This window comes from Manis pentadactyla, chromosome 6 (genome assembly GCF_030020395.1).
Source record: "Manis pentadactyla isolate mManPen7 chromosome 6, mManPen7.hap1, whole genome shotgun sequence".
Classification (NCBI taxonomy): domain Eukaryota; kingdom Metazoa; phylum Chordata; class Mammalia; order Pholidota; family Manidae; genus Manis; species Manis pentadactyla.
The window spans coordinates 17,944,995-18,513,530 of NC_080024.1; the positions used below are offsets into that span (position 1 = coordinate 17,944,995).

Consider the following 568,536-nt stretch of genomic DNA (forward strand, 5'->3'; position numbering starts at 1 on the left):
TGCCCGTCCATGCCACCCTCTCAGAGCAGCTGCCTTGGCCTCTCCGGCCCATATGAGGTCCCTTTGTGCTGCTTTCTTAGGGTGCCGAGTCCATTTTCCTTCAGCACAGTTACTACCTTTTCCAATATATTTATTTGTGAGATGAGTTGCCAATGTCTGTCTTCCCCGCTGGGCTGTAAGCTCAGAGAGGGCAGGGACTGTATTTATTTTATTCACTTCTGTCTCCCCACTGCTTAACACGTGTCTAGCACATAGTGGGCCCCTTGGAAATACTTGCTGAATCAGTTTGAAAGGACTGGGTTTGAGTCCTGCCTCTGCCACTTCTGAGAGCCTGCGAGCATGCCATTTTACTGCTCTGAGCCCAGTTTCTTTTTAAATCAGCTTTTTATAACGAAGAACTTAAAACATCTAAACAAAGGAGAAAACAGTATAGGGAGCTCTCCTGTACCATTTCCTCGCCTCAACACTGGTCGGCTTGTGGGTGTGGTTTCTTCATCTGTAGGTAAGGGAGATTCAGAGTGATTTTCAAACTTTTTGATCATGACTCACAATAAGAAGGACATTTTACATCAAGACCTATACACAGTACATATATAAATAAAACGAAAAGTTACACAAAACAATAATGGTGCTTATGTTCTTCTTTTTTCTAGTTTGTTTGTTCTTTAAATGTTGGTATGACCCACTTAGTGATTTCACTAGTGGGTCCTGACCAGCTATATGAAAAACACTCTACTGATCTCCCACCTACCTAGAAACTAGTTTAGGGATCCCCTTTTCTTGCCAAGCGATGACAGCCAGATCTTGTCCCCTAGTGGTCACTTTTGGGAACTGATTGTGTCATCCTAGAGGCCAATTTTTGATTTGGGAATAAATATATCCTAGTAAGAAGTGCTGAGTGCAGGCCCTGTGCCGGCATCTAGGGAGATGGGGTCCGAGAGGAATTCCAGCAGAGTCCCTGACCTCCAGGGCCATCCCCCAACTGAGGGCCAGCATAACTGCTACAGATCTGTGCTGCCCAATCTGATAGCCACTAGCCACATATAGCTACTGAATACCTGAAATACAGCTAGTGTAACCAAGTAGATGAATTTTAATTTTATTTAGTTTTACTTCACTTAAATTTAAATAAAAATATTGGCACTTGTTTCAGTTACTGGAAAACACTCAAATATGTCTTTAATATACACACAACCTGACTGTGAATCTAACTGTGCATTTTATAAAATCTAAATATTTCTGGTGAAAATTTCGCATCTAAATTGAGATGCGCTATAAGTATAAACTACAGACTAGATTTCAAAGACTTGGCATTTAGAAAATCCTGTTAGTACTTTTTTATTATTAATAGGTGAATAATGGTTAACTGTTCAAACAATATTTTTAGATATGTAGGGTCAAATAAATAAATTACTGAAGTTAATTTCACCTATTTGTTTTCATTCTTTAAATGTGGCTACTGGAAAATTTAAAATTCCTTATGTGGCTCACATCCTGTTTCTATTGCACAGCACTCACAAGGCTGGGGTTCCTTCCGACATCCCTCTTTCCAGCCCCTCCAGAGCATCTTGCATCCTTGATGGAGACAGAGGAAGCAGCTAGAATCCTCAGTCAGATGGGGGTGAGGATGGGGATGGCGATGGAGGATGAGTTAAGAATTGGACAAATTAAGGCTGAAGATGTCTATGATCTCACCGCTCAATGTGGTTAACCGGCAGCAGCGCAGCATCACTGGGAGCTCATTAAAAATGCAGGACTCTCAGGCCCCATCCCAACCTTCCTGCATTTTAACAAGATCCCCACACGATCTGTTTGTGGTGTGAGAAGCAGTCCCCAATTAGAAAGCCAAGGGGAGATAGAGGTGGCAGCATTCGGATTGCTTTTCTTTGCTCTGTGATGAAGGAAGCAGGGTCCAGGCTGAGAGTGAGGCTGCAGAGAAGGTGCTGGAGCTCTGAAGAACCTGAAGAAAGTGTGGACTGAGCACCTAGGATGGGAAGGCCGATGTGAATGGATGAGAAGAACCTAGGTCTTCTTGAATTCAAAGTGAGGTCAGTCAGCACCTTGTGTGGTTTCCTCCTCTGCCCAGTGGTGTGGGTGCAGACCTGAGGTTCTGCCTGTGTGCACCACCGGGCAGAGAGGGATGAAGGAGTAGAGGAGTGATTCTAATGATGGATCCGACTGGTTAAGGAGGGAAGTGAGGCTGGGAGGGATAGGGAAGTGGAAGTAAGATGCATAGATCGTTGATCCTGGGGTGGTCACAGAATTGTCGGGGGTGGAGTTGTTGAGCTAGAGAGATAGATGGTGGTCTGAGGGAGGAGCCCTTGAAGTGGAGATTACTGTTCAGACAAATGCAAGTGAAATACGGTGAAAGACTTTGTGACTAGGAGGGAATTTCAAAAGCTGGGAATCCTGCAATAGGTCAGGATGACCTAGGAGGCCACGGTCCACAGTGGCAGTGAGCAGAGTGCGAGAGCAGCTGGAACCTGGGCCTCCAGAGCTACTGTGAATTCATCCAACCAGGACCTGTGTAGTCTTCCAAATGTAATCACATTGCTGGCCAAACTGCTGTGTTAAATTACTGAATCACTGCCCTTCTATCACAAACAGTAACAACTGACAGGTTTTACTACGTCCCGAGATTTTTAATCCTTACTACCCTATATTATTACCTTCCTGTTTGCAGATAAGGACATGAATCCTCCATAACATGCCCAGTGTCGTGTGTCCATAAGTAATATGCCCAAAGTCATGCAACCACTAATGAGATTTGAATGGAACCCAGGCCTATTTAGCACCAAAGTGTGTTGATAATCAGATTTACCTTGGGGCATGTGTTGCAGCCTCTGGTGAAGCATCTGATTCAAAGGTCTAGCACGATGTATCCCCAAGGGAATCTTTTTTCACAAAGCCCTTATATGATTCTGGTGGTCAGGGGAGACTGGAAAGCAACATGCAGTGTCCTGGCCAAGACGGTGGATGCCAGGCTGGTTCTGTGGCCCAGCCTTCCGCACAAGGCAGTGCGTCTTGGGAAGGAGCTCTTACCTAACCCGTTTCCAGTTCTGTCTAGCCAGGTACAGTTAGGAACATCACCATGTGCATACCCTTTTCAATGCCTTTCACATGGATGGTTTCATCTGAGTCTTCAAAAGTCAAAGGAGGCAGGGAAGAGCAGTATGATTATGCTGCCGGGGCAATTCCATCCGGGGAGAGAAGCTCCCTGCACACTAGGTGAGACCTCAGCCTACCTAGGGGAGGGTTCTTGACTCAGCAAGAAAGAATTCATGAGAAGATTGAGCAGGTACAAGAAAAGAGTTGTTTAGTAAAGTACACACTCAAGGACAGAGCGTGGGAGAGCTTCAGAGGTGAGCAGTGCAGCGGGGGTCGGGTTGGGTGGTCTTATAGCTGGAGTGTAAGCAGGGGGTGGCGTATTCATGAAGATAGGTGCGTTTTCTCAGAATAGAGAGGGGATATCCAGTAAATAGGGTGAGGCCCTCTTTTTGTCCTCAGATGGTCTGCCTCGGAACTGTCATGGCACCAAGGGGTGTGATTTTTAGTATGGGAATGAGACCGTAGTGCCTATAATGTACTTTGAGGTGAAGTCAGGGTCGACTTCTGCTTGAGGTTGGAACTAGTCCATTTTGGCAGGTCTGTTATCTATACTCTCACTCCCCACATCCCACAAGAACAGTTCACATGGAATGTTTAGAATTTAAACCAGCATCTAACCTAATGTAAGCACCAGAGGAAGTCCCCACCCTCCTCCCTGCTCCTGTCTGGCTATCTACCTACTACAACAATAAGACTCATTTATATGTAAAGAGATGGGCTCCAGACCTCATGGCCATTGAGCGGCAAAGCTGGGACAAAACACTTGCTTCTTGGACATCAGAATCCACCATTCTTTCCATTCCTTATTTCTTTATGAAAGTGCTAATGTTTATGGAATATAGGGCTAATTTTTAGGGGAAAGAGCTCTAATGTCCTCCCCCAACCCCAATATATCTGTCATTTGTACCCGAGAGCCTTACCCTGACCCCAGTTTAGAGCATTATAGTTCCTTCAATTCCATGGACAATGGGGCAGGGCTGTCTGAGGCCTAGGAATGAATGGGATTTTGTCCTTACCTTCCAGTGGGGAGAAAGAGGCAGATTTATCCTAGGCTGGGTTAAATGCTTCAATTCAGTAACTACAGAATCCTCTGAAAAAAGGCAATTTCTATGAGAAAGTTAGTGATAAATGAGAAGCTCTCGCTTGGGTGGAGTAAAGTCTGATCAGACACACTGCACTAGGAATTTGTAAGGCAGATCAGTGGAGCCCTGGGGCTGGGCAGCAGAGAAAGTTCTCGGGATCCACCAGTCCAGTTAAACTTTCCCCAGCCACTCCCTCCCTGTTCCACCTGGGCTGGGGCACTCGGGGGGCCCACCCTTTCCAGACTCCATCTACCTCTTGCCATCGGTCACCAAGCTTTGGCTACCACATCCCCAAAATAAACAACAGCCTGATCCCTTCTACGCTCCCCACCCTGCCTCCTGTTGCCTCTGGCTTGACCTGACTTTCCTCTCAGAGCAGCGTTGCCAGAAAAATACAAAATGCCCAGTTCAACTTGAACTTCAGATAAGCAACAAATACTTTTTTAGCATAACTATTCCCAAATATTGTATGAGATGAGGGATATACTTTTGCAAAAAATTATTTGATGTTTGTCTGAAATTCAAATTGAACAGGTCATCCATCCTGCGTCTTTATTCACGGAGGTTGACCCTACTCCAGGGGCACCTCCCACCCTCCCCGACCCTCCTGACCTCCTTCTAGACGGCTGTTGACAGTCTCCTGGCTCCTCATTGTCTTCGGGGAAAATCTAAATTCTTGGCTCCCTAACTCCTTGGCCATCCCTGTTTCTTACCACTCCCATCCCACTCCTCTTGCCCAATCCTAGATTGCGGGGACAAGGGGCCCTAATCTCCCTGGTTCAGATGCTCTTCCCTCTACCTAGAGAACCTTCCTCCCTGCCCCTCCACCAGCTCGACTGATTTCCTGAAAACCCACCAACACTCGAAGCAGGTGTGACTGCTTCTGAAGAGTCTTTCCTGAAACACCCCCTACCCCCACCCCATGCTAGGTGAGGAGCTCCTTTCTCTGAAATCGCATTGAACCAAGTGGACACTTCTTCATCCCAGCACTTGTCAAATTGTCGAAATTATAATTATCTGGTCTTTTACCATCTCCCTTAGAGCCTGAGTTTCTTGAGGACGGGGGCTATGCCTTTCAGCTTTGTCATCTCCAGAACCAGAAATTCCTGTCTTCTTGGCAGACAATACAGGTTAATTAAAATCTGCTAAGAGTCTTACTGAGAAGGACTTTATCTTTTTTATCCCATATAAAAAGGGGTTAAGGGAAGGAGACATCATTTATTTAAGGCCTATTGTGAACTGTTGCCCAGGAGGGGGTACTTCAGATGTTCTTTTAGGATTAAAATCTTGATTCTATGATCAGAAAATGGGCTCAGGAGAAAGAGCAGGCAGCAGGGCTTGTGGGGCTTGGCTGTGTGCGTCCCCACATTCCGCTTTTCCGTGGGGTGGATGTGACTGCTGCCTGAAAACCAATCTCCTTGGAGACCATTCTGGCAGTTCTAGAAAGTGGAAGGTGCCTTCGGGAGGAGGGACCTAAGCATAGAGAGCATGAGGGGACATAGGAGATGTGGCCAGAGTCTGCTGGGCTTTGCATTTCATCTAGGGCTCTATTTTGCCATCCAGGGAGAGACAGAGATTGAGCAGATCTGAACTTGCTCTGATTAGCTCTTGCTGGGGAGCTCATGTTTTGGGAGGGGATTCTTAAAATGAGGTCTGTGGCCCCTAGAAACTGAATTTATTTTGAAAGGTTGGGGTGGCTGGGGGAGTTAGCCTGTCATAATGTCCTCCTGTCCACCTAACCAACTCCTACTTGAATTCTCTCTCTATATACCAATACCAATACATGGGGGGAGAGGGGGCACAATTTTTAAAAACTCTATTTTTGTTGGTTTGAAATACACAATCTAAGTGGTAACATTGCTTACTATGCTTACTAGTAAGCACACTTTCATTTATGCTTAGGGTTCAAATGAGCTTCCAAATAAAACCATGGGGTCCCTCCTTCTTAAATCTCCGTCTATGAAAGGGCTGGACTGGCCACTGGAGAGAATAATGTAAGGAAAGGTGCTAAGTGGTGGGTTTGGAATCAGGAGGTGCTCAGGTTGTCTTGCTTTCCAACTGCATACATCAGCTGGGTTTGGTCAACTCAGTGCCCTGTCCATTTAGAGGAAATGCGCCAACAGACTGTGAAAGACATTCAGTGGTAGTGTTGATCTATAGCTACTAGTACGAGATAAGCACCTGAAATAATGCTGTTCATTTACCAGCAGCCTTGGTGTAATGGAAAAAACATGGACTTTGGAACTATACAAACTCAGACCATGTTCCAAAGCTTCCCAGAACCCATTCCTCACCTGTGAAGTGGAACTCAGAGTGCATCCTTCCATTAGTGGCTGTGTGAGATGATGGGTGCAAAGCCCCAGCCCACGGTTGGGCACTAATAGAGGTAATCTATATCCCAATCCAGGACTTCTGACTCTAAAACACCTGCTTTCCTGCATGGAAAACTTCAAGCAGGAAATGTCTTAGTTCCTAGGCACAGAGATTCTAAGTTCCAACTCTACATTTGCATGTTTGAAGTTTTAAACTTGAAAGGTATGTTTGGCTTAAAAGAATAGAGTTGTCAAGGATGTTCATCACGAATTTATGTCTAATAATAAAAAAATGGGAAGCCATTTAAATGTCCTCCTGTAAGAAATTGATTTAATAAGTCAGCACAGCATTGCATTAGAATACTCTGCGGCATTAAAATTATGCTTCTGGAGGATATTTAGTGACAAGAAAAATGTTCATCCTAAAATGTTAAATAAAAGAAAAGCAATTAAGAAAACGTATACACTATGATTCCACACTAGAAAAAAAGCAAAATACATGTATATAGGCAAAGGAGCGCCAGAAGCAACAGCTTCCCGCTGGGAATCGGGAGGAGTGGAAAGAAGTGATTTTCTTCCCGTAAGTCAGTGTTTTCTAAGTTTCCATCCACGGTTATGTACTGCCTTTAGCTCTGAAAATACTAGGAAGTCCTCGGGGCGGTGGGAGGCGCGCGCCCACGGGGCGGACCCCAGCGCCCCCTGGCGGCGCCCCGAGGCCCCGCCCCACGAGGCCAGCCGGCGGGGCGGAGCGCGGAGCCCAAACCCACCCCGGCCGGCGCGGGCACCACCCAGGCCGGCGCGGGCGGTGCCGGACTCGAAGCGCCCGGAGGCCGGGGACGCACCGTCGGCAGCAGCCAGGCAAGCCAAGGGGCCGGGGCCGGCGGGAGTTGGGCAGAGCGGGCCGGCGGGGCCTGGCCAGGGCTGGGACGGCATTCCCCAACTTTCTCGGAGTGCCCGCGTGGGGATCTGTCGCCCTCGAATTGCAGTTTCGCTTTCCCTGTGCGGCTCGGGAGGCCAAGTGGCGCCTGTTTAGCCTTGGGAGCCCAGCTATCGGGCCAGGGTCTGAGTGCGTCATGTCCCCTTCTTTCTGGCGCGTGTCTGTCCCAGGGCGTGCCCGTAGAGCCAGCCCGGGTGGCCAGCTGTGCGTGGTATGACGGCTTCCATGGCCCTCAGCTGGGAGGAGGGGGAGGGGAGGCGCAGAGAATGACCCTGAGCACCCTGGTGTCGGCCTTGCTGTAGACAGGTGAACGAGAACTTGAGCGAGCTGGGAAAAGGTGGGGGTCCTAGCCCACCGTCGCGGTGGAAGCGGCCCGCAGCCCAAGTCCTTGGCTGGGGAAGTGGCCACTCTGTCACCATAATTTTGCCCCAGCCCACCTGCTTCTAGCCACTGCCCCAGGCTGGGTTCAGAAAGCTACAGGGAAGTACCACCCTCTTGGTCTCTGTGGGTCAGAGTAAAAACCAACCAGGAAAATGGGAAATGGGAAAACAAGTGGAGACTGGGTAAGGAGCCAGGGAACGGTGGGAGGGCAAGAAGACCAAGGCTGCTGGGAGATTGGCCTTCATCTTGTGGGTCTGGACCAGCCCCTGTCCTCTGGGCATTGCCATCCCCTCTCACCTTACACCCCTGTGTGGTGTCCATCGGGTGGGATTCTACTTTAAGAAACTGGACGTGGGGTGAGTGGGAGTAGGCCTGGGAACCAGGGTCAGAGCCAGATGTCATGGAAGGTCCTTCAGGTGTCCAGTTCTCTGGGCCTGTGAAATATTCATCTCACTGGTGAGCTTTGGTTTCAAAGCTGGTGCCTATGGCCTGGCCAGTGGTAGAGGGGGAGCCAGGTGCTTCCCTGGGGCTGCTTTGTCTGGGATAAAGGGGCAGCCATACTTCCTCCTCACCTGCCTGCTCTCCCTGTCTCTAGTCATGAGGACCCAAAAAGAGACTCAGTGTATAACTTAGAAAGAAGTGGTGGGACCATATGGTGTCAGGACCCTGGCTTCCTCTGACTTCTTGAGCCATGACCTCAAGGCCTCCCTTATGAAAATGGGCACGTCAGAGAGGTAATGATGGGTTCCAGCCTAAGTGTGGGGAGAACCTCATGTCATGAGCTGGGGTAATAGCCATCTCAGCTCAGCCTCCTCCAATGGGAACAGGGCCCTCAGCTGGAAGCCACCTACCTCAGAGCACTTCCATCCCCCAAACTCTCATCCTGGGCCCTTGAGAAAGAGCGGAAGCCCCAGAGAAGGGACACACACTTGTGTGTCCTCCGAGGGCTGCATCAGGAGGGCCATGCAGCTCTCTGGGAAGAAAGCCTCTGTTAACAATATGGTGAACCCTGGGGCTTTCTCTTGGGAATGTTGTGGAGGAAATGGCCCTGAGAATCCTCCAACCCTAGGATTCTAGGATTCTAGGCCAAAACCTAGGTCCTGTTTTGAAGTAGAGAGGATATCCAGAAGTCCACAGGCCACTGTGCCAGGTACTTAGAGGGTGCTTAATACACTGGCCAGGTAGGAAGGTAAGAATGAGTCCTTATTCTCATATATACTTTGTATTTTTTTCCCCATCACATAGGGTGATGTTAGGGATTGCCAGCCTCTGGGTTCTATGCTAGCTGGAGATGTCCCCCAGCCCTTGGTAATAAATCCCATGGTGAAGATTTTAACAGCAGCTGGCTGGGGGAGAAGAGCAAGAATCCTCACAGAGGATCTTGGCATTGAGCTGACTCTCTGAGAGTGAGGGGGCTTGGCTGTACTTAATGTGACTCCTGAGGGACTGGGTAAGGACAGGGGTTTTCATATATGATGAGTTATAAACCATTCTCAAGGTTGGGTCTATCTGTGAAACAAGGGCTGAAAAGGCCTGCTCAGCACCCCCAGGATATTTAGGTGCACCCTGATAAAAATGTGGCAGACCTGAAGAAACACTGGGTGAATTGAAGTTGAACAGATTCATTTATTGCAGGACTTCTCAGAGGCTTAACATGCCATTGTGTCCTGTGAGTTCCCAGAAGTGGATGTGGGTTGGTTTTCAGACTTAACTGTTTTCAGAGCTCATCTATTAACATCTACTGGGGAAATTAAAACACTGGGAAATGCCTGGCTAGAAGATTTGAGCTTTCCACTCTCTGGTTCTGGATAACTGGTCCCTCCTCCCCCATGTGGGAGATTTGGGGGAAGAGGAAGCCAAAGGAGGTCATATGTCTGGATTCACATAACTGGTTATTGACAGAGTTAGAACTTGAACCCAGGTCTCTTGACTTTCTGCCTCGTACTCTTTTCTTCCCTACAGTAGCACCCTGTTTTTCTGCAGGATCTTGGGTAAGTAAGCTCCCAGGAGGTGCTGGTCGGAGCATCCAAAGGGCAATATGGGGGCAGTTTAGGAGGAGAGGGAGCTAGAACCTGCCATGTGCCTCCGCCTCTGTGGACATCTCCAGACCAGTTTCACATCAGTAGTGACCCCAGCCTAATTCTTTCAGAAGCAGGTCATGCTGCTCTGAAGCCTTCTGTTTTGGTCTGTTAGTTGATTCAGAATCAGAGACTGTTAAGAGTTGGAATAGTCTTTGGTCTTTTGGTCAGTATACTCGTTTTGCGGAGGAGCAAACAGTCCAGAGATGCAGAGTGGCCTACTTCGACTCACACAGTGGAGTTAAGACCAGAGTCAGAACAAGAACTCAGCCCCCTGCCTCCTAACCCAGGCCTCTGCCATGGATGGACTTTTTACAATGGACTTTGCCCATTCTTCTGCTATGGGACCTTAGAATTTTTCTCTGAATGTCCGTTTTCTCATCTGTGGAGTGGTGATAAGAATATGTGAGGATGAGATGTGCCTTAGTACCAGTACTAAGTACACAGTACTCACTACTGTAGGTGGTTTTCTTCCTTTCCTGCCCACTACAGGGAAGGGTTAGACTCCCTTCTGCATTGTGAGTTGTTAATCAACCATCTACCTCTCTGTCCTAATCTTGAAGTTCAACTGAAAGGCTACAGAAGCTGAAACACAAAGAGGTGGATAAGGGCTGTGTTTCTGAAGCCCCATCCAGCCCAGTTAATGGCTTCTTCTTTCCCTATCTGCAACCCAGGCTGTTCTGACCACTGCCTTGGCTGGGGTCTCTGAGATGACCTGCACTGATGACACAGTTCTACTCCCAGAGAAGGCTGATGGGGCATCTCCAGGGCCTGGTCTTCCCATGCTCTCCAGGGCGGCTTCCCCTTCCTTGGAGACTGGAGCCAGCCATCTCAGTCTCTGATCCTCTGGAGAGAGGCCACCCTGGCTAGAGGCCAGGGCTGGGAGGGAAGTGATGGGTTAGCAGTCTTATCTATTTCTGAGCAGGCAGCCACAGAATACTGGGGAAAAGGGTGGCTTGTTCTGGCTTTTCCTCAGTGGTCTGGATTCTTGTGTGTGTTACTCTTAGTTCTCAGACATTGCGCAGGGCTGGGAATGGAAGTTCCTAGCCCGTGACCAAGAGGCCTGTTGTAGGCTGGGCAAGAACTTTCTTGGCTCTGTGGTTTCCTCCTCTGTCAAATGACCAGATGATTTTTGAAGTCCGTGCCAGCTCTGACGATACAGTTTTTAGGTCCTCCTAAGCGTCATGCTATAATTCCAGAGGCCAGGAGGACAGAAGGATAAGGGCCCTTTGGTCTGTGTGCACCAGGCCTGGTGACTAGCCTGACGCTTTGGGTGTATCCTTTTACTCCTGTGCCCTCGTGGCTAAGTGCTGGGGTAGGAGGGTGAAGTGTTTTCTTGGGCGAGGGGAGAGCAGGAGGGTAGGGGTAGGCACAGGAAAAGGGAGGTAAGGAGACTGTCACAAGAGATCTGGTCACAGTGGGCCAGGGGCTGGGGCTCCTGTGCCTGCTGGGTGGGGTTTCCTGAGATGTGCACCCTGAGTTATTCTTTCCATTCTGGCTCTGGGCTTCTGTTCCTGGCAGGGCAGACGGCAGGCTGCCTGGACCAGTCAGCTGCTCCTTTCTGCCCCTCCCTCCAGCACACACCCTCTAGCTGCAATGCCAGTAACTCAGGCCTCCTCTCTGGAGGAGCCTTAACCCTTCAGGTGCCCCTAGGGGAGCCTGAGCCTGGGCCTCAGCTGGTGGCCACACTGTGATGGTTCCAGGGGAAGGAAATGCTTTCTCAAGGCTGCATCTGAAAACCTCAACAGCCAAGAAGTCCTGTGTTGGAGGCCCCCCTGCCCCACCCTGCTGCTGTGATGGCTGGGTCTAATGGCTGTGGCCTGTAGGAGGAAGGAGAGGTTCTGGCTCCTTCCTGTTGGGCAGGCGATGGGGGTCATGAGAATGAGGAGCAAACTTAGGTTTGTAACTCGGCAAGGATGGGCAAGTCTGAATGTCTTGATAACAGGCATTGTGTGGAAGAATGTTCTAATAGTGCAAGCTGCCTGCAAGCAGAGCAGCCTTGCCCCCTGTTGCTGGAGTGTGTTCAGTAGAAGCTGAATGCCCACTGTGTTTTACAAAGAAAGTTCAGGCTTCCAGCGGGAACCTTAAAGGTCCTTTTTAGCCCCTGGAGATTGAGCTCCTCCAGTAGCTTCCAGCGGAACCCAGATGACCTGATTCCCTGTGTCTAGTCTTTGGGCATCTCGTCATCCTCACTCTGTCTCTGGGTTTTCTGCCTCCTTTTCCTCTCCTTCCCTTTTTACATTCTTCTCCAGCTCCCATCTTTAGTCATAGCTATGAGAGTGAATACTGACCATTTTCCCGTTTCCCTACTCCCTAGGCAGATGCCAGCCCCAGACCTCATCCCTAGCTGAGGCCTGGATGATGTGGAAGTGGCAGGGCCCTAATGTAGGTGGGGCAGCAGCCAGGGTACAGGTTCAGAAGCTGCCAATGCTGGCAGCCCTGGGCCTGAGGTTCTTACCTGTCTGGCATTGCTCAGAGGTGAGTGTGGCTGAGCTCAGCCACTCCCCAGACTGGTCTGGACACTCTCTCCCTCTTCGGTGCCCAGGTCTCTGTACTAGAGAGCTGGGTGTAGTTCAGGCCCCAGGCCCAGCTCTGTGACCAAGGGTAGGTCATTCAAATCCCTGCACTGTGGCTGTCTGGGTGGTAAAGTGAGGGGGGTGGCTTGCCTTGGATGGGTGAGTTTCCTTTCAGCTCTGATGATTCAGAATCTCTCTCCAACCACCCTCTTCCCCTGGTGGTCATGGAGGGCTGGGGAACTGGGGGATTATGGAGGGGGCTGGAGAGGGTTCAGTGTTCACTTGCTACACAAGCTTTTTGTTGTCATTAGAGGGTCTTCGCCAGGAAGCTGTGAGACGTGATGATAAGTTTGGATAGACAGGGTATCCGAACAGGGGATTAGAGCAGGGGGTCTAAGAGCACAGCTCGAGTCCATCCAGGATCGTCTTGTCTTCATCACACCCTAGCTAAGTAACCTTGAGCAAGTGATCTACTCCTTCCAAGCCTCTACTTCCATCATTTGTAAAAAGTGATCATAACATTACCCACCTGTTGTGTTTCTGTAAGGATTAATGAAACAATAAATTAGCCACTCTTACTGTCTCTCAGGGGTCAGCATGATTCTAACTGCTATATATGTATTTTTCCAACAAGTCTGTGGAGGGTACTGTTATAGTGTTAAGCCCCTTTTCCAGGTGGATTAACTGAGGCATGGTGAAATGGTCAGTTCCGGTCTCTGGTGAACATGGGCTGGTGGCTGAGCCCCTAGAGAACTGGACTGTGCTCTGCTCTGTGGCCGGCAGGCAGGCCTGCTGGTGAACTCTGAAACCAGGGGAGTCAGAGGGAGGGCGAGGGAGTCCCTGTGAGTCAGCAGCCCTTGGAGCTGGACCGGGACCCTGAAGTCCCCGCAGCCCATCTCAGCCTGACCTTCCTCTCCATGATTCACCCTGCATCCTGTGGCCGCAGCCCCTTTGGTCTGGGAGGGACCTGTTCACCTGGCTCAGCTTAGAGGAAGGAGGGAGAAGCAGCAGCTGGCTGGTCAAAGGGCAGGCCCGCATCTTGCCCAGCTCCCATGTATTGCCCAGGCCCCGAGTAGCTGGGCGTTTGAGGTAGTTCCCAGGATCACAGTCTGTTAGAGCTGGAAATGAGCTCAGAGGTCATCCGGCCCACCCCAAGGTGTATGCTGAGGAGGCCGCACGACCTGGTCATGGTGACATCATTATTTGGTGGCCCATCTGGGGCTCCCACCACAGGCCTTTCCCACCAGTTCTCTTGGACTGTGTTCACCCTGGTCACCTGTATACCACCACCCAGAAGGTCGATGCTAGATGCCCCCAGGCACTGAGGTGACAGCAATAATGACAGATAACCCTACTCCAAAGGTAGCCTGCCTGGGCCTCTTCCAGCAAACAGAGCCATTGCCCTGGTGGAGTTAGAAGGGGATTTCTGGAGGGGGTGGGTGGAGGGGTGGAGGGAGAAGGAGCCTCTTGCCTCAGGGGAGAAGAGCCCAGTTTCTCTTTCTTCCTTTTTAAAAACTCTGTTAGGGAGATTCACGTATTGTAACTACTTGTGATTATTTTCCTACCTTTACATAAGCCCAGAACATTTCAAAAACAGTTCATCTCTTGTTTCTTATGCTCGCAACACTCAGTTTTTGGTCTTCCCTTGCTCTCTCCCGCTACCCTGCTCCATCCACTGTGCTGGACCTTCCCCACCAGCCCACTTTTGCCGCCCTGGTTTGCTGTGTCCCAGCTTCCCTGTCAGGAAGGCCTTCGTGCTTTCTGACCTGACACATTCTTGCTGTTCTGGTCCATTTACTCTGGGAAGATGGAGAACAGCTTTCCTCAAAATAACCCATTTAGAGACCTGGCCTGTTACTCAATCCCTCCTCCCTGCCACCTTCCCTTCTCAGAATTATCCCAGTTGTCGCCAGAGAGAAGAGAAAGGACAATCCTTTATCTGATCCCTGAACTGCGTGGGGTGCCCTAAAAAGAGAAGCTGGTTCTCTCCTCTTTTTAGCAGAGGTTCTGAATCTGCATCTGGTGGGGGGGCTTCCTCCCTGTGGGATCCTAAAGGTCTGCCCCTTGGAGATGCTCTAGCAGATGGTAGCCTTGTCCAGGGGCCCAGGCTCAGCCAGGGCTCGTCCCTACCAGGGACACAGGGGCCTTCCAGGGACTTCCTCCTTAGCTCTTCCAAAGCCCCCATCCCTGCCACCTCAGAGGGGACCACTAGGCCCAGGGGACATTTATTTGGCGTAAGAGGTATAAAAAACACAGCATAATATAGAGAACACATACATACCCAGGACCCTGAAAGCCTCCATTCTGGTTGTGCATTAACCTGCTACTTCTGTGATCCTAGGGAGGCCCTTCACTGTTCTGGATCTTGGTTCCCTTATTTGAAATGGGCATTCAGGGCCACACAACCTGGAGGTCCCTCTGATCCCTCCTCCTCCTCATTCCTGAGCGCCCCCTAGCTGTGGGGCTTTACCTGCTGCAGACAAAGTATGGACTGGATCTTGTGACATACCTCCTCAGCATACTCCCCTCTCTGCTAGTCACAGGCTCTGGGACAGGCAGGAATCACAGGGACACCAGAGACCCTGGGGTTCAAAATATGTTTCCTCCTCTCAGGGGGCTTCAGGGTCCTGCATGTACTGTCCACCCCCTGGCAAGGCCGTGAAGAGAGTGGTGGCTGCCACATGCCCATCTGATACACCTCGATTGTTATTTGAAGTAACCAGAAAGTCCTGTCTCAGGCCTGCCCTTCTGTACAGCCTCCCAGCCCCCAGTAGCCGGCCCCATGCACCCACTTGCCCGAGCCTCTCAGGCGTCTCCTGACTCAGCCACTGTCCACTGTTCATGGATCCCAGCCTGGTGGCTCTGGCCCTGGGGCTGGCTTGTTGTCCTCCACCTCCTCCCCACCCTTCCCTCTGAGCTTTGGCTCCTCCCCAGCTCTGCCTTTCAGGCCTGGGGCTCCTGCCAGCTAGTGCTGGCACTGGGCTGAGCCCTTCAATGGGTCCCAGCTGGCCTGTGACTCACCAGGATGTTTTGCTGGGGGCTGTGGGGCTTCTTCCCTGATCACTGGAAGGTGTTCATAAATGAGCACAGAGGAGTTCCAGCCCCTCGACCCCAACCAGTTCCCTGTCTCTCACACCACTGGTGCCCAGTGACTGTTCTGGGCTCCTGCACCAACCCCCCTGTGTTCCTACAGTAGGAAGCTGGACAGTAAGGAGGGCAGTGGACGACGGAAAGCTAGCGTGAAGGTGGAGGGCAGGGGCTGAGCTGCTGTGGGGAGGGGCAGGATGGCCTGTGGCTGAGCTGGGTCTGGGCCTTCATGACGGTTTTTCTCATCTCCCATTTCAGGTCCCAGCAACTGGGGACTTCCCTCAGCACTTGAGAGGCCATGTCGAACCCCAGTGCCCCTCCTCCGTATGAGGACCGCAACCCTTTGTACCCTGGCCCTCCACCCCAGGGGGGCTACGGGCAGCCATCTGTCCTGCCTGGAGGGTACCCTGCCTACCCTGCCTACCCACAGCCTGGCTACGGTCACCCTGCTGGCTACCCACAGCCTATGCCCCCCATCCACCCGATGCCCATGCACTACGGTGAGTCCCAGAAGGGTAGCTGGGGGGTGGGTGGGAGGAGGCAGCACTTGTAACAGGAGGCCACCTCCTTTCCTTCCTTTTCAGCTTCCCTTTTAATCCTTTTTCATCTCTTTAGATCTCTTCTTCCATTTCCTCATCTTTGTTACCCAGCACCTAGGCACCCTGCACCCCCACAACCATCCGCTAGTCCCATTTTTCAGCAAGGAGACTGAGTCTGTAAGACATCCCAGAACGTGCGGCAGATGAGAAAGTGGGTGGGTGAAGCAATTACTTCAGAGATGTTATCTCAGGAGGCTATTTGCATTTCCCAGTTACCCCACCCAGATTTGCCTCTTACGGAGGAACTGCCTTTGAAACCCCAAGTACCTTTTTTTTTTTTAACGTTCTCTATGCTAACACATTCTCAGTCTTTAAGGTAACATCTGATTTTTGCAAACATCCAGAAATCATCTGGATGTTTGATAAACATCATGGCAGGTAAATGCCCTGTTTGGTGAGAAATGAGATGAAGTTCAAATGCAGTGAGACTTCCTAGTGGCTCACATGGATTTGAGAGCAATTCCAAAGGAGGCATTCAAGGAATGTTTTTTGAGCCCCGCAGCATCTCTGGAATCCTGGGCCACAGCCAACTCTCATCTGGTCGTGCGTGTTCTGGTGTGAACACGAGCTCATGGGTTACGTTTACAGCCGTGCCTCGTCCTGTGCGCACATGCCCCTGACATATTTTTCCTTGAGCCCTGGAGTACATGACAGTCTTCGTACTGTTCTCCACCCTCCACACATGCATTGTATTTTTATCATTTCTTTCCATTCTTGAGTTCCTTGCTCTGACCCCTCCAACTTCTCTGGCCGATACTCCAAGCCTCACACCTGCCCAGCTTCCTCACTAGATCGGTGACCTCTTGCTGGCAGGGACTGTGTACGTTCATACCCTGAGCACCTGGGTGTGGAAGGTCTGGGCACCATCACCTAGGAGCCCTCAATAAATGCATGCTGATGGAGAGTTCAAACCTAAGCCCCTCGTGACGGGCACAGGGCTCCATATGGTGCCCAGGCCAGTTCTGGTCACTCTGAAGGCATCTAGACCTGGCTTGGGTGAGGAGTTCCTGAGTTTCTGTCACTTGTCATGGATGAGCTACCTGAGACTCCATTTGAGATCGTATCATGGAGGCTTTGGGATTGAGACCACAAGTCCCAAGTCCCCAGTTGGTCATATGTGATCTTTCCCCAGGCCCAGGCCAGGGCTATGACGGAGAGGAGAGAGCAGTGAGTGACAGTTTTGGACCTGGAGAGTGGGACGACAGGAAAGTCCGACATACCTTCATCCGCAAGGTGAGAGATGGGCTGGCAGGTGAGGGGGTCTGGGAGGTGAGAGGGGGTCTGGGAGGTGAGAGAGGGGCTGGGAGGTGAGAGAGGGGCTGGGCTGGGAGGGAGGTGGGTGTACCTGGGCCCTTTTAGCTGTAGGGATGGGAAGGGGAACTCATTCCCATGGAAATAGGCTGCTCCTTCCGGGGTCTCACTAGCCCTGCGCTCTCCTCAAAGAGGTTCCCAGCTCCTCTGACCCATGCTCACCTGTCTTTTGCTCCTCTCTTCCTTGAACTTGTTTTGGTGGGGTAGATTCAATCTTGGAAAATCTAGGTGGGCTCTGCCTACAGTTGTGCCTCCCCAAATTCCTTTCTCCTGTTAGACTGTAAGCAACTTGAAGCCAGAAATGATCACACTCCGTAGCCTACCCCTCCCACATCTCTCCTCTGCCCTGTGCCCTGCTCAGAGTTGACAGGCACCCCGCAGATGTCAGATGAACTGCTGCAAATGCTGCATGGCTGTGGGGCAGGGGAAGGAGGGAGTGAACTGAGGCCGGATGTAGGACCAGGAGGGGAGAGGTCGAGAAGCAGCTGGAGGTGGGGGTCAGCTCTAAGGGTGGGTCCTGTATCTTAGGAGGTGGCCTGTAGGCCAGGCTGCAGCTGGGGAGGGCTCTCAAGTAGAAAGAGAGAGTAGATCCTTCAGAGTTAAGAAGGGGCCCCCTGCCCCCCACTAAAAGACGGGAGGGAGACAGTGGCAGGGTCTTTTGAGCTCTTGGGCCTGGGGCTAGGGAGGGGCCAGGGCTGTGGGGTGCTGACCGGGGCTGCCCACTGCTGTCTGTTCCAGGTCTACACCATCATCTCCATCCAGCTGCTCCTCACGGTTGCCATCATCGCCATCTTTACCTTTGTGTGAGTCTCTAGGCCTCTCTGCCCTCCCTTGCAAGCTCTGGGCCACCTGCTGGGAGTGTGGGTTGGGGTGGGCCCTTTTCGCAAGAGGGATTGGAAGACAAGTCTGGATGCTGCTGATCAGAGAGAGAGACAGCAGCCGGCTGCCCCAGGGGGGTAGGCAGGCCCGTGGTGTGACCCCTCTCTGGTCCTCTCCTGCCCCACAGGAGGCCAGTCAGCGAGTTTGTGAGGAGAAACCTGTTCGTCTACTACGCATCCTAGTGAGTCTGTGCTCCTCTCTGCCTGGGGGGGGATGGGGGAGCAGCAACCGACCAGCGTTTCTCGGGGCAGGGATCAAAGTACTTTTGGGGAGGGGCCCTCCTTGTTGCCAGCTGTGCCGGGGAGTGGGGGTGTGTGAGACCGAGTGTGGAGTAACAGCATCATGGAGCTCCTAAGAGCAAGGGAGTGGGAACCTGTGGCAACACGCACTCCGCAGAACTGCCCCATTTCTGTGAGCTTGTCTGCCATGGCCTCCTCTCCAGGTCTTCCCTGGCCAAACCCCATTACAGAGGCTCTCAGTGCCCCTGGCCTCCTGGGTAGCTTCCCCTCAGATTTGCAAACAGCTCTGCGGGCTCCACCCTGCCAGTCTGGTGAGTGTGCCAGGCTGGGCCTGGGGGGCTCCCGGGGGCAGATTGGGCCTGTAGACTCCTTCCTCATTTCTCTCCAGTGCTGTCTTCCTGGCCACCTACCTGACCCTCGCCTGCTGCCAGGGACCCAGGTGAGTCCGAGACTTAGATAATGAGAAGGGAGGCCAAGGGGCACGAGGGGGCCAAGTGTTTTGGGAAGAAAGGGGATTCCTTATAACAGTTGAATGGAGACTTACTAACAGGATAAAGGTGAGAGCAGCTGCTGTTCGGGTGTGTACAGAGAACCTTGCCTGTGTGGGATCTACTGAGCTATGGAGCTGTGGTTCTTAGAGCAACCCTGTAAGACATGCAGCATTTTAACCATTTAACAAATAGGAAGAACCCGGGCCCAAAGAGACTGAGTAACTTTCTCAGTCACACAGGCAGTCAGTGCGGAACTGCAAACGAATCCAGGTCTTTGTGGCTCCACAGCCCCAGCTGTCCCACTGCCCCATGCGGACCCTGCATAGACCACCTGAGCAGTACCAGAGGCCTTGCCGCCCTCCCTCTCCCCAGGTCAAGGTCTAATTCTCTAGGCACCTGAGCCAAGAACCTCCTTCTGCTAGAGGAGCCTCTGCCCCCCAGGCCCCTAATCATGGTCTCTTCCCCTTCAGACGCCGTTTCCCATGGAACATCATCCTGCTGACCATCTTTGTAAGTCTAGAAGGGGTGAGGGGGGTGTGCGGGAGGGCCGGTCTCAGGGAAGGGATGGGGGCATCACTGTGGACGATGCCCCCACTGGCCTCCTCAGTGGCTGCGGCGGCCTGGCCCCTGCTCAGTCCTGTTCTCCCCCAGCCCCCGCAGGCCCCGCAGCCGTGCCTCCAGGGCCCTGCCTTCCCTAAGTGTTTCACTCCTGTCTCTGTCCTTCCCTCAGACTCTTGCCATGGGCTTCATGACAGGCACCATTTCCAGGTACATTCAGGGACAAACCACCACACCCTCAGCAAGTGTGTAATATGGGGGAATGGGGCATCCTTGGGCTATTCTGGGCAGGATCCTTCCAGAAGTGACTATTTCATACACGCTTACGTCTCTTGTCTCTCTTCACCCGTCCTTCCCCTCAGTGTGTATGGAACCAAAGCCGTCATCATCGCGATGATCATCACTGCTGTGGTGTCCATTTCAGTCACTGTCTTCTGCTTCCAGACCAAGGTAAGGGGCACAGGGCCCCTCCCCAGCCAGCCCGCCCTCTTTCTTATACAGACCTGGCCCTTTTGGCTTGGCCCTCGAACAGGCCTGGGAAGGCCCAGACCCCTGTACACCAGGGGTTTCTCCAAGAAACCCTAATCCCCTTTCCCTCCTGTCTGCACCTACGAGACTGCTGTCTGGTGTCTGTCCTGAGGAGGATGTGGCCACCACATGCCTCCCAGGAGGCAGCCCTGGGGCTCCTGGGGAGGGGAGGCCAGGCCACGTGGCTGGGCTGCTCGCTGTGTCACTCATCTGATGGGGGCCACCTCCTCCCTTCCCGGCAGGTGGACTTCACCTCGTGCACAGGCCTCTTCTGTGTCCTGGGAATTGTGCTGATGGTGACTGGGATCGTCACTGCCATTGTGTTGTCCTTCAAATATGTGAGTGTACTGGCAGAGCTGGGGTCAAGTGGGCCCAGTGCTTAGAAAAGACTTTCTGTCTAACGTGGTGTATCAGGCCCCACCCAGGTCTGGGTGAGCTCTGACTTCCAGAACCTCTCGACTGGCTACCGAAGGCACTCAGGCTGAAGCGCCATCCTTTGGGTCAGGTATTGTCTCTATCTGGAGACAGAAGGCCCTGGGAGCCGTAGTACCTGAGGCCCTGGACAGCATGGAACTCCTGTGGGAAGTAGTGGATGAGGTCTGTCCGGCAGCTGCTGTCAGGTTCTAGGAGGCAAACTGGGAGGGGTACGCAGAGGACCGAGAAGATGGGCTTAGATGGAAGGGACCTCAGGGGCCACTGTAGCCAACTCCTCTTTTATTTCAGTTAGTTGGAGAGTGTGAGGCCCTAGGCTGGGAGCCTCACGGTGGGGCCGGGAGAACAGTGCTGGGAAGGGAGGCCTGTTAACATGAGGGCTGCCTGCCCTCTTGATCATGGGCTGGCCCCGCCTTTCTGTAGACAGGTACCTGGATGGCTTTGAGCAGGGCTGCCCTGGGGTGCTCCCTGATTCTGATACTCATCAGGGTGGTTGGGGGGCTTCCCTCCCAGGCTGGGCTGCAGGAATCATTCTAGTGAATGCTGACCATGACTAGCGGAAAGTTGACAGGGCTTTTCAGCCAGTGCGTGCCTGGTTCTGTCTGCCTAGAGCTCTAACTTAGCCACCTTCCTTTTTCCAAAAGTGTAACGGGCACTTCTGATGTACCTTAACTAACTTTGGAGATTGGTTTTACATGGCCATTGGAGGATGGCCTCTGTTTTCCTGCCAAGCAGGTTACCATTCTTCATTTCTTCCAGTACTTGGAAGGCCGAAGTAGTCCTTGCATGCAGCTGGCCCTCGAGCCAAGGATCATGTAGTAGATCCTTCCTGGATCTCCCCATTTGGATCCAGAATCCCAGGGGAAGCTGGTCCTGAGGCTTGCCTCGGTCAGTGTTTTGCTGAGATTTCTAACGTCAACCCTGTCCTCTCTCCCCAGATTTACTGGCTGCACATGGTCTATGCTGCTCTGGGGGCCATTTGCTTCACTTTGGTGAGTAAGGCCCTGCCTCCTCTAGGAAGGGGAGCTCGGGGGCTGGAGGGGAAGAACTGGGTCGATGGAGCATCAATTTAGGCTGCAGGAGGCAGGGAGTGGTGCCACAGCCACCCTTCCCTCTCCCCACTGTCAAGAGGTTTCATTGATTTTCTGGGCATTCCTACAATCTCTTGTTCATTTTGCCTACTCCTGAATCCTCAGCAGGCTGTTATAGACAGTGATGTATCCATCCCCCTTTTTAGACTGTGAACTGCTGGAGGGCAGAGACCAGGTGCTGTGCTCTTTATTATCCTGTCCCCTTGAGTACACTGCATGGGACAGATCTGCTGACCTGACACAAGCTCTGGCCACTGAGCCCTGGTCCTCACCCATGCCTTCCCTGTCCCCGTAGTTCCTGGCTTACGACACGCAGCTGGTCCTGGGGAACCGGAAGCACACAATCAGCCCGGAGGACTACATCACTGGCGCCCTTCAGATCTACACAGACATCATCTACATCTTCACCTTTGTGCTGCAGCTGGTGGGGGATCGCAATTAAGGAGCACCCCCCATTCCGCCCCATCTTGGGCTCTCTCTTCCCTATTGGGCTGGGCCCTGTGACCCAGGTCTGGGCCTTAGGCCCCTTTCCTTCCCCTGAAGTAATATATACCCAGTTTCCTTTCTGTCCTGGGATGGGTGGCCTCTCTGGCTGTGGACATGCAGGTACCTGGTGGGCTGGAGGAACTGGGGACAGACTAACTTGCCTTTGTAGGTCCGGCAGGGACTAGTGCCTTCTCCTTCCACCCCAGTACATGGCACCAAATTCTTCTGAACAGCTGGGGTTGGAGGAGGAGGGATAAAAAGAACCTAGTCTGTAGCTAAAAGGGAATATGAGAAAAGCAAAGTAACTTCAAAGTGATGAGGTATGCCCTCTTACCTCTACCACAGGCTTCTGGGTTCAGTAGCTAGAGCTCTTTCCTCCCTGACCCCCCAGCAAAGCCAGGGAGCTTTGTCCCCAGCCTCCTGAGCTCAGGCTGTTAACCCTGTACTTCTCTGCCAACCCCTGGTGCCTTCCAGCTCAGGAAGGTAAAAGAGATCTGTGCCCACAGCTCTCCCTGCTACAATCCCTCTTCTTCTGTGACAGGTATATACTGTTTAGCTGGGTTGGGGTTAGGGAGGAGGAGGAGAGCGAGCAGAGGCAAGCACAGGGGCCAGTATGGAGCAGCATCTGCCCTGGGCCTCCTCGTGGCTGTGCTGGTGGAGAGAGCAAGTCCATCTGCAGCCATTAGGTCACATTCTCCTAAGCTGCCTGGGGCCTCCCTGGGTGCCTCATGTCTCTGGCCACGCGGACCTCTTGTTCCCTGTGCTCAGGCTGCTCAGAACAGAAAGTGAAGGGCAAAGGCCAGGAGATGAGGTTTGTTGCATGGTAAGTGTGGCAGGAGGGAACCTAGGTGAAGAGAGACTGCAGGGGGGCAGGGAAGGTGCCTCGGGGTCCTCCACCGGGTCAGAGGGATATGGAAGCCTCTGTGGCACCCATGGAGACTTGTTTTCCCTTCAGCTAACTGGGGTGGGGTGACCCTGGGAGGAAGGAGACGTCCCCTCTCAGTTCTTAACTCACGCTGGGGGATTTTAGACTTGAGTTCCACCTCTCCAGCCAGCTACTACTTCTGAGATACCAAGTGCCTCCGGCTGGACTGGGGCAGGGGGCAGATGTCACTCTATTCCACAGGGGTGGAAACCAAAGCAGCTCAAGGGTATAATCCGGACTTCTCTGTTAAGTACTTGATCCTAAATATATCACAGAAAAGGATATAACTAGAAATGTAATAAAGTTTTATGTTTAGAACTTAAAACCCAGTTTGGTTCTGGTTTTCTTCACTTTAAAAGGTGTCAGCTCTGGGATATGGGTCTTGTTTTGCCCAAAGCATCTACTCCCTACCTTTGCATTCTGCCTTAGTGTCTCCCATCTTTTCTACAAGATATGCAAACACACTTTGTCCCAGCAGAGCTGGGCCCTCCTGGGAGGTTCAGGTTTAGAACCCCTGCCTCAGAAATCACTAGCAAAGTCCCTCTTACAAACAAGGAAACAGGCCCAGATAGATCTAGTCATTTGGCCTCTGCCAAGAGTAGTGCTTTCCCCCCCTCCACGCCCTGCATGCCCTCTTTGATTCTCTTTATTATTTGTTCAAGGCAGAGTGGGACCCCACCCTCCTGGCCAGCAGCATTGAGGGCTTGGTTCTCAGGGTCTGAGCCTAGGCTTGTGCTTAAGTCTCTGTGGTTTCCCCAACCATCCAACTGGGAAAACAGCGCTTCTGTGAGAGGGAGCACGCATGCGCAACCAACCCACCCGTGGCCCCTCCCGCCCCAAGGGATTCAGGAACCCAGTCCTGATTCCTTTCCACTCAAAACACTCAGCAACTTTATTTGCCTTTGGCTGGCTCTCTGAAGGGAGGAGCAGCGGCTGGCAGCAGCCTGGGCTCCACGCGCCCTCTGGTGGACTTCGGAGGCAAGGACCAGAATCGTGGCCAAACCCAAAGAACTTCACAGTCTGGAGGCCACCGCCACAGTCAATACAACCTAGGAGAGGGTTGCAGTGTTCCTTAGGCCTGCTCCCCGGACCCAGGTTCAGGTGACGGGGCATGTTGGGAGGAGGCCCTGAACCTCTGGCTCTCATACTCGCCCGTGTTGGATGCCCGCATGTTCTGCCGAGCCTTCATCTGCTTCAAACGATCCTTGTCCACTTCCCGCTTGGTGAGGATGAAGAGGAGGATACCACAGGGGAAGCCGATGGCCCTAGGGGTGGGGAGATGTGCACGGGGCTTGGGGAGGGGCCAAGCCTGAGCCAGAGGAGCTGGGAATAATCTCATTCCAGCTTTATCAATTGCATGAACACTGCAATACCTCTTGTGTCTGTCTACTCAGCCTCCACACTGGCTGCTCAAGGGCCCCACGCAAACCAGATCCTGCCACTGCCTTGCTTAAAACTTTGTAACAGCTCCCCATCACTTCCTGGTCAAGTCCAAACTCCCAGGCACAGCACAAAAGGCCCAGTGTGGGTGGGTCTCTGCCCACCTCTTCATTCCTTTTCCCTATAGCCTGACACTCCTCAACAGGAGCCCTGCAATCCTGCCATACCGACTCTGTAGGATTTTCCAGACAGCCCATCCTCTTTCTCTTTCCAAATCTTGGCTAAGGTTCCCTCTGTCTAAACTGCCCCATGCCCCCTCCCAGACACCCCTTCTTAATCTGAGTAACTGCTACTTGGGAGACACTGGTGTGGGAGAAAGGGTACAGAGTCACAAGACCTGGTGGCAACCCCGGCTCTGAGCCTCAGTTCCCTCCTCTGTGAAATGGGGATGTAGTATTTATTTCAGAAAGACTAAAACATAATACTGTAAAGTACTAGCACAGCTCAGATTCTGGAAAAAAATGTTAATTTCTTGCTCTTTTCCATTTAATGTTGATCGATAATATACATTAAGGTCAGAGTCAGATCCAAATAGCAATGTACAGAACACCTAGGTGCTACTATACCACTAATATTATCTCTATTGAAGAGCTCAACTGGGTCTTACCCCAAGCTCCTATGAGAGGATGAGGCCAGGAACCCAAATCTGAATCAGATTAGTTTAGTTTACTACACACAGAAAACCCTCTGTTTCTTCAATTCCACATACTTTCCCACCTCCCCTGCCCAATTCCTCTGAGATTCCAGTCCTCACACCCAGGAACTGTCCCCACAACCTTAGATTCAGCTCACCACTTGAAACTTGGAGAAGTTTCTCGGTCCCTCCCTCCCCTGGTACAACTCCCCACTGATGGGAAGAAGAGTTAGTTAAAACTCACCAGGCTAGTCCCACAGCTTTCATGGGGTTCTTGCCCCTCTTTCTGGGAATGTATTCCAGCTCAGGGGATAAGGGCTCAGGCTCCTCCTTGCACTCTGGGGAGCTGTGGCTTTGCAATGCCCGGATCCTGTTCTGGGAGGCCTTGTTAGATGTGGCTCCTGCGAGAATCCCTGTGGATGGAGGTAAGGAAGGTCAGTAAGGGAGGATGAGAAGAAAGCCCCTGGTGGAGAGGTTGATATCTAAGAAAGGGGAGTGACTGCAGTTTAGAGTAACAAGTGCCAGGAGAATCCAAAGGGAAATAGGAAAATCGCCATCGAGGTGGCACCTTTGGAGGCCACTTCCACATCACTGTGGGCTCATCACCCTGGTGCCAGGAGAGCAAGCTTCGCTGCTACTCATCTCCTCAGACGACAGGATGTGAAGGACTGCAGTGGGGCTCACAGACATATGAAGGAAATCCGAGAAAAGGTTTTCAAACTGCAGAATGTTAGCACCGGAAGGGAGCTTAAAGGTAGTCTCTTCCATTCCCTTAATTTTTAATTATTTTTCTTTTGGTATCATTAATCTACAATTACATGAGCAACATTATGGTTACTAGACTCCCCCCATTATCAAGTCCCCACCACATACCCCATTAAAGTCACTGTCCATCAGCGTAGTAAGATGCTATAGAATCACTACTTGTATTCTCTGTGTTGCATCCCCTCATTTTATAGAAGAGGAAACTGAAGCCGAGAGACGAACTGCTTCGCCCAAGGTCAAACTGCTAATACCTGGGGCTAGAACCCAAGCCTTCAGATGCCCAGGGCTCCTTCCTCTGCACTGCGGTGAGTGTGAAACACATGGAACGCAGGAGTTTAACAGGCTTCCTTGGGGCTCCTTTTTGCAGCAAGACCCCAGAGGTGTCGGGTAACCCGAAGACAGGATGATGGACTGGACGACCTCTAGAGGGCATCTTTTAGCCCCTAGACTCTTTATGATCCTGCAGATGGGTTTGGGCAGGAATCGACAGCCATGACCCCCTGCTACTGCTGGGCAGATTGTGAAGAAAAAAATAAGGATCCCCTTCAGTTCTGCCCTCCCCGGGGTCCCTCTCCTTACCCCGGAGGACGCGGGCATTTCTCGCCCCCCGGCCCTTCAGCGCCGTAGCAGCTACCACCGCCGCCATGATCGGATCCCACCCTCCCTTCACCGCGCTCCCCGCCGGGAATTGTAGTTTGCGTAAGGGGCCTCCCCCGCTCCTTCCGTCTTGCCTACGCACCAGAAACTACAACTCCCGGAAGCCCATAGCCCATGGAGCGGACCCGGGAGAACTACTCTTCCCAGGAGACCCTGAAGGCGCGATCGCTCGGCTTGTTTCTCTCCTGTAGGAGGCGGAGTCAGATCAGGCGGAGTTTAGGTTCTCCCGCCACGCCCCGTCCCCGTCTTCCAACTCTGCTCTGTGATTGGTGGTTCAGCCAACCAACCCCCTTCGCTACTGGCAGAGCGGCCGTCGCTCTTCCTGCAGAGAGTCGCCTACGCCTACTTCCTCCAGGGAGGAGGGGCTCGAGTTCCGCGTCGTCGCGCAGAGCTGACTCTGGGAGGCGTTTGGGCCCAGAGAAGTGGATCGGCCACTTGCGCCGCATGGAGTCTGAATCGGAAAGCGGGGCTGCTGCTGACACCCCACCACTGGAGACGCTAAGCTTCCATGGTGATGAGGAAATTATCGAGGTGGTAGAACTGGATCCCGGTCCGCCGGACCCGGGTGAGAACCGCCGCTCCCCAGGCCGTGGGACAGGAGGCGCTTACCTCTGGCCTCTGACCCCAGCGTCTCCCCTCTCCCCTCCACACCCCACCGGTCATTTCTACCTACCTCTCGCCCTTCCCCCCCTGTCCCCAACCCCGCACGTAGTTCTCAGGCCTGGCGGGGGTGGGGGTTCCCCTGACGCCTCCTCCGGCCCTTCCCCTCACACACCCCCTTCCCATCATCCCCTCCGTCCTCCCTTCTCACACCGTCTCAGGCCGACCCTGGGCTCTCAGACCCTCCTGTCCTCGACCCCTATGCCCCCTCCTCCCTGCCGCTGCTCGCCCCCGCTCACCCCGCTGTCCGACCTCACCTTACCCTCTTGCCACATGACCCCCCCCCAGCCTCAGGCCTCCCCGCACTTCCCAGCATCCCTCCTACCGCCTGCCGAGTCCCTCTTTTAACCCTCTCCCCAAAGCAGATGATCTGGCTCAAGAGATGGAAGATGTGGACTTTGAGGAAGAGGAAGAAGAGGAGGGCAATGAGGAGGGCTGGGTTCTGGAACCCCAGGAAGGGGTGGTAGGCAGCATGGAGGGCCCAGACGATAGCGAGGTCACCTTTGCATTGCACTCAGGTAGGTCTCTGAGGAGATCCATCATAAACTCAGTCCAGGTGGGCATTTGAGCATCAGCCATCCGCCGTGTGCGGAGCGTTGTGAGGGACACGGAGCTGGGGAATCTGGGCTTGCCCTGGAGGAGCTCACAGGTAGCGGACACTGGGCTGGAATGGAGGGGACATCTGGGTTCAAATCCTACCTCTCCTACTTACCATGGATAATCCTTATCAATCTCATGGGTCTTAGTTTTCCTTTAAAAAGTTACCTTTGCAAAAGTTAATGGAAGTTAACTTAGTGTTAATTAGAGATAATACCTTTTTGAGCTATTTTACATAATCCTCCCCAATACTAGCTCTTAATAAGGAGCCAGTCTCATGGTGCTCTCCTCACTCCGTTTGTACCTAGTCTGGTGGCAGCCCACGGTGAGAACTGTAAGCCCTATGCGTGTGCCCTCCTCTTGCCCCTGCGTCAGTGTGGGGGTGACCGGAGCAGCACTGAAGGGGGTCTTCCCTGGAGAAGGATGCAAGCTTGGGGAGGGATTTCTCCAACGACCTGATGCTTGAATCTTAGAGGAACTTTGATGCAGCCTTCTTCTGTAGGGGAAAGATATGTTGCTTTGGGAGGAAGGGGGTGGGCTTCCTGAAGGTCCCAAAGAACAGTACCCTAGGTGGGCACCCCGTCCTCTTACTCATGGAGTATCTCTCGGGATAGCATCTGTATTTTGTGTGAGCCTGGACCCCAAGACCAACACCTTGGCAGTGACAGGGGGTGAAGATGACAAAGCCTTCGTGTGGAGGCTCAGCGATGGGGAGCTGCTCTTTGAGTGTGCAGGTGAGGGGGCTCAGGTGAGGTCGTGTCCCTTTGGAGGTCTTAGGGGGTTGGTGTCTGTTGTTTGTGCATCCAGTGGCCTTTTATTGGCCATCATTTTGTGTCAACCCTATGCTGGCCTGAAGGCCAGATAACAGCATGGTCTGTCCTGGGCACAGGGAGGCACTAACCTGCCAAGGGAGTCCAGGAAAGGCCTGAGAGGAGGCAGTCCTGGCACAGCAGTATTTGGGCAGACAGGAGGATGTGGGTATTTCAGGCAGAGGTGTGGAGTGGATGGGACGGGGAAGATGTAGGCCTGGGCTGCATGGGAGTGGTTGAGTGGGATGCCAGCATTGAATCCCTGGGGAGACCTGGGGGTGTTGGTTCCCGAAGCAGCAGCGCATTGGAGTACCTTTTCTGGGATTCGTTCATCTGTCTTTTTCCCCTCTGGTCCTTTCTAGGGGCCAGATAACTGGGTCATGTGCCTCCAGCACTAGGTACCCTGATACTTTCTTCTCTTTTTTCCCACTCTTCCTTGCAGGCCATAAAGACTCTGTTACTTGTGCTGGTTTCAGCCATGACTCTACCCTAGTGGCCACAGGGGACATGAGTGGCCTCTTGAAAGTGTGGCAGGTGGACACCAAGGAGGAGGTCTGGTCCTTTGAAGCAGGAGATTTAGAGGTGAGATCATCAGAGAGGTAGTCAGCTCTGGGGCTTTGGGGAGGGGGTGAGAGTTTGGGGATCTAGTCCTGCCTTTATCACACTGAGCCAGCTCTGAGCCAGGGTGCAGCAAGATTGTCTGTGTCTTTTACCTGGGAGGTCCTCACTGATGTCAGAAGCAGGGAGAGCTTGGATGGCGCTTACGGGACAGTCTCCTGGGAGGGATGGGTGATGGGCCTCCCTGATAACACTTCCTTCCTGCCCAGTGGATGGAGTGGCACCCTCGGGCACCTGTCCTGCTGGCAGGCACGGCTGATGGCAACACCTGGATGTGGAAGGTCCCAAATGGTGACTGTAAGACCTTCCAGGGCCCCAGCTGCCCAGCCACCTGTGGCCGAGTCCTCCCTGATGGTGAGAGCAGCTCCCCTGTGTTTCCCCCTCTGGATCCACAGTTTTTACCTTCTTAGCCTCCCTCCAGAGCCGCAGCTGGCACACTCTGAGGCCTGCTCTCGGGAGCACTGACCTAGGCCCCAGAGCAAACAGCTGCCCCTTGCCCACCCTGAGCTTGGGCTTTGCCGCTCTTCCCTGGGTCAGTGTCTGTTCCCTCACTTTCTTGTCACCCCCCGCCCCCACTTCCTTGCTGGGTGTCTGGGAGAGCAGTCTGACCTTCTCTCTTCATCTGCGTCTCTGGCCCCTTAGGGAAGAGAGCTGTGGTTGGCTATGAAGATGGCACCATCAGGATTTGGGACCTGAAGCAGGGAAACCCTATCTATGTACTAAAAGGTATCCGAGGTGGGGGAAGTGTTAGCCTGGGCCTCTGTGGGGACGGGGCTGAGCCCTGGGGCAGGCCTTGAGGTTGGATGAAGCCTGACTTAGGCCCCGGCTTCATCCTAGGGACTGAGGGTCACCAGGGCCCTCTGACCTGTGTTGCCACCAACCAGGATGGCAGCCTGATCTTAACAGGCTCTGTGGACTGCCAGGCCAAGCTGGTCAGCGCCACCACTGGCAAGGTGAGTTGGCCCGGAGGCTGGCTGTGGAGCCTCTGCTGTCCAAATCCTCTCCCTTTCCTCTCTCACTCTTCACTGGGCCTTCTTTCTTCACCACCTTTCTTTACAGAGGCCTCCCTCTGATCCTCTCCTCTGGCTCATAGGTGGTGGGCGTTTTCAGGCCGGAGACCATGGCTTCCCAGCCCAATGTGGGAGAAGGAGAGGAGAGCGAGTCCAACTCAGTGGAGTCCTTAGGCTTCTGCAGTGTGTGAGTGTGAGCAGGGCCTTGGCCTGCAGACAAACGGGAGGAGCTTGGGAGAGGGGCTGAGGCACCAGGGAGGAGGGGACGGTTCATGGGTCCAGGTTCCTCTGTGAGCCTTTGTGGCGCTCTCTGCTCAGGATGCCTCTGGCAGCCGTCGGCTACCTGGATGGGACCTTGGCCATCTATGACCTGTCTACGCAGACCCTCAGGCACCAGTGTCAGCACCAGGTACAGGCAGCCTGGAGCCATGGCCATGGCTGTGGGGAAGGCCCAGTCTGTGGGCTGGCTCCTGCATGGTCCTTCTTTGTGGCCATCCCCACACCCTTCTGCCATGGGAGTTGGGAGCAGATGACTCTCATCTCTCCTGCTCCTGACCTCTGCCTTGCCTCTGTTGTACTCTGTTGCAGTCTGGCATTGTACAGCTGCTGTGGGAGGCAGGCACTGCTGTGGTTTACACTTGCAGCCTGGATGGCATCGTGCGCCTCTGGGACGCTCGGACCAGCCGCCTTCTTACTGACTACCGGGGCCACACGGCTGAGATCCTGGACTTTGCCCTCAGCAAGTAAGCGAAATGGTCAGGGCTGGGGTCTCTGTGTATATTTGGAATGGGGAGTAGCATCTGGGGGGGTCCCCGGAGTGTGCGACAGGATTCCGAAGGGAAGCTGGGACTTAAGGCCTGGTTGCAGCCTGTGAGGCCTTGTGGGAGTCATGGCTTCTTGTTGACTGACCTCTGGAGCTTCATGTCTCAGTCCCAGGGCTAGGATTGCCCCCCTTGTGCTGCAGCTCTTCTCTTCTGAGTCCCTTGCTGATGTCTGGTTTCAAATGTGCTTGCTGGATGTGGGCTTGTCAGCACCAGGCTCTCAGGATCTAGATGGAGGATGCTCTGGAGGAGGCCACTGAGGCCCCCTGGGTGGTGGGCTTGGGCTGAGCCCCAGAACCCTCAGTCTCTTGCACCCATGCTTTCTGTCTACAGAGATGCCTCGCTGGTGGTGACCACATCAGGAGACCACAAAGCAAAAGTGTTTTGTGTCCAGAGACCTGACCGCTAATGGCTTCAGCCTCTGCTTTGTGTCTGGTGTTGAGGGAGTGAAGGGAGGCACCCCTGACCAGCAGAGGTGGTAGGGTATGAGGAAGAGGAGGGGAGGGGCCCTGGACTACTTTGCAACCCCTCAAACTGACTTGCCCCCTCTCTGCCCCTTTCTTCTCTTAAGAGACCCACCCTGTGGGCCCCTCCCTCGCTAGACCTGGCTTGTCCTCAGAGGGAGGAGGGTTCAGGCCTTTCTCTGCCACTGTGACTTGCTGGTGTGAGCCACGGGAGTGCATATTTGTATGTGGGGAGGAGGCCATTGGGGTTCCCGTTCTTTCCCTTCCCAAGTCTCTGGGGGTGGAAAGGAGGAAGAGAGATTAGTTACAGATTTTAAAAATGTAAATAAAATATACTTCCCAGAGACAGTGTCCGTGTGGATTTTGTGCTGGCTGGACATGAGGAGGAACCAATGAGGGGCATGTTAGGGTGAGGCTCCCCCTGAGATCTGCTGAATTTTGAGAGACCTTAGCTCAGACTCTCTTAGGCAGTGATTCGTCCTTGCCTACAGTCACTTGTCTGTGTGGAGTTGGAATCTCCCCAGATGCACTTGCGGCATTAGGTTCTTTCCACAGCCAGTCCACCTGCCTCTCCCTCTCTGCGATACGGAATGAGGTAGCCATCAGCTGGGCCAGAAGAGCTTTATTTGGTCAGGGTGGGGTCCTGTAGGGACAAGTGGAGATGGACTTGGTGGCCAAGATGGAGGGCTGCTTCTAGTAGGAGTGAGCAGAGGCCCTTTGTCTAGTTCAAGTCGAGGTCCACGCTGCTTTGGCTGCTGGTGTGGTAGGTGGTGCTGGCGTCAGGATTGCCCTGGGAGGCTCTTCGCCGAAGCACCCGTAGCCACCTTCCTGCGGCTGCCCTCCAGGGGGCTGTGTAGCGCTGATCCCCGAGTCCCATGGCCACAGGCACGGCCGCCGCACTGGCGCTGCCCAGTGAGATGAGGGACAACAGAGTTCCAGGCCCCAGGGGTGGGCGCTGCTCATAGGCCAGGACTGAGAGGAGCAGGGTAGCCACGTAGGGCCCCCAGCACAGCCCAAAGACCAAGGTGGCCCCGGCGTGCGCCCTCGCCTGCCTCCAGGTAAGGGCCCGGGCCAGGGCTGAGGGTGCACCACGGCACACAGCCCGCTCCAGCCGGCGGATGTCCTGCAGCTGGCGGTGGGCGGTGGCCAACACACGGGCAGAGAGAAGGGCGGCAGCCCCCACGGCAGGCATCAGGAGCCCGTAGACTTCAAGGTAGAGGTAGGGAGCTGGGAAGACAGCCTGGGAGCTGCAGTTGGTACCAGGAACCCAGTGGTTCCACCCCAGAGCGGGCAGGCTGGCAAAGAGCAGGGGGCCAGCCCAGGTGAGGAGCAGAGCCAGCCGAGTGCTCCCACGGGGCTGGAGAGGCCGCAGCACTGCCATGTAGCGCTCCCCGTGCACCAGCAGGAGGTTGGCAAGCAGGGAGAGGAAGGAGAAGTTGGGAGCCAAGAAGAGGAAGAGGCAGGACCAGTAGCCCCGGCGGCTCTGGCTCCATAGGCCTGGCAGGGCGGGCAGCGCCAGCCCTGTGAGCAGCCCGGCCAGCAGCAGGCTCAGGAAGAAGCAGCCAGCAGGCGGACTGCGCAGGTGGCGGTCCCTGGCAATGCCCAGGGCCAGGAGCAGGTTGGCAGTGACGATGAGGCTTGCCAGAGCTAGGGAGAGCCCCAAGGCCCCCACGGGAATGGGGCTGGGCACTTCCCTGGTGCTGTTGGGTGTCATCTTGGGCCTGGGGATGGGGGATGCCTGGAGCAGCAGCTGGCATGCCTGGGTGAAAGATGGGGTAGCCAGAGTTAGGGTGGGGCTGCAGGTCATTGCCCCCTTGCTGGGGGCTACACACAAATTCAGAGGTTGGAGATCAATGGACTGTGCGCCATATTCTGTTTGCTGATAAACATTTTGTCAGTTAATTGCCGATTAAAATTCACATACAAATTCATCTTTTTGGCTTCTCTTGGGAGATCAGGTGTGGCAATGTGTATGTCCTGTGTGGTAGCAACCAGCTGGAGCTGAGCGGTGGCTGTTCTTAGGTCCTCACAGTCCCCACCCAGCCACTTTGCCCATTTCTGGTCTCTGCCTTGTTCCCTCTGGGCAGCTGTGTTTAGCCTCTGTTTGACTGAAAGGTGAATCTACCCAGCCTCAAAGCATTTTGTTCATCTTTGCCACCACCTGGCAAGGCCTCTAAATTAGCCAAAAGGGAGGATAGGGTCTGGCTGGTATGGAATGCGGTCTTCTGACCAGCGCACAGTTATGAGCATCCTTCAGGCGGGGCTGGGGCCTGGTGCTAGGGGAGGGGGTTGCTATTGTCAGATGTGCACAGCCTGGTTGGCACCAGAGCATTATGATATGGTAGGTTCGCTAAGAATTGGAGGATGGGGACAGGTGTGGCAGAGGCAGGGCTTGCTGAGTATTTGCTTTGGTGACCAGGCTAGGCAATGGGTGGCCGCAAGCTGGGTGCCCTGTCCCCTGCACCCCACCCGAGTCCACGTTACAGCGGGTTACAGCTCAGTGAACAGCCTCTGGGTAGGATTTCCAGCCTATAACCTTGACGCGTCTGCGCCACACTAGCAACCAGGCCCTTCCCGGGAACTGAAGGGAGAGGAGGTGCTTCGGGAGGAGGAGGGTTGGCAGTGAATGTGGAGATGCCCCCGCCACCCCCACCCCTAGGGGGCTGAAGCTGAGCTGAGGAGAGGCAGGAGGAGCCGCTGGGCAGTGCCTGGCCCCCCTGTGGTCTGACCTAGCCCCATCCTTCCCTTCACTAGGCTCCCTGCCTCAGCCCTCTGGGGCTCTGCCCCACCACCACATCAGGGGATGGGGGAGCGGTCTTTGGCCTTCAGGAACTCCTGCTCTGTCAACAGGAGGGCAGCCGCTGTTGCCAGGATTAATGTCAATAAGGAAAGGATTCCTACCTGCCCCCTCCCCTAAGTCAGAGAATCAGAGGGCTCTGGCCACTCCGAGCCCAGAAGATGGTGCCCTTTTTATTCCCAGCTCCCCCGAAGCCCTCCAAGCAGGGCGCCAAGCGGCTGTGCCCCTTTCTGCTCCCCCCAGCCTGTTTCCTCTTCCTCAGTCTCCCCCAGTGTCCTCCACCCAGGTCATTATCCCCTCTCCAGCAGCCCTCCAGTTTCTGTTCCCCTTTGTACTATCAACTTTATTAAACCCTGTGAGACCTCAGGGTCTGTTAGTTCAAACCTGGACTGAGTCCTGCGCTGGAGCTCCCAGCCTGGGCCTGGAGTTAGTTCCCTACCCCACCTCCACCAGAGCAGCAAGAAAGGCAGCCTCAGCCCCAGGGCAATTTCCCAGCAGTGTCCTGGTGGCCCTGGTGGCTTGGGCTGGGTGCAGTGGCCTCTTCAGGATCTGGGGCTCAGGTCTCCAGGCATGGTAGGGGGCTGAGTGCTGAGTTGGGGAAGGGGAAGAGGGAATAGCTACTCACATGGCTGTTGGGGACAAGTGTTGCTGGCCAGCCTGGGCTTTCACGAGGGTCAGGGAGTTGCTGCAGCCAGCCCTGCGGGGCTTCTGGCAATGTCTGGTGTCCTGGCTGGTGAAGGCATGGTGTTTCCACCCTGTGGGACAGCAGGGCCCTCGGATCTCAGCTGCCCAGGCTCTGCCCGCAGCTGGGTTCCCAGAGCCGAAGCTGGTGGGGCTCAGCCTGGCCCCGCCTCTGGGGGTGGGACCTGGCACACCCTGGCTGGAGCAACTGGGAGGTCTTCCCCTTCTGCAGGGCCCGCCCTATCCTCCCATACCAGCGTCCTCTTCTGCAGCCACCAGCCACAGTATGCCACCTCGGCAGCAGATCCCCTACTTCAGGTCATCCAAGCTGCTACTGCCCAGCTAATCTGAGAAATGCATGCCAGTTAATGAATAATCATGATTTCGTCTAGCCCTCCCCACTTCCCCCCCGAGCTAATGTTTCTATTTTATGAGCTTTAAATCCCTGGAGTGACCAGCCAGCTGACAGTGCATCGAGCTCCCTGATCCTGCCCCTCTGCTGGAGGAGGGTGTGTCTGAGGTGGCAGTGGTGGGGTGTCAGGGGCCTGATGATCTTCACTGCCTCCATCCTGTTACTTGATGGGCCTTTCAGCTTATCAAGCTAGCCTTGCCTTCCAGAAATGGGTCATTCCACACTTGTCTAAACTATATGAAGAGTCAAGTTCTGGGCAGTAAGGTACAGGTGACTTGGGGAATGTGATTGGGCAAGTCACATGTGGGCCTCAATTTGTAAAATGGGAACAAGGAAAAGCGCCTCTCAGGGTGTTGTAGGGAATATCATGGACTAACATATGTAACTGCATATATCCCAGCACCTGAGAAAAGAGGGAGTGGGGTCTCAACAAATGACTCCTTTCCTTCCTCTTTCGCAGTGATTAAGAGATATGAGCCAGTACTGGAGTCAGAAAGTCTGGGTTAGAATCTCAGAATCCTGGCTGGGACCCCCTTTTTTTTTTAGCTGTGTGAACTTGGGCAAATAATGAAAGTTCTCTTACCTTAGTTTCCTCATCTGTAAAATGGGGCTCATGTTGTACTCACCTATTTTGAGACTGAAGGAGATAATGTGTTAAGGGCTTACACAGGTGCTCTGCACATGAGCAATCATTGAGCTCTTATGTCATTAGGATTTCTGTCCTTTGCATGTCCCTCCTCTCCAGCCACCAGTCCCCTTTAAGAACTGTTGCAAAAGGCAGAGAGCCTATGAAAAGCAAAAGAATGATACTTTTACTCCACAGGGAAACTGAGTAAACTAGGTACAGTGAGAGGGAGCCAGTTCAAAGCCAGGAAGCTAAGAAGTGTGATGGCCCAATGACCACCTTATACAAGGGGTGGCTTTGGGGTGAAGGGAGAAGCCAGTTACACTCCCTGAGGCCTGAAATAGAAAGAACAGGCTAAAACTACAGCAAGAAAGCTGGAGGTGAGACATTAGGAAAAATTTCCTTGCTCAAGAGCACAAGTAAGTAGATGGAGCAAGGGGACTTCTGTGCTTTCTGGGGGAACTGGACCTCAAGGGCTGGGGGCCTAGCTTTGCCTGCCCTGCACAGCAGCCAGGAGTCCCGGAGAGGCAGCATTTCTGTTGGGATGAAAAGTAGGAAGCAGCAAGCATCCATCCTCAAGGGAGCTGGCGGGTGGGAGGATGCTGGGTTCCAGCAGATGGCCCTCAGCCCCACCCTATCTGGTTGGGCAGAAGTCAGAGGCTCTGGGAGAGTTCAGTCCAGAGTCTGGCCAGAAGTGGGTGTGGGCCCCCTGGATATTGGTCTGCCAGGAATAAACAGACCTCCTGTTCCCAGCCCTGGCCTCCTCCTTGTGGGATCCAGGATGTCTGTGTTTCTTCGCTGCTCTGTCTAAACATCATGAGTGGGATGACGTGTGAAGGGAGCCGGGAAGCCTGGGTTCTGTCCCTGGCTCAGCCGTCCTTCTTTACGGATCATCCAGTTCCTCTCTGCTCCCCTATCCGTCGCTGGGACTGACTCATCCCCAGCCTTCTCCTCTTGGCCCAGAGGCAGGCTCTGGTGCAGGCGTTCTCCAGATGCTCCATCCAGCGGACTGCGCAGGCCCTGGAGGCCCCACCCTGTCCCCATTCTCCTTTCCTCAGGTAGAGCCCGTATCACGGCGCCCAATCCATTACGGCAGGTAGCCCTCCTGAGCCTCCTGTGCCCACTGCATTCTCCCAGGTATTTTAGTTTCTCTCACCCTTGGTGTCTGAGACTGGGTGTGGTAGGCAAGGGCTGGGGGTACTAACTGGGTGGGTGCTGGGGCTTCCTGGATCCTAGCTGGCCTTCCTGAGCAGCTGTTCAACACTCTTCACTCCCACAGGTAAGAGCGGACGAGCCTTTGGGAGCCTCTGAAGGGCTCTGGCACAATCCCATGACTGAGACAGACAGGATCCCGGCTTCAGGAAGCCCTGTCAGCTCTTTGGGCAGAAGAGCCTGGTCCTTCCTTGAAGGGCTAAACAAGCCAGACTCGGGCTTCCCTAGAAGCTGCAGGAACCACTGTGCTTTGAGCAACTCCCAGAAGGGGGCGGCCTTGAACTTGGAACAGCCCAGGCTTGGGTCTTAGTCCTCTCCAGCTGTTGGGACAAGAACAGGAACTGACAACAGCTAAGTTCGCTCCCCATGAGGACGATGCAGCAGCGGGCTCCAGTTCCCTTCCAGGTGTCCTGCCTGTCAGAAGTAGGTGACAAGGGCCTTGTCCTAGGAAAACACTGGGTGTTTTCCTTGGGCGGTGACCTCTTGCCACTGCAGGCCCCAGGCCAGCCCCACTGGGGGCAGCACTCCCCAGGGCACATGTTTGTTGAGGGGATGAGCACATCCTGTGTCCTGAGAGCGAAGAGCCCATGTAAGTGAAGTCCAGATGACTGAATGACCTGTGGCTTTCAGATTTCTTGACTATGACTCACTGTGACAATTTAGGCAAGATGGGTATGTATGTACCTAAGACACACCTCAAAATCAGTACTTACCCTCAAGAGGTGTAATGCCCTCAGATTAGTTTATACTATTCTGCTTTTAAGATTCTGGTGATGAAGTTACACATGATTAACATACAACACACACGCAATGAGTGTAAAACTGGAGAAGTCTTGAGTAAGGTCGGGACTGTCAATAGCACTTTCCTGGCTGTGACACTGTAGTGTGGTTGTGCAAGATGTTACCACTGGGGGCACACTGAGCGAAGGGCACTCAGGATCTGTGTTTTTTCTCAAAACTGCATGTCAATCTATAATTATCTCAAAATAGTTTAGGAAATAAAACAATTCATTAATGAGTCTCAGGCCAGTCTGAAAAACACTGTATTAGACAGAGACAAATTAAAAGGGAAAGCAAGAAGGCAGGAACTACTAGGATGGCCCTCAGACCATTTCAGGGGTTGGTAATTCTTTACCAAGCAAAGTTTTGGAACCAGTTTTATTTTAGAAATCAGTGTCCTGCTAACAGGAAGAGAATATACTCTGCTAGGCCCTGCACTGGTAGGTAAGCATCTCCAAACACGTAGTTCCAGCCTTTTTGGCTGTTGTATGAGAAGAGAAACTGTGGCTAGTTTCCAGCAGGCGTACACCTAAATACCCATCCGTGTCCTGCAGAGCCACACACACCATGGAACACGTTTTGGGATACGCTATACATTACTCATGATAAAATAATACACCAGAAAATACCTTAATATGCTGATCACTGTCCTGGGAGCTTCTTGGTCACAACCACCCAGACTTAGTAACCAAGCTTTACAGTTAGCGTGCTCAAGTTTACTCAGAAATGCCAACCAAGCGCACATCTGGCAGCCTATTCTCTCCTTGAAGGAGAGGCTGAGGCTCCTGAACCTAAGGTCTTCTGGCTCAAGGACAGTGCTGGAACACCCTCCCTCCCTTATCCTCTTTCGGACATAGTCCAGAAAACCAGCAAATTCTCATGTAAGATAGAAAGATTTTCTTTATTAATGACCCCAACCGTATTTCTTTAGATACAGGAGTTTTGAACTCAAATACTTAGGAGAAAACAAGTTAAGACTGCATTATCTTGCAACTCATTACCAGTAACATATTGCAAAGCGAAAACAGCTTGGAACAAAGGGGGAAGAGAAGGGGAGTGAGGGAGGGAAGGGGAACGAGGGAGGGAAGATAAAGAAAAGGAATTAAGTTGATCAAGTGGAATTCTTTTTTCTTCTTCTTTTTTTAATTCTTGGGAACTATGAAGTCCTTGCAAGCACAGCTTGTTTCTGCAGATTATTTTCCAAACGTGTACAAAATGGAACCAAAATGGAGAATCCCTTAAGAGCCTGAAGAGGTGCAACATTAAAAGCTACGATTATCCAGTAGCAAGTGTTCCAGCCTTCAGTTGCCAGCCACTTCCTCTTCCTGTTCCCAGGAGTTAGCGGGATGAGAACGTCTTCCCCCTTCAAAAGCAGAGAGTAAATGTGAAGGCTAGTTTCTGGCTCATCCTTCCTTCCTCTCCACACTCTGGGACTAGGGGTGGGATCCCAAAGACCCCAAACATGAGCCAGGAAGCTTCCTTAGAGAGACGAAGAACTCCAGGCACAGGCTAAACACAGCCCTACAGAAAGGTTTAATCCACTCTTTCTTCCCACTGAATACTTGGGGTACAAGGTAGTATCCGTGCCAAGTCCATGAAGACATTAAATGTACCAGGTCAGATGGGAGAGTCACTTGCCCACAATCCATGTATGGCCTAGAACTACCTGCATTTCAGACTGGGCTCAACCCTCTTCCTAGAACAGTGTTCAGGCTCCTACTCAGCTGTACCTTTTCAGGCTAAAAGACAGCAGTTCCTGAAATCTTCCACCATGGGAGCAGGATGTCCCAAGCAGCCTTCAAACTCCCAAGGCTAAAGGCACTTTGTGTTGCCATGTAATGACTACCCTCTGGGTTACAGATCACTTGTCTCACTTCAGGCTCCTGAGTCACGGTGTCCTGTTCCACCCAGTATTTCCCCAGAAGGGCCAGCTTTGGGGATAGGCTGGTTCCCAAAGACAGAGAGCATCTGGTCAGGCAGCCTGGAGGCTGGAGCTGAGGCAAAAATATGGGGGCTACATTTTTCCTGCCTGGAATCTCTCACTCACCCCAAAAATGCAACTGTATTTTAGTATTCTCTCCCTGCCAAAGAAAAAGCTCAGGAGTGCTCAATTCTGGCAGAGGGCACTATGGGGTGACGCCTCTGATCCAGGGTCATTACTCACGGCAGGCCCACCACCCTATTCCGTGCTGTTCAGTTCTGCAGACCCCCTCCTACTCTGTTACATGTGAGGGGGCCCTGGCTTCTCCTGCTCCCCAGCTAAGCAGTTACCTATTAACCCTAACATGATCTGGTTTTGCGGGTGGATGCAACTGTTCGCTGCCCCTTCTCCTTTCTGGGGCCATCCTCTGCTGAAGAGAGGTCATGGGATGGAACAAGGCAAAACTGCTTGTTTTAAGTCCTAGGATGGAGGTTTACGGACCATTTGTTCATTTTGAATGCTCCTCCTCCTCCTTTCCCATTTACCCCAGCAGGACAGGAGTTGTCCCTGCCCCTTAAACAATGCAATCATTGTGCAGTGACCCCAGTGACCAGGCCTGTGACTAGGCAGCGGCTACCCGGTGGGCTCTTCTTCTGAATGGACAAGGCAGCCCACGACTACGTATGATGCCCAGCCTCCATCCGGCGTATGACAGGCTGGCCAGGTCAGGCTTCCTTCTGCTATACCTAGCTGCCAGTTCACCTCCTGGCCTCTACTAAACTGCATGTGTCTTCACTGGGTCCTGAAAGTGGCACAAAATTGGTTGCCTCCACTTGAGTTCACCAAAGTAGTGCCCAAGTGAGAAGAAGAACACACCTGTGGAAAGCAAGCAGGGAAAGGGGAACTTGTCAACTCCAGGATGGAGACAAGGTTCTGGAGGGGCAGCAAGAGCATGTGTGTTCCAGGGCACATGCTCTCTCCTGCCTCCCCATCTTTGTTAGTTTCCCCATTTTAGGCTATGCCAGGAAGCTGCAGAGTAGAAGAAACAATGCTGCCATTTTGTTGCCTCTTTAAGCAGAGGCTCTAGCTATATAGGCTGACCACCACTCCTTAGGCTATGAGCAGCAGGCACAAAGCTACTGCAGTAAGAGGGCTTTAGTACCAATTACCTGATGAGATAAGGGCAGTTTCTATCTAAAGCCTTTGCCTAAAGTGTCCTGGGTGACTTAACCTGCCCTGTAGGTTGTTTCTGAGATTGAAAACCTCCTGCTTAGGTATGTAAGAGTCAGACAACTCTCTCATCCTGTCAAGTGGCAGCAGAAATTAACTTGCCAGAAGAGGCCTCACCTGCCAGGAGAGGGAACTTGAAGCCCTATGCCCACCATACCCACCTTTGGTGGCAAAGGTACTTCAAGATACCTGGTGTTGGCAAATCCACTGGCCATGAGTGCGGGAAGGCTGAATTCATCTCAAGACTTGAATTCAATGGGCACGAAAGCTACCACATGAGCACCCGTTACCTTATCTTGAGAACAAGACTGCTTGAACTTCACAAGAAGGGGAACCAATACCTAGCACCTTGCACAAAGACCTAAATCCCTACCTAGGTTCTAAACCACACCGGCCTCTCCTGCATGCAGAACTGCATGCTGCTGAGAGCTCTACTCAACATGTGAGTCCCTGATAAAGACAAGCCCCTCTCCATGCAAAATTCCTGCTGAGAAAAAGAAAAGCACCAGGAAAGAGCACTTAAGGGCTGGTTCTAGGCCTATTTACTCAACTAAATGTCCTTAAGCAAATTAGTTCATTTCTCCAGGAAGACCTCGAGAAGGACAAGACTGACCTTTCAACTCCAGCCCACAGAGAGCAAAGCTTTCTCAGTAAGTATCCCTTGTTTTCTTCTAGCTGCTGTTTGTTCTCCTAGTGACCCAAGATGGGGAAGCAAGGAAACCACATGTAGATCATCCAGAATCGAAAACCTGTCCACCTCATCTTTAGTCTGTCAGGTAGCTATAGGCCCAACTTTGCCTGCCCAGACACACGTCAGAGGCCAGCATTCCTTCCACTGCCTTCTTGGTGGGCTCAGGGCAGGAAGGGCCCTGCTGTGGGACGGCCCTACTTACGTGATTGTTTTCATTTCTTTTTTCTCAGCATCTGGGCGTGCACGGTTCAGCACCTTGAGGAAGTCAGATGTTTTTGCTCGCATACGTGTGTGAATATAGGCCTGAGTGCAAAAACAATAGGTACCAAAATAGAGTCAGGTTCTAGAATGACAGCTTTGCTTTCATTAGAAATTATCAGAAAGGTTTGGGAACAGACACCTTGGGATTGACATAGGCTCAGGCAGGTAGGTAGGAGGGCAACCCTTTCTGGAGACAAGTTCTCCCTGCTATGGGGAGGGGTCGTGGAGAGAAGCAAGAAGGCCATGGTTTCCTGAAGACTCCAGAACCATTTACTTAAGAATTCACAGAACGGCCTGGACTACAGGATGCAGTTGCTGACTCTTGTGGAGACAGACCCGGAGCCTAGGAGCTGAGTGTGGCTCCTCTCACCTTAGAGCACTTGATGTGGTAGTGCAGGTAGTCCCGGAACGTGTGGATCAGGTTGATGGTGTTGTCTCGAGCACTAGCATTGGTGTGGCGAGGGAACAGCACTGAGGTGGGGCACAAACAAGGCGTCAGGGTGTAGCACCAATGCCAAGGGTGGGAAGACCAACAGCCTAGAGTCACCTCCAATCTCTCCTGGCGTAAGTACAACCCACTAGTTTCACTATGTCAGGCTTCGTCAGGGTTCTCTCTCCCTGAGATGAGGAAGGGGTAAATACCATCCCCGGGCAGGTACGAAGGAGTACAGAAGGATGAAAGAGGAATGGAGGGGAGCACAGCAGAAAACTAGGGCTCCCCAGGGAAAGGGCTTGGTCCTGGGCATTCATTCTGGGTCTGATTCTATTCTGTGGCTATGCATTCTGAAATCCATCCTCTGCCTGCCACAAACCTGCTAGCTGCCATTCTGTAGCTCAGCAGTCTCTCTGAAAGGCAATACTACTGGCTACGTGTGGACTTTGGAAAAAAACACTTTACCCTAAGAAATCAGGATTAGGAAGCAAAGCCTGTCGTCCTAGGTGCTTACAGAATAAGCCTTCAGAGATTCCAGAGAAGAGCCGGTGGTCTTGTGGTGAAAACCACACATTAAGGTGTAAGGTGTAAGGTAAACTCTCTTGATGAGGACACTCAGGAGGAACTGCTTTGGCTGGGGGCTGGGAACCCCCCACGGTGCCAACCACTGAAGCCTCATGCAGTCACGCAGCCTCTAAACTGGGTAGACCTGTCCCCCTCTCCTTTTGACTTCTTGGATCCTCTCTATCTTCTGCACCTACCCTACTCAGCAGACTCATCATCAGCAAAATCCCGAGTCTGAAGATTTGCTGAAATGAAAAGGAATGCCTAATAATAAAAGGTGGGACCCGTGTTAATCTTTCCTGAATAGAAACGACCAGGATAGGAGATAATCACACTGCACAGAATCTAAGATGCTGGTGACTGGGAGTTGTACCGTTAGTTTTTGAACCACAGAGAGAGAGATGCTGCCAATTAGAGTGTGACATGCCATGCACTGTGAGTTGCATCTCAACCTCAAAGACAGTGATGTGAAAAAAATTGAGCAACTTAATGAAATAATGGTAAAATCAACTCTCTCATCACCAATAAACTGGTAGACCTTTAGCACTGAGGGGAAATAAAAGGAGACATTTTAATGCCATCAGGTGCAGAGGATAAGCTGTTATGCCAAACTGGCAGCTATAGCAATGAGCAAGCTCACTAGGCTGAAGGAACTGTAAGAAGGGAAAACCTGAATTTCTTCAGTAGAAGAGTGGAGTAAGTGCATGGCTGCAGCTCTGGCTTAATAAGCAAAGCCAAATGACAGAGAATTCCACCCCCAGCTGCTTAGCAGTGCTTATGTGGTCCTAACTGCTAAAACTTGACATGAGAGGTTATGTTTTCTTTAGGACTGAAGAAGAACAGGAGAAAAAGGGAAATGGTTACTGAATGAAATGGCAGGTGACCTCACTCAGTGTTCTGTGACACACCTCCTACAGTTATGGCAATGGCACCAGGAACAGTACGATATGCCTGGTTTCATTCCCCTGAACATTTTAGCAAAGGTCTGTCTGGGCTCAGGCACTTTGCAGTCTGAAAGTCAAGTGCACCCGGGCAGCAACCCCGCCTGGCTTACCGAAGGTAATATAGCCAATGTTGTCCCCTACGGCAGCATCAGTGTCTTTTAGCTCCAGAGGAGGTTCCCTGTGGCTAAAGAGGACCTGTGGGGCTGTGTGGCTGGCTCTGCGTCCTTCTTTGAACTCCTGCCAGGATGAAGCAAAAAGCCATCAGAAAAGAATATGGTGTAAGATGAACAGCAACTTATGCTACAGGGTTTTCCCCATGAGGTGTGACCTTTGTAGCCCTATGGCCCTACACATGCCTAACATGAAATATCAGGTGCTGGCTGTATCGATGCCCTTTAGATTCAGAAAGGAGAGATTACATAGTATTTAACAAGTCTGATTTTCAAAATGTTATTTAAAGCACTATTAATCATCTTCCCTTTCTCTTATTTTGGAACACAGACCATAAAATTACAGGATTTAACAGACAACAAATTGCAAAGCACCAGGAGAATCAGATTATATTTAGGATAAGGACTACTATTTATTAGTTTCTTTTGACTTAATGTGGAAAGAGGTTGTATTTTTCAGGAAATGTTTAAAATTTCAGGGTGAATGGAACCAAGACTTCAAGATGAAGTCTTAACCGCTTTTAGCTTTGTATCACTTCCCTCACCTCTATATCCATGAACACCATGCTTTCTTTGGGCTCCGGGCCTTTGCACAAGCCTTGTTTCACCAAGGTGTGTCTTAGATCCTGTTACTATTTCTAATTCATCAACAACTTTAGACCAAATTTAAGCCCCTCTTGGGGGCAGAAGACAATGGAGCTAAAGGAGCTGAGCTGTGTCAGGGTTTGTTGAGAAAAGGACACTATCTGACATGAGAACTGAAACCCTGACTTTTAATTTTGGCTGTGGAATGGTCCTGCACAAAATATCACCACTCTGCATAAGGGCTCCTCACCCTCACCATCCTCATCAAACTACAGAAAAATGACAGAGAATGTAAAAACCAGGCCATTCCTTCTGGGTTCTAATCTCCAAACCTTAAGCTTTCCCAACCCATACATTCCTGTGTAAAAAGACAAGTAGTAGAAGGCATCCTGTTTCAACCCCGACCTGTAATAAAACTAGATTTTCCAGCAACGCCAGTAAAACTGTATGATCCAATTCACTGCGTGATGGCAGAAGGATGGAACCAAGGGCTTGCCAAGGCCTCTGAGTTTTGAGTCCTGAAAGCATGGTCACACCACCATTTGGTCTGCAATTATCTTCTACTGCTGCTCAAATATTACATCTCATAACACTGTCTTCAACAGACCAGGGCAGCTGGTTGCTCTCTCCTTAAGAGTTCCATGTCTTTACTACAAACCTCTACTATGATACTTTAATATTCATTAATCCATCTAGCTTCCCTACCAGGTTATAAGTTCCTCAAGCCAAAGGATCTGGCTTTATTCATCTCTGGCTTGCTCAATGACAGAAAGCACTTTCACCCTAACTAACTTACTGTCATCACGCTGTAAGGAAGGAGCAGATATGTTTCCATTTGCAGGTAGGAATAATGCACACTAGTTAGCAAGCCCTCAGCAAATTAATGGCAAAGCAAGGGTAACACAGGTGCAGTTCTAATGCCTACTCTTGGACCTCGCCAAGATACAGAACAGGTAGGTAACTGTTTGCAAGCATTTTCTTGTGTTAATAAGGTTCCTGAAGGTTCCAAATCACTGGTACATGTGGCATTCACAACCAGATGCGGTATTTATAAATTTGTGGTGACTTACTAGCATTTTGTAATACATTTAAGACTTGGTTAACAATATACTTCTGATTTGGGACTCTCCTTTAGCCAGTCTCAGGTCTTTGCTCCTCCATGGTTCTCTCTATTAGTAACACTTCAGAACCAACCACCAACCATCCCCAACAGCTCTTAGATTTCATTAGTGTCTTTGTTACATATGTATCAGCCATACTGCCTGTTTTTTTCTCCCTACAGCTAGGTTGTCTTTTGAGCGTCATGATACTATTTCTCTTTTCCATCAAAGCACAATTTATCATAGGAATTTCTGAATAAACCTAAGTATACACAGAAATTTAGTATATGATAAAGGTAGCACCTTAAAACGGTAGTGTAAACAAGAGCTTTTAAATAATTGCTGCTGGGACAAGTGAGCAGCCGTTTAGAAAAAAAGACATCCATTTTTCATACAGTATACCAGGAAAAATCCTAGCAGATACAGAAGATTTGTGTGTCAAGTAAGAAATTGAAAAAAGTAGTAGAAAAAAAATACAGGGAAATTTTTTACAACTTGGAGTAAGAAAGAATTTCTAACTACAACTCAAAATTCAGAGGCCATAAAAGAGAAGATTGATGAATTTAGCTGTGTGAAAATAAACTTCTCCATGGGGATAAATTTGCAACTTTTATCACAGACAAACAACTAATTTCCCCACTATATAAAGAAATTGAGAAGATCAATAACCCAACAGAAAAACGGGTAAAGGACATAAAAAGATCTCACAGGAAAAGAAAAACAGCCTTCATCATAAGAAAAGATTTTTTGACCTTGTTCAACAGTGACCATTTTTAACCTATCAGATTGGCAGAAATCCCAAAGTTTGACAGCAGAGCCTGGGGAAATGGGCATTCTCATGCACTGTAGGTGGGAAGGAAAAAGATACCACCTCTTTGGAGAGTTTGGCAGTATCTACTATAAGTACTGACTTTGATTCAGTGTTGCTGTTCAGGAAAACATCCTATAGACACAACCACGCATGTATACACATAGAAGGGTCTTTAAAATAACACATTCACAACTGCCTAAGAAGCAGATTGCTTGTCTTGTTTCTGAACATCCATGTAACTTTTCTTAGTTACTTAATTACTGGACTGACTTTAAGATACAATGTGAAAGAATTCTCATTCACCACACTCTACTCTCCAAAAGTGTAACTTGTTCCTAGTGCTTTTCACAGAATAAGCACTGGAATGATGACTCTACCAGACTTTCTCTCCTACTCAGCTTGGATGCTATAAATACAGTGCACCAAAGCTGAGCACCAGGACATCCACGTGAGCAGGGAAAGGAAGACCCGTCTCTTTCCTAAAGGCAGTTAAGCGTCCCTCAGAGTCGGTCTGCCATATGACAGAAGCAGGAATCAGGCTCTGACTAGGGTGGAGGAGCACGCCGCATGACAGAGCCCACTGAGACCCAAGGCAAGCAGATGGGTGACCAAGAGGAATTTCAAACAGTGTCCCCAGGTCACACAATATTCTGTGTTTGCATAGTCTACAGGCACACACCTGATCATCTACATTTGCTCTCTTACAACACTAAACTCTGTTTTCTACCTTTATCTCGTATCTACCTACCACTTCAGCATTTTATTAAAAATAATAATAATAGAGAAATGTGGTATCCACATATAAATCAAGTTTAAAAATCAAATGAATATTCATATTTGAACTGTGTATAGTTCATAATGCATGAACAAAACCGAAAGCTTCTGTGATGACTGCCCTTGCACTGTTCACCATGTAACTTATTCACTATGTAAGAATTTGTACTCCATGTAAGAATTTGTTCGTTATGCATCAGAAGATTGGAGACTGACGAAAATTAGGCTTGGGGTGGATTAATAATTGTGCATTGAGCATTGACCCCCCTATACAGAAATTTATTGTTGTTAACAACTATTTGATCAATAAATATGAGATGCCCTCACAAAATATATATATATATATATGTGTATATATATATATATATAAACACACTTCCAATTGTAAAATAAATAAGTAACCGGGATGTAACGTATAGCATAAGGAATATAGTCAAAATATTGTAACAACTTGGTATGGTGATAGCTGGTACCTAGAATTATCATGTATATAAATGTTGAATCACTGTGTTGTACACCTGAAACTAATGTAATGTAATACTGTTGTCAACTACCCTTCAATTAAAAAAAAAAAATTCTGTGTTTGGCATCCATTGTTCTTTCTCCTGAAATGTAAAGTAACAAGGCCCATGAAAATTCTCAGATGATTCACACCGGGAGAAAACGTACAAAGTGAGTCCAGGTTTCTATGGTCATTTCAAATAAATTACTGCAGCCTTTGAATTTGGAGAGGGGAGCAGGGCAGATGGCTTCCTGAGCAGAGCCTTTTCACATTCCTAGACACCAGATGGGCCTGCCTGGTGCCAGGCCAGTCACCAAGTGCAGATACTGTCACTGCAGAAATGCAGAGACACTTTTCCCTTTTAGACAAGCACCCGACCACATGTACTTGAGGGAGTTGTTTAAATTCACAGGCAAAAAAAGAATACACTACATTTTCCTAAGGAGCAAATTTCCAGTAAACTCTCCAAGATAAGATCTGTTTGAAGCACAAAAATAAATTAAGACGTCGTCTGGAATAAAATGGAACAAGACTGGTAAAAAACCAGCCAAATCTAAATATATCTTCATAGCGTTTAAAATTAGTTTGTCAGACTGGATTTAGCCCCATTTCTAAGCTTCTGCTCTCTTAATTCCCCTGTCAATTCTGCATAAAGGCACATGAAATGCCTGTCTTGACTTACATTTAGGACCCAAGAAGTATATATACATATGCCTATGTGGATACACACAGGTGCACTTTCATGAAGTTCACTTCTCAAATGCTGGAAGGGACAATATTCCCATTTTTCTGTATAGGGGCTCTCAAATGAGAGTTTCTGATTAATAAGCCTAAACACAAAAAGCCACTAGAGATGGATCAAATTGAGGACATCACTTTTTGAAGATTTCCCTAGCCACTGAGAAACGTTACACAGAACACATCCTCACTATATTAAGCACAACTATCTTTCAATTCTATCTGGCAGAAAAGATTCTGTCCCAGAATTCTTACATCATATCACTCTGCCAAAAACAGAATGAATGTACAAGAGTTTTTTGAAAATTGAACCAGTGCACTAGATTATGAATGCTGAGCCATCTCAGATGAAACCAGCCTGGATGCCACTTTACCAATGAGCTCTCATGTCCTAGAGCCAGCAACTGGTTAGCAGACAGCATGACAAAACCACGATGAGTGTACTGTACGAGACTTGAGTCCAGCTGTAACATGTCCTGCTAACCCCCACTGCTCTCCTTAGTAGAGGAGCTTCTGTAGTGACCTTGATCAAACTCAGGCTGATTTTCTACCTTATTAATGCATTATCTACCACTAAAGGATCTTCTGTAGACTCCATTCTGAAGATTTTAGGATAAACCAAGCCAAGAACAGACATTGCTAGAAACCTGAGGAAGCACAAGAAAATAGGAAATGCAACCAAGCTTTCAATAAAAAACTGCCTGGCTGGAAGGATGCTTGATTTTCAGTTGTACTGTTAGTATGCTTAATGTTCAACTCTCTCTCTAGTCCAGTCCTGCTAACGGCTAAAATCACACTCAGTGGGTTTGGTGGGGACTGTTAAAATCTTCAAGGGCCAGCATCAACAGAGCTGTCAGTTCTCTTTTCTACGCATACGGTGTGCTTTGGTGCCAAGGCATAAATCACCATGGCATGGTTTCTCTCTCCCCCAAGATGTCTGTTCCATACCTGCATGAATACCTTTCCAATGACCACATCATCATCATCCTTAAACACTGTGCTGAAGACTACTGTGACTCTGTCCTTTTTAGACTCAACATACCTGAGGAGAACAAAACCCATATGCAAGTAAGTACAGAATCATCATGGGGGTTTGTCAAGAACTCGATCTGTAAGCGAAGGAGGGTAAGGTCATAAATCTCTAATTCTTAAGACAAGGCACACTGGGTCAGATTACATATTTATGGTCAGCAAAGTTAGTATAATAAATGCATGCCCTAGAGGGGCAGGAGATGAAAATCACCGAAAATGGAGGTTGTTAGCTTGTTTGTATGGTTTGACCTGGAATCTAGAGTTGGTAATTCTCAGAACCCCTAACAGAAAAACTCTTAAAAAAAATTCCTTTATAGACTGTGTGCTTCATGGTATGTAGATGATCCCAAAGTTGCAATTAACACAGAACCTAAGGTTACCCTCTGCCTTCTGATTATCCATGCTATGTTACTGAAGGGGACTAAGAATAGCGGTGCCTTAAAGCACTCTTTTTATCTTTTGCCAACTTGCAATTATCTGCAGACTAGAAGAAGTGTCTTATGAGCAAAACACTTCAGGGGAATCACACAACAGAGCTAGCTGTATGTCTTTCAGTAAACGCGTTTGACAGAGCCACACCCATGCTTCAGGACACATTCTATACTCACATGGTCTCGTCATCCCTATAATGGATAACTGCCCTGTTCTCTCCTTCCTTGCCCTCTTCTTGGAACTGGAAGTATTTCTCAAAGACAGAGGCAAAACAATTTCGTTTCAACATGCCAGCTTGATGCACAATGGAATCCTTGGATGCGGGCAGATTTTCAAGGTCATATAGCAAAGAAACATTGTATCCTGGAGGGAAAAAAACACCCAGCAGCTGTATTAAAAAAAACTTTCCAGCTTCTAACATTTTATTTTGTCTCAGCATCCATACTTTTAACCCAGGTGGAATGGTGTCCATTCTTACCTACTTCATAAGGCAAAGGAACGGAAATAAAACTTAAAATCACTGCAAACATATATAGCTAATTAATAAATGCTACGCAAATATCTGAATCAATATCAAAGATGACTGATTACAAATACGGAGTGGGAGGAAGTTATAATCTAGGAACTTTAAAGGTTAGTGCTCCAGACACAGGGGGGTTGTGTATGCTGTCAAGCTCTAATGTGAGTTACACATTTTTCTATTTAACATGCCAAGTGCCAACACGGTCAATAGCTGGGTAGCTTTTTGGTAATATACTCCCTTACATGTCATTGTGAACCTTTTGTGAATGGAGGTAGGGTATGAAAAAACCTAAAAAATTTATCTGTACATAAGTGTATAAATATATATAGAGATTTACCCTCACCCTAGTGGCTTTTATTTGTAGACACTATAAAATTTTCAAAGTGTTTAAAGTATTTTACTTTATTTGGTCTTGATAAGAGTCCTTCGGATGGACAGTGACTGTAATGGTGTATGTGGGGGGACTTGATAATATGGGTCAATGTAGTAACCACAATATTGCTCATATGAAACCTTCATAAGATTGTACATCAATGATATCTTAATAATAATAATAATAAAGAATTCTTTTAAGCACATAGGCCAGATATAGTTATTCTCATTTGGGAGGAAAAAAGAGGTTCAAAGAAGCAAAGTGCCCTGCCAAAAGCAGCACGACAGAAGTGCAGAAAACTCTATTTTGAGTTGAACAAACAGGTCCAAATCTTGGCCTTGTCTTGTGACCCTGGACAATGGCCTAACCTCTGTAATTCCTGCATCTGTTTAAAAAGGGGTGGAGAGGTGGGGGAGCCTGTTGGAAGAATTAAAAGAATGTACAGTATTTTATTGAAGTCCCCAGAACATATGAAGTCATCAATATATGGGCAGAAAAAGGACTGAAATCCAAGTCTGCTGACCACTACATTATTCTGCCTCTTTACAGCATGTTGAGTACAAATTCCAACAAGGCTGGGACACTAGTTTATATAATCAAATGATTAACATGTGCCAAAATGCCTATAGATGATTTTGCAAGAGTGTCTGTACATCACTGAGGATCATTTCATATTCTAGGCAACTGATGGGAATAATTTTACCAGAAAAGCACAATTTTACATTCTCAGTATTTTAAACCTTTGTATTTTTTTGCTATTTAATTTCTTCCCCAAGAGCATTCCTGAGGTCTGTGTTTTTTTTGTCGGATCTATCCTCATGGACAACATGGGTTATCTAGTCTCTGGTCTAGGCAGTACTTAGCACATTTTTGGCACTCCAGTGTTAAATAATATCAATGACCATTCCATTCTGGGTACCTGAAAACTAGATAATCAAATAGACGAGATTAGGTAAAAAAAAAAAACATTTAAATTGGAGGTCTGCTAGCTTTAAGAAACCACATAAACAAACTAAATAAAACCATAGCAAAAGCCAGACTTTAAGTAAGGCTTCTGATATGATAAAGAGAATATATTTAGGATAAAAAAAAAAATCTAGTATGGCCTGCTGAGTTTTCCAAACTTTTAAACTCACAGAAAAAGAGGAGAAATGATACTTTCACACATTTTTATACTTTGCACTTTTATAAACACAAATTCTGCAATCTGGCAATGTCTGTACTTAGCAGGAAACAGAAGAGAAAGTCCAGGAACAGAAACATAAGCTGTGTTATATTTCAGTTGTTTTGATAGATTTCACAATCTGAGCTGTGACAAGCAGGCCCAAGAGTTCCTACATGATTTTTCAGTTCTAGTTCTGTTTCTTTCTGCCGTTCTTTCTGAAATTCTTTGATTCCTCGCAAAGCTTAGTGTTATTTTTCTTTTGGTTTTTAAATTTTCAGCAATACACTCGTACTATCAATTTAGGGGTTAACACATTTTAGTATTCTTATGGACTGCAGTCAAAGTTCTCATTCACAAACACTCCTAGTAACAAGTTACATTCCAAAGACAACTCTCTTTACTCAATATTCTGTTTTCAGAGCAGCATACAGAAGATATGGGAAGATATTCTAATGGTAGTGGTGAGGTGATATCATGTTAAAAAAAAAAAGTAGAGGAAATAAAGTAGCAAAAGTAACTACTGTTAAAAGAAAGAGACAGACACACCTTCCTACTAAGAACAATTTGCTACTCAAGGCACCACAGTAATAATATTTGAGTAACAGATATGTTCAATGGGTATTACTACTTAGTCCTTGCTACTGGGCCCAGTTAAATGACTCAGAATTTGAGACCATAACTTAATCACAGGAATGAAAATTTTTTCCATTTTAAACTTTAAAGCAATATAACATAGCTGTTCTAATCAAGGATGGCCATGGTGTTTTTCAATTCCTCTGGCCACAGAGGTGGCAGAGATCATGTATTAGAAGAATGGCTTAAAAAAGGGGCTGAATTTTTCTTACTTGAAAATGTGAGACTAGCTTTGACTATTTCTTTTTCCAAATGTGCAGTGTACAGAAAAGGTGTTACAACCAACTATATTTCAATTAAAAAAACAAAACAAAACAAGAACCAAAATGTGTTACTAGAGGCTGGGGTAGGAATCAGTGTTTCCTGTGTCTTCTCAAATAGGCATTTTACTCACCATGAGGAAACGAAAGTGGCCTTCTAGCTGAAAGATTAAGGAAATTACTTGGCCTCAAGTAAAATGTTAAAAACAGCATACATCAATTCTGTACACCATACTGTGACAGTGCTGGACAATGAAAAGCCCCTTAAAAGCAGTTTTTATAGAGAGGGTTGAAGTGGGAAGTTGGCTCATTCAAAAACATTTGTAAGACAAATAATATTTAAACAAAATCCTTTCCCTAAAAAAAGCACAGTATAAACAGGACAGGCTTCTTTCCATGTTATTCCACAGTTGCTCATACTGCTACATACCTGATTCTGGATTTACCAAGAAACTGCCGTACACCCTCTTTAATAGCTAGAAAATACAGAAGCAAGTATGTTAATCCAAAGGCCATGACAATTCCATTATTTTTTAAGCACTATACTTGCCAAGCTTCCCCTAAACCAGCCTTCTTCCTAACTTTCATTTAGTGGATGGGAAAGTGGATACAGAGGGGAAGCAGATTTATCTGAGTTACCAAGCAAGTCACTCATGGAACTGAAATTAAATCCAAAAGGTTAGTCTGGGGCCTGTTTTTCAATCAAGGCTTATCCCTTTACTCTTTTAGGACTTGGTCACACCGTTTATATGTTCTCTGTTCTCCCCCAGATTGTACATTGCACATAATCATCTTTATTTTCAAGAGAGCAGAAGGATGCCAAACTCAAGAGACAACAGATTACATTAGCAATCAACTAACTACAGGCCAAACCACTAACCCAGGTGAATGAACAGATAAAACCAGAACTGTAAGGAACTGATTCCAGTTAGCCTGCTTGTTTTGTAAGCTCTGAAATTATTTAGTTCATCACCAGCTTTTTAAGGCAAAAGACAATGGATAATTTAACTTTAGACAGTTATTTTAACTTATGCGTCCATTGGAGGTTGTACTCTCTAAATGTCTTTTTCTCAAAACAAGTACTTACTGCAAGCTGCTTTGCAGGCTTTGTGGAGTAAATGACAAAACCAAGAGGCCCTTTTACACTTTCCTATTTCTTTGTCAGTGTGACTGCTTCATCTGGTGGAAGCAGGTGAACTGCTCCTAGGCTGACATGGTTTATAAGATAAACTTTGCACTTTGGAAGGAATAGTTCTGACTTATACATTATATGGGACACATTAGGCAGTAGAAAGGCAGCTATTCGGTGATAGAAAAAGGTATATATTAAAGCCACTAGAATTTAATCACCTCTTCAATATTCAGTAGTCTCAAATTTTAAGAGGCAAAACACAGACATGCCTTATTACTAACCCTCATTAGAAACATATACTTAGGGAGGGAAGGTGTCATGACTATTCCACAAGCAGGTAAAACTAAGGCCAATATACTAACCCAGGCTGCAGGGCTTTGTCTCTAGGCATCACATTAACCATCTCCTTGTATTTTCTGGGATGCCAAAAAAAGGGATACTTAATCTATGACAAGTAACCAAATTCAAAGTGAAGAGAAGTACAAACTTTTGTTTTAATTTTAAGTGTTACATGTGTATGTTTTAAACAATTCATTTAGCCAAAGAAAACCCGAGAACACAGGTAACACTAGCAGGGAGCCCCACACGAGCAGGCACCCCGTCGTTTGTGGCTGTATCTCAGTGCCCACACATCTGCATATAAGGACATGCCATAATAGGTCTTAGTATCAATGTTTTTCTTCTAATCTTATTTTTAATACAGTCTCTAGATATTCAAAAAAAAAAAAGCATCAGGAGCACACCATGAATTTTATGTCCCATTTGAAAAAATTTTCACATAGTGAGGTTCTCACACCCCTGCCATTCTTTAATATTCCATATATTTTTTAACCATTTTCCTGCAGCTCGAAGAAATCCTCAATCTGCAAAACTTGGATAACAGAGTGGATCTCAAAGCATGAATAGGCAATCATGCTTGTTTATAAAAAGGTGAAGGTAAGTGATGCCACATGCAGTTTTTAGCTGGTGATCATACAGCCATGGTGAGGTATTTCTTTTACAGAAGAGAAACTGAAGGGGGAGGTTCAAGGTCATAAGTCTGCAGGTGGCACAGAGAGATGTGACCTTTAGATATCCCCCACACCACTTCTCCTAAAGAGATCTAGGGGAAAAAAAAGTAACACGCACATCCCATGAGAACATTAACTAGAATGCTGCCTCTGAGCTGCACTTCTGTACTGTGTGCACTAGCGGCACCTGAGGAAGGGGAAGTCAGATGTGGGAGAAATCACCGTGTCCAAGATTTGGTTTAATTCCAAGCTTCCTAAATTAAGATTCTGAGACGAAGTGGTTCTCAGAGCCAAACATACACCACGTTCAATTCCTCTGCTCCCTCTCCTTGGCAAAACCAGCCACTGCTTCTCTTACTTCACTTGCACTTTTAACCATAACTCATTTTTCAATTGTGCCCCCTCTTCTAACCTGACACCAGGAGACAGGTGGGAGCAACCTATCACTCCTCACCCCAGCAGCAGCGGCTTTCTGTCTTGGAAATGCCTGTGACAAGGTGACACGCTTCCTGTAGTTATCATAGGCTGGTCACTGTTTAACCAACCCAGGAAGCCAATTACTGTGCACTCTGCTCCAAAGCTGAACATTACTGACTCCACCCACTTGAGTGGGGGACACGGGCTTGGCTCTTTGACCCTTGTTGGGAGCTGTAAGCACAGCAATGTGTTCTGGGGTTCCACTGTAAGGAAATCACAGGCCGGAAAGGAGATTTAAGAAATCTGGCTTAACACTTTTTTTCCTTTCCAAGGATGATTGTTACTGCACCTACATCTTTAGAGAGAGAGGACAGTCTGGGGAAAATGGTTACACACAATTTTTTAGTTGTCCGTTCATCACATGTTTAAGAATTGTTTTCATGTAGTTACTTTCTAGTTAACCTTGCTTTGGGTTAATAGCCACCTGTTTCCTCTTGCTCTTCATCTGATAAAGAGAAGAATTAGCCACTATCCTTTACATATACAATAATCCTTCATATGCTTTATATGACTTGGTCTTCCTCCTGAAGTTTTTCTTTTCAGGTAAAATGACCCTGAATACAAATTATCTGTTTCTCTTCCCTTGAACTTATGTGGCAAATCAGAGAAGATTTGGCTCTACCCCTAAACTTATGTGGCAAATCACTTGTGTTTGAATAACTAAGAAAGTGACTGTCTATGGCTCCTGGCATTCTGTGGTCAACATCAATTTTTGTTTTTACACCAAGAAGTTACTGAATTTTGATCATATTCTTTTACAAACAGCCTTTCATTACATAAATTTTAAATAATTCAAAAGTTATTATTCTTAATCAGAAAGAAAAGAGAAATGGTGTACCTTCATTCACCAGATTAAGGAGAACCTAGTTGTTAAAACTGAAAGATATTTGAAAACTGATTCAGGAACTGAGTCATACTTCCTGCTTTGAGGCCCAACCACAACATGCACACTGGTGTAACAGCATTTTCTTTCTTCCATAAATGGTTTTCCCCAGAGCAAATATAGTTCAACAGGAACCAAACCTGCTACTTAAGCTACTGAAAGAAGCTGGTGAACAAGGCATGGCCATCAAGTTTCATAATGCACGGACATACTTTCTTATTTCCCCTAAGGTAGTTAGAAGGAATAAGGGATACTAAATGAGGCCAGCTCTAAAGAGCAGGAAGTCAAAAATTTGTGCTAAATTTCCAGAATGAGAAATTAAGTTGATGAACTTTAAACAGAAGTTATATACCTGCTTCACAATGTTACAGAAATAGAACCCATCACAGTCTTGTGATAGCTGTTTTTGTACTGGTCAAGGAAATACATTATTTCTGCATTTTTTAAGAACTAAAGCTGTTTTTGTTTTCATTGCTTAGGGAACATCTCATTCCTCCAGAGTAAAAAGCAAGCAAACAGCCAAAACCTTTTCTGGGAAATACTCTTCTTTACATCATTGTGAGAAAAGCAGTCAAGAGCCCTGGTTAGGTGAGCAAGTTGTTACGGGTGGCCAGTGCCAGTGATGGCGATTTCAGTGTGTGACAAGCTACCAATAAAAGCTAACGAGGAAATAAGAGTCCTAAGGAAAATGATGTGGAACTTACCTCATCAGCACCATGTGCCTGAAGTTCCTTGTAGAATTTCAAAGAAATACTGACCATCACTTTAGTTTTGTCTCCATTAGGATTTGAAATATGATAGAGGACTCCATCAAAATCTGTGAGGAAAGCAAACAGGACTGCTTAAGTTGAGAATGGGGAAGAGTATCTCAAAGCACCTGCCTACCTTGTTGCAGGCCACATAAGTCTCCCTTATAAGGAGGCAGGTAAGTTAAATGGCACTCACTTAAATCTACATGACAAGTCAGCAGTTACACTGAGACAAAACTGTCAAGTACTTATCTTTTTGCTCTTTTCTAAAATTACAAAGCTATTCTTACCTTAATCGCAGCGTGGTGAGCAAAGAATTAAAAAAAAACCTTTCACTGTGATATATCTCAAAACATGTATGAAATATAATGTATAACCTAAGTGGCCCTAACTCTTCTTCTTCCCTTTGTTTTCCAAACGCACTGGTACATAAACGTATATTGTCTTATCTTACCTAATAGAACAGTAACATCAGCTTAAAAAAAAAGTATAATGAAGCCCCATTCCCATGATGTGGCTTCAGTTATCAAAACATGGCCTATCTTATGCCATTTAGATACATCCCCTTTCAGTGATTTATTTTGCAGCAAACCCCAGATATCATTTCATCCATAAATATTTCAGAATGTATCTCTAGAAGATAAAGAAATTAAAAGAATCATAACCACAATGCCATTGTCATGCCTAAATTTTAAAAAACAATTTCTTAATATCACATATCCAGTCAAGTGTTCAAATATTCTGTCTCAAAGAAGATTTTTTTAAACTAATTCTGTCTTATTTGAATTAAGATCTAAACATGGCCTACACACTGCCTTTGGTTATCTCTTAGTTTTCTAATCTACAGGTCTACCTTTTCCTTGGCTTCCTCCTCCTACAGTCCACAGGGGACCTTCCCCGTGTAGTTTCTGAAACTAGGTGCCACTGCCATCACTTAGGGAAATCTGGCTCTGCTAGTTACAAGGAAGGGCAAGGGTGGTGGCTGGCTTCCAGTCATAGAACCTCAGAGCTGCAACGAGTCCCTCAAGAACATCTAGTCAAGCACCCTCATTTCACAGAGGGTGACTGTTTAACTTCTCAAAGTGCACACAGGAAGGGAGTAGAATTAACGCATAATTCTGTATAGGGAATAAAAAGCTGTAACATCTCTGCCTTGTTGACTAACTCTCTGACATTTTTTTGTTTCCCCTCTATACTAGTGCTGAGCAAACTAAGATGATGGTTACTTTAAGATAATAACTTACTTAGTATTTTCAAATTAAAAAGCAAACAAAAACACAAACCTTAGTTTGAACCAAAAAATTAAACCCAAACATATAAGATATCAGCAGGTAACTACGTAGTTCAAAGCATCCATGAAAGCACTTAAAATAAAGACCTCAGAAAGACTTGACAATCAAGGGGTAGAATACTCCAAATGTCAAAATGCATTTTAGGAACAATTTTATTTTCTATTTTTTATATTATGTCTTCTGTTAATAGGGTTGAGATAAAGACACTTACCTGCAAATGTTACTTCTACTGCTTCTGGTTTGTTTCTGCAAAACAAAAGTGCCTTAGTTAAGATAACTGTATTGCTGCTTGCCTTCAAGGGGACTTGCAAAGGCTCTTGAGCTTCACTAAGATCAGACCATTCTGTACTAATCCCATGCTTACTGCCAATCTTGAGCACACAGTTCATCTTCTCATGCACCTGAACCTTTGGACTTACTTAAAGTGGAGAATAAAAAAGGAAGCAGGACAGATAAAGCTTTTGTTTTCCAGCTGCTGTCTAATCTCTGCTGTGGTTGGTGCTTACCTTCAATTCTGAATTCCTTAAGACCATGATATATATTTGTATATGTGACCACAAAACACCATCTTTTGGTCAATGCCTTCCCCACAGGACAGTAGCAATGGAGGGAAAAACTACTAAATAGAGTATAGAATAATTTTAATTGACATTAGGTGAAAGGATGATTTCAGGCCATAAAACAAAGTTCTATTCCATTTCAAAGACAACCTGTGAGTCTTACGACACCTCTTCCCCTCTCATTACACCACCAAAGTGCTCACCACTTTCTCCATGGAGTAGCACTCTGACTGGTTCTACCCTAGCTTTGTTTTCAAGTTCCAGTGCTGTGCTTCCTTAGAAAGAAGGCAGAAAGTAATACTTAAATCACTGAGCATGATCGAGATAACTATTTTCCAATTTTAGCTTTTTCATCAGGACCATGTTTTCAAAGTAACACCTATATACCTTTATTTTCTCACCTACTCATCTATAAAATGGAAGAACATGAGTGATCTTCCTTGTAGAACTGCTAAAGATAAAACAAGAGAATAGAAGTGAAAGACATATTCCGGAAGGCAATGGCAGTCATATATATTTTTGTGTGATTCCCAGCTTAGCCTGGTATATGGACTTCTATTTGGTAAATGTTACTGAGTTATGACCTAGAAAGCATGACATACATCCTACCTATAAACAATATTGGTCAATTAACCCCCAGTGAAAAGCTACTTTACATGCTTACCCCACTTTTCCTCAAAGCCCAATGGTGGGAAACAAATGAAGACATAATGATTTTATCAGCTAGCAACCTGTAACTCAAATGAATGTACTTTGTTTTATGGACCAGCAGACAAGATACACACATTTTCTCATTTATTCTTGCTTAATTTGCTCAAGACCTCACCATCAAGTATGTATCTTTTATACTATCTCCGCTCCCTCACCTGTAAAAGGAACTAAGACCGAATTGCCCTCCAGGGTTGCTGGGAAATCAGAGAATATATAACATGGTTTATGACTCCTAAAAAGCTGCTGCAGAGGCTAAGCAATACCTTTCAAAGAAACTGGTTTCTATTAAGCATATGCTAGCTCTTTTGAAAAATCAACTCATACAAATTATATACAGTGTTCCACTCTGCTTTTTCAAAGCCATCCATATGTAACTTAGGAAAACACTGTGTGTCTGTAAGAATGAAGCAGTGAACTCAGAATATGATAAAATAACTAGATGGAAACTCAACTTGCTTCTAATCTTTCATTTGCAAATGTAACCTATAGACACCTATAAACAAGAGCAAGGAGAAGTACAAACATTGATCTATGGCCCATCTGAACGAGATATTAAGAGGCTGCACAATGGAAGGAAGCACCGAGGCATATTTTCCTGGGGAAAGGCTGGCTGTGCCAAAAAGTCAGTGTGGAGGCTTACAGAAGTCCATACTGCATCACTCAGTAGTAGGTGGGTAGGTTTTTTTTTACCTTCAGGCTTTAATTCTGCCAATGAAGGACCAAGTTCCTCACTTTCTCACTTTAGCAACAGACTTGAGAAAAATAATCTGTAAGTAAATCATCTTACTTTGACTCTGAAATTTTGAATTTCTCTAGTTCTTAAAGTTCCCTGAGCACAGATCCCCACTGGGAGAAGTTGCTCAGATCTACACTAAGTGCTTTGCTGTCTGACTTGGGAATATCTGACAAATCATTGCCATTAATTTTTTAGTTTACTATTTATGGCTGCACAAAAGGTTGCAAAAGAGCAAGGCAGGCTACTGAGAGCATTAGGCCAAAGGAGTCTTCCTAAGTCATCTGTGCCCCAGTGAGGAGACATATGGAGTGTGAAATATGCCAATCCCAAGACTAGTTATTTACTTTTGAAGTTTAAAATCAGGGAGCTGGAGGGGAGTAGGGACTGGTCTGGGGGAAAGTAACAACTTAATAGACCAAAAAGATAAATGGTTGGGTTGTTTTCTGTTCTACCACCTGCTAAAGTTTCAGATGCTGGGGGTGAGTTTAATCCAGAAAAAGCTTGGGTTGTTTTCTGTTCTACCACCTGCTAAAGTTTCAGATGCTGGGGGTGAGTTTAATCCAGAAAAAGCAAGTCCTTCAGAGGGGACTGTTCACTTCCAATTCAGTCATTTACTGGCTATATAACCACAAGCCGTGTTACTCAAATGTTGCTGAGACTCAGGCTCCCTTTCTAGAAAATGGAGATTAAAAACATCTATCTCACAGGCTGTTGTGAAGACTGAGATGGTATGTATACAGCAAAGTAGTGTCTTGTGACTTGAGAGATAACGATCCCACAGCCCTTAGGGCAGCCCAGTAGCAATATCTATAGGCTAGACTGTTTACCCAAATGTGCCACACAAATATCACCATGTTGTGTGTGTGACGTACCATAAACAAGGTAGGAGTCACCAACGAATACACCAGCACAATGCTTAATACACAGGTCTACTCCCACGGCAACTCCCAAGAGCCCTGCTTTTCTCAATTGTAAATGGAACTGCGATCTGTCACAAAGGTACATTCTGAAACAAAATGAAGCCGTGTTAAAGTTTACAGCAAAGTGCCTGGTTCCTAGGAGGATCAATGAATTAGTTTTCCTTCTAGGTGGAACCAGAGGGGACCTGCCTCTGAAGCCATGCTTGGGAGAGGTTTTTGGGATTGTGGTAACACACAGAATCAGGAACTGGTCAGGAGTGCAAGGAGAAACAGAACCCTGTTAGTGTCAGACTGCTGTTAACGTCTGGAACCCTAGAACAAGTTAGCTTGGATGAGCCTTCACAGTCACTACCTGGACATCACAAGATACTAAAACACATTCAATTTATTCATATGGGTTTTAAGAACTCTTCATAAAATCCTTTAGAAAAAATTGTTTTATCCTTTTTTCTAAGGAAGCTTCTAGAATGTCACTACAGTCAATAAAGAATTTCTGGCAACTTTATTATCCAATCCTCCTTTCTTATTAAGGATTTTGGAATTTTTATTTCTGACTGCATGAATTTCCTACTGGGTGTTTGTGTTCCTCTTTTGGTTATCCCTTCCGAGAGCTGAATTAGAGGAATTACTGAATTCTGCTATCTCACTATAAAGGTTTTTAATATTCTCTTTAAGTCCTCTATAAGGAACCTACATCCATTTTCAGCAAAGCCTACAAAAACGGATCATATTCGGTAAGAGGTTGTCCTACTCTCCTCTCTGTGAAGCTTTATCTCAAAATATGGAGAACAAAGAGTACCTAAAAGCTGAGTCACACAATATCAGAGAAGTGATAAGCTCCTAAAGAAACTAAGACCCATTCTATCTGGCTTCATCCACCCCTTCAAGAAAATATGTCCTGAGCTGCCTATATATACAGTGTGGCTGCTGGGACACAGAGATGACTAAAACAATGGAGTCCACCCGAGGGAGTCATCAGTCTGGCAGAGTGTAGCTCTGGGGCTTCACACCCAAAGTGGTCCCAAGGAGACCAGAGCACAAGCAGCAATGCTGAACTAAAAAGACTTGTAAACCAGATCATCTCAGTCAGTCAGCCACTACATTTCATTTTTTCTAAATGCTTAAACTATATCCTAATTCCAAATCATTTCAAATGGGCCTGTTTCTCTGAGGATATACAGCATATTTAGGAACAAGAACAAGGTTATCAGCAAGACTTAATTTATTCCTTTCTCAAATTTCTCCTCCCACAGTCCTCACCCACCCCAAACTGGCACTGCTTGCTTACTGAGCTTCACTCCCCCTCACAGAACCACAGCGTCCCACAATAAGCACAGCTGTGGCAAGGAGCCAGCACGCACTTAAGATCAACAGCAATGTGCATCTGACAGCATTTCCTCAATTCTAGACTCCAGATTCTAGCTAAATAGACAGGCCTAGCTTCTGAGGCTGAAAGGGTTCTTGGTGTGTATACAGTAACAAAAGAATTAAATTAATTTGCCACATTACCTGTGCTTTAATTGGGGATCTGTGTAAGAATTCCTAAATGAAAAGGCAATGCTGTTGTCACACTGGCACATTAAGTTATTTGCAGTGTTGAATATGGCCTTTTAATCACATTCTCTTCATTTTTAGGCTGTCAGGAAAACAATTTACCAATAACTATCATTTCATGAGGATATAGGAGTTGTTCCAATAAGTCACTTTCCCAGGAATGTGGTACAAAATAGAAAAAACAATTTGTTTGGAACAAACCTTAGGCTTGTCAGAGCTGCCTTCAAATTAAAAGGTTGTCACAACCAAATGTATTCTTAAACAGTTTAGATGACAGAATTGCTTTACCCAAAGGAGGTTTAGACTTTTCATAGGATGTCACAGAAAAGAAGACCCAGCAGGATGATCACTGAGGCATCATTTAAAAAAAGATCAACCTCAAGAGGAAAATCATTGCAACTGTATTCTTAAGTATATACCACAGACCTACTTTTAAGACTATACCATGCTTACATTTTCAGTAGCTGGAACAGTGTGGGTGCTGTCAGAACTTTCTACAATAATGGAAATATCCTACAGTTGCACTGTCCAAATATGACAGCCGCTAGCCACATGTGGCAACTGAGCACTAGAAATGTGGCTAGTGTGACTGAGGAACTTTAGTGTTATTTTATTTTAAATCTTAAACTTAACTAGCCTTAAACAATACATAGCTACTGGCTACTGCATTGGACATTGCAGAGTTGGAAGACTCACTCTGGAAAACGCTGCTCTGAACCCTAATTTCCCCAACTGGTTTGCTCTGAGAAGTGCAAAGCAAGGTGGAGCTGACCTCTTCCAGCAGGTTCCCACACTGGCAAAGCCTTTCAAATCTCCAGGGTTTCTCCTCCAAGCTACTTCCTTTCTTTAATGTCTTTCCCCGATCTCCACCTTAACACATCTCACCCCTTAGTGCCTCTTTAACTTTGCCAATAGGCTCTCTCAGAAAGCCCCCTTTTTCTGTTCTTGCATGGTGAATATTGGAAGAATCCCATAAATGTTTACGATCATCACACTAGTCAGCCTTTGGTGGAAGTTCTGGTGTAGTAGGCATGCCCCTTGATAAATACTTTACTTCACAGCTGCCTCACCCTACTGGTATGCCTGAAAACTCACACTGGGCTTAGAAGCAAGCTTCTGCACAGCATTACATTTGCAATCCCAGGTAAGTCTTATCTCCTAGGCTGGGTATCACAGTCTCTTTTCAAATGCTTTTCAGCAGAATATGTTTTGAGCTCTGCCCCAATATCCAATATTGCTAAAACATGTATTTTGTAAGATACATCCTAGCGGTTCTAACTCATGTCTTCCAGATTTGAGTGCCTATTTTTATTCCTCTGAAATGGTGAGTTGCTCTTTAAGAGCTGTAGTTCTGCATGATGGGCTACATTTTGGAATCAAAAGTTATTAATTTACAAATAGATGTGAGTATACTCCTACATTACAAGGCATGCTTCTACTTGAAAATGCGCAGGCATTTATCTTGTAGATCAGTACATAACCACCCAGGCCTCATTCTTTACTGGCCCGGACTTGAGAAAGCACTACTAGATCAGCTGTGAAAATGCAGAAGTTAATTTAACTTCCTCCTATATGCTACACTCCTAAAAAAAGTACACAGCAATTACACAGAATAAGACTTAGAGCCGATCAGCTTGAACACTTAAAATGCAAAGGAACGGTGAGCAAGATTAAAGACAAGAAGCAAGTTAGTTTAAACTGTAAGCATCTGCATGCAGCCCCTGGCAGGAAACGGTAGCTACGGCCCACTGTATGCATTACTTCAAGGTAAATCATGCTGTTGTACAGATAAAATCTGTGGCCTTATTAAAGAGATAGGAGATACAATACATTCAAGTAGTGGGTCTGAAATTTTTTTAATACCTCCAAGCCACACGTTCATTATGACTACTTAGAATCTCCCCTCCGCCAGTCCTCTCCCATCTGTGTATCTCCAAGCACGTCCTTTCCTACTACTAGTTTCCAGTTCAGGAGAAACAGTTTGTACCTATTTCTTCAATATTGCATCCAAGATGTGAAGCCCCATCCTTACAGATGGGGAAATGCGGCAAAGGGACTGGCCATAGGTCACCAAGATTGAAATCTAAAAGCATTTCCTTGGCTCAACTTTTAAATACTAAACAAAACAGCTTTGGGGGAGATGACTGTCTTCTGATTTTAGTGTCGACAGAGAAGGCTACATTGAATATATGTCCTAAGGCTACCTTTAGGAGGGCCAAAATTAAAACAACAACAAAAAAGTACCTAAGAACTTTATAGACTTTGGGGGCTTTTAAATGTGTGCCTGGGTCCAGATTACCACAGAAGAAATAACAGGGGTCTTGTGTAAGAATTAATAAGATAACCAATAAAAGCTAGTGGGTGGAGAATTAGAATCTCAGAAGAGAGATAAGGAAGGGGTGTGTAAGAAGAGACTCAGCTTTGCTTGAGAAATAAGTACCAAAATGTCCAGCATCTCTCACAGTAAGGCTCAGGGTAGGGAAATTAGAGCGGTCCTGTTTTTCCGCCTGCAAGACTGGGTCTTCTTTCAGTCTTCCCCTCGGCTCCTTCAGATGAGGTGGGGGTGGGGAGCGAGAAGGCTGGTAGTGATCTGGGCCTGCACCTTCTTCCCTCCTGGGAATTCCTGAAAACTCCTTCCAACCCAATCCCAAACGGGCTCTCTCCGGCTTCAAAACAATGACGGGGAATACAGAGGGAAGTGGTCTCCTACTCGCTCCAGAGGGCAACGGAATCCTCCGGCGAGAGTTCGGCCCAAGCTGTCCTCACGTCCCACAGGTCTCCTAGCCTTAGGCTGGCGCGCTTGTCCACTCACTGCTTCCGCATCCTCCCTGAGCCTCTCCCCAGGCATCTCTGCCCCTCACCCCGCCGCGCCCAATCGCCTCCCACGTCCACCCCGCCGGGGCAGCCCCACACCCGGCCAGGTCTCCCATCTCTTTCCTCCATGTCCGGGGGGCCGAACGACACTGGGGATTAGCGGGGGTCAACTCGGGTTTCCCCGCCACCCTACCGGACACGGGCGCGCGCTCACCCGGCTGCCGCGTTCTCGAACTTGAGCGAGAGCGTCTCCTCGATGATGCGGTTGTTCACCTCCAACAGGATCATGGCGGCGGCTGCCCCAGGCAGGGGAAGGAGAAACAGGGCGGGTGAGGGTGGGTAAGGGAGGAAAGGACAGAGGGAGCGGCCCTGGTGCCCCCTGAGGAGGAGGTCTGGGTGGGGTAGGAGGTTAGGGGAGAAGGGGAGAGGGACCGGGATGGGGGAAGGGAAAGAAGCGTGCGCTACTTCGCGCACGCACTGACTATGGAGACACCAACCCACCCGACCGACCTGGCCCCCGAAGCCTCAACCCGCCTGCCGAGCCGCCGCCGCCGGAGCTGCAGCCTCACAGACAAGCCCGGTCCCCGCCCAGCCCCCGGCTCTAGCCGGCCACTTCCGCTCTCACACCCACTTCCGCTCGCTGCCCGAGCGCGCGGCCCTGCGGAGCCATTTCCGCTCAGGCTCCTCGTGTGCGCGCACGTAGGCGCGCAGAGGATCTGCGCCTGCTTTTGCGCATGTGCGATGCCGCCGCCCCGCCTCCACTTTCCCACAGACTGTTCCCCCGTCTGCCACCGCCCGATCTAGTCCCTGACCTGTGTCTCCCTCGTAGGGTGTTTATTCCACAAGATCTTTCTCACTGTCTTAGCGTCCCCTTCCCGCTTGTCCCAGAGGTCCAGCTCCACTCTTCCCATCATGTCTTTTAAGAGACAGAAGCTCGCTTTTGCTCTCAGCTTGTTTGTTGTCGGTGTGCCCCTTCCTCATGTCATTCTAATGGCTGATCATGGGCACCGTTGCGCACTCATTTCTCCAACAAATACTTGGGGGGTGCTCTGCTCTGTGCTGGGGATACGGTGGTGAATGATGTGGAGGAGGTCCTGCCCTCGTGGAGCTTATGCTTTGGTAGAGGAAAGACGACAAGTTCAATTACGTAACTACAAATGGTTAGAAGGGCAATGACAAAATCGGTGAAAGGCCTCCCTGGGTTCCTGTCATACCTCCGCTTTCTTGCTTTGGGGAATATTCAGACATTCCAGGCCAAGTTGCTCCTGGCTTTTTGAGCTTTAATTGATTAACTCTGGGGCTTTTTAGTGGACTTACCTGGCCTTTTTCTCTTCACCCCACTCACACCTATTTTCCTGCCTGACACTGTCATGCCTCCACTTTCGTGCTTGAGGAGCTGCCTCCCGGTTCCCCAAAGTGATGTTCTCTGCCTTTGAAATCCTTACCTTCCTGTACTTCTTCCAGAGATATCTTTCAATCTGAACTCATTTTTGTGCAGAATCTGCACGTTTTGCCTGTGTTCCTTGTTTGTATAGCTGAGTCCCTTCTATGGGTATTATTTTCTGCTAAGTGCTCTTTTGCGTAAGGGGAATCCAAATGAACATAAAACTAGACCCTGTCATCAAAGCCCAGACAGTCCTTTAAAACCGATTTCTTTACTCACCTGCCATAGATAAGCTTCAAGACATTGAAGATTCCACCAAATTACATGCTAACGTTTTAACATTAATGTTTATTGAGCTAAAACAATGCATAGACATAGTTTTAAAATACATACATATACTACAAGGCTTGTAATGAAAAAGCAGTACCCTGGCCTACTCTTTAGAGGTAATATCCTCTCTTCTGATTAGATCCATATATCTAAAGAAATGCTAATAATTCTTGATTTGTTAATTTTAAGCATCATCTGTTGACTTCCTAACATGATAGATAAGAACAGGACTTTAGGTTCTTTAACTCCTCCCACCCCCAACCACACACATAGTTCTGTAACAGTTTTTGTAAAACCAATACTTAGTATTTAAATTATTATGTATGCAAATATTATTGACCAATGAGCCAAGAAGTACACTACAACCATGCCTTCTAGCATATACAATCCTTCATTTTTTCTTAGAGTTAATTTTGCCTTTTTTCTCTTGTTAATTTTCTATATAAGCTCCTGTTGGCTGCTCCCCCACCCCATCCCAAAAGTTAAGACTGTCAAAAATTCTAGCAATATTTTCCATTTATGGAAGTATATTAAGTTCCACTTTTTCTCCAGATTCTTTGTCCAAAGCCTGCCTTCCTCTTTTTTCAAACTGGATTGACTGCTCTCTAGACTTGCTGTACAACTGTCATTCTGGGATTTTCCTTCATTGCTGTTCTGGGCTGGTTTTGCCTGTTCCCCGATCTCCTTTCTTCCTCTTTCTTGTTTTCTTTCCTTGTTTTTCTAAAGTGCCTTCTGTAGTAACTTCCTAAGGAAAAGACATAGGGGATACATTGTTGAAATCTTTGCCTATTTGAAAATATTTTTATTCTAATACTTGATTTATAGTTGGGCTGGTTATTGATTTCAAGTTTGAAAATAATTGTCCCTTATAATTTGGAAGGTATTATTCCATTTTCTTCTACCTTCCAGGGTTGCTATTTAAAAAGTCTGGTTCCTATTCATGTTCTGATCCTTTGTATGTGATAACTTCCCCATCTCTGGAAGCATTAAAATTGTCTTTTTAGGCTATTGCTTGGAAATTTTATAATGATGTGGCTTGCTGTGACCCTTCCTTAATTTTTTTTTTTTTATTGAGCACTCATTCAAAATGGAAACTCATGTATTGAAGGAAATTTTCTTTTATTAGTTCCTTGATAATTTCTTCTCCTTTTTCTTTGTTCTCTTTCTGGAATGCCTATTATTTAGAGGTTTGATTTTTGTATTGATTCTTTAACTTTCTATTTTCTATTTCTTTGTTTTGTTTGGTTGATTTTTATTGTTAATTGTGGTAAACTATAATAACATAAAATTTATCACCTTAACCAGTTTTTGGTGTACAATTCAGTAGTGTTAAGAATATTCACATTGTGCAATCAATCTCAAGAACTCTTTTCATCTTGCAAAACTGAAACTCTGTACCCATTATCTGCTTTTTTTGTTGTTCTATTTTTTTCTGAGATACTTTTTTGTCATTCAACCCTTTAAGTTTCAGTTCTTAAATTTTTAATTCCCCAAACCCCTTTTTAAAATTATTAACCCCTCCCTATATCATCTATCCTTGTTTTATGGACAGGAATATCTTGTGTTTCTCTGAGGATATTACAATACGTTTGTTTTTAGTTTTTCTTCTGCTCTCTGCTTTGATAAGTTTCTTTGGGTCTTTATTATGCTACTTTGTTGTGGTCTCTCTCTTTCATGTTAATGGCCATCCTCAAAAGTCTGGCTACTTTAGCAGTCTGTTCATATTTAAGGATGAGACTTAAAAAACTGAGTGAAGACTGAGTGTGTGGGTAAGATGAGTTGACTATTGCATTGCTACTCAAAAGGGATCAGCAGCATTGACCTTAACTGGGAGCTCTTTACAGAATCTCAGACCCCATTATAAACTACAGATTTAAAATATGCATTTTAACAAGATCACCAGGAGATTCAAATGCATATTATATTGTGAGAAGCACTGGATTAATGGGCTTCACTATAAGGTGTACTGATGATGTGCCAGATTTCAGTGGGGGCTCACAAATATCAATATTGAGAGGTCTTTTCTCCAGAGGAAAAGTCCTCCAGTTGTGTTTCAGACTTAAAGGTTTGGCTGTGAGTGTTCCCAGAGTGTAAGGGAGCCAGGAAGAATGCTTTGAGGCCCAGTTGCCTTCCACTTAATTCATTATCAGCACTGTGCCTCCCCACTGTCTACACTGGTGACAGTGAATATGAATTTCCAGTGATGGAGATGGAAGAAAAGGTGGAAGTGGGATGGGTGGGTTGAGAAATAGGATGACTATTGGTTGCTTGTGCACCTAGAACAACAGAGATTTTTTTATACAGGTTTCCAATCAATCTTTCCATTTTCTTCATCTCTTGCTTTTTGATTTATCTAAATTATGACTAACAGAAGAAATAACTTTGTACCCACCACTCAGCTTTCTTGAATCTTACTTTATAATTAAACTTGCTTCAGAACTCTTAAAATAAGAAATACAGTTGAAACTTCCTGTGAGCGCTACCCAATTCCAGTCCTTTCTGTCCTTCCTCCCCCACTCCATAAAGGTGGCTATCACCCTGCATTTGGTGTTTATCCCTCCCATGCATGTTTTTCTACTTTTACTACAAATGCACATATCCATAGACAATGTATAACATATTTTGCATGATTTAAAACTTTTTGTTAATAGTATACTGTACACCTTCTTTTGAAACTGAAAAGAAAATATACAGAAAGTTCTCAAATCCCTCCCGGCTTCTGGGTTTGGTAGGAAGCCAAGAAAGCTAAGAAAGTCAAGGAAAAAAACTTTCTGTTAAGGCTTCCACAATATAAAGGAATCACAAGGTGCTTGGGTGCTTGAGATTGAAACAACATAACAATGTATATGGTATCCAGGTAACCTTTACAGAAATGGATTAAACTATAACTAGCCTCCTGAATACACCTATAGTGACCTAATAGCTCCTACTGCAACAGTTTCTGGATGCTGACTGCCCCCTTAGCTTTGTAGTAAAAGTATAAAAGGCATAACATTGCTGTACTCGGCTCAGATCTTTGGAGATGACTCTCCTCTGAGTCCGCCAGCACAAAATAAGCCTCCGCCTTCCAAGATCTCCTAGTGTCGCTTGATTCTTCCATCAGTGATCCAGTCCAGGTTTTCTGGTTTTCTGTAACAAAACTTTTCTTTCATTCAACAATGTTATGTTTTTGAGATTTACCCATGTTGTTACATGTAGCTATTTTAACTGTGATGTAACATTGCAATGTACAATTATACATTGTGATTTTCAAGGTATTCATCTATTCCCTTATTGAAGGACACTAAAGTTCTTTCCAATGTTTTTGCTACCAACAATGCATCTTTGAACATTCTTGTACATATTCCCTATGCACAAGTGTAAAGGTTTCCTTAGGGATTGTTCTTAGAATGAAATTGTGGAGATGTGACAATGGACATCTTCAACTTGACTAGATGTTGCCAAATTGCTCTCCAAAGTAGTTGTGCCAATTTATTCCTACTAGCAATGTAAGAGGGTTCTCATTGCTCCCTGTTCTTGCTAGCACTTTGTGTTTTCAGCCTTTCAAAAGGATGGATATGAAAAAAAATTATTGTTTTTAAAATAAGAATTAATCAGGCAGATGGAGAGGCCTGTATGAAGGCTTGCAGGCAAGAGAACATGACATCTTGCAAAAAGTGAAAGCAGACCAGCAAGTTGTGAGGTAGAACTAGGGAGGGGAAGTGCCAAGAAATGCACAGCTTGAGACACAATAATAGCTAACATATATTAAGTTTGAAGATTTATTCTGTGTAGAATAAGAGCTTTACATGTATCATCTCACTGAATCCCCATGACAACTCTAAGAAGTATGCATTACTATTACTATTCATTTTGTAGATGATGAAACTGAGATGCTGAGAGGGTGAAGAATATATTCAAAGTTGTGTGTGTGGCTGGTCATTGAGTTAGGATTTAGACTCCAGATGTCATGCTCTTGAGCACTATGTAATACTGGTATCCAGTACTGAAGTGGAGAGTTCTGTGTTTTAGTTTCCAGTGTTATAAAATAAAAGTATTAAAAAAGTGGACTTGACACTGCATTAAAAAATTACAACAACAGCTTCTTGATTGAATCTTCATCCTGTTGAAGCTTGATGGCCAAAGTAGGGATGGTAACTGTTCTAAAACAGCCAGAAACTTTCTGCTTTACTCTTAAAGATAGAGGCTATAGGTCATCTTGGGGTTGGAGGGCTGTCCAGCTATGATCCATTTAGTCCTCTGGATCTACTCTTTAACCTTCTCCACCCCATCAATTGGGCCCTCTTGCACTTGAGCTTTGGTTGGCCAATAGGGAGCCCCAGCAGGAGGAAGGAGGGAGAGAGAGGGAGAGAGAGAGACAGATATTAGAGTACTTATTCCCTTGTATCATCCTCTTTGTGAGGTTGCCTCAGGCTGGCTGTGTCTCTCAACCAAATGGCACTGCTCCTCTTAAAGTGACCACCTTAGCACAACGCTTTTCTTCCTTCCTTCCAGGTCCCGGTAACCATCCCCTTTCCTCAATTCTTAGGGCCTAGAGGCGGTATCAGCTTGGCTGCTGTTAGTTCTGGGTCACTGCACTTTTCTCTTGTTCTCCTACATTCACACTTTGTAAAAAGTCCTTTGTAAATACAAGCCCTTCAGATTATCCTATCCATTTGTTTCCTGTAGGATCAAGATTAATATGGGCTTGGGGGAAATGATGTCATGGAAGACAGTATAGTCGGAAGTTCCAAGAATTAATCCCTTCACTGAAACAACTACTGAGCTGTCAAGGACTGTCAGAATCAATTATTCGGAACTCTGGAGTGTAGTTACACACTTGTAGCATCTTGGGGAGTGCTTGATGAAGAAAGATGCTATTGACTTTTAGTAAATCTCAGTGTTTTATGTAACACCTACCACCCACCCCTCCTCCGCACAACAGGCACTCATGTAGATGGTGGTCCATATCCCGTGTGGCTTGCTGATGGGGCAATAGGAACTTTGTCCTCCAAAAGTCAGGGTTGTGTGTTTAGATTTGTCTGGAAGATTGCTAAAAGGTGGACACAGGGGCTGGCCATTGTTTCAACCCCCATAAGCAGGGCAGAGGTGGCTTCACCAGTGCTGTCAATTGAAGGGATTTGGAAACAGAACACCATTTTTATTTCTTTATTTTTCCTTTCCATTTCCATTTCCTTTCTTTCCTTTTTAGATCTAGGCATTTAAGGAAATCTCTGTCAGGTCACTGGCTGACCACAGAGATAATAAAATGAAACTTCAGTGACTACACAGAGAAAAAGTATATAGTCTCTGCAAAAAGAGTTTGGAAAAGGCAATAAATGATGACTTCAGCCTTCATCAAGTGATTACAACAATCTCTGTGTGTGGGAGGATCTGATTTCCATATTTACCACTTTAACATTCAAAATGCCCAATTCTTATAAAAAATTACACGGTATAGAAAGAAACAGAAAAGAGGAGGCCCATTCAAAGATGAAAAAGAAAGAAAAGAAGAAGAGGAGGAAGAGGAAGAGGAGGAAGAAGAAGAAGAGCAGGAGGGAGGAGGAGGGGGATGGAGGAAGAGGAAGAGGAGGAGAAAGAAGAAATTGATAAATGTCTATGAGGAAACCCAGACATTGCAATTACTAGAAAAATACTTAAATAAAATGTCTTAAATATACTCAAATGATTGAAGGAAACCATGCACAGATAACTAAAAGAAATCAGGAGAGTGATATATGAACAAGTACAGAATATCAATAAAGAGATAAAAACTATAAATTGGAACTAAGTAGAAATTCTGGACCTGAAAAGTACAAGAGAAGTTCATCAGAAGGTTTGAGTAGGCAGAAGAGACTGTGAACTTGAAGATGGGCAAATTAAAATTACCTAGTTTGAGAAGCAGAAAGAAAAAAGACTGAAGAAAAATGAACAGTACCTAAGGGACTTTTGTAGGATACCATCAAGAATATCAACATAGACATTATGGGAGTCCCAGAAGAAAACGAAGTGTGTGTGTGGGGGATTGAAGACATAATGGCCACAAACTTCCTAAATTTGATGAAAGACATAAATATACACATCCAGTAAGCTCCAAGAACTCAAAGCAAGATAAATTCAGACATATGTCTGAAATGTATAATGAAATGCATTGTAATCAAACTGTTGAAAGTTAAAGAAAAAAATCTTAAAAGTAGAAAGAAAGAAATGGCTTATCATTTTCAAGGGGCCCTCAATAAGATTAACCACTGATTTCTCATCAGAAATCGTAGAGGGCAGAGGCAGTGGGTGGTATCTTTAAAGTGCTAAAAGAAAGAAACTGTCAACCAAAAAGTCCATATGCAACAAAACTATCCTTTCAAAGTGAAGGAGAAATTAAGACATGCCTGAGTAAGAAAAAACAAATGAAGACCTGTCATACCAGAAATGCTAACAGGAATCCTTTAGGCTGTAGTGAAAGGACACTAGATGATGACTGGTAGTGTTAAGAAGAAATAAAGATCACTGGTAAAGGTAATTACATAGATAAACATTAAAGCTAGTGTTATTGTATTATTGTATTTTTGAATGTAATTCCTCTTTTTATGTCCTGTATGGTTTAAATGCCAAATGCATAAAACATAATTATAAATCTATGTTAACAGGCACACGACATATAAAGATGTCATTTGTGACAGTAACAACATAAAGAAGGAGTTGGAACTGGACAGGAGCAGAGTTAATGTATGTTACTGAAGGAAGTTGATATCAGTTCAAACTAGATTTTTATAAATTTAGGATGTCAATTGTAATCCTCTTAGTAACCACTAAGAAAATACCAATAAAAGTGTGGAAAAGGAAATGAAGAAGGAAAAAAAATAATACCCTAGAAATATCGATCAAACAAAAAAGTAGAAAGTATGTGAGGAAAGAAAGAATAAGAACAATACAAGACATATGGAAAACAAATAGCACAGTGGGAGAGGTAAGTTCCTTATTATCAGTAATCATTTTAAATGTAAATGGATTAAACTAATTTTTTTAAAAGACAGATATTGGCAGAATGAATAAAAAAACATTATGTAACTATATGCTGTTTATAAGACACTAAATTTAGATCCAAAGGTACAAATAGGTTAAAAATAATAGGGTGTAAAAAAGATTTTCCAAAAAAAAAAAAAAAGATATTCCATGCAAATAATAACCAAAAGTGAGCTGGGATGGCTATACTAGTCTCAGAAAAATAGATTTTAAGTTAAAAGTTGTTATAGGAGAAATGAGGACATTATATATTCATAAAAGTGTCAATTAATCAAGAAGATATAAAAATTAGAAACATATACACACCAAATAGTACAACTCCAAAATATATGAAGCAAATACTGACAGACTTGGAGGGAGAAATAGGCAATTCTTCAATAATAGTTGGAGTTGGACTTCAGTACCTCACTTTCAATATCTAAACAAAAGATCAGTTAGGAAAGAGAGGACTTGAAGAACACTATAAACCAACCAAACCTAATATAAATATACAGAACACCCCACCTGACAGCAGCAGACTATACATTTTTCTCAAGTGTACATGGAACATTCTTCAGGATAGATTGTACGTTAGGCTATAAAAAAGAGCTCAATAAATTTTAAACGACTGAAATCATACAAAGTATTTTCTCTAACTACTAGAGAATGAAGCTAGAAATCAATTAACAGAAGGGAAATGGAAAAATAACAAATGCACGGAAATTTGACAACGCCCTCTTTTAACAACAGTAGATAAAGAAGAAATCAGTAGGGAAATTAGAAAATATACCAAAATATGTGGGATGCAGTGAAAAGCAGTGCTCAGAGGGAGACTTATAGTTGCAAACGCTTATTAAAAAATATCTCAAATCAACACCCTAACTTTACACTTGAAGAAATTAGAAAAGAAGAAGAAAAAACTAAGCCCTAAACTGGGAAGAGGTAAAAAATAATAAAAATCAGAGCACAGATAAATTAAATAGAGAATAGAAAAACAATAAATAAAGAGAATGAATGAAATAAAAATAAAGCTTCTTTTATTTGAAAAGATTTACAAAATTGACAAACTTTGACTTAACTGATTAGGACAAAGAAAGAAAGAAGATGCAAATAATTAAAATAAGGAATGAAAATGGGAGCTATACAAAAATTAAAAGGATTACAGGAGAATATTGTGAAACATTGTATGTCAAATTAGATATTACAGATGAAATGAACAAATTCTAAAAAACACAAAAATTACTAAAACTCACTCAAGGAGAAACAGAAAATGTCAACAGATCTATAACATAAAGATATTGAATTAGTAATCAAAAACCTTCAAAAAAAGAAAAGTATTTTAAAAGGAGAATTTAAAGAAGAATTAGTGCCAACTCTACTCATGCTCTTCCAAGAAACACAAGAGGCTGGAAAACTTCCTAACCATTCTGTGAAGCCAGCATTACTCTGGTACCAAACCCAAAGATATTATAAGAAAAAGCAAATTACACAATGAGAGCTTTTATAAATATAGATACAAAAACCCTCAACAAAATATTAGCAAACTAAATCCAATAGCACATTAAAAGGATTTTTTACCATGACCAAGTGGGATTTATTTCAGGAATGCAGCAGTGGTTAACATAAGAAAATCAATCAGTGTAATACATCACATTAACAAAATGAAGAAAAAGAAAAAAAAAGACAATCTCAATAGACGTAGGAAAGATATTTGACAAAATTTAGCGCTGTTTCATGATAAAAATACTCAGAAAACTAGGAACAGAAGGGAGCTTCCTTAACATAATAATGAACATTTATGAAAAAACCCACAACTAACATCCTCAAAGATGAAAGACTGAAAGCTTTTGCCCTCAGATCATGAACAAGACAAAGATGTCTGTTTTTATCATTGTTATTTGCCACTTTACTGGAAGCTCTAGCCATAGCAATTAGGCAATAAAAAAAAATAAAAGGCATTTAAATTGGAAATCAAGAATTAAACAATCTGTATTTGCAGATGACATGATTCTATACAAAGAAAATCCTACAGAACCACAAAAAAATGCTTGGCTAATAAATGAATTTAGCAATGCTTTAGGGTACAAGATCAGTACACAAAACTCAGTTGTGTTTCATATACCAGCAGTGAGCAATTCAAAAAGGAAATGAAAACAATTCCATTTATAATAGCTTTGAAAAGAATAAATTACCTAAAAATAAGTATAACTAAGGGAGTGAAAGTTTTTTGTAGTTTGTACTCTAAAAACTATAAAACATTGCTAAAAGAAAATTAAAAGGACCTTAATCAATGGAAAAACGATGGAAAGATGTTCATAAATTGGAACACTTAATATTGTTAAGATGGAAATAGTCCCCAAAGCAACCTACAGATTCGATGCAAACCTTATCAAAATTCCAGTGGCCTTTTTTTTTCAGAAATAAAAGAGACAATCCTCAAGTTTATAGGGAACTGCAAGGGGTCCCAAAGAGCCAAAAGAATATTTAAAAAGAAAAACAAAATTTGAGGACTCGCACTTCCTAAATTCAAACTTACTGCAAAGCTACAGCAATAAAAACAGGGTGGTAGTGGCATAAAGAAAGACATATACAGACCAAAGGATTAGAATTGAGAGTTTAGCAATAAATTCAAGATCTATGGCCAACTGATTTTTGATAAGGGTGTCAAGACCATTCAATGGAGGGAAAGAAGAGTCCCTTTTTAACAAATTATGCTGGGACAATTGGATAACCACATGCAAAAGAATGAGATTGTACCCTTACCTCATTCCGGACACAAATTAATTCAAACTGCATCTAGGAACTAAATAAAAATGCCAAAGCGGGGAGGGAGCCAAGATGGTGGTGTGAGTAGAGCAGCGGAAATCTCCTCCCAAAATCACATACATCTATGAAAATATAACAAAGACAACTCTTCCTAGAATAAAGACCAGAAGACACAGGACACCAACCAGACCACATCCACACCTGCAAGAACCCAGTGCTTGTAAAGGGGGTAAGATACAAGCCCCAGCGCGGCGGGACCCGAGCACCCCTCCCCCCAGCCCCCTGCGGGAGAAGAGTAGGCAGAGCAGGAGGGAGACGGAGCCCAGGACTGCAGAACACCCATCCCCAGCCATCCGGGCCAGAGCGCAGACACAGTACGTGCCCAGGGGGCCCTGGATGCTAGGGAAACAGGGCAGCAAGAACAGTGAGTGGGTACCGGAGGCCTGGTGCCAGAGGACATAAGAAAAGCGAGTGGCCATTTTTTTTTTTCTGTTTTGTTTTGGTGAGTGCTTTTTGGAAGTCTTAAAGGGATAGGGACCCCAATACTAGTGAAACAGGGCAGCAATACCGGTGAGCAGATGCCTGAGGCTGGCGCCAGAGAATAAAGAAAAACGAGCAGCCATTTTTTATTTTTATTTTTATTTTTTTAATTAAAAAAATTTTTTTTTTTTTTGTGGTCGTTGTTTTTGTTTTGGTGGGTGCTTTTTGGAAGTCTTAAAGGGGCAGGGCAGGACACTTAATCCAGAGGTAGAGAATCCGGGGATCTCTGGGCATCCTAATCCCCTGGGCTGCAGCGAGCTCGGAGGCCCCTTACGGAGATAAATAGCCTCCAGGCCGCTCCCCCTCCAAAGTGACTCCACCATTTTGGAACAGCAGCCCGAGCCAGGCCACGCCCACAGCAACAGCTGAGATAAACTCCATAGCAGCCGGGCAGGAAGCCCCTGTCTGCGCGCAGCTACCCAGCACAAGCCACTAGAGGTCACTGTTCTCCCAGGAGAGGAGGGCCACAAACCAACAAGAAGGGAAGTCCTTCCAGCCGTCACTCGTCCCAGCTCTGCAGACTATTCCTATCACCATGAAAAGGCAAAGCTACAGGCAGACAAAGATCACAGAGACAACACCAGAGAAGGAGACAGACCTAACCAGTCTCCCTGAAAAAGAATTCAAAATAAGAATCATAAACATGCTGACAGAGATGCAGAGAAATACGCAAGAGAAATGGGATGAAGTCCGGAGGGAGATCACAGATGCCAGGAAGGAGATTGCAGAAATGAAACAAACTCTGGAAGGGTTTATAAGCAGAATGGATAGGATGCAAGAGGTCATTGATGGAATTGAAACCAGAGAACAGGAACGCATAGAAGCTGACAGAGAGAGATAAAAGGATCTACAGGAATGAAACAATGTTAAGAGAACTGTGTGACCAATCCAAAAGGAACAATATCCATATTATAGGGGTACCAGAAGAAGAAGAGAGAGGAAAAGGGATGGAAAGTATCTTGGAAGAAATAATTGCAGAAAACTTCCCCAAACTGGGAGAGGAAATAATCGAACAGACCACGGAAATACACAGAACCCCCAACAGAAAGGATCCAAGGAGGATAACACCAAGACATATAATAATTAAAATGGCAAAGATCAAGGACAAGGAAAGAGTTTTAAAGGCAGCTAGAGAGAAAAAGGTCACCTATAAAGGAAAACCCATCAGGCTAACATCAGACTTCTCAACAGAAACCCTACAGGCCAGAAGAGAATGGCATGATATATTAAATGCAATGAAACAGAAGGGCCTTGAACCAAGGATACTGTATCCAGCACGACTATCATTCAAATATGATGGTGGGATTAAACAATTCCCAGACAAACAAAAGCTGAGGGAATTTGCTTCCCACAAACCACCTCTACAGGATATCTTACAGGGACTGCTCTAGATGGGAGCACTCCTAGAAAGAGCACAGAACAAAACACCCAACATATGAAGAATCAAGGAGGAGGAACAAGAAGGGAGAGAAGAAAAGAATCTCCAGACACTGTATATAACAGCTCAATAAGCGAGCTAAGTTAGGCAGTAAGATACTAAAGAGGCTAACCTTGAACCTTTGGTAACCACGAATTTAAAGCCTGCAATGGCAATAAGTACATATCTTTCAATAGTCACCCTAAATGTTAATGGACTGAATGCACCAATCAAAAGACACAGAGTAATAGAATGGATAAAAAAGCAAGACCCATCTATATGCTGCTTACAAGAAACTCACCTCAAACCCAAAGACATGTACAGACTAAAAGTCAAGGGATGGAAAAACATATTTCAAGCAAACAACAGTGAGAAGAAAGCAGGGGTTGCAGTACTAATATCAGACAAAATAGACTTCAAAACAAAGAAAGTAACAAGAGATAAAGAAGGACACTACATGATGATAAAGGGCTCAGTCAAACAAGAGGATATAACCATTCTAAATATATATGCACCCAACACAGGAGCACCAGCATATGTGAAACAAATACTAACAGAACTAAAGGGGGAAATAGACTGCAATGCATTCATTCTAGGAGACTTCAACACACCACTCACCCCAAAGGATAGATCCACCGGGCAGAAAATAAGTAAGGACACGGAAGCACTGAACAACACAGTAGAGCAGATGGACCTAATAGACATCTATAGAACTCTACATCCAAAAGCAACAGAATATACATTCTTCTCAAGTGCACATGGAACATCTCCAGAATAGACCACATACTAGGCCACAAAAAGAGCCTCAGTAAATTCCAAAAGATTGAAATCCTACCAACCAACTTTTCAGACCACAAAGGCATAAAACTAGAAATAAACTGTACAAAGAAAGCAAAGAGGCTCACAAACACATGGAGGCTTAACAACACGCTCCTAAATAATCAATGGATCGATGACCAAATCAAAATGGAGTTCCAGCAATATATGGAAACAAATGACAACCACACTAAGCCCCAACTTCTGTGGGACACAGCAAAAGCAGTCTTAAGAGGAAAGTATATAGCAATCCAAGCATATTTAAAAAAGGAAGAACAATCCCAAATGAATGGTCTAATGTCACAATTATCAAAATTGGGAAAAGAAGAACAAATGAGGCCTAAGGTCAGCAGAAGGAGGGACATAATAAAGATCAGAGAAGAAATAAATAAAATTGAGGAGAATAAAACAATAGCAAAAATCAATGAAACCAAGAGCTGGTTCTTTGAGAAAATAAACAAAATAGATAAGCCTCTAGCCAGACTTATTAAGAGGAAAAGAGAGTCAACACAAATCAACAGTATCAGAAACGAGAAAGGAAAAATCACGACGGACCCCACAGAAATACAAAGAATTATTAGAGAATACTATGAAAACCTATATGCTAACAAGCTGGGAAACCTAGGAGAAATGGACAACTTCCTAGAAAAATATAACCTTCCAAGACTGACCCAGAAAGAAACAGAAAATCTAAACAGACCAATTACCAGCAACGAAATTGAAGTGGTAATAAAAAAACTACCAAAGAACAAAACCTCCGGGCCAGATGGATTTACCTCGGAATTTTATCAGACATACAGGGAAGACATAATACCCATTCTCCTTAGAGTTTTCCAAAAAATAGAGGAGGAGAGGATACTCCCAAACTCATTCCATGAAGCTAACATCACCCTAATACCAAAACCAGGCAAAGATCCCACCAAAAAAGAAAACTACAGACCAATATCCCTGATGAACATAGATGCAAAAATACTCAACAAAATATTAGCAAACCGAACTCAAAAATACATCAAAAGGATCATACACCATGACCAAGTGGGATTCATCCCAGGGATGCAAGGATGGTACAACATTCGAAAGTCCATCAACATCATCCACCACATCAACAAAAAGAAAGACAAAAACCACATGATCATCTCCATAGATGCTGAAAAAGCATTTGACAAAGTTCAACATCCATTCATGATAAAAACTCTCAGCAAAATGGGAATAGAGGGCAAGTACCTCAACATAATAAAGGCCATCTATGATAAACCCACAGCCAACATTATATTGAACAGCGAGAAGCTGAAAGCATTTCCTCTGAGATCGGGAACTAGACAGGGATGCCCACTCTCCCCACTGTTATTTAACATAGTACTGGAGATCCTAGCTATGGCAATCAGACAAAACAAAAAAATACAAGGAATCCAGATTGGTAAAGAAGAAGTTAAACTGTCACTATTTGCAGATGACATGATACTGTACATAAAAAACCCTAAAGACTCCACCCCAAAACTACTAGAACTGATATCAGAATACAGCAAAGTTGCAGGATACAAAACCAACACACAGAAATCTGTGGCTTTCCTATATACTAACAATGAACCAACAGAAAGAGAAATCAGGAAAACAACTCCATTCACAATTGCATCAAAAAAAATAAAATACCTAGGAATAAACCTAACCAAAGAAGTGAAAGACTTATGCTCTGAAAACTACAAGTCACTCTTAAGTGAAATTAAAGGGGACACTAACAGATGGAAACTCATCCCATGCTCGTGGCTAGGAAGAATTAATATCGTCAAAATGGCCATCCTGCCCAAAGCAATATACAGATTTGATGCAATCCCTATGAAACTACCAGCAACATTCTTCAATGAACTGGAACAAATAATTCAAAAATTCATATGGAAACACCAAAAACCCTGAATAGCCAAAGCAATCCTGAGAAAGAAGAATAAAGTAGGGGGGATCTCACTCCCCAACTTCAAGCTCTACTATAAAGCCATAGTAATCAAGACAATTTGGTACTGGCACAAGAACAGAGCCACAGACCAATGGAACAGACTAGAGAATCCAGACATTAACCCAGACATATATGGTCAATTAATATTTGATAAAGGAGCCATGGACATACAATGGTGAAATGACAGTCTCTTCAACAGATGGTGCTGGCAAAACTGGACAGCTACATGTAGGAGAATGAAACTGGACCATTGTATAACCCCATATACAAAAGTAAACTCAAAATGGATCAAAGACCTGAATGTAAGGCATGAAACCATTAAACTCTTGGAAGAAAACATAGGCAAAAACCTCTTAGACATAAACATGAGTGACCTCTTCTTGAACATATCTCCCTGGGCAAGGAAAACAACAGCAAAAATGAACAAGTGGGACTATATTAAGCTGAAAAGCTTCTGTACAGCAAAAGACACCATCAATAGAACAAAAAGGAACCCTACAGTATGGGAGAATATCTTTGAAAATGACACATCCGATAAAGGTTTGACGTCCAGAATATATAAAGAGCTCACACGCCTCAACAAACAAAAAACAAATAACCCAATTAAAAAATGGGCAGAGGAACTGAACAGACAGTTCTCCAAAAAAGAAATACAGATGGCCAACAGACACATGAAAAGATGCTCCACATCGCTAATTATCAGAGAAATTCAAATTAAAACTACAATGAGGTATCACCTCACACCAGTAAGGATGGCTGCCATCCAAAAGACAAACAACAACAAATGTTGGTGAGGCTGTGGAGAAAGGGGAACCCTCCTACACTGCTGGTGGGAATGTAAATTAGTTCAACCATTGTGGAAAGCAGTATGGAGGTATATCAAAATGCTCAAAACAGACTTACCATTTGACCCAGGAATTGCACTCCTAGGAATTTACCCTAAGAATGCAGCAATCAAGTATGAGAAAGACCAATGCATCCCTATGTTTATCGCAGCACTATTTACAATAGCCAAGAATTGGAAGCAACCTAAATGTCCATCGATAGATAAATGGACAAAGAAGATGTGGTACATATACATAATGGAATACTACTCAGCCATAAGAAAAGGGCAAATCCTACCATTTGCAGCAACATGGATGGAGCTGGAGGGTATTATGCTCAGTGAAACAAGCCAAGCGGAGAAAGAGAAATACCAAATGATTTCACTTATCTGTGGAATATAAGAACAAAGGAAAAACTGAATGAACAAAACAGCAGCAGAATCACAGAACTCAAGAATGGACTAACAGGTACCAAAGGGAAAGGGACTGGGGAGGATGGGTGGGTAGGGAGGGATAAGGAGGGGGAGAAGTAGGGGGGTATTAAGATTAGCATGCATGGGGGGTAGGAGAAAAGGGAGGGCTGTACAACACAGGGAAGGCAAGTAGTGATTCTACAACATTTTGCTATGCTGATGGACGGTGACTGTAAAGGGGTTTATAGGGGGGACCTGGTATAGGGGAGAGCCTAGTAAACATAATATTCATCATGTAAGTGTAGATTAATGACACCAAAAAAAAAAAAAGGCAGTTCCTGTGTGGAGACCTCCAATGAGTTCTACACAAGGGTATAAAGGGCATATAGAAGTGTAGGCAAAGGGTCTGTTTGTATTTATACAGAGGATCAAAGCCTAATTGGGCTACCCCAAAAATGAACTAAGATACGATATGAAAAAGAACTTCCAACATCAGCACTCTCTGGAAGACTCATGCCAGAAGATGATCATCAAAAAACCCCAACAAAGATCCACGCACTGCTACAGCTGTAGATGCACTCATCCCACCAGTTTCTAGACTTGCCATGGGAATGAAGAAGGAGATATCTAAACTGGCCTGTGCATACAGTAAAACAACAAATTTGACTGGATCTATACTGTTGGAACTCAACCAAGAATTAGGAGAAGTGCAAATTGTAGCGCTCCAAAATCTTACAACTACAGACTATTTACTGTTAAAAGAACATATGGGATATGAACAGTCCCCAGGAATGGGTTGTTCTAGTTTATCTGATTTCTCTCAGACTGTTTAAGTTCAGTCGGACAATATCCACCATATCATAGATAAGTTTTCACAAATGCCTAAGGTGCCTAACTGGTTTTCTTGGTTTCACTGGAGGTGGCTGGTAATTACAGGTATGCTTTGGTTAGGTAACTATATTCCTATTATGTTAATGTGTGTGCACAATTTAATTAGTAGTTATAACCTATCCATGCTGAAGTTACTCTACACGAAGATATGTCAAAGAAATAATCAATCTTCCCAGGTTTTCTTCTGCCTGCTACTTCTATAGCTTTTCTTCTTCCTACCTAATCACAACCTTTAAATACAACTCGTGCCACATGTCGAATTTACCGAGTATCATAATTCTTCCAAGTGGTAAAGACACCTCAAGACAAATGCTGGGCATAGAAGCCACAGCGCATAAATATGCAAAGAAGTAAAAAGCTAACCTTTTCAAACAATAAGGCTTCTTTCTCACTTACCAACTTAACATTTCCCTGTATGGCCCCAGAAGATGACTGGTTAGCCAGAGACGGGTAAGATTCCTCAAGGGAGGAACAACCTAAGACAGGCACAGTCGCAGGGGGCCATCTGGTGAGAAAATGGGGAGCAGCAGAGGTGAGGCTTAGAACCTCCCCCCTCATGTTCTGAGAGAAATCTTCTGCATCCGTGGATGTTTTATTGCCCTGGTCTAGCTTGGATTAACACATAGTCTACAGGCACACACCTGATCATCTACATTTGCTCTCTTACAACACTAAACTCTGTTTTCTACCTTTATCTCATATCTACCTACCACTTCAGCATTTTATTAAAAATAATAATAATAGAGAAATGTGGTATCCACATATAAATCAAGTTTAAAAATCAAATGAATATTCATATTTGAACTGTGTATAGTTCATAATGAACGAACAAAACCGAAAGCTTCTGTGATGACTGCCCTTGCACTGCTCACCACGTAACTTATTCACTATGTAAGAATTTGTTCTCCATGTAAGAATTTGTTCGTTATGCATCAGAAGATTGGAGACTAACGAAAATTAGGCTTGGGGTGGATTAATGATTGTGCATTGAGTATTGACCCCCCTATACAGAAATTTATTGTTGTTAACAACTATTTGATCAATAAATATGAGAGATGCCCTCACAAAATATATATATATATATATATATATATAAACACACTTCCAATTGTAAAATAAATAGGTAACCGGGATGTAATGTATAGCATAAGGAATATAGTCAAAATATTGTAACAACTTGGTATGGTGATAGCTGGTACCTAGAATTATCATGTATATAAGTGTTGAATCACTGTGTTGTACACCTGAAACTAATGTAATGTAATACTGTTGTCAACTACCCTTCAATAAAAAAAATAAATTAATTAAAAAAAAAAAAAAAAAAAAGAACATATGGGATGTGAACAGTCCCCAGGAATGGGTTGTTTTAATTTGTCTGATTTCTCTCAGACTGTTCAAGTTCAGTTGGACAATATCCACCATATCATAGATAAGTTTTCACAAATACCTAAGGTGCCTAACTGGTTTTCTTGGTTTCACTGCAGATGGCTGGTAATTACAGGTATGCTTTGGTTATGTAACTATACTCCTATTATGTTAATGTGTGTGTGTGATTTAAGTAGTAGTTTAAAACCTATCCATGCTGAAGTTACTCTACAAGAAGATATGTCAAAGAAATAATCAATCTTCCCAGGTTTTCTTCCGCCTGCTACTTCTATAGCTTTTCTTCTTCCTTCCTAATTACAACCCTTAAATAGAATTCGTGCCTCATATCAAATTTACCGAGTATCATAATTCTTCCAAGTGGTAAAGATACCTCAAGACAAATGCTGGGCATAGAAGCCACAGCGCATAAATATGCAAAGAAGTAAAAAGCTAACCTTTTCAAACAATAAGGCTTCTCTCTCAGTTACCAACTTTACATTTCCCTGTATGGCCCCGGAAGATGACTGGTTAGCCAGAGACGGGTAAGATTCCTCAAGGGAGGAACAACCTGAGACAGGCACAGTCGCAGGGGGACCATCAGGTGAGAAATTGGGGATCAACAGAGGTGAGGCTTAGAACCTCACCCCCCCTGTTCTGAGAGAAATCTTCTGCATATGTGGATGTTTTATTGCCCTTGTCTAGCTTGGATTAACACGTAGTCTACAGGCACACACCTGATCATCTACATTTGCTCTCTTACAACACTAAACTATGTTTTCTACCTTTATCTTGTATCTACCTACCACTTCAGCATTTTATTAAAAATAATAATAATAAAGAGAGAAATGTGGTATCCACATATAAATCAAGTATAAAAATCAAATGAGTATTCATATTTGAACTGACTGTTTATAGTTCATAATGCATGAGCAAAACCGAAAGTTTCTGTGATGACTGCCCTTGTACTGCTCACCATGTAACTTATTCAATATGTAAGAATTTGTTCTCCATGTAAGAACTTGTTCGTTATGCTTCAGAAGATTGGGGACTGATGAAAATTGGGCTTGGGGTGGATTAATGATTGTGCATTGAGTATTGACCCCCCTATACAGAATTTTATTGTTGTTAACAACCATTTGATCAATAAATATGAAAGATGCCCTCACAACAAAAAAAAAGGAATAAAAAAAAAAAGTACACACTTCCAATTGTAAAATAAATAAGTAACCGGGATGTAATGTATAGCATATGGAATATAGTCAAAATATGGTAACAACTTGGTATGGTGATAGCTGGAACCTAGAATTGTCATGTATATAAATGTTGAATCACTGTGTTGTACACCTGAAACTAATGTAATGTAATACTGTGTGTCAACTACCCTTCAATAAAAAATAATTATTTACAAAAAAAAAAAAAAAGAAAAAAATGCCAAAGCTATAAAGCTATTAGAAGAAAATGGGTAAAATTATCATGACCTCAGATTTGACAATGGATTCTTAGACTTGACACTAAAAGCACAAGCAACAATAGAAAAAATAGGTAAACTGTTCATCAAAATTAAAAACTTGTGTGTAAAAACACATAGAAGCTGTGCCTCTAAACCTGGAGATGAGTCAGCTAAGAACTGTCATTAAGCAGTCAACTGAAAGTCTGAATATGAATAATGCAATGGGTAGTGCTATTTACAGGAAATGAGTGATTTATTTCATTGCAATTTTACGTGGTTTATCATGCCTCCCAAAAAGTTTTTTGCTTTGGAAAATCACATGTATTGAACCTCTGATTTTGGCATAAAAAGAGAGGCACACCACTTTAATTAATAGACAGTTTGTCCTCATCTCTGCTGTATAAATGTTAAATTGAAGGAATGCGGAATAATTTGCTTGGCAGGGTTGCTCTCATGTCTTGGCCAGTTCTGACAAGAGGGGAAAATATGACAGGGGTTATCAGGAGGCTATCGTATTTGTCTGTAAGGAGATGATGACAGTTTGCTCTGGGTGGAGTAGTGGAGATGGAGACAACTGGATGTTCTGAGAATTATTTCAGTGAAGAAATCAGAAAGTTCTGGTGGTGGATTGGATAGATGCTGCATTAATTTTCTTTGCTGAGTAACACATTAAGTAAGTATAACTAAGGGACACTTGTGAAATAATGAACATTTGTGAAAAAACCCACAAATAACATCCTCAAAGATGAAAGAAGAAAGCTTTTGCCCTCAGTCACTAGTTTACAACTTCGTGAACTCAAGAAACACCCACTTATTATTTCACAGTTTTGGTAGGTCAGGAGTCCAGGCATAGCTTGTTGGGTCCTCTGCTCAGCTTCTCCCTGGAGTTCAGTCCAGGTGCTGACTGGGGCAGTGGTCTCATCAGATGCTCAACTGGGAAAAGATCTACTTCCAAACTCCCTCAGATTGTTGGCAGAATTCACTGAGGTCTCTGTTTTCTCTCTGGCTGTCAGTCTCCTCACAGTTGCTTGACAAATATGACAGCTAACTTCTTTAAAGCTAGCAAGGGAGTCTCTCATTTCAGCCTGCAGGATGAAATCTTATATAACGTAATGTCATCATAGGAGTGACATTCTGTCACCCTGGCAATATAACTCAACCTAAACAAGAGGTTGACAACTGTTACCTTGGCCATAGAAACAAGTTATGGGTTCTGCCTCAAGGGGTAGGTATTATACAAAGGCATGATTGGAGTGGGGGGAAATCACTTTAGCATGTGTCCGCCACAGTTAGGATGAGAGAAAGTAAAGTACCAGCTATAATGTTCAAATTTCTGCTTGAGCAGGAGGGTGGAATTTTGCCATTCATTTAGATAGAGAACATGAAAGAACATGTTGGTCGAGAGAAGATCCTGAGTTTAGTTGTTGACATGTCAAGTTTAGCTGTTCAAGGGCATAAACCAAGCCTATTTTTCACTCTTTATCTGGGATCTAGTGTAGTTCCTGACACATAGTAAATGCTTGGTAGAGTGAGTGAATGAATGAATAAATGAATGAGTGAATGAGATCTGTGAGACATCTAAATGGGGATAGTGATGAGGTCAGTCTCTCCTGGAGGTCACTGGTGTTTATACAGTGGCCAACACACTGCTTTGTTTGAGACAGCCGAAGGAAGAAGGGACAGGAAGGAGAGCGATGTCTCAGGACTGAGTGCCGGGCGTCCCAGCACTGAGAGGCCAGGGTGGGGAGCAAGGCCCGGCAAAGGATGCCAAGGAATGATCAGCGCGAGTGTGGTGCTGAGTGCTGCTGAGACGCTCAGACAAGACCACAGGGTGCCCATGGGGGAGAGCTGGTTTTGGTAGAGTGGTGGGGCTGAGTGGCCAACTCAGGGGCCACTCCCCTGGTCTGAGGAGTGGGACAGGGGGTGAGGAAAGGGAGAGCAAGCAGAGAATCCCTTCCAGAAGTCTGGCTGTTGGGGACGAGGGACCGAGTGATGACTGGAGAGAGATGAGTCATCCACCACTGAGGTCATCCAGGTTGTGACATAAAGAGAGGAAAGCCCGAGGCAGGTGCTGGGCATACGGGACTGGGTCGGCTCTCTAGGTCAGAGGACAGAGTACCTTCTCTGCCTATCTCATGGTCTTGCTTTTACATTGCTTTCTGTCTCTCTCTCTCTTTTCTTTAATAGTCAAGCTAACATATTTCCCTAAGAATGTTAAGAATGTGCCCAAAGGGAGGGCCTCTTTCTTCCCCACTTCTCTTCTTCTATCCCCTTCCTTCTTCCTCCTCCCAAATAATTTTGCCTAGAATTTTTTTCTCCCTCCCTCCAGTCTTTCCTCCCTCCCTCTCTCCCTCCTTCCTTCCTTCCTTCCTTCCCTCTCTCCCTCCCTCCTTCCTTCCTTCCCTTCTTTTCTTCCTTCCTTCCTTCCCTTTCTTCCCTTCCTTCCTTCCTTCCTTCCTTCCCTTTCTTCCCTCCCTCCCTTCCTTCCTTCCTTCCTTCATTCCTTCCTTTCTTCCCTTCCTTCCTTCCTTCCTTTCCTTTCTTCCCTCCCTTCCTTCCTTCTTCCCTCCCTTCCTTCCTTCCTTCCTTCCTTCCCTTCCTTCCTTCCTTCCTTCCTTCCTTCCTTCCTTCCTTCCTTCCTTCCTTCCCTTTCTTCCCTTCCTTCCTCCCTCCCTCCCTCCCTTCCTTCCTTCCTTCCTTCCTTCCTTCCTTCCTTCCTTCCCTTTCTTCCCTTCCTTCCTTCCTTCCTTTCTTCCTTCCCTTTCTTCCCTCCCTTCCTTCCTTCCTTCCTTCCCTTTCTTCCCTTCCTTCCTTCCTTCCTTCCCTTTCTTCCCCTCCTTCCTTCCTTCCTTCCCTTCCTTTCCTTCCTTCCTTCCTTCCTTCCTTCCTTCCTTCCTTCCCTCCCTCCCTCCCTTCCTTCCTTCCTTCCTTCCTTCCTTCCTTCCCTTTCTTCCCCTCCTTCCTTCCTTCCTTCCTTCCCTTTCTTCCCTTCCTTCCTTCCTTCCCTTTCTTCCTTCCTCCCTTTCTTCCTTCCTTCCTTCCCTTTCTTCCCTTCCTTCCTTCTTCCCTCCCTTCCTTCCTTCCTTCCTTCCTTCCTTCCTTCCTTCTTTCCCTCCCTCCCTCCTTCCCTCTCTCCCTCCTTCCTTCCTTCCTTCCCTTTCTTCCTTTCCTTCCTTCCTTCCTTCCTTCCTTCCCTTCCTTTCCTTCCTTCCTTCCTTCCTTCCTTCCTTCCTTCCTTCCTTCCTTCCTTCCTTCCTTCCTTCCTTCCTTCCTTCCTTCCTTCCTTCCTTCCTTCCCTTCCTTCCTTCCTTCCCTTTCTTCCTTCCTTCCTTAAGACCCAAGATTGGCTTTGGGTGGCCAAGAGACAACAACTCCACTGATGCAAGAGTAAAGGAGGAAAGCATGGGGTGAGCCCAGGGAGGTACTAGTCTGGTATCAGGATGTAGAGGAAGGTTCCCCGAACTCAGGTCCCACCCCACTCCCCGAGACACCACCTTCCACATAAAATAAACCAAAAATGTTTGTTGAATGAAAGAATATGTGCAGAAATCCTTTAAAGGACAACAAATAGCATATTTCTTCTTTAATTTTTCAAAATGAAATCTTTATTTACTTTAGTTATTTTATATGTAACAGATGCTCCTTGTTATAAATCTAATACAGAAAGTTTCCTTTGCAATTCTACCCCACAGAGATAACAACTGTTAATGGTGAATATCTACCTTGTCAGTGGTTTACATATTAAACAAAAGAGGATCAGCTTATGTGGAATTGTGTGAGCAATTTTTCTTACTTTTACATTATGTTCTTTGTGTCAATATGTAGAGATCACCTTTATCTAGCGTAACACCTGCCTGGTCTCCATAACACCTCTGAATCTCATATATTGATTTAACAAAAACCCTTTGATAAGGATCTAGGTTGTTTTTAAAACTTCAGTACAATGAAATCTCTATTTCAGAATCTCTTGTGCATGCAATTTTGTGCACCTGCACCATTATTTTCTTAAAATAAATTTCTAAAGGAGGGAAACACATTTGCACATTTTAGAGTTTGATATTTATTCTCCAAATTGCCCTCCAGGAGGCTGTGCCAATTTAAGCTTCCTTCATCAAAATGTAGGGGTGGCTCTTGCCCCACACTCCTGCCAACAACTGGCTATTATAAATCTTTTTAATCCTATCAATCTAAGTGAAAAATGGCATCTCATTTTAATTTGCTTATTTGTAATTATTAGTGAGATTATAAACATCTTGACTATGAAATCTGGCCATTTGTATGTCTTCTTTTATCAAGTGCTTCTTCAGGCCTTTTACTCATTTTCTATGAGGCTTTTAGCTCTCTAAATGAGCTATAGTTTTATAATATTACTCTTCCTCTGTCATGTTGCAAATATTTTTTCCATTTTGTTGCTTTGTTGTTTAGCTATGTTGTTGGTTTGTTTTGCTGCATTGAGATTTTATGTTCTCATGTCAAATTTCTCAGATCTTTTCCTTTATGGTTTTTGTTGTTGTCGTGATACTGGGAAAGCTATCACATCAAAATTATAAAAGAAAATTTTCTGCGTTTTCTCTACTGCTTTGCAGTTTAACCACTTTTCATTAAAATTTCATCCTTTTCTGTGTATTTTTAATTAGATGGACAATATGTGATTACATTCTAGTCATTTCCTTAGACGTAATCTCTGTTATCCTATTAAAGTTTGTCCTTTCAGAATTTTTTTATGCATTTACATTCTTATATCTATATGAAGCACACACACATTTAACATATATGGTATTCTATGTTATTTATAACTGGCTTTTTCATTGAACAATGTTTAAAAATATTTCCTTGTCAGAACCAAATAGATTGACCTTTGCCTTTTGTAATTGCTGCATGATAGTGTGTTGTATGAATGTACTATAATTCATGGTTTAATTCTTTTTATTTAAAGATAATGCATCTGAAGTGTGTGTGTGTGTGTGTGTGTGTGTGTGTGTGTGTGTAGTGAATTAGCAATATGACTTAATTTGTTTCCCATTAATCTTCCAATTATCCTAACACAATGGGTGTTGAATAACCCATTTTTCCTCTACTGACTTGAGATGTTGCTTTATAATTGAATAAATACTCAATGGACAGTGCGGAGAGATGGACAGAGCGCAGTGGTCAGGAACATGTGAAGGGTGTTCTGCTTCTGCTGTACTAGAAGCACCAGCTGGTCTGGTATTCCTTTTTCCCTGCCAGCCATATAGCTTGCTTTACACAAACATAAAAAAAGTAGTGACCAATATTCCCTAATTGTTCTATCCCCAGGTATACAGAAATCTTAGTTTTGAGATGGGACCATTTCTCCTTCCTCTCCATCCCCTCCTCCTCCTCTTCCTCCTTCTCTACACTCATCACCACACTCATTATCTGGTAGACCTGCCTATTATTTCCATCTCCCCTGGGTTCCTTGAGTCCTATATGGCCATATGTGCCATGCGGCTCTGGGGAAGACCCTGATCATTCCTTCCTGGGAACCTGGACAGGAATGTTAGAAACCAAGACAGAGCTGGTTTTTGCTTTTACAAAATGCTCCACTGGTAAATATGAGATGATTTGGAGGTGGTGAATCAGCTTTAATTCAATTTAATTTAAAATTTAAAATTGTTATTTTTTGCTTACATTTACCAGTTTACTATAAAGAATATGAACTAGCAGCCAGATGAACCAGCCAGGTCTGGAAGGATCCTGCGTGCAGGACTGCCCTGGGAAGCTGGAGTACACCATCTTCCTGAAAGGTGTATGTGTTCACCAATTTGGAAACTTGTCTTAATTTTAGTTGTGGCATATTTATTTTAGTGGCAATTAGAAAAAAACCCTCACACACGTGAGCCACAAGTCTAAAATAGATATTTAAGTTAACAAAAGTGAATCAATTTAAAGAACATTTTACTTGAATACACACGGCAAAAATGCTTCAGATGGTTTAAGGATGATTCAAGTTTGGCAAATCTCAAGTTAGAAGACAGTATTAGCAGTCAAGAGTGTCCTCAGCTGTAAGTAAAAAGAATTTAACTCAGTACACTGCTTGACCCGAAGCGCGGACCCGACCTGTGTCCTGGCCTCGACACTGAGATGGAAGCATGTTCTAGAAGGCCAGGTACACCGGGGGTTGGAAAAACCATGTTAGGCCAGGAACTTGCTTCGAGATCAGGACTGAAATACATTAATGTGGGTGATTTAACTCGAGAAGGGCAGTTATATGATGGCTATGATGAAGAGTATGATTGTCCCATTTTAGATGAAGATAGAGTAGTTGATGACTTAGAAAACCAGATGAATGAAGGTGGAGTTATAGTTGATTACCATGGTTGTGATTTCTTCCCCGAATGCTGGTTTCATACAATTTTTGTGCTGAAAACAGATAACACTGTACTGTACAAAAGACTTGAAACAAGGGGTTATAATGAGAAGAAACTAAATGACAATATTCAGTGTGAAATTTTTCAAGTTCTTTATCAAGAAGTATTATCATCCTGCAAGGAAGAAATAGTGCATCAGCTGCCCAGTGATAAACCAGAAGACCTAGAGGATAACATCGATCAGATACTGAAATGGATTGAGCAATGGGTCAAAGATCATAGCTCTTGATTTAAAAGAGTGGCCACTTAACAATCACTCTTGATGTATCTCTGCCCACATCCTATAAATTGTCCAAATATCAGTAAAACTTCTTTATTAAAATTGTGCTGCAGGACTAGTAGGTGAAAAAAAAAAAGAACTTAACTCATAGTGGCTTAAAAACAGTGGAAATTTTGTGGTTGTCATTTTTACCTAATGTCTGTTAGTGTTGGTTTGGGGCTTAATCATGTCCAAGGGTCAACTACCTCTTGTGTTTCTTTTGGCCTTTTCCTTATGGCCCCATGATGGCTGCTGAAAATCTAGCTATCACAACCAAAAGGAAGTAAAAGGAAGAGGTGGTACGAAGGAGCATCTTTCCCTTTTGTCAGGAAAATCAAACTTTGCCAGAGTTCTCAGCAGTCTTCTGAAGCCTCATTTGCCAGAACCACATACATGGCTACCACGACATAAAGGAGGCTGGGACAGTGGACAACAGATTGTCATAACTGGCTTTCAGCATCCTCATCAACCTGAGGTCCTCTGTTGAGGAAGGAAGGGGAATGGGTAGTAGATAGACAACAGAAGTGTCTGCCACGTGGGACTGTGTGGACCTGCACAAAGCAGCAGAGAGAGGAGGCCATAGGGACTCAACGAGAATGCCTCAGTAGGAATAATGTCAGGCTTTCAGCTCCAATCCCTAAGTGACAAACTGTACTTCATTTCCTGTTCTTGCGAGTTGGCAAGATAGCTTGTTATATCATTTCCATAAACCCTCCTTCAACTTAAGCTAGTAGAAGTGGGTGTCTACCCTTTATAGCCCTGAGCAGAGTTTTGACATGTTTTAACATGTGTTTTCTCATTTGTTTTTTATAGCAGTTATTATTATCTTTATTTTACACAAGAGGAAAAAGAGGTTCTGGGAGTTTAAGTCTCCTAACTTCATATGCCTTTAACCTAGGTATTCTGACAACTAGTATATTCTTTATGCTGTTTCCATATTTTTAGGGGGACGAGCTAAAGGGAAAGTATTTATTCCTTAAAGAGCATCAAGGGGACAAAGGGATAAATATATGAGAGATGGAGTTTCCTCTGGGGCTTGTCAATATCACCCATCAGCTCTGTTCTTGGCTTAAGTCAAAAGCAGGAGGCAGCTTGACTCTGTCATGCATCTGGGTTTTGAAAACCTAGGGAATGTTTACATTTCTGTTTGTCTATTTCCAAACTTTATGCATGTAATTTATTGTACTGATTACAATTTAACATGGTTGGAAGATGTGAGACATCCAAGATTTGTGTGTTACAGATTTGTGTGAGAAGCACAAGAGAAAATAAATGCATTTGAGAGCTATCACCCTCCTGCCTTCTCACGCCATAGTCTTTCCTTGGGTGACCTCAGCCAGCCATGGCTTTTACCACCACCAAGACAGTGCTGGCTATCAAGACGCTGATTCATCCTGGACAAGAAGAAGTCATCACCTCCTCTCCCTAGGCCTGACCTTTCTCCTGTATTCCTTATCTTGGTAAATGGTACAGTCATCTACACAGTCATGCCAGGAAATCATCACTCTCACATTATGCAGATTCTTTCTTCTAAATCATGCTTTAATACGCCCCCTCTCTGCTTCCCTAAATGCCTCAGTTCAGGCCTTTATTCCTTTTCAGAGAGTTGTGGGTGCGATCTCCTGGACTCAGTGTTTCCCAAGCTTGTTGGAAAACCTGGGGCGCTTGTTAATCATCTAGATTGCCAGGCCCCCTTCTAGACTCTGATTCAAGAGGCCTGGCATGGGGCCCTGGAATCTGTATGCTTAACAAGTATCCCAGGCAATTTTTCTGAGCAGCGGGAAGCCTGGAACCCAGCCAGTCTCCCTGCCCCAGGTCTCTCTCCTGTAAATCTCACCCTGCTCTGCTGTAGAAGGATTTTCTTAAAAGTGCCAGTGGCTCTTTATATGAAGTACAAAACCCAAACTGTGTAGTATGACAAATGGCACCATTTGGTCACTACTTCCCTCTCTAGTCTTGTCTCCTGCCTTCTCTGGGTTGTAATAATTCATACTATGTGTCAAGTTTGAGCATCCCATTGTTTTTTTTGTTGCTCAATGCATTGCATATGTTGCTCTTTCCACCTGGACAGCCCTCCTTCCCCAGGTCTACCTTGAAAACTCCTTTCCATTCTGCAAGACCCAACTCAAGTGTTTCTTCTTCCTTGACACTTCCCTTGCCACCCCTACAACTTGAATGTTTGTTCATTATTGCAGTTACCCTATTGAATTCTCTATAGCAGAGACTGTGCTTAGCTTACCGGGGTGGTGTCTGTAATAGTAGACACTTGTTAAACATCTGTTGAATAAAGAAAGATAGCCTTTCCTATGTGAGAGGAAATTCAGTGAAAGCAAATAGGGCAATTTCTAGGAAAATTTCCCTGGGAGTCTAAAGTCTATAGAGTTTCTTACTGTGAAGATCAGTTATCCTTCTATCTGTTGACATTTACAAAGTCAATATATTAAGCTATGTAATAATAGTCAGCATGTATCTGGTGCCCGCTGTGTGCTAGAAACTTTGCATTCACTGTTTCATTTCATTCTACAGATGAAGAAACTGAGGCTCAGAGGTGAATTAATTTGCCCAACATCACAGAACTGGTTAAGTGCGGGATCGGTACTATGCTATTCTGCCTCTTCCAAGGATATATTTAACAACCATTAGGATATGGTGTATGTCCTAGGAAGTCCAGGACAAAACATCCCTGCACCAAGGTTGCAAGTAATATAAGCGAGGGAAGCAATGTAGGCACAATGCAATAAGTTGGGGAATGTGGCAAACTGGCGGATGTACACCCTGCTTAAAGCAGCCGGCCAAGATTGAGTGCCAGCTAATCATTCTCATCAACACTTTATTGTGAAAAATTTCAAATATTGAAACTAAACATATTTTGCAGTGTTTATCTGTATACCTACTGCCTAGATCCTACTATTAACATTTTACTTGCTGTATCCCGTATCCATGCATCTGGCCACCCCTATATTCATTAATCCATTTTACTCTCATATGTGTTTCAGAGTAAACTGTAGACAGCAGTATACTTCTTCCTAAGCACATCAATATGTACAAAAATTAACTAGAGATCAGTGTTTGTTTATAGTTTTTCTTTTATGTAAAATTTGTATACAACAAAACGCGCAGATCTTCAGTGCACATTCACTAAATTTTGACAGACACATGCTCCTATATAATCCCAACTCCCATCAATGTAGAAAACTTTACCATTATCTCTAAAACTCCCCTTATGTGCCTCCCCAGTTTGTCTCTGCTTTCACCCCCCTACAAAGTAACCACTGTTCTGATTATTTTCCATCACAGATTAGTTTTTTTCCTGTTCTAGAACTTCATAACAGTGGCATCACACAGTAAGAACTCTTTTATGTTAGACTCCTTTCACTCAGCTTAGAGTTTGAGAGATACTTCCATATTGCTCAGTGTGTCAGTAGTTCATTCCTTTTTATTGCTGAGAAGTATTCTATTGTATGAATAGGTCAGTTTGTCCATCCATCCTCCTATGTACGGATACCTGATCTGTTTCTGGTTTTTGGCTATTATGAATAAATCTATTAGTATTTTTGTACAAATGTTTTTGTGACTGTATATTTTCATTTCTTTTGAGTATATTCCTAGAAGTGGAATTGCTGAATTATAGAGTAGGAATATGTTTAGGGTTATAAGAAACTGCTAGACCTTTTACCAAAGTGGTTACACCATTTTACATTCCCACCAATCATGTGTGAGTTCTCATTGCTCCATATACTCACCAGCACTTAAAATTATCATTCTTTTTTAGTCATGATGTTGATGGTGTAAGTGGTATTTCCGTTGTGGTTTTAATTGCATTTTCCTGATGACCAATGATGTTGAACGCTTTTTCATGTACGTATTGGTCATTTGTATATCTTCTTTTGTGAAGTCTGTTCAAATCGTTTGTCCCTTTTTTTGGTTTTGTATTATTTTAATTTTTGTTGGAGTTCTTTATATACCCTGGATGCCAGTTCTTTGTCAGATATGTGATTTACAATAGTTTTCTTCCAGATGGTGGCTTGTCTATTCCTTTTCTTAATGGTATCTTTTTTAAAAATTTATTTTATTTTATTTTTTTTACTAAGGTGTTATCGATATATGCTCTTACGAAGGTTTCACATGAAAACAATGTGGTTACTACATTCACCCACGTTATCATGTCCCCCCCATACCCCAATGCAGTCACTGCCCATCAGTATAGTAAGATGCCACAGAGTCACTGTTTACCTTCTCTGTGCTACACTGTTTTCCTCATGATCCCCCACACAATGTGTGCCAATCATAATACCCCTCAATCCCCTTCTCCCTCCCTCCCCTCCCATCCTATCTTAATGGTATCTTTTGATGAGCAGGGTTTTTATATTTTAATGAAGTGTAATTTATCAAAAAAATTTTTAATGGTTTCTGCATTCTTTGATTTGTTTGAGAAACTTTTTTATTTATCTCTAAGTCATGTAGATTCATTCTCATTTTTCTTTAAAAGCTTTATAGTTTTAGCTTTTGTATTTAGGCTTATGATTCATCTCAAAATGATGTTTGTATATGAGGTAGAGGTCAAGGTTCATATTTTTCCCATATCTAGTGATTTCAGCACCATTTTGTTGACACAACTTTTCTTTCCTCATTGGTACTTTTGTTGAAAATCAAATGATGGTGTGAGTGTGGCTCTATTTCTACGATCTCTTCCCTGTACTGGTTTTAGCTGATTTTCGTCCTGGGCTCAGTATTGCCAGACCTTCCAAACTTAAAAGAGAGCATAGAAATTCAAAAAAAATTTTAAACATAAAAAAGTCTAAATTTTAAAAAATTGAAAAGCAATTCTAACTTCAAAGAACAAACAAAGAAACTAACCCTATGAGCCAAAGAAACTCATCTGCAGGATGACTGGGTCTGTGGCATTGGGACTAGGGGAGGTAATTTCAACAGAAAGCTGGAGATGTTCAAGTACAAATGAAGGGCCTATTTGAAGTGAACAGAAATGGGAATGTTTCCAGGGCAAGTAGATGGATTTCACTAGTCAATGCAAGTCAGTGAGAATTCATTGCCAGGGTGAGATTAAAACCCAGGACTGAGCTCTCTTTGGTGCCTAGGAAGTGGGGGAGCACTTTGTGGAGTTATTTGGGATTACACATAGAAACAAAACAGAGAGGGCCAAGTGGGAGATGAGGGGAGGCCAGGACACCCTGGATTGCTTTAGAGGAATTGAGTGAGTGTAGATATCTAAATGGACCAGTGACATGAAAACACAAGGACCAAGAAAGTCCAGGGTGAGCTGATTTGGAGTCAAGGGTCTGGAGTGGAGGGAACTAAGAGACCAGGGGAAGTCTAGAATTAGAGGAAGATGCTTCCTGGAATTGGCTGAAGACCTTTTTGGTTCTGGGTGGAAGTTGAGACAGAGTACCCAGAAGACATACAACCTCAAGACGCCATGGTTAAAGGAGGGTTATCTGCAGGACCACACACTTTCCAACTTAATGCTTAAGTTGTTAGTTTTTTTTTTTTTAACATTTTAAGGTTATATTTTACATTTAATATTTGTAACAGTAACTGCTTCATGTGTTTCAAAAATAAAAAATATTAAAAACTTTTAATGAAAAGTCTTCCCACCTGTTTCCCATCTGCCCGGTTCCTGTCTTCAACCCCTCCACCCCCAGGTAGCCGTTTGTGCAGTTTATTTTTACTGTAGCTAAGGATACTACTTTGGCAGCTGTGTCCGGCAGACAGTGTTGATCATGTGCTAGTTGGGCCACATAGGACAGAGCTCAGTGCCATCAGCTTCGTGTAAGAGAAAGCAAGCAAGGCCACATTAAACACAGAAGTGCGTAAGAGACGGCTATCGGAAGGAAGTCGTTCTGCTCAAATTGAGACATGGCGCTTATTATGGACAAGACCGTGTCCCCTCAGGCTCACATGCTGAAGCTCTAACCCTCAGTGTGGCGGTATTTGGAAGTGGTGCCTTTGGGAGGCAATTTAAATGAAATTATCGGGTAAGGCCTCCATAATGGGATTAGCGTCTTTCTAAGAAGAGGAAGAGACCACAGCTCTTTCTCTCTACCATGTGAGGACACAGCCAGAAGGCAGCCAGCCGTCTGCAAGCCAGGAAGGGAGCCCTCACCAGGAACCAGGCCGGTCCCCTGATCTCAGACTTCCAGCCTCCAGAACTGGGAGAAATAAATACCTGTTGTTTAAGCCACCAAGTCTACTGTATGTTGTGATAACAGCCTGAGCTGATTAAGGCAGAGTTGGAGGACCAAAACATTAGCTATATGAGAACTGTGAAAAGATTTTCAGTTCTCTGAAATATACCTTTTACTTGCTCTGCTGAGAGTATCCAAATGTGCTGTATTTGAAAGTCTGGGTTCACACAAAGAGACTGAGAACCAGTGTGGAGGTGTAGAGGAAGAGCCTGTGGAGGAATGACCACAGGGAAAGGATTACTAAGGGCTTGAAGCCTGAGACAAGCTGATCAGCATATGACTACATGGGTCATCTCAAACATCTCCTTATGCTTGGGCAATTGCTAAACTCTCTCTGGGAGGAATTTAAGGGGAGAATGAATGTATGTGAAAGGGTTTGCAAACCTTAAACGGTGGTGTTAAGTTCTAGTTGTTGGCTGTCTAACCTGGCTTCTGGCGGGTAGAGAGTATTTTCAACTTGATTAATTCACTCCTCTCTACTCTTGTTGGGTTTGATTTGAAGGTAATGCTGCCATCTCCTGGAATCATCTTGCAACTACAGCCCCTGTTCACCAGGAGTAAATTATTTTTTTGCCCTTGCTTGATCTCAGGTGCTGTTAGCATACCAAAGTCATTTCTTACAGTAGTGATGGAATCAACTTTCCCTCCAGTGTTATTTCCCAGGGTCTGGAGGTGACATAAACAGAAGGCATGTCACTAGTGGGTCTCCCAGCCTCTAGAAATATAATCCATCTTTCTTTCCTTTGTTTTTCTTTCTTCAACAGCTTTTTATTGCATCCTAATTGCCAAGCTCTCTTTTAGGCAATTGGGATACAGTAATCAAAATAGGTAAGGATCTCTGTCCTCGTGAACCTATTATCTAGATTGGAAAGCGACAATGAACAATAGCATACATAATAAGCAGATTAAATAGTATGCTGAAAGTAATAACCGCTATGGGAATAGAAAAATGTTTAAAATAAAATGTAGAAAGGGACATCAGGAACATTAGGGGAGATGCAAGTGTGACTAGGTGGACAGAGTGGGCCTCAGGGGGAAGGCAGCATCTGAGAAAACACTTGGAGGAGGTGATGGAGTTACTTGCAGGTATCTGCGGAAGAGCATTCAGAGAAGAGCAAGCATTGATGGCAATGCCTTCAGGCAGGACCAGTGTGGCTGGAGCCGTGCTCTAAGGGGCAAGGAAGGGTATGGCTAGAGGATGTTATGGGCTGCACTGTGTCCCCCCCCAATTCATATGTTGAAGTCCTAACCCCCAGAGCATCAGAATGGGGCCTATTTGGAAATAGGGTTGTTACAGAGGTAATTAGTTAAGATGAGGTCATTACAGAGGGAGCCGTACTCCAATGCAAGTGGTACCCTTATAACAAGGGGAAATTTGAACACAAACACATGCGCACAAGGAGACTGCTATGTGAAGATGAAGGCAGAGATTGAAGTGATGCATCTACAAGGCAAGGAATGACAAAGACAGCTGGCAGATCACCTTGCAGCCTGCAGAAGGGACCAAGCCTGTGGACATCCTGCTCTGGGACTTGCAACCTCCATAACTGTGAGACGTTGACTCTCCATTGTTTATGCCCCTTGGTTTGTGGCTCTTTGCTGTGGCAGCCCTAGCAACCTAATACAGAGGGATAATGAGGGGGCTTAAGGGCAAGGGGTTGAGGAGCTGTGGAGAAGGCCTTAAAAAGCTATGTTAAGGATATTAGCCTTTCAAATTTACTTTTTTCCCATGATTAAATGAGGTATATCTCCCAAACGCAAGCACTATTGAACATTAGAAAACCATGAATATAATTCACATGCTCATGTGTCTAAAGAAAAAAAAAAGATATGACCATCTTCATAGGCCTTTGACAAAACTCAATACTGTTACTGATTTAGAAAATAAACATAAAAGAAGAGGAGTAGCAACTTTAAAAGCACGTATTAACTAAATTCCAGATTTTATTTGGATTTTGCCAGTTTTCCCATTATCTCCTCTTCTGGATCCAACCCAGGGGACCACATTGCATTGAGTTGACATGTCTCCCCAATTTCCTGTGGTTTCTAACAGTTTTGCTCAGTCTTTATTTTTTAATGACCTTGAAAGTGTTGAGGAATACTGGCCAGGTATCGTGTGGAATGTCCCCCAGGCTGACGCTTTCATCATAATGCATGGAGGTTCTGGGTTTTCGGGGAGAACACCGCAGATGTGCCCTTTGCGTTACATTCTATGGGAAGGATGGAGTTGCCATTGACTGAGTGAAGATAAAAATCCCAATCTGCCATTTAGCTCCTCCCCACTCCTTCAATACTTCATCCATCTCACCCGTATTTGTTTAGTGTCAGGGCTAGCTGCAAAATTTATAGGACCTGGCGCATAATGACAATGCGGGTCCCCTTGTTCAAAAAGCAGTAGAAGTGCTCGTTTCTTTCTTCCATGATCTTTCTCTTAAGTGGACTCTGGTTATTTTATTTTATTTTAGTTTTGCTATTTAATGTCGCGCTCTTTGACGCCTGGGTCCCTGTGGGGTGGGAGGCTAGGAGGCTGAGGCCCCTCCCAAGGAGGCAGCAAGAGGTGGGCTATTATTAAGAACTTCAAGGTGGTGGCTGCAGAGCATCACACCCCAAGTCAGACTGTACATTCTGCTTGTAAACCTTTATTTCCACTCAGCATTCTACTATAGATACCTGTGTTTAATAGAAGCATGGTGTTCCATTTATAAATTTACTATAATTTGAATAGAAATTTATTTTATTTTTATTTTTTAAATTAAGATACCATTGATATACACTCTAAGGAAGGTTTCACAAGAAAAACAATGTGGTTATTGCATTTACCCTTATTATCGAGTCCCCTCCACGCCCCATTGCAGTCACTGTCCATCAGAGTAGTAAGATGCCACAGAGTCCCTATTTGTCTTCTCTGAGCTACACTGTCTTCCCCATGACCCCCCACACACCATGTGCACGAATCATGATACCCAACAATTCCCTTCTCCTTCCCTCCCCACCCACCCTCCCACACCCCTCCCCTTTGGTAAACACTAGTCCTTTCTTGGAGTCTGTGAGTCTGCTGCTATTTTGTTCCTACAGTTTTGCTTCGTTGTTTTACTCCACAAATGAGGGAAATCATTTGGTACTTGTCTTTCTCTGCCTGACTTATTTCACTGAGCATAATACTCTCTAGCTCCATCCATGTTGCCGCAAATGGTAGGATTTGTTTCCTTCTTATGGCTGAAAAGTATTCCATTGCATATATGCACCACATCTTCTTTATTTATCTACTGATGGACACTTAGGTTGCTTTCATATCTTGGCTATTGTAAATAGTGCAGCGATAAACATAGGGGTGCATATGTATTTTTGAATCTGAGAAGTTGTTTTCTTTGGGCAAATTCCTAGGAGTGGAGTTCCCAGGTCAAACGGTATTTCTATTTTTAGTTTTCTGAGGAACCTCCATACTGCTTTCTACAATGGTTGAACTAGTTTACATTCCCACTAGCAGTGTAGGAGGGTTCCCCTTTCTCCGCACCCTTGCCAGCATTTGTTGTTCTTAGTCTTTGCTGTGTTGGCCATCCTAACTGGTGTGAGGTGATATCTCATTGTGGTTTTAATTTGCAATTCCCTGATTATTAGAGATGTGGAGCATCTTTTCATGTGCCTGTTGTCCATCTGAATTTCTTGAATAAAAGTTTTTTGAAGGACATTGAAATTGCTACCAAATTTTATTATTATAAACAGCCGTGTGATAAAAATTGTCCCTTCCTCCCTCTGTCCCTCCCTCCTTCCCCCCTGCCCTCCTTCCTCTCATTCTTCACAATAAATGGGGTTGCAGGGTCAGCAAGCCTACATTTTTAGTGTGTTTTATACATATTCTCCTAATGGGATCATGGGGGTTGTGTATAAAGGCAGTTATTATCTGTCAGTTACTATGCTAGCACTTTACATGTATGAACTCTTTGTTCCCCATTCCAATCCTGTGAGCTAGGGGCTACTTTTATTCTCACTTTACATATGGGGCAACTGAGGCGAGGAGCAAATACATAGGCTTCCCAAGGGTGCACAACTGGCTAGGGATGGAGCTGGGATTTGCACCGAGGAGTTTGATTCTTGAGCCCATGCTCTCATCTTGTTTCATCATCACAGGGCTCCATGAGACAAGTATTATGATGTCCATTTTTATGGATAAGGATATTTTGATACACATTAGGAAACTTGTCCAAGACCATAAACTAATAAAGGGGGGGCCAGTATCTGAGTCATGGTCTGACTCCTAAACAGGGATTTCTGGTCCTTTGTGAGCACTTCTGAATTCCTTCAGCAGAGAGTCCTCAGATGGGTTTTCCTGTGCTCATATTTCAAGGTCCCTCTTGGTTTCCGCCCGGCTTGGCAGTTTGGGCAAGGAGGTCTACACCTGTCCAGGTCACTACTCTGTCAAGTCCTGCTGTTATTCTGTCACAGCCCAGACCCTGACCTGCCTCCCCTTGCCTCTTTTGCTTCCCAGGACTCTTTCAGTTGGGCACAGTTTTGGTCAGAAAACTGCTTGAACTGGTCTTAATAATAGAGATAATTTGTTGGCTCACATAACTGGAAAGTACAGAGAGAAGATGACCTGGGCAGGGTTTGCTTAGGACTTGGGCTCCGTGGGTCTCCATGATCCTCTCAGCTCCGCCGTCCTTTGGGTTAGTTTTGGTCGCTGGGCTGGTTTGCCATGTATGGTAGCAAAATGACTGCTAGCAGGAACAAGACTACATACCTGCTCTTCCACAGTCCCCAGCCATCCATCCTGAACTTGGCTCTAAGTGGATCACCTCAGGTCACACTTAACACCCAAACTGTCACTGTGACAATGGGGATGATCACCGGGGAGACGGGGATCCTCTCCTCCACCTCTCTTGCTTCTATTTTGGTCCCCAGAGATTCTTCTGCAGGAATGTGAAGAGATGCTGATGCTGGCATCAAAGCTATTTTGACACAGGGACAAAATAGATACACTTATGGCCATATTGTGCTGCTCACGTGGTCTGGCCTAGAATCTGCCTTTTTAAGAACAGAGTGGCAAGAAGACGCCGTCTGCATTTTGCCAGCAGACTGGTATTCAGGCTGCACATGTCACAGCAATCTTTGTAGCACTGGATGTTCTGCACAGAATGGAAAAGTGCCTTCCCATTAGGAACGTTATAGATCCGTTTAAGAGGGAGCAGTTATAAGTGGGAAGTGTGGTGCGGAAGATGTGCCGGGCGGGTGAACTTGCTGGAATGTGTTCAAGTGAGTACAGTTTTATTCCAAGCTCATCTATATATGTGCCTTCGCCTTCTGCAGTGAAACGCTCTTTCCCATTGTGAGGGGAAAGATTCTTTTTAACTCTCGCCCTCGAGATCGCCTTCCCCCTGGAGACCTGAGCCACTGTTGCCACCCCTTGCTCAGCCAGAGGGGCTGCTTCCCCTTGACTCCTTGGGCTGGAGGCTGGACCAGACCCTCTTTGGGGTCATTTTTTGAAAGAGGCGGGAATGCTGAACCTACTTGACTGAGGGTTTAGGAAAAGCAGAAGGAATTATACACAAATTGGAGCTTAAAACTAGGTATGAGGTAGGGCTCCTCTTGCCCTGGTCTTCTCCATGGGCCTTTCATGGGCTTCCCCGCCCAGTGACTGCTGCCCCCTTGTGGCAAACTCTCTCTTTCCCCATCGCCTCCGCCAGGGCTCGAGCACGTGCAGGCAGTTTGCAGTTCCGGCCCCAGACAGTCCGCTTTCTCCTGTGTCCCCCGTCACTATTTTCTGCCCCAGGAGTAACTTTTCCCTAGATGACTCATGGGGGAACGAGTCTACTCCTTCCAGGGACTACCCCATCTTCAGGTCCTCAAGGCATCAGATTCTGATAGTTTAACATCCGAAGAATAAAGCATGAGTAGCCCTAGGGCATTTGTCTCCTTACGCTTCCTGCCACTATTTATCAGTGATAAGAGAATGCAGGAGGAGAGCGTGACTTAGCCTAAAAAAATGTGCTTGCCAGTGGCAGAATTGTAGGCACCAGTGGCGTGATACGTTGGGCATTTATAGGGGCAGAATTTACACTTGAACAGATAGGTGCTGACTTTAAACAACAGAGGCTGGTTGGCAAAGAGCAATTCCAGACAAACTAGTCTGGCTGTATGGATATGGAGCTCTCAGACATGCCTTACATATGGCTGTGTGGCCAAAAGTGATAGACACTGAACCACGGTGGTGATGCATGCTGCCTGAATCATAGGAGATATATCTACTGTCATTTACTCTACAACCACTGATCAAGCACTTACTCTGTTCCCTGGAAGAGGGCTAGGGGATGAATCAGAGAGGCCCTACTCTCCAGAAACTCCTAGGCTAGTGAGGAAGGGCTGCCTTGCAGCACATTCTTACATGTATAATATGGTTCATGTTATACTGGAGAAATGATTAAAGTAAAACTTGGGGAGTAGCTGCGATAGGTTCCCAGAGAAGCCATCCTTCATTACTGGGAGAGCAGTGGGATGACACTGACCCCAGCTTCTCCAGCCACTGATTGTTTTGGCTCAGTGGTCTCCCTGTTGTCCAGCCAGACTCCAAGAGCGGCATTGGTCCCAGTCTCAGGCCATTCTAATCAACCAGTTGTGGGCAGTGGTTGTGCGAAGGAGCGGCTGGTGGTGGAGGGGGCTTGTTCCCCTCTAAGTCCCCACCAACATCTCCACCAGCCCCCAGGCTGCCCCAAAGATGCTTACCTGCAATGTAGGTAAAAACTGTGTGCTTGCTGTCCAAAAACAGCTTAAGTGCAGACTTCCACCTTCTTCCCAACAGATTGCTCCCAAGTCCACCTAACTGGAGGACTCTGTGGGTAAAATTGCAACATTTCCAGAATCTCTTGCCTGGCCTTAGTGCATCTCCATATCAAATAGGTGATTACAAGGTTGGCGGTTGGGGAGCGAGGGTATATCTGGATGGGAGAGGTTTGGTGGGGTTCCTTTTTGCAGTCGGGTAGTGAGAGACACAGGTGAGCAGAAGTGGACGACTGCCTGTAAGCAATAAACAGGTTTCTCCCACTTTATTTCTTCCTTTGATTAATTTTGGCTTCAAAGTCATTTGCCCCAGGCTGGGAACATATTTTCTCCCCGAGAGTTACAACTCCTACAAGGCCCTTGCACGGTGAACTCCTGAAGTGGACTCCACTGCTGAAAGTAAAATCCTTTCCCTTTTATTTATGTCAGACAAGTTGGAAGTTTTCAAAGGCAGTCTACGGGAACTTAAGGGATAAACAAATGGAAATAAATGTGGGGAAAGAGGAGAATAAAAACAGTCATCCACAGAGCAGAGAATTCAGATAATGGATCCTTAACTCCATCTTCATGTTGGCTGTATGGACCCTGGGAGTCTCTGATGCCCTGTGATCCCTTGACTTAATCTGTTCTCCAAATATAGACATGGGCAGGGCTCATGAGGAGGTGAGCTGTGATCTGGCTTCCCTACTTCCCTTTATTCACACAGTTCCCACTAGCTGATCAGTCACTCTGGTCTGTGAGTTCTTGAGGTCGGACACACCTGGCCTGTACCTCAGGTAGGAAGCCACCTTTGTTTGCCAGGACTTCTTTTCGGGAGGGAGGCTTGGCTTGACTGTATTTTAGAAAATGGATCCATTTCTCTGGTACCTGAAGCTTTCTGCCCAGCTGGCTTCCTGCTTCCTCCCTTGTGTTCATATATTCAATTCTAATGCCCTACATGTCGCAGCTGGTGACAGGGAGGCCACAGCCTTTGCACCTCTTCTTTTCCCACCTCTCCTCTTTGCAGGGAAGAGGCTTATATTTCTGTGATTTGATGTTCATTGCTTTGCCCTACGACTTCGTCTTCTGTGCAAATGCAGTACTGGCAGGGAGAGAACATATTAAAATGTGTGGATCTGAATGAACTTCTAGAACTTCAGAACTGGAAGCAACTCAAGTGTTATCTACTTTGCCTACCTCAATTTGCAGATGAGAAAACTGAAATCTATAGAGGTAGAAGGACCCACCCAAGGTCTCATGGATTATTAATGATAGAATCAGGATAGAATGAGGACTGAAAGGCTCAATAACTTTCCAAAAGTCTTCAGATTGCTCTCTGGAGAGCCCCGGGAGTTTCGGGAGAAACGTGTTCATGGCTGTTTGGGTAGAGAGCAGTGCATCCTCCCTCCTCAACACAGGAGCTTTTATCTGTTCTATGCACTGGGCTTCTGGTAAGAGTTTGCTTCAACAGAGTATTTCACAATCAAAAAAGATATTTGAAAACTGATGAATGGTTTTGTGGATGTTTAGGAGGTGATTTCAGGACACAAGATGGGTACTTCTCTTAAAAGCTTAAACTTCCTTTAGAAAGAGGACCAAAAAATGTATTGTTCCTTGAGAAAGAAGGCTCAGAAATACACTTTAATGCAATGTGTTGCTATTATTTTATTTCCTTCACTCCGTAGATTCTAAAAAGGTTAAATAAGAATCAGGAAAAACATAGGAGGGGAAATAACAGAGAGAGGGACATCTCGGAAGAGGTTTGCCTCCTTCCATTGGTTTAGCACTGGCCCTCCCCTGAATCTGTAAGATCAACCTGGCTCTCCCATCTGAATGCAAGACATGGTTGAGCATAGAGAAGGCTAAAGAGAGGGCAGAGGTAGAATTGTAGGTAAAGTTGAGGCAGTTGGAGGGCTGACCAATGGCTTTTGCTCTGTAGTCCATCTTATTCCATGCTCAGATCAAACCTTGTAGTTGTAGAAGATTGACAGTACTGTGAAACTGCCCTCATAAAAGCAAAGGAAGGGATATCTGGCTGCCAAACCGACAGAGATGCAAGAGATAGCTCAAGAACTATTCTCATATCCTTGAAGAGAGTGACTTGAATCTGAGTTACTAAAATCACATTTCATTCCTTCTAATTTTTCAACTAGATCAAACCATGGCTGTTGTCCTGGAAAACATATGGAATGATACTGATTGGTGGATGTTCATGGAGGATGAATTTCAAAATTTCACTGGCACACCACCCACAGAAAAATATTATAGTCCCTGTAGGCTGGACACTGAGACACTCAACAAAGATGCTGTGGTTGTCATCTATTCCCTGGTGTTCCTGCTGAGCCTGCTGGGAAACTCCCTGGTGATGCTGGTCATCTTATACAACCGGGTCAGCCGTTCTGTCACCGATATCTACCTGTTGAACCTGGCCATAGCTGACCTGCTCTTTGCCTTGACCTTGCCTATCTGGGCTGCCTCCAAGGCAAAGGGCTGGACCTTCGGCACACTCCTGTGCAAGGTGGTTTCGCTCTTGAAGGAAATCAACTTTTATAGTGGTATTCTATTACTGGCCTGCATCAGCATAGACCGCTACCTGGCCATTGTCCATGCCACACGCACATTGACCCAGAAGCGACACTGGGTCAAGTTCATATGCTTAGGCATCTGGGTCCTGTCCCTGATCCTGTCCCTGCCCGTCTTCATTGTACGTGAGGCCTACAAACCACCCTATTCCAGCCCAGTCTGCTATGAACACATGGGTGCCAATACAACAAAATGGCGGATGGTGATGCGGATCCTGCCCCAGACCTTCGGCTTCCTCCTGCCACTGCTGGTCATGCTCTTCTGCTATGGACTCACCCTGCGCACGCTGTTCGAGGCCCACATGGGGCAGAAGCACCGGGCCATGCGGGTCATCTTTGCTGTTGTGCTCGTCTTCCTGCTCTGCTGGCTGCCCTACAACCTGGTCCTGGTCGCAGACACCCTCATGAGGATCCGGGTGATCAAGGAGACCTGCGAGCGCCGCAACGACATTGGCCGGGCCCTGGACGCCACCGAGATTCTGGGGTTCTTCCACAGCTGCCTCAACCCCCTCATCTACGCCTTCATCGGCCAGAAGTTTCGCCATGGACTCCTTAAGATCATGGCCATCCATGGCCTGGTCAGCAAGGAGTACTTGGCCAAGGACAGCAGGCCTTCCTTTATTGGCTCTTCTTCAGGGAACACTTCTACTACAATCTGAGCCCCCACCCCTGTTGCAGCCTCTCAGGGCTCCTCCTGTCCCCCCAGCATCCCATTCCAAGCCTTACATCCACTGGTTGTTCCCAGTCTCTGTGTCAAGGCCATGCCTCATTGGGGTTACAGGAATTGCTGGGGCCACATCCTTCCCAGGTCCCCACTGTGGGGTTGGGGAAGCCTGCCCTGACGCCCTACCCCTTACCATAATTACTATGTCAACTGCTGGCGCTCTGTCCATCCTACCGCTGAGCCCACAGTACTCAGTTTCCTGGACATCTGAAAGGCATCCTTGGAAGTGACTGCAGAAAGTTCTCACCACTGGGAGATATCAGTGGCACACGTTCGTTGGTTCTGCAACTCTCCCTTTCCTTGCTTGCCAGCAAAGTCCACCTCCCTAGAGAGAGACTGAAGGTGACAGACAATTTCTAAGACTCCCTGAAGCTAGGAGTGGGCGTATCATCCACTTGTGACTAATAAGACTTAAGGGCAATAGTGTGCTGGTATGCCACTCTCCGGGGAGAAGGGCTCTGATTTGTAACGTTTACCAAGTGCCCTGGTGTAAACACTCCCTCTATGATTTCAAGGGTGACAGTGTTTAGCAACCAGCTCACAAATTCTAGAAAATGTACTAATCTGCTTTCACAAGCAAGTACAAGCTGGCTTTAGCATACCATTGCTTAAGAGGAAGTCTGCTAGGGCCAGGGGACTCCTGGGAAATATTCCTGATTAAAAAAGAAAGAGATACACATGCATCCTTCCTTCTTGCCTTTGAATATGGTCGTAGGATATGATGTGTGGAGCTGAGGCAGACACTTTGTGACAATGAGGCCAAAAGTATGCCCAACACACTTAGGCTGATGGAGCCAAAGGATAAGAAGAACCTGAGCATAAAGAGCCCAGAAATAAACCTAAGCGTAAATGGTCAAATGACTTTCAACAAAGGTGCAGACTATTCAATGGGGAAAGGATAGTCCTTCAACAAATGGTGCTGGGAAAACTAGTTATCTACATGCCCAGGAAAGGAATTGGTCTTTCCCTCTTTCCCATTAACTCAAAATGGATCAAAGACCTAAATTTAAGAGCTAAAATGATATAATTCTTAGAAGAAAACATAATGGAGAAACTTAATTTGGTTTGAGGTTGGGACTAGAGTGAGGTTAAGAGATGGGATTTAGATCTAGGTTGAGATTGTGATCAGGTATTGAAGTCGGAGCCTGAGGTGAGGCGGAGGGGAAGCAAGGATTGGGTGGCAGCTTGGGATAAGGTGGAAGGTCAGAGAATGATGAATGTCAGGAATAGGGAGAGACCCAGAAATAGGGAGTGGCCGGGGATGGGGTTAGTGAGATTCAGGGTTGGGACCAAGTATGGAGTGCAGTTTAGGAATGGGGCATCTGAGGGAGGCGTGGCAGAAATGGAGTGAATATTAGGTATATATTAATGGCTATAAGAGGGGCATTGTCTAAAATGCTATTCCAGGGACCAGGATGGAGACACCTTGTCCTGTTCAGCTTGAGGCTTTCCAAGTAGGTTGATGAGGAAGGAGTTAGGGGTTCAAGCCCTAAGAGATAGATGTGATACAGGAGAGAAGACAGAAGAATTCAGAAAGAATCCAGGGGGAAGGCTGAGAACTGGGCCTGGTAATCTCTGTTTCCTCTCCCTTCCTCCCTATTGCATACCCTGATGCCCACCTTTCCTCATCTTCTGCTGCCTGTGCCCAAAGATAAGTAAATAAAGATCCATATTTAGCCTGGGGAAATACAGATAACTAATGCGCATCTGAAAAGATGCTTGGCCTCCCTAGTAACCTGGGAGCTAGGAATCCAACAGCAATAAAATAAATTATAAGTGTTTAAACAGGGGAGGGATATAGTCAGAACTCTCTTCAAACAAGTATAACATTGCTTGACTAGATTTTTTAATACAGTGTATCATTCTCTGGGTATAGCTCAAGACATAAATGATTTGGATTTCAGATCTGTAACAATATCAGGCTGTTGGCACTGAAATAACATGGTGTTATTGATATATCAAAAACTGGTATTTCAATCACTAGATAGGGTAAGGATTAGCTAGCTATCTGGTGAAGGTCAGGGAGATAGTTCACCTCAGGGAGGAGCTCATCGTCCAGCAAGGAACTGGAATCAGGGATGGGGAGCATCTTAGAAGGGCACTGGGGCATTGGAGATGGGAGAGAGTCAGGGATGGGCTTTGAGTGAGGGATGGGTGACCATCAGGATAGGGTGGGGACAGGGTTTGGGATATGAATGTATGTTTGGCACAGTGCTTGCTGATTTTTAAGTTTTCAAAATTTGTATTGTGGGCTTGGTTAAAATATTCCAGTCTTCAAGTAATTATGTTGAAATGTTTCTCCTATACTAGTTACTCAGCCCCCTCACTATCGCTTCCCTCCCATCCAGTGGTCCATTCTTATTAGTTCCAGCAAAAATATTAATTGCTAATCTGGATTTTATTTCATAGGGTTTAAGATCGTCTCTTCTCAGAAACTTAATTTAGTTCGGGTCTTTCAGAGGCTGACAAGTCTCATAGATGCAGATGACATAAAATGAGCCATCTCCTCTCGGGTCTGAGGGTCTTCCCAGAGATAACCACTAGCCAAGAAATCACGATGGAGTACAGCATTTTGCTGTTTCCAAACAGAGGTTGGAGGGACCAAAGATCTCTGGGTCTGACCCAGAAAGCCACAAGTGGCTAAGAGCTATGCTGTCACCACCCCACTACTGCTTTCATTCATCCTGGCATTCTGTTTGTAAACTCAAGATCCTTCTTCTAACCTTGAGGGTAGAAATGAATTAAAGAATTAAAAAAATAAAAAATAAACAAAATGTTAACAGGCTTTCTGAAATTAGTTCTTTTTTTAATCAAAGTATTTCATGTACATTATTTTTAAAAAAATGAAGTAACTTTATAAAGCTTATAATGAAAACCAGCAGCAGCCCTCCCACCCCACTCCTGCAGGCAAAGGCAGGAACTTCCAACGCTCATAGCTGTTTCAGCTTATAGTGATGTGCGTATTTCTGAGTATCATGCTTATTCAGCTAGCTTTTGATTTTCTTCTTCCAGTTTTAGATCTCATCTATGGACTTTGTATTTTGGCTTTCAAGGACTTTACACTCAGACTCTCTTCTGCTTTACTCCTGTTCATGTGGACACAAATACTGCTTCTCTTGTCCCTCCAGAACACAGATAACTGAGCTTTGTGGTTAGAGCAACATTCAGTGTTTTTGTTATACAACTATGTAAAAAATTGTTCATCGTTGTGTTCAATGTTTATATTTCCTTTCTTTGTACAACTTTTGTTTTTCCTGGAATTAATGACAGGATTTTCTATATACTTTTCATTATACTGGTCCCAAATGTCTTCCTCTATACATACCCATTCATCACATAATCTGGAATTTTTTTTCTTTCTTGGAGATCTTTCTCCTGGAGCCCTTCATTGTCCTGTTCCAGTCTGTATTGGTTACTTTCTAGGCCTGCTCCTTTTTCTAAATTACTTTAACTACATTTCCAGATAAATTTTAGACTCTGATTGTCAATTTCTACAGAATATCCTACTGAGATTTTATTTTGGATTATGCTGAAATTGTAGACCAGTTTGGAGAAAATTGACATCTTAACAACATTGAGTTTTCTGATCCATAGCATGGTTTCTTTCTACAGTAATTTATGTCTTTTCTAATTTATCTTGGCAATGTTTCATAGTTTTCAGTACATATATCTTGTACCTATTTTGTTAAATTTATCCCCAAATATTTTATGGTTATTAGGAAGTTATTATAAATGACATTAATCAAAACATTTTTTTCCAGTTTTTTCTCAGTATAAAATAGAAATATAGCTGAGTTATGTTTATTGACCTTGCATTCTGGGACCAGTAACCTCACCTATTAGTTCTAGTAATTAAAGATTCTTTTGGATTTTATATGTATATAATCATGTCATCTGATAATAAAGACAATTTTATTTCTTCCTTTTCTTTGTGCTTTTTATTTATTTATTTTTTGCCTTATTTCACTGGCTAGGATCCCTAGTGTGATGCTGAATAGAAATTGTGGGCATCCTTGTCTTATTCCTAGTCTTATGTGTAAATCATTCAGTCTTGCTCTGTTAAATATGATGTTAGCTAAGAATTTTTCACAGAGGCCCTTTGTTAGTTTGAGGAAGTTCCTTTCACAGTGACCATTAAATCTTTCTCTTTCTTCAAGGGCATGGGCTCTGGAGCCAGACTACTGTTGGTTATAGGCTTTGTGACTAAGGGCAGATTACTTAATCTCTCTCTACCACCTTGTAAAATGTGGATAATAATAATGCTCAGATACCTCCTTTGAGGGTTGAATTAAATGAGTACACATACATACATGTGTATATACATATGACATTTAGAAGAATGCCTACAATATAATAGTACTATATAAATGTTATCTGTCATTATTATTTTGGTTTCCTCTCTTATTTTGCTGTATTGGATTTTGCTGAGGAAGGATATATAGGAGATAACCTTTCAGAGACCTTGAATTTCCAAAAAGACCTTTATTCTACTCTCACACTTGATTGGTATTTTGGCTGAGTATTGAATTCTAGGTTGGAATTCATTTCCCTTCAGAATTTTGCAGGCACTTCTTAATTTCTTCTAGCTGCTCGGATTGCTGTTGGGACTTCTGATGCCTTCTTCTAATTCTTGATCTATTGGATATGATTGAATTTTCTCTGAAAAACTTTTAGGATATTCTCTTTGTCTTTTTAGTTGTAAAATTCATGATTATGGGCCTTCGTGTGTGTCCTTTTCTCAAATTTTGCTGGGTACCTGGTGAATCCTTTTAATCTGGAAACTCAGGTTCTGTGAAATTTTCTTGTATTATTTCTTTGATCCTTTTTACCTTTCATTTTCCTTAGTCTCTGTTTTCTAGGATTCCTTTTATTTGGGTGTTGAATCCCCAAGACTGATTCTCTAATATTTTTATTCCTTTCTGATGATTTTTCAGTATCTTCATCTTCCACTTTCCATGAAGCTGCCCTTAAGTTTACTTCCAGCTTTTGAACACATTAAAATTTTTTTCTATCATATTTTACATTTCTAATAGGCTTTATTCTATCCCGTGTTCCCTTTTATAGCACCTCTTTCTTGCCTCAGGGATGCAGTATTTGTTCTTATTTCTCTGCAGATGAAGTTTTTGTGAAGATTTCTTTAGCTCCCTTCATTGTTTCTGTGTATTTTCTTCTAGTCTGATAACTCAGTGACCACTTTTTGTCTACTTTTGGAGTCCTGTTAAGAAAAGTCCTTATCTGTTATTTTCTTTCACATATTCTTTGTTTTTGTACTTTGTGGGATTATGTCTTTAAGAAAAATCCCTTCAGTGTCATTTCTTGTGGGTTTTTGAGAGAGAAGAGGTAAGAACATTCCTCTAAATCCTCCATTTTTAATATAAAATTCTCCTGGGTTTAAAAAACCTACTTATGAATTCCTCAGGTATAAACTCTCTCATTTGGTATATTGGCTGGCAGTTGATTATAGTGGTTGTTAGGTCTTTATAATATTTGAGAGCTCATCTGCTGAAGAGCATTTTTTTCCATGGAAGTTTTGTAGGTGTCCTGAATTATGAAGAAATCTACCCAGAGGCAGTGTCATGGATGTCTTTGCTGGGGCCCTATTGGGCCACATGGTTCAGAGCACTTTTTTGTTATTGTTTTTATTTCTTGGTCCTAGGTTTCCACACCATTCCAAAGGGCAGATTTCAGTTCTCAGGCTTGGGATTCTGGACTTTCCCTCAGGTGGCCCTTTTCCCCCCATAGTTTAGGGAAGGCAGCTCACGTTGAGGTCATGACTCAGAGCCAGCAGGTGTTTTTCTATTCCTAGACAAGGGTGGGTCAGCTCTTTCCTGGTTCTTGCCTTTTGCCAGGAATCCAGTTCCAGTTCTCTGCTGTGCATGGGGGCGGTAGATCCTCTGGTGTTACCATTCCCATTCTTTTTTGTTGTTGTTGTTTGTTTGTTTGTGAGGGCATCTCTCATATTTATTGATCAAATGGTTGTTAACAACAATAAAATTCTGTATAGGGGAGTCAATGCTCAATGCACAATCATTAATCCACCCCAAGCCTAATTTTTGTCAGTCTCCAATCTTCTGAGGCATAACAAACAAGTTCTTACATGGAGAACAAATTCTTACATAGTGAATAAGTTACATGGTGAGCAGTACAAGGGCAGTCATCACAGAAACTTTTGGTTTTGCTCATGCATTATGAACTATAAACAGTCAGTTCAAATATGAATACTCATTTGATTTTTATCCTTAATTTATATGTGAATACCACATTTCTCTCTTTATTATTATTATTTTAATAAAATGCTGAAGTGGTAGGTAGATACAAGATAAAGGTAGAAAACATAGTTTAGTGTTGTAAGAGAGCAAATGTAGATGATCAGGTGTGTGCCTGTAGACTATGTGTTAATCCAAGCTAGACCAGGGCAATAAAACATCCACGTATGCAGAAGATTTCTCTCAGAACAGGGGGGGTGAGGTCCTAAGCCTCACCTCTGTTGATCCCCAATTTCTCACCTGATGACCCCCCTGCGACTGTGCCTGTCTCAGGTTGTTCCTCCCTTGAGGAATCTTACCCGTCTCTGGCTAACCAGTCATCTTCTGGGGCCATACAGGGAAATGTAAAGTTGGTAAGTGAGAGAGAAGCCTTATTGTTTGAAATGGTTAGATTTTTATTTCTTTGCATATTTTTGCCCTGTAGCTTCTATGCCCAGCATTTGTCTTGAGGCATCTTTACCACTTGGAAGAATTATGATACTCGGTAAATTTGATATGAGGCATGAATTCTATTTAAGGGTTGTAATTAGGAAGGAAGAAGAAAAGCTATAGAAGTAGCAGGTGGCAGAAAACATGGGAAGATTGATTATTTCTTTGACATATCTTCTTGTAGAGTAACTTCAGCATGTATAGGTTTTAAGCTACTACTTAAATTGCGCACACACATTAACATAATAGGAATATAGTTACATAACCAAAGCATACCTGTAATTACCAGCCATCTCCAGTGAAACCAAGAAAACCAGTTAGGCACCTTAGGCATTTGTGAAAACTTATCTATGATATGGTGGTTATTGTCCAACTGAACTTGAACAGTCTGAGAGAAATCAGACAAATTAAAACAACCCATTCCTGGGGACTGTTCACATCCCTTATGTTCTTTTACCAGTAAATAGTCTGTAGTTGTAAGATTTTGGAGCGCTACAATTTGCACTTCTTCTAATTCTTGATTGAGTTCCAACAGTATAGATCTAGTCAAATTTGTTGTTTTACTGTATGCACAGGCCAGCTTAGATATCTCCTTCTTCATTCCCATGGCAAGTCCAGGAACTGGTGGGATGAGTGCATCTACAGCTGTAGCAGTGTGTGGATCTTTGTTGGGGTTTTTTGATGATCATCTTCTGGCATGAGTCTTCTGGAGAGTGCTGATTTTGGAAGTTCTTTTTCATATTGTATCTTAGTTCATTTTTGGGGTAGCCCAATTAGGCTTTGATGCTCTGTATAAACACAAACAGACCCTTTGCCTACACTTTTATATGCCCCCATTCCCATTCTTAAGGCACAAAACTAGTTCTAGTATCATTCTGGGTTCCTGTGGCTTCAACTCCCACTCCCTATTAAGTCCATACATCTCTATGTTCTCTTTTACTTTCTGGCCCTTAGCAATCTCTCTCTCTCTCTCTCTTTTTGCTTTTGGCCTCAGATTTTTACTTAAAAATTAAAAATATATGTTATCAATCATTTTTTAAAATTTTATTTAATTAATTGATTGATTTTGGTACAATTACATGAGCAACTGTCTTGCCAATGGGTTTCAGCCTCGGGCAAGTTTGCTATGGATTCAGTGTGATGAAAGAAAATGACAGCAAAACGTTCTTGGGGTGAAAGGGTTATACCCAACTTTATTTCCAGGTGACAGGTCGGTCACTAAAATCCCATTCACTCAGAGCGAGTCTGCATGCAGCAAGCCAGTCTCTGCCTCTGGGCCCCTCTGTCTGCACAGCCATCCTCTGGGTCCCTCTGTCTGAACACCTATCCTGGGCCCCTCTGTCCTTGGCGCTGCCACCACTCCAGCCTCTGCTCTGCTCTCCTGCAGCCTTGTAGCCCTGTCACTGTGTTGTGTGCAGAGCATGGGGTGCAGCTCTTTTTATACAGTCAACAGCCATGTATTGCCCACAGGTGTGCAGTGAGCTAGTCAACCAGGGCCAGGTGAGAATCCTGGCTACAGGAACTCTCATTTTATCCACAGCAACATTGTGGTTACTAGATTCCCCCCATTACTGAGTCCCCACCACCTACCCGATTACAGTCACTGTCCATCAATGTAGTAAGATGCTATAGAGTCACTATTTGTCTTCTCTGTGCTATACTGCCTTCTCCGTGCCACCCCTACATTATGTGTGCTAATTGTAATTATCATTTCTATGTAGAGTATGTGTGTGTGTTTGCTTCCCATGCTTTGTCAGTCCACCATCATGACAGGATATCAATAAAAAGTCAAGTACCATATAAAATAAATACAGTTTCTCTTCCTGTTCTTTATTTCCTGTCCTTGAAGATGAGCATTTCTAAAACTTTCTTCCAGTGAATTTTAAGTGTCATCCCGAAGGACTCAGTGACCAGATTTCTAGTGAACTAATACTGTGTATATGTGTATGTTGCATAGTCTGTGTACATCTGTATGTGTGTTTTGGGAGCAAATGACCTCATGTTACCCCAGAGTTATGACCCTCTTCTTTGCCAGATTCACATCAGGGTATGGGAGGGGTAAGATATAGAAGGTAAGCAGGGAGGTGCTTCTGAAGAAATCCAGTCACTTCCGACATGGGAAGAAATCGTATTGCTCAACAGAAATGTATGAAGCCACATCCGTACCTCTCTTGGTTCCCATATTGTAAACAACAGGCTGTCTTCCTGAAAGATCTGACTTTGCTCCAATTTTGAAAATGTTGAGGGTGGAGGGACACTAAACAAGCAAGGCCTAAGGGCCATGCAGTGCAGGGCTCTACAGTCTGCCAGAGTCCTTGTGTGTTCCACTTAGCTGGAATCCTGATGATACTCAGCACTTACTGCCCCTGTGCACATTTGCCCTAGAATTTTAGAAAACGTGTAATAAATAAGAATCAAATAACCAGTTACATGATTACGTATCAAATGTTTGCTATGCACCCAACTTTGTGTTAGACCCTGAAAAAAAGGGCAGATACCATAGAAATGAAATTTAGGTGGACAAAGGAAACTTGAGAGTGAAGGGTTTGTGAGGAGCCTATGAAATTTCCTGTAACACCAATGTGACTGGAACAAAGATATCTCTCTGGTAGTCTTAGTGTACCACAGCTGATCTGAAGATTTGGAAAATGCTCCTAGTTAAAAAAAAAGAGAAAGATTTAGTAGTGTGTGACTTGAATAGTCACTTAAGGTTTCTGAACCTCAGTTTCCTCTTCTGTGCAATGAGGTTTGATTAGGTAAACACTCTTCCAGTTCTAAGAAGAGAAGCTCTAAATTTAAGAGTCTACTGAGAAGTACATTTACATTTGTATTTGTAAAGATGTATGACTCTACGTGAATTTGATATGAAACTTCTATCTTTGTCCAGATCATGACCATAAGCAGTTAGATGCTTCATAGAACACCATTTCTTAGTACACGCTTTCTGGGTGGCTGTTGACCAGGGCCAACCCAAGGAGTTCCCAGGAGGCTTCCTCCCCTTGCCCCACTGGCCTCTCCTTTCTTTGCTCTCCCCAAGCTCCAAGACCTTCCTCCTTCATCTGTCAGCAGTTCATTTATTTGGGGTAGGCAGGCCCCATGGAAAATGGGCAAATGTCCCTGGGAGAGAGGAATCCTTTTCTCTCAGTCACTAACCCCAAAATGAGAAGGGGTTTCTGAACTTGTTCTCTTGCATAGAGGAACCTCTCTTTCTGAGACTTCGAGGTCACGAGCGAACTGACCCACCACAGTCCAACACATCAGCTTAGCCTCTTGGTGTGTGTCTGCTGATGAGTGAGGCCCTAATAGGTGCCAGGCACTGCATAAAGCAGTCTTTTTTACATGAATTATTTCACTTGATGCTCACCAAGACCTTATGGCAGGATTATTTATTACCACCATTCTTATGGATGAGGAAAATAAGACCCAAGGAGATTAAGAACTGCCCCCAAGGTGATGCAGCTGCAGATAAGTGGCAAAACTAGAGTTTAAATCAAGGGCTAACTTTTTGCAGAGCCTGAGCTCTCAGCTGCTTGTGGAGAAACACTGCAGTGGAGTGAAAACCTCAGCGGGGCTTGGAGTCAGGCTGGGTCCTGGTCTAATCCTGCCTTGTATGACCTTGAGTAAGTAACTTAACTCCTCTAACCCCCTGTCTCTTTGAATGGATGGTAGCATCGGAAGCTTGTCAAGGTTCAAAGTAATGTGTGCCAGGCTCTTGGCATAGACTAGGGCCTTGATAATGGCAGACATTATCATAGCAGAGAATCCCAGAAGGGTGAGTCAGTTGAGGAACTGACAAGTAACCCCAAATCTTCTAGCTTCAATGGAAGTGCTTCTTGAATGATGTCACAGGGTCAAGGAGCTAATGGGAGAGTTGGGATATACCACTTTCAAAGGCACTGGGCAGCTCTGAGATGAAAAGACAGAGTTTGGAAAGGGAATCAGTAGTCTTCCTTCATGTTCCTACAACATCCGTCTTTCCTTTTCGCCTGGATCATTCCCGTTGGCATTCCCATTACTATCTAATAATAAGATGCTCCCTTTTTGACCCTACATCCTTATCAGCTATAGTCCTGTTTCTATGGAACCTGACCTGGGTCCCTTTTGGGGTTCACATACGTCTGAATATACCTGAAAGGAACGAAAGGTCAAGGGCTCTTCAAGAAATGAACTCATCCCTAGGGGGCAAGAGTAAGGCCCATGGGCCTGCAGAAGAGTTGGCAGCAATGGGAGTGGGTGCCGCAGGGAAGACCAGCCCTGAGCCATGGACTGGCTGGAGGACTTTCGCCAGAGTATGAGGGAGGTGGGGCTGGGAGTGAAAATGAAAAAATGGGGTATTTTGGTAGTGCAAGGAACATACCACTTAGGGAAACTAGAAACTAAGGGCGCCCCGTTCCATTCTAGGTGGCTGGGCTGGAATCAGCAGAAGGGTGAAGGCCAGCCTGGCATGAAGGCCCGGAAGCCTCAAGGGGGCAGCTGGGAAGAGGGTCCCAGAGAGGTTCCTTGAGGTAGCCTACTTCATTAAGCAGGTCTTTCTCTCCCCTCTTTCTCTACTTCTTTCTGCCCGTAGCTACTCCATAAGTTTACATCACCCCAAATGAAAAGCTCAGGTAACACCCCACTCTCTTACTTTGAAAAAAATCACTTTGGTTGGCCCAGTTTTGGCACTTTCAGGTAGAACACACGCAGTTTGGAGCACGGAGGCCTGGATGACCCCTTCAGAGAAGTCTCTGAACTCTCAGAGCTTTTGCGAATGCTTTTCCATTTAACTGCCTGTCCTCATGCCTCCATCTGGCTAAATTCTATTCATCCCTTAGGAGTTGGATCTTCCTGAAACCTCCCCACACTGAGTTATAACTTCTCCCAGGGGCTCCCACGAAACCATTGCACATCTTGACTCTAGTGCTTATCACATTTGGGTTGGGTTAGTTGATTTTTTTTTGTCTGTCCCTCCATTAGGCCGTAAGATCTTGAGGTAGACACTAAGGCATTCACATTTTTTCTTTAGAGCCAGGGCAAGAGTCATGTCTGAAATGAATGGAATAGCCCATTAGTCTCTGTCTACCACATGGAGGTATTTTGGGAGGACAGGATTCAGGTCTATGATGGGAAGAGAGAAAACCCCAGACTGGCTTATTCCAACTGTCGCATGTTCCTTTTTGCTCATCAGAGTCTCATGAGAACGAGCCCTCAGGAAGCTGCATAACTTGAGATTGGTTTATAGGGCTGTGACTTCCTAGATGCAAGCCACCTAATCTGACTTACTAGCTGGTGTAAATAAATGAGTAATCAAATTTTAAAGGCAGAACAGATCTTAAAAACATCACCACCACCTTTTTATGACAGGCAAGTGGAGGCAACTGTGTATATTCTGTATTAACACTATAGCTAGGAACTCAATTGAACTTTATGTCAAAATTGCTATGCATAAAGTTTAGCCCAAATTACTATATCCATGAGGTTGGACAAAATTAAAGATTTAAATAAATATTACCAGTTAACATTTATTGAGAACTTACCATGTTCTGTTACTGAACTAAGTTCTTTATGTGTTAATTAATCTAAGCCTTAAAATTCTCTTCTGAGGCTGATCCTGTAATTAACTTATTTTATACAGGAAGAAACTGAGGCACAAGAGTTTAACTAGAGTTGGTACATGCACACAGGGATCTTTACCACTAAACCAGTTCCAAGTGTTTACCTACTTTGCATGATGGATGGGAATAAGTGAATAAATGAAAGAGTAATTTTTGGACTGCCCTCTGAGTCTCTTATTTTTTGGATTTTCTTTCCCCTGGAATCTTTATCGATCTATCTGGAAGATAGATAAGATTTTCCCCTGGAATCTTTATCTGGAAGAAAAAAGTCATGGGCATAATCTTATGAGTCCAACTGTCAGTTCTATGGGAATTAGGCTCCCCAGCAACTTGGGAGAAGGCTTCCTGGTATAGTGAGGAGAGTAATGAATGGGGAACTTGATGATCAGGGTCCAGCCCTATTTCTGTCACTTGTAGTTCAAGATATTAGGCAAGGGTCTAACTGTTCTGGGCCACAAGGTGTTCACCTGTCAAAAGGACTGTTCTGGGCCACAAGGTGTTCACCTGTCAAAAGGACTGTTCTGGGCCTCAAGGTGTTCACCTGTCAAAAGCACTGTTCTGGGCCTCATGGTGTTCACCTGTCAAAAGGACTGTTCTGGGCCTCAAGGTGTTCACCTGTCAAAAGGAAAGGGAAGGTCAGTCTAGATGTAGACTTAAAAAAAAATTGAAGTATCATTGATATGCAATGTTATATTGGTTTCAAATTTTTTAAATTGAGGTATCATTGATATGTAATCTTATATTGGTTTCAAATATAAAACACAGTGGTTCAACAGTTACCCATATTATTAAATCCTCACCCCCTCTAGTGTGGTTACTATCTGTCAACACAGAAAGAGATTAAAGAATCATTGACCTTATTCTCCATGCTGTACTACTATCCCTGTGACCAACTTATGATTGAGAATTTTTGTGCCCTTTTATCCCCCTAAACCACTCCTCCTCCATGGTAATCACTCACTTCTGTGAGTCTACTGCTATTTTGTTCCTTCAGTTTTGCTTTGTTTTTTTATTCCACAAATAAGTGAAATCATATGGTATCTGTCTTTCTCCACCTGGCTTATTTCACTGAGCATAACACCTCTAGATCCATCCATGTTGTTGCAAATGGCAGGGTTTCATTTCTTTTTATGGATGAATAATATTTCATTGTGTATATGTACCACATCTTTATCCATTCTAGATGTGGATCTTTTAAACTCCTTTCCACCAGACAAGTCTAGGTTTAGGTAAAGCACTTCAGGGCCACCACTCATAGGTGGGCAGGTTTGACATTGCACAGCCCAAGGGGTTTGTATAGAACATGATGTGAATAACACACTTATTCTATGTAGATTTCCTGATCTGAATTATCATAATCTTTCCAGAAACAGAGGGGTTTTGGGCAGCTCTGAACCTGTTCCCTGGGAGCTCCTATGGCATTGAGACCCGTGAGCCTTTCAGAAGCACCCTGGGAGTCATGCTCACGCATTTTTGGCAGTTGAGTTGGACCCTTGGTCAAGCTTGGAGTTAAGCAGGGGGCAGCAGAGATGTCCAAAGTGCCATAGCCAGCTGTGCAGTCTAGTTTAGTAAATCGCTTAGCATAATGCTGGACATCCAAGAAAGCCTCTAGAAATGCTAGCTGGTATTATTACTCTAATGGAATAGGGAAGAAACAAAGGACCAGCTTGTGGGAAATCAAGAATTTGACCTAACCAGGGTCACTGGTGCAGAGAGAGCTTTGATAGGAAGTTGACCCTGTTTCTGGCCAAGGGAACATCTCTGACATCATACTTGCAAGGCTGTTGGGAAATCAGTGGTGTGTCTGTTTTCTCCCGGAAGGTGACTTGCGCCTGTCTCCGAAGCTGCTGGGGGAGGGGCCTTGCTTTGGGTCAGTGATCTCTGCTCCTTCCCACCCCCCTCCCCACCCCCACCTCTGCTCCACTTGGGCAGGTGGAATGGTGAGGAGGAAGCGCCAGTGCAAGGCCACTTTACTTTCGGCTGAGATCAGCAAGAATTGGGGGGTGTCTTGGAGATTGGAAGCATGCATGGACAGACAGAGGAAGTGGTATACAGTCCTGTAAGGGAAAGAATCACTCTCCCAAACAATTCTAATTCCCACTGATCACTGGCCTTGGGGTACTGCACCATTCTTGTTACTTTCCCCAATCTTCCCATACTTTTGTTCAAACAAATGATTTAGTTAAAACTCTCTCCTTGCCCAGCTCCGGTATGGTATCTGGTTCTGGCCAGGACCCTGATCCATTCAGGAGTTGTAAAGCTGCATTTTAAACAAGAAGCCCATGGTAAGCATGCAGAACTTTTAGAAACACTGCTCCTGGGGTTTTAATGCTTCCTACTTCATTTTTGCCCCTAGTGCTTAACTCATTTGAGACTAAGGTGATGTTTTTCAAAGGCAAGTTTACCGGGAAATGAAGTAAAAAAAAAAAAGACTAATACTATTCAATGAGAAAATACAAAGGCATAGAGATGGACATATCCGCAAAGCGAGAACAATCCCAACCCGACCCAACCCAATAAATGGTAACAATGCAAAACTGTACAAACTAATTATGACTATGACTCCACCCTCCAATTCTCTTTGACAATAACACCCTTTTAATAGCTTGGTGTATGTCCTCCCAGATATTTTTCTGAACATTTATGGGCTCATATATATCCTAATGTTTTTTACATAAATGGATAAGCCATTTGACTACACCTGCTGTTCCACTTTCCTTCTTTCAGCATTATTTCTTGAAAATCTTTCCATGTCCATTTGTATAACTACCTCACTACTTTTTTAGGATTCTTTTTCTACACAATTTTACTGAGGTATAATTTACCAACTCCACCATTCACCTACTATAAGTATGCAATCCAATGGTTTTTTTAGTAAATTTACGGAGTTGTACAATCCAGATTTAGAATATTTCCATCACTCTTAGAGAAGAACTTTATGCCTGTTTGTAATCCTTGCTCCCATCCACAGCCTTAGGCAACCATTCATCTGCTTTCTGTCTCTACAGATTTGCCTTTTCTGGGTATTTTCTGTCAGTGGAATCATATAATATGTGGTCTCCTATGCTGGCTTCTTCACTTAGCATTATGGTTTTAAACTTTGTGTTTAAACCACCACATTCAATGTATTCCATGGGGTGGATGCACCTTCATGGTTTATTTAACCATTTTCCTATTGAGGAACATTAAGGTTGTTTCTATGTTTTAATTTAATAAATAATGCTGTGATGAACATCCTGTTTACATTTGTCACATTTGTCTATAGAAATGTGGGCATTTCTATAAGGTAGATTCCTAGAAGTGTAATTCCTGGATCGTAGGCTGTATGTACTACATATGATCAAATTGCCTTCTTTAAAGGCTGTACCTATTTACTCTCCTCCATGTAGTGGGTGATAATATTGTCTTTTAATCTGGTGGATTCTATCCCAAAACTATAGGATGTAGAAGCCTCCACTTGGCTCTTTGCAGTGGCACCTCAAAATGACCCAAGTTGTCCCTTTGTTCTTCTGATAACTTCATATTTTGTCCTTTATTTTGGTGATTAAAAGCATTTTTATTGTGAACAGTACACATACTACAGGTTGTAGAAAACTCATGCTTATAGTTTAAAGAATAATAATATAACAAATCCCAGGTATCTGTGATCTGTGAAAAGAAAGAGAATAGTATCAGTCCCCTCAAAAGCCCTGAGGTCTCCTCCCGGATGGATTGAAACCTTAAATAAACATTACCCAAACTTTGGTGGTAACCGTTCCTTTTCTTAGAGTCTGAACCTTGTGTTCGTGTGAAAGATTTGCACGGAGTCAATTTAATTAAGCTGGCACTATGCTTCTCCCAATTCCCTCCCTTGAATAGTTGAGGGTAGCATCAGCTAGAAGAGATTTTTGTGTGAACTTTGCAAGTCAGTAGTGGAGCAGAAGTTGCATGTTTTTATGCTCTGGAAGGTCAGTGCAAAGCCCCCGATGTGGTTGCATGCTGTCCCTGATTGGCTGGTACCTCTCGTTGCCATGGGGCAGCAGCTGGGTGTGTAGTCCCTTCTGCTCCTGAGCCACGCAAGGGCTGACCTTTGCGATGCAGGGGGTCAGTTTCTCCAACAGGCCACCCACTTACTGTACTTGGAGGCTGTGAGAGACCAGCGCAGACTGCAATCTGTCCTCCCAGATTACAGCTTGTCTTCATTATTCTTTCCTTCTTGGCTGTCTGTCCTGCCACTTTCAGGTCCCAGCACCAGAAGCAAGGACAACAGCCTGACCTAGACTGTTCAACCAGCTCCTACAGGTTATATAGTCAAATCCCTGAGACAAAGTCCTCCTCCTAGTGGTCCTGCTTCTCTAACTGAACCCTGGGTGATAGAGCATATGTTCTGGATAGTGGGTTTGGTTTTGTCTGTCTTTGAACTCCGTGTTGGACTCTGATTGTCTCTGTACCTGTCCTGCCTGCTAGTACAGAACTGGGTAGCCCCACCTGAACCTGCTCCCACACCTATGCCCCTGAGCCTCAGTGGATCCCACCTCTATCAGATGACTGAGATGCCCAGTGCCAGGCACAGGGGAGTCTAGGCACTGAAGAAGTAGAGTGGCCCTACCTGTGTGAGAGGAATGCTCTGAGAAGTTCATAAATATATTTTCCCTTGTATTTGTAAGGTGCCTGCAATGTCACCATTAGAAAAGAAAAAACATCTGAAAAAAACAAACTAAACTAGGGATTTGTGTTCCAGCTCTGCTATTATACAGCCACGATATCTTGGTCAAGTTGCTTTGCTGGGGCCTCAGTTTCCTCATTCATGTACTGGAAGGGTTGGCCCAGGGGATCTCTAGGTCTGTTCTGGCTCTGCCATTGCCTGGTGGTGCGGTTCTCCACGCGATGAGTTTCTGTGTGATGTGCAAATGGGGGCTACTTCTTCGTATCACCCAGGCTGTCTTGATTTAATGAACAAAGCCCATCCTGCAGAGACTGGGGAGGGGTTCTGGTGGAAGAAGACATCCCAAACTTGGGGAGAAAAAAAAAAGAGATGGTGTTAGTGTAAGTGGCGGAATATGTCTCTGGAAGCAAGGGGGGCCAGCTCAGACTCAGCAGGCAGATCTAGGCAAAAAGGTGCTCTGCCCTGGGACACAGACCTGGAAACAAGGGAGAGAAGAAAGAAAACAACTGAAAGGCAGGCCCTGGCTTTGCCCTGTCCTAGTGATGGCTTGGTTGGTAGCTTATTTGTGCCAAGATTGACTTTATGAGAGGAGGGGTAGGGGAAGACAGAAACAGAGAGAAGAGACAGGGATAAATATTAACAGAGTTTACCTAAGTGCAATTCAGTCTCTGCCTCTTTGCTTCTGGGCTTATTTTATCCTCTTATTTTCCTCAGAGAAACAAGTTTCTTCTAGCCCTTGCTCGAGGAGGAAAGAGCAGAGTCCCTGAGCTAGAGTGGAACTCCACTTGGCCTCCTCCCACTGACAGCCATCGCAGGGAGCCATCTGGCCCGTCAGGCTTGCCCAGTCCGAACAGCCTTGGTTCCTCTGGCAACACAGGTATTCCCTCCTGTTTTTCCCTCATTCCCCCGCTTTTCCCTCCTGCTAAATCAGAAGCTGTTCTGAAGGCTTGGCCAGAGCAGCTAAGTCATGCTTGGTCTTGAATTCAGCACAGTGCCTGGCACAGAATGAGCTCAGAAAAAGGGGGTGCTGTTCGTTGACTGCAGAAGGCCAAGTGCTTTCATAAGATGAGTAATGGTTACCTGCCCCTGAGCACTGGAGCTCTGAGGCTTGCTCCTGCCTATCTGGAGAGCCCTCTTTTCATAGCCACTCTACTTGACTCAGTGGTCAGATAGTTGTTAACAGGAAGGGGATTGGAACCTGGTAAACGTTTGGTGACTGTGAAGTTCAGTTCCTCTTTCTTCTTTTACTTCCTCAGTGGGCTGCTCATAGCCAGGGCCCCTCCTGTCATAGCCCCTTTGGAAACAAGCCAATGAACAAGAGCTCTGCCAGGGTCAGGCTTTTTTGGGTTGATTGCTGCTACATCTCAAAGGCACTCGATGAATACTGCGGGATGAATGAGTCAAAGCTGTGACATATTCAAAATCATTTCCCCATTCTGTAGGAGTGCCCTTTCATCAAACCCTGATGATGCATGTATGTGAGCGTGTGTGGGTGTGGGTGTGTTTTGGGTGGGAGAGAGGAGGGAGTGAAGGAAGACTCAAAATGGGAGTTGCTGGTTGAGCTCAGGAGAGCTCTCTGACTTCCTGTTATGCTCCCCAGCTGATCTGGTGGACATACTTGATCCTTCCAAGTCCCACCTTTGACACCAAGAACACTAGAAGCACGAGATGACCCCGGGACACATTTTCTTCCATAATACATGTTCAGCAGTGGGAGGCTTGGGCTGGGCATGAAGGAGGTAGAAAGCATAGCCTCTTCTCAATCCTTCTTTCTGTGTATCCAATAAACAGCAAAGGGATTTATTTATCGTAAAGACCCCAATTCAGGACCTCTGCTCATCTCTGATTAGCTTTTCTGTAGCAGTTTGGATGTTTTCTGTTGCAAGTAATGAAATACCCAACTAAAAGTGATTTATGCAAAAAAAAGACATTTAATTATCTCATTTAATAAAAATTATAGGCAGGTAGTTTCAGGATTGGTTCAGTGGTTAAAGTTTGCCTTTTAGGAACTAGTTTTTTTCTTTCTAATTGTGGTACAATATACATAGTATAAAAGTTACCATTTTAGTCATTTTTAAGTGTACAGTTTCAGTGGCATTAAGTATATTCACATTGTTGTACATCTATAGCAACTACCCATGTCTGGAACCTTTTCATTATCCCTGACTTCTGTACTCATTAAAAAATAACTCCCCATTTTCCCCTACCTACAACTTCTGGTAACCACCATTTTCCTTTCTGTCTCTAGGAATTTGACTATTCTAAGCACCTCATATAAGCAGAATCATACAATATTTGTGGCTGGCTTATTTCACTTAGCATAATGGTTTTGAGGTTCATTCATGTTATAGCATATGTCAGAATTTCACTCCTTTTGAAGATTGAATAATATTACATTATACATATATACCACATTTTGTATATCCATCATCCATTGGTGGACATTTGGATCATTTCCATGTTTGACTATTGTGAATAATGCTGCTATGAACATTAGTGTACAAATACCTGTTTGAGTCTCTGCTTTCAGTTCTTTTGGGTATACACCTGGGAGCAGAATTGCTGGATCACATGGTAATTCCATGTTTAACTTTTTGAGGATCTGCCGTGCTATTTTCTGCAGTGGTGTACTATCTTACATTCTCACTGGTATTGCACAAAGGTTCCAATTCTTCAATATCATCACAAACACTTGTTATTTTCTGTTTTTTTAACTTTGATAAGTCACCCTAATGGGTATGAAGTGGTTCTTTATTTTGGTTTTGATTTGCATTTCCCAAATTAAGAGTGATGGGCTAAATATGTCCTGTAGAGAAAGGTCTCTTCTCCAGATCTTTTGCCCACTTTTGAATTAGGACTATCCTTTCCCCATTGAATAGTCTGCACCTTTGTTGAAAGTCATTTGACCATTTACGTTTAGGTTTATTTCTTGGCTCTTTATGCTCAGGTTCTTCTTATCCTTTGGCTCCATCAGCCTAAGTGTGTTGGGCACACTTTTGGCCTCATTGTCACAAAGTGTCTGCCTCAGCTCCACACATCATGTCCTATGACCATATTCAAAGGCAAGAAGATAGGATGTATGTGTATCTCTCTCTTTTTTAATCAGGAATATTTCCCAGGAGTCCCCTGGCCCTAGCAGACTTCCTCTTAAGCAGTGGTATGCCAAAGCCAGCTTGTACTTGCTTGTGAAAGCAGATTAGTACATTTTCTAGAATTTATGAGCTGGTTGCTAAACACTGTCACCCTTGAAATCATAGAGGGAGTGTTTACACCAGGGCACTTGGTAAATGTTACAAATCAGGGCCTTCTCGCAGGAGAGTGGCATACCAGCACACTATTGCCCTTAAGTCTTATTAGTCACAAGTGGATGATACGCCCACTCCTAGCTTCAGGGAGTCTTAGAAAGTGTCTGTCACCTTCAGTCTCTGTCTAGGGAGGTGGACTTTGCTGGCAAGCAAGGAATGGGAGAGTTGCTGAACCAACGAACATGTGCCACTGATGGCTCCCAGTGGTGAGAACTTTCTGCAGTCACTTCCAAGGATGCCTTTCAGATGTCCAGGAAACTGAGTACTGTGGGCTCAGCGGTAGGATGGACAGAGCGCCAGCAGTTGACATAGTAATTATGGTAAGGGGTAGGGTGTCAGGGCAGGCTTCCCCAACCCCACAGTGGGGACCTAGGAAGGATGTGGCCCCAGCAATTCCTGTAACCCCAATGAGGCATGGCCTTGACACAGAGACTGGGAACAACCAGTGGATGTAAGGCTTGGAATGGGATGCTGGGGGGACAGGAGGAGCCCTGAGAGGCTGCAACAGGGGTGGGGGCTCAGATTGTAGTAGAAGTGTTCCCTGAAGAAGAGCCAATAAAGGAAGGCCTGCTGTCCTTGGCCAAGTACTCCTTGCTGACCAGGCCATGGATGGCCATGATCTTAAGGAGTCCATGGCGAAACTTCTGGCCGATGAAGGCGTAGATGAGGGGGTTGAGGCAGCTGTGGAAGAACCCCAGAATCTCGGTGGCGTCCAGGGCCCGGCCAATGTCGTTGCGGCGCTCGCAGGTCTCCTTGATCACCCGGATCCTCATGAGGGTGTCTGCGACCAGGACCAGGTTGTAGGGCAGCCAGCAGAGCAGGAAGACGAGCACAACAGCAAAGATGACCCGCATGGCCCGGTGCTTCTGCCCCATGTGGGCCTCGAACAGCGTGCGCAGGGTGAGTCCATAGCAGAAGAGCATGACCAGCAGTGGCAGGAGGAAGCCGAAGGTCTGGGGCAGGACCCGCATCACCATCCGCCATTTTGTTGTATTGACACCCATGTCCTCATAGCAGACTGGGCTGGAATTAGGCGGGTAGATGGCCTTGCGGAAGAGTAAGATTGGCAAGGACAGGATCAGAGACAGGACCCAGATGCCTAAGCATATGAACTTGACCCAGTGTCGCTTCTGGGTCAGTGTGCGTGTGGCATGGACAATGGCTAGGTAGCGGTCTATGCTGATGCAGGCCAGCAGCAGGATGCTGCTGTAGAAGTTGATTTCCTTCAGGAGTGAAACCACCTTGCACAGGAGTGTGCCGAAGGTCCAGCCCTTTGCCTTGGAGGCAGCCCAGATAGGCAGGGTCAGGGCAAAGAGCAGGTCGGCTATGGCCAGGTTCAACAGGTAGACATCGGTGACAGAATGGCTGACCCGGCTGTATAAGACGACCAGCATCACCAGGGAGTTTCCCAGCAAGCTCAGCAAGAAGACCAGGGAATAGATGGCAACTACAGCATATTTATTGAATTCCATAGATTCTGGTCGGCATGGAGTAGCGTCTGGTAGAATAACGGGCAATTCAGTTTCATAGGTGTAATTATCAAAATCGTCACCGAAGAGATCTTCAAAGCTGTAATTCTCCCAGTTAAATCCTTCCATATTTGAGATAAACTTTAATTCTGGCCTAGAAAGGAGACATGAAATTTATTGCACCGTACAGCTCCCCAGATTCTAGCCTGTCTGCCCACGAACCTCAGATAGAATTCTTTGTCTTGGCTTGTATATTGCATGCAAGCAACTTTCACTTCAGGAAATAGTGGGGGCTCTAAGGTTATGAGACATTTTTAATAAACGGTGTAATTTACAGAAGAGTATAGCCCCCTTCAAAGTCAGAGAGAAGTGCTTAGCACATTTCATTACATCACTATCACCCAAAACATTGTTGAAACATCCCTTTGGATAGTCCCTACAGAACATGTTGGCTTAGATCCCTCAGCAGTGAGCACCTCTGTAGAGGCTGAATTTAACGCCAGAAACACAAGGTGCCATTCCATTACTCAGTCTGGGGATTAAGCAGGCAATCCAGTTAGTTTGGACCCCTAGAAAAAGATCAAGATTTGACTATAAGGCTGAGAGAGAAATCCCTTTGTCAAACTTTCTGAAAGTTACTTTAAAAGAAGTGTTCTGAGAAAACAGGTCTAGTGATAGCAGAATAGAGTTTCAGGAGGTGGCGCTAGAAGAAAGTTTAGTCTGTTAGTGAAGGGCAGTGTTTCTCTTTTGGAATGCAGGAGGGATGCTCTGGGAATATTTGAGTAGTTCGAAAAAATATATTAAAAATCATAAGCAACACAGTGGTTTAAAAAAAAAATCACAAGCAGGTGGCTGACCGATTGATTCTTCAAGTAAGTGGGAATGTAACAGATTATCTTGAGGGCTCTGGGCAGCTATATTCTGCCATGCAGGGGTCAGAGAAAGCCAGGATGCTCCCAGCACAAGGAGGCGGGGGCAGCAGCAAGCAGAGAAGACACACTCTCCCTGCTGTGGTGGCTTTTCAGTCTTGGTGGAGGGGGGCTTCCTGTCCTGCCATTGCATGTGTCCATCCACCCTGACTCCCCAGCACTCCTGGACTACCACTCAGAAAGCCCTTGTCACCCGTATCTCCTTTGTCAGGGAGCCTGCTTCCGGGGGAGGCCCCACAGTCATTTTGAAATATTATCCCAGCAAACTAAAGGAAGCCGGTTACTGAATTAGCTTCTTTTTGAATACAAAAATGTATCACCATTGTGCCATTTCCTACAGTAAGATATTACCATTCTGTGACCATATGTAAGTCTGTAACCCACCTCAAGATGGAACCCAGTGTTAAAGAGAAAAAGAGAAAGTAAAAAGTCTCTGGAATTACTTTATACTCATTAGGATGATTGTATGTATATTGTATGTATGTACATTGTATGTAATCATACCTTACTGGGGGAATGTAAAATGGTGCTGCTACTTTGGAAAACAGTTTGGCAGTTGAAACTAGTTGAACCTAGAGTTCCCGGATGACTCAGCAACTCCACTCCTAGATATATGCCCGAGAGAACTGAAAAACGTATGTCCACACAAAAACTTGTCCATGCTCATGACAGCACAATAGCCAAGAAGTGGAACCAGCCCAAATGGTCATGATAAATGGATAAAAAATGATAGTATACACACACAATGGAGTATTATTCAACCATAAAAAGGAATGATACATGTTATAACATGGATGAACCTCGAAAACACTATTCTAAGTGAAAAAAGTCAAGCATAAAGGGCTTCCTACTGTATAATCCCACTTATATGAAATGTCCAGAATAGGCAAATTGGTTGAGACAGAAAAAACAAATACAACTCTCAAAGCAACAACATGAACAGCAGAAGTCCAGGAAACTTTTCTCTTCAGCAGAAGAAAGTCTGTTACTGTCAGTCAACGTATAAGTAAAGAAGAAAGCTAAATGGGGTTAAGAGAAACTGGAAAAATAATGTCCTTTTCCCCAAGAGTGATAAAATTCTTAGCCTTAATCCTCCTGGGAAGGTATTACTTTCTCCCCTAAGTGATGGAGGTCAGATAAAAAAATTGCTTTCTAAGCACATGGAGACCACAGATAGAGCAGATTTAGTCAGTGTGTGAACCCAGAAAGAGGTGATATGAGAGTAGGGACCTGTCTGGCCAGGAGAGCAGAGTGGTAGTGGGAGAGGCAGACCACACAGCTGGCTCAGCCATGTTGTCAGTAGATCTGCAAGAAGTCATTGGCTCTGCTGTCCAGTAGTGAAGAACAAGTTTGCTCAGAGGCCCAGGGTTATGTTCAGTGAAGTCATGAGGTCATGGGTGGGTCACCTCTGGAAGCACAGGATCAGAGTCAATCTTAAGGAGCCAAATGATCTCAGAGAAGACGCACGTTTGAGAGAGATGCAGAGAGCTTGTGACCGTGGAGGGGACAACCCCACAGTTATGAGCATTGGCTGTGAGAAGGCAGGGCTGGGGCAGCTGCAGAAACTGCCTTACCGAGAGGCAGCAGCAGCCACATTTCAGAGGCACCTGCTTGTTCAGGAAGATCCAATGCTCAGGCATGCCAGGGGGCGGGGGGCGGGTGCTGGGGGATATGGCTAAGCTCCCACCCCCAGGCACAAAGGAGCCCCTTGAGGGTCTAGAAGGAGAACAGGTAAGTCAGACACAAGGTAGAAAACTCAGAAGAGAGAACCAGTCTGGGGAATGACCTCCAGCCATTGGGGGAGAATGTTTTGGTGTTGTTTGTTTTTAAATCTCTAGAGAGGATGTTTGAAGAGATAAACTAAGGTAAAGGTAGAAACTGTGGAAAGGGAGATGACATACGTGAGATCTGCTTTGTACCTCACAGGTAGGTGATCCCCCTTGATCATTATAAGTAGATACGATTGGCTCCTGTGGGGGAAGACAGGCCCAGCAAGGCTCAGAAACCTGCTGGTGGTCACAGAGCCTGTTAATGCTGCAGCCAGGATTCCAACTAAGTGTGAATGGTTCCACTCTGCGTGCTATTTTCAGTTTCTAGACCTGCTTCTTAATAAAATCATATCTCATATATTAAATCTATTTGTAAGCTAACTTTCTGAGATATCATCAAGTCAACCTGTATATAGTTTCCTCCCATTGTTTGATGCTTTGTACATTGCTTTCTTCACTGGGCCTTAGGCCCAGACTCAAAGACACAGCCCTCGCAGGAAGGATAAACCAAATGCCTTTGAACTGACTGGCCCCTACGGGCCACTCAGTCATGTTCCTGATGGCCAGTTGGGAGATTTCTGCATCAAGTGAAACTGCCAGTTGCTTTAACGACTCACAGTAGTTCAGAAACTCCATGGATGGGATGGGTCTAGTTTATTTCATGAGACTACTATAGGTCTTACACCATAAACAAAAATAAATTCAAAATGGATTAGAGACCTAAATGTAAGACCTGGAACCATGAAACTCCTGGAAGAAAACTTAGGCAGTAAACTCTTGAACATCAGCATTAGTAATTTTTTCTGCATATGTCTCCCCAGACAAGGGAAACAAAAGCAAAAATAAACAAGTAAGACTACATTAACATTAAACTATAAAGATTCTTCATAGCAAAGGAAACCATCAACAAAACAAAAAGGCAACCCACTGCATGAGACATTACATTTGCAAGTGATATATCTGATTAGGGGCTCATATCCAAAATATGTAAGTAATTCAAACAACTCAACACCAGAAAAACAAATGATCCAGTTAAAAATGGGCAAAGGACCTGAATAGACATTTTACCAAAAAAGATGTACAGATGGCCAACAGGCACATGAAAAGATGCTCAACATCAGTAGTCATCAGGGAAATACAAATCAAAACCACAATGAGATATTATCTCATACCAGTCAGAATGGCTAATACCAACAAAACAGGAAACAACAGTATTGGCAAGGCCGTGGAGAAAAGGAACCCTCAAACACTGTTGGTGGGAATATAAATTTGTACAGTCACTATGGGAAACAGTATGGAGGTTTTTCAAAGAACTGAAAATAAAAATATAATATACCCCAGCAATTCCACTTCTGGGAATTTACCCAAAGAAAACAAAATCACTAATCTGAAAAGATATATGCATTCCTATGTTTATCACAGAATTATTTACAATGGCCAAAATATGGAAACAGCCCAAATGTCCATTGATAGATGACTGGATAAAGAAAGAGCTTCCATGTACACAATGGAATATTATTCAGCCATAAACAAGAATGGAATCTTAACAACATGAATGGACCTAGAGAGTATTATGCTAAGTGAAATAAGCCACACAGAGAAAGATAAATATCATATGATTTCATTTATATGTGGAATCCAAGAAACAACAGTGAACGAAACAGAAATAGACTCATAGACACGGAGGAGACTGGTGGTTACCATGGCGGGGGGGATGGGTGAAACTGGTGAAGGGGGTAAATGATTAGTGAGAATGTTTGCTATCTTGATCTGGGTGATGATTACATGAGTTAGACACATGTCAAAATTCATCAAACTGTACACTAAGATTTGTGCATTTTTATCGTATATACCTCAATATAAAAAAAAGTAACAACAACAAAAAAGAGAAAATGCCATAGAATGTATGGGGGACATTTACAAGATTCCAAACATTGAAGGCAATCTTTTTAACAGCAGCAAAACATTCAAATAGTTATTTTAATACAATTACAGTATTTTTCTCTCTATAAATATAATCCACACATATTTGCCTTTAATATAGGGGAGGAGGGACTCAGCAGTGCCTGGTCCTTTCTCAGACAATCCTAGCCTTTCAATCCGAGCCAAAGCAGGGAGAGTTGGCTGAGTAGGGAGGGGAAGGGGTAGACAGCAAGTTGCCCTCAGCGGTTGTTGGGGAGAAGTGTAAGCAAGAGGGGCAGGGGCTTGTCCTTTGGGGATGGGGAGGCCTAATGAGAGAGAATGAAGAGACAAAGTTGAGGTCCACCAAGGGTAGAGACAGAGGCCTGGGATAAATGGAGGCTGGGTGTCAAGAGAACAGAGAGCAGACATTCTGGATGGTGGGAGGGGTGGGTATTCCAAGACTTACCAGGATTTGGGGCTTTTCACCTGCTGGACACCTCCAGGAGGCAGATGTGCCTGACTGAGAGGCAACGTCGGTGAGAACACACTGGAGGAAGTCAGCGGTGGATTAGATTGCTCAATTCTGGGGTGGAGTCCCAGAGGGTGTTGGATGCTTTTGATAACTTGAATAATTAATTCCGAGGTCAGCTCTCTGATCACTAGTCATTTTATGAACTGGTAGAGTTCATACTGGGAAGGGACCTATGGCATTTTCTAGGCAATCTTCCCATTTCACAGATGACAAAACTGAGGCCCACAGAAAGGAATTGGGACCACAGCCGTTTATCTTACCTTTGCCCTAATCTCAGCTACCCCTGGCTCTTCCAGCTGGTGTGTCTGACTCTCCCCACACTCCAGACACTTAGGCCTTTCCATGCTTACTGTCCTGACCTACTGCCCCTGAGCATCTCTCACATCTCAAAGGGGAAGAGCTCCCTAAGACAAGAGAGAACTCAAGCTTCCAGTGAGTGTGGTAGCTCTTCTCCCTGGCCTCCACCCCACCCACCCCAGGAATCCTTAAAGCCTCACAGATTCCTTCTCCATGCCACATCCTTTTGAGAAACCCCCACCCCCTCTCCTTGTCTTTCGCCTCACTCCCCAGCCATCTGCTCTGACCATGAGCCCCTCCTAGGGCGCTGCTGTTCTTCCTTGGCTTGTACACTTGGGATTGGGTCTACAGTAGCTACCACCTTTGGAGCCAAGGCCATCCAGTTTGGAAAGAAAGCCTTTTGGTAAAAGTTAAAATCCCACCCAAGTCCAAACACAGTTTTGAAGACAGTGCTGAATGACACTAAGAATATACTTTGTCATGTTTGACACGGTCATGTTATCCATTGGTCACAATCCAAAGGATAAATACAGGCCGAGCAGGGAACACTAATTCACGGCTCCTTCCCAAGCTCTCATCCCAGCGAACAATGCCTCAACCCCACCCACTGCTCTTTACCTTGTTGCTCCGTGCATCCCATGCCACAGTGTGCTCAAAACCTGTGGCAAACTCACCCGAGCTGCCTACCCCTAGGAAAGAACCTTTGAGTCTCACCATTTAGCAAACGTTTTTTGTCATCTCCATCTTTCCTGCACTGGAGAGGAATGCAATTATTCTGGTCAGGAGATGCTAAAACCAGAGTGAGGCTCATTATTCATGGAGAGAGACACATGAGAACAGCAGTGAAGAGCTCCGTGAGTTGAGCAACTCTGGACAAGTCACTTTTCCTCCCTCAGTCTCAGTTCACTCAGCTTTAAACGAGGCCAGTGATAGAATCTAACTCATGGGGTTGTGCTGAGGATGAAATGAAGGATTATCAGTAAACCACTTAAGACACATAGAAAGCACCCTGTTAGCATTTGTCCTGATCATTATTACTGAAATACTTTATTAACTAATAGCATGTCTCTCCCACTACATCCCCGGGCAAGAGAAACCAGCTGCCGTCCATGTACCTCTTAATTTGTTCTGACCTGGGTAATAATAGCCCTGTTAGCTGTGATGCTGAGTCCCTGTTAGGGTCTAGCTTCTGGGGTAAGTGCTTTTCAGAATTTGTCTCAATTAATCTTCACAGCAACTCCATGAAGGGTGCACTTTATGCATGAGGAAACTAGGCCCTGGGAGTTAAGCAACTTACCTAGAGTGACGCAGCTGGAAAGGGGCTGGATCTCAGTCTCGGGTCTCTGAGCTCTGTTAGGCATCTCTCTGTCTCAGACAACTGAAAACAAAAGGTCTGTAGAAAGGAGAGGCCAGACTGGACATTTCTCAACCTGCCCACTTGCTTTTCATTAGGTTGATTTTACTTCCACTGAGCCCACCACTTGCCTGTGGATAGTGGGGTGAATAAAGAAAAGGCATCCAATCATGGCTCTGCTGTTCATGGTTAGGGTGGGCTTGGATGAGTCACTCAGTCTAGGCCTTGACGTGGTCTGTTGGACAATGAGGAGATTGTTCTAGATCTGTACTGTCCAATATGATAGCTACTAGCCAGCCACATGCTGCAACCTAAATCTAAGTTAATAAAATTAAAAAAAAGCTTAGTTCCTTAGTCTCACCAGCCTCATTTCAAGTGCTCAGTAGCCGCATGTGACTAGTGGCTATCATTTTGGATAGTGCAGATATAGAACATTTCCATTGCTGTAGAAAGTTCTTTTGTACCGTGCTGTCTAGGTGAAGACTTAGTTATCTTTAGTGGCAAGGTTCTGCGGTTCATCCTCTCAGTTCTCAGGGGACTCAGAGGAGGAGACTGAAGTTTCCAACTGTCTGCCATCAGAAATGTGTCCTTGGCAGCCCTAAGACCCAGCAGCTCACTTACCTGCTATTGCTGCTCCAGCTGCTGTTGTTACTGGAGTGGCCAGCGGATACCTCCTCTGTGACTCAGGGCTTGGTAGCAGTCGGGGCTGTTGGACGGGAAAACTGTGAGGCAGTCTTTATGGGGAAACTTCCGACTGAGGGCTGCCCAAGGGGAAATCCAGGAGGCCCACCAGGGGAGGAGTTCCCACTGAGGAGCCACAGAGTCTGTCCTGGGACTCTGACTCCGGGCCAAGGTTCCACCTGGCGATTCTGTAATGAGCCCTGGGGGTTTTCATGCCTACCTGTCTAAGGGCTCCTGGAGAACACTGCCAGTCTGAAGGCAGGGGTTTGCCCAGTCCATCTCTGTCTCTGAATGTTTTGAAGCTGTACCTCCTTCCTTACAAGGAAAATGCAGGCAGCCCCAGCCCCCAGCGGACAGATTTGCCTGAACACTTGCAGGAACACTTCCTTCCTCCCTTCTAGGGTCAGCGTGAGAAGTATCTTTCTTTCTCTTTCTGGTGGATTCCTGCCCTTGGCTGTGGGACCCACTGCCTCGCACATCCTTCAGGAACACGCCTCTGACCTCCTAGCCCCTTAACCGCCTCTTTCCCTGAACTTGCTATGTCTTTCTCACCCTCCCTCTGTTCTAAGACCCTTTTTGCTGCTACTCCCCCATGCCCTTCTTTTCACAGGCAAACTTCTTGAAAAAAGCGGAGCACAGTTGGTATCCCCACTTCACCTCCTCTTGTTCGCTGCTCAGCTCCCTGCAACTAGTTTCCTTCCTATCACTCCTTTGAAACAGCTTTTGCCAATGACTTCTCATTGCTAAATCCAACAAATCCTTGTCTTAAAACTGCTTTACTATTAAAAAAAATAAAGGATGCATATTGTAAAGAATATAGGTGATAAAAAAGCACATAAGATAAAACTTGAAAGGCTCTTTTCCATCCCTCTGCTCACACATATCTTGTGTACATCTTTCCAGACTTTTCCCCATGTATATCCAAACATGTGTTCCTTCCTTCTTTCCTTAGTAAAAATGATATTTAAGTAGCTATATTGTTTGCACCTTAACAAAATATCATGGACTGATTCCACACCAGTATGTATATGTCCATCTCACTTTTTTCAGTGATGACATAATAGTCCATGGTAAGGATGGTCATGGTTTATACCTTTTAAATGAAAATTTAGGTCTTGCTAAGAGCATCTTTGGATATAGGTTGTCAGGAGCCCTAAGTGTAATTTTTCTGGGTCATATCTGTGCACATTTAAATTTTCATAAGTACTGCTATACTGCCCTTCAAAAAGACTACCAATTTACTCTTCCATCTTGTTTATTGAAGGGCCTGTTACCCTATCTACCCATACTATCTCTATTTGTCAATTACGTTAAAATATTTTCGGCCAGCCTGTTGTGTGCTTTGTAACTTTATTTGTGGTGAAATGATTATTGCTCACGCCCATCTATTTGATCTCGTGTCATTTAATCCACTGACCTCATTCTCTTCTTATTTCTCTGGAACCTCTCTTAGTCTTGTTCTATTGCTTTATTTCTGTTCATTCCTCAAGTATGGATGTTCCTAGGGGTCCTGCTCTCCCCAGGCCAGCCCACCTGCTTCCTTGGCTTCCGTTACCACCCAAAAGCTTTTGGTGTCTTCCTTACCTTTAGTTCCCTAACTTCTCCTCTCAGCTTCTCTCCTAAGTACAAATTCTTACGTGCAATTACCTCTTGAAATCTCCCCTGAGGTCCCACAGATGCTGTAAACTCATGTTGAAAACCAGTCTCATGGAACTTCCCGACACATGTGCTCTCCGCCTGAGCGCCCTCTCACCCGTTCTTCTGCCCGTGCTGGACACGGGCGCTCCCCTCCCACTCCCCCAGCTCTTCGTCTCCACTGAGGCTATCTCCTTAACCTCTATCCGAGCTTCACCACCTTCACTGACCATGTTAGGCAATTAGCTACTAAACTAGGGCAATAGTCAGTCAATAGCTGTGGATTCTGGAGCTGGACTGTAGACCTTGGGCAAGTTACATAATCTCGCTAGGTCTCAGTTTCATCAGCTGTAAAATGGGGCTCATGAGAGCACACACTACATAGTGTTGTCACTACGATGAAGTGAGCCTGTTAATGGGCACTTTGAGTGGTGCCTGGTGCCGCTGGTGTGACTGCTGTTCTCCTCCTCCTCTCTTAAATGATCTCTGCTTCATCTCCTCCCTCGACCCATCCTCCCCTTGGCTCCCAGAGCGTGAATCTGCTCATGCCCTTTTCCTCTGATGACCCTTCAAAGGCCCCTGGTCCCCTCAGGTAGAGTCCAGCTCCTGCCCCAGGTACCTGGCGCCCCTGTGTCTGACTGTGCGTGTCTCCAGCCTCATTTCAGGCCATACGCCTGAGAACCCTTAACTCCAGTTAAGAGTCAGGCTCCCCCAGTGAGCTGTTCTGCTCCCCCCACCTGGCCTGTCATGCATTTCCCTTTTTTCAGAAATGCTCTTCCTCACCCTCTTGGTCTAGCCAGTGCTTCCTTTTGCTTTTAAATTCAGCCCGGTCATCACCTCCATGGTCTGGGGGCCACCCCCCTGCTCTCTGTACCCCTTGACTTACCTCTAACATGGCTCCAGTTACAGGGTTTTGTAATCATCTGTTTTGATGCTTCACCCTCCCCATTGTGAGGTTCTTAAAAGCAGGGATTTTATATATTACATTTTATGCATATGTGTGTGTGTGTGTGTGTGTGTATATATATATATATATATATAAAATTTCTGTATTGCCAAACCAATCACAGTATTTGGCATATCCTAGGTGCTTAATACAATTTTGTTGAGCCCTGAATGAATCAACAAATTGGGGAAACTGATGTATAATAGAGCATCTGAGTGATGTCTAATTTAAAGAAATAATGATGTCTCCCAATTTCCCAGGTCACCCCAGCCTGTAGCACAAAGGAAGTCACATCAGTAGCTATAACCCACATTACATTGGTTCAGCCCCTGTGTGTTCATGCAGGGCTTCATTCTCCTGTGAGGGGCTCCCCAGGAATTTGGGGGAGTCCACTGGGGGCATCTCCTAGATGCTCCTTTGGGGGCTGCTGTGCTAGACATGTGCCCTGGAGCCACTGCTGAAGGACTGGCACCCTTGCAGTGCCACTCTCCGGGATGGCCTATGGTGACCATTGTGGAACCTTTTGCCAGAGGGTCCCCAAGCTCTAATGAGCTTTTCTAATGTCCTTGCGGAACTTTTGTGCTCCTCATTGGACTTGGTGGGGATTCTTTGGGAGGCAGTATTGAGATAGAGGCTGGTCCTTAGCATTGCCCTTCCATCCCTCCCAATCAGGGGGAGAAATTCAAGCGCCCCCATTCCTGGCCACAATTTCCTTCTGATGAGTTCCTGTCTGGGAGCATCTTGCTTCCTCTTTGAACATGGGCTTCTGCTAGGTCCCCTCTCCCCCTTTAGTTCATCAGGTTAGAGTTCCTACTAGAATATGATGTCTTCTGTTATAATGGGAACCCTGTCCTAATAAAAGAATCTAAGCACGTCTGACCTCCACGAAGGGACTGTTGCCCTTCAGGGTAGGGGTGATTCTATGACTTTGATCGCTCCAGGAACTCCAGCTCTCCCCGCTATACCCCCAGCAACCTCTATTCCCAGCCCCCACCACATTGCTGGCTTTGCTAAGGAGAAGTTCTCACCAGCTCTCCAGGGCAGGAGCTGCTGTTGCAAAACTCTTGCTCCATGCCATGGTAATGGGATGTAACTCTGGGCGGTCCTGACCCCAAGACGAGGTCCACAGGCTCTGGCCAGAGCCACAGTGTTGCCCAACTGCTCTGGAGGCTCTGGCAGTCCATGTGAGGCAGAGGAGATGGGGCAGCATGCATGCCTGTTTGGGGCCATGAAGTCTGCCCTGGAGCCCAGGGAGGGCAGCTCATGGCCTTGTTGCCAAGTGGGGCCCACACTTCTTCTGAAATAGTACTTTCACAAGTACCACAATTGGGTGCTGAGTGAATGACACACAGTTTATGTAAGACTTGTTGGGCAGTTGGGGGATATGATCTTGTGCCATGGTACTACACTAATCCTCATCAACTATCTTTTTCAAAGTCTAGCTGAGAGAGCACTGCATAAAGAGTCACCTAGACTTGGCTGCTCCCTCTAGGCACTCAAAACTTGGGCCAATCAAGTCACCATCGCACTTGAAAGGGAAGGATAGAGAAGCCCAAACCTCATGTCTGTGCCTCCTCTCTCGCCATGAAAGCAGATGCCCTGGGGAGCAACTGCAACTCCCCCACACTGCTGGTGGGGGATACAATACACAATTTCTCAGCAGTTTCTTAAAAGTTAAAATACACCTACAATATGATGTGACCATTTCATTCTTAGGTATTTACCCAAGAGAAATAAAGGCATATGTCTACCCAAAGATTTCTACACAGATGAATACAAGTAACTTATCCGTAATAGCCTTAAATTGGAAACGTCAGGCAACAGGTGAATGAGTAAACAAATTGGGCTATATCCATGCTGTGGAATACTACGCAGCAGTAAAAAGGGACTATTACTATACAAGCAACATGGATGAACCACAACAGGTTATGCCAAGTGAAAGAAGGCAGACAGTAAAGGGTGAATGCAATATGATTCCATTGATATAAACTTCTAGAAAATGCCAACTAGTCTCTAGTGACAGAAAGCAGGTAAGTGGTTGCTTGGGGGTGCGGAGAGGGGAGGGGGATGGGGGAAATTACAGAGGGCACAAGGAAACTTTGGGGCTGATGGATGTGTTTATTATTTTGACAATGGTGATAGTTTCAAGGGTGTGTGTTAGTCAAAGCTCATCAAATTTATGCGAAGTGTATTATGTGGCAATAGTATCTTGAGAAAGCTGTTAAAAATGAAACGTGTCAAAGCAGATCTGGCAGCAGACTCCAGACAGGATTCTCCTGAGCACCGAGAAGGGTGAGCTGGGTGAGAAAGGAGTGTAGGGGAGAAACAGCGGGACCACTGGGGCTTATTCTTGTTCAAGGACTTTCTGAACCTGAAGGGACTTTAGAGAGGACGGCACCTGACTCCCTCACATTACTGGAAAAGCCCAGACAGCTGAGGGCTTTGTCCAAGTTGCCCAGCCCGTTGTGGGTAGATGTATGGCTTGATCCCGTCTCCTGACTGGCAGCCTGGCTTCTTCCGCTCTCCACACCACAGTCTGTCCACACAAGATCCGCCTTAGATCACCAGCTTCTAGAAGGTAGGACTGGTCAGACCAGAAGGCTGGGAAGGGCTGAAAGGAGGGAGCCGACCGGGCGTGTGGGGTGGGGTGGCCAGTCCTGGAGGGGTCTTTGTCAGGGGACCTGTGCTTCTCCTTCTTGGGAACAGAACGGGCAGCGGCGCTCTCTCTTCTTGTAATCCACAGAGCAGGCATGGCAAACCAGGCCTCCGCAGAGCCTGGGGAGCACAGGTGTGAAGAGGGGGAGCGCATGGTCACAGGGCTTGAGCATCTGCGAGTCCACCTGTTTCTCACCTCCCAGCAGAATGACTCTGGGTCTGTTTCAGGAGGCCTCCCCTTTCCTAAAGAGGGTCCCAGTGCCTCAACCCTCCGGAGTCCTCTGACTGGGTAGGCTATCCTGATGGCCCACTCTCCTCTCTCCTGCTGCTTGTCCTGTCATTGTGTTCCCAGAGGAAGGTGAAGGGAGGAGCTCCCTCTGTACAGGAAGTCTCTTCCCATTAGACAGTCTGTTCTCAGAAGGTTTACACAGTCCCATCTTCCAGACACCATTCCTTGTCTGCCCCTTTCCACCATTCTTGTTCATGTCTCTGCTAAGTGTCGGTAAAATGAGTGGCCAGCCTTAGGTGGCCTTGCATAATGGCCCAGTTCCTGGGTCCCTCTCTTCCCTGGAATGGGCAGGGTGCTGTGGACTGGTGGATACTGGGCTGTCCCAGAGGAAGGGTTCTGTGCCCAACCCGTTACCTGCACGGGTACCGCCGAGACAGCCGGCCAAAGATCTTGCTACAGCTGACACAGCACCCAGGAGCCATGGAAGAGAGATGCTGGACCTTCCTCCACAGGCCGTCCTTCTCTCTGATGGGCAGATGGAGGTGGGGATACACACACACACACACACACACACACACACACACACATACAAAGAGCAAGAGATATCAGGGCAGAAAGACAGAGACAGAAATGGAGAGAGAGACACAGGGAGATAGAGAGACAGTCACTCAGAAAGAAAGGAAGTCAGGGAGTTGGAAAGGGAGAGAGAGACACATAGAGAAGTAGATAGGGAGATAAATGTGGAGGAGAGAGAAAAACACAGGGAAAGAGATGCAGAGACAAACAAGGACAGAGACAGAGACAGAGACACAAATACAGAGAAGGATGGAAAGACACATAAAGAGACATGATAGAGAAAGAGAAATGAAGGGACAGTGAGAGAGACACACACACACATAAGAAATGGGTGAGTCTCCAGTCTTTTGGAGAAGGTGGTGACACCCAGGTACCCATTGCCCAGCATAATCTTGACCCATTATTTAAGAACTGTTCATATTCCACCTCCTCCAAGGAGTGCTCCCTGATCGCAGATGCCCCTGGAGGTTTCTTGCTCCAGACTGCTTCAGCATCTAATACCTGTTCTCTTTTATTTGGCACTTAGTACAAACTGTCCTGTCGTTATGTGTGTTTATGCTCCTGCAAAACCATGGTCTTCTTTTGCTTTTAAGGATTGTTTTAAAAGAATGTTTAGGAATGTGGCTTGTTTTACATTTTTATCAAAATGATACATACACATGATTTAAAAACCCAGCAGTACAGAGAAAGGCAATACATCAAAAGGCAAAGACACCCTCCCCACTCCTTCCTGTGTGCAGTGGCAAGCCACTTACATCTTTTGGCTGTTTCTCCTTCATATTACTTCCATATTTCAGCAATATGCTCATATCCTTCCTGACTTATCAAGAGAGAACATCTACAGAGCTCCTTACCTTAATATCAAAGGATTTAACTTATTTATTTATTACGATCTATCTTCACTAACTCTTCCTCTTTCCTCCCAAAGTAGCGAAATCCCTCTTTTTGGTTCTTCTATTGGTTACTATTGTAATTCGACAGAATATTCTCACACATTTATTTTTCACTCATTCTTTTAACTATAGGTAGTGACTACGACTGCCATTCTGAATTATGATGAGGCCAGCATCATTTCTCTTCAGCTCTGCTCCTCCCACTTTCTAACTTGTCATCTATTCCTACAAGGTCTAATGTGGTAGCCACCAGCCACATGTGGCTGTTTAAATTTGCATTTAATGTAACAAGCTAAAAAAATAAAAACTTTAGTTCCTTAGTTGTACCAGCCACATTTGAAGTACTCAATCACTATATGTGACTAGTAGCTACCATAGTGGATGGGGCAAATATGGAACATTTCCCTCTTCACAGAAAGTTCTATTGGATTCTATTCTATACTTAATCTTGTTTAGGTGGTGACATATATGTTGGTTCTATAATGATAATTGCTTCCTGTGCTTTGCCTTCAGGCTGATTCTAACATGGAAAATAAATGAATAGTATTTATATTATTAGACAGTATATAAGCATTTATAGTATATTACAAAATATAATACATTATATAAGTATATGATGTATTACTTCAAGCAGAGCTAAGATGTGTTCTAAATGTTTCCCTTCTTGAAAACCTTTTCTTTTTCTAGAATTTTCTACTTGCCTTTCTTTGCCCCTTATGTGACTTGCTTTTAGTAGAGCCTAATTATTCTCCTTTCCCCCAAATTCTTCATCATGTCAGGTATTCTACTGATTCTCTCCCTCCTCAGAGGCCTTCCTCATAGGTTCTCCACAGTCTGCTACAGCCTGGACTGACTGCTTCCTGAACTTGCCTGCCCACTTATCATCTTGGGAATTCCCTTTTCTTCTCTCCTGAGCTCTACTGTTTCCTGAATTCCACATCTTCTCCTTTCTTGGCTTACTTCCTTGTTTTTCTGGAGCACATCCTTAATTAATTTCCTAAGAAGGCTGTGTGGGAAGTTAATTTTCTTTGACTTACCTGACAAATCTCTTTTCTCTATCATCTTCCCCATTTGCTCCATAGTTTGGCTGGATATAGGATTCTAGAAAAAGTCAGCTTTTCTCAGAACTTGAAAGTATTACACCATTGATTCTTAACATGTGTTGAGTTCTACTTTTATCAGTGACTTGTCTTTTAGGGTAGTCTCCTTATCTTTGTTTTACTGAAATTTCACAATGATACCTGGGGATGTGTTTTTTTTTACTCCCTTTCATTTTTTTGTGCTGGTCACCCAGTGAAATATTTAAATCTGAAGATCTGTGTCTATCAGAGCTGGAAAAGTCTCTCACATTTTTATCTGGTAATTTCCTCCATTTTATTCTCTTTTTTTAAAAAAATTCTTGCCAGTTGGAGAAGACACTGGAACTCCTGGATTGATTCTCTTCTATCTCTAATTCCATCTCTTTGGAATTAGAGATCCATCTCTCTACGCTTTTTATTCTACTTTTTCAGAGACTGCCTCATTTTTCTCTCCCAATCCTAGTGAACTTTAAAAATTTTCAGCGATATTTTTAATTTCCAAGAACGGTCCTCATCTTTTGGTGGGCACGTTTTACAGCATCTTGTTTCATGGGAGATGGATCTTTTCGTTTATCTTTGTTTCTCTTTATGTTCTAGACTCTTCTCAATGTCTGGCAATCCTTGGTTGGCATTTCATGTTTAAGAAAGAGGTGATAAAAGCTGCAGTGGAGCTCCAAGTAGTGGAAAGGGTTGGTTGACTTGTAGCTTCCCTGTAGGAGGATTGGGCAGGGAGCCACTTGCCACATCAGACTCTCAAATGCTGAACTACACTGCTCTTTCATTTGGTGCATCTAACTTTCTATAGAGATGGACCTTTCAATAATTTGCCTGGGAGCCTGGCTCCTCACTGTTGGTGTTCTGTAGCTGGAAAGGCAGGCAGAAAGCAGGGGGTGTACACTGCTTTTTCTAATGAATTTATCAGTTAATTTTCCTGATTTCTGCCCCTCATCTCACTTCTGCCACGTATGTTCCTGGTGTTTCTGGGCACTGAAGTTTTCACTTTGGCTAAATCTAGTATGTGCTCCTCCATTCCATTTCTAGCTTCTGGAAATTAGATGAAATCTCTCCATCTGTGGTTGGCTCCTCCAACTTTCAGTTGTAAGTTTTATTCTTTCACAATCATTTCAGTGTTATTTCAGATAGAGAGTAGATATGTGGTCAGTCTGCCATCTTCATCTTGAAGCAGAAGTCAATCTATGGCTTTTTATTTTCTTTAAGCTTAAGGACATATTTCCCACAGCACTTCATCAAGGGATATTATGTTATGTAGTATGGGAATTGTGATGAATTTCTTAAGCACAAGGAAAAGAATCTGTCTGTCCTGAAGAACTGGTATATTTCCTAGGGACAGTGAAATTTAGGCAACTTGTTTTGTTTTTCCCTTTTTGATCCTGCTGCCAAGATGCTCAGAGCTAAGTTTTAACCCTAACTCTACCCCTGCCCCTGCCCCTACCTCTAACCCTAACCCTAGCCCTAACCCTGACCCTAACCCTAACCCTAACCCTAACCCTAACCCTAACCCTACCCCTGCCCCTGCCCCTACTCCTAACCCTAACCCTAATACTCCAGGAGAATATATTTTTCATCTACCGTTAAATCTTTTATTTTTCTTTAACAATCAATATATGTCTCTTATTGTTAGCTACCTTAAGTTCTTTTGTGAGAAACATAGCTAGTTTTTTATATCACTCTTCCTCGCAGTTGGATTTTGTACAAGACAATTGAGTCCTAGATGACCCCTCAGTGATCTTCCATTTCTAATGGACCCTGAGCCCGATGTTCTCCTACTTCCTGAACTGGGTACAAGGATGACATACATGTGAATTATTTGCCCACTAGACTGAAGGGCAGAAACTAGACTTTCCACATCTCCTCTGTCCCCCAGTGAGCTTATTGGTTTGGAATTGATCCTGGTGAGCCAGGCCTCTGGAACCCAGGACAGGTCCATAGGCCCAGTGGTCTGAGGAAGTACAGTAGGTAGTCAGATGTAGGACATATGATTACCTCTTGGTTATCTCCTCCTTCTTCTCCCAATTCCTTCTCAACCCAAGGGATTCTTTCCCTTCTCCTAACCTTAGTAGGTGTATGCACATGTGGGATTGGGTTGGGGTGGAAGCGTGCCTTAGAGTCAGAAGACTTAGTGCAATCTATATGCTGTGTGTCCTTGGTGGCCAAGTCAGCCTCTCTGACCCTCATCTGTAACATGGGGATAACAGCACAGTTGGCTAAAAGAAGGAAATGAGTTGGCATATATAAATGAGCCAGAACCCTGCTTGATAGTTGCTAGTAGAATGTAGTTTTCATTCCCCAGCCTCTACTTCCCGTGCCACCCCTCTTCCGCACTCCTGCCCCACTGTGTCCACCCTTACTGAATCAGTTCCAGCACCCTCCTCTTCATGGCATGGGTGAGGTCCCTCTGCCTTCCAAGATCCTCCTCATACATGGCATCCCTCCTCTCAGCCTCCTGTTGCTTCTGCTCCAGCTCCGCCTGCAGCCGGGCCTTCTCTTCCTGACACCTAGGTGAGAAGGAAGACTAAGTTCTTAGGGGAGAAAGCTCAGCATCTGTGACTGAGTTAGCCTGGGCCTTTGCCTGGCAGGGAGCCCCTGGGGGAAGGTGGTAGTTCTCCTGCAGCTGGAGTCCACATGACACACACACATGTAGATACATGCCACACAACACGTACCACACAGACACTCACATAAGCACACATACTCCACATCCCCTAGTCCCCCCATGCCATATACCACACACACAACACATACCACACAACACACACAACACAATACACACATACCACATACTACACACACAAATACCACACCCCACCCCAAACTGACCACTGTGTGCAGCATGATACCTAGAGGCTGACTCATTACCAACCATTCATAAAAGGTGTAGCCTCATGTATTCCTTTAGAGGAGATGAGCCAACATTTCCATGTGTTTTATTTCTTTTTCTTTCCTTTCCCTTTCAAAAAAAATTTCTATTTTAAAATGTAATTTCCTTGAAAGGCATACGCATAGTCATGACAGTTCTCTGGAGGGAAGGTGGGTGTCTGGGAACCCAGGCTGAATGGGCTGGGCCTGGCTCAAACAATTGGGGTGCTTGTGGGAGAAAGGGTAAGTGGAGTAGGATTTGGGGTGACTTTTTGGCTTTAAAATATTTGAAAAACTGTTACACTGTCTTTTCAATTAAAAAAAATAATGTTAAACAGATGGCTTTCTTAAATTTCTGTTTAATTTTGGGCTTGGAACTTCCTCAGCTGTATTCTTGTTTCTTCTTTTTGTCTTTAGTGGCTTCTAGAAGGTTCCAAGAAGTCTACTGGACTGGAAATAAAAAGGTCCCAGCCCCAGACCCCAGTCTCTTAGGCCCTCACTCAGATGGGTGGGTGCTGCAAGGGTGGGCACACATCCTGTGACCTCAGGTTATGTGTGTTTGTGCCCACGCACTGGGCTTGAGTGCATTTAAGGGGAAGAGGCTTGCAAGAGGCTTGACAATGAATTGGGTTATTTTTTTAAATGCTGCCATATGGCATGCAGCAGGGAAGAAAACTAGGAGGGCTGTAAAAGCAAACCAACAACAGATAACCACTGAAATTGCAGAAAGGCCAGTTCTTACAGCCTTAAGAAAGAGTGTTCTTGTGCTCAGCATTGGATCTGGTCCATGTGTTGACCTTTAATGAACACTCTGGGCTCCAGTCTCCTCATTTCGTAGCATTGGTATTTCATTCTCCTGAGCTAGTTTGCTTGCCCACGGATCCCAGGGCTGTTGGTGTGACCCTGCAGGCCCTCATGTGACTGCTGTGGTTAGTGAGTGTCTTTGTGGTGGTAGGAAATGTTTATTCAGCACCTTCTGTGTGCCAATGCTGTTTCAGGTGCTCGGAATGGAGCAGTGCCTATGGCTCCGGGTGGAGCTTATTCCGTGTTTGGGGCAGTGGTCAAAGCAAGTGATAAACCAACACAATTATTAAACTAAGTGTATGACAGAGATAAATAGGGGGCTGAGAGAGCCTGGAGACGTGTCAGGGAAGGCTTCTTAGATAAGGTGACTTTTAAGTAGGTCTCAAAGACGAAAAGTCAGTAAAGGGCACATGCAAAGTTCTGCAAGTTGGAGAGAACTTGGCTTGTTTGAGGAACTGAAAGAAGCTGGTGAAGCCAGGATACTGCGAAGGGCAGGGGGTGGGGAGGACAGGAGATTAGGTGGGAAGTAGTGGGGCCTGGTCTATCCCTCTGTGGCCCCATGGGGAGCAGACTTTAGTCTCGCAATGGGAAGCCAGTGAAGTATTTTAAGCAGAGGGTGACAGACACTCCTAGTGCAGGAGGGGACATGGAAGGAAATAAAGTCTACTGAGCACTTACTACATGCCAGGCACTGAGCTTAGTGCCTTATCACCTTGTTTCATTTAGTTTTCATATATTTATGGGACAGGTAATATGATCATCATTTTATAGGAGAGAAAATAGCACTTCTGAGAGGGAGTGACACTTGCCCAGGGTCACACAGCTTAATAAGTGGAAGGAGCAGAAATCCAGATGGAGATCTGTCCAGATCTAAACTCTTTTTGCCTCCCCATATCTTTGTCCATGCAGAACCCTACAGGACCACCAGTGATGTGTGGTATCAGTGCTGAGTGGGCAGCAGGTGGGAGCAAAGGATGATCCTGAGCCCCTGGCATGTCTCAAAGGAGCTCAGTGCTACCATGATGTTTGCCTAAGTCCCCATGAGGTCTTCTTCCAGTCACACCTGTCCTGATCACTTCTGCTTTGAGGTCTTACCCAGAAGGCAGAGGAAAGAAATCTGGTGGTCTCAGAGAGCATATGAGTGGAAAGAGGGACTTTAGAGATTTGACTGTCTCCTTTTGCAAATCAGAGACCTGTGGCTGGTTTCCCAGGGCCACAGCCTCGGAAGCGGGTACTGGTAGCCCCAAAGCTCAGTTCCAAGTATATTTTCATAAGCCCTGTTGCTCTGCTGGAGGCTGTTACCTGGATGGTCTGCCCCGTCTTCCCTGTGCATCTAGCCTGGTGCTCTGCACCCATGGGCTGCCCTCCACCCACCTTCAGTCCATTTTCCACACTACAGCCAGATGATCCTTTAAAAATCTAAGTCACACCCTGAGACCCCTGGCCCAAGACTCTGCTGTGGCCTCCTACAGCATGTGGGAGTCCCCCTGCTGCAGCCACTGAGGCCTGTTGTCCCCTGCACACTTTCTCTGGGTGGTTGCATTTGATGGTACCCCTTGCCTGGACCATTTCTCCTGAGGTATTAGCACAGACTGGTTTTTCCTGGAGTTTCTGCTCAGATGTCATCTCCTTGGCAGAGGCTTCTGTGACTCTAAATCTAGAAGACTCTCCTGTCTCTTTCTATCCCTTTTCCTGGCTTGATTTTCCCCCACAGAGCCTCTGACTACCTGACATCATATTTCTACTTGATGATGTATTGTCTGTCTCCCCAGGTCTGTGACAGTGGACACGGCCTGTGCTGTTCACTGCTGTCCCTCCAGCTCATGGCCATAGTAGAGGCACAATACATATTGTTGGAGGACTGCATGGGCCCCCGTGGCACTTCCGTTCTCTGGTGGTAAGGTAGCTGTCACCAGCTTGATGCCCATGGCCCCTGTTCCCAGGAGTGGGGTGTTCGTCCTAAGTTCCCTGGATCCCGGGAGGCAGAGGAGCACATCTCCCGCCTAGCCTCCGAGCTTCGGGTATTCTCCATCGACGTCCCCATGTCTCTCCCGTAGAACCCCTAGCCACACCTCCCTCCCAAGCTCCAGCCTAGCTGCCTGCCAGGCAGCTTCACTGGGGTGTCTAACAGGTGTCTCACACAGTCCCTGCTCACAACTCAGCTGAACTTTCCCCACAAAGGCTGCTTTGCCACAGCAGACTGTAACCAGTGACTCTAGCTATCCAGGCCAGAAACCACCAGTTATTCTTGACTTCTGTCCTCTCACACCCTACATCCAGTCCCTTGGGAAGCCCGACCTCACAGCTGATCCAACATCCAGCAGCTTCTCTGCACCTCCACCACCACCAGCACATTCCAGGCACCATCGCCCTCCCACCCCTCATATGTCTTCCTGCTTGCAAACTAGCTTCCCTACAGACTAGCTTCCCTACAGACTAGCTTCCCTACAGACTAGCTTCACAGAGCAGCAGGCGTGAGCCCTTGAGAACACAGGTCAGTCCAGAATAGGCATGTCTACAGAGAGGGAAAGCACGTTAGTGGTTTGGGGACATTGGGAGGGAATGGGTAGTGACTGGGAGCGGGTACAGGTTTTCTTTTTGGGCTGATGAAAATGTTCTAAAATTGATTTTGGTGTTCGATGCATAACCTTATGAATATACTACAAACCACTGAATTGTTTTGAAAAAAGAGAAACATATTTTTAACATTAAAATAGTTACATCATATCCCTCCTCTGCTCAGAACTCTCAGTTGTTCCCATCTAATTCCTAGTCAAAGCCAAGGTCCTTTGATGACCTACTAGGGTCTCCCATGAACTGCCTGACCTTTCTCTATATCCTCTCCCTCTTTCACGCCACTGGGGCCGTAATGCTTCTCTGATATTCCTAGAACCTGCCATGCCCACTCCTAACTCGGCCTTTGCTCTTGCTGTTCCCTCTGCCTGGAACATTCTTCCACTGCACAGCCAATGGATCAGCCCTTCCTTCCTTCAGGTTTTTACTCGAACATCACTTCTTCAGGGAGGCCTTCTGTGGTCACGCCACCTTCTTTAATATCACTTCCCATTACTATTTCTTTATTTCTATTTATTCCCCCTTCCTGCTTTTTTTCCCTCTTTAGAGCTTATCACAATCTGACATTCTATGTATCTTATTGCTTATCTTATTTGTCGACTGCCTCCCCCACTAGAATGTGAGCTTGTCTGTTTTGTCCACCATAGGATTTCGGGCACATAGAACAGGCCTGGAACAGAGCAGGGACTCTTGAGTGTTTATGGAGTGAGAGTTGGGATGACAGGTGGCCAAAGAGTGGTCTGTGAGGCAGGGGCTCCCCCAGCTGCAGGGAGCAGTGGGGGCCTCTCAGAGGCTCCCTGCAGCCTGGCTTGGTCCCCAGAGGAGGCCCTTGGGGCCCCTGTATTCATGTAGGGCCTGAATCATGGGAATCTTTGCGGACTAAACTGCCAGGTTCAGCTGAGTGTCTGGTGGGCAGAGCCCCGGGGGGCCTCTTTGGGTTGATTTCTGCATCTCTCAGTCTGTTAAGCAGACAGTCAGTAAACTGCCCTGTGATTCAGTCTGAATCACAGCTATTCAGGGTCCGCTGGGGGGCAGCCTGATGCCTTCTGGGCCAAGGGCAGATGTCAGCTGTGTGGGAGAGATGTGGCAGAATGAGGCCCACAGGGACCAAGGGAGAGAGATGCGGAAAGCCTGAGTCAGACCAAGGAGATCTTTGCAGGGTGGAGATATTTTAAGAAACAAACTATGAAGGGAAAACAGAGACACTGAGCGAGTGATGGGGAAAGGCAGATGCAGAGACAGCATGGTCTGGGCTGCTGAGGTTAATGTGGTGACGGGAAGGTGGACATTTTGGATGGTGACAGAGGCTGAGGGGAAAGACAGGCATATGAAATACAGGCACGTAGGGCATCAGCTGTGGGCCAGTGTTTAAGCCCACTGGATCCGGAGTTTGCTGCCAGTTTGGATCTCAGCTCCTCTACCCACCGGCTGATGTCGGGTGAATTGTGTACTGTCTTTGAGCCTTGGCTTCCTTATCTCTACAGTGGGGACCCTTAGAAAACCTGTCTCATAATGGGGTTATAATGAAGCACTTAGAGCAGGGCTGGGACATAGTAGGTGCTCAGTAAATGACAGTTACGATTATGATTATCAAGAGGGTGGGAAAGAGATTGCAACAGAGAACAGGAGACGGAGAGACAGACAACAGAGGAAGAGATGGGGACTGAGGGAGAGGGCAGGGCAGGAGTGTGGTGAGGCAGGGAGGTAGGAAAGAGAGGAGTGGTGGGAAGGGGCAGCAGGAAGGGGAAAGGTGAGTGTAGGGGGGATGGGAGGGACAGGACTTCTCCAGCAAGGGGGAGGGGAGAAGAGGATAGGGTGGGAGCTCCTTGAGAACAGGAACAATGCCCTACCTGCCTCAACATCCCAGAGTTGTGCTCAGCACAGGGTCTGTGCATGGGAGGGCCTCCACAGAGCTTACTGACCTGAATGCAAGCAGGAGCCAGGGAGCGCCTCCTTTCCTGCCCCCTCCAGGTCTCGTGCCCCTCTGTGCTGGTGGTTGCCAAGGTTACCTGCTGAGCTGTTCCTGCAGTGTCTTCAGCAGCCATTCCTGCTCCTTCAACAGTTGCTCCTGGTGCTGGGCCTGCTCCTTGGTCTTCCAGAGCCCTTGTCTAAGGCTCTTGGGGGAGGATAAAGGGAAGGGAAAGAGAAGGTGCTGGAGGAAGGCAGAGATGGCAGCCTGGGTCTGACCTGACAAACGACCCATGAGACCCCAGGCCTTGGGGGATGTCCCCAGGGGGAAGGGCAGGACTGGGAACTGGAGCCCCCATTTTTTTCACTGAAAGAGGGAAATTACAAAGCTCAAGGATATGAAGACTCTGGCTACAGAGGAGGCTGAGACAAGGCTTGAAAACAATCCCTGGGAAAACATCTACAAGAAGAGTAACTAAGTGGGATCTGCAACAGTCGAACTTAGACATTGGGCAGAAATCTGCTGATCATGAGGGCTGTGGACTTGAGAACAAGTGACTGCCCCAAGGGACAGTTGGGAAGGGATCTCAAACTCGAGTGCCTACAGGGGCTAGGCAGGTAGTATTGAATAAAGTGGGCCTTGTGTGAGGCAATAGGGAGAGGTGGGGACAGTGGTCAATTGAACAATACATGGCTTTCAAAAGGGTATCCTCAAATAATAATAATGCTGTGCAGACCAATAAAATTGGTCTGTGGGCTGGAATGGCCCCCAGCTTACCAGTGAAGTCCCCATCTTTACCTCCATACATTAAATATTAAACCATCCATTTTGGGGGTAAAGAGGGGCCAGTTTGGAGAGAGAAGAATAGACAGGTACAGAGCTCAGGTGCTCTCACCTTGACCACATCCTTCAAGGCCACTTCTGCTTGCTCCTCCCTTCTGGTCACACTGGTCACTCCTTCTTGCTCTTGTAGCTTCTCTGTGGTGCGGCCTTCCTTTGCTCCCAGGCCCCGGAGGAGCTGGGGCTCCCTTGGAATGAGAGGCATTCCCCACCCCTGCCTGTTCCTTGACATCGTGTCCATTATCATCTCTTTGGGGCTGGAGGCTAGCAGTGTATGGACATGACCCCATTCTGCTTCCCCTTCATGAGCCCCTGCTCCTGCTGTTGTTCTCTGACCCTCGGCACCTGGCAGAGCCCCTCTGCCCTCAGCTTCTGCCTCTATCTCCCTTAGAGCCCCTTTGGTTCCCTCCCCCTGCCCCTGGAAGCTGAGTGTTGAGTTCTCCAGGGAGACTCCAGTCCTTGGGGCTCCCTTCTGGTCTTGCTGACTCTCCTCCCCCTCTGGCTCCCACATGCTCTGGGAGGGCCTGAGGCTCCTGGGATCTTCTCTCTTTCCCAAAGAGGGAGGAGAATGGTTGTGTTGCTGGGATGTAGGGAGTCCAGCCGACCAGTCTTCCCTGGGTGCATCTTGCAGACAGCCAGCTTGGCTGGCATGTGGCTCCTCTGGCTGGACTCCTGTGGGGCCTCCAGATGTGGCTGAGATCTGCAGAGAAGTCCCCCCAAACCATCATTGCTCTCAGCACCAACACACCCACCTGGTACATGGGAGAGGCCATAGCCCTAATCCAATGGGCTTGCTAAATATGTGGCTTCTAGGGCCCTCCTGCTGGAAATGGGGGTTCAGGAGGTCTGGGGCTGGGCCCAGGAATCTGAATGTTACTATAAGCCCAGGGAATTGAGGTCCAAGTTCTGATCTGGTCAGGGAGCAGTAGACTTCTCAATGCCCTTTCCTACCTTGCCTCAGCCCACATCCTCTCCCTCCTTAACCTCGTCTTCTGCATTGGTCTGAAGCCCCCTAAGTTCTTCCCACTCTATCCTCTGTTCCTGCCCCCTGAACTTGACGTTTTGCATTTCAGTTTTCTTGTCTGTAAAATGGGAATGGCAATACCTGCCTTGCAGGGCTGTGGTGAAAGATTACAGAGACCAAATGCCAGCTAAGAGTCACTCTCAGGAAGGCTTCTCTGAGCTCTCCTGCTGTCCTGTGCATTCTGCATTACTACACTTAACAGGTGTGTGCCATGTGTTCCTCCTGCAGGTCAGAGACTGGGTGCTTGTGGGATCTGTGCCTGGTGCCTGGACGGGGTGGGGTGGGGTGTGCACAGCGAGCTTGTGGAATGATAACCACAAGCTACCACTTACTGAGCAGATAGTTGGGACCCTTGCTGTGTGCTATACATGGGCTGTCTCCATGCATGTGCACAACCACCCTCTAAGGCAGGATGAGTGACTGGCTCAAGGACCATGCAAGGGGCAGAGCTGGGATTTGAACCTAAGGATCTGGTTCTTCAATTGCTCCCTGAACTGAATGTTTACAAATTGTCCAGCAGAGTTTGTTTCCCCACTCTGCTTCCTACAAGCTTCTGGTCATCTTCCCCAGCACCTCCTCCTCCCCTGGGCTACTGGCTCACACAGATGGTACCTGTGGTCCCTTTCTCTCTCTATTATCCTCACCACCTGAGGAATAGGAGCCTTCTCTTCCCCTGTGGCTCCCTGGTCCCCAGGTCTACCCAGTGGCCTCTCTCTCTGTCCAGCTAGGTCAGGGCTCAGTTACTTGTCAACCTGAGGGTTCCAACAGAGATAAGAGAAGAGGCAACTCAGAATGATGTCGGGTAGAGGCACCTGCTTTGGTGAATCTTTGGCCTTTCTGGGTCTTCTTCCCTGGGTCAGGCTGGAATTGGAGCAGGAGGACCTGAAAGTAAAAGTGGCAGGGAGACCCTGAGCCCCTCTCTAGCAGTGGTCTTGAGCCTTGGTTGCAGGATATTCTATCTTTCTAATACCCATTCATCCCACCACCCTTCCCAGCTTCCCACATTCTACCCTCATACATGCACCCGCCTACACCTGTCCATGCATCCCTCCCTCCATTCATCCTTACATCCCATTCCAACATTCCACTCTTCCTCCTTCTAGCCCTCTACCCCAACCACCCAACAATTCTTTAGTGCGAGTGCATCCTATGCAGCATCATGGGACAATGTGAGATTGTGCTAGGAAAACAGAAGGCTAGGGAGCTGGAGAATCAGGGGGTCAGGGGGCGAGAAGGGAAGAACTGATGGCACTAAGGCAGAGAGCCTGGAGGGTGCTGGGGATGGGTGGTGGCCAAATGGCAGCAAGCCTTGAAAAGAGGCTTCCTTCCATGCTGGACCTACTCACTCTGAGAACATGGGCCAGGCCCCATCCAGGTCAGGCCACTGCAGGTCCAAGTTGAAGGTCACCCCATTGAGAGTGTAGAGGGAGTCCAGGAGGTCTTCCTGGAGTTCAGGGCACACCAGAGGGCTCCGGGGGCCATACCATTCCCTGTGTGAACAGTGATTAACAGCTTCGGCCTTTGGGTTAGGTGGTATTGCCACCCACTACCTCAGAGTGTCCGCCTCTACTGTACACCGTAATGGGATGGCTCTCCAGGCAGGTTGTGGTCTTGGGGAGCAGGAGGCCCAAACATCATGGTGCTAACAGGACTGCTGGGTTCTAACCTCCCGTCTGCCCTTTCTTTGACTTTTACTTCATGACTGTCATTTTAGTCATCCTAAATATTAAACCATCCATTTTGGGAGTAAAGAGGGGTCTTTCACAAGGGGGGACAGTGGGCTCAGATGGTATCAGTAGGAGCGTGTCCCAGCAGCCCACCTGGTCAGCTCTGGGTTCAGGAGGCAGAGCTGCAGGGACTCAGCCAGCTGTCCCTGGACAAGGCAGAATCGGATGAAGGCCCGGCCTCTTCCCAGTGGGGTCTTCAACTGCAGGGTGCACAGGGGCAAAAAGGGGAGAGGTCACAGAACAGAGGGAACTTAGCCAGTGCACAGAGAGAAGATGAGAACGAGTGGACGATGAGAAGGGGTGTCATGGGATTTGGGCCTATGGGAGGAAAGGGGTGGCTGGACAGGTGCTGATGGCAGGGCTAAGAGGTGAGGACAGGTGAGGGCCCGCAGGGATGGATGAGGAAGGGCTTCGGGCAGGCCTGTGTCTCCCTGCCCCCAACCCATCCCCACCAAAGGCCTGGTGCCAGGGTCTCATCATGCTGAAGCCAGCCTTCCCACCACTTGGCTCTGGACACCTTGTCCTGTGAGTGGACGAATCGGACCAGCTCTGTGTCCCCCCGCTGCTGCCACAGGGCAGTGCAGAGGAAGTCCCAGTAAGTCTTCTGAGGCCTCAGGAAGCTCTTCTGCTCTTTCTGGTCAAACTGGGAGCAAGACGAGGGAAAGAAAAGTGTAGAAATGTTTCCTCTCTGAACCCACTTCGTATTTCAGCATGCCAAGCGGGCACATGGTAGAGGGGAAAAGGCTCGTGAAGACAGACCTAGTTTCAGCACCTGGTGTTGCCCTTCCTGGCTCTGTGACTAGGAGCAAGCTGCTTGACCTCTCTGAGCTTCAGTGTTCTCATGCATTCATTTATCCCAGAAATACTTATTGACTCTTACTATGTGCTAGCTCTCTTTCTATGCCCTGGGGATACAGCACTGAACAAAACTGACCTCATCGGCTTACATCTTGGTAGCAGAGGCAGACAATGAATAAATTGAGTAAGTAAAACGTAGTACATTCAATGGTGCTGAAACTGCTAAGGAGAAAAGGGATATAGAAACAGAAAGGGAATAGAAAGTGTATGGTGTGTACATGTATGTGTGTATGTGGCTTGTGTGTGAGATGTGTGTGTGTGAGTGTGTGTGGTTGGGATGTGTGTGTGTGTGTTTAAACACTTTAGATTAGGGTTGAGAGAAAGCCTCACTGAGGAGGTACTATTCAAGTCCAGATCTGAAGAAAATGAGAAGTTGTGCCGTCCAGAGTTCTGGGAGAAGAGCATTCCAGGTAGAGGGAATAGCAAGTGCAAAGGTCCTGAGGTAGGCACATTCCTGGTGTGTTTCAGGAAGATCAAGGAGGCCAGTGTGACTGGAGAGCAATAGATGAGCAGAGTGGCAGGAGGTTCACACATGCACAGAACATACATACACTACATATGCACAAACCTCATGCACACATGCACACTCATGCCACACACGGACACACACACACAGACGTAGGAAGGGTAAGGGTGTGTATATGGGAGGTAGAAAGGTAGTCAAACACCTCAGGGGGTTTGAATGAGAATTACATAAGGTGGGGTCATGTGAAGGGCTTAGCTTGGCACATAGTAAATACTCAATAAAAGCTAGTAGTAGTGATGACTGGGGCTCTAAGCAGCAGCAAAAGGGCCAGCCCTAGGACATCCTCTGAAACGTTTGTCTTTGGACCAGCTTGGTTGCCCAGCTGCACCCACCCTGCCCTACCTCACTTCCCAGAGGCTGCAGTGACAACCTCTGGGAGTGAGGTTAGGTGTCAGGAAGGACTTGCTGGCTCTTATTGTGATGGTAACAGAGGAGGCAGTGGCTCTTCCAGCAGCATCTGGGCAAGTTCTCGGGTTATTTGGGCCTGGGGAGGGGAGGGGAGAGGAGAGGGAGGCCCACCTGTAGCAGCAGCTCCAGGCAGCCACAGAGTCTGTGCAGCTCTGCACTGGCATCTGTCACTGGCTGCTGCCCACCCCCGTAGTGCTGGAGGATGGCCGAGATGGCAGCTGTGGGGAGGATGGGGGACAGCAGGCCCCAGGCAGTGGGGTTTCTGAGGGAGAGGCTCCTAAGGCCCCTCACTACTCCCCCAAGGAAGTCTCAGAAAATCTCTCAGGAAACACTCACCTTTCAGATCCCTGGTAACCTTGAGGCTGGCCCCCTCTTCTGCCATGAGTATTTGAAAATGATGTGATTCCTTGTTTGGCTCTGAAAGGTCAGCCCACAGAGGAGCTGCTGGGTTCAGCTGCCCAATCTCCCCTTATATGAGGGAAGAGAAGAGCCTAGAGAAAGCATGTGACCACTCCAGGGTCACAGAGCAAGTTTACAGGGAAGATAAAAACCCAGCCTTTTCTTGTAGGTCAGTGTGAAAAGGGGATGGTGTGGTCCCCACTTATGGAGCTGTTTCTGGGTGCCCAGCACTGTGCCATATGCCTGACATCCTTCTTCCAGTTCCCATAATAATTCTAGGAGGTTATTGACTTCATTTTATACAAGGCCACAGGGGAGCTCAGGGAGGGTAAGCTTTTTACCCAGTGTTGCAAAGCTGTAAGTGGTAAAACTAGAATTTGAACTCAAGTCTGTGTGCCCACAGGGCCCATGTTCTTGGTCCCAAATTGATGTGAGTAGCCTTATAAGTGCTTATGCCATGTGGGCACTGGGCTGAGGGAATGTCACCTCTCTTCCCCACTGAGAGCCTTGCCAGAGCCTTGTCATCATTCTTGAGACAGACATTCATCCTTTCCTGGGCCCCAGCTGAGTGGAAAATGTGTGTGCTTTGAGGAGAGGGAGGCAGAAGTAAAGTGAGGCCCCAGAGCTGAGTCAGGGCCAGAATGCTGGGCGCATGGGGAGAGCAGGTCACCTGGCTTTAATCCTGTCCCCCTCCCCCAGGGGAATCTCAGCTGCTTTTCCCCCAACAGGTCCTGAGGCTCAGAGAGGAATGCTGCTCCTGAAAGTCCGGGATAAAGAGCCTGGAGTAAAGGCCAGGCATGGGCTGGAGAACCCAGGCATCCTGCCTCCCAGACTGTGGCACTGAACTTGGGGAGTGGTGGGAGTGAAGAAGCAGTGGGACACAGTGCAGGGGACAGGAGAGGGAAATGAAGGTGAATGAGGGAGGGTCGGTGGGCGATGTGTTCAGGGAACACTGAACTGGGAGTTAAGAGCCCTGGGTCCTCAGCCCGGCACTGCCAGTAACTCACTGTGTGACTCTGGGCACATCATTTGCTTTCTTGGCCCTCAGTTTCCCTACCTGGAGACCAAGAGGCTGCACTGAGGGTCTCTGTAGCCCCTTCTAGTCCAGCTCCTCTATGAAATCCATGAACACCTAGACGTGCCTCCTCTTCTCCCTCATCTCCACCCAGGACTCCTGTGCCCCTGGCTCTTGCTGTCACTCCTTTCTCTAGTCCCCCCACCACCCTGGCTCAGGGGTACCCTGCTACTCACCTGGAAGGCCTGGCTGCTTGGAGAGCGGGCACTGTAGCCTGAGCCTGGCACTTGTGGCTGTGGTGCCCTGCAAGCCTTTCCCAGAGTTTGTCCTCTTGGAAGTGATTCAGGCTCAGCCCAACTCCCTGGAGGGGGAAGCCCTGCTGGGCGGGGAGGAGCAAATGCTACCTGGCAGAAGTGGCAGAGGCAGGGTGAGGGGCACCAGGGCAGAGTGGGTGAGATGGAGTACTGCTCCCCTCAGGCAGACGCGGGGAGATACACTTGTTGGCCCAATGCGATCACGGACGGTGGTAGGGAAACTGCTGCGATGCAAATTTCCTTCCCCTTCTCGTCACTCGTTCTTGTCGTTCTCCCTTAACGCCACCAGGTGGCACAAAGAGGCTGTGATGCCCCCGGCCTGATACTCTGCCAGGTCTTTTCTGTCACTTGGTTGGAGTGCGGTGCAGGTGGGGAGGGGAGGGCAAGAGTCCCACCACAAGTCTCCCTTCCCCTCCCCACTTCAGTTTCCTGAGGGGCTTGCGAATGCTGGTCACTAGTGCCGTCCTCTCTGTCCCGGAGCTCACTCCTGGTGAGACGCCCTGCCCAGTCATGGGCCAGGTGGGTTGCTGAGGCGCTCCCACCTGGGCTGGGCTCTGCCTCCTTGAGACTAGGGTCTTCCCACCGCCTGGTCCTCGTTTTTCTAGGCTGGGATGCCCCAAAGGTCAGCACTGGGGGCAGGGAACAGAGGAGCAGGCACCGACCGGCTAATGTTTCACAAACCCCGGAGCCACTGCTGACACTGGCACACGCGGTACCCAAGCCCAGCTCTGCTCTCCCGCCGCCACTCCCCACCCGTCTCTCCTTCTGTAGGACCTGGTGTCCCTGTGCAGAAGCCCGGTCCCTCGCTCTGTCCCCTGTGTCCCTGTCTCCCCGTCTCTCCCGTATTCTCTCTCCCTATCTGCTTCCTGCCTCTGCCGTCGCGCCGTCGGTCTCTCTCGCTCGCCCAGACTCAGCCCGACCCCGCCGCCGCCCCTCCCCGCGCCACCGCGCCCTTGGGTCTCCCTCTGTCACTGGCTGCGTCCGGGCGACCTTGTCACCGCCCCTCGCCAGGCCCCGCACTCTCCCGCTTTCCTGGCGGCGAGGGCCGAGGAGGCTCCGGGCGGGGACGCGCCGGGGGCGTCGCCACCCCCTTCCCGACGTCGGAGGCGCCCGGGGCCGAGCGGTGGCCAGGGCGGGGGCGGCCGGCTTCCCGGGCGCCCGCGTCCCCGCCCCAGGCCCTAGCCCGCCGGGCCCTGGGCCGGATGGGCTGCGCCGTGAGCCTGGCGTGCTGCGAGGCGCTGGAGCCCGGGGCCCCCTGCGGCCCCCAGCCCTCGGGGAGTCCCCCGGCCCCAGTGCAGGCCAACGGCTGGGAGTCCCGGGGGTGGGCCCGCGCCGAGAGAAGCCGGCTGCTGCTGCAGGTACGGCGGCGCTGCGGGGGCCGGTGGGGGGAGGACTCCTCGAGTCTGGGCCGGTGGTGGGCAGAGCCCAGCTCACCCGAGACAGGTAAGGAGCCACGTCAGGAAAGTGCCTGTCGGCAGTTGTCCCAGGTGAGCGGGTTGGGCCAGTATCAGGTGGAAGGGCAGCAGGTTAGGTTGAGATCTCACCTGAGTCTCTTGCACTCTCCAGAGGAGAGTATGTAGGCCTTGACCCTTAAAGGGGTAAATAGTTCAGGTGAAGTTTAGGAGCTATCTAAGAAGCCCGGGGCTGAGAGTGCTGGGGAGAGGCACTGAGAAGTCATTTCTCCTGAGCTGTCCTGTTGTGTCCCATGGCTGTCCCATGGCTGTCCCACAGCTGCGGCTGTTGTCCCTGACCAGGGCTCTGCAACCAGGAGGGAGGGAGGCTTCTGAGCCGGGAGGGCCCCACCAGAGCAGGAGCTGACCTGAGGATGGTGGGGCATCTGGCCCCTCATCCCTCAATTCTCTGCTCTGGGGAGGTCTTGGAACCTTGCAGTGGGGAACTCACCCAGAGGGGTGGGGTGGGGATAGGCTGCTTCCAGGAGGCAGGTGTTTGTTGTGGATGAGGCATCTGTCCGGGAACCACTAGGCCTCCTATGGGTGTGGACACCAGATTTCTCCAAGGAGGAGAAGGAGGAGGTATTTGGGGTCACTAGGGACCAGATAATCCTGCTTTAGGCTCTTTGCGAAGTACCAGCCTGTCTCCCTCTTTGGTGGCTGTGAAAGCTGTGGCCTCCTAAGATTTGTTTGCTGTGTGGGGTTTGGATTATGCTGGTGTCTTACATCATTCTGCTTGGGGCACACAGGGTTTAGGTGATTCCAAATGTGCCCTGTGACCACATCCCAGCCCCCTTCTCCCCCTTCCCTGGGGCAGCCAGTGTAGCCAGGTGTGTGTGCCAAAATGATCCCTTTGCCCCACTTGACTGGGTGCCCCTCCAGGACGTGGGCTAGGGTGAGCTGTAGCCCTGATGGCTACCATGATGGCTGACCCTGGTGAGTGACAGGCTTGATAGGGCCTAGCTGCTGCCTGAACCAGGTGGCGACAGCCAGGCTGTGCCTCTTGGAGGCCTGAGTCTAGCTTAGGGCCCTGGGGACTGGGTGAGGCCTGGGGGTGTCATGAGGCATCCCAGACCACTGCTTCTCAGTCCTGGCAAAGGGGCACAGGGTCCAGGGAGTGCAGGTGGCACAGCAGAACCCCCAGACTGTAGAAACCCTCCAGAGGTCCTCAGGGCTCCTCCTCTGCCTCGGAGCCTCATGAACCTTCCACTGTCCTCAGAGCTTTCAGGGGTAAATGAGCTCATAGTCCCTCCTTTATCTGTTCCTATGTCAGACCCTTCTTGATGTGACTTTGTCTGTTGGTGGGTCTCCTGGATTCCCCGTCTTCCTACCTTCTCTGCTCCCCATGCAGCCAGCTGTGGGGTGGGAGCCAGGTGAGCCACCTGTGGGCAGAGACAGGGACAGGCATTCAGGGACTAGAGGTGGGAGATCTAGGAGAGGGGAGCGGGAGAGGGAGGGGAGTGTGTGTGCGTGGGTGTGTGGCAGCCACAGGGACAGGGATGGGGATGCGTGTCTGTTCTGCATGCGGATGAGCTGGTTTCCGAGTGGCCTCCTGAGAGAGTCTGGCACTCTCCCATGCTTGCCCCCCCTTTATCTGCAGGCTGAAGCCCGTCCTGCCCTGGGCCCCTGCCATGGCCCTGCTCCCTGGCTCTGGCTCCAGTGACTGATGCTGATGCTGTTTCCAGCGGGGGCTGCTCTCTCCCTCTGCCAGCCCCCCATTCATACTGCCACTCGAAGGAGACTTTAGTGGCCCAGGAAGAGCAGCCAGGCTCCTACTACCTTAGGTTTTTGTGGTAGGTAAACATCTTCTGGGCTCCAGGCCCCGCTCAGGAGTCAGGGCTAAAAGCTACTCAGGTATCTGGGCTCCCATCCAGGGCATTGCCACTGACAGTCCTGCCACCGACATGCCACCATTCCTGCTGCAGACCGTGCCTCCCCTGCCACCCCTGTTCCGTAGGTTCCAGAGGCCGAGCTGTCCTTGGGCTGTGCTCATGTCACCAGTCTCCACCCTCAGCCTGCTCTGCTCCTTGCCCCTCTGGCAGCCCTCCCCCTCCTAGGCCATATCACCCTCTTCCCCTAGCCATGCTGCCCCTACTCATCCCCCTAAGTAGGCTGTCCTTTGCTCAGACCATACCGCCCTACTCTCTCTGGGGGCCTGCTTTGTCCTCCCAGGCCCTATTGACCATACCAGTCCCCTTCTCTGTCCTGAATTTGTAGCCTGCTTTTCCTCTCTGCTTGGAGGCTCCCAATCCTCTGAGCCCCAGCTCTGGATTATTGGAGCCTGGAGATGTAGGCCCTGTACCCCTCAGGTAACCTCTTCAGGGCCCCATGATTGCCCTATGCTCTGAGAACCCCTTGATCCCACATGCTAGCCTGCCAGTCTCAGGAGAAAGGAAGGCGGGGCTTGGCACCTTTCCCGAGCATTCCCGCCAAATCCTCTTTGACCTGGGTGCCAAGGGGCCTGGCGGGCATCTCCAGGTGCCAGCCTTACCTCTTCACTCTCTGCTGTACCCCAAGACAAGTGGGTGCTTGTTGGTTGTGGCAGGAACAGAGGGGAGGAGACTCCAGGCTGCTTCTGACTCCTCTCTCTGAAACCAGCCCTGGGGTCCGTGGTCTGGCTTCTGACCAGTAGCCCAAAGCCCTGTCAAGTTCAGGAGTCCCCCAGGAGGCCAGGTCCTGCAGCCTCCCCTGCATTCCTGTTGTGGGGTCCTGTACCCTTAGAAGTTCTTTAATCTAACCCCCTCTACCATGGGTTGGTTGGATTACTTCTTTCTCTCTCTCTCTCTCTCTCTCTCTCTCTCTAGTTACATATAATCATAGACCCCAGAGTTGAAGAACATCTTGGTTAGTGGTTCTGAACCTTTTGAGGTCACAGATTCCTTTGAGAATGTTATGAAAACTATGGATGCTCTTGCTAGGGACATGTGCACTGGCATATGTACACACACACACACACACACACACACGCACAATGTTATATATATTCCTCCAAACCCATGGTCTTAACCCACCCAACCTCTACATTTCACAATGAACAAATGAACAAAGGCCCAGGGAGGGGAAATGACTTGTCCAAGGCCACATAACAAGTGAGTGGCAGAGCCAGAACCCAACCCAGGTGTCCTGATCCCAGACAAGTGGGAGTTTTGTTCCCAGAGGCAACTTTTGCCTTCCCCCAATTTCCTGGGGGAGTTTTGGGATTTTTATTACCTTAGCTTTTGATAGAATTTGTTTCACATAAGTTTCTGTATTTGAAGAAATTTATTTCTGTTGAGATATAATTGATATAAACATTGTAAGTTTAAGTTTAAGGTATGCAAGGTGTTGATTTGATACATTTGTATATTGCAATAGGATTACCACTGTAGTGTTAGCTACACTTCTATTGTGTTGCATAATTATCATTTATTTTGTGTGGTGGGAACAATTAAGACCTAGTCTCTTAGTCAACAAGCATTCCTGAGCAACCCCTGTAAGCCAGATGTTGAGCTAGGAGCTGGGGGTAAAGCAAGAAAGCAGACAGCTCCTGTTGCCTTCAGAGGGGGTGTCAGTATAGTGGGAGAGAGAATAAACTGCAAACAACTTATTGCACAAATAAATGCATTACTGGAAACAGTGATGTGGAGGAGAAGTTCAGGATCTAATGGGAGCTACCAGAGGGCTTGGATTCAGACTGGGACGGTGGAAGGAGCGGCATTTAAGCAAGGAGCTGAAGTGCAAGCAGAGGTTAGTAAGGAGAAGCAATCGAGGTGGCGGCATCAGCACATCTGAAGGTCCTGATGTGGAGAGCTGGGACTCTTACAGAATTTCACAATTGCTTTCTCTGGCTGCTTGAGGCTCCGCATGAGCCCTACCATCCATGCAGTGTGTATATGGACTGGAAGGGGTAAGGGCCAAAGCAAGGAGGCCTGGGGGAGAGATGTTGATGGTGCAGGTTTAGAGAGGTAGTGGGCCGTGGGGAGGGCTCCATGGTGGGTGAGAGCAAGACTGATTCAGGCAGAGATGGGAAAAGATGGGGACTGGCTTGAGGGTGGGCTGAGAGGGAGCAGGAAGGAGGGGTGAAAATGATGCCTCTCAACCTACCCAGACAGCAGCTGATATGAAGGTTTACCCAGATGAAGGCTTCATCAGGTATCCCTCTATTTTAGTTTAGTGAAGTGTTTCATAAATACAGAAAAAGGTACAAAGTTTTCACAAACTGAACGCACCGTGTACCCATGTACCCAGCACACAGTCAACAGCGGAGTGTTACCAGCATCCAGAAGTCCCTCCCGCTGCCCCCGTCCAGGCACTGAGGGTTACACACCACCACAACTCCTAACAGCATAGATCTGCCTATTTTAGAACTTATAAATGGAGTACATCATATGTGTTACTTTGTACCTAGTTTCTTTGGCTCAGCATTTTAGTTGTGAATTTCATCTGTATTCTTGTGTTTGGTTGTTGATCATTCCTTCTTGTCACTGGGTGAAGACACAGACTTTATTGATCTATCCTGTTATTGAAGGCATTTGGGTGTTTCTAGTTTGGGGCTATTTCGAATAGCACTGCTGTGAACATTTTTGTGCGTGTCGTTGGTAATCATGTGCTCTGATGTCTGTTGGGTAGATTCATCCCTCTGTTTTGCTGGGGGACTCTCTAGAAGACCCAAGCAGCTCAAGAATCAGAGGCATCTTCTAATATGAGAGCACTTCAGGCATCTTGACAAGGGGATGCGAGGCACCCTGGGGAAGGGGACAAGGCACTCTAGCACCCTGATACGTCCTTTGTGGTGACTCTTCTCATCTTATCTCTCCCCTCCACCAGTGGGGGGCTCACAGGTAGGAGGGGAGGGAAGGAGAAGCTCTGATGGAGTAGGGCCGGTTGGGAGTCACCCCCACATCTCTCTCAGCCCTACCCTTTTTCTGGGGGAAGGCCTGGGTCCCTGATGGGTCAGGATGGTGTGAGGCTGAAGAAGGGGCCACACCTACTAGGCCTTCCCTATTTCCCAAAGGGCAGGAAGCCAGCCGCTGCCTCCTTGTTTGATGTATGAGCTTGCCAAGGGCCCATGGCGCCAGGACAGAGAGTGATGCCAAGGGCAGGTGAGTGAGGCGGCCCCCGGAGGGCGGCGGCCTGTGAATGGGAAGCAGAGGCTGCCATCTGCAGAGAAGCCGAGTGGTGGGAGCCGAGGGGGCCCAGGGCCCCGTGCTGGCTGCCTCAGCTCTGCTCCCTGAGTTGATTCCTCCCCACCAGAGGTCCCAGCCCTGTTGCTTCTGACCAGCTCTTCCCTCTCCCAGCCTGAGTAGCCCAAGAGGGATGGGTTGGAGGGGCCTCAGATTTGGTTTTCCTTTCTGGCAAACATATGGGAATGTTGGGGTGCTTTTGATGATGTCTGTTCACAAGGCTATCTCCCCAGGAAGTCTGTGAGAGGGTTTTCAGGGCAGAGCCAAATTCCTGTGAACCTGGTATCTTAGAATCTTGGCAAGGGACATGCAATGTATAGATGCTCAATAAGGGCTGCCCAGTGGGTGGGTGGCCAAGGGGTGAGGATGAGGCAGGTAGAGACCCCAGAGAAGGCGAGAGCTCCCGGGGCAGGCTGGGCAGGGAGAAGCGACAGGCAGGTGTAGCCTGCTGCTCCAGGGGAGCTATTCTGTCCGGGAAGCTGTGGTCTGCCTTTGCCCCTGGGGCTGCCCCTGGGCTCCAGCTCCCCTGGGCTCCCAGCGGTTGGCACAGGCATGGGGAGGGGAGCTAGGGTAGGACCCCCTGGGTCAAGCTCAGGCGTGCTTGGAGGTTGAGCAGGAATGTCAGCAGTGTTGGAGTTCAATTGATGAGAGGACTTTATGAGGTCTGAAGAGAGTGGGAAGGGAGATTAGACCTTGGTGGTCACTGGGGTCAACAGTAGCCATCAGTCACAAGGAGGCTGGAGGGGCTGGCTTCTGGCCTAAGCATGAGTGTTGCCCCTGTCCAGCTCCTCTTTGTGTTCCCAACAGCACCCCCTTCTTGGGAACTTTGGGGTGTACCCATCAAATCCCATTTCACCCCACTCCTGCCATAGCTAAGCCACAGGAGTCAAGACTGGCCTGGTAGGTCCTTAGGCCCAGTTCTCAGAGCTTTGGGCAGTCTTCTGTCTGCTGTCCTGTGGGCCCTGGGGCCCGTGTGTGGCGTGTCTGCTCTGCACCCAGTGGAAGCTTCTCAGCTCTCACCTGTCTGCTCACCTCTCAGCCCATCTGCCTTTCCACCTGTGTGTTCCTCTGTCCACCCACCATTGTCCCCTTACCCGTCCGTCCTCATCCTTGTACCTATCACCCTTCTTCTCTCCCTCTCCCTGCCCTCTGCCAAGTGCCATACCACACGTTGGTCTTCCTGAGTGAGTGCCCACCCTCTTGTCTGTTGGGAGGCCCAGTGGGTGGGGGCGGGGGGGAAGACGTCCAAGCAGATCCTGTGGAGACGATGTACAGGAAGGACTGTATAAGCTATCCCCTGCTTCTAGAACAGCCTATTCTACCTGGGGCATTCTGGAAAGTCCTCCCAGAGGAAGTGACATTTTGGCCTGGGTCCTACAAGGTGAGTAAGAGTTCACTGACCCAGAGGGGAGGCAAGGCCATTTATGGCAGGCTCAGGGGTGTGAAAGTGTGTGGTGCCCTCAGGAGTCGGAGTTTCGGGTGGGAGGGGAGACACTGGATGGGAAGCCAGAGCAGAGGTGGGTCAGTATGGGAAGGACCTTGAAGCCAAGCTAAAGAGTTTGCACTTCAGACTTATATGGGCCATAGAGAGCCCAAGTTCAAGCAGAGGGGTGCAGGGGAATTGCACTTTAAACTATCCCTGGCACAGAGTGACCAGTGTGCGTGGGTGACTGAAGTCAGCTGATGGTCTTTCTCACATGGCTGGACCAAATATGCACACATAACGTGTGCTTGTGTGTGTATGTGGGGGGAGGTATGTGGCTGTGTGCAGGGGTGGAGGTCCTGGGCCTGCTGTGAAGTCCCTCCTGTCTCAGTGGACCACTGGAAGCTGGTTCCACTTCCTTGTCCCTGGTGTGCGTCCGTCATCCCCTAACCACCAACCCCTCTATCCCCTGGCCAACAGCCCCAGGTACTCAGGTCCGGCAGGCTAGGAGTTAAGCTGAGAGCTCACCTGGAGGAGGTGCTGCTGGCCCTCTGCCATGTCCCTTTGGCTCATTTTCACCTGCTGCTCGGCCCAGACGTCACTGCCCATGGAGGTTGGGCAGGGGACAGGCCTGGCTTTGTTGAGACCCTGAGACCCAGGCTAGACCTGTTGGCTCTGCCCTGGAAGGGTTGCAGGATGAGGAACGGAGGGGGTGGGTAGGGATGGGATTGCTGTGGGGAGCCCGGTGGCAGAGTTCCTTGGCTGCCGCCTCTGGCACACCTGTCCCGTGCCCGAGGGGGCGAGCTGGGGGTGGTTGGCCAAGGACGGCAAGAAGTGGGTGGGGCCAGAAAGCCCTCTAGGGCCGCATTCCTCTTCCTCTCCCGCCTCCTTTGGTCCAAGCTCAGCCTGTTCCTGCCCTGGGGAGGCGAGGCTCCCTTGCCTGTAGAATCAGGACTCTGGGGGCCGGAGCTGGCTCTCCTCCTGGCCTCCTCTGTGTCTCATTTCCACCTCTTCCTCCCTTTAAGTCTCTCTCATGCTCCATCCGTTTCTTTCTGCATGTTTGTCTTGCCCACTTCTCAGGAGTTTCCACCTAATTCCTCTTGCAAAGGCAGGGCGGGGTGAACGGTGTCTATAGAGGGGGCAGTGTGGAGCAGTGGTTACACAAGGGACTTCGGGGGTTCCTCTAAGTTCAGCTTCAGGCTTTGCCACTTCTGTGCATTGCTGAGCACGTTATGTGACCTCTCTGTGCCTTGGCCTCCTCGCTGCCGTGAAGGGCCCTGGGAACGGTGTGGGGTAGCTGCTGCTGTCATTCTGGTCATGAGTGATTGTATCAGTCCGAATGCTCCGGAAATGAGATGGGATTGAATGGGCGAAGATTGTATTAGGGGAAATGCCCGAGTGAAAGGAGGGAGCCAGGGGAGGCAGGGAGAGCCGTCAGATGGCGATGTAAGTCTGACCCAGACTGGAGGGGAGACAGGGACGAGGGTTAGACCGAAGTGTCCTAGGCCTCTGTTCACCCTAAGGAGAGCTGGGCAGAGCCCACAGGGATTCTGTGAAACAGAGCTGGTTGACAAGTTTCCTGTCTCCCAGGAACAGGTCTGCTCTGAGTGGCCCCTACACCTTGGTGATGGCAGAGAACAGCCTGTGGGAGGCAAGACGAGGCAGTCACAGCATCACTGGATTGCAGAGCACCCAGCTGGGGCCCTGGGTCAGTCCTGCTCCCTGCAGCAGGAGACCTGCGACGTGCATTCTTGTGGCTGCCATGAGGCCTTGACATATGGAGGAGGACAGGACCTTTGCACCTGGGGGTCTGAGGTGGGTTCTGAAGGAGGCAGCAGCCTGGGCCGCAGGCTGTCATGCTCCCTTCCAGGCCTGGGTCTGCCTGGCCTGGCTTCAGCCAGCCTGGCTGTTGAGTTAATACCATTTGCCCTAGTTGTGCTGATGGTGTGCAACAGTGTTGTCTTCCTTGGGGCAGAGGGCTGACTCCACCTGGCCTCTGACCCCACTTTCTGTTCTCCCTGCTTGGGGTTCCTCAGCACTGAGGAGGAAACTGAGGCATGGGTATACTGGGCCAGGGAGGTTCCTTGGATTGGGCATTCAGGAATTTGTATTGTGTTGGTCTCTTCTTCCCCCTGGACAGAGCTGTCCTCCTCAAAGTTCATCCTCAGGGAGGATGGGCAGCTGGCATTACCCCTGACACTGACCTTCGGTGTCCGGGACTGGTGGGGCTGAGAGTGTAGGGCAGGGGTGCAGAGAGCAGATGCCAAGCTGCGACACCATTAGGGGAATGGAGTTGGAGCAGGAACAAGTGTTTCTGGGCACTGAGCTGAGGCCGTCTGTGGGAGGTCGCACCAGGCTCAGCCCGGCCAGACTGTCCTGCCCTGTACTGCCCCGTCAGCTCCCCACTGCAGCGGCTGCCAGCAGACTGCACTGAGATGTGAGAGCCACCCAGACAGGGCCTCTTGAACCCTAGCCACTCAATATGCTAAGCAGGGCTAATTTATTCCCTTGCTTCTTAATGGCATTGCAGCAAAGCCAGCACGGGTGTGTCGGAGGGAGCACTGGAGGGGGCCTTTCTCTGTGGTTCCCTGGAATCCTGCTGCAAGACCTCGGGGCTCCCTGTGTGACTCAACCAAGGCTTCAGCTCAGAGAGGATATGTGTAGTGAGGGGAGCAGGGCCTGGAGGCCAAGCAACTGGATGAATCCTTGCTTACTGCTTCCTAGCTGGCTGCCCTGGACAAGCCACTTAGTGTCTCTGAGCCTTAACTTTCTCATCTGTAAAATGGGGAGAATTGAGCCCACCTTGCCATGCTGCTGTGAAGAGCCAGTGTCACAGTAGATGCCAAGCTCTGGGACACGGTGGGCAGGCAGCCCTGTCTGTGCTGTGCACACTCTGTTCTCATTGGCATCACCTTTCCCTACTTTGTCACCCTCAGCAGTCTGGAGTCCTGAATCCTGAGGTCAGCTGGAGGAGGTTCTTCTGGGAGCTCTGCTCTGGGGTTCAGGGATTGGAAGTGGGGGTGGGGACAGATGAGCTTATAGCATAATGGCAACAAACTGTGGTAGGAAAGCACAGACCCAGGGGTTGGACCGACCTGTTCACAAATCTGAATTCTGTCCCTAACTTTGTGAGCCTCAGTTTCCTCACCTGGAGAATGGGAATGATAGTCCCTAATGCATGTAAAGTTCCAGCATAGACTAGGCCCCCCATAAACGTGCATATCCTTCTCCCCCTGGAAGAAGCCTTTGAGGTCATCTCATTGACCCCTTCTTCATCTGCTGGCTTGGCCAGGAGCCTCACCTCTGAGCCCCTCTCAGAAAGTGGGGGTGGGAATGGGGAAGAGCCCTGGGCTTGGGGTCTCTGACTTGGCCAGCAGGTCACAGGTCACTTAGCCATAATGATAATACGTGCCCTTAAAAGGAGTGTCACACAATGCTCAGCCCACCCCTGAAATGATGTGAGCAGGCATTATTATCCTGGTTCGCAGTGGGGATGCTGAAGCGGGGAAGTGACTTGTCCACAGTCTTACCATTGATAGTACAGAGCTGGGACATGAGGCCAGTCCTAGGATTCCTGGTTCACTGTACTTAGTCTCTCCTGAATCTCCCTGGCTTTCCTTCTGCTGAGCAGGGCAGCCCCTGTCAGTAGTGTGGAGAGGTGCAGTATGAGCAAAGGGAGTGGGGCTCTTGTTCTCTGGGGTCTCTTAGGAGCAAGAAATCATTGCTTTACCAGTGAGTCCTTCTCTTGGGATCCCTGCCTCGCCTTCAGCCCCGAGGCGCCCACCCTTCTCAGCCAGTGCCCAAACCTGAGGCTGGGCAGGGAAGGGGGTGTTGAGGAGGTGGGGTGTTCTGGGGCAGCCTCCTTCTTTGTGGATGGGGTGGGGTGAGGCCTGTTACCCCCTTGCTCAGGCGGGGCACAGAAGCCCAGTGACCTTTCCCTCAGTTGCCTCTAGCAGGTTGGTGCTTCTGACTGCCTCCTCCAGGAAGCTACTTCTGGCCCCAACTTTCTGAGCACAGGAGCGCCACTGCGCAGCCCACCCCCCATTTGCCCCTCCCCCCAAGCTTTTGGGCTCCTCTGTGGCTGTGAGAACAGCCCCCTTCTTGCTTCCCAGACCCATCGATCGGCATTTCCAGCACTGGGGTCTCCCTTCTCCCTCTACCCTCCTCCTACCATTTGTCTCCCACTCTGGGAGTCAGAGGCCCTCTGTGAAGCTCTTTGTGTGGATTTGAGCTCCCAAGGCTGGGCAGGGGGACAAAGGGACACCCCTTTCCCCTCTCCATTGTCCCATCTCTTCCCAGAGGCTGTGTATCCCAGGAAGCTGTGTGTGTGTGTGTGTGTGTGTGTGTGTGTGTGTGTGTGTGTGTGTGTGTGCGCGCGTGCAGGCACACTTGTCCCTGTCCCAGCTTGGCATCTTTTTGTACAGCTTGGTGGGCAGGGAGGATGAGGGATGTGAACAGTGTTTGGGCACCTATGTCAAGGCTGATAGGCCCTAGTGGGAGGCAGGAGTCTGGGTGTCTTGAGGAGGAGGCCGTGGGGCCTGGGAGTGTGTGGGCTGGGGGGCCGCAGCATTGACTTTCTGGCCCCGGGAGCGGATGCTGCACCCCAGCCCCTGCTTCTCACTCACTCTGAGTATCTGTCATTCTGTCTGTATGTTTCTCTCTCTCCTTTCCCTCCCTGCCTCTTCTCTCTCCTCCCAACTCACTGTAGGCCTGCCCCTCATTCTCACCCTGGCATCTGCCTTCCTTGACACTGCCCCCTCTCACTGAGGAGGGACCAAGCAGGCACCCCTCCTGCTCCCTTAAAGCCAGGCCCAGCAAGGCCCTATCACCCACTGCTGTCCCAGCATCCTAGCCTTTTCTTGACTTCTGCCCCCAACCCCGCCTGCCCTGGGCCCCACTTTTCCTGCCCCAGGGGTGCTATTTCTACAGACACAGCTGTGACTCCCCTTCACTCTGGCCAGCCTGATGACCCCACAGTCTGGAATAACACTGGGAGGCTGGCTGCCTGCTGGGTCTGGCTAAAAATAGACCCGGGCTTGGTGTGCTTCCAGGCTAGTCTGGGGCAGAGGCAGGGCCCACCCCACAGGGCCCTCATGGTCTTGTTGGGGGACATATTCTGCTGGGGCCCTGGGGCCCTTCCACCACCAACCACCCTGTTGCAGCCAGAAGCCTGGTTGGAGGGCTGTGAGCCCCAGTGACACTTGGGAGGAACTTTCTGGTGCTGGTGGGTGACACATGGGCAGAGAGAGGCAAGCTGAGTACCAGGATCAACCCAGGATTGCTAACTGGTAAGTGCTGATGGCCAGGACCCAGGTCCAGACCCTCAGCCCGGAGGCACAGACACTCGGGGCTTGGGCCGTCTTGTTGCCTGCAGGGTGAGTTAAGGCAGGTGCTCTCCTTCCAGCCCTGCACTTCTCTTGCTTTAGACTCCAAGCAATAACTCAATCTCTTGGGGCATCAGTTTTCCCACCTGTAAGATGGGGCTTTCCACGTTTTGGGGCTATGGTGAGGCACATCTCTGCTGGGCCAATGGTTGACAGGGCTCCAGGGGGACCAACCACAAGCTTGCCAAGCTGGTGGCCTCTGTGCCTTTTCAGCCACAGCCTCTGGATCCTGCATCTCATCCTGGGTCCCCTCCCTGTGTCTGGGTCTCCATTTCCTCTCTGGTCTCCAGATCACTTCCATCACAGACTCTGGGGCCTTAGGGGTTGCAGAGCCTCTTGGAGATGAGAGCTTGGCCTTTGCCAGTGTGGTCAGAGTGGGTGAAGGGTGGGTGAAGGGGCACCTGTGGGTGGAGCACGGGCCTCAGTTTGGGCCGTGTTTTAAAATTCCCAACAGCATTTTTTTTTTTTGTTTTCTGAATATCTATTTTATTGCCTTCTGTTCTTGTTTAATAGATGTACTTTCTTCCCTGATCTCACTGAGAATATTAATAACTGTTTATCTTGAAGTTTTCTTCTCCCTGCAGTCCCCCTGCTTTCTCAAGTTGCTTTCCATCCCCATTGCTTCTCTGCTTAGCTTTCCTTAGAGGCCTGGGAACCTTGGCTTGGGGCACTGCAAGTGGGACACTACCAGGTGGATTATTTGCTCTGACGGTAGGTCTGGACCCACGGTGAGCTTCACTCTTGAGTCTGACTAGACTGCTGTTGGTATCTTTGGGCTTCTCTGCTTGGGCCTGTCAGGTCCCCAGAAAAATTCCCCCTTTTCTGCCTGGAGGCAGGCATAGGCCTGGCCACCTGGAAGTACTCACACCCCCAACTGGGCCTTCTGGCCTCCAGGCCAACACCTGCTGTTTTACCCCATCCTAGGAATAAGCCTCCTGTCTTTTGGGGAGTCTGGAAATCTAATCACTTCTCCAAAGTTCTACCAGTATTCCTGGGTTAGGTTCACATTCTCCCCACCCCCCACCCCAAAGGTCTGATGCCCCCAATCCTGAGAGTTTGGAGGAAGATTTGCTGAAGAATCTGGTGGCTTCTTGGTTTTTCCTGCAGCTGGCTCAGGGGTCATCTTTCTCAGGCTCCTGGTTCTCACTCACCCATCTGCTCTCCAGTTCCCAGAATTTTGACACTGTTGTCAGGGGTGATAATCAACATATTTAACAAGAGATCCTAAGGACAGGGCTGGGAGGCTTGAGCGGGTGCTACGGCGGCGGCTGCTCCGGGGCCAGGAATGAGCCCTTTTTGGTTCAGGGGAGGGGCTGGAGCATGGGAGGGTGGGTGTGCAACTGCTATTTACCCCCTGGAACAGGGCATTTTATCCTCTGACAACTGCAGTGTTTATGCTGTGCTGAACATCACTCTCCTTTTACGTTCCTGTTTTTTGTTTTTTTTCTGTCTTCTGGTCTTTGTGCTTTAATTAAAAAAAAAAAAACTTCCACTGTTGTTTTGGAGGAGTTTCAAGAGGAAGCAAAAATAAATGTGTGTGTTCAGTTGGCCAGTGTCATCAGAAGTATCCACTTCACTTCTGTGGCTCAGGCCTCACCTGCAGAAGAGCAAGGTTAGCAGCAGGCAGGAAGGCTGGGGCTGGTGAGAGGGTCTGGAACATGCAGGCTTACCTGGGACCTGGATGCAGGGCCTCCCTCCTACTTCAGCCATCTCAGGTATGGCCTTCAGGCCATTCATGGGATGGAGAGGTGGGGAGCCAGCTTGAAAACATCGGGTCAGACATTAGGAAGCACTTCCCAGCCAGCCAGGCTGTGAAACCAGAGAACAGGATGGTCTAGGCAGGCTGTGGGGCCTCCCCATTAGGAGAAGTTTAAGGCGAGGAGGAACCCCGGCTGACCTGGTCTTGAGGGCATCTGCAGATGGCAGAGGCTGCCTGGATGATCCCAGCAGGCCTTGCCACTTGCCCTGCCCTGTGATCGTTGATCAACTGATTGTCCTTTTGCCACTTGCCTTCTCTTTTCATCAACAGGAAGCTTCTTTCCATGGAAGGCAGGGTCCGCCTTCTGTGGATTAAGGACAAGGCTCTTACAGAAGGAGAAGGTTTGGTGTGTGAGGGGCTGAGATAGGAGGGGATCTAAGGGCCTAGAAAGAGACCCAAGGGTGGGGGAGGCCCCAAGAGGACCCCCACCTTGGGGCCCAAGGCTGGAGGGAGAGAGGGACATTCTCTAGGGGATTTTGGGGGGGTGCTCAAGGAGGAGGACTGGGGGGTTCTTAACCTCCAGGGTAGCCCCCACACTGACACTTCATTATAGTCGAGCAAGACAGAGACAAGGAATTCCTGGTCAAGCCCTCAGTTGCATTCTCATTTGCATCAGGCTTACATGTCAGTTGGAGTCCAAATTGGTCAGAAAGTTCCTTTAGCACCTACTTTTCTCTTTCTGGGGATACTCATCTCTACCTCTCTTCCATTCTTTCCTGTCCTGGGCTCCCAACTCCTCGTCTATGGGGTCTCAGCCCTGGACTTTATCCTTCCGGACATTTACTTTGTCCCGTGGGGCATGTTTTACGTATGTGTGTATATGTTGCGTATAACCACTCTTTGTTTCCAGGTGTGTGTTTGCTTCCTATGGCCCCTGAAACAAAGTTGTGCCCCTTTTCTAACCAAGTCCCTGCCTTTTCTTTCAAACTTACAGGAACAACAATTGGTTCCTTTCCCCTTCCCCTAAGAGGGCTCCTCCCTGCCCTCCAGGCTTCACAGTGGCTACACCCCTTACCCCATCTTCAGTCCCTGCATCCTGCACTCTGTTTCCCAGACAGAAACTTGAGGAAGGGGGCAATCTGGTGCTAGACAGAACCAGGCCTGAGTGGCCCAGGCAAGGCGTGGCTGAGCAAGGGGAGGGGTTTCTGAGCGAGAAGGAGTAGATGTCTGGATGGGAAGTGGTCTCCTACCCCAGGCATCTAAGATGGCCAAAGAAGGTAGGAATAGGTTGGATTTCTGCAAGAGAATCCATAAAGAGGGTGCTGGGCTGAATAAGGCTGGAGATTTGGGGACCAGGGGAGCAGGGCTGGCCTAGCTTCCTGCTAAGGTGGGCAGGGACATCTAATACTGAGGTTTTATGCGGAGTATGGAAAAGTGGACTCAACCTTGCTTGGGGCTTAAAGGAGGGTAGGTGAGTAGTAGCAGGGTGCAACAGGGATCTCGCCAGCAGGGTGGCGCCTCACTGAAGGTTCTGCCTAGGAAACTTGACAATTTCCTGCTTCAATCATGGCCCATTTCCTCATGTTCACCTTCACTGGAGGTGGAAAGCTCAGGAACACCGTTACGCTTCCTCTTCTGTCTTCTCTGCTTGAGGGGTGTCCCTCAATCCTCTCTCTCCTTGAGTTCCAGACTCTTCCGGGCTCATGTGCCCCCCTTCTACCTCTCCTCTGGCCTGCTTCCAGCTTCTCCTAACCATGGTGTTTTGGCTTCATCCTGCTGGGGCTCCTGGCTCCTCTTCCTTGGGTGTCCATTCCCAGGTGGTGGGGTGAACAGTGTGTTCCAGGCAGGGTGCTCTTGCTGAGGGTTCTGGCGGGGAGCATCTGTCTGGTGGGGGTTGGGTGGGCAGTATGCATCCAGTAGACCCAGGAAGGGTTGTGGGGTGGGTGCACCTGCCCCCAGGGTGCCCCTCCTTGCCCCAGGTTCTTGATATTGCCCAGTACCTCCCAAAGGTGCCTTGATGAGCCAGGTTTGGTACCAGGCATTTCCACAGTCAATCCTCACAACTGCCCCATGAGGTTGGAATCCTTGTTTTCATTTTACAGAAGAGGAAAGAGGCTCAGAATAGTGAAACCATCACTTCAAGGTCACATAGCTGGTAAATGTCAGGTCAGGATTTGGACCCTGGTCTCTGCTGACTTTGTACTTGGATCCTTCTCTATGGGAAGTGACAGTGGGGACAATGGAGGTGACACTTCCCATACTTTTTCCCCTGGCATGCTCTCAACTGCACTGGGGGGTAAGAAAGGCAAATGCAGCAGCCCCCATTCCCCAGCTGGTGCTGGGGCTCCTGGAGGGCTGTGCCCAAGCCTTGTCTGGGGGTTGCCTCCTGTCCTTGGGTCTGACTCCTTGCCCCTCATGGCCATGTGACTGCTCATCCATCCACGGGGCTGGAATGGGGCTGCAGTGCCCACAGGAGGCTGCATCTTTAACCTTCTCTCTGGTCTGTCTGGGGTCAGCCTGCTCTGCTCCGTCTACCAGGCAGAGCTCCCAGACAGAGTGAGAATCGAACACGCCAGAGGCCAGGCTCAAGTAGATCACAGAGGGAGTCTGGGGGCCTTTGGAGAGGGGAAGAGTACCATTCAGGTCAGGGAGAAATGGAAGTCTGCAGGCCCCAGGAGGGCCTCCAGCCTTGACTGGGGAGGACACAGAGATTTTACCCATACTGGATGCAGGGACCAGCCAGGGTGCACTGAGGTGCCATCTCTCCTGGCTCCTGTGGGCTGGTGAAATATTCCTCTCTCAGGAGGCTGGAGGTCCCCCCAGGAGCTTGTTCTGGCAAGCTGCGATGTTCTTCTAATTGGGAATCAGGTTCCCTGAGAGCCTTGGCCCAGATCTGGCTTCTAACCAGGGGGTGGCCGCTAGGCCCTGGCAGGAGTCCCTGCGGCCCTGGGCCCTGATTGCTTCTGGAGCCAGGGGGTGAGACCACGTCACCTTGATTCATGCCTCAGTTTCCCCACCTGGCTGGGGGATGGTATGCTTCCTTCCGTTTTCTGCTTGTTCCTCCCCTCTTCTCCCATCCCCTGCTGCTGGCCATGGCCCAGCACCTTCTGTGGGCCGGTGCAGAGCGTCACCTTGCTCCCGTCTCCCCCCTCACACTTGCCTCCTGCCTTTCAGTTTTGCCTTCCTTCTTCTATCCTCTCACCCCAACTTTCTCTCACCCCACTACCCTTCCATCTTTGTCTCTCTTGGAGGCTTTCCCCTCCTGTCCTCATCTTAGTCCTGGGGACCATCTGGGACCATCTCAGGGACCTGGCTCCTTCGGGGCCTCCTTCCTTCTCATAGTTCCCTGGGCGTCTGCAGGACACCAGCTGAGGGCCCTGCGCTGACAGGGGAGCCAGAGAGTCCTGGGGTCCCATTTCCCAGACTTTCTACCTTTTCCTTATTCTGCAGAAACACTTGCCAGGGGCGGGCCCAGGAGAGGGGTCCAGTGAGATGACCTGGCTGGAGAGGGGTGAGGGGTGCCAGTGACTGGGTTGGGAGGGAGGCTGGCAGGCAGGGACTTAAGAGGGTAGATGGGGATATGCTTATCTGTCTGTCTCCCAAGGACTCCTTGCTGTCTGCCAGTCACTGTCACTATCTTCACCTCTCTGTGTCATCTTGGCGCTAAGACTGGGGGCTTTAACCTCCATACTGAGCCACCCTCTCGGTCCAGAGCAGGGGCAGACAAGTCAGTGGGCTGTTCCCAGGAAGGGGAGGGGCTGTGTGGGAGTGGGGGGTGGGTGAATGGTAATTGTGTCAGCTAGTTCTGATGCAGTTGGGCTCCCAGACTGGGCCCTCCTCTGCCTTTCTCCTCCCCCTCCCCCCCCACCCCCTGTCCTCCTGCACTCTCCATTCATCTCACTCCCTCTCCTACTTCCATCAGAATCTATTAGACAGTCACTGCTTTAATCTCATGCAGGAGCCTGGGCTCAGACCCAGCAGCCCAGCTCCTAGCTCTGCAGTCTCCATGCTGGGTCCTGTAATGAATGCCTCAGGGGCAGGAGGATGACCAGGATGACCTCAGGGTGCCTGTTCTTGCTTCTCTATCCCCAAATGCTCTTGCTTGCCCTGGGAGGGAACCCAGGCCTCAGGTTCCCCAATGGATCAATAGGTCTGTCCCCACCCCTCCCCCACCCACCTTTTATCATGTCAGCTGCTGGTGGTGATGGAAGTCTTTTGGAAAGGGGCCCAGAGGACCCAGGAACCTGCAGAATAGAGAGGAGTGGGGGTGGGGTGGGGATGGGGGTTTGAATAATGAGCCACCAGTGACTGAAAGCATTTATTGTGCACAAGAGAGGGCCAAGTTGTTCTTCTTCCCCAGGCTCCGCAGCCTAAGAGGAAGTGTTTTCAGAGTTTGAAGGGAGGATGGAGGTTAGGTACCAGGAAGAACTTCCTGCCTGTCTGAGGTCAGAGACCTAGGTTAGTGGTAGTGAAAGGGAGAAGAACTTCCTTGGCATATCTGTAAGAGGAGATGCATTTCCTCTCCCCTTCCTCTCTTCTCTCCCCCCTCCTCCTCTGTCCATAATGTGGCGCTATGGAAAAGCAGGGAACCAAGAATGAGGGGCCTTCATCCAGTTCTGGCACTGCTACTTTCTAGCTGTGTGACCCCTGGCAAGTCACTTCACTTCTCTGGGCCTTGAGTAAATTATGTGTGTGTTGGGGCATGGGGCCGGAGAAGGTGTTAGGTGTCTTTCAAGTTTAGCTGGAATCAGTACTTGATATTAGGGAGGGAGCTATTTCAGAATAGGGAAATGGGGCCCCTGGTCAGGGGTGAGTGGAGTGGCGATGCATAAAGACATCACTGTACTGGCTGCAGTGGAGGCAAGACCCTTTAAAGTTACATTCCCCCGGCCCGTAACCCAGGGCTGGGGGCGGCACCCAGGGGATTTGGAAGCAGGAATAGTCTCCCTTCCTTCCTGATTTCTTTTATTCATGCAATCAGTCAACCAATCTGCCAAGAAACTCACGATTACTGACCACATGCCGGGCACTCTGCTAGGTTCTGGGGGTGCAATGGTGAAGGATTGACAATGTCCTCTGGGAGTTGGCATTCTGGTGGGAAAGTGGGGGAGACTGAAAAGGTGAACAAATCTATCAACAAGAATAGTGCCAAGTGCTATGAAGAATGAACATGCTGGGGCCACTCAGAGACTGGGGACTGGAGGGCAAAAAAGGACTTTAACGGGGCAGTCAGAGGAGGTGAGCTTGAAGCCTGTGTGAGCGGGGCCTCTGCTCTGCAAGGACAAATATTCTGTTGCATGGAGAGAGAACTTGGGGGCTGTGTGAGAGTTCTGGACCCTGTATATGGTTGGGCAGTTTAACTGCAGCTGGTGAAACCTGTCCTTGGTGAGGAGCTGGGGCCCTGGGGAACCCAGCCTGGTGAGACCCAAGCGGGAGCCCCCTAGGGGCCACAGGAGGAATCGCTGTAGCTGGGAGGGTGGTGAAGCTCCCTGGTTGTGAGAAAGCACATGGACAGCCATCCTGCAGGACCTGTCCCATCTGATGGAGGAGAAAGGCTGGGAAGTCCCCAGGGAGCACCTCTCTGGGTGTGAAAATGAGACCTGGAGTCTCCAGTCAGATGCCCAAACCATTCTCTGCTTACAGGAGCTGCCTTTGTCCCTTGCAGACAAAACCAGCCGGAGGCACTGTGGCCCTGGGGGCCAGAGACAGAGGAGGCTCTGTGCCTTCCCTGAGCGGGGTGGGCCCTCCTCCCATGCCTGGGCCCAGGGGCCTTGTGGCTGTGACCTGCTCTCTTGTTTCCCTGACACCTTTGCTGGCTGCCTCTGGGAAGTTTCCCGTTCTCCGGCTTCTTGGTGTGAAGGGTAGAAGCAGGGAAGAGGGCCCTGCTGGCTCTGACCCAGGGCAAACTTGGGGAGAAGAGCCCAGAGGAGCCCCCTCTCTGTGAATGTGGCCTCCATCCCACCTGGCTCTAGACTCTGGAATCTCCTCCCTGGCCTGTACTGAGAATCCTGGTGTCTGGGCTGCGTGAACAACAGTAGGATGTGAAGAAGAAATTCCTTCCCCTCCAAGCCCTGGCCAGACCCACAGCACAGCCCGGCTTGCCAGTCTAGACTCTAGTTGAGAAAAGAAGGGCCTGGGAGGAAAAGTGAGGGTCCTAGATGGTGGCCGGGGTGGGAGACTTGCCTGGAGTCTGACAGGTCCACACCACATGGGAAGAGGACAAGGAGTCACTGGAGAATCAGTCAACCCTCGAAGGATGGCGGCCAGCTTTTTGAAACCTCCACTGGGGATGGAGCAGTAAGGAGTGGGGGAGCTGTTGTTGGGTCACATGGGGCTATAGAGAGGTTCGGGCCTAAAGTAAGTCCCCTTTGATGCAGCAGACCTGCGTAGGCTCAACTGGAGACCTCACGCACTCCCTGCTTCAGCCTCCCGTGATGGTCCCCTGTGTCTCAGCATCCATGTCTGGTCCATCCCACAGAGCCTTGCATCTCTGACTTTGATGCTCTGGGTGGGAGTAGGAGGTTGGAAGGAAAGACAGGAGGAGAGAGGGAAATTTTACTGAACACTTATCAGGTGCAGGATGCAGTTTCTGGTGCTTTGAGTGGTTTTAGGGAGAAAGGGGATTGAGATTGAGAGATCTTTTAGAAATTGGGCCCCTCTCCGCCCCCGCCAAATGCGTGGGTCTTGGTGAAAAAGGAAGCTTGCCCAAAACCGTCCAGGGGTTCTGGGGGTCCCACAGCTGCTATCCTCAGGATTCTGACTTCCTCTGGTGATGAAAACAGAGCAGAGGACTTGTAATTTTCCATGAGGCAGCAAACTCTGAGCACACCTTTCTGTGTCCTGTCAGGGCTGTGCACCCAGGGGCAGGATTCCATTGACCTTCAGCGGTTGAGGCACTTGGCGCGCAGCTATGCGGTGGGGCCAGAGGCTGAAGGGGGAGAGCTGGGGAGAAGCTCCAGGCCCTGGTGGCCCTGACTTCCTGTCCTTGTCAGCACAGACTCTCCCCTTCCTTCTTGGAGGGTCATTAGCTGGAGGATAGGGTTGAGGATACCTCCTGCAGGGCAGAGGAAATGGGGGACCCTCCACCCTGCCCTTCGGAGCCCTTTCCATCAGGTCTACTAGCTGGGAAGGGCTGGATCTAGCCATTATTTCCTTCTCTTCCCACCTTCCCTCTTTTCCTCCCTGCTTCACGGGTGCCTTTCATGTCTGGAGTGCTGAACCAATCCTCTTAAGGAAAAGTCATCTTTTCCTCCTCTCTTAGTCTCTGCAGGGTCACCCTTCAGCCAATCCTATCTGAACAACTTCCTCCTATTTAAAAAATTCAACAAGTGATTCCTTTCGATTAAACTTTGTTCCACTTGCTCTGGATTAAGCCCCATCTCCTCATGTTTTATGTCCTACCCTTTTCCTCTGGAGCTGGGGTGGGGAGGCCATGAAGACTTCAGGCCCCCCAAAGAGGAGGAAGGTCCCCTGCAACAGCCTGGAACAGACTTCAGCCATGCCAGGCACTTCGCTGGAGATGGTGGGCATGCACAAAGGCAGGGCCTGCTAGGGATGGACTCAGTTTGCTGGGGGAGTGTCACACGGCCTCACACCTATTACTTGGTGCCCCCTGCCCTCCCCGGCCCCCACCTGCCCCCCCAGCTTTCATCCACAGCCTTCCTTGTGTGGCGTGTGATGGTGGTTCCTTTCATGGTGGAGGACTTTTAGGGGCTGAGGGCCCTAATGTCCCCCCACCCTGATGCAGTCACACACCAGCAGGGACCCCCTCCCTGCGTTCCTGCCCAGTCTCCCCCACAGTGCTGTACAGCTCTGCCTTGTCTCATGGTGCAGAGCTGGGGGTGGCATAGGGCCGGAGAAGTCTGCTGGGGCAGAGGGCAGCCCGGCAGAGGGCAGCCTGGGCGGGGGTGAGCTCGCTGAGAAGCTCTCAGGTCCTCAGGCTGCACGTTAGGAAGGAGGGAGGGCCTGCGATGCTGTCTCTGTGTCCCCATCCTCCCTTGGGGAAGGACACAGGCGACAGCTCTGCTGGGAAAAATGGCCCTGAGATGGTGCCCAGGAAAGCCCAGCCCGGGAGCGCAGGCGGCGGGGGCTGTGGGGGAGGGGTCCCTGGCTGGCGCCCCAGCGGCCTGTTGCTGCGGAAGAGGCCCTGGCGGGGTCCTGTGGCGCTGCAGCTCTCCCGCCCGCCCGTGTTCTCTCCGGGCTTGGTTGGCTGGCTGCCCTCCTAGGTTTCTCTGCAGCAACAGAACCAGGGGCAGAGCTCATGGCTGCCTCTCCACCTCCCCACCGTCTGTTTGCGGCTCTCCTGTCCGTCTGTTTCCCTCTCTCACTCTCTCCAGAGTCCAGCCCCTCTTTCTCGCCTCTTCTTCCCTCTCTCTAGTTTCAAGGTCACAGTATGGTGACCCCAAACAATATTCCTGAGAAGACCCTATCCTCTGTTCACATCACCTGAGCTCAGCAGAGGTGGAGAACAGTCTTGGTCTTCAGTAGTGAACATGGACAGGACAGAAAGTGAGAGCGGGAAATGGGGCTCTGTGGACCCTGAGCAGGAGGCTTGGCTGCAGCTGGAGGCAGCTTGTCCAGCTCTCATCCATCTGAGCTGGTTCGCCTCTGAGGCCAGGTCTCTTCTGTGTGATTTTTTTTTTCGGGTGCTCAGAGCTCCTTCATCCCCGGAGTCGGCTGGGAGAGATTCAGGGAGAGGAGTCCGGGTGTGGCCAGGGTCAGAGGTTGGTGGTGAGTTGGGACAGCTCGTCCAGGTTGTGTTTGGTGTTCCCGTGCGCATACCCCAGCCCATGGATGTTTCTGCTCGTCACGGAAGCCGGTGGCCTCCGTTTAAGTTAATCACATTATGCTCTGGGGAGCAATATAGGAATTGGAGTGAGGTCTGGAGGGAATCCACGCGCGCGCGCGCGCGCGCACACACACACACACACACACACTCACACACTCACACGCTCACTGCAGCTTGGAGCACAATGCTGCCCCCACCGCCGCCCAGGCTCCCACCGCTGCTGCGTTTTCTCCGCCTTTTTCGCAGGTGGGTGCCTGGCGCCTGGCACCGCCTTTGCCCTGTCCAGACAGCCTCTCCTGCGAGGCCCCCGGGCCTCGGAAGTTGCCGGGGTGCCTTGGCCCGCCCCTGGGCCGCCTGGGAAGCTGGCAGGAGGAGGTTGTCACGCCAAGGGGAAGACAGCGGGAGCAGCCAGAGGAAGTCCCCGGGGTGGAACCGTCCTGCAGCGGCCCGCGCCCCGCGCAGGGGTTTCCGGGGATATGGAGCCACGTCGGGGCGGCGTCGCGAGGCCCCAGCCACGCTCCTCCCGCTAGAGGGGGCAGGACAGTCGGGCCGCTCCTGCGGGCGTGAGGATCCGGGAGACCCCGGGACAGGGCTCTCCCTTTCCTCCCCGTTCCCTTAACTCTGAGCCGGGAGCAGCCGGTCCTCCTTCCAGACCCTCGCGCACGAGGCACCCGCCCTCAGGGTCAACATGACTCGGCTGAGCTGGTGCTTCTCCTGCGTGATCCGATGGGGCAAATACCTCTTCTCCTGCCTCCTGCCCCTGCGCTTCTGCCTCCGCAGCCAGGTAAAAGCCGCCCGCCTCACCTGGCGCTTGCCCACCACTCCCTGACAGGCACTCCCCTCTCTCCATCCCCTCTGCATCCGACTTATCACCCTCTCACCCTCAGGGACGCACCATCTGAACCTTCGTCAGCCTGGCTCTCCTCAGAGTTTGGGGACTCCCTAGGAGCCTCCCGCCAGGCTGCACGGATCCTAGGAGGAGTGGCCGCCCCTCCCCCAGTGCACACCCCTGGCATCTTGGGTTTGGGTCAGAAGTCTGAAGGATAGCACTGATGTCGGTGGGAGGGCGGTGCACATTTGAGAACAGAGGAACATTTCTGGGGGCTTTAAGCATCCCTCCCACGTTTCTGTGGGAAGGGACTGCGAGTTCCTGGAAATGTCTATTTTTCCCCCACTGGACTAAGGTTCCAGAGTTAAGGCTGGCAGGTAGCAGAGTGAGATGGAAATGGGGCGTGGAGGGGCTGGTGGATATCAGGAGGAAATTCCCATCTGTTTAGGAAGACGGAAGAACCAGGGGACTGAACCGGGAGAGGATGGGGGCTGTGTAGTAGCTGAGTTGGAGGGAGGAGGGGTTTGGTGGGAAGCCCAAGGCTGTGGGTGGGCGTGACCTGGTTAAGCATCTGCCTCCCTGGGGATCCTCCCAGAGAAGGCACCTTGACAGTGCCTTCAGGGGGTGTGTGCTTGTGCCTGTGTGTTTATGTTGGGGAGGTTGGGCACAGCAGCCAGCAGAGCAGGGAACTGGAAACACTTTATGTAACCTCAAGTTCTCCCCTGGAGGGGCAGAGAAAACCCCAAGAACATGACCTCAAGCCCCAGGAGGGGGAAGATTTCAGGGACTGGGGTGCTGTAACACCCGCTTGGCTGTCTGATCCACTCTCCATTCTTTTGGGGGAACCAGAGGGGCTGCTGTCACATGGGAGGAGGGGGTTCAGTATCCCATTCTGGCTGAGTGCCAGCTGTAGGGCTGGTCGGCCCGGCTTTAAATTCTTGCTCTATCATTTACTAGCTGTGGTCCTTGGGCAAGTTACTTAATCTGCCTCTGCCTTAGTTTGCAAACATGTAGAATGGGCATAATAAAAGTGTTTTCATCATTGGGTTCTTGTGAGAACTAAATGGGGTATTGCTCTTAAAGCATCTACCAAAATATCTATTCCATCATAGGTGTTCAGTAAAAATTTGGGATATTATCTTTAATAGTATTATACGTGCCTTTCCAACAGAGATCTCCCTCCTTGTAGACCTTCAGCTAGGCCAGAGCTTGGGGACATGGGGATGGAGAAATTTCTCCCAGTATTGTTCTTCCCATTATATGGATACGAAAACTCCTTCCACTCCATGAGAAGCTTGAATGCTCAGCTCTTCCTCTTGGATGCTGCCTCTGGGCCTCAGTTTCCCTCTCTGCCAGTCCGCAGTGGGGAAAGGTGCCAGCAGGCTCCTGCCCAGTCACCCAAGGTGTGCTTTGAAATCTTCCAGCAAAATGCACTGTCCCCAGGGATTGGCTGGGAGGCAGGCGCTGCAGCTATGGACCGTGGCGCCGGAGCCCTGTGTGCGTTTCAGCGGGCTCTGAGTTCAGATGCTGCAGAGCCCGGGTTTTCAGATTTGGGAAAAGGCAGCCTGCAGCAGGAAATGGCCAGCGAGGACCAGGTCAGTTGGACCCCAGGCCACTTAGTCATCCCCCCTTCTCATTAGCAGAGGCAGAGGCTGACCTCACCTCCTCCTGGGACAGGATTTGAGCTGGGGGCTGGGGGTGAGGGGTTGAAAGAACAGCTGCTACCTCCCTCCAGCCTTTGAGGGCCTGAGTCAGGCAGGAAATTAGAGCTGGGAGAGATCAAGACACTGTCCACACCCAGGGTGCTGGGGGAGGGTGTGTAGGGGAAGGGGATGTGAGTGATTCTCCTTCCTGTGTCAGCTGGGGAAACTGAGGACCAGACCTCAGTCGGAGCTCACCTCTGTCATCAGGGAGCATCCAAGATTTCTGGAGTGCGAGGGGTGACCCCCATCTCCTACTAGAGGGTTGGTGGGCATGGGGCCTCTCCTAGTCCATAGGGTGCCTTGGTGGGCTTTAAAGTGAATGCCCCATACGCCGTCTCAAGCTGGGCTTGGTGGGTGGAACATGGATGGGACTTCAGTCCCCATTCACCCCCTGGCTGCACCCTCGTGCAATGAACATCCTGTGCAGTGGTACATGGAGGCTCTGCTAGGGCTCTGAGCACCCCGGAACTCAAAGGCCAAGTGTGTGTGTGGGGTAGCAAGCAGGATGAGGTAGCATGGCTTACCTGAAAGGAGGTCCTATGGGCAGCCGAGGCCAGACCCCATCTTCACCAGATCTTAGGCCCCAGGGCCTGCTAGGGCTGTGGTTTTCTCTTTTTGTTGGATTTTCTAGAGACACCTCGGGGCCAGTCATTCTCATGCTGACCCATGTGGCAGCACTGTCCTCAGCTTCCCTTTATGCGTATTCCCTGCCCCTAGCCCTCCAACCTATGCCAGACCTGGGCCTGGGGGCCTCCTTCCTGGAGCTGGAGTGCTCGCCCTTGGATAAGGAGTGGGGAGGCCAGCTAACACATCTCCACAACCTGGGACGATATCCCCTGGTCCCTGGCCATGGCTACAGAAGCCGCAGGAAAATTCTTGATGCTGGTGAATTGTGGAGTCAGATGCCCTGGACTCCATTCTCATACACACTAGCTGGGTGACTCTGAGAAAGCTGCTGAACCTCTTGGTGTCTCGATCTCTGCATCTGTAGAAGGAGAGCTGGTGGGAGACTTAAATGCTTTACCATAATTAAATGCCTGGTTAGTTAATATTGATCTTTCCTGGGGCAGGTGTAGAGCAGCAGAGTCTCAGGGAGCGGGAGGCCCACAGAGATAGTTGCCTCAAGCCCTGGTGCCAGATGCCTTTGTCCTGTGCGGTGGGATCTGCAGCTGGACGTTGGAGGTGAATCCCAGAGCCAGCACTGCCCCCACCTACTTGGTGGGAGGCCCTGGGACTGGCTGGGAGGAAGGCTGTGGGGTGTGTGGCCCCAGAAACCTCAAGTCATGGCTTGGTCTCATAGTGACTGGACAGCAATATGCTTAGGGAAAAATCTGGGGCCAGGGAGCCCCGAAACTGGGGCTCTGTTCCTGATCAGCTCTGTGACCTGGGGCAAGTCGCATTCCCTCAACTGTAGTGTTGTCATCTGTTAAAAAAGGGGGCTGGATTAGGTGAGCGGTGCCCCAAAGACCAGACCTTCCTAGCAGGCATGTTTAATTTGGCTGGCAGGATGGTTTAAAAAAGAAAGCCAACATTTCAAAATCTGTATTTTTTCATATTTTGTATAAAAGATTTTATATAATGATATAGATTTGGGGTCTCTCTTGACAGATGAGAAGATGTGATGGTGTGAGCTCATGTCACTGATGCCACAGAGGAGCAGGCATCCCATTAGCTGGGCTGCCCTCTAGTCCCTAGACCCCTAGCCCACTCCTCTCATGTGGCTTCTGTTGGGCTCTTGAAGGCTCTGACTGTGATACTAGAGGAGCCTGAAGATCTTACCTCAGTGTTGTGTGACCAGTGCGACAGAGGAAAGGTTCAGTGCCACAGCAGGAGGTGGGCTGGATAACAGGGAGGGCTATGTGATGGGTGTGAGTGTGCAAAGATAGGGAGATTGGACTGGAGGAAGCTGGGACCTTGGCCCACAAATTTGAGGCACCACAGAAGGTGGAATTGGATAGGACCTTAGAGACCATCAGTGTGACCATTTTGCAGGTGAGGAAACTGAGGCTGGGAGAGGGGAATGACAGGCACGGGCTTACAAGGCCTGTTAGTTTCATTCCTGCCCTCACTCACCCATCTGTCTGCCTCAGCTCAGCCGAAGTGCCAGGCCCAGAGTCTGCAGTCCTCTGTTTCGTTTGCTGGCTGTTGGGTAGGGGACTGGAGGGCATTGGGTGGCGAGGGGGAAGTGCTCTGCATGCAGAGGGAGAGCCACATTAAACACAGGCCTGCTGCAGAATGGCTGGAACAGTGGGTTAGAGGGGCACAGGGTGGCAGCAGATCCTGAGGTTTCTGGGATCCCAGCCCAGAAAACCTAGCCAGCCTCCTGGCATGTATCTGATGTCTTTCGCACATGAGACCCCCAGCACGGGGTAGGGATCTGAGGATGAGCAGCACCTTCCAGCCTCTGGAGGCACTGTAGCCTGAGGGAGCTCAGAGGTGAGGGGGGTGGCAGGAAGGTGGGTGGGTATTACAGGCATGTGCAGAAGTGTGCAGGAAAGGGCTGCCTAAAGCCCTTCCGGTGGGGCAGAGCAGGCGAGAAGGAGGTTTGGGAAGTGGATGGTATGTGCTGAGGGTAGGAAAATATCTTAGGACTCACTGATTGATAGACTGACCTGACTCATTCATTTTTCAACCATGTATCTGCTGTATGCTAGGTTCCGGGGATACAAAACACGGACGTGTCCGGCAAGGAACTCTCCCCCTGGGGAAGGGGAGACCAGGCTGTAAAGGATGACTAGGGTAACAAGCCAGAGAGGGTCATTACATACAGGTAGAGTCACTTCTGGTGGTGAGTTTAACATTCAACAGGCAGGATGGTGGTTAGGTAACAGGAAGGACTTCCTGACAATAAGAGGTTAAGATTCAGGAGAGACCCCCAGATGCTTGGAAAAGAGAGCCGGAGGCAGTCTGGGGCAGAGTTTCTCCAAGGGGAGCTCCAGCATAGATTTTCAGTCCCAGCTGAGGGGACTTGGCAGGGAGACGCCTGGGGGCTGCAGGGCCCCCTGGGCTGGATGGGAAGCCAGACAAGTTGGTGTCACTGTGACTTGGTCTTCAGTCTTGTTTCCCAGCATTTCTGGGAAGCTGCAAGGTGATTTCTCAGAATTCCCAATAGCTGCTGGGAGGCACATCTTCTTGTGACGCCAGCAGCAAAGGGCTGTGGGAGCGGCTCGGGCAGGTGGAGACAGGCGGGAGGGGCACGGGGGTGTCAGGGCTTAGCTGGCTGAGCCGTTGGAGCTGCTGGGAAGCTGGCAGGGCTGATGATGGTGGCTAGGGCATGGGTTTAGGGGCTCTTAGAGAGGCCTCCTGGAAACCACCCCTGGCTTGCCCTTCGCTCCAGCCAGCAGTTTGTAGGTGTGTGTCTGTGGCTGTCCGCAGTGGTGACGGCAGGGCCAGCTACATGTGGAATGCTGGTCCACTTCAGTGTTGGCTAAACTGTCAGCTGAGTTTGGGAGGTGACAGCTGGGGTGGGGGTGTTGGGGGTCACTGGGATTCGGCAGGGCATGCACCGGAGGGGCAGAACGTTTGTGGCCTTGTAGCGACAGATCGCAGAAGGACTTGGTGTGGCGCAGGAATTTTGATTCCTCGGCCTATCTCCTTTATTAGAACAAAGACTCTTAACTCAGGCACATGCTCCAGGAAGGACCAGGATAAGGCACCTTGCTCCAGGGTCCTCTCCTGACTTCTCGGAATCACCAGACAATAGAGCGTCAGTCTGTTGTGCAGTGTACAGCCTGCTTCCGCGGGTGGTAGCCTTTCCCAGGTGAAGTGGGACTGTTCCTCTCTCCTTCTGAGGTTTCCCAGGTAAATGTCTTGGCTGGACTGCATACACCTGGCTGGGCAGGTCCACTTGAGGGGAGAGACCAGGGCAGAGATTGCACCCTGGGGTCGCACCGTGTGTGGTGCTGACAGAGTGGTGAGGGCATGCACTTAGGTGAATGGAGGAGAGGCAGGGGATGTGTAACCCTTTGTACCCGTGCCCTCGGGGCATGTACAGCACACTCCTGTGCGTGCACAGGAGCTCAAGCAAGAGGACTTTCTTGCCAAGTTGCTAAAGCCAAGAAAATGGTCTCAGAGTGCCTACTCTGGGTGGGGCCCTGTCCTCGGCATTTTGTGTGTTTTTAAAAGTTGGGCTGTGTGTCCCTGTGTGTGTGTGTCTACAAAAGGGGGTGGGGCTGAGCTCTTTTCCCTCCCCTGGAAGGCTCCAAAAGCAGAGCGGGTGATTCACCAGCCCCACCCACCCCAACTTGGTCCAGCCTGGGCCAGGGCTGAAAGAGGAAAGTTTTTTGGGGAAGGTTGGGGGTGGGGATGGAGACAATGAGGGCCTGGGGCAGATTTTGCTGAGTCCCCTGAAGTGCTCCCTGGGACCACATTTGGGTTCTGTACCCCTGTTCTTCTCCCCCTGTATCCTAAACTGTTTCCCCTGGACTAAGGCTGGGGTGGGGTGGTGGGAGTGCTGGCAGAGCAGGGGGACACTGTAGGGGAGAAGTAGGCGGGTGGAATGGTGGGAGGTGAACACTGGGCCCAGGGCCGGAGAGCCAGGGCGGGGGTGGAGGCGGTGGGGAAATACAAACCAAATGTTGGCCCAGGGCACAGTCCGGAAAAACACTCTCGCGGGAGACGGGAACGGGGCTCTCTTTAAGAAGGGCAGGAAGGGCTGGGACAGATGTTTGGAGAAAAGAAAGAAAGAAGGAAAAAAAGAAGTAGGAAAAAAAATTGGACTGAAATTCACAGCCCGGGGGCAGGGCCCTTGTCCAGCGGTCTCAGGCCTTGTTCCTCTTGTGTTAAGGCCTGTCGTTGAGTATGTGTGTGCAAATAAGTGTGTGTCCTGAGGGCAGGAGGGCGTGCATGTGTGCCTGGAGATGGGCCAGGGTCCAGGTACCCCAGGGTATGCAGACTGTGCTGTCCTGCATCCATCTGTCTGTTCGTCTGTCCATCGGTGGTCTGGGATGGGGGTCCACAGAGAGGAGGCGGACTCCAGGCCTGCCAGCAGCAGCTCAGGAGACAGGAGGCGCCTTGGTGGCTCCAGGGGGTTGTGTCTTGTGGTAGGGGGTTGAGTGTGGGGCAGGGGGTGGTTTGGGGGTGCCTGTTGCCAGTAGCTGTTCCTTTGCCCTGACTTCTTCACACCCACTGCAAAGCAGGGCTTCTGACCCCCAAAGCCACCATCAGCGTGTGGTGCGCCTCGGAGGAGGGAGGAGACAGGAGGCTGGGACAAGGGGCGGAGTGGGGGGTGGAGGAGAAGGAGGGAGGGTGAGCTGGCGGCAGGCAGGGCGAGAGAGGCCGACAGATGCTGGCTGAGTTGGAGGAACAGCAGCCTGGCCTCAGAGCTCCCTTCTGCCTGCTCTGTGGGGACTGTGAGCTCAAGGGAACCATTTGCAGGCCCCAAGCGTAACCCACGGGAAGGGACCCACCGAAGATGACGTGGATCTGTCTGTCCTGCATGCTCTGGGTAGGTCTGGCTGCTTTCGCTAGGAGGTCACCCTCACCCCCTTTCCATCTTATCCAGTGGCAGGGGGGTGGGGGTGTGTGATGGTGCTAAAGGAGGGGGGCTTTTCTGCCTCAGACAGAGCAGCCTGACTTGAGCAGACCCCCAGCCTGAGTCCTTCCCCATCAGTAGGGCCCGGGCCCTGGTTCTGCCGGTCAGTACAACCCTCTCCCCACTCCTCTGGCTCCCAGTGAGTAGAGGGAAGCCACCAAGAAGTCTGTTTCTTTTTGGAGCCTCTCCTGCCCCACCCCGACGCTGGGATGAAAATTCTTCACCCCTTCAGCTACTCAGCCCGAGGGTTTGAGGAGGGGCAGTGGTAGGGGCCTGGGGAACAGTGCATATTGACCAAGAACATGAAATCCGGAAAAACTGGGCTAGGGCAGAATTCTGCTTGGATTCCATCACTTTTATCCCTTGTAGAGCTAATTTCTGCTTCCACCCGCTGCCATGCCTTCTTCCACAGCTGTCCCATCTTTACTAAGACACCCCCCACCACACACCCTCCTACCTCCATGGCCTCTCCTTCCTCCCTTCTTGGCCCCAGGTTCAGGAAGCTGTGTGTTGGGTGGCTGAGGGGTGGGCAGGCTGGGTCAGGGGCCACATGGTGAGGGTTAAAAGTCTCGAGGCCAGTCAGGGGCAGAGGCTCCTGGAAAAGAGGGGGGCTGGAGGAGGGCTGTCTGCTACAGGAGGAGTGGGGGCAGGACCCCTTCCTTACAGGGGCTGTATGGCTGTCAGGGCTGGGCAAAGGCATGCACAGAGGTCAGGAGGGCGAGGAAGTCATCCCTGGCTGAGTTAATACTGGTCCCAAAGAGAGTGATGGCTGGTTTGGGGGAGGGAGCTTCAAGCCTGGGATCCAGATGTGGCCTTTCCTGCCCCTTCCTTGGCCAGTCCTTGGGGGCCAAGAACAGTTGTGGCAGCCAGGTGTCCCTTGGGCAGAGAGGATCAAGCGGGGAGGGGGCTGGAATGAGGAGAGGTAGGTGGCGTGTGGGTCTGATCAGTAGATTGAAGGTGCCAGGAGGGTCCTACACAGAGGATGCCTCCATCAGCGGTTCACTGGGCTGGTCTTGGCATCTGTAAAATGGGAGCCTTGGCCGTGTTCATCTCTGTAGGCCCTTCCAGCTCCTGCTGACAGGCTCTGGAAGACCTGCATGGACTGAGGATAGACGTGGGTGGTGCAGGAGCCCTGCGGTGGGAGAAAGGGCAGTTAGACTTCCTGCTGGGGATGGAGAAAGGGCCACTTAAGCTGAGGGGTCCTGGAAAAAGCCTCAGTTTCCTGATGGGTGACATGGGGATAACGAAAGGGAGTTGCCAAGAGCGAGGCAAGAGCGCCCTATTGATGTTACTGCCCTCCTTGAGGGTTGGCAACTGTGGTGGCCAAGGGCAGGTACGGAGGCTGCCATTTTGGGCTTCTCTAAGCCCCCTTCCCTTCGTTCCTTCTCCTGCCCTCTGAGTACCTTCCCAGTCTCTGGTTGGCCAGCTCAGTGGGACAGCCTTGCAGTCACTCATCTGTGGGAATGGGAAGAGGCTGGTGGGAGTAGCCTGGGCAGAGGGGGGTTCTCACTCTGTCCAGCCCTGGCCTGCATGCCCATTGCCAGGGTGGACTGGTGTTGGGGGAGTGCGGCCTGGACAGAGGGCACAGGCCTGGCTATGTCAGGATTCTTGCCTCTCCCTGCTATTCCATTGCACAAGGCATTTGTACCAGCAACCTTCTTCCCTATTGGGTGGGTTTGGTAGGGCCAGGGTATGTGTTTGTGGTAGGGCATGGAGGGCCAGATGGCATCATTTATGGCAAGATGAAAGCCCTGGAGACCTTGCTAAGGGGGTTGCATCTGCCTTGAGAGACACCTGGTGGTGAGAAGCATGTGGACTTCGACAGACAGGGCTAGGCTCAAATCCTAGTTCCATCATTTATCAGATGGGTAGCCTTGGGGAAGGCAGTTCCTTTCCTGAGCCTCAGTTTCTTAATCTGCAAAGTGGGAAGAACAGTACACACCTTGTATGGCTGGGGTGAGGGCGGAGATGTATTCCAAAAGATCAGGTGCTCAGGCACACAGTAGTTGCTTAGTAAGTGCTGGTTCCCTCCCCTTCCCTGAAACATCCTGCTCAGCTTGTGGGATCCCCTGTACCCCAGATCTCATGTAGGGGGAGGATCTCCCTGGGATGGGTGTTGTGGGGTAGGGCCTCGCCTCTGAGGCTCCTGACTGCCCAGCCACTCCGCCCTACTATTGTGGGGCCAAGAACTAGCTGGGTCTGCAGTCTCAGGGAGGTAAACGGAAGCATAGTCTGTCAGAGATACAGCTTGTGCCCCAGTGTCAGTGTGTGCGGGTCTATGTGTGCACACGTTCCTGGACAGGGATAGCTGCGGACGATCCGTCGGGAAGTAATGTATCTGCAGTGTGTAGTTTTAACAAGCTCTAGGAATAAAAACCACTTTAATAGCTGAGGAGCATAGCTAGATATAACACATAACTTGATTTTCTCATCAAATGTTCCCATTTGCTATTACATATTCAAGTATAAGGTTTATTTAGAAAATAATTACATGCCTATTAATTGAGGCTTTTTGGTGTTGTGCTGATGGACTTAGAGCTGTAAGCTCTTCCTTCCTGAGGCTCCCTTCCCAGTCCTCAGGATCTGGGAAGGGGCTTGCGAGGCAGGGTAGGGTTGAGAGAGCCACAAGCCAGGGCCAGGGGCCAAGTGAGTCATGCCCTGAGCAAGCTGTGTGACCTCAGGCAGGTCACTCAACTTTTCTGGACCTCAAGGAAGCTTGGATACTATTTTCTGAGACTACTTCCAGCTGTAGACAATGAAGTGTTCTCTGTTCTGGAGCTGGAGTCCTTCCCAGTGCTAAGCACACATTTTTTGTCAGAAAGGTCCTCATGAGCCCCCAGAGTCCTGGTGTGCAGTTCCTGCCATATAGACCCTAGTCTGACCCTTTGGTCTGAAGCTTGTTCTCTCTGGAGTTCTGTTTGCCTGTAAGGGCTGTGCCCTCCCAGGGCTTCCTGACTGTGGGTTTGCAAGCTAGGCTGTGCTGCATGAAACCCACTGGGGTCTGAAACAAAACCCTCCTTTTGCAAAGTTTGTCAAAATGATGTTTGAGGCACAAAGTTGGAGAGAAGCACCTCACTGGTTTTCTGCAGTGTTCGGGGATAGCGTGCTGGCTAAGAGTGCAGGACCTGGGCTTGATCCTGGTCCTGCCACTTGGTAGCTGTGTGACCTTAGGCAAGTAACTTTACAACTCTGTGCCTTGGCTTCCCCACCTGCTGATAGAGTTGCTAGATTTTAAATGAACTAATATGCATAGGCATTTAAAGCATCTCTGAAAAAGAAAGAAAATAGCATCTCTCACACAGTAAGAGCTCAAGAAATGCTAGCTCTTCTGTGATGGCACATTTTCAAGGCCATGCAGCAAGTTAGAGTCAGGACTAGGACCTGGGTCTCCTGCCACCATCCAGGGCTTTCTATTCTGGGAATATGGCAAGGCAGGGCCTGTGGGGTCAGTGTGAATGGGGACATGAGAATGATGTGAAGGCTGAGAACAGGCAGGCCTTCCCCTGCAGGCAGCACGCACAGTGGTCAGAGCCTGGACTCTGAAGCTAGTCCACCTGGGTGCAAATCCTGGCTCTGCCACTTAGTAGCTGTGTTGTCAGGCAAGTATTGATCCTCTCTGGGCCTTGCCTGTGTACATTTCCTTGACTAACACAATTTCATGTGAACCTCACTGTAATTCTGTGAGGTAGGAAGCGAAGGGCCCCCTAGCTCCAGTTTGCAGCCAGGGTGAAGGGCGCCCACAGAGGGGAAGGGCCTGCCAAAAGCCTCCTGGCCCCTGGGTTCAGTGTTCCTGAAAGGAGGCAGAGTATGGGCTGGGGGCATTGGACCTTTGGGTTGGAGGGATTGATGGGGGACAGCCCGGGGGTGGGGAACTAGTGTTGGGGAAGTGCTGTGATGAAGAAACCACCCAGGCATTCGGCTACCCTGCCCCAACCTTCCCTGTCCAACTGTCATCTCGCAGATGATTCTGGAGTGCCCACTCTCTTCAAGAAGCTCGTAGATTTTGGGCTAATGATCACAGTAACATGGCGTTTCCAAGAGAGAACCTGCAGGGAGGTGAAGGGAGGAGAGAAGAGGTATCAGGAAGGATCTCTTGGGAAGTGAACTTGAACTAAATGCACAGATGAAGCTGAGAACGTGGAACTCCAAGTGCAGGAAGTGGAAATAACCGGGGATGGATAAGACAGGGTAAGCTGGCTCGTAGGCGGCCTTAGGCTGAGGTGCACTGACGACCTGCCTGCCGGGGTTCCGTTGAAAGTAGTGGTATGTGCAATGCTGGGGACTCGGCGCTCTGCCTCAGACAAGCCTGAATTTGATTCTTTGCTCCATCCCGCCCTCCCTGTGTGTTCTGGAACAAGTTCTCAGCCTTCCTAGGATGCTGTGTCACAGCGCCAGGCCCCAGTAATGGGGGCTCAGACTATCCCCACTCTTAGCCTTCACTCCAGGAGGTGATCTCTCTTTAGGGCATAACAAGGAACTTGGGGTGTGGTGCTCACAAATGTTGGGATGTGGTTTGTGAGGAGCCACGGGGAGAGAGAAGCAGGCTGGTGGACAGAGATCATCCAGCCCGGGAAATTGAGTCAGGGGCGGAGGGCTGTCAGGTGACCTCCTGGGCTCTCCACGCCTCTGCATGCTTCTCTGTCACCCGGGGAGGAACTCTGCGACAGCCCCCTGTGCCCACTCCCCTCTTGGGGAAATCCAGGGCCACTCAGAGTAGAGCGCTTTCTTCTCAGCCAGGTGACGTCAGCACCCGATGGGTGTGTTTGGTGGGGGGAGGTGTAATTACAGTATAGGGGCCAGGGGCCAGGCAGCAGCTCCATCCGATCTGCAGCTTCAGATTGCTGTGGGGTCACATTGTTTTGGGACAGGAGACAAGGAGCAGAAGTACACCTGCGTGGCTAGTCTGGTGCCTGCACAAGGAATGACAACATGAAACAGCCCATGCCTAGGGAGCACTTACTATGTGCCAGGTACTATTCCAAATGCTTTTCAAGCATTATGACTTTCAATTATTATCACCTGGTCCTCCTAACACCCTAAGGGTGGTTCCTACTCATACCCATTTAACAGGTTAGTCCAGTGAGGCAGACAAGCAGAGGAGCAAGGACCAGTCAGATTGCATAGAGTGCCATGATGGGGCACAAGAAGAGCACGACTGAGGGAAGGAAGGGGCACCTGGGGCTCTCAGCCCAAATCGGTCACAAGGAGGTGGTCAGCAGATCCAAACGGAGAGACATTCTGCAGAACAGTTTGCCTGGACTCTTCAAAAATGTCCATGTCATCAGAGAGAAGTCAGAGTGTGGAGCAATGTGTCTAGATTAAAGAAGATGAGAGCATCCCAGCAAGTACATGTGATGCAGGACCTCGACTGGATTCCAAGTCCAAAATCAAAACAAAACCGAAGACCCAACTCTAATGGATTTTCCTGGGGCAAAAGAGGAAATCAGAATATGAATTGACTATTAGATAATAGTATCGTATTGATGTAGCATTTCCTGGTGTGATAATGCTATTGGAGTTACCTAGGGAACAGAGACAGACACAGAGACACAAATGTGAACAAGTTGTGAATCGCGGGGGCGAAGGGAATGTGCATGTTCATCTTTTCTGGAGCTTTCAAACTTGTCAACATAAAAAAAGGAGACAGTAGGGCAGTTGATTCTGATAGTGGTCAAGGGGTACCTGAGAAGAGCTCCCTGAGGAGATGAGGTTTGCATAAGGCCTTTAAGGGTGCCTAGAAGCTTGACAAGTTGAGAGGGGAGGAAGGGCATTCTGGGAAGAGTGAACAGCAGAGCAGAGGTTCAGAGGTGAAGACAGGGCAGGCAGTTGGGGAGTGGGGCTTGGGATTGAGATGGCAGGGTGGGCTGGGCATGGACCAGGGCTGCTTACCCTGCTGGCTGGAGGCAGTGCAGTTTTTATCTTGGTTTCAGGGAAGGGTGTGAAAGCATTTTAGGGTCAGTGGGGGTGTCAGTGATCCTATAGAGCTGTGCTCCTTAGAAGCTGCATAGAGGCTATATGGAGAGGAGGGGCCCAGGGTTAAGGGGGCTCAGGAGTCTGTTGCAACCGTCCTAGACAGAGATGACAAGGCCTCCATTAGGGCAAAGGCAGGATGGTGGAGAGAGTGTGTAAGAAACACAGTTCAGCCTGGCAACTGGTTGGATTGGAGGGTGGAGGGCCAGGAGGAGCTGAGAGTGACTCAGAGTTTTCCACCCGGAGCGACCAAGAACATGGTCAGACTGTTAGCTGGCTAGGCGATTGGGAGGGTTGGTGAAGGAACTCCGGTATGAATGTGAAGGTACGGCAGGGTTGGGGGGAGCTTGCATTTGAGGTTCCCTGGGGGAATCCCTGACGCCAGCCTGCATCTGCACCAGCAGTCTGAGTATTTCCATAGAAATGACAGCTGCTGCCAACCAGGTCCTGGTGTCCCAACTCAGGGCAATGAGACATGGAGGGGTGGATGGCCAGGAGGCAGCGAGAGCGTGGATTGGCCCTCTGTGTCTGTCATAGCAGATTTTGGCGACTCTCTTAGCCAAGGCTCACGGCCTCACAGAGGTGTGCCCTCTGGCCACAGCATCCAGTGCTCCTAGTGTTGGGCACAGGGAGACTGGAGGGGGCGGGGGACACAAGCTTCTTGGGGAGGGGGCAAGAACTTGTGAGCTGGAGGACCCCTAGGGTTATAGATCCCTTTTCATCCTACCCCCATCTCCACCAGGCCCTGCCCCATGGGGCAGGGAGGAACGCACAAACGGCCTTTCCCACCCCGGGGCCAAGGACTCCCGCCAAAGCTGTCCAAGCCAGATGTGCCACACCCCTCTGGCTGGGATGTGCATATCTGGCAGGCAGGCTTGGCTGAGTGGAGGGTGGGAGGGAGTAGGTCCCCCTGAAGCCAGGAAGAGCCTTGGTGCTGGGTGGGCTTGTCCCAGGGCAGGGCTTTGGGCTTGGAAGGTGGTGAAGAGGATGTCCAGGTTGGTACTCTTCTCTTTTTGGGCTCTGGCACTCAAGGGAGGTGGGCGTTGAAGACCAGCGGCTCCTGTTGTGGCTGTGCATCCTCTGGCCCTTAGGACCTAATCCAGCAAGGGAGGGGTCGGGGTGCTTTGTGAGGCGGTCTGCCACTTGTCAGGGAAGATGACACTCATTGTCAGAGGAAGCCATTACCCTCGAATGGAGCTTTGCACTTTTTGGGTTTGTTTGCATCTTCTGCCTGTAACCCTGGGCAAGGGCAGGGTAGCAGACCCCTGGTTTTCTTCTTATCTGCATTCTAGCATGTGGTTGTTGGGAAATTCTTGCTCCCCCTTGAGTCTAACCATTCATCCTTATGGCTTCTGCCCATTGGGCTGTTTTGCCTTCAGTTTCTTCACACGTCTGGTCCTTTCTTACAATGATAGCACCTTTGGGTATTTGAAGCCATCTGGATATTTGAAGATAGTTGCAGATAAGATGAGGGAGGCTTATCCACCCTGGACTTTCTCATCCACCATGCAGAAACCTTCAAATCTGTGAGGATGACTCTTTCCACAAGATCACTAGATGCCCCATTTCATAGCCAGAGAAGACAATGCCAGCAGAGTCAAGGACACTGCTTGGGGCCACTTGTGTGGGGGTGGCCAAGCTGGTCTACTTGCTTCCCCCTGGGGTCCCCCAGCCTCTCCCAGAGGAGCGGTAGCTCACTAGACATCCCTCTCTCTGTAGCCATCAGTATGTCCTGCCCCCAGCACCCTCAGCCCTTCATCTCAAACTTGACCCGGCTGCACTGTCTACGCTCAGACTATCTTGTCCAAACCCCTCATTTTCATTTAGAGATGATGAGGGAAGGTCACTGATGCTCTCAAGGCTGCTGGCCTAGAAAGCAGGTCTCCAGACTCCCGTCCCAGGGCTTCTTCAGCCAGAGAGCCAGCACCTGATAGGTGTGGGGTCAGGAGGGTCCTGGGCCATTACCCAGAAGCTGCTTGGAGAGGCTGTGAGGGAGGCCAGAGTGTGTATCTGAAGCCCTGTTTCTGCTCTCCAAGCCCATGCAGAGAGAGATTTGGTAAGCTCAGATTTTAAGGGGTTGGGTAAGCAGGACAGGCAAGCCCGAGGCCTGGGGGAGAAGCCTGGGCTTTTGCTTTCAATCTGTTCCTTGGGCAGCCAGGACCCTCTTTTGGGAGATTCTACTGCCCTAACTATGCCTTGGAGAGGAGGTCTCTGTCCTTGGGCTTTGGAAGAAGGGCTAGATTTGGGGGGTAGGCAGAAAAGTCTGGGAGATAAGTTGGAATTGAGAGGCCTGCCTGACTCAGTGGGGTGGGGGAGGCAGGCTTGCGGGTTGGGGCAGAGTAGGACTGAGACAACTGGGCTTTAGGGCTTCCCGATGGCCTCCCCAGACAGGCCTTAAACTGAACTCCAACCCCCTTCCTGCTCCTCCTGGCCTGGGTTGCTGCAGTTGACATTGGGTTAGGCGCCCTCCCTGGAATGTCCGTGACAGATATTATCTGTAAGACCGCCAGCCAGGGGCTGAGATGGCCAGACAGTGGAGGTGAGACCTCAGAATGGAGGGGACTTCTCTGCCTCTCCTTGTTCAATGAGGGACACCGAGTTAGGTCCATAGCTGGGCAGTGCTATTCCCTGCTAACCCCAACAGCTCCTGGAACCCAGACCTTGCTGCCTAGTCTGGCCACCAGGGGGCACTGCCAACCACTCCTGGCTCCACCACCCTCTCTGTTCTCTCCACCTCTGCCCTCCTGCCTCCTGCCATCTCTCTATCTCTTTGAGTTTCTAGACCATCTCAAACTTAGGAAAGTTGCAGATACAGTGCAAATAACTTATTATTCCCTGAGCTATGAGAGTAAGTTGCTGACACAATGCCCCACCATCCCTAAATACTTTTCTGGTTTTTCTATAAGGACTTTCTCCTACCTAACCCAGCACCACCACCAGAGTCAGGAAGTCATCACTGATGCATTAGCACCACTTCATCTTCAGGCCCCACTGAGGTTTGTCCAGTTGCCCCAGTGATGTCCTTGGTGGGCATGGAAAGAGTCCAGTTCAGAATCAGCCACCGCATGTGGTTGTCATGTCTGTTTAGTCTCCTTCAGGCTGGAAATCTCCGCCATTTTTCTTTGACTTTCATGACCTTGTGGCTTTGAAGATGACATGCCATCTAATTGGTAGACTGTCCCTCAGTTTGGGTCCGTCTGCTGTTTCTTCATGATTAGATTCAGCTTGTGCTCTTTGGCAGGAATGTCACAGAAGCAATGTCTTGTTCTTGATGCATCTGCCTGTGGTGCACGATTTCCGTTCATCCAATTACTGTGATGTTAACTTTGATCACTTGATTAAAGTGGAGTCTGCCAAGAAAAGTTACTTTTTCCCCCTTTGTAATTTATGAGCATGATGTGGGGAGGTGCTTTGAGACTTGTAAATTTTCTATTCCTCATCAAACTTACAATTTATTCACTTATGTCACAAGCAAGTATGGTCTCATTGAAACCATTGCCATCACTATGTATTTTGATACTCAGATCATCCCAGATTTAGCCTTTGGGGGCCCCTTCAAGCTGGCTCCTGTGCCCTTTTGTCTGTCTGTCCCCCTTTGGTTCCCTGGTTCCCTTTATAGTCTCTGTGTGTTTCCGTCTGATCTTTCTCATTCTCCGTGTGCACTTGTTCATCTCTGTCTTTGCCTCTGCCTTTATCTTGGTCTTTTTTACCTCTTTGTCTGACTCTCTGTTGCTTTTCTCTGTATTTCCTTTTGTCTCTGGTTTCTGACTCTCTCTACCCTTCTTCCCCTCTCTTTCTCTCTGGCTTTCTGTTTTATCCCTCTGCGTCTCTCATGGCCCAATCTTTTTTCCCCAGGTCTCACCACTACAGTGTCTTCAGACAGGAGTCCTGGACATACTGCGTTTGTAGGGCACCGCAGCCCTTCCTCCTCTGAGCACACACGCCATCCCTCAGTTGGGAGGCTCTGGGGCAGGGCACAAGGAAGGGCACTTGGAGAGACTTCTCTCTGTAGGGTCTGTGGTCATACCTCTGTGCATCCATATGTGTACAGAGGGGTGTCAGAAAACTCTGTGACTGGGAGAGGGGAAGCAGTGTGCTGCCCATGTGTGTGTGCTGCTGGCTTCTGCTGCTGGAGCCAGGCAACCGAATCAGGTAGACACCAGGATGAGTGCCTTGGGCAGGGACGACTTCCCTGGGGAGTGCTCTGAATGGGGAAGAGAGGGATGCTGCCCCAGCACGGGCCAGGGCTGGGGGCTGCAGGCAGGAGGAGGGGGTCCTAAGCAGTATGGCTGCAGGGCTTTGTGCCTCACAGTGTGTTCCCATACATGGTCACCAAGGACAGACTGTTGGAGCATGAGGGGTGTGGTGTCCAACCTCACAGTGTCCAGAGGGGAAACCTCAAGCTTCTGGTAGTAGTGGGCTGGTGACTGGCCCGGGGGCTCATGGCGGGTCAGACACAGAGAAGGCTTCGACTGCCAGCCTGCCTCTCATCTCGTGTGAATGGTGGTATAGTTTTATTTATTTTTATTTTTAAAAAATTGAAATATAGCTAGTGTACAGTATTGTGTTGGTTTTAGATGTACAACATAGTGACCTGACAATTATATACATGATTATATTCTCACCACGGCAAGTGTACTTGCCATCTGTCAACATTAAAGATACTACAATATTATTGACTGTATTTTCTATGCTGTACTTTCTTCCCCTTGAGTAATTTATTTTACAACTGGATGTTTGTAACTCTTTATCCCCTTCATCTATTTCTATATGGTGTAGTTTTAAAAAAGGATTTTTTAGCATATCAATTTTTTCATAATGCAAAAAATAGAACATGAAATTAAAGAAGGAAAAAGCCTTCTGGGTAGGGTAGGGGGTGGTAATGAGGTGAGGGAAAGAACTGAGGGACACGGCGTTCTGGGGACAGGGGAACAGTTAAGGGCCATTAGTGGTGGAACAGATAAATGCGTCTGCTGCACTCACTGTGGAGTATTCAATAGCAACGAGAAGGCGACACCGCTGATCTGCACAGCGCCAGGGATGAATCTCCCAGACTAACGCTGAGTGAAAGAAGCCAGACGCAAGCTACATACTGATTAGTTCCATTCATATGAAGTTTAAAAACCTGGCAAAATGAATCTTTAGTGATAGAAGTCATGATAGTATTTACTATGGGGGGGTATTGACTGGGACGGCCACAAGGGAGCCTTCTGGCGTCTGGTGTGGGGCATACGTGTGTAAAATTGTATGGAACAATGCATGTCAGAGTAGTGAACTTTGCTAATGAAGCCAACACAAAGAAAAAGTGATGAAGAAACCATGGAGGGACTTGTGATCCCCAGATGTTGGGGTCTCCAGTTGTTGTTTGGGCCCCAGTATGCTGACCCACCTCAGTCTAGGAGTCTGGGTTGCACCCACAGCTTTCTCATTCCCTAGGAACCTCCTCCCAGAAATGGCCTCAGGCCTTTTGCACCTGAAGGGGCCCCTTGCCTCTCCTTCTCCCCAGTCTTTGCTTACTTCTCCCCAGGCCCCTGACTTCTGCCCCAGGGCCCCAGGCTTCTGCCCAGGCCTGACCTCTGTCTCTCCTCCCACAGCCAGAGGATCTGGAGGCCCCCAAGACTCACCGCTTCAAGGTGAAGACCTTCAAGAAGGTGAAGCCCTGTGGTATCTGCCGACAGGTCATCAGTCGGGAGGGTTGCACCTGCAAAGGTGAGTACCTGGTCAGGCTGTGGGGGGTGGGGAGTGAGTCTCCATGGGAGTGATATGCCCTGGGACTTGGACTCAGTTTTATAGATGTCCTTAGGGTCCCCACCTGGTGCCTTGTCCTCATCTTGGAGAGGATGCTGAGGACACCGGATGGCAAGCATGTGGGTGTGTGTGGAAGGCACATGGCAGGCCATGGTTGTATGGGAATGGCATGTAGCTTGTGTATGGATGGCTGGTATGACATGTCTGGATGGCATGAAGAAGGTATATGGATCATATACAGATAGCATGTGCATGGCATGTGGATGGCGTGCAGTCGGGGTGTGGAGAGCAAGTGGATAGTGTGCTAAAGGTGTGTATTGGGTATGTGGCTGGCCTGTGGAGGGTGTGTGAGTGGGGTGTGGCTGGCCTGTGGAAGGTGCATGGGTGGTGTGTGCCTGGCACTGGCTGTTCTGCAAAGAAGCCAAGCCTTGTGGCAGCTTAAGGGTGATACTCAGAGGCTCAAAATCAGACTCAGAGGGAGGGCCTCTTGGCTGCCTGACATTTAAAGCCTCTGTTCCCATGTGCTCCTGGAATGGCCTGGGGTTTGGCTGTCACTGCTGCCTGAAGGGGCCTTGTCTTGTCCCAGGTCACACAGTGAAATTGGCAGGAGGCCCCTGTACCCAGTCTCAGTGACTGACCCCATCATCCATGCATGTGCTCCATTAAACGCGTTCCTCTCCTCCACCCCTCACTCCCCATCAATTTCCAGGGCCTCTCAGTGCAGCCAGAGTCACTGAGCTTCTCCACAGCCAATGCAGGCTGCTGGCATCTCTCTTCAGGATGACTGACTGCAGCCCCTGTGCTTCCTGTGTCCTGACTCACCCTCTCCAATCCCTACTCCACACCAACTTCCAGCGGGACTCACTGTAGAGCTGGTTTTGTCAGTTCCCTGGGTGAGGCCTTGGGAGCCACTACCCTCAAGACAAAGCCTAGACTCCTTTCTGAGGTTGTGCGGCCTGGCCGGCTCCACCCCTTACCAGCTCTCTGACCCAACTTCGCCCAGCTCCCAAGTCCCTATTCAAACCAGTTATGCCTTGCATAGTTCCTGAATATGCCAAGTATGTCAAATATGCTGAGGGCTCCGGGCTCTTTCTTGCCCAGGAGCCTTTCCTCACACAGTTCTCTCCACCTGGAGTCTGCTCTTCTTCCTTCCCTCTGTGCCAGAGTTCTAATGGGCCTGGGAAGCTGGGCATCAGAGCCTAGGAAATAATTATTAAGCACTTAATATTAAAGTGTTCACATGCAGCATCTCATGCGATGCTCATGGCAGCCATACCTGTTTTACAGATGAGAAAACTGAGGCTTGGAGTAGTTAAGTCTCTTGCCAAGCCACACAGCTACACAGCTGGCTGGGTCAGAGTGCCATCCTCTGTACGTGTACTCTCTATGGGAGGGAAGGCTTCCTAGATTGTTGGCGGGTTGATGGAAGTATGTGTGCTTGAATGTATGCGTGGAGGACATTCCAGACAAGGCCTGCTATGGGCAAAGAGCAGACGCGTATGGTCCTTAACCTAAGGGCTTGGACACGTAGACTGAGTTTAAGGGACCAACAGGTACTTTTGCAATACCACAATTAGCCACACGGTGTCACCCTCCTCCCAAGACTTCTGGCTGGGACTGATGGTTTAGGGTGGGAGCTGGGAGAAGTTGGGAAGGAGTTGCTGAGCTCCAGTTTTGTGCTTCGTTTGCATCACTGCCACCCAACCAATCCCCATCGACTAACCTGCCTAAATTAGCCCCTGACCTCCCCTCAGTTCCTTCCTTCCCTCTCCAGTGTGCCTTCTTCAGCTAGTGACCCCAACAGTGCTCTGATAGGCCGCAGGGGCTGGGGTGTTGAATGAAGTCCCTGCACACTCTCTTTGTGGCTTTGGGCACATTTTTGCCTCTGGTTCTGTGATAGTCTGTGGTCCTCGGTTCCCCAGTTGCCTTGGCTTGAGGGCCTGGGTTGAGGAGGGGATTTGACCCCATGTGAATAGAAGGCTCCTAAGGTGAGCAGAGATGACCCTAGTCTCACCTGGTGTGGAGCCTGGCCCTGCTGGTGCAAACTGGAGTAGAGGGCAGATGGCCATTGGGCTGCTAGGCTGGTTTGGCAGCTCTGGGTGACTTAGTGGGAGGAGGGAAGAAATCCAGGGCCACACTCAAGGTGCACCACCAGGTGTCAGGACTGGGCCACAGAAGGGCCAGAGATTGGCCCAGCAAGGGAGGCTCTACAGGCCACATATTCATCCTTGGCAAGAGGGTTGGGGTCACCAGGCCTGAGGGAGGCTTGGGGCCACAGGGCTTACTGGTGGGAGATGCAGGAGTGGACCAAATCTCTGTGCTTTAGACCAGGAGGTTGTGGAAGCATGAGATGGATAGACCTCCTTATCCATCCGTCAATCATCTATCTATCCACCCACTCATCCATCCACTCATCATCCATCCATCCATCCATCCATACCCATCTATCCATCCATCTACCCATCCATCATCCATCCATCCATCATCCATCCATCCATCCATCATCTATCCACCCATCCATCCATCCACCCATCCATCCATCCATCATCCATCCACCCATCCATCCATCCATCCATCATCCATCCATCCACCCATCCATCCATCCATCCATCCACCCATTCACCCATCCATCCATCCATCCATCCACACATCATCTATCCACCCATCCATCATCCATTTATCCATCCATCCATCCATTATCCACCCACCTATCTATCCATCCATCCATCCACCCACTCATCTATCCATCTGTCCATCATCCATCCATTATCCATTTATCCATCCATCCATCCATTCATCCATCTGTCCATTATCCATCCACCCACCCATCCATCCATCTATCCATCCATCATCCACCCACCCATCTGTCCATCATCCATCATCCATTTATCCATCCATCCATCATCCATCCATCCATCATCCATCCATCCATCCATCCACCCATCCATTTATCCACCCACCCATCCATCCACCCATCCATCTATCTATCCATCATCCATTTATCCATCCATCTACCCACCCATCCATCTATCCACCCATCCATCCATTCATCCATCTATCCATCATCCATCCACCCACCCATCCATCCATCACCCATCTATCCATCCATCCACCCATCCATCCATCGTCCATCCATCCATCATCCATCCACCCATCCATCCATCCATCGTCCATCCATCCATCATCCATCCATCCATCCATCCATCCATCCATCCATCCATCCATCCATCCACCCATTCACCCATCCATCCACCCACCCATCCATCCATCCATCCACCCATCACCCATCCATCCATCCATCCATGGCTAGCAGGATAGTTGCATGGGTTGTTCCCTGGCTGAGGGGGCAATTGTGGACTAAAATCCAGGCCATGTTTTATTTACCAAGCCCACCCCAAAGGGCTTGCTGTGCTCTCAGGGTCCTCTTCCAGTCTTCAAGTGTTGGGGTACAACATGGTGACCCTCTGGATTAGTGGCTGGGTGGGGTGGGGTGTATGGAACATCAAGGCTCTGAATTCCTAGTCTCCACAGGGCTTGCAACGTAGTGGGAACCTCTGGGGTAGGGAGGTGCTAGTGAAGACACTCCTGGATCTGAGGCATTGTCCCTGTCTTTCTCTGACTGACCTGCTCCATAGCCTTCCTGCACTTCAGTGTTTAATGTCATCTAGCTGAAGGGGGTGGGGTGACTTGGCAGATGGGGGCAGGTCCAGGAGTCAGAGAACCTGAGTCTAGTCCTGTTTATGGGAGACTGAAAGATGAAAAATGCAGATAAAGAACTAGGTGATGGGACATGGGGGCATTCGCATGACAGATATATGGGCAGAGAGGTCACTGTGAGACCAGGCCAGTCTTCTATTTGGCTGAGCCTGGTTCCTCCTGTGTACCAGGTGGTTAATAATAAACCCTGTCCTGCGTTTGTCAGGGGGTTACTGTGAGGAGCACTGAGGTTCTGTGCGTGGCTGTAAAATGAGTACCAGTGTTAGGGACTAAGGCTTCCCGTGAGGGAGACAGATGGATGGGACAAGGAAGGGGCTGGACCCAGAATGCTTCCTGAGGCCCAGACAGTGGGAGGGCCTGTATGTTCCCTTGCTGGAGTCTGCAAAGGCTGTATCACTCTCCTCACGAGGGCTGTCACGTCACTTCCCGCATGCATGTGTGTGTCCGTCTGACAGTCCTGAACTGAGCCCCCTCTGGGCTGGATGCTGTGCCATGTACAGATGCCAAGACCCAGCTCCTGACCTGGGAAGACAGACATGCCATCAGATGATCACTGAACATGGTGGCAAATGGACACAGAAGTGTGTGTGTAAGGCGGCCTCTGACTTAGCCAAGATTTTCCTTCAGGCTTCAGCAGGGAAGGTATAAGTGGGCTGGGTCTTGAGCAATGTGCAGGAGTTTCTCAGTTCACACAGCAGGTCTCCCACAGGTCCTTGCGGGCAGTGCTTAGGGAATCCAGCGGCTTGCCCAAGGGCTTTAGCCTCCTGCAAGGCCTAGACCCAAGGGAAGAGACTAGAATGCCAGCTCAAGAGCCCAAGGGTTGGCATCTGGGCCTGGACTGGGACCCAGACTTCGACTACTTCCCTTCTCCATGTTTCTGGTTAGCCTGGAAGGTGAGGGGAGTCACTGCAGTGTCCCCAGAGTAGGATGCGCCTGCAGAAGACAATTCAGTCCTTAATAATAAGCCTACCTAGAAGCCCTCACTAGTTAGATTTGGGGAAACCTTGTTTCAGGGGGCTTTTTCTCCTCTGTTACTTCACTAGAGTTTCTATCCTGTGTCTGACGACCTCCTTAGAGTCATTGGAGGAAGCCTGGTAGGGTGGGAAGACCCTGAGTTCTAGTCCTGGCTTCTACAGCCTATGTGACCTTGGGTGAGATGCTTAACCTCTCTGGGCCTGGCTTTCCTTTTCCTATAAACAAAGTATTGGACTAGATCAGAGGTTCTAAACTGTGACCCAAAGAAGCTATAAGTCTTTGGAGGTGCTTTACAGGCTTGAGAGGATAGGAAAAAGGGGAATCCAAGGGAATGCTTTCAGAGCTGGGGCCCTGGAACCTCTGTCCAATTCAATCAGAACTGGAGTTAAATATAACAGGGGGCTTTGCATTTGGTTCTGACATCCTGGGTTCAAATCCCAGCTCTGGGAACTTAGGCAGATTGCTTTACTTCTCTGAGCCTCTGTAGCCTCACCTTTAAAATGGGATACACAGCAAATGTCCCTCCTTGGGTTATGGTAAGGATTAAATGAGACAATATACATGAAGTGTTCAGAACAGAGCCTAAGAGGCATTCAATGAACATTAACCAGTATCACTGAGATTCCACGTAAGAGGCCATCTGCATGAAGAGTTGGCTGCAAAGATAAAAGTTTGAAAACCACTGGATGGGATGATCTAGAAGGTTTCTTCTTGCTCCAATTTCAGAGCCACACTCTGTCCACTATCTGACTACCCCATGCGACACTGGTATTAGTCAGAGTTCTCTAGAGAAACAGAACCAACAGCATGTGTTAGGATAGGAAGATGGTATATAGATAGGTAGGCAGATAGATAGATAGAGAGGCAGGTAGATAAGATAGATGATTTATTTTAAGGAATTGGCTCATGCAGTTTGGGGGTCTTGGGAAGTCCCGAATCTGTAGGTTTGTTGTCAGGCTGGACACCCAGGGAAGAGTTGCAGTTTGAGTCCAAAACCAGTCTGCTGGCAGAATTTCTTCTTGCTCGGGGAGATCGGTCTTTGTTCTATTTAGAATTTCAACTGATTGGATGAGACTCACCACATTACAGAGGGCAATATGCTTTACTCAAAACGTATTGATTTAAATGTTAATCTCATCCAAAAAAGCCCCTTCACAGAAACATCTAGAATAATGTTGAACAAATATCTGGGTACCATGGCATAGCCAATTTGACACATAATACAAACCATCACACTCCATGAATATAAGCAGGGCAGGGAAGGGCTGTGAAGCTCAGTGGGTAGGGAGGCTGCTGGTCTTGTCTCTCTGCCAGCCACGGAGGTAGCTTAGGTCTACTGGGCCTGCGGGCGGGTTTGCTGGGGTCAGGTGCACACTGAGGCTATGCACTCATTTTCCGACCCGGGACCAGGAGGAAAAGGCCATTTAGATCTCAACAGTGTTGGCTTCCTGTGTTCCTGAGAGGCAGGAAGCCACCGCAGGACAGAGTACAGGCAGCCCAGTGAGGTGGGAGCTGGCCGAGGGTTGGGAGTGTAGTTCTCTGCCCCAGCAGGTAACCTGCGGACCCTCCCCCTTCTGGGGCCCTCGGCTCCCTCTCAGGCCACCAGGTGGGCCGTGCTGTGTGGCGCAGTGTTGACAGCCCTGAGTGGAGATGGGCCTCCTGGGGATCTGTAGTTTTGGTTTGATGAGGTCATTCCCAGGGGGCTTCATTTTTCAGGGTCACTGGCTACAGATGCCACAGCCTTCCCTGGGATCTGGGCGAGGCTGTAGTTCGCTCAGGTGGGAGGGACACCAGGATGGGGAGCTTGGGGTTTCCCTGCCCTTGTTCCCCCCAGTGGGAAGTGGTACCTTGTGGAGTGGGCATCCCTTTCAGCCACAGGCAGGGTGTTTCCTCAGCATTTGGGGTGGTTGGAGGGAGGGAGAGGCAGGTGTGTGGGCTGTGATGGAGAAAGCAGTGGAGGTTGCACAAGGCTCCCACAGCTGGAAGAGGGCCTGGAGACCATCTGTTCCAGGGGCAGCAATGCAAGGGCTTGCAGGGTAATGCAGGCCCGCAAGCTTGAGCAGGGTGCCATGGGGACCCCAGCAATCTGCAGAGATCTGCTTTGCAGAAAGGCATTCCAACTAAGAAAATAAGCCTTTGAGTTTTAAACATTGAAGCAGCTAATGAAGACAAGGGCACAGGCCCGATTTACCTGGAGGCTGCCAGTTGGCTACCTTATATTCAGAGCATGAGCCTGAGGCTCAGAGATGGGAGTGACTTACTTCACATCACACAGCTCTATGATTACAGTCAGGATTGGAACCCAGGTTTCCTGCCTAGGAGATGGGGATTCTCCATAGGATAATAGCCATGATAAGGGTGATGAAGATGCCACTGCTAATAGCTAACCCTTAGAGCGCACTCTGGGCCAACCACCAGATGTTGGCTAATTCTTACAACCACCCTGTGTGGTATGCTGTTATTACTCTTGTTTTATAGGTTGGGAGGAGGCTCAGGGTGGTTGAATGACTCCCCCACATCACACAGCTAGTGTGTGACCTGCATCTGAGCGGAGAGCCAGTCTACATGCAGCTAGGTAGGTACGTGGGTAGGTGGACAGCAGGTCCAGTGATAAGTGGATGAAGGATCAATTGACCCCATTAGTCCTCCCCCTCTCCCACAGGCACACCTTACCAGGTAATGTGATCATAGGTAGTATTGGTATTGAAGCACTTGGGGAGCACTGACTGTGGTCCCTACTTGCCCTCTGCAGCAGGGGCTGGAGCTGAGGAGTGGGACTCATCTCTCCTCTCTTGTGTCTGTTCTGTTGTCCAAGAACATCAGCCCTGGTCCCAGGGATTTAGGCGGGGGAGAATCTTCCAGTTTGAAATTTATTCCACATTTATTGAGTCCCATCTTGTATGTCAGACCCTGTGCTCGGGGAAGGGGCAGAATAAAAACCTGCAAAGTTGAGCATGACCTCCCTTTCTGCCTTAGAGAAGCATTTGGATGTGGGGGAGAACAAGTCATAAAGGAATACTTAGACCTCCAAGGTGAGAAGAGCTTTTCCAGGAGTGTGAGCTGAAGATTCTAGGCACACAGAGGAGGGAGGAACCATTTTTGAATGTCTGATTATTCAGGGAGGCTCATTTTGAACAGGGCCTTGGAGGATATATACGAGTTCACCATTCCAGACCCGCTCCTTGCAGACTCAAAGTCTACTTGGGAATTTGGTGTGACAGGAGCAGATCTCGTTTGGGATAGCGGCTAGAGGTAGAAGCAAGACCAGGCCATGCAGGGCCTTCTAAGTGTGATGGAAAGCTGGACAGAAGGTTCTAAGTACGGATGTGATATGATCAGTTTGTGCCTGAGAATAGTCTCTCACTCTGGTTTGAAGATGGGGACAAGGCTGGCTGGGGACATGAGGCCCAGGGAAGGACAACTGGTCTGAACTGGTATAGTGGTGGGGGAGTGGGGAGGAAGGCTGGGATTCAACAGCCTCTTTGGAGTTAACTTGCTGGGACATCAAGGCTAATTGCTCAGTAGGTTAAGGAAAGGGAAGGAATTACAGAGAGGAGCATGCAGGTACCCGGAGAGTAAGGAAGGACGCAGGAGACGGCCTTTGGTCTCTGTTCCCCACTTCAGCTTTTGGCTTCTTGCTTTCTGAGGGATCCTGTGCTCAGGTTTTTAGTTATCTGCAGCTGTGTAACAAATGACCCCAAAATTGAGGCAGTTTAAAACCAATACCAAATGATTGCCTACATCCTTTCTGCAGGTTGGAGGTTCCGAGTGACTTGGCTGGGTGGTTTGGATCAGGTATCTTGTGACGTTGCCGTCATGATGTGTGATGGGGCTGCAGCCACAAAGGCCGGACGGGCTCAGGAACCCACTTCCAAGGTGGCTCGGTCACGTGGCAGCTAAGTTGGTGCTGGCTGGTGGCGGGAGGCCTCAGCTGCTCACCACGATGCCCTCTCCACAGGGCTGCCCGAGGGTCCTCACAACATGGTAACTGGATTCCCCCCGAGCGGGTGATCCACGGACCACAGCTGAGAGCACGATGCTGACGGAGCCTCAGAAGTCACCCACCACCATTTCTTCAATGTCTGACTGGGAACAAACCAGCCCTATTCGTTGTGGGAGGAGGCTAGAGAGGGTATCAACACCAGGTCAGAAATATTGTTGGCCGCCTTGGAGGCTGGCTGCCACAGTTTCCCTTCTGTAACCCGTCTGAACTGTGCCAGTGATCTGGGAGGGGAGGAGCCTGCGGAAAGGCATGCCCGAGTGTCAAATTACAGCAGGAGGGATGAAGTTAGAGAGTAGGAAATACTGCCCTGTGGGAGGAGACCTGAGAAAGGTGGCTAAGACTGTGAAGGAGGCTTCCCCAGAGGGGCCCCAGGGCAAGAGGGCCTCCATGAAGTTGGGGGCAGGTGCTTCCAAGGTGTAAAAATCCACCCTTGGGGGTTAGGCCACACCTGTGCTGGAGTTAAGTTTGCTGAGCATTTGCTGCTGGGTGGGGGCAGGGGGCGGTCTGCCTTGCTCCCCACTGTAGAGCTTCCAAGGACAAGCTCTCTGCATTCCAGTGCACAGGGCACCCTCAGCACATTGCGCTGCAATTGCCCAATACTTTCTCCGTCTGCCCTCCATTCAAGGGCATTTGGTGAGCGTCTGCCCAGTGTGTGACAGGGAGGGCTCCCTGTATGGTTTGCAGGCCAGTCACTGCCAAGGGTGCCTACCCAGAGAGCATTGGAATCAGCCTATTCTTTGCTCAGCAAGCCCTGTGCCCAGGTCCAGGGCTGGTCTGCCTGGAGAAAGGACACCTTTTTTGTCATTTCCATCAAGACACTGTACTCAGCTGCATGTCCCTGGGGCTGTTCTGCCCAGAGGCTGGGACTTTTTAAAATTTGCACAAAGATGTTGTTTGGTGCTCTGGGCATGGGGCTGACAGTGTTCTAGCTGCTGGGGATATGGTGTGAATGAGACAGGCATGCTCCCTCCCTGCCCTCAGGAGTCTAGTGTGGAGAGGTGTACCGTACATCAGAGGGCAGGAATTACCCAAGATGACTTCAGTTTGTGAGCTGTGCTAAGGAGGAAATTATCAGGGTGGTGCTGAGAAAAAATAGTGGGGAGCCTACTCTAATTTGGGTGGTCAAGGAAAGCCTCTTTGAGGAGATGGTTTTCAGTGGATTCCAGATTAGAAGGATTTGGCTTGGTGAATGAACAATGGAGAGTATAGCAGGCAGCCAGAACAGCAAGTGCAAAGGCCCTGAGGTAGGAAAGATCTTGGTGCATTCTGTGAACTGTTAGAAGTATGATGCTGTAGGAATATGGGGTCCTGGCTCTCACTGTGCTCTAAGTGTATAGATGGGTTGGGAGGCCTGGAGTGGACACTTAGGGATGCCTTTTCCATTGTGTATGAGATTTGTGGGGAGGGTTATGGCTCAGGAAAAGGCTGAGAATGGGGCAAGGATGATTAAATGGGGGTGCACATGAACTCCAGGGGGGATATTCAGTCAGGTCCAACTCAGCAAACATTTGTTAAGCCTCTCCTGCATACCAGGCACTGTGTAGTGTATGTGTGAGTATGTGTGTGTGTGTGTGTGTGTGTGTGTGTGTGTGTGAGAGAGAGACAGAGAGAGAGAGAGAGAGAGACAGAGAGAGAGAGAGAGAGAGACTGAGAGAGAGAGAGAGGGAGATTGAGAGAGACAGAGGGAGAAGGATACCCGTCCCCTGAAGGAGGCCACAACTGCAGGAACCGAGGTGGTGGTGGGAAATGCTTGCTCTGTGACAGTACCTGCAAGAAGCAGGGAACAGTGGAGGGGCTCCAGAGGAGGGACCCAGGACTTAATTTTGAAGACCGGGGATTTGATTAGGAGAGGAAAAGGACAGGCACCTCTGCCTGGAGGCCCGGGGCAGGTGGCGCCCCTCCTGGCTGGAAGGGCCTTCCGTGCTCAGGACACATGGCCTGAGGCCTTCTCAGTTCCACATTCCAAGGCCAGAAAAGAAGGCATGGGGGTTGGGGCTGGGAAGGTTGCTGGGGTCAGGGTGGAAACACTCCGTGCAGGGGAGTTACCACTTTGGGGTGGCGGGGAAGAGAGAAGCGGACAGGCTAGACGGAAGGGCGTGACTTGCCTGGGTGGCCAGGCACGGGTATGTCCTGGTGTGGCTAGGGCTGGAGAAGTCCCTGAGCTGGGCTCTGTGGGTGGTGGGGTCAGGAAATCCTTGCTCAGCACCGGCTGAGACACAGGCCTGAGCTGGGGCCAGGACCAAGTTCTGGGTGAGCAAGGTCCCGGGCGAGGGCCAGTGGGCAAGGTCACACCCCAGGCTCCACCTGGTGTGCGTGAGCTTCCCTCCCAGCCTTGCTCCCACAGACACACCAGCAGCCTCGGTGTCAGAGCCCTGCAGCCTCTTTTGGCTGCTGCGGACCTTCCTCTGTGCCGGTCTCCCCTGCTACACTGTGCTGAGCGCTGGGGCGGCTCAAAGCTGGAAAGGGGTTGCGTGAACTGTAGATCCAAGGGGCAGGGTAGCTGACTATGGCTGTGGAGGATTTGGGGCCATGGTGGCTTCCTGGCCTCCCCCTCCCTGCTCTCTAACAAGTGTCCCTAACTTACCACCTCAGTGGGCCCTGGGCTGCCAGCAAGGCATGGGTCAGTTCAGAAGTTCAGGTAAGCAGACCCCTCTCCCCAGCTGTGGGACCTGGCAGGGAGGGTCCTGAGTGGAGGGCCCTGGGGGTGGGGTGGGCAGGGCCGAGACATTCCAGGCTGAGGGAACCCCATAGGAAATTTGATTCCAGATTCTGGTAGTGGGAGGGCAGAGCAAGTCCTTGTGTGTGTGTGTGTGTGTGTGTGTTTGAACTCATGTGCATGAAGTTTGTGAGTGTGTGTGAGAATCTGTCTACATGTCTGCCAACACCTCTGTGGCAGGCTGCACTCTGAGTGTCTCCCATGAAATTGTGTGTGTGTTGGTGTCCCCAAGTCAGAGGTTTCTCCTTGGGCATGAGTGTGTGTGTGAGGTTACATGTGTGTATATGGCTTCTTGCGCATGAATGGCTGAGTGTATAGGTGTGAGTGGTTATTGGAGGGTGTCTGCATGGGTGTAAGTGTGTATGTGTGTCTCTCCTGGACCATGAATTGCGTCTGTGTGTCTCTGGGGAGGGGGGAGTGGTGAGAGTGAATATGATCGGTGGTTCCCCAGGTGCCGGCTGCCTGCCTGGCGTGCGTGTAAGGGGAGAAGGGCCCCCTTATTCCTTGGGCGCCTGGCATGGGGCTTGGGTCTGCGCCACCTCAGCCCCTGGCCAGGATCCAGCGGGGGCGTCGGTCCCCTGCCCTCCCATCTTCCCGCGCCTGCCAAGGGCTCTGGCGATGGGGCCTGGGCGCCTCTCCCGCGCACGGGTCCGCAGTCCCCGGCTGCCCGCCCCGCGGCCCCGGGGAGCTGCGGCAGCCGCCCCCCAGCCCCTCCCCTCCCGCCCCTCCTTCCCTCCTGAGCGCCGAGGGCGGGCGGGGGGTGGGAGGAGATTTCGCGGAGTTTCCATTTCATACCTCGCGGCTAAACTTTCTTTCTGTGTCTCGCCCTCTTGCAGTCTGCAGCTTCTCCTGTCATCGGAAATGCCAGGCCAAGGTAAGGGGCGGTGGGCTGGCTGTCCCCGCGGGGGGCCGGGGGACGGGACTGGCTGGGGTCCTTGGGACACAGCGGGGGCTCCGGCGGGGCGGGGGCGGTGCCGGGTTGCCCCCTACCCCGCTCTTTGTTTATGCAAAGCTTCAGGGCCCAGGAGCGGGCTCAGGTCAAGGTGAAGGCGAAAGCTGGGGGCGGGGGGCCGGGTGGGGGAGGAGGGCAATCCGGGTGGGGGGCGCGGCGCGAAGCCGGGGCGGCTACTGGAGGTGGCGGGAGGGGCCTGAGCCCCCAGAGAGGGACCTTCAAAGGTACGTTTCCTTGTTCTCAGGAGTGTGTTGTGGGGGGGCCCGGAGCGCTCCAGGGGGAGGAAGATGCATATCACCAACCCTGTGGGCCGTGAAGCACCCTAGTTGGCCAGCCTAGAAAACCTCAGGGTGGGGTCAAGGCCACAGGACCCCGAGGGCAGGAGAAGGGGGTAGGTGGGGGAAGTGGGGTTGAGGTGGAAAATGAGGTTGGAGATCAGCGTCAGGCTGTGCCTGGAGCCTCCTGAGCAAACATCACTTTGTTGGCCAAGCCCCATCTTCGTCCTCAGTTTCCCCATCAGTGTTTCCTTGCTGGTTTGGTGGGAGAGGAAAACGGAGACAAGAAGTCCAGAGGGATTGCTGGGTCGTGGCTGGCCAGGCTGGCTGAGCCCTGGTGTATCCCACAGGCCTGGACGAGGAGTGGTGGGTCAGCTGAGAGCAGCTCCTGTAGTGATGGGGTGGGGTGGAGGATGGATTATGATGGATTATTTGGGAAGGGAATGTTCTGTCAGGTGAGCTCAGCTCTTTGGAAGTGGAAATGCCCTGCCTCACATGTCATATGTTGTCAGTCTCTGCACCCCACTGTTGCTTCTATCCTCCCTGCCCCCACCCACCTTTGCTGTTCACACTTGATCTTTCAGGAAGCAGTTCAGTGAATGGAAAGAAGGAAGGAGGTTGCTTCAAAAAGGAGCTTTGAGTACTTGAGGCCCAATATCTGGTGTATCTCATGCTCTGCTTCTTAATAGCTGGGTGACCTTGGGTGAGTCATGTCACTTCTCTGAGCCTCTGTTTCATCCCCGAGGATATGGGAATAAGGAAAGGTTATTATGAGGATGAAATAGGTAATGTGTATGAAGTGCCCAGCACAGTGCCTGACACATGTTAGGTGCTAAAAAACGTAGTAATTGATTATTGTCAATTGGTAGCTCCAAGGGCCAAGCTTTATCTTGGAGCAAAGTGCTAATCGAGCAGGTGGGTTTGCTAGTGAATCCACTTCCTCCTGAGTGACCTTGCTCAAGCGAAGTACACAGCCTTGCTGGAGGCGTCTGCCCATCTGGAAACCCCAGGTTGGAGGGCACTCCCAGCAGAGGTGCAAAGGGCCTGCTTGCAGTGGCAGTTTCTGCCCCCTCTGTTGTCTTCTGCTTCTCTCAATCCCTCAGCCCTTTCTTTTCCAAATGGTGAGGAGTGAGTTTCTGCTTCTCCCTCCTTGTTCTCTTCATCCAGAGCAGAGTTTTTCTACCCTTAACCCCAGAACCTTCTGGTTTCCTTGCTCCTCCCCAGTCTACAACCTTCCTACCCTCTTTCCTGCACCTGTTCTTTTAATAACAATGAACATTTATACGGTGCTTCAGGCCTTAGAAGGCACTTAACCACATTATCTGATTTTATTCTTTTAATTCCATCACAGCATAAAACAGGCCAAAAGACCTGTTGTTGTAGTACAAATATGGGAACTGAGGCACCCAAAGGCTGAATGACTGTGCCAAGGTCTCACAGTGCAGTTCCTCACCCATGTCTGTCCCTGGGACTTTGTGCTTCCTTCTAAATGTCCCTTCCTGCCCACTGGCAGACATTTCTTAATCCTTACCTGCCCCATTCCTGTTTGCTTTCCATCTCTTGCAGCAGCTGATACATTTAGAGGGGCTGAGGGGATGAGCAGGGTGACTGGGGGACTGGACAGGTGTGAAAGGTGATGGCTCCTTATTGTATAGCAGCCTCCTGTGTGGAGACAGAGGGATGCCAAATATGACTTCTGCAGCCTGCCTGGCCATTCTTGTATATGCTGGGGGCTCAGAATGCACCAGGCTGCAGTGGTCCTGCTCTTCTCAGCCAAGGAGGCCAGCTAAGATGGGAGAGGTGGGCTGGCAGGGCAGTGGCCAGGCAGACAGATGGGGCTTTTTATAGGATTTTCCTCCTTAGGAAACAGGACCCACTGTTGGTGTGAGCCCCATCCAGCTGGCAAGTCTCTCCCCTAAAACCACAGCTCTTAGACCGCCTTGCCTTTTCCTCCTGTTGGGAAGGGCAATGTGAGCCCCAAAGCATGTAGTGAGGCTCTGTCCGCTGGGTTTTATAACCAGATCAACTTGGAGGTCATCTTATCCATCCCCCAAACTCTAGACAGGATTAATTAAGCAAATGTTTACTAAGTCCTTTCCATATGCCAGACACAGTTTTAGGTGAATAAGACAGATGACGCCTTTGCTCTCATGGGACCGACATTCTAATAGGGGAGACAGACGGTAAATAGGCAAACACGTTTTGAAGGAAATAAGTAGAGCAGTGGGTTAGAGAGTGATTAGGCTAGAATGGCCCAGGAAAATGTCTCAGGAAGTATTGTGAGGTGAGACCAAGACATGTTACAAAATGATCTGAGATGGAAAGAGCAAGTGCAAAGGCCCTGAGGTGAGAAGAGCTTGTCATGCTAGAAAGAAGGCCATATGGCTGGAGAGTAGTGAGCCCTGAAGGGTTTTGAGCAGAAGAGACATGATCTGATCTCTCCTTTGAGAATGGCAGGCACTCTGGCCTTGAGCAGGCACAAAAGGAGGAGTGGGGAGACAGGCAAGAGTCTGCCAAGATTGCCCAGGTGAAGGATCCTGGTGGCTTAGTCCATGGTGCTTAGAGGAAGGTAGTGAGAAGGGGCCAGGTCTGAGATACATGCTGTGGTAGAGCCCAGAGCCTGGCTGATGGATGGGGTGTTGGGTTGAGAGAGAGAATGGACTCAAGGATGACTCCCTGGTTTTTGGCCAGAGTAAGCTGGTGCACAGGTTCCATTTACTGAGATAGATGAAATGTGTGAGAAATTTCTAGGGAGGAAGGTACCAGGATTTCTGCTTTGCTTGGTCTCCTTTTTCATAGCTCTTCTCCCATGTTTGGGGGATTACTTGCTGATGTTCATCTCCTGTCCTCTCAAGTTCAGCCCACTCTGGCCACCCCTCTAGTAAGCTGGCTGGTTCTAGTAGATGCCTTAATATGTCATCTTCCAGACTGTTACTGTAGCATGAACTCATGACTGAGAGGAGATACATTATTTTATACATGGCAATATACTATAACAAATTACCCCTGAATTTAATAGCTTAAAGAAACAACCAACCTTTATTATCTCATATAGGTTCTGTGGGTGAGAAATTTGGGAATGGCTTTGCTGGCTGGTTCTGGCCTGGGGTCTCTTATGGGCTGACAGTCAAGGTATCAGCTGGGCTATAGTCATCTGAGAGCCTGATTGGGGCTGGAGGATCTGCTCCCACGGTGGTTCATTCATGTGGCTAGCATGTTGGGGTTGGCTGTTGGCAGGAGGTCTTAGTGTCTTACCACATGGAGCTCTCCACAGGGCTGCTTGAGCATCCTCACAACATGGCGGCTGGCTTCCTCAGAGTGGGTGAGTCAAGAAAGAGCAAGGCAGAAGTCACAATGTCTTTTATATCCTAGCCTTGGAAGACGAACACTATTATTTCTGCAATATCATATTGATTGCACAGGTCATCCTTACTGAGTGTGGGAGGAGCTGATGTGAGAACATGATACCTGGAGGCAAGAACCAATGGGGCCATCTTGGAGGCTGACTACACAGATGCCCAGAGAAAGGGCTAGGCTGACCTGGCTCCTGGGAGGTTGTAGGGGTGGTGGGAAGAGCAGGGATGTAGGAATCAGACATACCTGGATTTGGACTCAGCCCCTATTGCCTTCCGGCTATGTGAGCTGGGTAGTAGAGGATAAATGCATGTCAGCTCATATTAGGCACCTTTCTCCTTTCTTGAACCACAGGCAAAGAATGGGAAGAATCCCAGATAGTCTATGCGCAGTTCTTTGCCGTTTGGACCTGCTTGAGAGGAAATGCGTTGTGCTGGCAAATAAAGGGCCTCAGTGCTCAGCTTATAGTACATTTAAATATGTTTATTGCACAAAGGAGGGTTGAGAAATAGGTTGTACCCTCAGCTTCTAGAACAGGCCTGGACCGTAGTAGGGGTTCCAGTGAAGGAAGAAAGCAGTGGAATAAAGGAATGTTGAGAAACAAGAGGTTCCTGTTTAGGGAGAGGCTGAGGAGGAGATGAGAGCAGGAAGGAAGGAAGAGCAAAACCATTTTATATTCCCTTCCCCAAAGCCCTCCTCCTTCTGACAAAGATGATGCTCCTAATAACAATTCTAGTCATAAACATTTTCAAGTTGGGGTATAATTCATGTACCATCAAGTATACAAATTGATAAATTGGTACGTATATACGGGCCAGATCAAGAGCTAGAACATTTCCAGTACCCCAGAAGCAGCCCTATGCTCCCTTCCAAGTCAGTATCCCTCAAAGGTATTTTCTATTCTTACTTGTCCCATTAGAACTTAGTTTTGCCTCATTTTGAACTTCATGGAAATTGAATCATGTGGTATGTTTTAGTGTCTGCTTCTTTCACTCAAAATTATGTCTGGGAGGTTAACTGTGTTCCTGCCTCTTGCAATGGTTTATTCTTCTTTATTGCTGTATCATATTCCAGTATGTGAACAAACCACAATTTACTTTTCTGTTCCACTGTTGATTACCATTGGGGCTATTTCCAGTTTGGGGCTATGATGTACAGACCTGCTGTGCATATTTAATCATCTGTATCTACACAGAACTTTGTAACACACAAAATGCTTACATTCATCTCAGTCTCGTGAGGTGGGCAAGGCTTATGGTAGCCCTGTTTTATAGATCCAAAATCGAGGCCCAGGGAGGGTAACCAACTTGGCCAAGGGCACCTGGATCCACTAGTCTCCTATGTGGTTCTGGCTCTGCCCTGGGACAAATGGATTGAGAACACGTGAGGCGTAAGAGAGAATGATAGTGAGGGAAACACAGACAAATAGAAAGGGCTGGTTCAGGCACTAGAAACTCACCATCATTCATGGAAACCCCACTCCCCAGCTCTCCCCCTAAATCTCTTGAAGGAAGGAAATTCTAAGCCTCCAGTGGTCCCCACCTTTATGTCTCATATTGGTCCTTATCTGTCCCTATTTTTTTCTCTCTTGTTGAGGATTTAAAATGAATGGCCCAGGATATATCTTCTATCTTTATTTTAGCACATGGGCAGTATGTGTATACATGGCAGATTTTCTTGTTTTGCTTTTCTTCTCACTCCCTCCCACCTATGATTCTACAACCTCCAGATGCATTGTATTTATTTATGTATTGATTTATTATTTTAGAGGAAACTTTTAGTTTTAGAGTTGTAGATTTACAGAAGTGTTGCAATGATAACAGAGAGAGTACCTGCATAGCCTACACCATTTTCCCTAATCCCCAGGCACATTGTTGAGAAGCACTTTTCTCTTTCTTGATTTGCTCCTTGTTTTAAAATCACAGTCCCAGCTGCCAAGAGCAGCTCCTTCCAGCAAATGCTCATTGTCCATTCCAGGTCAGGCAAGAGTTAAATGCAAGATCTAGGCAGCTGCTAGGCTGCAAAATGCCCAGTCTCAGCCTCTGGGCAGCTCTTTCTCACCTCCTGCCTCTTTCTCTGTCTCCCTTCTATCATCTTCCCACTGGGCACGTCCTGCCCCAAGTACTAGGAGGGTGGGAAGAGGAGGCTGCAGCAATGATGTGGTCTCCTCCCCTGTACCAAAGGGATCTAAATCCCATCCTTTAAGCTGGAAAGGAAAGGAAATCCCATACTGAACCCTTCCCTTTCAGTCACATTGCACATCACCTTTCCTGCTCTCTCATAAACCCACCTGTGGCCTTCCTTCATGGTTTCATGGAAGCCTTGCTGTATTCTCCTGCTACTAGGAAGAGCTGGGATGAGAGACGTTCATAGCCTAAGGAGCCACTGATATTCCTTGGCCTTGGGCACAGAATATTGAGTTTAAATCCTGACTGCATCCATAACTGGTTGTGTGACTTTGGGCAAGTTACTTAACCTCTCTGAGTCCCAGTTTCCTCATCTCTAACATGGAGATTGTAATGGGACCTATCTTGTAGGGCTCTTGTGAGCCCTGAGAATGATAACCCAACTAAAATGCCAAGGTCAAAATTAAGTGGTCAAAAAGTTGCTAATAGTTATTCTTTTGTATTCTTCTGCTTTCTCCTAACTCATAAAAGGTGGGGAGAATCTGGGAGACAACAAAGCTTGATGAGGCCACTGGTGTCAAGACTAGATATTTGTATGTTTTTCTACTCTTCTCTTTCTCCATTATCAAGGAAGAGTAAGGAAATCAAACAGGTGAATATAATGTGTCTTTTGCTTGTTTGTTTGCCTCAGGGCACCTGAGATCTGCAGCAGTGATTTTCCGGCTCTTGTCTGTACCTTGGAATCACCAGAGTGCTTAAAAAATACTGACAGATGCCAGCGTCCTACTCTTTGGGGATCCTGATTTAATTGGTTTGGGCCATGACCTGGCATTGGGAGTTTTAAAAGTGGCAACCAGCAGTGGAATGTAAAATGTTACAACCATTCTGGAAAATAGTTTGACCATTCCTTGTAAAGTTAAACATATACTTGCCATGTGACCCATCAGTTCCACTCCAAGATATTTACCCAGGAGAAACGGAAACATATACAAGGACTTGTACATAAATACTCACAGCAGTTTTATTGGCAATAGCCAAAAATAGGAAAAACCCTAATATTCAACAACAGGTAAATGGACAAACTGTGATATAATGGCCCAGTGGGATACTACTCTGGCAAGAAAAAGAAATGAACTGCTGTTATATGCAACATTGAACTGAATCTCAAAAACACTGTGCTGAGTGGAAGGATCCAGGCACTGGACAATTTCATTAATTCCCAAAAAGGCAAAACATCATGACAAAAAGCCAATTATCAGTGTCCTGGAACCAAGGGTGGTGGGAAGATTGACTGCTGAAGGGTGTGAGGGGACTTTTTTTGGGTGACAGAAATGTTCTTTATCTTGATTGTGGTAGTCATTATGCAGATGTATACACCTTCCAGACTCATTGGACTACATGCCAAAAAGGATACACATATTATATATAAATTTTATCTCAGTAAAGTTGATTTAAATAAAAGCTTAGAGGAGTGTCCTTTGCAGCCAAACTTGAGAACTGCTGGTCTACAGCTTCTGAAAGCCCATCTCTGTCCTTTCTCTCTTGGTCAGCACTGAGCACAGTGCCACAGGCTTAAAAGCACTTTCTGTGGTAACGGGTCTCTCTTACTCTTTTTCATTTTTGGTAACAGCATCATTGAGGTATAATTTACATACCATATAATTCACCCATTTAAAGTGTACAGTTCAATGGCTTTTTGTATATTTAGTGTTGTGTGACCATCATGAGTCAATATCAGAATGTTTTCGTCACCTTGGAAAGAAACCCTGTAGTTATCACTTCTCAATCCCTCTGTCCCTCTGCCCCAGCCCTAAACAACACCTAATCTATTTTGTGTCTTCACACATTTTCCCGTTCTGGAGATCTCATATAAATGGAATAAGAGAATGTATGGTCTTTGTGACTGGCTCCTTTCACTTAGCATAATGTTTCAAGGCTCATCCTTTTTATGGCCAAATAATATTCCCTTGTATGAATAGACCACATTTTGTTTATCCATTCATCAGCTGATGGACATTGGGGTTGTTTCCACCTTTCAGTTATCGTGAATATTCATGTACAATTCTTTGTGTGGACATATGTTTGCATTTTTTCCTGGGCATATAAACCAAAGAGTGGGATTGCAGGGTCACATGGTAACTCTGTGTTCACCATTTTGAGTTGTGGCCAGACTGTTTTCCCAAGTAGCTTATATTAGTTTTCTAGGTCTACCATAACAAAGTTCCATGAATTGGGTGACTTAAAACAACAGAAATTTATTGTCTCACAGTTCTGGAGGCTAGAAGTCCAAAATCAAGGTGTTGGCAGGGCCATGCTCCTCTGAAAACTGTAGGATTCTTTCCTTGCTTCTTCCTAGCTTTTGGTGGTTTGCTGGCAGTCTTTGGTTTCTTGGCTGGTAGAAGCATCCCTGCAATCCTGTGTCTTCATATGGTATTTTCCCTGTGTGTCTTCATATCATTGTCCTTCTGTTTGTCTTTGTCCAAATTTTTATAAAGACATCAGTCATGTTGGAATAAGGCCCACAAAAATGACCTCATTTTAACTTGATTATTTCTCTATAGACCCTACTTCCAAATAAAGTCACTTTATAAGGTATTGGGGATTAGGACTTCAACATATCTTTTTCGGGGGACACAATTCAACCCATAACATAGCTGTACCATTTTACATTCTCAGCAGCAAAGTAGGAACGTTCTGATTTCTCTACATCTTCATCAATACTTATCAGCTGACTTTTTTATTATAGTCATCCTAGTAGCATGTAATGGTATCTCATTATGGTTTCCCTGATGACTAATAATGTTGAGCATCTTCTCATGTGCTTACTGGTCATTTCTATGTTTTATTTGGAGAAATTTATATTCAGATTCTTTGCCTATTTAAAAAAATGGGTTATGTATCTTTTCATTATTGAGTTGTAAGAGTTCTTCACATGTTCAGGATACAAGTCCCTTATCAGATATATGATTTGAGATATTTGTCCCATGCTGTGGGTTATCTTTTCACTTTGAAGCACAAATGTTTTAAATTTTGTACAGTCCATTTTATCTATTTTTTCTTTTATGACTTTTGCTTTTGGTGTCATATCTAAGAATTCATTGCCAAATCCAAGGTCATGAAGGATTGCCCCTGTATTTTCTTCTAACGGTTTTATAGTTTTGACTCTTACAATTAGGTCTTTCATCCATTTTGAGTTAATTTTTATTTGTGGTATGAGGTAAGGGTTCAGCTGCATTCTTTTGCATTTGTCTATCCAATTGTCCCAGAACTATTTGTTGAAAAGACTATTCCTTCTTCACCGAATGATCTTGCCAACCTTGTAAAAAATCACTGACCATAGATACAAGAATTTATTTCTAGACTCTCAGTTACAATCCATTGATCTATGTGTACATTCTTATACCAATATCACATTATTATGATTAATGTTGCTTTGTAGTAAGTATTGAAATCGGGAAGTGTGAATCTTCCATCTTTGTTCTCTTTCAAGATTGTTTTGGTTATTCTGGGTCCCATGAGTTTCCATATAAGTTTCAGGATCAGCCTATCAATTTCTACAAAGCAACTTGTTGGGAGTCTAATAGGGATTGTACTGAATTTATGGATCAATTTGGGGAGTATTGCCATCTTAGCAATAGTGAGTCTTCTGGTCCACGAGCATGAGATGTCTTTCCATTTATTTAGATCTTCTTTAATTTCTTTCAACATTGTTTTGTAGTTTTTATAGTATAAGTTTTGCACTTTTTTTGTGAAGTTGATTCCTAAGTATTTTATTCTTTGTGATACTATTTTAAATGGAATTGTTTTCTTAATTTCATTTTCAGATTGTTCATTGCCAGTGCACAGAAATACAATTGATTTTTGTGTACTGAAGATTTACCATACAATCTTGATGAACTCATTAGTTCTAGTAGATTTTTAATGGGGTCCTTAGGATTTCTATATATCACATCATGTCATCTGTGAATAGAGATAGTTTTACTTCTTCGCTTCCAACCTGGTTAGCTTTTATTTCAAATTTCCCCCCAACTGTCCTGGCTAGGACTCCAACATAATGTTGACTAGAAGTAGCAGGAGGAAAAGTCCTATCTTGTTCTTGAGCTTAGGGGAAAGCATGCAGTCTTTCACCACTAAGCATGATGTTAGCTGTAGGCTCTTTGTGGATTCCCTTTAGGTTGAGGTAATTTCCTTCTGTTTCTTGTTTGTTGAGTGCTTTTAAAAATTAAGATATAGTGGATCTGGTCAATTTTTTCTGCATTTGTTGAGATGATCATGTGGGTTTTAAAATTTTATTGATATGGATATTATGTTAATTGATTTTCAGATGTTAAAACAACCTTGCATTCCTGGGATAAAGCTCATTTGGTCATGGTATATAATTATTATTACTATTTGTTGCTGGCTTCAGTTTCTAATATTTTGTTGAGAGTTTTTGCATCTCTATTCATAAGAGATAATGATTTTGATTTTCTTTTTCTTATAATGTTTTTGTCTAGTTTTGATAGCATGGTAATATTGGCCCATAGCATGAGTTGGGAAGTGTTCACTCCTCTTTCACTTTTTGGAAGAGTTACAAAAAATTGATACTGATTTTGCTTTAGGTCTTTGGTAGAATCCACACTTAGGTTCATTGGATCTGGGATTTTCTTTGTGGGTAGTTTTTTAGTGTTAATTCAATTTTTGTTTTTTATTGGTTATAGGTCTGTTCAGATTTTCTATTTCTTCTTGAGTCAGGTTTGGTAGTTTATAGCTTTCTAGGACTTTGTCCATTTCATCTTGGTTATCTAATTTATTGGCATGCCATTGTTAATAGTATTCCTTCATGCATCTTTTTATTTTGTAAGGTTGGTAGTAATGTCTCCTCTTCCATTTCTGATTCTAGTCATTTGAGTATTTTCTCTTTTTTTCTTGGTCATTCTGCCTAAAGGTTTGTCAATGTTGTTGGCCTTTTCAAAGAACCTACTTTCTGTCTTATTCCTGCAGGGTTTTTCACTGCAATCACTTTGTTTATAGCCCTGTTTATTGAGTGTGGCTACTGGACACTCATCTCATTTAATCCTTTAAAAACCACACATAGAGCAGATGTAACGGGCCGCACTGTCCTGTGCGAATGCTGAGATCAAACGCTTTACACCAGTCATACAGCCAGCGGGCAGGGGACCTGGGGCTCCAGCTCAGGTCTGGGAGTCTGGCTCCAGATAACTTTTCACCACAGCAGGGGGCCTCCCCTGTGCCTCTTTCAGCCTCTACTCTTTGTGGCTGAGGCTTGTTTTCTGATTTGTAAGGGGAAGAGCCACATTCTCTGTTCCCTCACATCACTGTGGGCCTCAGCATCACCAGGTGAGCCTGTTAGGCATATTCCCGTCACCCTCAGCTTTGGTTCAGTGCATCTGGATCTGGGCCCAGGGGTCTGTATTATTACCTAACACAGTGATTCTGATGCTGGGGTTCCCTGCCAGCACCTGAGTAACCTGGTTTGCCTCTGGAAACTCCTCCACTCCCCTGGGTGCAGGCCCCCTGGAAGCTGCTGGTTCCTCTGGCTTCTGTTTCCCCTGGGGTGGAGGGTGAAGGATGAGGTAGAACTTGGGTGGGAAGTCATCTCCCCTCTGCTTCATAAAAATTTACAAGAAGTTGTAACATCCATCGCCTCCCCTGCTAGCCTGCCCCATCCCCATTTTCCTAAAGTTCTTTCTGAGGTGATAGTGTTGGGCCTTCAGGGGTTAATAAGTCTGCCTGGAGTGTGTTATAAGCAGTCAGTAAGTGCTAACACACACACACACACACACACACACACACACACACACGCACACACACACACACTGCTCCCCATCAGCCTGGAGTGTGTTATAAGCAGTCAGTAAGTGCTAACACACACACACACACACACACATACACACACACACACACCCTGCTCCCCATCAGCAGGGAAGGGGTGAGGCTGGAGGAGAAAGTGACACTGAGCTGTGACTGGCTTCTCATTTTCCTGGAATGTGGCTCCCAAAAGGTCTCATATTTTTTAGCGTTTCTGACTCTGGGGCTGTGTAAACATCACATGGGGGGTTGCTGCATCTGAGAGACTGTAGGAATTAGAAAGGGGGAGGGTGGGAATCCAGAGTAGGGAGAGAAGGGCAAATGGGAGATGGAGAACTGGAGCTAGAGAGGACTACAGGAGAGAGAAATCATGGGGTCCTGTTGAAACAGGACACTTAGCGAAATATGCATGAGGGAACAAAGGCCAGCAGTTTCGCACTAAGAGTGTGAGGGATTTGGTGAGGGCTGTGGCTAGGTGGGCAGGGGGACCAGTGCTATTTAGGAGTGGCATGGGAGGGCATAGGGTGACTACTGGACCCCTAGGCCATGCCAGCCTCCCTGGCCACTTCTAGCTTTTAGCTTGGGGATCTGCAGTGCTCTCTGGAGCTGGCTAAGTTGGGAGAGCGAGGGAGAGGTTGGCTTTCTTCTTCTGGGTTACGATAAGCCTGGCAGCTAGGACCTGTAGCTCCTGCCTCCTGGGGCCCCGAGGTGCCTCCTGAGAACTCAGCATTATCTCCAGCTTGGCTCTCCTGGGGGCCAACAGTCTGTCTTAACCTCCTGAGTTTCCAAGTCACTGACCTAGAACCTTTTCCAGAGCCTAGATGGCCTGGGAAGGGCCTGGTGGGGTTGGAGCGCCTCTGTCCTTGGGCTCAAGGGGATCTTGACTCTGCCATTTGCGGGAACTGTGTTATATCAGACAAGCCCTCCAAAATCTGGTTTCCCCATTGTTAGAAAAATGATGACATTGATATCAGCCAACCTTGCAAGGTTGCTGTGAGGATTAGAGAAAGTGTAGATAAAATCCTGCATGTGCTAGTCTCTTTCTCAATAGAGGATGACTCTTATTCTGTTATTCTCAGGCCCAAGCATAGCAAACCATTAAGTGCCCCAGAAATCCACCAGCCAGCAGGCCCAGCCAGCTCCTCAAGAATGACCATGGCCTTATCCTCCCCACGCTGATTCCTCCGCCAGTGTCCCTTGCTGGACTCATGTCCTTCTCCTTGCTTTGCTCTGCCCAGGACCTATGAGGCCCTGTAACCTCTGAGTGTTCTGGCTCCTGGCTGATGAGTGACTTGGGCAATTGTCTCTGCAGCCAGCAGGTGGGTAGGATGTTAGCGGGGCAGTGGTGGGGGCATTAGGAGGAAGAGGTGTGTGTGTCCTGGGCATGGTGAAGCTTCCAGTGAGTCACAGATTAACCCCCTGCCTGTTTCTGATGGCTGGACCAGGGCACCCAAGCGAAGGTGTCCAGAGGTCTTTGGGTTCAAACCAGGTTCTGTGCAAGGAAGCAGGGGAGGAAGGTCACTCATGGGTCATACATGATTGGAGGGGCAGCAGGCAAGCTCCAGTGCCTTCTCCTGTGCTCGGAAACTCACACATTGCATTCCACTGTGTGTGCCCGGCTTAAAAAGATCCTTTATTCTTGCACAGACGGATTCCATTTAATATAATCCTCACAACACCACCAAAAGATAGGCATTAATATAATCCCTTAGGGCACAGAGGAGGAAACAGGCTGGGGTGGTTTAGCAATATGCTCACACAGCCAGGAATTGAACCTAGACTTGCAGAGAACCCTGAGAGAGAGCCTGACCTGGAGTTGTTGCAGTGGGAGACCCAACCCCACATCTGATTCTTCTCCTTCAACACTCATTCTCTCTGTAACTGGGGAAGTTGCTTAGCATCATGGTGACTTGCATTCTTGATCTGTCCCTGCTATTGTGAGAATTAAATGAGTGACTGCATATAAAATGCTGAGAGCAGTAGCTCAATACCAGCATTATTCTCATCACTTCCCTGTGAGTGGGGTCCCAGCACAGAGGTGGCGGTCAGGTTGGGTGGAGGAAGTTCTGCATTACTCAGTTCACCTGAACCTCCGGGGAAGAAAATGAGAATGGTACTCCCCGGACTGGGCTGTCTTGTGAGATGGCGAGCTCTCAGCAGCTCAGTTGTGTTGTAGGGAGGCATAGACTGGGGGCAGTCAAAGTCTCTTTTGTTCTCAGATTTGGTTGTTTGGGAGCTGGAGTCAGATTTGTTCCGGCCTCCCATGCTTACAGCTGAGTGACCTTGGACCATTGTCCAAAGTGTGCTGATTCTCAGTTTTCTCATCTATCAACTGGGGACATAAGGGCCTTTCTGAAGGGTTGTGGTAAGGATTAAATTGGCTAGATATGGTGACTGCTTGTCATCCCCTGGTGCACAGTAGCCAGTGATTTGTGACAGCTGTGGTTGGGGTAGTGGCATTGTGGGTATTATCATGAGATGCTCTCTGCATCTGCAGGTGATGATCTCAGAGCTGGAATACACGTGTAATCCACTTGTGTTACCTTTTCCCTGGGCCAGGGCTGTGGCTATGCCCCAGAGCAGTCTGCATTTTCCTGCCTAGGCACTCTTCGGCTGATTCCCTGAGGCATCTGGGGTCCTTCCCAGGTTGAACCACTGTTCCCTTCCACAGACTTAAATCTTCAACTGTCCTCTGGCTTTCATTCCAACCCCTAATCTTCATCTTCTTTAGGATCCACTTCAAATTTTTAAAAAATTTGAAATACTTTTAGACTTACAGGAAGTTTACAAAAATGCTACCAAGAGTTCCCATATATCCTTCCCTCAGCTTCCCGAAATGTTGGCAACTTACAGAACCACTGCAGTTATTGAAACCAGGGGATTAACATGGATCTGATGCTGTTAACTAATCGACAGATCTTGGTAGCATTTGGCCAGTTTATCCACTACTGCCCCTTTTTGGGTCCAGGATATATCCTACTATATCTTATATATCATATATTTATATATATATTATATACACACACATATATCTTATGTCTTATATATACCTTATAATCATATAAATATGTGTATCTCCCACCATATATATCCTAATATACATATGTTAAAGATATTTTATTCTAAGGAATTGGCTCACACAGTTGTGGAGGTGTTGGGTCTGGAATCTGTAGGGCAGGCTGGTGGGCAGGACGCTCAGGCGGGAGTTGATGTTGCAGTCTTCAGGCAGAAGGCTTCTCCAGGAAACCTTAGTTCTTGCTCCTTGTGCTTTCACCGGATTGATGAGGCCCGCCCACCCGAATGAGAGAAATCTCCTGTATTTAAGGTCAACTGATTGTGGATATTAACCACATCTACAAAATACCCTCACACACCACTTAGAGTGTGTTTGATGAAATCACTGGGTACTATAGCCTAGCCAAGCTGACACAGAAGACTAACCATCACACCCAGCCTGCTCGTTCCATAGGAAGCACGAAAGTCATTTAGCTTTCTGTGTGTCACCATGGTGGGTGGGTGGGTGGAGAATACAGGGGTCTCATCAGGCTGACTTGGGATAGAAGCGTGCAATTCTAGTCCAGGCCTCTTTAGTTTCTAGCTTTGACCTTTGACTCCTGCCCTCTGTGAGAGTTTGGGCAAATCCCCCCTTTCATCTATAAAATGGGAGAATCATTATTGTTGTCGGGTGGGTCGGGGGATCAGAAGAAGGATGTTAAATGTGTGCCTTGGAAGCCTGAGTGGGAATGGCCCCTCCACAGGGCTTGAATTCAGGTACCTTCCAGGATGTGCATCTGCTATTCTGAGGATGCACCTGGGGTACCCTTCCCTTCTTGGGGGAGCTTTAGGTAGTGCTGGCAGCAGCTCCCCTCTCTGATCTGATCACTTTGGAAGAGGATATCCAGAGAGACCAAAGGGGGTTGACACAGAGCCCAGGCAGGTGGAGAATAATTGGAGATGCAGGGAGGCCTTGGGCATGGTCTGTAACCAGGCAGAGTTCGCTAAAGCTCTGTGTCAGGCTGGTGGGGCAGAGAGGGAGAGGTCTGGCTTTCCCAGAACTGGGGAAGGAGATGTGGAAACTAGGAAGAAAGGGGGCTTCATGCAAGAGGAACACCCTAAATATGTCCCCTTCTGTTAGGATCCTGACATTCCTCCTACCTGTCTATGTGTCCATGTCCTCTTTTTCATAAGTGGCAACAGGCCTAGGGTGGTTCTAGCTTCAGGAGAGGAGTGGGCACTGGCCACAGTCTCTGAGGGTCACCAGATGATTGTCTTGGTCTTAATGGACTACAACCAAGGAGGAAACAGGTTGAAACTGCAGCTAGAGGGAATGGGGTTAGTTCTGAGAGGCACCTCTGGGGGTGGGGAGCCAGAGAAGGGGCACTGGGAACCTAAAGGAGCAGCTGGGACCCCTTAGCTAGAATCTCAAGAAGAGAAGTGGTTGTGTTTGGCTGGGGGAGGGCCAAGCCTTCCTGCACTGGTGGGGCGTGTGTCTGTGGGGGACAGGATGATAGCTGAGCTGCCAGGGACCTGGAAGGAGAGTCTTAGGGTCCCAGTGTGCCTCCCAGTGGCCTGGGGAAAAACAGCACAGGCCAGCTGTGCCCCCTGAAGACCCCATCTGTTCTCACATCTCCCCTGCATTTACCCTCACAAATCCAGCCTCTGGGTCCTTGACAAGGTCCAGGACAGGGGACTGGTGTCAGTGAGCATCCCTGGGCAGTGAGCTTGACCAGCCCCAGCCTCGGCAGCGGTACTGTAAGGTGGGGATAATGAGAATAATATCTACCTTGCCAGGTTGACGTGAAGAGCTTTGGAAACGGTGCACATAGTGGGGCGACTGTTCCTGACCGGGGTGATGAGTGGGAGCGCCTTTGTGTGCAGCTGGCAGTCCTGCCCTCCACTCACTGGGCAAGTTAGTGGAGGGGCTGGTGGAGTCTCCCAGGACCCTGGTGCAGGAGTGGGTCCCTCCTCTCTGCAGCTGCTACTCCTCCTCCCCCAGCTCCCCTCCCACATGAAGATGATAAACACTCTGCCAGCTCAGAACAGGGCCTGACCTCAGCGGCGAGGCATCTCCCCTCGCCCCCCACCCTCCCGGCAGCCGCCGCATTCCTGGACAGGATGAGGTAGGGCTGCTCAGCTCGCCCCTCTCCCCTCTCTCCTCCCAGCCTCCTCTATCCTGTCCGCTGCCCACCACCCGCTGCTTCCTTCTGCCCAGGCTCATCAGAGCCTTGAGTGCCAAAGGTCGCAATTGTAGATCTCAGATAGGATAGTCAATAATAGTAATAATAAAAATAATAATATTGGTTACTCTTTATTAAGCAATTAGGCATCAGGTCCCATGCCAAGTGCATTACATGGATCATGTCAATGAATTCTCAAAACACCCCCAGGAGAGAGTTACTATTATTATTATTCCAGTTTTAGGATGGTCAGGGAGGGAAGGCGAGGGCAGGGGACACCAAGGCTCAGAGAGGTCAAGCTGCTTGCCCAACGTCACACACATAATTATGGGTAGAGCCAGAATCTCTGTGCTGCTGATGTCCCAACACCCCTCTCCCTCCTCCAGCAGCAGTAGGTTCCAGTAGCCTGTCTCAGCCTGGGACACAGGACCACGTCCTGAGAGCAGATGCAGGAATGGGAGGCAAGACCTGCTTAGGGGCCTGGGCCTTCCTGGGCGTCTCAGCTGCCAGGAAAGGTGGGTGGGGATTTCCTGGGTGCTGAGAGCTTTGTGGAGGGAAGTTGGTGTCCCTCACTGCTCCTTCCCGCTTCCTAGCTGTGTAAGTAGAAACCTGGCAGCAGGTGGCCCCCTCCAGGGCACACCCTAGCCCCTTTGTCTTCAGGCCTATTTCAGGCTCTGATGGACAATGAAAGCATTTTTTTTATTACTATTCCCCCCATGAACCTCACATTTGAGAAATTACACTCATTCCTTATTTTTATTAATCAAATAAATTTTGGCTACCACCTAGAACTTCCAGGAGCTATTCCATGGAATAACCTATATTTCCATACCACGTTGACATAATTCCAGCCCAAAGCTCGGAAGTGTGATGTTTTGAAATGTTGACCAAGGCTCACAGCTTCCATTTCTACCTTCCAGTTCCCCTAGCGGTCTAACCTCCATTCAACTTGCTGCCATCTCTCCCTTTCTGCCATTTCTGTGTAATAACCGTGCAGACCCCAAACCCTGTGCATCCCAGGCCCTCCCACCTTCCTATCCTTCCACTCCCTCCCACAGATCACATCGTTCTTGTCTTCCTGTCCAACTCTTTCATTGCTTTAGTTCACCTCTGGGCCTTGGGCTCCTGCCGGGCTGGTTACCTGCCTGCTTTCGAGGTTCAGCTAGGAGGCTTGGGTATCAGAGAAATGTGGGTTCAAATCCTGGCTCTGCCACCCACTGGCGTTGGGGCCTTGAGAAAGTCACTTACCCTTCTGATTAAATGTAAAATGGGCACGATAATGTCGACTTCCGAGGGCTGTGTGGGAGTGGAGATAATGGAAGTACAGGGCCAGGCCGGAGCTGCCCTTGATGAACAGCAGCTCGTGCTGTTACTATTCACCATTCTGCCCCAGCCATCCACCTGCCAGGAGCCCTGTTCCGCCTCTGCAGCGGATGCTTCAGGTGTGTTCGCAGACCTGCGTATTCAGGATGCGGATGCATGACTCCTGTTGTGGGGCTCTGTACCCCACGCAGGGAGCAGTTTGTGTGAGCACCCAGCTCCCCAGCTGCTGTCAGGTGCATTCTCCTTTCTACTGTACAGTATCGTCGTCACCGTCCTACACTATTGCTTCAGTTTTTTAAAAAGGATTTGCTTTTTTAACCTTTCTCATTCTAACTGATAGAATTTATGGGTTTAATCTGCAATAGTATATTTTTGAATTTATTTCTAAATACAAAATATTAAAATAAAATTGTTGAGTCTTGTTTCCAACTAAAATCATCTCAGATCCCACACTTTGGGAAACATGGATCAGATGAACTTCCCCCCTTGTATGTTTTTTTAAGTGTCATTTCTTTATTATGGGAGATTTAAAACATATGCCGAAGTAACCAGAATAGTATGATGAAGTTCTTTGTACCCACCCTCCTGCTTGAACAACCATCAATTTTTTGCTGTTTTGGTTTCCTCTGACCCCCTCAATCCCCCCACCTTTTTTTTTTTCCTAGAGTGTTTTTAAAGCAAATGGAAGACATTATATCATTTCATTGTAAGTACTTTAGTATGTATCATTAACAGATAAAAACTTTTAATTTGAACATTATCCTAATACCATTATCATAGTCAACATAATTAATAATAATTTCTTAAGAGCTGCTAATACCTAGTCTGTATTCAGTTTTCCCTGATTATCTCAAAATGTCTTGTTTGTTGTTTGTTTGAATCAGACAGATGAATTTGGGACCCAGTTTTTGTCTATTTCTATAATAATTGGTTATCAACACATATCACTGACTCTGTCTCTTCACTGATCAAGTGGTGGCACAGATTCACTTTTCCTGACGCGTCCTTGTTCTGTCCCTCACCTCTCCTTTCCATCTCTCCCTGCAGGCTCCTAACTGGGGTCTCTGTCCCGCTGGCTGTGAAATCCGGAGCCCAGTATCCCTCCCATTTTCAGTCCCCTCTCTGGCCTTGATCTGCCCTGCCCACTGCCCTGTCCCAGGAAGGAGGGGCTCTGGAAGGAGAGGGGTGTGGGGTGTGGGGAGCAGCATCTTGGGGTGCTGTCGGGCAGAGAGGAGAAAACTCATGTACCAGTGTCCCTGGCTGCCTCATCTGATAAATATCATGTCCCTGAGATGTCCATGCAAGGCTGCCTGGCTTGCTCTGAGCAATGCTGAAGGGGCTGGTTGTGGGTGACTGGACGCTGGGAAGCACAGCTGCCATCCCAGGTGGCCCGGCAGGGGGTGACCAAGGCCTTGTGGGAACATGTCCCTCTTTCAGGCACGCCCCCCACCATGGCTTCACCCCCTATGCCCCTGCACCCTCTGCTCTCATTGCCAGCTAAGGCCCTGCCCTCTTGGAGCCTGGTCGGCTGCTGTCAAGCCTGAGACGCTGCTCTGATCCCTGATCTCATCTCCTTGGGGCTGGAAAGTCATGCCCAGAGTCCCGGGGCCTGTGTCCTCCCACTTCTCCCTCTGCTTCTGAGGCCTTGCACCTCACCTCCGCTGGCTGTTGGATTTGCCTTCTTGGAAATTGAGGGCATGGAGATACTTGGGTCCTCTTTCCAGCTTTCTTCCCAAGATCCTGTACACCTTTGGGGAAGCCACAGCCCTTCTCTGGGCCTCACTATTCTCATGGAAGCAATGCCCAGAACAGCTCTTGACCTCACTGATTGAGTTGCCAAGACAGAAACTTGAGATTGAGGTGTTAGTGTGTTTTTGTGCACGTGTGTGTCTCTAGTGTGTACATATGTGCGTGCACACCTTGTTGCTGCAGCCCTAGAACTTGGGTCGGGCTATGAGGCGAGGAAGACTGAAGTGAGGGCTGCCTGGGACCCCCGAGGTCCCACAGAGCTTCCTGGTGACCACATCTCTTGCCTGTGCCCTGCTGCCTCTTCCCTTCACATAGCTCAGGGACCACATCTCTCTTCTGTCTCTTTCCTGTCAGACTTTTCCCTCTGTGTCCGTGTTACCCCCCCTTCATCCATGCCCCTTAGGACTCTGTGTGTTCATGTCATCTTCTGGGTCCTGCCTTGTTCCCCAAGTCCCAGACCTTCATCCTGACCCACCAGCCCTAAAATCCAAAGACCCCTCCCTCTTGACCCCATGATGGGGATGCCCCTTTCTCCATCTTCATAGCTCCCTCGTTTCCTCCAAAGCACTCAGGAATTCAGGGGCTTGGGGGACTCACGTCCTCCTGTCCCCTGGTCCAGGGACACGCTTTGCTCCTCAAGGCAGCTGCAGGTGACCCAGAATGCCCATCTAACACCTGACACCTTTGTGGGCATATTGTCCTGTGTATGTGTGTGCTGCTGATGGTCGTCCCCCTTTCCTGAGCCTGTAATGAACACGAATTTTCTCTGAGAAAGATCATCTCTGAGATGGCCCTCATCTGTCCAGTGGCACTCAAATATGTGACTTAAATCATCCAGGAGGGGAGATTATTTGAGGTCCTGGAATGAGCCCTGGCTTGGGAGTTGGAAGACCTGGGTTCGAATTCTTAGCCTCTTACCTCCTAGTGGTGGGGTCTCGGGGAGCCTCAGTCCTCTCACCTGCTGAAAAGTGGCCATAACAATGACATTATTGGGTTGTGATAAGGATGGGGTGAGATGAGGCGCTGAAAGAGCCCCTGGCAGGAGGGGCTCCTGAAGCATCCCACCACCGCATGTTCTGCCCAGGGTACGGACTCACCAGAGGGCAGGGGGTTTGGGCTTGCCCAGCTTGGAGGGACTGGAATGAGGGGAGGACAGCCTGTAGTTTAGCCCACTTCTCAGGGTGAACTAACTCTCTCTCCTTCCCTGTGTGGGCATCTCAGAGGGGAAACTGAGGCCTGTGGCACACTTGGGCTCCCTGGAGAGGGGAGAGTGCAGGCTCCTGGCCAAGGCATCTGTGCTGGTGGCGCCAGCTTCTGGGGCAACTCCAGGATGGTGCTGCGGGTGGGTGGAATCCACAGGGGTGAGACACCAAGGCTGGAACGTGCCGAGGATGCTTGGGGCTGCTTATCTCAGGCCAGGAATGCATTGCAATATTATTAGCCAGCAGCCTTCATGCCTTTGGCATAACCACCAGGGTGGCATGGCAGACACCTGTCCAGTTCTGCCTGCCCAGGCCCTCCAGGGGTGCCTATGCCAAACCTCCTGCAGCTGGAGTTCATGTATGTGCTTGTGTGCAAGTGTGCATGTCAATGTGGGTCCTTGGGAGTCTTTAAGCATGGGAATGTGTGTGCAAAGAGGGTGCACATGTATCTGTACACATATCTCATGCCTTTATATGTGGATTGTGTGAATTTAAGTGCATATGCTGTGTGTAGTCTGTGCATGCATGCCTGAGTATGTGTGTACAGAAGTGTGAGTGTGCATGATTATGTGGCTGTGTCGGTGTGAGCCTATGCCTGGAGGAAGCAGGAAGCCCTGCGGGTCCTAGGGAGCAGGAGGGAAGTAAAGGATGGAGGGGAGGCTGATGATACCACCAGAACATGATAAGAGGCTGGGAGGGCTGGATGGGGGTGGAGGGGGCAGCAGGCACATGTGCAGGGCAGGCAGGAGGGGCTGCTGGGGCTGTGAGCAGTTGGGGCTGGGGCCACTCCCCTTAACTGGAAGCTCCAAGGCAGCCCAGCATAGAAAAGAGCCCTGAGGCCAGCTAGCCTGGGTCCGTCCCCTGCCTCTAGCACTCACTAGCCTTGTGACCTTGGGCAAGTGACTCAACCTCCCCAAGCCTCAGTTTCCTCACCTGTTTGGTAGTGGTCATAATAGTACCTGTCTAGTAGAGTTATTGGGAGTTAAAAATACAGTATCTGGAAGACACTAAGAGCTCAATGATAAGTGATAACATATCCCCATCACTGTCATCATCAGGCCTCTGTCTGCCCTTAGTCTGACCTTGGTAGTACCTCTCTGGCAGCCTCCCCACCCCACCCAGGCTGTATGCAGGACCGCTAGCACATTATGCTCATGGCATGGTTCTGAGGTGGAGGCCCAGAGAGGGTTCAAGACTGGCCTAGCCATGAGGACCCAGCCCCCGGCAGTTCTTACCACCGTGCTACACTGCCTTGCTCATACTTCTGGGGTGGCAGTGCCTTCAGGCTGGAGAGGTAAGGAGGGTCTGGAAGGCTTCCTCTCCCAGGCCCTGTCTCTTCACAGAAGATGCAGCTTCCTACAGCACTGAAGTTTCCACTCCCTGTCCAACTGCCCTTCTATGAGCCTTCTGCTCTTCAGCCCCCTGATCCTGCTGTGAGTCCTGACTCTCAGCGAGGAGTGGGCTCCTAGCATGGCAGACCCTCGCCCAGCGCTGCCCTGGAGAGCTGGCCATCTGGCTCTGGACTGAGGTCCTCACGCCTGGTTGGGCTACCCCAGCTCTACCTTCTGCTCCTGACTCTAGGCAGACGACAATGGAATTCCTAGGAAGCACTGGGCCCGCTTGGAGCGGGGCCCCCGCCCGCCCGCCCTCTGTCCCTGCCAGCATATCCCACATCTTCTCTCTTGCCCTGCCAGGCCCCTGGGCCTCCCAGGTGCCAGGACAGCTGGCCCCCCATGGGCAGCAGGCCCAGGGGGTCACCAGGCATGCAGAGGTCAGAGCGGATATTTGGCCCTGGCACGGTGGGGTGAGCAGAGGCAGGTGGCATCCGTCAGGATCCCTCGTCCAGGTAGGCTGTGACTGCTCTGGATGCCGGCCAGACAAGACTTGCTTTTCACAACACCACCAACTACCCAGAAGGAAAAGGAAGAACCAACAACAATAAAAACACCACCAAAGGTTTCTTTTTTTTGACTCTGCTGTTAGTGGCCAGTTGGCTGTACATCATTAACCGGGGCTGGAGCTCTGCCAGGGAGGGTGCTTGGGCCGAGACTCGCAGCCTGAACATGATGTGCCCAGAACACAGTCAGCGTGGGCCCCGCGGAGGGACCGCTGGAGGGAAGGGTTCCGGCTGTGGGCCCTCTCCCTGCTCCCCTGCCCGACCGCAGCCTGTTCTGACGACTGCTCGTGCTGTGCCTGGAGCCCGAGTCCCTGATTTGGGCCCTGCAGGTCCCTCTCCAACCAGGGGCACAGCTGCTCTTTCGTCCTCGGTCTCAGGGCCAGGCTCCTGCTTCCGTCCCCCATGGGTGAGGCCAGTGTGATGCAGGGGCCTGAGCGCTGGGTGGATGGAACCTCAGCCGGTTTTAGGATTGACCTCATGGGATTCCTCCATATGGTGGCATTGGGGCTCCCTACCGGTCCTTCCTGGGCCTCAGTTTCCACATCATTACAAGGAGAGGCTTGGGCTGGTCAGTGCTAAATTCTTGTCAACACTGAGTGAACCCCAACTGGGGGGCCTGGGGTGATTGTCTCCCAGAGTTTGGAGCCCTTCTTGTCCCCTCCCTGGTCCCATTGGTGAGACAGGGAGCCACGTCTCAAGTGAGCCCTGCTGTGGCCCCATCACATCTTTTTGGATGGTCCCTCCAGCCACCTGGAAGCCGACCAGGGTGGAGGTCCAGTACCTGAAGGGGACATCAAGAGGGAGAACCAGCCAGGGGTCTGGTGTTTGGGTGGAGCCAACATGGCCCTAGGGTCCGTGGACCCTGGGGCAGGCCCACTGCCTCCTGCAGGGCCGGCGCTGTGGCATGTGTGGGCGGGGTCACTAATTTGAGAACAGAGTCTTAGGGAACCTCTCTGGCCCTCTTAGGGGTAAAAAGGCATAGCAGCTACGAGTGCAAGCTGGGGTCCAGCCCAGTCACCGCCGCTTCTGTGCTGTCTTATCATTACTGACTTTGGGCAAGTGATTTCATCTCTCGCCTCTGAGCTCCCTCAACTGTACAACACGGGGCTGGAATAACACCTGCTCTGAGCGCTGCAGTGAGGAGTGAGTGAGCTGATACCGCATGTACAGGGTCATCATGGGCCCGGCACATTAGCTGTTAGGGTCTGAGCGATCCCTCCCTCTGGCCCTTCTTTGGGCATCAAACAATGCTGTTCGTGTTGTGTGTTTGTGTTTGTGTCGGCCCAGCGCCTCCCTCCTTCTCTAGACCATGTGCTCCTGGATGGCAGGTGTTCCGCTGGCTTTGCTTATTTTCCCCATGGTGCTGCGCTGGGCCTGACCCACGCAGACACTCAAAAAGCATTGGTTGAATGACTGGGTTGAATGTATGAGTGGATGGAAGCCCGATGGGAAAGGATCAGAACCAGGGAAATGACTGAGCACCCAGAATGTGGAAAGATCCCAGAAACCGTGAAAGGGTTGGTAGTATCTGGTCTGTGAAGTGACTACTCTGGAGATTGTGAATAACTCTCCGTGTGTATGATTTTGGGGTAAAGCTTTGAAGGGATTTGTTCTCTGAACTAACCAAGAGCCCCTGAAAACAGGTTTCTTCTCAGTAGCAGGTGCTGCCCGGGGGGATGGGAGTGGCCTCTGGGGCCTGGTGTGCAGGCAGAGGCTGGTGAGCCTGTTAGGCATGAGGGAGCCCTGCACCGCACAGGATATTGATTATTAGCAAGGCCCCGAGCTCCCTGCCAACTCAATGGTGCTGCTGCTTCAGTTTGAGGAGTGGTAGCCATCGTAGCTGCTGTCTCTGACCTTTGGTGTCCTCATCTGTAAAATGGGATTCATAGTGGCTAATTCCCAGAGGGTTGTTAGGAGGATTAAAATAGGTTAACACCCACAAAGCTCTGAGAACAGTGCCTGGCTCATGGGAAGCCTCCCAATAAATGTGAGCATTTATTAAACAGGGCCAAAGATATATATGGGAAGGAGAGAGGAATTGCGACTCTGGGGTGTGGGTGGTGATGGCCTCTTAGAAGTAGGAAGATATGGGGGGAGCATAAATATGTGTGGGGCTCTTCTGTGCCAGACTCTGCACTCAGTGCTCAGAGTGATTAACTGTCTGAGGTCACACAGTGAGCAACTGGGAAGGCCAGACTTCAGATATGGTCTGTGCAACCCCAAGGCCTGCATTTTCTCTCCTCCATACTTGGTCTTGGTGGGATGCTGCAGGTTTTTCCCATTCTTATACCCTGGGAGGGACATGACTTCATTTCGAGGTGGAGCAAAGTGATTATTATTATCTATAGGAGTAGAGCCTAAGTCCTCACGAGGGAAGTCTCCAGCTCTCTCTAGCCCTGAAACTGCTATATAAATTAAAAAATATGGGGAGAATGTGGGTATAGGGCATGGGATGCAGTTTTCAGCAGTTGATGGCCATGGAGCATGGAGAAAGGAGAAACAGTCATAAGGGGAATCCTGGAGGCATGAGGCTGGATGTTCAGAAGCAGGAATGGTGCAATGAGGGTTAGACGGGCTGCACAGGCGGGAGGTGGATGCACAGCAGAGTGAGAAGGCAGAAGAGGGCCATGATGATGAGGAGAAAGAGGAGAGAGAGGAAGCCAAGGTTTGGCAGGCCCCAGGCAGCAGGCAGCTCCCAACTTTGGGCAAGGGTGGTTGGATGGGTTCAGATCTCACAGGGCTACTGGGCAAGTCCTGGGGGTGGGAGGCTAGTTGCCAGCATGAGAGCCAGCCTGGGACAGCATGTGAAAGGCAGATGTTCAGGGACTAGCCGGGCTCCTCACCTCGCCAGCTCGGCAGCCTGCTTGGCTAAGGGTCAGCTCTCATGCTGAGGCCAGCACGCTCCCCACTGATCAGCGCCTACAGGACTGGCCTTGTCAGGATGCTGTCCTGTCCTTAGCAGTTGCTTAGCCTCTGGCTGTTTCAGCCTCTTGGACATTCAGCGATGAATGGGAAATGGTCCCAGGCTACAAGGAATTCACAGATGAAGGGGCAGAGAGACAAAGGAGGTGTATGTGGGCAGTGGAGTTTGCCCTGGCTCACTTTCAGTCTTTCAAGTATTTGATGATGCATGTTGCATCCTTTTTTTATCATCTGAAATAAAAATTGGGCCCAATTTCTTCAACTTCCTTTGTGATTTTAGTCAACAAACTTTCGATGCATGTTTACTGGTATCCTCCTCTGGACACTCTTTGGTTTATAGAACAGAAGAGAACTCAACTTTTCTGATGGTGTCCAAGCAGCATGGAGTGAAGGGGAACTCTTACCTCATTTGGTCTGGATTCTATACCTCTATTAATGCAACCCAAAGTGCGCATGCCTTTTGGGGGGCAGCCATATCCTACTGTCAGCTGAACTTATGTTTTCACTAACACAACATTCCCTACACAACTATTATTAATTCTGTTTTTTTAAAATGACTTTTGGATGTTGGTCCAAAGTCTAAAAGGGACTTTACCCCAAGAGAAATGTTCCCTTGCTAATTCTGGCCTCTTTATAAAGTTAGTTTTTCATTTTGGTTTTGTTGAGTGTCTTAGCTATTCCTTTTTGCTGTTTTTTTCCTTCATGCACTTGGTAAACTCCATTCTAAATCTTTACCTAAGTTGCTGATAAGTATGTTGGACAAGCCAGGGCAGAGGACAGAGCCCCTTGGCAAGTCAGGAAGTTGACATTGATCTATTAATCAACACCCCTTGGCTTGCTGGCTAGGAATCCACTCAGCGTTCTATCTCGTCTCCAAGCATTCCATCACAGATCCTGCCAACACCTTCCTGAAATCCAGATAATCTAGGTCTGGGGGATTCCCCGCCAGTCCAGCCTCGGAACCTGACAGTAATGGGGTTAGGGTGGTGGATGTGGCTATGTGGGGGAAGAGTGTGGGTTCTCTGAAAAGATCCAGGCTGCAGCCTGTGATCATGGCTGGGTAGGCCTGAGAGAAACCCTGCCCTGGAGGCAATTCAATCCCAGAGTCCTTACAGCTTTAGAATTGCACTTCTCAGGGAAGATAGGGGTTTGTGTGCAGTGAACGGACACAAGCAGGGACTTTCTCCCAAGGACCAACATGCATCTAGAAACATGTTCCAGTAATATTCCAAGAGACCTTAGAGGTTCTCAGAGGACGAGATGGAAGCCAGGAGGGACTGAGTGTGCCCTCTGCTTACCAAGGCATTGGTGGCTGAGTGGGCCTGGAACCTGATGCTCTGACCCCCTGGTCTGAGGCCCTAAGGACTTGATCCAAGTGCCTCTCCTGGTTGGAAACTGAGGCAGGCTCAGAGGAGTGAGGGGCTGCCATGTGTGTCTTAGGGACAAGCTGTAGACAGTCCACTTTCCCCATGCTTGCCTTGCTCTCTGATCCTCTGCCTTCGGTCTCCTGCGCAGATCTGAGAGCAGGAAGCCAGAATGTGGCAGGCCTAGCTTCTGCTTCCCTGGGGAGGTGCCTGGCAAAGGGCCTGGAGCTCTGCCTATTTCTGCACTTTGGGAGATGATGGGGATGCATGCAAATGAGATGCAAATAGGGGACTGTGGTGAGGAGGGGGTGCCCCTGCTCCTGCCTCAGTCTGGACTGAGTGTTAAGGATGACAAGTAGAAAAGGAAGCAACCACCAATCTGGGCTTTGGAGCCCAGCAGCAGGAAGGAAGGGAGGGAGAGGGGCTGTGAGGCAGCAGGGTGGGGTGTGGCTTCTGGAGCCAGCTCTTGGGGGAGCCCTGACTAGGGATGTCCTTGGGGTGGCCCTGAGATGAAAGCACCCTGGAATAGAGCCCAAATACATCTCTAGCTTAAGTGGGGCTATGGTCAGAAGGGGCAGAATGCAGCCCAAATGAACAGACATGCCCAAATACCTAGGGTGACCCCCAAGGCCTGGCTCCCAGTCAGCTGTGTGTTGGGCCCAGCAGTATTCTGAGGCTCAGGGCCTCTCCACCTGGGACCTGTGCATGCGGTCCTACCTCTTTGTGGTGAAAAAGGAGCAAGAGAATGGGGGTAGCTCAGCACCCTCTCCTACACTAGCCCCCTCTGTCCATCCTAGGAAGGTTTGGGAAGCCAGGCCCTGCCTGCTGCATGTTTGTGGTCGCTTAGACCAGTGGAGCTTCCCCTTAGAGCCAAAAGAACCTGAGAATCTGACCCACAAGATGGGGGTCATGTGACACGATGACCTCCAGAGGGTGCCCTAGGATCCAGAGTTCCCAGTTGTGTCAAATGGTGACACAGCCTTGAGATGGAAGACCTGGGTTCAAATTCTGTCCCTATCATCAGCTGCTCTGTGACTTTGGGTAAATCACTTAATTGCACTGAGCCCATCTCTAAGACAGGGATAAGAATCACAGCCACTTCTCATGTTTTAATAGGAGCCTGTGTGGAAAAGCATGGGGGAAACCTTCCTGAAATACTGATTTAAAAGGAAATGAAGGGAGAAATGAGAAGAGCTTGGGGCTGACCCCACCCCCCACCCTGGTGGTGCTGAGAGGCCAGGCAAATCTGGATTCATCACGCTTGGGCTGTCTTTCTCTTGACTTTCTCTTTGCCCTTTCTTCCTTGTGTCTCCCCTGTTCAATGGAAATGCCTAACTCAGCACCTGGCCCGATGCGCACAATTCATTTTCCCTACTCTTCTCAATGGGCTCTCTGTGGCTCCGTGGCACTGCCCCCCACCCCCAGCTCTGTCTCCTTCGTCCTTCTGGGTCTCTGTTTCTGACCCCCTCTTTGTCCCCCTCTCTCTCCCCCTGGCTTTCCTGCCCTCTGTCTCTCTGGCTTCTATCTTCCCTTAACAAGCATCCATTGAATGCTTACTAGATGCCAGGCACTGCCCGGCTCTTTTCTGGTTCCGTGGCCCTCCCGGCCTGGCCTCCTTGCTGCTGTCTTCTCTCCCTCCACCCCCTCTGGCCTTTGGCCCTCCCTTTCCCCAGCTCTGCAGGGCTCCAACACTGGTATTATTCAGTTTTATGAGAAACCCCCAGGCCTACCCTTGGAGGGACCAACCACAACTGGAACCAGATGTGCAGTCCTGCGCATGGGGCTGGGAGGGATCAGGGGAGGAGGGAGATGGGCACAGGCTGGGGGATGGGAGGTGGGAAACCCTGGGAATTCCGAGTCTTGGCTAGGAGGAGGACAGGGGGGCAGAGAGAAGGGCTGAGCAGGCTTCTGCAGACAGCAGTTCTCACTCGGTGTGTGTGAGTGTGTGAGTGATGCTGGGACTCACATTGGGGAAAGCAGGAGTGGGTGATCAGCTGTGGGCCAGCTCTTGGAAATAAAGGGGAAGGCTGCTCTTTTTCTTTGAAATCCTCTAGTTCTTTGACTTCCTGTCTGTGTGGTTTCTAGGGACATGCTGAATTCATGGTTCTGCACCCAGGTGCTGGGGAGGAAGGCTGGGAGAGAGGAGGTGATGTTGGGGTGCTGGTGGACTGTATCACCTCCAAAGGTTCCTGAGAGTAGCTGGAGCTGGTGCCTCTCCAAACACCCTGGACCGTCTCAAACCTGTGGTGGGCAGAAAGCACCCAGGACATCAAGTATCAGTTTGGTGGTCCCCACACCAGTACAGTCAGTTTTACTGTCTGTGAGTATATAGCTTCGAAGATGAAAACCTGCCAACAATTATCTTGGTATAGCCGTGGGCAGAATTAAGCATTTAAAGTGCCCTTATAACCAATCACCTGTGCATCTGTCTCTCCATCAGTCATGTATTCAGTCCGCATTTATTGGGAATCTATGTGTCAACCTTGTGCCAGGCACTGTGCAATGTGGGAAAGGATAAATAAATCTTTGCTCATTGGTGCAAGATACAGAAGCACACCCAACAAGTGTATGTCACGGCGTTAGTGTACAAGCAGGAGCCTCGGGTGTTCAAAGGAGTGGGTGGTGCCTACCAAAGGGTGCAGATCCAGGTAGGATGTGTCTTTTGACTTGAGGCCTTAAGGCTGATAGGGGGAAGAGGGAAGGTTGCCATGAGAAGGCTTGCGGAGGGCCTCGAATGCCCTGCTGCCTAGCTGGGACTGGATAGGTAGGCAGTGGGGAGCCAGGGTCTGTTTGATGTCAGTCAGGATGAGAATGGTGTGGGCTGCAAGGGGGAGATGGGGAGGATGGCGCTTTTGCTGTTCTGTGACCTGAGTGGAGGAGGGGATTCCACTTTTTTAGCAGACTCCCCACCCACCTCCAGAGGGCCAGAGATTGCTGAGTGGAACTTCTCACTCCCCTCTCCTGCCCAGGGCTGATCCAAGCTGCTGAGCCTCCCTGGGTCTGCAAGGGGTGTGGGGTCAGCAGGACAAGGCTGGTAGGAGTCCCTCTTGCCCAGAGCTGGGACCAGTGAGGGCTGGGCAGATCTGGGCAGGTTTCCCTACACAGTTGATCTATCTCAGAGGCACGTTCAGTGGGGCCATGTCTCCCATTTCTGTCTCTGGCAGCACCCACCTGCTCACAGATTGAGGTTGCTGTCAAGTCTGGTGGGTTCTGAGGCACTGGAATCTGGGACTCTGGGAACCCAGAGGTCACCCATCTTTCCACCAGGGAAGGGATGAGGTCATCTTGCTCTGGAAGCAGGGGGTGGGTGCACTGATTTCTCTATTGCCACCTTCCCCACATAAACAAGGTCCTGAGAGGGCTCCCCTGTGCCCCCTATTTTCAAGGGTTTCACTATCACTGATGTGGGGGGGGGAACAGTCCTCCAAAATGTTAGCCATTGCCCTGTGATGCTGGCCCCAGATACCCCCAAGTCTTTCCTGAGGCCAGTTATACCTCCTCTGGGCCTTCCTGGGCAGTTTATTCTTTGGAAAATTGAAGCCTGGGGAAAGGTTTGAGTGAATTAATAAAATTAGTGAGTGTTAAAATTGGAAAAAGTCTTGAAGACCTTTGGATCCAAACTCATTGTACAGCAGGGAAAACTGAAGCTTGAGTGATGAGGTCACTGGCCCAGGGCCTCACAGGAGCATGACCCAGATGGAAAGGGAAGGGCCTCTCCATCTCCGGGGGGCTGAGTGGTGGGGAGCTCTGCTTGGGAGCAAGCCTGTCCCTGATGAGTTCCTGCTCCAATCATCCTGTGTGGTCTTGGACAAGTCACCCAACCACTCCAAGGTCACCTTCTTCAGCTAAAATAACAAGGGCGATTCCAAGATTAAGCCAAAATATTCTCCAAGTGCTTGGCCTACAATAGGTGGGCAGCAAATGGCTTTTCCCTTTCCCTCAAAATAGTCCTATGTGCTCCTTTACTTTAGTCATTTATATGGTACTTCAAATTTTTAAAATCATGTTTCTGCAATACTTTTAACTGCAATAAATTTTTGTACATGCAGAAAATTTGGAAGGATTATATGGTAAACACCCTAGATTCTATAATGAACACTTGGGTAGATTTGCCTTATCACATTTCTATCTCTCTGTATCCATCAATCTGCCTTATTTTTTGATGCATTCAAAGAGAGCTGAAGTATGCATTTCATTAACTAGAGTTCAACTCAAATCATTCTTGAATATACAGTCATAAGTTAAGCAAGGGTTATAATCCCACATTTGGCAGATAAGGAAAGAAGAGGTTCAGAGATGAGATTCTAGGTCTCCAGTCAGAAAATGAGTTGGAAACAGAATAAAGCAGAGCGCTCCACTAAAGTCGGGAGGTGAGACTATTCTTATTTTCTTGCCAAGTATCCTTCTCTGCCCAGCAGCCATTTGGCCATTTCTCTTTGGCTGTGTCTCTTCCATGGGGTCCTGGACCTCTTGGTGTCAGTGCCCTCTTTCCCCACTTCTGCCCCTCAAACCCTCTGGCCCTTCCCTGGGGGTCCCCAGGGAGGCTGCTGGGCCGGTGGCAAAAGGAGGGGGAAGGCCACACGTCTCGGCTTGCCGTGTGCCAGGCGTGTGTGCCCCGCCCAAGCCAGCCTGGCGGGAGTTGGGCGTGAGTGCCACCGGCCAAGTGCTTCAGGGGTTAAAGGAGGCGGCGGGCCTACGGCTGGCCAGCTCCGGGAAAGAGGCGGTGCGCTGCTGGCCGCCGCTGCTGGGGGAGGGAGCCGGGCGAGCAGCGCCCTTGCTCAGTTGCTCTCAGCAGTGGCCCTGGGACCAGCTCTGCCCCCTGTGTCCCCTCCCTGCCTGGACACAGGGCTCACGCACACCCTCCTCTCAGCAACCAGCTTCTTGCCAGCCACAGCTGCTGCCCCATCACTGCCCACCGCCCTGTCCCGCGAGCCCAGACACCCACCCCACCCAGTGGTTCCTCTGCCAGAAAGGTGAGTGTGTTGGTGGTGGGTGTGCCGGGCAGTCATAAATAAGCTGTTGGGACACCCACCGCGTGAGAGGACAGTAAGTCAGCCTGCCTGGCCACTTGTCTCTGGGCTAGACGTCCCCCAAGGCCAACCTGTCAGTCCCCTGCCGTCAGTGTGTGGTTCTGGCAGGGTGTTGTCCCTGCTCTGGGAGAGACCTGTCCCAGAAAGAGTTTTGTTAGCTGGGAAAGTTGCTGGTGTCGGGCTGCTTGAGACCCAGGCCTGCAGGGGTGTGTGGTGGGAACCAAATGATCAAGAAAGGGGCAGGTTGGGGGCATTCCGTCTGCAGGGCTCTCTTCCCTATCTGCTGCCCAGACACCGGACTGCCTGTGGTGAGAGGACCACGAGAAGGGTGTGGGCATGTTTTCTTCATTTCTGTTCCTGCCACCCACTGGAGCTGCTACTGGGCAACTTTCTCCTCCATAGGGCTCTCCTTGCCCCTCCCCTCATCACCCAGAGGGCTGGCCCGGGCTGGATGGAGGGTCTGGCAGGCCTGGAAGGGTTTGCACCCTGCACTCGGCTCAGCTTGGTTCCTTGCCCATGGGCCCAGCCTGGCATGAGTGCCCCCTGCTGCCCTCCCCCAACTAGCAGCTCTTATGCCTTCCTCGCCCCTCTGGGCAGAAATGGCTAATCCAGGTGGTTAATGAACAGACACACACAGCTACCTTCCACACCTCCATTCCCGTTCCTCTCTGCCCACCTCTCATCTCCTCCTCTGACCTCTGATGCTCTGCCGGCCACCCCTTCCCAAGCAGAAGAATCCATATAGAGCTAACCTCAGTGTCTGGCTCCCCACCCGCCAATTCAGGACCAGGGCCAGGATTGCCTGCCCAGATGTTTTTAGGCTGGCCACTGTCCTAGAAGAGGAAACTGGGAGGGGGGGTGACCAAGAAAAGCCTGCTGTGCTTCCAAGCTGGGCTCCCTGTAGGGGGGTGGGATGGGGTCAGGGGACAGGATAGGTGCTGAGTAGGGGAGGGCAGGACAGGTGGTTATGGAGGAAGGCTAAGAGGGGGACTTGGAAACTTGGGTTTTAGAGTCTCTGGGGATGGGAGCTTCTCTTCTGGAAGTCCATGTGATAGAGCTGTGCCAGGGGGTCAGGAGGGTGTGTACCGGGTGTGTGTGTGGGGCACTCTCTTTCCTCATCTCTGTTGGGCCCCTTCCTGAAGCGGCCTGGGTGGGGTGGGGACCACTGTAGCTCAAACTTGGCCTTAAGTCACTCCTACCCCTGCTGGCTGGTGGCTCCTCCTGTCTCCCCTCACCCATACTCTCCCCCAGGGCTCAGAGCTTGCTACAGCTGAGCTGTGCTGGGCCATCCTGTGCCTGTCTGCCTGACCACTCTGGTCCAGGGCTACGGGAGGGATGACCTGGACCTGCCTGTGGATGGGGAACTGGCTGGGAGAGATCTAAGTGGGATCAGATATGGGATCCCAGCTTGGGGTTGGTGTCTGCTCTGCTGCCCACGGAGGGCTAGGGCCTGGGAGCGTCTCGGACAGTCTAATGGGACTGCCAGAGCCGGGCGCCAGGCTTTTGATCAGGAGCTGAGAATTCTTGAGTGGTGGAGGAGGCAACCTGGGAGCCTGTGCTTCCAAACCCCTGGCCTTGAACCCGTCTGGCTCTCCTTCCCCATCCCTCATCCCATACTTCATAATGCACTTCCCTTGAAGCCCCAGCTCAGAATTTTCCAGGGTGGCAGAGTCCAGAATTATAAACTCAGAGAGCTGGCGGCCGGTGGAGGGGGCTGTGGTGGGGGGCAGAAGAGTTCAGAGACAGAGTTGCTGTAGGGTGACCATCTTCTGGTCACTGAAGGACTGAGGCTCAAGCCTTGGAGTTTAGGAACTCTCAGTGCCCTGTTTCCACTGAGGTAGGAACAGGAAGCAAAAGGGCAGAATGGAGTTTTGTTTGGTGAAGGAAGCTTGGCTTGGTTTAATGAAGGATTTCCTAACAAGCCTGGCCGGTCAGTGGGACAACGGGCTGCCTTGTAAGGTAGTGAGCTTCCCAACCTGGGGGGAAGTTCAGACAGAGACTGGAAAACAGCTTGGAAGGATTCCTGAGCTGGGATGTGGTTAGAAGAGATGACCTTGAAGGTCTCTTGGGATCCTGAGGTCCTGGGATTCTTGGAGTCAGGAATTCTCTGACACCCGGAACGGGGGAGCAGGAAGGCGGTGGCCTCTGGCCTGCGGCGTGGGCACAGATGATGACCTGGTAGGGGCCTCCTCCTCTCCACTAGTGTTTGGGGAACAGAGAGCCTGACGCTCCGCTCTCACACCCATTGCTCAGCTGCCCACCAGGTCTACCCCAGCTGCTTCCTGCAAAGATTCTGAGATTCTTCCGATTCCTCTTGTTCTGCTCTGCACCTTGCCCTGCTGTTAACCCCACAGGGCTGTAGCAGACCTGTGGACGTGGAATGGAAGGGACAGAAGCACCACAGACCTTGTCCCCTCGGTCCCCTGTGGTTTGAGCCCATGCCCCTGCTGAGGGGTTAACTGCACAAGCATGCAAAGCAGGGGTGGGGGTATGGTTTGAGGTTGGGTGGCTCAAGCTGCTGCCCAGTTGGGCCCCTCAAAAAGGCACCTCCCCAGCCTGCCTAGAGATGACAGGCAGAGGAGCAGTGCCAAGATCTGAGATGCAGGAAAACTTATCTGAGCCTCAGTTTCCAAATATTTAAAACAATATAGGGTTGTCAGGGCAGCTTGAAGTGGCTTGTGTAACTGGCAGCGGGGGGTATAAGCCAAGGGCGTTGTCCTCAAGGGCCTCTCAAGAGTATGGGAGGAGCAGGTCACCTCAGTCCCCTACCCCTCTCCAGACCTGTTTTCCGTAGTGGGGTGGCCTCCAGGGCTGTGAGAGAAGAGGCAGGGTGGGTGGGGGGTGGGGTAAAGTTTCTGAACAGCAGGCCTGGGAGTCTGGTGCTTCCCTTGATGGGAGTGTCAAGGTGGGCCTCGGTGGGCTCAGGACCCCTGGGCTCCATCCTTCCTGTCCCAGCCTGGCCTTCCCTACAGGCCTCATCTCTGGGTGCCCTGTGGCCCCTTTTCTCCTTAGTGGAGAGGGTGAAGGAGTCGGGCATGAGGTCACCCCTGTCAGCTCCCTGTCTCCAGTCAGTCCTGGCTTCATCTAAGGATGAAGTCCTTTCCAATGTCTAACTTCAGTCCCTGTGCCGAGCCAGGGACTAGATGAGGCTGCTTAATGAGGACACACTTTCTTCGGGTCCGACCCAGTGGAGGGGCAAGAAGGTGGCTGAGTGTGTGTGCTCCGCGGCCCGGAGAAATCGGGCCCAGAGCTGGTGTGGCAAAGGCTTTCAGCTGCACGTGGTTCTGGCTTCTTGGCTTGTTTCTGGGGCTGTGAGTCTCTTTCACCCCAGAAAGGAAATTGAGGCCCAGTTGAGGGATATGTGTTGGAGGGGGGCAGAGGAAAGCCCTCCCATTACTGAACTCCAAAAGCAACTCAGAAATGGGTGTGGTGTGGAGAGTGTTTTTTGGAGATTAGAGGGACTTTGATCCCCGGCGCTGTACCCCCATGGCCCTGGCTCTTAGCTTTTAAAGCTGTGAGGCATGCAGAGGTGCAGGTGCCAATGAGCTGGAACGAGGGGCATGGGGGTGGCAGGGCTGCCAGCCTTGCGGTCCATGCCTAGCGCCCTGAGTGCCCCCTTCCATTATGCGCAGTCACACCTGGCCCTCCTCTCTAATTGCCGGAAGCACTTTCCCATCCGGAGAGGGGAGGCTGCAGGAGGCACAGCTCAGATCCCTGGCCTGTCTCTACCGCGTTGATGCCCTTGACCATCCTCCTCCTTGTTTGTACCTTGGCTTTCTCTGAGGAGGGCAGCTGGTCTCCATGGGTTTTGGAGCTTGCATGGGGGGGGAGGTAGGTGGGTCAGAGCCAGTCCCTGGCATTGCCTCCTCCAGGGCTAGTCTGGGCCCTGTGATCCCTGCCTTTTTAGGGCTGGCAGCCTGTAGCTTAGGCCTGAGTATTCCAGGAAGCAAGGGGGACTGGCCCAGAAGGGCGGGGTCTGGGGAGCTGATGGGGAATGAAGATTATAGGAGTCCCTGTGTGGAATCCTACCCTTCTGTCACAATGGGGTGGGGGCGATCCCGGTTCCAGGTCCAGGTCTCCAAGAAACCTTACTAGGCCTTCTCTAGCAGAGACCAAGGGACCTCAGCTTTCCTGGTCTTTGCAGGCTTCCTGTGTGCTCATCTACCTTCTGCCTGGAAGACAAGCTCCTGAGGGCCTGCCTATGCCTTTTGCCTTGCTGGTGGTCCTTGCTGTGCCTGGCAGATTGCTACTCAGCTCAAACCAGTGGACAAATGAGGGGCAGTGGGGTGAGGCTGCAGACAGGCCTGGGGAAGGTTTGCAAGACCTGGAAATGGAACTGTGTTTGCTGAGAGGCCTGGAGTGAGGCAGAAACTGTGCCTCTGTTGGGAGCCACCAGTCTGCTGGGGCTCAGCTCAGGACCACCCTGTTTACTAGCTGTGTGGCCTTGGCAAGTGTCCGAACCTCGCTGAGCCTGTTTCCTCATCTGTAATATGGGATCGTAATAGTACCTGGTTCATGGTGTGGTTGTGAGGATCAAATGAGTTAGTTTATTTGATAAACTCTACTCTGTGGAGTGCCAGGCACATAGTAAGTGCTCAGTGAATATCAGTAATTGTTATTATTACTGGTGGTGGTGATGGTGTTCTTCCAGGAGCCCAGTTCTGGGTTGACTCTTTTCTTTCTTGTCATGGTTGTTCCATCCTTAAGATGGGGAGGATTATGGGACCAGAAAGTGAAGGAGATGGTGATGTCATTTTTCCTCAAGGGGTCCTGGCATCAGAGGCCAGAGAGGAGACTTTTCCCCCACCCTACTCCCAGCTCTGTCTCTCTGTCTCTCTCTGTCTGTGACTGGGGGGAGGCCAGGAGCTAAGGGAAACTCCTGAGGCCTTCTCTGCTTAGGGAGCTGATGCAGATCTGTGTTTACGGAGGACGCTGAGAATGTTGCCATTACTGTAAACAAGATGCCTTATTATAAACCAGTCCTAGCTCCCCTTCTTGGATCCCATCCCATCCCTTGATAAGAGTCACTGAATCAGAGACTCCCAGGCCTGGCAAAGATGTGGTCTGGCCTCCAGGCAGGCTACTCTTGGCCATGAGCACACCCAAGGGGTGGCATTTGTACTTTGAAGTGGTGGGACCCCCAAATAACTGCTGCAAATTGCTGTGTTTTATACCCTCTAAGTCTCTCTGAAGTCTAACCTGCATCCCTCTTGCTGCAACTTAAGTTCAATACTTGTTGGTAGAAGGTGGGGGAGAACCATGTTCAGCCTTTCCTGCATGCCGTGTAACTGGGAGCTCTGAACTGTGTTGGGGGTAGGCTCCTGGCCATTCCTCTTCATCCGGGACCTCTGCCCTCTCTGGGGTCCTCTTCTTTCCAGTGGCCCTGACGTTCCTCATTAGTGGAGGTCTGCCCTCAAGGCCTGCCATGTTGCACTCTTCATCAAGTCCTGGTTCCCACCCAGGGAGGCTGAGGTTGCTCCAGGTCAGGGGTGAGCTCCCATTTCCGGACCCCTGGCCCGCCCAGTTGCAGCTGCAAAAGGCATTAAGCTCTTTTTGGAGAAAGAATGGGCTTGAGTTGATGATGATGACAGCTGGGGAGGGTTCCTGAGCTGAGAGCGCAGCCCAATCTTGCTTCCCCTCACAGCCCCTACTCACCTCTGCTCCATATCTAGACCATGCTCATCTAGAGCAGGGGCTCAGCTTCGACTCTTGAACTTGACCAAATCTGAGCAATCAACTACAATAACCCCATATGGGGAGCTGTCTGTGGGTTCAGCACTGGGCTTGAAGCTGGGGTGCAGGTGGAGGGACAGGCAAAAGGCTTCAAGGGAAGTGTAAGAGAGAGTTTCTGTCCTGGGGCCCAGGCCAGTGGGGGAACAGTGCTCTTGCTCTGCTCCTGGACTCTGGATGGGTCCCTTCCCCTGCTGGTCTGGTGTCCTCATCTGTTCGATGAAGGGCTGGAGAGGCACTGGGCTGCAAGAGGTGGTTAGTCCATCTCCTTGCTGGAGCCTCCCTTGGTCCCGGCTGCTAACTTCACCTTGGATTGACCTTGCTTCCTTCTCTGCCCTGCCCCCGCCGCTGGCAAGCGCTGGCAGGAAGTCCTGCTGATTAGGGCCCTAATCACCGGCTGAGACTCCCAGAACAGCCAGAGAGCTGGTTGAGCAGAGAGGGGTTGCCAGGCCAGGAAGGGGGGTGGGCATGCGGAGAAGCCCCCCACAAGGGACATGAGCTGGGGGATTGGGCTGTGATGGAGGCACCCAATGCCTGCTTGTATTGGAGTCACCCAATGCCTGCTTGTATTGGGGATCCACTTCTTTGGCCTGAGGCAGGGCCTACGTACCCACTTAGGAGGCTGTGTGGCAGTGGCTGAGTCTGGCTGGCACACAGGGCCCCCAGTTGTTCACTTAAAAGTCTTTTTGGGCATCAATCCTATGTCAGACAAGGTGCCATGGGTATGGGGCTGCAAAGGCCAGGGAGACATGGTCTAATGGGAGACAAAGGGGAGTGCACAGAGGGTTTCTGCAAAATGCTGAGGGAATGTCAAACAGGGTGCAGTGCATGTGAGCTGGTGGAGTGGAGAAAGCTTCAAAAAAGAGGTGCCATTGGAGATGGGTTTTGAAGATTGATGAAGAGTTCTGCAGAAGGGAGAGGGGACAAGGACTTCTTTAGGCACAGGGGGAAGACACGCACACAGGTACAGTGGCACTCATGTAACAATGTAAATAAGATAATGGCACCAGCCCCCAGTTCTGTTGCTTACTAGCTGAGTGACCTTGGGCTGAACCTCAGTGTCTGCATCTGGAAAATGGGGTTAACATCCCAATCTCATAGAGTTATGGTGGGAATGAAATGAGGCCCTATTAGTGAAGTGCTCAGCTCAGGGCCTGGCACAGGATAAGCCTGCAGAACATGGTGTGCATGGGAAGGGCTGGCTTTGGGGGGGCCTGGAGTTGTTCCTCGGGAACTAGCTATGGGGGATTTTCTGGCCCAGTTTAAAGAGGGGAGCAGCAGAGGGCATAGGAAAAACATGATGTAGGTGTTCTTTAGGAAGGTGATTTGGGCAGCTATGAAGGCTGTAGTGGGCCAGGGAGACCTGAGGACAGGACACAAGCACAGGCCCCTGAGTCCTGTATTCAAATTTCTCTGTCCCGGGCTGGGAAATCCTTTTCTGAGTCACTTCATGTCTCTGGGCTTCCTTCCCATGTTGCTGTCCTCCTCCCCTGAACAAGGAGGCTGAGAAGGCACTGAAATCTCCTTCCTAGGAGATCTTTCAGGCCAGATGAGAGCCCTCCTTGGCATGGCTTTTGCAAACAGACTGGAATGGACAGACTGTAGCAAGTGGAAGTGAGATTAAACTGCAGGCAGCTCATATTTCTCAGCAATCAAAAGGCTTCATTTGGAGGCATCCTTCCCCATCTGCCTGACACGCAGGAGGCCCTCACTATTTGTTGAATGAATGAATGAACAGGGTGGAGGCAGCAGGTACCCGGCCTGACTGTCAATGGCCTGGTTAGTGTTCAGCCATGGTGTGGTGGGGGTTGCCTGTCCAGAGCCAAGAGGAATGTTGCGCGTCACAAAGGTCAGTGCCTGGCCCACCATGGGTGCTCAGGGATGGTATCTGGACGAGGGCGCGGGATTTCAGGAGCTCTGATTTCCTGGAGCCAGGTCCTATCACGAGGCGGTGTGGTGGTCAAGATCACAGACTCTGGCCACAGTCTGGTTTCAGTCTTGACCCGACCTCTTACAGGCTCTGTGACTATGGGCAACTTACCTAACTGGCTGGTGCTTCAGTTTATGCCTCTGTAAAATGTGGGAGACAAACAGATCTGTGTCTAGCATGCAGGACATGCCAGGAACCTTGGTTGTTATTACTGTTCTTATTTTACTACTGTTGGTGCAGAGGGAGAGAGTGGGGCAGGAGCTTCTCGGCAGGGGTAGGTGCAGCTGCCCAGAGGAGGGTGGGAGAGCCCAAGAGCTAGATGAGGCTCCTTGGGAGGATTCGAAGGATGTCCGTGCCTTATGAGCTGCCTCAGCGGTGGCCAGCTGAGCCGAGCTGAGCGTGGGAGCGGAGGCCTGGATTCCAGGCTGGAGTCCTGGGAGAGCAGGGGTGAGCCGAGGCGAGGGGCAAGGGAGGAGAGGTGAGCAGAGAGGAGGCCAGGACTCTTCCAAATCCCCAACTGGGACCCCAGGAATTCTTCCCATTATCTTCTACCAGAGCGCCTGGCCTTTTAGCTCCAGGCCTTCCACAAGGCCTGTGGTGCATCTCGCTGCCCACTGGGCAGGCTGTTCCTGATGCTGCTTCGCTGTTAGAAAGTCATTGCTCTGCACTCACCATGTGGCTGCGACTTCGTCCTTCCCTCTTCATCTCACCTTTAGCTCTCCTAAGTGGAGTGTGGTGGGATGAGCAGTTGCTTGGCAACAGGAGGGAGGGAGGGTAGACTTCAGAGCTCTGTCCAGACTTGGGGTGGGGGAGGGGCTTTGCAGTGCCACGGATGGTCTGGGGCCTGTTTCCTGTCCCCCTTTGGCACTCTGTGACCTTGGGCAAATCACTTTCCCACTCTGGGCTTCAGTTTCCTCATTTGTGGGAGGAGAGGTTGGAATTAGGAGAGTTCTCTCTTTCTAACCACTGCAGAAATTCTGCAAGTCTATGGATCTTTCTGAACAGACAGGGTCTTGCTCTTGAGGCTGTTGGAAGAGTGTCTAGCATGGAGGTAGGGGCCCTGATGGGTCTTGGCATCTGCTGGGAAGCTAGCTGAGATGTTCAGAAGGTCTCCCTTCCAGCCTGGGGATTGGCGGTTTCTCTGTCCACTGACCTCTCTTCCAGGCAGCTGCATGGCTTGGAACAGAGCAGAGGGTAACAGCTGTCAGGTCAGAGCGGGCCAGAGTCTCCGGGTCTCAGTCCTGGTGACTCAGGTGGGGATGAGCTGGAGGACTGGCTTCCCCTTGGCCACTCTCAGGGACCAGAGTGGGAGTAAGTGATGTGCTGGGGAGCAGGGGTGCACCGAAGAATGAGTAACAGTTGTGAGTAATGGCTCAGTGTCTCTGAGGGCAGGTGACTCCTAGACTGCAGAGCTGTCTGGGGCTCTGGAAATGCTCCCTGGAGGCCCAGTCACTGAGTCATAGCAGCTTGAGTTCCTTAGGGCTGGGGGTCCAGGCCGGCACACCCATGCCCCTGTCCCCTTTGCCTCTCTGTGCCCCTGCACACCAGTCCCACCTACTATCTGTACCTCCACACTCCCTAGACTCTGTAGCTGCATTCCCTTGTCTTCTAAGCACCCAGGTGATATGGCTTGCCTGAAGGAGTGTAGATTTTGCCTGGCTGTCCTGGGTTTGAGTCCCAGCTCAACTGCTCTTAACTGTGTGACTTTGGGCAACTTACTTTTTCTTGCGGAGTCTCAGTGGCCTCCTATGGAAAAAGAGAGTATTGCCTATTGTACATATTGTTAAAAGGATTAAGTGTGGTGCTGTGTCGGACGTACACAGTACTCAAGTACTGTGGTTATCCCACGAGCCCTAAACTCTGTTTTGCTCCTCCTCACCACCTCCACCCCTGAAATTCCTGTTCCTAAACCTCTACCCCAAAATTTTCAGGATGTTTAGCCTCCTATTGGATCTGCTCCATGGTTCATGCCCTTGCCCTCCTGTTTCTGACACCTACCCTTCTATTTGACATTTAGCTTCCATCAGGTTGCTTTACCCACCAGTCACCTGCTCTTCCCGAAGGATGGGCAGGGCTCATGGGGCCAGCCACAGTGGGTGGGCAGGCTCCTGTCAGCACTTGGAAAGAACACCCTCTAAGATCTGGGTCAGCTTGCAGACTTGAATCCCCCACCTCTGCTGGTTCGTGCTTTCCCTCCCCTGTCTGCCCACAGGGGTCACTCCTTGCTCTGGCTTTCTGTAATCAACTGTGGTCAGGGCTCCGCCGGGGGGGCGCTGTGTTGTTGGTGGTGTTGTGCTCCTGTCTGGGTGGCTCTGCTTGGGGTGAACTCCAGAGCATGAGGGAGTGACTTTGCATCTGGACCTGGCAGTGGTCCTGTGGCTGTGCGCTGCTCTATGTGTGCCGCAGGGCGTCTGAACTGTGTGTATGCCCCACAGCAGTGTCTCTGGGTCACCAGGTCTCTATCTGATGTGAGCTCTCTCTCCTGTCCTTCAAAATCTACTTGTGTTTTCTGAGCCAGATAGAGCCTGGTCTTCCGCTGCCCCTCCCTCCACCCCGCCCTTCCTCCAGACCTGGTTTCAGATGCGTGCATCCCGGAGGTCCTCCCAGAGAACAAGGAAACATTGCAGGGGGGTGGATATGCGTCAGATGGAGCTGAACAATGCCGGTGACAGCCAGGCCTCCGCTGGCCTTCAGAGCTGGCCTCGCTTCAAGTCTCTGCTGCTGGCTAATTGGGAACGAGAGGGGCTTCCTGCGACTCAGCCACAGATGGGTTTAAAGGAGCGACCTGGAGCTGGACCGCCCTGCCCTCGGGACCTCCTGCTTCCGGGGCTCCTGCTGCCCTCCACCAGAACAGATGGGGTTCCAGAACACCAGCCCTTGACAGGCTCTAATTGTGCAGAATGATCATCCTAACTCCTCTTGTCGCTGCCATCTGGGGTCTGGGGGTTTTCAATATGAGTGAATTTTCAGATAACTAAAGCTTAGGTCATGTAAGAATCGAAAGCTCAAGAAAAAAAAGTAGACGTTTTTGATGGGAATCTTTTGCATGGTATTACACTGTCCCAAGCTCTGACCTAAAAAATCACCTGCCCCTTTGGTTATTGCTCCTCAGTCTCTTTTTCTGTAAAGTGGGCATAACCTGCTTCTCAGGGTTCAAGTGAGGATTGGATGAGTCGGGACACATAAAATGCTTAGAACAGGGCCAGGCCATAGTAGGCACTGTTCAATTTATTGCTCTGTGAGTAAAGACGCTGAGATCCAGACACGTGCAGTAATAGCCTTTGGCTCAATGAAGCCAACTACTGTTGGCCAAGCATGGGTGATGCTCCAGGAGGTTTTACTCAGGTCAACTCAAGTCAACTGTGTTTAATTCTCCAGCCTCTGCAAAGTAAGTCTCCTTACCTCCCTCCACCTTACAGCGGAGGAATCAGAGTCAGGGAGGTTCAACAAGGTCTTAATAGCTGCTCTGTGGCAAGCTGGTATTTGAGCCCATCCCTGACTCCTGGCTCAGGGCTTTTTCTACCCCACCTCTTGCCCTTTAGTTGGAAACTCATGGCTTCTTGGTGTGGTCAGGAATTTGGAAACAAGGATCCACAGACACTTGTTTCCCCAGTATACACAGAGGGGTAATGACCTTTCAGAACTGAACCTGCTCCCAGCTACGGGGTTTTGGTCAGATTCAGAGCAGACTGGGGAGTCAGGCAATGAGGCAAAATGACCTTTAGGAGTCTAGGGAACATAAAAGTGACAGATGGGCCTTGAGGATATGGAATATCCTGGGTAATGTGGGGTTGTGTTTGCTTTTCACTGTATTTTTTTCTTTTGGTAAGTCTTAACTCTTTAAAAATGGAGGTAGGCAGACTCTGGGAAGGACTTCCTGCTCAGCAGCAGCCTTGGGCAGCTTAGGGAGCCTGAAGAACCAACAGAAATGTAAGACATTTCTTCAAACCCAAGATGCCTTTTTTTTTACATTTTAATGTTTCTGAAATTGGAAGGCATCTTACAATTGAAGTTTGCATTTTGGGTGGCATTTTTTTCTTTTAAAACTGTTATCCAGTTGATGGTGCCCAGGCAATCCATGGCATCTTTGAGGTTGGTAAACAAGGCAGTAACCACCTGCAGTTTGCAAGTCACCATGCATGTGTGGAAGGGAAGGTGTGGGTCATTGTCCTGGCCTGTCAGCAGACTCTGATCTAGTTTAAGAAGGCAAAGGCACCCTCTGATGTTTGCATGAGTTTGAGTGTAGCCCCAGCCACAGAAGTCGCAATTTGGGGATGGCTCTCCACCCCCACCCCTCTATCCTAGCTTGCTGCGCTGCATCCCAGGGCTGCTGGCACATTCTCAGCAGTTCCCGAGCCCTTTGGCTTCTTGGGTTTCCCCCTTGCTCTTAGATTTTCTTTCCCATGCATCCTTCCTGCCTTACTGTTCTAGCACAGCTTAGGGTCAAAGACTTTTGTCCCTTAAAGTTCTCATCTAGGGACAGAAACCCTCAGTGGGGAATGAGAGGGTGGGGTTGGCAGTGTCTCTCTGGGTGTAATTTCTGGAAAAACAGAAGGACTTGAATCCTAGTGAAATAATAGCCCCTTTCATACCTCCATTATAGCAGTTACTAGGCTCTTTGATAATTCTGTTTACATGCCTGTCTCCTCCACTGGGCCACAGGTTCCCCTCCCAGGCTGGGCCATTTTATTCATCTCTGTCTCCCTAGCTGGGAACCTGGCACCAAAGAGCCCTCAGTCAGCATTGTTGAATGAATGCCTGGTCTTGCTTCCCATTTCTGTCACCTCGTCCTGCCCCCAGTTCCACTGGAACCTTGACCACAGACCACAGCCCTTTCCTTGACCAGATTCTTCTAGGAACTTCCTAGAAACTGTGCTTTTTGTGCTGTGGGCCATGTCATCCAACCCCCTGTTTCAGAACAAATGGCCCTTCTCCAGACGGGGAAGGAGGACTGGGGTTTTCCCTGCTCTCTGGATCTCAGGAGAAGGCAACTCTGAAGTCTGCATTTCAACTGCCCAGTCAACATCTCTGCTTATATAGCAGAGGTCATGCTTCCTCTGAGTCCTCCAGACAGGGTCTCAGTGGTGTCTGACCTCTCCATCTTCTCACGTCCCCTAGAAGCTCCCTTGGTAACTCGCTTTTCTGCTTCTGGCCCCAGCTCAGAGCTTTTTCTCACTGTGATGGCAGCGGCCTGTTCCAGGCTGGAATCTGGGCCTCCAGCTCTGCTCCTGGCCCATGCCCTCTCACACAGGTCATGGAGGCAGTGGGCTACTCCAGGGCCCTGGATTTTTGCCTCAGCCCAGCTCTCTGGACCATGCACAGTATGGCCATGAACTGCCTCTCTGACCCACCTTCTCCATTTTGCCTCGTGCGCCCTGGGCCCAGCTGGACTGCTCTGCTGTTGGTTCTCCCGCTCCTGACGTCTCCCCCACTGCAGAGGTCATGCCCTCCGTGAAACTCTTCCTTTGACCCCTGACTGGGCAAGGTGGCATGGGCTCTGAGCACAGCTCAGGCTTGGGGTACCCCCAGAGTGGAACTCTGGTTCCATTCCTTACTGGTTGTGTGACCTTGGGCTAAACGAGTGACCTCTCAGAGCCTCATCTGTAAAAATGGGCTGATAGCCCCTGGTACCTCAGAGCGTACAACATGGGACAGGAGCCAACCTGAGCGTGGTTTTCTCTGGCTGGAGCCAGGGCTTTGAGGCAGAGAAGTAAGGAAGGGGTCTGAGAAGAGACACAGCCAGGTCCCGCAGGGCCACGAGGACCGTATTGGGGCCCTTGGACTTTATCCCTAGGGACTGGAAATCATGGAAGGACATGAGGCAGAGGAGTGACATGGCTGGATATGCATTTTAGAAATGGTTCCCTGGCTACCAAGTGGAGAATAGATTAGAGGGCCAAGGCTGAGGGCAAGGAAACCTTTGCTTGGAGGATTCTTGCTGTTGTAATGATCTCTTTGATTCAGGGGACTGGGATGGGCAAGGAGGAGTCCAGGTGGACACTCAGGTCTCTGGCTGAACGGTGTTGGGTGGCCGGGGGTGGGGGCGGGGAGCGGGGAGGGTGTCAGTGGCAGAGCCAGGGGGAGGCAGAGTGGGGACAGGGCCGCGAGTCTGGGCTGCTGACCAGTGTGGTGCCCTGGGCTCAGTTGTACCTACTTGCCCCTGTTGTGCCTCCTGGCTGTCCTGTGTGCCCTACCCTTTGTTTGTGGCTGTTGCCAAGCCCCTCTCAGACCCCTGGCTTACTCTCTTGTGCTCCCAGGGCCCTGCACATAGTAGGCGCTTAGTATAGATTTGCTGAACAACATCTCTGATTCTCCTGCTCACTAGGGTATCCTCATAAGAATTCTGGCAGTATGTCACCTCAGCCCTCCTGGAGTTACTGATTGTGGGTGTGGGTGAATGTGACCCCTGAGCTGGGCACCCTGGGGTCTCAGCTTGGTTCCAGAGTAGGTGGATCTTCAGATAAGTGTTCACAACCACCTGGGCCACCAGCACAGGCTGTATGGGTGCTATCTTATGCCATTCTCCAGAAGAACTTTAGTGGGTGGGGACCTGCTCGGCTAGGCCCTCCCCATCTGCCCTTTGCTGTGGCCAGGACCTTCTGGCTGAAGGCTGCTCTGAAATGACACATTCCACCAGGCTCAAAAAGGGCACACCCGGCTCTCGCCTGGTGTAGGGCTGGACTGCACAGGTCAGGGCTGCTCTGTGTGGGTGAGGCTTGAGGTTGGGGGGTGTTTGCCTGCAGAGAAACTTCCCTTTCTGGAGAGCTTCATCTTGAATGTGCTGTGGGACCTTGAGGCAGACAGTGGGCTGGGGTGGCCAGTGAGTGGGGCCTGAGAAGAGGGTCCTGAGACAGAGGGAAGGCTCGGGAGAAAGGTAGGCTGCTGGAGCCCAGGGAGCAGGTTGATTGGATCAGTGGTCCAAGAGATGGGTGGCCCAGGAGGATTCTGGGGAAGGGGTGGGTCTAAGGCCCTGGGGCAGTACCCTGAGTTGGCCTCTGAGACTCCCCTGTGTCTCAGTGGCCCTGGATTCTGGGTCAGAGCCTGTCCTGGGTTTGGGGAAGGGGTCAAGCCCTCTCCCTGTCCCTGGCTGGTCCCTGGCTCTGGAGGGGACTCTTGGCTGGGACATACCCTTCCCCCGCCTTAGCTCAAGGTGTCCTTGGGAACAGGCCCCTTCTTGCCTCCAGGAACTTGATGCACTTCCTTCCCTGATCCTGAACAGAGCTCTATATAAGGGAAGGAAACAGCTGAGCAGGCCGGGAGCAGGCTCTGGTGAGGAGAGACAGCCTGGAGGGGCGGCCAGGGCCTGGGGAGGAAATGAGCCAGGGCAGTGGCCCCCGCCTCCCTCGGAACCCCTCGCCCAGTGCTGGGGCTTGGCCTTGGAGGCCAGCACCTTCCAGCCATGCTGGGTTCTGCCCTCTGCGCCTCTGGCCTTATCCTTGCCCCCACCCCCTGCCCCGTGGCCATGGCATTTTGTAATTGCCCACCTGTTGAGTGTCCTCAGGCCCTGAAGGGGTGCACACTTGCCTCCCACCTGGCTTCCCAGCCCGCCCCTTGTCCACTTGGCTGGGCCTCCCAGGCTGCCCTTGCCAGCTCCCAGGGGTCATCTGGGGCCTTCTTGATAGAGCCCAGGGACCCTGATGTGAACCCTGAGGGGCTGGGCTGTCCACAGATGAAGGTTTTCTGGCTCTCCCCTCAGGAATGGGGCGTGCAGGCTGGATCCCTTGGGGACCATTGTCTTCATTATTCTTGACCCCTCAGGTGCCTCAGTGACGAGGGCTCAGAAGATGGCTGCATCCCGGCCAGTTTCCCTGAGTGGAGCCCAGAGGGTGAGCAGCAGGCAGAGCTGTGGGCAGGACTGGCCTTCTCTGGGAAGGGCAGGAGGGGAAGTTGGGGACCGCCCACCCTCGGGAGTGGGGAGTGGGGAGAGGTGCCTTCCCAGGCTCTTGGTGGGGGAAGAGATGGAGAGGCTGGAGTTGGGAAGGTCTGTCCAAACAGGTGGTTTGTTGGGGTGGAGATGAGGGTCCCTAGGTTTTAGGGTTCCCCTGAGCTTTAGGGGTTCCCCTGCCTTTCTACTTCCCTCCATTAATATTAGTATTGATGCTGCACCTCTCCTGCTTGCCTTAAGCTCCCTAGCCTTCACCTCCCCCTGCACCCTGCCCTACTCAGGGACCTTCAGGGGCTCCCCAGTGCCAGCAGGCAAAAGTCTTCAGTCCTTTGCCAGGCAGTCGAAGGTGCCTGTGGTCCAGCCGGGAGAGAGGGTTTGCAGCTATCATCTCAATACGCCCGTCAGTGCCCTCCTTCCTTCCTTCCACCATCCTGTGTCCCAGCCAAAGGGGGCTTCTAGTGGTTCTTTCCTCAATGCTGTGGTCACGTGCTTACTTCCACCTGAAACGCCCTTTCCACAACTCTTCCTTTCAAAACTGTTCCCCTGTGCCTGGTGAACCTCAGGCTCTGAGCCAGGTACCAGGGCTTCCCAAGGAAAGTGGCTGCTGTGCTTCCTCCCTTGGGGGCTTCCCAGGGGGCTGGGTGGGACACAGAGCAGACAGATGGAAGCAGTGCCTTGCGAGGCCTGGCTCAGGTGCCCCCGACCCCACTCTCTGTGCTCCCACGGCCCCTGGAACCGCTGCCACAGTGTGTGCCCCATCCGGCCAGGGAGGCAGTGTGGTGTGCAGGTAAAAGCAGGTGTTGGAGTCAGGCAGATCCAGATGGCCATCCTGGCCCTGTCACTTAGTAGCTGTGCTGTCTCAGATCTCACGGGATTGTTGGGAGGACTGCCTGAGATCCTGTGAGATGAGGTTACTAATCCCGACCTCAATGGGTAATCAAGAGTGGACGGATAAGACACAGCACCTGGCATTCGCGAGCACGCAGAACATTCTAGCAGCCTTCACTTCTGCCCCTGCCATTACTGCTACTACTGCCTATTTGACTTTGGGCAATTGCTGAACTTCTCTGAGCCTGCTTACCTCAATAAGTTATGACAAAGACTAAATAAAATAGTGCATGTAGAGCACCCAGCTCTGTGATGCACAGTGGGTGCTCTGCAAACCCAGTTTCCTTCCCTTCCACGTGCCTTTTGGTGTCACTTGAGATGAGTACCTGGAGCTGTCGGGGCAGGGATGTGAAGTAGTGTCAGCAAAAACTTATTTGGAAACAGCTCAAGTGCCCATTGATGGGTGGATGGGTGGGTTAGCACAATGTGGTGTAGTCATGCAAAGGACTAGTATTAGGCCATAAAAAGGAGTGCAGCTCTAATACACACTGCAACATGAGTGAATCTTGAGAACATTTTGCTAAGTGTATTGGCTTCTTAGGGCTGCCATTGCAAAATAACACTCACTAGGTGGCTTAAACAACAGACATTTATTGTCTCACAATTCTAGAGGCTGGAGGTACAAGACCCAGGTGCTGGCAGGTTTGACTTCCTCTGAGGCCTCTCTCTGTGGGTCCTAATCTCTCCTTATAGGGACACCAGTCAGATTGGATTAGAACCCTCCTTAATGGCCTCACTTTAACTTAATCACCTCTTTAAAGGCCCTGTGTCTAAATATAGTCATATTCCGAGGTATTGGGGGTTAGAATTTCAATATATGAATTTGGGGGAATATAATTCAGCTCAGATCACTAAGTGAAATAAATCAAACACAAAAAGGCAAATATTGTGATTCCTCTTATATGTAAGAGGAAGCTTAGACGAGGTGCCTAGAAATGGCAAATTCATAGTGACAGAAGTAGATTTGGGGTTACCAGGGGAGAGGGGGTCAGGGAATTATTGTTTGGTTCTGTTTGGATGATAAAATAGTTCTGGAAATAGATGGTGGTGATGAATTATACAGCATTGTACCTAATGCCACTGAAGTGAACACTTAGAAATGATTAAAATGGTAAATTTTGTGTTATGTACATTTTAACCACACTCACAGAAAAGGACTAGCAAGAGATAAGAAGAAAAAAAAAGGACTTTTCTGCTTAAGATCGAATGAAATGCTATATTCAGAGATTCAAGTGGTTCTAGTTGGGAGTAAGCTGTCCTGTCCAGCTCCATGCGCCAGGCAGCATGGGTGTGGGGAGACCCTCTGCAAGGCCAGGCAAGGTCTTACTTGGGGCCCTGAGGATGGGAGTGCCACCCAGTTGGGGGTCAGGGGCTGCTCCGTGCACAGTAGGGAGGTGAAGGGGCAGTGCTAAACGGGGCCTGAGTTTCCTCTTATTCTACAAAGAGCAGTGCCTGGAGACCACAGACCAAGACTCCCCTCCAGCTTGCGTCTTTCCAGCTGACTGACCCGGGGCAAGTGTCTGACCTCTTTGAACCTCTGTTTCTTTATCTATAAAATGGGAGCAAACACCTGACTCTGTAGCACTGGAGGCTCAGAGACAATGGTATATGGCAGGATTAGCCCTGGTGCCTGGTGTACAGTAGGTGCTTAATGAATGGCAGTGATTTGTGCCATAGGGGTTACAGGTGCCTCCCTTCTGCAGGCCTTGAGTTTCATCTCTCCACAAATATTTAATGTGTACCTACTGTGTGCTGGGAGTAGTGTGATGAATAACATGTGCTCCTGGCCCTCATGCAACCTGATTTCTAGAGGGGGAGAGAGATTGCAGACAAGGAAGGAAGCACATCATCTGTAATTATGAATTATAATTAGGTCTGTTAAGGAAGAGATAGGAGTCCAGGAGAGAATACTATGTGTGTGTGTGTGTGTGTGTGTGTGTGTGTGTGTGTGTGTGTGTGTGTACACATGTGTGTAACTTAAGGGATTCAGGGAGGGCCACTCTGGGATGGTGGCATTTATGCCAAAGCCCAAAGGAAGGGAAGGAACCAGCTATGTAGAGGGCCTGAGAAAGAGCAGAGCTAGATGTGTTCGAAGGACCGAGAAGCCCACCATCCCTTGTGTGTGGCTTTGGGTCTGGGCAAGGAGAATGGGCTCGGGCATGGAATGATGGTGGAGAGGAGGGCAGGGATCAGGTCATGCAGGGAGCTCCCTGCCTGGCTGCTGCCTGGAGCTTGAGACCCTGGTGTGCTGGGGGGAGTCTTCAAGGGTGTTGTTGGCACTGTGCCCTGAGAAGTTTGACATTCAGAAAATACTAGTGGTTGGGGGGCTGCTAAATGCCAGGCATTGGCCCTGATCTGGGCCTGGTCACACTCACCTTCGGGCTACATCCTTGTCTCTGTGCCTTCCAGGCTCCAGAGCCAGTTTGCTCTGCTGCAGCGGCCTTGGGCAGATCCTTACCTTTTCTGTGCCTTAGCTTCTTCATCTATGATGTTGGGGTGACAGCAGTATCTACCCCATACATTTTTATTAGGACCAGATGAGTCCAAGGAGAGGGTTTAGGACAATAGCAGACACAGCCACACTCTGTAAGCGTTTTGTTATATTGTCGTCACGTGTGGCTCTGTGGACACTGGTGTTTACAGGGGAGTCGGCACAGCAGAGAGGCAGGAGCACGTCTCTGCCTGGAGCTAGACTCCGGGGTTTGTATCCTGGCTCCTCTGTTGGACAGCTGACCAGCCTCTCTGTGCCTCAGCCTCCTCATCCATACAATGGGACGCTCAGAGTTGTGGTGAGGAGTAAATGAGTTAATTTATGTGAAGTGTGAGGGACAGTGCCTGGCGTATAGCAGGTGTGATGCGAGTATTTACTGCTGCTACTTTTATTGTTATTATGGTTTTCGGAGTGGAAAGGCTGAGCATCAGGCCCCCAGCCCCCAGAGTGTAGATGGGCCACTGGAGGTACACCAGGGGAAGAGGTTGACCTGAGGCTGACTTTCTGAGCTTGAGCTCTGGAATTCTCCGCTGGCAGCCCTGGGGGGGCAAGGAGATGGCAGGGCTGGCGCCCAGAGCCCCTGCAGATGCCCAGGGTCTGCCCCCTCCGCAGAGGGAGGGTTCCTTTCTCGGGTCCCCCCAGGGGAGTGGGAATGGTCCCTGCTGACACCAGGAGTGTGGGGCCATGGGGCACGGGCCACGGAGTGGCAGGGGGGCCTGGCTCTCCCTGGCACATTCCAGGCTCCTGAGAGAGTGGCCAGGGGCCAGGGTGCCGGAGGGAAGGAGAGAGCCTTTTAAGGAAACATTTCTCTGCTTTAAAAAAAGGGAGAGAGAGAGAGAGACAAGAAACACTGAAACACACAACAAAGTTAGTGGGCTGGCTGGCCGGCCGCTGGCCTGGAATGCACAGCTGTGGGCGGTGGGGGGAGGAGGCTGCTGGGGGCAGCAGGCCAGGAGGGGCGCCCAGGCATCAGGTCCTTTGGCTAGGGGCCCACAGCTCCCCCTTAGATCTAAGTCCTTACGGGGTGGCAGGGTAGGGACCTGGCTCCTCAGGGGGATGGGGAAGGGACATGAGGTCAGGACACCTGCAACCCCATTCTTTCCACTGTCTTTGGGTGGTTCTGGGAGGGAGGCCCTCCACTTGTCTCAGAAGATATTTATTCATCCCGTTCCTGCCTCGAAATGTGTCCATAACCCCCTCCCTCACCCCCAATCCCCAGTCTCCAAATGGGGACCAGAAGCCCACCCTCACTTAGCGGATGGGGAGACTGGTGATCGTGGTTGGGACTTGCCTGGGTCTGGAGGGCATGGCATAGCGTTTAGCATCCCTTCCTCTTGCAGCTTGGTCCTGCCTTCAGGTTCCCAGCCCCACCTGCCTCCGGCTCTGAAGAAAGGAGCAGAGCAGAGTGCTGTCCTGTGCATTGTACCCACTCCCTCCCAGGGCCCCAGGGATCCTTAGGTGATGGAGTGTGGGGAGACTGGGGCCCAGGCCCCAGGAGGCTGAAAGCTACAACCCTCTAGTGTGGCTGGGGGTGGAAGGAGACAGGGAGGGGGTCATTGCTAGATACACAGGACTCCTGCCCTGAAGGTGCCTGGCGGGGCCAGCAGTGGCCCCTGTGGCTGAGACCTTGTCTGGTGGGCAGGGCAGGCAGGGATCCCTGCAGGCCGCCGCTGCCTCCAGGACCTTCCCTTCCCTCCTGTCTGGTCTCCAGGCACCCTCCATCCCACCCCAGACTCTGTCCCCCAGAAACTTCTAAAATAGTCAGGGTTCTATGCTTGTGTGTATCAAGAACCTCAAATTTCTGGGAGCATTTCCCCCCATGTTCCCTCATTCTCCTGAAAATGGGGGGTGATAAGTTCCCCTTCATGTTCCATCTTGAGAATCAGACTGCCTGGGTCCGAATCCCAATTACCAGCTGTGTGACCTTGGGCAAGTTGTTGAACCTCTCTGTGCCCCCTGAACCATAACTGGAGGTGTAATAGCACCTACCTCACTGGTTGTTGAGAAAGGATTAAATGTGTTAACATGGGTAAAGTACTGATAATAATGACTGTCATATAGTACATATTCAATATGTGTTGGATATTGTTCCTTTTTTCTTTTTTTGGCCTCATACGATTCTTCTAACTGTCCTGGAGTAATGCTGAGTATAGGGCGATGGATACTGAGACTCAACTCAGGCCTCTTTGCTGGAGAATGAGTTGTACAGGCGGCCTATAGCAGACTCCCAGCCTCTCCGGCCCTTCCAGGGCACACTGTCCTGTGCGTGTTGTCCCTCCTGGGCGGGTGCATCAAGCCTGGGCAGCTCTCAGGCTGGTCAAACAACAGTTGGGGGTCAGGTGGAAGGAGGAGCTGGCTGAGGGGGGCCTCTGTGAGCAGCCCTAGCTGGGGCTGTAGGTGTCCCCATCACTGCTCCACTGGGGTAGTGGCTGGGACAGGGGGTTACCAGTACCAGGAGACAGCCACCCCCGCTTTGGTCATCCCCAGCTTGTGCCCAGACGCCGTCATGTCCGAGGGAGAGCCTCCCCCTCTGTCTCCTCTGTGGGCCCCCTGCCTGGTGCTTGGGCTGGGAACTGGGGCCAAGGTTGAGGCATGAGCTCCAAGAAAAACGTGTCCCAGCTAGGAAAAAAGGACCGCACTGAGTCTCTGATAAAGGGCCCTGCTAATTGTTGAGGTGGTGGTTGGCTGCCTGGCTTGGGGGGTGGGAAGGTTATCTCAGGGTAGGGAGCAGTCCAGCCCTCTCCCACTCCCCCTCCCTCTCTGTCTGGGGGCCCAAGTTGCTGCCCCACACCCCCTGCATCAGGGAGGAAGATGAGGTGATGATAAAATAATAGCAAGCTCACCCACAGAGGGCGCTCTCACTGCTCAAGGCCTCCGCCGTTTATTATTAGTCTTGCCATGGCTTTCTTGGGGGGCGCTGGCGGGGGTCTCGCCGACATGTTTCCCACACACTGTGGGGAACCCAGACACTGTCTGCTGCTCTGACCTTTGGACGAGATACCTTGGCATTGGGGGGCACAGAGGAGGTGACTTTTCCTTTTATAGAGGTCTTACACACGTTCTTAAAAAATTGAAAGCAAATCTTACCATATGTAGAAAATTCAGAAAATAGAACAAAGGAAAAATATCCTTATGCTTATTAACTTAACCCACTGTTATTAAAATCTCTGTACATTGACCTCCCGTCTTTCAGTGTCTGCATATTTTTTACAGAATTTAAAATTTATGATGAACATTTCATTTTTGCCCTCTTTCCCTGGAGCCTTATTGCCTAAGCAGTTTTCCATGTTGCTGTGTAGTCTTTCAACAGACTCTCTAACTGGAGGGTGTGGGTGTGCCGGGTTGAGGGAAGGGGTGTCTGGCATGGAGGAGGGGCCCTGGCATGATCGCAGGAGGTCCTGGTTTTCTATGGGAATGAAAGCTGCTAACCTGGCCCTCTCTCTGTTCCTCCCACAGGTGGCTGCCCCCTGCATTCCTCCATCCAGCCATGAACTGGTGGTGAGTGACAGTCCATTCCCAACCCTGCTGGCCCCTCCACCTCTTTCCTCAGCTTCCTGGCTACAGCTCACTTTAGACCCAAGCATGCTGGTAGAGGGCACTGGGCAATTAGGTAAGGAGGAGGAGGGGGACACGTCCCAAGGAGGCTGGAGCTGGACTGGGAGGAAATGAGTCATGAGGTCCCTTCTGATGAGATGCAGGGCCTACTTCACTCTTGAGACTTGAGTCCTTAGAAAAAACCATAAAAGGGCATCTTGAATGTCTCTAAGACCTGGCCAGGTGCCTGTTGTCCAGGGGCTTACAGGACCAGGAGATGGAATCTCCTTCTATCTGCCAGGTTCCAGGTCAGGTACCTTTCAGCTGGAAGCAGGGTGATGGATACCATGACCCCACAGAGTTCATCTACCTGGGCAGTTGCTCACATTCAGGTCGCCTATACCACCTCCAAGCTCCTTGGCTGACTCTTGCTTTTCTGGTTCCTCTTCCTGTCCCCAGTGCCTCCCCACCCCCCAGTCAGGTTTCAGAAAAGCTTGGACAGGGGCAGGACTCCAGTGGGTGCATGGTCTGTGGAGAGGGGCCTGCTCTGGACTGATCCCGGCTGGGCTAATTTGGAATGTTGGGAACTTTTCTTCCCTGCCCTCTGCCTGCCTTCCTACCCTTCCTGCTCCCCAGTCCCCCGCTGGAGGCAGGCAGGGCCCTGGTGGCTGGAGGGGAAGGGGTCTGTGCATGCGTGCGTGTGTGTGTGTGTGTAGGGGGTGGAGTATTGTCATGGAGGGCCCATGGGCACAATCTGGTTGGCTGGCTCAAGGGTTCCTGTGGTGACACTGATGTGGGTGGGGGTGCAGTGGGGGACAAGGGTGTCACAGGGCCCAGGCAGTGCAGGTATCTGCGTTCCTGTGCGGTGACTTGCTCAGCCTGGATCCTGGAATCTCAGTCAGGCCACCTGGCTTCTTTCTTTCCCTCCAACATCCTTCTGCCTTGTGACAATGGACCTGATCCACCCTCTTTCTGGACCTCAGTTTCCGTTTCTGGCAAAGAGAGGGGTTGCACTGGATGTTCTAAAGGCCTTCTCAACACTCCACTTGGGATCGCTGATGGAATGAAATAAAGTATGCAAAAGTGCTTGGCTTGTGACTCAGACACCCCCAGGACCCAGAGCAGTGTCGCTGCTTTCTGCACTTTCAGCCCAGGCCCTGCTGAGCTATTTCCCTTCTTTGCAGGGGCTCCTCCTCCCTGTCTCACACAGTTCAAGCCCCCCAGGCCTCAGCTCTGCCCAGTTATGCTGCTCCAGATGTGGAGTGTTATTCACACAGAGCCCAGTTGAAGACCATCTGACAACAGCAGAGGGGTGGGAGTGGGGGCTGCTGGGAGAGGCCAGAGGGCAGGCCTGGTTTGGAACTGCCAGGGAGAAATCTCTCTGGGATTGCAGAGGTTCACCCTGCAGGGCAGTGGGGAGGGGAGGGAGGAGTGAACATAAGTCTCATCATTTCAACCCAACTGCCACCTCGCCACTGAGAACAGAATGTCCTTGGCTGGTCAAGGATGTCTGGGGGTCTGGGGTTTAGGGATTTCCAGGCAGGAGCCAGATGCCTGGCCTTTGGGAGTCTTGTGAGCTTTGTTTATGCGAGGAGGGGTAGGGACAAAAGGGAATAGGTTGGTGTTCCAGCTGGGGGATCGTAGCTGGACACCAGAAGGGGCTCCTGCTGGAGTGAGGTTGTGGAATCTTCCCATCTCTGATGTGCCCCACTCGTGGAGGTGGGCTCTGACCTTTGCGGAGGTTGGATCGGCCACCTGGTGGCAGAGTGGTTGTGACATCAGATTGTGCGCCCTGAGGTTCCCTACCTGAGTTAGAACCTGCCGCCCAGGCCCCCGGCAGTGGTCAGGAGCTAGGCAGTTAGACTACCTCCTTCTGGATTCTAGCACCCCAATCCCTGGGTGTGTGGCCTTGAACACATTGCTTAAGCTTTTTGGACCTCAGTTTCCCCTCTATACACTGGGACTCAGCATCTACCCTCTAAGGTTGTTTAGAGCAAAAAAAGGAGCAAATAATCCATTTAATTAGTCTGTATTCAGAATCCTCCAATGGCTGCCCACCTTACTTGGAGTAAAAGCCCAGGTCCATTTGCCAGTACAGCCCTACATGGCAGGTATCTTCTCTGACCTCATCTCTTAGAAGCTTGATCCATCACTCACTCTGCTCCAGTCACCTGACCTTCTTGCTGGTCCTTGAATGAGCCAGGCATGTTGTTGCCTCAGGGCCTTTGCACTTGCTGTTCCTTCTGCTTAGATAGCACTTCCTGAAAATACCTGCCAGGCTTTTCCTCTCCTCCAGGTCTTCACTCAAGTATCAGATTCCACCCCTCCCTCTCCCTTCTGTTCGTGCTCTCTTTGCCCCTTAGCATGCATTACCATCTGATACACTGTACATTTTACTAACTCACAAGGCTTTCCCTACAGCATGTAAACTCTATGACAATAGGGGATTTTTATCTGTTGCATCCAATGCTGTATCCCTACCGTCTGGCATGTAGTAGATGCTCAATACATGGTTATTGAGTGGCTGGGAGAAAGGCATTCAGTTGGATGCCTGGCACAGATGAGGTGCTTGATAAACAGGACTGCTGTTGCTCTTATTCCCTGGCTTGCTGGTGGGCGGGGGTCTGTTCGGGGGAAGGCCTCCGGTTGGAGGCTCTGCCGCTGTCCTGTCCGCAGGGAGTGGGACAATGGCTCAGGGGAAAGCGGGGAAGGTTTGGCTGCCCCAGAGAGCACTCAGCACCTGTTTCCTCAAGGCAGGCGAGGCAAGTGCTTTGAGCAGGTTCACCAGAGGGAGGAAAGGGAGGGTTGTATTTTTCCTTCCCTTTTCTTTATGCTGCCTGCCCTTCAGCCTCTGCGGAGTGGCTCTCCTGCCTCCCTGCTCCCTCGCTCGGGTCTCACAGTACGTTTCCGTCTGTCTGTTGTGTTTTCTCCATGTCTCGTTTGGCCCCAGCTCTCCCTCTGGCTTTCTTACCCATCTTGCTTAACTTCTACCCCTCTGGGATTGGGACCCTGCTTCTCTGGGCACAGGAATTCTGCCCAGGTTCTGAGCCCTGTCGGCCAAATACATTTTCCAGCCTGAGCCAGGCCAGCTGGGGCAAAGTGGCTTAATCTTCAACCCATGTTTTCATCTTACTCAACAGATGTTGCCCAAGGCCTTGGGGAGAAGGGTCCCAGGGTCACCTGCCTCCTGTGGGGTCCACTGGTTGGGGCAGGATGGAGAGGGGAGGGCGCCTGTTTGCCATGGACATTCCTGATCCTTGGAAAGAGCTGAAGCAGCTTTTCTCTGCTTTGGACAAATATAAGTCGAAAGGAATTTCCCGAGGGTGATAGCCAAGTGGAGTGGCCACCGAGGTCAGCCGGATGGCAAGCCCTTCTGCACGTGCAGCCTGGCACCCCGGAGACCTGGGCTGGGGAGGAAGAGGTGCCCACTGCTTCTGCTCACACAGGCCAGCCCTGTGGCAGGTGCTCAAAATGTCCTTGTGGGATGAATTGGAGGTCGGGCTGGGCAGTTGGGTGTGTGGGGGGTGAATGAGGTAATGGGGAAGCCAGGCTGGTCTCACCTGTAATAGCAATCAGAGCAATGGTGAAAAGATAACCCTTGTATGGAGTTTTCTATTTGCCAAGTACTGCTCTGCAAGCTTTGCAAAATAAACTCATTTATTCTTCAAGCTGAGGGAGGTGCTGTGGAACCTGAGGTCTAAGGCCACCCAACTATTCAGAGGGGAAGCTGGCATTGCGACTCAGTAGTCTGGTACCCCAGTCCACCCTCCGACCACCGAGAATGACAATTGCCACTCCCTTACATAGCACCTGTGGTTTTCAAAGCCCTTCCTCTGACACTGGGCAATTCTCAACCCACAGCGAATTTTGAGGAGTCTTGGAAGATGTGAGCGCATTCTGGGAAGGCAGGAGGAACATGCGCTGAGGAGCACTGGGGCTCAGAAGGGCTAGGTCACTTGTTCATGGTCACACAGCAGTGGCGGTGCTGTGTCAAGAGTGGGGTTTGGGATTCCTGGTTCTGCTTTCTCCCCAGCATCCCCTTGGTGCTTACTGCTGATGTAAATACTTGATATACTAGGTGTTCTCCTCCGGGATTTCTTCTGAACAGCACCATCCCCGGGCCCACCTAGCTAGCTTCTGTGTGCCCAGTGTTACTGCATCTCTCTTTCTCTTTCCTTCAATCCTTCCTACCAAAAAACATTTCCGGAGCACCTACCTTGAGCCAGGACTGTTTTAGTGCTGGGGCTGCAGGGTTTTTCTGCCAGGGTGCCAGGTGTTCTAGAAGGCAGGTGAAGAGGGAGTAGGTACAGAGCCACAGTGGGGAGAGGACTTTAGATGCTATTTAGCCCAGTCTCTTTTTCAGGTGAGAAAACTGAGGCCCTGAGGTTTTTTTTTTTTAACTCTAATTATTTTAAAAAATTGTAGTAAAATACACACAGCGTACAATTTACCATTGCTATCATTTCTGACAGCATAGTCAGTGCTGTTAAATACATTTTTATCATTGTGGAGCCATCACCCATCCCTCTCCAGAAATCTCTACATCTTATAAAATGGAAAACTCTGTGCCCATTAAATACTAACTTTCCACGCCCCTATCCCCATTCCCTGCCAGCCACCATTCTACTTTCTATCTCTGTGAATTTGACTACTTATGTACCTCATGTCTTTTGTGACTGGCTTATTTCACTTAGCATAATGACCTCAAGGTTCTTCTATGTTGTGGCATGTGTCAGAACAGCCTTCCTTTTCAAGGCTGAATGATATTCCATCATATGTATAGAACCCATTTTGCTATCTATTTATCTGTCAATGGACACTTGGGTTACTTCCATGTTTTAACTATTGTGAACAATGCTTCTGTGAATGTGGGTGTTTAAATACTGCTTTGAATCTCTGCTTTCAGTTCTTTTGGGTACATACCCAGAAATGATTTGCTGGATTATATGGTAATTCTGTTTTTAATTTATTTTCTTTTTGAGCAACTCCATAGTATTTCCCACAGTGGCCGTACCATTTTATATTCCCAACAATTGTGCACAAAGATTCTAATTTCTCCACATCCTCATTGAAACTCTTGATTTTTTGGTTTCTTTTTGGTAGTAGCCATCCTAATGGGTGTGAAGTGGTGGCCTGAGATTTTCAGATGACCTTGCCCGGGTGCCCCAGTGTCTGATCTAGGGTCAGAAGGCACTGTGCTGCCCCATGGGAGAAGAGGAGGTATGGTGTTACCTGGTTCCGAAGGAGGGCCTGAAGCCCCTCAGCCCTGGCACTGCTGTCGTGCTCTCCATCAAGCAGTGACTACTGGTTGCTTTAGTTATTTTGCACCCCAGGCCCTGATGAATTCCATCCTAGGGCACTGAGTGGGCCATGGGCTGTCATCTTTGGGAGATTCTGAAGACTCTACCACTGACAATGGCCCAGTGGGGCTGCCTGGGGGAGTCCCTGGGGAGTGCCTGGGTGGAAGTCCTCAGGGCCCACTGAGGTCCTGCCTGTAGGCTTGTCTTTGAAGGGACACATTCCCCGGAGGGTGCTGAACACTACCCCTGGGACCTCCATGGGAGAAGCCCAAGTCAGGTGAAGGGCCTGGCGCTTGGGGAACCGTGTTCACTGGGAAAGAAGAGAGAGAACTATAGGGTAGAAACTAGTGCTTGACTGGGGGTTCTGACAGAGGTGGCCTTGGGGTCCAGGAAAGGAAGCAGTTTGCACTATGATGCTTGAGGAAGTCCGCCTCCTGTCCTAAGTCCAGTTTAAGATTTAAGCAGATGAAAGAGAGGAGGGAGGAAGGAGGGAGGGCTGAAACAGAGGGTGTAGGGCCTTGGGACACATGACTGAGCCTGAGGGGAACTGGGAAAAGTCCAGGGTAAATATTTTGGCCAGTCTGCCCTTGCTGGGGGGACCAGGGGTCCAGGCAAACTTGTCTCACCTTGGTGGCCCTGACTGAGGCACTGGTGGGAGCAGTGTGGTGTGGGAATGGAGGTGGCCACCAGCATGGCATGGGTGGTGGGCAGTGAGGAGATGTGAGCAGAGGCTGCAGGTAGAGCGAGGGGACGGCGGTGAAGGAGGAAGGGCCCAGACAAGGGAGGAGCCCAGAAGCCTGGCTGGGGAACTGGAACTTGATGAGCCAAGCACTGAGGGCTGTTATGGGGCATTGGATGGAGAAGTGACCCAAAGGAGGATTTGAGAGGAGTCAGCTGCCAGCTGTGGGGTGTGGCTCAGGGGCCAGTGGCTGCGGGAGGAGGGCTGGGTGGACCAGACCGGGCTCGTGCAGGTGCTGTGCGTAGGGTAGAGAGGATTTGGGTAAGGGTGAACAGAAGGGCTTGGAGGAAGGGCCCAGGCTGAAGAGGAGAGCTACATCCAGCAGGGACTGTGGCAGGAGAGAAATATTCCAGCTGGCCTGGTGCACATGCACAAGCTGCCTGGGGTGGGGGGTGTCCTCAATTGCCCACTCTCAGCCAGGAGCTGGGTGCTGGGTCCCTCAGGGTGAATTGGGGTGGGGCCTGAGGACAGGAGTGGGCTTGCCCAGGCTCCTCTTGGAGGGTGCAGGGAAAATCAGGCATCACATTCCATTTCATCACAGGCAGCCTGTGTTGTTTCCTCTGGTGGCCTTGGCCTGCCCCAGAGGGGATGTGGCCCCTGGAGCCACTTCACCCAGAAACTCAGGGAACCCTGGCTGCGGGCTTCCCTCCCACCCGGCCCGGCCCAGCCCTGCCTGCTCAGCACTCTCCCTCTGTGCTGATGTCTCCCCAGGAGCTCCCCCTTCCCAGGGTGGTGAGGGGCAAACATAGCAGGTCAGCCTCCCTGGAAACACAGTTTCTGCATTTGCCAGAAGGGGGTCACCCCTGCTGCTGTGGTCTCTTTTGTTACTACTAGGTCTCAGCGTGGGATCTGTCATAGGCATTCCCTGCCCCACCCCCTTAAGTGCCCCTTACATGGCACCTCCTGCCCTTCCCATTAGGGTTCTATTTTTGGAACAACAGAGCCCAGAATAACTTGCTCTGGGTCCTGGGGATGAGGAACCATCTAGCCCTCACTGGCCCTATCCCCCAGCTCCCCCCAGCTTCCTCCAGGTGACAGGCCGCCTGCCTGTGACCTCACAGTTCGTCTATGGCGGTAGATGTGACATCATGAGGTCTTTTTGGCATGAAAATCTGCCCAGATTCCAGGCCTCCCAGGGGGCAAGAGTGGGGAGAGCTGGAGGGGTGGGAGAGGGAAGGGTGTGAGGAATTTCTGGACAGAATGTTCCTCTGGAGGCCGAGTCTGCACCCCGCCAGCTGTCTCCCCACCCTCCCCGCCACCCAGCCTGGGCACCTCCCCCCACCCGCGGCAGCTCTTGCCTTTTCCTTCCTCCAAAACAGCAGCCCACAGATACATTTTTTCCCAGCCCACCCTCCCTGCCAGCCACGGATATGTCCTACTGTGTGAACCTCCAGGCAGTCATGCCAGCCACCCCAACCTCCCAGCTGTGTAACCCCTCCTGGCCCCTCCTTAGGCCCACACAGCTGGGGGTGGGGGGGTAAATGCGGGCATGGAGAGGGCATGCGTGTCTATTTTTTGGAAAAAAAATTGAGGAAAGGATGTGCAGCTTCCTTTAACCACCCTGTGGTTCACAACCCCTCACGCTCAGGAAGTTCTCTCTGCTATCTGATCTCAGTCTCTCCTATTACAGCCCATTTCCTCCTCTTTCTATGGAAGCGCATTGAAGAAATCCCTTTCTCTGGAACCTGAGACAATCAGTCTTTAATTCACAGAAAACATGGTCCCAACAGGGGGGCAGTTGATTAAGAGTTTCTAATGAAGATCCTGGCCAGGGAGAGGAGATGAGCAGGTGGGGAACGAAGGAGCAGGGGGTCACGTGCCGGCTCTCCTGCCTAGTAGCCATGTAACCTTGGGCAAGATATTTAATCTCTCAGACCTTCAGCTGTAGAATGGGCCATGCTTACCTCGTGGGGTGGTTACGAGGGTGGATGATCACGAAAGGGAAAGGCCTGATATTACACTGTGACCAGGGCATCATTAGCACTGAGTGAACTGCTCAGCATTAACATTATGAAAAGGCATCTCCAGGCCAGGGCCCAGAAGAGGTAGGGCGGGTGAGGCACCGAGGGGGCTCTCAGGGTGTAGGGCTGTGCTTTCAGCAGTCCAGCCACAGCTGCCGCCTCACGTTTGCTCCCCAAGCCATGCTCACCCTTGTCCGTGCCTGGCTCCGGACCCCCGAGTTTGAGACTCTAGAGCAGAGGCATCCATGAAGAGCAAGGCTTGGCTATCAAGTGGTGCTGGGTCCAAAACCTGCCACCTGCTCCCAGGCAGGATTCGGAGTTGACCTGCGAGGGGGCAGGGGGATGCTGGAAGACTCCTGGCAGGGTGAGTTGCCTGCCCTCAGCTTCGGAAAGCTGCAGGGTCCTTAAGATCCAGGTTTCACCTGGGATTGGGCAGGGGGTGGGGCTAGATGGGGGTTGCCCCTGCCTGGGCTCCCTCAGCTGCATCCTTCTGAGCGAGGGAGCCCAGCGGTGGGCTTTACAAGGCCTGGGTGCCAACCCTGGTCCTGCCATGAGCCTCACCGGGAGAGGCTGGATGAGTCCTCCTTCTCTATACCTCAGTTTTCCCATCTGTAAAATGGGGAGGGAGGAGATGCTATCTGAAGCCCCTCTCAGAGCTGATGTTCTGAGGAGTGGTTCAAAGGTTGTGGGTGTGTGTGCAGTCTGTATGCTGGAGGTAGGCCTCGTGGGCCTCCACCAGGTGGTCTGGGACCTCCACATAGCACACCCAAGCCTCTCTGCACGTTCCTAGTAGCCCCAGGGCTGGCAGCCCCCAGGAACCAGGGAAGCAGGACTTAAATCCTGGGAGGACTGTGCTGGGAGGGTAGGGAGCTGAGCAGCATGCTTTGCTGTGTTTGCAAACACTGCAGGAAGATGCTGGCTGTTTAGGTTGGGAGGAGCCTCTGGCAGTTTTTAGTTCCTCAGAAAGCATCTTGACCAGTACATTGAAGGCATCTGATGGCTGGCCCGGTGGCTGGCCTCCAGCTGGCACGGGGTGGGGGCAGGGGCGGGGACAGAGGAGCTGGTGGTTGGATGATTGCTGGCAGGGAGGGAAGCCTCGCACTGCTGAGGCTTATGGTTTCTAATATTGACTTGACTGGCCAGTCTGCGTTGTGCTCCACTGGGGAGGGGTGGGGCAGGAGGGTCAAGGTGGGGTAGGGTGGGTGGGGAGGGCCTGGGCCTTGGGAGTGTGCAGGGTGGAGATGATAAATAACAGCTAACATTTAGTGAGAGCTTCCTAAGTGCCAGGCCCTGTTCTAAGTGCTTAGTGTGGTTCATCTCATTTGATTCCCACAGAATAACACCATGCAGTGCTGTTGAGGAGCATCAGGGACAAAGTGACCTGCTCGAGGGCACACAGTAGAGTGGCAGGACAGGCCCTGGTAGTCTGCTGCTAAAGCTGTTAGCTTAGGCCAGTGGTTTTCAGTGTCATCCCTGGACCCGGAAACCTGTTAGAAGTGCACGTTCTCAGGTCCCACCGTAAGTGCCCTGGATTAGACCCTCTGCTGGGGCCTAGCCACCCGTGTGTCAACAGTCTGTCAGGTGATTCTGAGGCACATTCAAGTTCAAGACACCCTGTCTCATTCTGCTATGCTAAGAGTTGGGGCCTCTTAGGAGGCTTTACCCAGAGCGGACAAGGGGCTCTTCAGGGCTTGTAATGGCCGGGGGCAGGTACTTTGTTTCCAGCTCCTCTATCTGACCACATTTCTGTGTTATCTGACCCACAGTGTCTAGGGAGGCTGGTTAAACAGACTGTGGAGTGAGGGCTTTGGAGCTGGGAGATTGGTGCTCCGATCACAGAAGGCCCTGTGATCTGCCCTCCAGGAGTTCTCCTCCTCCCCCAGGGGGCCAGAGCCCCTCGGAGTAGAGGCAGTTAGGCGGACCTGCCCAGCCACGGTCTGCACCGGACTGTTACTGAGCCCTTGAACCGGAGGAGCCGGACGGTTGCTGGAGGCTGAGGGGAGAACCGGGCCCCAATCAGCAGGCAGGTCCCAGAGCTCAGCCTGGGGCAGGGATCCCTGGGCTTTCCCAGTGGGCTCATTCCCCCTCCTGCCGGGTGGCCTGTGGCTCAGGAGTGGGGGCTCTGGGAGGGGCCGGGTGAGGAGTAGGGCTGGGCTGGGAGGGGACAGAGGCAGCATCGTTAGTCCTCCCGAGTGATCCTCCCCTTCGAGGTGGGCCTGCCTGGGACCCGGGAGGGGCTGGCTGACGTGCCTCTCCATTTCCTACATGGTTGCTGGGCGCTGTCCTCTCCTACCTGTCCTGGGCAGCCTCAGCCCTGACCTACTGAGGAAGTTTCTTCCCCTGAAGAGAAGTTTTGGCCACAGCCTCCCATCTGCCAGGCATTTCCAGAGCCTGGGCCATTTCCAGAAAGAGCCCGGCTCCCTTGAGCTCACCCCGCTGTCTTCCTCCATGCCCATCTTGGCTCCAGCTCTTCTCCCCAGCACCAGAACTTTAAAAGGTCATTCTGTCCATTCCCCTGCCTTCAAACACAAGCAGCCCTCCCCTCAGGCTCCAGGAATGGGGCTGGGGCAGGTTTTTCCTATTCTGAGACACTCTGTCTTAACTTGGTCTGCGCCTTGGCAAAGGCTCGTTTCATAACCTTTACGGTCACGCTCACGGCCTTCTGGGCGACTTGAGGGCCCCTGTAACCTCTCCACTGAGTTGAGAACAGAGCCCTAGACACTATGGCCAAGAGGTGGCCCTGGAATGGAGTCTGAGGAGCCCATTTTTCAGGATGCCTTTGTAGGGAGCACTTCTAGTTTGGGCAGGGAAAGGGCGGCACCAGGTGAGGGATCAGTCCATAGGCATTTATTGATGGCCCAGTACACGTAACTCACAGTGGCCAGCATGAAGGATATGGCAGCTGAGTTGGTAAAAATACTGCTTTGAGTCTGTGATAAGAATCACAAACAAACAGTAGTTGGGGAAGAAGACATATGACAAGGAGGAGATTATTCATATGCTAAGGAGCAGATAAGTGGCACAGACAGCAGAGCTTATTGGAATTCTGAGGTGGGAGAGAGCCCCCCTTGCTGGGGTATTCAGAAGGGGCTTCCTGGAGGAGGAGAGCTTGTACAGAAAAGGAAAGCTGTTCCATAAACACAGACCTGGAGGTGGGAATAAGCAATGGGGCCTAGCGGGCAGGTCTGGATAGAGCAGAGCTTTTGGGCATGGAAGTTGAGGCCCACATGGGGGGCCAGGGCCAGTGGTGGGGAGCCCTGGAAGCTCACTGAAGAGTCAGAACTCCGGCAGGCCTCTCACCCTGGGCTGCTGTGGCTTCTCACAAAGGGCATGAATTGCAGAGTCCAAAACAGGGTTCAGATCCTGTTGTCCCATTAGTAGTTGATGACTTTGGGCCACTATTTAACTTATCTGCAAAGTAGAGCTTAAAGGTAATAATGACGTCTGCCTCACTGAGTTCTTGTAAATAAATGAGATGGTAAATAAATGCCCGGCATGGGGGAACAAGAGTGACTTTTACTTGTTCCTTATTCCTTTTTGAGGGCTCAGCAACTGTCTGAGTCAGAGGCTTTGGTGAGGTTTGTTGCGTTGGATGGTTCTAGTACAATAGGGTTGTTTTACATGTTCTAAACTCTGCCTCCAAGCTCGGGTCCAGCCAGGTTACATCTGAGTCTTGGGTTGGCATCGCGGGCCCTGCCTGGGAAGGCATTCTGCCCACCATGGCCGCCAGCTCTGGGGAGAGAGCCAACCCAGGGATGTCTGCCCTGAGGCCTCATACGGTTTCTCCCTTTGTCCGCAGCCCATCAACACTGAGAGTGCACCGAAGAATGTAGGGGACACGGTGAGTGACAGCTGGTGGGGCAGAATGGTGGGGAACAGCCTGGGCCAGTGTGGGGAGGCCCGAAAGCAGAAGGTGGGGCTTGGGGGAAGTGGACAGATGTGCTTGGGAACATCCTTCTGGAGGAGATTTGGGGGCTCTTGAGGGGAAGTGGTGGGGATGTGGGTCAGATTGGGAGCCGGGCATCTGACCATTACTTGTGTATCAGGAAATAGACTGCTAGGGTTGTAGGTAGGTACAGAGGGAGACGCAGGGCTCAGGGCTGAGAGGAAGAGGCCAGTGGTTAAATGTAGGCTTCTTTATTAAATACGTAGAGTATGAGAAAGCCGGGCAGATCTTTCCAAGCAGATCTTTCTAGCTTAGCAGGGGGACAAAGAATTTCCTTGAGGCTGTGTGGAGGAGGAAGGGAAGAAAGTATGTGGGCCCTATAGTGGGGAAACTGAGGTTAGCAGCATAGGGCATCTCCTGTTAATGGCTGGCACATAATAATGGACTTGGGTTCAAATCCTAAGTCCTGCAGGGTTCTAACTGTATGACTAGGCAAGTCATGAGCCCGAGTGTGCCTCAGTTTTCTCCTTGCAAAATGGGAATAATAACATGTCCCCCAGGAATGGCTGTGAGATACAGATGAGAGGGTTTGGTTGCTCTGAGGGGCCTTTAGTGGACAAAGAGATGTTAAACAAACAAGTCTCTTCCCAGGCCCTTCTGTCAACCCAGCAGGTAAAAGACCTGGGTGCCTTTTCATAACTTTTCTTGACTCCCCACTCTGCCTGTTCTCTGCCTCCAGGGAGAAGGAACTTTCCGGGGTGGAAACACACGGAAAAGCCTTGAGGAAGACGTAAGTAGGGGGAGGGCAAGAGGAAGGATGTGGCTGGACCGTTGGTGCCCGGGGCATGGGGGAGATAGGTGATGTCACCTCTGTTGTGTGTGGTGGTATGTATGTTCCTTGCCTCCTCTCCAGAAGGGCCGGCAGGGTCACTCAGCTTGATGGCTGAGCAGGAGAGGAGGGGCTGCGGTGATAAGCAGGCCCCATTTATGTGCTGGGCCTCAGTCTTGGCTTCGGCCTCCAGCTCAGCTGGGTCCAGAGCTCATTCGGCCGTCACTTTGCGGGACCTCAGTCCTCCCGGGGGTGGAGGGAGCAGAGGGAAAGGGCATGCTCTGTGAGGCCTGGTGTGGTGGTGAGCCTCACCGAGGCAAGGGCTCCGGAGTATGGCAAACCTGCAGCAAGAGGGACTAAGGAAAGAGGTGAAGAGAGGGCTCCGGGGCTCTCAGTGGGTCATCCCACCCTGGGGAATGGCAGGCTCTGTTACTTTGGAGGGAACAGTCTTTGTAAACAGCAAAATCCTCTGTGTGGCTTCAGTGCCATTGATTCGGGAGGAAGCTGGCAGATGGGCCAGCTAATCCCCCTGGGTTCCTCCTGCCATGCATTTTGGTGGAGGTCAATGGGCAAATTACTTAAATGGAAGGATCCCAGGAAAGAGCAGAGGGGCTCTCCTAGGACCCTGCTGTGAGCAATGCTCATGTCTGGGCTTGTCTGCACACCCCAGCAGTTGATGCCCCACCAAGTTGGGCTTTTCTTTTTCTTCCCTGCCCTTCTCTGACAGTTTGCTCCTATGCTGGCCTCTCTATCCTTGCCCTCCCTGATCTGCAGAGGAACAGGGAGTGGTTTTGGCGGTTGGCACAGGGGGAGCTGTTGATGGCGTGAGGCCCTATCATCTGACAGCTGCCTGACCCATAGTGGGGAGGCCCCGGAGGGAGGTGCTGGGGGAGCAGGGGGCAGCTCCTGCAGGCAGCCGTACTTCTGCAGTGAGCCCACTGCTACCGCCACATTGCCCTGGGGCAGCCCTGCACGGTGGAGACACCCCAGGCCACACGGGCCATCCAGGAGGAGCAGAGGCATGTCTCTTGAATTAGTGGGGAAGGATCTGTTCAAGGTATGCACGGGTCCTGTGTGTACGGAGTACACACGTTGGGGCGGCACCCTTGTCCGAGTTTGTGATATTTTTGGGATTGGGGTGCGGGGAAGAAATTACTTTTTTCTGCATGCCTGCTACTGAGCATTAACTAGCTTAATGCACACAAAGCATATAATATGTCCTCAATAAATGTGAGCCATTATTACTGCTATTTTGACTAAGGGCCAGGAGCTGAGTGGGGTATTTTTTTTTTTTATTTCCATGAACACCTCTGTGGCCATTACTATGGAGCTATTCTGTAGAAGAGGAAACAGGCTTGGAGGGACTCAGTGACTCAGTGATTGCTTCTTCCATCTCTGCTTGGGACTGCTGCTTGGGTCTTGTGTTACCCGGGACTCCCACCTCTTGGTGTGGGGTGTCAGGGTGATGGTGTGTGAATCATGTAGCCAATGATCTGGGCAATCCTAGAACTGCTGCTTCCCACTGCACCAGCCTGGGCCAGACACATCCTGTAAGGTAAAGCTGCAGCAAGAGAGACTGAAGCTAGACACCATGAGGAACTTCCTGACATAATAGAGTATATGACCTTGGTTCTGGGGAAGAAAGAGGTGGCCAGTAAGTTGAGACTGGATGCTTTTTTATAAGAAGGTTTTGTTGATCTGGGATGAATGCATGTGTGTGTCTGTGTGTCGGGGTGGGTAGGGGTGGGTAAGGGTGGTGTCTTGTCTGTACATGGGAGGAGGGACCAGATGAATTAGGGTCTACTTAGTCTAGTTAAGGGGGGTATGTAAAAGGTTGGGCAAGTGAGCAGATCCCATAATGGCCTACTTATTGTAAAAGAGGAGAGAACAGCTAATTTTTAGGGGTCCCAGGTCTGTCCCAGGTTGAGTGACCCCAGGCACATTGAGTTGGTGCCCTGCCCCACCCCTGGGCCCTCCTGCAGTCTGCCCCACGTGGGGAGACCCGCTTTCAAGGTGCGCAGTTGCAGCCCTGGGCCTGCTGCTGTGGTAATGTGCCTATTTGTTGAGCTGTTTTCCTGTCTCTGGCCCACAGCCCAGGACTCACAGGGCAGGGGTGGCTGTTTTCCTTTGACAGAGTTGGTGTGTAGTGGATTGTGGATGGTGTGCTGTGTCGCACGTTGTTTTGGAAAAATCCAGGCTGGTGGGCAGGAAGGAGAGAGGAAGGGGTGTGGCTGCAGGGGCTGGTGTGGAGGGGAGAGGGTGTCCACAGCCCCCAGAGGAGATGTAGGAATGGGGATGGGCCCCTGACGTAGACTGGTCACTGAGCTCTGGTGGCCTGACTTGGCCCCTGGTGTTGCTTACAGACCCTCCTCCCAGTGTGCCCCCTTGGGACTGGGGCTCAGGAAACGGCTTTTCTTCTGGTCCAGAGCTGTTGTGCTTGGTCTGTGGACCTCAGAGGAAGGCAGGACGCTTCCACATAGTCATTGCCCTACTCAACCCCGCCCAAGTCCTAGGGCTCCCACTCATTGCTGCTCGGTGGAGACGGGCATAACAGACCTAGAGTCGTAGACCTTGAGCCCTGCAGGAGCGTCTGAGTGGCGATCAGCAGTGAGGGCCGAGGCAGAAAGTTGGCTGCCTCTGCAGCAGGAAGAGTGAGGCTTAGATACCAGGAGCGACTTCCTGATAGTATGAGAAGAAAGGCACTGTTTTAGCGAGGCTGTGGAATTTCCTTTCATGGTGTCCTGTTAGCAGAAGAGAGGCTGTGTTTTGGTGATGAACCAGAGGGAGAGTTCTTGGTGCCCAGGGAGTTGGATCAAAAGTTCTATGAATGATCTATGTCTGGGAGGAGCTGGGAGGAAGTTCAAAGCCATGTGGGTAAAGAGCTTTGAGACCCCTAGAGAGGGAGGTCTGGCAGACAGAGAGCTTATTTTTCTTTTTAAAGTAAAATCTTTGTAGTACTCTTTGTAAAGCCCTCTGGTAGTTTTCTCTAAGGGCTCTAAGTGGAACAGGTCAATCAGGCAAAATCACATGAGCGCTGTGCTGTTCCCATTTTATAGATTGGTCAATGGGACCAAGTGTCTGTTTCTTACACAATCTGATGATGTGTATCTTCCTTCATAGAACATAAGCTCCCTGAGGTCAGGGACTACACCTCCTCTGGCTCCCATACCTAGAACACAGCCGGTGGCCTCCATGAGGGCTTACTGAACAGGGGGGTGAGCACAGTGATGGTAGCAGAGATGACTGGGTTTCCTGACTTACTCCAGCCCTCTTAGAAGAGGCCTGCATGATTAGGCACGCTGCAGAAGGCACCCGTCTCTAGTCTCTAGCGTTATGTGTGCGGTCACCTGTGTTTTTTGGAGCATTAGGTTGTGTTTACTTACACATTCCCCCCGCCCCCAGCTGCAGCTCTCTGCATTCTCCTGTGGCTCCTTGTCTACCAACACTCAGATGTATGCCATGGGTGTGCCAACACTCACCCGTGCATGTCTGCTTTCTGCCAGTGAGTGTCACATGCCCCCAAACTTTGCAGAAAACAGGAAGCCCTGTCAGTTAGAGGGCAGCCCAGTGATTCATCAGGAGATGACTGTCCGGCTGCTCGTCCCTGTCCTCCGCGGTGGGGTCACTGTCCAGGGCAGCTTCCTCCCCTGCCTCCCTGTCCCCGGCCAACAGTGGAGCAGAGCCGGCTTGGACTTTGTCTTATCACCTCTGGAGGCGGCATGGCCAGACTCTGTTGGGGCCAAGTTTTTATTTATCTTCCTTGACTTTTCTGGGGTGGGGAGGCTGAGGAATGTGGAGTGTTGTAACCTTGGTGGGGGTGGGGTGGAGAAACGGGAACGGCAATCCTGCCCTGCTCTGTGCCTGTGGAGGCCCCTGGCTCCCCCGGACCCCAAGCCCCCTCGCCAAGCCTGTCTCATTGTCACATAGTCTCCCTGCAGCAACCTGGGCCTGGACCTCTAGTCCTGGCCACACCTCAAGCCTTGGCTACAGTTGTGGCTTCCAGTTGTTTGAAGCAGCTGTGTGGCCTCCTCCAAAAGTGGCTGCAGATCAGCAACAGAGGAAGCCCAAGGGGCTATTAATAGCAGGTGGCCCTGGGGTCTGGAGTGTGGTCCAGGGTCTGGGGAGGTTCAGCAGCTCCTCATCAGGGACCAGCGAAATGGAGATAGATGAAGTGTGGGGCTTCTGTGTTCCTCTGTGCGGGTAGTTTTGGAACAGCCTGGTGGGGCTTGAAAACCAAACACAGCCCCTCCTTACCCCGCCTCCCCACAATGCCTGACTCATGCAAGCCCAGGTCCCCAGGGTCGGGAGGACTGTGGGGACAGAAATTTTCCGCCCTGACAGCCCCACTTGGCTGCTTCTCCTCGCTGCCGTGGAGGCTGAGCTGTTCAGAGCTGAGCCCTAGCCCAGGCAGAGGGGACTCTGGGCACAGCTCCTCATGGGCAGCTGGATGGAGCGTCCCCCTCTCAGCAGGGCTGCCCTAACTTTGGGTTCACTTGAGCCCACCCACTCCTGCCCAGCAGGTGCTTCAGGGGCCTGGAGAAGGCTGAAGGGGGCTCCTCTTCTTGGGGACCCCAGTGGTCAAACCTGACGTCTGAGGGTGAGTCCTGGTGGTGTCAGCATCGCTGTGACTTGGGGTGAGTCACCATGTGCCTCAGTTTCTCCTTGCCTTGGCCGATTGGGGTCCTGTTTCCTCCAAGAGGTGGCTGCAACTTAGTGTAACCAGTGAAAGGCCAGTGTCTGGGAGGAGCAAGCATGTTTGGAAGATGCTAGTGGGCTCAGAGGGCTTCAGCTGGGCCTGTGAATCTGGAAGTTGGGTGTTGGATTCTGCACTGTGTGGGGTGGCTGCAAGGATGGGTGGCAGCTGGTGGTAGAGGTGATGCAGGGCTTTGATTCTCTATATATGCAGGGCTTTTTGCTTTTCTATAGAGGTGAGTACTTACTACTAACTATTTACTCTAACTATCCTTTTAACTGTACTCAATGCACAAACAGTAACAACATCTAAGGGCCTTACATGCACAATTCCTTTTAATGCTCAAACAACCCCGTAAGGATCACCCCATTTCACATGTGACGTTCCAGAGGCTCAGAGTGTTAAGTAACTCAAGGCTGGCCAGCAGCCTCTGACCTGTGCTTTCATTCCTGTGCCACATAATTGCTGTGGGAGGTTTTAGACAACAATTTGGGTTGATTTGCCTAACTTTGTTAGTTGCAAGTTGACAAACTAGAAGTGGGAGTGGGCGAGGGGGTAACAGACAGTGAGGGTGCATCCTTCGGAGCACGATTTGCTGCCTAGCACTGGTGTCCATTGGTGTATACCACACCTGGCTGCTCTCATCTTAAAACTTTTGATTGGCTGGCTCAGTGGTGCTGCTGTAAAGGAGTGTGGGATGATGTTGGTGGGAGGAGAAAGGTTCTGAGCTGGACAGAAGGGTGCCACCACTCACCTTTCCGTCGTTCATGCCTGTGGTCTCTGTTCTCCACTTGAGTTACTATTATCATGTCCAGGCAATCAGGATGAACGTATTTCCATCAGCTTAGTAATGGTTTTATTGAGTAAACTCAGTGCAGATGGCACCAGCCCAGGCATGGTGCATTTCTCAGCACTTGGGATTTCTTCCTTGCCCAGGGAGGAAAGCCCATCCCTTTGGGGGCTTGAGCATGCAGGCACACTCCTGTGGAATTGGCATTGATTGCTTTTGACTTGAGGTTACAGTGTCGCTGGGGGTGGGGGTTACGGTGCTCAGTTGGAATGTTAGCAGAGAAAGGAGAAGAGAATCTGTCTTTGCCCATGGCTATGACTCCTCCCACAGACAACCCTCTGCCTGCCTCTCCCATAATGCTGCTTCTCTTTTCTCTTTCCCAGGGCCCCACCAGAGTCACACCGAGTGTCCAGTCCCATCCCCAGCACACCAGGTATGCTGGGCCTATGGAGAGTAGGGGGTGCAGGGTGACAGCAGGGAGGTTCCTGTGGCTGTTCCTGGCAGGTTGTGCCTTTGGGTCTCTGAGGCCGAAGTCATAGAGCCACCGGCAGGGAGCATGGGTGGATGTGAAAGCCACAGGGAGAGGATGTAGGGAGATGCCACTTGGAACTGGTCATGTTTTGAGTTCTAGCTTGAAGCCACGCCTGAAGTTGTGTTCTTTATTGACCTGCATGATTTCATCTAGTTTTTGCAACAACCCTGCAAGGTAAGTATTTTATTCCCATTTGGCAGGTGAAGAAACTGAGTCTCAGAGAGATGAGGTGCCTTGTTGAAGGTCACATGACCACAAAGAGGTAGCATTTAGGACTGACTGGCATCAAGGCCTGTGCTAGATCTCACTCCTTTCCAAGGACTGGGGTTTCTGATGCTGGAGGGTCATTTATAGAAGGAAAGTTCCCTATAAAAGGGCTGTGAGGCTCGCGGGAGGAGATGTGCAGCAGGCTTGGTGCCGAGTGATCCGGAGTCTCTTTTCTGTGCACCCACATTCTCTGGCTCTCCGGCTGGAGCCCTTCCCTCTCTGCCTCACCTTCACCCCTGAGGCTCCCAAGATGAGCAAACACCTGGCCCCAGGGAGACGGAGCCCCAGCCACAGGTGGGTTGTAACCTGTTGGGTTGTAACCACGCTGCCTGCTGTCCACAGGAGGGAGTGGCCCCTTGGGGGCGCCCCTGCCTCCTCTACAAGCTGAGGACCACCTCAGGGTGGGCCCGTGCAGTGTGTGATGCTGACATTGTCAGGCAGTGGCGCTGTTCTGCCAGTGAGAGCCTTATCTTAGGGACAAGGAATGGGCTAGGCTCAGAGGTCAAATTCAACTTGGGCTCCTTGCTGCAGCCCGCTGACCCCTCTAGTACTTGGTCCCTGTCATCGCCACCACAGAGAGCTGTACATCACCCTTGGGTCCTCTATCTCGAGCCCCACCTACACAGTTGGGCTCAGAGTTGACCGTGGTGGAGATCTGGATTCTGCCCTGCTTCTCTATGTCCTGGGGCTCCCCAGTGCCACTCAGTCACTTTGAAATACCCCAGTGGTATTCCTTCCCTTGCCCCTCCAGACTCAACTTTACCCCCCACCTCCCACATAGTAAAAAGATTATCAAGATGAAATGTGAGGTTTTGCCTACCTTGGGTAGAGGGGAAGTGTGACACTAGGAGGCTGGCGATGGGGTAAGAAGGGGTGGGGTGGGGAGGGTGAGGTACCCCAGAAGCTACTCGGTGGCTTCAGAATGGAATCCCCCTATCCCAAGACCCATTTGCCCTTTCTGTCAGCTCCCCAGTGGGCACCCTGTATCCTCCCCCTGGAAGAGAAGCTGGGTGAGGTGTAAAGGGATGAACCCCCAGCTCCCCTCACCAGTGTCCAGCCCAGGGGATCCCCATCTCTCTGAGGAGCCCAGGTGGTGCTGGAATGTCTGGGGGAAACACCCTCTGCTGCCTGGGCCTTTAGGCTGTGAAGACGCAGCCCTGGCAGGCGCGGGGAGCTGGTCAGGGAACAAAGGGCAGGAGCCGGCCTGCCTCCGGGGAGAGCTGGAATTTGTACTGTGGTCTGGCTTCCTTGGAGCCCAGGTGGGCCTGTCACCCGAGCTGCCCTTTTCCTTGAGTGGCCTCCCCACCCACCCCACAGCGTTGGAGCAAGGGGAGGTCAGCAGAAGGCTCAGCTCCAGGATGCTCTCTGGGAGACCACCCGGTTCTGTCCCAGGATCCTTTGAGAGACTTCTGCCAGGCCAGCGGGCCTCGCTATGTCAGGAGTCTGAGCTGGACTCCTGGGTTCCTGGCCGGTTCTATCCCTGGCTCTGACCTCTGGGATCACAGGGTGAAGGCAGTGCCAAGGGAACTGATGGGTACCTAGGATTGGCGTCATCACTGTTTGGTTCTGAAATGGGCCGAGAGTCTTGCTAGCCTCTGCTCAGTTGAATTCTCTCTGGTGCTCCTAAGCTGCCCCTGCTGGCTGTGCTGGCCTGCCAGGGAAGGCCTTGGCTCTGGGTCAGGGGGCAGCCAAGCTCCCTAGGTGGGCTTTGGGGGCCTCATAAGGTGTATAGGGCATAGAGATAGCTGGATTTTTCCCTGGAGGCCTGGATTTTGATCTGGACCCCCTCTGCCTACTGTCTCTGCAGAAACATGAGTGTGAGCCGGACCATGGAGGACAGCTGTGAGCTGGACCTGGTGTATGTCACAGAGAGGATCATCGCCGTCTCCTTTCCCAGCACAGCCAATGAGGAGAACTTCCGGAGCAACCTCCGTGAGGTGGCCCAGATGCTCAAGTCCAAACATGGAGGCAGTTACCTGGTGAGGACGTGGCCTCCTGCCTGCTGGTCCAGTGCCCCCATCCTTTCTGCTTGCCACTTCCTCACTGCTGTGCCCCTGCCCAGTGGGCCCTGGGCCAGCTCTTCCTCTGCTCCTTGTTCACCTGCCCTTGGCCCTGGGCATTTCTTTTGCCCTGAGTCTTTACTCACTTTCCAGCCCAATTCTGCGGCAAGGAGTATTTGTGCAGCAGGAATGCAGCACCTGGAACCAAGTTGCTTGTGTATGCACACATGTGTGCATGTACACATGTGTGTGCACGTGCATGCATACATGTGCATGTGTTGATCAGGAGAGAGTAACAACAGGAGCTCATGCTACTGAGCATTTGCTATGAGGCAGGCCCCATTCTAACTGCTTTCCATGTGTTTACTTGCTGACTGCCCTAGAAGGCAGGTTTGGCTAGAGCACAGATTTGCTGTTTGCCTGAGGTCACAGCATGTAGGGAGCAAAAGAGCTGGTGTACTGTCAGTGCCTCTGAGAAGTCTAAGGTAGAGTTGCGGCAATGTGCATTGTAAGGTGCCTTGTGTTGCTGGCTCCCAGATTTTACTTGTCCCTGGAGAATCACCTAACAAATAAGGATAGTTAGCCGACAGTGATGTCTGATGTCAAGAGTTTGGCTTGGGAGATGACCTATCCTTGGCCTCAGAGGAGGACCCAGGTCCACTCTACAGGGAAGTACAAGTGGCTGGACCCTGGACCAGATCGTGCAACCTCAAGGGGCTGCCAGGGAATTTGGACAGAGGCCGGGTAAGGGAGGCTGTATCAGGTCCCTAGGGATGCTGTAACAAATGACCACAAACTTGGTGTCTTAAAACAATAGAATTAATTTTCTCATAGTCCTGGAGGTTAGAAGTTCAAATCAAGATGTTGGCAGGGCCATACTCCCTCTGAGGGATCTAGGGAGACCCTGCTTTGCCTCTTCCTAATTCCCAGCAGCTCCCAGCAATCCTTGGTGACTCGGCTTGTAGCTCCCTCACCCCACGCTCTGCCTCTGTCTCATCACATGGCCTTCCTTCTTTCTATGTCTCTCTGTGTCCTTTCTTCTTCTTATAAGGACACCAGTCATCAGCTCTAGGGCCCACCCTGAATCCAAGATGATCTCATCTCAAGATCCTTAACTACTTACATCAGCAAAGGCCCGATTTCCAAATAAGGTCACATTCTGAAGTTCCAGGTGGATGCAAATTTTTGTGGGACACTAGTCAGCCCACTACAGAGGCCCAACCAGCAGCTGTGGTGGACATTGCAAAGAGCCTGGCTTCACACCCTAGAAATTCCTTGGTTTGAATACTGGCTCTGCTCTTACTATCTGATCTTGGCCACTTAGCCCCATTGAGCCTTAGGCTCTCCATCTGTAAAATGGGTCTAATAACACTACATACCTCTTGTGGTTGTTGAGAGAATTAAACCAGCCTGTTAGACGTGAAGTCCTCAGCATGGCCTGGCAGGTTGTGGACACTTGAGTGCCCACCATTGTTAACATAGTAAAGTATGTTCCATTGTAGGGTGGACTAGAAGCCATCTAAGATCATCCCTGATTTCAGGAGCCCAAGCTTCTATGGGTCTCTGTGCTCTGTCACTCTCCCTCCATTGTGCACATCCCAGACAGCGAAGCCCTCTTTTCTCCCCAGACATGGCTCAGAAGTCTTTGAGTTTCCTAGGTGATGAGGTGGAGGCAGGAAGCTCTGCACACCTTTGGAGGTGGAGACAGGAATTCCAGTAATTGAGGGATTTTCTCACAGCATATTCTCACAGCATATGGCTAGGTGTCAGAGAGCATCTGCTGGGAACAGGGTATCAGGGGTTTGGGAGGGCCCACCCAGGATGATCTGCACCCTCGGATGGAGGGTATCTGACCACAGAGCCATTGCATCTTCATGGGGTGAGGTTCTAAAGTCAGCACGTGAAGTGGAAACCAGAGATGACCAAATACTTAATCATTTAGCACCACTGGATTCCCACTCAGTATGGGGAGATGTCCACCTTGGGGTAGCCCAGGACCCGAGACAGGTTCCATCCCCTCCCCTTGTCAGTCCCGGATGTCAGCCCACTTGCTGAGGGCAGTGGCTGAGGGGCTGCTTCCTTCTTTCTCTCTCTGCCTCTCTTTACCCTGGGGACCTTTGTTCCTGATGTGGACTCCATCAGTGTGGTGCCTTGTGGGACTCCGCTGTAAGCTCATGTATGGATAGAATTTCACCAGGAGAGAGAGAGAGAGAGAGAGAGAGAGAGAGAGAGAGAGAGAGAGAGAGAGCAAGCAGGAGAGCAGCAGATATCTTAGAGTAACTTTCTTGTCCTCCTTCTAGCTTTTCAACCTCTCTGAGCGCAGACCTGACATCACAAAGCTCCACGCCAAGGTGAGCCTATGATGATTAGGGGTGGGGGCTTCTCCCCGCCTGAACAAGAAGAGGGAATCCTGGGGGAAGGGGCTCTGACAGTTTGCAAAGCCTATTTGACGTTACAGTGCCACCTTCTATTTGGAAAATGGGAAATACTGTATATATTGTTTCTATATACAAATCACAAGTAACAAAGCTTATAAAAGTTATAAAATACAAGTGTATTATAAATTCTATAATACAAATTACAGAGAGCAAAGCTTGGTACAGCAATTTCCTACCCAGGTCTGGCCCTGGGGTGCACATATAATCTCTGGAGTGAGGCTGGAGCTATGAGATTTTAACTTTTATTGAGAACTATTTTGGATTTCAACTAGCAGGCAATTGCCAGTGTGGACATCCCCATAGCTAGTTTGGACCTCAGTGAGCTGTGTGTGGGGCTCTGCCCAGCTGTCTGCTTCTGCATTCTGGCTGTGTGACCCTGGGCAAGCATCAGTTTGCCCCTCTGAAAGTGGGTGGGCTGGGTTAATGTGCTGTCTGGGCCATTCCACACACAAGTTCTCTTTTATTTTAATGGACTGTGAGTTAAGAAACGTATCGAGGAGTCTGAAGATCACCATTCAGATTCGCCTTCTGTCTCCTTCAGGCTTTTCTCCCCCAGCCTGAAAAATTGATGGTTTGTGTATCCAGGGCCTGGATAAGAGCTGTGAACAGCAGGGAGCCCCTCACTTTTTCTCTTTGGCCCTGTGCCGTCCCTTGGGGTTGTCTGTGGGAAGAGAGCTTGGGGGCAACTTAGGGGGCCCCAGCACAGTTTGAGCTCAGAGTTATATAGGAGGGACCTTGGCATTATTGGCTTCAAGCCTTTGTTTTATGCACATATGAGGAAACTGAGGCTGGGAGAGGGGCTGTGACTTGCCTGAGGCCATGCAGTGGGCCAGTGTCCGAGCCAAGAATTGGACCCAGGGTCTCTGATCCTGGCCACTGTCCTTTGCCTTTACACCCTTGGCTCCCAGCTGGGCTGGTGGGCAGGGCAGGAACTGAGGCCTGGCTGCTGCTGGCTGCTGCCCTGGTCCTGCCATGTGAGCTGTGTGCTGCCCCAGCTTCCCTCGTTGACTTGAGTTTCTGCCACTTCTCACTCATGACTTGGGCCACAGGTCCTGGAATTCGGCTGGCCCGACCTCCATAGCCCAGCCCTGGAGAAGATCTGCAGTGTCTGCAAGGCCATGGACACTTGGCTCAATGCAGACCCCCACAATGTCATCGTTCTGCACAATAAGGTCAGAGCAGGGCCTGCAGCTTGTGAGTGAGCGTGTGTGTGTACACATGGGGCACATGCACACACACACACACACATGGGTGTGTTCTTGGCAGAGCATGTATTCCTGCTTGTACCATTGGATTGTGTGAGCGTACAAACCTGTGTGTGTGTACGGTCCTTTCTAGGGGATAATAGGTTCTGTCTTGGGTGTACTCCCAAGAAGGGGAGAATACCAGCGTGTGGGTCCCTCTCGTGCAGAGGATGATCAGCTGTGTTTCTTCCCTTGGAAAGTCAGCTTCCACCCGCTTCCCTCCCGCTCTTGCTGTTCTCTCTTAGAACCACACCCCTTTTCCCAGCCACTGCCCCCTTTTCTCCAAGGCTTCTAGATGGGCTCTGGGGCAATGGAGCTGGCCTTAGGAATAAAGGTATTTATGTTTGGGGGCTCTTTCAGGGAAACCGAGGCAGGATAGGTGTTGTCATCGCGGCTTACATGCACTACAGCAACATTTCTGCCAGGTAAGAGGGCCCCTGGGCCTCCCATTCTCTGAATATTGACAGCAGGACCCTTTCCCGCAACCTCCTTCGACATGGCTGGTCCCCTCCTTGGGGTGGGAGGTGCTGAGGGTGAGGTGGAGGGACCTACAGAAAGGAGGAGGTACCTGCCCACAGCTCTGAGGCAGGAGACTGTGCTCAGTGGGCAGGAGAGAGCAGGGTCCATCCCTCTATTGGGATGCAGGTGGGCACAGCCATGGGAGGCAGTTCCATCCATGGACACCCCCGCCAGCCAGCTTCTTAGGGCCACTTTTCCTTGCCAAACTGCCTTCTCTTTCACTGAGTGAGCAGGGAGGGAGTCAGAAAGAAATGTTGGATCAGATCTGCATCTGGCAGAACCTTCTAGAAGTTATCCATCTTCCTGCCTCTGGCCAGCAGGGCCCTCTTCCCACTTAGGTGTCTTGGAGTAAGAATAGGACACAAGCGGTGGGTGAACCCCATTCTGATTCCATTCCCCAGAGAACAGAGAAATTGGTCTGTTCTTTTGGTTCTTCACTCGACAGCGGTTGTTGAGCAGCCACTGTGCCAGGTGCTGTTCTGGGTGCTGGGAGTAGAGCAGTGGGCAAAGCCAGGCCACCGTGCCCATGGGCATTAAATTAGTAAACAAGTTCCGCAGTACAGCAGGTGACATGTACTGTGAAAGGACAGGGACTCGGGCAAGACAGCAGGAGGGGGTGATATGTGGTCAGAGGAGGCCTCTTGAGTTGGTATATTTGAGCAGAGACCAGAATTAAGTGGAGAGGGGTGGACAGGGCTGAGTCATATCCAGTCTGGGCGGGTGGGAGGTGATTCCAGGCAGACAGGAGAGGAAGGACAAAGGACTGTGGTGGGGATGTGAGGTTGGCATGGGTGGAGCCCAGTGAGCAAGGGGTGAGGAAGCTGGAGGGGGCGGAGCCTGTGGGCTTTGTGAGCCTCGATAAGGACTGTAGCGTTTATTCTAAGAGGGCTGGGATGCCATTGGAGAGTCATGAACAGAGGAGCTATGTGATCTGTCTCTTCATTTTAAGATGATCTCTTTGAGGATGGGTAGAATGCTCTGTGGAGGGCTTGCCAATAGGATGGTAGTTTTCTAACTTTCAGAAACTCAGACCAGCCTAATCTTCCTTAATGGTGAGCATTGCCTATGTACCTACTTGTGTGCCCACATGTGCCAAGCTCTTTATAGCTGTTTTTCACTTAATCTCCATAACTATCTATGAGAAAGGTTCTTATCACCCTCATTTGACAGGAAAGGAAAATCAAGTTCAGAAAGATTTAAATAATCTGTCTCAAGATGCAGGACTAATAGAGAAGTAGCAGACTTGAGATGGGCCCTGGGCTGTCTGGCTGCAAAGGCCCTGTACTGAGCACTGCAGCATGCAGGATGGAGAGGTGCTGGGACTCTCTCTTCCTGAAAGCTTCTCAGCACAGGGTGGCTGGAGGGCTCTGCAGGTCTGGGGGAACAGGGGTGGGGACACGAGGGACTCTCAGACATGGGAATTGGTTCCTCTGACTACCTGTTTCCCTGCAGTGCCGATCAGGCTCTGGACCGGTTTGCAATGAAGCGGTTCTATGAGGATAAGATTGTGCCCATTGGCCAGCCATCCCAGAGAAGGTGGGTCTCTGGGGCTCATGGCCCAGTGCATGGGCACAGGCATGCGTGTGAATGTGTGTGTGTGTGTGTGTGTGTGTGCGCTTGCTGTGTATGTGGACTAGCCTCACTTACCTATGGGGGATGGGACACCTGCACCCAGGTGAGGGTGTACAAAACCCACATGCTCAGGTGCCAGCCTGGAGTGGGAGAACTCAGGAATGTTGGAGAATCCAGGGGCAGCTGGCAGGTGGCTGCTGAGGCCAGGGCTGGAGCTCCTCAGCTATGAGTGGGGGATGCACTGGTCTGGGTGCAAGAAGGCAGCATGTAGAGAAGGCAGTGCCATTCTTGGGCCTGGCAGAGGATTGCGTCCATGCTTGGATGAGCCTCCAGGAGGCTGATGTCACTGCTGTCTGCCCTGGGGCGGTCACAGACACTCACGATAAGGGCCCCCTGCTGCTGGGAGAGCTTCAGAAATTTTACTGAGGGCTTTCAACCATGTGGTCTTGTGAAGTCCATAACATCTGGGGCAGGATGCATGGCAGGGGTGGATTCATGAATTTATTCAGCAAGTTTTAGGCATTCTACTACCTTCCGTGTGCTGGCGATACCTCGTTGAACAGGACAAAGTCCTTTGTCCTTAGCTGATATTCTCTTGGGAAAGGAGGACATTACGTAGGTAAATATGCCAACAAGGTGGTTTCAGGTAGTGATCCGTGTTAGGGAAGCAGGAGGCTGGAGTCCTGCAGAGGTGATGGGAGGAGACAGGGGATCAGTGAGGGTGGTCAGGGAGCACCTCTTGGCAGTGGTGGATTTGAGGCCAGACATCCCCATTTTACAGATGAGAAGCTTGGGCCTAGGGAGGGGACTTGATGTGGCCAGGGCCCACTGTGAGTAGTGACAGACCTAGAACGTCCATGGGAGCCTGTGAGGGGGGCCAGGGCAGTGCCCCTAGGTTGTGCTGCCCACTGTCTTGAGGGCTGCCCCCAGATTCCACTCTGTGTCCAGCATGCTGTTTAATGATGTCTGATCCCCAGGGAGGCACAGGTGGCACCCAGTCCAGGGAAGTCTAGGGAAGCTGCAGGGCAGTAAGAGCCAGAAGCTGCAGGGAAACCCAGGCCAGGAGGGGAGAACTGGTGCCTGGGACTGAGGCTCAGCCCTATGTGGCTGGAGCCGTGGGCCTGCCACAGTGTCTGTGATGTGTCACACAGCTCTGCTCACTGGGGCTGTGGTGCTGAATTTCTCAGGTGAAGTCTCCTGAAGCTTACCTCTTAGGGGATCATCTCCAAGGACACAAGCCCCCAAGGGAATGTCAGATAGTGAGGAGTGCTTCAAACGGGAAAAGAAGCCAAAACAGAACATGATGAGCTAGGGGGAGATGGAGGTGGGCACAAGGGTCTGATTCAAATGGACTGCCCTTTCTGAGAAGGTGACGTATGAGGTGAAATCTCAGAAGGGAGAAGGAAGCATCCAAGTGAGGGTCTGGTGTGGAGTCCAAGCAGAGGAAACAGCAATCACACAGGCCTTTGGGCCCAGGCATCCCACTGACTTTTCTAGCCCCACAGAACACTGACAGGCAAACAGGATCCCCTGCCTGCAGGTTCTGGAGCTTTCCAGCCTCTCCATGTTGGGGTCCCCAGCTCGCACTCTATCTCCCCAACCTTGCTTGCCTCGCTGGAAGTGTCCTGGTCCTGTTGGGGACTCTCTCCGCCATTGCAGCAGGAAGCCCAAGCAGAAGTGCATGAGTTCTCAGGCAATCTAGCACCTTATGCCTAGCATAGGGCAGAGGTAGCCAGCCTCTGCGTTAATGATCATCAACACGATGTCTTATGTGCAGAAAATTCTGGCCAGGCTGCCAGACACAGCAGCTGTAGATCAGTTGGAGTCTTCCCAGGGAGGAAAGAACTATTGTTCAAGTACCCGTTCTTCAGTCCCCGGCTTGCTATGTATGGCTGGTGGCCTTGGTCATGAGTCTGGCCCCTGACCTTGAAGGATAAAGGGTATAAATAGAGGAACATGACATTACGATAATGGCAAGATGTCGCTCAGAGAGAATGGGCATCTCTGAAGCCGAAAGCCAATGTTTTCCCTCAGGAATAGGATTATGCTCAGTGTGTGCTCACACAGAATACAGTTGGGGGTGGCAGGGTATGTTTGCTGAATTACATGTGTCTGCCTTGCAGTTCGTATCTGTGATCACATCTGCTATGGGTGGGTAATTCTTTTTGCGCCCAAATGTGAAAGTGCAACTGTTGGGTTTACTATGCATTTGTTGCCACTTTTCTGCCTTCTCATCAGTGTTGTTTGCAGGGAATGGAGCAGCTGCAGTAGAGGGGGGCAGGGAGAGGGAGAGGGAGGGGTTTTGCAGCTCCCCCATTCATTGTCACCCCACCCGCGGACTCATTGTCCCCAGCGCACAGACACATCCTGTTGGCATGATTTGGAGATTTGATAGGAACCCGCCATCCCAGGTTTCCGGTTAAGTAATGGGGCTGGGGGCTGGGCAGGGGCTGAATAGGAGCTAGCACTGCCCATCAGATTATCTTGCTTGGGTAGTCGGAGGTGGCCCCACTCCAGCCCAGGGACAGAGGCCCACAGGCTTGGAGGTGGGCCAAGGAGCCTAGAGACAAGAGGGGACCACTGTCATGTTCATGTGCATCTGGTCCCACCTGCCTCAAAGAGCCCCATCGGCCCCTGAGGAGTCTCAGGATGCATTCTCATTGGTCCAGCTGACCCAGTTGGCATCCTCTGGCCAATCAGAGAAGGAGGAAGCAGTGACCAGTCCACAGCAGAAGGACTGATGTCTCATTCTGGCAGATGCATTGGACTTCAGACTTCTTTCCTTCTCTACCCACCCACTCCTGGCTTTCTGTGTTCTTGCTGTGTGTCAGTGACCTTTTCTGGCCCTAGTTTCCCTTCCCTTCTAGGAGGAGTGGAGATGGGTTATTTCTTGCATTCTTCCAACAAGATCTTTGTTAAAACAATTGGGGGATGTTGACCCTAATGTAGAAATACTCAGTGGAAGTTAGTTGTCTCCCACTTGCATGTATAGAGGGACTTCATACGTGTCAGCACGATATTACAAAGCAAAGGACTGCAATTATTGAGCTCTTCCTATTTTCTGGACTGTCATGTGGTTGATGGGTCTATTGGGGCAGAACTGGGGCCTGTGGGTATAAGCAGGAAGCTTGGTTTGAGCTTGGTGTAAGGGTGTTAGAGCTGCTCGGTGGTTGGTTAGTCGGCCTTGTGCAGCTGTGTGCAGCTAAGTGATGCCTGGGCAGGATGCGAGGAGGAATACGGGGTGGGGGAGTGAAGCAGGGAAGTGAGGCTCATGGTGACCACCAGAGGGCGCTAGCAACCCCCCACCCCAAGTAGGAGGTTTGGTTTGGCCTCACTCCAGATGTAGCAGTGCCTGCTTGTCCTCCCTATCTGGAGCTACAGGCAGCAAGGGAGGACTGTGCTGGGGCCAAGACCCAGCCTCCAGGAGGACTGGAGGGTGGTGGTGGTGGGGCTGGGTGGGGTACTGTTTTGGGATAAAAGGGAATGGAATCCTGTGCCCCACAAGGCACTCCTTGGCTGAAGCTGCCCCTCTCCCTGCTCCAGGTATGTGCATTACTTCAGTGGCCTGCTCTCTGGCTCCATCAAAATGAACAACAAGCCCTTGTTTCTACACCACGTGATCATGCACGGCATCCCCAACTTCGAGTCTAAAGGAGGTACCTGTTGAGCCCTCTGGCTTCCCTCCCCTGCCTGTCTTCAGAGGCAGCTGAGAGCGGTAAAATCCTACGTAGGCTTGGAGTGGAGTCTCAAGTGTACCACTGTCGGAGCTTTCTTTGAGCCTCAGTCTATTCATTTGAAAAATGGGTTTGACACTGGCAATGCCTGCTGCCATGTGGTATTGGATGTGGCAATGTTTTTTGTAAACTTAACAATACCTTTCAAATGAAAAGTTGGTGTTTCTTCCCCTTCCTACCTGTCCAGTCCCAGTGCTGCCTTCCTTGACTCTCTCCCCACACCCCCGCTTCCTCCCACTGCTTCTGCTGGCTTAGCTAACACCGCTGTCCCTTCTAGGGTGTCGGCCGTTCCTCCGGATATACCAGGCCATGCAACCTGTTTACACGTCTGGAATCTAGTAGGTATCCCATGGGAATGAGGGGCCTGAGGCTGAGGACCAGGGGCAGGGTGGAACCTCGTGCCTAGAACCTCTTGCGGGAGGGCCTCTCCAGGGGAGGGCTGAGGGGTGGGGCCGTTGAGCTCTCAGTGGCCTTCTGGCAGAGGGGCAGCAGGGAGAAAGCGCACTGCCCGCCCCTCAGCCGCTCTATCTCCCTCTGCCTGCCCGTCTCCCTTAGCAACGTCCAAGGAGATAGCCAGACCAGCATCTGTATCACCATCGAGCCTGGGCTGCTCTTGAAGGGGGACATCTTGGTGAGCGCTGCCCCTCTGTCTCAAGCGCCCTCCTCCCAGTTTATTTTTTCTACTTTCTTTGTTCTTCCTCTCCTCTCCTGCCTTGCCAGACAAGACGGCAACTCCTGGTGGGCTGCCAGCCTGGGGGGCATAGGCTCAGGGCTCCCGCACGACCTCCCAGCCTCTGAGATCTTGTCTGTTTCCCTGCCTCAGAGTTGGACACCCTGTTCCCTGGGCTTGTCTCTTGTTCGGGGACATCTCCAGGGAAAGTCTGTCAGTGCGAACTGTTTCTCGTTGCTTCCTGCTGCTTAGAAGGACTCCCTCAATTCTACCTTCAGTTCTTCTTCCTGCGATTTAAATGCACTCCTACTTTGTCCATTCTGACCTGTATGGAGGAACTTCTTGGGAGGACAGTTTTGTCCCCACAGGTCATGACTGGCTTTCAATGCTCTGCTGTCCTAGAAGCTCCCTGAGATAGCTCTGAGATCCTGTCTCCCCCTCTGGGTTTGGGGTGAGCCTTGGGGACAGTCATGCAGCTGATGAGGAGGCTCTCTGGGCCTGATTTTCTGCCCTCAGACCCCTGATGGACTCTGCTCTCTTTCCCACCCAGCTGAAGTGCTACCACAAGAAGTTCCGGAGCCCAGCCCGGGATGTCATCTTTCGCGTGCAGTTCCACACATGCGCCATCCATGACCTGGGGGTCGTCTTTGGGAAGGAAGACCTTGATGATGCCTTCAAAGGTGGGCTCATTGAATGGAGTGAAAGACCTAGTAAGGAATAATTATACCCCAGGATAGAAGAGCAGTAATGGAGGAGCTATGGCAGCAATAAAGTGGGGATATTTTCTGAGGCAAGGGGAGGTATTCAGGGAGGTGTTGCCCTTTGCTTCTTTCCTCTAACCATTTGAGGTCTTATCTATATCATATTCAGGCCCAGGACATATCCACATCCATCCACCCATCTATCCAAATCCATCCATTCATTAATCCATGTCTCTATCTCTCCAGCAAGTATCACCTGTGCGTCTCTACGTGCCAGGTGTGTGCTAGACCTTGGGAATGCAAACAGAAAGAAGTCAGGGGCTCACAGTCTCATGGGGGTATGAGACACACAAACTTAACCCTATGAAGTGATTTCCACAGTGATGGAGACATGTATAGGCATTATGGGTGCCCCAGTGCCCCAGGGAGCAGACACTATCTCTACTGTGACTTTTCTTCCCGCAAATGCTGGATGGTGATCTTTCCAGATTGGGCTCAGGCAGAGAACAGAGTATGGCTGGGGCTCAGAGGAGGAAGGGCCTGATCCCCTGGTGTAGCCTGGCTTGTGCACGAGAAGAGTGTTCTCTGATGCACTTTCCCTGGGCTAGAGCCAGGAGGGCAAAAGAGAGGATGCCATTCTAATTACAGAACAGAATGTGAATGTTATCAGTCTTAACAAGGAAACATAAAGGAATAGCTCACAAAATAAAGGGGGCTGGTGGCATGGGAGAAGAGAAGGGCAAATTTCCTCTTCTGGAGGGAGTCAGGAGACACCACTGAAAATGGACAGATCAAGAAATAGAGGCTTAACTATAGTATTTAAAGTTTAAAGGTAATCAGTAGAATAGATGATGATGATGATGATGATAATAGATTAAGATGGTTGGAGGTCGGGTAGTAGAAGTGAACCAGATTATTCACCTTCATCATGGTGAATCAATAGAGATTACTTAAAATTGGCATCTCTAGAAATAGTGGCATAAAAATGGTGGCTGTTACCTACCATCTTAGAAGTAAGTGCTAGCATAATGTGAAATAGTGGCATAAAAACAGTGACTATTATCTACCATCTTAGTGGTAACTGCTAGCAAAGCATGAAATAGAAATGGTTAGAAATGGTTATATCAGGCTAGGAAGACAGAAGCTAAATGTTGGCAGGAGGCTTATTTCATGTATGTTTATATACATACATTATAACGATATGTATCTAAACATTGAGTTAAATACTTTCATATAATATTGTATATATTTGTATATAAAATATACTATCAACAATATATACATATATTAATATTTTCTAGAAGAAAACTTTTTATGGAGTCTTTTTGGGAATTAATTCCCATTTTTGCTTTTCTTCTCCTTTTTTAGATGATCGATTTCCAGAATATGGCAAAGTGGAATTTGTATTTTCTTATGGACCTGAGAAAATTCAAGGTACAAGCCACATTCGGATTCATTCTTCCACCCACTTCCCTCCATCCTGACATGTCCCCACTCCACTCCCACCAGCACCCCCACTGATCTACTCCATAATGATCAAGTTACCTGTGAATGAGAGGCAGGTCAGCTGTAAAGGATCTGGGTATCATAGTGGACCCCCAGCTAAATGTGAACAGTGACTTAATCTCTGGATAATAAAAATAAAAAAGCAGACCAAGAGGCACTGAATTGGATGAACTGTTCTAGTCCCATTAGGTCATCATTCAATTATATTCAGAGACTGAGGGCCATGGTGGATGGAGGGAGTTGCTGAGGGGACACTCAGAGGTGCTGAATGGACGAGAAGAATGTATGAGAACTGAGGTGATTCAACTGGAAGATGAGAAGGCCAATTTAATAATAGCGTTCAGCCTTTAGGCTGGTTATATGTGGAGACCAGCTGTTCTCCATCTTATCTGAGAACAGAATGGGAAGAGATGAAGTTAGGTTACAGATGGAGGGACTCTGGATAGATTGGAGAAAGGACTGCCAGATCAGGAAAGTGACGTGCCCCAGAAGGCCTGACTTGCCGCCTGTGCTGTCTTCATTGTGGGCTTTCTCTGGCTGTGTAGGAGACACTCTGCCTTGCTTCTCAGATTTCTCCCTGGAGTGGAAAGCATCTTAAATGGGAGACAGGGGGATGGCTGGGATGAGCTCGTGCCTTCTCAGTGTCAAGGATATGATTTCCTTGCTGTCCCCGACTCCATGGGACATCACAAGTGTCTCCCATACTCCGCCTCAGTCCAAAGACTGACTCTTGGGTCTCTTGGCACTGGTCCAGGGGCCCCTGGGACACCTAAGAAAAAGAGGCAAACACTCAGCCAGAGGGTTCCCCCCGCTTTCTCCTGGGTGGGGGTGTCTTCATTGCTCAGTGCCGTTGTCCTGATTTACCCTCATGACCTGGCATGAGCCTTCTCCAGACTAAGAAACCAGAACCCTGGGTTCTCTGTCCAGCTTAAGCCACTGGGCCCACCCCACCGTGGTCAGGAAAAGGAGAAGTCCCTTAGGGCGCGTTCGTGGGAGAGCTGGTGGACTTCCTGTTTTTCCAGCTGCTGATCATTTTTTCTTTCCCCTCCCTGTCCTCCTGCCCTTTCCCACTCCTTTTAGGCCTGGAACACCTGGAGAATGGGCCGAGCGTATCCGTGGACTATAACACCGCTGACCCCCTCATCCGCTGGGACTCCTATGACAACTTCAATGGGCATCGAGATGATGGCATGGAGGGTAGGTGGGACTGCTGGCTTCTAGCCCCCATCCAAGCTGCATAGCCCCTGCTCACATGGCCTTGCTCTCTCGGTTGGCAGTGACACCACACTGGTCTCAATGGGAGGTGGGGGAGAAGGCGAAGTCACCTTTGGGAGCTCACAGTTCAGTGGGGAAGATAACACGTGAGTGTGTTAACTAATGCAGGCAGCTAAAGAATGCAGCCAGTCACACGAGGGTGTACCATTGTTTCCAAACAAGTCTCCTGGATGGCCAGTGCTCTGAGAATGGCAGGGGAGGGATTCTTGAGAGCTGGCGTGGCCTGGGAGAGCTCCTCAGAGGAGGTGGCCTTGATGGCACTTCAGGTACCCCCCTGTGCTGCAAACACAGCATTTGTTAGAATTCTTTTAAACGTACTGTTGGGTTTCTCCAGGCTTGTGGCCTGAGTTCCCTGGGATCAGAGCACTAGGAATGTAGATGCAGCATCTAGGGCCTACAGGCTTTCATCAATAGCCAACGAAAATGCTGGAGAGCTGGAAACAAACCGTTGGGCTCCAAAGTTTGAAAAGCAAGCTGCAGAATTGAAATTGATACATGTTTAATTTAGCTACAAAACCTCACATTACGCCAAATGGTCAACTGCAACTCAGTTCAGTTCTTGAGAGCTATATATCGGTTATATTTGTTTCTGTGGTTCATTTGAATATGTGTGATGGGATTTGGGGCAGGACCTCCCAAAGTGAGCGTTCCTGGAGCCCAGGAACTCTTGAGACGCCTCTCTGGGGTTTGACCATAGGCTTGTTTTCCTGATTTGGTGCTAGGACTGCAGACTGTGGTTGCTGGAAGGACCCTCAGGACCCTCTGCCTAGTCCCTGTCAGTTTTCAGTTGGGGTCACTGAGACCCGCATGAAGGAAGGATCTCCTGATTCGCCTCCACGGCTGGGGATATGTCCTTTCAAGGACGCCAGCTCCCAGCCTCTGGGCTTCTCCCAGCTGAAGCTGGTCCTAGCGTGGGGCTGTGCTGCTGGGGAGCCTGGGCCGCATGGTGCGCTGGGGAGAACCAGGCCTGCTGGCCTCACCCGCCCTCTTCCCTTTGCATTCCCCTGCCTCCTGCTGCCTACTTCTCCAAGGTTTTGTATTTGACTCTAAAAGTCTTTTAGGCCTTTCCTCAAGTAAAGATTCTCCCTCTAGCTTTGGAGACACCAGTATGAGTGATGGATTTCAGAGCAAATGGGACCAGGGTGGTGGATGGGCTAGAATTTTGGGCTTGATGAAAGCATGTTGTTTACACACACCATCGCAAAGTTGATGGCTTGTCCTCACAGCCACCTTAGTTCCCCACCCCCTCCAGCCCCCAAGGGCTCAGACACCCCACCCTGCTGAGGCTGTCCCCTGCAAAAGCACTCTTCCCCCCGACCCCACCTGTGTGTGCTGAGTGGTTGAGGAGAAGGCAGAGGATGAAATGAATTCGTCCTGAGGTACCAGTGGCTGCTAGCCTAATGATTCACTGCTCTGGGGAAGTTTGCATTTTTAACAAGAACACTTGGCAATTTGAAGGCATTTCCAATGTCTCCCATCTCTCCCTAGTGTGGATTCGATGCAGTGATAAATGTAAAAACATTTAGTAAACTATAACGTGCCAGGCAAACAAAAGGTAAAATAATTAAGGGAGAAGAAGGAGAGGCTGTGGGAAGTCCAGGGCTAGGGACCCGGTGGGCTGTGAGGGAGCGGAGGGGGCAGACTGCTGCGGTGGAGGGACTGGCAGCAGGAGAGGCAGGCACTGGGGAAAGGAGAAGCTGGGGGGGGTGCCTGGACTCTTTTCCCGCCCCCTTGCCGCCTTCCTCTTTCCTCCCGTCTGCTCCCTCAGGCAGGGGAGAGAACCAGTGGGACCTTTTGGTCAGTTAAAGGTCAGCTCGTCGTGCAGGGACAGAGGGGCTCCTGTCTGGAGACTGAGAAGCTGGCCCTATGCCTGAAGGGCGGGGGTGGGAAGGCAGGGGAAGGGGCTCTTGGCTCCTCCATGCTACTCTCTGGCCTGGGCCTGGAGCTCTGCAGCTGGGTTGGTCACCAGGGCAGACCCTGCCTGTCCAACTGTGTGTCCCCTGCTGCCACTGGGCTGCATGCCCCAGGGCCAGGAAAGTGAGCCAGGACTTGCCCTGGAGCAGGAGCACTGATCAGTATCCCAGTCCTGTGAGGCTGGGGCACTTTTGGAAGGTTCTAGATTCTGGGGCTGGGAGGTAAAGACGTTTTCTTCTGGCTAATTCTCTGGTCAAGGGAGGGAAGCAGGAAGCCTGTGTCTGTCTCTCTAGTGCGGGCAAGTCCCTGTGCCTCATTTTTCCTATGTGCTATTTGGGGTAAGGGTGCCCAGCCCCCAACACCCTGGGTGCTCAGTAGTTGGCTCCAGCTAGAGCCTGGGAGGGGGCTTGGGGTTCCCTGGAGTGACCCTGGGTGGGAGATGTGGTACCCGGGGCAGCAATGCCTGTGCCCTGGGGAGAGCCCGGAGCAGGCCAACTCATCATGTAGTGGGTGGACATGTGTGCTTCAGAGCATGCCTGGGCCCAAACCCCTAGCTCTCCCCTTTGTAACTGCTTGTCCTTGGTCAAATTGTCTCCCTCCTGTGCTCTCAGTGTCCTTATCTACCAACTTGTGATGGTAATAGCACCTGTGTCATCAGTTTACTGTGGCAGTCTTCAGGAGAGGCAGTTTAGTACAGGGGTTAAGAATGCACCCTTTGGAGCCAAACTCCCGGGGTTCAAATCCTTTGGCAAGGTGCCTGCTTCTTGGGGCCTCAGTTTGCTCTGCTGTAAAATGCGATTGAGTCAACAAGTCATTTTGAGCTGCTTTTGGGGAGCAGGCTGCCTGCTGTGTTTCCTCATGGGTCTGTGTCAGTAGTGGCTGTGACCGGCATCTGAGGGGCCTGCAGAGAGGGCTAAAGGGAAGGTCCTGGGCCTTGGCAGCCAGCCCTGGCTGTGCCACAGGCCAGCCATGGTGCCTAGCACTTCACAGTCACCATCTCATCCATCCTTGCAGCCACCCTATGAGGTGGGCAACTAGTATACCTGGATGGGGAAACTAGGGCACAGGGGCTAAGAAACCACCCCAAGGTTGCCTAGCTCGTAAAGAACAACTAGCTAACCACTAGCACTAACCCTGGGCAATCCTGGTAACCACAGAGGCCTGTGTTTTGGGCATTTGGTCCTGTGGCCATCCCTGGACCCATGCTGAGCTTGGGCGAGTCTGTCCCCCTCTGCCCCACCTACTGGACTCCATGCCTCACTGCCCAGCGGGCAGACCAGATGCTCTCTGTCCTGCCTCTCAGGATGAGGGAGGTGTCAGATGCGGTGGTGCGTGGAGCGTAGCACCTGGGAAATCACAGGGCTGGCCCCACGCAGGCACTTAGTGGGACTTCAGTGCAGGGAACAGTTGAGTCACATCCCTTGGTATCCTGCCCCTACCCCCAAGGCCAGTGTGCAGCTGCTCAGTCGGGAGTGCCTCTGGTAGGGGGCTGGCCTCTCGAAATAGGGAGAGGATAGTGTGTCCAAGGTGAGGTGAGTCCGTTTCTGGAAGTAGCTTGTGTCTTCTATTTCAGGCCTGCCAGGGGAGAGGCCAGGCCAGTCAGTCTGGAGCCCACCGGATGACTCAGAGAGGAGGGCAGGGGACACTGAGCCTGGCACTTGGAAACAGAGGTCATCTCTGGCCCCGGCTGCCCCTCGCCCCCTCTCTGTGAGGGGTGGTCAGCGCTGGGCTCATAGTTCCTGCTCCTCTGGGAAGCCCTCCAGGAGACCCTGACCGAGCCCTTTGTGTCAGGACCGGCTCTGTGTTCAACCCCTTCCTTGCTGCCTGCATCTGCCAACTCCCGACTCAGGTTTCGGGTGTGCGGTGCTGTGACTCTCAGAGCCATCTTCTGCTCCCTCAGGACATTGCTGATCCATCATGGTAGCAAAATGAAGGAAGAAAAATCCATGGGGACTTCTGTTCTCTGTAGGCTGGCCTCCCATCACAGAGCTCCCTGACGCACACCTACAACAGTGGGGAAACTGAGGCTTGACAGGGGAAGGGACCTGCAAAGGGGAGGAAATCCTCACCTGCGGAACCCACTTTGCATGACTTCAGCCCCTGCTGTGTGGATCCTATTGCACCTATGGCCACACCAAAGTGTGGGGAGGTCAGCCATCCTGCCCGGGGTCATGAGATAAGAAGTGGAGTTGATATTCGAATCCAGGGGTCTGACTCCAAATCCCTTTCCACTTCTCTTGGAGCTCAGCTTATTTGGCACCCCCACACCCTTAATTCAGGTGTCTCCTTTAGGAGAGTTGTCCAACTCTTCGATGACAGCAATCTCACTGCCACCCAGGACAGGTCATTTAACTTTGGATACATCCAAAAATAGAACCAGGGAAGAGGGAGAATTGCCCCTGCATGGCGGACTGAGGGGGCAGTAACCATGGAGGCTTAGGGACCATTTTGGTGCCCCTGTACTTAGGCCAGCAGGGTGGGGAAGGGATGCAAGGTGAACAATCAGATGGAAGCTCAATATCAAAAACTTTCTGACCAGAGAAAGTTCCACGCCTTGGGACAGGTGGCTGGGGAGCAGAGGAGTGCCTACAATCTTGGGGACTCCCTGCTTTGGGAGCAGTGCTCTCTGGTGAACCTGATCGCCCTGTGTCTTAGTCTGCTTGTGTGGCCACAACAAAATACCACAGACTGTGTGACTTAAAATAAACAGATGTTTATTTTTTTTTCACAGTTCATTGGGGGGTGTGCAGTAATCTGAGATGGAAGTGTCAACAGCATTGCTTTCTGCTGAGGCATCTCTCCTGGGCTTGTAGACGGCCGTCTTCTCCCTGTGTCTTCACATGATCTTGTCTGGGTCCTAATTGCCTCTCCTTATAAGGAGACTAGTCAGATTGGATTAGGGTTAACCCATATGACCTCTTTTTAATTACATTACCTCTTTAAAGGCCCTATATCCAAATAAAGTTACATTCTGACGTATTGGGGGTTAGGACTTCAGCATTTGAATTTTGGGGGAACACAGCTCAGTCAACACCTGAGCTGAAGGAGTTTTCTGGGTTGCCTAGAGCCAAATGCCTGGAGCCTCGGTTGTGCGTGGGGAGGCAGAGAAGGTCCAGAGGGGTGGAGGGAGAGCCGCCTGGTTCCCCACCAGCCTCCTCCTTGCAGGCTGCCTCTGTCTTCTCCACTTCGGTCTGGAGCCTGCCAGCTCAGCGCTCTGGCTCACACCACATTTCACAGCCTCCAGAAGCCCCATTAGCTGTTTGGCCGGAGTTCTGAAGCCCCATGCCCAGCTCCCAGCTCCCTGTGGGTGGGAGTGGGGCTGTGTTTTTGCCTATGCTGCACAGAGCAGCCTCCAAATTCCTCCTGAGTGTTCCAGGGTGAGCTTTCTCGGAAGCAAGTCGCAGACCAAGGAATGTGGGCGGCCTTCACCTCCAAGGAGCCCAAAGGTTGGCCAGGCCAGAGTGGCCCCACTGCTCACCCTGTCACTCCCCTCCTCCCCTGACATCCTTGGACACTGAGTTGTTTAGAGTTTCTCATGACTTAAAAGAACTGGGAATAGGGGCCAGTGCTGGGAAAAGTGGCAGATTGCTCAGGGCCAGAAGAAAGAATGAAGAGAGAATGTGACAAGTGCCCTGCCCTGGCTGAAGATGGAAATGGGGGCTGGTAAGCACCCACTTCTGGGTTTCTCCTCCTGTGTGATGCCTATCAGCTCTTCGTTGGCTTGTTGGTTTCTGGTGGCAGTCCCACCAGAGCCAGGGGCTGGTGACAAGGGGTCTTGGTTTTGAGCTCAAGCTTCTCAGCCCTCTGAGGATCTGTGAGGAGAGCCAATACCTTCCTGAGGGGAGAGCTTCCAGCTCTGTAGGACACCCACCTCCTCCTCAAGGTCTTTTGACTGAGCTGGAGAAGAGCTCCCCTGATGGCAGCCAGGAGTCCCCTGTCTGTGGCAACTTCTCATTAGCTCACTTGTCTAAGGATTCTCTGACTTTCTTGAAAGAGAGGAAAGAGGGAGGGAGAGAAAGGCAGCAAACAGAGAGTGAGAAGGAGAGAGAAACAGGTGAGACACATGGAGAGATACACAGAGATACGGGTAGATACTGGCCAGGGAAGCAGGAGATTTGGGTTCTGGGTGTCCTTGGTAACTTGTTTTCTTTAGGTTTTTATTTCATGTAGTATGAGGGGGTAGTGATTCTGTCCACTTCTTTGAGCTCAATTGTAGTTTCTTTTTGTGACTTGGGGGGAGCTAAGATGGGCCTGCTGAGCGTCCTTCTCAGGCCTTCCCCACTCACGAGCTTCAAGTGGGAAGCAGCATACCTCAGTGGCTGTATTAGTCAGGAGAGGTTTGGTTTTGCTGGGTAACAAACAGCCCCAAATTCTCAGTGGCTTTACCCAATGAAAGCATATTTCCCGTCCATGCTGTCTGTCTAGTGGAGGTTGGTAGGGGTCTTTGTTCTTATTTACTCCAGACTGGTGGTGGCTTCATCTCATAAATGCTTCTGCAGCAGTGGGTAGAGGACACTGTGACTTGCACACTGCTTCTGTCTGGACGTGACATACTTCACTTCTCATATTTTATTAGCCAAAACAAATTACATATCCATACCTAGTTTAAAAGGGGACAAAGAAATTGTACATCGAAGGTGGAAAGCTGAAATGATGTGGAACACATTAATGTCTACTATAGGAATTAAGACCGTGGGATCTAGAATTAGAAGGTTTAGTTCCAAGCTCTGTTGTTTATAACTGTGTTCCTTGGTCAAGTTACTTTGCCTTTCTGAGACCCAAATGCCTCTTCTGCAAAATGGATGTAATAATACTTTCCCTATAGGACTATTGTTAAGATTCAATGAGGTAATGTATATGAAATGTGAAAAGTAGAGTAGCTGGTATGTACTATGCTGGCAATAATTTGTGTCTATTATTATTATTATTGAATTGAGGAGCAAGAGAAGATAGAGATATGATTTTGATGTATACAAGCCATCTGTTCCTAAGAAAAAGCCCACATCCCCCTGGCCCCTCTACTCTCCGGGAACCATCTGCAGCTGGTTCTGTTCTGGAAGCCCACTCTCGGGAGTCAGGAGACAGAAATGACTTTCTGTATGACTTTGGAAAAGTTGCTGCCCCTTTCTGGCTCTCAGTTAGTTTCCTTATCAGTGACTTGCAGAGGATGGATTCCAAAGGGGCTTCCAGCTCTAAAACCCTAATGATGATGAGGATGCTGAGGGCGACGCGATGACAATGACTAGATGACAGCCAGCCCTGAGTGCTTGCCCATGCCTGGCAAAACTGACTGTGCGTTCTCTTGGTCACACCTCTCCACACACCTGGAGGAGGCTATTGTTTTGTGACTGTTAGGCTAAACAAGCAGAACTTGCAGGGTGTGGTTACAAAGCCACTTTAGTTTGTCTGCCATTGTCCTTCAAACCTATCCTATGCCTCCCCTGCCCCTGAAGGACATTAGGCATTAGGGCAAGTCCTGTGCCTTTTCTAGTCACTCTCAGATAACAAAAGATCCTCTGGTCAGTAATAAATATGCCCACTGCCAGTGAACTTGGAACTTGAGTCCGAGTTAGTTTTTTTCCTCCATCAATTCCTACATGGCACCAGCTGTGTGTGTGCGTGCGTACATGTGTATGTGTGTGTGTATTCAGTAGGTTTTCTCTGTTTTCCTGACTTAAGGGGAGAGAGGAGAAGAGGGAAGGGATCAGGAAAGGTGCCTGCCTGGCACCATTGTGAGGGAATAGAGGTACACTCTGTGTGGAGACAGAGGCCCGAATAATAGGACTCCGGAGGTTTTTGCCAATGGAAGATGCTGGAGGTGCTGAATGCTCTCTCTCCTCTTGAGCAGTGTTTTGGGTGTTATTGGAGACCCTCCTCCAACTCTTCATGAATCTGTTACTCACCTTTTCCTTCACATGGGTGACTGTGGCTCTGGCAGATGCTCACATCCCTGCCTTGGCCCAGAATTCCCTCGCTCCCGCCTCCTGCTGGGGACGGGTCAGCCCTCCAGGGGGCGCTCTAGGGCAGGGCCTGAGGCAGCCCCAGGCTGGCTCTCCGTCCTCTTGGTCCACAGGAGCTCTTAAGTGCTCTTGGCCTCAGAAAAGCGTGAAATTAAGGTGCCCAAGGCCGTGCCTCTCTGTCCCCCTGCTTGCCTCTCACCTTCGACTTTCCAGCCTGAGCCAGGCTCTGTGTCACGTCCTCTGTAGCCCGCAACACTCACTGAGATGAGGGAAAAACCCCTAGCAGGTGACATTCAACAGCAAAACAACACTGTAAGATTACTCTTAGAATCTTTGACTTCCTTGCCCTTCACTCCTTCGATGTGGGTGTGCGTGGGGGTAGCTTAGAGCCACAAATAGTCCTCAGCTACGTCTCTCTTAAAAAAAAAATGTAACAGCTAATGTATATATTCCCAATATAATAAATACAGTTCTATAGTAAAATTATATCATAAAATTTATTGATATAATTTAATACCATAACTTCACCTGTTTACAGGGTACAATTCAATGGGTTTTAGTAGATTTGGGATTGTACAACCATCACCATAATCTAATTTTAGAACAGTTTCCTCACCTCTGAAGGAAACCTCATACCCATTAGCACTGACTCCCCATTCTCTCCACCCCATCCTAATCTACTTCCTATCTCTCTAGATTTGTCTAGTCTTGATACTTCTTGTAAATGGAATTACATAGTATGTGGCTTTCTGTAGCCTTCTTTCACGGAGTATGATGTTTTCACGGTTCATCCCCATTGTAGCATATATAGGTACTTCATTTTTGTTTTGCTGAATGATATTCCATTGTATGGCCATCTCACATTGTTTCTGTACACAAATTAGTTGATGAATGTTTGCATTGTGTTGACTTTTTGAATACTATAAAGAAAAAGGTTTTCATGGATTTATGTTTTCATTTTTTCTTGAGTACCTAGGAATGGAATTGCTGGGTCATATGGTAACTCTATGTTTAATCATTTGAGAAACAGCCAGGCTGTTTTCCAAAGTGGTTGTAACATTTTACATTCCTACCAGCCAAGGTTATAGTATATAGAATTATATTTCCTACACTTCCTCACCAACACCTACTTTCTGTCTTTGGGATTCTAGCCATCCTAGTGGGTGTGAAGTGGTATCTCATTGTGCTTTTGATTTGCATTTCCCTGGTAATTAATGATGTTGAACATCTTTTCAAGTGTTAATTGGCCATCATATATGTATTTTAGAGAAATGTCTATTTATATCCTTTGCACATTAAAAAAGATTTTTTTTGTCTTTTTGTTATTTAGTAATAAGTTCTTGATATATTCAAGTCCTTTATCAGATCTTTTGATTTGCAAATATTTTCTCCCGTTCTGTGGGTTGTCTTTTCACTTTCTTCGTGGCAGTCATCTCTTCCTGCAAGCCCTCTCTGGTCTCCTGCCTGACTTTTGGAATGTCGCATTCATTTTCTGGGGGCCTCTGTCACAGCTGAGACCCAAATCTATTAGTGTTTGCATTTTACAGATGGGGAGACTGAGGCAATAATAGAGAGGTTGGGGGCCTTGTCTAAGATAACATCTGAGTATATGGTGAAGGAAGGATTCCAACTTTGGGAGCCTGAAGCCAGAGTCAGGGATCAATACTGCTTTCTATCATTGTATGATCTTGATAAAAAAGATCATTCATCTGTAGCATAGCCCGAAGTGCTTCAGGCTGCTTGGTCTGATCTCTTTCCAGCCCTGGAACTGGTGCCTGGAGTGGCCTGGAAAACCTTACCCGGAGAGGGAGGCTGGGTTTCATATCCCTGGACGGTGGGGCAGCACAAAAGCCCGCAAGTTCTGCCTCCCAGTTGCCTCTGCCACCTACAGGGCCCGGTGTCCCTTCATCTCCCTGGGACCAGGCAGGGCGAGGGAGGGTGGCAGGACATGGCCCCTTTGGGTCGGGAGTAAGGCAATTAGGCAGTGGGGAAAACAGCCTCTGTGCCCACCCTCGGAGGACACCTGTGGCCACGGGGAGCATCACCTGTGGCATACCTTCACGGGGCTTGTAGTTCTTGCCTCCTGAATTTGTGGGTGAAGTGTGGGAGGAACCAGTAAGAGGGGGTCTGTAAGATTCCAGGTGGCCCCAAATAAGTCATGAAAAGGGTCCAAGGGTCCCACAGTGATACATCTGCCCTTGTCTCTGAGCTGGAGGTTTAGGGTGTGATTTTTCTAAGCATGGGTGCTGAGATATTGGGGTTCAGTGCAAACTGAATTTTATTGGGGAATCCTAATCCGACTGCTGGAGAGGGCAGCCCTTCTGGTCTGTGACTTCAGGGTAGTAGGATGCACACACAGAGAGAAATTCAAAGCTGCTACAGAAAGTTCTGTCTCTGTTCTGTCATGTCATATAGGACAAAGGGTTTAGTCTGCAGCAGGAGGAGTTTGAGTTAGCTACCTGGTGGAACTTCCTGACTGTGAGAGGGTGGCTCAGCTGTGGCATGGAGGTTGGGTCCTTGTCCTCTTAGTCCCCTTGGGCACAGATGTCGAGAAAAAAGGGAGAGGGTCTCAGGGTGGACTGGCCTACATAGAGAGAGTGACAGGCAGGGATGGAATGGCTTCTTGAGGAAGATCTGGGGATCTTCCCCTCCCCTAAGAGGGGAGTCCTCTCCTGACCTCCTAGAACGATCACAGTGCTGAGAATTCAGATGTAAGGTTGGCCCAGCCTTGTAGATAAAGACGATGACATGCTTGACCTCACATCTGCTGGCCACCTGCTGAGCGCTGCTCCTGGTCGGGCAGGGAGGAGCCGGTCCCCATGCCCTCGCATCCTTAGCTGGCTGCTCTGCGGGACACCTGGCAGGCCTGGAGAGCGGTGTCTGCCCATGGAACATTCGGTAAACCGATACCCTCCTGAGTGAATGTGCCTTTGGTCCTCCGTAATCTTTGCCATCAGGTGGAGGCTGGAAGGCCGAGCACACTCAGGACACAGAGCTCTTGGCCAGTGACCTGAGCGACGTCTGCCCTCCTGTTGTGCTCAGATGTCAAGCTCCAGGCCGGGGAAGAGGAGAGTGTACACTCTTTCCCCCTCAACCACCCTCCCTTCTTCCTCTCCTGCCAGACCTGTAGACGAGTCAGCTGGACCTGGCAAGTCCCCGAGACACCGACTCCAACCATGTCCAAGAACAGAAATTTAAGCTTCCATTCATCAAATATTTTTTTCTTACTCAAGTTCCTTTTCAGTCATCATTCCCTCCCTCCCTTCTTTCCCCCCAGTTTCTTTTCTCTCTCCTTTCTTTCCCCAAATCCTTACAGATGACCTGTTGGTGGAAGGCCCTGTTCTAGCCCTGGGGCTGTACACAGCCGTGCTCTGGAGTGGCCTGCAGACAAGGGTGGGGATGGGGTGCAGCAAGATCAGATGAGCTTGCCATCCTTGCCACCCTCGGCCGGGGCAGGATCTCAGCCTAAGGCCTCGGCTTCTCTGGAGGGAGTAGTTTTTCGGGACGGTGATCAGAGGCGGATGGCTTTGCAGAGGAGCTGCATTTGTACTGGGCCTGGGAGGGGGGAGCTGGCTTTGAAAACAGAATTATTTTTCAAATCTAGAAGTGGCATAACAACATTGCACAAAGTCTAGAAAAGCAATCAAATCTGGCAGGCTCCCTCTCCCTACTCCCTCATGCTGGGATGGGGTGGGTAGGAGGTTAGTGAAATGCTGGCGTTGGAGAAGGTGGAACGTTGGAAAAGGTGTAAGTGAGGCTGAGGGAGCCGCATGCATGGGGCTCAGTAGGGGAGAACAAACCAGGAGTTAAGGGAAAAGAGAGCTCACAAAACCCTGCAGCGGATGTGTCCCTGGAGCCCAGATTTCCTGCCCTGTGGATGTGGCTGAGTGATGAGCACCCAGTGGCTTCTCCTCCTGTTGGCCTGTGCAGGCTGCCCTGTGCTCAGCTCCCTGCCCAAGGTGGGCAAGTTGACGCTGCCCGGCTACAAGGAGGGCATGTGCTTGCCAGGATGGACGTTTCCCTCAGGCTGCTGGCCCTCCAGTCTTCCCCTGCGGCCCACAGCATCCAGCCCTTGGTGGTGAGGGTTGTCTTCCTGGAGTATTATGGGTTATTCTTACTGGACCTGTTCTGGCCCTGGGATCTACCCCCTGCCTTTGGAGGCTGTGTCCTAGCCCTCTTGCTCTCTGACTGGGCCAGCTGGCCTGGGGTTGGCTCACGGGTGCTAGCCGACGCTGGTTTGCTCTTTGGCAAAGTTTAACTTGTTCACTGACTGTGCTGGCTTCCCAGCCCCTCTCTGCAGCAGCATCCTCCCTGGAGCTTGTCTGCATCGTGCCTACTTCTGCCCACGAGCTGGTGTGCTTCTCTTCAGGTGACAGAGCCCCTCCCTCTTGGTCCATTCTCCCAGGCCTTTGGGCAGTCTGAAGCCATTTATGGGAAGAGGTTTCAGTGGATCTGGGATATGGAGAATCATCAGTCCTCTTTCCTTTCACAATTCCCCTCTTGCTATTTCCCCAGCTGCTCGTGGATGATTCATTCACTGTAAATCTTTCTTTCTTCTCTGTGCCCCTCTCCCTGGCAAGAGACCTTCTAAAATCTTGCCCAAGTCACTGAGCTCACATACCTTCAGTAATAGGCGGTCTCCATTAAAGTTAAGAAGCACGGTGTCTTAGGGTGGCTGAGAAGGGACAAAACCTGCGTCCCTGGGAGGCAGTAGAGGCACCAGAGTGGTTGAGAGCATGGACTGGGGACTCTGGCTGCCTGGGATGAAGCCCCAGCTCTGCGTCTTGCCTTCTGTTGACCATGGGCAAATCATTTAGCCTTTCTGAGCCTCAGTGTTCTACCTGTAAAATGGTGACAAGGATCGTACCTCTCCTACAGGGCTGAGAATTAAATGAGATAATTTATGGTTACTCAGCCCTGTGCCTATTACATAGGAAGTCATCAATTAATGTTAGTTTTTACTGACCCACTACCTGACCTTGGGTGGCACTTCATAAAATGCAACCCTGAGTATGAGTCAGTTCACCTTTTGACCATCCCAGTTGTTGAACCTGGGCCTTTGGCTGCAAGCCAGTGTTCTTCCCACCACACTAAACCAGGTGTGTTCTGTGCCTTTTCTCTGGCACCATCTGAATGCCTGTCTCCATTCCTCTTTGTGAGCCACTCCCTCTGCACAGGGCTTGGGGGATTTGTGGAGGTCACACACATACTTAGGGGCAGGCCAGGCCTACCTCCCAGGGTCTTTCCAGGGTCTAACCTCTAGAGGTCCTGCCTCCCTGTCACGAGTCATCAGTGATGGCTAGGCTGTGGGTTCTGTGACTGCTGGAGAGCTGTACAGCTGTTCTGCTTCAGAAAATATCTCAGAATGCAGGGAAGTGAGAATGATGTGATTATAGGCATAACCTTGAATCCACTCTGTTGAAGAAGAAAAGGCAAATCATTTGTGTTCTTTAGTCCATGGACTGTCCACAGTAACATTCACTCATTCAGTCAACAAATATTTATTGAGTGCCTACTATGTGCTAGTCACTATTCTAGACACTGAGCATGCAGCAGAGAACAAAACAAGGACCCTTGCCCCTGGCATGATTATATTCTAGTGGGATAGGACAGACAAAGAAATCATTTAAAAAGACATTGTAAGTAAATGAGAGAGCATGTTAGAAGGTGATACTCTAGGAAAAAAGCAGAGCAGAGTAAGGGTGATTAGGAATGGGGTTCATGGAGCAGTGAGTGAAGTTTTTAAAAATGCTCATCAGCCTAGGCCTCACTCAGGAGGGGACAAATGGGCAAAAAATTGAAGGAATGATTGAGTCAGCCAAGCAAATATCTGAAGAAGATATTTCCTCAGGCAAGGGGAGCAGCAAGAGCAAAGGTCCTGAGGCAGGAGCCCACCTGCGATGTTTGGGAAGCATCCAAATAACTTGTATGACTGCAGTGAAGGCTGTAATGGGATATGGTGGTCAGAGGTAATGGGGACCAGATCATTTAGGGTCTGGTAGCCATTGTGAAGATTTGGCTTGTTCCCTGAGCTCTTCCATTTAATGACATTTGGTAGAGATCTCTCCATACTAGCTCATAAAGAGCCATCTCATTTTTTTCAGTTGAATAATATTCTACTGTATATATGTACTGTGTTTTATTTAGCTATATTTTATTTAACTGTATTTAAGTAATATGGACTTTTGGGTTATTTCCAATCTTTTTCTGTTTTTAAAAATGCTGTAGCAAATAACCTTGTACATATACCATTTTCATTGTGCAAGTCTATGTATAGGACAATTTCTAAAAGTAGAACTGCTGAGTAGAAGAATATATGCCGTTATAATTTTGATAGTGCTATATTGGCCTCATGAAGGTTGTTAATTGACACTCTCAGCCAGCAATTTGGTTAGGGATTAGAAGGAAGGAAAATCTACCTCTCTTTTCTATACATACCCTCCATATGTGAGATGCTACAATTAATCTTTGAACAAAACAGGGGTTAGGGGCACTGACCCCAGCACAATTGAAAATCCATTTATAACTTTTGACTCTCTAAAAACTTAACCACTAATAGCCTGCTGTTGACCAGAAGAAGCCTTACTGAAACCATAAACAGTTGATTGACACATCTTTCATATGTTATATGTATTATATACTGTATTCTTGCAATAAAGTAAGCTAGAGAAAAGAAAATGTTTTTTCAAGTTGTTGCAAATCTCCAAAAATTTTTCAGTATATGTATTGAAAAAAATCCATATATGTGGACCCCTATTATTTCCTTTATTCCTCATGACCCTCCTGTGGGGTGAGTATTCTTATTCCTATTTCACAGATGAAGAAACAGGCACAGAGAGGTTAAACAATCTTCCATGTTTGCACAGCCAGATAGATGTAGAACTAGGGTTCTGATTCTTGCCATTTGTCACTATGGTTCACAAGGGCAGGGGTCTGAGGAGAGCCCTGCTTCCCCCACCCCTGTCCCCTGTGCCACCCCATCGCACACAACTAGGCATGCGGAGCTGTCTGGGGTTTGAGACCTCTGAGAATAAGGGCTGAGTTAAAATGGAAAGCCTGCCTGCCCAGCTCAGACCAGCAGCAGAGTGGGAAGAGGCCAGCCCCAGGGACCTGGAGCTACATTGGCTGAGCTAGCCAACCCTGGCCTCCCCTTCTGTCCCCTTCCCTCACCAGGCCTGTGGTGAGACCTGGGAGGCCGTGACCTAGCTGATTCCGCTCTGGGTGGGGAGCTCCCCTCCCTGTCTGCTGGGTCAGCTCACATCAGGGTTTGAGTTTCAGCACTTCACTGATGAAAATAAATTAGCTTCTTTATTGCCCTGCTTGGCCCTCAGAACCTCGGCAGCATGACGTATTTCTAGACTGCCTGTAAGCCACCACTTCTGTCCTAGCCCCCAGGGGCTCTGTGGCTGCTGCAGAAATAGTCTTGGATGAGTTGGATCCTGGAGCTGCCAAGCAAGAAGGGAGAGTTGGGCCCACAGAGTCCAGGCTCTGGGATCCAGGCAGTGCCTGGCTGAGCATTTTCTCTGAGTTGCATCCTTGAACGTATGGAGCTGGCTAGGAGTTCAGGGATTATCAGGTACTCTCGCATTATGTAGAGGGGTAAACTGAGACCTTAGTGCTCCCACCCCTTGCCTCCCAGTCTACCGCTTTTGCTGTGGGACACCACTTTCTCTAGGTCTGTGTATTGTGCACTGGCCGGCTAGGGATTGAGGCAGAGCTGGGGAGACTGGGTTTTAGCTGTAGCAGGAGAGGTGGAGGTCTGACATCCAGGAGAACTGTTTTGCCCTTGAGAGATATGAGAAAGGGAACAGGTGGCAGGACAGGATTTTCTTCAGGTTGAGGCGAATCCTTTCATACCACATGTCTGTTTAGATGGGGTGAGTGACAATACCTTTGTGGACCTGGGAGAGTGAGGCAGCGCCTGGGAGTTCTGAGAAAGCCCCTGCGGAGATGAGGGTGTCTTGCCCCAAACTCCCTCTTCACCACCCCTCCCTTTCTCTGTTCAAGCATTATTTGCACCCACAAGACACCCCGCTCTAACCAGGCCATAGGGCCTCCTGCTGGACTGCTCTGCTCTTCCACCCTTCAGGGCCCCCCTGCCCATCCCCAAGTGCTCCGCCCGGGCTGTGGTGGGGGCTCCCTTGTCCTGGGAAGCAGCCGCGGAGCTGTCAGTGGGTGGGGGCAGGAGCTCTGACCGTCTTCCTCATGCCCAACCCAGTCTTTCCATCCTTACAGCTCTCAGTGCCCTGGTGCTTGTTGGAGCCTTTAGCCTTGTGTTGCTTTGATTACTTTAAAAATTGTTAGCAGCTAAGTGTTCTTTGATGTTTGTCCTCCTTTTTCTCCAGGGGCAGTGAGATCAGATTTTGATATGAAAGCTCAAAGCTTCTCAGATCCTTCCTTCTTCCTTCCTGCCTCCCTGCCCCCTCTGTCTGTATACTGCTTGAGAAACTTCCAGAACCAGGCAGTGCTCTTCATGTCACACAAAGAGAAAGAAGCCTGGGGGCGGTACCCTGTTCCGGTCTCCTGTCCAGTCCTGTGCCCTATGGTATTGTAGCTTCTGTGGGTCAGGAAGGTCACTTCCAGCTTGTCCCTCTGCGGCAGGGACTTTTACACCTGGTGAGGTGTGTGAGCTTGCACAGAATTGCCCAGGAGATCCCATGGAGATGCCTACATGAGCCTCCTTTACTCTCTTGCACGCAAATGGACCCATTTGGGAAGGGAAGTGGGGAACTGCCCAGATCTGCCACCCACCCCCAGCTCATGCGTTAGAACCGCGTGGCTCTCCAGCCCACTGCACATCCGCAGCAGTGATGGGAGCTGTGCTCATTAAACTGCACAACCAGGCTTGGAACAGTACTTATTTTTTTTTTTTTTATTGAAGGGTAGTTGACAACAGTATTGCATTACATTAGTTTCAGGTGTACAACACAGTGATTCAACATTTATATACATGATAATTCTAGGTACCAGGTATCACCATACCAGGTTGTTACAATATTTTGACTATATTCCTTATGCTATACATTACATCCCGGTTACTTATTTATTTTACAATTGGAAGTGTGTTTATATATATATATATATATATATATATGTATATATATATATTTTGTGAGGGCATCTCTCATATTTATTGATCAAATAGTTGTTAACCACAATAAATTTCTGTATAGGGGGGTCAATACTCAATGCACAATCATTAATCCACCCCAAGCCTAATTTTCATCAGTCTCCAATCTTCTGATGCATAACGAACAAATTCTTACATGGAGCACAAATTCTTACATAGTGAATAAGTTACATGGTGAACAGTGCAAGGGCAGTCATCACAGAAGCTTTCGGTTTTGTTCATGCATTATGAACTATACACAGTCAGTTCAAATATGAATATTCATTTGATTTTTAAACTTGATTTATATGTGGATACCACATTTCTCTATTATTATTATTTTTAATAAAATGCTGAAGTGGTAGGTAGATACGAGATAAAGGTAGAAAACAGAGTTTAGTGTTGTAAGAGAGCAAAGGAACAGTACTTATTAAGGCCTGTTTTGGGTCAAGAATGGGGATTGACCCGAAATGCAGATATGGGTTCACTTGTGTGAGCTGTGAACCAGCTCTGAAACAGCTTCCTATGAGTTTCCAGAAAGGCTTGAGTCCTAGAAGCATCATGTGGATAAATGCATGAAATTTGCAGGGACCTCCTTGTGGGAACAGCACTCACTTGAATGGCAGGGTTTGGGCATGTTGTTCTGAGCCAGCATTGTGATTTATTGTCTCTGTCCCCTCCCTTCCCTATGTTGGGTCTTCCAAGCTCTCACCCTTGGCCTGTCCCTCTCCTTCTTTCTTCTTCCTTCTGCTAGGACGCAGAAAGAGCTTGAGTGTCAGAGTCATACTGACAATACCATCTTGAGCAAGCCACAACCTCTAAGCCCCGGTCTCTTTATCAGGAGGAGGGGCGCAATGACAATACCTTGAAAGGCAGTTGTGGAAGCGAATGAGAGAGCACCCATTAAGTGCAGACATCTAGTTAATAATAACCTGCCCACCCCATTCTGCTGTACTCACCCAATCTCCTGGCTCCCCGAGCCTCATGGCCTCTTTCCTAGTTCTCCCTCCATCCTTCCCAAGTGAGGACAGCAACAGATGGTGTCCATGTCCAGGCAATGGGAGTGGGGAGAGGCAGGAGGGAGGTGAGTGGTTATACCCTGACCCTTGTCCACTCAGACATCTGCCTGGGATTTGACAATTCCCTTCCTGAGTAATCCTCTGCTGCTCAGCTCCTGCCCTGCTCTCAGGACATGTGCTCCTGAGCATGACCCTGTCTGCTCTCTTGCTGTGTTGGGGGTATTGTGGAAACCCTGGGAGTTTGGGGCTGTGTGAGGGGTGCCAAGAACCTGCCCTGCCCATGCAGGCCTGAACTTCCAGCTAGCCCTGCTTCCCTCTCCACGGGGCTGGAAGGCAGGAGGCGGTCCCTTGTAGGTCTGGGGACATGTTTTCCATCAACACACAGGGTGCCACCCCTTACCCCTACCCCTGGTAGTGGGCCCCTCCCCTGCTCCACCCTCTCCCATCTGATCTTTGACCCCTTGACCCTTGGGCCACCCATGCTTGCAGTGCTGTTTAGAACCAGAAGTTCTAGAGTTCAAAGCTCATCTTGTTCTCTCTCATTTTACCACTTTGGAAACTAAGGCCCAGGAAAAGGAAATGACTTGCCCAAGGTCAAGGAGCAGGTTGGTGGCCCAGCTGGCTTTGAGATTCAGGGCTCCTGAGTTGTAGTCCTGAGCTCTGTCTCACACCCCGTAGTCTGTCTGCCCCCAGGCTGGCTCAGGGCTTCTCAGCTGTGGCACCGGTGTTGTTGGACTGGGTCAATGTTGTGGGGCCTGTCCCATGCACTGCATATTTAGCAGCATCTCTGCCCACTCGATGCCAACAAGAGTTCTTCTAGATGTGACAGCTGAAAATATTCCCAAACATTGCCACATGTTCCCTGGGGGATGTATCACCCCAGGGGAGGACCACTGGCCTAGCTGTTCCCTCAGCCCCTTGTCTCTGGGCGCTTATTGCTCCCATGTATAGAGTGTGAAGCAGCCCTTCACTGGGGACACTCCTCTGCTTCCTGCTTCTGTTCTAGGATTGGCTGCTTGGGAACCAAAATACTCAGCCATGTTTTTGCTCCCTAAGAGAAAGAGCAAAAAGCCAGGTCTGGAAAGAGCCTTCAACACCTGCCAATGAAGAGAAAGAACTCGGCAGGAAGGGGGCTGAAGGTGGTGCTTGAGGGAGGCTGTTCGCCCTTCCTGTCTGCAGAATCCCTCAGTGTGACCGAGGTGCCCTCACCCCGCTGGCCCAGCGCTGGGTCTGCTGGCCAGAAAGATGTCCTGGAGGGGATGGAGCTAGTGTTTGATGTACATTTGCAAAATCTATCTTAGCTATAGATTTTCCCTCAACAATTCTACTTTCTTTGGGTGGCCAGACCTGGAGACATTTGAGGTTCTCATGTGAGGGGTTCCTAGTGCCCTTCAGAGCATCCCCCTCATGGTGTGTGACTCCCATCTGGCAGGAGTGTGGACTTCCTTCTGGGGGCTGGGGCCCTGGGTGCTGGTCTCTGCACTAGCACCAGCCTCCTGCGACAGTGGGAAACTCTTCCCTCCCCGAGTCCAGTGGACCACATCGGGCTGGGTGGGTCGGGCCTGATGAACTCAGGCTGTCCTCTGGGGTGGCCATGGTGTGGTTCTAGGATTGGCCTGGGGTGATTTTCACATGGCCAATCTGGGGTCTCAAATAATGCTGAGCATCCGAGGGCCTCCATAAGGTTGCCAGAAGGTTCCTGCCTCTAGATCTCGTGTTTCCTGAAACCATCCTGCTTAGGGCTGTCTCAGGGCATGGGGGATACCCAGTTGCCTCTGAGGACAGAACAGTATTTTTGCCTCTCAACCTTGGTTTAATCCAGCTCCTATCTGGAAGGATTTTTTTGCCCCAGTTATTTTCTGCATTTTGTTTTAAGGAAAAAAGATTTTTTTTTTCCAAATAGAAAGCACGGCAATACCAAGTGTATCCTTTTCCGTACCAGGTGTGCCATTCCCTGCCCCCTGTCCAGTTCTCCCAGGACTTCCTTTCCTATTTATAGGAAGGCAGCCGAAGTCTCACCCGTCCCTCCTTCCATGTGGCCCTTGGTGTTGGAGCCATCTCCAGAGGTGGGAGAGGCGGTGGCATTTTGGGGCACATTGTTGGCAGTAACCAAGCGGGGAAAGTCCCAGTATTGTTAACTAAACATCACATCCTCAGAGCCCGGGCTGTTTCATGAGACCCCTCTCTTTGTTGAACATTTGATGCCATGTTTTCTGCACAGAGAAAGGGCAGAGCAAATATTATGTCCTGAAGCTTAAGCATTGGGCTTACAACATCTGGGCCAGTGAGCTAGGGTCCCAGAGGCACTGTTCCGGGTGGGCCCTGGCTGGGGAAGAAGGAGGAGGAGGAAGCGGATCTCACGGTGGTGGTTGTATACACGTGGCTGCCTTATTTAGAGCACCTAAGTGTGCTGTGCACTGTGCCCAGTGCTTTATGCATGTTATATCAATCTTTGTAATACCCTCTGACATTGAAATATTAATGTACCAATTTTAGAGATAAAGGAACTGAAGCTCAGAAAAATTAAGTAATTGGTCCAGGGTTGCACTAAGCTAGTAAGTGGTAGGGTCTGGATTCAAACCAGTATCATGTTGATCCCTAAGCCCATGTTCTTAGCCACTTGATCCTGGCAGATACTAAAATGCCATGAGTGAGAAGGGCTGGGTATAACTTAGGCTACATTATTAGAGGTATGGTTTTCAGAAAGTGGGAGGTTATAGGACACTGTGGTGTTCCTCATAGGTCAGGGAGTCCAGATGTTTGTGGGTCCCTTGCTTCAGAGTGTTAAAAAGCACTGAAAGCAAGTGCTCAGGAGGTGAAGAGAAGCAAGGGGAGTATGGTTTGGCAAACTTGGGGACTCTGGGTTGGGGGGTTGCGATCACATTCAGTATCTGAAGAGCTCTGATGTGGCAGAGATTTGGCTTCTCTGAGTCAATCCACAGGGCACCATAAGGCCAGTTAGTAAAAAGACAAGGTGCTAAAATCTCCCTGTTCCAGCTATCCAAAGATGAGATGGGCCTTTGAGGGAGACAGTAAGATCCCCATAACTGAGAAACAGTTTAGGACAGCTAGCACCAGCTTTTTTTTTCTTTTTTTTCCAATTGTGCTTTATTTATTCATTCATTCATTCATTCATTTATTTATTTTATTTTGGTATCATTAATCTACAATTACATGAAGAACATTATGTTTACTAGGCTCCCCCCTTCACCAAGTACCCCCCACATACCCCTTCACAGTCACTGTCCATCAGTGTGGTAAGATGCTGTAAAATCACTACTTGTCTTCTCTGTGTTGTAGAGCCCGCCCTGTACCCGCCCCCCACATTGTACACGCTAATCGTAATGCCCCCTTTATTTTTCCCTGCCCTTATCCCTCCTTCCCACCCATCTTCCCCAGTACCTTTCCCTTTGGTAACTGTTAGTCCATTTGTGGGTTCTGTGATTCTGCTGCTGTTTTGTTCTTTCAGTTTTCCTTTGTTCTTATACTCCACATATGAGTGAAATCATTTGGTACTTGTCTTTCTCCGCCTGGCTTATTTCACTGAGCATAATACCCTCTAGCTCCATCTATGGTGTTGCAAATGGTAGGATTTGTTTTCTTCTTATAGCTGAATAATATTCCATTGTGTATATGTACCACATCTTCTTTATCTATTCATCTACTGATGGACATTTAGGTTGCTTCCATTTCTTGGTTATTGTAAATAGTAGCACCAGCTTTTTAAAAACCTGGCTGTTTAGCCTTCTCAGCTGGGGAGTGTTTCACAACTCAGATTCCCAGGCACCGCCTCTGACCGTTCTGCTTCTGCCTCTGGAAGTCTGGAGGTGAGACCAAGGTGTCAAGGTTTTTATAAAACTCCCTAGGGCCTTCTGGTGCAGCCAGTCCCTGGACGGTAGCAGGGAACCATAGGATTGGGTTGCTACTTGCAGGGACTATTGTGGGTGGTATGGACGTGGGCCAGACTGGTAATTACATATGAAACAATTTCAAGTATATTTATTTTGTAGGAAAAAAGTATATAGCTTACATGCCAAATCTGTGTTCATTTAAAAATATTTGAAGCTCATTAAAAAATTTTACAAAATTTTAGAAAAATAATAATATGGGATTCAGATGTTCAGATAAATGTGAAGGTTGTATGCAAATAAAATCTAGGTTAATCTAGTGGTGGGTAATGGTGGCATTTGGACAGGGAGGTAGACCGGGTGAACTTAAACACTTTAAAGAGCCTTGGGTTTGCTGATCAGTTCTAGAAGACTCTATGGAGAAGGAGGATAATTGCAGCAGTTTGTCCAAATTGTGGTCTTCCAACAATCCTGTACTGGGCAAGTTGGAAACCCTCCTGATCCCTGTTCGGAGCCTGAGGCATGGAACCCTTCTCCCCTCTCCATTCTTAATGGTTTCTGTGAAGTATTTGACGCTGGGCTAGGGGCCATCCCCACCTCATCAGCCAAGATGTCGTTGAAACAGGGCCGGGGCCAAGGGCACTGGGTACTGTTTTTGTTCTTGTTTTCCTTCTTGACTCTGAGAGCGTAGATGTGATGCTACAGCTGGAGAGTGGTGCTGGCAGTGGGGAGGGAGCCAGTTGTGAGGTGTCTGTTCAGGAGCGGGAGAAGTTGGTGGCTTATACCTGGCAAGCCTCTCCCTTCCTAGCCTGCAGGCTGTGAAAAATCTTGGCATCAGGGTGTGGGGCTGCAGAAACACTTTGGGGTTGCAAACCTGCTGGGCTACCTTGCAAAGAGACACCATGCCCTGAAGCTCCCACTGGCCTGGCTGCAAACCCCAGGCCATCTCCTTCCAACTGTGGGAGTTGGGTTGGGACGTTCAATTGATGTACAAATAAGTCACCAACATTGTGCAAACAAGAGTTGAGATTTGTTGTCCTGCTGTCAGTTAGGGACTTCTGGGGCTATTTAAAGGACCCTAGGATGATATGGTGGGGAGTTTGGGGCAGCTCACGTGGCTTTTGGCTGAGGGAGCTGCTTCAGACCTTTGTGGTTGGAGTGAGGGTGGAGATCACCGATGTTCTGAAAAGTTACTCTCTCTGTCATTCATGATCTTAACAGATGGGAACAAACTGAAGACCAAAAGCCAGTCAATTGGAGGCATTTCAGGTAGCCTAGCAGATCAATATTCTGGGCCAGATGCCCACTGGCCTTCCCAAAGTCAGGCCTCAAAAACTGCCAAGGTTGCTGGGTCAGAATCCAAAGCTTTGCACTGAGAATCTCACTTTGGGGCTCCTGTCCCCATCCCAGGGGCCATCTGCGTGACACCCCAGCCCCTCCACTCAGGCCCCGTGTCACCTCTGGGAAGTACAGGGGCTTGTGGGTTTCCCCCCGCTTGTATAAGCCAAGGAAATGTCCTGGCTCATGGACTCACCGTGGTCGGGGGAGAGAGGGGAAGGGAGGGAAAAAAGATTTCCACCTTAGTGTTCAGCAGCTGGAAAATTGTTGTCATCTGTTCTGCCTTTCATTTGCTAAGAATGGAAAAAAAAGTGGAAAAATTTGGGGAAATAAATCTTAGTACCATCGTGGGGACTCTGGCCCTTCTCTCTCTCCCTCTCTTCCGGGCCACTTTCCTCCCAGGTTCTCTCTTCCCACTTCTGGGGACAGGGGCTGACCTGGGCTGCTCCTGTTCTGAGGCTGCGCTGGGCTGGGCCGGCCGCCGCTCTTTCCTCCGAGGGCTTGGGAAGCCACTGTGATGTCATTCAAGAACTGCGTAGCTACAGGATGATAAGTGAAGCCCTGGGGACCCAGCTGGCTGAAATTACAGACAGAGTTTTATCCCACTGGCTTCCTACAAGCCAGAGTGAGGCAGAGCAGCGGGCCAGGAGGGGGAGAGAGTGAGCAGGAGCGCGGAGGAGGGAGTGGTGTGTGTGCACAGGGGCAGGAGGCGGCACTTGCTCCTCCCACCCCTGACAGTCCCAGGGAGGCGAGCAGGACGCAGACAGCCTTGGAGCCGCAGCCATGCAGAAATTATTTGAAACTTGAGGCACAAGTAGCAGAGATCAAATCAGAGCGGGACTTTCCCTCCTCTCTCCCTCTCCGTCCAGAGGGTAAGTGTCTACTGGGCAGTTGTGTGTGTCCTTGGGTGGCTGTCTGATGGACCTGGGGTGGCAGGGACTTCTGTGCGCAGGGGCCATGCTCTGCTGTGGCCCTGGATCAGGGGAGGGTATGTGGCTGTACGGGGAGATGTGCGGCCTTAGGAGGCGGAATGATAGATCTGGCCGCCTCCTGCCTGGACCTGCTGCCCGGGGAAATGTAAGAGCCGCTGCCTCAGGTCTGAGGGGCGGCTGAGTTGCTGGAAGGCAGTGTGCCTGAGCTGGCCTCACTCTTTTGGGGTCATGGGTTATGGTGGATGAGAATGGATAAGCAGAGGGAACTTGGAGGCAGGGATAGGCCCTGAAAGATTCCCCATGGGATGTTTATTCAGGATGTCCCCCTTCAGTGGCCTGAGCTTTGTGGCACCCACAGTGCCCGCCATTCCCTTGCTGGCCTCCTGTGGGCTCCCATTCATGGCTGCCTCCCAACTTGGGCAGGGCTTGACGGTCCTGGCCGGGCATCTCTGAGTGTCAGGCAGGCACCCCAGCCTGGCAGAGAAGGACTTCAGTTGCTGTGAGCTAGGGAGCTATTTTTACTGGCCTGATATCTGTGATATCTGGTGCCTGGATAGGCCAAAGTGAAGGGTGGGAGTGCCGGGCTCTGTTTATAATGCCTGGCGTGGGAGGTGAAGGCCAGACTCGAGTCAGGAGTCAGGCCAGAGGCTGGCCCTGCAGGTTTGCATTTGCCCCACAGGCATGGGCTGTCGTGTAACCTGGGTAGGTCCCTTATGCACCAGGCCCTGGTCCCTGAGGTCTGATATAAAGGTCATGATCCGTTTAATATCCCTATTACCTCTCTCTGGATGGATTCAAGTCAGATGGTATCTGTGTAAAGTGCTGTGGGTTTTTCCTGAGGCGGACCTGGGGACACATCTGTCATCTTGCCTTGACCGAAGGCTTGCATGTTATTTGGTAAGGTTCTTGGTCTGCAGCCATAGCTGGAGGCCCCCCCTGAATCCTCCAGCCATCTTCACCTTGAAGGCCATTAGGGAGAAGAGCACCGAACTTCGAGGAAGGAAGATGAGTCCATTTGCACTTCGGTGCTGGGTGACCTTGGTTGGGGGGTCCCCTAAACCTGCTGAGCTTCACAGTCCCTTATGACCCTTCAGCTCTAAAAACCCCATGGCTTTTAAAAAGCTCTCCTGGCTCAACCGGCTTCCTGGTGCCTCTCAGATCTTGCTTCTTCTTCCCCAAGGGCCTGGAGCAGTGGCGGCAGGAGCAGCCAAGAGAGGGGGCTCGATTTTCCACTTTGATTTGTGATTCCTCCTTTCTTTCCTGCCTGTGCAGAATGGTGGAGGCAGCCAGGGCTGGGGCACTTGCCACCATCCTCCTTGGGTCTACAAAGGCAGGTTTGTGGGTGTCACTGTCAAGGTCACTTGTAGAGGACACAGAGCCCCCTGTGAAAAGATTGACAGCAGCCTTGAGAAGAGTCATGTTCTCTTCTGTCCTGAAAATGCAGTGGGTTCCCCTGAGTGTGATTAAAACAGAAAGAAAGACAGGTGTCTGTTTGCCCTGCCTGGGCTCATCTGCCCCTGCCCACAGGGCCCGCAATCCCATGCATTTCAGTGGATACCCCCCAGTGTTAACCTAAGTCCTTTGGGCTGCACCTATCACCTGCCATCCTTGCCATCTCAGAGGCTGTTTCCCCTTTGTGTGGTTCCCCTTCAGAGACTCAGGGACTTCTCTCTAACCCCTAATTCTGTGGATCTGCAGAGTCCCTTAGGAAGTCCATTCCAGCTTAGAGATGTCCGAGAGCTCTCTGCCAGCTGTGGCAGACAAAGGGCTGCCTCAGTCCCTGGCTGGCTGGGACAGGAAGTTGGCATGGGCAGAGGCTAGGACTGTCACAGGCTGGGCCACAGGAGATGCCTGCTGCCATTGCCAATGTGTCTAAGAAGGACCCCAGGTCATGCCATGGGGCTGAGGTGCTGCATGGCCCTCTCCATCCTCACCCCCTCCCCAGCTCACCTCTCCAGACAGCTCAAAGCTCAGTGGGCTGCTCTGGGCTGGGCCCCATCTCAGGCTCCTCCAGTTGGAAGGTTTTCCTTATTGTGTATTCCCTAGTTTCTCTTGGGTGGAGCCTGGCATTCTTTACAGAAGTCTTGGGTGACAGAGGGGGATCCCTGAAGGAGCACCCTAATAGTTCAGAATAACTTAAGATTTGTAGGCTTTAGGGTAGCCATTAACCTCCTGAAATTGTGTGAAAATTTTGTGTTTGTGCATTTTTGGAGGTAATTAGTCAGAGATTTCACCAGATATCCCAAGGGGTCCTTGGAGTAAGAAGTAAATGCCTGCTGGACTGGCTTGTGGCTGGGGAGTCCTGTGAGGGACACCATGGGGTAGGCGTTGGCTCTGATGATTTATGGGGACCTCCACTGTGCCCAGCCTGTACTACCAGTTATGTAGAATGCCTCTCTCTCATGATATTTTGGTGGCAGTGCCTCTCTATTCTCTTCCCCTTGGGAGAAGCTTTGGGTCCACCTTGAAACTCTGATTTTCCACCTCTTTGAGTGGCAGTGGAAGAAGAGTGTATGAAGGGAGTATATAAAGCTTTCTGGACTAGTTAATGTAATGTAAGAAACATTTATGGAACATCAAATGTATGCCAGGCCCTGTACTCTATGGGGCCGTCCCGTATAGCTATACGGGTTACTCACTGAACTACCAGAGATACCATATTGTGAATGGCATCATCTGGGAACCAGGCACTGGGGAGAGAGAGACACACACAAAGGCCTTTCCTCACGGCACACTCAGCTTAGCGGGGAAGATAAACATGAGCATCAGTGACTGTCCAGTGGGAGATGGGAGCTGTAGCAGACTTCTACAAAGAGATGGGAACTTGGAAGACATTTATCTGAGTCTGAAGGGCTATAGGAAAGGCGGTAAGTCAAGGAAGTCCTCCCAGAGAAGTTCAGGCTGAACCTGAAGAAGATGTTTTCCTGGAAGAGGTTTTCCTGGGAGGTTGGGGATTGTGGGGACAGAGTGAAGAAGGACTTTTCAGGAGAGGGAACAGCATGTGTGAGGCACTGACTAGGAAAGAAAGAGCATATAAACTGTAAGAGTAGAGCAGAGGGTGTTTGGGGTACTGAGAACAGTGGAGGTGAGGCTTCCAAAGGCAGGCAGGGGCCAGATGACAAAAGGTCTGGCATGTCCAGCCAGGAGGGTTGGTCTTTACTCTGTGTGTGATGAAAACTGTTGAAAATATAAAAAGGGGAATGAAGAGAGAATATAGAGAGTGCTGGCCATGCCAGGCCTAGCTCAGGGTACTTAGCTCCTGAATGCTGTCACTCAGCCAACCTACAAATAAGCATTCATATCTTAACCCTGCAGGCTCAGAGGCCAGGATCTGCATGGTTAAGTGGTTGACTCAAGCAGACTTGGCCATTAAGATGCAAACCATCTCTCTGAGTGATGGGCATGTCTGGCACAGGGGTTGGGTGGGAGGAGGTGCTTCCCTTCTGTCTCCTCTCTAGAACCACATCCCAGTGGCCTCTCTGGTACCTAGCCCCATCCTCTAACTCCCCCAGGTTGCCCCTAAACAGCCCTGGACCTAGTCCTAATCTGGTTTCCTCCATGGCTTGGGGGGAGTCTGTGGCTAAAGGGTTAACATGTCTAGAACTTGCACTCCCAGCTACCTCTTGGGCAAGCCTCACTCCTTGTCAAAGCTCACCCGCCTCCCAGACACCCCATGTTTAAGGAGCTGAAATTCCCTCCAGGCCTTCTGGGGCCCTGGTCTGCCTCCAGACTGCCTGTGTCCAGGGTGGGCACCGTGCCTCTTCCTATTGGCACTGCATTGATTTTCCTCCAGGTTGATTGGCCATCACTGCTCTCAGTAATGTATTTTAATGAATTGTTTATTCTGCTGGACGTGGACCCAAAGGACTTTTTATCATGAAGGGCCCCATCCTGAAAACCTTAATAAATCATTCTCTATGCAAAACAGGCCTGCTGGTTGGACAGGGAGGGGTCTCTCCTCATTGAGTCTTCACCAAAGGAGACTTCTTCCTCGCAGTCAACTAGGCTGAGGCTTTTTATTCTTCAGAGTCAGGCCCTTTATCCTGCCATCTAAATAAGGAAAATCTCCGCACTTGACATTAGTAAGAGAAGCAGGGGTGCTTAATCCCAGAGCCCAAAGTGCTGGCCACCTGGGTCTGGGTTTCTCCAGATGTTATCCACCTTTATGAGGGCCAGAAACCCTGTAGAGCTAAAGTGTTGATTCTTGGCCCCACCCCAGACCTGTGAGTGAGAATCTTTGGGGATAAGACCCCAGGATCGACATTTTTAACAATCCCCAGGAGAGCCTTATGAACATCAAAATTAGAAAACAAATGCCCAAATCCGTATCACCTTAGCATCCTGTATTTGTTTCTTTCATTCTTTTTAAGTGAATGGGAAGGACGCATCTCCTTTCCTGCATGCTGGCCTGTACTGTGCTTCTAGCACCACACACACCTCTGTGGTTGGCTGGAAGGAGCCTAGAGAATAGGTCCGCATCCAAGTCCGCTGGGGATTTTCCTCAGAGCCTTCCAAAAGCATGACTCGCACATCTGGATTACGGCCGCCATGGAGTAAGGGCCCCTTGGTGCAGTCAAGCTCAGCAGTGAGGGTGGAGTCTGGGCTTGGAGCTGCTTCTGGGAAGAGTGAGGAGACCTAGTCACACAAAGCAAGTGGGGCCTTGAAGAGATGGTGGGCTTGTCGACTTCTCTAGAGGACTGGGCAGGGAGATGGCTCGTGAGATGGGAGGCTCAGGGTGACCCGGGTTTGGGACCCATGAGCTCTCCACCCAGGTCTGCCTGCGGCTTCTGCTTCCCCTGTGGGTCATGCTTCTGCTCCGTGGTCACCCATGCCAGTTCTGAGGCCCCAACCAGGCATGTTCCTCCCTCCAGCCCCTGCCCTTCCCACCAGGCATCCAACCATCTTATCTGAGATGGTCTTACCTGAACATGCCATGCCTGTGGAGGCTGCTGGGACTTAAGAGCCTTAAAGCCAACTCCCTCACCCTCTCTAAGCCCCTCCCCACCCTCCCCAGTTGAGTTCCCTCCTCCTCCTGCTCTGCCTGCTTCTCTCTTTTGCCCTTCCTGCCTTAATAGACCTAAACCGACATTGTGTTCCAGCTTCTTGTGGTCCCAGCAAATAGCTCTTAATGTGGCCATGGTGGAAGGGAGAAGGGAATGGAGGGCATGTGTGTACCAGTGTGGGGGTGGAGACTGCCCCTTCCTCTCTGGAAGGAGTGGGGGTGTGTGCCCCCACTTCGCCATGCCCACGCCAGTACACTGATGGACCCGGGATGAGCCTGGTGGCCCGCACGGGGTGGGCAGGAGCTCCTTGGAGGGCAGCACTAGATGTTTCCATTTGTATTTAGCAAACAGGATTTAAACAATTTACACTTTGATTTTCTTACTTAGGCTTAGTGGCCTTGGAATTCCAACAGTAGACCATGTGGGGGAAAACTACACGGCAGAATAAGTTTAATACTGACATTGTCAAAATCCGTGGAGAGTGGGGCCTGGCCAGGGGGGCACGTATCAGGTAGCAGTCATCAGTGTGAGCTCCCCCTCCCTGCCTGGGGGCTGCTTTCTTAGCTCTTTTGCCAAAAGCTCTTTTATGAACCCAAGTGAGTTGCTGGAGTGGGTCCGCTTTCTCCTGGATGGGAAGGATGCTCTCAGGTTTGCATGGGTTTGCACCCAGTAGTTCTCATTGCCTTCCATCTAAGTGTAAATGGGGAGGCCACTGAACACTCCACCCGGTGCTTTGCTCTTCCTCCCACTTCCCAGACCATGTGAGCACAGATCCCTGGCCCAAGAGGGACACTCTGGCATCTCTCGGTGTGGGCTACAGAGTGGGGACAGGGCCCAGGAATGGTCCTGCTTTCTCCAGGGCCAGGAGCTTTCCAGGCACAGAGAGAAGGCAGGACAGCTCTCCAGACTTCCATTAGCCAGTCTGAGGGGCATAACCACCCCCAGAAATCTGAGTGGAAGAGAGCTCCTCCTTCAATGCTCTTCCCCTCTGCATACAGCCTGCTGGGGTCTGTCCTCTGTTGTGTAGCAAGGAACCTCATTGTTTAGAGGGCCATGGCATGAGAGTCAGTGTGTCTCATCAGACAGCACCGACCCCTGTAGGGCCAATGACAGGCCAGGTGGGGGAGGCAGCCATGCCTGCAGCTGCATCTAAGTCACCTTTTGGGGCATCAGGCTAAGGGAGAGGCTGTTGGAAATTCAGACCTATCGCAGGCAAAACCCCCTTCCAGGTCAGGCCAGCCCCATCCCCATGAGCCCTGGGCTGTGGCACCCTGGCCCAGTGTCACTTGGGGCCTGCTGCTGGCTGAAGCCCCAGGGCGCCAGGGAAAACTGGGGACAGAGTGAAGTTTCTGGAGTTCAATGGGCAGAGCATCTAGCCCCGAGGGTGTGTGTGTGGGCAGTGTTGGGCAGCGCTGCGCTCGCCTTTGTTGGGCATCGCTGCGCTCACTTGGGTGACATCACTTGGTTGGCCTGTGGTTTGTGTGTGTATGTTGATCAGGATGTTCCTGTTTTGCGGTTGTCTGATCACTTGTTTTTGGCCGTGGGCTTCTATATAAGTGTTTATTTTTAGAGGCTGCCACTTCTGGCCTGAGGGCTGATCCTTGGGCATGGTAGGAGCTTGTATTTTCTGAAATGCTTGTGGCTTTAAATTGAAGTATTTATTTTGGGATACTGCTGCCTTTTTATTCTACTGTATGTGTGTGTGTGTGTGTGTGTGTGTGTGTGTGTGTGTGTGAGAGAGAGAGAGAGAGAGAGAGAGAGAGAGAGAGATATGAGAGACATTGTAGAATAATAAAATTTGCCTGGTCTTTGAAGTTCTGATTTAGTTTTGATTTTAAATTAGTTTTTATTTCAATTTAGTTTTATTTTAATGAAATTTTAATTTGTTGTGATTTTTAAATCCCAGCTTTACCAGGTATTATATGTCTGCATATAAGTCATTTTACTTCTCAGAACCTCAGTTTCTCTTGCCTTAAAATAGGCATAATACTCCCTGACTTACAGGATTAACATGTTTGTATGTGTAAAGTGCCTAGCCAGGTGTTTGGCACAGAATAGGCATTCACTGCATGCTAGCTATTATAATCAGTATTTGCCTGTTCATATCCACACGCTTGCTGACATCTTTGTGTCTGGTTTTCTGTGTTGTGAGACTGTTGGTGTCTGGGATGGAGTTTGTGCAGGGCTTGGGAGGGGGTTTTCTTTTCTTTCCAACTGGGGGCCTGCCTTGGAGTGAGGGGAGGGGAGGAGCACATGCCTGTATGTGTGTGTGTGTGTGTGTGTGTGTGTGTGTGTGTGTGTGTTAGGGCTGGAAGCTGGGCTGCTGACTGTACAGGGTGTGAAATCACTGAGCTCCTCTGGGTGGGGAAAGTTCTTGGTTCCTGAGTCAGCCCTTTGGCCCCCAGCCACTCAGCGCTCACTTTTTCCTTTCAGAAAAAGTATTGCTCATGGGGTCCCCAGAGCTGTCTGCAGACAGAATGACATAAGGGACAGCTCCCCTGATGAAACATCTACTTTTGTGATCTCAGTTGCTAAGATGCTTCCCCTCCAACCCTGGTCCCTGGACCCCAGCATTCAGAGGGGAAGCCTGTCCCTCTGACATGGGGCCTTCTTGCTTTGGGGAACCCCATCTTGGCTCAGCACTTCTACGTCCTTGGGAAGCTGGTGAAATGCCAAAGCCAGGCTTTGGACTGGGCTTTGGACCCCAGTGTCTCGTCCCCAGGACAAGGACCCCCAGCCCAATCTTGGGCTCCACTGCCTGGCCCTGAAGCTGGGTGTTGGGGCTTGGGGTCCTTTTGTCATTTCACCTTTGCCCATCCTCAGTCTATCTCTGGGTGGTGTGAGGAGGTTTTAGGATCCAGGGACTGGACACTCTAGCCTCCTTTCCTTGGGAGAATAGGAGAGGCCCCTGCCTCCCACTGACGTCTGCTGTCTGTTGTCTCCCCTCTGGCTCTCTCCCTTGCAGAGGTGGTAGGACACACCCAGGGGCCCCTGGATGGGAGCCTGTATGCCAAGGTGAAGAAGAAGGACTCCCTGCATGGCAGCACTGGGGCCCTCAATGCCACGCGTCCTGTCCTGTCAGCCACCCCCAACCACGTGGAACATACCCTCTCTGTGAGCAGTGACTCGGGCAACTCTACAGCCTCCACCAAGACAGACAAGACCGATGAGCCTGCCCCTGGCCCCTCTGGCGCCCCTGCTGCCCTGAGTCCCGAGGAGAAGCGTGAGCTGGACCGCCTGCTCAGTGGCTTCGGCTTAGAGCGAGAGAAGCAAGGTACCATGTACCACACCCAACATCTCCGCTCTCGCCCCGTGGGGGGCTCTGCTGTGCCCTCCTCAGGCCGCCACGTCATCCCAGCCCAGGTCCATGTCAATGGAGGGACCTTGGCATCTGAGCGGGAGACAGACATCTTGGACGATGAGCTGCCCAACCAGGATGGGCACAGCGCGGGCAGCATGGGCACACTCTCCTCTCTGGACGGAGTCACCAGCACCAGTGAAGGGGGCTACCCAGAGGCCCTGTCCTCGCTGACCAACGGTCTGGACAAGCCCTGTCCCGGGGGACCAATGGTCAATGGTGGCGGCTACCCCTACGAGCCTGCTAGCCGGGCAGTGCCTGCCCATGCAGGCCACCTGGCCCCTATGCGGCCCTCCTACTCTGCACAGGAGGGTTTAGCTGGCTGCCAGTGGGAGGGGCCCCACCCAGCCTGGCCACAGCCAAGGACCACCTCCCACTATAGCCATGACCCCAGCAGTATGTTCCGCTCTCAGTCCTTTCCGGAAACCGAGCCCCAGCTGCCTCCAGCCCCAGCCCGCGGGGGAAGCAGCCGGGAGGCTGTGCAGAGGGGCCTGAGTTCCTGGCAGCAGCAGCCTCGCCCACCTCCTCGCCAGCAGGAAAGGGCCCACTTGGAGAGTTTGGGGCCCAGCAGGCCCAGCCCCCAGCCTCTGGCAGAGACCGCCATCCCTGGCCTCCCTGAGTTCCCGAGGGCAGCCTCCCAACAGGAGATTGAGCAGTCCATTGAGACACTCAACATGCTGATGCTGGATCTGGAGCCCGCTTCGGCTGCCGCCCCCCTGCACAAGTCCCAGAGTGTCCCAGGGGCCTGGCCAGGGGCCTCCCCGCTCTCCTCCCAGCCCCTCTCTGGCTCCTCCTGCCAGCCCCATCCACTGACCCAGTCTCGGTCTGGCTACATCCCCAGTGGGCATTCCTTGGGAACCCCTGAGCTGGCTCCACGGGCCTCCCTGGAGTCTGTCCCTCCTGGCAGGCCTTATTCACCTTATGATTATCATCCTTGTCCAGCTGGGCCTGACCAGAGTTTCTGTCCAAAGAGTCCAGCCTCCTCCTCCTGCTCTGCCTTCCTTCCAACCATCCACAGCCCTTCAGGGCCTCAGCAGCCCCCAGCCTCTCTCCCTGGCCTCAGTGCTCAGCCTCAGCTCCCACCAAAGGAGGCAACTTCAGATCCATCCCGAACTGCAGAGGAGGAGCCACTGAACCTGGAGGGGCTGGTGGCCCACCGGGTAGCAGGTAAGAGCCTCAGGGACTATCAGTGCTGGGTATCCCTTCCTTACGCCCTCCGTGCCTTTCCTCTGGTCTTGGTTGGTCTTGCTGGGGGACATGCAGGCACAGCCATCACACCTCTGCAGGCGCTGCTTTGGCCTGGGGAAGAGGCTGTCAGGAACCGTGTGCTAGCCATCCCTTCCTGCAATCATTGTCTGTTAGTCTCCAGGCCAGGCACTGAGATTCAAGATAATTGTCTTTCATTTCCTGCCTTCAGGAGCTTACCAGTCTAGTGAGGGGACCAGTATGTAGACAGCTCATTCTAACACAGTGCAGGGTGTGCTTCAATAGAGGTGGGCCCAAAGCCCCAGAGCCTAGGGAAAGCAAGCTTTACCACATAGGGCAATCAGGGAAAGCTTCCTGGAGACGTTGACTTTGGGGCTGGAGTACAGATTTCTAGGTGAGAGGAGACACTGTGCAACTGCCTGCAGTGCTCCCTGTCCTCTGACTTCAGTTCCTTGGAGAAACATGGAGAAGGCTGGAGGAAGGCCTCTGTAGACCCAGATGAGGAAGTTGGGGCCCTCCCAGAGGCCTAACAGAGCCTGAGAGAGTGTGTTTTGAAGCTCTTGGGCTCTACCTGAGTGTTCAATCCGGGTGGTTTCTTTCAGAATATTTCTGTTGGATGGGGAGGCCCAGGGTCCCCCATCTCGTTCAGCTGTCCTGTCAGTCCTTGCTACAGGACCAGCCCTGTAAGGGAAGCAGGCACTGAGAAACAAAGCTCCATTTCTCATCTGAGAATGGCCTTATCTTTCTGGAGAGAGGAGAGCAAGTGGGCAACCAGAAGAGCGTGTTGGGGAGGTAAAGGCAAGAAATGGCAGTGTTCAGGGCCAATTTAGGAGGGACCAGAAGGTTCCTCCTTCCTTCCCATTGGCCTAAGCCTATGACCATTCCCTAGGGGCAGCCAAACTTGGAGGGGAATCCTATGGGTTGGTTTTGTTGTGGAGGTATGCCCAGGCAGGGGTGGGTTAGAGGCCGGGGGTACGGCCCTCCTGTTAAGCTCCTCAGCTGACAGGGCGGTAAGAGCTCAGGGAAGAGAAGAGTCTGAGCAGCTGACTCTGCCTTCCACTTCTTTTCCTAAATTTAGGGGAAGCTGAGTCACCATGCCAGCTGCAGGGAGAGAGGGAGACATCCCTCCCTGGGGATGGAGGGTGGGTTTAGGGAAGTAGGTGGGGGCAGGCCAGCTGGCTGTTGGGCTGGGTCCAGGACCTGGGTGTGGGGGCACTGACAGCCTGCTCCCGAACATCAGAGCAGAGCACAGTTCCCACTTCAACCATCAGTAACTTGAAATTGGTCATATTGAAAGTATTTATGCCATGGAAATTGACAATCAGGGCTTCCCCTTTACTGGGCAGCTGGTCTAGCAGCACACTTGCTTTTACCTGGGAGCCAAAGCCCAGGAGGAGAAGCTCTGCAACTCCAGGGGTGAAATACTCCATGGGGTGGTCCACATGGGGCTGCTGTCTTCTTCTGTGGTTCCGGGGAGAAAAGGAACTCCTGGCTTTTTTTGTCAGCAGAGATGCTTTTCTTCTCAGCAGAGATGCTTTTCTTCCTGGTTTTGTTGAAGGGAGAGGAATGTCTTCTCAATATTTTACAGAGTTGGGATGGTGGCCTGAGGAATAGTGACACACTAGCTTAGTCATGGGTAGGATCCAGGAGTCTTTTCTCTGGGGAACAGCATGAATTTGCTCCCCCTACCATAACCCTTCCATCCAGCTCTCCTGGAGCTAGCTGAACAGGAAGCCATGCCATAATGGCTCTGGATGGATGTCCATCTTGTATTGCATCTCCCTTCAGCCTTTTCTCTCCTCTTCCTGAGGTTTTAACTGTCAGCCCCATATTCCGTAGCTGCTCAGGCTTTGGCTGCCAAGAAGTTATAGGGAGGGAGGAATTTTTTGGTATGGTGTTTCCATCCCAACCCTATCATCTCCTCTATCAACAGTGAGCAACTCAGGAGAAGGGATGAGATGTATAAAGGGGACAGTTGTATTGTTCCCCAAGGCTATAAAGGGACCTCTTTAGTCCATGCCCTGTCATGAAATATATTTATGTCACCAGGTCCTGCTTGCACAACTACCTCAATAGCCCTGCAGGTGTCTGCGGTGCTTGTGTAGATAAAGGTGCACTGGCAGGATCAATGCACAGAGTAGTCTAGGAGCAAGGGACTAGACTTCCAGCATCACCACTTTCTGCTTCTTCTACTTTCTTCTGCAAGAAGCTGGAGTATAAACTTCAACATGAGTAAAGAAAGCTCATATCTCTGGGGGAAGCTCTTCATGGCCATGAGCATGATCTGGTTTCTCTTGGCTTTTCTCCCTCAGGTCTTCCTTTTCCTCTTTGGCTGTCCTCCATATCTCAGTATTATGTCCCTGGTTCATTCCACTTTAATCCAACTATTCCTTATGTCTTATTTAAGTTTGGGTCTAAGAGAATGTAGGGGTAGTTTTCTTAACTTGATAAAGAGTAGGTACTAGAAACATGTAGCGCACATTACATTTTCTTGTGAGACAATAGAAGCACCCCCATTACACAAGGGACAAAGAAAGATGCCTGTTATCACTGTTGTCATTTAACACTGCATTAGATATCCTAGCCAGTGCAGTAAGACAGGAAAAAGAAATAAGAGTCAGAGTTGTTGAATCCAATCAAGTTATCTTCTGATCCTGTTTCTGTGACTGGATTGATCTCAGATATCTCTAGAGGTAGAGGTTTCAGCGCATATTGGAAATAAGATGTATATCTTATCCTTAAAGAGCCTAGACTTTAATAAGGGTAAAAAGAACTGGATCTTTAAAATGAAGTAATTTGTAAGAGAGAGGGTGGAGAAAGTTCTGTGGGAGTGAAGAAAGGAAGATCACTATTAGCTAGAGAGACTGACGAGGCTCTGTGTTGAGTGTTGGTTTTTAAACAGAGCCTAGGAAGATGAGTAGGATTTTGCAAGTGGGTGGCATCATTAGACAGAGAGGGTTCATAGTGAAGATAGTAAAGCATAGGAAATATTTGAAGAATAGAGTAGATTGAGAACATATAGGTTGTATGAGAGAGAGTCAAGAAGGTAGCTTGGTGTCTGCCTCTGGTTGGTCTTAAATACCAGACTAAGGAGCTTGAATCTTAACCTAACAGCAATGTAGGAAGCCATTATTGTGTTATAGTCAGAAGCCATTATTGTGTTTTAGTTGGGGAAATATGCCATGGTCAGAGCTGTGGTTTAGGAAGATGCATCTGGTAGGTCTGGGCAGGAAAGATGCAAACTGGGAGAGACACAGAGCTGGGAGATGTAGCTGCTTATTAAACAGCCTGGGTGAGGGGGACTGAGTGCTAACTGTGGAAGTGAAAAAGAAGAGGTAGGTGCCAAGGCTACTGTGGGAGTAGAACCAATGCATTTACAAATCGATTGGGTGTAGTAGAAGGAGAGGAAGCCATTAAAGAGGATGCTGAGGCTGCATGACTAGGAACAGAATGATGGTTCCATCAACAAGCCAAAAGTCAGGAAGAGGAGCAGGTCTGGTGGAAGATGAAGAGCTCAGTGTTGGATCTTTGAGTTTGAGATGGTGGTGGAGCCTCCAGGCAGAACGCTACGGGTGACAGTTGAGCAGCCTGAATTGGAGCTTAGAAGAGAAGAAGGTACAGATTTCGGAGACATCCTCACAAAGGTGAAGATGAAACTTTTGAGTGTGGATGGAATCTCTAAGTCAGGGCATGGAGAGAAAAAGAGCTTAGGTTCAAATAGCCATGAGGGGAATGGAGGCCATAAAGCGGACTGAGAATGAATGTTCAGGGTGGCAGAGGAGGTGGGGACAGTGAGTCATCACAGAAGTCAAGATAGCAAAGGGTTTCCAGGAGGAGGGGTGGGGTTAGCAATATCACTGTAGAGAGAGCACGAGGAGGAGGACTGAACAGATTTCACTGGGCTCGCCAACTAGGTGGCCCTGGGGATTTTCAAAGGCATAGTTTCAATAGAGCGGTGGTGATGGAGACCGGACTGAAGGATCAAGGAGTGAGTGTAGAGAGAGTGAAGACAGCGTGTCAACTACTCTTTTGAGTGGTTTTGTGATAAAAGGAAAGAGGATGGTAGCTAAAGAGGGTAGCAAGATATTGAGAACTTTGTTTTTGTAAATACAGGAACTATGAGAATGTATTTAGAGGAGGAAAAGGGAGGTTGGATATGGAGGAAAGAGGGAGAAGAAAAAGCTAAAAGAGAAGGAAATTGATAGAATATGACCTCTAAGGAGGTAGGAGTCTAGGATAGACTTAGAAACTCAGGTGGATAATTTATGCTAAACCAGAAGGTGAAGTACTTCTTCATGAAATAAAAATAAAGGATGGATACAGATATAAAGAAATATGGGTGTTGAGCTTTGGGAGCTTAAACTGAGAACCCATGTTTTACATTTCATCATGGAAATAGGACATAAATTCAAGGTCCATTTAATCATTCATTCAACATGAGTCCCTAATCTGTGCTACATGTTAGTTTAGGGTCTGGAAACATGATGGTAAACTGAAAAGACAAAAAACCTTGCTTTCATGGTGGAGATGGAAATAACCAAATAACCAAATATAGTATGTCAGAGGGGTGATAAATACCACAAAGATAAAATAAAGCAGTGAGGGATAGAGGGTGGGTGGGTGGTTGCACTTTACATAGGACAGTCAGGGAAGGCTCTGATGAGTGGTGAGGGAACGTGCCAGATGGAACAGCAAGTGCAAAGGCCCTGAGGTGGGGTGTGCTTGATATGGGGAGCATAGTGGGATGTGGAATCAGAGGTGAGGGCAGTCAGGGCCAGCTTGCAGTGGGCTGTGTGGGTGACTGTAAGGACTGTGTCATTCACTGTGTGTTGTGAGAAGCCTTAGGGAGAATTTGGGGCAGAGGAGTGGCATCGTCTGACTTGTTCTAAAAGTCTCAGTGTGGCCAGGATGGAAGGAGGGAGACGAGGCAGTAGGCTGCTGCTGTCAGTCGGGTGGTAGTGTGGAGATGGTGAAAAGTGGCCAGTTGTGGACATATTTTGGAGGTGGAGCCATCAAGATTTACAGATAGAGTAGGTGTGGGATTTGAAAGAGGAAATCAAGAAAAACCCTAAGGTTTTTGTGCTGAGTGACTAAAGGGTGGAGGGGTTGTTTGTTGAGATGGATCAGAACAGGGGAAGAGCAGGCTTAGAGGGAACATAAGAAGTGCGATTTTGGTAATGTTACATTTGAGGTGCCCAAGAAGTGACCGAGGTGGTTGGGTATGGCCAGGTGGTCAGGAGTTTAAGCGGGAGAGGTTGGCGCTTAGAAATGTGGGAGTTGTCAGGATGTGGATGTCATGTAAAGCCTGGCACTGCATGATAACACATAGCGGGTGAGCACAGATTGAGAAGAGGTGCCAGGATTGAGTCCTGGAGCCTCCCACATTTACTGATTGGAGATGTGAGGGGGAACCAGCCAAGAAAAACAGTATGCAGCAGCCTGCAAAGTAGAGGAAACCTGAAAGTTATGTTTCCCTGGAAGGTAGGCCGGGGTGATATTGACGACTGTGTGGCCCCCGTGCTGTAAAGTAGTCAACTCGGGTGAATACACGACTGACAGCAGGTCCTTGCAGTGCCTCCAGGCAGGCTCATTTGAAGGACTTAGCCTTGGTGCCCAGTGGCTTTGGTTAGAAGTAGAAGAGTGTAGGGAGAGAAGGTTAATAAGATGGGGGTGACAGTAGAAAGAAGGTTACTAAGGTGGGGTGATGGTAGAACCAACCAAGGGTCAAGGGATGCTAGGATGCTGGGGAGTGTGACCCTTGGGTTCAGGCTGGCAGGGTCACAGCTGAAGGCAGGATAGAGGCAGGTGCCATGAGAGGAGAGAGGTGGTGGGATGGGGCCATGCTGACTGTGAGGGGTGGAGAAGGTTTGAACACTCCTGGTCCCAGACCTCTCTCCACACTGGGGTTAGAAAAGAGAGCCCTGGCATCCTGCCAGACAGCAGGAGGTCCCCCCTGCCCTCTGGAAAAGCAAGACCCTGGATCTGCGTGTCTTCTTGTTTGACACCCTCCTCACCTCCCTCCAGCGTGTGCCCAGATCCCAGACTCAGAACAGCAACTAATCTTGATTTTCTCTTTGTTTTTATTTTGTTTTGTCTTGTTTAATGCCTTGTCCCTTGGCGTTCTCTGTGTGTCCTGTGTCCCTCTGTCCCCTGGGCCATGGGTGTGGTGCCTTCCTTGCCTGGCGTCTTCCCCTGCACCCTGCCTGCCCTCCATGCCGGCTTCCCTGGGGTGGGTGTGGGCAGCGTACAATGCCAAGCTGCAGGGCATGGGGCACAACGCTGGCCCCCAGCACCCTCCTCTCCACCGGCTCCGATCTTCCTCTCTCTCCGGTTGGTATCTCTCCTCCCCTCTCCACTCATAACTCTTTGCCCTCTGCCCCCAACCCTTAGCTCTCAGTTTCCCTCTCTTCCTCTCCCCCTTCCAAACTTTGCCCATTCTCTTTCTTTCCCATTTCTCATTATCTTTCTTTCCATTTCTTCCTCTCCCTTTGTTCTCTTCTTTCTGTCTCTTTCTTACTGTCCTTTGTCCCCAACTCCTTTCTCACTGCCACACCCCCTTGCCCAGTTCCCCCTCCTTCCTCTTTCCACACCTTCTCTCCACCCTTTCTGCATGAATGAGTGCTCCCACTTCTGCATGGACACAGGCCTGATGCTTCTAGCCTTGGCCTTCCCTGTGGAACAGGGCCTGGGGGGTTTAGATGAACTTTCAGGTTCCCCACAGACACACAGGCCTTTGTAATGAGGGTGCTCAGTGAGGGCGGGGGCAGCCCAGCTTTTTGGCCAGCCTGGGCTGCTGGGCCAGGGCCTCAGCCAGAGCCAGGCTGTGCTTTGCCTGGGCCACCGAGCTTGAGGCAGAGAATGGTGCCTTGTACCTGGTGCTCGGTACCCTTGAGTATGGCACTTCCTGGGGGCAGAGCATCCCCTCTGACTCATCCCAAACCTCTGATCCCAGCACCCATGGCCAGGAGTCAGAGGCCCTCTGTATGTGGTCCTGGCTCTGCCTGAGACCACTTTCACGACCCTGGGAAAGTCTCTTAATTACTCAGACCTCCATTTCTCGGTGTGAAAACAGAGGGCGGGATCATAGCCCTGCCATGTGTGTTTTGCATGGTGGATTGATGTGCCCCACTGTGGCGGCCCCTTCATCAGGGGTCACTTTGCTCTATTTGAGGAAGATGTAGCCCACTAACATCTGCCCCCTGTCTCTTGGACATATAGGCTTTTAGGTCTGGGGAGGGAGTCACCTCATCCTTCCCCTGCTCCTCGGAGCTCTGAGGCCTGGGTCAGGGAGAAGCCTGTGTGCCCAGGCTTGCTCCAGGCCAGGGCCTTGAGAAGGTCTAGGAAAAGGCTTCGGGGCCGGTGGGACTACTGACTCCCAGTGGCAGTGTCTGGTACTTCCATGGACCCACCCTCTCCCAGTCTGTGGGTAATGCAGGGGCAGCTCTAGCAGAACGTCCTCTACCTCCTCTCCTCTCCCTCCACGCTTTTCTCGGCCCAGGGGGGAGTGCAGCGTTCAGCTGGGCCTGGGGCTTTGGGGCAGTTCTGGGGTTGTAGGCCTGTCCGGAGGGGAGCTGGCATGGCTTGCCCTAGGGCTGCTAGTGTGATCGCCGTGTGGCTTTCTGGTGCCCTGGCCCAGCAGGTGGCCTCCCGGATCCCCTCACTTCCAGAGCCCTAGGCGTGCAGTCGGACACCCAGCCCTGCCACCTGGAGCTGAGGAATCCAGTCTTTTGGATCTCGGGAGGCTGGAGAGAAGAGCTGGGTCTGTGGGGGTAGAAGTGGCCGGTCTGGGGGTGCAGCGGGGGCCTGTGATAAGCCTGACACCAGGGCATTTGTCTATGGGATCCAGGGCCAGTGAGCAGCCATGCTCTGCCAGAGCAGGGGTACTGGTGTGTATTAGACCCATAGCCCTGGAATTGCAGTGTGTGTGTGTGTGTGTGTGTGTGTGTGTGTGTGTGTGTGTGTGTGTGTTAAATGGAGGAGATTCATTCCTTCAAGTCCAGCCCACTTTCGGGGAGCCTCGGAGCCAGCTGCTCCGCCAAGCACAGCGCCATCCTAGGAAGTGGAGTGAGGACCCCCTGGAAATGGGGGCACAGGAAACGGGGGTGTTCTCACACGTGCTCTTCAGGTCTGGAGTCCTGAGTGGAGGCCCTCGGCTGAGGTGCCTGCCATCCTCCAGGCAGTGGGTGAGCAGTCCTCAGAGGACAGCAAAGGCCTTCGGAATGTAGCTTGTTATCCTAAAAGCCACTTTCTTGCCATAAGGGCCTCCTACTCTCCTGCCCCTGGGGTCTAGACAAGCCAGCTCTGCTGGGAGGACCTTCTTGAGGCCCTTGGCTGCCTCTCTTTCCTCCTTTCTCCCTGAGCTTCCTCCGGTCCCGGGGTCTCCCGCTGGGCAGTGGAGGACTCAGGGCGACCTGCCACCATTCCTTTTGGGTGAAGGCTGTGCGTGTGTGCAAGCATGTGTGTGCACATGTGTGTGCGTGTGTGCCCATGTGCATGTGGGGAGTAGAACATGCAGAGACAGAGGCCAAGAGACTGAGACAGTCCTGAGGTTGAGGTGGGTGGGAGCAGGCCTATTTTTTACTATACGTCAGTCTCCACGTGAGGGAGGGGTGTTTTCTCTCTGACCCTGGCTGTCAGCTTGTGTCCAGGCATCCCAGCTTGGCCGAGGACCAATGCGGCGCTCGGCTCTCTCCCCTCCCCGCTGCCATGCCCGTCTCCCCTCCTGTAGAGAAGGACAAGAAAGAGGGGGCATGGCTGTCCAGCACTCCGGGGCAGATCTGGGCCTGCCAAGGAGGACAACAGTGAGGCACTCTGTTTAAAGAATGTGAGAGGCCCTGGCTGGCTGCTTGAACGGAGGGGCGCTCTGCGGGGGAGGCCGGTCCTGTGCGAGTGGAAAGCGGGTCTTTCCCCTTCTGCAGAGGGACTCTCTGCCCGCAGCACCCTAGCTCTCGGGGCCGTCCAGCGCCTGTCCGTTCTCCCCTCTGGACGGAGCCCTCTCTCATGTGCCGGTCAGTGGCAGTGGAGAGGGGCCCGGAGGAGGTGGGAGCATCTCGGGCGTCTGGCCACCTCGTGCCAGGGTCCCATGTCCGCACAGTGTGGAAGCCTCACCAGCAGTGCAGCCTCCTCTCCGCTCCCCTCCCCTCCCCTCCCCCCCCCTCCCCTCTTCTCTCTCCCCTCCCCCACACCCTCTTCTCCCCCTCCTTCTCCCCTCTCCCCTCTCCCCCCTCCCCTCTCCTCCCTTTCCCCCTCCTCTCCAGGTGGCTCCAACCATCTGTGGCACCTGAACGTGGGGCATGTTCTGGGTACACCAGGGAGAATTTACTCTTTCCCTCTCAGAGATTCAGTACCTGGAACTGAAACAGACCCACTTTTCAAGGGCAGACATCAGATGTCACAGAGCTGACCACCCTTGCAAAGGCAGGGGGATCTGCCAGAAAGAGGCCGCCTGGCTGGCCCAGCCGGAACTGAGACCAGCCCTAATGCATTTCTTTTAACCTTGGGGCTGAACTTAGTTCCAAACCCCAAGAGCCTTTCCCAAATGGGCCTCCTTTGTCACCATTATTATTAGAAAATCAATGGCAATGTCTGTTCCTCTCTAATGTTTTTGCCAGGAATGAAACCAGCAGCGGCTCTGAACCAAGCTGCCCAGGAGGCCTGAGGGGGAAGCGGGCTGGGTGGACGTGGGAGAAGCTTGGCCAAGGGCAGGAGCCGCTGCAGGCGTGGTGGGGCCTGCAGGCCGCTCCTCTGAGGCTGGGGACCTGGGATTGCCGCAGGGTCCCTGTGCACTGCTCTACCCCTTCATCTGGACTGTTGCCACAGCAGTCGTTCCCACCCCCCTTAGGACTGCGCGGCCCCCATTTTTCCTTTCTGAAAACAAAGGCACTTCAAGGTGAGGGGAGCTTGTCTGCTTTAAGTAAAGCAATTTGTGGGTCAGGTTTACTTTTTTCTGGTTGAGATGGCAGGCAGGCCGCCTCTGAATAATAAAGAGCCCTACATGGTGACAAAACACCGCCCTGCCTTGGACCTCCTGCCGCTCTCCGCAAGGGCCCCTAACTATGGGACAGTCCGAGTGTGTGTTTTGGAGGGATTGTATGTGTGTGAGAGCTTGTCTGTCCCTAGTCTTTGCAGCTGGCAGCCTGCTGTTCATGACAAATAGGCAGGCTTCCAGCCATGTGCTTTTCATGGCAACCTTGGTGGCCATGCCAGGTGGGAGCCGGGGGCCGCCTGAGGGCATGCAGACCCTACAGTGGATGATAGATGATCCAGTCTAAATGAGGGTCATTTCTGCTTGTTGCACTGGCACATTCCTAGGGCCCAGCAGTATGTGCGTGTGCACGGGTGGCATGGGGCAGTGTGCACAGGTGGCATGGGGCAGTGTCCCCAGAGGTGCTGCATGGTGCTGCTAGGGTCCCTCATGACCTTTAGTAAGTGCCAGCATTTCTCCTCACCTAACCTGCCCTCCTGGGTGGTGGTGAAGGCAGAGCTGAGAATCTCCTCCCACAAGAGAATGAAGACTAGGAGCCCCCTAGTCTGGGTCTCTGCTCCTGGGATCTAGCGAGTAAGACTTCTGGGATTCTGGAGCCAGCTCAGTGAGGCGGTGGGTTCCGTGTCTCAGCCCAGTGTGGAAAGACGGAGTGGGAAGGAAGGCGGGTGAAGCTACAGCATCCTCAGGCCTGTGGAATGGAAGGGAAGTACAGAAAAGCAGATGGAGCACATGATTTCAGGCTCTGTGCCTGCTGCTCTGATGGGAGGAGAACGGTGGGAACCTGGACCATCTTTGGGGCAAGAAAAGGGGTGAGTAGATCAGAGAAGCTGGTAAGAGGTTTCAGAGGCTCAGTGGGTTGGGGAACCCCAGAGAAGGCCAGCAATATTCCAGGGGTCAGCTGGGGCTGGGGACTTCATGACAATACTTAGTCATTTCTTTATTTCTTCTTGGGCGCACCATTTGCAAGATGATGCATTATTCGCTCTTTCCAAAGATCTTCCCCATGGGCCTGATGTTGCTTGTTGGTTGACGCAGTCGCCTTGGAGACTGCCCCTCCTCCCTCTGCCTTCCCTCTTTTGCCTGGAAGTTCTGGCCCTCGGCCTCCAGGGCTTGGAAGGAGTTGACATCTGTTTCTTGTATCAGTTCTTTGTGCTCTGGGCCCCAACCCCATGCAGAATAGAAATTCCTGGTGAAGGCCAGCCCCACCTAAGCAGATCCCCCACCCTGCAAAGAAAGCCTGTGGTGTGGGCAGCGGGAGGCTGGGGGTGCTGAGGGAAGACAGGCCCAGCTCCAGCATGGCCCCTGGGCTAAGATGCGCTGCCTTCTCTGGGGCATTAGGTCTGGTCGATCCTTTCTCACACAGTATGCTCATTGCTCTGTCTCTACCTTGCCATTCCTCCCAGGAGTGCAGGCTCGGGAGAAGCAGCCTGCAGAACCCCCAGCCCCTCTGCGGAGGCGGGCGGCCAGCGATGGACAGTATGAGAACCAGTCTCCAGAACCCTCATCCCCCCGGAGCCCTGGGGTCCGCTCCCCTGTCCAGTGTGTCTCCCCGGAGCTGGCTCTCACCATTGCTCTCAATCCTGGGGGGCGGCCCAAAGAGGTGAGTCCTTGGACTGCATCCTGGGGCCACAGAGGGTAGCAGAGCCCACCTGAACTACCCAGGAACCTGCTGGCCCCCTGGGGGACACTGACCTGTCATTAAACTCGGTAATTTTTCTTCCATGTCCTCACTCCAGGTTATCGTCCCTGGCATGTGGAACTTTGAGCCCATTTCCTTCCCCAAAGAGCTCTGATGCCCCCACTTCCTAAGTTAGCTCTGAGATTGAAGTTTCCTTCTTAACTTCTAAAGAGTACCCGCCTTAGAAGGGTGGCAAGGATCCTGGGTATGGCCTAGGTGACCGAGCCTCCGAACTCTAAACCAGATCACAGACTGACAAGAGTGTTTCTGAACCCTTTCTAGATACAGAGGTTTCTTGGGAGATCTAATTTCAATGCCAAATTTGCACATTTCTGAGATATTTCAATAGTTTGAGGCAGTGGGTCTTAAACTTCAGTGAACATAACAATCACTGGGGGGATTTGTTCAAAATACAGATTCCCAAGTCCACCTCCAGAGATTCTAGCATATTTGATTTTGGATGGGTCACAGGAATCTGCATTTTAAATGTGCACCCTGGAAGATTCTGATGGTGATCCATGTCCTATGCAATCCAGCTAAGTAGTCACTCTGGATACAAATGACCTTTGGACATCTTTTCTTTCCTGCTTTCTGGCAGGACCTGACTCCCTTGCCCCCAGGCACCTTCTGTTTTGCCTTGCTGTGAAATATTTCCAAGGCAGCTGCTCTGAATTCCACCCACGCTGGACCAAGGCCTTGCAAATAGCCACTTTCCGTTCCTGGGCTGTAGGGAGTTGTTGGGGCCACAGATGGCCAGCATCTCCCTTCGACTTCTGGGTTAACCTGGGGAGGGGTAGGTGGTCAGACTGGCAGGGGATCTGTGGGCTGGTTAACTGGGAAAGCCCTCCTCCTCAGGGTCACGGCCGTCAGTGAATAGCCCCCTTTTCCTCCCCTTGTTCTTCTCCTGCAGCCCCATCTGCACAGCTATAAGGAGGCCTTCGAGGAGATGGAGGCAACCTCCCCGACCAGCCCACCACCCAGTGGGGGTAAGAACTCCCCACTAAGTCTGTCTTCCCTGCGTCTCCTTGAGGCCCTGTCTCAACCCTGGGGTGGATGCTGGCAAAGTTGGGTGGGGCCAGAATCTGCTGCTTTGTATCCCTACGGCTCATTTCTTTCACATCACCATCCATCCCTGACTTCTCTTCTTTTGTGTCGTCCATACTCGCATATGTAAGGATGCTACAGCTGCAGCCTTAGGATCTAGACTGGCCTATTCTGGGGCCCCTGGGCTCCCACAGTGTGGAGTTTTCCTAATTGTTAAGAGTCTGCATCCTGTGCACAAGACACCCCCCAGCCTAAAGTGATTCTCCGTGACTTGCTGGTCTGTCTCTGAGATATCTCTTGTCCTTCTTGCTTTGGACTTCCATTTCTGTCTGCTTCCAGGCAGCTCTTCCATTTCAGGCAAGCTATTTAGTTTCCACCAAGGAAAGAAAGGCCTGGAATGCTCAGGCTGACAAAGGTCCCCATCTCACCCATCCTTGGCCTCCAGGCAGGAGCATTTAGTCTGTCTCTGATACACTCACTGAAGAGGCAAGTCCCTGGAGGGCCAAGGTGTTTCCACCCAAAGAGAAGACCAGGATGAGCCCAGAAGCAGGGCAGTGTTGCTTTTTACAGAAGAAGGACATGAAGGAGAGTTGGAGGGAGTTGTTGTAGGAAGCAGGGATGGAACCATTCCTGCCTGTGAAGGCCTCAGGGTCCCTGTGACAGGCACGGGCTGCCAGGGGAGGGAGAAGTGGGTGAGTGGTGGAAGGTGAGGACAGGAGAACCAGAACTGGCTGTGCAGTCTCCTGGTGTGTGGCTGTCCTGAGGAGGGGAGGAATGTGGCACTGGAGCCGGCCCCTGTGCTGGCAGGGTTTGTGTTGGCTGCCGTCTTGGGCACATAGGAGGCCAGCGTTGTGCATGGAAGCCATGGCTGTGCCCTAGAGCAGTGCTGTCCCACAGCAAACACGAGCCACATTTGTGACTTAGAATTTTCTAGTAGCTGCACTGAAAAACCTAACAGGAAACTGGAGGAATTAATTTTAGTGATCTTTTTGTTTTTAACCCAAAGTATCCAAAATATGATCATTTCAATAGGTAAATCAAGATAAAAATATTAATGAGATACCTTACAATCTTTTTTTTTGTAAATGTAAAAAGAGGTCCATGAAATTACTTTTAATAATAGGTTTTATTTAACCCCAGAGATGTAAAATATTATCTTTTCAACATGTAATCAAATTTTGTGTTCTTGTTTCATACAAACTCTTTGAAATCCGGCACATTTTGGTTCAGACTGGCCATGCTGCGGGTGCTCTATGCCATGGGTGACTTGTGGCTACCATATTGGGCAGCGCGGGCCCAGGGCAGTCTGCTTAAGAGGCAGCCCTGCCGTCTTTTATGACTCTGTCCCTGATCTTACCCCTCCACCTTCGTACCTGCTGCCATTCACTGTTAGTCCCAACAGCCGGGATCTTGGCCATCACCATGTTTGGAAGAGAAACCACCAGGCTGAGCTGGAGTTGGGTTTTGTCCTCTCCCCATTCCCATTCGTCTCCCCCTCCCCTCAGCTGGCCCCTGCAGGGAGAACAAGTCAGAGGTTTCATCCAGCACAGGATTTGGAGAGAGGACAGAGGCGGAGGAATGTGAGGAATTCTCTTGGGAAGAAAAAGCCTTTGCCAAGAGGTGGCTTCAGGGCCCCCCACGCGTCTGCCTCAGCAGCAGGGCCAGAAGCCTGGGGACGGGGACCTGAGGGGTTAGGGAGCCCGACATGCTTGAGGAGGAACCAAGGGAAGCTTCCTACTGCCTCTTGTGCCCTTGTCTCACTCGTCCATCTGGGCCTCTGCTGTGCCTGTCGGGCGAACATACGCACGCCTGTGGGCTGAAGATACTTTGTGGGCAGTCAATGGACAGTGACCTCTGAGGCTGGGCTCATTCTTCCATAATTAATTATATTCGAGTTCATTCATTTGACAAACATTAATTTGTACTTGACGAGTACCTACTGCAAGACGCCATTTTCAGCAATGGCAGTCCTGGAGGGTGATAGACATTGAATCTGCATGTGTGTGTATGTACAAAGAGAGGGAAGGACAGAGACACGCACGTCTAGACTTAGACTTCACCCATTATCCAGATGTATGTGTTTGCACCCATTTGCCCCTCTGCTGTATTTTTCCGTTGTGCATCTAAGGAGGGCTTGAGGGTGGAGTGCAGGGGTGAGCCATTCAATTGGATCCCCACAGTGTCTCACTGTTCCCACGTGGACCTATGTACGCACCTGCATGTGCACAATAAATTATATACACTGCTTGCCTTGAGATACTATATTTTTGTTAGTTTCCTATAGCTCTCACTGTCTTTTGGGAAAAGGAGGAGGGGCCAGAGAGGGTCCCAGAGCTGCTCTGTGGGTCCTGGGCATCTGAGGGTAACAGCTAGTCTGTAGAGGCCATTGGTGTGGGACAGGCAGCCTTGGCTCTGGCTGATCTGTGTGGTACATGTCCTCAGGGGCATTGCCTCTGCAGGCTCTCTATAGCTGTGGTAGGAGACAGAGAGCTCATTTCTTTACTTCTCCTTGGAAGTGTGTTAGGAGATGTGGCAGCAGCCACCAAGAAATCTCATGACAGGGCATAACAACTGCCTTGCTGATCAGTTTAGTATCTGGCTGAGTCCTTGGCTGATGGGAGAAAGCCTGGCAGCCCTTTCTGACCTTGTGTGTTACGTGATGCTTCTAAACCAGATGGGCTGCTTGGGAGGGTTAGCATGGGGAGTTGGTGTTCTTGGCCCAAGGATTGTGGAGGTCAGACTTCTCTCTTCCAGAAGGCTGAGGTTTGGGGGTACAGAGAGCACCACACTGAGAAATCTCTTCTCCTGGGGTTTGCGAGGGACATGCTAGCCTGGGGGTCAGAGACTTCTGGCTGAGGGTCAGCCTGGGTCTCAGGTTGGCATGGGAGGACAAGATGTGCCATCTTGGTGCTCCATTTCCTTTGGTTCTCAAAGTCCATTTAAGTGCGTGGTTTAGAAAGACTATGTGTGTGGGGTGGGGAAAGTCAGAGGAGGTGGGAGAGAAAATGCAGAGAGTTGCAGATAGCCGGAGGAGCCTGTATGAGTTGTAAACCACAGCAACCTAAAGGGACCATAGCAAAGAATTAAGGTTCTAGGGATAGAAATTATTTTCTCAAGGGTGATGGGCAGGGCCAGGACAGGGTTGAGGGGCACTATCATCTCCTGACTTTTCACTTTCCCCTTAACCTGAAGAGGGACAGGGAGACAGGCGAGGGCAGTGGGGCCCAGGCAGCGTCTTCCTCCGCACATGCCCCCACTGAGGCTCACTCCCTGTGTCTCCCCTCTTCTCTCTCGCACAGTGCGCTCCCCACCAGGTCTGGCCAAGACACCCCTGTCTGCTCTGGGCCTGAAACCGCACAACCCAGCGGACATCCTGTTGCACCCCACAGGTGGTGAGTGACTAGCTGGAAGGGAGGTGGTGGGGGAGGCCAAACGGTGGGGAAGTGGGGGTCAGTGGACCCCTGTGGTCCTGGGCAGGGCCTGAAGAGCTAATCAGAAAGGCCCAGAGGTGGTGGGTTCTCGGGACCTTTCTAGAAACAAGGTGGTGGCTTTGTGCCCATGCTGAGGTCAGGCCTGTGGGGCTCTCTGTGCGAGGGCTGGGGAGCATAGGTCCCTTTGCAGCCTTTTTGCCCATTGGGGTCAGTACCACTCCCAGCATCCTCTGCCCTGGGGATTTGGTGGCTTGGCCTCAGTGTTCTGCTGGAAGCCTGGCTCTCCCGCCCCCCAGCGTTCAGGCACTTGTGTACACGCAAACACGCACATGTACACAAGCCCCAGGTGCACACCTCCCTCTTGCTCCTCACATTTCCCAGCTCCTCTTCTTCCTGTGGGGGCACGGGAAAGTGGGGGGCCCTTAGAGGCCATTTTAAACTGGCTGAGCCCAGAAAGTTACTCCCCAGACTGGTTTTAGGGCTGGGCTGGGATCTGGGTCCAACTTTGCCTTTTGTCCTTAGTTGCCGGAAAACTGATCCAGCCAGGTAGAAGGGCAAGGACGTGCCTGTGTGACCCACGTGGACACACAGACTCCCACTCTGGGGCTGTCCGCATGGCCGGGGACCCTGAGTCACTGGGACAAGGAGGGGGCTGGGGCTGCCTTCCTCCAGGCCGGCAGGCTCCTATCTAAAATGTAGCCCAGGTGAGAGGGATTGGCCTGGAGCCGTGCAGGGCAGGCGGCCTGCCCTCCTGAGAGCGACGCCTTCCTTAGCCTGTGTGCCCTGGGTGCAGGGTCCTGTAAAAGGACCCCGCCTCTCCCCCTACCGCCGGAGTCTTCTCCGGAGAGCCCACCTCTGGCCTGGCCTCACCCTTCCTTTCTTTCCCACCTCCCTCTTCTCAATGAATCTGTCTCTCAGGAGGTGATTCCTGTTAATCTGTCTCTCTGTCTCTCCTTTTTTGCTCTTCCTTCTTTCTCCATCCCCTGCCTCTCCTTCCCACCTCTCTTCTCCTCTTCCCTCAGAGGATGAGGGGAAGGTGGTGACAGAGCTTTCCCAAGGTAAGTGTGGTCTGCTGTGTGGCTGCTTCCTCTCTGGGCCGGGGAGTGGCTTTCCACCCGGAGCTTGGTCTGGCTGGCTTGGGGGCAGCTCTCCTTCCTGACCAGGTCCCCAGTGATCAGGCCCTCAGCCTCCTGGTCCCCACCCCCTGCTGCTGAGCCATCCCTGCGGATGCCGCCCGAGTGCCGGCTGAGGAGGTGGTAGCTGCTGGGTGTGGGTTCAGGTGCAGCCAGTGTCCAGGAGCTCGTGCGGTGCCATCTTGGCGACAAAATGCCCCTCCTGCCGCTGCCTCCTCCAGGGGCATTTCCGCCGGCTTGCCTGGGGTTGCAGCAAGCACCTGCAGAGGGTGAGGGACTCCCACAGCGAGGGGGCTCGTTCCGTTTTCTGGGGCATGTTGCACAGGTATAGCCCAGAGCAGGGCTTCTCAACCTCGCCACTCCTGGCACTTGGGGCCGGACAGTTCTTAGCTGTGGGGCTGCCCTGTGTACTGCAGGGACGTAGCAGCCTCTCTGGCCTCTACCTGCTGTGCCAGGAGCAGTCGCCCAGTCAATCAAAGTGTCTCTAACATTGCAAATGTCCCCTTGGGGGGTAATCACCCCTGGTTCAGAACCACTGTCTTACAGCCATAAGTTGCCCTCTTAAAGCCCTTGCCTGGTTTCATATCAATACTGACGGTAGGAAATCTGGCTTCCTGAGATTTCAGATGCCTTTGGTGATTTCAAAAAGCTATGGACCCACCCCTACACAAATGTATCAGGACTCTCATACACATAATTTTGATAAACCTTTTCAAGGAGTTCATGCCTGTGCCCCTGATTTAGATGAACTGTGCAGTTTAGCATGTATCCCAAATTCAGTGATGACTCAGAGCAGCAGGCGAAATGAAGGGGTGCTGGCCTGGGTGGTCCGTGTGTGTTTCTGGGCATCTGCATCCCCATCTTCATCAGGAGGGATTGGACAATGTGGGCACCGAGGCCCCTTCCAGCGCTGACCATGTTATGGTCTCACTTCCCACCTGGGCCCTGGTTCTGTGTAGCCTGGTTTCTTTAAAGACTCCCACCTGGTTTTCCTAAGCCAACTTCCCACTTTCCTTTGCTCTCACCAACTTGATTTTCTACTCCAAAGGGCTGCGTCCCTTTGATCTGCCATCACCCAGGTAAGACGGCTGGAGCTTCCTGTAAAGCTTTGCCCACTTGCAGCCAGCCGGAGCGCAGGCAACTCCACCAGGCAGAACGAGGCAGCCCCCAGCAACAGGTCCCAGGATGGGGTGAGCGACAGCGTGCTCCTGGCTGCTGATTCTGGCCAGGCAGTGAAGCTGGCATAGGGGGGTCTCGAATAAGCTGGGGCTGGAGCCAGCATGCGTGTGTTTCAGATGCCACCCCCGCTCCCTTCCACACAGTAGGCGCTCAGCTGTCTTCGCAGTTGCTGACTTAAACTGACTGGTGGGGCCTCAAACTCCCCAGGCAGGAGGGCTGAGGGGTAGGTTATCCCACATGCTGATGGGCACTGGCTGTTGTGTTTCCCACTCTGCGGTGACACTTCAGAGGAATATCAACAGAACTGAGTGGGGATCTGCCCATTACGCCTCCCAAGTGACTCAGCCAGTGAGGCTGCGACTCTTCCCACCCTCCTCCATCTGCCCTGGAGCCACAGAGGTTGGTGGGGAGGGTTCTTAGGGATCAACTCTGCCACACCCATCATTTTCACAGATGTGGAGCTGAGATCCTGTGATGGGGGGAGGCTTGGGAACATCTGCCCAAGGTCACAGTTAAGAGGCTGCTGGGTGGAGACTGTACTTAATGGTCTCCTCCTCCCGTGGCTGCTTCAGAGCCCTCCTCCTGTCTCCAGGCACTGTGTCCCAGTATTCCAGCGTGGGGGTCGGAACTGCCGTCGTGGCCTGGGGAACAGGGTGGGTGAGGGGCAAGGAGCAAGGCTGTGGGCAGCCAGTTCCATTTTTCCTGACTCATGCATCATCTCCCAGCTTAGACTAAAGCACATTCTTTGCTGACCCTCCAAAGCTCTGCTTGATTTCTCTGCTGGTACTTTGATGGGAAATACAGAAAAAGATGCCTGTGAGGAAAAATGATCACAGGCTGATTTACTCATCTAGGGTAAAAGACTGTAGGGGAGTCTTCTGTTCAAGGGGTTGTGCTAAATGCTTTACATTCATTCATTCTGCCATTTATTGAAGCATTTATTCAATAGATATTTTGTGTGCCTGCTGTGTGCCAGGGATAGTGCCAGGCGGTGGGGATATAATGATGGAGAGTACTATGGATCCTAACTTCATGGAATATATGCATGAATAGGAGCCAGAATTAAATTATCACTCAGAATTACATACTGAGATGCAGGCTCCAGAGGGAAGGGATATAGTTTATGAGACCTTAGGGCAAAAACCTGACCTTGGGTAAAGAAGTAAGGTGTGAAGGTGAGTGACATTAACTTGGTAACTGGGGTGGGAGAAGAGCATTCTATGGAGAGAGAAAGGGCATATGCCAAGGTCCTGGGGTGGGAGCAAACAGCGTGCAAAGTCAGTAAGGCTGGGAGCAAGGAGAGTGGTAACCATGAGGTTCAATAAGCAGGGGTGGGACCATGTGGTGTTGTGTTATTACCATCTTGTTTAGTAATTATAGAAGCAATGAAAGGTAGGAGCCTGTTTTTCCAATGAGGAGATGACATTTAGGGAGGTCAAATAACTTTTCCTGGCCTGCATGGTCCGTCAGGGGCACAGATGAGAGCCTGTGCACATCAGCACATGGGGGCTGCCCCTTTCCATGTATTTACATTGGGCACAACCTCTAGACACAAACAGTGACTTTTCAGATGTGAGGACTGGGTACTCTTCCCCATGAAGGAAGGAGAGAAAGTAAAGCCTGCAGCCATAAAGATGCGAGGTCAACACCTAGAATAGCTTCCCAGCAGTGAAACAGGGAAAGAAATTGCTAAAACTTCTTTCCCAGAGGGATGGGAGCAGGGTTACCATTCAGGTTAGGTTCCAAATGATTAGATGGATGGGTTTGATGTAAGGGAACACGTTGGCCTAGAAATGGCCCCTCCAGGGGTTCCTCCTGCTCTGATTCCTTGGTGATGGCTATGTTGCTGCTTCTGAGATTTTAGGACAGTGCTATGCAATGCCAGTTTACTGAGCACCTTACATGTGTCGGGTCCTGTGCTAGGCAAGAAATAAAGATGAGTGAGGCAGCCTGGTGAGGACAGAGATGCCCACAGATATTTTAGCATAAGGCAGAAGGGCTGAGTGAGTAGGAACAGGGTGTCATGGGAGCTCAGAGGAGGGCCATGTGGCCCAATTCTAAGAGGTTTAAAATTCTAACTTTTGAACCCCTGGATTGAGACTTGGGTTTTTCTCTACTTCCTCCCTCCCCCCAACCCACATGTCTTCATTTTACTTGGAATGGGCGGGCCCCTTCTCTCTAGGCAAAGAGCCTTTCCTGGGAGCAGAAAATGCGCTGCAGAGTGCGGATGGAAAGCCGACTCTGGGCTCGGCGAGGCCAAGTCACTCTTGTGCTTCCAGCTGCCCTCAGCCACCAGCAGCCACTGGAATGGGTTCGTTCCCACCGGTGCAATGTTCTTCATGAAGCACCCTCCCTGGCCCCACCTCTCCCACCCTTCCTGAATCTCCTGGGTGCAGCTGCCCCAGGATTGGAGGAGAGGGGGAAAACACCGGGAGAGAGAGGGTGTGAGGGAAGGGTGGAGGGAGGCAGGAGCAGGCACAGCGGGGGCATGGGGGCAACTGTGGGGCTGCTGGCCGACACCAGCACTATATTAGCCAGGAAAAATTAGAAGGAACTTCCCCGTCTCATACGCTCGATCCTGGCTGGGCAGGTGAGTATTCTCATTCCCATTTCACAGATGAGGAAATGGAGTCCCAGAATGCTTCAGCAGCCTGTCCCAAGTCACCCTTTATGTGTTGTTCTCAGGTTGGGAGGAGAGAAAAAGCCTAGGAATAGGCAGAAAAAGGAGGCATTTTCAATATGGAAACTGAGTCTGAAAAACAGAGAAAACTGTTTTTGGCTCCAAAGGTTGGTTTTGAATTAGTTTTGGAGATGGATTCAAGAAATCAAGTTACCTTCCCTAAGGTCCCTCCTTCTCTGGTTCATGAGGAGTGGAGACTTGAATGAAAGAGCTCATCTCTACCCCAGATTTGGGCCTGGAAGGCCAGGAAGGGGTGGCAGATGGCCTGCAGACTAGCCAACCACAGGAGAGGATGGAGCAGGAGAGGAGAAAGGAGGCAGAGAAGGAGGTGAGGGCAGGGCTGGGTGGGCTGGGTCACTGAACCCCATGGGCTGCTGACCCAGGAGCAGACCTGGGGCTAGCTGGCCACCCAGACTCAAGAGCCATTTCCTGCCATGTAGTGAGGAGGCAGGTACTTCTTCCTAGGTTAGCAGTCCCCTCCCCCAGGTTTGGACACCCAGTCCTCTGAGAGCTCCTGCAGCCTTCTGTGGCCTAGGATCTGATGGGAATGGGGAAGGGGCCAATGAGACTGAAGCCCCAGGAATGAAGCCATCCTGTAGCCACCTCAGGTTTCTGATATCTCGGAATTTGTAATGTACTGTCCCATCGAGGCTCTGGGCAAACCACAGTCAGCTCCTGGCCTTGAGCTCAGGGTCCCTGTGTTTAGGCCAGGACCGGTTGGTTAGTGGGGATGCAAGGAGGCCAAATGGGAGCCAGCATCTCTGGGTCTCAGCCTCGGCTCCGTCCTGACCATGGGGCGGGATGGTGTAGCCTACTTCATCTCAGTTTTACTGCTTCTGGAAGAGGTCCATGTACCTTTTCACAGGGCAGGGTGTAGGGTAGTGTGAGTCACTTATCCAATGTATGGGTCAGGGTCCTGCCTGGATACAGAAGGCTCATTCTGATGGGGCAACTGAGAAGAGTGTAATGGTTATTTAAAAGGTCATGGGTAGTGAAGCATCCCAGGGGCTCCCTAGCTGGAAGAGGAGCTATCCCCATGCCAGGCCTGGTTAAACTAGCTGGAGGAGAGAGCCCCTGACTGGAGCTGTGGTCTTGGGCAGACCCTGGCATGCAGCCACTGGCACCTTGGCCTTCTCCCTTCCCTCCCTCTCGTCTCCTGCCAGTTCCTCCTACTGGCCAAAGGCCAAAGCCATCTGAAGTCTTCAGGCCCATGGGTCTAGGTGATGCAGTTGTAAACCTGGCCACCACGGAGGCAGAGCAGCTGGAGAGCGGGTCAGGGGGACACTGACAGGTAGACGAGCACAGACCTCAGGGCTCATCCACATGGGTTTAACTTGAGCTTCTGGGGTCAGCAAGAACCCCAGGGAATGAGAAAAATGAAAGTGTGCCTCTTGGGTCTTAGTTCCTCTGTTGGTGGGGCCGGAGGGTGTAAGTCATGCATCCAGTAGTTTGTAGGACAGATGCGTATCGAGGCCTTACTATGTGCCAGGAGGTACGTGGGGTACTGTGAGTACAGATCAGCGAGGAGCCCAGGGGTGGCCATGCAGCGGATGGATCCCCTTGCTGTCTCTCAGTGGGAGAGAAGGGCCGCTGAACCCTGTGGGCACCCTGATGAAGCTGAAGGCCTGGAAGGGTCCAGGAGGAGTTTTCAAGAGAGAGCGACCCAGGATGGTGCAGGAAAGGAAAGGGTGCACTCTGGCCTTGGGTCTTGATTGCCATTTCTGTGGCTGCGAGGCCCCATCTGATGGTCCCTTGTGCCAAGCTGGGTTACCACTTTGGAGCCAGCCCCCCAAGACTAAAGATACCCCAAAACTGCTGGCTTCCCGATTTTCTCTGGCCGGTGTGTGTGCAGTGGCTGAGAGAGCAGGGTCTGGGCCAGACCACCTGGGTTCCTAGGCTCACTCTGCCCACTCACTACTGTGTGACCAGGGCAAGTATTTAAGTAAAAATCCCGAATTCTACTTTCTTCATATGATTGTTTGCTGTTTTTATCATTATAAATAGCCCCGTGGAGTTGGCTCTTCTCTGGCTAATGAGCTGGAGTTCTGGGTAGCAGCCAGCTCTGCATGACCCCATGAAGCTGTGGCCCCTCTCCTGGCCACGCAGATGCAGCATTGAGAGTCAGGAGACCATGGAGCTGGTATCCCTGGCCACTGATGGGCTGTGTGTTCTGGGGCACATGGCTCTACCTTTCTGGGCTGAGGAGATGGGTTAGATCAAGGTTCAGCAAACTATGGCTGAATCTGGCCCACTGCCTATTTTTGTAAAGCAAGTTTAATTGCAGTGCAGCCACACTTTTTCATTTATGTATTGGCTCTGATTGCTTTTGTGCTATAAAAGCAGAGTGGAGTAGTTGCCACAGACACTGTCTGACCCCCCAGGCCTAAAATGCTTACTATTGGTCCTTCACAAGAACGTGTGTGTCCTGTGTCAGAGGATCTTTGTAGCATCTCCTAGTTCCAGCAGGGCCTTGGGCATAGGCACAGATTCAGTGCTCTTGGAGTGAGTGTGGCCTGGGGCTTCTGGGAGGTGGGTTGGGTGGCCTGGCCTGGTTGAGGGGGGCCTTTTGAGGAGGCCTTGCTGGCCTCTGCCCACATAGACTCCAGGTTTGGGCACTCATGTGGCTGGTTCTACATCACCCCGTGCCTAGTACCTGGACTAGACCTCCATGCCTGATCCTTTGCAGACACGCTGCCCCGCCCCTGTTCACTGTCCCCAGCACAGGCTCCAGGGGCCTGGCCCACCCACGGCTGCACAGACTGGGTCCTCACTTTCTCGGGCTGGTTTCAGTGGATGCTCTGACTGTGTGGGCCGAGTACGGGGCTGTGCTCAGATCACACCCCTCTTGGGGCAGGCAGGGACAGTGCCAGGTTTGGAGGTGGTAGGAACATCACCCATCCCGGTCACGTCCCTGGAGAAGCCAAAAGCGCCCTGCTTCTTCTCCCTTATAGTGTCGGGTTAGCTTCGGGGCTGGCCTCAGAGGTGGTGGGGTGTCAGACCAGCGCTGGCTGGGAGCCTGGGTCCTGGCCTCCATCCAGTCATTTCCCTCTCCAGGCCTCAGCGTCCTCATCTGTAAAACAGTCTTTCTGGCACTTGTTCCCCCAGGCTATTCTGAGCACCAGGCGGGATAAGGATGTCAGTCTCTGGAGGAATGCTAAGTGTGTCAGGCGGGAGGGTGGGTGTGCCTTGGCATGGAAAGGGCTGGGTGTGACTCACCAGAGCAGGCCTGTTGCTAGGCCGGCAAGCCTGGCTCTGGATTCTGGGTGTGGGGCAGAGCCCATGTGAACCCTGGTGCTGTCCTGAATATGGGCAGGGCCAGGCTGGGCCTCTGGGTCCACTGTTAGAGCCCAGACTCTGGCAGTGCCAGGGGGTATCTAGAAAGTCCTGGAGGGGATGAGTAGCAGGGATGTTGAAGAAAAGAAGCAGCTAAAGGGGAAGGGGCTGGGCGATGTGGAAGTAGAAGGTTCTAGTGATGGATGGGTGTCCTAACTCTAGGAGGGGACAGTCTGTGGTGGCCGTGTTGAGGCAGAGCTGGGGGCCATTTCTGGGAAGTTTCTCTGAGTGAGGCTCTGGTTAAGGGTTCTGTGGGGGCACTCATAGCTTCTCCAAGACACTGGGAAGAGGGTGGGCCTGGGAGGCAGGAGTCCTAGGTGAAGTGCCCTTTGCATGCTTGGCTGTCCTTTTGGAGTTGTCCCCACAGGCTGGACTCTGGGGAAGCATGTTCCCTTACAGGTTGGGTGGGGTCCACATTGTGCTCCCCCAGATCTCAGCCTCTATCCCCTCACTCCTTCCAGAGCCGCGGAGCTATGTCGAGTCGGTGGTGCGGACAGCAGTGGCTGGGCCCCGAACTCAGGACCCTGAGCCTAAGAGCTATGGCACACCAGCTGCCCAGGCCTATGGCCACGAGATACCCCTGAGGAATGGGACCCTGGGCAGCTCCTTTGTCTCCCCCAGCCCCCTCTCCACCAGCAGCCCCATCCTCAGCGCTGACAGGTAAGTGGGGAGGAGGATGCCAGCTGGCACAGGATGGGTGAGGCCTCTTGGACCTGCTCAGAGTGTGGGCTTGGAAGCCAGCTCATCACGGCACACTGAGAGAGCGTCCTCTGAGTGCCACATCCCATGGGGAGCACAAGGATGAATAAGCTGTGATTCCTAGGGTACAGTCAATCCCACCATCCAGACTGTGCTAGAGAATTGGGGCATACGAGGGTGAACTTCCCCCAAGTTTAAAATCTAATGACAGTAATCATTATGCAGTGAGGGCTTCCCATGTGCCAGGTGCTTTGCTAAATGCCTTATATGGTTATTTAATCCTCACAGTGATCCTCTAAGGTTAGTACTAGTATTGTTCCCATTTTTTAGAAGAGTAAACTGAGGCACAGAGCAGTAAACTAGCTTGCTCAAGGTCTTGCAGCTAAATAGTATCAGAAATAGGATTAGACCAAAGGCATCTGGTTCTGGAGCCCGTATCTCTATCCTCTCCGCGGGCCTGCATGACGGGGCCCGCCTGTCACAGGATGAGAGTCAGAGGCACCCACTGCAGACTGTGAGTGCTTAGAGCTCAGGACAAGGGTCCATTATTTCTGGCTAGGGCCCCAGAGAGGATTTCTCGGGCTGGAGGTATTTGTGGTAAGGCCAGAAGGTGAGTAGGGTGTTGAGAGGTGAAGGAGGAGGGAGAGGGCATTCTAGAAGGACAGCACAGCCAAGACAGAGGGCAGGAGTGTGGATGTGCTGGGGCTGTGGGGCTGAGAGCACACGGCTGAAGGTGCGGAGTTGGCTGTAAGGTGTGAGGAGGGAGGTCTTGGTAGATGGGTGGCTGGCGTTCTGAGTGGGTCAGACAGAGGAAAGCCTGGAATTGGGCAGGGGGGCTCCAAAGAGGGAGGCCCCCATGTTTGGGGTGCAGTGAGAAGCTGCTCAATTCAGGGGTGGGGTGTAGGCTTTATGGCAGGGAGAGTTTAAGGGACACAGGAGAGGGAGCTCGAGATCAGCTGGGGCAGGGTACAGGGTGCCAGGCATGCGAGGAAGATGGGGCTAGAACTTGCCCCCAGGAAGGGAGACGGCCGCTGAGCATCCCTTCCCAAGTCCACTCCCTTCCCTACTGTGTTCCCGCAGCACCTAGAAACTCTCCAGCCACCCCATCACACCTTTAGGGCCAGCCCAGTTGCCCCTTGCTTGGCCCAGTGCAGTGTGCCTCTTCCAGGTCAGGCCGGGGAGGCTGGCTGAGCAGAGGTCGCATTCTTTTGCACCCTAAGAATGCTGAAACCTGGAGCCAAGCATGCACCCCAATCCACCTCGCCCCTCCCCAGCTTCTTGATGGGGCAGACGGCTCCATTTCTCAGGAGGACTGCCTCTGGGCAGAGGGTACATGCTTTAAAGAAAAAGGGATTTTCCTAACTTGCCCAGCCACCACTGCTGATGTTCAGGGAGCCTTGACATTAGGAAGTTTTCATTGCTTCTCAAATTCCTTTTGCTGTAGTGTTGACGCTTTTCAGGGCTCAGGAAACTAATGCTTCTCCTCTGGGATTGATCTTCCAGAACTCCATTTCAGTGTCCCCCACCCCGCTCAGCCTGGCATTCCTCCCATTCCTCAGAGTCCAGATGATTCCAGGAAGTGGTGGTCTGCTTTGGCCCCTTCTGGGCTTTGAGGTAGACTTTGTCCTGAACTGACCCCTGACCTTCTCCTTGCCCGTGGCTCTTGCCTGGCTGCCCACCTTACCTCGCACAGGGACTGGAGCATACAGTTCCTTGAGACTCCTTCCAGTCTGTAGTGCCAGGCTTTGGTCCATCATCTTATGTGAAGGAGATGTGCCCCGCCCCACCCCCACCCCCAAGCCACCCCCAGGGACTCTGGGTACGGTGGCTGCATGCTACCTCCCTGCAGCTGCTGCTGATGTCAGAGCCTTTGTCTCTCCTGCCATATCCTCCAGGGACAGAAGTTTGGGTCTGGAAGGCATCAGGGTTATCTAACCCAGTCCCCTCATTTTCCACATGAGAAAGCTTTAACAAGCAGAATCCAGGCATCCCAACTCATAGGCCTATTGCATTGTACTGACATATGGACTTGCACCTAACTTCAGAAGAGATCCTTTGATTATGGCTATGCCCCTAGGTACAGTCCCCACTGAACCGAATTTTATTGGTCTTAAAATTGTGAGCAACCTCCGAGCTCATCTAATCTAACTTCCCAGTGGAGGAAATTCCTTCCACGGCATTCAGGACAAGAAGTTGGTTAGCTTCTGCTTAAATGCTCCTAGTTATGGGAATCTCATTACCATATAAGGCAGCTTGCTCCACTAGAAGCCAGATGCAACAGCTACAAAACAGACCTTAGAATGAGCTGAAATTTCCTTCTGTGAGACTTCCTTTTCTTTGCTTTTTGGAGCTACCCAGGTCCTGTTCTAGTACTCTTAAGTTTTTAGAGAGGATGATAGCACACCTGGGGAAACTGAGTCAAGGCAGGATACTCCCAGTAGGAACAGGAGCCAGAACAACACCCTCTCTGGTGTCCAGTTTCTGTGATGCTGGAGATGACAAAAGGAGAGCAACCTTCAGTTTTGATAGGAGAGAGCTCCTCACTTTGACTTGTGGCTCAGGAGTCAGTGTGGTGTATGGCTTTGGAAGCAGACAGCTGAGTTGAAACCCTGGTCTTATGAGCTGTGCAGTCATGAGCCTGTTGCTTAACCTCTCTGAGCCTCAGTCTCTTCTGAGGATTCCACAGGGTGACGTATAAAAGCCCTGACATCCAGCACATGCCAGTGGAGCTCTTGTGATGAGTGGAGCAAGGGAGGGCTGAACGCTCTGAAAGCCTGTCCTTCATTAAATGCCATCTGCTGACCTCTCAACCTGCCCCCTCTCTCTCTAGCACTTCAGTGGGGAGTTTCCCATCAGGAGAGAGCAGCGACCAGGGCCCCCGGACACCTACCCAGCCTTTGCTGGATTCTGGCTTCCGCTCCGGCAGCCTGGGCCAGCCCAGTCCTTCGGCTCAGAGAAACTACCAGAGCTCTTCTCCTCTCCCTGCTGTGGGTGGTAGTTACAGCGGCCCCGACTACTCACTTCAGCAGTTCAGCTCCCCGGAAAGCCAGGCCCGGCCTCAGTTCAGTGTGGCCGGTGTCCACGCAGTGCCTGGGAGCCCTCAGGCACGCCACAGGACAGTGGGCACCAACACGCCCCCTAGTCCTGGCTTTGGCCGCCGGGCCGTCAACCCCGGCATGACTGCCCCCGGCATGACTGCCCCTGGCAGTCCCAGTCTGAGCCACCGCCAGCCGGTGGGTCCACCAGGAACTGGTTTCCATGGTAACATGGTCTCCACTCCCCAGAGCAGTACAGTGACCGCTCCAGGAAGCCCCAGCCTGGGCCGGCACGCTGGGGCTCACCAGGTCTCAGGCCTCCACAGCAATGTGGCCACCACTCCAGGGAGCCCCAGCCTGGGCCGGCACGCTGGGGCCCACCAAGGCAACCTGGCCTCTGGTCTCCATGGCAGTGCAATAGCAAGCCCCGGAAGCCCCAGCACGGGCCGTCACCTGGGTGGGTCAGGAGCGGGGGTTCCTGGCAGCCCCAGCTTGGACCGGCATGTGCCCTACGGTGGCTACTCTACTCCTGAAGACCGGAGACCCACGCTGTCCAGGCAGAGCAGTGCCTCTGGCTACCAGGCTCCTTCCACGCCCTCTTTCCCTGTGTCCCCTGCCTACTACCCCGGCCTGAGCAGCCCCGCCACCTCCCCATCTCCGGATTCAGCAGCCTTCCGGCAAGGGAGCCCAACGCCAGCCTTGCCAGAGAAGCGGAGGATGTCCGTGGGAGACCGAGTGGGCAGCCTCCCCAACTACGCCACCATCAATGGGAAGGTGTCCTCCTCACCTGTTGCCAGCGGCATGTCCAGTCCCAGCGGGGGCAGCACCGTGTCCTTCTCTCACACTCTGCCTGACTTCTCCAAGTACTCCATGCCAGGTGGGCCTGGTTTCCACTTCCACCTTTCCTGCTGACAGATAAGTCCACCAGTTTACACATCTGCACCAGTCTCTGTTCTGACAGCTCCTTGGCAGACAACCTTGGACGAATCACTGACTCATTGGCCTCAGTTTTCTTATCTGTATAATGGGTTCTGGAGGTGCCCTCAAAGTAAATGCGCTATGGTTGTGGCAGCTGCGGCGGCAGTGGTGATGACCACAGTAATGAAAATAATAATGATGCATTGCCGTTAAGATTATCATCGTTGTCGTCACCGTTACCATTTGTTCAGCACATGCTGTGTGCCAGAATTGGCCAAGTGCTGTCTCCTAACCCTCATGACCACCTAGCAAAGTAGGTATTATTATCCCCATTTTACACAGGAGCAAACTGAGCCTGAGAGGATTAGTCACTTGTCCAGGATTATGCAGTTAATAAATGGCTTCCAATCCAAGCCCATACTACCCTGACACTAGTGCTTGCAAAGTGTTACGGGAATTGTCTTACCGTGTTTCCATATCTGGAGAGCTACTGTGATTTAGCATAACGCAGGGAGCATGCCTTCCAAACCTGGACCTTTCGCCATCCCACAGCACTTAGTTTATACCTTGTGATCCCTCCTGTGCACGTGTCACTTGGTAACAGATCCAGCAGCCATATGTGATCTGGGCCAAGGCCCAGGGTGGGCATTTTCACTGGAGTCTGCTCTCTACTGAGCAGGCTTCATTGAAGCCTGTGCAGGTTTACACACTCATCACCAGACCTTGGTAGTTTTGCCTCTACTTGGAGGGCTCATTATCTATAAACAAAGGTCAAGGCTGCTGCTGATCTGCAGCTTCTCAGCCATTCCTGGAACCTAACTGTTTACAGAGGGGCCCTGGATCCCTGGGGCATTCAAGGAAGATTTAGGGTGTTTCAGGCAGCCTGGGATGGGCCCCAGCTGCCCAGCTCCTCAGACTGTCACTCCTAGGTCCTGCCCTGAGCCTGCCATTGACAGCAGGGGCACCTACAGTGACCTTGCACACCCCTGCTTCCTGCTGCCCATCAGAGACATCTGGTTCCCAGACCCTCTTCTTGGAGGATGCAGGACTTCTAGTAGTTGGGGCATTTCCTGTTTCCCACCATCTTCCCTGCTTAAAATAGCCACTGGAGTCAACACAGGAAGGCACGTGGGGCTGCAGCCGCCCCTGACAGCTCATTAGGCAGACCCCGGCAGCAGCAGGGCCCAGGGCTTCGGAGCAGAGAATGGCAGTTTACAGCAGTTGCATAGCCCATGGGCCCAGCTCCGTGCACAGCTGCCAGGAAAGGGAGCTGACCTACCCCTTGCTGTCCTCCAGAGGCCAATCCCAAAGCCCTGAAGAGCATGACTAGTTGAAATTCTCCGGTCTGTGCCCTGAACTTTACAGCATAGTGCAGCTCCTTCTCTTCTGAAAAAAGGAGAGAAAACACACAGAATTGGAATATTCCTTTTTCCTTCTTCCCCTATGCCCCTTTTGTTTTCTTTGACAGCAAAAGTTAAAGGAAAAGCCTGGAGAGTGAGGCTGCACAGCCTAATACCCAGAGAAGGAGATAAGACATAGCTGGTACTGACCTGGTTGCTGTGTCCTCTTACCTGGGAAGGTCTTTCAGGAGCCTTTCTGTTACCCGTCTGTGTGACTTCGGCAGGTCACACCCCCTCTTTGAACTTCACTTTCCTCCTTCTATAAAGTTAAGCAGTTAAGGACCTAATGTTCTATGAAAGCATCTCTGGTTTGCAAAGGGTCTGGGGGGAGGGATCATTTGCCAGAGAAGTGGGCTACGTGACACAATGATCTCTAAATCCTAGACTTAATACTAGTACTAAATACTAAATCTCATCCTCTATTTGTCCCAGGGGGGAAGTGATTTTTTTGCAATGCAGAACGCGGGCTTTGTAGATAGAAAATCATCTTTCTGCCCTCATTCTCAAGGGTGTTGTAATAAAGTTGGGAGATTCACCTGTTGCGAATGAGGCTAGAAGGTGGGGGCTTCGACTGTGGGAGAGAAGCTCCAGGAAGGGTTTAGTCTGAGTCCTCTGAGAAAGGGGAGATGGGGTGGAGGAAGGGCTGTTTGTGGCTCAGGGAGAATGCTGTGGCAGGCTCTTCAGTGGGGGAGCAGCTGCACAGCCCCGATGGTGGGCAGGAGACAGGGGAAGGTGGGGAAAGCTGCTTGTGTGCCTTCGAGCAACGCTCTGATGATGTTTGAGGAGACTGGCTTTCTGTGTTAGTTTCCTAGGACAACTTATATAACAAAGTTATTCTCTCCCAGCAATGGAGGTCAGAAGTCCAAAATCAAGGTGTTGGCAAGGTTGGTCCCTTCTGGAGGCTCTGAGGGAACATCTGCTCCAGGCTGTTCTTTTAGCTTCTCGTGGTTGCTGGCAGCCCTTGGCGTCCCTTGGCTTGTGGACACATCACCCCAGTTTCTGCCCCCCTCTTTGCATATCACTCTCCCCATATGTCTCTCTGTCTCCTTCTCTCTTGTGGTAAGGGCACCAGTCATACTGGATTGGGACCCACTCTCATCCAGCACAACTTCATCCTAACCTGATGATATCTGCAAAGGCCCCATTCCCAAACAAGGTCACATTCCCAGGTACCCAGGATTAGGACTCTATCATTAGGTCTCCCTTTCTGGGGGACATGATTTAACCCACAATAACTTCTTTCCCTCTCCTTCTCCTTTAGACAACAGCCCCGAGACACGGGCTAAAGTGAAGTTTGTCCAGGACACTTCCAAGTATTGGTACAAGCCTGAGATCTCCAGAGAGCAGGGTGAGTGCTGGGTGGTGCTGAAGGCCCTGTGGCCCATCAGAGGTCACAGCTGGCTGCTGACCCTGTGTCTTCCCTGGGCAAGGAATATAAGCAAACTGGTGGTGGTCACAGAGGGGGGCTGGGACCAAGGTCAGATGGGGAGGTATTGGGGGCACACAAGCAGTGGCTATAGACCTCTGACTCATCCTTACCAGCAGCAAAGTCTTGGTTTTCCAGGGCAAATAAGAGGCTGGCTAAGATAATAGGAAACCGTAGGTGTCCACCTGCATCATGTGGGAGCATTTTGTACATTTTACAGAAAAAACAAAGTTGGGATTGTGGGCCTGGAGATGAGAGTCACTGTAGGCTCCCAGGAAAGTCGGTGTGGGTGTAAGAGGGGTGTGGTGACTGTAGAGTGTTTACATAAAAACAGTTTTATTGCAGCACAGCCGTATTTATTCATTTACGTGCTGTCTGTGGCTGCTTTTGTTCTGCAGTGGCAGAGTTGACAGTGGCAGTAGAGACTACATGGACTGCAAAGCCTGAAATATTTACCACCTGGTAATTTACAGAAAAAGTTGGCCAACTCTAGTATATAGGAGGGCCCTTAGGGGGGTTTCACTTCTGACTTGCAAAAATCTCATTTCGTCTAAGAAAGGATGAATTAGTTCCCTAGGCCTGATGAGATGTAAGTAAATCAGTGTCATCATTTCTTATTTGTCTCTCCTCTCCTCATCTATTCCCAATCCAGCCATTGCACTCCTAAAGGACCAGGAGCCAGGGTCCTTCATCATCCGTGACAGCCACTCCTTCCGAGGAGCATACGGGCTGGCCATGAAGGTGTCTTCTCCTCCTCCGACTATCATGCAGCAGAATAAAAAAGGTAACACTTGTCTTCCCAAGTGGGGCCTCAGGACCCAGTGATCCAATCTGTATAGTCTCTGTAGACCCTGGGGGGCTAGAAGGTTCTCTGATTCTCCAGGGAGCTGTCCCTGCCAAGTTAGACTCTTCAGAAGAGTAAGGCTTGGGCTTGGTGATGGTTGGAGTCAGAGAACAGAGAAACAAGATTGCTGGGACTCCTGACTGTGTTTCCTAGAGGGGGGATGGGGCGGCCGTCTCTTCCGTCCAGCGTTCTGGCTACCTTATCTCTACAAGCCTTTCCCCCATCACACCACAGACGCGGGAGAAGTGATGAGGCGCTGCTGGGAGGTGCGGAGGGTGCTGCGAGGGTGATGATCTTCATTTCTTTCTCTTCATCCCAGGGGACATGACCCATGAGCTGGTGAGGCATTTCCTGATAGAGACGGGCCCCAGAGGAGTCAAGCTCAAGGGGTGCCCCAATGAGCCGAACTTCGGTGAGCTGCCCCCCACCTCCGTGTCCACAGGCTGCGGCATGGTCTCAGGCCTGTCCAGCTTCCACCACTGCAGGTCCTCCAGTCCCCCTTGCCATAGACGCAGCAGAGAAAATGACTGGTGGCTTTCCTTCCTCTGTGCTGTGGCTGCTTCCCTCTTTGTCACATTCCTTTCTATATTTGTCCTGCCCCACCGAGACACATTGTCATCATCTTTTGAATAACAACTATAACAATCGCTGCCTTTTCTGTCCACCTACTGTGTAAAAGTCACTGTCAAGGTACCTGAGAGTACTTCTGGTCTCAGCACAGTCCTGCATGGCAGGTCTTTTATGTGGGAGGAAACTCGCAGAAGTTAGACTTACCCAAGAACACACAGTTGATAAGTGACTGAGCTGGGATTTAATCCCACGATTCCCCGACATTTTAGCTGCACTGTCCCAAGAGGGGCCTAGCAGCTGGAGGGACTTAGCACGGATGTTGGGAGGCAGTTTCTATCGAGGAAAGTTGTTAGGTGACCATGTAACTGCTAGAATGAGCCCTTGCAATCTTCTCCCGTGGATCTTGCTGACAAAGAGCAAGTACATTTCCAGCTGTGTTGGTGGGATGAGGGAGAGGTAATAAGCAAGCAGAAGGTTATGGCTGGGGCGGGGTCTGGCTGCCCTCAGAAGTGCTGCCGCTGACGTTCTGTGTCCCTCCCTGCAGGCTCGCTCTCGGCCCTGGTCTACCAGCACTCTGTCATCCCGCTGGCTCTGCCCTGTAAGCTGGTCATTCCAAACCGAGGTAGGAACGCGAGACTCCTCGCTCTCATGCGTGTCCTTCAGCTGGCCTCCTTCGTGTCTCGGCCCTGCCAGCTGCCCCAGAACATGGGCCAGGGCCGGGGGGCACGGGTCATTTTGCCAGTCTGGGGAAACCGAAAACCACTCTCCTTTTAAACAATTCTATTAGAAAAGAAAGAAAAGTTCATTAAATCACTTAACTCCAGGAATACACATAACTGGCTTGCCAAATTCTCTGGAGGCTTTAAGAAATTCATACTTGAGTCTTTAGAATAAGCCTCATCCCATAGGGGGCCGTAGAAGTAGGAGATGGTCGCCACGAGGATCGTGTCTGGAGCGTGAGATGGCATCAGTGGGCAGGGCCCAGAGAATGGGCAAAGGAGTTTAGGGCCTGGGGGCATCCAGGTGGGGGAGGCTGGTTTGAATGGAGAGGAGAGAGAACATTGTCAGGGACCTCTTGGATGAAGAGGTGGCTGGGCTCTGCCTGTGTGGGAAGGAAAGGGGGGGCCAAGATGTCCTTGTAGTTTCTTGTCTGTGTGGCTCTGAGTGTGTTTCCTGACTGGGGACATAGAGCCGACAGGGAACAGCCAGCCCTCTTTTGCTTGTGGGAAGTGTGAATGGAGCCAAAGAGCCTTTGGACATCTGGTGAAAATCAAGTGAGACACCAGGACTGGTGAAGGAGATTTTAGGTCTCTCAGAGAGGTGTCTCAGCCGTGGAGGACGGTGCGTGGACACCCAAGACTCTTCACGGCACAGACTTCTATTACTCAGCCCCAAGTCCACAGGGCCCGCACGAGGGGCACACGCTCGGTCCTGCTTGAAGTCTAGGAACCGGAAGCTGGGTGACTTCTCCCCAGCCTCTCTGTTCAATAAGGGGATATTCAGAAGTGTTTCTGGGATTTCTTCACCCCTTTTGGAGCTCCTGGGGCTATGTCCACACATAAAACCTCCAATATTATCTGACAACTTCTATGTACTCAATTCAATTCACTGAATTATTAATGATAATTGACCGACATTATTAGCTTAAAACTTCAGATGCAACTTAGATAGCATTATTAACCACACAATTTAGACACTAATTAAATCATATTTCTATCAAATTTACAAAAGTAGTTCAGCAATTACAGAACTGTTTGATGTTCCCATTGTATAACTAGCGGTTCTCAAAGTATGACTGCCAGACAGGAGCTTCAGCATCCTTGGAAACTTGTAAAGACTGCAAATATTTCCAAGCCCTGCCTGATCAGAAACCCTGGGCGGAGACCAGCAATCTGTTTTGACAAGTCTGCACATCAAAGTCTGGGAAACACTGGTAGAAAAAATACTCAATCCTTATTAATATTGAAATTAGAGTTGTGCTGCATTAATGGTTTAATGAATTTGGCCATTTATTGGTAAGTGGAAAACAGCGACATCGGTTGCCACTTGAGGGTTTGCTTTAAGCCAAGTGCTGGGCAGCACTACTCATGGAGCATCCGCCAAACCCAGCCAAGAGGGGACTGTCAGCATTACCTCCTTTTATAGATACTTGGCAGGTCCTGGGCTGAGGGTCTGAGCCTAGCTCTGTTGGACTCCAGTGCTGAATACTCAGAGAAACCATGGAACATTCAAAAGGAACACACGTGCCGACTGCCAGGCCTGTTATGAAAAGCAGTATCTGTTGCACAAAGAATTAGCAGAGCTTGCCTGAGGCCCAGCCAAACTCATGCTTCTTTCCAGCTCTAGATTTTAATTACCAGCTGAATTAAATTTTTGTTTCAGACCCCACAGATGAATCAAAAGATAGCTCAGGCCCTGCCAACTCAACCACCGACCTGCTGAAACAAGGGGCAGGTGAGTGGCCACCCAGATTGGAACCCCACCCAAGCCTTCCTTCCTCCCTGCTTGTCCCCTCCTGCAGACGCAGGCTGATGTTTCTTCCCAATCCAAATGTCTCTGGGCCGCCCGCATTTCTGTGTGCAGATGCCTTGGCCTGGGCTGGTAAAAAATTCATCTGCTACCTGAAGAGTTGACCTGGGGTATCATCCCCACCCACCCCAGCCCCCATGACTGCTCTTTGGGTGTGTTTCTTCCAGCCTGCAATGTGCTCTTCGTCAACTCTGTGGACATGGAGTCACTCACTGGGCCCCAGGCCATCTCCAAAGCCACTTCTGAGACGTTGGCTGCTGACCCCACACCAGCTGCCACCATTGTTCACTTCAAAGTTTCTGCCCAGGGAATTACACTGACTGACAACCAGAGAAAGTAAGGCTCTTCTACCTGCTTCTGTGTTGGGCTCTCCCCCTGTGACCTATCCATCCATCACTTACCCATCCACTTACCAATTGATTCATCCCTTGCATACACATCTACCTACTGATCTCCTACCTATCTGTCTGTCCATCCGTCCATCCATCCATCCATCCATCCATCCATCCATCCATGCATCCGTCCTTCTGCAAACATGCCTGCCTGCATTGGCATCCACACATAAACTGGCATACAGCTTTAATCAGCTACAAATGCAACTGGTCAAAGTGCCTGCTCTGCAGAGAAGAGCCCTTCCTCGCAGGCTCTCTCCCCAGCCCTTTTCCTTCCTTCTTCAGGGTCCCACATTTCTCATCACTAATTCCAATTTCTTCCTTCTTTTCCTAGCCTGTAGTATTTGGGACGTGTTTCTATGACACATCTATCTGTCCCTGTGCATCGCTTATGTCCCCAGTCTGAGAAACCCAGGCTGTCTTGTCACAAGGGAGAGGTTGTGTGAACCCATGGCAGCCACAGATGGTGGCCTGACTTGTTGGTGGCAGGTGGGAAAGAGTGGTCACTTCAGCACTCATTGTGTTTATCCAATGTCTGTGCCCCAGGCTCTTCTTCAGACGGCACTACCCCCTCAACACTGTCACCTTCTGTGACCTGGATCCCCAGGAGAGAAAGTAAGTCTGTTGTAGACACCTTCTCTGCCACCCATCTCTAGAACACTGAAGTGTGTGTGTGTGTGTGTGTGTGTGTGTGTGTGTGTGTGTGTATGCATGTATTTGTTTCAACCTGATAATCTGTCTGTGTCTGTGGGGCTGTGAGTAATTGTGTTGGGCGTCTTTTTGAGTTTCTCCCATCTCAAATTCTCAAATGTGGGGCCCCTCCCAGGGCCTCGCATGCCCACTTCCACCCTCTCTGCCATGTCCCGACCTTGAATCCGCTTCTCCTCTTCACACTGGGGAAGACGCTTTGGGAGGCAGGCCACAGTGTTCTCTCCACCTTGAATGCCCCCCACTGTGTGATTTTTGGAGGCTCCCACCCCCTGGAATGGGGGCCCCTTCACCTTGCCCCAGATGGTCTGGGCACACACAGGGCTGGGCTCTGAGGAGAAGGAACAGTGGTTTGCGCTGACATTTCTCTCTCTGCACAGGTGGATGAAGATGGAGGGAGGTGCCCCTGCCAAGTAAGTGTGGCTGCTCCCCTGCCCCAGCTGGCTGGTCTTTGTGTTCCTAGGGGAGGGTGAGCAAGGGCAGGTTTAGGATCTGGGACCAAGGGCTGGCAAAGGGCAGCAAGGGCCTCTGTGCTGTGGTCACTTAGCTTCAGGAAAATGCTTGACCAGGCAGCCAGGCCTTTGTTGCCCTTTTCTGCCTCAAGGCCAAAGGCTCAGCCTCCAGTCTTGCCACCTCCCCTGTCCCAGGACCACCAGGAACCTGAGGAAATGGATGGGAAGCTGAGAGTTTATTGGAGGTGGTGGCAGTGGGGCAGGAGATGTTGAATGATCTTTTCTGCCCAAATCCTGGCTTCCCTGATGCTTGCCCTTTGGGTAGGCTTCCATGACTCTTGTGGCTGGGCTAGACTTCCTCATCACAGTGCAGGAGCCCAGGAAGTCTGAAGTCCGGGAATGGCCCTAGGACCCTTTGGCTGAGTCTTCCATCCATTCAGCATGTCCTACATGCCTCCAGGGAGCTCAGCCCTGGAGTATTCAGATGACCAGGAGGCTGACTCTGCCCTCAGGAGGCCTGACGTTGGCATAATGGATGAGACAAGTACATAAACAACACAAACATGCTTCAGTGATTTTCAAACTATGTTCCAAGGGACCCTGGGACCCTCAGGTTGCAACTGAACTATTACTATTGCAGTTATTTGTCAGGATGAATCGGAGTTTTCTCAGTATCATAAACTGAAACAAAGTGCAGCTGGCCCTTGAACAACCCAGGGGTTAAAGGCACCAAGCCCCTGTTCCATTGAAAATCCATGTATAACTTTGACTCCCTGAAAACTTAACAGCTGATAACCTGTTGTTGACTGGAAGCCTTACCAATAACATAAGCAGTTGATTAACATACATTTTGTATGTTATATGTATTATCTACTGTATTCTTATAATAATAAGCTAGGGAAAAGAACATGTTTTCTTTAAATTGTTACAAATCTCCAAAAAATTTTCCAATGTATTTATTGAAAAAAATCCACATGTAAGTGGATTTGTGCAGTTCAAACCGGTGTTCTTCAAGGGTCAGCTGTACAGGAATAAACTGGGTACTGAAGCTAACATATGACCGTCACTCTAAGTCCACATTTCACTTTGTCAGGTTCATCCAAACAGCCCCGTTTTTCTCACTGATGGACTTTATAATAGGTAAATGTTAGGCTGTTGAATTGATTCATTTATAGCGATAAACTGCTTTTCCCTTTATATAATCGGACTTCTTGTAAGATAGGAAAGGAAAGTTAGTGAAAACCTGAAAACCGCAGCTGAATGAGACACATGGAGACAGTATGACCCACACATCTGTGGGTGTAATAAAGGAGAGGGCATCAAGGCAGGGAGAGACTTGGGAAGGTTTTGGGAAAGAACTTATACTTACAATTAGAATTTTAAAATGGGAATTAAAAGACAGTACCATTTGGACAGGTAGAAATGGGTGTGGGGGTAGGAGAGGCACAATTTCAAGGGGACGGGGATGATTTCAGGCGCAACCACCAGTCTGCAAGCTCCCTGACGTCACGTGAGTGAGCAGCCCAGTTGGAGGAAGGACCTGGGTGACCAGCGACCTCCAAGCTTGGCTCGCAGCCACCACAGCCTTCTTGTGGGTTCATTAGGGTCGTTAGGGCCTCTGCGTCCCTGACCCCGGCCAGGCAGGCCAGAGCTTCATGCTCGCACACCCCCAGACCCTGCAAGGCAGGGATGGGTCAGGGGCAGAAGTGTGCTGCTCCCAGGCCTGGAAATCTTTCTCCTCATTCAGGAGCTGGTTTTGTGCTGAGCTTCCTGCTGACAGGGCCTTGTTGGACAAGGCAGAGGCTGGGGAGACTGGGCTGGGGGCCCAGACTAAGGTGAAGTGCAAAAGGCACCTCAGGCCCCAAATTTAAAGAAGCACTCGCTCTCAGGTTCTCACAGATGCTCTGCCTTGGCCTGGGGGCTGGGTTTCCTGCCTAGATCCACTCTCCTAAACAGAAAAAGTACTTAGCCATTGTTGAATAGGCCCTGGGAACCAGGGAGCTGAAATAAACAGCAGGCAGGATGGATGGGCTGTGTTTAGGCTGGTGGGGTTGGCCAGCTCTCCAGGCTGGCAGACCCAGGCAGCCGAGGTTGGTGCCCTGTCATGCCGGCGGCTGGGAGCCACTCCCTGCCTGGGCCCTGACCACCCTCCACGCGCCAAAGGGCCAGAGCAGCCTGGAAAAGGGGCTCTGAGGGCTGGTCCATGGACCCAGGCTCCCCCACTGCTTGCACAGACCATACCCAGACCTCTGGCCCATTTGTTCCTAGCCCCTGAAACAAAGTTGGGGAGAGCAGAGCTGTAGTGAGCCCAGTGGATGTATGCACACGTGTGTGTGTACACGCATGTGTGTGTGAGGTGGCAAGTTGGACCCAACTTTGCTAATCTTAGCTGTTGTGGTCCAGTCCTAGGGAGAAGGGGTTTCCATTGGCATGCCCAGCTGTCCTGATTTCCCCATCTCGCTCTAATTAGCAACGTTCCGGCTGGGAGGGGACCTGAGCTCACATTCTGTTCTCTGCTCGCATATTTTTAACTCTGTTTTGCACAGTGAGAATGCCAGGTCATTCCAGTCTTGGTGCAGGGAGTGGGGGTTGGGAGGACAGGTGTGGGGACTCCGTTCCCCACCTATTCTCTTGAGCCCAGGGTTAGAGGAGCTGGTGACCCCTTGTCCTTCTGTCTCCCTGACCCTCTCCTGGTATCTGAGGAGGCCAAGCCCTTAGATGGCAGACTTACCCATGTGTGTGCGTAAGCAGAGTTGGGTAGGGTGGGGCTGGGATGGACTGAGAGAAGCTCAGCTAGGAATGTCCCTGTTTTATTTTTGGTCTCATCCCCACCTTTTGCTGTCCAGTCTTGTCATTTGCCTCCAGCTCTTCCTCCCCCCTGCCCCCCACCAAAGGGGAATTTCTGCTTACCCCTAAACAAGTGGCTCTGTCATCTCCAGGACTTGGCTTTCTTGTCGGTGGAAAAGAGAGAGGATTCCCTCTTATGTTCCACACCGATCCCCACATTTGGGGAGTTGTGGAAAGATGGGGAGCAAGGTCAGCCTGAACATAGGCTTGCTCACCCGGGCAGCTCTCAAGGCCTGGGGTTCTTCCTGCCCGCCTTCATACCTGTTCCCCCTCCCCTGCCCCTGCAGGCTCTTCGGCTTCGTGGCCCGGAAGCAGGGCAGCACCACAGACAATGCCTGCCACCTCTTTGCAGAGCTTGACCCCAGCCAGCCTGCCTCCGCCATTGTCAACTTCGTCTCCAAGGTCATGCTGAGTGCTGGCCAGAAGAGATGAACTCCAGCCATTGCCCAGGGCCACGGCAGTGGGGACGGGGCCTGTGGGGAGGGGACCCCAGAATCCTGACCACCCTTCAAACCAGAAGGAGGACTTTGGGCCAATTTTGGAGAAGGAGAGAAGAAAGTGCAACATGGGGAGAGGGAAGTGAATGGCAGAGGGGAGGGGGAGCGAGAGAGAAAGGAAGGAACGAAGAGGTGGGAGAGAGTGGCTTGGATTCCCCTGGGTGGGCGGATGCCGCGAGACCCCCGAGCCCCCAAGACCAACCAGGCCCACCCAACTCCCCCTCCACCCTCCAAGAGGGTGGAGCTCCTCAAAGGAGATAGACCCAACCTCCCTCCTTAGGGATCCATATTTTTGGTGGGGGTGGAAAAGCTCTGTTTCCCTAACCTAACTGCTTTGCAAGGAAATCAAATGGAGAGAATCTGTTTTGGCCACCTCTAGGGTAGATTGCCTAACCAAATAGAGCCGACATGGGACATCAAGGGGCAGAACTTCTGTTTTGGGATGGATCTCAGAGCTGAGGCACCCCAGGTTTTGTCATTCTGCCTCTGATGTGTAGTTTGTGTGTTTGTGTATGTGGGGTGTGTATATATGAATGTACCCACATCCTCACACATAGGTTTCTATTTGCCTCTCAGCTAGAATTATAAACAGGGATACTTGTTTTACCCCATGTGTTGGCACACACATGTGCATACTGCCCACAGAGGTTTTAAGTTGGGTGTGAAGGGCCAAAGGGAGGGGACATAAAGCCTCTTACCCAGGAGCACCCAAGATTATGGGCAACAGACTCTGGTGGGCCTGGCGTCTGCCCTGGGTGCCGCCAACCACTTCTCAGTAAAGGACCTGCTGCAAGCGTGGGGCTGGCCAGCCTGCAGCATGGCTCTAGGCTCTGCCTCAGCCTGGGGCGGAGCAGGGCTGGGGGAGGTGGCGGCTTGGGTCCACAGCCCTGAGGAAGAGAGCCCTCAGGGAGGGTGGCCGTTGAGCTCTGGGCATCACTCCTGCCAGCTTCCTGCCTTGGCCCGTTCTTGACCTTCACGCTCCAGACCAGCCTTTCTCAGACTTGCCTATCTGCATGATGCCTTTAGGTGCTGGGGATTGAGCCTTCCCACCTCAGCCCTGCCCTGGTCTGTCCTGCAGGGTCCCCTTGGTGGGGCTTGTCCCCCTTACTTGCATAAGCCCTGCCCAGCGAGGCCCAGGGGAGATGCCTTAGCCCTTGTGCTCCCCTCTGTAGCTGTTTCAGGGACTGGCCTGTTGCTGGGCTGCGCAGGCTGTCCACAGCAGAGCTCGGGGCTGCTCCCGCGCGCCCCACATGGACTGCCCACAACACCAAAGCCTTGCTGCCCCTCCTCCTGCCTTGTTTCCCCAGCGAGGCCAAGCTGCCCGCGGGGCGGAGGGCAGAAGGCACCTGTTCAGGCCAAAGAGCTGAGAGTCTGCTTCAGCAACTAGGAAAACCCCTGACCTCCACCCAAGGACCCGAAGCTGGGATGGAAAATTCACCAAGACTCCGTTCTGGAGTGGCTTCTTAAGCCTATGGGGTCCCTTAGGGAGAGGCTTGTACTGACATATAAATATATATAATATATATGTGAGACATACTGACAGAATCTGTAAGCTAATAAAATAAGAGAAAAGGTAAAAAAAAAAAAAGAATAGGTAAATTGACAAGAAGTATTTATTGTTTCCTTATATTGCTTTATTGCCTCCCTGGGCGTAAGCCAATTCCCATCCCTTTTTATATGTACACGTGAAGTCTGAAATGTAGGGAACCTTTCTTTATCCTTGGAGCAATCAGGAGTCTCGTTGCCCTGGCCTCGGTCTTCCCTAGACCCTGTCTGGGGCCCGAGAGGAGTGGGTGTGCATGCTCCCTGCTTTCGGCCCCCTCCTTTCCTGGCAAGCCTGGGGGCCCAGCCATTAGCGCCCATACAGGAGAGGGGAGCTGGCCCCTCACCACAGGCCAGAGCGAGCGTGGGAGCCTGCAGGGGACATGGGTGTATGTGGCGCACGTGGGTATATTTTCTCCTCCAAGAAGCTGTATCTGTGTGGACATTCTGCGTCAGGGAGTTGGAGAGAAGGGTGTCTGAAGAAGGCAGGGCCACCCCCTGTGTTCCAGAGATTGAAACCTTGTGCTCAGTGACTGAGATTCCTCCAAAGTGCTCTTCCTTCTGAGGTGTTCAAGCCAGAGCCCGGATTCCCCTGTCCTCCTTCCCTATCTACCCCGACCCTCTTCCCAGAGAGGAGACATCCCACCCGCTTCCTTTGTAAATATCTTCCTCTCCCACTGGATGTGGCCCAGAGACTCTCCTCCTGGTGTGGATATCCTCTCCGCCCTTGAGGCCGGATGGAGTGTCAGACCCTTTGGCCTCCAGACTTGGGCCCGAGTCTGGGGTCAGTCTTCATGTGAGCTTTCCCACCACCTCCCAGAAGCCCCCCTCCCAGGTGTGGCCAGCCCACCCCTCTTAGGCCTGAGCCATGTGTGAGCCTGGGAAGGCCCCACGGATGCTGGCAAGCTGATCTGTTCACTCCTGGGTGCCCCCTGGGAGGATTTGGTTTCTGGAGTTTGGCCTTTCCAGAAGCATGAGGGGAAGGGGTGCCCAGTCTTCACAGCAGCCCCACCTTTGGGTCAGACACTGGTTGGGAAGACACCGTAGCCTCCCAAGTTTCACAGGTTAGGACCATGCACCTATGTGCACGCACACACACACACACACACACACACACGGCACTGCAGTATATTCTTGCCAAAGATTTCCTTTAAAAGAAAGCACTTTTAATAATCACTGTTATTATTGTGTAAGTATTTTATCCTTTTCTCTCCTCCCCCAACCTTTTTTGCTGTGGCTGATTGCTGAACCTGCTGGTCGGCCAGGAGAGCCCTGTCTGGTCTTGACAACAGGCTGGTGGGGAGGGTCTGGGAGGAGCTGGCCAGGAAGAACCAACAGGAGAGGCACAGGCAGTCACGGAGCAGCCCTGTGGACCAGAGAGGCTCAGGCTCAGCCCTAGGCCCAGCCTGCCTCCCTCTGTCCAGCCAGGCCTCTGAGGCAGGCCCGGGGTCTTGCCGCGCTGGCCCGTATGGTATCTGGAGGGAAGAGGGCAGGGAAGTGACACTCTCTGATTCAGCAGGGAAAGAGGCCCAGTGAGGTCCATGTGGCTCTCCCCTTGGGACACGTTGGGAGAACTGAGCCTGGGAACAATGGGGTGGTGACCCCAGAGGGGAAATAGGAAGGAAGTGAGCTGTTTGATCTCCTCCAGGGGTGACGAGAATGCCGCTGCCCTGTGATCTCGGTGTTCTGGCTCCCTTATCTAGCCAGGTGTTTGAGGGACAGATACATTGTGTCCTAGGTTTGGGAAAGGCCTTTTGACCCCTATCATCATCAGAGCCTCCCCCACAAGCTCTGAAAATTTGTGGACTGCCAGCAGTTCATCTCCCCTGGGTTTTGAAGAATCCCCGGGTGTGTCAGAGGGCAGGATAAGGCTGGTGGGGTCAAGTGCCTGTGTGACTGTTACAGGGAGCTGCTGGCTGGACACGGATGAGCCTTATAAAGGGGCAGCTGGGAGAGAGCAGGGCAGGGCATTCCTCTGCCCCACTCTGATTGTCTCGAGCCAAGGTTGGGTGGGCCCCTCGCTCTGTCCAGGGGGCTGGGGGTGGAGGGGTCTGTAAGTGGAACATTATTTATGCCCTGGCTGCATATCCACCACCCTTGCCTCCCAGGCCTTCTCCCCTTCTTTGGATTTTCCTAGCTTCAGGATCTGGGGAGGTCCAGTGGGCCAGTGTCCCCTCCGAGGGCTGCCTCCGGCCCCACACCTCCCCGCACTCAAGGTCCTCGAAGAGATTGCAGTCTGGAAGCCACTCTTCACCCAGGTCCTTCACCCAAGGCCGGGCCCCGGAATCCTGAGACTGGAGTCCTCTCACCAGTAGTGACACAGGACGTGTGTGCGTTCGTGTGTGCAAGTATGGGTGTATGTGTATGAATATTTTGCTCGTCTCTTTAGGGATTGTGGGAGTGGGGGTCAAAGGTGGTGGGCAATGGGATGTCAAGTTCAATATCACCCAGCAGTGAAAGGAACTAGGAGGCGGGGCCTATGGAGCCCCAGTTGGTGGAATCTCAGCATTGGTGATGGTGAGGGTCTGCTGCACAGAGAGCGGTTTGGGAAGATCTAGGCCTTCTTGGGTCCTCCGATGTCTGAAGTGTGTGGGACCTCTGTACTTCCCACACCTGGGCTCCTCCCAGCAGTGAGGTAATTATAGAGGGACCTCCTAAGTTTGAGAATTGGTGTTAAAACAGTCTGAGACTCTCCTGTGTGTCCATGTTTGGTTTGTGTGTGTGCGAGAGCACATCTATCTGTGCAAGCTGTTTTCCCATTTTTCTGTCCTCCTCTTGACATGTCATTGAAAAATAAATGTAAGAAATTCCTTACAACCCTCCCCTGTCCCCACCCCTGTCTCCCAAGCCCTTAGCAGGAAAAACAGAATAACTCAGTATGGTCCCCATCCCCTGGCTGTGTATTTATATAGATGGAAATATACTTTCTATTTTGTATCATCGTGCCTATAACCCTTGCCACCTTGTATAAACCCTGATGTATGCTACTTACCCTGGATATGAATGTATTGTACACTGATGCCACCCACTCTGTACAGCTGCCTAGTTCCTTTGCGACCCATTGTATGGCTTTATAAATGATAAAGTGAAAGAAAAATCCATGCTCTAATCTAGCTGTGTTGTTTGGAAAAGGGTCTGTCAGGTCTCTGGTGAGCAGACGGGGCCTCACCTGGGCTCCAGATATGTGGTGGGCTTCAGGGAGGCCTCTGGTGGGCAGCTCACCTCAGATCCTCCCCGTGGTTTTCCCAGCATCAAGGTCCTGTTTCTGATTCTATGAGTGTTTGTCTGGACTTTTCCAGCTAAAAGAGCAACTCAAACTGGTTTCAGAAGGAAAAAAAGGAACGTACTGGCCCACATGACCCAAGAAGTCAGGCACAGTTGGCTCTCTCCAGTGGTTTGATGGTAGAATCAAGAATTTGTCTCGATCACTTGGGTCTGAACTGGCTTAATTTTCAGGTGAGCTCTGTTTCCAGGGTGACACCACCAGGGACCCAGGATATGGCCACTCAGTAGTTCAACCTTCCAGCAGGGCAGCCCCAGGAGAGAGCGAGTTCTTTTCTCCCAGTATTGGAAAACCTGGCACAAATGTTCTTTGGCTCTGGGAGACCCTGCTTGAGTCCCATGACTAACTGAACAAACCACCCTATCTGGATCTGGGTCACATGACTGCCTCTGGAAACTTCTGGACTGTCAAGACTGAGAGTGGGGCAGTAGTTGGTCCTTGAAGGGGTGAGGTTTATCAGAGGAAGGGGAATAGAGACTGTCAGGCCAAATCTATGGATGCCCATCAGATGGTACGTGTGTAGCTCACTTGGACACCAAGCCCAGGGGTGCTATGTGAATTCTTTGGGTTTCGGAAAGTTTGGAACGGGACCTACTGAGGCATGCCTAGTGTGCAGGGTTCCCTGGGAGACCTAAAATACTCACATGGCACAGATCCAGGGCCCCATCAAGCTTACAGCGCAGCTGGGAGGGTGGCTTGGATGAGTTGATTTGAGCAAGTGTGTGCTGAGATCCATGTGTGGCCACACAGTGAGTGCCATGGGCAGCCTGCTCAAGCTTCTTGGTCTCAGGACTCCTTTACACTCTTAAAAAGTACTGAAGACCCCAAAGAGCTTTTGTTCATATGAGTTATGTCCATTGAAAACATTTATAAAACAAGAATGATTGAGAAAGGTGACATTGTTTTGCATTTTTAAAAGATGCAACATCCCCTTTCATGTCTAGTTTAAGAGAAGACAGCTGGATTCTCCTGGATTCTTCTGCATTCACTCTCTTGTGATATCACACACATGTGCCTCTGGGAAACCCCACTGTACACTTGGGAGTAAATGAGAGTGAAAAAGACAACAGCTTAGTATTGTTATGAGAATAGTCCTGACCTCACAGAATCCCTCAAGGGGTCCCCAGACTACACTTTGAGAACTGCTCCTCTAAGGGAACAAAGACACAGAGCCTGCCTGTGGGGGGAGAAGTAACACATCTTGCACAACTACTGTGGGTGAGGCACTGTCACGTCTTCATCTCCCCAACAAACCCTTGAGATGGGTGGCAGTGCACCCAAGTGGCAGGGAAACCGAGGCTGTGAGAGGTCACATAGCTTCTAACTGGAAGAGCTGGTCACCACTCTGTCTGACAGAGCCCCGTCATCACTGATGGCAGCTGGCACTTGGCAAGACTGTGGAGCATGTATGTGTGTCTTCTCATGCATGTGCACCCAGTGAGCTATGGGCTGTTCTTGTCCCCATTTTACAGAGGAAGAAACTGAGGGTCAAAGAGGTTCTGAGATGGCTCAAACTCACAAACTGGTAAGTGTCAGAGCCATCATGTGGGCCAGCCGAGCTGACTGACCAGTCCATGCCTTTAGTTCATGGGGTTTCCTGTGCTCTCAGGGTTTGCTTTCCGAAGGATGGGCGGGCAGGGTACCAAACTGATGGCATTGGTCAGACAGGGGGCTGGGGCCTGAGCAGTGGGCCTGGCTTCCTGGGGAGTGGACCAGGGCTGCTGGTGTGTGATGGGGAGCCTTCCTCTGATGCCACCAGCTGTGGGGTGATGAGGATGCCTTGAGTTAGGCCTGTTCAGGGGATGAGGAAGACAGGGTGGGCCTGTGAACTGGGCTGACTGAGCATGGCTTCGAGGGGACTAGACAGTCAGGGTGGGGGCCAGCCATGCTCCTGGTGCCCTGCACAGGAGGAAATGGACTGGGCTGCAGCAGGAGAGTTTCGGTTGGAGGGGTGAGGGCTCGTGATGCACCTTATTACACTGAAGATCCAAAGGACCTTTTGGTATTTTGCAAGAAGTGTGGTTCATGCACCATCAGCATCACCCGGGAGCTTATTAGAAAAGCAGAACCTCGGATCAGAAAGATTGGAAACTGCTTGTTAACAATGCCCCCAGAAACCCAGCTCAGGCTCTGATGTCTCAACAGCCTGGCTGAGCATCACACAACTGGGGCTCAAACCTGGGGGCCAAGATGCACAGCCCAGGGCTTGCCTCAGCACCACCTGAAAAATCAGGACTGCCAGTGCTCAGGTCTGGTTCTCCACTGGAGAGGAGCTGTCCTGGGCCTCGCTTTGCAGCCTGCCCCACCGGAGTCTGCAGCCCAGGGCAAGCCAGGGCCAGGTAGGGCGATATCTGAGTCTGGCAAGCAGGAGCTCTGGTTGTACCAGGTGTGCGGGGTGTGAGCAGAGGCCAAGCTCAGAAGAGGCAGGAACCTTAGCTGAGGTGAGGGCAGGAAAGACAGGGATGGGGTTGGAAGTTAGAGGTCTCAAACTTGGCTGAAAAGTACTGAAGTCTGGCTTCCACGACAAGGTTCTGAGGGACTCAGTCTGAGGTCTAGCTGGGAGCTGAGATTTTTCATCTCTTTCTATGGTATTTTATGGGCAGCCAGGGCCCAGAAATGCTAGAGAAGAACTTTCTTCAGATGGGATCTTCCATAGCAGGGGTGTGTGCATGTACACCGGAGGAGAGGCAGTGTGGGAAGACAGCCCTTCGGACTGGCTTGGGTGTCCCTACAGCCAGCCTGTGCCCATGTCCCTCCTTCCTGGGATGGTGGGATGTCGTCTTCTCCCCTCAGGAGCTGAGCCCCAGTGTCCTTCGTCCTGCACCCAGGCTGGGCCCTAGCCCCAACCATGCTAAAGGCAGAGCTCTTTGAGGAGAGAGGAGCTGTCCCAGCCCCCCAGGGGCCATGCCCTTTGGTCTACGGATGTTCATGGGAAGGGAAGGGACTGGGAAATCCAACTCCAGGGGCTTTGAAATCTCTCCTCATGGGTATTAAATCAAATTCTGCCTGATTTTTTCAAAGAATTTGATTTGATTTTCCTCATTGGTGAAAATGACTATTTATTAGTCTCAGCAGTTTCTAAGCAGTTCAAAATTTGGAAAGGATGGGGATGGTTAAAAAACAGTAAGTGTAGGACTGAGTGCACTGCTGTGTGCCTGTACATGCAAGTGTGTATGAGACCTAGCCCCTGGGGCAGTGCTGGATCTCCACAGAGGCAGCTCCTTTCCTGCCTCTGTCCACCAACATTCTGGTGTTGAGCTGATTCAGCCCCAGGGATGTGAGGCCAGACCTGGGGCAGGGCTGCTCCCCCAGAGGGTGACCCGCGGCTGCCTGGCATGATCAAAGGAGGGGACGGCGCTCCATGAGTTCTGCAGAGCAGACCCCTGGGAGGCCCAGCACACACAGGACATGGGATGTGGGCAAGCTGGGGTTGGCGATAAAGGGCCAGGGGGCCAGAGGCCCCAGGAGCCTGAGCGACCTGGGAGAGCTTGGCCCAGAGAAGAGGCATGGGGGGATGGCGGGCTGGCTGGCCTACATTCAAGGGCCTCTGTGGACAAGAGTCGGCACTTGGCGGCCTCCATTCAGGTGTGGCTGCAGACAGAGCCCAGAGGGATGGGGTTGAGCTGAGAGCACAGGTATGGCTGCGCACCGCGACCCAGATGGGAGTGTCCCAAGTGTGGTCTGCATTGGAGAACACTGGCCTCAGTACCAGGCTCTGCTGGGTTTGGGTCTGGCTTTGCCAAGACCTCAGGAAAGTTTTCCCCCCTCTTGGCCTCCCAGTTTCCTTATCCATGAAATTGGGTAGCACTTGCCCTGGAGGGCTGATGTGAAGATGGAGACCATGGCCAAGAGCTAGGCCCCAGGCCCTCGAGGAGCACGCGCTTCCTTTCCTTTTCTGGTGCCTCTGCCTCATCCACACCATTTCCTCAGACCTCTGGAGAGACTTGGCAGCTAAAAGGACTTGCAGCCGAAAGCCTCCCGGATGATATTGATCTCACCGGCTCCTAACTCCAGACCACAGCACGCGGGGATGGTGGTATGGTCGCCTCCGTGTCTCCAGCTTTTATGGAGTTTAAAGATAATCTCTGGCCATTGAGACAGGATGTCCGGGTTCTGGGCCCCCTCCTTTCAGCCTCTGCTCCATTCCCTGACTCCCGAGTTGGTCCAGGAAACCTCCCATTCGTGGGTCAGGTCCTGGGAAACCAGGGGGTGCCTGTGAGGTTGCCTGACCTCTGTCCTCCCCCAGCTCCATATCCTGTCTGAGCAGAATCTGACCTGGAGTGCTACGGACCCTCCTGCAGGGGACTCAGGCTGGTTGGGGATATCAGGAGCAGGGGCCACATAGGGCAGGGGTCCTTGAGGAGGGCAGGAGACCACCAGGAAGAGATGGTGAAAACCTCACAGACATGGAGTGTTAGAGCTGGTGGAGACCTTGGGGGGACCTCAAGGTAGGTCAATCAATCAATTCACCAGGTATTTACTGAGCACCTACTATGTGCAGACACTGTGCTAGGCACTGAGTGTCACTGGTGTGTTTGTTTCTCTTGCAGCATTCTAGTTCTAGTGACAGTGGGGAATGGATAGCAGGGAAGACATATGAAGAATCAGCTAATATGTAATTACAATGTGATAAATGCCCTGGAGGAAAGGCACATCAGGTAGCCAGATTTTGTAACTAGATCCAGATGATCTTGGTGGAGCAGAGAAGGTGTTCCTTAGGAAGTGACACGTTCTGAATGTTAGAGTCCACAGGGTGAACAGGAATTGATTAGGAAAAGAGGAGAGAAAGAATGTGTCAAGCAGAGGGAAAAGCATGTGCCAAGGTCCTGGGGCAGGAGGGGCATGCCATTATCTGATCTCCATGTATCTTCCCAGGGTAGCATGTTTTCCAGTTGTAAGTTGATAATCACTTGAAGGAAGGCCAGGTAGAAAAGTGCTGAAAAGTGCATAGGCTGTGGTGTCAGACTGCCTGGGTTCAAATTCTGGCTCCATCCCTACTAGCTGTGTGACCTTGGGTATGTTGCTTGACCTTGCTCTGCTTCTGTTTCCCCCTCTGTAAATGTGGGATGGTAATAGTGGTACTGAACTGTGGGGGTTTTTATAGGAATTGAGAGTCAGTACCTGCAAAACAGCTTGGGACCACACCTGGTGAATTGTAAATGCTCAGTAAGTATTAGTTATGTTTGTTATTTATTTATTTGACCTTTTTGCCCTTGCTCACTAGACTGCAAAGTCCCTAAGAGCCAGGAGCAGGTCTGTGAAGCCCCAGTGGTGTCTGGAGTGTGGGGGGCCCTCCATCAATGTTTTTGGGAAGAGTGAGGTAACTGTGAGGTCAGTGTAGCCAAAGGGAGCCATGAGGCAGGGGGCAGGGCAAGGTCAGGCCAGAGAGGGTGGGCGAGGTAGGCAGGGCTTCCTGGGTGATAGGAAGGGTTTGCTGTTTGTGAGAGCAATGGAAGCTTTTGAAGGTTCTTAATCATGGGGTGGTGGGATCAGGTTGGGATTTTGCAAAGATGGCTGGGCTGTCTGTTTCAACATCTGTTTAACCCCAACTATATGTTATATTATTTATTAAATGTCATCTCAGAATATATGTATGAAATGATTCTGGGTAATACATATACAGCTAAGGAAACTAAAGATTAGAAAAATTAAGTCGTTTGTCCAAGAGCTCATAGCTGGAAAATGCTATAGGAATGCACTTAAAATCTCTTTAGTTCTATATCATTTAAGATATTGGTTTAGCATTTGTAACAGAGATTCCAAATTACCAAACACTTAAATGTAATAGAAGTTCATTTCTTTCTCAAGTAAAAGCTCCAGCTTGTATTGCAGCTCCTCCCACGAAGTTGTTTAGCAACCCTAGGTTTTGTTGCTCTGCCACCCTCAATATGTGGTTCCAGCTCCTGCCATTGCAACTGCATTCCAGTCAGTAGGAAGCAGCAAAAGAGGAAATGTCCTTCCGTCTCTTTAAGGACACAATACATTGTTTACATTGTATACACTTTTCTGCTCAGATTTTAATGGCCTGATTGTCACATGACCTCAACTAGCTGCTGGGAAATGTTACTTTTATGCTGTGCAACCATGAGCCCAACCATACTTCTGGAGAGTGGGCCCTGGGAGCAACTGTTTATTTCTGATTCACACTACAACACCAGCAGAAACGACAGCTCCTCTGTGGCTACAGAGAGAGGAGCCCAGGGCCTACACTCTGCTTCTTTCTGGGGCCACACTCAGGGGATGCTAAGCAGGTAGAATTGGAAAAGCTCAGTGCTGACCGAATAGAAGGGTGACAGAAGGAGAAGAGTTGAGAAGGACTGTTTGCACGTTGAACATGCTGAGCTGAGAAATATTGGTTTGTGCAGAAGGTGAAGAGTTTGGAATGGGACTTGTTGAGAGAAACAGCTGTGGGAATTTCAGGTGAAAATAGTCACTAGGCAATTAGAAATGGAGGGTCAAGCCTGGAGGTCAGGGTCTGGGAGTTACAGCAGATACAACGTCAGGTAGCTGCCCAGCTCCGTGGTTGGTTCTTTGAGGGAAGGACCTGACATATGGGGGCTGGGGGGGCCCAGTGGCCATGTCTGTGTATAGGGGTACCCTGACCACTTTCTCCCAGTTATATAGCAGGCTGGCCCAGGATTGCACTCTAGTTGGAGCAGTCCAAGTTTTTCCCTGGACTGGAGAAAGGAGAAAAGAAAGGGCCTGGGGTCTGGGCTGGGTGGCTGCATGGGTTTCTCAGCATAATCTCCATAGAGGTGAAAAGACACAGTAGGATGGTCCTGGGTCTCAGCACAGAGGACAAAGGCTGGAACAGCAGGGTGAGGCTCCTGTGCCCCATGTGTGCCCCAGAAATTGCAGAGAGAGCAGCCTAAGTTGTGGGCCCATGCAGACGAGATGGCACCGTGGCACTACCTAAGGTCCAAGTCTGGGACACACTCAGAATTTCTTTGTGGGAGGGAAATTTCTGTGGCCAGGATCCTCACCTGACCCTGAACTACCTGATGATGTAATTGGCCTATGGCTAGGCGACTGCTTCCACACCTGTAGGCAATTAGCTATTTATTATTGACTGAGTCACTATATAAAGTGCTCTGCCCAGTGCTCTGGGAGAAGGCAAAGAGAGGTGGATTATGCACCTGCAGACTGCTGGATGCAGAATGATCCTAGTGCTTGACCTGTCACCATGAGAGTACTGCTGGGTGTAACCCTTTTACCCCAAGAATGTTCCATTGTCATTTCTCAGCCTCACAGAATCCATAGTGAACTTGCCTGGGTCTGAAACCCTCAGGCAAGACATTTCTCCCTACTTCAGTGGGGAGGATTATGTGATATAGACAGTAAGTTGAGTCATGGAAAGATTGTCACGCATTTGTGGGTTGAGAATCATCCCTCTAAAGGCACTGTGGGGAGACGAGGGTCAGGGGTGGGGCATCAGCGTGTGGGGAGGAGGAGGCGAGTCCTAAGAAGAACTCTCAGAAGTCTCAAGGAAGGGAGAGCCTGGAGGGACCAGTGTCTTTGTAGGCAAGGGGACTCAAAGTTTCTAGAAGGAATGAGCCCTGGGAGAAGGTAAGCGAATTTGACCCTGAGGAGGCCATCCTTATTTTTTTCCTTTGGGAAAAGAGTGACAGCAGAGTGGCAGGAGCATAGGGTTGAGGAAGTGGCTGAGCTCAGTGTCTGCCTCAAAGAGGCCTGTAAGATCTGAAGCACTGGTGACCTGATGAGTGACAGGAGGTGGAGAGAGACAGCAAGCGTAGGAAGCCCTTTCAGAAACCCTGACGTCTATCCTCTGTAATTAACTTCCTTTCCTGAGCTCTGCTTTCTTCAGTCAGGTGGTCATGTTAGCCTAGGTTTCACCTGCAGAGAATCAGGATGGAGTGGGCAGAGACCAGGAGGGAAGGTGATTTGTCCTGGAAATCCGAAGCCCCCCTGGGGTGGCTTTCAGAAGAAGCTGGCTGATACCTAACTTCGATCTTTCCTGCTGTGCGATCTGCAGGTGTCCCCTGGGGAGGCAGAAGCCTTCTCTGAATGACACTCCTTCAGAGGGCTCAAAACAGCTGAACTCTATCCCAAGTGGAGATAAGAGAGGTGACAATCAGGTGAGAGCTGCGGCAGCCGCTTTTGTGTGTGCTTAGGGTTAAGTTACCGAGTTGCACCCTGCTTCCTTCTCTGGACTTCCCGCTCCAGGAGTTCACCACCTAATAACCCCAAATCCTGGACTGGTATTGAGGAGACAGGCTGGGCCCAGTCGGCGAGGCAGGCAGGGGCGGGTGCAGACATCACAGGAGGCTGTGGGCCCCTCAGCTGGCTGGGTGTCTGGGACCCGAGGGACCAGCGTGGACGAGGCCCAGTGAGACTTTTTATGGCCGGTTTTCTCCCTTGGTGGTGGGGGCCTCTTCCTTCCGTCTCTGCTTTTCCCTGTCTCCGTTGTTCAGCTCCTTCCCCATCCCCTTCCCCTTCCCAGCTGCTGTTTCCTTCTTCCTTCCTGTTTTCTGTCCCCTCACTTGCCACCTTACTGCTCTTTTTCTATTTCCCAGCCGGCCTCCCCTGGCCCCCACCCAACAGAGTAGCCAGTAGACAGGCTGCAGCTGCCGGCAGTGGTCCTTCATGGAGGCTGGAGACCAGGGGACTTGAGTGAACAGGAGGGGCCTCCACGTGGGATGGGGAGCTAAGGAGGACTTGGGGAGCCCAGACCCAGCTGGGATCCTCTGATGGGCCAAGCGGATGGCTCCCAGTGCAGTCACCAGACTACAGCTCCCTCCAGTGGCCAACAGGGGCACTGCAGGCACTCTCGGTCCCTGGGACAGGTCACTATGGGCTCCACACTCATGGGTGTGGAGAGGTCAACACGGTTACTGAGAGCTGGCAGCTGAGGGCAACTGTGCACTTAGAGGCTGGCTGTTCATTAAGAGCTCCAGAGAAGTAGTGTGGACAGAGACCTTGTGGCTTCTGTTTCCATCATCAGTCACCCTTCCGGGTGGATCTGAAGTGGTCTATGGCTCCTCAGTGACATGCCTGCAGGTGAAGCCATAGACCACACATAGGTGGCCAGAGGTGGCAGGAACAGGTGAGGCCCTGGCCCCAGGTGTGGCTCAGCAGAGGGGGCACTTGACTAGTGGTGAGGGGATTTGGGTACACTAGGGGTTGGCCAAGAGAATCCCCCTGCAGCCCTCTGTGTCTTCTTCTTTAACATGGGCCTCTGGGACAGATTATGTCTGGTGCCTTCCCACAGCCGGGCCTGACCTATCCCCTGGGTTTACAAGGCAAATTTGTCCACCCCTTGCAACCAGCCTGCTGTTCACCCTGTCTGTCAATCTAGCAGGGCAGGTGAGTGTCTCTCCTAAGCAAACAAGGCACCCCTTTAGGATGAGCCAGCACTCCAGAAGTTCTATTCTGCTCACTCTGCGCCTCCCCCTTCAATGTGAGCCATGTCTGGAGGGACCAGCCCCTACAGAGTGGCAAACAGCTGCTGCCCACCCTGGTCTGAGAACCAGGAGTGCAGGCACCTGTGTGCCCTGGCCTCGGTTAATTTACTTTCCTATCTTCAAAGGGGTCAGTGACCCCTGCCAAGAGAGTGAGAATGAGCATCTCTCAAGGACTCTCAGGCCTCTGATCTCACCAAACTGCTCCAAGTCTTTATGAGAGAGAAGTGGAACTTGATTGAAAATAAAAACAAAGGAGTGAGTAAACCTCTTTTGTCCCTGAAAAGGATAATGATAGGTGACTCTGCAGAGGCAGGGCCAAAGCTCTGATAAACCAACTGGAAAACAGAGACCAGACAAATTCTTTTCCGAGAAAACATTCTTTCACCTGCACCTAAAACGTGGAGGCAGAGTGCATGGTGGCGGAGGGGCAGCCTTCAAGTCCTTCCAGTCTGGCCTGATTTGCAGCTTGGCTACTTCCTAACCCCTGATCCCAGGCCAGGTATTTGAGTCTCTGTGCCTGTTTCCTTGTCTGCAACATGGGATAGCAGTGACAAAGTTATGTGAATATCAGTGATTATGTATGTAGAATGTCTAGCCTGGTGCTCACTTGGAATATTGGGAGAACAGTACATTTATTGACTGCATAGGATGTATCAGGCCCTGTGAGATGCACAGGGTCTCGTTTACAATAAACTCAACAAGGGGGTCATTATCACCCTCCATTTCACAGATAAGCAAACCAAGTTTCAGAGAAGTGACAATTCAGTTAATAAGAACCGGCTAAGGATCTGAACCCATGTCTGTTTGATTCTGAGCTCTGTGGGTGTGTACCGAAAGGTGTCGATGGGTGGAGGCAGGAGCCTGCTGCGGGCAGGGTCGTGAGGAGGCAGATGGCCTTGTGAGGTCAGAGGAAAGCAAGGCGGGAGGAGGGAGGGAGAGGGAGGCAGCAAGGGCAGGCTTTAAAGGAAGGGGACTAGTGACCATCTTGCAGCTTTGCAAGTGAGATAGCAGAGCTCAGAGGGAAGGGACTTTGCACAGGTTATGTGACCTTTTAGAGTCTGGCTGGCCCAAAGACCCAGTGATGGAGAATCCTAGGACTGTCACCAAGGCAGTCAAGGCCATTCTGCAGGATGCATGTGGGAAGAATCCAGGGCTTGGCCATGGGTAGCACAGGGAAGCAGGACCACAGAGGGCAACAGCAACACCCTCAAAGAAGGGTCTCGTTTACAATAAACTCAACAAGGGGGTCATTATCACCCTCCATTTCACAGATAAGCAAACCAAGTTTCAGAGAAGTGACAATTCAATTAATAAGAAGCCTGAGGATGAATAACGGGCCTTTCTGCCCAGCCCGGAGATGGGAATGCCCTGAGATGGCACTGAGGGGAGGGGCCATCTCCTGACTGGACCGAATGGACGGCCGACTGGGGATGCTCCTGGACTCAGTAGAGAACTCACAGGAACGCAGGGAAGGAGGGAAGAAGCCATAGAGGCAGCTCAGACCCAGGACACTATGGTTTAGTGTTTGTCAGATGAATGTCCAGCTGTGGCCAGCGAAACCAGTCACCCGGTCCAGAATCCCCTCCCTTCTCTAGCAGAGGGAAGCGACCGTTCTGTCTCCAGGCTACCTTTGCCGGGTCGTGGAGAGGGGCTTGGTTTTAAGGATGGAGGTTGTAGAGGCACTGGAAAGGAAATGTCGCCCTCTTGTGGCCCATGGCGGTGGTACTGCGAAGCAGAGGATGGAAGACCAGAGGAAACGCCTGGTGCACCAGATGTTGTCCCCGGTTGATGAAACGCTTTTGAGCTCCCCTTGTGTCAGGGTCCCTTTGTGAGTGACGTCCAGGAGCAGGGAGCATGGGAGATAGAGTGGTGGCTTTCAAGATCCAGTGCTGTGTGAAGTGTGGTTTTTATCCCGGGGGGTACTTTGGGGCAATAATGGTCCCAGGTACATTATAATAACAGCAATGGAACTAGGAGAACAAAAGGACATGCACTGATCTCCTAGCACAAGTCAGGCCCCATGCTAGCCCCGGGGGATGCAGAGATGGGCTGGACCTGGCCCACCCCCTCCGTGGCCTATGCAGGGCTCAGGTGAGACCAGGTGACAGTAGCGCAGTCACCTCCAGGGTGGAGGCGGTCAGTGTTAGGGGCATAGCCGCTTCTCTCATGAAGGGCCTTCTGAGTCATACCCTGGCCCCTCTCCTCACCCGTCTCAGTCCATTTCATGTCAGGAGGAGTGACTCATCAGGCCGGGGAGTCTGAGAGACGAACTCCAGCCAGCGGTCCAGTTCCTTCTGTTTATTCTCCCCCGACTCAGAGCCAGCATGATCTCAGGACATTTTGATTTTCATCTTCCTGACCTTTGGTGAATCTTTCAATTGTTTCTGAATTCAGGTGTGGAAAGGGGATGTTATTCACTGATTTTCTCAAGCCCTAGAGCAGTGCTATCCAACGAGGGCTGATGTCCTTGCCCAGGGGACACTTGGCACAACTCCGGAGGGGAGGGGTGCTCCTGGGATCTAGTGGTTAGAGGCCAGGGGTGCTAAAAACATCCTAAAATACACAAGGTAACCCCTCACAACAAGAACTATCCAACCCAAAGTGTTAATATTGCCAAGGTTGATAAACCCTGACCTACAGCTTAGGGTGTCATGAGAAATTACAATGGACGTGCCGGACTCAGCCTTGTAGGGGGAAGGTCGGAGAGTGGTTGTTCAAAGAAGGCTTCTGGAAGGATGTGATATCTGACTTGGGTTTTGAAGTATAAGTTGGAGATTTCCATGCGGATGAAGAGTATAAAGTGAGACATGTGGAAGAATATTCAGGCATGGGGACAGAGTGTGCAAAGGCATGGAGGGTGAGAGGCCATGCATCCAGGATATGGCTGAGTATGTCTGGGGCAGGGGCTTTACATGGGGAGACTAGGCTATGGAAATGGGCAGGGCCAAGCAAGAAAGGTCTTGCATACCTTGCTATGGCGTATATTTTTATAAATATAGAAATGCATGAAATACACCCAGAAAAGTGTATAAGACACAAATGTATATAAATGTAGAGCTCAATGAATTATCAATTATAAGGCATTTCTGGTTTTTGGGTACTATGAACAAAGCACTACAAGTTTTTGTTAATATATGTCTCTTGGAGTTCATTCTTATAAATTTTTTGGGAGGTATAAACTAGTAATGGAATGGCAGGGTCATGTGGTATGCATATGTTTAACTTTAGTTGATATTGTCCAATGACTTTCCAAAGTTATTATAGGATCTATACTCCTATCAATAGTGTAAGAGAATTACATTGTTTTCCATCTTCACAGACAATTAATACTGGCAGTTTCTTAAAATTTAGCTCTTCTGGAGTATGTGCAATGGTGGGCATTTTATTGTGTTTTTTAAAAATAGGGCTTATTGATATATGGAGATAGTAAAATTCACCACTTTAGGTCTACAGATCTATGAATTTTCACTAATGTGTACATTTTTGCAGTAAAAATTTATAATATTTCCATTACTCAACTCGCCAAATTCCATCGCTTATAGTCAACCCTCTTCGGTCATCCCCAGTATCCAGCAAATACTGATCTGTTTTCTGTTTTCCTGGTATTTCCTTTTCTGGAATGCTCTGTAAATGGAATCATAAAGTATGTGGCCTTTTGAATTTGTCTACTTTCACTTAGTCATTTCAAGAGCAAGACTGAAACTACAAGGAAAATCAAATGGAAATGCTATACATAGAAAACAATAACATAAATGAAGAATGCCTTTGATGGGCTCATTTCCCATCTCTTTCTTTCCTTTTCTGCCATCATTTCCTGAATAAGTGGTTGGCTAATACAGGACAGTAACACAAATAAGAATGTGATAGGTTTCTTGGTTGGTTGTTCCTTAGAACACCATTGCCTTTTTTCTGAGTTCAAAGCCAGTTCTTATTCAAATAGAAAACATAGCCTCTCAGTGCCTGTTTACCCAGTCATAGATATAACTTACTTACCTTGTATTCACTTTGAGTCTTGTCAAATTCCCACGCACAGGGCTTCCACTCCCTGGCTTCTGTTCTCAAGTGGAATTGCCAATTTATGCAATAGTGGCCAAGCTTACTGTTGCATCATCTCTGCTCATGGGCATGTTCCATTGCCCATTGAACTTTACTTACAAAACACAAGTTCACAAACTAATCAATAATTTCATTCCACAAATCAGTCAACGTGATACACCACATTAACAAAATGAAGGGTAAAAATCATATGATCATTTAAATAGATGCAGCAAAAGCAGTTGACAAAGGTCAACATCCATTTATAATAAAAACTCAACAAAGTGGGTATAAAGGGAATGTACCTCGACAAAATCAAGGACATATAAGATAAGCCCACATCTAAGATCATACTCAATGGCAAAAAGATGAAAGCTTTTCCTCTAAGATTAGGAATAAGACAAGGACATACACTTTCACCACTTTTATTCAACATAGTATTGAAAGTCCTTGCCAGAGCAATCAGGCAAGAAAAAGAAATAAAAGCCATCCAAATTAGAAGGGAAAAAGTGAAACTATCACTGTTTTCAGATGACATGTACAGAAAACCCTAAACACTCCATTGGGAAACTGTTAAACTAATAAGTAAATTTAGTAAGTTGCAGGATGCAAAATAAACACACAAAAATCTGTTGTGTTTCTACATACCAATAATGCACTCTCAGAAAGAGAAATTAAGAAATCAATCTCATTTGTAATTGCATCCAAAGAAAAAAAATACCTAGGAATAAATTTAACCAAAGAAGTGAAAGACCTGTATATTGAAAACTACTTGATAATAATGAAAGAAATTGAAGAAGGCACAAATAAGTGGAAAGATAATCTGTGCTCATGTAATGGAAGAATTAATATTGTTAAAATAGTTATACTACCCAAAGCAATCTACAAATTCAATGCAATCACTCTTAAAATCCAAAGGCATTTTTCACAGAAATAGAATAATGAGTCTTAAATTTGTTTTGCTATCGTAAAAGATCCAGAATAGCCAAAGCAGTCTTGAGAAAGAAAAACAAAGCTAGAGGCATCATGCTCCTTGATTTCAAACTACATGACAAAGCTATAGTAATTAAAACAGAGTGATATTGGCATAAAAACAGACACATAGATTGATGGAACAGAATAGAGAGCCCAGAAATAAACCCATGCATATATGGTCAATTAATTTATGACAAAGGAACCGAGAATATATAATGGGGAAGAACAGTCTCTTCAATAAATGGTGCTGTGAAAATTGGACAGCCACGGACAGGAAAAATGAAACTGGACCACTATCTTATATCATACACAAAAACTAACTCAAAAACAATTAAAGACTTGAGTATAAGACTGAAACCATACATTTCTAAAAGAAAACATCAGAGATGCTCCTTGACACAGGTCTTGGTAAGGACTTTTTGAATCTAACACCAAAAGCAGCAGCAGCAAAAATAAGCAACTGGGATGACGTCCCACTAAAAAGCTTCCTCACAACAAAGGAAACTATCCTTTCAGTAGGTTTACTGAACAGGAGAAACTATTTGCAAATCATATCTGACAAGAGGGTAGTATTCAAAATATATAAATAATTCATACAACTCAACAGCAAAATAAAAAACAATCTGATTAAAAAATGAGAAAATTTGAACATTTTTCCAAAGAAGACATCCAGGTGGGCAATGGGTCCATGAGAAGATGCTCTACATCATTAACCATCAGACACATGCAAATCAAATCTTGACGAGTTACCACCTCACACTAGTTAGAATGGCTATCATCAAAAATGTTGGCAAGGATATGGAGGAAAGGGAACCCCCGTTCACTCTTAGTGGGAATGTAAATTGGTGCTGCCACTATGGAAGATGGTATGGAGTGTCCTCAAAAAATTAGAAATAGAACTACCATATAATCCAGCAAATTCCAGTTCTCGAGGTTTACCTGAAGTAAATGAACACAAATTCAAAAGATATAGGCACCCCCATGTTCACTGCAACATTTTTTACAATAGCCAAGATATGGAAGTAATTTATATGTCCATAGATGGATGAATAAAGAAATTGGGTTGTATATATATAGTTATTATAATTTATGTAGCAAGAAAAATTAATTAAAAGCTTATATATATATATTTATAGGATGGAATATTATTCAGCCACAAAAAAGAAATCTTGCCAGTTGTCAGCTGTGACAACACGGAGGGCATTATGCTAAGTGCATAAGTCAGGTATAAACAAATATTGTATGCTCTCATCTATGTGGAATATATATATTTATATATATTTTTATATATAACTCGTAGATGAAGAGAACAGATTGGTAGTAGCCAAGAGAGAAACAGGTGAATTGTTTTGTTTTTGGTTTTATTTTAAATTAAAAAATATTTCCTGATGTTGGCAGAACATTGAAACAAGCACGGGGCCCTTTTGAGTGCAAGGGCTGTGCAGCTGCATAGTTTCAATGCCCATGCAGCTGACCCGGCAGGCATGCTGCACTCTTGGACCCCCAAGCCCATTATCCAGATGGAGATTTAACTTACTGATTTTTAGTCTTTTTTTTTCATTCCCACTTCAATGATATACTCCTATTCCTTGGTTAACATTCTAGAAATTATTCAGTCATTTTCTGCTGTGATAGCTGAGAGCTGTGCCATATAATCCCCTCCCTTTGCCTTCCACTTTCTACCAATATTGTTACTCTTAGTTCCTCTTTTGCTTATTTTGGAACTTTGTATAACATGTACCTTGATTTCTTGCCACATAAATTACAACAACTACCTTGATTCCCCCATTTTGCAAGTTGAGGATATTTGGGTCCATTTCCTTCATCTATTTTCTCCCTTTTGACATTCAACCTTTTTCATGTGTTCCTTTTCCTTACTATATTTGTTAGGGTAATACGAGATGCTGAAACAAACATGTCTCAAACACATAAAAGTTTATTTACTGTTCACAAACAGCACTGGGAGATGAATAGGTTGGCTGTTCATTCATTGGTTTAGTCTGATGAAAGCTTTATGAATTCAAAAATCACTGTGGTTTCCATGGTAACAATCTGCTTTTCACCAGCTGGAAAGAATAAAAAGCGTGAACAAGAGCACATGGGAGATGGTTATGGACGAGGCCTGGAAGTGGTACATGTCACCTCACTCACATTCCATTGCCTAGAACTCAGTCATATGGACATATTTTACTGCAAGGGAGTTAGGAAATATATTATACTGTGGTGCCCAGGAAGAAGAGGAAAACAAAACAATTAATTTTGGTTAATAACTTGCAGTCTTATTACTTATACAATATCGAGTTTGTAGTCTGTATATTCTCTTCAGTGGTTTGTTTACAGGTTGATTCTAAGAGCTAAAAATCAATGTCCAGTGTTTACATGAACACAACAGTGTGGTCAGGATTCTGATCAGGACAAAAATCTATTCCAACTAGTCTGAGTGGGAAGGAATTTATTCAAATGGATTTCAACACTATCAGAAGGGCTGAAGAAACAGACTTTAGGTTAAAGTACAGGACCCACTTCAGAAATTGTCCCCAAGAGAACTGTGATTCTTCCTAGAGATATGTGAGAGCTGCCATCTCTGGAAGCACACTGATCAATTCCTGGTCCTGGGAATTGCCACTGAATTCTAGAACCATGCAGAGCTGCTCTAAGCCTTGTTCCTGCACCCTGGAAGCTTGTGGCTGGACACGTGGACTTCTGTTACTGCTTCCTCAGAAAAAACCAGCACCTTTACTGCTGTGAATGCACCAGCCAGAAACCAACCCCTGACGTTTGCTCTCAAAAACCTTGATTGCATCATATTGACAGAATGTAAATCACACCTAAGGCTCTAGCTGCAAGGGAATCTGGGAAATGTGGCTCCCAGTTTTTGAGTTATGGCATACAGAAAAGCTTACTATGTGGGGTGGAATGGAGATGGAGCACCAACCTATCCTATCTATCCAACTCTATCCCTTTGACTAGTCATAATCTGTTACCTATACTTAAATTTACAAACAACCTTGATAGCAACAATGTTCTTGCTGTTAGCATAAAACAATCATCTCTTATAAAAGCCATAACATATCCAGTATCTCTCTCAAAGCTGATGAGACACCTGAAGTCCCATTAGCTTTTTCTGTCATCACTTGGTGCTAAGCCCTCTCCCTCTTGTTTAGTTACAATGCCATCTTGATATTCTGTAGCCCAGGGACTAAATTATAAAATTAACCACCAAAATGTATTCTGTAAAAAAATGGTAGGGTACAACATGGTGTCTATAGTTAATGAAGTTGCCCAGAGAGTGTATCTTAAAAGTTCTCATATAAGAAAAAAAAATTGTCATTATGTATGGTTAGCTAGAGTTGTGATCATTTCACACTTACAACTATGAAATCATCATGTTGCACACCTAAAACTAATGTTATATGTCAATTATATTGCAGTTTAAAAAAAGAATGAACCACCACCACCCTCAACAAAACGGTAGGGAGAAAGAGAAAGGAAAATAACAGGAAATTGGATTTTTTTCTTCAAATAAAAAACAAGTAAGAGAATGTAGGGGGCTGCTCAAATCCCAGAAAGTGACCTCCTTTCTACAACTGGTCATGGGTTGGTGGTTGTCACATGGGTATTTCCCTGGTGAACTAACCCCAGATTTCTTGATGGTCTTGTCCCTGTGAGGTGGCTATAGTGTTTCAATCATTTTGCCACTGAACATGACCGCATTTGGAAATGCTTCAGAAGATCCCTTCTGGGTTTTTCACATGTTTTCTCTGCTGCCACATAGGGTATAGCAACGTTATTTTCCCTCTGCCTTATTCTTTATGCTCTGCTTATTGATCTAACAGCATAAAAAGACCCAAATAGTTAGGAGACAAGTTCCTAGTTTTGTGTTACCGAGTCCACTTTTGATCTCCTAGGGGAAGAATTCCTCCCTTGGGCACTTAGATCCCTATGTCGACTGAGCCCAAGGCATGGGCGAAAGTATCTGTAAAGGATTGTTAGGGCTAATAGCGGGAGGCACCTCCCATGTCCATCCCTTCGGTCTTGGGGACACTCATTTCTGGTTATGAGAGAACGGCACCGCCCCTTTGTCCCCAGTTCGGGGTGTGTACTGCATTCTGCAAGCAACACCCGCTGTCAGAGGGTGTCGACCCCAACTTGAAGCTGTAATGAAACTTTCACCTTTAACACTTATTACTCAGTAAGAGACCGTACTTTCTCTGCCCTGGTCTCAGAAGTGGCCGTTTCTGCAAGGAGCCCTGGTCTTGTTTAGCACAGAATGGTATTTAGAAACCAAGGTATGCGCTCGTTGTTATTGGGGTGTTGCTGTTCCTGAGCCTTCTCGGCGGAGGTAGGGAATATATGTATTTACATTAAATAATTAACAAGGAGGCCATGAGACTTCAGGGACGCTAATGCCTGGGTAGCAGAAATAAGCAAACCAAAACCTAAGCCGGAGTCATTGTGCTCAGATCCCAGAAAGTGAAACATAAGAACAGCCAATCACAAAGAGCGGGCGAGGCTGTCCCAAATAAGGTGATTATGCCAAACAAATATTTCCTTGCTTTGGTTTGGGTGTTTCCTCTATAAAAATCTCTCCCCAGCCCCCGCAGGTGGAGCGCTCCTAAAAACTTTCAGTTTGGCGCCGCCCGATTCAAATTGATGTGTGCTCAAATGAGGTCTTGAAAAATGTAATGTTCCTTAGTTTATCTTTTAACGATATCCAAACAAACATGCACACACACACACACACACACACACACACACACATATCTATAGTCAAACATTGACATCTATATTTATTTATTGTCTTTATATCTGAAAGCTGAGTTCACAATATTTCTAATTCTGCAGGGTTTATTTTTGTTGTCTTTCTTGCCCTTTTTCCTACTCCATCTCCGTAGGGAGGAACTTAGCTCCCATTATCCTTAGTATATCCCCTGTTTATTCCCTCTCTCTGTGAGGGGCTCAGGCGTGAAGGGCAGCCTTCCTGATCCTTGCAGGGCATTTAACTGTTCAGTCTCAGAGTCTTATCTGTAAAGATAAGACTCTCTCTCTCTGTGAGACCAATCCCATTCCCTCTGGCCTGCCAACTCCACCTCTTGTTCCCAGAGACCCTCCTCACCTTGCATGGGATGTATTTATACTAAAAATTATTCACCGTTTGTCTGAAATTTCAATTTAACTGAGCATCCTGGATTTGTAACTGCTAAATCCAACAGCTCTCCTGAAGAGCCATCCCAGCTTTAGTGCCCCCGCGGGGTCAGCAAGGCGTCTAGGTGAGTGTGCCAAAGCCCAGCCCGGCTTCATTGCTTCCCCAGTACAGGTGTTGGGCCCTAGAACGCTCCCGGTAAACTTCCTGCTTATCTCCACTTCAGAGCCGGCTTCTGGGGGGAACCTGACCTGCAACACCAAGTCTCTGCTTTATTAATTCCCTGGTCCTAAGACCCCTGACACTGGCGGACGTCTGGCTCCCAGAGCGGCCTCCACCCTGGCCGCCCCTGCCTGAGGTTTATTTTTGCCGCAGGATCAAGTAAGAGCTTACGGTGCCGGTCCGTAGGTCTTGCTATGGCTCAGATGCCCGCCAGGGGGCAGGCTTCACCTACATGTGAGCAGAACGGGCAGCCCAGGAGGGTGAGGGATGGGCTCTAGGAGAGGGTGATGGGTGTGTACGTGCGAGAGGGCACGTGCGGGGCCTGCGTGTGCGCCCAAGTGTGTACTGAGTGCCTGACGCTGAGCAAGTCGCTGCTGTCATGTGGACCTCTGTTTCTCACCTGCCCAATGAAGGGGGCTTTCCATTCTGACAGTCTGTGTTCCTTGGTACCTTAACAGGTTTGGGTCATCTTTTTAGAAATCTCTGCTCATTTCAAAGAAATAAGGATTCCAGGGTGTTGATTGGAGGCGGGAGCTAGGGTGGGGAGGCAGGAGAGAGGAACGGAGAGGTTTTGTCTTCTCCCCAAAACAGTCCTTCAACTGATTAAAACAAAATCTGTATTTTCATTTTCATAAGAGTTTTAATTCCAAAATAACGTGGGCCTGTAAATCCTCTGCAAAGATGCCAGTTAGATAGCGCCTCTCTGCTCATTTTCAGCAGTCTGCTCTCACCACTAATTCTCAGACCTCTTAGGATTTTCCAGCCCTCACCCAGGAGAGAAAAATGCACTGGTGAGGGGCTCAGGCGTGAAGGGCAGCCTTCCTGATGCTTGCAGGGCATTTAGCTGTTCAGTCTCAGAGTCTTATCTGTAAAGCGGGAGTGATAATAGCAGCGTGAGTCATGGCGTTATTACTATTGTTGTTCAGTGCTGGTGGAGTGTTCTGGTCTCAGCTTTGTCGTTCTATGGCTCAGCCACCTTGACCCTTCTCCTGGAGGGACCTCTGTTTCTTCCTCATGGACAGGGAGTAGCAGCTGCAGTGAACAGAGGGGATGTTTGTGAAGCTGCCCAGTACCTAAATACATACTGAGTTCCTTTCCTAGACCAGGTCTGCTTCCCAGTCAGAACCTACTCTGCCCTGTCACCTTGGCCTCCATTAAGGTCACAGTGGTAAGTCAACTGATCCCATGTGGCAGATTTTTCCTGGACATCTGTGCTTAGAGGACAGTAAACATGCCGGCGATCAGGAAGGCTCTGGGGAGACTGCCTGGCTTCCTGGAGGGCCTTCTGTTCCCCATGAAAACCATTATGAGTGGCATGCTGCTCCCGTGCCTATAGCAGGAGACCTCATGATTCCTTGGAAGTCACCTGTTCAGGGAGGGCACCATGTCGCCACCTCTGTGAGAAAGGGGCATTCATTTTCTGATTTTCCGCTCTGTGTGTTCCTTTCTCCACTTGACTCCCAGCTCCCACGTTGGTCGCCTGCTCCTGTGGGAGCCTTGGTCTCTGGGGCCTGGGCTGCAGGGGGCAGCGGAATGGCTTATAGATGCCAGCCTTTCTGGTCTTTCTTCCTCCTTTCTTTTCTTTTTTGGAAGCCTGTGTTCTTTGAGAGGTAGGCTCTTATGAGGGACGAGTCCCCGAGGCCCAGTGGCCTCTTCCCCATCTAGGGAAGGACCCCCAGGTGGGCAGGCCCTCCGAATGGACCATCTGGTGCATCTGGAACCAGGCCTCTCTGGTGCTGGCTGGCTAGGACGCACAGAGCCCCCGGGCTCCTGGGGATGGGTGGCCTTGCTTGGACTGGTGTCTCAGCAGTAACCAGTGGCCACACGTGTGACCCTTACCGTGGTGTTAGTGAGAGGGAGGTTGGGCGGGTGTCTCATTAATGACTAAGACTGAATGTCCTGCCTGCAGGGGGACAGAGGCTCAGAGACAGATTTAACTTGATTCAAAGACATTTTAAAAAATGACATTTCTCACACACTTGAAATTGTGGAGATGATTTATAGTTGCAATTTCTGAATTTCCCATAGCTCGCACATAGAACCTGGTCCACAGCAGCTGCCTGCTAAGCCTTTCTCCTCGTCTACCCTTCCACCTATCAAAGTCTCCCCGTTGCTCATGGCCTCACACAGTGGGCATGGCTAGGAGATTCCAGGGCCTGGCATCTAGATTGCAGGCACCTGGAGATCCGGATCCTCAACCCTCCAGCATCGGACACCTTTGTCTTCTTGGGAAAGGTTTGCTGGAATTAAAATGACAATAATAACCACCATTTATTGGGTGCTTGCAGTTTGCTGGACAGGCTTTTAAGCTCTTTGTGTCTATTAGGTCATTAGTTCATGCAGCAGCCAGTACCTTATTGTCTGTGTTTTACAGATGAGGAGGCAAAGGTGCGGGGAGGTGAAGTCCATCCAAACTAAAGGTGCTAGCAAGTGCCAGGGCCAGGATCCTGACCCAGGTGGTTGGGTCCTGGAGCCCCTCACTTGAAGCACCTAGAGCAGGAAGCCATTGACTGATTGAGCAAATACCTAAGCACAGAAATAACAAACTAGTCAACTCAGGGAATGGCGAGGCGGGTTGAGGGGATTTCCTGCCTTCCACACTTCTCTTCGTGACCTTTTCCTTCCCTGCTCCCCTTACAGCCCACCCAAGCCTGTGGGGAAAGAGAGAGAGGCACCTCTCCTTCTCTGCAGGACCCTCTGTGGGCTTCTGGCCCTAACTCTGGGCTGGGAGGCAGGCTCCCTGGTGCCTTTTCTACCAAGGATGGATGGAGACATGCTCTTTCTTTTTCTTTCCCCAGTGCCATTTTGTTAGAGCAGAAATCCTTGAGGAGTGAAGTCATATTTTCCATGCCCCCGAAGCTCCAGAGAGCTGATGAGTATTATTGTAACCAGAGGAGGGTGGGGACAAAGGAAGCTTATAATTTTGTAAACAGAGGCTTGTGAGAGGGCTGCCTGCAATGGCTTTCCAGTGGGCGGGAGAAGGGGAGAGTTAGAATTTGGGAAAACCTGAAGCCGGGGAATTGCAGGGCTGGTGAGCATTGAGGCTTTGTGTCCAGGTAGACCCCTCCCTGGGCGCTGGGTTGGGGGAGGGGGTTTTTCTGACTCCCTCCTGCCTCCTCTAGGCACTGCTCCCGGCACCCCCTGGTGGTCTCTGCCAACTCCAAGATGGCTTGCTGAAGCGGCAGGATCACCGGGCTTGTCGCTCAGAGATGAGCTAGTGAAGAGCCCTGGCTGTTTTGCCTCAGTCTGCTCATCCGCACAGTGGGGGCGGTGAAGGACCCACCCCAGGGTCTCACTTCCACCTGCTGATAGGGTCACACTTCTCTCTCCCCTGAGGGATGTGTCCCCCATTCCTCACTCTCTGGGCCAGACCACAAAGGCCGCCGTGCCTGCTGACGCTACTGTCATTTCTCTGGGGGCTTTAGCAGGCTCCCCTTGCGTTGAATCAGAAAGAAGAGGCGAGCTGATACTGAGTGCTGTGTGCTCTGTGACTTCCCAGGTATCTTATTAATGAGCACAAAGACCTTGCAAGGTAGTTTGTACAAATAAACTCATTCCCTTCGATGAACCTTTTCCCCAGCCACTCATGTGCCCACCCCTTCCAGCCTCTGCTCCCTGATGCTGGAGCCCAGACTAGCTGCCGCGCACCCCTTTGCTCAGGAGCCAGCAGATGGGAGGCCCTGATGGTGGGTGGGTTTTCCCACCCTACCCTTGAATTCCCACCCCCACCCCTGTCCAGGGCAGTTGTCTTCAAAGGGATTCCCTTGGTCTTCTCTCCATTTCTGTGCAGCCTTGGTGAGAGCCCATTGGCGAGCAAGAGGGAGCAGCTGTCACCCGCTGGGACCTAATTTGAGAGGTGCTGAAATGGGCCACCTGTCCCCAGACTTCCCTCCCATGCAGCCTGTCACAGAGGCTGAGCAGGAGGATGAGGTGAGGGGATGTTTTGAGTCTGAAGAGTGGCAGCAGCCCAACCAACTGAAGTCTCAGGCCTCCATTTCTGGGAAAAGGCAGGTGACCCTGGGCGGCAGTGTGCCAGCCACATTCGTCCCACTTCAGGACCCCACCACCAGGGAGCCTAGGGGCTGTGGGGTGCAGGCTAGGAGTTTCCACTCTGGGGCCATGCTGCCTGGCTCTAAATCCTAGCCCTGCCACTTAATATCTGGAAAATCTGTGCCTCAGTTTCCTTCTCTATAAAATTGGGTCAATGGTAGTACCTTCCCCAGAGGATTTGAGATAAAGCACTGGGAACAGAGCCTGTGTGCGGAGCTGACACAGAGCATCACCTGAAGCCGGACTGCCTTGCACCCCCTCTCTGCAGGCTCTCCAGAGCCTTCCACATGCTCAGGGAAACCGGGAAGCTCCCAGAGGGCTCCTGTGTGGGTGGCATGTCCCAGGATTATTTGTCCACAAAAATCTCTTCCTGTGGAGTATCTGATGAGATTAGACTTCCTCTGATCCTATTCTGGGAAATACTGCTAATCTAAACCTCTCATTTTAACAGTCCAAAGAGCAGTGGAGGCCCCCTCCCCAGTCCCAGGGGACTGGTGGGGTTCACCTTCAGGGGCATCTGCTCCAGCTGGGGGAGCAGGCTAAGCTTGGCCCAGCCTTGTGCCAAGAGCATTCTTCTGTGCTCCGAAGAGCCTCAGCAGCCAACGTGTCTCTGGTGTGTCTTGAAAGGCCTGTGAGGCATGGCGGGTGGTGCTGGGTCTGCACCAGTACTCACAGGGGGTTTGCTGGCAGCCAGGGGAAGTGGATATCATGGGGAGGCTAGCCAGTTCTGACCGTGGAGGAACTTAGCTTCTCGGTCTTACTCCCAGGGCCCAGATGCTAGGGAAGGGGCAGCAAGGTGAGGTGGCACACGTCAGAGATTGGGGTGCCCTGGAGCTCATGGGTCCAGAGAGTCTCATTAATTAGCCATGTAAGTTTTTCTGTAACTGGAAGCTAAAATGAAGCCCCATTAGATGAAGAAACAGGATGAAAATAAAGCATTTTAGTTGAAATGTGTGGGAAGCCCTGGAGAAGACTGACCTCATTCCACCCTCCCTGTTAGGACGAGGAAGGTCATTGGGAACCCTGTCCCCAGAACACTTCCACCTGCCTGTGGCTCCTATTCTGGGAGAGGCCACTGGGGCTGGTCTGCTGGGCTTGGGCGCTGCCGAGGCCTAAGACCCACACTATGCAGGCGAAAACAAAGGGGCAGCTGGTCTTCCTCCTTCCTGGTGCTTCCACAGTAGAATCTTTTCTGTTGGGGGAGCAATGGCAGGACTCAGTCACACACCATCCTGGCCCCTGCCTGGAACCTGCAAGCTGGAATCCCTACCTCCTCGGTTGGGATGGTGACCTCTTAGACCTTGATCTCCAGGAAAGATGCTGCTGCTCACTAGCTCCTCTTAGATCCCTCTCTGCTTCCTTGGGAAGTGCCCCCAGTGGCCAGTCATTTCATTTGTGACTTTTGAATATCATTACCTACTGCCCTGGCAGTTTCCCCTTGGAGTTTTATTGGATCCCCAAGGTCAGGGGGATCACCACAATTTTACCGGCCCCTTTCCCCTGTCACTACAGCTGGTCTCCAAAAGCTTCTGTTCTCTTTGAGCTTCTATTTCTGGGTTGCCCTGGGGTATAGCTCAGAACTGACCCATGTTCTTTCTGTTCATAGCTCTTCCCTCCTGGTAAGGATGAAGTGGCAAGGGAAGATGTGGTCTGCATCCACAGGGGTCAAGTTTGCCAGCCCAGCATCAGAAGCCCACTTAAATTTCTGTAGCTCTTCTTTGCCTTGACCCAACTTGTTCAGTTGTAGGGCGTTCTGTGGCTGACTGGGAGAGGTGCCCTTCTCTGCCTAGCCTGTCCTCTCCACCCACATGGGGTCTCAGCCCCCTGCAGAGGGTGACTGGAAGCTAGTGATAGTCTAAACTAGGTCTGGAGGGCACTGGATGTAGTGCAGGGGACTAAGAAAGTCCAGACTCCATTGAGGCTGACCCCAGCTGTCCACTCACCTGGGGGCAGGCATCTGGCTGCTTGCTTGGCCTGTGAGGCTAGATGACCCTCTTTTTGAGTGTATGTGAGAGAGAAAGAGGGGGAAATGGCAATTCCTTATTGCCCATGCCAGGGCCATATAACCCTGAGGGGTCAGGCCATACGGGACAGGTCCCTGCGTGGGAGGGAAGAGCCAATGGAACATGGAGTCATGGCATGTGGCATTGCAGGGCCCAACCCTTGTCATAACCTCAGGGCCTCAGGAGTCCTTCAACTGCTCTGGGAGTCGGGCCCAACAGGGGGTACCTTGGCCCAGGGTGATTATGCACCAAGCTCAGATGGGAACCACAGGTAGCGCATGTTGGTCTGCTCCTATGGACACGGCCAGGCATTTGTCCTGTGAAGGTTGCAGGCTGCAGGACATACAAAGTCCTGTTTCCGCCCTGTATGTCCTCCCCAGAGGGTATGCCAGTGGCTGTGGAGACTGTGGGCTCTCACTGGAAAGCCAGGGGCTGGGTCCAGGAAAGTTGGTTTTTGTCTCCTGAGATGCTTGCACAGGCCCCAGTCCCAGCTCTGCTGAGGCCTGGCGGTGGCCTGGGAAATGCTCGGCTCCCCAGTCATTGTGGACTCCAGCAGCACCCTCTGGGGGGGAGAAACACACCGTGGAGAGCTGTGCCAGTGAGCCATGCTGATGAGACAAAACAAAAGGGGACGAACAGATGTTGCTGGGGTAAAAGTGAATCTGACCCAGGAAGAGGAGGAGGGGACACTAAGGGGAACAGAAGAACAATGGAGATGCTGGAAAAGCCCACGGGGCACAGTTGTCCCTTCCTGGAGGGGAGACCTCGGAGAGCAACAACTAGACAGGAGCTGAGTGAGAAAGGAGACGATAATGCAAGAGATGCTCTGGGCCTCCAGACGGCAGCGCTGGAGAGGCTGGGCCCACTTTGGAAGTGGGCTGGACAGAGGAGACTCCGTTTGCACTGCTGGCTTTCGCTGGAATGCAGACCCCAGTGGGCAGGCGTTCCCACATTTTTGTTCATTGCTTTAACCCCAGTGCATACCATAGAGGCAAGCACAGATTAGGTTCTCAAAAAAATAAGTTTGTTGAGTGAATTTGAGCATAGGGATATAAGGAAAGGAATATTATAGCTTAGGGAAAGAGCTAAAAGTCTCTTCCTAATCTTCTGAGTTCCAGAAATGCTTGTGAGAGGTGTTTTGGGGGAATATTTTGGGTCAGCCCAATGTTCCTCAGGGGTCAAGCTGAGAGAAGCATCTAATTGGGGAAGAGAGCAGAGAAAAAAACTGAAGGTCGCCTGAGTGGGGGATAATCTAGGCTGGAAGACAAGCGATGGAAGGTCACGGTCCAGGTGAGTGGATAGAGAACCGGGGTAGGGAGTTGGGCATGACACCACGTGGGCTCAGCCCACCTCTTGGGGCTCTGGAGCAGTGACCTTCAGGAGTTCAGATGGTCTGGTGATGTCTGCCAGCCAGTAGGGACCCAGAGTGAGAGCAGGAATGGGGGAATGGGTTTTTCCACATTGTTGGGGCTGGCCTCAATGCAGGATGTCAAGACAGGGGCTCAGGCTGGGCCCCAAGCAGGAGGGAGGCCGGCAAGCAGACCTGCTCATGCAACTCAGGGCTGATGACTCCCAGGGCGTAGGAAGCTGTGTCCCCAGGGGAGGGGCCGAAACTCCTGTTTCTTGGCTTCCTATTAGGATTTATTCTAGAACTTGGGACAGGGTGAGTTGGGGTGGGGGTCATATGACTCGTGTTGGGAATAAAAGAGCCCCAGATGTTTAGGAGCCAGATAGGGCCCTAACTTTGGGTACACCAGCAGCCAGCACGGGGTGGAAAGACCCAAAATAAAGAAGTTAGCTGTGTGGGTAAGAAAGGACAAAGAGAGCAATTGTGGAGGTCATGGGCAAAACTGAGGGTCTTTGTATGATGTGAGAAGTGGCCTCTCTTCTCATTTTGAGCCAGACTTGGATTTTTGTGCTCAGCCTGGAACCAGGACGCAGTCTTTTCAGGGAGGAGCAGTCCTTCATATGTGACAGGGTGTCACCGGCGTCAGAGAATGGCTGGGGAGAGAGACAGAAGAGGTCACGTGGGGATGACTGCAGGTGGTGAATATAGTGCTCTCTGTAGGGGTAACTTAGCATGGGCGAGAAGCAGGCAGGGCTAAGAGCATATTTTCAGTGCATACCATAGAGGCCTTAAAAAATGTCTTTCCCAAGGCCACAAGAAGTTGTGGCCCGGGAAACCTAGGTGACAGTCTCTTCCTGCTACCCAATGCTGTCTCTCCAAGTACTTGGGTAGAAGAGTTGGGAAGATAAAGAATTCCTGAGATGTGAAGGAAACTAAATGGAGTAATGTGTTTTCTGACCCCAATTTCAGGGAGGGCAGTTGAGGAGAAGGCCAGGGCTTTGGACTGGCAGCAACTCTTGCCCGGAGGAAGCCAGGCAAACGTGAGCCTTTCCCAGGCATCCGAGGAAGCCATGGAGGAAACCCATCCATCACTTTGTCAGAGGTGTGGAGAGCCCTTGCCAGCCCCAGAGGAGGCAGGAAGCCCCCTTCCGGTGTCCCTGGAGGAGTCCAGTATCTGTTTACGCTTAATGGGCTGCAGGGTGTGAGGGGTGGTGCAGCTAAGTCCTGGATGTGATGAGTTCGCACCCTCAGGGTTGGTGAGGAAGGCCAAGGCAGGCTGTGGAGGGCGACCCTTTCCTGCAGGCCAGCCCCTGGGTCTTGGGACCCTTGCTGCAAGTACCTGAGAGAACAGTCAGGTATGTGTTCTATAAACACTGAAAACCAACCCTATGCCAGTGTTAAGCAGGAGAGGGAGGGATAGATCAAGTAATCACAGACTAGGATGTGTGTTCTAAGGAAGTTCAGAGGGCAGGGAGGATTCCCTTAGAAAATGGCACTTGAGTTGAGACTGGAAAAATGATCAGATTCTGTCTAGGTGAGCAAAGGTGGTGTGAGTGAGGCTGTGTTTTCCTCCTGGGAGAACAGCAAAGGGCCTGTGGTGGGCAGAAATCCTAAAAAGCAGAGGTAGGAGAACTTGTCTGAGATGAGGCCAGAGCTGCAGGCAGGAGTGAGGCTTATCTTCATCCTGGGAGCAGGGGACACTTCCCAAGGTGTCTTAATAGTGGTGTTGGAGGGTGGGTGTTGAATGCCATCAGATGTGTGCTTTGCAAAGCTCCTCTTGGTTGACCTGTGGAGGTCACATTTGAGAACAAAGTGTGTTTAAGGAGATCAATTAGGGGGCTATGGAAACCAGCCAGGAGAGAGGTGATGATAGCTTAGACCAAGCCTTCAGGTGGCTGCAGCCCCAGCTGGTATCTTGACTGCCACTTGATGACAGGCCTTGAGCCAGAACCACCCAGCTTCGCTGCACCTGGGTTCCTGACCCACAAACTGTGTGAGGTAATAAATGTTTGTTGTTTATAAGCCACTAAGTTTGGAGGTAATTTATTATGCAGCAGTAGATAATTAATACAGACAGCCAAGGGTAGGTGTTGGGTGGGGATTTGATGTGGCTTGAAATTGAAATTTGGGAGTTGACAGTATTTTGATGGAGGTTGAGCATTTAGGAAGACATAGAAGAGAGAAGAGGCTCAGCTCAGGCTCCCAGAAGTTCTGTCCCTTAGTGGAGAAGGAGAAAGTGGTTTTCAATTTGTGTTCTGCCTTGTTTTTGGTCCAGTGGAAGGGTCTCAGGGATGGATGGAAGTTTGATGAACAGTGAGCCTGGCCAGACCCCTGGTCTGATTCACCTGATAAGGCCCTGCTTTCTCTGTTTTTAGGTTGGAGTTTAGAGTAAGATTCATTTGGGGAAAAGCAGGATCTGACTCTAAAATATCGTAAGCTACTCACCTGGTGCAGGCTCTATTTTTATAGATGAGGAAACAGGCTCAGGCTGGTGAAGTGACTTGCCCAAGGGCAGGGGGCCTTGGACACAGGTCTCTAGAGCCCAGTCTAGTGTTCTAGGTCTCCCAGCCTCCAGCACCTTCTAGGGGCCTTGGGGAAGGGATGTGGGTGGTATGCAGAGGATGAGATGGGTCCCTGCCCTTGGCATTCTATGCATTCCTCTAAGCAGGCACCACTGGGGAAAATGATACCCCTCCTCTGGGAAGGTGCAGGAGTCCCAGGCTCATTCCTGGTTCTGCTAGGCACGTGACTCATGCTAGGTCTGAGCCTCGTTTGGAAAGTGGGGATGAGAAGTCATCCCTCCTCACTGGGTAGCTGTGAGGGCCAAATGAGGTAGGAGAGTCCAGAGGGCCTGTGGCCAGTGAACTGCTCTACACATGGGGCAGGAAGGTCATTGCTGGCTGGGGGACACAAACTCTCCGCTGTCCCCAGACAGAAGGGGGCCCTTGGGGCCCTGGAGACCCGGAAACCTCTACATGGTATGAGTCTTCTGCTAGAGCAAATCCAGGCCAGCTGCTCGGAATGCTGGAGCCGCCAAACTTTCAACAACCTGGGTCCCTGCCAGTCAGGATGTTTCCCGGGTCTGATTTGCAGTGCAAATGGACTCTTAGCTCGTCCAGCTTCTCTTAGCTCTCAAGTACCCATCCTCCAGGCCCTCAACTCCAGGCCCCTGATTCTGTAAATCTTGCCCCCTAATTATGCTCCCTGCCTAATTTGCAAGTGTATGGAAGGGATGTTAGAAATCAGAGAGTGTACTGTTGTCTTACAGGGGAGACTGAGTGAGGCGCAGGGAAGTGGTGACCTGTCCACCCTCACGCTGTCCTCTAAACACTCATTTCTTCATCCATAGTTTTGCTGGAATGATCCTTTTGATTGGCAACCTCCCAAGGAGAAGCCCTTCCTTGGCCCCTGGGCCCCCAGCATGTCCTCGCTGACCGTCCAGTCTATGACAGTGTGACCCTGCTTTCACCTCGGTCCTACCAGCACCACCACTGGCTGGCTGAGCTGCCTGATTTGCTTGGCCCTCAAACCCAGCCTGAAGCTCATGGCCTGTGGTTCCACCATCTCCTCCTCTAGCTGGCAAGTCCCCTTCCACATGTGGGATGGGACTCGTCAGTCCTCGGAGGACGGGCAAGGCACTCCCAGAAGAAGAGCAGGCAGGCCCGTGGGCCTGGGTGCCTCCCCCCACGCCTGGCTCTCCCACACCCCCAGGCCCTCCCCAGCCCTCCAGCCCCTTCAAGCCTCCATCCTGTTTCTGAGGTTTGGAACTAGCAGAGAGTTTCCCCTGACCCTATATTTTCTTCTCCCACTTCTCTGTGCTTGAAATTATTTGTAACTAAAAAGCCATTTGGGCTGTTGTGTTTATTTTTTCCTAGTTCCACGGGAAATTACTCAGAATATATAAGTATGTGTTTTCCTTAGAAAATAGGTTCCTTTACATTTTGGCTTTGTGGTTCCCAAGGCAAGGGGGGACCTAGCTGCCAAGAGGGCTCCCTATGCAAGAGTCCTTGTGGCCTCAGAATTACACCCTTCCTCCTCTGGGGACCAGCCAACTCCTCCAGACCCCCTCTGGGCCCCTCAGTTTCTTAAGTCCCCAAGACTTCAGCCCGAGTGGGTCAGGTATCTGTCAGATTCTCCCCATTTCCTCACTCAACCCCAATTCTTTCTTTCTGTTTGAGTAAGATATGGAGGCAGATTAGGGCATGAGGACATTTTCCCTGCCTCCTCTGGGCTGAGGGAGGTCTCTAAAGCCTCCAGTGTGGCCTCCAAGCCGGAATTCCTATGATCCTGGCTCAGCCTCTTACTCGCTGGTGATGTGAACAGGCCCCTTTGCCTCTGTGTGCCTCGCTTTCTCTTCCTGTAAATGGGCATGTTAGCAGTATTTGTGCAAAAGGCTACTGTGGGATTAAGGGAATGAGTCTGTGTCGGGTGCTTAGGATGCCACCTGGCCTGGAGTAAGCTCCTCATGTTTGCCTCTGTCCCTGTACATGCGTCTGACAGGTGCCTTGCGTCCTCCCCGCTGTGGTCACAGCCCATTCCTCTTGGCCTGCAAAGGGAGATAGACGCAGGCCGGGGCAGGCGTGGCTTCTTCCTGCCCCTCCCCTCTCCTCAAGTTCAGGGCTCTTTTCCTGGGGCCTCTGACCTGCCTGCTTTTCTGTTGGCATGCTCCTGTTCAGAGCAGCACCCACTGTTCCCCCTAGCCAGAAGGGGAAGTGACTCAAGTGTCCTCAATGGATAAATAAAATGTGGTATTTTAGTCATATAAATATTATGGTGCACACTATATAATATTACATACATATGGAATACTATCAGCCTTAAAAAGAGTGACATTCTGACACATGCTACAATATGGATGGGCCTGGAGGACATCATGCCGAATGAAGTAAGCCAGACCCAAAAGGACAAATATTGTATTGTTCCATTTATATGAGGTCCCTAGAGTAGTCATATCTGGACACAGAAAGTAGAATGGTGGTAATCAGAGGTTCGGGAGAAGGGGGAATGAGGGGTTTATTGTTCATAGTTACGGAATTTCAGTTTGTGATGAGAAAGTTCTGGAGATGGATGGTGGTGATGGCTGCTCAACAATGCTACTGTACTTCATGCCAAGGAACAGCACATTTACAAATGGTTAAACTAAATTTTATGTTATGTATGTTTTGCCACAATAAAAAAGGCAGAAATGAAAAATGTATATCAATACTAATAATAAAAAAATTGCCCTTGGAGACCCTGTGAGAGAGACACTGGCAATATGCTCATATCCTGCAGGGCATGTGAAGGTGAGTTAGTTTACCTGGAGGGACTTCAGGCAAGGGACAGATACCTACACAGACTGTAATGCAATGTATTGAGGACTCATTCTAGTCCAGAGAACTAGTTTCTGGGGAACTCGGGGAAGTTAGGGAGTTCACCTGGGGCAGGATGGTGACATTTGAACCAGGCCTTGACGGGTGACTGGGTTTTCAGCTCTGGCTCTTGGGACAGATGAGTGACGGCCTGGGGAGCGTGAAGTTAGAGTTGAGGAACACGGTGCATCTGTGTGCTGAACTGTGGGGAGCTGGGAGAGGCAGAGGAAATGATACTGGAGAGGGAGGTTGGGGCCAGATTGTGAGGCCTCTGGGGCCCCAGGGCTGTTGACACCTCTAAAAACTTGTGGACCAGGCTGGTGGCTGAAGGGTAAACCTGTCCTTTCTCTTCAGATCCTGGGATATTGCTGTCCTGGGCCTAAAGGAGTCCAAGGGATTTTTGTTTCTTTGTTTTTAAGTGGGACAATTCCAGTCACCAAGACAAGCTTATGGGTGATGTTTGGGGGCATCCAGGCCTCTGGGGTGAGAAGTGGTCAGTCATGGGCTGTCTGACCCCTACTTGACCCTTGTCTCTGAGAGTCCTGTTTTGGGAAACCTTCTCTTTCCTGGGTTCCTTAGTGTCCCCCCACCTCTGCTTTTTCAGAACTCAGCCTGCCTCTTCCAGATGTCTTCCTGGGCTAAGCCAATGGCAGACAACTGAATCCATCTAATTTCCATCAGATTAAGTTATCCTCCTCTTAGGGCAGAAGAGTGTGGCAATGAGGGACCTAAACCTGGGCCAGCAGGGTTGCGTGAGCTCAAATCCAAATTGCTGCTCAGGGGTGATGTGAACTTGGGAAGGGCTGAACTTCATTGCCTCCATTTCCTGGTATGTAAAATGGGGGTCATATCTGTACCTGCTAGTTGTACTGACAACAACCCCTTGTGCTTACACAACCATTTCTTAGCAGCCGAGTGGGTTGTGTCTTAAATGGTGCTGGGTGAAGGAGAGCTCTGCTAGGGCGCTATTTCTAAGCTTCCCCAGGTGGAGGCTGGTGTGTGGGACTTGATGTAGTTCAAGGTGGCTGGGAGAGGAGCTCCTGACTTCAGCTGGGCTTCTGGAACTGGGCTTGGCAGTGAATTCCCACCTGCCCTGCCTTGCTTTTAACCTCCTTCCCTGGCCCACCTTTTTGGGGGACCTCTCAGTGCCCTGGGATCCACAGCTTTTACGGGAAGCAGCATTGCATCATGGACATGCACTATCTCTTGCACCTTGCAGGAGCAGGGGGCCTGGACCTGGCTGCTGGTGGTGTGTGTGTGGCCTGCGGGATTCCTGCAACCCTCTGCTGGCTCTCAGTGTGTGATTACGCATCCATCTAGTATTAATTAGGCAGCACTGTGTGTCTGGCAGAGAGCCAGGCCCTGAGGCTGCAGAGTGAGATGGTACCCTGTCTTCAGGGGTCTTTGTTCTGGTGGTCAGTGGTCAATTTTGAGTGCTAGGACTAAGTGGACAAACTCATGCATTCTTTCATTTAACTCTGCCAGTAGCCCTGGTAGTGGTGTCAGGTTCTCACTCTTCTTTAGAGAAGCATTTTTGTGATGGTGAAATGCTTAAGTCTATTTGGAGATGAGATTGGGAGGTCTGGAGGCTCCGGTAATGAGTGATTTCCCTCCTGTCTCCAACTTTCCCACTTAGATGGGGGCTCCTTGCCTGAAAGACTTCTGATCATCTGAGTGCCTTCTCTGGGGCCAGCAAGAGGTCCTATAGACTGCCTGGCACTTTCTCCTGCTGCCCCAGTGACCTCCGTGTTAGGTTGACATGGCAGCCCCTCAACAGGAAGCCAGCTCAGAGCTCTCAGTGATTGCTCTGAAAGAAAGGGTACAGAGTGATGGTGAGCTGGCCAGGGACAAATGTCAGAGACCCCCAGTTATACAGGCCCCGGGGATAGGAGGCCTGTGCCTATCTGCTGGGCCATCCTACATGCCCGTGCCTCAGCAGTTGGATGCCCTGCTTGGGGGACAATCACAGGGTGGATCAGGCATGGTAGTGGGCTCCACAGGCCGGATGAGCAGAAGCAGTGACGCTCTTCCAGTACCCTCTAATTCTGCCCTTCTGTTTTCACTTGCGCTACTTCCTGTTAAATTCCCTTCCCAGGCTGAAAGTTTCCATCTCTGGACTTGGCCCCAGAGTGAAATTCTTTGGAAACTTTCAGCTGAGTTCATTTAGCTATTGTTGAGTGGGGGAAGGTGGGTGGGGGAGACAATCTGGGTTCTGCCTATTTTTGATATTTCAAGTGCAAGTACAGTGAGACCCAAAACTTTCCCCTTGGCTGTTTGGGGTCTCTGCTGGAGTGATGGGGGAAAGGGGTGTAATGGAAACAGCTGAGGGTGGTGGGGACCCTTTGGATTCCAGCCCAGCTAGGACAAGCCCTGCCCCAGTGCCCTGCTGCTAAGGTGCTTTCTCTCTCCAAAGCTATTTGCTGTCTAAAGCTGGATCTTTTGAGTAAGTAATTTATGAGGTTCTTTACACACAACTCTGATGCTGGCTGATTGATGCTTTAATCTCATGATAAGATTTTCATTTGAAATGGGTCTGGGCAGCCATCAGAGGGTTCTAGCTTCTGCAGATGCCTGGGAGGCCCTGTCAGCTGCCAAATCATAATTGGCCATGTGGCTGGACCACAGATGTCTCAGGCTTGGCCTGATGGAAATCAGGCAGCTGGCCCGGAAGGAATGAGCCCGTTCTGCCCACCCTTCCTCTCCTGTTTGTTTGGTTTTGCTTGTGTTCTGCGTCAGGGATGAGCTGGTTGGGAGAAGGCTATGAAACTGAGAGCCTGGATCCACACATGTTGTTTGGTTTGGGAAATTAAAAACAAAACATTTCATTGATTTTAGTCCAGAAAAGTCATTCTTTAGAAAGACAGGTTGTTGTTCTGAATTTATATGTTTTTTAAAAAAATTTTAACATAAAAAGGTTAAAAAAAAAACCCAGCCATTATAAAAATTAAGACTTGAAAAATGGTCTCTCTGAGTTGATTTCCTGCTACGAGGGTCTTCTGTAAGTGGGAGCACTGAGGAACAAGCCAGATGAATGGGGAGTGGCAGGAAAGGAAGAGGGGGGCAGAGGCTAGCGTGGGACCTGTGCATCATCAGACAGTTCTGTGGCTCTGACACCATTTCTGAGACATATTTATGAGCTGTCCAAAATGTCTGGGGAGAGAAAAAGGGGCTGCCAGTCCCTCTTAGAGACCTGGGAAGCAAGAGGATCCCTTGGTGTCCCTGGGGCTCCTTCTAGTCCTGTTGGGAGGCGGAGGGACGGATGAAATGACCTCTGGAGGGCATGCGGATGCACACGGGGAGATGAGCCAGCCTATCTGGCCTGTCCACGAGAGTCCACCCCCAAGCTTGCAGGAGTGGAGGCCTTCACAGGCTGCCTCTCCCTGCATGGGTCTGGGCCCTTCCCTTTCCTCTTCAATCCTGGAGTGGGAATCTGTTGCGATTATCCCAGTGCTTTTTTTCTTAAACTGAGTATAACTGACATATAACAATGTGTTAAAGGTGTACAGCATGCCCAGGGCTCTGTCTGCCTTTTGGATGCCCGGCTGACAGGCACTGTGAGCTCTGTCCTTACTGTTCTTCCACCACCTCCCCCAGGCCCGCTGTGTTCCCGGGCCCTTGAGATGCTTGTCTACCTTTTCACAAATACGAGTTCAATGTCAGATATGAAGCTATGAAGGATGGAGGGAGGGAAGGGGAAGCTATTGTGGGGTGGGAGGAACCCCTCATTTACCCTTGGGCACCTGCCTTTCCCCTGGTCCTGAAGCTGTTGGTGTTCATTTTTACCGTTAACTGAGCAGCTGTCATGTGGGGCTGTTTTCTACCTTCTGAGGGCATTAGCTGTGCTTGACAGCTTGAGAAACTGAGGTTCTTGATCAAAGTCCCACCTGTGGTGAGATTCAAGCAGGCACTGGAATCTAGGTTTGTTTGGCTCCAAGCCTATGATTTTAACCAGCATCCCCAGCCATCTTTGGGGGCCAGTGGACATGAACAGTTACCAGTAGCTCCCTTTGTGCCTGACTTCTGCCAGGGGCGTTGTCGCTCCACTCCCAGCTGTGGTGCCGTTGACTGATACTGAGGGGGTCCTCATGTCCAAGCCGCATCTCGTCAGGGGGCTGCAGCCCCCTCGGGACCTCTTGCTGTTGGGCTCCGGTACGATTTGTGCAGGTCTGAGGTACCACTGTGCCCCGCGGGCCCCTTCCTCCACAGAAGAATATTAAAAACTACCTTCTATGACCACATTGATATGAAGGCAAATATAATTCAGGCTGGATTCATGGTTATTGGTTAATTTTGTTTATATTGATTTTTGTCTTACGACTTTTAGAGAAACTAAAATAAAAACATTTTTGAGGGCCCTCAAAACGGCGTGACCCTGAAGGCCAGTGTGTGGTGGAGGAGTTGGGCCTGGGGGCTATGAGGGCCCGGGTGGCCCTGCCAGCCTCATCTGCTGTGCCAGGGCCCTGAGAACTCCCCTGGGTTCCCCTGCTGCCACCTGCTGCAGGGCCAGGCACCACTTCTTTGACCACTGGCTCCGAGGTTCTGAAAACCAAGACCGCCTCTGCCCTCTTCCTTCACCCCTTCCCATCTCTTAAGAGTCTTCCAAGCCTTGTAGAGAATCACACTCCAAAGAAAGTAACCTTTCCAGGCCCTTCTGCACAATTTCTTTGACATCATCTTTTTCTCTTCCCTCTTTGGGAATGATGGGCTGAGCCGGAGTAACGTTGGCAGTGACAGTCCTCCCTGGGAAGCTCTCTTGTCCTTCTGCCAGAGGAAGGCTGGAAGCTCCAATCTGGGGAGGCCTCTGCCCAGGTGGACCCTGTGGCTGTGTACTGCTGCTCTGGGATTTGGGTGCTCCAACCCCACCCCTGCCCTTTGCAGCCTTTGTGCCCTGGTGCAGTGGTCCCGGGGCCTGTTGGGGAGAAGTGACTTTCCAGCCCTAACATCGGTGGGGCCCAGGGTGTGAGGTCCGTCTGGTATATGGCTAAGTACTCAAGTGATAAACAGAGCGGCACACTTGTATGCTCTTTCCTCCTTCCCTGATCAAAAAATCCTTTACGACAAACTGGAAGATCAGCTTCTAATTTGGATTTTCAGACTCTTCAGAGTTCTGTGCCAGAAGACACTGGAGCAGAGAGATCTGTCCCTGGTTCCCACCCATCCTACCCACCCCTCTGCTCTTGCTGCCCCTGTGTCCCACCTGAGCCTGGAGCTTCTGTGTGCATGCATGGGGTCACACCAAGCACGGTCACCCCTCAAGCCTAGGTGTGTGCGTGCTGGTAGAGTGGCACGGTCCAGTCTCGGGAGGAGGAACCCCAGGCAGAGGCCCACACAGGTACACAGAGTGTGGTTCAGAGAGGAGTGCTGAGCTTTGGGATGTCATATTCCCTTTGCTGCTCAAATCCTTGCTCTGTGGAGAGTACTGGGGCCAGGGGACAGCTAGATTAGAGCCTTTAAGAATGGCTTAGGGTGGGGGCCGTCCTTGCCTGGCTCTGGGGATGGTGTGTCCTTAGCTTCCATTGGGATTCTTACTGTCTGGCTATGTATTTGGATTTGCTGACTCAGCTTGTAAGAGATTTGTCCACATCTTAGAAATGAACTGCTATTAGGGCATGTGGCCGCGGTGGCCTTCTTTTAGGCGTGACCAACTCCCCACGTATTGGAAATGAACAGAACTCTTTATTAAAACCATTCACGAGTACGTTGAAGTCTTAAAATTTAAGCAAGTTGAAAAAGAGGCAAACCCCTTAGTACAATAAGGTAGCTTTCTCCCTAATAATGACGGCAGTTGGAAAATGTTGATAATTTTGTAATTACAGCTTGAGTAGGAATTTCTTGTGACATACCCACTTAAGTCAAACTCTACAGGGGTATGAATAACTCTCAAGTTTCACACCAACAATTCTTGCTCTCTAAATCGAGAAAAACATCATGAGTGTTGAGTGGTGAAAGCTGTTGCTTTTTAATCCATAACCGAACGACTCGAATCAGGGAAATCCCTTGGTTTGTCATCCTGACACTCCCATCACCACTCTGGAATGTAAGCCTCCCTGCATCTTCCCTCCGTATGGATGCAGAATGGAGAGAAAACCAGATTCCATGCCTGACCCTTTTCCTCCAGAGGAATGACTTTCCAGTCTCCTCGACCAATTAAGTCAACCATAATTTACCGAGTGCTGACCACATGCCAGGCACCTGGTTGGCACTTGGAATGCAGTGGTGAGTCAGCAAGGGTGGTCCTGCCTCCCGTGATGTTTACAAAACCTTTTTCTCTTTTACGAGTAAGAAAATTCTCCATCTCCTGAAAAATCACTCCAGTGCATTAAATTTAAACGGGATAAGGTGTCTATCAGAGGCCACATGTCCCTTTAGCAATAAGTGGTGTGCAAGTTTCTCAGAATGTCTGAAAGGGGTGTGTCCTTAGGACCAAATCCTTTAGGCGGTTGAGAGACCAAGAGTGTGTGAAAATCCATCACTATGGACTTGGCCACCAACTCACACTTATCACTTGGAAAAAAGATATTTACTTTCTCTGAGACTCAGTTTCCTAACCTCTACTGCAAGAGAGATGACCTCCGTGGTTTCCATTTTCCCCTTCCGCTCTGAGGTTCTATGACAAACATTTGAAAAATGGACAATAAGCAGTATTTTAAACATAGGCCCTAAGTGACTTCACCAGGCTCACCTTGATGCTCACCTTGAACTCTCCTGCATCAAAGGTAGTCTGGCCTCTCTCTGTCAGCCGTCTTTGTCTGATCAGAGACTTCTATCATCCCTGAAGGCTTTGGAAGCTGCAGGTGGGTAGGTCCCAGATGCCGATGGCCTCTGAGACCTCCCAAACCTCTCTGGCTGGAGAGCCAAGCCCAAGGCTTTCATGATGATAACCACTCGTTCTTACATCTGTTTTAGCATTTGTCGTGTGTGGTGATCAATCTATCCCCCACCAGACTGATCCTTTCATTGTACAAATATTTACCGAGAGCCTGGTAGTGCCAGGCTATCGTGGGGAATAGCACAAGCCCCTAACTGCATGGAGCTTACATTTGAACGGGGAGAGAGAAGAGGGAGAAATAAACATGCTTGCGTGTACACACGCATGTACACACAATGTGACATCAGTGAGTGATACATGTCTGAATAGTAAAACAGGTTAAAGGGATAGAAAGTGATGCAGAGGTGCTAATTTAGCTTGGGTAATTAGGGAAGAGAGGGTGATTTAGAATAGAAACCTGAAAGAAGTGAGCTCAAGGGCCCAGATGATATCTGGGGGAAGAGTGGTTTATGGAGAGGGAACAGCGTGTGCAAAGGCCCTGAGGTGGGAGCATGCTGGTGGGACTCCAGGAACAGCAAAGCAGTCAGTGTGACTGAAACCTGGGTGGTGAAGGGGAGAGTGGCGGGTAGGAGGCCAGAGGCCTAGAGGTTAGATCCTGCAGGAACACAGTGAGTGAGGCTTTGTATGAGTGTCATGGGAAGCCTTTGGGGGGTTTGAAGAAGGGGACAGAACAGATATGATCTGGTTTAGGTTTTGAAAAGACCACATGGCTGCTGTGTACAGGAGAACCTGGAGGGAAGCAGAGCTGAAGAAGCAGTCAGGCTAGTTAGGAGATGACCTAGGAGGTCAGCGGGGGCGGAGGGGGGACGATGGCTTGGCCAAGGCAGAGGCGGCAGAGGGGCTCATGTGCAGTGTGTGAGTGGAAGCGCAGACCCCGAATCAGTCACTGAAGTGGTCCCTGGCACAGAGCAGGTGCTCAGAAAAGGGAAAGAAGAAGAGAGAGCACGCACACAGCTCCGGAAACTCAGCCCTGAGTCTCTGTGCATTTTCCACACCTCTTTTATTTGGCCCTGCGGTGTTGCTGTGTACGTAATGGGAACACCACCTGTCAGTTCATCCTTCTGTTGTTCAACCAGCAGCTCCCATCCCTACGCCTTCTGTTTTGTCCCTGTAGGACCCCTTCCTTCCTGGGACACTGCCTCCTTCTTTCTGGACCTGCCCTTGTCCCCCGTTGCCTTAACGTGTGCCTCACCTCGGATTTGGTGGCCTTTCCTGCCTTCTAGCCCTCGTGGCTGTTGCTCATGGAGACACTCACCTGCTGCAGCCACAGCTCCAAGTCCCCCCTGCAGTTCCCTCCCTTGGGGTGAAGTCTGGGCTCAGACATGACCTCTGTTGCTCCTGCCATGGCGGCTCTGTCCCAGCCTGATCCACAGAGGCCCCCATCTCCTTCACCCTATCTCTGGTCTCTGATGAAGCACCGCACAGCAAAGTGTGGTACCTGACTTCTCCAGGGGCTCCCCAAGATGCCAAGTGATATAGTAGCCCAGAGGCAGGGGGCAGGTAGTGTCCTGTGTGGACAGTTTTGTCCTATGAGAGATAGAAAATAGGTGGGGTCCAACAGACAAAGTTTTCTCCTTTCCTCCATCTGTTGGGGGTCCCCAGGCACAGTAGTCATGCCCAGGATGTGTCAAGACTTCCTATGGAATAAGAAACTGGCTGTGGCCTTCCGTGACCCTCTGGACAAGTGTGTTTGATTGCCTTCCCTGCCTTCCTTTCCTGTGCATGCTCACTGTCCTGAGACTGCACCTCCTTATAAGCTTATGAGGGTGCCTCAGGCCTCATTTTCTTAGATGCCCCCCAACCATGCAGGTGTCAACTGCTTCCTGGCCCCTTGGCCACACAGGTGGGCTCATGTTCCTGGCTAGGCCAAATAGCCTTCCCTGGTGTCCTTTTTATTGGGATGGAAGGAACAACAGTTGTTTCCTTTTGGCATTGAGTCTGGAGATGTGTCTGGGAGCTGCTGGGGCCATTCCCAAGAAATGCGGAGAAAGTCTATCTGGGGGAAGGAGGCTGGCCTGCAGAGAGAAGCAGAGGTGAGCAAGGAGAGGCTTCTGGATCCCATCGCTTCTGGGACCCAGCTGCATCACTGCCCTGCCCACAGTTTCCTCTGTGGGGCAATATATCCCTCCTCTTTCCTGGCTGGTCTGAATTGGATTTCTGTCATTTGCTGTATTACTCAAGATCCAGATGGAAAACAGAAACTACTCACATAGACAGAGTTGAACACAGGGAATTAGTTACACAGAGATGGGAGAGCTGGGAAACCAAAGGGAATTAACGGCACCAGGAAGCTTCTAACACCCTTGGGGCTGGGGAGATGTGAGGTGGCATTACTGGCAACCAGGATGGGGGCCACTTGGCAGAAGCTGAAACCAGGGGCAGCCACTGTGGTGAGAGCTGGAGCCATGTGGTGGGAGGTGCCAGGGCTTGAGGCGCTGCCCAGAGCAGGAAGAGAGGGGCAGCCACAGTGTGGCCTTCCCCTTCCTTCTGCCCTTGGCCTCTTGTTGCACTTATCACATCAAAGCTGTCCCTGAGTCAAAGGGCAAGGGAACCTGGGAACTGTGGTTTTCTGCAAAGTGGAGCACAATAGAGAGAGACAGAGAGAGGGAGCAGCCAGGTAAACGACCGACGTGCTGGTGGTTGACGAGCCAGTTTATCCCATTGTGTCTGCCTTTGATTGGGAGCCCCAGAGAGCCAAGAGTCCTGTTGGTGTCTGGAGCCCTGTGCCATCCCCTGAAGTTCCTCCCAAAGGACTGGTGACTACAGTGATTATGGTGGCTTCACTGAGAAGTTCTGCTCCTTGGAGGAATGAATTGATTCTCCCCACACATGTTTGCACCCACATGGGGCATCACAGAAAGCGGATCTCATTATTTAGGGACTCAGTTGAGCCACAGAGAGAACCAGGTACAGCCTCGGAATTTCCATAGCCAGTAATTGTCAGCAAGAGTCTGCCGAATTCCAACTCAGGATGAGCAGGAGCTATGCTAGGGACCTGGAAGTTCTCTTAGTGTCCAACCAACGCCCTTTCCCTGAATTGGCAAAGCACACTTGGAAGACCTGGGGTGTGATTGCCCTCTATGATCTACAAGATAGTTCTGGATATTGAGAAAAGGAAAAAATTATTTTTGAATTTGAACTGAGAATGGACTTAGTGAATTCTGATGATGTGGTAAAGGAGGGGCAGGGACAGGAGTCATGTGAGAGATTTTCAGACTCCAGAGTGACCGGAATGACTAACTGGAGGTTGTTCAGGCAATGGGGTTTGAGGTCCGGCTGGGCTCACAAAGAGCTTCCTGGGAACCTAATGGGGACAATTTGGGGTTTTGCAGATCATCTGAACCAAGACTGTTTCACATATGTTGGATGGCTTGCAGCTCTCTATACATCTATATTTTAAAGTAAATAAAAGCCTCTTTGAGCAAACCACATAGTGGTGGATGGACTCAGATTCCAGCTCTGAAGCCTCTGCTTTCTGGCTTTCCAGGAGCCTGTGGCGGCCACTCCAGGCTGGGAGTCTGGGTAGCTGGGTCAGCTGCTGGCTCCTGCCGATGATTCACTGTATTTCCAGTGGACAGGCAGCCTGCTGGGCCTGAGCCTCAGTTTATCTTTCTGTGAAATAGGCAGAGGGTCTGGGGACACTGGGTGTTGTGAGAACATGAAATTTTAGCTCAGTATTACGGGTAGAATCATGTTCCCATTCACCCCCAAATTCATATGTTTAAGTCCTAACACCCAGTGGCTCAGAATGTGACTTTATTTGGGAATTGTGCCTTGTAGAAGTAATGAAGTTAAAGTGAGGTCATTGGGGTGGGCCCCAATCCAGAATGACTGGTGTCCTTATAAAAAGGGGATCTTTGGACACAGAGTCACATACAGAGGGAAGATGATTTGAACACGGCCACCTGCAAGTCGATGGGAGGGGCCTGGAGCAGATTGTCTGTCATACCCACAGAAGGAATCAACCCTACCAACCCCTTGAATTTAAGACATCCAGCCTCCGGCCCAAAAAAACAGATACTTCCTGTCTTTTCTCACCATGGAGATGCTAGGAAAATCCCTGTCCCTCCTCTTTCCCACACCCACAGCTATGTCACCCTAACAAGCTCTGTTCAAAGGTCTGTGTTTCATCTAAAAAAATTATTGTCACTTGTTTGTCTTCAACTCTGCAAGCTTCTATCCCCCTATAGTATCAAAGGAAGATGGCTCTTCATTGGTGTCAAGGGATGACTATCGGTAGGGCTGTAGGTGCAATGGGAGGGATGGAAGTGAGCCTGTGGGAGGGGCCAGCTGTTGAGGGGAGGTGAGACACTGGGGACTGGCAGGAAGGGAGTCCCACTTGTTCCCCAGAAATCTGGTTGGGAAGTGGGCCACAATCTCTGAGGCTTGACTCAGGGTAGTCCTGCTTGGAGACAGAGCTGACTGGTGAAACAGCTCCCAGGTGCCTTGAAGACTAGTTGCAAATCTGGGTACATCAGAGAGCTTTAAAAGTTTTCATCCCCCCTTTATGCTAATGAAATGCAAAATACCACCATGAACATCCTGTGTGTACAGGTGTTGCTTAGATTAAACAGTGTAGGTAGAATTAAAAGCACCTTTGTGCTCCTCCATTTTCAGCTTGGGAACTTTACAAATCATATAGATGTCCCAGCACCCCCAGAGACTACTAAACCAGAATTGCCAGAGCAGGGGCCGGGGACTCTGAATTTCACAAGTTCTCCGGGGGTTTCTGTGCAGCAGAGGGCTAGAGAGAAACTTGAACAGAGCCAGTGTTGCTGCTGGGATTATGTTAAGAGCCCTCAAAACCCCTGTTCAGGACCCAGCTCCCCACCCCACGGTATCCCGTACTCTGGTGCCGGCCTGTGGAGATGAAGTGGGCCTGGGCAGGCTCGGGAATCAGGGGCTTCTGGTGGCCAGAAGGGGGGTGAGCATTTGTGAAGAGAGAAACTAGAGGGCGAGAGTGGTCAGAGGCTGTAACTTCCAGTGGGCAGAATACAGAGGATGCCCTTGTATCTAGAACTTGGAAAATGAGAATCGGCTCTCTCCATCATCAATTTCTAAGGTAAGTGTCTCTTCCTGTTAGACAGGGACTAATGTCTAACCTTTCCCATCTGTTCTATTTTCAGCCCTTTTCTTCCTTCCCTAGTTACATGATCATAGTAGGCAAGTCACCTTGAACCCTAATTTCCACCTTTCAAAAGTGGAGCTAACGCTATTCTTATTCTGAGAGTGTGGTTATTAGAATCAACTGATGTTCATGCAAGTGCTCTGAAACCTTGAAGGCTTCGGTCCTACCTGTCCTCGCCACCCCCTTTCCCTGCTGGGCCAGTAATAGTCATGTTGTGCCTTCCTTCTTGAAAAGATCACAGCACAGTCTCCTTTAATTTGTAGTTATTTGCTTCCACATCTGTTTTGCTCACCAGACTGTGAACCCCATAAGGACAGATCAACATTTCATTCAGGATTGCATCTTCAGTGCCTGCCACATGATAGGCGATTGGCCAGTGTGGAATGCATCAGTCCCCCGTGGCCTGAGCTGCAGAGCCATACCCGGGGTGGGTCCAGGCATGGGTGGAGATGGGATGAGCGCAGGCTTCTGCTGCTTCCAGGTTCAGCTTCACTCAATGCCATGGCTTCTACGTGCTTCTGCCAGCTCCCCTCCAGCACCTCCTGCATCCCAGTCTGTTGCGAGTTCAGGGCAGTGGGCTTGACTTGTGTGTCCATTTCAGAAGGCAAACATGTAATTTTAGGCCATGCCCGGTGCCATTTGGAAGGAAGCTCAGGTTTCCCTGAGTGGAAACAGCCTGCTCTGAAAGTAATTATGGGCCAGGAGGCATGTTCTGGAGTGAGACCCAGCATTTATAAGCAAAGGTTACCCTTCCTGTCTGGCGACAGGACAACCCAGGGAAGACATACTCAGTCCCATTAACCCTGGGAAGTGTCCAGGAGAGCCTGCGTCATCTGCAGTGCAGGCATATCCGCCAGAATTCTGGACCTTGGTGTTCAGTGGGCTCTCTGGGATCGTTCTTTCCCCAGAAACCCTCTTTTCGCTCAGAAGCAGAATGCAGTAGACTCATTGGGAATGGTGGCCCTTGGACAGTCACATTCCCCTTTCTTATGGTATCATGAGGAGGTTGAGCTAGATGGCCTTTGGCCACTTGTGTGCTGGTAAAACTTTCATACACATCTCTCTAGAAAAACTCCTTGATCTATAGCATCTGCTCATTTCTGTGGTGTAAAGACGCCCACCATGACAGTATGTCACTGAACACAGACTTGGGAAGGGCTGTCCCTGTTGTGAGCTGTTGAGATCCGTGAGAGTTGTCACCCTTAGCGACTGTTGAGAGATGGTACAAGACCTGGAGCCAGCCCAGCACAGGGCGGCTTCTAACTCCGGCCCCCCATTGTCCAGCTGAATGTCATCTAAAATTCATCTGCATTACACCTGTACCCCAGGTGCGCCTCAGGAGTAGATAGATTATTTGCGGGCCCCAGTGCAAAATGAAAATGCAGGCTCCTTGTTCAAACAGCAGGAAAAACAGTGCCACATAAAGCCTTTTCTTTTCCTCCATGGATTCTCAAGGTGTTTTTAATTTGCCTTTTAACATCGTTCTAAGAAAATGAGAATCTAAAAATTAAATTATTAGCATGAATTTTACTGTTACATTGTACAATGCCAGGTCTGGATGAAGGATCATAGTGTTTAACCAATGGAGCCACTAACATTTACACAATCATATTTCATAGCTCATATGTGAATATGGGAAACTCTCATGAAACTAACTCCACCTTTTTATTTCATCTCCTGTTGTGTACATATTCTATCAGCTCTCTACCTTCAGCTTACTGATGAGTGGGGGGAGACTGAAAGGTATGAGATCTATAAATTGCTCCATCTTCCCCTTTTCTTGGTTGTTTGTGTTTCCTAAAAGCCATTTCCTTCTTTCTGTGTTCAAAGCAAGTTCTGGTTTGAATGGTAGCTTGTCAAGGCTGTCAGCCCCTAAGTTATTTAGTTGAGGATGTAACGTGCTCACCTCATTCTTGCTTTGAATCTTACAGAACTGCCACGCATCACAAATCGACTGGAATTCTATGCTTATGGGAACTGCACATGCTTTGCGCAAACGAGGAGGCAAAGAGTGGGGGACAAGTGTAATGCCATGCCTGCTCTGCTCACGTGCACACTGCAGTGTCCCACTGGGCTTCTCTGAACGAAGCACAAACAGAAACTTATTAAGAATTTTGAGATGTTGATAGCAGAGCATAAACCCAATATGTGGCCCTTCTGAGCCAGAGACCTTAGGGACTTGCACAGGCCACCTGCCCAGGAGCCGGACCTCCGTGTGCCATCGCTGATGCCCAGGTCCCAGATTTACTGGTGGGATTCTGACACACTAGGGAGTGGAAGTGAGAGGAGCCCTCAGAAATCCTTATCTTACAACCAACGCATGTTTCTGTAGCAGAGGAGTTTGAGAAGCACTTCTGCAAAGAAAGTAGACTTTGAAAGGAGGGAGTGTTCAATTAATACTTGTTAAATAAATGAATGCATCAAAGAATTAAAGAAAGAAAGAGGATTCTAGAAGCCTGCAGTTGTTTGAGAGAACTTTTAAGGAGAGGGGCAGTTTGCTTCTCTGTACACCACCCCGCCCCCTCCCCCAAATTGAATGAATTCCCAGCACTCGTCTCAGGGCTGGGGAGCAGAGGGGCACAGTTTGTGCTTGTTGAATGACTGAGGTACCAGAGGGGCCCCCACAGCCCAAGGACTCCTGGCGAATTGTGGGCCGAGAGGGATGAGACCTCAGAGCTCTCCGGTCACTGGCTCTGCAGTGAATCCAGCTGGGCTCTATTCAGAGCTCATGGGGTGGGGGGAGGGTGGCCCTGGAGTTTTGGAGCCTGAGGATGGAGCAGGGTTTGAGAGGGGGGCCCATATTTCAGCTCTGGTTCCCCTGTAAGGCCTTCAGAGAAGTGCCCCCAGCTGCCTGTCACCTGTTCCTGCTTCTCACCACAGAAAGTCAGGAGCTAAATCCTCATGGATTTGGCTGTCTGGGGCACAGAAATGCCACGTGGGTCAAGTGCCTGCTCCCTGCCCTCCAGCTGGACCTCTTCACTCCCTTTTTGGAACTCCCAGAGCCTTTTATCTGTGCCTCTGCCGCTAAGACACTTGTCGCAGCCAACCTTGTGACTTGGGCGCATTTATTCTCCCAGCCAGAGTGATTTATCTCCATGCACCTTCCTACACTCCCACGCCAAGGGTTTAGTCAGCACCGGACTGCCTGGGTCTGGCTTACAACACACGTAGGTGGCATGAAGACTGGGCTGTTGGTGTTCTGTGCTTCTAAAGTTTGGGTAGAGTGCAGGGTGGGTAGGCTGCTGGGCAGCGGGAGCTCTCCCTAGGGCAGGTGGCATTTTTTTTTTTGTCTCACCTTGCAGGACCAATGCATGTCCACAGGTGCCATGGTGTGGAGGTCAGGAGTGACCCTGAGCAGGTCAGCTGTTTTCTGAGCAGTGCTGGAAGAGGCTTTTGAAAGGCACATTCTGTCCCAGTGGCCCTCCAGATGGGAAGGGACCCAGTCTCGACAAAGAGTGGAGGAGAGAACAGGGCCCATAAGGAAACTGGAACTGCTGGGAGCCGGCCATGCAACCAGCTGAGTCCAATTTCATCATCTGTCAAATGAGAACAATTAGAAGAAGAAGGCTGTAGAGATTTGGTGACCTCTCACATCCACTTTTAGCATCCATGTGCTGTGTCCTGCCTCCCTTTGCCTCAGGTCCCCTAGGTCCTCAGTTTAACCCCCTCCTACATGGGGACCCATTCAGCAAACCTTCAACAGACCAGACCCTTCCCTTCACTCACTTCTGTTTCCAATCAGGACTACAATAATAATAGGAAATAATTTTTAGTGGGCACTTTCTGTGTACCCTGAACTTTACTAAGCTCTTTATGTGAATCAACCTACTTAATCCCCATGGCAATCCAGTGAGATGGGTATGTCTACCATCCCCATTCTGTAAATGAGGAAACTAAGATTCAGAGAGATAAAGTAGCTAGCCTAAGGTTGCACAGCTAGGAAGCTTGAAGAGCTGGGTCTGAAAGCAGGTTTGTCCGACATCAAGGTTGGTGATCTGTGCCACCACACCCCACTAGCTTCTTGAATTACTTCCTCATCTCGAATTCTGGAGCTTGTTGGTGTCTGGCTATTTGATTTTAAGGCTGTTTGGAGATAAGGGGTCTAGCACTTAATGTGCTGGCCTTTGGCATTCTAACTGACCTCCTGGGCTGTGGCTGTAGTGTAGGGGAGAGAGCCTGTGATACTGGGATGCCAGGCTGGGAATGAAGTCCTCAGGGCTCATGCTATGACATTAGCCCCCCCTTCTCCCTCTTTTCTCCTTAGAGGAGCCCTGCCCTCTGTTTCCTGTCCCTGAGACCCCAGCCCCGTGCGGCTGGTCTCGTGGGGGTGGAGTGCAGAGGATACGGCTGCTCCGACCTTGGGCTCCCAGCACAGTTGCTGTCTGAGATCAATTTAAACTGCCTGTTGGCTCATTGGGACAGAGCTGAGTTGGACAAAAGGCATCCACTTTGGTTTCCAGACCCAAAGTATCCTCTGGCCCTGGAGAGATGCATATCCTTCCCCAGCTGATGAGTGAGTAAAGGCAGGGCCTCTGTCACTGTGGCTGATAGGGCTTGGGGCTCCCATGGGCAGCCTCACAGAACTCCCTCTGACCCCAGGTAGCTGGTGGAGGTCACGGCCTCTGTGAGGCCCTGGCTGAGACAGTGCTCCCTTCCCCTCGCTTTGCTGGGACACCACATGGGCAGCCATGTGCACCGTCCGCCTGCAGCGCCAGCTGGGGATGGGCTGCGTCATATTGAGCAGGTCTCTTCACTTTGTGCCTGGGTTTTCTCATCTGTAGGGAGGGGCTAACGTGTCTACCTTCCTTACTCCCGCAGGGGAGCTGTGAAAATCCTTGTGAGATAAGAAACACATGTTGATGAGTGGGAAATGCTTTAAATATATATGAACATAAATGAAGTAGCCTTTGGCTACAGGGTCATGAATTAGGCCCTGAAGTGGTCATTGGAGGGTTTCTACCTAGAGGAAAACGCACTTAATAGAGACATGTTGAAAAATTATTAGCTTATTAGTAAACACTGGAAAGATTATGGTGCAGGCAGTTAAGAACAGATGGCCCACTTAGGTATCATATTTGCCTGATAGTGTATTTATGTTTCCATTGTAAAGGATAAGCACTTTTTTTTTTTTAGCCCAAGTAAAGTAATAGGCCTGATGAAAGGCAAACTTTCATATGGATTATGTAAAATAAAGAGTTGGTGCAGCTCTGGTCCCTCCTGGAAATTCACCTGGAAATACATTCTTATTTTTCCTCATAGATATGAATTAAATAACCTTGGAGTTAACATACTGTCAACTGGATCCCTGTAAAGGCATGTGGAGGGGACATTAATGCACCCTGTGGCCACTGTGGGGCTGGCTTAGGGACAGCAGCACCCCCACCTCCTCCATGCCCAGGTAAGGGACCCCCTCACTCTTTGTAACTGTTTCTTTTCTTTTTGTTTTTTTTTAATTCAACACATATTTATTGAATGCTCACTCTCTGCCAGACACTTTGTAAAAACAGCTTTATTGAAGTATAACTGGCATGCAATAAACTTCATGTATCTAAGGTGTACAATTTGGAAAGTTTTGTATATACCTGGGAAACCATCACCACAATCAAGGTAAGAACATGTCCCCAAAAGTTTCTTTGCAGCCCTTTATAATCCTTCTCTCTTGCTCCTTTCCCCCATAGTCACTCATCCACTTTATGTCTCTATTCATTATTTGGAATTTCCTAGAATCTTATATAAATGAAATAATGCATTTTGTATACTGCTGTTTGCCTTCTTCACTCAGCATACCTATTTTGGTATTCATATCAGTAATTCATCCCTTGTCATTGCTGAGTGGTATGTCATTGTGTGGACACACTACAGTTTGTTTATCCTTCAACTCTTGAAAGATCATTTTAAGGTTTTGGCTCTTACAAGTAAAGCTGCTACAAAAATCCATGTACAAGTCTTCGTGTGGACATATGCCTTTATTTGTCTTGGGCAAATATCCAAGAGTGGTATGGGTGGATCATATGGTTTGTATATATTTAATTTCTCAAGAAACTGCCAAAGTGCTTTCCAAAGTGCTTGTCCTATTTTATAATCCCACTAGCAGTTTACAGATGTTCCAGTTCCTCCATACTCTCACTGATACATGATATGGTCAAGTATTTTTAATTTTAGCCATTCTAGTAGTTGTTCAGTGTGTGAAAAGATACACTGAGACATACTAAACATTTTAAGACTTTATTTGAACAAAAATTGATTTGAATTGGGAAGTGTCAAACTGGAAGTTGTTAGGAGTGCCCCATCTGCAGGAGCTTGGCGAGAGACTATCATAGAGAAAAGTTGGAAGCAAAGTAAGGAAATTATAGATAGGCAATAGCTTAAAGCCTGCTTGGCTGTTTGTGACTGGTTGTTCTTAGATCTTTAATTTCATAACCTTGAGGCATTTACAGGCTTAGACTTTGGTTTGCTTACGTAGGTTACCAGGGCATGGGAGTCACTTTGGCCTAATGGCCTCCTTGTTTAATTAATGTAACAAGTAGAGTGTCATTGTGGTTTTACTTTGCACGTCCCTGATGACTAATGATGTTGAACTTCTTTTCGTATGCTTATTTGTCTTTTATGTCTCTTTTCTATTCTAGGGGAAGTGTCTGTTCAATATTTTTCTGTTTTATTTATTAGGTTGTTTATTTTCTTCTTATTGAGTTTTGAGAGTTCTCTTTATAAATCTGTATTAAAGGCCTTTATCAGATGTAAGATTTGCAAATATTTCCTTTCAATGTGTGGCTGTCTTTTTATTCTGATTTTGAAGAGCAGATGTCTTTGATTTTGATGAAATCCAGTTTATCAATTTGTTCATTCATCACTTGTACTTTTGGTATTGTATCTAAGAAATCATAACATTTTTATTCTTTATTTTCTCTATATATGGTTTTATAGTTTTACATTTTACATTTAGGACTCTAATTCATTTTGAGTTGATTTTTTTCTTTGAAGGACTTTCTTTAACATTTCTTCTTGTGTAAGTCTGCTGGTGATGGATTCTTCCAGCCTTTCATGCCTGAAAACATTTTTATTTCGCCTTTTTGAAATTTAATTATGTGATGTGATTTTCTTCATGTTTCTTTTGCTTGTCATTTATTGGACTTCCTGGATTTGTGGGTATATAGGTTTCACTAAGTTTGGAGAAATGTTAGCCAGTAGTTCTTCAAATATTTTTTCTATCCTCTCCCTCCCAAATTCTGTGACTCTGATTATACATATATTAGGCTCCTTGAAGTTGTCTTATAGCTCACTATACTCTGTTCATTTTTCTAAAACTATCCTTCCTCTCTGCATCCTTTTGAATAGTTCCTATTGCTGTGTCTTCAAGTTTACAAATTTTTTCTTCATCAATGCTTGACTTCCCTTTTATTCTACCTAGTGTATTTTTCATCTCAGACATTTTAGTTTTCATCTTTAGGAGTTTGATTTGGGTCTTTTAAGAAATCTTGCATGTGTCCACTGAACTTTTTGAACTATAATGACAGTTTCAGTCTCCTTGTCTGCTAATTCTAACATCTGTGTCAGTTCCAGATTGGTTTTGATAGATTACTCTTATTATTATGGGTATTCTTTTCCTGCTCTTTTGAGTGCATTGATTTTTGATTGGATGCCATCTTAGCTGGATGAAGAAGTCCCCTCCAATCATTTCTTCACTGGAGTCTTTGAACCATAATCAGATGTTGGAATCTAGTAGTCAGAATGTTGAATCTAGTCTGTGGAAGTGTTTTGTTTGTGCAAAGTGTTTTAAAAATGATCTACGATGTTTCTCACACTTAAAAAACAGATCTGCAAAACTTCAGATCCCTTTAAATTAAAAAAAAAAAGAATATCTTGCAGCATGCCTGTCATTTCTGCTGGCAACAAGTGGCTGGAGAGTGGCCACCTCTTAAATGGATGGGAGCTTTTCACAGCCCCTCATGCTTACATCTCCTAACTGCAGGCATTTTAGTTTGAGAACCTGTTGTTGAAGATCAGTTGATCAGAAGTAGTCCTTAGACAAGAATTAGAATACAAGGGATTTATTAACAAAGGGCTCTGGGAGAAACTTGGGAGGGAGTGGGGCATGCTGGACAGAGGAGGGGAAAGAGTGAATCAAGTATGGATTTTTAGCCAAAGACCTGTGGAGGAGAACTTCAGGTTGATCCTGCTGAGGGAAGGAGAATTTTGCCTCTGAATTAGTCCTAACTAGATGTAAGAGACCTAAACTTTCATACTTCTTCACTAGTTAGTCAGAGAGAGCTCCCCACACCTGGCAAGGTGGGCAAAACAGGGAAGGCTGTAGGGCTGGGCATATGCATTGGCATTTCCATACTCTCCCAGCTGTGCTGAGGAGGCTGTGTGGGGACCACCTGGGAGCCTCCAGTGGTCCTGGCTGAGATTAGGACCAGAGAGGATACTGTACCCATGGGATCAAAACTGTGAAAGAGACTGAAACCCCCTCATCCTGATGATGCCACAGCTTCCTCATCTCCAAGACATTGGTGGGAAGACCAGTTGAGATCACTAGCAGAGGCTCGTTTCACAGACAAAGAAACATGGGCACAACGAGGGGAGGGAACTTACCCAAGGACGGCTTCCTCCTCCTGTTGGATGGATGTCCAACGGGTGTTATGGGTACATTTACATAAATATGGGTACATTTATTTACATAAACCCACACTCACTCTCATCCTGTTGCTGATGTCACCTTACACATTCCCTTACTTTGAGGAGAGATCACCCAGATTTAGTAGCACTATAGTTCCCAGGAATCTCTAGGGAGGGGAACCTAGTAGTTTCCCATTCATTCATTCATTACTCCTTCCTTCCTTCCTTCATCCACTCATTCATAAACATTTACTGAGCCAAACAATGTGTTCTAAAGAACTGTTTGAATGAGAGTTCCTCTAGTGTCACCCCTCTTCCCTGACCCACTTCTCCCAGTTCTCAGGAGGGAATCAGGCAGCCTGCTATTGCTCCAAATTCCTTCAAATGCCACAGTGGGAGGATTCAAACCTATGTCCTTCCAATCTGTGCCTAAGGAGGAATAGTTCTGTGTCTTAAGCTGCAGACCTGGGACCCTGAGTCGGGGCACTGTGACCGTCCCTCTGACTTGCTGGGTCCCTTTGCGTCTCTTCTCTGTCTCTGGATCATCACTTCTCCCAGGTGAGCTGAGACCACAAAGGTAGGGAACAAGGGGCTGGGCACTGCCTGTCATGGGTGCCCAGGAGCAGGGGAGCAGAGGAAATAAAGAAACAAGACAGCCTTTGCTAGGCCATCCAAACCTCTCCAAAGCCTTGGAGATAAGCGTCCATAACAAACCTCCCCTCTGGGACCCAGAGCTCTGAAGGAACGGGCTGCCTGGGGACTGCAGGGAGAAGCGAGGCAGGGGAAGGGCAGGAGAAAGAGAAGCCACAGCTGTGGGCTGATGGTCTGGTCACTGTGCAGCTCCAAACCTATCGCTGTGCACGGAGAACTGGAGGAGACGTAGAGAGAGAGGAGACGAAGGGAGGAGAGCGAGGTGAGGAAGCAAGAGAGAGGGAAGGAAAGAGGGAGAAAAAGGCATTGGAGGGGAGAGAGAGAAGGAGAGAGGAAAGGGGGAAGGAACAGAGAAAGAGAAGACTTGTGCATGGTGGTGGGCAGGATGCTGCCCCGGTGCGTGGCTTGGAAATTCTAGGGGTGTTACAGTTCTGGAGTGTGGGGAAACCGCCCCAGGGTCTCAAGAAGCTAGGGGTAGGCCTATGCCAGGCCATAATTACAGCCTCTCAGTGGCTCTAACCCACTCTGGCCTCTCAGCTCCCAGGAACGCTAAATTCACACAGGCACAAAATGTAGCCCTGCTTCAGCTCGCGCAGCCTAATAGCTACCGTTGTGTTTGCAGTGTACCCGCAAGCATCACGGGCAATTAAGAGAGTCGTCCGTTGCAATCGTGGGCTGCCATTTAAGGGCTGGAGCCTGGAGCCCTCTGATGAGACACAAATGAGCTGGGGGAGGAGTGTTGTTTCCTGGGAGAGGAACCCCTGCCATTAGCTGGCAGATCCCAAAGGGAGGCAAACAAAGGCCCCTGTGGGCTCACGGGAAGGGAGGAGGAGATGGGGCTGACAAGAGGCTCTGCTTCTGCAAAGGACACGTGCACACACAGGCACACCTTTCTGCAGGCTGGCATGCTCTTGCATGTACATGCATGCAATCCCAATTCAAACACAGACCTCCAGACAGGTTGGGGCGAAATATGTTCTGAGAGCATACATACTCGTATGCCCGCGCACGGGCACAGGAGCTTCATGCACAGGCCCGTGGGCAAGTGCGTACGTTCATGGGCTCACCCAGGCATGCGTACCAAGTTTATGTGTGATATAATGAGTTACAAGAAATACATATTCGGTCATTCAGATGACCGAATATATGTTTCCCAGGTATATTTGGTCTTCATCCATAGTTCCTGAAAATACTGCAGAGCCTCAACAGTGAAATGGGTGTCTTGTGTTGTTAATGAGAGATTTTTGGACCCCAGCCAAAGGTGGGCTGGGGGCTGGAAGTTGAATCAGCCAATGGCCAATGATTTAGTCAAATATGACTGTGCAACCAACCCCTCGCAAAAACCCCTGACAAGAGCGTATTTCTCTCCTGTGTCCTGCTGCTTTGTTGGGAAGAGCTTCTTTGCTTGGGAACCAGAACGCATCCACATACCACAAAGCCAGGCCCCAAGCTCCACGTGAGGACAGAAGCTCCTTTTTTTGGGACCTTGCCCTGTGCATCTCTCCATCTGGCTGTTAACTTGTATCCTTTATTAAACTGGTAAATGTAAGTGTTTTCCTGAGTTCTGTGGGCCTCTCTAGCAAATTAATCAAACCTGACGGGGAGGTCGTGGGAACATCCAATTTGTAGCCAGTGGTCAGAAGCACAGGTAACTGTCTGCGGCTTGTGACCAGCATCTAGAATAGGGGGTAGAGGACAGTCTTGTAAGACGGAGCCCTTAACCTGGTGACTCTAGTACTGTCTCAGGGCAGATAGCATCAGAATTGAGTTGAGCTCTTGGACACCCTGCTGGTGTACAAGAATTGCTTGGTGGTGTGTGTGGGAAGACCCCCTCCCTGACATAACCCACATTGGAATTGGGTCCGGGAACCCAAAGGAATTACACTACTGCTGTGTATACTACTGCTGTACATGAGGAAACGCATGTTATGGATGTATTTACACACATATACCCACATTCACACATTGGCAAACACAAAGGTATGTCTAGATGCACATGGCTAAAAGCTTGGATAAATTCAAGCCCACAAACACAGGCATCACACGCACACACAGACACATAGAGAGACATATCTTAATCTTTTAATTCAGAATCCAAAAAGCAAGACAGCTCCAAACACCTTTAAAATACACACACTCTAGACCTCACACTTCTTTCATGACCATGAATAAGAATGAATTTGGGGGCTTGGACTGATGCATTTGTGGTAGAAGAGAGAAAAGAGTTGGAAGACAGCTACCCTTTCTTTGTTCTGCCTTGAGCCCTGGCTAATGTGTGTCATTTAGGTGGTTGAAAAATACTTGTTGGTGGCCGGCATCTTCCCAGGAGCCTGCCACCAGCCACTTGACCATGTTGCCGTTGATCCATGCTGATTTTAGGCTCTTAAGGGAGGAAATTTAAAAATACTCTTGGTGCCATGAAAACTGAGCTCTTCCATAAAGAGTCTCCCCGTCTGTAGCTTTCCCAGAGGAGGGGACCAGCCTGAATGAGTAGAGGGCTGTGTACTGTGACTTGGCAGATTCGATTTTTCTCATTTGAAATTGAGTTTAGGAGTGTTTTCATCCTTTTCTGAGGTTTCGGGTTTTTCTCTCTCTCTGCCTGCCTCACCCCTATTTCCCACACTGTTATTAGGGATGGAAAATTGGAGACCGTGTCCATTTTGAGAATGTCTCCCAGAGTAATTGTGCCGTGACACACGGGGAGCATGAGCAAAAAAACAGGAAGCCAAGCTGCAAAGGCCCCTTTAAAACTGGCAAACTCTGCCTTGAAGTTCTCAGCCAGAAAATCCACAGATGGCAGCCATTTCCCACGCCACCACTTCCTGCCATGTCTGGTTAAGAATGGGGGCCGCCATTGGCCTGATGTGTCTCCTGTGGTGGGGATAGTGACCTTCCCCATCAGACCCCAAGACCAGGGCAGTGCATTTGCTGTTTGCTCCACGTGGCAAATTCTGGGAGCCGGCAGCCTCTGGCCACCTTCCACTGCTGCGGCCCGTGGAGCTGGGGCTCCGGTGGAAACCTGCCAGGAACATTTGTTTTGGAGGCTCTTTGGCAGTTTTGATTTGGGCCAGAAGAGGCCTCAAGATGCCTAATTGACTTAAGTATTTTCACTGTGCTTTTAGTACCCTTCTCATCTCGATCTTTCAATTTCTCTAATTTTCAAGAAGATGTGCTGGGAAGACCATGATATGAGTGTGCTGGGCTCTCAGGGCTCCTGGTGAGTGGACGCGCTGCTCCTACTGAGGAAGTGCTGCTTCTGCAGCTCCTGGGGCACCGGGTGGGAGGTGCGGCGAAGGATGCCTTGGGGTTGGTTTCCTCTAAGGCAGAGGCTAGCCAGCCAGTACTTAAAGGCAATGATAATTAGCTATTTCAATATTCAGAGGCCTGTCCGCAAGGATTAGGAATCAGGATTATTTCGTATCACTCTAAAGGACAGTTATAGGGTGCATCAGTTTATATTTTCTGCATAGCAAGACACCCTGAAAAACGCAGTGACTTAATGTAGCAACCATCTATTTAGCTCATGATTTTGAGGGCATGCAATTTGGGCTGGGCTCAGCAGGGCGGTTCTGCTCTGGGCCAGCTGGGCTGATCTCGGCTGGGGCTCTGGTGCATCTGTGGTCAGCCAGCAGGTTGGCTGTGGCCTGGCTGGTCTAGGATGGTTCAGCTGGGATGGCTCAGCTCTCCTCCATGTGTTTGTTCACCCACCAGCAGGCTACCCTGATAGGAATCCAAGACAGAGGGGAAGTATACAAGACCCCTTGAAGCCTAGGCTCTGTAATGACATAGCACTGGCCAAAGCAAACCACGAGGCCAGTCCTGCAAACAGAAGGAGTGGAGAATGGTGGCCATTTCTATAGTCTGTGACATTGGCGGGGCAAGATTTTGACTTGATATTCAGAAACACTTTCTAACAAGTTGGAGCTGCTCAGCAGTGGGACTTGCCTGCCACAGGCCTGCTCTGGAGGAAGGACTAACTCTCAGGTGATCAGAACGGGACCACATGGCCTCCAAAAGCCCTTCCAATTCCAAGTTCCATTTACTAGGAACTTACTTGCAACAACCCAGAATAGAAGATTGTCATAATCTGAGAATTAGAAGAACTGGAACAATTTCCCAAATCTCTGATAGCTCTAATCTTGACCATGTTCCTTGCCCCCCACCCCCTTGATGCTGACCAGGTTCCTCTGCTTCCTTTTCAGTCATACTTACACCCTCTGGCCCCATCCACCTGCCTGGACTCTGTTTGGTTGGGGGGAGGAGCAGAACAGAAAGGATAAAGCCCCCAAAGACAAAGGTTGCTGGGCTCCGAATTTATATTATGGTCTCTAAGAAATGAATGTGTGTCAGGGTGGAAAAAAGAAACAGCATGTGCATATTTTTCAAAGAAATGTACACGTACAGAGTGGAAAATAAAAGAAGCCAACAGCCCAGCCCGAAGTCATTTCTAAAGGAGGGAGCTGTAAACTTGAGCTACAGAGCAGGAGCCAGGACAAGAAATGGGTGTGGCCTGCATGAGGGGCATATGCTGCGTGGAAAACCACCCGGCACCCCCCTCCCTGTCTTCCTAATTCCCTTCAGCCTCCAGCCCCTCCTGACCCTGGGAACAATGCAGCTCTTTGCTGAAGGGTTTCCAGCCCGAGCAGCCAAGACTGTGCCTTTTGTGATGGCCTGAGAGAGGAAGAATGGAGAAGCTGGTTTGGGCATCAGCGTGTGTGAATCACTCATGTCACGTGGCTGGGCCGGCTGCAGCGATTCCCCAGGTCCGCACAAGGGCAAACAGGAGCGTGGCCTGAGCCTGCGTGCGCCTGCAGGCTTAGCCAGCAGCGGGGTGCCCTGCTCAGAGCTGAAAGTCAGGGAAAGGAGAATGGAGGGAGGGTTGGGGAAGGTCTGGCACAGCAAGGGCTATGGAGGACACTCCTGGAGCCACTGTGCAGGCTCTGGGCGCCGGGTGTCTCCCTTCAAACCCCAGATCATTTGCAGGGTCTGTGTCTGATGTTCTAGAGATGCAGAATTCCTGGTTCATCCCTGAAACCTGCAGGGCCCTGGCCCCTCTCTTGACTCAGGCAGGTCACAATTTCCTTAGCTCAGGGGGCTTTCCGAAGGACTGGCATATGTCCAGAGTATGGAGAAACTGTCTTGTGCTGGAGCACAGAGGGTACAGCAAGTCTTGCAGGAGCCTGGGGCTTCTTTGTTTCCCAGAACCTACTAATTCCTGGCTTCAGAGTGAGAACCGCTAAGGCCTGCCTGCTGGCTCCCAGAGGGCTGTGTGGAGGATGGTGAGCCTCAGGACAGCAGGAGGATTCAGGCCAAGCAGGACAGATTGCTGTGGATGAGGACAGTCCCCCGGTCCCTGATCCCCATTTCAACTTGAGTTAGCGGAGGCAGGAGAATGGATCCTATGACCCTGGGCAGTCTGAATTAAATTTGCCTGACCTAGCCCAGCCTGGTGCCTTCTCCTTGGCGCCCTGAAGAGGGCAGTGTGGTACTGCAGGCGGGACTCCGCGGCATCATCAGCTTTCCTTTCCACTCTATGGCCTTCCTAATCTTTCAAACCAAAGCTGCTTAGACACACACAGCCTGAGCCTTGCTTGAATGCCACGGATTTAACCTGGTGTTCTGTGACCCCTTTGCGGAGAGAAGTCCCCGGCCTTGGCTCTGGCTCAGAGAGCACTCCAGACTTTCCCTTCTGCCTGTTTCCTGGTCCCTATTCCTGACCCAAGTCCTAAAGGTGTCTGTGTAGACAGGCAGCTACTTGGTGGTACACATGTAGACCCTTAATGGTTTTCAAGGTTCGTTCTCATCTGCTCCTCCCAGCAGTTCTGAGAGGTGGATAGGAGGCTCCAGTTTATGAGAGAACTGAGCCCCTAAGAGGGGCAGTGACAGCACAGGGTGGCTCAACTGGTAAAAGGCTGAGACAAGTGGGGACACTGGTTTCTAAACCTTGGTCCAGTGCTCATTCCACCTCTCTGTGGTGCCCCCAAAATTCGACACCCCTACCTTGCAATGGACCTTCCCCCTCTTTCTGGTTGTATTTTCTCTCAAGTGAGAGGGGTGATGTGTCTACTCCTCTGCTCGATTTTTGTGCTACTCCCTTGGGCAACTGTACAGTCCTGGGAAAGTCACTTCCCTCTCTGGGATTTGCTTTCTCTCTCTGGAAAATGAGGGGGTTGGATCAGATGGTCTCTTAGATGGCTTGGAATCTTGACCTTTCAAGCTTCCATGTTTGGACTGTGTCCCCAAATATCAGCTGCTTAAATCGAAGAGTAGAATCTTGAAGGGCAGTGGTCGAGACCCACTGTGAATTTGAATTAGGAATTGGACCAAGCTCTACATTCCAAATGGACGTTTCTATGTCGTGGATGCAGCCTTTGCCTCCCAGGGCTTAGAAAAGGCAGATACAACTACCTGGGGCCATCCCTTGTGCTGATGGGTGATCAGACAACAGTGTCAGCGAAGACAGGTGGCAGTCAGCAAGTGTGCCCCGGGAAGCTCCGCTTGGAAGCTCACTGTCAGAGGCTGGGGGTACATGTTCCTCAGGGGCCTCCAGCAGCCATTCATAGCCCCAACAGCATGGAGGTAGCAAAGCTACCTCTGTGGCTGCCTCAGCAGATCTGCTTTTTTCCAAGAGATGGACATCAGACAAAAAGAAGAGGCAAGCTCTCCTAGGCACATCCAGGCCAGACTTACGAGATACACTGGGGCAGGGGGGCATGTGGTACAGGGTGGAGTGGAAGGACAAAGTAGCCGAGAGAGAGCCTGCGAGTCAGAATGGTGGGCTCTTTGGAATGTCACCAACCACTGTTACTTGAGGACTAAGTCAGCCAGGTGATGCTGTCAATAGTCCTGTTTTGCAGATGAAGAAATTAAGGCCCAGAGAGGTTGAGTAAGTAGTCCAAAGTCACATAGCTTACCAGAGGCAGAGATAGGACTGCAAAGCAGACATCACAATCACTCTTCCAGGCTGTGATGGGCTCCCTAGGATTGGATTATCTTCCCTAGTCTCTGGGCCAGAAATTAGGACATGCCATCTTAGAAGTATGAATGTTCGTGCAGCAGCTGAGAACATCTATTATTGCCTGCCTATCAATCTATCAATCAATTATCTATCTATCTATCTATCTATCTATCTATCTATCTATCTATCTATCTATCTATCTATCTATCTATCTATCTATCTATCTATCTATCTATCTATCTATCATCATCACCATCTCTTTCTCTTAGTATCCCACCAAGTAGGAAGTCTAAAAAGCCCTGCAGTTGGTTATGATATATCCATATCCTCATTTGTTCTTCCAATAGCCCTGCCTGGTAGGGAGGGCAGGTATTCCTGAGATGACGGATCTCAGCCCTAGTGAAGGTCAGTGCTTTTCCAAGGTGCCACGGCTGGTTGATGACTGGCTTTTCGTAAGATCCCAGGATTGCTGACTCCTGGTCATAATGTCCTGCTGAGCACAACAATGTCCCCTGGCTTGGCCAGTAGGACTGGGAGTGCTGGCTTCCCAGGCACAGGGATCTTGGCCTCTGTGTACTCTGCGTTCTTGGGGGTTCTGTGCAGATCTGTGCCCACAGATCGTCTCTGCCTCCTGCCAGGAACAGCCCTGGGGGCTCACGTACAGGTTTTTGGTCCTAACGCATGTTCAGGTGGGAGATGCTGTGGGCTTTATCCTGCAGTTAAGTCCTGGTGTGGGGTGGCAGGGGCTTTCCCACAGAAACCACAGCCAGGAGCCGTGTCAGGGCTGAGAGGCAAGCAGGCATGCTGAGCTTTGCTTCAAGCCAGAGCTGCCCACCGTGCCACCGCTGCAGGCCAGCTGTTCTGGGGCAGCCTGAGCCAGGGAGCTCTCCCGGGGGGCAGCCTTGGGGAGGGTTTGGTGGTATTTGCATGGGGCTTCATACCACAGAGGCATGGAGAAGCTTGCATTTCTGAGAAACAATTCCACCTGGTCTGGGTGGCTTAAGGGAAGTCTTCTAGAGGCAGGAGCCTAGACATGCTGATTTTTAGAGATTTTTTGCTACTGAAATTTTTCCTTTCTCTGCCTAATTTTGTTTTTCTGCTTTAAAACTGCCATAGCTAAATGTCTATAATGTAAAATTTCGACTGTTTACCTGTCATTGAGGCAACCTTCTTAGCTTATGGTGGCTCCTTCTTGTCTCGGGCCTTACTCTTCTTCTTGTTTCTATTTTTCTAACCATATTGAGTAAGTGTGATCTGGGGGAAGCCTCTTGTGTTGCAGGTTATCATTGTGAGAACATGGGCTATGTTTTCAACAGATCTGAATGTGAATCTCAGCAGGCAGGCTCCAGCCAGCTGTGTGAAGCTGGGTAAATCGCTCAGTCTTTCTGAACCTCGATTCATTCCCCTGTAATGTGGGGGTAAAGATTAACTCACCTAATTGTTACAGAGATCTAAGGAGACCTCTAAGTTCTTAGAATATAGAAGGTCTCAGGACCTGCTGGAATGGGGCCGTGTGTGGTGAACGAGGAAGAGGGCATCTACTGAATGTGGAAGGTAAGATTTCTGAGCTTGAGTTTAGTCAGAGTAAATGAGCTCTTGCAATGTGATGTGTGAGTCTGTGGATTAGCAGATGTGGCTTTGGGGCATTCGTGGTCAGTGCCTGTCCTGAAATGGGCACTTGAGTGAGTGGTGATGCCGACCAACAGGTGGCCTGGCTGTGTGGGATAAAGGAGATGTAGAGGAAGGTAAATTCTCTAGAGTCGGAGATGCAGTAGGATTTATGCACCTGCGGTAGCAGGCAGCTGGAGGACCTCCCGACTATGTGGATGGTCTGAGAAAGGACCAGAAAGCTGGCGAATGGAATTGTGTGGTGTTGTCTTTGTGGGAGTAGAGGTGGTGGTTTATAGTTCTTTAAAAGAGACTCAAGAAGGTAGGGGAAGCTGTAGATGGAGTGCTTTGAAGCTCCATCAGGAGAAGGTTTGATTTAGGCTTAAAGAGGCTTTGGCGGATGCAGGGAATTCAGCACAGTATGGGGAGGGTGGGTTAGGAGGTGAGATGGATGGGGGGCTGAATTCTACCAGCTTTTGCTGATGAGGGTGCACCCACCTTGGAGAACATCTTAAAATGGCTTATTTGTTTGATATTTTCATTGCTTTGATGTTTCAGACAGCAGCCCTCAAAGCAGCACACCAGACCTAACTCAGCCTCAACAAACATTAGCACCAGATGGTTGGTGTCTCAGTATCACATCCTCCCCGAGCCCTGGTGCCCAGGCAGATGGGCCATTGGAAGTTCTGGAGAAGCTGCTCTGGATGTTAGCACCACAGGGATTGTCAGAGAGAGCCCCATGGGTGTGGTGGGGTTGGGGTGGGCTTCTGGCAAAGCTCAGGCACCAGCTCCCTTACCCTCAACAACATCTGGCGGCCATGACCTTCTCAGAGCCTCCTGGGGGAAAGATGCTGTGAAAGGGAGGCAGCTTTGGGCACTGTCATCCCACTACTGTTTTGTCTCTTATCTGGGGCAACAAGAAGTTTGGCCACTGTTGGGTTTTTGTTTGAGGCTTCACTCAAACTGTACCAGAAACGAGTTGTGTTTCTGCAAACCTTGCCTGGTGGTGAGAGCATAAAGGGTGTAACACTGAAATTAGAGGACCTGGATTCAAGTTCTGGCTTTGTTACAGTGGTCCGAGATTCAGCTTATTCATCTGTAGAGTGGGACAAACAATGAAATCTACAACAGCAGTTTGTTGTGAGAATTAGAAGGGATTATGCATGTAGAATGTAAAAGATAGGCAATCATAAGCACAGGCGCAGCATTTCAAACTTGTCATCGTCATTGCTTTCACCTGGGTGCCAACAGACTTTTAGTTGGGAGTTGGGAGCTCTAGTTGTGTTGTGAGGACCCAACCCATCCCTCTGAGGATCTCCAACATTTTTCTTGGGCAATCTTCTGCAGACCAAGCAAATGCAACTCTGCTCAAATGTATACAATCTGTAAGCTGAATGTAAATATCACTTGAATTGGAAACATCAACTTAAAAATGGATGTTACTAACTATGGCATAGGGCCTTCCACCACCTTGGGTAGTCCACAAAGACTTCTCAGTCCCAGGTCTCACTGGCAAAGATATAGGAAATTGTCTGAACCTAAGCCACCTTACAACACCTCCTTCCCCCACTGGGGAGGGGGGATTTTTGTCTTTCCATGTTACTTCCAACTCTTGTTTATTACTGAGTGGCTTCTACTTTGTCTCCTTCGTGCTCACTTTTCTCTGTAGCTGACAATGATTCAGGTTGATCTGGTCCTACAAATGCAGTCCAAAGAGAAAAACAATTCTCAGGATATTCTTATCAAAGCAAATGAAAGTAGTCATCGTGTAAACCTGGATATAGTTAAGAAATAAAAGAGTGACAACACTCATAATATTGTGGGGGACAGGTACTTGTGACTTTTGGTTATGCACTTTGATTCAACCCTACTAGAAGGAAATTTGGCATATGTCAAAAATTAATAAAACGTTATACAGTAATTTCACATCTAGGAATATATGCTAAAGAAATGAATAGGCAAATTCGCAAAGCTGTATAATTAAGATGGAGATCTCATATAGTTGTTTATAATACCAGCAATTGGAAACATGATAAATACTCAATAATAGGGATTTGTTGAATAGATTATGGAATCTATTCATGCTCATGAGAAATGCTACATAGCCATTAAAAATGGTGACCTGGATTAGATGTTACTGATAAAACTGAGAAGGAAAGGAATTACAAAATACATATGACTCCATTTTTTTTTTTAAGAACAAAGCATTAATAAGTGCATAGAAAAAAGTCTGGAACTTAGGCACATTTTGTGGGAGGGGAAAGAAATGAAAGGGGACTTAAAGTTTTCTATTTAATTGAATTTTGATTTTTTTTCCTGGAATGAACAGATATTGCTTCTTTAATAAAGAAATCACAGTAACTTAAGTTAAATCAAGACCATTAACAAAGACATAGTAATTGCCCAGTTGACTTTTCTTTCCATTAGAATCTCAAAGTCTCTTTCTTTCTCTTTAGACTAGAATAGCTTCCCAGGATTCTATAAACATAAAACACAATTAGTTCTTAAGCAATATTCTTGATTAATCTTGTGTTGAATTACCAATTTGCCAATCGTATATTATTTACTCTTGTTCTTTGACTGTATTTCTACTTCATTTGGGCCGAAGGAAAGCTGAAGAGGACTTCTTAGCCCTGTTTTCATTTTTGCATGACTGTTCTTTCCAGCTGCAATTCTGGAGAGGAAACACTGAAACCCCATCAGGGAGGCAGCTGTGTGTGTCCCAATCAGTCTGGCTGGGAGGAAAAACTCTTGGAAATTAACCGGAGGGCAGAAGCTCTTTCCCAGTCTCCTGGTGCCCCCCAGCCCTGTCACCCTGACCCCTCTTCCCCTGGCTCCCTCTGAGCCTATTCCTGGAGGCCTTTTGGAACTGAGTTTAGGACACCTGTAGCTTAGTTCTCTATCCCAAAGGGGGTTTAACTTGTTCATGAGAAATGAATCAGTATGCGGAGCCTGGAGCTGTGAGATACTTTTGTTCTGAGATTTGGAATCTTCTGGACAGTCTAGAAAGACTTGTTTTGGCAGGTGAAGTCTCCAGCCCCAGGATGGGGCATTTTGGTTTCTGGCTTGGTTAGACATGTTCTCCAGAGCAGACAGAGCTATCATGTTAAAAATAGGAAGATGGGCTGGTGAGAGAGGAGAGCCCGCTCCCCAGAATCCTGCTTCCACACCATTGTGTGAATCCGTCATGAGAGCGCTTGCTAAAATTCTGGGTTTCATTTAGAGCTTGGCCACATGCAGGAGTTGAAGGACAGGGTGTAGCAGCAAAGCTGAGAGGTTGGGGTGAGGAATTTGAAGGATTAGGGCAAATGAGTGGCACAGCATAAGATAAATCGGGAGATTGGGTCAGGCCACTTGTGAGTCGTGGTCCTCCAAACTGCCCAAGAAGATTGGATGGGACCCTACTAAAGGCTTCTGGTGGTGGTGGGTTCCTGACCTTCAGTCTCTGTCTGCGGAAGAGAACTGAGTTGTACAGGAAGAAATTCCTGTCTTTAAAAGTCATGAGACATTGTGATCAGTGTCCAATAGAATTTTCTCTCCTGAAGACTTAAAAAATGTTTTTCTCTGAAGGAAAGATTTGCTCCTGGCAGGGTTGGTTTGGTGGTATCCTCGAGGTGAGGTGGGAGGACTCATGAGAAGACATACAGGGCGAGGACAGTAGCTGCCATGTTGTCCGCCAGTCATGCCAACCCTCTTGCTCTCCTAGGAGAATGCCCCACTCTGGGAGTCGGTATGGGAAGCAGGGCTCTGCTCACCGCAGAGGAAGCTCTCAGAGTCACACTCCTATCCTCCCAGGACCCTGAAGGCTAGGCAATTTTGGAAGCTCCTCCTGGAGGACCTTTAGCCTCAAGGTGCTTGGCAGAAAGATAGTTGCGAGGACTCATTCTGGGGGGTGACCCCAGAAGGCAGGGTCTGGTGGTGGTGCCACGGTACAGCAGCAGTGCTATCCCAGGGCGAGTGGCTCTGAGAATGGTACCCTACGCGGATGGTCCAGGCATGAACTTGTCTCTTCTCCTTTGAAAGTGGGATTATCCATCCTGTTGATTCTTTGAGCGATCCTATGTCATTCCATTAAATTCCTTTCTTTCTAAAACACAGCAACCTTCAGTTAATTTATGTCATTCGTGACCAAGAACAATGACTGATGTACCTCTGAAGGTCTTAACCTTTTTGGGAACACAAACTTGCATTCCCAAATGAGATTTATCTTAATTATTTTCTTCCTTGCTTTCAGATGTCCTCCTGGGCAGACTTGTCACTGGAAGCTCTGAATCTATCCTCAGAGAGAGTAGGTGTTGTGAGCCATGAGCCTGTGAGTTTCAGGATCCCTGGGGTTTTCTTGGTGGTGGGGAGCAGCTTGGAAATGGGCTAATCTTAACTTGTCACCACTGTTAACTAAACGGGGACCTACATAAATTGTCCATGTACCATTCAGGGTCCCAGATTCCACACAGACTATAGCAAAAAGATGATTCAATCAAAGAGATGTATCAGCTCCACCTCCTTGAATGGTACCATCTTGCATATGTGAGTGGCCTTTCTCCACTCAGACCTGTTTAGTCTGCTCTCTCATCAGATCTGGGAGGGGGGTGGGCATGTGGAATTAGCTGTCAATCTCTTTGAGCCTCAGTGGGATTAAGTATGAGAAGCCAGGTCTTCTCCTCAGGCTTTTTCCTTCATCCTGTAGAACGTGAACTTGGTCGATACCAGGGCACACATATTCTATATCTGCCAAGCTTGAAACTGGAGGAAAATTCCACTAGAAAAGATGAAATGAATGCATTTTCTCAGAGAACATCCATCATTGACTCCACAGCATGGCTGTGGTTCCCGCTTTCCTCTTTCTTCTTCCTCTTCTCCTTCCATACGTTCTGTTCAAAAGCCTGCTCCCCACTCAACTGTGTCCTTGGCTGTCTTCCCCACTGTTATGATTCTAACATCGAGAACAGTCCTCGGCTCAGCCTGTTATTAAACTTGATTTCTAATGTGGTGATTGGAAATAGAGGTGGGGTCGAGAGCAAGGGAAGAGGGAACTGGCTGATTTGGCACAAGCGACCCTTCCTGCCGAGCCAGCTCGCTGCCTGGGGTTTGGACACAGCTCTGTCCCCCATGCAGATTCCGGCAGCAGGAACAGTGACCTGGGCCTTGTCTCTCCAAGCCCCCCACCAACCCAACGCAAGCAGTTTCCATCAAGTTTTGTAATGTGAGAGCTTCTCTGGAGGCTGAGGCCTTCATGCTTAGCTGCACGTTGTTGAGACGCTGTTTTCAATCTTTTTAGTGTGTGGATTGGCTTCCAGATTGATAGCCTTGGAAATTGGACTCCTCTGTTTGTCCCACAAACAGGTATCACCAGTGATCTGCAAGCAGAGGCAGAGCATGGTGTCCAAGGCCAAGTCCTGATTTTCCAGGGCTTGGGGTGGGTGTGGGAGGGCGAGGGAACATTTGGAGAGCCCAGAGAAATGATGTCTATTACCAAAAATTAATAATGATTATGAAAAATCAACCACCTGCGTTAAATCCCCTCTTAACAGGATGTTTTTCAAGATAAGGAGCTGAAAAGTGACATTTGAATGAATTCAGTTTTAACTCGTCCATCACTCTGAGGCTGCCCTCTGAAGGCAGAGCTGATGAAAAGCAAGGCACCTGTTTACACTCCTATTCAGGCCATAGGAAAATGAGACAGGGGAGTTCAAACTCTTGAATTAACACTTACCCTTCTTCCCAGTAGTACATCTGATAATCCGGTGAAATTGGTGCTAAAATTTCCAGTGGATTATCTTGTTTAATTCTCATAGCAGGAAGAAAGATAATAGTAACAAAAGTAGCTATGGGTTATTAAGTGTCCACTATGCATCAGATGCTGTATATGTATAATCTCTAATCCCCAAAATAATCTTGTGAGGGAGGTGTTATTACCCTAATTTTATAGACAAAGAGTCTGAACACTGAGTCCAGGAGAAGCTGTCACTTGCCCAAATTTGCATGACTCAGGAATGTTGGGATCCAGGTGGTGTGTTCTCCCTCCAAGGCAGTGTTCTCTCCCCCGTGGTGCTCCGGGCACTCTCATCCTCCCATCCTCCCCCAGGACAGCTCAGGACCAGGGGGAGAGGCATCCACTGCCCACCCAGTGCTCGGCTCCTTCACCGCACAGTTCTTGGCTACAACCTATTGTCCTGGTTTACTACTGGGAGTAAGGAAGGAATGAATTAATTCCTGGCTGGGAGAAGGAATGGATGAATTTGTCTGCCAAACCTAGGAAAGATGAGGATAGTTTGGAAAAGGGATGACATGGGAAGGACTGGGGCAAAGATGGGAGGTGAGAAATTAGTTGTGTTGGTTTAGAGAACTGGTTACAGTCATTTCTCAAGGAGAGGGGCGTATTTGCTTTGTCATTCTCATATTCTCAGAGATGAAAAAGTCCTGGTCTAGGGAAATATAATTAAAAACAAAATTCACAGATATTAAAAGTTTCTGATTTCTCTGGCAAGGACTGATGAATGGGGCCCAGTCATACCTACCCACTATCTTGGCTGTAAGAGAAGAGCATTTCAGAACTGCTCAGCTGCCCTTCGACTTCACACCAGTGGTTCTGGTGACCCTCAAGAATTTGGAGAAAAATCTCCCACAGGCCCAGTATGGCTGGGAAGAGTCAAGGAGGCTTAGGAGACGTAGAAATGGGGTGCAGTTAACCAGGAAGATGTCCTGGGCCAGAACTCAGAGCTGGTAATAGGAAATGGTTCTGAATCCAGAATCTGGGGCCAACTTTACTACAAGGGGATAACTCCTCAGTGCTAGCTGAGGGGTTCACTCCTCCTGGGCCCCCATGGCCCCCATCTGCCTCCCGTCCAGCTCCTTCATCCTGCCCTACCAGCCACTTGTCACACCTCCACCTTGGTGTTCTGTTTTGTGTCTCATGCTACTTCCTAGCTCTGGACCTCCCAGTGCACTAGCCTGAGATGACCACAGTTCTGTTAAGTAATGGCGATGGAGAAAGTGGGTTTGGGGACAGCAAAAACAAAAATAGTGCTCCCCAGAGGGCAGACTCTGTACTAGGCTCTACACAAGGCAGTTTACTACATTAACTACTCCTCTGCAGGGAATGTCTGGTTTACCAAGATTCAGAGAGGTTAAGTGACTTGCTCAGGATCACACAACTAGCAACAGTCAGAATCCAGATTATGGCTTGTCAGACTCCAGAACTCCAGAAAGAGGACAGAATAAAAGTGGTCTTTCTGTCATAAATATCAGTATCACTGCTTAGCTATTCATTCCTATTTTTCTCAGTGTGGACTACAGGATTCCCAGTGCTGGGTGATTTTGGCCCCAGATGGGAAAGCTAAAGCTCAGAGAAGTTGAGTGACATATCCACAGTTCCAAACAGGTCAACAGATGAACCCGAAACAGAACATGGGTGGCCCATTAATTTGTTACCTCTTTTCAAAAATTGCCGAGAGATCCAATTGGTTGCATGAAAAATATCGACTCAGGGAAACACATCAGTACAACTGATAAAGATGTCACACATTAAGGTTCATGCTTCCTTAGTGAGCCAAGTGGTAAGAAATGCGGGTGGGTGGAGTCTCTGAAAGCTGGCCAGGGTGACATTCGTCTAGAATTGGGAGAGGTTTGGAAGATGAGATTGTCTAGTTTTCCACCACATCTCTGACAAACACTTACATAAGCCCCTGCCCATGGGGGAGACAAAACTCATATTTCCAGGGGCTACAGATTCCACTTCTGGACACTTCTGACTTCCTGGATGCTGAATGAATAGAAGCAGAATGTCAAAATTCTCAGCCTAAGAGCCTATGAAGGCAAACGAGGTCACTCTGAGAGGCAGACGCAGTGGGAATGCCAAAGGGTTCAGCCACTTTGGAAAACAGTTTGACCATTTCTTGCGAAGTTAAATGTGCACTTACCATATGGTCCAGGGATCCCACTTCTAGATCTTTATCCCCTGACCATATATGTCCACACTAAAAGCTGTATGCAAATGCTTCATTTGTAATCATCAAAAGCTGGAAACAACCTGGACAACACCCTAAACATCAACAACGGTCTATCAACTGGTGGATGGATAGTAAACTGTGTCACAGCCAGATTGTGACTAGTATAGCAAGAAAAAGAGAACATATGTCTGATATGGGCAACACCATGGATAAATCTCAAATGCCTTATCTAAGGGAAAGAAACCAGACTCAAAAGGCTACATATGTTATGGTTTCATTTATAGGACATTCTAGAAGAGACAACAAGCAGAATATATATATATAAACAAAACAAATTGATGATTGCCAGAGGCTGGGAGTCAAGTGAGGCACTGACTACAAAGAAGCATGAGGGGATGTTTTGGGGTGATAGAAATGTTCTGCATTTTGATCCTGGGGGTCTGTATGCATTTATGACAATTTATTCAATTATACACTTAAAAAGGGTAAATTTGACTGCAAGCAAATTACACCTCAGAAATCTGACTTTAGAAAAATGTAAAAAAAACCCTCAGAGATAATTTGATAGTTGGATGGTCTGTGTAATTGCCAGATTTTGGTCGTCATCATAGTGATGGTAATGAGAGGCCCCCCACCCAACCTGCTCCCCCAAAATCTACCAGAGCTGCCTCATATGAGCACTGGAGTCAGTCCAGCCACAGCAGAAACCTGGGCCACTTCTCTCTCTGGGCCAACAGTTCTGATGTCCCTGTTGCTCTGTCCCAGGTGCTGTCTTTGACGCTGTACTTGGTCTGTACCTGCATCAAGGCCTTTCCACCCAGGCCACAGAGGTGCTTCCCTGTGGTTCCAAGCTGCTTGGTAGTCACTTTTTTCTGCCAAGACAGAAATCGTTTCCCTTTCTTGGTGGTCCACTCCTTTGCGATTCTCTCTCCCCAGAGAAATTGCTTAGGTCCTCAGATATCATCCCTCTTTTAATGGTTACACAAGGCCCTTTGCTTTCTATGCCTCTGACACCAGGGTGCCTGGGACTGGGGCAGATTAAAGCAGGGCCACCCCTTTGCTATTTCTGGAACCCCCCTCTCCCCTTGATGCCCAGACCTTGGGACTAAGGCCAGCAAGCCAGTGTTTTCTCCCCTATTTCACATTCTCCTTTGCTTCTCCCCTTGAAATTGAGCTTTTCTTGACATGTTCTACCCCACACCGCAAACTTACCATCCCTGTTTCTTTGTCTGAACCCCAAGTTTGGCCATGATTCAGTTGTTTCCCTAAGGCATTCTAATGTCCCATGCAAACCACTGCTGTAAATAAATTAGGGGTGGGGAATCTGGGGGAGTAACTAACTTCAGATGTTTGAAATAGCTCAATTCTAGTGCTAGTTTAAGACCCTCTTTTACAGTATGAAGATGATTGTGCCTTTCAGCAGCTTCTGTCTACTGTCCCCGTTTCCCTCCCCTACCACCGCGCTGAGTAAATCTGATGCCTCTTCTGTGTGACAGGCCTTCAGCTACTTGAAGACATTGATTGTGTCTTCCTGGAATCCTATCCAGGCTGCCTTAGTAAGAATGCTGCATCTGCTGGGGAGACTGCGTCTGGACTCCTGACTTGAGACGTAGACCCTGCATATAAGGAGGACATAGAAAAAGGAGAGGGGATGACTTGGAAGGGAACAAACAGAGCATCCCACACCATGCTGCAGGGAAAATCCGGTCAGCCTGGACGCTCCGTGTGCTCTGGATTTGACTTTCTTTCCTATGTGAAACATCTAGAGAAACAGCCTGTCACTGTTATGTCATTATCGAGCAAAATAACTCCTTCGCATCAGGGCATCTGGCATGAGATGGTAACTGCACATGGTGAAAGCCCCCCATGGAGTTATTAGCATGCTTTTGAATAAATTATTTCTATTTTTTTTTGCCCTGGTGTGGATTTAGCATCTCGAAGGAATATTGGCTTGGGCTGGATACTGTGTAGAGGCCCTGAGACAGGAAAAGTCCTGGTTTTAATGGAAGAAACACTGGAGACACCTGGGGAAAAGACCCAAAAACAAAAAAGAGAAGCATAATGTACCCAGCCCTCCTCAAAGCACATGGGAGTTGGCACTGTGTGCAGTTCTGGGGCTCAGTTGAGGTTGAAACGTAGACCAAACACTGGCGAGTCCATGGGCCACCTCCCTGCCTTTCTGGGATGGTCTTACTGAGAATTAGAAATACATTTTATTGACCAGAAGTCCCTTTAGTCTTTAACACACAGGCTGCCTCTTCTGTCTTGTACTGGACAAGACCCACTGCACTCTGAGCACAGCTATGTTGTCTGAGCACAGATGAAGACACCCGTGTATTTATTTGGAAGAAGTAATTTTAGCCGCTATGGATGGAGGGTGGCATCCATAGGCCTAAGTAATAGAAGATGCTTTCGGAATTACTCTGTGTAGGACAGGAGAGGCATTTGTTGTTCTTGAGAGGAGAGCAAAGAGAGAGTGAAGGAGAAAGAGGTGAATGGGAAGCCAGGAGAGAGATGAGAACTTGGGGGTGATCCCGACTCCCTAAAGGTTTAATTATTCAAGTTAAGTTATTAAAACTGCAAATGGCTGGAGGGAATGGACTTAGGGGCGAGTGTGCCAAGGAAGGGGCTGAATATTATACCTACACCTGAGTGACAGAGGCCAGTGACCATGGCTGGGAAGCAGGAACTGAGGGTCTGAGCCTGAGTGACATTTGTTTCCTTGTTAATTTCTGCCCTTGGACTTGAGCTCCTTCCCCTGGGGCTGCATCCTTGTATTCCCAGGGCCTTCCACACTGTCTGAAACATAGAAGGACCTCAATCATTGTTGTTTTAAAGGAAAGTAGGGTGGACATATAGGTAGTAAAATCTTCTAAAGGTAAAAGATAATTGGTAATTATCTAAAAGGCAAAAGATAATTGAGAATGGCCCAGAAACTTCAAAATCCCAATATTGATTTCTTATGAAGTCTTTTGATTCAAAGGGAAATGGATTCAATTGAGCTTTTCTTTAAACTTTTGTTCCCTTATCTTGACACTGTCTCTTCTTAAAGTCTGGCCCAGGGCCACCTGCTCCTTGAATCCTCTTCTGTGCCCTAATTGGGCATCATAGTACATGATCTAGAGTTAAGGAAAATCAGAACTGGGAAGAGAAGTCAGAAGTCACTTACCAAGAGTCTGATTCCTGGACCTTTCTTAAGTCACTCAACACTTTCTATCTCTGTTTATTTGTTTTATAAAATGCCTTTTACCTTTTACTTTAAAATGTGGTTCCTCTGGGCCTGTCAACATAGATGTGTATTCCACACACAAATAAACCTAAGTCAAAAGCATAAAACATGATTTACATGATGTCAGGGCTGGAAATAGATTTGCAAATGTTTTATAAGAAATAGATATTACTATTTGAAACTACAGTGGCTTCCTGGCAAATGAAAGATCCTTTTGTTCAGTTGAGGACCTTGGGTAAGGATATGCAAGGTGGACTTGGAGCTCAGTTTTGGAGCAGGAGTTGGAAGAAACCAAACTTGTGATCCACAGGTAGAGATGAGGGAATCTGGGAGACAGGAGTGGAGAGACGATGATACTGTTTTGTACAAGAGAATTGACAATCAACACCAATGCGAAGTTGAGACGCTTGGAAAAAAGGTGGACTTAGTGATATATTATTCCAACAACTTCCACATTGAAGTCTGATGGAAAGTTTTTACACATAACTATATACCCAAAATATGGCATGTGGCAAACCAACCCTGAGCCAGAAGCATATTGAAATTCAGCCTGTGATACTCCCAGGCAATAGGAAAAGATTAATGCTATGATAAACAACGAGGCAATGGCTATTCAGATGGCTTTATTGTGAAAAAGACCTTGCTGGAAGGTGAAATTGCTCCTGGTCCTCCTCATGATCAGATATGCTATTTGCTAGATCAAACTGCCAATCAGAGCAGCTATGTAGCCTGTCCATTGTAAATATTTCCCCTGACACCTTGCCCATTCTTGTCCATAGATGTCATCCCAGTCATTCATGCTGTCCTCCCATTTTCCCAAGAGGTTAATGAGAGTGCTGGGTCTGAATCCCCCCTGTGCATAAATGGTTACATGAACAATGAAAGCTCCCGGGGTTTGCAGGAGTCCAGGCAAGTTCACCAGTCTGTCCATCTTGTGGTGAAGCTTCTGGCTCATATAGCATCATTTTCAGTCTTCTCATAAGATAAAACAATGACAGAATTATATCTGTAAGTTGGTAAACAGGATGGTAATGATGCCGATGGACAGTGTGAGCCCATCAATAAGGTAGATCAAAAAAGGACAAAGCTTAGCAATGTTCCAGGTCAGAGTATAAGCAGTAATCTTTAGGTTGTGTAATATTAGGCAGCCTGCCTCCACCCTCTGATTGTAGCTGCAAAGGTATCATCACCCTTCAGTAAAACTGTGTGGCCTGCATTTCTGGCTGCATAAGAGCCTGCTCTCTCCATGGCAATCCAAGTATCTGCATTCTTCAGAGCTAGAGGGGCAGTCACTCTGCTTGGTCATAGCAGCAACTGCATCTTGTCTCTGACATTGCACCACCTTGCTGGGGAGATGTCTGGGCAAGGATAGTTTCTGGGTGGTTGGTTAAGAGCTCATCCAGGTGCTCCTGACTTATGTCCTTCAGCTCCATACCAGGCACCACAGTGGCTTTAGCAACCTGTTTGTTAATTGCTTCACAGCAGTGTTGAGGCATTTTTCAATGTTGTCCATTGTCTCACTGTTGGCTGAAATGATACCTATACTCTTGACAATAACTGTGGCTGTGAAGGGATGATCACCTGTAACCACAACAGCCTCGATCTCAGCTTTGGCATTTGGTCAATTCATCCGGCACAGTGGACTGAAGGGGGGGGATCACTGACAGAAGCCCACAAAGCAGAAATCGAGGTGGGAAAAGTCATGGAATCTATCAAATGAATAGGTTTTTGGAAGCTCATTAGCCAGTAGGCTGAGGTGACAGAAACCAGGACGTGGCTCTCCCAGGTCATCTTGTGCTGTGTATACTATGTGGAAGTCCTCAGCTGTGCCCTTATCCAAAGGCTGCTCTAGGACAGAGATAATGATGGTGCCATACTTCTCTAAGATCTCCTCAGGGGCCCTTCATTATCATGAGGAAGCTTTGGTCACTGGGGTCGTCCATCTCACGTACGGGGAGCTGGAATTTGTTAGTGGAATCAAAAGGGATTTCAGGCACTTTGCAGTTTCACTTCCTAATTTCCATAACATTCACCCAGACTGACCTCTGAGAATTTCCAAGGGCAGTTTCTGAGGCATCTCCATTCACAACTTTCTCAATGATGGGACCACGTTCCTGTCCGGTTTGAACTCAACTTGGTTATATGGGGTTATTATCTTGAATAAGGAGGCCCAGATTTCAGAGCTTCAGACAGACTTGGTCCGTGTGTTCTTCATGTGTGTCAGCCATGTAGATCTGGTTGTCAGACCACAGAGGCTCCTGTTGTGAGTCTGAGTGCCAGTCTTGCCAGAGCACATGGTGGAACTGAAGGCCTGTACCATTTCTAGGTTCTTCATAAGTCTGTTCTTGGCTACCCATCTTTATGTTGGTAACAAAATGACAGTGACAATGACCAGGAGCCCTCAGGCACATTGGCCACAATAATGCCAATGAGGAAATGGTAGAGTCCAGGAAATGATATTTATGGACATGGAAATGATGAAGAAAAGGATGCTGATGAAGTGGCCGCTACCAGCGCAATGCAAACACAGTGCCTGATCTCAGTGGCAATGGATATCTTCTCACTTCCAACCACAGAAGCCAGCGAGGCAGTCTGTCCAATGATGGTGTCATTGCCTATACTGGTGATCATGCCAGTTGCCATGCCTTCTAAGCAGGTTGTAGAAGAGAAGCTAGTGTTCTTTGTCTCAAAAGGATTGTCATGAGTAAAGTCACAAGAGCTGGACTGTCACTTGGACTTCCCAGTGAGGAACCCATCATCTACCCTACCTCCTTAGGAAGCCAGCCACTTGATGTCCATAGCAATTTGGTCTCCTCTCTTAATCTTCACTATGACCCTAGCCATCAGGGTCTGTGTTCTTCTCTGCATCTCAGATGACAAGAACCTGGAGAGGAACAATTTGGTGAATCTGATCATAATGTTGGTGCTTTTCATCTCTTGATAATAAGCAAAGATCTCCACAACCAGAGCAAACACAGGACCCAAAGGCATGATATCTAGGGATGCAGACTTATCACTGGAGTACTGAATCCCAAATCCCAAATATGTTTATTTCATCCCTGTATTTACATAGGATTAAAAAATAAATATTTGTCAAATGACTAAACGACCTCACAGTTTGGGGCCTATGGGTTTGTGGCCATCATTTGGCAAAGTAATGTGGCCACTGACTGGAAGAGATAAAGATTGAATGGATGGGTTTCATAAAGTGGGGGTCTTAAATCATGTCAGCAGTTCTCAACTGGGGCTCCTGGAAATTCTTTTGAGGAATAAGGTACACAAGTCAATCCCAGCCTCAGTTTCTCTGTCTGTAAAGTTAGGATGAATATATAGGAATGACAATATTTACCTCTTGGAGTTGTTAGGATTAAATGAGGTAATGCATATATAGCACTTAGAACTATTCTGGGTACTTAGTAAGCACTCATATTTAGTTATGAGTCATTAATAATAAAAAAGTCTTATTGATGTTATAGTTCTATTTCATTCTATTTCAACCATTAACTACCTATGATATATGAGGGATTGTGGAAGAGGAAAAATATTTACCTAATTTAACATGACTTAACAACCCACCAGCATGGTGGCCACCAGTATCATCATCATCACTGTCCCTATAGATGGGATGCTCATTATGATGATTACTTAATCATGATTACAGCAAATGATGACATTGTTGTACTGAGTGACTCTGGAATTATTGTATAGTGATCTTTCAGCTTCTCTTTGCAAGAAAAGTAAATGTATGCATCACTCTTCATGGAGCTCTTTGAAAGAAGGGAAATACATCTCATAATTCTGCACACCTAGCACAGTGGAGGGCATACAGGAAGTGCTAATGACATGTTTTGAATGAATGAATGACTCTTATTCATAGAAGGCATTGACATTGGACATTGGTTCAAAATCATTCAGAATCAGTGGTGACTTAGTAGTGGTGGAATCAAAACCAAGAGCGTCCTTTGAGACCTTTATTCAGAAACTCCCGTTATATTATAATATATCCTATAACCAACAACCCTGTCCCCACTGACAGCCACTCCAGATTTGGATCTAGCAGCTTCCTCTACAGTAAGGGGAAATTTAACCACCAGACTTGACCTAATTAAAAGCCATTCAGTGTGGGGTTTGGAGGGCAACAGTCTGATGTAACCCTCATCATGTCCATCAGCAACGCCATGGTCAATTTTAAGAGTTGAGCTGATGTGGCTTATCGAGGGACCTTAGCTGCTAGCTGCTATGATGCCATGGCTTGGCATGATGCCCTTGGCCAAAGCCACGTGTTGGGCAGGTAGCTTTGCTCTCTCAACAGCCTGCCTGGCCTGCTCTGGTGGTATGTGTTAGGGCAGCAAGAATGCATTGCCTAAGCTAGGAATGTCAACTGTCTCTAAGGGCTGGAGGAGGAGGGGAACAGAAGGAGGGAGCTCTGATTCTGATAGTTGAACAAGAGAACAGGTTGTCCAGAAAGACATGTAAACAGTCCTTGGCTCCAGTGTCCCTGCTGTTCTCCAGTTACACAAAGTCAGTCTATCTTGGTCATTGTTTTGGGGCAGGTAAAGGGTAGAGCCAAACCGGAAGCACATGACAGGGCATGTTCTAGATCTAACGTGCATAGGTATAAACTCAGCCTTGTAATAAAGTGAGTGTGGGTGGGGATTCCATGACCTAGAGGGAGACCTCTACTCCGAATGTTTGGAAAGAGGTCTACTCAATTGCAGGGCTACCTTCAGATCCCATCTTCTCAAAGAGACACATCCTGATTTGATGGTTAGAAGGACACTGAAAGGCTTGTTTTCTCCTCATGCTAATCTTTACCCATCCAGGCAAAAAAAGAAGACTACCAATAATCTCATTCCTGTTCCTTTGTTGGTTGCTAAGTAATTTTAGCCTATGGAACATTTTTAATAAGAACAGGTTCACCTCACTGCACTGGAATTTGAGCTTGGAACACAGGGCCTTAGGGCTTTAAAATGTTTTGTAAAAAGTCAACGCCATGTGGGGCTCCCCTATTAAGTGCCTTTCCCACTGGCAGGAACAAAACCACTTCTCTAGAGTGACTTATTCCCTTAGGAGATAGAGTGGCTTTGGTATAAGCCTCTGGTTCAGTGAGCTTGATAGTAGGAAGAATATTTTTCCCTCTTTGCTTAGCTGTCCTAACCTTCTGACATTCCTAGAATATACCAGGCTTTCTCCTGCCTAGAGATTTCACTTCCCCATTTGCATGACTGGCCCTTTTTCCTTCTCCAGATCCCTGCTCAAGGTCAGCTTCTCAGAGAGGCCTTCCCTGGCCAATCGATGTGTAAATAGGTGTTCCAGCTCTAACTCCTCCTATTTGCTCTCGGGCAGCCCTCTAGTTCCTTCCTTTAGGCCCTCTTTGTGACTCTAATTGCACTTATGTATTAGGCACTTGTTTCATGTCTTCAGAGTGTCAGCTCTGTGAGGGGAGGCCTATCCTGGTCACTGCTCTATTTTCAAGGTACAAGACAGACCCAGCATACTTAAAAAATGTGTCTCTATCATGAGAACTTTGGTAGGTCCTGGGGATGGGAGTTGGGCACAGTTTCTTAAAGCTTAAGGTCTAGTTGAGAAGATAGGAAATTTGTCAGAAGCACTTGTGATAAATGCTTTGAGAGAGGGAGGGTGGGTGCCGATGAGGAAACACCCAAACAGGTCTCCAGAGTCAGGCGAGGAATTCTCTTGGAAAATGTAAGAACTGAAAGCCAAAGAAAGTAGGAAGTAGCTGAAGAAAGAGGAAAAGAGTTCTGGGCAGAAGGGACAGCATGTGCAAAGGGCCGGAGGTGGGAAAATGACAACGTTTCTGAGGCCCTGAAAGCTGTTTTATAGGTTGCTGTTTAGAGGACAAGAAGCAAGAGATGTAGATGGAGACCCAGCAGTGGCTAGAACACAGCATGGTGAAGCTGTGCTAAATTTGTATTTTATTCTGTAGGAAATGGAAAGCTACTGAAAAGTTATAAGTGGAGAGAAGCATGAGCAGATGTTCACCTTTGAATGATCACTCTGAGAGGAGCAAAAGAGTTAAGGGGCAAGACAAGAAAGGGTAAACATACAAGGGGTATCCTGGTGGTCGGGGAGAGTGGAGAAGGCAGCCTGGGCTAGGAAGGTGGCTGTGGGACAGAGAACAGGGGATGCTTCCTTAGTATTTAGGTGGGATCTAAAGATAGATGATCGACCGCAGGGAGGAACAGTGGGGCACTGGAGTGTGTAGTGAGGCTCGGGTGGAGGTAGGTATGAGGCCCATTTGTCTTGCGCCCCTGTGTGGGTGGGGATGGCATTCATGGACAAGAGAAAGCCAGGGGGAGAGGAGAGGTACCAATCACATCACCACCTTTGGACCATCCCTCCTTTTCTCTCCCCCTTGGTCAATTCCAACTGCCCCAGGGACTAAAATAAGTGCCTTCTCCTTGAAGTTCTCTCTGAATCCTCCTCTGAGCTATAGCACCAGCATCTGGCCAATACCCCTCACCACCTGTCGATGCTGCTCTTCATTGTTTCATCCAAGTTAGTCTTCTCTGTCCGATTAGGTTGTGGGCTTCTTGGAAGCAGGACCATCTGTTCCAGTGACCTCCACAGGGTGGAGCACAGGCAGATGCTAGTCCCTGGTGACTGTGCTAGGTTCTCCAGAGAAACAGAACCAATAGGGCGTGTCTATATAGAGAGATAAAGTTGTCATAAGGAATTAGCTCATGAAATTATGGAGGTGGGCAGATCCAAAATCTGCAGTCTGGCCGCCCAGGAGCAGCTGATGGTGCAGATAAAGGCTGACAGTAGTCGGCTGGAAAATTTCTTCTTACTTGGGGAGGTCACTCTTCTTATCTATTCAGCCTTTCAACTGATTTGATGAGGCCCACCTACATTATAGAGGGAGATCTGCTTACTTAAAGTCTCCTGATTCAAATGTTAATGTCATCCAAAAATGCCCTACAAGTTGACACATAAATTTCACCATCACAGTGACTGAGTGATTTTACACAAATCATAATCATGCTTTTAAACTGAGTGGTTGACCAGGTTGGCAGGGCTGTAACTTCCTGGGTGTCAGACCCACATACTGAAGTTAGAAGAGAATATCTGGGCCCAGAGAGGTGAACTGGTTTTCCCAAGGTCACCCAGCAAGGGAGTGCTAGAGCCAGAAGTGGAACCCAGGTTTCTAGTCTTCCAGATTTGTGTTTTTTCTGCTACATCTCACAATGGACAACTTGAGTGTGTGTTCGTGTATGTGTGTGTGTCCTTGTCAAGAGGCCAAGATATCTTACAAGAGCTGTGACTTCTAGTTTTTAACTTGGAGATTATAAAACACAAAGAAAGGAGATACTTTTCTCCAGCTGTGTATTCTTTGTCAGTGAGCTTCTAAAAACAAGTCTGGGATGGAATACAGGAAAGGTCTGATGCAATTTAGACCTTCATAAAAAATAGCCAGTTCCAGGTCACTGGACTGAGGCAGCCTCATGCCTGGAAGCCCTGGACAGCTGGGGTTTGTGTGGTTACCACGAGTCCTGAGGGCAAGGTGGAAACCTGTCAAGTGAGAAGACACAGGCAAGATTTGGTGTTCAAACTGGAAGGGCAGGGGGTCACTCAAGGCCAGAAGTACATGCTGGTCACACAGGCCCAGAATCTAGAGTTCCAGTTTGGGATGAGTGGGATTTCCAGTTAAACATTAGGAAATTCAGTAGACCATGGGATTTAGACCAGAATACTTGGGACACATTCTAGATCAGGAAATAGCCCGTTAAACTCTGCTTAAGGGTAACTGATGTAGAACGATCGAGCCCAGGGTCTGTGTGCCTGGGGTTTAGTATCTCTGTCTTTCTGCTTCTCCATTTCTGTCCTTTTCTCTCGTGGGCTGGAAAATGTTGGCAGCATGTGCTGCTCCCCTTGGACATCAGAGGTCCGCACATGAGGGTAAACAGTGGCAGGCGTCTGGCTTCTCAGGGGACTCATGCTGCTCTCCCAGAAACTCTCTGGGCAACAGGAATTCTAAGCAAGTAGCCTCTTCTTTCATAAAGCCGTCAATGCAGCAAAATCCCACAGGGTACATGTGAACAGTCCTCCGAGGAAGCTGAAATTGGATTTGGTCGGCATGGTTTCAGTATTTGTCAAAGCAGTAGAATCAGATACCAATTATGTTCACATGATGCCAACCACCCAGATGGAAAAGAACAACCCATTTGCCACTCCAGCCCATTGACATTCTAGAGAACAGAGCAGACACTCCCCCACCTTCAGAATCTCTGACACGGTAGTGACTGGATTCATTGTGCTTGTGCTTTCTTTTCCCTTAAACTGCTGTATGGTTGGATTTCACTTTTCTTAGCCAAAGGGATTCATGTTTAGCTTAGTACAAAAGCACCTGGAACCCCATGGGTGTCATGAGGGTGAGCTGGGGAGTCAGAGTATTCCAGCCACCTTGCCAGAGACCCCGAGACCCACAGGCCAGGCCTTGAGGGTCCTATTTTGGAGAACACTTCAAGGATAAATACATTTGGCCCAAGACCTTGGATGGTGGGGAGCATGGAAGCCTGGAGGTGTCATGAATTTTCATGAGTGTGGTGACCGTTTGGAGCTCTAATCAAACACTATCACTTCTATATGCAGCAGGGCATCCCTGAAAGGCAAAACTGGGGTCACAGCAGGGAAGTGTGAAGGCCTCAGCAGGGAGAGGGGCAGGCTAGTGCCTCAGACAAACAAACAGGAAAAGGTGGAAGCCTCAGTGGGTGGGTGGAGGTCGGGTTCGTCTTTTTTTCCACTGTTCTTTTTCCATCCACAGATTTACTCAGTAATTGGATGAAAGGAATTCTGTAGATGTTATGGATTCGGAATTTTAGGAAAAAATGTGATAGGACTCCTTGTACATTTCAATTCGAGATGTGTGCCGATTATTCCGGGAGGCATCTGTGCCAGAGAACCGGCCAGAGTTAGAGGGAGGGGTGGTAGCAGCAGTGATGCTGGTTGCCAGTCTGGGGTGTGTTGTGGGGTGGCCCTGCTGGACTGCAGCTTGAACTGTTGGAGAGCAGAGCTTCACCCCTGCGCAACCTCCTTTCCAAGCCAGGTGTGGATTCTGGAAGAGGAGGTGCTGGTGGACAACAGCAAAGACTCTAGGACGTAACTTGCTAGACTGATAAATCTTTTCTTTGCGGGAAGAAACAGGAACTAAAACCTGGAACCACATAAATACATCTGGAGACAGGAATCCCAAATACAAATATCTGAGTATTAAGGAGAAAGCTGGAAAAAATTAGCACTATGAGACCTGGGGCAGGAAGGAGAACTGCAAATTTGTCTGGTACTTGCCCTTGACTCACCACTGGCTGACCCAGGGCTGAAGGATGAGAACGGTGGGTGGGAGGTGGGGCGGGAAGGTGGTTGTTTAGGAGAAGCCAGTGCTATTTACGGCTGCAAAAAATACAGCTGCAGGTCATGGGGAAGGGCAGTCAGTGACCTTCTTGTAGATGCTGATGAGACGGTAGCTATAAAGAACTTAAGAGACTAGAATGTGAGTCCCTGGAGTGACAGGTTCTGGAGGAGGTTCAAAGGGGAGAGGGTCTGAAAGCCCAGCAAGAAGTCAGTTTAGCATTCCTACTGGGCTCTTTCTGCCTTGCCAAGGGATAGCACGTTAGGATTTGCTGGTGCTCTGCATAGCATAAGAAGAGAGAGCTGTGGAAGAAGGCAAGGCAGGTAAAGAGACCAAGATTCCTCTAGTGTAGACGATAACGACGTGGGAACTAGGAGGATTCTCAGAGCCCATGCGGTCTACTCAGAAGTAGCGGTATATGGAGGGTGGGGGGAAGAGGATTTCAGCCTCAGGGTTTTCTTGGGTTTATGACACCTAATGAAATAAGGGAAGGGGCTTAGGTGCAAGACTGTCCTCACTGCGTATAGTCCTGGCTTGGGCAATATCTCTTTTGGGGATGGAGGAAAGGTGAAAAGCTAGAGCGTGGATAAATGTTGAATTGGACCAAACATCAGAAGGGGTAATTTCTAAACATGCTGGGTGGGTCATTGGAGCAATCCTGAGTGATCTTTCAAGGTTTCATTTTTTTCCCTGCTGGCCATAGGCAGCCCACAGTTGGAAGGACAGTTTGAGAAGGGTGGGGTAGGAAAAGGGGTGGACATAGTTGGAAGGAGGGTGAGTTGATCTGCAGCATGAATATCTTCTAGGGTCTTAACTCAAGAAATGCCTTCTTCGAGATCTTTTCCATTCCCTAAGGATGTGGGGTTTCCCTCACCTAGTTCTCAGAGGTCCTGTGGGGAGTACTGCCTTCAGGGAGAGCTGGAGGCTGGCAGGTGTTCCATCTACTAATAATCCTGGATACATTTGCTAGTTTGTGAGTCCTGACTCTACTGCTTGTACCAAGGCTGAGCTGGCTGTTCAAGATCACCAGGGAATGTAGTGAAAAGCAAAGATTCTAAGACCCCATCCCAGAGATCCTGATTCAGAAATTTTGGGGTGGGACCTGCAATCCGTATTTTTGAAAAAGCCTTCCTGATGAATCCAATGTGTAGTTGGGGTTGGAAACCTCTGTCTGGGGTCATTGCTCAGAGTTAGGTTCTTGCCTTCTTGCACTTTTCGATGTAAAACAGATAGCCTCAACCTAACAACTACAGTACTCTCAGACTATTATAAATCGTGGCAGTAAATGTTGGACAAGTATGTGAGATTTATATATACATTGTGTAGGAACTCAGAGATAAATATTATTTACTGGGATGTCATTGTCTAGACAATAACAAAATTTGTATTTAACTGAAACACACCTTCTCTTCTGATCTATACAAGATGACCTCTCTCCCCACCACCATCTTCTTGGTTTGCTCAGTTTCCAGAGCAGTTTCTATGGCATAGTAGCATAAGCCCTGTGCAGTGTGTAAGGGTTTCTTAGGGAGAAGCAGGACTTCAGAATCCTGTGAAGAATGGGATTTTTTGGGTGGTCTGTGCATATGTGTGTGTGTGCATGTGCATGCATACCTGTGTGACATTTGAAGGGTTTCTGGATGCTTAACTGAAATGCTGTTATATCCAGCATGTAATCTACAAAATGCAAGTCAAATGGATGAGGCTGCTATCAACATGCAGCAAAACTTTCAGGATCTAGCAATGGAATTAAATTGCTAACATGGTAATGATAGTGAGGAGGCCAGTGCAAGAAAAGGGGAAGGCAGGGTCTCATCAGTCATGTCCTTCACTTGGGGAGAGGGTGGGCTGACCCATCCAAGAAGGCACAAAGTGAGGGGCCTTTATCGTTTCTGTGGATTCCTACAGAGAACACTGATTTCTGTCAGCTCCTCAAACAGGTCTGCAAGTCAACAGAGCAGCTTCCCCAAAGCTGGAGATAGTCTCTGCTGTGGGCCAGTTGTTTGCTTGATAAACAGAACAAACCCCTGGAGAGTGCTGAAAGACAGGGGTGCGGCCAGTGCCTTTGGCTGACAGCACGTTCAGAAGGGCTAAGAAAACAAGGGTATAAACTCTTAAAGTCTTTTAGGTTTCGTTTGCTCAGGCAAAAAGGAGTCGCGACTATGGCAATTAACTGGGTTTGATGAATAGATAGAGCTGACCTGACAGAATCAGACCCCTTTCTCTTCAGCGGTGGACTAGGTGGGCTTTGCCTGCCTGCCCCCACCTACCCCTCCCCTAACACAGGCACGTGTGCACATGCACACATGCATTCTTTCTCTGCCTGTGGAAACTCAATTTAGTTTCTCATCTGATTTATTTCCAGTTCAGGGGATTATCTACATTGACTTTTATTGTTCCTTCATTATTTCATGCATGAAAATCTTGTCTTTCTGAAGAATGAGTGCTATGCTTTATGCAGGTACTTCCTACCTTTATTTTTTCTCCCTCTTTCCTTTCTTTTCTCTCTTCTTCCCTCCCCTCCCTTCCTTCCTTTCTTTCTTCCACCCCAGATCTGCCTAGCTGGTGCTGGGTCTTTTTTGTGCCATCATTTTGTCCTTTCAGTCACTAAACTATCTGCATGAAGCACCTACTATGTGCTGGTCACTGGGCTAAGCTCTAGAGGTACAGAGATAAAAGCCAGGCTCTCATTCTCCAGGTTGCTCCTAGTCCAGCGGAGAAGATCTCAGACACTAGGCAATCAAAGTGTATCTACGTAATTTGTTGAATGTAAAAGAATCTCAAATTGTTGAAATTTTTTAACTTCAGAAATAGGTACGTTGGAAAGATGTTTGAAAACAGATTTTAAATTCACCCAAAGGACCAAATGATGGAGCCAATCAAACATGGCCGAGGGAGTTTACATGCCCCTGCTGGGCTCTCTGAGCATTCCAGTAAGTCTCCCACCTCTCAGAAGGACTAGTTTCCAAAGAGGCTGGGAGAGGGCTTCTGTGCTCCTGCAGCAGCTCAGACATGGGAAATACCAGTGAAGGCAAGTGAAGCCAACCTAACCACTCAGTTCTAGCACAGGTGAATCTTACTCTGGTGAAGATTTTCTAAAACTCTCCTAGGGCTTGTTATACCTTCCAAAATCAAAAAAACTTTCCTCAGACTGCCTAGTTTCTCTGACCTTTGAAAGTAATATTCTCCTTGATGGTTGAGAAAAGAGGTGGTGGTGGTGGGTGGTTTGCAAGAAACAGGAGAAATAAAAGAAAATATCAGTTTAATAATTCCTCAATTGTGAGAATAAACAAACTATTTAGGGGAAATGAACATGATTTAGAGGAGAGACTAGGCATTGGGAAAGGTGGCTTTTCCAACTGGCCAAAGTCCTTGCTTACTGCAGGAAAGCTCAGATGAACCTCACTGTGCATGAAAGTAGATCGCTTTGGAGTAAATTGTTTAATTTGATCTAGGGATGGAATGTACATTGTACACCTCCTTTTTCAAGGAATTGACGTACTTCCAGCTTGTAATTCAGTTTACCTAAGATGAGGATAAGACAGATCTTGGCATTTCCAGAAAGTTTAGGATGGCAAAATTTCCTCTCCAGCCCCTTCTCATTATACACACACACAATTTATACCCATATGTGAGGCATCTTGCATCAAGCTCCAGCAATTTCGATTCCCAGATGGCCATTTGGTTGTTATTGCATGAAGAATACTGGTTGTGGGAGGAAGTTAGCTGGTTGAGTTCTCGTCTGAAAAAATGGTAAATATTTCAAATACACAATGCTTACACTTAGTGTAAAGTGAGTCCTGTCCCTCCTAGATAAGAATGCTTATCCTGTGGAACTGATATGTGTTGACCCTTCTCTTGGGAAAGGAAAAAGCACCTCTAGGTTCATTACCAGCAACAGTGCATTTGAGGTTTTGAGACCTCAAGAACACATTGGACACATCTGTGACTATAAAAAGGGACTTGGGCACTTTATCTCTCAAAATATGGGAAAACAAGTCATTTTAGTAGATTGGGCCTGTAAACTTCTTGCAAATTATAGGCAGTATAGCCTAAGGAATTCTGTATGTGTTTCCAGGATATGAATTGTTTCTATGTCAAGGATTTTGGTGGGCTCTTTCTCTCCTCCCTTAAAAGGAAAAAGTGGATTGTTAGCCAGAAGATTCAATAGAAACCAGGAAAAATACTGTCATTCTGTTCTTAAGAAAGGGACAGAAGCATGGATGACTACTAGAAATCCATTCTTGATGTGATCGTCTTTGTGTTTGTTTCATGTAGGTTAAACTTGGCTATGTCTTAATGTCTTCTGAAATTTTGCAGCATCAATGTGTCAAAAAAATTGGCCATCACGTTGAATTTGAAAATCTGTTCCACAAACATTTGCATAACTACATTGTGCCAGGCACTGGGAACAGGGACAGATAAGGCCTCAGTTCTCCTTAGGTGAGTCACACTGGTGACCTGCCAGTAGAGGGCCCTGAGACTCAAAGTGTGGAACTACCCTGGTCTTTGTCCCAACCAACATCTGGCAGTGGCCTTGACCTAAGGAAAGAACAGAAAGACCATTCAAGGATGAAGGAGTGTCTAGAGCACGGTTCTTCTGAAATGCTTGATTAAGTCGATCATCCACATCATCGTGATCACAGGCACTATTATTAAGTTTAATTTGAACTTCCACTCTAGCCCTCAAGATGGTGGCATGCTTTCTATGGGTAGGGAAATTCAGGAGGCCTCACCATTTCTAGGGATTTCAACTGAACAAGCTAGTCTTGCCACTTTTCATAAAGGTGATAGGGGCTCGGAAGGCTGATAGGGGCCCTCAAGGCTCTTTGTGATATATGCCACCCCACCACGAAACCATTACAGCGAGGAGGGGAAAACACTCAAGGGGCAAGATCAGCTTCCTCCCCAGACTCTCCTGGGGGATCTCCTTGGACTGTGCTGCTGTGCTGGGACGCGGTGTCAGCAGTGTGTGTGTGTGTGTGTGTGTGTGAGAGGAACGGAGAGAACATTAGTGCCACATTTTGTCTCTCAAAAATAACTCTCCTTCTTAATGTGAATCCCAAAGGAACGAGATTTGAGGTTATCTGGTAAATATTCTAGTTTCCTTTAACTGTGGACTTGCCATTGTAGAATCTGCCTAAGCATTTTCAGATTGTAAGATGAAATACACTTTATGTTACTGGCTTTTTTGGGCATGCAGGGTGGTACCTCCCTTTTGCCCTTCTGAACTTTCCCCTTTCCAGGGCAGAAGGGCCTTGGGTGGACAAGTCTCCATTTCCCAAGACCAGATAGGAGGCGACCGTGAGGACTGGGGGTGGGGTAGGGCCGGGGAAGTGTTAGCAGAGATCCCAGCAGTGCTTCCAAGGCCCTCTACTACTCAGGCATGGGGCGGTGGGGCTTGCTGCTGGGCAGGAGACCTATGGAGGCCTCCTCTTCCCCTCTTCCATGCCACTGAGCCCACTGTGGGCTCAGCTACCATTCTGAGAAGCACAGCTTGATCTAAGAAAAAGTGGGTGAAGCTTTGTGGACAAAGCAATTTTTAGTGACTCAGTGGACTCCCTAATCTCTCAGTAAGACTTAGGAATCCAGAAAAAGCCACTCAGTATTCAAGGGACCTTAGGGTTCATAACTATAGGCTCTAGTGACCAGTGGTGATATGTACACCAAGGCCAAAGGAATGGACTTGGCTTACCCAAGAAAGTTCACTCTGATTGTTAGTGGCTGAAGGAAGACCTCCCACATCCCAGATTAGGCCTTTTCCCCCTTTACCATGAGGCTGTATGTTTGTTGACTGTCCTCTATGGAGATTTTGGGGTGGATTCATTCTAGCTCTTGGTGTCAATCCTGACCTAGAGAACTTTCACTCCACTTAGCTCTACTTCGCCAGACTTTTTACTTGCTCTCTTCCAGGGCTCTAGCCAGCCATCTGCTCACCCATCCTGATACTCAGGAAAGAAGAAAGAAATCTCTGTCACCCAAGGAAAATTTCACTGCAGATAAAATGAGTCCCAGCCCTTCCCTGCTTTGTTCCATCAGCAATCTTGATAGCAGTTTTCTTTGACCTGTCATCTGTAGGATTTTCACAAGTTTGGAGATGCTCTGGTTCTCAGCAGTTTTGCTGGGTCACCATGCCTCAGTCAGAATTTGAAATTTGCTAATGTTCCTTAAAATCATTTTTCCTAGGAGTTGCCATATCAGCTTGCCTTATCTTGCATTCAATTTGTTTTTGGCTCTGATTTTTTTTTTCCTTTCTAGAGTTTAAATTGGCTAACAGAACTATTAGTTGAATCAGTCGCCAACTCGATGTATATTAGTTTTGGGTCTTAAACAGGGCCTGGCCCCAGGTAAAATTCTGAAATCGTTGACATATGTCTCTGGCACCCAACCACCCCCTTTCCAGCCTGCTTCTGTCTCATGTGCTTTCCTTCCCTACATTTGCCCAGTGCTGGCTGTTTCTCTTGGCAGGTATTTGACAGATACAACCATTTTATCTGACTGACCAATTACATTTGTACAATAATAGCATTTCTAAGATCGTTTAGGCATCTTCCCATCCTCACCTCTCTTCAGTTTTACCAGTGGTTGGTGGTCCTTCAACTTGGCTGATCATAAAATATCTAGAGATTTTTGTTCCAAATACAGGTTCCCAGGCCTCACCTAGGGATAGAAGAATAGAATCCTGGGTTGGTGCCTGGGGACTGGTATTTTTAAAGATCTCCAGGCAATTCTGATAATTATTCACTGGCCTCCAGTTGGAAGGCTCCTTCCAGCCCTGAGATTCTGTGACCCCACAATTTTATTCTCATCACAGCCCTGGGAGGAATCATCGTCGTCATCGTCATCATCACAGCTAACATATTAATCACTCACTAGATACCAGGTCAGAGTTAAGCCCTTTATATGAGTTATCTCATATATATAAAGATGAGGCCATCTTTAATCCCTTTTCAATAACAGAGAAACTTAAGGCTCAGAAGATCTGGTGGAGAACTGACTAGAGTGTTTTAAAATTCATGTAACTATCAGAGGAGTAAAAATGTCTCCAAATTCTTCACTCTGGATTCCAGGGTTCTTTGTGGGGCACAGGGTCAGTGAAGGTGGTCTCAGGTCTTTCTATCTGTAGCCCAGCTGTGAAGCCCATAAAGACAAGAAATGGGTCTTATTCTCTGCACTCAAGCCTACCCCAGCATACCCAAGCATTCTACCTGGCAAGAAAAAGACCCTCAGCAGATGTTTGTTGAATTGGAATTATTAGTAACCTGGCCTTGGGACTTCTAGCCCAGGGGTTTTCTGCTATCTGAGTTGTAAAGTACTACTCTAGGACCCCAGGGTATATATTGAGAACAGGGCTGAGTTTGTTATATCATGGACAGATATTTGGAATTTTAAAGACGCAAATCGTAAGAACAAATATCTGTAATGATGAAATGTGAGGCAGCTGGGTAGGTAGACCAGCTTTGGAAAGGTGTAGGTTGTAGACCCACATATACATAGTCACTTGTTTTTTTGATAAATGCACGAGTGCAGTTCAATGGGGGAAAAGAAGATCTTTTCAATGAGTAGTACTGGAGCAACTGGATATATATGTGGGACCAGAAAGAGACCCTTGCCCTCTATCTCATGCCGTACCTACAAGTTAATATGAAATGAGTATAGACTTAAATGTGGAAACTAAAACGATAAAACTCCTAGTAGAAGAATACCTTCATAACCTTGGGGTAAGCAAAGATTTCTTAGGCTGATCATAAGTAACTAACTGCAAAAAGAAAATTTGATAAATTGGGTCTCATCAAAACTAAAAAACAAATTTCTGTTTATTGCAAGATATCATTAAGACAGTGAAAAGGCAAATCACAGTATGGGAGAAAATATTTTCCAGAAGACTAAAATACCCGGAATGTGCAAAGGACTCTTACAACTCAGTTATAACTGGACAAACAACACACTTTAAAAAAAGTGTGCAAGATTGAACAGAAACTTCACAAACAATGATATCCAAATGGACAATATAGTGCTCAGTGTTATTAGTCATCAGGGAAATGCAAAGTAAATTAATAGGGGTATCACCATACATACATTGGAATGACTAAAATTAAAATGATGGGCAATACAAAGTGTTGGGAAGAGTGTGGAACATCTGGAACTCTCACAGACTGCTGGCTGTAGTATAAAATGCTATACCCAGTTTGGAAAACTGGCATTTTCTAATAAATATCAACTAATTCCTCCTGTGCGACCCAACAATTCCACTCCTAAGCATTTATTTGAGACAAATGAAAATATGTGTCTAAGAAAGACTTGCCCAGGAGTGTTCAATAACAGGGTTATTAGAGCCCCAAACTGAAAACAACCCCAAATCTCTCAACACATCAGGTAAGCAAGTTAGAGTATATTAATAACATGGACTACTATTTAGGAAGAAAAGTCACCGATACAAATAAAAACATAGATGATTCTCAAAAGCAGTGTACTGAGTGAAAGAAGCCAGTCAACAAAGGCTTTATCTTGGATGATTCTGTTTATATGAAGTTGACGCTAGCCAGAATTAATCTGTGATGATTATTATTGGAAATATGATTATCTCAGAGGGGAGGGGAAAACTGCCCTAGGAACTCTCTGGGGCTGATGGAAATATTCTATATTCTATATTTGGGTCTGGCTGGTGGTCCCCAGGTCATGTAGCCAGTAGGTAGCAGAATCTGGGTCTGAATCTGGTGATTTATTTCAGAAGAGGGCTTGCAAGGCCTGATTTCTTTAGTCCTTTTGAGTTTTGTTGGCTCTTTGGGGCTGCATACTTACCGTGCTCTTCCTTCTCAGTGCTCCCCAAATGTGATCTTCCTTCCACTGGTGTCCCGGGGGTGGCTTGTACTAGTTTTTTTGAGAGCCAATTGATAAAATTTCTTCCCAGCTCCAAGTTTCATTGATAATTGTGTCGATAGCTTGCAGTTGGCCATGTTGGGAATATTCATACCATGGAAACCAGCAAATGATTCAAATCAGGGTTTTATTTTTGGACAGGGGGGATGATGAGGGGGACCAGGACACCACTGCTTTATTTCCCCAGAACTAGACCCTGAATGTTTACACTTAGTTACATCTGTAATCTTTTGATTTTGCATTTCAGAAATGCTCTTTATCAAGTGAAATTCTTGTATAAATTTAATTTGCTTACATTTTATTCACTTCAAAAATCTTTTTTGCTTTGGGGGTTTGAATTTGATTTAATTTTACCTATTCTTATTGCTTCTACTTTTTGTCATTTTAATTGCCATTGGGATCAATCTGGTCTAGGTTTGAGATGCCACACTTTCCCCTTGACCCTGGACCCACAGGTGAACTGCTGTCCCTGTCCCCATCCCCCTCAACCCCTGCCCACTTGCCCTGGGACCTCACAGGGCCATCTGCTCTGGGACCTCAGTCTCTGTCACTGCCATCCAGGGGTCTGTCTTTCAAGTCTTTTTCTTTTTTGGCATTCATGGGCTGCTGGAGTTAGCTAGCTTTGACTAACAGGTGTTGATGTGTTGATCCCTTGAAAACAGCCTTTTCTTCTTTGTCAGCTCCCTGTTGTGTCTCACTACGGTCACCAGCCACCCTGAAATATGAGGGTCTTAGCTAGAGATTATAGAGCGTCAGCTCTCTGGGAAGTGTTTGCGGCTCCGTCAGTCAGCAGCAGGCTGGGCAGGCCTGCGGCATTGTGCTGGCCTGAGTGTACAGAGAGGACGCTGACCCGGCGGCTATGGCCTGGGCGTATCCTGGGTTATTTCTTCCAGGAGTGGGTGGGGGGCTGCCTCTCTAGTTTTTCTGGTCCCGAGAATGGATATGCCTCATCTCTTTTCTGCTCAGACTTTCTCTGTACTTGAATAAGGATAACTGTGAGGCAGCTATTGAGGTGTGGGCAAACCAGTGGATCTGAGGATGCTTCTTGAAAGGGGATGGGGGTGTCTGAGTAGGGCGTGAATGGACAGGACAGACCTCCTTCCATGGAGGTCTTCGTGGAGGCAGAGAAAGCCGATCATCCATCCTCAATCTCAAGGTTCTCTTCCTGTGCCCCTTCTCAGGGGATGTGCCTGCCTGGAACTCTGGTTCACACCTGCTTCTAGATCACAGTCCTGGTTCTTGAGGCTCTGAAATTTCCTGCTAAATGGCCCTGAACCTTCCCTGGGTCTGTACTTCCCAGGGTGGACTGCCTAGTCATTGTACTTGGCCCTTAGCCCCAGGGGTGGCCAAGGGGAGGCTATTTGAAGGGTCAGGGGGCTGTGGCCCAAGCTTGGCCAAGCAGCCTAGAGTGCCCACATATTTATGTGTAGGTCTCCTATGGGAAGGAACTGGGAAAGGGAAGGGAAGAGAGGAAAGGTGAGCTGTTAGCTGGAGTCCAAAGGCTGAGTCTCAGGGACTCATAGACATTTCTAAATTCAAACCTGGCTTTTATTAAGTTTTTTTTTAAAAGAAATTCACTGGAGTTACAAAAGTAGTACGGGAAGGCCTTGTGTGTCTTTGACTCAGCTTTCTCTAATATTAATGTCTTACACAACCACATTACCATTATCAAACAACTCAACATTGGTACAGTACTATTAACTAAATGGCAGACTGAAAACTAGTAACTAGTGCTGAAGCCAGAGAGGCCTCGTCTCAGAGGGGGGACCAAGCCTTCCAAAGCTGGGACTGCAGTCCTGGAGTTTGGGATTTCCAGGCTCACAAGGAGGCCAAGCACCAGCCTGGTGACCACCTGATGTCCCTTTAGCTCTTCTGTCCCACAATTTGGGATCTGCGGAGGGGGCCAGTCGTGCCCTCTAGGTCTCAGATCCATTTCATGAGAGGCTCCCTGGGTCTAAGGATCAGGTCACTGTGAATATTAGATCATATTAGATTTTGAATATTTGAATCTATAGGACGATATAGGTGTTTGAAGAAGCCAATTGCTGCCTGCAGGCATGCATACATGCAAGTTCTCATCTTTTTCTTCTTAGTTCCTCCACTTGTTGCCTTGTTCTCTACCTGCTGAAGAGTGGAGAGTGTTGGACTGGGGTCAGGAGGGCCTGGTTCTCTGCCCCGAGCTCAGGGCCTTTGACACCTGCCCTGAACCTGATCTCTGTGGCCTTGAAGACCTCCTTCACCTCTGACTTTGTATTCTCCCTTCTCCAGTGTGATGTGTCGTCTAGTCACCCTCCGCTCCCCCACATCTTCCCTCCTTCCCCAGCTCATCTTCCTGCTTGCCTTGTGCTTCCTCCTCCCCACTCTGCCTCTCCTGGTTCCCGCTGCCCCTCCCACTCTCTGCACCCCTTCCTCCTCTTTCCCTGCTTCTCCTCTCTTTTTCTTCCTTACTTCCCCCGCACTTCCCTTCCCTCCATTCACGTATCATCCCTGTCACACACAGGGGCCTTTATGGTTCATCAAATGCTCATGGCCGTTAGTTCAATGAGAGGGGAAAAAAAAAGATGAAATTAAATCATAGTATTGGCAGCTGGCAATTTGCTTCAATTGCAGAAAAATGTCCCCGGCTTCCTTGAATATTGAAACATTGATGAGGAACAGATTTTCTCTGGCAGCATGAATTCCCCTCTGTCCAAGCTTGGCAGAGGGACGGCCTTGCTTGATATTATTATAGGCATTCCCTGTTTTCGATGCATTCCCTGTTTAGCAAAGTTGGAACGCATTTCAACCAACCCCTGTATTGAGGTAACACTATTTTTATTTGTAATGAGGGTATATTAAAATATATATGTTTTTCCCACTGATTTCTGGCTCTGGGGAGGCTGGAATCTGATGACGTTCCGACAGGAAGGCCTGGGTTTTTCCACCCTCTGTCCGTGGGGAGGGTGCTGGAATGCAGGCACTTCCCCTTGGCCCCACCCCCTTGTTGGATTTCACTTATTTTAATAAACATTTTCCTTTTTTGGTTTCCTCAGTGATATAGAATCAGAGGCGTCAGTTGGAGGGGGTATTTCAGAGGTCATCTTTCTGGTTCCCCACACACGTTGACGACAGGCCTGGGCAGGGCCTGAGGCTCAGGGATGATATAAAGAGAAGTTGAACATATGGAGAAAATATGTGGATACAGTTATGCAGCTGTTTCTGTCCACACAGGGGAATCTAGGAGTGAAGGGTGACAGAAGGAAGGGGCATAGGGGCCAGCCTGTAAGGCTAGTAGGAGAAGCTGTAAGGGAGGGTGGGGGCAGTTTGGTAGAGACAAGCTCTGGGACACTGGGAGACTCGGAAGCAATGGCTACTGACAGCTGATCTCTTTTGAGAAAATCTTTAGTGCCTTCAGTTAGGGTAAATCAATACTTTAAACAGCATGTAACCTCCCGATCCAAGCACACCTGGATGCATGCTCTCTGCATCCGAGCCGTGACAATTATGGTCATGGAATTCCAGAGCTGGCTGGAATCTTAGGATAATATAATCCAGGGGTCTTAACCCAGCACCTCTGGAATTTAGAGAATGCCCTGAAATGAACAAAATCACTTATGTGCCCATTTTTTTTCTGGGGCATGGAAACAAGTTATAGCTTTCATCATTCCTAAAAGAGAATGTGACCCAAGCAGTCTTCAAATCACTGGTCTACTTCAGTCCCCGTGTTGACTATCTGGGGAAACAGGACCCGTCAGGTGACGTGGCTTAACTAAAGCCTCATGGAGAGTCACTGTAATTCTTTCCATCTACTGATGATGAAACAGGCCTGGGGAATGCTAGTGACTCAGACTGCTGGCAGCAGAGCCAGGCTGCCGCTGGTGTCCTGGCTTTCAGTCCAGGCTTTGGACATCACCATCTTTGCTGCCACACCGCTGCTGCTCCTCTAGTCTCTTCATCATTTCTGGAAGCAGCAGGGGCTGCCTGTCCTGGACTTCACTCCCTGCTTCTGAGACTTGACAGTCCTCGAAGGTGTTTGAACGGGACAGGTTTTCACAAGACCAGTGTTCACTGTGATTTTGCTTAAAGTCATGTTCTGATGTATAATGTAGGGACCCCGCACCTTGGTTTAGGAGCCTGGTAAATGGAGACTTTAAGACTTGAGCCACTTAGTATAGAGCTAGAACTCAAGCTCAGTTTCCTCCAAAGCCAGTTCACCTTCAAAACCAGGTATATATCTGGTGGGTGCATAAAGGTGAAGTGGACTTGGCTACAGTTTGGCTAAGTCTTTCTAGCTTTGTCACCTCTCAACAGAGACTGTGAGCTCCAGCTCCTTGGAACAGTTTTCTGTTCTTTGAATACACCAATGCTATTTCATATCTTTGGTACAAGCTGTCCTTTTTGCTGGAAATACCCTTCCTCTGAAGTGCCTTCTTAATTTTTCAGGCTTGTCCCCAAAGTCACCTGCTCTGGGAATCTTCGCTGACTCTCCTAGGCAGAGTCGGCTGCCCCTCTTCCCTGTTCATGTGCCTGTCTTAGAGCTTATCACGGGGTTTCGTGAGTATTGGTGTAGATGCCAGTGTCCCGGCTGGACTGTGACCCCCTGGAGGATGGAGACTGTATAGAACACTGAAGGCAGTGACTCTCACTGGGAACCATTTCATCCACACACCCCACTGCCCTGCCCCAGGGGTCGGGGAGGAGTGCTAGTGGCCTGTAGTAGGCAGAGTTCAGAGATTCTGCTAAATATCACACAATATCAGGATGGCCCCTTACCACAAAGAATTGTTGGGTTGAAAATATCAGTAGTGCTGGTGCTGAGCAACCTGCCACAGAGAATCAGTAACCTGTGGTTACATCCCTCATATAACTGGTACAAATGTGTGAAGGGTTAACACAATCTGAGATGAGCAGTGGCTGTTACCACTTCCTGGTGGCCAAGACAAAGGGTGTGGCCTCTGACAACAAGATGTTAAAGGGAGTTTTGAATGCTTGGTTTGGATTGTAAGAGCTTTCTGTGAGTCTGTCAGCTCTTGGAGAAGATGGCATTGAGGGTTCCTTCCAGCCCTAGTGTTCTAGGGTTCAGTGCATATCAAACATGTTGTGAACAGGCCAATGGGAGACCTCATGTAGGAAGAATACATCTTTTGGAAACTCCTTTCATACTCTCAAAAGCATTACATTTCTTTATATGAGGATCCCCCTGCTTTGAGAACTTATTGCAAGATGAGAGACAGACCACAAGTAGAATTTTAGATATATTTGACCTAATCAGCCATATTCTTGAGTGTTTATCTGGAATAAACACATGGATGAACTGTTATTGAATAGTCAGCATATAAACTAAGAGATTTTATGTATCTCTCTCTGAGTCACTACTGGCAAAGTGCACTAGTCAGGGAGGCAAAGGCAGAAACAATGCGCACATGAGGGTCCACTTGGGGGGAGGCTGGGGCTGGGATGCTGGGGAGGGGGATGTGCAAGTTCATGGTCAGGAAGGAGGGAGGAAAGAAGGTCGTTTGCTGGAGCAGGTGGACTGGGGGTAAAGTCGTGGGGCAGGAGGGTGGAGCGTGGGTGCCGCAGGGGGGCTGGCCTGATGTCACTGGAGGGTGAGTTTAACAGCTAGTCTTGCATGAGTTGAATCGTTTGGGGAGGAGAGTCCAAGGTCATGAGAAAATGTTTCTAAATCTCCAAGAACCCCTTTAAAAGTATTCAGATTCCAAGGCCCCATCCCTGGAGGCTCTGCTTGTGTAGTTCTGGAGCAAGGCCCGGGAATCTTCAGTTCCCAGAAGTGCCCCAGGTGCGTCTGCCAGTCCTTCAGTGCCCCAGATTAGAGAAGCTGAGGAGGAGCTGGGGGCCGAGGGGCTGCAAGGACACCGAGCATTCAGTCCAATAAACTGAACACATTTGGGATTATTCTAGGTGCTGGGAGGAGGGCAAGACACAGGGGTTTCTGTCTGATGGGTACAGTTTCAGTGGGGAGGGTAGACTCAGCTAAAGGCCTCGGACCTCCAGAGGCAGGGAGGCTACAAGAGGAGGAGGTGAGGGGGTAGAAGGTGTGACAGATCCAGTGTGGACAAAGGCTTTGGTTTTGGAGTCAGGGAGGTGGGCATAGTTAGGAGTCTTTTGGAAAGTGCACTGGATGGATGCCAGGCATTGTGGGGAACCTCTCATCCCCGCCTCGTCTCAGAGCTGTGCTCTTATCTATCTCAAAGAGGAGCTTACTCTAGACCAGGGCAGTGGCTGCAACTCCCCAGAGACCTGGTGGGCGCCTCTGCCATTGAGGGGAGTCCTGGGGTGGGGGAGTTTAGGGGCACCTGAGGACACTGCTGATGCCCAGGCTGCAGTTGTTCACCACCTATGGTGTGGTCACATCTGTCCCCAAGCTTTATGGCTCTGTCGACAAGTCTTTGTCTTCCCCTTCCTCTCAAAATAAAACTGGCTTTACTAGGCTCGGCAGGCTCAATATAAAATAATAAATGTTATTAAGAAGGTTAATGCAATCTGCTCCTCAAGAACAGTCTTATAAAAAAAATTCTTAACATTTACAGAGCAGCTATTCTATCCCAGATACATAGCAAAGGGCTTCAGTTACATCGCCTTAAGTAATTTTAATATAACCTCCTGAGATAGGTCCTGTACTAGCCAGAATTCTGCAGAAAAAGAGAGCCAATAGGATCTCTCTCTCATCTATCTCTACCTGTCTATTGATTAATCTATCAGTCTATTGATCATATTACCTACCTCTATCTCTGTCTTATAAGGAACTGGCTTATGTGACTATGGAGGCTGACAAGTCCAAAATCTATAGATTCAATGTCCTAGTTCAAGACATAAGGCTGGCAGGCTGCTCTAGAATCAGGCAGAGTTGATGTCCCAGTTTAAAGAACATCAGGCAGAGGAATTCTTTCTTCCTGGGGGAGGGTGAGCCTTTTGTTCTGTTCAGGCCTTGAACAGCCCAGCAGCAGCAGGAAGACACTGAACTCCTGAAGAAAGGAACAGAAAAGAACCATGTTACTTTAATATTTCCTGTGGTGAGGACCTTACTACCTTGCAGAGTAATCCATTATATTTTAAGAGTGCTGAAGGAAATTTCTTCTCATATTGAAATCTGCTTCCCCTTATTCCAGAGTGACAGAATAAATAGTCTCTTTATTACATGAATACTTTTCAAATTTTTGTAAACAGGGATCATAGCCCCTTGAGACATTTCTTTTCTAGGCTAAATACTTCCAGTTCCTTCTAGAATTCTTTCTGTGATTTGGTTTTGAGACCCTTTTTTAGCTTTGTTTTCTCCTGGCTATGGGCTATGACTTCCTAAAACATCCCAAATGTCCTAGTTCTGGTGTGACTAATGCTTGTAGCAGAGTGAAAATATCACCTCCAATGTTTTGAGCATTAGGTATTTATTGATATTTCTAGGTTGCATTAACTTTCTCAATAATATTTATTATTTATATTGTGCCTATGGTCAACCTAAATTAGGTCTCACCATGTTATGCTTCTGCACTTGATTTAAAATTTAGAATTTTATATTAATTGCTGTTAATATATATCATTGACCCGTATTTCAACTCAACTCTGCCATTTAACGTCTTGCTACTGATTTGTGGCTGGAAGAGAAAATGGAAGGGCATCAAAGAGAAAGTGCTGTTGGTTCTCACCTCTGTCCACTCTGTCTTGCCAGAGGAGGAAAAAAAAATACAGAGCACTGGTTCTATCCTGGGGAGTGGGGAATCATGGGCTTTTGTAGGTTGGGGTTTGGATCAGGCTTGTATGTGGACAGTGAGTCCCTAAAATGGAAAAAGAGCATGTATGGCATTTTCCTGTTCCATGTTCACTTGTCCCAGGGATCTGAGAACAAGGATGAAGCGGGGGCTCAGGACACTGGGGTCTGGATGGAGAGGCCTAATGTGAAGGATCCAACTGATATTCAAACTCTTTATGCTTCCTTTGGGACTCAACCTAATTTCTCTCAGAGCCTTGGGCCCAGAAGCCATGGAAGATGCGGTCCTTGCCCTTAGGAAGAAGCCTATGATTGATTTGTGAGAGGAGACTTGCACGTGGGAAACTGCCTAGGGATGAAGACATATTTGTGCTGAGTGGCAGGGGGCTGACCACTGCCCACACGGGGGTCTACGGAGGGGTATGAGACAGATGAAGCCACCAGAGAGTATCCTGGGGGGTGGGAATGGGGCTGAGTCCTGAAGGGTTTGGAGAGGGAAGAAAGGAGAAAAGACTTTATGGGGTAGGGAAGGGCATGAACACAGTGGATGGGGGTGACCACAACCTGGCAGAGGCCCAGGGATGAAGATCACACTGGCTCTTCTGCAGGCAACGGAAAGGGTTCCTGATGAGAAGCACTTTGTAGCAAGAACCTTTCAAAGGCCCAGTCCTTGAGTCTGGCCCAGCTGTGCCATTTCTCTTACCAGCAGCCCCATCCAGGCTCTGCTCCTCTTCTTTCTAGATTCCTCACACCCTCTTTGCTGGTCTTCTCACCTCTGTCTTCCAAAACTCTTACCCAAGACACATATTAATTTTTATTTTTTCAAACCCTGGGTGGGGAGCAAGATACAAAGAGGTACATGAATGTGGTCCCAATTTCAAATATTCTGCCCTATTGTCCGACAATAGGGCAGAATTTTTTTTGATCCCTCCCTGACAGCCTTTGCATCTCAGCTTTTCACTTGGAATATGTAGTAATAAAATTATTAATAACGAATAAAGCAACTAACATTCAGAGTGAAAGAGATAATGCGAGGTTTTATTATGCTACACGTTAAACATGGTGATCATCCAATGAGGTAGGTGCTATTATCAAGCCCATTTTATAGATAAGAAATTGAGGTGCGTAAAGGTTAAGTAAATTGTCCAAAGATACACAGAGAGTAAGTGGCAGCCCCGGGACAAGCACAGGCAGTCTGACTGCAGGTTCTGCCCTGCTTACTACACATCTGCTTCACTGTGGAAATAGTATTCCAGGAGAAGGAGTGGAAAGAAAGGGGAAGTTTTTATTGACACCTAGTAAACTGTGACCCTTGTGCACTGTTTACCTGCCACCACAATTAACCTTACCTCACTCTGAAAGACAAATTAGTACTCCTGTTTTATAAATGAAGGATACAGATGCTAAATGAAGTCACTAGTCGTGGGCACACAGCTGGTACAACGGGTAGTCAGATTTAAGCTGAGATCTCTTTCCCCTAGAGGCCAAGTATTTCCACTGCAAAGGTGAGCTAGCTCCCAAGCAGCTGGTATCAGGAGGGAGGGAATGGGCCACATGTGAGCAGAGAGGGCCTAAGAAAACTTGCCTAACCATGAAAAAACGTGGCATTTCAGGCAGTGTGACACAGCTGGGCACAGCTGGTAGATAGCAGCTGGGCAGTATCTGTGGCCAGTGTGCTGGGGTATATGCATTTGAGAACAAAGAGTCTGGGCTGATCTTACGTGTTTCTGTGCAGAGGATCTGAGAGAGCAGCAGGCATGGTGAGCACTAGCGACTGACTGCATCAAACATGCCCTACATGCAGGACAGAAAAGGCCTGTCCACTCACAATGACCTCTTAAGCCTAAGCCACTACCCAGATGGTAAATGCCACCCCTAGGGTCATCTCAGGAGGCCAAGGTGGGCAGGAACCCAGTTTCCCTGATTTTGGAAATTTGTTCTTATCAGCCTCCCTTCAGGATGCAGTAGGAAATAGGCAAGGAAAGCAGAGACATAGAGAGGGAGAGAGAGGGAGAGATGCTTCCCACTGACTCCCGAGGTTCTAGAGCAGTGTCTCTTCAACTTTCCTGTGTGTCAGGATCAACCAGAAAGGACTGCTAAAGCCAGGGTGTTAAACTAGGTTGTTTAACTAAGTCTGGTTGAAATGAAGAGTGTGGAGACTCACTCCCAGAGTTTCTGGTTCACTAGATCTGGGGTAGAGCCCAATAATTTGCATTTCTAATGTAACAGCAGGTGGTGCTGATGGTGCCAGTTCGGGTACCACTCATGACCTCCTTGGACGACAGGCCCCTTTTCTTTTTTTTAAGTCTCTACCCTTGGATGCATGAATCAGGGGCCTGTTAAGAAACAGCAGTCGTCTCAGATGGTTCAAACAAGAATTTAATGAAGGGGCTGCTTCCAAAAGTGTGGGCAGGATGCTAAAGGAGCACACAGGGAAGTTGAGGCACCCAGGGACCAGCAACTGGGAAGAATTGGCCACATTAGGGCTACAGAAACAAGGGTGGGAAGGGTTTCTAGGGCGTGATGAGGGCTGTGCTGTCTGGGGGAGCTGGCGTGGAGGAGAAACATGCCAGAAATGTAGTGCTGGAAGGGTCCCCTCTCTGCTCTTTCACTCTCCACTGCCTCCTGGAGCATCCTATTGGCTGAACCAGCTGCGTGCCAGAGGCCACTGGGTGTAGTTCTTTCCAGTGGTCCCAGGGCACAGAACAGAGCCAAGAATGGATCTGGAGAGGGAGGGGGGCTCATGGAGAATGCAAGCACCCTAGGCAAGACCAGCTCCTCTTCCTCACTATGGCCCATCTCTTGACACCTACCTTTGCTTTTTCCAGAATCTTACTAGGGGCCAGCAGGGCCACAAGAGAAGAGGGACTACATCATGCCTGCAGTCTTCCTCAGTCCCCACTCAGCCAGTTTGAGACTCTGCCCATGCCTCGACAGCCTGTGGAGATATCAGGGCTCCTAGAGAGGCTGTTAGCTGAGCTGTCTCTCCCTCTCAGCACCCCTCCTCCTCACCCCCCATCTCAGGATGGCCATATTTCTGCCAGCCTTCTGTGGCTTCCACACTGTCAGGGTGGATTGGAAAAAGTCTCACTGCTTCTGTAGCCACCTCACAGGACTCAGATGGGAGAGCTCTGAGGGGCTGGGGGTACAGTGTGGGATAGCTGGCCAGAGAGGGGACAGAGAGCGTCACGCTATTTCCAAACCAAACCGTAAGGAACATGCAGTGCTTGGTGCTGGCTCAGAAAGACCTCCCTTTCCACCTACGGAACACTGAAAATGAAATCTCCTAATCCTTAGGAAAAAAAACAAAAGGAGAAGAGGGGAAAACATGAGGAAGGGGGGAGAGGTGTTTACATCTGAGAACTGTCCAGAGCTGCCAGGCACAGGGCCATGGTGCAGCTGGGCCCGGCTGGTGCAAGTCTGGTGTCTCAATTTACCTTTTCATGGTTGTCAAGATATTTTCCTGAGCTATGCAGCAAGATCTCTGTGTCAGATAACCCCCTCTGTGGTAAGATAATCTTTGAGCATGTTTTGGGAAACTGGGGGCTGGCTGGTGGTTTTATAACTGACATGGAAGCCAGTGGGCAGCACATGGGGAGATCCCCACACCATGGGGACAAGGAGGACAGACCTTGTCCCTGGGCTGGGTGGGGGCTCTTGGGTGTCAGGCTCCAGGAGGGGCTCCTAGGCAAAGAGAAGTCTGGTGAAATGGTCTAGGCCCTCCCTGGGTGGGCTAAACCAGCCTCTTCTCAGCTCAGCTTCTAGTTCCTCTTCTTCTTGAGAGAAAAACAACAGAAACTGAACCCAGAGTCTGTCAAGGAACCCTCTTTAAGACGGGAGCCTTGGAAAGGAGCTTCTTATGAATTAGGGTATTAAAGCTCTGGCTGGAGACAGAGAAATGGATGCCCTGCAGTTCAGTGTATTCTTCCTGTGGATCTTTGTTTTCCCAGAGCCCTGTATGCAGACCTAGACCTGCTCCTAGGGACTGGACGTGCCTCAGCCCGCTTGGAGAGCTCTCGTCCTGGGGGGAGGGAGACTGACACCCGCAGAAGCCCACGGGCTCTTGTTACCATGTGTCCATCTGCAGGTTGCACTGGCCAGCTTGCGCCTGTCCCAGGTGATCAGGTTGATAAGTGAGTGAACTAGAAGGGGCAGCTGAAAATATCTGCTCTACAGCAGGTTAACTGGGGAGGCAGAGGCTCAGGGTCTGCAGTAACAACTCAGCACGCTGACAAACAGGGAGGCAGGGCAGGTCAGTGGCATGGGACCCCGCAGAACAGCACCAGGCCCACAGCCTCAGCCACTTGGACTGGGGCTTAGTACCAGTTCTCTGAGAAAGAGAGGCAGCTGGATCTCCGACTCCCTGTACTTTTCATGTGCTTTTGTTTTAAGTGTGAATTGTAAACAGTTTGTGTTTGCATTAAACACAGTGGAAGCTAACCGAAAAAAAGAAAAACCAGAAAGCTGTCCTAGTTTTTTGCTCTGCTCTGGGACACCTGGCGGAGTGGAGGCGGGCTGGGTGTCAGGTCAGGGATCCTGCGGTTGAGTTCACCTGCCGCTGCAGTACAATGTCGGGAGACCTTCCCTGCCTAGGTGGCCAGTTTCCAGAAGTGTAATAAGTGGGTCTGGCTGGATAACTCTGAGATCCTGTCCAGCTTTGATATTCTGTGATTCTTTAGCCTGGTGATTGTCTCTGCAGTGAATCTTGTATTCAGAGATCTCTTTAGGCTTCACAGTTATGCTTTAAGGAGGAAAACACAGATTTGAGAATCCATGTTTGGGAAATGCATCTTCCTGACACCACTTTGGTAAATAAGGAAGCTGGGTTCTGGCCACTGCACCCTGTGATTTCCAGAGCAGCCCAACCATGAACGTCTGGGGCTCTTTCCTGGCCCTTGAGCCTTGTGTGCTGTGGATAGATAGCATTTCCATCCACACACCTCATCTTCATGGGTTCATGCGGGAGTCTGATCCAGAGCTAGGGGGGGATCTCCTGACTTTCAAGTTGGCAACATGATGCTGTTTTTTCCTTATGATCAGATCTAGGTTGGATATCCAGATCAGTAGCAGGGCTGAAGGTATATGGGGGTCATGAGAATGGGTCGTAGTAGGACAGATTCAGAGCTCCACCTGCCAGCTGCCACTGACTTCCTTATCAATAACAAAATGACACCCATCTTTGGGGGTAGCTAGGGGGATGAAATGAGGACACTGTAAAGCATTTCTCTCTTGTCCTAGTTCAAGTTAGATGTTCAACCCATGAGTTTTCTGTCCTCTTCCTTTTAAATTTCTGGGAGGAAAGTGAAAGAGAGAGTCATTTGGAGAAAGGAGGCCCAAAGGAGAATATGGAAGTGACCTGGACATGTACAGGAAGGTGACTCACATGCTTGCACATTACGGCCTATAGAAGATACTGCAGCTAAGTTCATCACAGTAAGAAAACAATTTTAGGTGACAAAACACCCAGAGCCCAGGCAATAGGAGGGTGGTGGCAAAGATGACTTTTTCTATGGGATTGTCTTTCAGCCAGCAGACTGTCATTCTTGCATGGACACCTAGGAGTTGCTTCTCACACTTGTCTCCCTTTCTCTTCTCTTCTCTCCTCTTCTCTTCCCACTTCTGGGTTCTCTCTCTGTCTCTCTCCCACCCCTCTTGGCCACTGTGAAGCAGAGGAACCCTTTGGTAGCAGGCTCTGCTAGATAAGTTTTCTCAGAGTGAAGCCCTGATCACCCAGAGACCTTCCCTTGTTAATACTGGTGCAGGAGCTCCTCTGAGAATTACTATGCCAGGGGAATCTCTTCCCAGCTGCTCAGGAGGGAGAGTCAGAGTTAGGAAAGGCCGATCACATTCTACACACTAAAGGATGCCCCACAAACCTCTTAGGAGTCTCCGTGGTCTCACAACTGTCAAGCAGCTGGAGGGATTTAGGCTCAACATCATGAAGAATATCCTAATAATTAGAGTTAAAGCCCTAGATCAGGTGCATGACAAAAATTTCACACTCCTTTCAATCAAATGCATTTTCCAAAAACAGAAAAGGAGACCCTCTTCCTCTCCCCTCCTCTCCCCTCCTCTCCTCTCCTCTCCTCACCTCCCCTCTCTTCCCCTCCTCTCCCCTCCCCTCCCCTCCCCTCACTTCCCTTCCTCTCCCCTCCCCTCCCCTCTGAGAATGGCCTTCCACAATCAGGGGGATGGGGGAGTGAAACAATCAAGATGTTTTTTCCTTTTAAGTTTCCTTAAACTGGCTCAGCCGTGGCTGGGTCTAGTGGGAGCCCACTGGGAGGGCTGCCTGAGCCCTCCTGTGGGGATTTAGTGCACTCTGAGCCCCCTCCTCATGCTTCCCCAGCCCCCTCCACACAGGGGCCCAGGCCCAGATTCACAGCACGGGTGCTCCCTCACCCCCGTTCCGCGAAGACCTGCCTTTGTTCTGTTGCCCACTCCCAGCTTTCTCAGAACAAAGAGGAAGCGCAGTCACAAATGTCCTCTTGCAAAGTAATGAAGCTCGCAGCACGGAGCCGGCGCTCCTCAGGGCTGGCCAGCAGCGGAGGGCTGGAGTCCGCAGGAGGTCTGTCAGGAGGGACCTGCTGGTTCTCACGTCCCTCTGTTCCTTACTGGAGGCGGTGCTCCCACACGTGGCTGTCCACGTGATGACATAGGCACTGGGGTCTCGGCAGCAGCCACGGCTTCCTGGCTGCATTGGTCGCCCACACGTGGCAGTAGAGGGTGCTTAAGGAAGGGCTTTGCTCAGAACCTATGAATCAGCTCATTAAAGAGAAGGTTGGGTCGCCAAAGCCATGTGTTGGGAAAGGAGGAAGGGTGAGGAAATGGTTACTCTGTGTAGTGGCAGGAGCCTTTCTTCACGGAGGAAAGTGACAGAGACTGTAATAAAAGACATTTACATTAGAACTGAGCACAGTTAGGGCATGTTAGCCCAGGACCAAATGTGGAGAAATTGGCTGGAGTTCTTCCCTATGGATATTCTTCAGAAAGGAATTGGATATATTTCTGAGAATTCTAGCTGGAGGCAGGGAAAGGAACTCCCTGGGTGTGCATGGCACTTACAACCAAATCTGAGTTGGCCTGGGGCTCAGGACTGTGGAATCTTCTAGAATCTCTCCTACTAGTGAGGAATATTTTGAGATGTCCTCTCCAGAGGGCACAACTAGAGCCCTTAGAGATGTTATTAGGAGGAAGGCTGTGACCAACTAGAAGGAAGAACATGTACCAACCAAAGCTGTCTAAAGGTGGAAGGGACTATTTTATTACTATTATATTGCAGCTAACTTTTCATTGCAGGAAGTATTTAAATCAAAGATTCAAATCTGGAATCCTTCGGAGGGGTTTCCTGCATTGGAAGGAGGGAATTGACGCCCCCTCAGGGTCCTTTATGGGGCTCAGCTACTCTATTCTTTGTTTTTTTTTCTTTTGTTTGTTTTTAACAGTTACCTGACTTAGAGCTATAATTCCTTTTGGTGTAAAAAGTGCACCATTATGACAGGGTTTGTTCATTCATTAATTTTCTTGTCCTTGAAATATCTATTATATACCAGGTCTGGAATTATAAAAATGAAAAAGATGTAGCAACTCTGTATTTGGGGAGTTCCTGGTATATTGGGAAGGCAGACGTGGAAACAGATCTGATGCAGCTTTGCATGGCTAAAGTTAAACAGAAGCACCAAGAAAGAGCTGGGAAAGTGCAGAGAGAAAGGAATAAAAAAGCAACCTTCCCTGGGGGGCTAGGGGAAGACTCCTCAGAGGAGGCAGCTTTTCAGCTGGCAACCCACTCCCAGTCCAATTCCATTCCAATCTGGTCAGTCCATGTAGACTTACTGAATGTTGGCCATGGGTAAGGCAAAGAGAATGGACACAAACATGTGTTCTCTCAAGAACTATTCAGATACAAATCTGTATTTGTGCCCTGCCAGTTGTGTGCCTTGGGATACCACTGTGTATCTGGAGGATACACAGATGAACAAAGCCTGGTCTTCAAGGAGCTTCCATTCTTCCATCAGCCCCTCTTTCTAGGCCGTGGGTCCCTGGTGCTGGTGTAGAAGCTGGATCAGAGGGTGAGTGAGGAAGCTGACCGCTTGGAGAAGGTGTCAGCGGGCAGCAGGAGCAAGTTTGTTTCTGTGGCTCACCTACCTTTTCTGGGGGCGGTGGGGAGCTGGCTCTCTAGGCAATGACATCATGGACACGGGACAAAATATGCTTTGCTGGGTCCCTGTAGCTCCAGTTTGCAGCCCTGGGTGAGGTCTATTGAATGCCAGCAGTAGGCAGAGGCATGTTTTATGGTTTTCTTTTTGTCTGGGCGTGGCAAGAAATAGGGAGGGCAAGGGTACTGGGTAGAGGAAGACACAGGCCCTCTCTTTTGCTCCTTCTGTGCGATCAGTGCTTTTGAGATGACTGAGGAACTCGGGGCAGCTCCAGGAGAGTGTTGATGTACTTGTCAGGGCCGAGTCACAAGGCAAAACACCCAGTGTGATTTCTAACTGAGGTATTTAACCCAAAGAATTCTTAGGCTTATTTGGGCTGTTGAGATGTAAGACCAAGAACTTAGCCAGAAGAAATCAGGATGGCTTCTGAATTAATTAAAGCTGTACCAGCTGCCAAAATGAACACAAACCCAAGAATGTATTGTAGCTCAAATACAGCATATTTTTTTCTAGTTCTCACACACTCAATATGGGTGTTTCTGATAACTGCCTAACTCTCTTCTAGGCAAAGTTTCAGGGACCCATGTTGCTTCTATTTTATGGCTTTGTAACGTCAGATGTGGCTTCCAAGTCTGCACATTCACCTGTATCAAGCCAGCAAAAGAAGAGAGACCAGGAAGTATGTGACCTTCTCCTGTGCCAGGCTTAGAGGTGACACTTGTGTGCTCGCATTCGATTGGCTGGAACTTAGGGGGACACATCTAACTGCAAGGGAGCCTGGGGAGTGTAGTCTAGTTGTGTGTCCAGGAAGAAGAGAGAAAGAGGAAGTAAGGAGGCGATTTCAGCTGCTTGTTCAGCAGGTCCTAAATAGATTAGCCTTTCAGCAGTCTCCTCCCATGGCCCTGAGAGCTTAGCTCCCTCCACAGGTATGTGCAAGGAAGAGGAGCCCTAAGAAATTGCAATTTATATTTTACTTCAACAAAACAAAGACTCGTGTTCCCCTGGTGCATTTGTTTTCAGAGAGGTTCCTCATTAATTCCAATCCCATTCCTGGGAAGAAAAAAAAAAGATGGCAGAGCAGACTTTTCCCACCTTTTCCCTTTTTTGTTTTTAATTAGTAAACTAATCCACACTCACTGACAAGAAGAAAAAACAATAACAAAATTCAGAGAGTATATTTGTTGTGAATATGTTTCTCCTATTTTTTGTTGTCTTTAGAGCTTGTTTATGGTGTCTTTTGCAGCAAATGTTTTATATTTTAATATTATAAACTTTGTTAAGTTTTGGTTGTGTATTTGTGTATTTCCCCTTCCCTACTCCAGAGTCATAAAACACAGTCCCCCATATTTTCTTTCAGTACTTTCATGTGCATATTGTTAGGGTTTTTAATCCATCTGGACCTTATTTTTATGAATGGCATGGCATAGAAATCTGACTTCATTAATTTTTTAAAAATCAGATGACTAGTTAATTGTCAATCCTTTTGTAATTATTTGAAATGATACTTTTATCATATCATAATTTCTTCATATACATGATATATTGGTTTCATATTGCTATTGTAACAGATCACACAAATTTAGTGGCTTAAAGCAGCACAAATGTATTATCTTTCAATTCTAGAGCTCAGAGTCTACAGTGGTTTCATGGGGCCAAAATCAAGGTGTTGGCAGGGTTACATTTCTTCCGGAGGCTCGAGGGGAGAGTCTGTTGCCTTGCTTTTTCCAGCTGCCCACATTCCTTGGCTTATGGCCCCCTTCCATTTTAAAGTCAGCAATCAGTAAGTCTTTCTTACACCGAGTCACTCTGGTGAAGCTGACTTTCATGACCTCCTCTTTCACTTGTCAGGAAGTTTATGATTACATCAGGCCTACCTAGATAATCCAGGATAATCTCCTGTCCTCATTCAAGGTTGGTCGATTAATTCCAACTGCAACCTGATTTCCCCTCTGTCGTGGTATGGGCTGATTCTTGTTGCCTCATAATTCATATCTTGAAGTCCTAACTGCCAGTACCTCAGAAAGTGACTGTATCTGGAGAAAGGGTCCTTCGAGAGGTAATTCAGGTTACATGGGTGGGCCTTAGCGCAATCTTTACTTTGCCTTTATGAAAAGAGGTAATTTGGACATACCGAGAGAAAACAGGGATGCACGAACACAGAACAAAAGACAACATGCAGAGGCAGTAATAGGGTGGCCATCTGCAAGCCAGGGAGAGAGGCCTCAGAAGAAATGAACTCTGCTGGTGCCTTGATCTTGGAACTTTCATCCTTCACAACTGTGAGAAAATAAATTTCTGTTGTTTAAGTTACCTAGCCTGTAGTGTTGGTTACAGCGACCCTAGGAAAGTATTATGCCAGGTAACACACCAGATTCGCAGGCTCCAAGGGTTAAGAGGGGGCAGTGGGGACCTTTGGAAGCCATTATTATGCCTACCACATGCTAGCTGATTTGTAGGTGTTCTAGTCTGTTGCATAGATCTATTCATTTATTCCTGAGACAGCACCACATTTTAAAAAGTACTAGGGTGTTATAATTATTTTATCTGATAGAGTGAATTCCCTTTTGTGTCCTTTGTTTTCATTTACCCTTTGTTTTCTTGTTTTTTTAAATGCACTTGTTCTTCCATATCAACTTTAGAAGCATCTTGTCAAGTTTCTTGAAATTTGTGATTGCCTAAAATTTATAGATTAATCTGGGACAACTGACATCTTTATATGAACACAGTATTTTTTTCTATTTCATCAGGTCTTCTGTATGACTTCATAATGTCCTTGGACATTTCCTGGTAGTAGGCTTTTCAGAGGTACTTTATGATTGGCATTAACACTGGGAATAAGTCAATTCTTCTTCCTTTCCAGAAGAAAAACAGGCCTGGAGAGGGAAAGGACTTATGTGACCACGTGGGATCAGGGAGTGGACTCTAGTGGACACAGGCCTCTGGTTCCTAACCCTCATGCTCTCTCCTTGGCCAAATGGAGCCTCTAAGGCAGCTTCCATTAGGTCCAGGATGCAGTGTTCTGATTTAGGTCAGTGCTCACGCGTCCACTAGAACAATGCTGGGCCAGGCCTGGGAACAGGCTGCCTTCAAGGTCAGGATGGTTGAGAGGTCACGTAAGGGTTCTTTCTCTTTCACAGTCAGAAGCATGATAGGGCAGAGGGTGGGTAAGGAGAAGCTGAGGAGCAAGCAACAGAACATCTACATGCTTCTTAGCCCTGGCCCATCAGGTAACTATCAGGAAGGAGTGTGTGCACATAAAAAGAAAGAATAAGTAGAGCTCTTGTTCACCATTCTCAAGAAATAAAAATCCAACTGCCGCTCACTGGGGAGCAGTACATAGACCCCAGGCTCTTTATTAGGATGACTAAAAAGATTAAGAATGATAAAAGAGTGACAGCAGGTTAATTTGGCCACGGAAGAGAATGTGACCCCGAGGGTCAGGGACACAGAGGGGAGTGACGGAAGACTGGGTCTCCCTCAGTTGCTCAGATCCCCTCCCTACATGGCCCCAGCTGCAAGAGTAGCATCAGGGCTGAGCTTGACCTTGACAGTTTACCTGGATACTCTTAGGCCCCTTTCAGGGGCTGTCCGGTTTGGATTCCCTGGGCCTCTTACATAGCCTTATGCAGGGGACAGATCCACTGGCTACACTCAAGGATTCCACATTTGCAAATACTTTGGGGGATTTCCAAATATCTTTCAGCAGCTGCATTCTTTAGATGGCTGATGTCTAAAAAATTTGGGGAATATTGTTTATTCTCAAACAAAGAGAGGTTTTTCAGCTCCTAAACCTAATCCATATCTGAAGGCCTCAATTTCAAAACCCAGGAAGTGGAGGTGTGAGAAGGAAGTTATTACCTGATTCAACACTGTTCAGTAATCCTAGAAGTCTTAGTGCCCAGGCATCTAGGATAGTTTGCATTTTAGGATATGGCCCTTCCCCTGACCCCTCTAGGCTGATGGGTTAGATTAGGAACCATTGAAACAATAGAGACCTAATGTGTCAATAGTGGTAAAGGTGTAAATGCTCAGGAGGCAGGGATGTGCAGGAAAAGGGGAGGAGGTCTTTCATTTTCTCCCAGGAGCAGATAGAAGGCTGTTGCTACCCTATGGGCACAGAGGAAATGCTCTAACAACAAATTAAACGTTAGATCTATTTGTTCATTCATTCAGCCATTCATTTGTCCATCCATCCATCCAGTATATCCATGCATGCACTGAATGAATAGCGTTTGAATGATTTGGAGTTGTGAAATGCCTTGCTAAGAAATTTGGAGTCAGTCCTAGAGTTAGTGAGGAACCATGAAAGATTCTTGGGTGAGGGAGCAGTTTGATGCAAAAAATGATTTAGGGAGAGGGAAGCAGCATAAGGATAGATATGAGGGGCAGAGGCCAGATGTGATCCTCTGCCAGGGCTCCCCAGTGAGTTTGAATACATGTCTTTCCTGGTTGAGCCACATTCTGGTCCTGATTTAAAAAGGGTCAGCAAATTAAGAAAGATGTAAGAACTAGCTAGAAGCCTGAGAGAACAAGATACCTGATGTGATGTGTTCAGTGGACTTGTCTGTTCAACAAGTATTTGCTGGCCACATTCTCCTTAATTTTCCTGGTCATTTTTCTTTTACATTCTAGCCCACAGGGTCCTGTGCTCCCTGGAAGGATTGTTAGAAAAGGAATGGCTAGGGCTGGGTGTTGGGGCTGCATTTGTTACACATTTCAAGTTACTCCAGCAATTTAGTAATTTGGTGTATGGAATAGGTTTGGGGGTTGAGGAGGGTACATTGTGTATGCACAGATGTGGGGACAGAGGAGATGGGGGTCTGTTGAGGAATAAGCACCAAGAACCAACATTCGGGGCAGTGGGAAGAGAGACCCTTCTCCCTTGTCTTTAATTAAGTAGTTACTTGCACAAGTCTCTGTGTTGGGGGCCCTGTGGAGTTCATTGCTGATCCCTGCCTTCCAGAGGATTACGGCAAGGGGTAGGGGAAGGAGCAAGAGATTTACAGTCACACAGATCTGCTTACCAGCTGTGTGACCTGGGCCCTGCTGGCCTTGAGCTCTCTGAGCCTCAGTTTCTTAACTGGAAAATGAGGATCATAATATCATCTGACTCATGGTTATTTTGGTAACTAAACACAATAAGGTATGTGAGAATGACTTCGTGGAATGTCAATCACTAAAGATTGAATATGAATAACAACATGGAGTTTTCTAATGTAATTGCCATTATCTTTGAATGCAAGCACATTAGCATCCTTCCCAATTCTTCAGTGGCGATATTCTGGAGGGACTAAAGTCCAGGAATGACAAGATGACTCAGGTTCCTCAGTATTTACAAGTGGAGGAATGTGTTCTCAGCCGCATGGTGAATCCATGAGTTATGGGTGAAGATTGTGCCTTTTTAGGAATGTGCACAGGTCATTTTTTACATTTTATGACCCTGTATCGGTTTTTAAAATAGAATTGATTATGCTATTATATCTAGTTGACCTTCTCCTGTGTGTGTGTGTGTGTGTGTGTGTGTGTGTGTATCTGTGTGTGTGTGTGTTTTGTTTTGTGACTAAACTCTGAAAAAGTAAAACACTACTTCCAAATGGTTGGCGTTAGAGGAAGTGGGGGGGAGACATGACCCCAAGTTGAACCTTAAAGAGATGAGGGGCAGAACTCCATAGCTCTCAGGAAATGTGGGGGCCACCTTCCACTTGACCCTTGTCTGGAAGGAAGGCTTCCTTGCTCGTCAGTTTACCGTCTTTGCCTTACAGAGAACTGGCCACTTGCTCACCATCAATGCAGAGCTGCAGGACCAGGGCTGGTTCCTCTCCTGTTGTGCACACATGGGGGGACCCTGTGGTGGTGGAGGCTGAGCAGGAAGAAGCATTTTTCCAGGTACCAGGTCCTGCTCCTGGGGGAATGAAGGGTGTGAACATTTTCTTTTTAGTTATAGTTTTTCCTGTTCAGCAGCTGATAATCTCCCTTTCTGTTGAAGGCATGGATTCAGTTAATACTGGGGATTTTTTCCTGTTAAATTGTTGAAGTGCAAAATAACAACCCCTTTGCTAGTTAAGGATATTTATTTCAAGTCCTAAATAAGTTTCAGTCTTTCTTTCACCACTTTTCTCCTCCTAGTGTACCCCTCCCCTTTGGAACTTGGGAAAATCCAATTTCCTTCCTGCCTTAATCTCTCTCTGGCGTTTGCACTGGCTCTGCTCTGCGCGCACCTGCTCCTTCCAGCTGTGAGATTCCTTTTGGTAAAATACTTTGTGTCCTGCCAAGTTGTCGATGGACAAGACCCCCATGGCCGCTTCCTGCCTCTCTTAATGAACACAGTTGCTCTCTTCCACCAGGTCCCCAGGAGTTCCACGCTTCAATCTGTTAGCCAGTGGTGGTTTCCATGTTGGGAGTGAGACTCCTGTCCTGGGTCCCCAAGTGCCTGCTCTTGACTGAGGCAAGAATTTGAAATCTAGCACTCCCCGTGCTGGCACTAAGTGCTTTGAGCTTTACAGCCCGAGCTCCTGTATCATAGGAACGTCAGGCTAAGCAGAGAGACTCCAGATCTGCCGTCTCCCCAGACTTGGGGCTAAACTATCATTATTAATGACAGCAATCACCACCCAGAACTCAGGTCATAAATAGTAAGTGTCTTTCAACAGTCACAAGAATGGCTGCAAACATTCATCAATTACACACCTCTTGAAATAGCCATGGGAATGAATAGCAGAACTATTAGGGCCAATTTCTATTCTTCAGGTCAATGCTAACAGTGTAGTTTTATTTAAAAAGAGCAGTCGAAAGCAGCACCAACTTCAATGACAATAACAGATATTCTACAAAAAGGATTCCATAGCTAAATAAATTTGGAAAACTCGGTTATAAAAAAATAGTTAAATAGAGTTCTTTACCGAAAGACTTCTCTGAGTGTTTAGTGTACTCATGTGCATTGGGAATTTCCAAGAAAGGTAAAATTTGTGTTTCCCCAAAGTATTTGACCTTAACATTTTCTCCTTTTGGCATGCCATGTTACATCTTGCAGTACACTATTCAGTGGTATGCTAGAGATAAATCTAACGACTGTCTCTCCAGTGGGGGAGAAAAGCTGTAAGTAGTAATGTTTGCTGATTTCCAAGGTGTAAATGTTCCCACTCTGGCTGATTTCAAGCTATCAACATGAAATTGCTGAATATGGAGTTGGGGTGAGATGCATACAACCTAGGCTCTCATAGCTGGTAACAGGTGGCTCAAGCAATTCTCCTCTTTCCACCATGAATGAGGATGTGAACAAAAGCCATGGATGTGACTGGTGTTGGCTCCCATAGTAAAGCAGGAACAGAATATGAAAGAAAATTTCCAGTCCACCTAATGTTTACTCACTTGTGTAATCAAGTGGACTTTCTCTGCCTGATACCAGCTGATGATGGAGAGCGATTCTCTGATGAAGTTTCGTGGCCCTCTGAACTGGTATGGAGAACCGCTCTAGAGCAGGGCTGTTACAACTTGACTGGTCTCTATGCTGCCTGAGGATAGATGCCGCAGTGCCTGTCTACTCTTTGGACAGCTTTGCGACCTCCTATTTAGCTGAGGTCAGCATAACCTTCCTGACCAACCTCCATGCTGACACTAGAGCAACTCCCTGTGACCCTGACCAGTCCGTGTTGGACGCTCTTCACATAGGTCATCTGATAACAGAAAGGCAATATATTAGATTTATGTCTCAGCAGCATTTGACGTAGTAGAGAACTTCCTTCTTTTTAAATCATTTTCTTCTTTTAGATTTGAAGATAACACGCTCTCTCCTGGTTTGCCCCCTGCCTCTTCAGCCGCTTCTACTTTGCTGGTTTCTACACTTGCTGTCTAAATGCTTGGATTCTTCAGTCCTGGTTTCTCCTCCCCTCCCCTCCTGTCTCCTCTCCCTAGATGATCTAATCCATTCCCCTGGATTTAAATGTCACCATTATTCTAATGATCCCCAAATTTAATTTTGAAACCAGACATCTTCTCTGAGCTCCAGACTTATATAACCAACAACCTACTTGGCCTCTTCATCTGGATGGTCTACAAGTTTCTCAACTTCAGCTTGTGCAGAAAGGAACTTAATGTCCCCTCCACCCTTTCTTAGGGTCTCTCTTGGCCTTCCTTATCTCAAGAAATAGTGTTTCCTTCCATCTAGTTGCTTGAGTCCGAAATCTAGGAATCTTTTTTTTTTTAGATTCTTAGCAAATAGCTTATTTCAAGAACAAAACACTTCTACACTTTCCCCATGGGTTATCTTATTCACGTCCATACCCAGTACTACTCTCAGATCTCTATGTTCAGCCCAGGCTACCTAACCCCATCTCTGCCTCAGCTTGGAATTATTCTTCATTCAACGTTTTTCTTATTTCCCACAACTAGTCTGTCAGTCTTGAATGAACTCTACCTTTTCCTTTAATCCTGAGGATCATTGTCTTATATTACAGCCAAGCTCTGAAACATTTTTCTGGGCCCATATTCTACTGCTTGGACTTATCAAGAAGAAAGACTTAAGAGAGATGTGTCAGCTTAATTATACTCAATTAGATTATCTTTTGATGCTTCTCTAGACCCATAGGGCACCAAGTTCCCTCAGTGCCCTCCCTGTCCAACAGATGCCAAATGGGCTTCTCTTTGTTCAGTGGATCCTAGTTAGTCAGCTCCTTTCACATTTCCCTTATATTCAGTCACTGTCCTGTGGCCTGTGCCATCCAATCCTCGCTCCCAAACATAGAAGGGAGGTTCAGTGGGACAAGGCATCTTTGGAAAATTCAGATAAGTGAGGTATAATCTTTACAGAATACTGGTTTATTCTTTCTTTCTTTTATGACTGTATTTCTATGGTGATTTTCTGTGAATCCCTATCTAACCTTTGGGAAGTAGGGGATTCCAAGGAATTTTTCCCTATTTTAAGATAGAGAACTGAGACTCAGGTTGTGACTGGACACTCAGGGTCATAAAGACAGAGCAACAGAGCCATATGGTTCTTCTGATCCCATTTCTGGTAGGTAGGGATAATGCCAAAGTTCAAGTTCCCCCAAGAGCATGGCTGTGTTGAGGGACGGGCATAAGGAAGGGCATATCCAGGTTCGATGGGGCCTTACGCTTGTACAATTTGGGGGCCCTCTTTAAGAAAAAGAATACAAAATTCTATACAAAAGTGACTATCTAGTTGGAATGAGAAAAGTCACAATAAACTACAAATTCAAAAATGCTTACAAAATACCATGAGCACCACAGAATCCAGAAAATAACCTTTACAGTTTAATTCATTAATTAACAGATGAACTGTTTAATGCCTTTTTCTATACTGTTGGCTAAATACTTTTTCATTGCTTTTCTATAGACCAACAATTTGTTAAAATTTTCTACACTGAGAATACAAAGATAATTTAGCCTTTTTTATGTTGATTACAATTTACTTTTTATCATTGATCTCAGTATATTCTCTGTCCATTTTATAACTTATTATGGGCTATGCCATGTAATTTTTAGGGTTTTCAAATTAAATCATATTTAAAAATCACATTTTTAGAGTTTCCTAAATTTGGGAACACCTCAGTAACTTTTCTCTCGAAAGTGAGCTTTGAGATTTAAGACATGTCAGCTTTTTTTTTTTTTTGAGATTTAAAATTTTTCATTGTAGTAATACAGTTAACATAAAATTTACCATGTTAACCATTCTTTAAGAGTACAGTTCAGTAGTGTTAAGTACAACCATGTTGCACCACCAATGCTTGGAACTCTTCACCTTGTGAAACTGAAATTCTTCAACCATTAAACTACAACTCCTCCTACCTGCTCCCACCCCATCCCTAACCCCTGGTAACCACCGTTCTACTTTTGGTCTTTATGAATTTGACTACCATAGGTAGTTCATGTAAGTGAAATAATACACTTTTTGTGTATTATTGTGTCTGGCTATTTCACTTAACACAATGTCTTGAAGGTGCATCCATACCTAATGTGCCAGAATTTCCTTCCTTTTTAAGGCTGAATAGTATTCCATTGACTGTACATACCACATTTTGTTTACCCATTCATCCATCCATGAACATTTGGGTGCCTCCACCCTTTGGCTATTGAATAATGCTTTGAATAATCCTGTTATGATCATGGGTGTACAAATATCTCTTTGAGACCATGTTTTCAATTATTTTGAGTATATACCCCAAAGTGGAATTGCTAAATAATATGTTAATTCTATTTTAAATTTTTTGAAGAATCACCATTGTTTTTCATAGTGGTTGTGCCATTTTGCATCCCTACCAATAATACACAAGGGTTCCAATTTTTCCGCATTCTTGCCAATACTTGTCCCTTTTTTCCTTTTCCTTTTTTTTTTTGATATTTATCATCCTCATGGATGTGAGGTGATACCTCATTGTGGTTTTGGTTTGTGCTCCCATAATGATCAGTGATGTTGAGCATCTTTTCATGGGCTTGTTGACTGTCTCTGTTACTTTGTATTATCTTTTTTGGAGAAATATCTATTCAGGTCCTTTGCCCATTTTTCAGTCAAGTTGTTGGTTGTTGATCAGGCTTTCTTGAGCAGTGATTAATTTTAAATGCCCCTTGAATTAATTACACTCATTAGCCAACTTGCCTTTCATGGTGTTTTTGTAGTAGCATATTGTGAATTTTGTTACTTTTCAGGGCCAATACAATAAGCACAAAATTAAACTCTTTTGTTCCAATGTTTATATAATTTTCTTTTCTTTTAAAATTGAACTACCTAACAATCTTAGACTATTTGTTACTTCTATTTAAAATAAATCTCTTTTAATGAATTACTGCTTTTGGAAAGACCAATTTCTTTTTGTTGCTACAATTCAGTGTTCATGTCAGAGTCATCTCCTTTGATTTCAAGTAGAAATCTCTGAAAACTAATTTCATTGTATAATATGTTTATAATTGTATAGAGTTATCAAGTGTACTCCTGCTAAGAGAACCCTTCCATTTTGCCTAGGGACTAATGAGAACTGATTCCCCACTTACATTTCTGTGCTTCTGACAATGGAATACTTTTCCAATGTTTAATTACTGTCTCCTATTTCAAACCTTCAACCTTCATTCTTCCACAGTGTGCAGATACTCCCAATTCTAGTGTCATAGGAGACATAAATGTCACGATAGGCCCTCTGCCCTGGCACCGTCATGCCGTGACGCTGGGCGGGTCAGTAGAGTGGGGAGTAGGAGTTTTTCTGGGAGCTGTTCCTGCAGTGGGACAGCTGGAATTATGAAGAGGAGAAACTGTGAGCCACGTGGTATATCTCACTAAACCAAAATAAAGTGTACCTTAAATTCAACTCTCTTTTAGCTAATTCCCCAAATCCAGCATCACCTGATATTAGAAGATGTGGGACTGAAGAAAAGTCAGAATGGAGACAGTGGTCTTAACTGATCATGGTTAAAGTACCCTTTTTTTTTTTTTTGCAAATTTTGCAAAAAAAACCACACCATGTGAAACATCTTTCCAGAGTCTTGAAAGAAACTGGCTATGCAACTGAGGGACCCTAAGGTCCAACTTCATTAGCTTCAGGGTGAATGTGGTCCGGCTTAGGTGGGCAAGTCGAGCCCTTCTGCTTTCCCAGCCGGGCGAGATGAGGGATGTGAGGAGGGGCAATGATCTGGTCAGTTTGCACCTGGCGGGTTCAGGCTCCTGAGTCAGGACCCAGAGCGTTTCCCAGCCTTCCTGCTTTTCTTCTGCAATCACACACCACATGCTCTGTATTCCTGGAATGGCCCATTTTGGCTGGAGACCATGGATTTCCTGGTAAAATGTCAGCAAGCTGTGATATTTTTATTTTACTATCCCACCATTCTTCACCTACAACGAATGTCCCATTAATTGCTTTAGCATGAACCCCGGCTGACATTCCCCATTCCTAAGGGTCTCTCAGTCCCAGCCTCACAGTAAACTCAAGACATCCACATGGCGCTGCCAGACGTGGCAGCTGGAATCCAGACATCATGGCCTATTTGAGCAATTAGCTGAGCTCCCATTCTGGGCTGGCCTCATTAGGGGTGTCCAGATGTCCACTGCTAGAGCTCCTTCCATCCCTGGGGGCCAGCTGTCTCTCCAGGTGAAGCCAAAGTGCTGTGTGTGGGAGGCATGTCGGAGCCCAGAGAGCCCTTCCTCATTTTCAAGGCTGCTAATTGAAGGGGAGTGGGAATTGCAGAGGCCGTGGCCGTGGCTGTCTGGCTCCTAAAGCTCTCTGGTTTCCCATGTACAACTGCCATCTGCATAGCTCTCCCCATCTGGGGACAAGCCCAGCTGCCACAGCTCAGTTGATCGGGAAGGGTGTTCAGGCACAGTCATGCTGTTCGTCTGCTGCTGGGCTCCCACCGTGACTAAATGTGAACATCTGGAAAAGGGCAGGGCAGGGCCGGGACAAGGAGGAGAAAGGCGGGGGAGGATTAAACCTGCTCTGTCTCTATGGGAAGGTTTTCCTTGGTAATGCGTGCCTCTTCTTTCCCATGTGGTGGGAACTGGGGGAAAAGAGAATTTCATCCTAGAACAACCTGACCGAGAGCCCAGCCAGAGGTACCAGCTGTTACAAGGGCCTCCAATGCTCTCTAGTAGGGAGATCCTTCACGTCATAGTCTATGTGAATGGTGCTCTCTGGGGCTTTGGGGTGCATACCTGTGTGTCCATCTCACGCTGGCCCTGCCAGTTAGACACAAACTGGACCATGGGGCTTGTATTAGCTTGGCTGTTCCCAGAAGCAGACTTTGAGATAAGGATTTGGGCACAAGGCATTCATTGGAGGTGATGCCAGAAGAACCAGTAGGGAGTGAGAAAACAAGATGGGGAAGGCAAGCAAGAAAGCTGTGTCATGCATGGGCTGGGTTTAGGGTGACCGATCATCCTCCTTACCAGGCACTGAGGGCTCCCTGGGCCATGGGACTTCCAGTGCTAAACTGGGAAAATTAGGAAAAGTGGGACATGTGTTAGTAACTAGGTCACTGCTACAGACAACTGGGCTCAATCAAGTCAATGGGGGATCAGATGGTTGACTGTGTAGATCAGCTTAGACTTGTCCCCCGAAGGGCAAAGAAGCTGGAGTATTTATTCCTGAACTCCTGCCTGTCATTGGTTGAGGGCTGCTTTGAGTGGTGTTACTTCTGTGATGGTTCTGGCCTGCCTGCCCTGAAATAGGAAAGGAAAGGAACCCAGAAATGAGCACAATACAGACCCAGCCTTCAAACAGCCTGGTGTAACCAGAAGAAAATCTTAGTGGTCAAGTGCTCCCTGAAATGTGCCTTCTTGCATGGACTTTTATTCTCCGCAGTTGTCATTCTATCACTAATCTCCATTCCAGTCCCATCTAGGTTCTTCTGCCCCATCTCCCTGTATTCCTGGGAAGGCTGCCATCGAGGAAAGGATGTGGCAGAACATGTGGTGGCAGCAGGAAGCTGGTAGTTGAACACTGCTGTGCCTGGTGGGCAGAGGAGCCCGGTTTGATCCCTGCATAGGCCGCCCACAGAGGCATAATCCTTCAGGGTGGCAATCCCTGTTTCATAATCTCTGCTCTGCAGAGCCCTGGGTCCGAGGTGGATTGGCTCTGTGGTAGGGAGAATAATGGCTCCCCAGAGATGTCCACACTTAATCTGTGGAACCAGTGAATATTTTGTGTTACACGGCAAAGGGGAATTAAAGGTGTTAATAACTGACCTTAAATTAGGCAGATTATTCTGGCTTATCCAACTGGGGCCAGTGCAATCACAAGGGTCCTTAAAAGTGGATTAGAGGGCAGAAAAGGAGAGGCAGAGAGGAAGGCAAGTTAAAGAGAGGCAGCGCCACTGGCTTTGAAGGTGGACAAAGGGGGGCATATGGACAGCCTCTAGAAGCTGGAAAAGGCAAGGAAAAAGTTTCTCCCCTAGAGAAAACAACACAGCCTTGTTGGCACTGTGATTTTAGCTCAGGGAGACCTGTGTTGCGTTTCTAACCTCTGGGCCATTAGATAATAGTTTGTGTCATTTTAAGCTACTAAATTTGTGTGATTTGTTATTGCATCAATGGCACAATAGTATAGGCTCTGGCCCCTTCAAAACAACTTTGCTTTGTTCTGTTTTACTCTTTTGTGCTTCCAAGTAAGATTTCATCTAAACTTGGAATTCTCAGGCTGAAAATCTGAAAGCCAATGAACCAGGCCAGTGCAGTCCCTGCCTTCTTAGAGTTGACAGTCTGGTGGGGGAAATTGAGAATGCAGTAAGGCATGGGCAATGGACTCCAGAGAGAATGCACTAGAAACAGGATTCTTGGTATGCATGGGGAATAACTATGGCTTTCTGGAATTGAAGCCCAGTCTTAAGGTTTGAGTTTGGTTTCCTGCAGGAGAATGAATTCATAGGGCTACTGCTAGGTCCCTGGAAATGACTGTTGAACAGAATTGAATTTAGCTGAACATGGATGGGGAAGTAGGCTCTTAATTTACATCTACACCCCAAGTAAGCCTCGGTCTGATTTCATCTGGGAAGGCTTTGTTAATTGAGGTTCTGTGAGTATCCATCCCCAAGACCTTCCTGGAGGAGCAGAGTCAGCTTTCCTGTTGGGTCTATCTCTAACTTGTCAGGTTCCTTCCACATGTCAGTCACATGATTCCCAAGACCTTTTCCTGTGGTCACTGATATCTCTTCAGTGACCCTTGGGTCTGAATTAATTTATTTGTTGAGTACATGCATCACTCAGCATGATATTTGTATATGCACTAGAGCAATTGTCAAGTTGCATAGCAGTTTGTGTTATTTTATTGGCTTGCACTGTTGGACTATGAGCAGGCTGAAGATCCACTGTCTTATTCAGTTTTGTAGAGTGACAGTTCTCAGCAAAGTGCTGGGGGCTTGGCATACTCTAGTGGCTTGGTGGATGTTTGTGAATGAATTAATAAATAAGCCTTTGCCCTGACTGGCTCTCGAAGTTGGTGTTTCCTTCCGGGGAAATACAAAGGTAGGAGTTGTTCATTCTGACTCAGAGTGGAATGCTTTATGGAACACGTGGCGGTTGAGCTGGTTCCTAAGAAAGGAGTAGAGCAGAAGGGTAGTGGTGGTAGTGGGGGATGGTGGTGGTGGTGTTGTGGGTGAGGAGGAGAATGATGGGCCCAAGTGCAGAGTGTGCTTGGGGCCTGCTGACCAGACTGGTGTGGCTGGGGCACAGAGGGCATGTACCAGCTCAATGTGGATTCAGTTTAGGATTGCAGGCTGGGTACAGATCATGAAGGGATTTCAATTTAGTGCCAGGAAAGCTTTGGAGGATATGAGAAAGTGGGTTTTGGTGACAGAAGTTGTAGGAGTTTAGTGCAGATATTTGGAAGAGTTTTCCCCAAGTTAATGGGCCTGAGTTACTAATCTTTAGGTATTTCAAAATAACTCTTGAGTTGCCTTCCTGGGGATCTTTTAGGCATGGAACTTGTTGGGGCTCTAGGAAAGAATCTGTGTAGTTTCTCAGGTGTCTCCAGTACTAAGAAGCTCTGGTTTGTGACTTTTCCTCTTAGGAGTAAGCCTGTGTGGATATTCTATCCTGGGAGAGGATCTGAGGTTGGGTATCTCTCCTGGAATCAGCCAGAGATTTCCAGGCCTTCGGAGGATATTAGTTATTGGTCTGGTGTAGCCTCTTGAGTCCAGGGGGTGATGAGTTACACTGAGGTTTGTGCAATACGTGATGACTTGGCTCAGGAGTTCCAGCTCTATGTCCTTTGTGACATGACCCAAGAGGAATTCACAAGAGGTTCTAGAAGGCTTCCAGGAAGTATGCTGAGAAAGAGTGGTAAAGTTTTGGACTTTCTCTCCCTGGATAACCATTGTGCCCCTGGTACAGGTGGAAAGGAATTCTCTCTGAAGAATAGAAATCTTGATTCTAGGAGCTGGATCATCTGAGTCCTCTTTTTCTTCGTTTCTAAGCCTAGGGTTGGCTGGGGACCTTGGCCTTGAATCACGCAAATGAGAAAAGGGCTTTATCCTTTCTCTGGCTCTGGACAGCTTCCATTCCTGATAGAATAATGAAAGCCCATGGATCGTTCAGGCTAGGTTGAGAGAGGATAGTCTGCTGGTTTGGGGCAAGTGGAGCCCAAGTGAGCTTAGATGGGCCAAGGGGAATCTGGGGTACATTAGAGAGGAAATATAAAGGTTGAAGTCACCTGTCCTTACTCACCAGAGAAAGGTGGGGCAGCAGAATCTCTGTCCTATCTGGATGGCTTTCCAGTATCCCCCTGATTTGTCCCACCTGCCTCATCCTTCCCTTTCTTGGATAATCTTGACAAACATTTTCCAGAAGGTTGGAGGGTGGGGGGAGACATATCCTTTAGGACTTTTCCTAGACCCAGGCTTGGGGCACAAAATGCCATAACATGATTGGTGGCCCTCATTCATTAGGTACTTGTCCCTTACCTTTGCAGATTCACATCTGCTGGGTTCCCCCCCACCACCAAAAAAAGATACATGCAGAGGACTGTTCGATCTATTTGAGAATGTGCATATATTTGGTTGATGAAATACTCTGGGAGATGTTGGTCTTCATTGTCTTGCTTGCCATCAAATCATAGATCCTAGAGTCCTTGAGTTGTAGACCTAGAAGGTACTCTCGACAGAGATGACCTTGGTCTCCCTTGGTCAGACACGTGGAATGTGTGAGGCCCCGAGAGGTCGGGCTTCCTCAGAGTGACACAGTGTGAGTCTCAGGTTCCATGTGAGGCTGGAGACCTAGCTGAGAGCAGGCTGGACTGGCAGGGAGTATTTTTCCAAAAGCCAGAAATGAGATGATCATTTGAATACCAATCCTGAAGGAGGACAGGAAAGAAGAACTGGTGATGGGAATAACTCTCCTAGAACAGAGACTCTCCCCCTCAAGCTGTCACTTACCCTGGGTGGGGAGCTCCCTCCATGCATGGTTTGCTTTTGAAAACCGTGTGCTGAGTCTGTGTATCTGGGCTTGGAAAACTGTCAGAAGACAGAGCAAGGTTTCCAGATCCCTGGAATCTAAGGGACTCCTTGGGACCCTGCAGAACTTTCCCATTAGCTGGGAGTTGGGTTGTGCTTATTGTGCTGTCTTCCTTGTGTCCTGCATGGCTTAACTGAGAATTTTTGTTAAAATATTAAGGCCACAAAATAGATAGCCTTCCCTCTTTTTGGGTTAGAGTCTTCAGTGCCCAGAAGGGGGATCTGGCCTGATTTCCAAGGGAATCTGCAAAGGAAGGCTATTTTTCTTAGAGGAGATTAGAATTTGGCTCCAAGTTGCTTTTATTTCTCTTCCCCACCTCTTTGTTTTGTATTCCAATAGTTATTCCCTCTAATTAAATTGCTAAATCAGGTTTAGTTACCTGGATGTGATGGGAGAATCAAAATGCAGATTGTCTTTCAAATTTCCTTCTAAGAATGTTAGCATGATTTTTCTATTGCAGTACTGCAAACCCGCTACCTTTGGAGAGCTAGAAACAGGCACAGAGATTTAAAAAAAACCTCCACTCTCCATTTTATATTTTATTTACACTTTATATCACTGTATCCCCAAAGTTGGGTGGCACGCATAATGTCTAAGAGACCCAAAGAGAAGCTTTGTTAAAAATAGTTTGCCCTAGATTTCACTCAGGGAAGATTCGCTTGGAGTTCTACTCTTACCCTTAACCACTGATGCTGATGTGGTCTTGGACAAGCAAGTTTATTTCTCTGGACCTTTGTCTCTTCTTGTGCAAAATGAAAGAGCTTGTTTAGGTGGTCTTTGTAGTTCCTTCCCTTCCCAACACTCCCAGCTCTGTGCTCTGTCCTGGCCCTGCCTTCTCCCTGCACCACCGCTGTTCCAGCACGCAGGCCTGCTAATGTGTGGATTTATGGGGGCACTGGCTTTCCCCAGCAGCTCATTTCTGCTGTTTATTACCAGAGAGGCAGGAGTCATTAGCCTGCTTTGCTTATTGAAGGCTTTACTCCTGAGATTTTAGGTAGTGATGGCAGGTTTAGCTCCCAGGACTGACGGCAGCAAAATTTCTGGTTGCACTCCATTAATCCTAGAACTGAAAAGTGACTTCAGGGGCCACTGGGGGTGGGGAGGAGAACAGAATACCTTGAACCTTAATAGTTGCTGATCTCAATTGAGTTGGGCAGGGGTGGGGGCATGCGGGGGAATATGCAGGCTGGGAAGATGAGTTCTGCCTCAGTTTCTTCTTTCTACTGGGATTTGTATTGTCAGGTTATTAGTGGGAGTTGAGGGAGTAGCTATAACATTATGGGGGAAGGAAATGGGTAAATCATGAAAAAAATCATTCTGTGGATGGAGGAGAATAGGAAGAAGGAAGTAGACTCTGCCTAGAATTAGTTCTAGCTGGTTAACCTCAGCCTTTATTAGCTCTATAGGCCTCTAGATATTTGCAAAGGGACACAGAGTAATACTGACTCTATACAGCCACGGTATTTTCAACAGGCACCCAAAGATTCTGTAATTTGAAATCTGAAGAGTAGAGAGACTTCCTCCCAGGAGCTGACATATCTAGAATTTCTGCCATATCAGTAAGTACAGGAACTGAGGATTTTGTGTAGCATCAATCCTGTGAGATGCTTGGAAAAAAAGGGTATGTCCCAGTAAATTCTGAAAATACTGCAAATTCCTTTCTTGGAGAGTAACGTTATCTAATACTATTATAAAAGCTCAGAATCCTGCTGAGTAAGGGGAACTATTTAGTTTTGCTTAAGCTTCAGGCACCCAAGTGTATTTGAGGATAGAACCACTTACTTTTGACCATCCCATATAACTAGCATTCTGTGGATCAGGCTTTAGGAAATGCTGCCGCAGGGTGAACTCTGCCCTTGGAAACTATTGATCTGGATCTTCTTTGTCGCACAGACACAGACCTGGCTCAGGGTCTCTGTGAGGTGGGATTTCATTTCTTTCTAGATCCTTGGAAAGGAATACATGGATTTTTATCTCATTTTTGATAAATTGACCAAAGACATCCTAAAATGCCAAGTTCAAGGTAAAAACCAAAAGTAAATAAAATGAAAAAAAGTGGATATTGTTCATTGGTGTGATAGCTGGAGAGGAATACTATACCACTACCATTTGGGAGGTGCACTATCTGAAGAGGGAGGAAATAGAACAGCTAAGTGGGTGGAGGTGAGGGCAGGCTGCCTAAATTAATTCTTCCAGCTGGAGACTGAGAGAGAGAGAAACTGCAATGCAGGCTGTTTTCAGCTAGATTCTTTAGAACATAGAGCCTGAGGCAAAACATGCTGACTTTTTTTTGGCAAGTGGAATCCGAGGGCAGCAAGAGTGAGAGGTAAAGATGATGAGGCAGGAAAGGAAGGAAAGAAGAAAGAAAAGCTGAAGTGGCACATCACAGAGTTGGTCTCACACAACGAGCCATTTGGGCACACGAGAAATCTTTGGAGAGGTGTAAGGCCTAGTCCTGGAATACCTTGAAGCAGTCCTTTGGAAGTTGTGGTCTGGAGAGCAGAGAAGGAGGAAGAATTTACTGGCTAGAGCCTGTCCATTGTCTGCCTCTCCTTATTCAGAGTTTGCCCCTTTAGGCAGCTGCTGGGAAAGGCGGAACCTGCATAAAGGCTGCTGGGTCAGACCTTAGTGCTGGAACTGCTGAGGCTCCATGGTCCCCAGAATACCCACCCCAGAACAGGCATGCCAGAGGCCACGCCAAGACCCAGTTCCTGCCCCGTGGGCTGGCTGAGCCTGCTGGTAGTTTTAGAAGATGAGATGATGTAATAGTAGTGGACAAAACTCTCCACTAAGCAAGCATCTGAGGTCTGTGGGCAGCTAGGGCTAAGCAACTCTGGAGAGAAAATAAACTGAGTCTGGTACCCAGACTATCTGGAGAACTAGAAATGGATATAATCCCTCTGGAAGGAGAATACAGTGAGTTGCTGTTTTCCAATGTCAGCATTTGGGCCCTAGGCATGATGGTATAGAGTGGGTAAGACGGGATAGGTAGTCAAGATGTCAACTGTCAACCATCCCACACTGTTCTCTGGAGTTTGGCAGAGGCCACGCCGATGCAATAGAGAGTGCACAGGAGCCATTTTCCACGCTCCCCCGAAGCTCAGATCTCCAGTCTGGCCCAGGAGGAGGGAGGCCTTAAATGCTGGGAGTCAGTTTGCCTGTCCTAGCTTTCAGACTATGACAAGTTTATTTTGGTTCAACCTCAGATCATCTACTCCCAGACACCAATGCCTCCTTTATGCGGAAACCTTCCATTTCTCTGTGGTCTACAGCCTAACACCTGGCAAGGCCCTATCCAGCTGGGAGGCCATCTAGAGTTACAGTTTCATAGGGGCTCACAAAGTTGTTTTCCCCAAGCCTCTCAAGTGTTTTGCAAAAGAAAAACAAAAGGAAAGAAAAGAAAGGAAAACAACCCCCTACCCCCATTTTACCACATAACTCAGGGAAGGACTCAGTACCTTTTGAATCTCTGGCCTATAGGGACAGAGCATCCTTTCCTTCTGGAACGTTCTGCACTTAGCAGGGTACTTTAGAGCCATGGGGCAAAGTGAGGCTTAGTTGGGATCAGAGGCCTGTGGTGGGCACAAGATCTTGGGGCTGGGCTGAGTTGGACCTTGAGCTCCTTTCCAGTTGCCATTTTCATATTATAGGCTGTTGGCTGGCTCAGAGTTGTTACATAACTTGTCTAAGGTCGCACAGCAACATGAAAAGCACTGGATTCAAACTCAGAGTTATCTGAATCCAGTCTGTCTGAATCTCTTCCTTGTTCTATAGGCTAATGCTTCAAGGCTCTCAAGCTTGGCAGTGAAGACAGGTGTGCCTCTTGGAGGTCTTGAGATCCTTGCAGCTTGATAGCATATGTAGTCTCCAGAGGTGAACATTCCTAAGGTGAGATCAATGTAGAATCTGGGAAATGTTAAGGCTTTTTATTGCTATCCTCTCCTTGTTCCCATCAGAGACCCTCCTATGAGCCTAGAAAAAGTTCTTAGGGTAGTCCTGCCTGTAAGTTAGGGCTGGTTTCCTTGTGACTTAGGGAGTTTCTGACTTGTGCCTGGGCTTGGTGTCTATTTGCTATATGATTGTGTACTACGGTGGTCATCTCCTGGCTTCTGAGCATGATGGTTCCTAAAGGAAGACCACAGCAGAGGAAAATGTTCTTGCTTGCTTTTGTTCTGTTCAGTAATTATAAGATTCATCTAAGTACCATTTATTAGTGCATTTGAATACAAGTAGAACACATGAAAAATTGCTCTAATTTTCACTTTGCTTTGAAGGACCTTCCAGACAATTAATATTATTGCTTGACAAACAGCTCAGGCCATTTTCAGCATGACTGTTATTCCATCTAAAAGAAAGAAGATCCTAGCACCAAAGTTCTCTAAAGCAGGCCCTTAACCCTGCCTCAATATGCAACAATTTAAGCTAAAAATACAGTGTGTGTCCCTTGGCAATTCTTAGATACTGTTTCATTTCAGAGGCAGAAGGAGTTTACTTCCTCTTTATAAAGATCAATATGACTTCTCTTTGGAAATTTAGAAAAATATTCAATTATAAAATGTTGGTTCTAGGAAGGATCTTTGAAAACGTCTAGCACATTGATTTTTAAGTATGTTTCATGAAGACCTGGGACTTCATTAAAGTTTCAGGGATTACTGCAAACATTTAATTTACTCACATTTCATTCTGAAAAACTTATAAACTATTTTAAAAGCTCTAATCAAAACATCAGACATTATATACCACATTTGAGTATATGTATTATGTAATGCATTTGAGAACTCCAAAAAGTTCATTTGTGTTGCTAGCTTATGAGGGTAATGGTAATTACTGTAAAAGATGACACAATGGATCAAATATCTTAGGAGAACAAAGCCTGAAATTGGTGTTTCTGAATGCTGGGAAGCTCTCCTTCCAGCAGAGATGTGGGGGCCCAGGCTCCTTCTATCCTGTGGCTCCACCATCTTTCACTTTGGACTTCCATGTTTTATGTCCCTCTGCATCAAGTCAGCAGAAGGGCAAAGAACATGGAAAATTGTGTGTTGGAGGTTCTTTGAGGATTGTGTGCATCTTTCCACTCATATGTAGTTAGCTGGAAATCTGTCACATGACCACATCTAACTGCAAAGGACTCTGAGAAATGTAGCCTACCAGCTAACCAGTCTTTGCCTTACCAGGTTATTCTTTTAGGCACATACTTGGAAATCATAACTGTTTATCTGAGGAATAACCATTGTTAAACCATTCATCTGTGTGAATCTGAATTTTGAGACAGTGTAGTTAAGCTTAACATTAAGGCATCACTTTTTATTCATCGTACTGGATCTGATTTTTTTATTCATCATAGCAGCCTCATTCATCTCCTTGTTCATGTAAGTATCAAGTAAATATATATGTCAACTTAGGAAATATTGTATGCTGATGAGATAGTCCTTTTATTGCTCTATAAAATATGAAGTTCTGTCAAAAAGCCTTGAAAAAGTAACTGATCAGGTGTAATTTCCTCATTTTATATGAAAGAGTGATGCAGAGAGAATAGGATACTTGCCCAAGGTCACACATTGATAAAGAAACAGCTAGTATTGGAACTCAGACTTCCTAGCTCTTAGTCTAGTGCCTTTTTTTTATTTCAACTTGTTCCAGGGCTTTGTGGCCCTCATAACTTGGATGCTTTCCAGTCCATTTTCATTTTCTCAGTCTGTGTGTGAGAGAACAGCTGAAACCTGAGGGTTGTTGATTCTGTCATAAGATTTAATCTCTTGCATTTTTGGTCCAGCTGCTTCATGAATTAGTGTTCAAGAAGCATTTGTTGAACACCTATTATAAGCCACTCAATGTGCTGGAAGCTGAGGATGCAGTGGTTCAACAGATACCTTTCCATAAGGGTCTTTCAGTCTAGCAGAGGAGCTAGAGAGTAACAATGAAACAAAAGTGTAAATGTATATATTTGCAAATAAGTGCTATGAAGGAAGCAAGCAAGAGACCAAGAGAGAAAAATGGGTAGGTGAGCATATTCAGATCATGTGATCAGGGACCAATGGGCTCCTTGGCTTGATCCAGGACACATTCCAGATTTGGAATGTCAATGAGCCCCCAAGTCAATGAGCCACAGTCGTGGAAAGAATGGCTTCCTTCCCTCTGAATGTTACAGTGAGATTCTTGGCCTGACAATGTACGTTCTCTGTGTTTAGTACAGCATAAGCAACATAAAACTGTTGGAGGTTGCAGAATGTGCACAGATGTTAAAAAAAATACAAATAATTAAAAGATGAAAGTGAGTCAAGATCCCTCCAAGAACTAAATATGAAAAGGGTTTTCCCTGATGGCTGATGAAGTAGCTAAATAAAATGTGAAAGACAAATAGCTTTTCCATTTTCATACAGGGATAATTTGGGGGAAATTTTTATGAAATATTCACTGGCATGCTTAGTGTCTTTCCCTTTTCTCTGATTTTTTTTACATCTGCAACCTGTTTCAGAACTTTCCTACGCAGATGAAAATGAAGACAGAGGATGCAAGATCATGCAGGGGGTGGGTACTAGAGTGAACACAGACCATGGGATAATGAACATAGAAGTGTGTGTGTGTGTGTGTGCATGTGTATGTGGTATATGTCCATGTGCATGGTGTGTATGTGTAATAGCATGTATGTGGTGTGTAGGGTGTGTGTGTATAGTGTGTATGTGTGAGTGTGTGGTATGTGCATATATATGGTGTGTGGTGTGTGTGCATGTTTGTGTGACTGGCACATGCTGGTCAGCTGATAAAAGGGCCTGAAAGCCAGTGCTAAGGAGGAGAGCATAGTGGGTGTTACCCAAGTTTCTTTGAAAGGGACTGGGAGTAAGCATGTGACATCTTAGAATGCGAGGATGCTAGATATAAAAGGGACCTGAAAGAGTACCTGGTCAACTGCCTCCTCCATTTCCTACGTGAGAAGGCTGAGGCCCTAGAGGGAAATTGATATGCTCAAGGTCATAGGGTAGGTATGTACATGGAACCACCACTGAACCTTAGCGGCGCTGTTCCCACCCCAGTTTCATGCCAGGACATTACGGGGCCAGAGAAGGATGCTGTCAGTGAGGAGCCTTGGAGCAGGGGTTAGTTTAAAATTAAAAAAAAAAATTCTATTCCAGAGACAAAGCCATACTTTACACTTGCTTTGGGGGCCAGAATGATATGGCTAATAACGGAAAAGGGATGGAGACTGAAAACATAGGCCACTGTAGGTGACCACTCTTGCCTGGTGGACACAGATAACGTGATTTCATATAGAAGACTGGGTGAAAGAGTGCAATTGTTTTTAAACATCCTAAATTGAAATTGTGACCCTGGTAAGACCCATATATGTACCCATACCTTATGGGTATGTGATACTTTTCTTTTTTTTAATGAGATTTCCTTTTTTTTTCTTTTTCTCAAGACATTGTACAAAGCAACTGAGTTCATTTATTTTGGGTGAAGACAAGGAATCTAACATAATGATTTTTTGTCTTTGAAGGGTCTGTGTCCTCTCTTTTCTCTCTATCCATTCTTCTGGCTTCAAGTACCAGGTGCATGTGGATGACTACTAAATCCACATTCCTTTTGTGGGTGCCCTCCTTTGGAAATTCATCTTCACCACCTTTTCCCAAAGTAATCCCCAAGTCAACAGCCCTCCCCTGCCTTAGGCTGAGTTCTCTATAAAGCAGACCTGAGACAGAGACTTACATGTTGTGTTAGGGTTCTCCAGAAGAACAGAACCAATAGGATGTATATTTATATAGAAAAAGATTTATTTTAAGGAACTGGCTCATGCCATTATGGAGGCTGTAAAGTCCAAAATCTGCAGGGTGAGCTGACAGGTGACTGATCCAGGGAGAGCTGATGTGGCAGTTGAGATATGAAGGCCATCTGATGGCATAATTCCCTCTTGTTTGGGAGATGGCAGTTTTTAGTCCATGCAACCCTTCAACTGATTGAACGAGACCCACCTGCATTATGGAGGGTGCTGTGTTTTACTCAAAGCCCATTGATTTAAATGTTAATCTCATCCAAAAACACCCTCCCAGATATATCCAAGAATAATGTTTGACAACAAATCTGGGTACAGTGGCCCAGCCTAGGTGCCCATAGAATTAACTGTCACATGTAAATAGTGATTTGGGAAAAGGATCCTGAAGAGAAGTGAGGGAAAGGAGAATGGGACAGGAAGGAGGGAGATTCGGTACATCAGGCTGGCCCTGGGCTCCTGGGTGATCCAGCCTGTAGCACCTTCCGAGAAGGGGGAGCCTTTTTCCACCATCCCCATCCTCTACTGGGTCAATCTCTTGCTCTTCTGGGTTGTGCACACGTGAAGGCCCAGCAGGCATGCAGGCCACTGCAGGCCACAGGAGAAGGTGCAAGAACCGCAGGGAAAGTGGCCAGGTGAGAGGTGAGGTGGAGCCGGGTTGCATCTGCTCCAGAATGGTGGACGCTGCCCAGAACTGGAGCTGAAGCCTTGGCTAGAGTCAGAGGTGAGGCTGAGAAGCTTGAGATGCTCAGGAGGTGACAGTTACCTTCCTCTCAACGGCCCTCTGCTCCTGAAGCCCTTGTGTTGGGGGCTGACATTACCAAGCCTTGAAGTCTCCCTAGACTCCTCCATTTCCCTTATCACTCATATCCTATTAAGTTCACCTACTTCCCTTTGTCCTCTTTCTAATATATATCATACATGTATTCCTTCTCTCCAGCTCCTGTTTTGCTACCACTGCCCATCAAATCTTCCCGAGCTCTTTTCTGGGTTTTTGAAACAATTTTTCCAACTAGTCTCCCTGCCTGTAGCCTTGGATATCTCCCAGAGCAGTATCTCTAAAATGCACGTCTGACTGTGGAATGTCTCTTGCTTAAAACCTCTCACCACTCTGAAGTTTGAAGACTACGTTTCTTCAGGCCTCAGATTAGCACACAAGGCCCTTTGTAATACCCTGTCTTCCTCTCATTCTCTTGCAACACTGCTCCTCGGATGCTGTGTGCTTGTCTAGGGAAGAGCCTTTGGAGGCTACTCAGGACAGCGTGCTCTGTCATGCTCGATGCCTGTGGTCATGGTGCACCCTCTGCCTGGAATGTTCTCTCTCCTCCCTACTGCTCCATCCCCAGCCCAAGTTTACCGAGTGAACACGTACTCCGAGCCTCATCTCGTGCCACCTGTACTATGAAATTGTCCTGAGCCCTCCAGATGTAGAACTGACCAAGTTTAATGTCTTTCCTGAAATTTTACAGACATCCTTCATTAAATCCATACAATATTTAATTACACTCATTCTTAACATGTCTGTCTTCCTCAAACAAGTAGTAAGTGCCTTGACAGCAGGGATTCTATTCTGGCCATCTCTTTGCTTCCATGTCATGTTAATAAAGCTCAACCTAACACAAATAGATGCTCAGTAAGATGGTTGCAGGTGAGGAGCTGAGGCTCAGAAGGGACTGTGTTTAATCACTAGTTAAAGGGGTCCAACTGAGACGGTGGGGCAGGATGCTGGGAGTTATCCCATCACATCCTCAGGAACAGGTGAGGGCCTTGTGCATCTGAAATGTGGTAGGGACTGACCTGGCTGAATGAAGGGGGGGCTACATTTGCCACTGTGCGGCTCCCCCGCCTTACAGGCTGAGTCTTAAGAAGCCAAATGCAGCCCGAGCAGAAGCTGAGTTCCTGAGGTCTGGCCAGGATAGGATTGTCTTGGCCCATGTCCCGAAGAGCCGGCGCTTCTAGGTTCTGAGAATTTGTTCTCTAATCTCTGCTTACAGGACTCCAAGCGTCTGGAGTCTGCATGAAAGGGGCCTTTGTCTGATGTGGGAATGGCTTTGGGGGCTAATCTCTCCTTGGATGCATTTTAATTCACTTTAATGACTCTGCCTCCTGTCAGGCTTTTCTTCCAGGGAGGTGGTTTTGTTAAAGAGATTAGAAGGAGCGAACATGAGCCCCCAAATCTACCCTTCCTCAGGGGTGCTGCTCCAGGGAAAGCAGCGTTCTGCGAAATGTATTAGGGTGCTCTGGGAGGACACGGGGAAGAAGCAGAGTAGAGAGTAGGTACGTTCTGTATCTCGTAAACACGCACACATAGGAACTCCGCGCATGTGCACGGCAAGCCCGCCTCCCCGCCTCTGCAGCTCTCGCTCTCCCCCTCCCCCCGGCTCCGCTGAACCCGGTGGTGGGAGTTGAAGCCGACAAGACAGAATGATGTCATCCTTAGGCCACTGTCCTTTCTCTCCCCGTCTCCCTCTCCTCCAGTTTTGTATAAACACAGCTGTTTGTGAGGAATGCTGGCTTGGGAAAACATCACCATCGGCATTAATGACCTTTCTTCCCCACTGCACACCCCTTCCTACTGACTGTGGGCAACTGGAATGCTTTCAGCCCAGCAAGCCATTGTCCTGTGGCACCGCTAGGCCTTTCTGCTTTCTGACTGGGGCCTGAGGTGGCGGGGCTCAGGGGCTGTGCGAAGCCCTGCAGGCCAGACAGAAACTGGCTGCCGTGAGCCCTGAGACCATCCGTGGGAGTTTCCTAGGGGAACATGGAGGAGTGCAGGCTTCTCTCTCAGGCTGGGGGATGCAGGGTGCAGATTGGAGGGATGGAAGGGGTCACAGTAGAGGCAGGAGCTTACCCATCTGCCAGCTTCACCCACATAGCCGCCAGCCTCTGGGAAACCAAGGGCAGCCAACAGCAATGAGGGGGCTTCTGCCCCAGCCTCAGGGTGCAGCTAGTGAAGAGCCACCCATCCCCCCTTCCAGTGCATGCACAGCCACAACGTGGGGTCAAAATCCATTTTTCCTTTTAAAGACTATCAGTGAGGGCAGCTCAAGGGAGAAATCGAGCCTGAACTCATGCAGCCCAGGCTCTTTTGAAATCCAGCGATACTGCAGCCCGCAGCAGTTTATTGGTGGTGGTTTTCCATTTCCAGATGGTGACCTCTGGGCCTTGGGGGTTCGGATGGTTTTTATTCAAGCTACTGAACTTCGCATTTTGGCCAAGTAGATGCTTGCTTCCTAGCCCCCTGTCCCCGTCGCAGAATACTAAACCTCTCTGAATGCCCCACTCTCTTGCATGGTTTTGTGGCTGCAGCTACAAAGGAGCACAAGTAAGGAGGGCTCCCCAAGCCTCCCTTTCCAAGGGCCAGGCACCCTGAACGTGGCCCAGGACAGCTATCACTGGGAAGTAAATGGAACTCAGTGCTAGAGAAGTTGGGTGGGTGGTGAGCCAGTGGTCTTGTTGAGCCTCCTCTTGGGTTTCCATGGGGAAAGAAGACAAGCCTTCACCCACTTCTTCATGTTGAGTAGAAATCTCAAAAGCCATGCTCTTGGAGCCACCGAGGTAATGTTTGGCTCCTGGCTGCATTTTGCCAAGGTGAATGTAGTCCTCTGTCCTCACGCTTAACTCAGGGCTTGCTGTGTGTCAGGCGGGTGCTAGATGCTTTGCATCTCCTCCCGTTTTATCCTTGCAACAACACAATATTATTAAACAGTGTTATTTTATTTTTAGCAATAAAGTAGCTGAGATAAAGATAGTTTAAGAAACACTACCCAGTAAGTTAGTGATGGAGCCAGGATTCATATGGGTTTGAATTTCAGTGTCCACGAATTCCAGGAAATCAGAAGGAGATAGAAGGCAGGAATAAACAGAACAAACTTGATAGATAGTGATGGCAATTGCTTATGTGTGGTGATTTGAGGGATGAAATAACCTCCCTCTCCTCCCCAAACATTTCACCTTCCAGCCTGAAACCTAGCATTACAGAGCCATTCCTTTGAGTTAGGCGAAACTCTGTTTTTGAGTGCAAATATTTCTGGGAGGGAAAGTCATTAAGCCATTAAAATACTCTATAAAAAAAAAACTACCTCTCATTTCCTTTAAAATGTTTTACTTTAAATTAATTGTGTTCCTTGTAAAGTAATCCGCAACAAAAAGTAGTTTGTATCAGAATAAATGGCTGGGAGGGGGCCCCTTAAGGGAGTTGAGAAGTGTTAATCTTTATCATTTACTATTATACCCACATTTCAAGTAATTCCTAGAAACTGATAAAATCTGTTTTGGGAGAAAAGAATTTCTCTCTTTTTAAGTAGGTTATTTCACTCTTCTGATCTGAAGAAAAGATAGACATGGTGTTAACTTTTTGAGGTACACCTATTTAGCTGTCATTGCTTGGGATTCTGCTCCCAAGAAGAGAAAAGAAGGAATCTGAAAGATGGTTTGAAAATTTCAAACACGATGGAATGATATTTGTTAAAGCACTTGGAAAAACCCTAGAGTTAAATGAGTAGAACCTATTACTATTCTTCCTAGGAATTACATGACAGACAATGAAGGAAGAGAAGGAGAGAACAAGGCAGTATTCCTGTGTCTGCTGCAGACTTCTATGCCTTAAATTGTCAATTAAGTGCTGCATGAAATCAGAGTTTTCTAGTGAAATGCCTTTGGGAAACACTGGGTTAAACATAGTTAAGTTGGTTTCTTTATGATAAGAGTTATCAAAAGTTACTTAGTATAGGCTTGTGCGTGTTAATGGTCATTCTCCCAGAGAATGGACTGTATATTGTACAGAGGGTTTTCTAAAATGTACATGACCAGTACAGAATTTTTTCTTGAGGGGTTGTAGGGGGACTGTCATGTCACAAGATCAGTATTCTTTGGAACACAGTTTGAGAAACAGCATAAAACCGTAGTCAGTATGCATGGTGGTATGGCCATTCAGACGATCTGAATTTAAATTCTAGCTTCACCACTTAAATGAGATGCACGCTTGGGCAAGTTATTTAACTTCTCCATGCCTCAGTTTCCTCCGTTTGTAAAATGGCAGGAATGCCATGACCTAGTTCCTTAGTCACAGGGATTAAATGACATGAGTACTTGCTGTGTAGCAAGAACTCAATAAATGTTAGCCACTGCTGTTATGATTTTTGACGTTTTGTCCTGGTCCCTTACTCATACATGTAAGTTGAGCCTCAGCCGAAGAGAAAAAGCTGACCGTGGATTTCTTCGTATTTGCTCGGCTTAGGATGCCCGGCCCACCCTTGTCTGTGCCTGCACAGCCAACAGCAATCCAGAGCTCACTGCCAACTTGCCCAAGAACTTCCTGGATTCTGCCAACTTTCCCTCCTCTAAATCCCCAACATTCCTCTGTAGGTTTCTTAGACATACCACATTTGGCTTTGTATTTTTGTGGAATTCATTTTATCCTTGGGAAGATGTCTTATTTATCTTTGATTCACTGATACTAGGTATGATGCCTTCATTAATTGCATCTCCACTAAAGGTTGGCTGAACTTTTAAATTTCTGAGGCCTCTATCGAGATGCAAGCACCCCTTAGTGAAATTAGCCCTTAAGTCCTTACCTATATGTGCACCACCAAGCTTTGTATACTTTTGGCAAGGATTGGTGAAAATGGGCCTTAGGATAGGTTAAGATAGAAGTAGCAGGGGAAGCCGGGAAGCAGGAAGAGGAGTAAGGATGTACTATGATTGTATGTCTTTTTTTTTTTTTTTCCCCCTCAGAAACTTGCCAATTAAAAATATTCTATCCCACTTTTCCTTCTTCATGTCCTCCATATATTTTTGAATTTTTGTTTGGTTCCTTAATGGTTAGGGAAAGTAGAAGACAGCCAGAGACAACTACTGCCTACAATCACCATGTTATTGGCACAACTGTAAGTCTCCATAGCTGTTGCATCATTTCATTCATTCATTCATTCATTCAACAAATGTTTCCTGAGAACCTGTGTGTGCTGGGTGCTGGGCTGGGATAGGGATGGAAGAATCAACAAGTCAGACCGGAACCTTTGCTCTTGGGAAACTGCAGTCTAATGGGGCTCCAATCAAATAAATAAAATATGAGATTGCCAAACATGGTATAAACTAGGAATTTAATCAATGTTTATTACTGACTGACTGGATAAAAGAATAAAGAATAAAAGAATTGTTGCTCCAGGCCAAGCTACCCCAGACCAGTCTGCTGTGTTGGATTGCACAGCTGCAGGGACTCCACTCACAGAGACAAGACCTGAAGCTTGCCCCAGTTAGGACAAGGCGGAGGATTGTTTTAGAAATTGTGCCTGATGCATAAGCTGTTTCTGCTTCCAGATGGTAGGAAGTATTCATTCCTGTTGATATGCCTTAGAATGGCACACCCCTCTGAGCAGTGTCATAGCTGCTTTCATCTCTGTCAGGGGTCTCATAGCCTTTGGCATATGCCGTGTACCATGGTTAGCAGCTTATCACCATTAGTATGTCTGTCCCCATGCTTTGGGCTTTGTAGAACCTATCCTAATATTCACTGGCCCTTGACACAGAGCCTGGCACATAATAGGTACTTAGCATGTGATTCCTGGAGGGATGAGAAAATGTCCTTTATGATGCCTTTAAACAGAGCCCCAGAAATCGCCTCTCTACTCCTTCTGTGTCTGAAATCTGAACCTTATGAGCAACCCCCTTTCTCTTTCTCTGATCCTGACTTGAACTTTAGTCTACTAAGCTGATGAGAGAGGAAGGCATAGAATGGGAAGAGAAGCAGATGCCCCCCACCCCCTCTTGCCTATGCATTCCACGGCAGATCAAGAGCCAGGTAGAGGTGACTGACATGGCCCCTAATCCCTGATGGGAGCAGGAAGGCCTGCCCTGGAACCTATACTGTCCATAGGGTGTGCACAGAGCCCTCTGGGACCCACAGCTGAACTGTTGAGGTCTGGTCTTTCCCACAGCTGCTCCATAGGCAGGAGATGTGAGGGGAAGAAAGACACCCCAAAAGTCCCTGAGGACGGAGATAGACACGGAGGGAAGATTGGGATGGGAACTCACCCTTGCCGTGTAGCCTAGAGAGAGAGAGAGACAGCAGGAAATATTTCCATACTATTCAAATATGAAAATGAGATGTAAGGGATGATCTTTATTTCCCACATCCATTCATCTCCTCTGATTCTGGGCAAACCCTAGGAGACAAGAGCTGCACAGACAGGTGAGGACACTGAAGGTGGAGAGATGCTATTTGGCTCACATCTTAGATTCCTGGAGTCTCATGAATTCTTTTCTAGGAGATGTTATAACCAAGCATATGTGGTCTGAAATGACTTAGATGATTTTCTTTTCCAATATGTGGTCTGAAATGACTTAGATGATTTTCTTTTCCAGACCAATATGTGGTCTGAAATGACTTAGATGATTTTCAAATTCCAACAATTTTCTTTTGTTGTTGGAAAAAAAAAGATGTTTTTTCAGATGAAGCATCTGAATGCTATTATATCTTGTCCCAAGGGAATGGAAAATTATTTTGGGGATGGAGTCCTGGGGGGTCAAAGAAAAGTGATAGCCCCATACACCCTTGGTGAAGAGGAGGCTTGTATAGGCCTCTCAGGGTCCATCATGTGGTTTTTGTTGCATCTCTTATTCCCTACAAGGTTGCCTTCTGTATTCACTGCTAACCTGGGGCCGCTGATTGAAATGTTTAGTGTTCGGGGAGGAAAGCAAGTGCCACATAACTGAAATTTGATGTGATATCCCACTTGGAGATGGGTAGGGGGTGTGTGTGTGGGTCCAATTCTCAGAAACTGGCATAGTCTGTCCCTGGCAGAAGTTCTCAGGGAAGAAATAGAAGTGATCTGCTGCATTTCTGTACCTTCCTGGGCCCTGGGATGGAATGTATGAAGTTCCAAAAGGACTGGCCGAGGGCACACAGTAAGGAGCAGGGCCCTGGAACCATTCCGTAAGGTATTGCCAGGCAGTGGGCTGCAGGCAGAAGGGTGGTGCACTTTCATCCTAATGAATTTCTTCTGTCCATAGAGCAAAACCATACTGTTCAGGTGGTGGCTACCACTTTTCATCCTACCCTTTGCCTCCAAACCTGACCCCACTCTTGGCTGACAGGGTCAGGGGAACAGAGAGAGGATGAGTAGAAGAGAAATGGCTGAAGTTTTGGGAATGGCAGATGGACTTATTAGGTGGACTGTGAAGGTCAGCCGACCAGCATCATCAGCCTTGTGGACACTGAGAACTAGAGCATATGTTGGCCAGGCTCCTCAAGAGCTATGAGAAGAAGCACACTGAGTCAAATTTAAGTTCCTGAGGTTTGTTTCAGAGATACAAAGGTCTGTGGAGCAGCATGACACGTGGGACCCTGTGCCTCCGGGAATGTGAGGTAGAGCCCTAAAGCAACCTCTCAAACTCATGTAGGTATGTCACCATTTCTAGGGACTTGCCTTCTCCTGTATGCATTTTAATTGACCTCCTCATTGGCTAGGATGTTTCTAAATGCAAGAAACAGAAAGAGGTTCATACTTGTGTAAGTGATGGAGACATTTAAAATCTCACGTAGAGAAAGTCTAGAGATAGGATGGACTCTAGGCAAGAGATGCTCATCTATATTCATTTCTTTGTAGTTCACTCAGGGAATTCCCCTTCCAAGGGTTGGTCTTGGCTCAGCTTATCTTCCCACATGGTTTCAAGATGGCTGCCAAGAGCCGCTAGGGTGATGGGCCTTCTTACTTCACAAAGAGGCAGATAAGGGGGAGCATGGAATAAAAATATTCCCCCAGCATGGGGATACAAAATCTTTCCCTTCAACCTGGTTGGCCAACTTAAGTCATGTGCCCATTTCTGCACAGATAGCAGTTGTTAGGGGAATGCCATGTGCTGATAGGCATACTGGGTTCTTGAATCAAACATTCGTCAGGGAGATGAGATTGCCATGACTGGCTTAGGGTATTCAGAGCCCAAGTCTGAAGACATACAGGATAAATGAGGGAGGGCAGGCACTCAAAACTGGAGTCTCCTAAGAAGGAGAAAGGGGTGAGAGATGCTGGATAGGTACCCAAGATAGTTGACTATGCCTAGCATTTAAGCATCTGGTACCCATGTGCTTACTGGATAGATTTTATCCCATTCTATCTCTGAGGTCATTGATCTCTCCCGTGCTAAGTTGATGTGTGGTTGCCTTTGACTGATCCCCTGGCCCTGGACAGAAAATTTATGACAAGGTGGCAGGGTAAGTTTTGTTCAATTCTTGAAACATAAGCTATAGCACTTTTTGTAGTAAATGATTGCATGAAGCCATTTTCCGTTGAAGGGAGCCATGTAACTGGCAGGCTCCTAAGAACTTTAGGGTAGACCTATGTCAGAAAGGTTAAACCCCTTGGCTAAGGTACACTGAGTTTCAGAGTCTGCACCAGAAACAGGGCTTATGGTTCATATTCCAGTGCCATAACATGGGGGAGATGTCAGTGTGGTGGAAATGACATCAGCTCTTTGGTGGTAAGTATATGTGTGAAGAATGCACATTTTGACCTTGGGCATGTTCCATATCTTTTGTAGGCCCTGATTTACTCACTACTATAATAAAGGAATCTTATTAGAAGATACTGAAAGTACCTTCCATTTCTAAGAATCTATGAATAACTTTAGATCATGGTGCTCTTCCAAGAACCTGACAACACTTGTTCTATTAGATCATTTGACTGCAGATTATTTGTTTAAATAGTTTCCCAGGAGTGACCCAGAACATCCTACATAATAAACCAGTTGTTAAATCATAAACAATATGGCCAGGATTCATCATCATTGTGCTTCCCAACTGAACATCCCTTAGGCCTTCTGGTTACTTGGACACTTTGGCTAATGGAGTGCTGTCAGGGATTCCCTGCATGGCTGACCACTTTTCCAAGAACTGGAAAACAGACTGTAATAAGCACTTGAGCTCTACTGTAAAAAATGTGTTTTCTTTATGAAATAGAATTATGAAGAATCAAAGAGCTTTGTCTGTGTTCTTCTTTCACCTCCCTTCCTCTCTTGGTGTTCTTATTACCTGTTACCATCAAATTCTCAGCTTAGACCATGAATCCCTGCTTAGCTAGTTGAAGTTTAAAGTGTTATGTTTTCATGAAGTATGTGTAGGAAATCTTAAAACCTCCAGACCCAAGGGAATATATGGCTAATGGTAGTGCCTTGGTCCTGTGTTGGTCTGGCTTAAGAGATATTATGGGGACCAGGGAGGCTTCTTAGAGCATCTCAAACCATAGGACCTGTTCTGTTTCCCACGAGGGATAACAAAACCCCAAAGTTTCAGGCCACCTTCACAGTATTAGTTGGTGTTTCCAGGAGAGGATGAGGAAAAGGAAAGGATTACTTGAGTTTGAGAGAATTTATGTTCAGAGCACTCACTTAAAAACCTCACAATGGCCCTATTTTATCCTGAGGAAGAGAAGATAAATGACTTGCACGAACATATTGTTATGGATAAAATAAATGCAAAAGGATAGGTAGAGTATGAGTTTACTTGTATTAGGATAGTTTAGGCTGTTCTTCAGTAACATATAAACATCAAATCTCAGAGACTTAACACTGTCAAGGTTTTTTCTTGCCCCTGGTACAGTCCAGTGTGGGTCAGTTGGCTCTCTGGGGTGGCTTTTTTTCCAGGTAGGGACCTGCACCCGTGCTGCCTCCTTTTGTAAGCCCATAATCTCTGAATCCTTTACTTCTAGCCCTGGGGGTGCAAAAGAGGTAACATGGTGAAAGCATTCCAAATAGTTACTGCCTTGGATGAGAAGTGACATGTGACTTCTGCCCACACTCCCATTGACTGTAACTTGGTCACATGTTCCTGATCAATTGCAAAGGAAGCTGGGAAATATTTTCTTGCTGTATGCCCAGGATTAAGTAATGATGTGGTGAATACATACTATGATAAGATTTCTGCTACATCGTGTATGTAAGAAAGAAAATAAAACTACCTGTGCATTTACTGTATGCATTTATGCAAATACAAAGAAAAAACCAGGAAGGATGTGGAACTGAGGTGGTAAGACAGGGTAGGACTAAAGGGGACTTTCAGGATTTAACCTTTTTTTTTGTATAAGTTAAACATTTTTACAATGGTGTATTTAGAATTACCTGTATTATGTAACAGTCTCCTTGCCCAAGATACGTAACTTGCTAGTGGTTTTACAGCAAAAGAAATCTGCCAGACTCCAAAAACCATGCTGTTTCACGCATTAAATCCATTCACTATGTCCTCCTACAGTCTCTGTCTGTTCTTTAGAATCTTTCTTGTCTGCTGGGGGTTGGTGTTGGTGACTCAGATTATTTAGTGATTCCCTGTTAGACAGGAAGAGAGGAGGGCTCACTCTTCTCACACTTAATGAAGGGACTAGAGGTGCCCGGAAGGATGCTGGGATCAGTATCAGCCCTTTTTCCTTTCATCCCAGAGATACAAAGCTCAGTGGAAGAGCCACATAAGCTGTGGCCGGATCCAGAGACTCGAGCAATGACACTGAGCATCTGTCTCTCCCTCTCCTGTTGCTCTCTTCTGCCCTGGCTTCATCCCCAGGGAGACTCTCTTTAAGGAGCAAAATGGACACAATTTTCAGCTTAGGTAATGGCAGCCGAACATCCCCAATGGGGAGTGTCATTTTGCAAGTTTCACCCCGAAGCTCTTGTCCTGTTTGGGGTCTCATGCCATCACCATGGCTTGACTGGCTAAAGACGAGCCATGGAGGTAGGGAGGAGAGTGGAGTCGGGCACAGGACAAACACAGGGCTGAGCTAGTGGGGTGAGTTGGCTCTCCAAATTGCACTTGCAAATTGAGGAGAGGACTGTTTATTCCACTGTGATAGGCCAGTAAGGAGAACTTCGCCTACAGGTCTTTCAGAACTTTCAGAACAGCTGTGCGCATGTGGGACCAGTCTGCTGTTCCCCTTTTTCTAAAGATGGGACCTCAGGAAATGCGAGGGTTTCTCAGTGTACATGGCCAGGTAGGTGAGGAGTGGCTGGACGGCCTGGGGAGTTGAGCAGGGCTGGTAATGTCTACGTGGAATTCAGTTTAGGCTGCTTAGATGAAAACACTGTCTTGGTCTGAGTCATTTTTGTACTTACTGCTCAGGAAGGTGGAAGAGGGCCCAGCAGGAGCCAGGATCTGCAAATAAAGCCGCCATCCGGTGAACCATGCCTTTGCGGCATCTTGATGAGAGAGCATGGCGCTGCAGTCCTGCTGGCCTCCGGGTCACTACGGGGCTTTGGATTTGCAAATCCCTGCTGTCTGCTTTACCATGGCATATGCTGGCCCATGCAGGCTGATAATGCGCCCCAGCGGGTCTCCTAGATACCTATACAGGCTGTCCTTCTTCTGCGTAATCCTGGTAGCACGCTGCCTGTCCCTTTGTTACTTGTTTCACAGTGTAGGGACACTGGGATATCACCCAAGATGCAGCTTTGCTCTGTGAGTGCATAGACACCTTCTCAGAGAGCTCTGAGACCCCTGCCAACCCCCAGGCTTTATCTAGATGGGATGACAGAGATGGGATAGCCCTTAATTTTCAGGAAGGAATTAGTAACTCTTATCTCTAAGAGGATCTATCAGACACCGTGATCCTGAGTCAAAACCCATGGATGGTCACTGGGCACAAGTCAAAGAGTGCCAGAGGCATGTGTTAACTTGAGGGGGGTCCCATACTTACTGACTTCATTTATTGATTTTGACCCACTGAGGCGACCAGAACCCAGAACTTGGTTCAGGCTTGATCACTGGTTTCCTCTTTCACACCACCTCCTTGATGACTTTCTCTGAGTGAGGATCAAGGACAAAAGCCAGGGGAGGACCAGAAGGTAGGGAGAGCACAGGGCTGGGGGCTGGCCTGTCTCTTAGGCTAAGTAAGTATATTTCTTCAGGTGCTGTTTTCATCAATAGAATTAGAACATCAGCGCTGCAGGGCACCTGTGGTTCTCCTGGTTGTTGCTTTTCTTTGTACTTTTTTCCTGGACAGCTGCTAAGAGGAGTTAGAGAGAGAAGGTATCCCAGGTCACAAGTCATGCCCTGGCCACAAGCTAAAGGAGGTGGAAGGGAGGTAGTGGTTGTGCAGACATTTTATTCTAAAACATTCCAGAGTGGGCTTCTTGGAGGCAATTTTGATTTACCCTTGAGGCATGCTCACCATCCAGAGCTGTCCCTCCATGAAATGGGCTGTCTTATGAGGTAGTCAGCACCCGTCAATGGACGTGATCAAGCAGAGGCCAAAGGACCGGCACATAGGGGACAGTCGGGGAGGTCCCTGTGCCAAAGCAGGTTCTAAGGACTCAAATACTCTGCAGAATGGAATTCCCCCAGGTCCAAGATCTATCAACAACATTTCTGGCCTTTTTCTGGTCCTGGTCTGGCCCGGATGCCCTGGAGGAAGTCCAGGAAGTGCAGGCACCAGGCCAGGCCAGGCAGGGCCTTGCAGAGTACGTGAACCTACTGGGACTTCCTCCCAGGTCCTCAACAACTGCTTGGATTAGTCTCCAGGATGATGAGCATTCCCCTGCTCTTCTGTACGGAGCTCTGTGCCACTTGCCCCATCGCCCACTCCCCTGAATCCACAGAGCTATTTATTTTGCTTTTACCCCCAGAGAAGACACAGAGAGGAGAAAGAGGCTCTGACATTCTCCAGAGGGCCCTGCAGGGAGCAAGCTTGTGAGTGGTAAAGCTGGAGAAAGAGCTTTTAATCTGTGTTCTGTTATCTGCTCCACTGGAGCGAGCCCTTGGTAGGAGAGCACAGAATGAGTGTGGAGTGGGCAGACAGGCATGGGCTTATCTTGTGTCTGTGTATCTTGTCCCCAATCTAGAGCTGAGCCAAGTATGAACAAAGACATGAAGCCACCAGATAAGAGCATGTGGAACTGAGCCCTCTGTGGCTCTTCCTGGGCTGTGCCAGCCCCACACTCCAGGGGGCGCTGGTGCCATCGAATGGACTGTTGGTGCTGGCCATGAACCTGGGAGCCATGAGCCTCCTGACCTTGTTGGTTTGAGGAAGGAACTGAGGCCTGGAGGGTCCCACAGGAGCTGGTGGCAGAGCCCGGGCAGGCCTCTGGGTTTGCTGCAGTCTTGTGCTCCTTCTACCATGATGAGTGGGCAGGATACCCTTGCTCTTACTGTGTGAGACCTGTGTGAACAGGATCCCCAAATATCTGAGCTGCAAGAGACACTCCAAATTATTGATCGCTCCCCACATTGTACAGTGAGGGAATTGAGGTTTGGAGCAATCAAATGCTGAGGAAAAGGAAGTGATTCAGTTCATGTAACACAGGGTTAAAGGGAGGCTTGGGTCACCTGGGCTGCCCCTGACTTGTTTCCCCCTATCTCAGCTTGGAAGATGGCTTCTCTCAAGCCCCATAGCACTAGGTTCATGTACTGCTAAAAATAACTCCCTTGCATAGTAGCTTTCCATTTTTCAAGGGGCTTTCACAATGTCCATCTCACTCCATCCTCACCTCAGCCCTCTGAGTAAGCGACAGCCCAGAGCCGCAGTAATTTAGGATTTCTGTTCTCAGATAGCACCACCTGCATGCAGGTTGTGAGGACCACTGGGGGAGGCACTGGGTGTGTCCACACACCTGGGGAGCAGGATGAGCACCAGGCATCTTTGCCCTCCTGGCATCTCTTCCTCGTGCCTTCTTTTGGAGAGAATGTGGTCATTTGTCCATCTTCCATGTCACTCAGCATCACTGGCAGTTTTCAATCTGTCTCCCTGACTGCCAGCTCTCCAGTCTAGGAGCAGGTGGGAGGCCCCGAGTGACACTGCAAATCACCAGGAACCCCTAAATCAGTAGGTGCTCTCCTTGAGGTCCAGAAATGACACTTGCTGCCTAATCGGGAGGTTTCTGTTACCAGGTGGCTGTAGGCTCCTTAGAATGTGCGCTGTGACCTTGGCAGAAGTCCAGCCAGGCAGGATGGAGTGTACAAGGTGAGACCATCGCCACACTTTGCATTTTATCCCCTATGTGATTGTAAGAGGACAATCAGGGCACCAGGTCTCTACATTCTTTTGCTTGTCCCTCTCTAGGGTCCAAGAGCTGGAGTCTCAGGACTGGGAGGGGTTCTGGCCAGGAGCCGGGCCACCTCATCTCTCGCCCTGCATGGCTCTGGCACAGTGTCCCACATGACTGGGGCTCTCAAGGTGCAGTGTGTTGATGGCCAGCCTTTTCCTGCACCAAGCCCACTGTCCCTCTCTCCTGGGCCCCAGTCACCTCCTGCCTTCATCAGAAACCTAATGCATGCCCCTCCTTAGATGAGCCTTCAAAATCATGTGTAAGTCACCTGGGACACGTGGAAATTGATCCCACACCCCAGGAAGGTGACTCCCTGGCTTTTCCGGGGCACCTGCTCCATCCCCTCTCCCACGCTCATTGTGCGGAAGTTCTTCATTGATGCCTACATCCCACAAGCTGAAGGTATTTCCTCTTTCTAACCACTCAGCCGGGCAGTGATATCCAGGGGCCAGAGTGGAGTGGGAGAAACCCCAAATCTGGCCATGGTTCTATGTCACTCGTGTCCTCTTGGCCTTCCTTAAGGATGCTCACATTTGTTTCCATTTACAAGCCATTCCCCCAAGCCCCCGCCTGGCCCCAACCTTTACTGCTGAGAGGAACACTGAGCTGGAATTCCTAAAGTGGAGATGGCAGTGCAGGGAAGGCCTGGTGCTCGCAGAGGTGAAGGGACTGAGCCTGGCACAAGGCAGTGAACGGCAGGCTTGGGGCCCAGTCATGTAACTCCTGCCTGGAGCCATTGGCTCTCTGGGCTCTCTTCTCATTTCCCAGTGGGGTCTCTCTACTTCTCTGGGGTCTTTTCCAGTCTTGCACCTTCATGGTTACCTTTAGTTTCCACCCACACCCCACCTCCCTCCCTTTCTGTGTCCTATGTCCCTGAACAATACTGATACCAGTCTGCCTTAGCCACAGTGTGGACACACATTACACACAATGCACACATTATACACACCACACGCACCATGCACACATACCACATTATACACACACACATTACAATACACACACATACAGCCATACCACACATACACATGACACACACGCCGCACTCCCCCCAACACCCACACCCACACCACAGAGAATGAGTGACTGGCAGGTAAAGCCCTTCATGAGGAAGAGAGGGACGAAGAGAAATGGAGAGCAAAGGAGAGGTGGGCCAGAGGCAGGTGGTAATGGGGGAAGAACTTGGGAGCAGGAGGCCGGGGTTCCGAATCCAGCTTCACCACTTCTGGCTGAGTCACTTGGGAAAGCCACTCAACCTTCCAGAGCCTCGTTCTGCTATCTGTAAAGTGGGCATCGTTTATTTAAGTAATATTCATTAAATCTTACCCATGTGCCTGGGATACATCAGTGAACAGAATAGCTAAAAAAAATCCTGTTTCTTGTGGGTGGAGATGGAAAGGAAAATAAATTTAATAAGCAAAGGATTTAGCATATTAATACATAAGTGCCATAGTATGAGCCTGGCCTTCTGAGAAGCAAGCACCAAGCTGGGGTTAAACATGCAAGGGGGTCCTGAGGGGAAATGCCTGTGTGAGGGAAGATGGGGACACCGCCAGGGCAGGCTTGGGTCCTCGGCTACCACGCGAGTCTGACCCTGAGTGAGGAAAAGAGAGGAGGGTGGGTGGGCGCATCCTGGTTTGGCAAGGCCCTCTGGGCGTCCCCAAGACCGGGCTGTGCAGCAGGAGTCCCGCATCTCCTCGACATACCTGGTCACGGGCTGTGAACAGCCTGTGGAAGGCGCTGTCTCCACTCTGACGCAGTGATGGATTTCAGATCAGAGCAGTGGGGGTCCTTGGCCAGCTCTGTGCCTGGAGTCAGAGGTCTGCAGGGTGTGTTCTCACGGAGGTTACATATGAGGAAAGAGAATTAAAAAAATGGAGCAGGGAAGGAAGACGAGGGTGTGCTCAGATGAGGATAGAGTACAGTTTTCACAGGGGGTCCAGGGTAGGCCTTATGGAGAAGGTGATAATGAAGCAAGGATTTGGAGGAGGTGAGAATAAGTCATTCGGATGCCATTGTTGTCATGTTGACGTTATCGTGCTGCTAGGCATGTGTGGGAAAGCACTTTGTAAATGGTATAGACTCAGCTGACAGGGGACAGACAGCAAGGTATTTGTCCTGGCGTCTTGACTGATATGTGCTGGAGAGAGGAGATGCTGCCTCTATCCCAGGCCATGCTGGACCCCTCTGCTGGGGAGGAGCAGCCTGGGGGACCACACTCCCACTGGGGAAGCAAGGTATTGTGTTTCCACGACATGCCATTCCCAGGGGTCCAGGACTCTCTGAAGGGCCAAAACAAATAGCCCCTTAGGTCCCCAGAGGATGGAGTCTTATTTTCAGCCTAACAATGGGAAATAAAACAAAATCCTCTTTTCTCAGACAACTAGATAAATATGTTATTATCCCTGACAAATGGAGTTGGAGTTAACAATAGCTCCTGATAAGAGATCATTTTTGTCTCTGTGGCATCTTGGCAGACAGAATGTCATTAGTTAAGTCCAAGGGCAAGAAGGAAGGGGCTGGAGGTCACCAAGTGTCTATTCTGTGCCAGGTGCAGTAATTCACTTGGTTTTCATGAGTCTCTGAGTATTTAATCCACTTTACAAAAATTGGAAACTGAAGCTCACAAGAACCCACAGCTGGTAATTGGCAGAATGGGGATTCAAACCCAGGTCTGTGTGTCCCAAGGTCACGCTCCTTCTTCTTGCTCTTTGCTACACTGCCTTCCCTAGTGGCCCATCATATTTAACTACTTCTCATTACACCTTTAACACCAAATTATATTTTAATTACATGTCTGAGTGTCTCTCCCCCACTTATTCATCTCTTGCCTACATCCTGCATGTAAGGAACAGGTGGGCCATACTGGCCTCTGCTTGTCCCACAGCATGTATAAGGGGCCCTCCTGCAGGAGGCTGTCAAACTGGGTAATGGACGGCCAGGCCACACTCAACCAGTTGTCTGTACCTTCCAACTGAGAGAAAGATGGCCATATAGTCTGGTATTCTTTGGAGCTAGAGTCCTTAAATAAGACTATATCAGAATTATCCAAGGGAAGTTGTTAAAATATAGATTCCCACATCCTGCCATTGGAATTCCCACATTCCAGAATCTTGCCAAATTCTGATTTGGTAGGTTCAAAGTATGCCCAAGAACCTGCAGTTTCCTAAGCACCGTTACTCTGAGAGAACATTCAGCTAGGGTGGGCAACGATTAGGCTGTGTAATGGTCCATTTGGTGGCATTCTTAGGGGAAATGGTTGCTGTTCTTCTTCCTGTCCTTTGCAACAAGGCACAGGGCGCTCTGCTGTTTCTTGAAAAAATGTACAGGTGACCCCCTCCTAGCTCCAATCACAGTACAAGGACCCGGATCAAAGACGAAAGGAATTTGGAGACCGTGGCAGCTCAATGACTTCCTTTATGTGGTTTAGCTTCCTTGCCCTGCTCAGAGATGCCCTGAATCCCTCAGAGAAAGGTGGACAAACTTGCCCAGAACTTGACCCTGTCCGTGGGAGGGTCTGTGTTAAATGGTGGAAACCTCAGAGACTTTCTCATCCTGTACCCCTTGTTGGCTTATGGACAATTGGTCCTCAAGAAGGAAAGTGAGATATTGGTCACAAGACTAATAGTTCTAGAGGCCAACATGTAGTCTGGGTCTTCTGATACCCAAGTTAGCCCTCACTCCCTCCTTCTCTTGAAGCCCCTGGATATGTGCTGCCCTCATGTCCAGCATCCAACTGTCCAGCATGGACCAGTAGTCCTGCTAATTCCCCCTGCAGACAAGCATAGGTGCATGCTGAGCCTCCAGTGGAGAACTCTGGGAGTTTACACTTCTTGTACCCACATCTTCAATGTGCCTCTCTCTGCACTCCACACTTACTGCTCTTTTCCTCCCTTCTTTCCTTCTTTTAATGGATTAAAACTCACCCTCAAGTTCATTGTTTCTGGAAGCTTGGTGGTATATGAGATGATTGTAGATGGCAGCAGACAAATATTTTAATAGTTAACATACACTGCTTATTATATGTCAGGTTCATTAAATTTGTGCAGCTGTCTCATGACATAGGTACTAGTATTGTGTCCACGTATAGTGAGGAAACTAAGGCAGAGTGGGGTGAAGTTTCCTAAGACCACAGAACTGGAGCATGGGGTGGGGGCTGGTGGGGCAGAACCTGCATGTTTATCTGTGGCTTGATGCTCCAGTGTGATTTTTATTTCAATATGTATTAGAAAACAATAAAAATAATTGCCAGTGGTGGTAGATGGACTCAAACCCCTATTTGCTGTTAGATTTTAGATATCATGAGGAATTTTTTAAAAGGAGAGGAGCTTGAAACAATTTTAAAGCATGTCCTGAACTTTCCAGATGAGGAAACCGAGGCTGGAGACCCAAAATCACTCCCCCTTGAGCTGCCGTGAGTTAGTGTTCAACCCAGAGCTGGAGTCCGGTTCTGCAGAAGCCAGTTCATGTCCACGGCTTTTCCCCTGAATGTTGATTTACACGGATTTGATGGGAGTCAAGTCTTTCATAATTTAAATTGTTTAAGCCTCACACAAATATTTGTGTTTAAATTTGGAGCTGGGCGTGCACCATGGTTTGTTTTCATAAGAAAATTTAAGATCAATTTCCCAAACCTGTTTGACTAATAGCACAGTTCAGAATCTGATGGGATCATGTTTGAACCACCCTGAAAATGCCTCAGTCCTACACAGTTGATTTCTAGAATGCTGCGATGAACGTTATCTATGAGTATTCACCAGCCTTTTCTTCTGCCTCCCATCAACTCGCCTTCCTAAGGCTCTTCTCCCCAAAAAGACTGCTCCATTTCCCCTGTCCTCCCCTCCTTCCCTCACCCAGTGACAGTTGCACTCTGAAGTAGGCTGCTGGACTGTCACTTACACCCCCTTCTGTCCTGAGTCATCTCCTTTTCCCCAGCACCCGTCATCTCAGGTTTACATCAGGACTCCCAATATTCCTACAGCCCTATTCTGTGCCCTGAATGGCAGTGAGCTGGGGTTAATGGTACCTTAGTTCCTTTGTTATTATTATTATTTTTTAGTGGTTTATGCCCTGGAATTGCCCTCTGAGCCATGATCTCCCTTCCCTTTATTGTGCCTTAGTTTCTTATCAGAAAAATGATGTTTAGATTTGATGATCACTAATAGCCTATTATTGACCCAATAGCATTCACACTGAGATACTGTTTATTCCCCTTGCCCCTCATTGTATTCATTGTATTTCCTCTTCTCCCCAGTCTCAGCTGTCACAAGCATGCGGTGCAATTTCCCATTCCCCAGGAAGTTCTCAAATAAAGCTTATTTTTCAATGGCTGGGCTGGGGGAGGGAGTGGGGGTTGGTGGGAAGGAGCTGCACATTATTCTTTTTCAAAATAATGACAGGAGAAGAAAAAGAAACAACAACAACAACAAAAAACTCAGAAGCAAATCAAAACAGGAAAATCCACCCTTGCAAGGGGAGGTGGGGAGAAAGGTCAGGACCCACCACATTCCGAGGAACCTTCAGCCTCCTGCTCTGTGGTTTGATTATTAGTTGAGATTTTACAACATATAAATGAAGGAGAGAAGCTGGATGGTGCTGCCGAGCAGGGCTCTGGCAGGAAGTCACTCCTGCCCAGCAAAGGCTCTGTCTAAAAATACCCGGCCAGGACCTTGCCGTTTCCATAAACAGATGGACACCATGGGCCTGGTGGAGGGGCAGAGGCAGTGGGAGGAAATTGTATCTGACAATGATAACAATCTGGCATCTCCCAGTGCTTCACATCCTGGACGAGTCCAGCCGGCTGTCCAGATCCCTGGCTTGTGCAAATGAGGAGGCTGTAAATAGAACTGTCCTGGCTCCCACTGTGGCTACCCTCACAGGGACCCACAAAACATCTCTCCTACCTGCCCTCCACCAGTGCCAACTGCAAAGAGGAGGCTGATGAGGTGTGGAAGCTGCTGGTGGGGTGGAGGAGACAGGGTGGGGTTCCTGGGGGCTCCATGGCCACCCTCAGTGCAAACTGTGAGCCCAGGCAGATGAAAAATGTATGCCTGTACACTTGACTTTCAGGAAGTCTTATTTAACTTTGGATCTGACTTTTCAGGTCTGTAAAATGTGAGGGATATGATTCCAGAAGAAGTGTGTTCAGTTCTGAGAGACACACTTTGATGGGGACAATAACCAAGAAGTAGAGTCCAGGGGCAAGGGGACCAGAGATGTGAATGCTTTGTGGGGAACCACCCAACAGTATCTGAGGGACTCTTACGTGAAAGAAAGGTATGATTTGCTTCACACAGTTCCAGAGGGCAGAAAGAGAGTCAGGAGGTGAAGGAAAAATGTATGTCATAACTGTCCTATGGGAAATGTTCTCATCGTCAGGATGGTCCAGATTGAGTGAGCACTCCAGGAGCAGGGAGTCCTTCAGCACGTAGGCATAGCAACCGAGACTGGGAGACTATCTCCAAGTGTATAAACATTGGATGGAGAATGGACCAGGTGACACTGGCTTCTAAAGTGCCTTCTGAACTCTGACTACAGGAACTTGTTTTTCCTCCTTCATGAAATTTGTCTCCAGGATGGTTGAGGAAATGTGGAGAAACAGTGTTATTGAGAGAGAGCACATTGGTGAGAAGTCATTGAATACTACTTTTAGGTAGATGAGAAATGAACCCACGTGATTTACAAAAGTGATTATTTGGGTACAGATAAGATGATGAGGGTAGTAGTTCACTGTTGGGGGTTCAAAGCTGTCCAGTGCCTCTTTCTGGGATCCCTTCAAGCCAAGGCCAATAGAGAAAGAGTAATGGTTAAAGATACAGGCTTTGGACTAAGACTTCCTTGGCTTGAACCGGCCCCACTCATTCAGTAGCTTTGCATATCTAGTCAAGTTGATCTTCTCTCTGAGCCCTCCTTTCCTTATCTAAAATAAGAATAATAAAAGTTTCTGTTTCATAAAATTATGAAGATTAAATGAGATAATACATATAAAGATGGGCTGGACAATATCTCTTTGCGCCTCCAGATTCACTCCCCACCCTTCTCCACTCTGCTTTCTGCTCTGGAGGCTAAAGACCACATCAATGAGTTCTCATGTTCTCTGGTTTCCCATTGGCCTGGCTAATGGGGAGCCCCAGCAGAAGAGCAGAAGGTAGAAGAGAGAGTATTTATACTCCCAACTTTCTCTCCCAACTTTCTTCAGTTTTGTTCAACTTTGTTCCTAGACCAAAGGTCATAGCTGCTGTTCCGATGGATGGTTCTCTCTGCACATTCTCTCTGGGGTCTGTTACCCGCTAACTTTCCTTGATCCTGCAAGTCCAGGGATAATAGTGGTGTTCCACTTCACCTAGCCTTGGGGTCTGGCACTATTACTTGTTACTTCCCTACACTCCAACTACTTCTTTGTCAATAGTCTTTCTATTAAACCCACCTCAACTGATCCCAGTTTGATTGTGCCTCTTGTTTCCCATTAGGACCTGGACTAATACACTGTGACTGTCATATAATAAATTCAATTCATTCATATAACACATAACAATTCCAATTCATTCATTCACATAACAAATTCATTCACATAAAAAATTCACATGACAAATTCATTGTCACATAACAAATCCAATTCATTCATTCAATAAATAATAATTAAGTACCCACTGCGTTCAGGGACTGTTCTTCCTACTGAAGGCTGGATGGAAAACAAAACACAGATTCCTGCCCTGTGCACTATGTTCTGCTGTTCAACATAGTACCAAGAATATGGTGGGGGAAGAAAGTTGAGCTTCTCCAGTCTCCCCGCCAACGAGCAAGGAGGCCTTCACCTCTGCCTCCCCAAAATGAAATGCATTGGTGCTAGTTTCCCTGGGCCTTGTCCTCAGGGGGTTGTCTCTGTGTTGGAAGTTAATTTCTACCCCCCTCTACAGAGGGGACAATTCATAGGACCAGAGGTTTTCAGTTCAATTTAATTAAAGCCATTTTTGTGGACCATTTATCATGTGCCATTGGTATATGAGACTCCCTGGGAGCCACAAGGTAAACAGTGAAAGGATCTTGTTCACTGGACAATTAGAAATCAGAGAAACACCTAAGGAAAGGGTCAGCTCTTCCCTGGCAAAGGAGTGGTTATCTTCCTGAAGGTACTGTCTGGACCCAACTCTTGGTCACAAATATCTTGTGGGGATTTTGGGGATCTTATATCTTTTGGGATTAAATATCTTATGTGATTTCTTGCATCTGCATCAGCATAGAGGGGATGGCTTGCTCTTTGCCCTGTGGTTGGTGAGGCCATGGAGCTTCTGCAGGGCTCTCCTTAATGCCAGCCAGGACTTCCCTCCCCCTCATTGTTAGACCACCGCACGCTCCAGCTGCGACTTTTCCTGTGTTTCATTTCAGTCCACTTATTCCAACTATTATTATCATGGTGATTATTATTTATGGAGTGCTGACGGAGGGCTTGGCAACACAGCAGATAAAGAGATGCTGCGATATGTGCCTTCCAGCTGTTATGACAGCCGCCACCTCCTCCTTTTGTTCTGGGAGACTCTGAAAGACTTTTCCTTCCCCTGGTAGGTCTGGGATGGGAGTAACGGGGCAGTATTTCCTACAGTGAAGAGCATGTACCATATACAACAGAATCAGTTGGGGAGATATAAAAATACAGATTCTGGGGCTCCATCCCAGGTGTAGGGAATCAGAATCTGAGTGTCCCCTGGGGCCCATGTAGTTCAGTCTGTTCCCTGGAGGTTCTTAGGTCTAAGAAAAAACCCTGCTTTGGGAAACCCACTGAGTGGAAGGGAAAAATGAGGAAACAGCAGGTATAAACATGGTATCAGTTCTCTTGGACCTGATACGCAAGTCACAGGGAGAAGCTAGCAAGAAAGGTTTTGTAAAGAAATACTGCCTACCTTTTTTTAAAAAAAAAACACTAATAAATGTAATATAATGAGGATTGGAAATCTGGGCTTGGATTGCTTGGTTTTAGACTCATTTAAAAGAAAGGGGCCTATGTGAGAGAAGTCTTAGTGATAAAATCTTGTAAGTCATCTTTACAATGCTGATAATAGTAGCCGTTGCTTAGTGTGTGTATGCTATTTGCCAGACATTCTTCTTAGTTCCTTCCATGCATAAAACTCATTTAATGTTCACTATAGCCCCTGGAAGTTTGGACTAACAGTAACCCATTTCACAGATAACGGAACTGAGGTAAAGACAGGCTAAGTAAATCGCTTAAGATAAGAAAGCTGCCTCATGGAGCCAGATTCAGGCATTCTGCCCTCCTGAACATACTCTGTGCTGACTTCTAATATGATAAAATGAGGCTATCTAATAAAATGGTTTGCACTGTTGCACCCACTGTTCTTTGAAGGAATCTGAGTTGCCTCCTGTGTGCTAGGGGTCTATATACATCGCAGTCTGGAGTGAGAAAATATCCAACTTGACTGTATATAATTCTTTGTTTAAATGCAGTTTTGGGGGTTCCATACAAGATGTTAAGTTTGCTTAGGTGAGTGGGAGATGTGTCACCATGAAGGTGACATTGCTGCTGACTCTTGAGAGACACAGAGGAGCGCTTTGGGCAGAGAAAAGGAAGAAGCAAATTCTGGGGAGAAGAAACTACACGTGTAAAAACAGAAAAGGGAAAGCATGGAGCATTTTACATGAACTGTGGCTGTTGGGTGAGCTGTAACCCAGAGACTGTGGTGTTGAGGGGTTGGGAAGGGAAATTGGTAAGGTGGTCTTGAGTGGACTTGTGCCAACCTTGAGAGTCAACTAGGCACTTGAGCTTATTCTGAGGTGCTGGGGAACCATGGAGGGATGGCATCATCATGAGATGACTGGTAATAGTAGGAAAGAGATGACTTTAGATGAAGAAGAGAAAGAATCCTGGAGACCAGATTTACGCTGTGTGAGAAAAACCCTGGGTAAGAATAATGAGGATCTGGACTCCCCCCCCATGGAACCTACCGTGGATAAAGAAGAAATGAAATTGAAAGGTATTCAGGAAGAAGGGTCAATTGTTCTTGGTGACTGATTGGATACTAGGGGCTAACTCAGGTTTCAAGTTTGGAAGGCTGAAACATAGTGATGCTGATATTAAGGCAGAGATTATGGAAGTGGGGGTAGTTTTGGGGAAAGAATAAAGAATTTGAATTGTGTCATGTTGCCTTCAAAGGGCCAAGAAATCTGAGTAGGGAATGCAAGAGTGAGATCAGGGATGGTGATACAATAACAAGATTCATTTTTTATTATGGAAACTATGTAAACTATCTGATGGTTCTACTTGAAGTTTTTGTGGACCCCACCCCTCTACTTCCAACTGAAAAAGAGTGTTTTTTTTAAGACCACATTTGTACTTTACTAGCTGATAGAGAACATATGTACCAGGTAAGGACATCACTCAACTCCAAGTTGCAGAAATGCAACTTAATTTATTTTAAAAAATTGAACTTAACCATTATTGCTGATGGTTTAAACTTTTAACCCTGCTCCCCAATTAATTAATTAATTCTGATTTAGATTTGGTCTAGATCTAGGTTCACCTTTTGAAGCAGAACTTGTTTCACTTTTGTGTGTGTCTTGTACTTTCTTCACTGGTGACTTTTTTTTTAAGTTTTGGAAGATGTCTAGCTACTTTACTATTTTTTATTTATTTTTATTAGGGTGTAATTGTTATACAATCTTATGAAGGTTTCACATGAGCAACATTGTGGTTTCAACATTCACCCATATTATTATTATCAAGTCCCCCTGACACCCCATTGCAGTCACTGTCCATCAGTGTAGTAAGATGCTATAGAGTCATTACTTGTCTTCTCCGGGCTGCACTGCCTTCCCTGTGACCTACCTATATTATGTGTGCTAATCAGAATGACCCTTAATCCCCTTCTCCCTTTCCACCCTTTCCAACCCCTCCCCACCCACTCTTTCCAACCCTATCCCTTTGGTAACTGTTAGTCCCTTCTTGGAGTCTGTGAGTCTGATGCTGTTTGTTTCTTCAGTTTTGCTTTGTCATTATACTCCACAAATGAGTGCAATTATTTGGTACTTGTCTTTCTCCACCTGACTTATTTCACTGTGCATAATACCCTCTAGCTCCATCCATGTTGTTGCAAATGGTAGGATTTGTTTTCTTCTTATGGCTGAATAATATTCCATTGTGTGTATGTACCACATCTTTATCCATTCATCTGCTGATGGACACTTAGGTTGCTTCCATATCTTGGCTATTGTAAATAGTGCTGTGATAAATGTAGTGGTACATATGGCTTTTTGAGTCAGGGATCTTGTTTTCTTCGGTTAAATTCCTAGGAGTGGAATTCCTAGGTCAAATGGTATTTCTATTTTGAGCTTTTTGAGGAACCTCCATATTGCTTTTCACAATGGTTAAACTAATTTACATTCCTACCAACAGTGTAGGAGGGTTCCTCTTTCTCCACATCCTCACCAGTATTTGTTGTTCCCGTCTTTTGGATGTTGGCCATCCTAACAGGTGTGAGGTGGTATCTCATTGTGGTTTTACTTTGATTTTCCTGATAATTAGCCATGTGGAACATCTTTTCATGTGCCTGTTGGCCATCTGAATTTCTTCCTTGGAGAATTATCTGTTCAGATCCTCCACCCATTTTTCAATTGGGTTGTTTGCTTTTTGGGTGTTGAGGCATGTGAGCTCTTTATATATTTTGGATGTTAACCTCTTATTGGATATGTCACTTATGAATATATTCTCCCATATTGTAGGATGCCTTCACTGGTGACATTTGAGTATAGGTATGCTTATACAGTACATAGATGGTACTGGGAGAGTATCTAGTGATGCCTAGGAAATGTATTCACTTATTTCTTAGTGTGGGAAAAGCAATTTTGAAATGTTATTGTGTGTGTGTTTTAACCTGTGTTTTTCCCTCCTCCTGTTTCAAAGATGTAATTTGTGAAAAGTAGAGTGTATATCATGGATCACAGACTCTAGGGACAGACTGAATGGATTCAAAGCCCTTTTCTGCCACTGCCCAACTGTGTGTCCTTGGGTAAATTACTTAGCCTCTTTGTGCCTCAATTTCCTTGTCTGTAGAATGGGATAACAATAGGACCTACCTCCTAATGATTTTGTGAGAATTAAATGAGCTAACATATGTAAAATGCTTAGAACAGTGCTTAGCACATAAAAAGGCTACATAAAACTTTACATTTTATTAATTCCTGTCCTTTCAGGAAAAAACATAGAAGCTATATTGAAATCAAAGTTTCCCTCTGTCTTTTATAGACGGACACCTAAAGTCTCCAAGAGATTTTCTCCGTGTCTTAGAGTGAGAGGGACAATGGTGGGAGACAAACGTCTGAGCTGTAAGGCAGAGTGTGGATGTCCCCAGGGTGAGCTGGGGATGTCTTGGAGGTGTCCTGAGGGGGGCTGGTCTTGGAAGGAATGGGGGTGTGGGGACCTAGGGAGGCTGGACTTGGGCACTGTGACCACTGTACTTGAAGGGAGTATTCAGGCTGCACAAGGGATCCTGGGAGGTATTGGGTGGATGACGCATGATTTGAAGGTCTTCTTCACTAATAGCATGATTCTGGGGAAAATTAGGAAAATTGAAGCTGAATTTTTTTTTGGTCTCCTCTCGGTAGGTTAGAGGCTTGGAATGAGATACAAATGGATTTAAAGAAAATGTGAATGAAAACCGAGGTCACTGGGACATGCAAGTTAGTGGGCTTGGAACTCCATAGCCAGTTTCGGGTAGGGCATGGAATGGAGGAGCAAACAGATATTGCCTGTGTCTCTTTGCTTTGAATGAAAGAAAAATGCTCTTTCCCCTTCTTCACCTCCCCGCGGAGAATGAGACGCAGAGAATCCTTGGTCTCGGAGTATAACCAGGCCCTCCCCAGAGCAGTGTCAGGCAGGAAGATTTAGCCCCATTCCCCTCCACGTCCCTCAGACCCCGCCCCAGGACCGACCGCCCTTGTGTGTTTCACTTCCTGTCCCAGTGTTAAGTGCTCCCTTGTGCAGCTACTCTGCAGCTGGCGGCCCTCCAGTCACCTCCCACCCCCCATCACTTCCCTGTTGAAGGGGGCTTGGGGAGCGTCGAAAGGTGCTACCTCAATGTAAGACATTTCCTCCCCTGTCTCCTCAGCTGTGCGGCTCAGCTGTGTGTCCTCTGGCACCTACAAAATCAAACACCTGCCTTCCAGATGTTTGCACCTATGGGCCGGCGAAGCTGACTGAGATAGAATGGAGATAGGTGCTTAGTTGAGGGCAAGATTTAATGGAATTCTTGGCCTGAAAAAGACGTGGAGGGGTCAGCTTTTCCATTTCTCTGCCTTCAGGAAGGATAAAGCTAAACAATTGAGTTTTTTTATGCTTTAAAGATATTTACTGGAAGAGTCCGTCACTTCCCCTGGGCTCATTGTCAGGGGTTTTTCTTTATGACCCACCATATTTCTTTCCAGTTTTAAGGGAGATAGGCTCATACCACATGGAGCTTATGTGTAATAGTAATTTTTCCTTTCTCCCCAAGATAATCACTAGGAGGGGAGAAGGTGTGGTGGTGTGGGATGAGCTTTGTCTTTGGGGGTCACACAAGCCTGTGTTCAAATTCAGGCTTAAACACACACTAGCTACAGCCTGTTAACACCAGAGTTTCAATTTTGTTTTCTTTAAAATAGTAGCACCTGTCCAGACGAGTTTTGAGGATTAAATGGATAATGTATGTTCCTACCTAGCAACTTGCTACTGGCTCAGAATAAGCCCCCAGCAAGTCATAGCTATTGTTGTTATTATTATGAGTAGTCTCTTTCTTAATTCAGCCAAAAAATAAATATGTCCAGAATTAATTACCATGAGCGCATTTATGCTGAGTGCTTGCTGATTCAAGTAGACAAAACAAGGCAACCCACTAATACCTTTCCTTAAGTCCATGGTATCTTAAGATGTGTTATGATCTACCTGCATCAGAATTACCTGTGGGTACTTGTTAAAACTGCGGAGTCCTGTGCCTTAGCACACCATTCAGTGTCTCACTAGACACAGGAATCCTTTTATAGAAAACTAGATTGAACTTTGGGTTCTTCAGGGACACGGAAACAAGAAGAAAGGTTTGGCCAAGGAGAGCTGGCAGAATTATGGGGTACTGGTTGTTTGCACAGCCCAGTAGTGGCTGTGGTAGGAAGACTCAGAGGAAGAGAGAGAGAGAACTTGCAGTGTCTCTACCACATTTGGCATCTGGAGGGAAACTGAGAAATCTGGTCAATCATTACAATGCTTCTAAGTGGCCAGATGTTGGACTTTGAGGAGGTCAGGGTCCTTTTGGAGGACAGAGTGGGGAGCAAGGAAAAGGAAAAAAAACACAACAAGATATGCACTAGTGTTGGTTATTAAATTAATGAGTCCATTTATGGAATCCTCCTGGGTGAAAAATCTTGGGCATACAAAATGTAATCAAACATTAATACTCCCCTCAAGGGGCAGCATTGTGCGTGGAAAGAGTAAAGGCACTAGAACAAGAATCATTTTGGGGCTCACCATTTAGTAACTGGGGATCTGGGAAGTACTTTAAGCTTACTGAGCCTCAGATTCCTCAACTGTAAATGGTGAATAATACTACCTTTCTGGTTGTGGTGAGGACTCAATTAAATAATGTGTGAAAAGTATCTGGTACAGTGCCTGCACATAGACATACTCAACAGTTATTGCAGTTCCCTTCTAGAAGAGGAAAAATAACCCCTACATAACCACTCAGATGCACTTGAGCCATTAGTGTCCAGTTAAGGCTGGTTTTGGGGTTCCAAGGATAGGGTGGCCTTGACTCTTGAGGACTGGAGCCCAGGTGCATGATTGTCCTGCTTTAATTAACTAATAAGAACTCACAGAGCCCAGAAGTGACTCTGCATTGCTTGTTAGATCCTTGAAGTTCTCCTTAGAGCTTATCTAGAGTTCTTCTCAGTCCCAGGCTGGCTTACTGGGTGGTATACATGTGAGATGGAACCAAACAGCAGACCAAGGCTTTGAGAACTGAACTGATATGGGAACCACACCCCTTAGAAGGCTAATTAGAACTTGGGACCTAAAATCAACTAGGTTGCTTGATTGCTCAAACAATAACAACAAGAAAACAAACAAAAACACATTGTTTGTAGGGTTTGAATCCAACTCAGAATCTCAGAAAATAATGCTCAATATGTCCAGGGTACAATTCAAAATTACCTGGCATATAAAGAAAAATCTAACCCATATGTAAAAAGACAGTCAACAAAAGTCAATGTCTAGCTAAGACTGACAAAAATTTTAAAGATGCTATTATAAAAAATGCTCCAATAAGTAAGGAGAACACTCTTGAAATGAAAAAAAAAAAAAGGAAATTCTGAGCAAAGAAATGGAAGATGTAAAAAAAAAAAAAAGGAAATTTAGGAAAAGAAATTTGTTAATCTAAAAACAAAAACAAAACCTCAATGATGGGTTCAGTAGCAGAATGGCAAGGACAGAGTAGAGTCAGACATGAAGATAGATAAAGAGAAATTTTCTGTTCAGAAAAACAGGGAGAGAAAAAGTTAAAAAAGGAAAACAAACCTCAGGGACCTGTGGGGCAATAAGAAAAGGTCAAATATTCATGCCATCAGGGCACCAGAAGGAAAGGAAAAAGAGTATTAGGCTAAGAAAAAATTATCTGAAAACTTCCCAGATTTGGTGAGATTCAGAAATCTACAGTTTCAACAAGTTCAGTGAACCCCAAACCAGATAAATTCAAAGCAAGCCACACCCAGATACATCATAATTCAACTGCTGAAAACCAGAGACACAAAAATCCTGAAAAGCAGCCAGAGAGAAATGATGCATTACCCATCAGAGAACAATGATTCTAATAAGTAGACTTCTCAGATTTCTCATCAGAAACCATGGAGCCAGAAGAAACTGGAACCACATTTTCTAAGTGTTGAAAGAAGAGGACTGTTCATCTCGTATTCTATATCCGGTAAAAATATTCTTCAGTAATGAAGGCAAAATAAAAAAATGCTCAGATGAAGGAAAGAGAAAACTTACCAGCAGACCTGTTCTAAAAGAATTGCTAAAGGAAGCCTGCAGACGGAAAGGAGATTATACCAGAAGAACTGGAGCATCAAGAATGAAGGAAGAGTAACAGAAATAATAAATATCTCAGTAAAGTTAAAAGACTACTCTTCTCCTACTGAGTTCTTTAAAATATGTTTGATGATTAAAAAGAAAATAATATGACATTGCCTGACAGTTTTCAATATGTAGGTAGAACATAGGACAGGTATAACATAAAGGGGCCTGTATATAGTGGTCAGGTTTCTATAGTCAGTCCACTTGAAGTGGCAAAATATTGAATCAAACTAGATCGGAAAAGTTAGTTATGTATATTGTAATTCCAAGCGCAACCAGGAAAAAATCCTATGCAAAGAGATCTAGTAACAAATATAATCGATTAAAATGGAAAACTGAAAAATGCTCAAGAACCCCCAAGAAAGCAGGAAATGAGAAATAGAGGAGCAAAAACCAGATGGAACAAAAAGAAAACAAAGAATAAAATGGGAAACCTAAAGCCAAGCCTATCAGTAATTATAAAAAAACTCCCTTCAAATGATAGGTGTTATAAAAAGATGGAAACTGCTCTCTCAAGCAAACACCACCCAAAGGAAAGCTGGGGAGCTATATTGATAGGAGGGAAAGTACATCTCACATAAATAAAACAAATTTCTAGGGATAAAGAGAGACATTGTATATTGCATACTGATGAGTCGATTCACAAAGGAGGAATACCAATCCTGAGTGTTTTGCCTCTAACAGCAGAGCTCCAAAAAATACGTGAAGGAAAAAAAAATGACAGAACTGAAAAGAGCAATAGACAAGCCCACAGTTATAGCTGGAGCCTTATTGACGGCTGTCCACTCGTTCTGACTGACAGAACTAGTAGACAGAAAACCAGGAAGGATGTAGAAGAACGGAACACTACCACCAACCAACTGGACATAATTGATATTTAAACACACTACAACTAGTAACAGCAGAATATACATTCTTTTTAAGAACACACGGAACACTCATCAAGGTAGACTATACCCTGGGTAATAAAACAAACCTTAACAGATTAAAAAAAAATTGAAATCACACAAAATATGTTCTCTGGCCATAATGGAATTACCTTGATAACAGAAAAATTTCCAAATGTAGGAGGAAAAGAGAAAACCTTTGTGACTTTGGATTATGTGAAGATCTTGAAGATAAAATACCAAAGCATGGTCCATAAGAGAACAGATTGATTAAGTTAGACTTCCTCTGAATGGAAAACGTCTGCTTTTTGAAAGACACTATTAAGAGAATGAAAAGTCAGGCCACAGACTGGAATAAAATATTTGCAAATTACTTATCTGCTAAAGGACTTGTATACAGAATATGTAAAGAACTTTCAAAATTCAATAAAACTAAAAATGAGCAAACAATTTGAAACAACACCTCACCAAAGAAGATATACAGATGGAAAATAAACACATGAAAAGATGGTCAACATCCTGAGTCATTAGAGAAATGCAAATTAAAACCACAATGAGATATCACTACCAGCACTGCTCTGGGTAGGGAGTGGCAGGGAGTGTACAGGGGAATAGGGTATGAATGTGAGCAGATTGTGGTGGGCCCAAGATTCTAGGTCTCACAACGTCTGAGTTATTCCATGGTGTTTGTTAGAGGTGGGCTAGATACTGATCCATGAAATCTTGCAATTCCCTCAGGGCCAACAGAGCTTCATTTTGAGACATCTACTTTTTCTCTCCCTTGAGGAGAAGGTGCAAGGCCCAAATGCTCCTGCTTCAGAAGATGAAGGGCTTGTGGAGGATGTTGCCTAGGTAACATGAGGAAAGTTGGAAGTTTTCAAACAGAGGAAGTCCAATGTGAAAAGATACAGGACTTTGGGTTTTCTCCCTTCTCCAAGGAAAAAAGCTTTGGCCACATCACATGGCTCCTTCACCTAAGCCCTTGCCCCTTTCTCCTTTCCTGTTTGGCCCAGTCCCATCATCCCTGATCTGCCTTGTAAAGACATCCACACATAGTTTGGCTGGATAGACCCGCTCTTGGACTTTGATTCCTCTTTATGCTGCATCCAGTGTCTCTGAGTGCAGTTCCAACACCTTCAAATCCTCAGTAATTAGTCCTTAAGTTGGTGTTCAGGGAGTCATGGGAAATAGCTGCATGCAGAGTTCACAGCCTGAAGTCACGAAGGAAAGAATCAAGCAGCATCCTCACAATGCGTCTATTCATTCAAGAAATGTTTATGGGATGCCTACATCTTCCTGGCACTGTTTAAGTGTAAAGCGATGAACTATAAGGGAGGTTCCATTCTAATGGGAGAAGAGAGACAAAAAACACATCAGTAACTCTATAATAAGTCAAATGATAAAAAAGTTTTATGAAAGCAATCAGAGGAGGGTAAGGGAGACCAAGACTGGCAGGTGCAAGGGGATAAGGAGTGCCTGTCATTTTATAGAGGGTGGTTAGAAAATGTCTCTCTGATTAGGTGACCTTGGAGCAGAGACCTGAAGGAGGTGAGGGAGGGAGCTAAGCAGAAATCTGGAAGACCAGTGTTAAGGGAAATGGAACAGTAGGTACAAGGGCCCTGAGACAGGGTCCTGCCTGGAGTATCTGTGTCTCAGCAGAGCTAAGTGTGACTGGAGCAGGCAGAATCCGGGCAGGAAACAGCTCGTCTTAGGGGCAAAAACAGAGACTCTAATGAAGATGCTGCTTCAGAAAGTGAGGACAGGATGTTAAAGGGGCAAACTAGCCATGTTGAGGCCCCGGAAAGGAGCATCCACAGGCAGTTGCTACCATCTGTGGGGCTGAGGGGAGGGTGTCATGGGAGCCCTGGAGCAGCGGGTCAGGACAGAGGGCTTCTTGGCAGGATCTGTGAGGGGAGGGGTGCATTCATAGCTTCAGACGCAGCCTGAAGTAGGGAGTTGGTGGAGAAGAATTCTCCTATCTTCCTTCCTTTCACCCTCCTGCTTTCCCGTTAGTGCCTTCCACTGGCTGAATCCAGCCACATGCCTGCTGGAAAGGCCATCTTCAAGGCCCAGCCACCTAGGGCACAGAGCAGGGCAGGCAGGAGGAGAATGGATTTGGGGCATGGGGCAGAGACTGTCTAGTGCTGAGAACAAGAGGACAAATGACTACTTGGTGTAAAGAGAAAGATTAAACCCTGAGCTCAGGGGCATAGAGTTGGACTAGCCAAGCAGACCGTGCAGCTGAAAGCAAATCCTCTTTGGTGTCTCAGTGCACAATCTGGGCAAATGGGCTCTGCGGGGGAGGCGGAGTGGCCTGGTTTGTGAAGGTGACCTGACTTTTACGGTCAGAGCACCAGGTTCCTGTACAGTGAGTTGTAGTGTTAAGTTCTGTTATGCCATTTTCTATTTTCCTCAATTCTCATTTTCTTACTAAAGAATTAGATGTAGTTTTTCTTCTGCCCAGGTTTCTTTTCTGCACAAAACTTTTGGGAAGATCATAGAGTGTGACTGGAGCAGGCAGAATCCGGGCAGGAAACAGCTCATCTTAGGGGCTCACCATGGTTCAACTCAAGAGATAGCTTGGGATTTATTCTCAAATTTAGACAAGCTTGATCATGAGGATAGGAGCTTTTACAAAGAATGAGGTTTTAAAGATGATAGGCAGTTCTTCAAGCCAGAAGCAGAGAAGGGATGTCTTGCAGAAGTCCCCATCCACGCAAAGAGCTATGGCTGCTAATTCCCAGCCAGGACTTTGCCTGATATTCCCTCCAAACACAACATCTCCTCAAGAGGTGGTGCTGCAGATTAAGGAGAGAAGTCCTGAGCAGCTGGCTCTCAGGCTGTCTGGAAAGTCGCTCTGGAAGGTCTCCAGGGATCCTCTGACTCCACAGCTCTCCGGGAAGTGCTACACATTCTGCAGACCTCAGGCCACTCCTCCCCCTTGCTCTGGTGCCCAGCATGCTGGAGGGAAGGGGCACCATTTTTCTAAGGGAAGGACTGAAGTCACAACAGGAAAGCAGAGAGGGCAGACAAAGCAAAGATGGAGTGGAACCCTCCCCAAGACTTCTCCTACTTTAAGAAAGCAAGCACACGGGCAGCCTTCTGGTAAGGGAAAGTGGCTCTCAGTGATCAAGGATGGCTGACGCAGAATTCTTGGGTCCTATGTGGGAAGTTTGGCACTCAACACAATAATACTCTTGGAGACCACTCGCCCTCTCTTAATTTTCAAATGCTTAGAAAAATGAACAAAAACATGTTTAGCTCTTTCAATGTTAATTTCATTTGGAAAACCTCCCTTTGTATCATTTGTATGGGGATGATTTTGGATATTCTGGGACAGGGATTATCTACTGGGTTTTGGTGAATTGGGTTAGTATGTGTTAGGAATGAGCAGAAAGATTTCCCTTGCAACTTACTGCAAGAAAGGACAGATGTACACGGAGGTGAGATACTCAAGACCTGTTTGTAAGAAATCCCACATGCAGCCATGGGTTTCTTAAAGGATATGTTAAAGCTGTCAAAATCAATTTCGGAGTGAGCAACCGAAGAAAAACGAGTTCTGAGTCTGTTCATTCTTTAACAAGAAACTTCTCTTCCCCTTTATCCAGTGCAAGTTTCGCGGTCTTCAATGGAAATCTCTAAATTTCAATATTCTTGCCACGCTGGGTGGTTGTTGGGAATTAGTGAGAAAATGGCAACAGAGGTTCCCTAATCAGAGTTTATAAAATAAGAATATGTGATACTCAGGTCCTATGTCAGGATGTCTCTGGGGAGATGGACATGGGAAAAATAAGAAAGGAAATAAGCCAATTTCTTGGGACAAATCCACCCTCAGTTTTAATTTTTTTCTTTTTCCAAACAGTGGATGATAGGTCAAAGCTAAAGTGAAAGGGAATAAAAATAACCAGAAAGACTGATGTGAGGAGATGAATGAGAGCAAATCAGCCCCAGATTCACCAACACTAGGGAGGATGAGTGACGAGCTTGCTAGCTCTGGTTTTTCCAGTTCCAGAAACATGGTGACCAGGAAAGAAGACCTTTATTTCGAATTTTTATTTGCTTTATGCCTTTATCTTTAGGACTATTTCTTTCATGAGCAGTTGCGGAGAAGTTGTTTGGGTCTGCCCAAATGTGATACAGCCATAAGGGAGGTGTACCAATAGGCACATTAAGTTCCCGTCTAGGAGCCTGAAGACACAAGACGGGCAGCTGATGAGAATTCTCAGGTGGGATTCTCTATATTTTCGCAGATTGAAAGTTTTATTTTCTTTAAATTCTTTCCTCTAGAATTTTTCAAGCATATACAAAAGTGGAAAGAATAGCACAAGAGCCCTCAGGTACTCAGCTCTAACGATGACCAATTCATGGTCAAGCCCTGATTTCATCTCTATCACTTTGCCTCCCTCCTCATTTTATTTGAAGCAATTTCAAATATATCATTTTCAGCCATAAATATTTCCTTTGTACCTAAGAAAATATTTCCTATGTATCTAAAAAGGGCTCTTAAACTCTTAATACCATTATGACATAAAAAAATTAAAATTAAGTCCTTAATATCATCAAATATATAGTCAGTGTTCAAACTTTCAATGCATTTCGCAAATGTGTCCTCCTTGTTTAAGCAGGGCCCCAATTAAGTCTATACCCTACAACTGGTTGTGGACAGAATTTGTTTTCTAATTTTTAATTTGAAATGATTACACACTCACAAACAGTTGCAAAAATAGTACCATGAAGCATGCCCATCACCCAGCATCCCCCAATGGTGACATTATACATTAACTAGAGTACATTCTTACAATCAAGACATTGATATCAACACAATGTTACCACTGGACACCAAGATCTTGCTCAGATTTTACTGGTTTTTGCATGTGCTCATTTTTCTTGCATGTCTTTGTGTATAATTCTGTGACATTGTATCCTATGTATATTGCACATAACCACCACCACAGTCATGATACAGAACTATTGTCATCACAAAGGAATTCTTTCATGCTAGTCACACCCTTAAGTCATACCCTCCCTGGCTTCCCTAAACCCTGGAAACCACTGCTTTACATTGCCACAATTTTGGTTTTTGAAAATGTTTTATAAGTAGAATCATACAGTGTATAACTTTTGATATCTATATTTTAGTTGTTTTTAAAGAAATTTGCGTGATAGTAGAAAATATGGAAATAGCCATCTAAGAAAATAAAATGCTTACCTGTCAACTTCAAACAAATGGATGTTTATTCATTCAGCACATATTTATTGAGGATCTATGATGTGCTTCTAACTCAGTAGAGATAAAAATGAATTGTTTTCTTGCAATAGTGGCTGTGGCAAGTGTATTGTTTGGTATAGTTGTCAAAGTAGTGCTGACAGATCATAAAACCATTCATTCTTTCAGCAAGAAATATTTCGCCAGGTGTTCAGTCTGCGTTCCCTTCCCTTCCCCTATCTGGGATCCCCTATGTTCATCCAAAGGATTAGTCCTATCCCTTCCCCTATCTGGGATCCCCTATGTTCATCCAAAGGATTAGTCCTATCCCAGGCTTTAGAACCAATTCTCACCTGAAACAGAAATGATTTCAAGAGGTCTGACAGATCCCTGGGATTTGAACATTTTCTTTTAAGGCAAGAAAATATGCAACAGGGAGATCCTGCATCACAGCAGAGGCAGGGGTCCCTTGGGACCTACCAGCAGTCCCAGCCGTCCCCTGTGGATCCTGAGGAGAGGTGGGACCTCCTGCACGGGCTGGTCTCAGTATCTCAACCAAACCTCGCTCCTCATCACCAGCCCAGCTCTCCTGCAGGCCTGGCTTGGCAGCTCCAGCTTTGAGCTGCCTGGGCGTCTCCCACAAAGGCTATGCTGAGTTGCAAAATACTCAGAGCTCTGCCTCCCCCGCTTCAGCATGATCTAAGCATGTCAGAGTTGCCACATGAAAGAAAGCTGCTTGTTTCACCCAGCAGGTTGCCAATTGGATAACCAAGTGTCACCTCCCAGCCCATAATAAAACCTCCATTAAAATCCTTTATTACATTTCCCTGTCTGTAGAGCAGGCCTGCCTTGGATCAAGGACTGCTGGAGGTGGTTCCAGTGTGGGTCCCCAGCCCCCTGCCTCGGGCTGTCTTCTCTGACACCTTGGAGGGCCCTAGTCTGGCAGTGAGTGGGGCTTTGATTCCAGAGCCTGACCTGGCCTGTGTAATTAGATGCTCTGGCTAGACCCTATCTCATGTCTGAGTCACCGAGAGCAGGGTGCAGGCACTGGGAAACCTTGAAACTGTGCGCGGATCCATTCCCTTTTGGTGAGAGGTTATGTCTAAAAGGAAAGGCACACAGAGACCTGGGTGACGAGCTGGGTAATTCAGGTTCTCTCCAACCTGCACAATCCAAATATGAAGTAAGAGAGCTTCATTTTGGCCTGTACGAACTGATGAATTATCCTTTCTCTATATGTTACTTTGTGTGTTTGAGTGTAGGGTAGGTAAGTGAAAACTATAAACAGCTGATGCTTCACAGATGTGACAGCAATCAGGGACAAACCTATGTGTTCTCACCTGCCAAAGATCAAGATAGATAGACGCTATAGAATGTTCTGAGGAGATCTTGGGGTCTGAAGACATGTTAGCCACTTACTGGCTCAAAGATCTTGGGAAAGTCATTCATCCTCCTTGATTTTTTCTCTTTGGAGAAATGGAGTTAAAAGGTTGGTGCATAAATCAGATAAGAAAATGACTATATTTGTAAACTGTAACCCTTGAGGTCAAAGTATTATTAGTTAGGCTGGATCAGATAATAGATAATATCACTTCACATTCTCTCATGTGCCCTGATCCTGTCCATGATCTCTCCTTCTTAATTCTGCATCATTAACTACTTCTGCCTGGAATTCATGCATGTACCCTCTGGTGAAGCCGTCTCCTTACCAATTCCATGAGGGCATCAGTACACTGTTCCCCATCTCTAACCCCCAGAATGCCTTGCCCCTTCAATTTTCTTCCCAGAACAACTTACGTCAGAGCCCATGTCCCACCTTGACCGTAACCGGGACCATTTCCGCCCTCAGTGAGTCCCTCTCCTTTGAAACACAGCCCTCATACCTCATGGTTGTTTTCTCTTGTTTACATGTCTTAACACTGCCTCCTTAAAGGAACTGTATGGTCCAACTGCCCAGTATGGTGTAAGACCTATAGCACCTGCTCCATAACAAGTATGTCGATTGAGTTGCAATGCCCCGAACTACAGGGCTCTGACTTCTCCCATCCTCTTGGGCACAGGTTGTGTGTCCAAGGCCACCTTTATTTCTCAGTTCTGACTGGTAATTTTACACCATGCTGTAGACTGGGAAAACTCTTCAGGTGGGCACCCTACCGCCTCTCTTGCCCCACCTCCCCTCCGGCATACTTGAGGGGGAGTTGTTTTCACTCCCCTCCTCTTTTGTTTCTGGGCCTACTACCTGCTATGAGTTCATGTGCCTAGGAGTTGACTGTCCATGCAGTTCCTAGTACTCAGTGTGGTGGGGAGAAGTCAAGACATAGTAGTGTGAGCATCCTAGAAGACTCTCAGTGGTGTCTATATAGAAGGACTGGGGGATATTGATCTGTGAGTCATTCACAGGGATTTTCACCATAATTCTACATATATGCAATGTGTGAGGTCCTAGGAATGAGTGAAAGCCATGTTTGAAATCCTGGGAATGAATGTACAGATGGTAGGCAAGCTCTGAACCAGGACCAACACTATTCCTCTTCTCTGAGATGAGACATCTGGAACCTTCCTCTATGCAGGAGAGTGAGTGGGGCCCCAGAGTCAGACTGATTCTTTCCCATCCAGTCTCTGCCACTTACAGGTGTAGGGTTTGGGGATATTTGCTTAACCTCTCTACCATTATCCTCTCAGTTTCTTCTGGTGGATGATAGTATTAACTAAGTTTGACCACATTAGTGCACACAGTTAATGCTCAATGGTTGTTAGCTCTTATTATTATTGTTGAATAATTGGGGCCTTTTCTTACTTTATAAATAAGCCCATGTTCTTCAAGTATTTCTTTCTCACTGCTTCTGCCTCAGGCTATCCATCAATTTTTCTCCTTCCCTTCATGGTCTGACTTTTGAAAGTGTCTACCTCAGTGCCTCTATTTTCTTATCCCCCAAATCCTCAACCTTATACCTTGGCTTCCATTTTCATCATTTGTGGAGGCTTCATATTTTAACATATTTGAAACATCTCAAATTTGCCAGAGGCCTGTGAGGCCTCTTTGTCTTTATACAAGTTGGCAATGTCTAGTGCCCTTTCTTTCTTGACATACCCCCCCTTGTTATTCCTTGACCTACGTAATTCTTAATATCCCCCAGTTCTCCTTTGATTCTTCCTTGGCTTCTCCTCCTGTGACCAAAGTCCTTCAGTAAGCTGTTGGCACTCCCCAGAGTGCCGTCCCCAGCCCTCACCCCCTCTGGATCCCTTCTCTCTCCATGGGCATTTCACACCCAGTGCTTGAAGTCAGTTCACTGCACAGATAGGTCTGTGAAGCCCAACTCCACCCAGCATCAACTGCATGTTGAACAGGAAACCCAATTTAGTTTATGCAGGTGTTTCTGACTACCATTTTATTCAACAAACAGATAATGGGAAATGGGTTTCTAGTGTTTCTCTTAGACCCCAAAACACAAAACTGCTACTTCTTTTGGTGCCCAAATGGCCCTTCCACCCCTGGAAGGATCACTGGCCCTACTGGACTTACAGGATGACAGGATCTTGTTTTCAAATGTGGCATCTCCCTAAAGGACTTGCAGGAGTCATTTTGCTTCTGCTCAACATTGACCTCAAGTGCTGCCCTCAGAGCCTAACCTCCATTACCCTGCATTGCACTGACCTCCAACACAGATCGACTTGCCTCTTGATGAGTTGTTTATGTAACTGTTACAGATCCAACTTGCCTAAAAATAATTTCATCTTCTTTCACTCTCCCAGTCCTGTGCCTTCTGTGTTATTTATTGGCATGTTCTGGAAAACCTTGAAGCAATCTTTGATCTTTTCAATCTTAATGCTTCTTTAGTTTTTAGGATACTGGTGGTTTCTCTTCTGGATGCTGATAATAGCTTTCCAAAAGTTTCCTCCCTCAGTCCCTCCACCCTTCCATCCTTGCTCCTTATTCTGGCCAGAAAGCTCTGTCTGAAGAGCAGAACCAATTGTACCACACCCTTGCTCAAAAACATTTTTTGACTCTACATTGAATACAGACTGAGTTCCCAAACCATCAACAGATTCCTTAAACAGAATGCCACTTTCCTGTTGCCAAAGCTTTGCTCGCAGTGTTCAGTCAACTTGGAATCCAGGTTCCCCTTCTCTGGATATCAAAACCCAGTTAGTGTCAGCGCCCTCTGTAAAACCTGCTCTGATCTCTTAGATGCAGAATTAATGACTACCACTTGGGTTCCTATTGCATCTTGTTTATATTTTTGTGAAGACACTTAGCACAGTCTGGCTAGTGGTCACTGTGTAAGAGTCTGCCTTCCCCCTAGATGGCAAACAGGGCCCTGTCTCTCAGTACCACTGGTGTCTTCGAGTCCCGGTCTTCCTTTTACCTCTTCCAGGGCCCACTGAGTGGTTTGAACATATTTTCTACAAATATTTGCTGTTTAAGTGAATTTATTTTGGGTGTTTTTGGACTAAAACATTTTTCAATAGGCAGGTTGATTCATTCGAAAAGAAATTGAGACCCTCATTCTGCTCGAAGGTGGATCAGGCTTTGGGGAGAGGAGACCCCAACTCTGTCTGACTGTGGTATATGGCTACCCCTGCTTCAGGCCCATGTTTCCTTTTAGAGTCCGTTGCCCAGGAGTGACTGGATCCATAGCTCATACCTCTGAATCCAAGTCACTAAGGATTTGGGTAAATACTGGCTTATAGGTAGCACAAAGAAGTTTGTAAGATGTCCAGTATCACACAGCCAACCTCCAGGGAGGAGTGGACTAGTCCTAAGATTCTCTACGGGATGACAGCAAATGCCGTGTACATTTCCAGATCATGTATATTCTCTTGGCTAATGCTCATTTTCTCTGCTGTTCCTCCGCTGTACTTTTGGGGATACACAGGAGGGAAGAAGAGCAAAACCTAACTTAAGATATCTGCTTGACACAAATGGTTGTTTTATCAGGTCACCTTTGTTCAGCTTTTTATGGCTGTGTTACTTCTCAGTACTTCCTTCTTGGTCTTCATTTCTGGCTCCTCTTCCTCTGCCTACCACTGAACCACTGGTGCTCCTGGGAGTTGCTCTCCTTTATCCACTTCCACTGGCTTACATTTGCACCTCCTGGCTGGTAATGCCCACCCTTCTGACCCTGGTTCAGACATAATTCCTGGTTTCCTAGATCCACAAAACCCCTTCAGTTCTATCGTCTATTATTTCCTGAATCCAATCTCTACTAAGGTGAGCTGGGCCAATGGATGCTTATTTGTGTTTTATAGAAAAAAAATGCTGGGACTCAGACTCAAAGGACAGCCCCATAGTGCTGCGGCCACAGGCAGGACCAGGATGCGTGCTCCGCGCTCCCAGTGCAGGGCTGTGGGCTCGTAGCCATGGCAGGGGGGCATGGGACTTTGCACTCTTTCAGGCCCAGGCACAGAGCTGCACTTTCAGACCCAGCACACCACATCTTGGAATGACCGTCCCCTCTGAGAAGATAAAAGATTCTCCACACCTATCCCATTCTCTTTTGTCCTCATAAAAGTAGCTTTCTCTTTGACCTTTCTCTTGTCATGTGGAATCTATTTACTCATGAGAAACTCAGCTTGGATGCCACATCTGTTTTCCTGCTTTCTACTCCAAGATTCCCCAGATGAATTTGCAGGCTGGAAGAAGTTGAAGGATCTGAACAGTCGGGGTGGGGGCGGAGGTGGTGGTGTGAATGTGTGAGAGAGAGAAAGTCAGTGAAGGGGTTGCTTACTATTGCCACCTGGACCTTGATCACCTTGACCACTCTTAGGCTTTGCTAGACTTGGAGGTCTGTGTGTGTGTGTGTCTGCCTGTAAGCATCTCAGTACTCATTTTAAAAGCCAGCTGGCTCCCTCGTGCTGCCCTGCATTCATGCCCTCTCCTGCCAGGTCTCAGGGAGGTTTGCTCTCTTGGTCAGGTTCTCTGAGGGAGAAGCACTTCACTCCCTCTTCTCTTCCCATCTTCTACTGGGCCAGTTTTGGAGCCAAACGGGAACAGGGGCTCCTCTATCTTCTCTACGCCTCTCCCCCACTTCTCGGAGCCTTCAGGGGGCCTGGACGCTCTCCCGGAGCTGCTTCTGCTCTCTGGGGCGCTTTTCATCCTCAGCCTGGCTGAACCGACAGTGTCTTCCTGCTCGAAGCTCAGTTGAACATCCTGCTTGCTGCTTTTGGCTGCTTCCTTCCCATTCTCCAGGGCCTGTGGATGGCTGTTAATGCTGATGCCGTGTTAGTCCTGACCGCACACTGCCAGGGACTCAGAAGATCCAGAGGAGGTGGGCTGTGTGCAGTTACGTTGATCCAGTTTCCTCGCTTTGCTGGTGAGGAAATGGAGGTTCTGGCTGGTGAAGAATCTGCTCAGGGCCATAAATCAAGTTAATCGTCAGAGCTAGAACTCAGGCATTCTGACCCTGGCTCGGTGCTTCCTTCTTACGGGCATAACCAGACAAGGACATAATGATAAGAAGTAAGTGTAAGGGAACCATACATGGGCCAGAGGTTTTGGTACTTTAGTCCTTTTGCAGAAAATTGAAATCAGTGGTTGCCATCCAGGGGTTCCAAAACCTCTCATGGATTTGTTAGTAACCCCTGTGGTCAGCAGTTACATATGGAAGCTTCCCAAAGGAAGAGACTGGGAGCAAAGTTCTCCTCTTGGGTATGAGTCACCTATCCTGGGTCCCTGCATTACTGACCTGTAAGCTCCTGTAGCGGGTGGATCAAGCAGGTGGTGCAGCCTCCACTCTGGGAGAACTCATGGTTTTGTTGAGACTGGAATCAGAAATCAAAGTGGCTGAAGTGCATGAGCATCCATACCAATCATCTGAGGAGCCAGTTGTCATTAAAATGTACCCCTAAGGGGGAGAAGTAGGCTTTAGAGGACAAGCTCCCTTTGAAAATAATCCACCTGCCCTGATGGTGTTCAGCAATGGTGCTGGCAGCCACCACTGATGGGTCACCTCTGTCCAGTGCTATGCTTTGCCGTTGACCCGAAGACGATGGATGCCTGGTGGGAAGGAGAAGGCACTGGACTTGGGTGGTTCAGAAACAGCCGGTGCTGGTACAGTGGGTGTGAGATGCTCTCTGCATTTGAGGTGTGGAGTGGAAGCACAGGCCGCTTGGGCCGCTATAACAAAATACCGCAGGTCGGCAGCTTATCAACAGCAGACGTTTATTCCCCGCAGTTCTAGAGGCTGGAAGTCCAAGATCAGGGTAGCAGCAAGGTTGGGTGAGGGCCCTCTTCCAAGTCATGGACTTTTCATTCATCCTCACATGATGGAAGGGGTGAGGGATCTCTCTGGGGTCTCTTCTATAAGGGCACTAATCCCATGCATAACAGCTCCACACTCTCCACTTAATCAGCTCCCAAAGGCACTACATCCTAATACCATCATGTTGGGCACCAGGTCTTCAACATATGAATTTTGGGGGACACAAACATTCACACCATAGCAAATGGGAATTGCTTTTATTTGTGTAATAAAGTTCTTGTATAGGCAACAAAATCCATGTCTAATCCCCAGCTTGTTGGGTGGGTAAAAAGCATTTTTTCTTCCCTTTTTTTTTTTTTGAGTTGCATTTTCTTTTATATTATGCCAGGAAAGAATGGAAAGGCTTCTGGGTAGCAGTCCTTCAAGACTTATTCTGAAAATGCCCACTGGAAAGGCCTGCATGAGCAATTTTAATTCAAGTCTCCACTGCCACGTTTGGCCGTAGGACCTTGTCTCAGCTCCTGGAGCCTCAGTACTTGGTCACTGGCCAGCTGTGCAGAAGTACTTTCAGAGGTTCATTTGGGACGCAGCCTTTGAGTGAAGGCACAGGTTTGTGCTCCTGGAATTTGTCACTCCTTTGTCCTTCCACTTAGGAGAAATTCAACTGTTTCCTCTCTGTAATGGGGCCACTGTCTTCCTCCCCTGGACAGCAGCCTCCCTGTCCTTTTCCTCTTGGACAAACACACTGGAACTGGTTCAGTTGACCTAGACCATAGCAGTAACTAGCCTAAATTTTTAAACCGGTGAATTCCATTTTCTCCACTCAAGGTCACAGGAAGCATTGGCTTATAGGGACCTTGGCCGTTCTTTTTGAAATGTTGAGTGTCTCCATAATATGACTCATCTTTGTGGTCATCGAGCTCTGGATGACTGGTTGCAAATTTTCATATTCATCAGATGAACCATATTATTCTCATTAATGGACTTGATAGTGAATAAATATTAAAAATCTGAACTTACCGTGGAATTGATCTTCTTGTTTTAACTATGGGATTCTTCATAGAATTTTATTAGAATAGAATCCAGCCATGTTTGGAAGCCACTGGAGAAGGTAGCCAGGTAGCTCCCAGCTTGGGCAGCTTAGGATTTTAAGCAGCTGTCCACGAGCTTCCTCCACAAGTAACTGAAGGATTCCCATCCCTCCTTAACACTGACCTGTCTTCCCTCAGCTTCCTTGCATCCCAGCCCAGCAGAAAGAAAGGGATAATGAAGCCAGCAGCAGGGCTGCTCCTCTCCCAGGAATTCAGGGTCAGTGAGATAATGTCTGTGGAAAAGCCTCTGCAGGGAAATCTACTCGGCAAATACAAGGGGCACTCTTGTTATTTCTGGGCCTCCTGAAGCAGCCCAGGTAACTTGGCCCTTTCATCTTAATGGGCAGTCTAACTCCTTTCTCCCAGAGTTAAGGTTTTCCTTTAAAGAAATAATTAGCAGGTACTTTTAAACCTCTCCAATGACTCATTCTTCTTTGAAATACTAACCTGAGGTTGTCTCCTTCAGAGAATAAAATAATGATGATAGCAATTTATTTCATAGCTACAGCAAGGCCAATTAGCACATGCCTATGTCTAGAACTTAAAAAAAGATCTCCAGTCTTTTTCAGCTGTAATGTGTCCTGAAAGTCCATTGCCAGCGCTTTTATTTCAAATGCCCTTGACTTGGGGTTTGCATAGTAGGGAAGAGGTTGGGTGAGAGGAATCAGAGATGGGTAACCTGCAGGCAGAAGCTTGGGGGTCTAGTGTGCTTTGAACTCCTGTACATCTAGCAGACAGGAGGCAGCTTTTGTAGGCTTCAAGCGTCAAGGCTCGAACAGAAGACAGAGTGGGAGGGGTTTCTTTATCATGGAATTTCTCAGGGTGTTTCATTTGTCCTTATGGTGTCTCAAGGATGGTAGGAAGAATATCATTTATGATGTCTCAAGAAAGGTGGGCTGGCTGAAGACATACTGCCCTTTGTACTTGCATAATGCAAAACCTTACTGATTTTCATTTTAAGAGCCACTTCTTTTTTTCCCTTTTACCAATTCTCTCTGCAGCTTCTATGAGATATGGAAGGCAAGGATCATCACCCAAGACAAGAATGAGAGTGCAGGCAGACAGCAGAGAAATTTTGGGTTTGGTTCTAGACTCTGCAATGAAGTGAATATCACAATAAAGAGAGTCAAATGAATTTTTTGGTTTCCCAGCGCATATAAAGTTATGGTTACACTCTAGTGTAGTCTATTAAGTGTGCGATAGCATTATGTCTAAACAAATGTTCATGCCTCAAAAAATGCTTTATTGCTCAAAAAAATGCTAACAACCACTTGAACTTTTAGCAAGTCATAATCTTTTTGCTGGCTGAGGTTCTTGCCTTGTTATCGATGGCTGCAAAATGATTAGGGTGATGGTTGCTGAAGGGTGGGGTGGCTGTGGCAACTTCTTAAAATAAGACAATTAAGTTTGCTGCATTGATTAACTCTTCTTTTCACAAACGAGTTCCCTGTAGCATGAGATGCTATTTGGTAGCATTTTACCCCCAGTAGAACTTCTTTCAAAATTGGAATCAGTCCTCTCAAATCCTGCCACTGCTTTATCCACTAATTTATGTAATATTCTAAATCCTTTGTTGCCATTTCAACAATTGTTCCAGTATCTTTGTGAGTAGATTCTATGTCAAGAAACCACTTTCTTTGCTCATCCAAGAAAAGTAACTCTTCATCCATTGAAGTTTTATCATGAGATTGCAGCAATTTTGCCACATCTTCAGGCTCTATTTCTGATTCTAGTTCTCTTGCTTTTTCTAACACATCTGCATTTACTTCCCACACTGGAGTCTTGAACCCATCAAAATCATCCTTGAGGATTGGAACCAACTTCTTCCAAGCTCTTGTTAATGTTGATATTTTGACTTTTTCCCATGAATCACTCATGTTCGTAATGTCATCTAGGATGGCAAATTCTTTCCAGAAGGATTTCAATTTACTTTGCCCAGAGCTATCAAAAGAATCACTATCTTGGTAACTGTAGCCTTACAAAATGTATTTCTTAAATAATAAGACTTGAAAGCTGAAATTACTCCTTGATCCATGGGCTGCAGAATGGATGTGTTAGCAGGCATGAAAACAACATTCATCTCATTGTGTATTTCCATCAGAGCTCCTGGGTGACCAGTTGCATTGTGAATGAGAAGTAATATTCTGATAGGAATCTTTTTTCTGATCAGTAGTTCTCAACAGTGGGCTTAAAATAATCAGTAAGCCATGTTGTAAACAGACGTGCTGTCATCCAGACTTTGTCATTCCATTTATAGAGCACAAGCAAAGTAGATTTACATAATTCTTAAGTGCCCTAGAATTTTCAGAATGGTAAAGGAACATTGGCTGCAACTTGGTAACAACCTTCATTAGCCCCTAACAAGGGTCAGTTGCCTTTGAAACTTTGAAGCCAGATACTGACTTCTCCTCTATAGCTATGAAAGTCCTGGATGGCATCTTCTTCCACTAAAAGACTGTTGTGTTTAAATTTAAAATCTGTTGTTTAGTGTAGCCACCTTCAATAATATCTTAGCTGGGTCTTCTGGATGACTTGCTGCAGCTTCTACATCAGCACTTGCTTCTTTACCTTGTAGTTTTATGTCATGGAGATGGCTTCTTTCCTTAAACCTCAGAAACCAACCTCTGCTAGCTTCTAACTTTTCTCCTGCAGCTTTCTTACCTCTCAGCCTTCACAGAACTAAAAAGAATTAGGACCTTTCTCTGGAATAGGCTTTGGCTTAAGGGAATGTTATGGCTAGTTTGACCTTCTATCCAAACCACTAAAACTTTCTCCATATCAGCAACAAAGCTGTTTTACTTTCTTATCATTGATGTGTTCACTGGAGTGGCATTTTAATTTTTCTTCGGTAACTTTTCCTTTGCATTCACAATTTAGCTAACTGTTGGCTTACCTTGGCTTTCAACATGCTTTCCTTGCTAAGTTTAATCATTTCTAGCTTTTTGATTTAAAGTGTGAGACATGTGATCCTCCACTTGAACACTTAGAAGTCATTGTAGGATCATTAATTGGCCTAATTTCCATATTGTGTCTTAGATAATAGGGAAGTCTGAGGAGAGGGAGAGAGATGGGGGAACAGCTGGTCAGTGGAACAGTCAGAACACATGGTGCCCCAGAACAATTACAATAGTAACATCAAAGGTCACTGATCGTATATTGCCATGACAAATATAGTAATAATGAAAAAGTCTGAAATATCTTGAGAATTACCAAAATGTGCACAGAGACAGGAAGGGAGAAAATGCTGTTGGAAAAATGGCCCGTGTACATTTGTTTGATGCAGTGTTGCCACAGACCTTCCATCTGTAAAAACACAGTATCTGTGAAGTACAATATGGCAACGAACAATAAACCGAGGTGTGCTTGTAAGAGAAAACATCTTAGAAATCTGCTGTCTAATTCTCTCCTTTCACAGATGGGAAAATTGAGGTCAGCAGGAAGGCAGAGTACTTTTAAAAAGTTTTGATGAAACTGAGATGAAATCCGAAGTCTTCTGATATCTTTTTGCC

General features: G+C 48.7%; 10 protein-coding genes, 2 long non-coding RNA genes and 1 pseudogene across 33 annotated transcripts; 6 read left to right on the top strand and 7 right to left on the bottom strand.

The window, feature by feature from the left end:
* Positions 1-7,203: 7,203 nt before the first annotated feature.
* On the top strand, positions 7,204-23,365 carry TMBIM1 (transmembrane BAX inhibitor motif containing 1). Its single transcript, XM_036915811.2, has 12 exons — positions 7,204-7,360; positions 15,760-16,001; positions 17,233-17,333; positions 18,150-18,214; positions 18,418-18,471; positions 18,918-18,968; positions 19,491-19,530; positions 19,751-19,788; positions 19,941-20,028; positions 20,349-20,444; positions 21,477-21,530; positions 21,925-23,365. Exons 2-12 carry the CDS (start codon positions 15,800-15,802, stop codon positions 22,069-22,071), a joined length of 936 nt encoding a protein of 311 aa, XP_036771706.1. The 5' UTR covers positions 7,204-7,360; positions 15,760-15,799; the 3' UTR covers positions 22,072-23,365.
* Positions 23,366-23,903: 538 nt separating this feature from the next.
* LOC130678801 (probable hydrolase PNKD) lies at positions 23,904-26,612 on the bottom strand. The gene is made up of 3 exons (XM_036915799.2): positions 26,459-26,612; positions 25,359-25,527; positions 23,904-24,305 (listed from the first exon to the last, which is right to left on the bottom strand). Exons 1-3 carry the CDS (start codon positions 26,523-26,525, stop codon positions 24,113-24,115), a joined length of 429 nt encoding a protein of 142 aa, XP_036771694.1. The 5' UTR covers positions 26,526-26,612; the 3' UTR covers positions 23,904-24,112.
* A 278-nt stretch (positions 26,613-26,890) lies between these two features.
* AAMP (angio associated migratory cell protein) lies at positions 26,891-31,859 on the top strand. 2 transcript variants are annotated; one of them, XM_036915826.2, is made up of 11 exons: positions 26,891-27,101; positions 27,559-27,714; positions 28,408-28,527; positions 29,045-29,184; positions 29,430-29,574; positions 29,863-29,946; positions 30,058-30,173; positions 30,314-30,417; positions 30,549-30,639; positions 30,819-30,973; positions 31,385-31,859. In XM_036915826.2, exons 1-11 carry the CDS (start codon positions 26,981-26,983, stop codon positions 31,458-31,460), a joined length of 1,308 nt encoding a protein of 435 aa, XP_036771721.2. In that variant the 5' UTR covers positions 26,891-26,980; the 3' UTR covers positions 31,461-31,859. The 2 variants fall into 2 exon arrangements, with proteins under 2 accessions (XP_036771721.2, XP_036771730.2); XM_036915835.2 differs by having other exon boundaries at positions 26,892-27,101; positions 27,562-27,714.
* A 260-nt stretch (positions 31,860-32,119) lies between these two features.
* Positions 32,120-35,117, bottom strand: GPBAR1 (G protein-coupled bile acid receptor 1). The gene is made up of 2 exons (XM_036915846.2): positions 34,938-35,117; positions 32,120-33,274 (listed from the first exon to the last, which is right to left on the bottom strand). The coding sequence occupies exon 2, from the start codon at positions 33,227-33,229 to the stop codon at positions 32,237-32,239; it is 993 nt and encodes a 330-aa protein (XP_036771741.1). The 5' UTR covers positions 33,230-33,274; positions 34,938-35,117; the 3' UTR covers positions 32,120-32,236.
* A 216-nt stretch (positions 35,118-35,333) lies between these two features.
* On the top strand, positions 35,334-39,092 carry LOC130684046 (uncharacterized). The gene is made up of 2 exons (XR_008998172.1): positions 35,334-37,167; positions 37,310-39,092. It is a non-coding gene; the product is annotated as an uncharacterized LOC130684046 (long non-coding RNA).
* On the bottom strand, positions 38,905-66,667 carry ARPC2 (actin related protein 2/3 complex subunit 2). Of its 2 annotated transcripts, none has more exons than XM_036915861.1 (11): positions 66,513-66,667; positions 66,217-66,298; positions 58,919-58,953; positions 57,371-57,483; positions 53,595-53,640; positions 50,387-50,573; positions 49,695-49,788; positions 44,177-44,303; positions 42,496-42,596; positions 42,067-42,167; positions 38,905-39,385 (listed from the first exon to the last, which is right to left on the bottom strand). In XM_036915861.1, exons 2-11 carry the CDS (start codon positions 66,288-66,290, stop codon positions 39,361-39,363), a joined length of 903 nt encoding a protein of 300 aa, XP_036771756.1. In that variant the 5' UTR covers positions 66,291-66,298; positions 66,513-66,667; the 3' UTR covers positions 38,905-39,360. The 2 variants fall into 2 exon arrangements, with proteins under 2 accessions (XP_036771756.1, XP_036771765.1); XM_036915870.2 differs by lacking the exon at positions 66,513-66,667 and adding an exon at positions 63,144-63,270.
* Positions 66,668-93,073: 26,406 nt separating this feature from the next.
* Positions 93,074-93,868, top strand: LOC118925446 (adenylate kinase isoenzyme 6-like). The gene has a single exon (XM_036911249.2). It carries the CDS (start codon positions 93,230-93,232, stop codon positions 93,743-93,745), a length of 516 nt encoding a protein of 171 aa, XP_036767144.2. The 5' UTR covers positions 93,074-93,229; the 3' UTR covers positions 93,746-93,868.
* A 13,569-nt stretch (positions 93,869-107,437) lies between these two features.
* On the top strand, positions 107,438-110,714 carry CXCR1 (C-X-C motif chemokine receptor 1). Its single transcript, XM_036915882.2, has 2 exons — positions 107,438-107,525; positions 108,882-110,714. The coding sequence occupies exon 2, from the start codon at positions 108,890-108,892 to the stop codon at positions 109,967-109,969; it is 1,080 nt and encodes a 359-aa protein (XP_036771777.2). The 5' UTR covers positions 107,438-107,525; positions 108,882-108,889; the 3' UTR covers positions 109,970-110,714.
* Positions 110,715-126,049: 15,335 nt separating this feature from the next.
* On the bottom strand, positions 126,050-139,251 carry LOC118927572 (C-X-C chemokine receptor type 2-like). Of its 4 annotated transcripts, none has more exons than XM_036916042.2 (4): positions 139,147-139,250; positions 138,469-138,549; positions 136,809-136,889; positions 126,050-131,896 (listed from the first exon to the last, which is right to left on the bottom strand). In XM_036916042.2, the coding sequence occupies exon 4, from the start codon at positions 131,869-131,871 to the stop codon at positions 130,792-130,794; it is 1,080 nt and encodes a 359-aa protein (XP_036771937.1). In that variant the 5' UTR covers positions 131,872-131,896; positions 136,809-136,889; positions 138,469-138,549; positions 139,147-139,250; the 3' UTR covers positions 126,050-130,791. The 4 variants fall into 4 exon arrangements, with proteins under 4 accessions (XP_036771937.1, XP_036771929.1, XP_036771946.1 ...); XM_036916034.2 differs by having other exon boundaries at positions 138,469-138,564; positions 139,147-139,224; XM_036916051.2 differs by lacking the exon at positions 136,809-136,889 and having other exon boundaries at positions 139,147-139,251.
* Positions 139,252-143,885: 4,634 nt separating this feature from the next.
* On the bottom strand, positions 143,886-163,459 carry RUFY4 (RUN and FYVE domain containing 4). Of its 3 annotated transcripts, none has more exons than XM_057503566.1 (12): positions 162,417-163,459; positions 161,103-161,234; positions 160,878-160,984; positions 159,492-159,617; positions 159,068-159,174; positions 158,594-158,737; positions 158,060-158,129; positions 156,279-156,923; positions 155,484-155,590; positions 149,589-149,735; positions 145,086-145,196; positions 143,886-144,562 (listed from the first exon to the last, which is right to left on the bottom strand). In XM_057503566.1, exons 2-12 carry the CDS (start codon positions 161,146-161,148, stop codon positions 144,460-144,462), a joined length of 1,713 nt encoding a protein of 570 aa, XP_057359549.1. In that variant the 5' UTR covers positions 161,149-161,234; positions 162,417-163,459; the 3' UTR covers positions 143,886-144,459. The 3 variants fall into 3 exon arrangements, with proteins under 3 accessions (XP_057359549.1, XP_057359550.1, XP_036771914.2); XM_057503567.1 differs by having other exon boundaries at positions 161,103-161,277; XM_036916019.2 differs by lacking the exons at positions 143,886-144,562; positions 145,086-145,196 and having other exon boundaries at positions 149,589-150,546.
* Positions 163,460-163,584: 125 nt separating this feature from the next.
* Positions 163,585-386,999, top strand: TNS1 (tensin 1). Of its 15 annotated transcripts, none has more exons than XM_036915898.2 (36): positions 163,585-163,852; positions 206,031-206,145; positions 218,432-218,469; positions 273,158-273,199; positions 285,035-285,076; positions 285,861-285,911; positions 291,817-291,866; positions 294,040-294,211; positions 296,533-296,583; positions 297,720-297,842; positions 298,275-298,339; positions 299,886-299,969; positions 303,549-303,661; positions 304,017-304,077; positions 304,295-304,370; positions 304,960-305,089; positions 306,479-306,544; positions 307,697-307,813; positions 339,980-341,539; positions 347,822-347,908; positions 349,218-349,337; positions 352,967-353,163; positions 354,152-354,227; positions 357,585-357,677; positions 358,739-358,774; positions 366,503-366,701; positions 369,571-370,652; positions 373,355-373,441; positions 374,172-374,303; positions 374,683-374,775; positions 375,478-375,555; positions 377,316-377,387; positions 377,630-377,798; positions 378,401-378,469; positions 378,943-378,975; positions 382,149-386,999. In XM_036915898.2, exons 1-36 carry the CDS (start codon positions 163,697-163,699, stop codon positions 382,291-382,293), a joined length of 5,880 nt encoding a protein of 1,959 aa, XP_036771793.2. In that variant the 5' UTR covers positions 163,585-163,696; the 3' UTR covers positions 382,294-386,999. The 15 variants fall into 15 exon arrangements, with proteins under 15 accessions (XP_036771793.2, XP_036771844.2, XP_036771852.2 ...); XM_057503563.1 differs by lacking the exon at positions 163,585-163,852 and adding an exon at positions 187,039-187,185; XM_057503564.1 differs by lacking the exon at positions 163,585-163,852 and adding an exon at positions 194,233-194,379.
* Positions 387,000-461,124: 74,125 nt separating this feature from the next.
* On the bottom strand, positions 461,125-463,739 carry LOC130684074 (potassium-transporting ATPase alpha chain 2-like; annotated as a pseudogene).
* A 20,494-nt stretch (positions 463,740-484,233) lies between these two features.
* Positions 484,234-492,569, bottom strand: LOC130684226 (uncharacterized). The gene is made up of 3 exons (XR_008998413.1): positions 492,529-492,569; positions 487,356-487,481; positions 484,234-485,912 (listed from the first exon to the last, which is right to left on the bottom strand). It is a non-coding gene; the product is annotated as an uncharacterized LOC130684226 (long non-coding RNA).
* Positions 492,570-568,536: the final 75,967 nt, after the last annotated feature.

Excerpts from the sequence above, each read along its gene's own strand:
- LOC118925446 (XM_036911249.2), top strand. The coding sequence starts at position 93,230 with ATGGAAGCATGTTCTAGAAGGCCAGGTACACCGGGGGTTGGAAAAACC.
- CXCR1 (XM_036915882.2), top strand. The coding sequence starts at position 108,890 with ATGGCTGTTGTCCTGGAAAACATATGGAATGATACTGATTGGTGGATG.
- LOC118927572 (XM_036916051.2), bottom strand. The coding sequence starts at position 131,871 with ATGGAAGGATTTAACTGGGAGAATTACAGCTTTGAAGATCTCTTCGGT.
- ARPC2 (XM_036915861.1), bottom strand. The coding sequence starts at position 66,290 with ATGATCCTGTTGGAGGTGAACAACCGCATCATCGAGGAGACGCTCTCG. Across the intron at positions 58,954-66,216 it reads TTCGAGAACGCGGCAGCCGG|AAACAAACCAGAAGCAGTAG; the intron begins GTGAGCGCGCGC and ends TTTGTTTTGCAG. Across the intron at positions 53,641-57,370 it reads AGGCACATGGTGCTGATGAG|CTATTAAAGAGGGTGTACGG; the intron begins GTAAGTTCCACA and ends TGTATTTTCTAG.
- TNS1 (XM_036915898.2), top strand. The coding sequence starts at position 163,697 with ATGGGCTGCGCCGTGAGCCTGGCGTGCTGCGAGGCGCTGGAGCCCGGG. Across the intron at positions 357,678-358,738 it reads CCTGTTGCACCCCACAGGTG|AGGATGAGGGGAAGGTGGTG; the intron begins GTGAGTGACTAG and ends CTCTTCCCTCAG. Across the intron at positions 373,442-374,171 it reads TGAGATCTCCAGAGAGCAGG|CCATTGCACTCCTAAAGGAC; the intron begins GTGAGTGCTGGG and ends TTCCCAATCCAG.
- GPBAR1 (XM_036915846.2), bottom strand. The coding sequence starts at position 33,229 with ATGACACCCAACAGCACCAGGGAAGTGCCCAGCCCCATTCCCGTGGGG.
- RUFY4 (XM_057503566.1), bottom strand. The coding sequence starts at position 161,148 with ATGGCAGAAGAGGGGGCCAGCCTCAAGGTTACCAGGGATCTGAAAG. Across the intron at positions 158,738-159,067 it reads CTGAACCCAGAGCTGACCAG|GGAATGGTATGGCCCCCGGA; the intron begins GTGGGCTGCTGG and ends CTGTTCACACAG. Across the intron at positions 155,591-156,278 it reads CCTTGAAGGATGTGGTCAAG|AGCCTTAGACAAGGGCTCTG; the intron begins GTGAGAGCACCT and ends TCCTCCCCCAAG.
- AAMP (XM_036915826.2), top strand. The coding sequence starts at position 26,981 with ATGGAGTCTGAATCGGAAAGCGGGGCTGCTGCTGACACCCCACCACTG. Across the intron at positions 29,947-30,057 it reads CCCTATCTATGTACTAAAAG|GGACTGAGGGTCACCAGGGC; the intron begins GTATCCGAGGTG and ends GCTTCATCCTAG. Across the intron at positions 30,174-30,313 it reads TCAGCGCCACCACTGGCAAG|GTGGTGGGCGTTTTCAGGCC; the intron begins GTGAGTTGGCCC and ends TCTGGCTCATAG.
- TMBIM1 (XM_036915811.2), top strand. The coding sequence starts at position 15,800 with ATGTCGAACCCCAGTGCCCCTCCTCCGTATGAGGACCGCAACCCTTTG. Across the intron at positions 18,215-18,417 it reads ATCGCCATCTTTACCTTTGT|GAGGCCAGTCAGCGAGTTTG; the intron begins GTGAGTCTCTAG and ends CCTGCCCCACAG. Across the intron at positions 21,531-21,924 it reads GGGCCATTTGCTTCACTTTG|TTCCTGGCTTACGACACGCA; the intron begins GTGAGTAAGGCC and ends CTGTCCCCGTAG.
- LOC130678801 (XM_036915799.2), bottom strand. The coding sequence starts at position 26,525 with ATGGCGGCGGTGGTAGCTGCTACGGCGCTGAAGGGCCGGGGGGCGAGA. Across the intron at positions 25,528-26,458 it reads AAATGCCCGCGTCCTCCGGG|GGATTCTCGCAGGAGCCACA; the intron begins GTAAGGAGAGGG and ends CTCCATCCACAG. Across the intron at positions 24,306-25,358 it reads AAAGCTGTGGGACTAGCCTG|GGCCATCGGCTTCCCCTGTG; the intron begins GTGAGTTTTAAC and ends CCCCACCCCTAG.